Source organism: Staurois parvus, unplaced genomic scaffold (genome assembly GCF_062004578.1).
Source record: "Staurois parvus isolate SC_StPar_1 unplaced genomic scaffold, SC_StPar_1.0 ptg000080l, whole genome shotgun sequence".
Lineage (NCBI taxonomy): Eukaryota > Metazoa > Chordata > Amphibia > Anura > Ranidae > Staurois > Staurois parvus.
In genome coordinates, this window is record NW_028317876.1 from 3,965,517 (window position 1) to 4,542,232 (window position 576,716).

General features: G+C 41.2%; 1 protein-coding gene, 1 long non-coding RNA gene and 2 pseudogenes across 2 annotated transcripts; 1 reads left to right on the forward strand and 3 right to left on the reverse strand.

The window, feature by feature from the left end:
* Positions 1-1,699: 1,699 nt before the first annotated feature.
* Positions 1,700-291,018, forward strand: MTNR1A (melatonin receptor 1A). Its single transcript, XM_089669580.1, has 2 exons — positions 1,700-2,070; positions 290,075-291,018. The coding sequence occupies exons 1-2, from the start codon at positions 1,887-1,889 to the stop codon at positions 290,941-290,943; spliced, it is 1,053 nt and encodes a 350-aa protein (XP_089525706.1). The 5' UTR covers positions 1,700-1,886; the 3' UTR covers positions 290,944-291,018.
* LOC149469156 (uncharacterized) lies at positions 158,157-159,148 on the reverse strand (annotated as a pseudogene).
* A 5,142-nt stretch (positions 291,019-296,160) lies between the features above and the next one.
* On the reverse strand, positions 296,161-304,997 carry LOC149469157 (uncharacterized). Its single transcript, XR_016311629.1, has 2 exons — positions 304,137-304,997; positions 296,161-299,061 (listed from the first exon to the last, which is right to left on the reverse strand). It is a non-coding gene; the product is annotated as an uncharacterized LOC149469157 (long non-coding RNA).
* Positions 304,998-566,601: 261,604 nt separating this feature from the next.
* Positions 566,602-567,694, reverse strand: LOC149469158 (uncharacterized; annotated as a pseudogene).
* Positions 567,695-576,716: the final 9,022 nt, after the last annotated feature.

Genomic DNA, 576,716 nt, shown 5'->3' on the forward strand with positions numbered 1-576,716 from the left:
CAGGTTTGGAGGTACAGTAGCAGTGTAAAATACAGAAGGATGCTAGGTGCAAGACTCCCTCCGGGGCTTGGGTTCTTAAGCTATATGCATCTGTGGTCAGGCTCAGTGTTATTTTTCGGGAAGTTACATTTTAAGTATTGGACCTCAGAACTATCATATGGACTTCAAATATTTCCTGGCTCACACCAACTCTGCCTCAAACAATGCTGAAGCTACCACAGAATTTGTTCAAATCATGAGAGAACTTACACATAGACATATGTATATCACATACAATATACCTATTTGTACAGAGGAGACCTTCAAAATCTATCACAGTTTGTGGGGGATTTACAAAACTGGTGCATGTAGAATCTGGTGCAGTTGTGTATACTAACCAATCAACTTCCAGGTTTTATTGTCAAAGCTTAATTGAACAAGCTGAAGTGAGAAGTTGACTGGTTACCATGCCTCGCTGCACCAGACTCTGTGTGCACAAGTTTTAGTAAATCTCCCTCTTTATGTCAATGCTGCTCCTCCAAATGTTATAAAAATATTTAATTTGACCCATTGACCCTCACTGAGTAGACCCAGTTCCACATAACCTTACTCTCTTTTTATAGACACTGTACCACAATGCAATCTTATATGGAATGTACAGGGTTAACTAAATGTGCTGTATTAGAGAGATTACATATACAAGGAGTCTAATTCAGAATATTAATTGTGAGCAGTGAAATCAGGACATAAACTGACAATCAATGTAAAAGCCTAAAAGGAACCATAAAAAAGAGTCAAATAAAACAGGACATAGATGGGCAAAGAGAACAAAAAAACCTAATAAAATACTAACATTTTAATAAAATATCTAGAAAGAGAGCATCACACTGGACATGTGACAAATAAATAAATAAAAAATATTATGTTAGATTTGGCAGGCTTTTGCATAGAATAATATTTGGTGCATAAAAAAGTTGTCTTGTGTTTTATATCAATATAGAAAGTTATTATTATTATTATTATTAGTAGTAGTATTATTATTATTAATAGTAATAACAATAATAATAATAATAATAATAATCCATTATAAGTATTATTGTGAATATTATAATTATTGCTATTAATAATAATATTAACATTAGTAATACTATTTATTATGATAAATATTATATAAAATTATTAAATATTCAATAAATATAAGATGAAATATTTTAACTTATAAATATTATTAATAGTACTACTACTACTACTACTACTACTAATAATAATAATAATAATAATACATTACAGGTATTATGATGATGTTTATTATTCTACATTTTTCAGAACCTTCTTTACGACTGATTCAGTTGTGTGTAGGTAATACTGTATCCTTTGGTTAACACAGTCTTTATTTAATTGATGCAGAATAATTAAATGCTGTAAAATCCGTTTTTTGTGAAGGGCTTTACATATTTACCGATGTTTGAGGTAAATACATTTAGAAAACTGAATGAATGTATTTATTTATGAATGAATAAAATGAATGAATGAAGGCTAGGAATACACTCTCCAATGGTGTGTCAGTTTGTTCCACTAGGTGGCGCTCAGGTACCTATGTAATAGCCTGGATGTGCTGATTTGGCAGAACACTAGATGTCACCTGCAGCCTTCAGCTAAGTCAGCAGCGATGGAGGAGAGGCGCTGGGATGCTATAAAAGTATCATCTTTGACACATGCACATGCAAACTAAAAACTTGGCAGCCGAGCAAAGGATGGCTTCTTTACCAACATCCTGTGTGCCCTCTCTCGCATCTCTTGCAAATCGGTCAGTTGGAGACTTGAGATGAGCTGAAGTTTTTTTTTGTCTATCACATAACAACTAAAGAAGCAAGAGCCTAGAAGAAATTCCAAGAAATCCGAGGAAAATGCTCTTCAATGCAAGCACATTCAACGACTCTTTATTAATCCCCAAGGAGCTGGTACTAGATCGTCCTCCCTGGGTGGCCACTGCCCTGGCTGCCATTCTCATCTTCACCATCGTCATTGATATTTTGGGAAACCTGTTGGTCATCTTATCAGTATTCAGGAACAGGAAGCTGAGAAACGCAGGTAGGTGGCATCTCTGCATACTTGTGGGCAAAGTTCTTCTGTGGACTTGACTTGCTGACTCTCCTGTATATTGATGGGCCAACTGTCCATTCAGTTCTTGAGCCTGACTCTTCTGTTACCTGATATTTAATCAGTTGCACATTCATTTCCTAAACCTCATCTCTCTGTTACCTAGCTGAAATGGACCAGCTGTCCATTCAGTTCTCAAACCTGACTCTCCTATCTTACCTGATATGGACCATCTGTCCATTCAAGTTTTGAACTTGACTCTCCTCCTTTACCTGATGTTTAACCAGCTGTCTATTCAGTACTTAAGCCCGACGTTCCTCTATTACACAATTGAAACAGTTAATCATTTTGTTCTTGAACCTGATGTTCCTCTATTACCTGATATTAACCAGCTGTCCACTCAATCCTTAAACCTGCCTCTCCTCTATTACCTGATATTGACCAGATGTCCATTTAGTTCTTGAACCGGACTCTCCTCTATTACCTGATATTAACCAGATGTCCATTCAGTCCTTAAACCTGACTCTCCTCTATTACCTGATAATAACCAGATGCACATTCAGTTCTTAAACCTGCCTCTCCTCTATTACCTGATATTGACCAAATGTCCATTTAGTTCTTGAACCTGACTCTCCTCTATTACCTGATATTGACCAGATATCCATTTAGTTCTTGAACCGGACTCCCCTCTATTACCTGATATTAACCAGATGTCCATTCAGTCCTTAAAGCTGACTCTCCTCTATTACCTGATATTAACCAGATGCACATTCAGTCCTTGAACCTGACTCTCCTCTATTACCTGCTATTGACCAGATGTCCATTGAGTTCTTGAACCTGACTCTCCTCTATTACCTGATATTAACCAGATGTCCATTCAGTCCTTGAACCTGACTCTCCTCTATTACCTGGTATTAACCCGATATCCATTCAGTCCTTGAACCTGACTCTCCTCTATTACCTGATGTTAACCAGATATCCATTCAGTCCTTGAACCTGACTCTCCTCTATTATCTGGTATTAACCTGATATACATTCAGTCCTTGAACCTGACTCTCCTCTATTACCTGATGTTAACCAGATATCCATTCAGTCCTTGAACCTGACTCTCCTCTATTACCTGGTATTGATCAGATGTCTATTAAGTTCTTGAACCTGACTCTCCTCTATTACCTGATATTAACCAGATGTCCATTCAGACCTTAAACCTGACTCTCCTCTATTACCTGATATTAACCAGATGCACATTCAGTCCTAAAACCTAACTCTCCTTTATTACCTGATATTAACCAGCTGTCCATTCAGTCCTTAAACCTGACTCTTCTCTATTACCTGACATTAGCCAGCTGTCCATTCACTTCTTCAGCCTGACTCTCATCTATTACCCAACATGAATCAGCTGCCTGTTCCATTTCAGACTCTCCCATAGGCTGCAAGGTGTCCATTCATGTTCCTGACTCCCCTGCAGCTTGAATTGCTTTGTCTGCCCATTCAGTTCTGTAAACTTAACTCACCTCTAGTGTGCCATGCTTCAGCAGTTCATTCAATTATTCTGTAAACTTGACCTGACTCCTCTGTAGCCTGAAATACTAAAGCTGGCAATTCGGTGTTTTATAATCCTGACCCAAGGCTGCTAGGGAGATTGTTGCTTTTTGTGACCATTCATAAAGTAGTGCCCATTCATAATATGGTACATTTTGTCCATATACTTGTATCAGGTATTTTAATCATTTGAATGAACAGTAGTGCTCTTTTATACTATTATGAAATGTGTCATCATACTTGTATCAAGTATTTTAATAAGGTGAATGCACAGTCATACTCATTCACTCTATGATACATTTTGTCACCATACTTGTAAGGTATTCTTATCATTGGAATGCACAGTAGTAATCTTTGATCCTATCATACATTTTGTCCCCATGCTTGTTACAAGTACTTAAATAATTTAAATGTACAGTAGTGCCCATTCATGCTATGATACATTTTGCCCCCATACTTATAACAGGTATTTGGATTATTGGAATGTGATATAATACCAATTCCTCCTAGGATGTCCTTTGTGCCCATATTTATATCAAGTATGTGAATAATTGGAATGTACAGTACTACCTTATCAACCTATGATACATTTTGCCCTCTTACTTGTATTGAGTATTTTATTAATTGAAATGTACAGTAGTACCTGTTCATCCTGATACATTTTGTCCCCAAATTGATATCAAGTATGTGAAAATTGTAATATACGGTGGACCCATTCATCCTATGATACATTCTGCCCACATACTTATATTGAGTATTTTATTCATTGGAATGTACAGTAATAACCTATTCATTCTATGATTCTGCCCCAATACTTGCACTGAATATTTTATTCATTGGAATGTACAGTAGTACCTATTTATCCTATGATTCTACCCCCATACTTGTATTGAGTATTTTAGTCATTGGAATGTACAGTAGTACCTAATTATCCTATGATTCTGCCCCCATACTTGTATTGAGTATTTTATTCATTGGAATGTACAGTAGTACCTATTCATCCTATGATACATTCTGCTCCCATACTTGTTTTGAGCATTTTATTTACTGGAGTTTACAGTAGTACCCATTCATTCTATGATGCATCTTGTCTTCATACTTGTATTGAATATTTTACGAATTTGAATGTACAGTAGTGCCCATTTATACTATAATTAATTTTGTCCATATACTGTTTTTATATAAAATATTTTAATACTTGGAATTTACAGTAGTGCCCATACTAACATACATTTGCCCCCCATACTTATATCAGATATTTGAATATTTGCAGTGTACAGTAGTACCCATTCCCACCATGATTCATATTACCCTTATACTTGTATTAAGTATTTGAATCGTTTGTATGTACAGTAGTTCTCATTTATGATACACGTTCTTCCTTTACTTATCAGATGTTTTAAAAGGTTTCCACCTAAACAGTTTTATCAAGCTAATGTGTGTTGATGGATGTGTTTATCCTGGTGTAAATTCTGTATGTGTATTTAAAAATAATGTGACCACAGAATTCCTGCATCAATAGATTACTGGTTGAGCTGTTCTCATGTAATTACTGTCATTTTGCTGCTGTGACAGCATCTCATAGAGTTCTCTATTTTCAGAAGCAGAATCAATCCTGCTTTTTATATGCTTAATATCTCTGCACACCTACACCACTAGTCTGTGGCAACTCTATGACTTTTGGAATGTCAAAAACCATGAATAATATTCAGAATGCTCAGTTGTGTGGGAATGTAGTGACTATTACCAAATACTTAAGTTTGTATGTAACTCAAGTAACTCATCCCAAAGACTACAGAAAATAATTAATTCCAATAATGTCATTATTTCTTGTTCTAAGTTTTTAGAATGGTCACTAGTCTGTCAAATTCATGTTGTTGCCTTTGGTTTAAAAGAAGTTTACTTGCAATCTAGCAAAATGCTCAAATGGAGCAGTTCCACTATGCAGAAATACATCAGCTTTATTGAAGATTTGTGTACAAGGGTTTTCAGTTAAATATTATTTTTCTGAAAAGAACCAAATTCTGTGACTTAACTGCTAGCATATATCAGGCTCAAATAGCTTGTCCTTGTTGCCAGTGGTGTCAACAGTCTACATTAGGTAAGTCTCTTTTGGAGTCTAACAAATGGACCTCCAAAGCAAATATACATTTGCTTTTAGATAGTTAAGGTTTTCCTAAAGGCTGAAAGTTTTTTTACCTTCATAAATTATATGCATGAAGTTAAAAAAAACTTCAGTATGCAGCTCCCCCAACCCCCCAATACTTACCCAAGCCTAAAATTGATCCAGCAATGCACATGAGAGCAACAGCTCTCCTGGGCTCTCTCTCCTTATTGACTTAGAACCAATGACTCCCACTGTTGTCAATCATAGCCAGTGAGGAGGGAGAGGGGGGTGGAACTAAGCCATGCTCTGTGTCCCATAGACACACAGAGCCAGTTCAGGAGCAAGCACGCGCACAATTGCTTGCTATGGGGCACTCAGCAAAGGGGGAGGGGCCAAAAGTGGGGGCCAGAGAAGAGGAGGATTAGACTGCTTTATGCAAAAGTATTGCACAGAGCAGGTAAGTATAGTGTGTTTATTATTTTAAAGAACAAAATGCCTTTAGAACCACTTTAAGGTCTTCTTATTACACATTTATAAACGTTTCACACAATAATCGCTCAGCTTTTCATACATTTTTCAACGGAATCCAATTAGAAAAATGTGTGAATCAATATACAGCGAGACAGTACAGTTGCAATCTAATTCAAGAGTTTTGGAGGCCATGTTCATGAGAGCTTAAATGTAGCTCATCTATATTGACATAACTAGTAGAACATGTTTGGATAGAACTTTGTTCTTAATGTTGTGAAAACTTAAAGAGGCCCTTCACACTGAAAGTTAACTTTGCTCTCCTTAAACCATCCCCTCTCCAGAATATGACCCCCTTTTTTTGGTTGGCTTCCCTGTTTTTTAAATATTCATGTTCCAGCTTGCCTCCATCCTCACCTTGTTGGAAATGGCATGCTCTGCTCCTGGCGCCTCCTGGTATATGCATGTCACATATTTCCAGAGACATAGAGTTCCATTCAGCGCATGAAGGAGGAGGCTGGGCCTGGTGAGGCGTCTTTGGGAGCAGACAGGCATATGGCAGCAGAATGTGGATCACAGCAGGACAACGCTGGAGACACTAGGCAGGTGTGTATGTGAATTGAGGACAACCCAGAATTGATAAGAGGGGGTATTAAAAAGAAAATTAAATTGGGTGGGAGGTGAAGTTCCTCTTTAAGGGTTCTGATTACCAAACTTTTTTAACAGTAACTGTTTTGGTTGAACAGATGAGAACCCTAACATTACAGCACTGGGAGAACAAGCTTTGTATTCTACAAAAATGTTATATTTTCCCATACGTATATTGATAGGAGAACAGTAATTGTTTTGCTCTCACACGGTGAGCAGAACCCCTGCCTTACCCCACAATGGTGGGGCCATAACTCCTGATCCATCTGTATAATGCTTGGTATTGATATGGCCTGTAGCTTGCATTAGGCTGTCAGCACTGGCTTCATTTATAGAGCCTACATGCCTACATTTTATTAAAACTGCTTGAGCAAACTCCATTTTTCTGCTCTTAAGGATGGTAAACAGGAAGCCAGCAGTATTTTCTCATTTTATTAAAGCTTATTGATGTGGTCTCTTGTTGACAGATGGCACGGTGTATGCCTAGAGATCAAATCAAAGTTAAATGTGTGCTGTTTATTTTCAGTTTAACACCAGGGTATTGACTATTGTGATGTTGTTCAGATCATTCACTTATGGCTGTAATTGATTTATTGAATTAAGAGGCCAGTCACATCCCAGCAATCACAGAATGTGAGCAACTGGATTTGCTATAGTAGGTTTAGACATCCCGTGTCCCTCTTACTTCTGTAGAACTAAAACTCTAGCAGGCTCTAACAGTTCATCAGAATTGGTGCTGGATGCCTTCAGGTAGTTTGCATAAAATTATTATAATAAAGTTTCCAAAGAATTGTATAAAATGTTTGTTTTTGTAGATTGCATTGTACGTAACACTATATACAGTGGGGCAAAAAAGTATTTAGTCAGCCACCAATTGTGCAAGTTCTCCCACTTAAAAAGATGAGAGAGGCCTGTAATTGGCATCATAGGTAGACCTCAACTATGAGAGACAAAATGAGAAAAAAAATCCAGACAATCACATTGGCTGATTTGGAAAGAATTAATTTGCAAATTATGGTGGAAAATAAGCATTTGGTCAATATCTAAAGTTCATCTCAATACTTTGTTATATATCCTTTGTTGGCAATGACAGAGGTCAAACGTTTCCTGTAAGTCTTCACAAGGTTGGCACACACTGTTGCTGGTATGTTGGCCCATTCCTCCATGCAGATCTCCTCTAGAGCAGTGATGCACGCACAGGGAGAACATACAAACTCTACACAGATAGTGTCCTGTTATCAGAATATATGCTCACTATGATTTTTGATGCTGTTTCTGTGTAGTCATAGTCCCTGCTGAACTGGCAGTGTTTTATTTTCACACTCCCAGGCAAATAAGTGTTGGCAATATATTGGAGTATCAAATCTGAGTATGACAACTTTCTTTTCAATACATTTGGCTATAGAGCTAAGATGACATTTTATGTGGCATGGCTCCTCATGACTGAGAACAGAAGCCAAACAGTGCTTGGAAGTGACATGAGGTTTATTACTTTTGTAGATGTGGTTTATTAATCTCCAAGTATCTAATAATGGCAGAATAAGAAATCTGCTCATCCTTGCTGCCATTACCCATATATTTTTCTCTTAACTGAGTTATCAGTGCATGCTTGGTGTTAAAATTGGTTTTCTGTGGGGAAAGGAGATCTACAGTTGTGACCAAAATTATTCAACCCCCACTGAAATTGAGTGTTTTGGCCAGTTTGACATTGCTTTTGATCATTCAGTCATCTTGCTTACATTTACATTAAAGAGGCACTTGTAGGTCAGACAAATATAACATAACAGTTATAATGAAATAACCACAAATGTCTTTTCTGTGCTCACAGCATTATCAGTTTTATTCAACCCCCAAGTGACATTCAATCTTAGTACTTAGTACAGCATCCTTTTACAGTTATAACAGCTTTTAAACGTGAAGCATAGCTTGACACAAGTGTCTTGCAGCGATCTACGGGTATCTTCGCCCATTCTTCATGGGCAAAGGCCTCCAGTTCAGTCACATTCTTAGGCTTGCGCACTGCAACTGCTTTCTTTAAGTCCCACCAGAGGTTCTCAATCGGATTTAAGTCTGGTGACTGCGATGGCCACTCCAAAATGTTCCAGCCTTTCCTCTGCAACCATGCTCTAGTGGACTTGGAGGTATGCTTGGGATCATTGTCCTGTTGAAAGGTCCAACGTCTCCCAAGCCTCAGGTGTGTGACGGACTGCATCACGTTTCCATCCAATATCTCCTGGTACTGAAGAGAATTCATGGTACCTTGCACACGCTGAAGCTTCCCTGTACCTGCAGAAGCAAAACAGCCCCAAAGCATGATTGACCCTCCACCATGCTTCACAGTAGGCAAGGTGTTCTTTTCATCATAGGCCTTGTTCTTCCTCCTCCAAACATAGCGTTGATCCATGGGCCCAAACAGTTCTAATTTTGTTTCATCAGTCCACAGAACACTATCCCACAACTTTTGTGGTTTGTCCACATGGCTTTTGGCATACTGCAGTCGACTCTTCTTATTCTTTGGAGACAGCAAGGGGGTACGCCTGGGAGTTCTGGCACGGAGGCCTTCATTACGCAGTGTGCGTCTTATTGTCTGGGCTGAAACTTCTGTACCCACATCTGACAAATCTTTTCTCAGTTCCTCAGCAGTCACACGGGGACTTCTCTCCACTCTACGCTTCAGGTAGCGCACAGCAGTCGAAGTCAGCATCTTCTTTCTGCCACGACCAGGTAGCGTTTCAACAGTGCCCTTTGCCTTGAATTTGCGAATGATGCTTCCTAAGGTGTCTCTTGGTATGTTTAACATCTTTGCAATCTTCTTATAGCCATTGCCCTTCCTGTGAAGAGAAATCACCTCTTCTCTTGTCTTCCTGGACCATTCTCTTGCCTTCACCATGTTTGTAACCACACCAGTAAATGTCTAGAAGGAGCTGAGTATCACAGTCATTTTAAAGCTGCCTAATTGGTGCTTATTATGCTTGATTGCTGCTCGGTGACATCCACAGGTGTTTTCAATACCTGATGGAAAGCACCTGTATGAACCTCTGTTCTTCAGAGTGGTAGTCTTTAAGGGGTTGAATAATTGTGGCAATGAAGAAACCACATAAGAACCATTTACTACTGTATTACATAAACAATTGATGTCATTTTAGTTGCATTTGGGTAGTTACAACGTCCTTGTAGGATTTGATTCTGAATACAATTCCAAATGTACACTATAGTCCCTAAACCCCTTTACAGCATTGGGGGTTGAATAATTTTGGTCACAACTGTATCTGTCTTTGGTCACATAGATTATCTTTTAAGTGAATGTAAACTAGGAACTTCTCTTATTTGCTTCCTTTAGGTCTATTAAATACACCCTTAAAAGTGTTTTTTGTCTGTGACCTGTTGATCCTTAAAAGGTCTTGTGGGCTTATAACTTTCTGTGCTATCTGCCTCTTTAGCACCTATTAGCCCTATCAGCTTGGCTTAGTTCACCTCTCTGGGCTACAGAACCTCTCCTCTTATGACAATGACTGGACACTTCATGTCCTAGATAAGAACAGTACAATTCAGTAAACGTGTCACACAAAGGCAGAAAGTGTGTTACTGTTAGGATCACCAGATGAAAATAAAGAAAAAAAAAAGCTTGAAAGAGTACTAATTCAGCCCCCACATCTAAGGACTGGTAAGCTGAAAAATATTACATTTTTGTTCTTGTGTTTAGATACACTTTTAGCAATGACAAAATATTCCAGTTATATCACCCCCATGTCCGCTGGAAGCTTGGTGGTACCCCAAGACACAGGATTATTATTATTATACAGTATTTATAAAGAGCCAATAGATTGCTCAGAGCTGTACATTACAAAGGGGGACAGAACATGTGACAGAACAATACCAATGCAATGCAAAACATGAGGGGATCGAGGGCCCTGCTCTTTTGAGCTTACAATCTAGGAGGGAGGGGATGGTGGCACAGGAGGAGATAGCTGTGGGGGATGGGGTGGTAGGAAGAGTGGAGGAGGTTGGCAAGTTAGCAGGGGGTAGGATAGGCTTCCCTGAAGAGGTGGGTTTTCAGGGTGCGCCTAAAGGAGAGGAGAGTAGGTGATAATCTGATGGGTTGGGGCAGGGAGTTCCAGAGGATGGGTGACACCCTGGAGAAGTCCTGGAGGCGGGCATGGGAGGAGGAGACCAGGGAACTAGATAGAAGGAGGTCTTGTGAGGAGCGGAGTGTGCGTGCTGGGTGGTACTTGGATATTGGGTCAGTGATGTAGTTTGGGGCAGTATGGTGGACGGCTTTGTACGTTAGTGTTTGGATTTTGAATTTGATCCGTTGCGCAATCGGAAGCCAGTGGAGGGATTGGCAGAGGGGGGTGGCGGAAATGGAACGGTTGAAAAGGTGAATGAGTCTGGCAGCCGTATTCAGGATTGACTGAAGCGGGGATAGCCAGCGGCGAGGCAGGCCAGTAAGGAAGGAGTTGCAGTAATCGAGTCGTGATATGATGAGGGAGTGGATGAGCTGTTTAGTGGTTTCTGGAGTTAGGAACGTGCGTATTTTGGCGATGTTGCGAAGGTGGAGTCTGCACGAGTTTGTTAAAGATTGGACTTGGGGCTGGAAGGATAGGTTGGAGTCCAGAATGACACCAAGTACTCTGGCTTGCGGGGGGGGGTTTGATGGTGGCATTGTTGGATGTGATGGAGAAGTCAATGGGGGGTGGTGTCCGGGCTGGGGGGAAGACAAGAAACTCGGTTTTGGAGAGGTTCAGTGTAAGGAAGTGGAGCGACATCCAGTCTGATATGTCGCTCAGTAGGTGTGTGATTCGGGTGGAGACTGAGGTGGGGGGTTGAGAGATAGATTTGTGTGTCGTCGGCATATAGGCTGACATTTAACTCAGGGGTAGATCTTTTAGGCATAGCGGGACATGGAAACAGATGTGCACCAGTCACCACCTTAAGATACAAAACAAAAAGGGAGTTTATTGCTTACACCAAAAACTCCAGGTAGAGAGGGATAGGGCACAGGACACCCATGAACCAGTAGACTAGCAGACAAAAAATAGAAAAAAAGTACCCACAGTCTTCACAGATAGAGGACCTTGAAGCCAACCATGCATTATGTGATTGTAGATCTTGACTGTAAGATATTTGAAAAATCGGTTGCCAGCATCCAGGGTAGAATGCACTATATTCCAGTGAGGTCCAAGCTCCACATCCAAGTTTCTCCCCTCAAGACATCTGGACTTCCTTCATGGCTTCTCGGGCTATGCCTCAGATCCAAGCCTCTGTCCAGCCACATGGTCACCCTCTCAGGCAGCAGGCCTAAGAAGTTTTAGCAGCAAACACACTCCTCCCCCAGGCAGGAGGCCCAGGGGAGAACAGACTGACTCTCAAGGTAATTTCCTGTATATGTATACCCTCTCCAAGCATGCACCAAAGGCAAGGAAACTCCTACTGGTTGACCAGGGAGAAATAAATATTCATAAATATTCATCTACTGGCAACAGAAGGACCACTGCAATAAGCAGAGCCCAGGAGAAACTGAAAGAAGCTGAACTATCAATTCAGCTAAACTGACTGCTTTGTAACATCTAAATTTAGATAGACACTCTTGCTTAGGGCAGGGTAGCTTTATGGCAGCTACATGGTGATTGTGCTTACTTTTTTCATGTGCATATTTACACTAGCTGATGTCCACAAACAATGTTTCAACCTCTTACCTCACTTGCTCAGACTGGGTTGGTAAATATTAAAGTGGAATTCCAGGCTATTACTAACTATGATTAAACTTGCTCCCAATCTCTTCTAAATTCTCTACAAATTAATCTGTAGAAGGAAGATGTTTATACTTACCTATTCTCAGGGCACTCCGGTCTGGTCCCAGGGGAGAGGAGGGATGACCAACGATGAATGGTCCATAGTAAGCCTATGGGTGACATCCAGGCATTCCAGCCATTGTTGGCACTCTCTACTCTCGCCTGAAGTAAGCCACTGGGGAGATCATGTGACCGCACTGGACCACCCTGAGTATAGGTAAATATAAGTATCTTCCCCTCACAGGGTGTTTATTTAGTATATTATTATTATACAGGATTTATATAGCGCCAACAGTTTGCTCAGCACTTTACAATAGAACGGGAGACAATACAGCAACAATACAGTTCAATACAAGAGGGAAAGGAGGGCCCTGCTCCTTGGAGCTTACAATCTAGGAGGCAGGGGCTAGGGGTACAAAAAATAGTAACTGTGGGGGATGGACTGGTAGGAAGAGTAGAAGATTCCATTATTAGCTGAGGGCAGGATAGGCTTCCCTGAAGAGATAGGTTTTTAGAGATCGCCTAAAAGTGAGCAGAGTAGGTGTTAGTCTGATAAATTGGGGTAGAGAGTTCCAGATGATGGGGGATGCTCTAGAAAAGTCCTGGAGATGAGCATGGGAGGAGGAGACAAGGGAGCTAGAGAGCAGGAGGTCTTGCGAGGAGCAGAAAGTACGGTTTGGGTGATATTTAGAGACAAGATCGGTGATGTAATTTAGGGCAGAGTTAAAAAATAGCTTTATACGTTATTGTTAATTTTTTGAATTTTATCCGTTGGGCAATGGGAAGCCAGTGGAGGGATTGGCAGAGAGGGGTGGCAGATACAGAACGGTTAGTAAGGTGGATGAGTCTGGCAGCAGCATTCATGATAGACTGAAGAGAGGATAGCCTGCAATTCAGTAGGCCAATGAGGAGGGAGTTGCAATAGTCAAGGCGAGATATAACAAGGGAGTGAATAAGTTGCTTAGTTGTTTCCGAGGTTAGGAACGGGTGTATAGGATTTAGAAAGGGTTGGGAGCAGGTTTAGACTTAATCCAGCTTTAGATAGATCGATATTTGGCCGGTTCATCAAAAAACATCCTAATTTCAATCCATCTATGAGCAGGCTGGTTGTATCGATGAGCTTCATTACAACCAGCCTGTTGGGATTTTTTTGTATGATCACTGCCGCTGGCTATAGCAGTGATCATTGTATTCTGATGGCAGGGAAACCTCCTGCTGTCAGCATACAGTGGGAGTATTTCTTCATCAACACTGACTGTGTTGATTGGGGAATAGAGTGATTTTCTTTCCTTCAACCCCTTGTTGAAGGGAAGAAAATTGCATAATGTATTGTACGGCCAGCCTTAGTTATTAGTAGCCTGGAATTCCACTTTAATGTAATGTCAGAATACATAGGTACCTTTGTTTCCATTGCATCTTGTGCCGTGGCAGATTCCATTTTGCTGCATACAAAACTCATATTTAATGAGGAGAATTCTATGGTACTGCATACATTTCAGGCCAAACAATGGATAAAGGACATTTTCCATTCATGTTCTATTTCCTAGCATGTTTTGAACACTATACTCTGTCTTTATTCCAGACATTTCTAAAATATTGCACACAAATATAATCATATTTGCTATTTGCTGAATATGAAGAAGATAAAAAGTGATTATCTTCCTTAGTATACAGTATCTCCTGTTCATAGCATATTTTAGCTAATCCCTGGCAATTACAGTGGAACCTCAATTTGGTGATTTTAAATTGCCTTGCCTTCTAAAATTAAAAAAAACAGCTTTTGTTTAAATTCTCATCTTATCCAAAGCAATGTCCCCTACAGACTCACCACTCTGAATTTCAGCTCTTTTTCTGGGCTGAATGACATCCAGAGTATTCTGAACCCATTTCCTGTGGATCCAGGCTGCAGAGATGTACACACTTTTGTCATGACAAACAAAATTTCATGTTTTCTTGCTTGGAATGGAGTTTCCAGAGATAAATACCTGCACATACATTGCCTTTTGATCCATAGGAATAACATATGGGTTTTTGACCTGCTGATTTACTTGGCAGATTTCATTCCTTGGTGAGCTTGTCACATTTATTTATTTCTACTTTCAGATAAAATGTTGCAACTTGCACCCCTCCAGGCACGAAAGCAGCATTATATGGATGCTCTAAACACACAGCAAAACTAGGACATCACTACAAGCTTTGAACATCAGTGTACAATTGGCTTCATAGGTTCAGGGATTGCATTTGCTACGTGTGCATAGATGTGTGTACTAACATGAGCCCCCAATACAAGCGTACCAAAGTGATTTATCTGGGGGTTTGTTTATTTACATTAGAAAATCAAGTCCATGGTGCAGAAGTATTCTTATCAGTCTAGTCCAGTTAATCTAACAGCATGGCTTTGCACTGTCAACAGAATGTGGAGCACACAAAACTAAGAAACTGTAAAAAATACTGGTAAAAGGATACTGAGGGAAACGCTGATAAAATCCCTTGGAAACTAGTATTCTGAAAAAAATAGTTCAGCAATGGCAAACTCCATATATACTCAATAAAGGTTCCCTTTAAACTATTTAGAATTTTCCATTTAGAACAGGGGGAGAGCATAGACACTCCATGTAGATATGATGCCACATATGTGTGTGTGCACTGCTGGTCACTTCTTGTCATCTTGGCAACTTATTTTTAAAATACCATTATAGTTTTGAGCTAAGAAACTATAAAAATACAAAGAAACATTTACACCGTCAGCTCACCACTTTTGACAATGACAGTTCTCTATAGGGAATTGCATGGAGTATGCGGAGCCAAGTGGTTCACATATGATCATCTGTTTACAATGTCTGCATTAGTAGGAATTATAGTGCATAGATCTATTTGGTAATCATTACTGCCTTGCTATAAATATAGGTGTAGAGTACAATAATCCTACATGATATTCAACTGTACAGTAGCTTTTGTAGACTTGGTAAGTAAAGAGCAGCCCAATCCTCTTAGATGAGTATTTGCGAGTTGCATTATGTCATGGCTGCTAATATGTTGGTATGCTAATTTAAAGGCTTTTCTTGTAGTAGTTTTTTTTTCTTTTCTGACTTTTAGAAAACCATAATAAAATGTGCTTTGGAGAAAACCTGTATTTAATTCTTTCTGGGTTACAAAACTGGAAAAATTAAATAGATCAGAATTCCTGACCACACTTACATTTCTAAGTTCCATGCTCATCCTATATCAGAGACTGAGAATAATTTGAAGTTTGACACAGCTGGGCAACTAGACATTTTAAAACGAGTTGAGTAATGGGACCCTTCTATGTCAGGAACAGGTTTCCTTCAGGAAAAATCCACAAGAGGAGAATGAAATGGCATATAGGCCCTCAGCATTGATGGTTCCCAGTAGTAGCCCCACCTGTGTTCCATAAGGTCTGCCAAATTAAGTGGGGGTATCTGGCAGTGCCCAATTTGTAGGTGTGGACACCTGACCATGCCTCTGATATCATCATCTTGAGAGGTGTTGGTACCTGAACATGCCTGTGATATCGTCATCATGACATGTATAATTATATTCACTGTATTCATATTTTCCACAAACAATCCCTTCGGGTAATGCATATACCATTTTCATATATAAATATCTGAAGTGCACATGTTTTTACCCTTTTGCCATTATAATTTGAACTACTTACAAACGGGACTTCAAATTTGATCTAAGGTTACATATCCCGAAAAAAAAGGGATTCCATTTGCAATTTGTCCATTGTATTTGCATTTCAGAGATGATTACACCTTTGAACTCATTGGGCTCTTCTTTTTCTGTCTGATTGACCTCATTTGTTTGATCTGTTAATTTGGATGTTGTACAGGTCATCATGTGCTTTCTAATCCTTTTTTCTCATCATGTTGGTGTGGTGGAGAGAATCATGTGATTCCATCATGATTTACTTCATTGCCTCCATCAGCTGTCTCTAATAAATGTTAAAACCCAAATTCAGTACTTACAAAAAAACTATCTTTGCGGTGCCCTGCCTACACAGGTTAAATGCTTGTTAACTCTAGGAGATGAGGAATAAAAATGTGAAACCTAACTTTCAGTTTGCTCCAGCAGCTGTCCCTCATCATCCTAATGTACAATGCAGGACTTTTGGCCCTGCATTGTTCTCAGTAACGTCATTGAGCGACAGCTGCCCAGCAAGCAAAGAGGTAAGCAGTGCACCTTATTTGAGTTATTGAGCATTTAACCCTTGCAGTATGGGGGCCCCACTGCAAGGATCATTCATTTCTACCTCTGTTGTGAATCCAGGGAAGTTTGTCAGCAGACAAAATTTGCTACAGTCATATAAACTATTTTTTAAGCTACTGTTTAGCTGGCAAGAACCTTTTACACAAATACATTTGTTATAATATTTATAGACAGTCACCATTCTGAACATCGTTTAATTCTAGAGGTGGAGTTTTGTGAACATCTCAAACCATAACCTTATATCTAAGCTAACAGAAATCTAATAGACCCATCACATAATCTAAGGCTGCCCATAGATGATTTGATTTTCTTTTCTTTCACCATGCATGAAAGGAAAGAAAATTTCTCAATTTCCCTGTCAACACAATCAGCATTGAAGGGGGATTACCTCTCACAGTGTTGAGAACAAAGGACATCCCATTGGCTGCACTCAAAACAATCCACTTTATTGAACCAAGATACAACCAAAACAGATAGTGGAAATACAGTGGGGGACTGGCAGGTAAACACGTTTCACACTAAAGACAGTGCTTATTCATTGCTCAGTGGACCCATGTACAAAGTGTTGGTTTTAAGCACCAGCAAAAGCTGTTCCTCCTAACCAACACTGGGTCCACCTCCTGCTACACCAAACCGATTTAAAGGTAAAGACAGTTCTACAGCTAACAAACCTCCCACAGTGCTATTGTGTTCTCCCAGCAGGACCCCCTCTTGCTGGCAGTTTACAATGATTACTGCCAGTAGCTATATCCGCTGCAGTAATTCTATGTGAAGAATCAGACACGTTGGTTGTACCAAAGTCAATCAATGGATCAATCTGGGTACAATCAGCCTGCCCATACAAGGATCGAATCTTGGCCGGTCCCTGCTGAACTGTCCAAATTTAGATTCCTGTATGGCCGGCTTAAATCCTATAAAGCTTTTCAATTCTATATTATGCAGTGTGTACCATTACCAACATAAAATTGTTAGGTCTTGTTAAAAACTCAACTTGTGAATGATAGAAGCTGTAAGATTTTCTCAATCACTACCTAGAGAAGAAGAATCTGCTGATGGCTCCTTTGTTGGCGGAGTAGATATTTCATTAGTAGACTCAGCAGACACTCCAGACAGCATTACCAAGGCTAATGGACAAAGTTCCCCTCTATTATTGCCACCCACTCAATGATACATTGAATTTCATATTTCTATAATGGCCATGAGTCTTGAAACACTGAAGAACACGATGCTCGAAATAGCCCTTTATAATTCTGTGCATTCTCCCTTACTCTTTACTAATTTCTTTCCTGGCAAGGTCATGAGTCCCCAGATGGAAGATGACATTTACTTCTACTTATTGATGTGCCTTCACTCATCAAGTCCCTGGAGCTATAGTGCCAGGAAGTAATATTTCATGTACCTTCACATCCTTCTCTATCCATGTCTCTTTAATTGGAATACCCAAGGAGGATTAACATTCTCCAAGATGCCATTGTCTTGTAAATTTCAAATGCCTCTGCACTTTGCTCAATCCATTTCCTACACTGGGTTATTCCAAAATACCTATTAGGGTACCTCATGCATGATGTATTTGTCACCTGTGATATTTAACGAACCACACCATATACATATACGTAGCCATTGGTTAAGAATGTCTTATTAAATGTGGCCTTGAATTATATATTGACATTTCATAGTCAGTCTGTCTCTTATATGGCAGGCTCCTGTGTTAAAAAAGGATCACAGCAAAAATGACATAAATGATGCAGTGTGTCGTTACTATTAACACAATTATCCATAACACAGTTTTACAAGGTTTTTACTACTTTTGGCAGCACAGCAATGTAAGTGCACTGGGAAAGTGCATTTGGGTTGCCATTCAGAATAAATGGCACCGCATCTCACCAATCCATGTAACATTGCAATTATGTGAATGGGTCCTAACCCTTTTTGGGCTGTTGCAGTAAAGTAATTCCAGAGGTGTGAACTTTATGAATAAAATCTAATCAACCCCAGTAACTGTCACCCTTGCTGGGCCTTTTACTAAGATAATGTGATCTTGTGACTGCAGCACATTAGTCACTATCCTTAATGCATATAAATGTTATAGCTTAATTCACCCAGAGTTTTCATAGGCTCCTAAATCTTCCACAGGATCTTCACCAATTTTTTTACATGGACCCCCCCCCCAAAAAAAAACAAAACAAAACACAGGTGCATGCACTTCAGCCTATAAATCTATAAACACCTTCCATTTAAAATTAAATAATATCATTTACTGAGAAACTTACTTTTCAATTGAACCTACTTTCTTCTTCTTAGGCACTGGTGATGTAGCTGTGTACTCACAGGTGCCCCCTAGGAAGACTACATCACCAGTGCCTTCCAGGAAGATATAAAATATTATTTCCTACCCCAAAAATCTCACAAGACTTTTTTTGGGGAAAAAAGTATTGTTGGTGAATGTGCCAGACTTGGCAACTATTGTTTGAGCCTTATGTGGCACAAGCACTGCATGAGCTTTTTCCCTCACAATCTTGCAAGATTTTAAAAAATCTTTAAAGATCTCAAGTGAGGAGTTCCTTAAAAAAAGGTTTACTATAATATGGTACAGCACATAGACATAAATTGATTGCATTAAAGCAGTAGTAAACTCATTTTTTTAAAACCACTGATAGGCAGTGTTTTATGACAGAGACCCTATTGGTCTCTTTTGTCATTAATGCTTCCCCTGGCTCCTCACCGCCATTCAGCTCAGAGCACATTTACAACGCCAGCTCTGTGATGTGAGGAAGTGACTCCATTGCGCATGCATGAGAGTGACGTCATTGTGGTCTTACCAATTAAAGCGACTGAGCAGAGCAAACTCGGAAGGAAGGCTAGGTGAAAATGGAAGTGCCTGAGCACTGACAACATAAAGCTGAAGGACTCACTTTGACAGTTAAGTCTGTCATACTCACTAGCACATTCTGGCATAAACTTCCTGGGGGCCCATAAGTAAAATAAACAAAACACTTTAGCCCTTTAGCAGGTTTTAATACCACTTTAATCTAGTCAGGCATGTTGAAGATGGTGGGGGGTTAAAAGAGAAGTATGGGTTTGTAAAAAAACAAACACACATACTGAACTAGGAGGATCCAGCATTGATCCATTCTCTATCTGTCTGTCCTCCACCATCTCTAAGACCAAGAACTGAGTGATCAAACACTGCTGATAACTCAGCTCTCAGTCTTCACTCTGCAGAGGGTCGGTGACTGTTAAGCTGAGATACTGCATCTCATAAAAAGCAACAGAAAATGATCAGTTATCAGTGTCTGAAAAAATGTAAGACTTTAAATATCATAAATTTGAATTTTGGTCTAGTTCTGCACAAGTATATACACTTGGAGCTTCAGTTACTTATACAGCTTTACCTGGCTTGTAATATTATTATTCAAGACAATTTAGACATAATGCACCCTTGTTACTAGACTGTAATATGCCAATATATCTGGTGTGCTATTTGTTCTAGCATTTACTATGGTTTCCACTCAACCTCAGAGTCCTAGAGGACCATTTCTCAACAGATATGATCTCTGTAACAACGTTGGCTCTGTGTGACTCATCAAATCAGTATATACAATAGTGATGATACTTAAAAGGTTGTCTGATTAAATGATCATATAAGATGGCACTCTTGTCAGCTTAATGAATGTTTCTGAAACCAATTTGACTGCTTCTTAGTATCTAATGAAATGCATTTTTAAAGAGAAATCATTACACTGGAACTTCAGTCAAAATATTCTTTAGTTTTCATTTCTGTGGGGAAGGGTTATAACTTATGTAAGGTTTTTACGGCTGTCTGTGTCCCCACTTAGTGGGGTTCCCCTTACTTATTGCTGTGTCACTTGTATACTTAGAAAAAATATGTTAAAGAGAAACCAGACTGCAATAAAAACACATATTTTAGCATAAGGCTTTTTTTGCTGGTGTCATAGCAAAGAACCAGCATGCAGCAAGTGAAACAGAGATTTGACACTCCCAAAAGTGTCAAATGCTGAAAAGGCATTTGGAGGTTGCAGTACTGGAATGGAGGAGAGGTTGGAGAAATGGGGAATGTGGAGGTGAGTATATACTTTCTTCTGTTGCAGGGGAGTACAAATTTCAAGCATTTAGAGACTTTAAAAACTTGAAATATCTTTAAAGCAGATACAACCTCTGCTATATTTATTTTAATAAATGGACCCCCAGGAGCTTTATGCCATAATGTGTTAGTATGCACCACATATTAGCACATTATAGCAGACTTATGCCATCCAGCGATGCACTGTCAGTGTTCCCACTGGTTACAGGTACTTCCATCTTCTCCCGGTCTTCCTTTCAGGTTCACTCAGTTTGACTATTTGAATGGCCAGGCTGAGATTACATCATTCCCATGCATGAGCACAGAAGTCACACCATCGTGGCAGAGAACGGTGTCATATATGTACACAAGGCCTTGGTTTTTTTTTTCAATATACACAGTACACTCTCTGATTGGATAAGCTGGGGAACATTATATCACCACCCATCCTCTCCACATTCTCCACTCAGGGAATTCCTTGGAATATACAAACTTATATTGTTCCAAGCTGGACTAATGTAAGTATGCCAAGCAATTAATTTCTTGATTTCAGATTTACCTTACCACAAAATGCCCGAACCGGATATCGTATGTACTCTCCAGCACCTCAGGATATGCACAGCCAATAGGGAAGCCAAGGGAACCAGGACAGCGACAACCAAAGGAAATGCTTCTGGGGTGCAGCCCTCCTCAGACGGGGAGATCAGCCACTAGATAGAGAAAAAACAGGTGGCGCACACACCTAGTGCATTATCCAAAGTTTATTGAAAGGAGTGAAAAATAAAAACATACTCACAGACGAAGCATGTATCTAAAAATAATTTGCATAATGACGATGGCCACAACGGCAGGCAAGGTGTTCCAACTGTCAGTGCGGTCAAATGTCTGACACGTTTCGGGGACGAATCCCTTTCCTCAGAGCTACTGACCATCTGTGAGTATGTTTTTATTTTTCACTCCTTTCAATAAACCTTGGATAATGCACTAGGTGTGTGTGCCACCTGTTTTTTCTCTTTACCACAAAATGCCTCAACTCTTTTACTGCCAATTTTGCTAGACAGCTTGGACTGTTAAAGGTAAATCAAAAACAACAAACTTATTGGCCAGCTCACCAACAGTATAAAAGAAAAAGCCTAAAAAAAAAAAAATAATGCAGCCACCACATCTAAGAATTGGTAACCTGCAATATAATACAGTTTTGTTTTGGGGGTTTAATACAACTTTAACCTATACATTTTTATTGGTTAATTCAAGGTATTACAGATGAATACTTTTGGGACCCCTTAGGGCCTTCTTAGGCTTTGCACAATTCTGAAAATGGTTCTGAACCCCACCCATATTTATACACAGAGTTACAAGCAATGAAATGCAACAATTAATCAAATACAAGCACCTCCATGTAACTCTGCATAAATATGTGGGTTGCCAAACCATTTTCAGAATCATATAAAGACTTAGGAAGGGTCCTAAGGGGTTCTGAAAGTTTGCATGGATAAAAACTTTAGTTAGCCAATAAAAAGTATTATTTAAACTACAAATGTTCTGTATTTTCATAGATAATGAAAACCATTGCATAAACATGTTAGTCACAAGTGAACATATCGAATATTTTTACTTGAAACAGGAATTATTGATGCCAAGTAATTTCCTAGCATGGTTTCTATCTCCTCTTTAAGAATAATTGGCTGCTACCACAGGAAAAATATATCTCAAGCTGAATTCTATAGCCAGACATTGGTACCGATCACCAAGCTTTCATCAGTGGTATTACTGTATGCCATAATCATTTTGAAAGGGACCACCTGTAGCGTGATGAAGAAAAGACTGTACTAATTAACAGGCATTTATCTGAAAACTAACAGTGCTGTCAATTTACAACGTATCAAACCACTGATAAAGTGATAATGATTCAGAAGGGATTGTGCCTTTGGAGAATCATATACATTTTAGAAATATCATTCACCCGTATCTTCTAATTGAATGTCAATTTCTGCTGTCAGATCAGTTAATTGATGACAGTTGATGGTTAAATGCACTTTTCATATCATCATTGCTCTTTTTCTGGGTTATACTGTGGTATAAGCCCCACAGTAAAGGTAAATATGTCCTGATGACTCCTGAATTTCCTATGTTTCAGTCCAACCTCTGTTGCTGGCAGAACCTCTGGGCTCCATCACTAACCCACAAGACAACAAATGTAGTGATGCACAGTGCTCCTTCTTCCACATGTGAAACTTTATTGAACAAAGAACAGAACTGACATATCACCTGGTCCCCCAATCCTCCCTTTGACGTGTTTCACCACCTAATGGGGTTTAATCATAGAGTCACCTCTATGACCAAATATGATTTGAAAATCTATCCATAGGTGGCTCTGCCAGCTCAACAGACTTCAGTGTACAGATCAAAGGGTCTAAGTGGAAAACTGTCTGCTGAACAGTAACTGCAGACAATTAGTGACAGCATGGGCGCTGGCTCTCTGAATACAATAGCCGACAGAGGGGACACCTCTATCTACACTGTTTAGCATGCATGGAGGAATCTGGTAGATTTCTATGCATGTCTGGCCAGCTTAAGCCCCAGTAGGATGCCTTGTCAACTGTGGGGATGTGAGTTTGAAAGAGAAACTCTACTCTGCACCCAGATTTTGGAACCCAATGCCTGTGTATGTGATTCAGGTGAAAGAGAGGAATTCTTGCTGCACCAAGAATGAGAGCCCATAAAGGTCTCCATAAAAAGTTTCTATACTATCCACAAATTATGCACAAAATTATTGGGTCCTTAAAATAAGTCCAAAGGTGAAACAGATGACTCAGTGGCTGCTTGTTCCAAGAGTTAGAAATAACTTTGCACATAAAAAAACAAATAAAGGAAGGGACGCAGCACCATCTGAGTGTAGTACTGGGTACCAAAAATGTATTCACACAAAAAATTGCCAACTCACATAGTAAAGCAGAAAGAAAGCTCAAGTATAAAACAATGCTACAGTCCTGCTGCATACAGTCACCTCACAATGCTATCTCTGGTTGTACTGGTGGCTCCCAGTGCTTCCTGGTCAGCTTGGGTATTCAGGGCAAATGGCGATGACATCACTTCCCGCAGCTGAAGGTGGTGGGTGTGGGCCATCATGTTGACCTAATGAAGGAGCACACATACTCTAAATGCGTATCTATGCCCACCTCCCCTACCTCTGGGAAGTTATATAATTTACACTGAGCATCCACGTTGACTAGGAAGCACTGGGAGCCACCAGTACAGCTGAAGATAGTGTGCTAAGGTGCCTGTATGCAGCGGGACCAGATCAGTGTGACACAGAGGTGTTTTATGCTTGATGAGCGTTCCTTATTCTTTATTACGTAAGTTGCCAATTTTTTGTGTGAATACATTTTTGGTACCCAATACTACACTTAGATGGAGCTGCTTCCCTTTTTTTCTTTATGTTCTCATATGTGATTCAACTGTACCTTTAGCTGTGTGAAAATCTGAGGAACTGATTTTCTGCATAATGGTGACTTTCCTGTTTTGTAAATTATTGGAAATCTTCTAAAACAGAATTGGGTAAGGTTCAGTAAAACAAAAAAAAAAATGTCCTGTGGAGGAGAGATCTACCATAGGGGTGGTGGGAGCCAAAGGTTGTGTCCCTACAGGCTCCAGTGATGGAGATCCAGTCCTGCAAGTAGCTGAGGGGCAGCATACTTGGTAAGTGGTTAGTACATCTGCCTGGCAGCACTAGGGTTGTTGGTTCAAATCCCAACCATGGCACTATTTGCTCAGCGTTTGCCTGTTCTCCTTGTGCCTGTGTGGGTTTCCTCTAGAAATCCCGGAGGAACCCTCTGCACACTGCTAATTATGCTTTCCAGCAAACATTGCAATAAAAATAGGGATTTTTAGTTTACACATATTGTAATACATGTTTAAGCTTGCCAACTGCATCAAAGTAATCCCTATATGACCAGTCCCACTCTGCTCTGTCAGTGCAAATGCCACTGTGGACACAATGCCAACCTGGGGCAAACAGACACAAAGCGGGGGAGAGCTACTAGGTTAAGACTGCCTACTGACCTACTATGCAACACAAACAAGATATACCTGTGCTTAAATCCCAATAGACTTTATCTATCAGGTGCTAAAAGGGTGTAGCCACATATGTTGTTTCTGTGTGGGTTTCCTCCCACACTCTAAAGACATACTGGTAGGTCAATTGACTCTTGTCTAAATTGGCCCATGTATGTACATTCATAAATGTGAGTTAAGGACTTCTTGATGAGAGATACTAGTGTGAAAGTACAATATATGTGTAAAGCGCTGCGTAAATTGATGGCGCTATACAAATACCTGTAAGAAATAAATTGTGCTGTGCTCAGCATTCCATAAGGAGACTGTAGTGCAGTGGCAATTGCTGTGGCATAAACAGAGCTGAGTGCTTAATATACAAACACAGCTCCTGTAAGGATATACACTAAAGGCTGTGTGTGCATTAGCAGCATTTAACATATTAAGCTTTCTACTCTGCTCATACAGATGTGCTGTGCCCTGCCAGGATGGCTAAGTGCAGTCCACATGAAAGTTCTCCTAGCCCACGTGTAGTGTCCTATGTTTAAAAGCCTTTAGTTAATGGGTCCACACTACTATTTCTGATACTATATAATCACTTTCAAAGTCTCTCTTTAAGTGATTTGCCTGCCGTGGCTGTCATTATTTTATGATGACTGTTTATGTGAAAAACTGGAGTAATTTGACATTTCCTCTTTCGGAGCACAAAATCCAAACCAAATGCTAGAGATTTTATCATCTCTTCATAATCCCCACCCGCAAATTCTTAAGCTCTGTTATTTTCTAAGTCCATAGTTATTTCCTGCTTTGACATTTCTGCTTTTAAATCCTTATAATGATATTTCAATTATTCAATCTTATCATTTTGCTCTCCCGGGCCTCACATTGTGGAGAGGTTTTGTCCAATGTGGTATCTTGATACAAAGGGCAAGATAAAGTTTACCCAGAGAGATCTGACAAGCTAAATGGAATGATAGAATACATATTGTCCTTCCCTTAGTTATCTGATGAGAAAAAAACATTTCATGCCGAATGCTGCAGAATGTCCCTTTGCTGTAGATACTGAGTGAAACTTCCGATCTTTCTTGAAATAAAATAGCATTATTGTCATGGCTGCACCAGCTGTCAGTAGGCAGGATACTTCACTATGTAAACCTGCCAGTTTGCAGCAAGATCTTTCATTTACTAACAGTAATGTCTCCAAATAACTGTAAATTACCCTTTCAGACAGTGGCAAGCTCCCAGAATCTTTTATTCTGAATGCGTTTACTAAAGAACCCCTCCTCCCCTTCATTTTGTTTTGCATTCTTGAATGATGATTGCATGGGATATTTTGGATGTCACGCCTCTTGGAATCTCATTGATAAGCTACTTAAAACAACTTGGCGATCTATGTACATTGCAAGGCTTTTAACAAACTTTGCTGCAGAGTTCTACCTTTTGTTATTCTGAAAAAAGAGCTGTTTGTTTGTCTGTGTCCATGTGCAGAGTGAATCTGTACGGGAGTGGTCAACCAGCTGCTGCACTTACAGGGCTCTGATGTGGAAAATTGCAGGGACTGCATCCCTTTAGATGGGATTTCCTTTGGGGAGTATCTCACCAAGAATTGCATTTTTGTTGCAGGGGATGCCTGAAATCTGACATAGTACAGACTTCTGGGAATTACAGTGAGCTAATCACACAAACAGGAAATGATGTTGCTGGGGGGGGGGGGGGTGTTGTGTACACATTGTGTGTACAGAACAATTCCAGGTAGCCATATTGCATTTTAAAAAAAATTATAGTGCTGCAGATTGAAAAGGAAAGGTCATTTTAAATAACATTCCATTACAATATGACTTATATACACAAATGTTTATGCTATATTATTATTTTTTTTTATTTGCAATTTTTTTCCCATGAAAGTGGAGTTACCCTTTAATTAGTGAAGGAAGGGATTTTCAAACATTTTTATTGAATTCTATTATTCTATTCTTCTGGTATCCTTATAGTTATTTTGTGAAGGTAAGAGGTCTGTAGGACATCGATTGATGTGGGAACATCCTGTGCCCAGATCTTGCACATTCAAGCTAGGTTCACATCTATGCTGATTGCAGTTGATGCTTGTTTCTGGTTTTGCGGTGCATTTTGCATTTTTGAACATGCATTTTTGCTGTGTTTTGAGGGGGGTTTTTTAATACAAAAGTATGTCAGTTCTGTTTGTGTAGTACAACTTTGATGCGACTTTTATGCAACATTACACTCTCTGGCACTTAAGTAGCATCAAAGTATTATAGGATTAGGGTCACGGTTAGAGTTAGGGTTAGCGGTTATTGTTAGGGTTAGCGTTTCAACCCTAACAATTAACTCTAACCCTATCTCTAACATGTAACTCTAACATTTAGCCCTTAACCCTAACATGCAACTTTGGTCACATGACATTTCCTGCATTACTTTGATGCGACTTTGATGCTACTTGAGTGCCAGAGATTGTAAAGTTGCAGCAAAGTCACACTTTATGAACAGAACTGTCATACTTTTCTATTAGCAGAAAAGAAAACACAAAACACATCAAAAAATACCAAAAACTCATAAAAACTGCAACATTTGTGTTTTGGTGCTGGTCAATTGAAGTCTATTGCATGCAAAATGCTATCTGCTGCAGGAAAAAAAAATGCACTGGCTCGAAATGCACAGATGTGAACTAGATCCATAGAAAATCATGATAAAATGGACTGTAGTACTTTCTGCAACTGGAACACACACTGCAATCCGCATAGCTGTCAAAAAGTTCAAATCTAGCCTATCAGATCTGGGGGTGCAGTAAAAAAGGTCTGTGGGCATAATATCAACACTGTATGTGAGTCACTGACAGTCTGTTACACTGTGTCATGACCTGGAAAACACTATTATGTATTAGGTTGTCATTAGATAAGGGTGATTAAACAGAACTAGTGCCCCCTTATATCAGATATCCTTATCATAGTACCTCATTACATCGGGTACCCATCAGAGTGCCCCCTTACATTAGGTGTTCCCATCAGCATGCCCACTTACATTAGTGTCTCCATCAGAGTGCCCCCTTACATCTTGTGTCCATGACAGAGTGCCCCTTTACATGGATTGTCCCCATCAGAGTACCTCCTTATAACAACTGCATGCACAACTAAAATCTGGGGGGCACAGCCCACCCCAGCACCCCCCTAAATCTGGCCCTGACTTTGAACCTAGGGTAAGGTCTCATTTATATGGCGGTTCCTGGCTGGACACCACTGAAATAAGCATATTTCTGTGTTATGGCCCTGTGTTTCCAATTAGCTGTAAGAAGGCAGTCTGCACAAAACAATGGCAGGCTGACACTGTCCACGGCTCCCTGAGCGATCACATATGATTATGAACAGAAGAGCAGCTCTATATGCAGACTGTTTGTATCCAGGGCTGCTCATCTGTGCCTAACTGCAGCTAATTGCTTGATTGCATGCAGACAGCTGGACACCTCTCAGCCTGTCAGAGATTAGTACAGGTAGATCGGTATCAGGTAAGTAGAAACTCCTGGCAGCACCTGCTGCAGAAATGTGCTGATCTAGGTAGTGTACAGCCAAGAAAGGCTTTAAATGGGCTGATCTGGGTAGTGCAGAGCCAAGAAAGGCTTTGTGAATAAGCCCTAAAGTATTAACATATTCTGAACAAACAGTAAACGCACCTTAAAACAAGACCTCATTTACCTCTACATCAAGAAGCATTAGGGGACGATTCATTTTCACAGTTTACAACACAGGCATTGAAATCTTAGCTTTCTTTCCCCAAGAGCAGAAACTGGTAGACTACCAGTCCTCTGTTGTAATCAAGCAGCAGGTGTTTCTAAGCTGTTAGGAACAGAATGAAACCAGATTATATTATTGAGTCCTAATTATGATCTCTGAAAATGAATAACTTCACATTAAAAGATGCCAGAGAGGTCAAGTAGCTTGTTTTATAGTTCTTTTATAAGAAGGTGTAAAATAGTTAATCTCTATGGTCTGAGCACATGTGTGGGGCTTTTGCTGTTCTGGGTGGAGGTCATATGATGTCCTCCCGCATATCTCCTTGCATGCAGCCATGCGGCAGCACTGCGGCATGATTTGTCACCGACTGTGTCCACTGGACACAGTCGACGACTGATCATTATACTGGCCCGCTGCTGGTACCATGTGATCGCTCTGACCTATCACAGCAGATCACTTGACCATTACTATGGCAACACTGTATTGCGATGGACACAAGGGTAAAAAAAAATTGGAAAAAATGTAATGAAACATTTTTTTTTTTTTTAACATGTGTCATCAGTCATTGTCTCTGATCCACACCAGTTACATGATGAAACTGTACTGCATTGGTGACAGTATATAAAAAAACAAATTGTGAAAAACAAACAATTTCTTAATTTTCTAAAATATTCTAACAAAAAATTACAACTTTGTCTCTTACTAAATACCTTGGACTGTCTGCTTTCCAAAAAGAGGTCATTTGGAGGGTATTTGTATTTTCCAGACATTTTTGGGCCTCAAGAAATGAGATTGTCACTACAGCAGGACAGATTGATTTTCAGATTTATACCATAGTTTGTGGACTCTATAAGTTTCCTACAGACTAAATAATAAACACTAATTTAGCTTATTTTCATTAAAGAAATGTAGTAGAATGTGTAGGGGGGGCACAACTCTTTGGGCCCACCGTCGTGGGTCTGCGGCCGCCCTCTGCTCTCATTAAGTATTTTTAGGGTTTATTAATGTATTATAGCTGACATGGTAATTTTTGGTAAGCTGTCCCTTTAGGAAAAAAGGGAATATTCGCTGTGAAAATTCCAACCAATAGGAATTCTTGAAAATTGCTGGAAGGTCTGGGATCATATATAAGGAATGGAGGGAATGAATTTTCCTCACATCGGACCTGCTGTTCTGAAAGAGCTCCCACCCTCCCGCCTGTCACAGGTACTTTATGAGGTTAGCTGCCACCTTGGATCCCAAGGGGGGTGTTGTTGTAATTGCTGTAAAGTTATTCATGAGTTCTATAACTGAGCTAATGGTTTTGTTATTTATTGAAATGTTGGATGACTTACAATAAAATAATATTTTGGTGCATTTATTGTCTAATTTCAATTGAACCAATAAAGTGCCACGGCCTTTTCAACGCCTTTAATGTGTTTGGTCTTTTATTTATTTATTATACATATTTGGTAATGTTTGTAGGATTGTGGCCTGCAGTCCCATATGCTTGGCCTACAATTTTGAAGAAAGATTATTTATTTACAATATTTGGCCTTTTTTAATTTATTTAGCAAAAGATAAAAAACTCGGTGGTGACTAAATACCACCAAAAGAAAGCTCTATTTGTGTGACAAATGATAAAAATGTCATATGGGTAAAGAGTTGCATGACCGAGCAATTGTCATTCAAAGTATGACAGCGCTGAAAGCTGAAAATTGGCCTGGGCAGGAAGGGGGTTAGGTAAAAGTGCCTGGTAATGAAGTGGTTAATGACACATAAGCCCCCTGATCCCACTTTTTGCTTGCTTTGAACATTGGATGTGCGGAAGAACGTTATTGTTATTCAGCCGTAGCCTGAAGATTTTTCAGAGATATATAATGTCTGGCCATCTTGAAGCAAGAGCATGAGCATGATGGGCATATGGTTAATAGCTGAATAGCAGGTGTCCCCCATGCTGTGGTCTTGTATGGTTAATACCTCATGCTGTGCAATAGACCACTGTCCGGCAGAAAGGGAAGACTTTTTCTTTATACATCTGAAAAAACAAAATACAATCTGTGTAAATATAGAAATATAGATATAGATAAGTGGAGGAGATATTGATGCAGGGACGGCAAAGCTCAACTATACAAGGTAATCAGCTTTTTCTTTTGCTATTGTTAGCCAACAAATTTATAAAACAAATATGAATTATCCATTCTTCTGTAAATGTTTTGAGAACAACTTTTTATCTTTTAAACTTGAATTTCTTATTCACTTCGTCTGGTCTTCAAAGTCAGATAATGGATTTTGCCATCTGATATTTATGTTTCTGCCTCAGGATTGTACTTGACCCTTAACTATGTTACTTTAGATCTGCTATTTGACCTTGCTTTGAAATAATACTCACTTGTATTAAATCTCACATGTTTCCCTTGTGCTTTCATAGGCATATTCATGATTCATACACATTGACACATTTAAATAGGTCCTTTGGGCTTGCAGACTACACATCTTTATCCCGTCCAGCAAACAATAATCCAATGATTGCTTGGATACAAAGAGATAGTTGTGTTATGTGTTATGAATTCTTAGAAACATTGTAGTTGTAGTGTATACATGGGCAATGGCATCCAATGAAAACTTTCCAATGGGAAGTGGGCTTTCTGTACACTAGAAAAATAAAAGATATGATAGAAGCCATGGGGTTGATATACTAAAAGCAAACAGACCATTCTCTTTCGAAGGGAATTAGTAAATTAGGAGACGGCCTGGACTTCCATCAACCAATCATTAATATTGTTTGTTTTATTTACCTTGCACGTGACTGGGTATTCTTTACAAAGTTAAATTTCACCACATTACCAAAGGTCTAGGGAAAATTTGCTTGAAAGTGAACAGCCTATTTGTCTTTACCAAATCAACCCCATCACCAGTTCCATCAGTGCTGTTTTTATTAGAAGGATCTCCCTGGACCCCCTCTGATAAACTAGAATACATGGTTTTAGCCAGGCCTTTTTTCCTCAGAAAATAGGTGCAGGAACTCAACCATGAATTCTCCCCCCAAAACCCCCTCCGCACACACCCTCCTAACCGCATCAAGTAGTGGGTGTGGTCAAGTTTCACTAACAGTGAGAGAGTCCTGAAGGGGCATTAACTACCAGGAGTGCATTATGTACAGATTGCAGAGTTCAGGGAAGGTTTACACACAGAGTCCACAGTTCAGGGGTACGCTATGTACATAGTGCAGAGTTCAGGGTGTCCTGTATACAGGGTGCAGAGGTCAGCAATCTTCCACAGCAGCTTTTCTCTGCATCCCCCATCCATATCTTACTTTCAACCATCTTCAGCTCTGACCTCTGCATGCAACCCACCCATCCACTTAAAAACTCCTCCATCTTCCACATGTCTTACTTTTGTTGTTGTATTAAACTGAAGCACCCAGCCAGCTATGGTACCTCCCACACACTAGAGGTGACTTCATCTCTCTCACTTGCAGGGAGATTACCTACTGGGGTTGTCAGCATCTGCACTGCACCTCAGGCATCTTCATCTCCCTTTTTCCCATCCTGCACTCAGTGGGAGCCGCTCAGGAGATCAGATCTGTGGGAACCATTGGGAGATAAGCTTTCACTTGAAAACATAGAAGCCAGACTTCTGTGTTTACAAGTGATAGTAATGAGCAGAATGCTTGAGCCTTAGGTAGTGGAACTGAGTTCCACCAAGTTCCAGCTGAAAAAAAAGCCCTGTTTTTAGTTATGCAAGCTAGCACTTTCAGAAGTGTGGTTGCACCTACAAGAGTGCAAAGTTTGCTTTCCTTTTCATGCCTCTTTGGTGATAGTGGATCAGGCAGTGTGTGGGGTGACCATGATGGGGTTTAAATTTTAGGGATACCTAACTGCCATTGTGAGCTGCAGTAGTGCATGGCACATGATTTTTTTATTCGGGTGAACCCTCTGCCCCCATCTTTTTTTCTTCAGTCAAGTTTTTATTGCTCTCCATGAACTTGTTGGGAAGATTCCCCCTCATTTCCTGTCCCTGGACCAGCAGTGCAAAGAATAAAAGTAATATGGGGAGGAGTCACAGGAACAGCAGGGCACAAGAGTAATAAGCTAACGATTGCATACCTTTCCCTGTTTAATTAAAGAAACTGTTTTCTTGCAGTCTTGTTTTCCCACTAGAAAGACTTATAACTTCCTGTCCCGATTCTCTTTTCATCAGCAAAAAGCAGTGAAAGAACAATGTTCATGATAGAACAGACTAATAGTGATAAAAATACTGGCGACTCTTTGAGTTTAAGAAATCCAGGAAAGCTAAATACAACTTTGTTTTCTTTAATTATCTAGGAAATAAAGTATGTAAAAGTACCACACTTTATCATTAATATCCGCATTGGCTCATTATACATGGAGTCCTCTTAGTTTGTAAAAATGTCGAGATTTACAGTACCAGCTATGCCTGGTGTTTGTTCTGTTATATAGTCATGATATAGCTATGTTATAAATATGTATTGCCACAGTGTCTGTCAGTTGTCAAATAAAGGAAAGAGCCTACACACTATAGACTGCTAATTTGGTGGGACGCGACTTTAGGTTGAACATACACACTTTCTACCAACAGCTCGCTTGTTTTTTCACAAAACTCTAACTATATCAGTCTTTTCTTACACTTACAGTAACATTGTCTGTGAGAACAGTACCTCTACATTTGAACTCTTTCATAACTTTTTTCCCTTTTCTTTGTGGCAACACCCCTAGAACACGGGCTTGCATTACTTATTGTGCATTATAGTCTTCAAGGAGATGCCAATTTAAACTTGTCAATATAATATGAGCTTCTATACAGTCTATAAATAGACCTTACACTTTTTTGAATTAGATCAACTACAAAAACTCTGGTTGATTGAGTAGCTATGGTCTTGGATGCAGGATAAATATGAGATTTTTAAAGTGGCAATACACTGCATCTGAGCACCACATACCAAAAATGTAATTGATTTTTAATATTCAAAGCAAACTCACCCATCCATCCATGTCACTATGCTTTATTTTTCTGAGAAATCACTTTGAAAAACACCCCCTAGCATTCCTGGTCATGGCCATACAGATGATTCATGTAGCATTTACTTTCTGAAATCCATATGCCCTCAGTTTAGGCATGCAGACAGTAGGGTGTGCTTAGCTGAGAAAATACCTCCTTCACTCCTGAAGTCTCCTGGGATTTATTACATCATTTGCCTTGGCGGCCAGTGTTTATCAACCTTTTTTCAGTCATGGCATCCTTTAAACTTATGCACAATCTTGAGGCACCCCATCATAAAATGTAAAAAAAAAAACACAAACAAGTAGTTTTACATAATGAAACAACTTCCACCCCCTTAGGACACCCAATTTTAAAGGTGATTTATTCTTCCAAGGCAAACACATCTTTGGACACAGGTACTAACTGGTATTGCAGTGTTTCTCCCCCTCACTCAGCTAATGTGACTCCAGTGCTGACAAAAAGGGGTAGGGAAGGGGCAAACAAGGATGCTATGCAGGTACTCAGTGTCCTCCTTATCAACCGGTAATGTCATTGGATGTTAGTGTGCAGGTGGCTGGAAGGTTGTAATGGCGCACAATGAAAACCTGTGACTTTGTGTAACTAAAAATCAGATTTGACCCACCACTGATTTGCATACAATTTTTGGGCAATTTTTAGGCATTTCTTCAAGGCTTTCAAGGGTGCCTGGACATCCTGGTTGAAAAAGGCTGGCGTAGGAAGTAGCTGAAGAAATGTAAAAAAAAAAGTTTAAAACAAGTAAATATAATATACTTTCCTATCTATTTACTAATGCTAGCAGCATAAGAATTAAAAATAGTTTATCAATACCCTAATGCTGTGACATAAATTTACATCACTTACTGAGCCACAGAGTGACACCGTGAATATGTGCTCAAATCAAATGAACAACCCAAAAAAATATATAAATAATGAAAAATATTAAGCCTCTCACTGCTGCAGCCTTCTGTATAAAGTACAGGCTAAATATATTCTCTATAAAGTACCATAATCACATCAATATGTGAGGCTGTGCAGTGATCTATCAAAATCAATCCAAATATGAATAAAACATCCAAATCATCAAAATTAGATAAACCACAGTCCCATTCTAAAAGAAAAGTCCTGCTAAACAGCATACATGTTCTGTGTACAAGCTCCAATCCCACTCACCAGCTGATATTTCTTCTCATAAATATGACAGACAAAAAGTTCCCAAGATCACAACCGGAGGCTCCACAGGAACAATTCTCCATTAAGATGTTCTCAAGTGTGGCAAACATGTTACTGTGAAATGTCAGAATGTTGCTCTAAAGCTAGATAACATTGGGGGATTCACGGTCAACAGTAGGAGGGGGAGGCAAATATTGTTCCATCAAATCCCAACAGAAAGTAGGTGCCTAACAAAATTTAAAATATTACGAAAATAAAACCGCACTTGGCTCCTTCAGCTTCTGGCCCATTACAGGGTATCCGGACTACATTTAAGACAAAAATGTCTTCAGGCCTGTATTTTGAGACACTGCATATAATAGAGATCTGATAGGCTCTGTGGGTAATACAAAAACACAAGGCACTGCAGGATAGAGGTGTCAGAGGCACTGAATGTAAAGGAATGAAAAGAGAGAGATGAGGGTCTGTGTGTCATAGCGATATAAATAATTGAATGTAATGGAGACTATTTAATTGGTAGCAAGGATACTGGAAAGTGAGTTGTACACCAAGGGCTCTCTGGTCTCTTCTCTTGCATGTACATGAAGTCAGTGACATCTGGAGACATGGTTGTTCTAGTAGGAGAAATAAAAACAAAAGATTTCTACATGTTTTTTGCAGCCATTTTCAATAAAGTGTTAATGCTTAAGATCAACCAATTAGTATTTAGTCTGCTGAAGTCAGACCTGTACAGTGTGTATTGGTTTGGAGCGGAGTGGTTTCCATGGGTTACATTTAAAAACTAATATTCTTTATTGAATAGGGCCATTATTGCTGCAAGTTATATTTAGGTATGGTGCTGTACCATACCCAGTGATGGATTATACATATCAGATATTTGGGGGGGGGGGGTGGGTTTGTATGGACTGTATCAATCTCTCAGAGGTTTACATGCATTGAAATCCATCCTAACATTTACAAAATAATAATTGTAATAATTCTTAGAAAAAAAACCGTATCAAATTCTTCAGGCTGTGTGCTAACTCAGAACATTTGCTTGACATTTTATTAATAGGAATTGATTTGGTTTACAGGAAAATTAATTAAACTGTGGAACTTTTCAAGCCCAGGGGGTCAAGGTAAACCGTATGTTCCTCTTCTGATTCCATAGGTGAGAGAGAGGTTATTTAAACAGCTGTGAAGCATAACCAAGCAAACTCTCATTTTTTCATTACTTTACCGAGTTTCATGTAAGATTGTTTTTTTTTGTCTTTTTAAAAAAAAATAGATAAGGAAGACACGGAAAGCAACCCCAGTAGGGATTTAGACACGTATTAAAGATACAGGCAGTCTAACATAAAAACAATGTTTTTAAACTCAAGGGATGCATCCTTCTCGCATTATTTCTCATATTTATGTAGATGGAGGGCCGCAACCTACATCACTAAGGCTACTGGTATTTTCCTTCACAAATGTCAAAACAGTTTATAATGTGATAAGACAGAAATGGACATGGCTTGTTTGTATAAAGGGTTAGTTCACATTTAATGAATCCTCAGTACTTTAACATTTGGTGCTCTGTTTGGAGAATAATCCTAATTTTTAAGCTGCTTACCTCATTGCTTTCTCCTACCATGTATTGGATGTGCTCCCCTGGAAATGCGGGAAGGAGCACTTTGTTCATTACCAGTGCTTGCACAGTTTGCTCTCTATTTATAAGTACTATTATTATGGCTTTAGTAACTAATATAGAAGGAGAGGGATCAAAATTAGCACAAAACCAGAGAATTGAGTGCCATTATAAATGAGGCCCTTATGGTTTTCCAAACTCTTAAAATTTATATGCCCCTGTTGTAGTGCCAGTTGATGGGGAAAGTCCAGGGGACATACTTACTACAGTTGCATTTGTCGTGGCCATTTTGGGAATGTAGGGCTTCCAAATGTAACAAACAGTGGAAGGGGAAGATGGGGGGAGCAGGACTAAAGTTAAGTGAAACTGACTTCTAGCACCCCATATCTGTACTCCACCTTTCTAGACAGAGTTTAAATGAACTGATTTTTGATACTTTTGTAAATTAATTATTTTTTCTTGTCCCTGGATACAAAGGCACCACAAGCTGAACTATAGGTTGAGTTAGCCTCTGGAATCCCAATATTGGACATATAAGTCCCCAGGTTAGTTCTGGATGGCAAGGTAACATTTCTCCCAGAGACTACCAATACAAAATGGTCCCTTAAGTCCAGAAGGTATTTCCTGGATCCAAACTTCTCCCTCTTTCCTGCTACCAGCAGAGGGGAACCCCGCTGACAGCTGAAACATTAAAGAATGTTTTCACTACTAAAATACCGCATGACTTATTAATATAACTTATGAGGTATTTTATTAGCTGTGCAGTATCTTACCGCATACTCAAATGTGGTAAGATACCGCTTAGCGAATTGTACCTGTTTGAAGTTTGTGGTCAAACTTTCGTTAGGTTTGAATGTTCCACCACGAACCGAACAAGGGGGTGTTTGGCCCATCACTAATCAGGACTATGAAATGTTCAGTTTACATATTCTTTCATTTACAGCTACCTACTGCCAATCATGTCTGACGTGTAAATCTTGATGCTGGGAAAACATTTAAAAGCACCTCAGAAACATCTGGCCAAAAGATCTGTACAGCTCTGTTCAGAGCTGCCAGGAAGTTGCTGTCAGAAAAAGTTTGCAGATTTAGGCAATGCAGCTGATAATAGAAGATTTGGGAATACACCACTTTCACCCTATGGCAAGTGGTTGACATTACAATTTTACTTTTAAAAATAAAATTGAAAAAGCTTGTTAGCAGACAGCCTCGAGTTTTGCACTAATGTCCTTAAGACACATACTCCCTAAACAGCTGAACATATCCCCTTACAGCATACTCTTTGGGCAAGTTCCTATGATTCAACTTTGTTTGTCTTATTATTCTCATCTCTCTTTTTGCTTATGAAGCTTTTGACTGAACTTGCATTATATTTGCTTTACACACTAGCTGACCTGAGTTCCAAAGTGTTTTATTCAGTGTCAGTTTGTTGATCATGAATATGTAGTGATGTGATCATTTCTTTGCCCATTTTCCAGTGTATACGTCTGTTATGCAGTGTTTGTTTTGCCCTTTTCCAATATGGCTGCTATGCTCTCTGGGCACTGAGGATGAGGTCATCAGAGAGAGCACTTGTGGAAAAGTGGGGGGTTTGGATTTCCTGCAGAGAGAGAGCTCAGACTATAAGTGTTGCAGCCTCCCCTCACTAAGATATGCAGAAAAGACTGTTAATGCTTTTATGTTCCTGTTTGGAAGTTACTTTATGTTGGATGGTTCACTGAATGTTATTTCTTCAATACATGGACTTTCATATACAATGCTGTGTGGATTACTGTCTATGTGGATAATACATTTCTCAGTTGGGATTTCACTTGTTATCCACAAGCCCCAATTGAGTGGAGGCACTAGCGCTTGTTAGAGATCTGGTCCTGATCACACAGATTATATGGGCTCTGCTCCTAAATACTATACAGGTGATGCCATCATACCCCAGTAGCCGCAAAGAGTATACAAATAACGCTACAAATATATCAGTGAAACTTGAGGGTGCACCCACCTGGATCCATTGCCACTCCTCCACTCTATGATTAAAGCACTCTAGATGGTTTCTGCAACTGGGATACCTGCCATGGAGGAGTAAATGTTTGCTGAGACAGCCTCTCCCTAAAAAGAAGCCTTTCAACAAGGAGGTTGTTGTTTGCTGCTGTATTTTAGCAGTGTTGCATAAGCCCAGCTTGAGTTTTTGTTGAAGTGAGCCTTCCAATGGTTGAAGTTGAGAGTATGTTATTTCTTCCAGTAGTCTCTAACACCATATGGATGGGCAATGCTGTGCCTCAACTTCATCATGCTATCAAAGGAAAACTTACTGTATCTGACTGTTGGGTGTGTAGCCCTGTGCCAATAACTGCTCTTTGGAGGCTCCCCTTGATAAGAAATTACTCAGATGTAGCAGATGATTATTTGCTGGTTGTGTGATGAAGTGTAGGCGCTTTGCTTGGTGATGTGTGCTATAGTTATTTTTCCGATAGTTCTGATGTTATGGCAGGTCACCTAAAGATGGTGGTTCATTATTTTATTTTTTTTAAATCAGACATAGTTTTATTGAGAAACAAAGTTGCATCCAAAATAACAGAAGAAGTTTCACAGTTTCACAAAAGAGCACTACCAACCACATCCATATAATCACAGGTTGTTGAGCATCAGTACAAGTACAGCAGGTCATAGAAATCATATAGCAAATTTGTTTGTGGTGTAAAAGAATTTATGAAATAAACAAAAGGAGGAAACCCTCTAATCCTCAAGCTGTACACAATGGTCAATCTTTCACAGATCTAGCCATACACATACCTTTTTGCACTTCATATTGCCAAAGCATAGCAAAGGATAATGACATCTCACCATTGCAGCATTGGCTCATATTTGTAAAATGAAAGTGACCCAAATGGATTAACCATTTTCACCCTCTCTAAACCATTCCTGCTCCAGAACACTGAATATAATGAGTTCCAACCTTAATGTCCTTACTATAGTCATCCCAAAAAAATAAAAAAAAACCCCAAACACATACTCTAGGGCCCTTCTAGTCTGTGGAAAAAAACTGAAGAATCACCCCTGCAGACAGTATGTCTAGTGGTCACTGAAACTAGGAGTTAAGAGCAGCACATTATAAAAGTGGTAACAATTTAGCTACCATGCCCATATAATTATGTTCACCTGCTTACATTCAGGTTAAAACTCCTAACAATTGTACTTAGATCTGTTATATTGATATAGTTATTAATAATAACTATACATCTTAGATATATTTTATTATTATTAATAATAATAATAATAATAATAATAATAATATTTTAGATCCAAAATGGTCTCTATAAATGATAATTTAAAAGATACATAGAACACTTTATGCCTTTTTAGTGGATGGAATTGCGACTTAATATGTATAGGAAATAGAAAATGAGAAGCTTAAAGGCATTTTTCTGTCCTGGAAAGCAGGTCTCTTCATTGAAATGCATGAAAGGATAAATTGCATCCTTTTCTAAAGAACAGCTTATTTTAGCATTTCAGCTCTAAGTGGCAGCTGGATTATGAAAATCATGTGATGCCCTACACAGGATATATTCCAGTGTATCTGCAAACTGTTTCCATTGTCTCCTGAGCACTTCATAAGTATGCGTTATATAGAACAATCAAAATGTTTGACTTGAAGTTTTGCCAAAATAACAATTACTAAGAAAATCCATAGATTAAATTAAATTTACTTGTCTATGAAATTGCTGTGAAGTGTAATTTTTAGCCAAGGAACAGTTGTTGTTTACTAAACAAATTATTGTATCCCTTTGTTTAGTCATATCTACTTTCTGAATTATTTCTGTTGCTATCATTTTAACCCATAAGGGGCAAAAGCCCAAACTATTAAAAGTGCCTTCTAAGATAGGCCCATCTATGGATGCTATACTATGCTGCACCCATACAGAGTCTATTGGAGGTGACACCTCCTTATTTATCCACCACCTCCCTCCTATCTATTGTACCTAACAGACCTCAGATGCATCGCAGACCAACTTATTGTTGTGCAGCTCTACACTGCACTGTGCATAGTTTGCATTTGATCTTCCTCCTGGCACCTGTGCTGCAATGAACAGCCAAGACTACAAACTGTGTAGAGATGAATGGGAGAGCTAATCTGGCTCAAGGCTGCATTTGAGGTCTGTGTTTAGGTATAATACATAAGAAGGTGGTGCAGGAACCTGTATAGGGCTTTTAGTATAAACGTGAACCTTTTTTTTGCTTATGCAGGGCAAAGTCAAAGGTTCAATTAGCACCCTCCCCTGCCCACATCAGGTATGTACTCTTCTTTCACTCAGATCACAACGGGTTAGGAAAAAGAAGGATTGTAAAAAATTCCCTTCAGCACTATATTATAGTGATGAGCCAGTCATAAGGCATTGTCAAGAGAACCAGAGAGCACACAGAGACAGATTACACGGAACCCAATGTGTGGGCGTTTATTGGAGAGGCTTTTGGGGCACAGACAACAGTTCCTTTCGTCCACAGATCCAAACCAGACACAGCAACACAGTAACGTTCTCTGGGAGGAAATATGGAACAACAGGGGTATGGTTATCCACAGGGCTCAGTCTTTTGGTCAGCACGGGGTTAGTCCACTTACTGGATGCGGGGAGCCAGACACAGAGGGTTATAGTCCACACAGGCAGCTCCAGGCAGGGAAGGGTTAAGTCCGTCCGGCTCACAGGCAACAAAGAGTTAAATCCAGCCAGGGAAGATGTCCAGCCCGCAGGCTAACAGGGAAGAAGAGGTAAGTCCAGCCAGGGAAGATGTCCAGCCCGCAGGCTCACAGGGAACAAGAGGTAAGTCCAGCCAGGGAAGATGTCTAGCCCGCAGGCTCACAGGGAACAAGAGGTAAGTCCTTCCAGGGAAGATGTCCAGCCCGCAGGCTCACAGGGAACAATAGGTAAGTCCAGCCAGGGAAGAGATTCCAGGCAGCAGAGAGTTCAGCCAGGTAGAGGAGAAGGTGATGGGGGATGGTCGTATGAGAGAAACTGGCACTGCAGCACAGTCTTCTCTCACACACGCAGCCAGGAGAACACAAGGGGGGTTTGCCTTCCTATGTCTTAAGTACAGAGCTGAGTGCCTTGTTGCTGCAGTGGTAACTCAAGACTTCCTGTCGGGTTACCATGGCAACAGGTCCTGTCTCCCAGGTCATCAGACCCGCCCAGGGAACACGGCCTCTGGCATGGAGCCTGGGAAGATGTGCATGAGGGGGAAGGGAAGAGGGGGCCTGTTTGTGGATTCCCTCAGCAGGGGGCCAGACTGCCAGGGACAGGGGGGTGAGGGGCTGCTGAGGGCTGCCTGTGTCAGGGACACGGAGGACTAGAAGTCCCAGCATGGACGGGACAGAAGAGTGAGGGGCTGCTGAGGGGTGGGGAGTGGCAGGCAGCCAGCCAAGAGGATTGGGGGGAAGGGCCAGCTCCATGACAGGCACCTAATGTTGTCTCCTGGGAGTCACATACTCACCATACCCGAAGGTGTCAGGTATTGCACTTACTTTTGGTAATGGTACAGAACATTGTAGGAGAGGTTGGTATATGTCACTGAAGAGGGTTACTTTTGTCATGCATATGTAATTTTAAAGAGCCAGTATGAAGAGGTGAAAAAAGTTCTTGTAGGTTTAATCAAACAATTTCCGAGTATTAATTCTATATGATCCAGATAAGAAGGGACATGGTAGGGGGCTGTCCTTTGCATGTGTAATTTGTACTAAAAGCTGTGCCTCTCTTATCTCAGAAAGGTGGAAGGCATGCTTACTACAGTTGAATGTCATGATGGTGTTTCCTTCTGCACCGTGGATCCTGACTTTGAGATATGGTTTAGATGTTTCTTGTTGAATCCACTAGCTTGAAAATGAATCTCCAAGTCTCCAGAGTTTAAAGATGCAGTTTCTCAGTGATGTTTTGTACCCCAAACCCTCTGTCATCCAGTGCTGATGTGTATCTATCACGTTTTCTAATGCAGTTCAGTTTTGGGCATCAGTTCATAAAAAGGATATCAGAGAACTGGAAAAGGTGCAAAGAGAAACATGAAGGAACTCAACTATGGGGAAAGATTAGTGGAACTGAATTTATTCTTTCTTAAGAAGAGGAGATTAAGAGGGATGATCACCATGTATAAATATGTAGGTGGCCCACATAGTTATTGGTGTAGAATTATTCACTTTCAGGTCATTACTTGAAACAAGGGAGTGCCCTATGCATCTGGAGGAAAAGAGATTTAATCTCTAAATACGCAAAGGCTTCTTCACATTAAGAGCTGTGAAAATGTGGAATAGAGGTGTATGCACATAAAATTACTGGAAATGACCATTTACAGGTAATAACACTAGTGATTGGTGATCCAAGGAATACCTGATTTCCTTCAAGGGATCAGGAAGAAATTAGACCATACTTTATCAGGTTTTTTGCCTATACAGGGCTCTGTATATGGAGGCTTTCTATTTATTTTTTATTGGTTGAACTAGAAGGACTTGTGTCTGTTTTCAGCCTGACTAACCATGTAACTATATTCATTTTACAGACCCATTACATGATACCATACACACATATAAAGCCTATATAGAACTACAACTATGCATGCTGGGGTGGGGTTTCATAGGCTGTAGTTCTATGCATATGAAGACAGAAAGATAAATGATTAGATAGATAGGCAGATAGAGCCATGTGAAGGTGTTGGAGAGCCTGCTTGTTGTCTTCTCCAGTGCTGTAAACTGAGCTACGCATATGGAGCTCAGCTTACAGTGCTGGGATGACTAGCTTTGCTCATGCACAGGAGTGACATCATCCTCCGACAGCCAAAGAAGAGGCTCAAAGACCATGGGTGAGAAGAAGATGCTAATGCAAGGGACAGTTGGCCAGGTAAGTATTCATTCCTTAGTCCTGCTTTTGTTAAGAAAAAAACAATTCCCTCCGGGTGAGTAATGCACATCAAAAAAATAACAAACGTAGTTGCAGATTCCTGCCTTTTTCTTCACTGAAAAAAATAGCAGTTTGTTTCACCATTTGTTTTGCAGACTGGTATTGAATGGGAGGGTCTGGTTCATTGTAATCACCTGGTACACTCTCAGTGTTTTGATGAGAAAAGCAGCTGTGTCTGCATTCATTTAAAAGTATTTATCATTTGGGGAGTTTGCCACCAAATCTGAAATTCCTATTGCGCATTTCCAATTACACAAGTAGGAAATTTTCCTTCTGGGGGATTGGGGTATAATGCTTTTTAATGTTACAGAAAATAACTGCAGTGCAGATTGAAAAGGAAAATTGTAATTTTAATTAACATTAAAATACAATATGACTTGTGCAGCAATTGTATATGCTATATTATTTTTTTTATTTGCTCTATTTAAAAAAAATCCTGATGTAGGAACCCCCTCATGTAGCTTTGGGGAGTTTGTATCTCCACCTATTAAACTGATATTTTGATATTTTCTTATCTCTTGCTTATTGTCTTCACCCATTTAATATTATGAGAAATGTTGTATTGTTCTCTTAATTCTCCCTCCACCCAGGGGCGGACTGACAACTCATGGGGCCCCCAGGCAATAGGGGATCATGGGGCCCCAAACTCAAAAAACTCAAAAAAGCCTATGAAAAAGGTAACAAGTGGGTATCTCATGGGGCCCCCTACTGACCCAGGACCCTCGGGCAGTGCCCGAGTTTCCAAATGGTCAGTCCACCCCTGCCTCCCCCCCTATCCACAAAGACATTATTACTGTGACTATTACTCCCTGTGTTTCCTGTCAGTATAATGTCTACTGCCAATGTCTTTTTCCCCCTGTTACAATGCCAATAAATTGTTTGAATAATAAAAAAATCCTGATGTAGATTAGTTTTCAATTATCTGCAAACAAAACTTCATGTTATAAAAGTTTAGGCTCGGTTCACACTCCTCTGACTTAGGATCCGGATCGACTTGTGAGATCCAAAGTGAAATGCCATGTACTGTATATCTATGAGAGCCATTCCAATTAACACTATTGAAGTCGCTGTGACTTCAGAAAAGGTTCCTACACTACTTTGTTTTGACTTTGATATGGCTTCAGTGCCAGAGAGTGTAAAAGTTGTATCAAAGTCACTTCGAAGTCATATCAAATTTGGACTCCAAAGTTGCACTGAAAATTGCAGAGTGACTCTATTACACAAAGTATGCTAGTAAGTAAAGTAAGCACTGCCTGTATGCTTTTTGGAAATGTTAGTTGGTCATCTCTCTTCCAGCAGAGATATAGGGGATGTGGCCCTCTTCTGTTACACACTCAGCAGTCTTAGTAATCTGATCTCCCTGCTTTTCAAGTTTCAGAAACATGTTTGCTTGTTTGTTTAAAGCTCACCATCTGCAAGGGCTTTATATGAAACATCTACAGTATATGTGAGTAGTTTAATATTCATATTTAATGAATATTAAGATAGATGTTTAATTAAAAAGAAACAATAATTCTTAATACTCCTAACATTAGTGACCGATTGTTGGATCTTGTGCCTGTGGTAATATACTTTCCCACAGGAAACAGTTTTGAAATATCCAGACTTTCACTTTAAGGCCAGTTTTTCCTTAAAATTTGGAATTCAGTTTTCCATTCACACCATGATCATGTTCATATGATGTTCTGTATGGCCAATTAGAGCCATAATGAGTTCCAGACAGAAGTCGTGGCCAAATAGAATCTGACAGCACTAAAAGGCTTAATTCAAAATAGTTTAATCTGTGCACAGTTCACCAAATATGCAAATATGAGCCTGCTGATTTCCCACATTTCCAGCGTAATGCTGAACAGGATGTGATCTTGCAGCTTTATTTCAGTGCTGTCAGCTGCCACCTACAAAAAAATGTCCATTAAACTTTATTCCCTTCTTAAAGAGTCAGAAAATGAAGTCCTGCTAAATCACTTCCAGCTGGCCCCTTTTGCAGGTATAGTTATGTAAAACATTCAAAGTAAGTGCCCTGGATCATTTCACTGCGGTTCCTTTGTCAGACTGGAACTGTCTCTCTTTGACGCAATTGACTGGTTTTCTTCATTGGCTTAAATCCAATCCTCAGTACATTTTTTCTGTCACACCCCTGAAATCACTTCTTTCTCACACTGACATCCCAGACCACACTGTCTCTCTGTTGTATGGTGTGTTGAGAGGGAAGGCATCCAAGACAGACCCATTGTTGATTACTAATTGGGAAGCCTACCTGCACAGGACACTCTCAGAAGACAACTGGCAGAAATGCTTTATATTCACGTACACACTTTCCATGTCTTCTATTTTTATAGGAAAAAAGCTATAAAACTATATCTTTATGTTACAGGGCCCTGCTAGACCTACATCATATGTTTCATTCATTACTTAACACCTGTTGAAGGTGCAAGGACAGTGAAATATCAATCTTACATATTTGGTGGGAATGCCGCCTGATTTCCCCATTTTAGCAAAACGTCTTTGCTTCCTATAACCCAATGTGTATTTCTAACATTCAAGCCTCTCCTGAAATTGCCCCTCTCTCAATGATCCCTAAGTCCATCCCTTGTGTTAAGGGACTCGCATGTGGCTTGCTTGTTGGCCATATTTGTTGCTATCTTCGGATACTGGAAATCTACAGCTCCTCCCCATATCCTCATGTGTACCAGAAACTCAATGATATTATGGCAATGGAGATCCTTATGGCAGAAGACAACACAGACCCAGAGAGAGATCATACTACATGAACCTGCTGGAGGGTTTATAGGGACTCCAATAACTTTTGTAACTTTATTAGTATTATTCATATTATTTTTATTTTTATTTTGATTAGAAAGGATTTATGTAGTGCCATCAGTTTGTGCAGTGCTTTACAACATAAAAGGAAGACAATGCAGCAACAATACAATTCAATACACAAGGGTTAGGAGGGCCCTGCTCCTGGGAGCTTTCAATCTAATAGGGAGGGCCAAGTGGAAGAAAAGGTAATAACTGTGAGGGATGAACTGATGGGAGAAATAAAAGAACCAGTTGTTAGTTGAAGACAGGATAGGCTTCCCTGAACAGATGAGTTTTCAGGGATCGTTTATGGTGAATAGCCAGATAAATTGGGGTAGGGAGTTCTAGAGGATGGGGGAGGCTCTGGAGAAGTGCTGGAGACAAGCATGGGAGGAGGAGACACGGGAACTAGAGAGCAAGAGGTCTTGGAAGGAGCAGACAGGTTGGTTTGGGCAATGTTTGTAAACAAGATTGGTGATAAAGCTCGGGCAGAGTTGTAAATGGCTTTGTATTTTGTTGTTAATATTTTTAGTTTTATGTCCAGTAAAAAAAATTAAAAAAATCTAATTTCGTCATAAATTTAGGCCAAAATGTATTCTGCGACATGTCTTTGCTAAAAAAAAATCCCAATACGTGTAAATGAATCGGTTTACGTTATAGCGTTTACAAATGGAGGTATAGATACTGGAAATTTATTTTACTACTAATGGAAGCAATCAGCAACTCATAGCGGGACTGCGGCATACATTCTGACGCGGGGGGGAACTGACTTGGTGTCACTGACACTGACATCGCTAAAAAAAAGCACTGACACTGTACTAATGGCACTGGGCAGAAAGGGGTTAACATGAGGGGTGATCAAAGGGTTAACTGTGTGCTGGGGAGGTGTGTTGGTGCTTCACTGTAAGCACACTGCTCTGGATGGCTGTGCATAGCCATCCAAAGCAGTGTGCCCGAGCCAACAGGAAGGAGGACTGTTAGTAAACAAAGTAGCCCTTCTCCCCATTGGTGATCGTCAATAATCACCGGCCGGGATTGACAGCCGAGGCCGCGAATGGCGGCAAGAGTAGGGCAGGAGCCATTACATGATTTTACACACCCGTCCCGCCCTGTAGCAGTATTTTGCTATAGAATGGTCAGGAAGCAGTTATTTGGGAAGTGGAAAGCCAGTGGAGGGATTGTCAGAAAGTGTTGACAAACACTGAGTGGTTGGTAGGGTGAATGAGCCTGGAGGCAGCATTCATGATAGAATGAAGGAGGGATAGCCTGCATAGGTAGGCCTATAATGAGGTGTATTTTGGAGATGTTACTGAGGTGAAGGCTACACGATTTGGACAGTGATTGGATTTGGGGCTGCAATTACAGTTTTAGAGTCCAGGATTACACCTAGTACCCTGGCATAAGAGGAGAGACTGATATTTATAATCTTAATCTTGATGGAGATGTCAGGAGACCGGGCATGGGCAGGAGGGAATGTTATGAGCTTCCCATCTCCCCCTGGCTACATTAGGCTATTCACTTGATCTTTCCTGATGCGTGGCAGCTTGGCTGTGTACTTCTGTTCATGATATCTAGTCTCTCTTTCTTTTTGCTCTTGATGAGGTTCTCTCATAAAAGGCCATAGTTATTTTGCCATTATTGGCACACACTTTTGTACATTACATTTTACTCAAAGGTAGACCTTAAGTTTTCAATTGTCTATTGTCCGTATTGTCTTTTCTTGGAATTTTGCTTTACTACAACATAATCTTTTCCATGATTCTGTACTATGGAATTCTTTCCTGTTCCATCTAATATTTTGAGTACTTTGAATAAACAGTTATTTGACTACAAATAAGTGCCTATACTGTTAGAATCCAGTGATACACTGACTCACCCTGCTCTGCACATGCTCAGTTGCTCTCTATTTTTTGATACTGTGCCAAAAATGTAGAGGCCAATCTGCTGACAGCCTAAAGATTACTGCTGTTCAGGGACTCTGGGCTTCAGCAAAATTGTAACCTCCAGAAAGAAGCAACAGGAACAATGCTGAAGGCAATTTACAGCATGCACAAATTTTGGAAATACAATTCTTAATGTGCAATTTATGTTCCTTACTAAAGAATATTATTTTTTATCAAGTTGTGATGTTCCATTTTAATTAACCGGACATTATGTGGTGTTCTAGGATTAAAATTAAAAAAAAATAAAAATAAATATATATATATATATTCTATTATATATATATGTTTTGTGATTTGCTGAGTTTATTTTATCATTGCTTTATAGCTTAGAGCTTTATGGGGTTATGAAATGGGTAAAAAGTTTACAAATAAAATACAGTACAAGACAATCAGTTTATTATTCTTTACATTTCAGAGAAAAAGTTGGTGCCTGTGTATATATAATATGTCTTCTGTTTAGAACTTAAAAAAAAAATAAACCTTTACGCTTGTCATAAAGTGATTATGCTGTTTGCTTAATTGAGGGAACGCTTCTAACGTTATAATACTCCAAGATGCCACAAAGGATAGGCAAGAGTGCTAGATCCCAACATGTTTTATATGTAAATCATAGTTGACAGGAGCTGCTTGAAAATGCTTGCACATACTTGAGCACTCTAATATGCAAATGTCGTCACTTCTCTGGAGTATCAAAGGGTAGTTTGCCCCTTGCCATATTCTTATTAGCTCATCACTATTAATCATGGCCTTAGCAGCCAGTAGGAAGAGGAAGGGAGACCACACTTGAGACTGCAGAGAAGTGTTGAAATGTGTTTATTTGGGATTCAGGGCACCTGGGGCACTTAAGAAGACTGAAGTTGCCTGCATTTTGTAGATACAGCTAGTATAAAACGTTTGCTGCAATCTAATAATGCAAACTTTTGTGGGGGATAAGTTCTCCTTAAATTAGCATATTTGAAAAAAATAATTGTATGTAAAATGCTCTTCACCCAGGGACATCTCTTCACTTCTATAATAAAGATTGAATGTGCAGAGTTGGACTATGACTTTTTTAAACTGTAACCTTGAGATCAGGAAACAAGTAACCTGCATTTGGTCAACTGCAATGGAATGAGCTCTTCAGAGAACATGATGTGATGAGATTGGAGCAAAAAGATACTTCAACCTTGATATGTTCTGATGAAAGCTAAGAGCCCTCATCACTGAATATTAAGTTTGTCTGATAGAAAATTACTGTACCTATTGAGTTAAAGACATTACTATGTTCTAGATGCTACATTTGTTACGTTAGTCTATGTTACTCTACATCTATTGCAAAGATTTAACTCCTTTAGATGAAGTATAGATGTTGCATTGGCTGTTGGAGGTGTAACCAGAAATTCTGACCCAATGCTAAAAAGTTCCCAGCTCTGGTCCCAGCAGAGCCATGTTAAATTCTATGGCAGCCAGTTTGTCTAATTCTGCAACAGTAAATGTGTTCTGAACTTTCTAGCATTGAGTCACATGTGTGCCACTAGCAAGTGGTAATGTCTGATTGCACAGATTTGTGCTCTGCTTATACTTTTTCAGGCCACATACCTAAAATCCCTTTAGTCTTCTTACATTGAGACTCATGTTTTGTGAGCAACTAGTGTAGTCTGGTCACACACATATGTGATCTATTCACCTTGCTTGTAATGAAACTATCAGACACCAGAAGCCACCTATAAATGTCTGCATTATGAGTGTCCTGCAGTTGCTTTAGGAAGAAACTTATGGTTAAATACATTGCAGATGCCACATTAAATTTGAAATGTGACCTGCTTATATTTTACTTTCCATGGTTTCTCTTTTTCTCTCATCAGCAAGCTAATAATATTTTTATCCCCATCCTACCTAACTCAGCATCTCTTTAAACAGTTCTGAATACCTGGAGGGTGGTAAGGATTGGCAATCAGGTGACCAATGTCACAGTGGTCAGTGATCGGAAGCCAGTCTAGCTGGCTACAACCTTTAGTCCGAACTGAGAGTTGTCTTTGACAGCTCAGTCTTTGTGCTGGGAGCACGCAGTGAGCAGTGTGTAGTATGTGGGCGTTAAAGCCCACCCTTTCACACGTATATGTTAGGCAGTTGTAAAGTGGTTAAATAAAACCTTTCTTTTTTCATTACATACATTACCTTATTTTAGACCCAATGATTTCCTCATTGGGTCTCTGTGCCTCTATATGCACATAGCTGGTGGGCCTGCAGGGTATTGTACATACGTCATTGCTGTATCACTACTCCTGTCACGAGCCCTCAACACAAATACAAAAAGTGGGCTGGTTGTTGGGAGATGTTATGCAAATATCAAAAAGCCAGGATGAGTGAATGTCAGTCTAGAGAACTGGGCATTCCTAAATGTTGAACCTCCATGATTGGAAGAACTGAAATCCAGTGAATGAAAGGGTTGGTCCAGGTACAATTTAGCTAGGGAGAAAATGACTAGATAATGCTAGATATCCTGCAGCCAGGAAAAGAGGCGTACTCTAACTAATTTGCTATAATCTCTAATGCACACCATGAGAAGCTCACAGTGTGCAATGAAATTAGTGTGGGCACTAGAATTCACTTTTACATTACCCTGCTAATACCATTTTCTTAGACAAAGACATACGGTAACCTTTCACTGTGGACAAAGAAGACATAACACTACATATATGCCAATTCCTTAGAATGGCTTAGTGGCTATTTTTACAAGGAAGTCACAACTCTACACATTTGTATGCAGCTCTTCTACGATATGTTTTCCTACATTGAATTCACTAGATGCTGGCTTAAGAATTTTATTAATGCAGTATACTACTTTATTCACATACAGTAAAAATCATTGAAATTCCATTTATAAAAGCTGTCTGCTATTGTGGGTTATGTGTTTAGGATGTTTGTTCCAAAAATCAAGTTATGACCCGTGCAGGGGCGGACTGACCATCTGGAAACTCGGGCACTGCCCGAGGGCCCGGGGTCAATAGGTGGCCCCATGAGATACCCTTGGTACCTTTTTCATAGGCTTTTTGAGTTTGGGCAAGGACACAGGGGCCCCATAATCCCCTATTGCCTGGGGGCCCCATGAGTTGTCAGTCCGCCCCTGGACCTGTGAAGTAATGTACATCAGTAAGTAGAAAAACAAAACCATGTTATATTGATGTTTAAAACTTCCTATTAAAAAATATATATATTTGAAAAGGTTTCTTTGTAGAAGATTGGTACCTTTTGGTGTCAAGAAGTAATAACATTTCACTCTCTTGATTTTGGTGCTGCACATTACACTCAGACAACACAAGGCCAGCCTGCATTTGAAGTAAACCATCAAACACCAATATTTTTACACTGCTGCTGTTACATTGTCTATAGATGGTCACCAATAACAATGGGCACTGACAAGTCTACTCATTCCTATTGTCAGTGGGGACTTGCTAAACCTGCTGCAGTGCTTCTTGGGTGACAATTTCCTTGCAGTGCTCACAGTTAAGGTATCATTGTCTTTTATAAGGAGAAAAAGAAATGATCCTTTATCATCTGTAGAAGATTTTTTTTCAACATGCGATAATGAGCACTTCTCTTACTTGTGTTGACTGTTAACTCCTACGCAACATAGCTATTGCAAAAGGCATTTACATATTTTCAGTCACTCATGAATAAGGGTGTCACCTGGCTGGCCTTGCAAATAAAAAAATGGACATGTTCTTTGCGTTATTAATGGAAAGTGATCATTATTGGTACTCTTAGTTATACATCGCTGTAGTGTGTATTCAGAATATGAAAGGTGACTGTATAAAACTCAATATTGTATCAGAAATTGAGCAAAATCACCATGTGTGCTAAATTGATGAGACAAAAAAGAATACTCAAATTCAAAAGTCTTTATAAAATATAAAGCACTCTGTGCTGCATTGATTGGAGGGAGTTCCCAACTATAAGTCGCTCCCCCCCCATGCCTCAGGGGGCCCGCATGGCTCCCTGTCATATACTGTCATATAGCAGCCACACAGAGCCGATCTTGCAGCTGAAGCCATGAGACAGTGACATGAGCAGCTGCAGCTGAAGATTGGTCCTGTGTGGTCACTACTGTACTGCCTAGGAGAGAAATGCTAAAGATCTCCTTCCCCTTCCTCCACGTCCTTGGTTGCTAGGTCCCTTCTTACCACACCACCGGCTCCCAAAAAGCACATAATTTCCCTATTCACACTAGCTCCACCTCCCAGCTGCCATGATGCTACAGTCATGCTGATAGGGGAGACAAGATAGGGGGGCACACTGCTCTGGGGGGGGCATACTGATCTGGGCAGCACACTGATGTAAGGAGGGGGTACACTGGTGTGGGGGAGCACACTTATCTAAGTAGTGGGACACACTGATCTAAGTAGGAGGGCACACTGATGTTAGGAGGGAACACTGATGTAAGAAGGGGGGCACAATGATGTGGGAGGAAGTACACTGATGTAAGTAGGGGGTCACACTGATGTAAGGGGTACACACTGCTGTAAGGAGGAGGGCACACTGATGTAGGGGGACACACTGATGTAAGGAGGAGGGCACGCTGATGTAGGGGGGCACACTAATGTGGGATGGCACACTGATGTAGGGGGGCACACTAATGTGGGATGGCACACTGATGTAAGGAGGGGAGCAAAATGCTGTAGGGGAGCACACTGATGTAAGGAGGGGGAATAATGATGTAGGGGGGCACACTGATGTAAGTGGGGCACACGGATGTAAGTAGGGCACACTGATGTGGGGTGACACAATGATGTAAGTAGGGAGGGCACAATGATGTAGGGGGCACACTGATGTGGGGGGACACAATGATGTGAGGGGGGCACACTGATGTAAGAAGGGGAATACTGATGTGGGGGCAGCACACTGATGTACGTAGGGGGGAACACTGATGTAAGGGGGGCACATTGATGTAAGGGGGGCACATTGATATAAGGGGAGCACACTGATGTAAGAGGAGGGCACACTGATGTAAGGAAGGAGTCACAATGATGTAATGGGAAGGTCACTGATGTAAGTAGGGGGGCACACTAATGTAGGGGGGGCACACTGAAAAAAGGAGGGTGGCACAATGATGTAGGGGGGAACACTGATACAAGGAGGGGGGAACAATGATGTAGGAGGGCACACTGATGTAAGGAGAGGGCCACACTGATGTGGGGGGAGAACACTGATGTAAGGGGAGCACACTGATGTAAGAGGAGGGCACACTGATGTAAGGAAGGAGTCACAATGATGTAATGGGAAGGTCACTGATGTAAGTAGGGGGGCACACTAATGTAGGGGGGGCACACTGAAAAAAGGAGGGTGGCACAATGATGTAGGGGGGAACACTGATACAAGGAGGGGGGAACAATGATGTAGGAGGGCACACTGATGTAAGGAGAGGGCCACACTGATGTGGGGGGAGAACACTGATGTAAGGGGAGCACACTGATGTAAGAGGAGGGCACACTGATGTAAGGAAGGAGTCACAATGATGTAATGGGAAGGTCACTGATGTAAGTAGGGGGGCACACTAATGTAGGGGGGGCACACTGAAAAAAGGAGGGTGGCACAATGATGTAGGGGGGAACACTGATACAAGGAGGGGGGAACAATGATGTAGGAGGGCACACTGATGTAAGGAGAGGGCCACACTGATGTGGGGGGAGAACACTGATGTATGGGGGGCATATTAATGTAAGGAGACAGGCACACTGATGCGTTGCATCACTAACATCACGTGACTTCCTCAGGGTAGCAAGGAGGTGAGGGGGCATTTTGGCCATTGAGGATCTTCACAGTTGGCGTGTACGCACATTCACCTCACCATTTGCATGGCATATTTATGTCGTTTTTGGAGCACAATTTACATATAAGAGCTTTGTGGACATTTAGAGGATTTATGTGGACTTTATTTGTCACTGGAGTTCTTTGGATTGTTTTTTTTATTGCATTTATATGTTAACACGTGTCACTTTGTTTTAGGAGATTATTCCCCCAGTTTGGGGATTTCACGGACGTTTTGCACGATTGTGTGTGGGGGGTTTTGTTTGTTTTCTTTATATTTCTTAATCCCATGCAGGGTTATCCCAGGGGTTTGTTTGGATTGGTTTGGTCGTTTAGATTATTAGATCCTGGGGAGGATAAGTTTTCACAATAATTGGGTAGTGTTTTGGCACTCATTAGATCTGTATTGGATCATACCACTATAGATTTGTTTTTTGCATGATTTTTACTCATTTGTTTATATATTATCACTGATTAAGGTATATTTATATATATTTTTTGTCACGGTATTATATTGCTGTCACATTCTATGGTATAGCGCCACACTATTATTATTGTTTTGCACAGTCACTTATAAGGTTTAAGATAAGAGTGTTGGCAGCTTATTTATACACTGACTACCATATAATAAGCACAGCAGGAACCCTTTTGTTATTTTACACTGGTGAAAGGACACCATCTACTCCCCTACTGATCCTGTGCACTGCATTACTGACAAAGTCTAATGACTGATAAAATTCACAGTCCTACTGATACCAGTGGCAAAACTACCAGGGTCACAAAAGTTGCACTTGCAAATGAGCCCTGGTGTGGACCCCCAAGATGGCAGGAAGGGGGCCTGCTGCAGAAAATGTGGAAGGGCCCTGAGACAGGAGTAAACTGCCCTGGGTCAGTGGGAAGGGCCCCAGGGTTAGAGCAAAGGGCCCTGGCCACAGGTCATGGTTTCTTGTACCGGGCCCTGAAGGTTCAAGTTACGCCTCTGAGCTTAAGTACAACCAAAAGTAAAAACAGAAAAAAACAGCACAAGGGACATATCTACCTTACAGTCAGCAGGATTTGTCCATTTTGCTGATTCCTCTTCTTTAAGTAGTAATCTTTATCTAGCTTCTATGAACAGAACAAGATCTAAGAATAGAGGACATTGATTGATTGATTGATTAATTGATAGATCTGCCTCACTATTGAGAGATCCTGTTCCATTCATTGAAACTGTAGTATAATGTCTATGAATGTAGCAGCAAAATGGAAAGGGTGGGCATAGTTAGGCTCTCTTTATGGGAATCTGTGACAGCCCCTTAATTGTATAAAACCCCTGCCACACCAAAAGATTACAGAGGCAGGGATGGGGGGTAGGGCATAGGAGGATTACTACTAAAAGAAGAGACACATCCTACTGACTGTAAATTGCCCCTTGTGCTAATTTTTCAGTTTTTGCTTTTGGCTGCACTTAGGCTTTAAACATCCAATTTAGCCACCTGAAAGCATTACTGAACCAAAGAGTCCCCTCCTGCTTATCAGCTCATCTAAAAGACCCTGTGAAGTCTCACAAAAGTTCAAGTCAACTGTACTCTCAATTAAAAGAAGTAGAATATCTATTGCTCCAGTGGGTGGGGAGCAACAATTGTTGCTGCCTTCATGAGCTTTGGGCACAGATGCTAACCAACATACATTGCATAATATCCACCCCTTGTTTCTCCCATGGTTCCTCTTGAGAGGAGAGTATATACTTTCTTCTTTTGCAGGAGCTGGCTGTCTGGATTTCTGTTAGAAATGGCAGAGTCTCTTTAAGGTCAGTTAATTGCTTTAGAGCAGTGTTTCTCAACTCCAGTCCTCATGGACCCCCAACAGGTCATGTTTTCAGGATTTCCATTATTTTGCACAGGTGATTTGATCAGTTTCACTGCCTTAGTAATTACCACAGCTGTTTCATCTGAGGGAAATCCTGAAAACATGACCTGTTGGGGGTCCATGAGGACTGGAGTTGAGAAATACTGCTTTAGAGGGATCTGTTTATATGTGCTGTTAAAAGGTGACAGAACTCACATTACCACTGGCAGTCACCTTCCAAAATACTGATCTTATTTTTGCAAGATCTTGATTGGGTAATTGTTGGATAAACCCACCAAATGTCCACAGGTTACATGTTATCCCCATGTTCAAATTATGAGTGTTACAGCTTCCCTTTCTAATCCTCCACTAAGTCATTTTGATAAATACAGCCCTCGATACATAGTATATTTATTGTATAAATAAAAAAAAAGTGCTTCACATTGAGCCACTCCATATGCCAGAGTGCATTTCAGAACTTCCTGCTCATGTTTATTCATGAATAAAGTATCAGTTATTATCCCCGGCCCTCATGACAGGTTCTCACTGCTGCTCAGGTTCCCTCTCCCCCTCGCACATAGATGTGAGTTTCAAGTTCAGGGTGATGCAGGATTCTCTAGTTGTTGGTGGTTTGGGGAATGCAGTGAACCTCCAGCTGTGCTGGAAGTTATTCATTTGTTGTGGTATTATTACCACCGCTAATAAATGACAGCTTCCTCGCTCAAGGCTGCAATTCCTAAGATGCCAGCAGCTACCCAGCTCAATGAAAAGACAGCGAACTGTCATTTTTTTCTCTGTAAATGTCATTTTGTCTTCAGTACATTGTACAGGTGTGTCACATCGTAAGCAGATTTGGGGTATCCCCAAAGCATGCTATTTGAAGAAATTGTGCATCTCTAATATCACCCCTTAAGATTTTTTGAAAAGCTCTGCTCCTTGAAGAATGGTATATAAAAATATTTTTTGTATTGGCACATTTTCCCTCTGGTGGTGCCCAGTACCCCATGCCCCTTGTTTGACAATCCGTTTTCTGTTAACTTTAAAAAAATGGGCAAAATTAATTTTGTTTTTTCTATGGTTTCTGGATACCCCGAGGCAGCATTCCAGTTGGCTACGCTGTGTTCAGGTGACCCCTGGTAACCACCTAGGGGTCAGATGAATCTTTTTAAGTCTTTTCTCCCAAGTTTTGGTGCACACATCACAAAGTGGATAGGAGAGGGAGAGAGCACCTGTCTGTCAGGGAAAATGACAGCAGTAGGGAATGGTTTCTGATGAGGAGGGCCAGGCTAGGGACACAGCATCCTGCTTTGGAATCCTCCCTATTGGGCTTAGAATAGCCAAGCCAAAATCCACCCTCTGAGACAGCGTTTGTCAGTGCATCTGAACCTGCTGTGTATACTGCTGTGTATACAAGTCACTAGGAAATGTGAATGTTTCCCTAGTGGGGCACTCTCCCACCTGGATGTCTGTTGAGCTGAGCCATTTCTTTTAATACAAGTTATTGTCCCTGCAACTGTACTCTGTAATTACTTAGCTGCACCATTGCTGAACCTTCCCACATGGAGACCCACCTACAGGTTGTACATTTCAATTTCTGCTCTAAGCAGCACTGGTTTCTTAAAGGGGCAATTCCTGACTCCAGATTTTCTATTTTGATTACAAAGCCTACCTGTTCTTTATTGGATTTCTCTCCTGAGCTCCCTGATATGGGCTCTCAAGCACCTTATCCTTTCCATCATGGGCTATCTCAGTGCTCTTGCCCACTTTTACACTATTATAGCTGGTAATCCTACTACAACCTTTGTATTCCATTAAAAACAAATTATTATACAATAATCCTTAAATATGATCTTTTTTTAAAAAAAGTTGTATTAATATACTCTGTGTTCCCTAAATACTTAAACAAACAAAATATTCTGGAAAAGGCATTTTTCAGTTTTAGCACAGTGCCATCTCTGCTGAGAAGAATATACCAATATGTCTAATTATCCTGTCTTTATGGGATTTTGCTTTCTTTTCATGCCTTCTAACTTTCTTTTTATTAGTGAACCAGCTCTGTTTCATTCAAGACTCCCTCTGAGTTGGCAGGAATTTGTGCACTATTCATTTTTATTATGTTGTGCTGACAGTTAAGTATAAATGCTTTTTTGTACATAATCTGCATCTGCATTGCCAACAATGTAGGGATAACAAACACACTCTTATGTCAAATTATTTATAGGCATTAGACATGCAGCCTCGTCATTATAAGCCAGTGCTTTACTATTAATTAATATGAGCGATACTGGAGAAGGTTTTGCTGCTGTTTGCATTATATATTTAATATATTAACTGAATTTTAAACATCACCTTATAACTGCCTTTCTCAACCTATTGTACACTGAGGAACCCTTAAAATAACTTTCCGGTCTAAGGGAACCCCTGCTAAAAATTATTGTATCTACAACCAGGGGCGGACTAACAACTCATGGGGTCCCTGGGAAATAGGGGATCATGGGGCCCCTGTGTCCTTGCCCAAACTCAAAAAATCCTATGAAAAAGGTAAAAGGGGCATCTCATGGGGCCCCCTACTGACCCCGGGCCCTCGGGCAGTGCCCAAGTTTCCAAATGGTCAGTTCGCCCCTGTCTATAACTTATAAAACATTAGTATGATGTTCAATTGAAAGAATGCTTCATATACTTGTGGACCTTGGGAAGCATTACCTCCTTAAAAAAAAGATAGCTAAAAAGATCAGTGGTATCAGGGGGAACCTATCTGACAGGCAGACATTGCTCATTGCTCAAGGAACCCCTAGCAACCTTTGGAGGAACACTAGGGTCACATGGAACCTTGCTGGGGAAACCCTGCCTTATTAAAAGGCAAACAATGAAAGACTGCCAAACAATATGGGATTGATGTACTAAAGCTGGAGAAAGCTGGTGCAGCTCTACATGGAAACCAGTTGGCTTCCAGATTTTTTTGTCAAAGCTTAAACAACCTGAAGTTAGAAGATGATTGGCTACCATGCACAGGTGCATCAGATTTTGCACTCTCCGGTTTTAGCAAATCAACCCGTACAGTATTTGTTGTAAATATACAATCAATTGCACCCCCATTTATATATGTACCGGTATATCTTAAAATAGTTTCAAACTTAATCTACCTAAGGGCTTTGTCATTGCAGTGTAATAATTTGTTAATTGCCATGTTGGCCGTAGTTTGATGTTTTATATGCTGTAATATGTGCAATATGTATAGGAGGTATGTGTGTGTAGGCATGGACTGGGGTGAGCACATATTTCATTTACGCTTCTGAAGTGCTTCCAATAACAAGGGAGGTTCACTGAATCTCACTTTTGTAATGTGGTAACTTAGTGCTGTGGCTAGAAACATCATGGTAAATAGTTGGATAAATGTAAAAACACCCCAGTAAGCATAGTTATAGCAATACTGAATCATTTCATTATGGCCCATTCTATTTGGTAACACTCATTATGTTGTTTGAATGTTCTCATTCTCTTTGATGTTTTATATGCTGTAATATGATGACCTTTACATTGCACATTGAAACCTAGCCATGTCTGCATTATGTACTTATTTTATATATTTTTAGAAGTTAAAGTTCACACACATTCTAAAAGCATGTCAATTAAAGTGAACCTGACCTAAACAGTTTTAGGATAACAGTGCTGCTCCTTTGGGTACCTGCAGGTACTTATGTTAGACAGTCAAACTGATTAAATGGAGCCATTCTGGAATCCTTCTAGTCTGCATGTGGGGTTTAAAGCCAGCCTGTTGTTACTTTAATATCCCCACCACAACCCACCCACCAATCACAACCAATTCACTACACCTAGACATGATGCTACATTCATATACTGTTACATATAGATATAACCCTGCATTCATATACTGTTACATCTAGGTATGATCCCTACATTAATTTACTGTTACATTAAGATATGACCCTACATTCATATACTGTTACACCTCGATAAGATCCCACATTCATATACTGTTGCAGCTAGACAGGACCCTACAGTCCTATATTATTAAATCTAGATAGGATCTGACATTCATATACTGTTGCATCTAGATAGGACCCTACATTAATATACCGTTACATCTAGATAGGACCCTACATTAATATACTGTTACACTTAGATATGACCCTACATTCATATACTGTTACATTTAACATTGCTCCTCTTAAAAGTTTTTGCCCGATAAAATATCACCAACAAATTTAAGAGGAACTGCAGTCAAACATGCATAATCCAAAAAATACAAAAGTATGCAGTCGTAACATCTTAAAGCTTAATTAGGAATTGGTATTGTTTTAAACCTTACTTTTTGCTTGTGAAACTGCTCTTTTCTCACACACTTCTTGTGGGAGCAGCCATGTTTACTAAGGGCAATTGAAGCCCTGGCTGCAGTTGTCCTGCAACAGCCTGTATTTCCCTGCCTCGCCGGTCCATGAAATGCACAGTACAATGCCTCCCGGTAGTGCATGCCAAGTAAGCAGAGTGCTTCTGATCCAATGTGTACAGGTTACTATAGCAGTGCAGCTCTTTGTTTGTGCTCTGCTCACTGCGCAGATGTGACTGGCAGGCATTGTACTCCTCCTATCTCTGCCCTCATCTGCCCCCTCCAGCCCTCCTTGGCTTTCCTGTGACTTCCCTCAGGTGAACAGAGTGCGGTGGCCAGACAAAACGGTGCAAGTGAGGCCAGAGAACCTGTGGGGGCCCTCCATCCGCTGACAGAGAGAGGAGGCCAGCACCTGCTGGAAGCCACCGATTGGGTGAAGGAGTCCCATACATTTAGTTTTACTTACATCAATTAAACAAAAGAACACTGACATTCTCCTCATATCTGCTACTTTTCCTGCACACAGTTGCGGATGTTGCATCCAGTTAGCATGTGTTGCGGCCTAGTTCCCATAGCCGTTGCTGTTGAACACATTTGCAGCACAGTCCAATCATTAGAGCTAGCACTTTCTGCAGGCCATATCACATCAGTGTTCCGGCACCCATTGGCTTACTCTCTTAAAGGAACATCTCCTTGCCATTGGTTACTACCGCCCGAAGTGAAGTTTCCCTTTTGCCAACAAGCCCTACTGCCAGTTTGATTCTTTATTCTCCTAAAGCTGCCTCTCTTTCCTGAGTGCCTAAAAGTAGACAACACCCAAGTCAAGTGCCATTTAAAGGGAGAGTATTTTTTCTTTCTTCCTCTCTAGTGTTAATCCTTTTACTTGTGCACCAAATTGGCCCCAGAGAGCACGCAAAAGAATCTTCACTGCATTTAAAGGGACATTGACTACCCTGATCAAAAAGCTCATTCTATCTCAAATTTAAGCCTTGCCATCATATTCTGAGGAGCCAAAGTGAGCAAGTTCTACTGTTTGCTAATTTTCATTGCTCATTGGGGTTGTCAACACAACAGGCTGCAGGTATTGGGCTAACATCTGGAAAGCAGGCTTGTTAACACTGATTGAAACTCTAATTTGTGTGTGAATCTACTTTCTGGTGGTAATTTACTCTGATCAAAAGAGTCCCTTGGTGTAAGCAGGGGTTGGGCGTTCAGAAAAGAGTCCAGAATGACAGGGAGCCCTAAAATAACTCAGTGACTCCTAAGGGGGTAGTGCTACACCTAAAAAAACTTGCATTCTTTTCACTAAATGTGAAGTGCCCTGTGAATAGGGGAATTATGAATGAATGTCACAGTCTCGCTCTTCCAATCACAGATTGCCTTGCATTCTGTGAACTATAAGTCTCAGTGCTAGGCATTCAGTGCCACCCGAGAAGTGTGGGCTAATTAAAAGTGTTAACAAATTCAGCAGCAGCTGGAAACAGGGTACACTTCAATGGAGGTAGCTTATTCTTACTGTTGTGACAGTGAGAGGTGTTGCCATGATGACAATTTAGCATATTTCTGTAAAAAGGACAACAGATTCTCAAAGGTGCAATTTGAGAAGCTCTGGCATGTTTATAGTGAACAGAAAAAGCTGTGCTATATGTTTTCTCTAGATTTGGTAGTTCTAGATCGAGGCCGGGAGCTGGAAGGTTCAAAAGTGTCCAGGCTTTGCTTGCAACCCGTGTGAGTGCACAAGTGTGCAGGATCAATATAATACAGATCTGAGACTAGCTCATTGGAGCAGTTAGAATTGGAATTGCAGTTGCTGTAGCTAGGAGGGAGATGTGCTTCTGTCTAGAGTCCAAGGCAATCTACTCAAGACAGCACTCTATGTGAGAGAGGTTCCAGGCCTTTGGACCGAGAGAGTGGGCCAGCTGAGACAGTCTGCAAGGCTGTGAGAGTCTGGAAAACTAGAGTTTGGGCAACCGGGAAAGAGTCCAGGGGACCAGAGGAATCTGGGAGCCTTGAAGAAATTAGAGAGCCTGGGGTATCACGAGAACCAGGTGGCTTAACATTTTTGTTTGTTTGTTGCTGAAGAAGAACCCCTGCATGGGAAATGGGAAACTTTATGTTGTATGGACTTTTCTGTTTGCTTTTAATAAAAATGTGCTGCCACTCCATTTAATTGAAGTGCTGACTATCAAGGACTCAATGTACAAACACATCTACCATGAGAGTTAACATCCCCCAGGTCACACTGTGTTAGTGTACAAAATTGCTTGTGAGCATACTTTTGCTTAAAGTGGAACTACACTGCATCTGAGCACCACAAACCAAAAGCTCTGTTTAATAAATTTTTAATATTCAAAGCAAACTCCCCCATTTATCAAAGTCTCCATGCTTTATTTTGCTGATAAATCCCTCTGACACCCCCCCCCCCAGCATTTCTGGCTGCTTCCATCTTGAATAAGGTCAGTAACCTCTACTACCCCTGGAATCCATCTTCCATTAGCTCAGACATACAGGCAGGAGCATGGGTGTATTTACCACAAGGCATTTGCCTAGGGCAGCATTTTTCGGGGGGGGGGGGGGGCGCTGTCCCCTGGAAGAAGAGACAAAAGAAGGGACACACGTGGCATGGGGACTGGGTGGGATCCAAGAGAGGCTGCGGGCTCCTTGAGGGTGTATGCAGAGCCTGACTCTCATTCCAGGGGATGTCTGGAGCTGTGAAGGTGAGTGTATTTCTCTTGCTGGGGGGTGTGGTGGGAGTTGGGGGGGGCTGGTGTATGGAGGGTGGTGGTAGTGAAAGGCTCTCATGGGTGGGGTGTGGTGTTAGTTGGTGTCAGTCTCTCTCTGTGGGGGGCATCCAATGTTTGTGTTGCCTAGGGCAGCACAAAACCTAAATACACCACTGCGCAGGAGGGTGTGCTTAGCTAAGAAAACCCCTCCTCCACTGTTGAAGACTACAGGGACGTATGACATTATTTGCCTAGGCATGGAAACAGGGAAGTAACTGAAGAGATGTAAAAAAAAACAAGTAAATATGATATACTTTCCTATTTATTTACTAATGCTAGCAGCATAAGGATTTAAAAAAAAACAGTGTTGATTGAGAGAGTGAAGTTCCACTTTGTCCCACATGTACTCATATACAGTACATGTTAGAGTCATGTATTCACATGCAGTTTTTTTACATTTGGTCCCAGGCAGCATTTAAAATGTAATGAAACATAACAGATTTAAGATTGAAGGAACAAAAAATGTTAGTTTATTGAGGAAAATATTAACCAACTCACTGCAGAAAGCAGGTTATTAAAATAACTGTTCAGATGTCTATATACAGTATACAGAATCATTTGGCAAAACAAAATAATGAGATTAATTATTAAAGAGACTCTGTCACCTTGCCTATGCACACACTGAGATCCAACATGTGATATAGGGTATTCATAGAGTGCTTCTTAGACACAAATCTACAGGGATATCCTGGCGTTCTTTTAACTAAATTCTGTGCTTGTCATGGGATTAATAAATGGATTATTTGTCTTAAACTTGATGTGTTATTGTGTCAGTCCTCAGCGCAGTAGTAGCTCAGGGAAATAATCACTCTAGTTGGCAGCCTTTTAAATCAAGATTTAATTTTTAAATGCAAACCAAGTCACACCATGAGAGTGTATCTAACATTTAGCATTTAAAGACAAATATCACAGCCCTTTTTGGAGTTTTAATATTGATTTAATCTTGTAAACTGGACTTTAGGACTACACATAATATGATATATTTGTAATATGCCTATGAATAATCACAAGTCTAGGTTTATTCATGATCATTTTAAAAGAGTTTTGCACACTTAGTACAAACCTTTACCTACCCAGGGCTGTGGATATGGAGGTAACACCAGTCTTCCTGTACAGGGCCAAGCCAGCAGGGGGGCCAAGCCAGGCAGCTGGGTGAATTGGATGTAGGCAGGGAGGGTGATCAGCATGGTGTGTGTGTGTGGGGGGTAATTGCTGGAACTGATCCTCTGTATGGCTCTCTCTGCAGCAGATGAGAGCTGGCTTTTTCTCCTCTCCCTCCCGTTGAGTGAGCCATACAGGGGATTAATCCAGTAATTGCTCCCCCCCGCCTCACCCATCACCCTTTCTGTGCACCATACATTTCCCCTGCTGCCTAGGTCCCCCTGCATGCTCCCACCCCTGCAGTGCTGCCGGCTTCCCTCCTCACATTTACCAGCCCCTTTTTCCCCACTGAATGAACACAATGAGTGATCAGTACTGATCACTCATTGTGTTCATTCATAACTGAAGCATAGTAAACTTAGTTTTCTTTGGGGGAGGCCCTGTCAGGTTGGCTGTATGGGGCCACAGTGGTTTCTAACAGCAGTCCTGCTCTTATCACTACTGTATGTATACTAAGGTAAATTGTAGCAGTACCTTTCTGACCAGAATTATTTCAGGCATTCTAGATGCAGCAGCCCAACATGTGTACTGGACAGCCTACCCTAGTAATATCCCCACAGCCAACCCTACAATCACAATTATTACACTACACCTGGAAGTGAAGTATGTAATGTATGTTGATTTGCTCTAAGCAAGAATTATACTATATACAGTATATAAATAAATTTGTAGCGCTATCATTTTAAAACAATGATAAATGTAATACAAAAAGAATGCAAAATAATATCAGTACAAACTGTCCATAAAAATATAAACCCCGCCATGTTGATTGTGTGAGAGATATAATACAAAAATCCTCAAAATATATAGTGATTTCAAATAGTAGCTGGCAAAGAAGCACTCCAACAGCCCCAGGATATTCCTCTTCACTTTGAGAAGAGCTCATAATATATGTATCTTATCAAAAGAAAAGTCACGGGTAGTGTAAATCCATAAAATGATCCAGATTTATTGTAAATTTAATGTACGGCATGCATGCACGGTGATGGGAGGGGCATGTAATCTGATGTCACTGCTCATGTATGCCGTATGGCAGAGTATGATGTGCTTTGTTTTCTATGATGTTATGTGAGTACATTGTGTTTGAAATAAATCTGGATAAATTATTTTTATGGAGATACTGTACATGCATTATGAGTGTTTCCTAAACTGAAGAGGAAAAACCTGGGGTTGTTGGAGTGCCACTTTGCTGGCTACCATTTTTTACAGTATTGTGGAAAAGTGCTGCAGACCTCCGTAACAAGGTGTCCCTGAAATTGGTCAGAGGTGTATTGTTGTGGTGGTGTCAGTGAAGGAGTGTCCCCAATCATAGTTCACTGGGGGTTGGAGGAATTAAGTGGTCACTATGGAGTTTATTTACTAAAGCTGGTTCAGTCAGAATCTTGTGCACCTGTACATGGTAGCCAATCGGCATCTAACCTCAGCTTGTTCAGTTAAGCTTTAGCAATAAAACCTGGAAGCTGATTGGTTTCTATGCCGAAGTGCACGAGATTCTAAGTCAACCAGCTTTAGTAAGTAAACCCCTATATGTTTTGAGGGTTTTTTTAATGATATCACTCGCACAGTCAACATGGCGGGCTTTATGTTTTTTGAAGACAGTTTTTACTGAGAATATACAGTTGCAAGAAAAAGTATGTGAACCCCTTGGGATTACGTGGAGCTTTGCATGAATTGGGCATAAAATGTGCTCTGAACGTCATCTAAGTCACAACAATAGAAGAACACAGTCTACTGAACATAATACTACACAAACATTAGATGTTGCCATGGTTTAATTGCACATAACATGTAAACATTCACAGTGCAGGGAGGAAAAAGTATGTGAACCTTTGGACTTAATAACTGGTTGACCCTCCTTTGGCAGCAATAACCTCAACCAAACGTTTCCTGTAGTTGCAGATCAGACCTGCACAACGATCTGGAGTAATTTTGGACCACTCCTCTTCACAAAACTGTTTCAGTGTAGCAATATTCTTGGGATGTCTGGTGTGAATCGCTCTCTTAAGGTCATGCCACAGCATTTCAATCGGGTTGAGGTCAGGACTCTGACTGTGCCACTCCAGAAGGCGTATTCTGTGCTGTTGCAGCCATTGTTTTGTTGAATTACTTGTATGCTTTGGGTCATTGTCCTGTTGCATCACCCATCCTCTGCGGAGCTTCAGTTGGCGGACAGATGGTCGTACGTTTTCCTGCAAAATGTCTTGATAAACTCTGGAATTCATTTTCCCATCAATGACAACAATCCGTCCAGGCCCTGAGGCAGCAAAGCAGCCCCAAACCATGATGCTCCCTCCGCCATGTTTTACAGTGGGGATGAGGTTTTGATGTTGGTGTGCTGTGTCTTTTTTTCTCCACACATAGTGTTGTGTGTTCTTCCCAAACAACTCAATCTTGGTTTCATCTGTCCACAGTATATTTTGCCAGTAGTGCTGTGGAACATCCAGGTGCTCGTTTGCAAACTTCAAACGTGCTGCAATCTTCTTTTTGGACAGCAATGGCTTCCTCCGTGGTGTCCTCCCATGTACTCCATTCTTGTTTAATGTTTTCCTTATTGTAGATGTGTCAACAAAAATGTTAGCATGTGCCAGAGATTTCTGTAGGTCTTTAGCTGACACTCTGGGATTCTTCTTTACCTCATGCAGCATTCTGCGCTGTGCTCTTGCAGTCAATTTTACAGGACGACCACGCCTAGGGAGAGTAGCAACAGTGCTAAACTTTCTCCATTTGTAGACAGTCTGTCTTACCGTGGACACATGAACATCAAGGCTTTTGGAGATACTTTTGTAACCCTTTCCAGCTTCATGCAAGTCAACAATTCTTGATCGTAGGTCTTCTGAGAGCTCTTTTCTGCGAGGCATGGTTCACATCAGACAGTGCTTCTTGAAACCAGTAAACCCAAAACAGGTGTGTGTTTTTTAAGGGCAGGAGAGCTGTCAGCAACACATCCAATATCATCACACTGATTGGAGTCAAGGTTGGCTCACTCCTGGCTCCAATTAGCTCTGGGAGAAGTCATTAAGCTAGGGCCTCACATACTTTTTCCTCCCTGCACTGTGAATGTTTACATGTTATGTGCAATTAAACCATGGCAACATCTAATGTTTGTGTAGTATTATGTTCAGCAGACTGTGTTCTTCTATTGTTGTGACTTAGATGACGTTCAGAGCACATTTTATGCCCAATTCATGCAAAACTCCACGTAATCCCAAGGGGTTCACATACTTTTTCTTTCAACTGTATTTGGATTTTGTTATTTTTATATTGCATTCACCATTGTTTTAAAGTCATAGTGCTGCACATTTATTTATTTGTGTTTGTGGTATCTGGTTGTAGATATTAGTGAAAGCAGCTATCATATTCTTGGCTCTGGTAATATATTTTAGGTTGGTATATTTTATTTGATATTTTGGTGTTCACATCAGCTCAAAGTTCTTTAAGGTACTAGTCTATTCTATACTGCTGTATAGCAACCTGTCGGAATCTGATTTCTATTCTTCTTATGCTCCAGTACATTTTTGAGCTGTGGGTGTAGGTCAGCATAGCATAATTCCTATTAACCATCAATTATAAATTAGGCTCTAAAAAGATATTATTCTTCTTTTTAAAAGAAGTATATTTTTTTTTTCTATGGCACCAAGAGCTCCTTTACTACAACAATCCAGGCCTCATTCCCTTTTGCTACTGGTCTATATATGGTCTGACAAGAAGAAAAATGTATTTTTGAAATGCAAACAGTGTAAATACTGGAATTTGACCTGGTAATAGCCTCTTGCTCACCCTCTGCAGCACGGCTTTAAAAGCAGTAAAAGGAGCCAATCAGTTCACCTGTTAACAAGAAACATGCTGATTGGAAAGGGAAGCAGAGTGACAGAGAGATTAGCTCATCATTATGCTGCTTTTACATTTCATTGTCCAGTCAGACTGGGACAGGTCCAGGATGATGATGCTGGCTGATGGACTGAGAAATTGCCGCGGGGGAAATCTCTGGATTAAAAGTGAATTTTGAAGCAAAATCTGTTTTTATTATTTTATCTTTTAATTGGCTATTCATTTTTTTTGCTGGACAGACAGATCTGATTTACAGCCAATTTAAAACAGTAGATTGGAAAAAAAATAATCTCTAAAAGTGCAGAATATTAAAACCAGAATGTCTGTTTTTATTGTAACAAACCATGCTTGTTTGTGGTAGCCAGCTGTTAAATAGATTAAGTGTGTGAAATGTACATAAGTGCTGGACTACACATGTCACTCCCAGCATGCCTTGGTTCACCTAGAAGGCAGTGAATAAATGGTTCGGTGCAGCTGAAATTGTCAGCCTCCAGTACATGCCCTGATGCCTCCCACCCCAAAGCCTCTGCTGTCCACATTGTGACATCACCAGAAACACAACCACTGGCATTTTACCGTGAGACAGGGGAGTCAGCGCATACCTACCTGTGGTCATTTGCAGTGCCTGACTACACAGAAACTGTGGTCAAGTACACTGGGCGTGAGAATGTTTTATCAGCTTTGCTTACATTATTTAGTTTCTCCATTGCCTGGAGTTACATTCTGAATTATCTTGAAAATCCCAGTTGAGTGCCTTCATGCATTTGTTTTTCAGATTGCTGCTGGATACATTTATGAGAGTTGACTGATGGTTGCTGGCTGATCTTTTAAATTTGTCTGGAGAAAAAGCATGTGACCCTTATTTAATATATATGATACAATTAGACTGTGTCATTTCATGTCTTAAAGCTGTCATCTCAAAAATACACAAATTGGCTGCTGAATAATTTGATTCAATAAAGGACAACATGGGCTTAAACAGAGCAGACAGCTAAAATGATGTTAAAGCTCTATATCTATTTAAACATATAACCATTTTATGGAATGCTTTACTCTTGTATATCAGATACAATAAACAAGGTGCTCTTTTAAATGCAATATTAGTGTTTCAGAGTGACTAATTAGATAATCACTTATAGTGTTTTCCTGCCAATTATCGGTTAGAAGATGTACCGTACTTTATTTAATAAATGGATGTACTGAACACATTTATTCACACATTTGCCTGATCTAGTTGCTTTCACCACTGTTCATCTCCTACCTGGGTCTTCCATTCTTCAATACAGGACATGACCTTTAGACAGTTAAAGTATATGTGAACCCCCACAAAGTATATGTAAAACCACGCTATTCAGTTTAAAATGGAAATGAAAGCCAAAACGTGTGTATACATATAAAAACATTATAAATACCCTTTTTTATAAGTGATCTCATTCCCTCTGTTGTCAGCTGCATAAGAAGGGAGGAGAAACAGCAGTACACTAATCTTCCCAGTGAATGGCTGAGGGGCATGTCAGCACAAGTATGATCATTGGATTAGCTCTTAGCACAGCTACAGAATGGACCACTCTGTGCTCTTTTGACTGTCATTTTTTAATATGAAAGCAGAGGGACTGTCAGGAACACCAGGGATTTAACACAAAAGAAGCAATACAAAGAGAACAGGATACATTTTCATGCAAGTACATGGTACAGCAGGCTCATATCAAGTTAATTAAATGTTGGGTTATTTATTTTAAAAGAGTGCTAACTAAATAAGTGACACCATTTGAATAGATTCATATTCTATCTTCTCTATAAATAATTTCTTCTCAGTCCAAAATATCCATATATCTCGTATTTAAATGTGATACTGGTCTCCAGTTTAGGATAGCTTTAGGCTACAGATAACTGCCACACAATTGGGTTGAATCTTGCAACAGTTTAGTATCTTTGACACCAGTAGATGAGCCAATTTCAAAAACAATGTCGTTTTCTCCTTCCTGTTACCTGTTCACACTCTAGCATAAGCATGTACCTGTGGGTAACCAAACTGTCCATTTATATGCAAAATGCCATGTCTGTATTAAGGTAAAAAAACATCTGCTCCCCCCCCCTCCAAGCTTCCCCTTATACTTACCTGAACCTGAACTCAATCCAGTGATGTGCAAAAGAGCAGATGCTCTCTCTGCTCTTTCCCTCCTCATAGGCTCAGAAACTGCAGGGGGAGCCAATGTCTGAGGAGAGAATGGTGGCGGGGTCAAGCTGTGCTCTGTGTATCTATGGCCACACATAGCACTTGGCAGGGGAAGAGGAGCCAGGAGCACCAGTGGGGACCTAAGAAGAGGAGGATTGAGGCTTCTCTGTGCAAGCCCATTACACAGCAGGTAAGTATGACATGTTTATTATTTATTTATTTTTTTTATTATAAGTTTACAGTCACTTTAAATATATACATGTCTAGCCTTAAATGTGACACTAAAATGAATAATTTGCATACACAATTCTAGCAATTCAGTGAAATGGTGAATAGAAAATTGATTATGTGCAAAGTGCAGTAGTCAGTATCACTTAATCAAATTAAAAATTTTTGAAGTCAGTTGCTTGGGGTTTGTGCACTGTACAACATTACTGTTGACTTTGCCTGATAATGTTTAAAAGAGAATTATGTTTTTGGTTTTTTTTAAATCATACTTTCCTATGTGGATGCAGCATTGATCCGATGCTGCATCTGTCCCTCACCGGTTCAGATCACTCAGTTCTCCTTGCCTCTCTGAGAAGGGAGCAGTGGTTGTCAGTCACTGCTGTCTGCTCTGCTAAGCCAGGTGCTGGTCCAGGCTCCTGGGTGGATCACGACCATATGGCCGCGATCTTTCCTCAGCCTGGACCAGCTGAGTGACGTCAACCGACAGTGGCCGCTGCTTGATGAAAACAGATCACAGGAGTGCAGAACAAACTGCACTCCTGTGATCCACAGAAGTACAGCCAAACAAGCTTTGATTGTACTTCTCCTTTAACCACATGCTGCCCAGCCACTGTAGAAATACGGCGGCAGGGCGGCGCGGCTAGGCAAAGCATGTTTTAAAACGTGTGTTTTGTAAACAGGTAGGGGGCGCGCCGCTGCCCTACCTGTCCCGCCGATCACAGCTGCAGATGTCAGTCGCCGGGTCACAGCCAGTTGTTACCGGATATGTCCCGGCGATCGGCGGCAATCGCTGACAGAGAGCTGTAATAGCTGTGCTTTCTGTCAGTTCCATGACAGCTCCAGGACACGCTGATTGGGACAGAAGAGTTTCTCTCTCCCGATCAGCGGTGTTCCCTGCAGTACACACCCCTGCCCCCTAGTAAAACACTCCCCTCACACAGTTAACCCTTTCCCTGAATAATAAAGTTAACCCCTTCCTCCGCAGTGCCATTAGTACAGTGTCAGTGGTTTTTTTTTTGCACTGATCACTATATTGGTGTCACTGGGGATGTCAGTGACCCCAAGTCAGTACCCCCCAATGTCAGAATGTCCGCAGTCCCGCCATAAGTCGCTGATCGCCGCCATAAGTCGCTGATCGCCGCCATAAGTCACTAATCACCGCCATAAGTCGCTGATCGCCGCCATTATTAGTATAAAAAAAAATAAAAATCCCAGTATCTTTCCCGCCATTTGTAAACACTAGAACTTTCACGTAAACCAATTAATTTACACGTATTGGGTTTTTTCTTTTAGCAAAGACATGTTGCAGAATGCATTTTGGCAGAAGTTTATTACTAAATTAGATTTTTTAATTTTTTTTTACTGGACATGTTTTATAGCAAAAAGTCCAAAATATTGTTTTTTTTCCTCAAAATTGTCAGCCTTTTTTTTTTTATAGCGCAAAAAATAAAAACCGCACAGGCGATCAAATACCACCGAAAGAAAGCTCAATTTGTGGGGAAAAAAAGGATGTAAATTTCATTTATGTACCGTATTGCATGACTGCGCAATTGTCCGTTAAACTAGTGCAGCGCTGTATAGCAAAAAAATGGCGTAAATTGCAGTATCTATACCAGGGGTGGGCAAACTTTTTGACTTGAGGGTCCGCAATGGGTTCATATATTGGACCCGGGGGCCGGACCAAGAGTAGATGAATGATGTGTATGTGTCATCCATAGTAAGTATAGTAATATTCCCCCATAGTAAGCATAGTAATTCATCCCCCATATAGTAATTCATCCCCCATATAGTAATTCATCCCCCATAGTAATTCATCCCCCATATAGTAATTCATCCCCCATATAGTAATTCATCCCCAATAGTAATTAATCCCCCATATAGTAATTCATCCCCCATAGTAATTCATCCCCCATAGTAATTCATCCCCCATATAGTAATTCATCCCCCCTATAGTAATTCATCCCCCATATAGTAATTCATCCCCCATAGTAATTCATCCCCCCTATAGTAATTCATCCCCCATATAGTAATTCATTCCTCATATTAATTCATCCCCCATATAGTAATTCATCCCCCATAGTAATTCATCCCCCATATAGTAATTCATTCCTCATATTAATTCATCCCCCATATTAAGTCCCCAAGTCCCCCCTGTGTCAATTCACTTACCTTTGCTCCACGCGTTCCTCTCATTGTGCTCCCGCGCCGTTCCGGTGTAGCATGAAAATCTGTCTCCTATGAGGATCTGTCCCCCTCGACGTATCTGCGCATGTGCCAGTTTCAGGCATTAGCAGCCGATCGGCGATCTCCGGCACATGCGCAGAAACGTCGAGGGGGACAGATCCTCATAGGAGACAGATTTTCATGCTACACCGGTCTTCAGGGCGGACTGTGAGAGGAGCCTAGCTCCGCGGGCCGGATTAAAAGGTCCGCTGGGCCATATACGGCCCGCGGGCCGTAGTTTGCCCATTGCTGATCTATACCATAGTTTGTAGACGCTATAACTTTCACACAAAGCAATCAATATACACTTATTGGAATTTTTTTTACCAAAAACATGTAGCAGAATACATTTTGGCCTAAATTTATAACCAACTTTGAGTTTACTATATATTTTTTATAGCTGAAATTAAAAAATATTGTTTTTCTTCAAAATTTTTGGCCTTTTTTTGTTTATAGCGTGAAAAATAAAAAGCGCACAGGTGATCAAATACCACCGAAAGAAAGCTCTATTTTGTGAAAAAAAGGACATAAATTTAGTTTGGATGCAGCATTGCATGACCGCACAATTATCAGTTGAATTAGTGCAGTGCTGAGTAACAAAAAGAGGCCTGGTCATTAAGGGGGGTAAATCCTCTGGAGGTCAAGTGGTTAAAGTATGCCTAAAGGAAAAACTTTTTTTAATCATTTTGGATAAATTGGGGGACGATAAAACCTAACTATTTTTTGTCATCTGTGTCTTGTTGGCTAGATGTAACTTTTTTGATGTGGATATCTTTCCAAAGTGAGGAAAACCTTTTGGTTGTCATGGGAAAAAGTTTCCCTATTGGAGAATATCCCCTTTGATCCTGATTTAGTGTCAACTGTGAAAAAAAAAACTATTAGGGTGTCTTACCCCTCAAACTGTATCTAAATCTAAAAAAGTTTTGTCTTCAGTTATACTTTAAAATTATTTTTATCAATACCATTTCTTCAAACTAATTCAGAAATTAAATTGTGATAATGTTTTATGCCAGAAGCCTGCACAGCTTGGCACTGTGATTTCCCACAATTCAGTGCTATGTACTGTATTTTAAAACCATACAATCAGTATCTTTGAGATCTGGAGTATACTGCATGCAGGTAACAGTTGGAATGTTATTCTGTAAGTAAAACAGAGTGTCCTCCTGACAAAGATGTCTCTGTCTGCAGAATCAAAGAGATCATAAAACTCAGTTTGAAGCTGCAAGTACTGAACCTCCGGAGAGACCGCAGCTCTTACAGAGGACTGATTTAGTGAACATGAACAGAAAGGGACATGGAACAAAATAATTAATTAATGCTAACCTTCATTAGGAAACACTTTTTATAATGAATGAATACAGCTCTGAAAAACAGACAGCTTGAAAGCAGTAACGAACCCAAAAGCAAATATTTATTATATTGCAGCTTACCAATTCTTAGATGTTCTTACTTCATAGAGAGAGGGTCGGTGCTCTGGCTCCCTCCTTAGTGGTTGGTTCCCCAAAAAGTATCTGGGATCGAACCTGCAGTACAGAGACCCCCACACCTGTCACATTTTAAATTTTATTTAAAGAGGTAAAACCCTGGAAAGAGGATGGATTAAGTTAAAAAAATATCAATGCAAAGTCAACTATAGCAGTGAATTGGCATGACATGACATAAGCTATTGAACAACTTAACTTTGTGCAATGCACCCTACCAAAACCTTATGCCAAAGTTACACTATTGCAGTATTGCTAGATATGGGGCCTTTATGGCTGAACACTGAATTGGATAGAACAAAATGATGGCCAAAGGCCTCTCACTGGTCGCACAGATCCTTTTCTCTAGAGGTCCCCAGTTAACCAGTGAATGAGTCCTCCCTCTCAAGCCAGCTCTCTACAGCTGTAGCACTGGAAGCAGGATAACTGGAACACTAGGACACTCTGACCTTTCTCTCTGCAGCAGCACATGATTCAAAAGATGGTCTCTGCGACAGTCTCTGTAACATCCAGCCACTCCCAGCAGTATTAGATATGCTGCATACAATCTCTAGAAGAATACTTGGGCTTGGGGCTCCTAGCGCAGTCACCCTCAGATGCACAGCAGTCACCTGGCAGCAGCAAATCTTCCAGCCACATGTGTGTCTCTCCTCCCTCAACAGCAGCAGTATCAGCAGTCATATGGGGCCTCACTGCACAACCTTCTGTACATGGCCCTGAGCTCACCAGCATGCAGCCCAAGCTAAAACCCAGTCCCAACTTAAGTATCACCTCTCTTACTTGAGTTGTGTACACAAGTTTCCAGCAGAAGCAGTCCAGGAGCCCCTTTCTACTGTGTTCCAATAGCTTGCAACAAACTTTACCTAGCGCTGAACTAGCTGGAAACACAGCACTTAAATGGGCACTTATCCCTCTCCCCGTAGGTCCCAGCAAACTCCCCAGTGCACCCCACGATAGTCCCTGTACTTCTCTTGGCAGGCTGTGGGTAGATCTAAAACCCACCGGCCAATCAGAATCCAACAATATACAGAGGAATATTTTCACTAACAGAAGAGGAATCAGCACAAGAGGCACATCCTACTGCCTGTAAGATATGTCCCTTGTGCTGATGTTTCTATTTGTGTGATGTTGGCTGCACCTGGGCTGTAAAAAGGCCCCATCAACATAACATTAAAATAAAAACGCTCAAACAAAATTAAAACCCCCAAATACCACCTCTAAAACAAAAACACATTTTTTTAAAGGGAGATTTTGCAGCAAAAGAAAAAACAAGCAGTTTAGCCAAACCTAAAGGTCCTGCGATTTTGCAAGTTCTCCCACTTAGAAATCATGGAGGGGTCTGAAATTCACATTGTAGGTGCATTCCCACTCTGAGAGACAAAATTTACAAAAAAATTCAGGAAATCACATTGTATGATTTTTAAAGAATTTATTTGTCTTGCACTGCTGAACATACGTATTTGAACACCTGAGAAAATCAGTGTTAATATTTGGTACAGAAGCCTTTGTTTGCAATTACAGAGGTCAAACGTTTCCTGTAGTTCTTGACCAGGTTTGCACACACTGCAACAGGGATTTTGGCCCACTCCTCCACACAGATCTCCTCTAGATCTGTCAGGTTTCGGGGCTGAGCAACATGGAGTTTCAGCTCCCTCCAATGATGTTCTATTGGATTTAGGTCTGGAGACTGTCTAGGCCACTCCAGAACCTTGATATGCTTCTTATGGAGCCACTTCTTGGTTATCCTGGCTGTGTGCTTCAGGTCGGTGTCATGTTGGAAGACCCAGCCAAGACCCATCTTCAATGCTCTGACTGAGGAAAGGAGGTTGTTGCTCAAAATCTTACAATAAATGGCCCCATTCATCCTCTCCTAAATTCAGTGCTGTCGTCCTGTCCCTTTCGCACCCCCAAAGCATGATGTTACCACCCCCATGCTTCACAGTAGGGATGGTGTTCTTGGGATGCAATTCATCCTTCTTTTTCCTCCAAACACGACGAGTGAAGTTTAGACCACAAAGTTCTACTGTGGTCTCAGCTGACCTCATGACTTTCTCCCATGCCTCCTCTGGATCATCCATATGGTCATTGGCAAACTTCAGATGGGCCTGGACATGTGATGACTTGAGCAGGGGAACCTTCCGTGCAATGCATGATTTGAGACCATGACGGAGTAGTGTTCTACCGACAGTGACCTTTGAAACTGTGGTCCCAGCTCTCTTCATGTCATTGACCAGCTCCTCCCTTGTAGTTCTGGGCTGATTCCTCACCTTTCTTATCATCAGTGATACCCCACGAGGTGAGATCTTGCATGGAGTCCCAGGCTAAGGGAGACTGACAGTCGTCTTTAGCCTCTGCCATTTTCTAACAATTGCTCCAACAGTTGATCTATTTTCACCAAGCTGCTTGGCAATTGCCCCGTAGCCCTTTCCAGCCTTGTGGAGGTCCACAATTTTGTCTCTGGTGTCTTTTGACAGCTCTTTGGTCTTGCCCATGGTAGTAGTTGGCGTCTGACTGACTGTGGGGTGGACAGGTGTCTTTAAAGAGCTCAGACAGGTGCTACTAAGTTAGATTAATGAGTGGAGTAGAGGTGGACTTTTTAAAGGCACAGTAACAGGTCTTTGAGAGCCAGAATTCTTGCTGTTTCTTAGGTGTTCAAATACTTATGTTCAGCAGTGCAAGACAAATACATTCTTTACAAATCATACAATGTGATTTCCTGAATTTTGTTTTTATTCCATAAAAGTTTATTTAGAAGTGACAACATGTTACAGGAAAATATAAAGAAATGCACACACAGCATCAATCAGGTCATAGACACAGCTTAAACCAAAATACAGGAAGAAACAACATGGTAGAGTGCGACACTGTGGACAACATAGAATTTTGTTTTTAAATTCTGTCTCTCAGAGTGGGAATGCACCTACAATGTGAATTTCAGACCCATCCATGATTTCTAAGTGGGAGAACTTGCAAAATCACAGGGTGTTCAAATACTTCTGTTCCTCACTGGAGAGAGAGAGATTTTTTTTTTATATAGGACCTTTAGGTTTGGCTAAACTGCTTCTGTTCCTCACTGTATATATATATATATATATATATCCCCCAAATAAGGAAAATCTTCAAAATACCAACTCTGAAATAATAGTCTATTTTTAAGGGAACCCTTGCAACAGAAATAAAAGTTAGCTATGGATAAGGCAGCAGCTAAAACTGACCACTAATCTCAAATCAACTACAACATAAAATGAAAGACAAAAAAGCCCCTAATAATACATACAAAAATAAAGGTGACAATGGGATTAATTGCCTAAGAGTTAGCAGTCAAAATGAAAGTACAGTTTCCTAATTGACCCTATTTTCTCACTATGTAGTTTGTCAGCTTTCCACATGCTTTCCTAATAACAGCTTTAAATTCACTGAAGCTATGGCTGCTCTGTGCCCCCTTTTTATAGGGAGTGAGAAGACTGGCTTAAACAAAAGCCCTCTTACTGGCCCGCCTAAGCCTCCTGGCTATAGTTCAAAGCCTATGCAGTGTACTATAATTTTAAAAAATTCTGCTGGTGAATTTGCACATAGATTCAACGGGATGGCATATCTTGGACCTCTCTTCACAAACACATTGTAGCAGTGAGCCTGAAAATCATCCCTATAACAAAACAAAATGAATTCAGTTTGCATAAAGATGGCCTCTGATTGGTTACCATAAGTTACTTGGATTAGTCCCACTACCAATCAGTTACCAAACAACTGGGCTTGTGACATACCGGCAACCTTTTTAGAGTCTAAATGAATTTAGGTAGATCTTAGATTTCTGTAAAACAGTTTTTAAAAAATATTAATTTTAGCTTTTTTTGTCATAAAATTATAGATAATGAAATCTCTATTTAAATGGACTGGCTCAAAGACAGGTTAGCTGATTAAATGTCCTTTCTTTAATAAGGACACTTACATCATAAGCACAGTGACAGGCCAAAAGTAAAAAACAGATGGCCACATGAGATGAAGGACATCAGTGGGGCAGTTACCAAAAACATATTTTATTGATTTTAATCTAAATGTAAGCACAGGTAGAAACAATTAATGAGCCAGAATTCATTTTCAAAGGAAAGAAGCCCAGCCAACATTCCGTTCACTACATAAAGGCACTTTATCAAAAAAAGCACTTTATGTAGATTAAAATACACCCAAAAGATTCTTACATTCGTCTTGTAGAAATAAGTACCTCATCTATTTGTAGAAGTTATTTAAGACTGTTGCCCTTCTGGAGTTTTGGCTTCATAATTTAATAAGGATGTTAATCTTGTGTGTCTCTCAGCCTAATCCTTTGTTGATTGCTGTGTAAGTAACTGGCATTTCTTCAGTTTCCTCTGCGAATGCCACTTTTTTACTGAGATGCTTAGTGCCCTTTCACTATCTATAAGCAGGTGTCTCTGTGTGGCTCTTACTCCCTTCTTTTGTCACCACCTGTACCTGGTTTTTGTCAGGCTTTACATTCTTGTGCCTACCTTAGTTTAGTTCCTCAGCATATGGCACATCAGCCTGTAAGCTCTTGCTTAAGCTTTGGCCTCCAGCTGTGCTATCTGGTATCCCTGCATCCTGTAGCCCAGTGTCCCACACCTCCAATATTAAGAAATTCTTGATCTTTATCCTAATCCCTGCATCAGGTAGCCAGTCACCATCCTGTACTTAATGCTGTGTTACTTTCTAATTAGATCCCAAGGTGATCTGCCAGCTATGTGTAGTCAGGCCCTAATGAATGTTGCAAAGCCTTCTAGTAAGTATCTATCCCTGTGGTCTTTAAATTTTATTTTGAGCAAATCTGTTGTGATCCCACTGAGGAAACTGTATACATATATCATGTAAAATCTAGGGTCTTTTTATCATTGCCTAGTTGTGTTCTTTTTATCCCCGTGTTAATCGTTCTGCTACCATGTTTTGAAGTCTGACCAAGGAAAACATATGGGTCCATTTATAAGACATTTGCTATGTGAATGTCAAATATTGAGGATAATTCCCATAATGTGTCTAATATATTTATTTCCTATTATCATCAGCTCCATCTAGTGGCCATAATGTGGTATTTTTCTTATTGGAGTATTTCACAAAATGTAGCATTATGGTCCCTGGATGGAGTTGATGATTATAGGAAAAAAACATATTAGACATATTACAATTGCAATGGCTGTGCAGATGCTGGGGCATTTCCACAGTGAATTGTTCATAAATAGATCCAATAGAGCAGTGGTTCTTAACCTTGTTGGAGGTACTGAACCCCACCAGTTTCATATGCGCATTCACCGAACCCTTCTTAATTGGAAAAATAAAATATGATTTTTAAAATTCAAAACATAGGTATATATTTAGGTATATATTTATACATAGGTGCACAAAATGAACAAAACCGTTAAGAACAAAGAACAAAACCATTAAAACATGATTTTCACACAAAAACAAAAACATAATAATGAATATTTACTGCACGAATCATATGAGTCGGGTGTGGGTCTTCACCTCCGCCGAACCCGCGAGACTGACTCACCGAACCCCTGGGGTTCGATCGAACCCAGGTTAAGAACCACTGCCATAGAGTATTACAATTTTCTTTTCTATTTTTTCAGTATATTTATTAAAGTACTAAAAAAAAAACAACATAGAATCAAGGCCTGGTTAGTTTAAGACACAGGGTGCAGAGGGTTCAGTAGCATAACAGTAAAAAAAATTCAAAAGAATAAACTAAACTAAAATAAAAGAATACATTCATAAAGAATAAAAGTGTAGGGAGTCTTGTTTAGATGGAAGATCACCAGTAAACATACAGTATATTGAAAAAAGGAACGTATCATGAGAACAAAAGTACATTGTGCAGATAGAATGGCACAAGGCCTTCTTAGTGGTGGGGGGTTCATGGAGAATTATAAAAGGGGGGGGGGTGAAAGGTGGGGAAGCCAGGGAAGGAGAGGGAAAAGCAGGAAGGAACAAGATGTGTAATCATATACAGTATCTGCAGATCATGTATCGAATATTTTAATTACTTAAAAGTACACAGTCTGCAAGATTGTAATTAGAGATCCAAAGTTAAAAATAAAACCTCCTCTGCGTCTGTGAATGTTCAAAATATCATATATAAACTTGATCCATCTCCAAGAAACAATTCTTTTGTGTCCATGTGTACCTCAAAAAGAACAAATGGCTACATATTGTGCATTATCCTCAAAAATATAGCAAAATCAATTAGCAATGTGCACTTGTGTTCAAAATTTATTTATAAAAAATCCCCCAGTGTCCACTGAATATGGCTAAATTAAATACTCTTACCCTAAATATACTTTATATAGCTTTACATCTTATTCCCCATAAGGATCCACTCATGGCCGATCCTACGGACGCGTCATCATCCTTATAAGGAAAACCTCCGTCCCCTTAGGGACGAAACAAGCCAAGGGTCGATAACAAGTGGTAGCAAAATACAGACAGTAGCAGGGAAGACAAGAGCGAGATAGTGGCTGAAGAGAGCACAATAACCAGTTCAGCTCTTTGGATGTACTATGTACGTCCAAAGAAAGAACCTTTAACCTCCCTGGCGGTATGATTATTTCAGATTTTTGGTGCTGAAAGCGGTACCATTTTTTTGCATGGAAATATGTATTTTTTTTATTGTAGGCTGTAATTTTTAGGAAAAACTCACTGAAATCTGTCCGAACAAGAGTCTAGTAAACATCCCGGGTATGATAAAATTTGAAACACAAAATCATAAATTACAATTTAATAAATAATCATAAAAATAATATAAAAATAATAAAAAATTTAATTCAATAATATAATCAAACCAAAAACACTGAAATGTGAAATAGAGCGCCAAGTTCGCACATTGCTGAGCTCAGTCGCAAAATCGTTTTCAGTGTCTGATGACGAATTTCCCCCACGAATCATTATCACTCAATTCTGCAAGTGGTTCTGATTTACTATCGCTGTTCTCTAGCTGATCTAAACCGCTTTTGACCTAAAGGGACACTTTTTGGACGCCATGGACATTTCTCAGTTTCCAGGCAGAAATAACAGACAAAATGCAGGCAGGGCGCAGGACAAGGCACTAGGGACAATATGTATGTGAAATTGGTTGAGACAGCAATGTTTTACTATGTAAAATGTAAAAAAAAAAAAATGACATTTTTTAAAATTTTTAAATTTCCCGCCGGCGGCGGCGGCGGCGCCCGTACGTCCCGACGTCACAGGGACAGGACACAGAAGCCGGATGCCGGCATCGGCCGGAGGAGATGGCCGGGGACGCTGCAGGGGACACATCGCGGGAGCGCAGGGTAAGGTAAGTGAAGAACACATGCCGGAGCAGTGCCGCAGGGTAAGCCCGAGTGTAGCTCGGGGTTACCGCTTTTGGTACTGAAATGTTACCCCGAGCTACACTCGGGAATACCGCCAGGGAGGTTAATCACAAGCTTGTACATTTTTTGTTCAGCCGGCTGCCGGCTCCATAGCTGTTGATCACTTTCATAGGGTAGACCCCCCCCCCCTCCTCCCGTGGTTTCTGGGCTCTTCCGCTCTTTTGGAGCCTGGGAACAAAACTCCCAGCTAGGGGAGGGAGAGTGTTGTAAGACCGAGGCAAATCCATGCCTCGATCTCACATGCAAACAGTGATGCCACTTTCGGTTTCATATGCACCCTTTCCTGGCCAGTACAGCCAGGGGACACATCTAACCAAGCAGACCTGTGCTTGGTTAGATGGTGTGAAGGGCAGGGGAGACATTTAGGTATTAGACCCCTAATGTCTCCATAAAGAGTACCTGTCACCTGCCCAATGCTATCACTTAGGGGTTTATTAACCCCTTGAAAAGTTTTAAAAAACAAATATTATAATAAAATATATGAAAATAAACACAAAAATTCCTGTAACCCGTTACCCGCACACGCCTGTGCAAGTGCAAATGCACACACAAGTCCAGGGTGTACATAGGTATGTAAACTGCGGTCACACTACACGAACACATCTCCAGGAATGTCAGTGAGAACAATTTTTCTAGTACAAGAGCTCCTAGTTAACTCTAAACTGATGAGCTGTAAACGTGTTTAAAGCGTCACCTATGGTGATTTTTGGGCATTCTAATTTTTCCCAATATCACAGGAGCACACAATTTTGCAAGACATGGAATGTTTGGTATCTGTTTACTCGATGTAACCTCATCTTTTTTTAGCCAAAAATGGGTATTTTATTGTGTTTTTGCACTAAGATTCATTTTATTGTATTTTTCCTGAAAATGTGCATTTATTAAACAGTTACACAAATATCATGTGACATAAAAATTTGCAAATATTACCTCTTTATTGAACAGGACCTCTGATTTCAGAAAATATATAATGTTTAAATAATTTTATTGCCAAAAAGTGAGATTTTTACATGTATGCGAAAAATAAAAAAAATTGTTCTGGTGTGGAACTGGATAATCTACCAAACAGAAAGTGCTGAGACATGCCTAAACCAGGAAGTTCATTGGAAGAGTTCAAGGTTCATGATGAACAAGGTCATGGCAGGATCTTTCAAGTATTTGTCCAGGGAGTTGTCCGGCATTCCAGATGGCTCAGAAAAGACATTGTCAGACACAGCAGGGGTCACAGGTTTGGACCCAGGTTCTGACATGTAGAACATGGGAGTGGATCTGTACTAGTAAGATCCTGAAATAATGCAGCAATTTAAGAAGCAGATCAAGTCATTTTGACTTCTGCAATCTGTCTGTGCCTAGAGTTTGGGTGCTGTCGCCATTCATTTAGTAGGTCCTTCAGAGCACTTAATAAGGCTTGGAATTTGGCATGGAATAGCGTATCATAGTAATCATTTAAGTAGATGTCCAGGTAAGTTATTTTATTTGTGATATATATAGTGTATATATATATATATATATATATATATATATATATATATATATAAAATCAAAATGATCTTGATTACTTTTGGTATGTCTCAGGAGAGAGATTCAGATTCAAAACTCTGGATTTTTGACAGTTGAAATGAGTCCTTGATTTTGAAGAAAAATTACCCTGGAGATTAAGCAGATTGGGAATGGAGAGAAAGTGTTTTGTAAATAAAAAGACCACATCATCAGCGAACATGCACAATTTTTTGTGGTAGCCAAGAACATCAAGGTCTAAGATATCAGGGCAGCTACAAATGAGATGTCCCAAGGCTTCAATTGACTAAACAAAGAGTAAAGGAAACAGCGGGCAATCCTTCCTAGTCCCACAACAGATAGGAAAGGTATTAGTGAAAGCAAGAATATTTTAATAAGCGATCAGATTAGTATAAAGTGCTTGGATCCAAGTGAGAAAGTTATTTCCAATTCCCCATTTACGAAGTACAAAGAAAAGGTAGTCCCGTGAAAGGCTGTCAAATGCTTTCTTGATGTCAAGGGAAAATAAAAGAGATGGGACCCTCTGGACTTAGCTAAATCTTTGAGATAAAGAGGACAATGGATATTATCTTTGGCTTGGCAGCCAGGTATGTAGACTACTTTATCTAAGGAGATGAGGTTAGCTATATTGGAGTTTAAACGGGAGACTAAAATTTTTGCCAGTAGTTTGATGCCACTATTGATCAAAGAAGTAGGTCTGAAGTTAGACCAATGAGTATTATCTGTAGATGGTTTAGGAAGCAAACTAGCCACCCTATAGCAGATATACTGCTACAGGACGCCTGCTCTGTGCAAAATCACGTAAATATACGTGATTTTGCAGTTCCGGGTAGGGGATGTACCACCCTACCCCCTCTGCCATTGGTTGCAGCGGATGTCAATCACTGGGTCCCAGCCGGCGATTCTCTGCTGGCACTCAGTAATCGCTGATAAAACTGAGAGGGGGAATCTGTGTGTAAACAACACAGATCTCTCTCCTGTCAGCATGAACAGGAGCAAAGCAGCATGTCTCCCTAGTAAAACAGCACACAGCACATAGTGTAAGCACAACACAACACACAGTTAACCCTTTGATTGCCCCAGATGTTAACCCCCTCCTGCCCAGTGTCATTAGTACAGTGTCAGTGCTTTTTATTAGCACTGATCACTGCATTAGTATCACTGGAGATGTCAGAGGCCATTAGTCAGTTCCCACCCAGTGTCAGAATGTCCGCTGCAGTCCCACTATAAGTTGCTTATCGCCGCCATTTCTAGTATAAAAAATTTAATTAAAAAATCCAGTATATATGCTATACCACCATTTGTAGACACTACAACTTTCATGTAAACCACTTAATTTACACGTAATGGGATTTTTTTTTTAGCAAAGACATGCAGCAGAATACATTTTGGCCTAAATTTATGAAGAAATTTTATTTTTTTTTATTTTTTTATTGGATCTTTTATAGCAAAAACTCAAAAATATTGTTTTTTTTTCTCCAAATTGACAGTTTTTTTTTGTTTATAGTGCAAAAAATAAGAAACACAGAGATGATCAAATACCACCAAAAGAAAGCTCTATGTGTGGGAAAAAAAAATTACATAAATTTAATTTCTGTACAGCACTGCATGACTGCCCGATTGTCAGCTAAAGTAATGCAAAAGAAAGCTTTATCAGGAAGGGGGGGGGGGGGGTAAATCCTCTGGAGAGCAAGTGGCTAATAAAGATTCTGGATTAAATTTTTCCATACCAACTGGTCTGACCACGACTTAAATTCCTTGACATTAGACTCTTTTCTTCTCAGAGGATCTTCTTCATATTGAAGACTGAATGATTCTTTACTTAGTGATCCTACAATCTGCTTGGATGTCCAAATTGCATTAGATAACTATTTTTCAATTAACTCCCCTTCAGTTAGCTATCCTGTTCTCCTTTGGGAAGCCCATAAGGCTGTCATTAGGTGCAAACTTATTCCAATAGCCTTCCATCGTAAGAAAACTTGTAAACATAAGATATTGGATTTAGAGCATACTTTTTATCATCATCTCTGACAATATAAATCTTCACCCACCTCTGAAATCACAGCTTGATTTGAAGATGTTCGCTTTGACTTAAATCTTTGCATTTCTAATCTAGCAGAGAAACAACTAAATTGAACTAAGTTCTAATACTATCGTATATGAAACAAACCAGATACTTTGTTGGCATGCTAGCTCTGGCACTCCACCCCACTCTTTAAACCTTAATGTTTCAAATCCACTGCTGGTCAACTAACAAGTAACCCTCTGAATGTCATTGAAATTTTTCAAACTCATCTTTCTCACCTTTATTCCTTTCCATAAACTTTTAGTGCCTGTTCACATATATGCGGATTGGATGCGGTTTGAACCGCATCTAATCTGCATGACATGTGAAATAACATTGCTTCCTATGGTGTCTGTTCACATATGTCCGGTGCAATGGCGGTGTGGATTCAGTGCAGTTTTAAAAAGAGTGATATACGATTTCTTAGCAGTGCATTTCGGTTCAGGTGCGGATTACAGGCTATTGACTTCTATGGGAACCATTTCAAAACCACATACAGTATGTGTGAACAGGATAAGATCCTGAGTTAATCCTGACCTGAACCTGCCATGAACTAGTGAACAACTTTATCAATTAGCTGTGAAACCTGAGCTTCAATTCACACCATGAATCGGCTCTTAATGAATCATTGGCAGATTCCCTTTTTTCCATTATTACCCCTCCTAAGATTTTACCTGTCTTCCACTCCCTTCTTGAAAAAGAAATGTTCCTTTTAGAAATCCAAACTGCAATTAAATCCCAAAACTAGCAAACAACCTTGTCCTAATGGCTTTACCGCCATCTGTTAAAAAAGTTTGTTGAGTGGCTTGACCTTAGAATAGTTTCAACTTTTAAAAGTTTTTTTAGTAAAAGTATTACCATTTAGATGGATGGTTTTATTTTCTTAATGGTACCTCCAGTTAGCAGAAGGGTGATCATGAGATCAGCGTAATGTAAAGAGAGGCATGGAAAATTAGGACTTGGGTTCCCTTATGATCCTTTAGGATTAATAAACACCTAGCTTTATATGACATACTTCATTCACATTTTCCTTTGTCTCTATGGTGCTACTTTAACCACTTGCCTTCCAGAGGATTTACCCCCCTTCCTGACCAGGCCATTTTTTGTGATATGGCGCTGAGTTATTTTAACTGACAATTGAGCGGTCATGCAACACTGCACTCAAATTAAATATCTGTCCTTTTTTCACACAAATGGAGCTTTGATTACCTCTGTGTTTTTTATTTTTTGCATTATAAACAAAAAAAGACCAACAGTTTTTTAAAAAAAAGGAAAAACAATATTTTTAACTTTTTGCTATAAAACATATTCAGTAAAAAAATGTAAAAAAATCAAATTTCATTATAAATTTAGGCCAAAATGTATTCTGTTACATCTTTGCTAAAAAAAATTCCAATTTGTTTAAATTAATTGGTGTACGTGAAAGTTATAGCATCTACAAATGCGATATATATACTGAAATTTTTTTTTTATACTAGTAATGGCAACGATCAGCTACTTATAGTGGGACTGCGGTGGGCATTCTGACACTGGGGGGAACTGACTAACTGCCACTGACAATCCCAATGACATTAATACAGTAATCAGTGCTAATAAAAAACACTGACGCTGTGCTAATGGCACTGGACAGGAAGGGGTTAACATCTGGGGCAATTAAAGGGTTAACTGTGTGTTGTGTGTGTTTTACTATGAGTGTGCTTTACTATGTAAGCATGCTGCTTTTTATTGCTCTGCTATGCAAGTAGAAGAAGTAAATGGGTTTAAAACAAGTAATCCGTGACCTTTGTTGCTACAGGCACTGTAAAGCATTTTACTCTCAAAAATCACTGAAGAACCACTGAAATCTTTGTATAAGACAGCTCAGCTTACCCTGCTCCTATCTCCAAGTAGTTACTTGGCAGCCTTCAGCCCTATCATTTCTAATGTAAACACAGAGCAGGAGCTCTAGGAAAGAGGAGCAGGGTGAGCTGAACTGATGAGACAATGACTTACTCTGATGTGTCTACAACTACAGAGGTCAATGAGGGTTTGCTTTTAACCTCAAAATTTTGTATGTGTAATTAGTGGAATCTCCATAGCCTGGCTAAAGGCTACTTTACTAAATAAAAGAAATATGTCAAGAAAAACATACAGGCTGCCACATCTGACCTCCTTCTGCAAATGTTGAGAGTCATTGACCTGAAACAGCATTCAGCAAAGTAAAAGTCAAGTAAGTGGTATATCCTGAAAGATCCTGGTCTGCTGTCAAGGCCTCTTTTTCCTTCCAGGGTTTGATTGGGCTATCATGATAGATTTGGTAGGGATTTTGCTTTGTGGACTAAGCCAGTTGTACTATCAGCTTTGGGCCTCTTATGCAGCTAGTAAGTGCTCCCTGACTATGGTCATCATGTGTGCCATTCAGTTCTGCATTTGTGTAATGTATTTTAGTATTCCACTATGCTCCAATAGGATATAGTCTCTTGTTCCCACGTATTTTTGATTACATTCAGTAGTCCAAAGGGGTGTCACCCATAAACCAATCTAAAGGGCAAAAACCCTGTAGATGCATGGGAAACCCCTGTATGGCCCATGACAAATAAGACAGTAAAAAATCTCAATCAGGAACATTTTTTTCAATCCCCTTTAGTGATCCAGTTGGTGGCAGGTCAAGCAATGAATCTCATGGATTTCTCTATCATCTTGTCAGTTCTCTGGTAGGTTAGGTATTGGCATACTTTTGGTGGCAGGTCAAGCAATGAATCTCATGGATTTCTTTATCAACTTCTCAGTTCTCTGGAAGGTTAGGAATTGGCATACTTTTGGTGACAGTTTTCTGTACCCTGGCCAACATACTGTGGTCATTTGCTGATACCTTGGGGCTGGGTCCAGGATTCCAAGCTCCACAATCTTAGGTCGGGCATACACAGGCCAAATATTACCCGAAAGCAGCGCAGTAATCTGGTTGACTTTGCCAATGTGTACAGGTTTCCTGTGTGTATAGCTGTCTGTCTGACAGAATCCAATCTCATGTCCGGCTTCCGTTGAATGAGCATGCTGGAAAACCAGCAGGCGACCAGCATTCGATCAGTGCTCACAATCAATGGCTGAAAGCACTGATCATGGTGTCCTGCCTGGGGGGACAGTCCCCCTGTCAGAACACAATAGCACAGCATGGGAGATCACTGAACTAACATAATTTTTTGTTTTTTTTTGTTCATCCCGCTGGGTTGAATAAAAGAAAATGTATAGTGTGTATCATGCTTTGAGGGTCAGAACCTCAGGTTTTAGCAAGTCTTGGGGCAGAGGCATCAAGCTTTACAGCTGCATACAGGCAGTTTTAGCCTTGTTAAGGCACAATTTCAGCTTGCCCTCATAGTAAGTCACCCCCGACCTGGCCAATATTTTAGCCTTCAGCACCTTGTACTCACATGCTGATTCCGGGGCCAAGGCAAAGTATGACCGCTCAAGACCTGCAGTTGGTAAAAGAACCAGCTCACCTACCCAGCCTGTCTGAGGCAGCCCTTCTCTAGTAGCACTTGGGTCAAAAAAGCCAGATACCCATGAATTCTAACTGCCACAGTATTTCTTTTAGTGTCCTCTGAAGCATTCATGGAGCTTTCCAGCTTGCTGGTTCACTGTGTTCTGTGGGACTGCAATTTTTCCAGCCAGTAAATGATTAGTCTATTTTTGAGAAGCATTAGGTTGGTGCAGATAGGCATTCAGTTGTTTAATTAGCTATTCCATTGCATTTTCTGTAGATTTTCTGTGCAGGTTTAATTTATGATATGGGGCAGGATCAATCTGCCATTGCATACTCCACCATTTTGGGAATCAGGGGATATCAGACATCAGAAATATGGTTTAGTGAAATATATACCTGTATTAGTAGTTGTTATGTTCTTATGTACTTAGCCTAGTCACTAGGTAGTTCTAATTTAGAACTAAGCCATGTTGCTGTTCCATCATTTGATTTGTTCTAAAATCATGAGTTTCCCTTTCTGCTTTCACTGTTTGCTTTACCATTGTTACATTCACCAGTTTAACCATTGCATTTGCTGTGCTTATTTATGTCACCATAAACTCAACTTTTTATTCAGTTCATGTGTGCAAGTGACAGCCATTATTACTGGTTTCTCTACCCTCAAATATTCCTATGCTAATTTAGTAAATCAAGATCTACAGTTCAAAGAAAGTTTTGATAGATACACTATATTTCCCATTCTGTTTGTAGCATAATTACAGCAACATTTTAGACATTTTGGATTGATTTGTTAAGATACAAATTTAGTTTTGTCGCATTCATAACAAAATTAGTTTTGTTTTGATTTGTTTATTCATTTTGGACCAGATTCACATATTTTTCCAATGGATTCTTAGTATTTGAATCAAAAATGTCAAATGCATCCAAATTCATTGTGAAGAATAGCTGGTTGTCCTTACCAACCATAATTCATCTGCTGTTTAGTGGGATTCCCAGCTAAAAAACAATTGCCAGCATTAAATTAAAAAAAAAAAACCATGGGGGGTCCCCTGCAATACATTCCAGTTCCTTCAGATCTAGTATGGATTTTAAGTGGAACCTCACCAAATGAAAAAAAAAACAGTGTGGATTTCCCCCCAAAATCTATACTAGACCCTTATCTGAGCTCCCTCCCTCCCCGAACCATAACAGGCCACATGCCCTCAACATGGGGAGGGGACAAGGGCCTCTTCCATACAACCCTGGGTGGTGGTTATGGAGGTCTGTGGGTTGGGCGCATCTGGAAGCCCCCTTTAACAAGCGGCCCCCCAGATCCTCCCCCCCATATATGAATGAGTATAGAGTACATAGTACCTCTACTCATTCACCAAAAGTGTCAAACATAAATAAAAACACAAACACTGTTTTTGTCAAAGTCCTTTATTAAAAAACAAAACAAAAATGTCCCCCTAAGTAAATCCAGTGTCAATCACAATGAACGCCACCGCTGCCGACCCGGACAAAAAAATTTGTTGTGTACCCGCCTGTCAAGAGAACCAGAGAGCACACAGAGACAGATTGCACGGAACCCAACGTGCTTTTATTGGGGAGGTTTTTGGGGCACAGACAACAGTTCCTTTAGTCCACAGAGCCACACCAGACACAGCAACACAGTACAGTTCTCTGGAAGGCAATATGGAACAACAGGGGTATTGTAATCCACAGGGTTAGTCCACACAGGTGGCTCCAGGCAGGGATGGGTTAAGTCCAGGCAGGTTCACGGAGAACAAGGGGTTCAGTCCAGGCAGGGGATAGATCCAGGCAGGTTCACGGGGACAGCAGAAGATCCCTCCACAGTGCAGGGATTCCAGGCAGCACAGACAGTCCAGGAGATGAGGAGGAGGACGGGGGATGAGAGAAGCTGGCCCTCAGCACAGCCTTCCCTCACACATGTAGCCAGGAGAACACAAAGAGGTTTTTCTGCTCACCCTTAAGTATAGAGCTGGTAACCGGATACTTCCTATCGGGTTACCATGGCAACGGGTCCTGTCTCTCAGGTCTCCAGACCTGCCCAGGAATTTGTGCATGAGGGGGAAGGGAGGAGATGGCCTGTTTGTGGATTTCTTCAGCAGGAGGCCAGGCTGCAAGCCAGGGGGGTGAGGGGCTGCTGAGGTCTGCCTGTGTCAGGGACAAAGAGGACTAGAAGTCCCAGCATGGATGGGACAGAAGGGTGGCAGCCGGCAAACCTGGAGGATGGGGAAGGAAGGACCAGCTCCGTGACACGCCTCTTGTCTCCCAGTGTCTGATATCTCCAGTTCCCACCAATGGGAAATAAACAAAGAGGTGGGATCACCCAATGACATCAGACATTTTACAACATAACATGTACATTTTGTACAAGAGTAAACGCTACATAATCAAAATACATGTACAGTATATCTGTAAAGCTGTTTACCCATTTCTCTACAGTGTCTCTGATTGACTTGTCCGCTCTGACCTTATTGTCTATAAAATAATGTTTATACTGTCTGTACATTCGGAAAGCTGGCTTACCATAAGTTTCTGTCTGTGGCCTGACAAAATGTATTTATACATTCTCATTCTGCTATGACTGTACTATACAGTCAATTTCTATAATATTTGTGTTGAGTTTGATGTAGTTTCTTGCTAGATTTAAAAATCTTAAAGGATAGATGTAACATATCAGGAAAGATAGAAAACACTTCGAAAAATAACCAGAAACTTATAGTGATACTAATCACGCACTGTTTAATTTGCATTATCCCTTCTGTCCATGTATATGGAGCCTGTATTTATTTTATTTATTCTTTCCCATCCCATCTTCAGGGAAACATCAGTGGAGGCAGCTTCTAGCCCTCTGCTGCTGGTCACATGTTAAAAAAAACAGCCTTCGAAATAAAAATGAAAATACATACCGTATTTTTCGCTCCATAAGACGCATCTGACCATAAGACGCACCTAGGTTTTGGAGGCGAAAAACAAGAAAAAAAAATATTCTGAACCAATGGACTGAAGACATAGTACAGGGAATGACCAGAGACTGCGGACATACTACAGGAGATGACCAGAGACTGCGGACATAGTACAGGAGATGAGCAGAGACTGCGGACATAGTACATGAGATGACCAGAGACTGCGGACATAGTACAGGAGATGACCAGAGACTGCGGACATACTACAGGAGATGACCAGAGACTGCGGACATAGTAGATGACCAGAGACTGCGGACACAGTACAGGAAATGACCAGAGACTTCGGACACAGTACAGGAGATGACCAGGGACTGTGGACACAGTACAGGAGATGACCAGGGACTGCGGACACAGTACAGGAGATGACCAGAGACTGTGGACACAGTACGGGAGATGACCAGAGACTGCGGACACAGTACAGGGGATGACCAGAGACTGCGGACACAGTACAGGGGATGACCAGAGACTGCGGACACAGTACAGGAGATGACCAGAGACTGTGGACACAGTACAGGAGATGACCAGAGACTGCGGACATACTACAGATAACCAGAGACTGCGGACACAGTACAGATGACCAGAGACTGCAGACATAGTACAGGAGATGACCAGAGACTGCAGACATAGTACAGGAGATGACCAGAGACTGCGGACACAGTACAGGAGATGACCAGAGACTGCGGACACAGTACAGGAGATGACCATAGACTGCGGACACAGTACAGGAGATGACCAGAGACTGCGGACATAGTACAGGGAAAATACCAGGGACACAGTACAGATGACCAGAGACTGCAGACAGTGCAGGGGATGACAATAGACTGCGGAGAGTGCAGGGAATGACCAGAGACTGCTGACCTTTGGGGAGGGAGGGGGAGCGGGTACCTGAATTTGACAGGTACCCGCTCCCACTTCCGCGGTGTTGTCCTTCCCTCTTCTTCCTGTGCCGGCTTCTGTGACAGCCGGGTTCCCACTGCGCATGCGCGAGAAGCGCTGCGCTTCGTGAATGGCCGGGCACCTTCTGGGACCTGTGTTGTGTCCCAGAAGACACCGCACCATTCACAAAGCGCAGCGCATGCGCAGTGGGCACCCGGCTGTCACAGAAGCCAGTGCGGGAAGACTGTGCAGCGCTGGAGCGAGGAACAGGTAAGACCCTGCAGGAGACAACAGCTGAGCTGCCGGCCCGGTGTTCTGACATGGTGGCAGCAGAAATACCGGACCGGCCGCTTTATATTCGCTCCATAAGACGCACTGACATTTTCCCCCCTTTTTTGGGGGGAAAAAAGTGCGTCTTATGGAGCGAAAAATACGGTAATTCATTTCAAATACATGTTTTAAATTATCATACAAATACAGTATTTATTTGAAGTCAAATCTTTATTATTTTTGTGCAAAAACATGATGTGGGTTATCTAGGGGGAGGTTCTGCCAAACACAGCCTGTTTCACGGTCCTCCAGCCTGTATCTATTATTTGTGTGTGTTTAGAATTGCAAGAAGGTTATTCCTCCATCAGTCAACAAGTAATATCCCATTATGTTTGGCTGTTAAGTGGGCATGGAGGAGGAGAGAGGGAGTGGGCTGTCATTTATCCAGAGTGTATATTCCCACATGTGTGACTCTATAGTCACTGGGCTGCAAAAATAAGAAAAAGGAGGAAATTAACAGCTTAGAAGGGAATTGAAACTGTTGCATGCCCAGTAGATGTGGCAACAGCTTGTCTACACAATCTCAATCTGCAGTGGGGACACTGAGAAGGAAGGAGGGAGAGTGAACATCAGGATCACCCATGTTTTTTGGAGAATACAGAAAACAAATCCCATAGTGACTAAGTGAGTATGAGCTGCATGTAATACAGCATGTTTGGGTTTAATGACACTTTAGGGCCCTGTTTAAAGGCATATACCATCATTCATTATCCATAGGATGCTGCAGTGTTTACTCCATATTGCGTCTGCATTTTACCAAGTCATTCATAAAAAGCAAGCCAATGTGTGGAGTATGTAGTCTCTTCTGGCCTGCTGCTACAGAGAACATTTCATGATAGGAGGAGAGGAAAAAAAGGAACGGGAGGGGAGGGTTCCATGACACGTCATGTGGCCTGCCCTTTTTCCTCCCGCCACTTTTTTTCCATTCATTAAATGACAGCAAACGTGTAAAGAACATTGCTTTGCCTTATATATTTAGTAGTATTTTTTCTTGTTTCTTAAAACAGTGGAATGGGCATTGTAAGGCCATATAATTGCTTTATAAATAACCCCCCAAGTATACTACCTTACTGCATTTGTCATATTAAGAAGCTACATTAGAATTAGGATCGTAGTAATTTATTAGGGTTATATTAAGGTTCATGATGTGGAAGCACAAGTTTTAAAACTGAACTGAATATCTACTGTATGTTGGATGTGTTTTTAATAATGTACTGTCCTTATTGTTCTTTATGTTTAACTCATTGTTATTTCTCACCTACTGGTAGGCCTTGTCAAAGGGCGTGTGCTCTTGTTTGGGGCCTTCTCTTTGTTTTTCTATGTGTCTGTTTGTAAATGCTAAAACTGTACAATAAAAATATATCAGAATAAAAACTAAGTCCTTTAGTGTAAGATATTTTGAATAGTTATAAGATGGGGAAAAATATAAACAGGTGTAAGGATGGTTTTCCTTTATGCTTTAGTAGATATGTTATCTATTTGCATGTAACAGGCTTAAGAATGTTAGCTAGATGTCATGTATATAAATTCCTGTCTGTAGCTGGTTGTTTGTCACAATCAAAATATGCATTTTTGTAGTTGGTTAACTCTTCAATAGCTGATGTCCTTGTGTAGAATATAGAAGTGTCATGCAGGAAGTCCATCAAAGATGAAGCCATTAGCTTCCCTACAAACCCTAATTGTAGACTTGTCCTTGCTATAGTCAACACATTTTTGTTTAGAATTCCATATTATGAAAGCTTGTGTTCTGTCTTTCAATAACTCCAAGATTCTGCAGCTATTGAATAGATGCCTCTTACCATGAACAGAATTATTATTTCTAACATGTTCCTTAATAGGAAAGTCAACTTAACAGTGTTCAGTTTCAGGGATGGGGGTTGGATTAGGTCTTGTAGCTATTACATACCCCTTCACCCACTTTACATCATTTTGGCCTGTAACAAAAAATGAATCCCATGTCAGACAATGACCTGGATAACAAACTAATTTTATATGTGGAGCTGTGGACCCTGTGAATTCTACCGTTAAGCAACCTGAAGCTGATATGTAATTTGTATCCAGGCACTGTGAAACTTGCATGCAAAAAAAAGCAAAGCCAGTCACTCATAAAATGAAATTATGAAGGTTTGCTGTTGCTTTTTATGCTGGCTATGTTAATTCTTTAAAGCTGAACTCTAGGCAGACATTAAAGACAGATATAAATGCAGTTCTGTAATCATTAATGCATTGGTAGTTGCAGGGGCGGACTGACAACTCATGGGGCCCCGGGCAATAGGGGATCATTGTGCCCCTGCGTCCTTGCCCAAACTCAAAAAAGCCTATGAAAAAGGTACCAGGGGCATCTCATGGGGCCCCCTACTGACCCCAGGCCCTCGGGCAGTGCCCGAGTTTCCAAATGGTCAGTCCACCCCTGGGTAGTTGTATTTATAAAGGTCAATTGACTCTTCATTTTAAGTCAGCTAAGTACATTCCAGGTACACTAGGTATAAAGGCCAACAGTTTATTTTTTCTCTAAGAAAGAAAACAGCTTCAGTATAAATGTCTATCCCTTGCCAATGGCTGTATAGTAGGACCTTTCGGCTTATTTTATACTAGTAGCTGGGGGTTTGAGCAGCAGTTTTAGTGCCACTCCTTAAATGAACATAGTTGTTGGTGGGGGTTGTACACATGTCAAGTCCTTGATGCTTTGCTTCATGGCCTCATCAAAAGTTTCAGGTCCTGTCTCATTTCAAGTGAATGGGGATGTACTGCAACTGCCCTGTAACCACATGCAATGCATACAGCTGAAGCAAATAGTGTGGGATTTACAGGGTTAAAATGGGTGGTGACGAGGCGACATGTTACCTCCTAGCTGCCCGTCAAGCACCCTCAAAAAAACTGATCCACTGCAAAGGAAGACATTAAAAATGTAAACAAGCCATTGCTCTCTGTGAAAAAGCAGTGCAGAGGTCCAACATTGCTCTCTGCTGAGTCAGACCTATAACTCTGCAATCAGTGATGCTCATGTTCTCTGCTGATTGGAGAGCTCCATCTCTGACTCAGTAGGGGGCGCTATTGGACCTCTGGAAAGAAATCACTGCTTCCCCACACAGAGCAAGCATCCCTGAGCAGGGGACAGGCTTTTCTACTCAGGCCATAGAAGCCTTTGAAGAAAACAAACAAGACTTTGCCCACATTTTGTTTTTTTTTTGTTTTTAACTTACTTTTTATTACATATTACAGACAAGTGGTCTAGAAAATTACAAAATATGCAGAAATAAAGAACTCAGCATAGATATACATTGAAATAATCATGAACAGAAAACAGCATTAACAATCCTGAGAGATGATAGAATGCCTAGTAGGCCATATGCAGAATTGCTATGTAGCGTATTAAGCATTTACAGAAGATATAAAATAAAACTTAGTTATGTGGTAGTATTGGGTTAAGGGAAGATTTGTGAGCAGGCCTACTGACATCAAAGCATAGATTCAGATCTCTGTTGCAGGTATATGATTGACTCATTGCTAGGAAGATTCATATAAGGTTATCAGAGTATGACTTCTAGCATCTTGCTGCCAAGGTTTCCAATTGGTGAAGACTTTTGGTAGCTTGAAATGGGCCTTGGCAAAGTCATATTCAGGTTGGTAGTTTTCATTCAATATAGCAAGAACTTCCTGTGAAGTAGGAGGGTGAAGAGATGTCCATTCTCTAGCAATGGCTAGCCGTATTGCTATGAATATGCCCACATTATATTTTAATGTGCCTGGGACGTATGTAGCTAACAAACTTAATGTGCAACTTTACTTTAAATGCAAGGATTGTAAGTGCTGAATCTTGTCTGGTGTCAGCCTCCTTGTGCAGCAGGGCTGGAATATAAGCAGAAACATTAGTATAAGGAATCAGTCAGTTCATCTGCTGACAAGAAGAATGGTGACAGAAAAAGAAGCAGAGTAGACATGAGCCATCACTGAGCTGCTTCTCCTTTTACTATTTTGTTACAGGCTGGGGCAGGTCCAGGACAACCGGGGCTTAACGAAAATGGGTTGAATGATGCCGGCTTTCAGTCTGAGGACATTTAGCAGCAGAAAAAAAGAACTGCAGGGTAAATCTCTGGATTGAAACTGAATGTTAAAGCAACACTATTTTTGCTAGTTTATATTCTAATTAGTTATTGGCTGGAGTTCTACTTTATGCCTACCTGCAATCAGACCAATCAACAACCAGTGTTCTGCTGTATTATCACCATAGAAGTTTTATAGAAATTGTTCAGTATTATGGTGATCACAATAGAATAAAGTTATGGCACACTGATTAACAAAACAGCTTCATCACATCTCTTGGTTCACAGTCAGGTTACCGGAGGAGGGCCTCTGCTGGAGGAATGTCAGAATCTTGTATAACCACAACTGTACTGTCTCACTGGAAAGAATCCTCAATATGCTCTCTAAAACCAGACAGAGTCCCTTGCATTTCCCCTACTTGGCAGAAACATTTCCCTGCACTAAGTACTGTCCCTAATGAGAAGATTCCTTTTCCTAACCTTCCACTCGTTCAAAGCCCCATCCTCCTCAAAATACTCCACTCTCTTGGCCTCAGAGACTCTGCTCTCTCCTGGTTCTCTTCCTACCTATCGCAGTGCTCCTTCAGATTTACCTATAACGCTGCCTCCTCCTCTTCACTCCCTCTTTCTGTAGGGTTCCCTCAAGGTTCTGTCCTTGGACACCTTCTCTTCTCCATCTACACCTCCTCCCTTGGTCATCTGATAAATTCCCATGGCTTTAAGTACCATCTCTATGCTGATGACACACAAATCTATCTTTCTACCCCTCACCTCACCCCTTCAGTCTCCTCTCGCATTACTAACCTACTAAGTGACATATCGGCATGGATGTCACTCCACTTCCTCAAACTCAATCTTTCCAAAACTGAGCTCTTAGTATTCCCCCCAGCCCGTGCCCCCCCTGACTTCTCCATTAAGATCAATAACACAATCATTAGTCCTTCCCCTCATACCAGGATACTAGGTGTAATCCTAGACTCCCATCTGTCCTTTCAGCCCCAAATCCAATCACTGTCCAAATCTTGTAGACTTCACCTCCAACATCTCCAAGATACGGCCGTTCTTAACCTCTAAGCAACTTATTCATTCCCTTGTTATATCTCACCTTGACTATTGTAACTCCCTCCTCATAGGCCTACATAATCGCAGGCTATCCCCTCTTCAGTCTATCATGAATGCTGCTGCCAGACTCATCCACCTTACTAACCGTTCTGTATCTGCCACCCCTCTCTGCCAATCCCTCCACTGGCTTCCCATTGCCCAACGGATAAAATTCAAAACATTAACAATAACGTAAAAAAAACATTTATAACTCTGCCCCAAATTGCATCACCGATCTTGTCTCTAAATATCACCCAAACCGATACTCTCCACTTCTCGCAAGACCTCCTACTCTCTAACCCCCTTGTCTCCTCCTCCCATGCTCGTCTCCAGGACTTCTCCCGAGCTTCCCCATCCTCTGGAACTCTCTACCCCAATTTATCAGACTATAGCCTACTCTGCTCACTTATAGGCGATCTCTGAAAACATATCTCTTCAGGGAAGCCTATCCCGCCCTCAGCTAATAATGGAATCTTCTGCTCTTCCAACAAGTCCATCCCCCACAGTTACTACCTTTTGTACCACTAGCCCCTCCCTCCTAGATTGTAAGCTCCAAGGAGCAGGGCCCTCCTAACCCTCTTGTATTGAACTGTATTGTTGCTGTATTGTCTCTCGTTATATTGTAAAGCGCTGAGCAAACTGTTGGCGCTATATAAATCCTGTATAATAATAATAATAAAGCACACCCAAATTACATTGGATCCCCTATTTAAAGGTCCCTCATTAAGATGGCCTCTTGAATTCTTGTGTAAAATTGGTATTAAACCAGACACCTACCTTCCTGAAGTATCTGACAGAGTCCAACAGATTCCTCTCCCTCTACAACTGGCACAGTGCTGCCTAAAAGTGGGAAGAATGCTTGCAACTGCCTACAAGGCTTTATACATGTTTCACCCAAGGGACACTGCTAGGGAGTTAGAAGACCTAACATATACCAGGACTCTCATAAGCAAGAAACATTAGAGTTGATTGACTAAAAGTGGGGCTTAACTGAACAAGCTGAAGTTAGAAGCTGATTGTCTACCGTGCACAGCTCCACCAGTGTGTAACACAAGGTATGTGGTGGAATTTGGTGAGTGTGGCTAAAAGGACATAGCTAAAAAGCACATAAGCTTCCAAGCTTGAATGTTGTAGGTGCTGGAGGATAATATGAACAGTAGTACTGCATATGTACTTGATACTGTGCTTCATTGCAGACAATTTAATTGGAATCTATACAAAACAGAAGGAATAATGGTCAGGCAAAGATGGCTGATACATTTGCAAGGCAAAGCAAAGGAAATCAGCATTGGTTATGGTTGAATATCCATTTGTTGTGAAGCAGACATGTGCTTTCTCCAACCAGGACAAAGCAGCAGGCTTACTTTAATGCCCATTTCTCAGCAGTATTCAATCACCAGCACTGTCACATGAAAGTGAGTCACATGATTGTTCATACCTAAAAATACTAAATATTTTCTTTGATCAAAAGCTGAAAGGAGAGGGGATTCAAGAAAATATGTGATATATCTGATTACGGAGTGGCATGTAACAGTGCTTATTTGTGGCAATTGGCCAATGCTTTCACAATGGGATGGGAACAGTCCTCAGCCCTGTGTAAGCTTCAACTTGACTCATAAATTATATATGGTTGTTATGTATAGCTGACCAGGCCATTATTTATAGCTTCTGATAGCTATACATGGTATTCAGAGAATAAAGAGAAGGTAAGTATGTACAGCAGGAGAGGGAGGCATTAAAGTGGAACCTCTTGTTTTCCTGCATGGGCAGAGCACAGATTCACTTTAAGACAATCATAGCTCCCTAGGTCTCTCAAAATACAATGCCAAAAGATAGAGAATACACAAGTCACACTCTTACTGCACCTACTGTATAGCAAGAAAACAGATGAAAGCCAGGAATAGGAATTGGTGATACTCTGCTACAAATAGCTTAGTCACATCCAGGGGCAGGCTGACAACTCATGGGGCCCTCAGGCAATAGCGGACCATGGGGCCCCTGTGTCCTTGCCCAAACTCAAAAAAGCCTATGAAAAAGGTACCAGGGGCATCTCATGGGGCCCCCTACTGACCCTGGGCCCTCAGGCAGTGCCCGAGTTTCCAAATTGTCAGTCCTCCCCGGTCACATCCCCTGATCACTGGGTCATCACTGATTAATAAGCTGGAGAACAACTGTACTTGATGTGTATTTCATGTCAGCACAACAGGGTATGGTAGGAAAGCTATCAGAAGTGAGGGAAATCCCCTCTTAGGCAGTTGTCACTGAAACAAGTGTCCCCATTAAAAGATTTCCCCTCTATTCTGGATGCAACTCAAAACTTTGGATCAACCTTCACTTTCATTCCCAGCGCCAATGGCTCTTAGGATAAATATAGAGAGTAAGGCATGCTAACATGGTCACAGACAGCAATAAAAAAGGACAGTGGTTTTAAATCCCCACCACTCGATCCAATACTAAAAAGAAATGTTTAGATTAACTTCATTTTAATAACATGAGGTATGTCTATAAAGGAATGAACATGACTTTGACCAAGCATTGACTGCAGATGAATCCTTCTGAGCAATCTGAAATCCATGCACCAGGAAAATACACCTGTAGGGAATGTTTGGTGAATCACATTCACCTCATAGGTTTTTTTTTTGTGTGCATCTCTCTTGTTTAAAAAATGATATGTAACCTAAAACGTTGTCTATATACTGTATATTTAAAATGCTGGATGAGCACAGATTTAAAGTGTTTGAAATCTTTGAAATGTTAGTACCATAATTAAGGATGTGCCTTTTTCTTTGATTGTCTGGAAAATATGACCCGAACAAGTAGTATATCAAGTGGCTTCTCTCTGCTGCTGAAATCCAGTTCTTTAATTGATGTTATCATATCATGTTATGTTCACTATTGCTTTTACTGAGTGTGTGGGTAGGAAGCCAAGGAGTATATCAAGTGATACATTCAACCTGAAATACACATCCACCATTTACATCCCCAAAATATTAATGATAGTATTATTCTCTATTATTATCATCTAATGTGGGGCTATACAAAATACAAACAAAGTTGAATAATACAGATAGTACAAACATGATCAAACTCCAGCAATAACAATATACAGGAGAATGACCTACCTAAAGAGAAGTTTCAAATATAGAGGACCAAAATATACACATCTGTTATTGTCATTTAACCACTTGCCCTCCAGAGGATTTGCCCCCCTACCTGACCATGCCATTTTTTGCGATACGGCGCTGCAATACTTTAACTGACAATTGTGCGGTCATGCAACACTGTATATAAATGAAATTTGTGTCATTTTTTCCCACAAATAGGGCTTTCTTTTGGTGATATGTTAGCACTTCTGCGGTGTTTATTTTTTGCGCTATAAACAAAAAAAGACTGACAATTTTGAAAAAAACACTTTTTCGATTTAACATATCCAATAAAAATTTTTAAAAATCAAATTTCGTTATACATTGAAGCCAAAATATATTTTGCTACATGTCTTTGCTTAAAAAAATCCCAGTATGTGTAAATTAATTGGTTTATGTGAAAGTTATAATGTCTACAAATGGCGGTATATGTAATGGAATTTTTTTTTCATCGGCAACTTATAGCGGGACTGTGGGACTGCGACGGGCATTCTGACACTGGGTGGGAACTGACTAACTGCCATTGACACCCCCAGTGACACTAATACAGTGATCAGTGCTAATAAAAAGCACTTACACTGTATTAATGACACTGGGCAGGAAGGGGTTAACATCTGGGGTGATCAAAGGGTTAACTGTGTGCTGTGCTGTGTTTTACATTATGTGCTGTGTATATTTTACTAGGGAGACATGCTGCTTTGTATTTTTCTGCTGTGCAGAGAAACAAACAATATGTCCTTCCTGGCAGATGAGAGACCTGTGTTATTTACACACTGGTCTCTCCCCTGTCAGCTTTCCCAGACGATCGCGGGGTGCTGGTAGGGAATCATCGGCCAGGACCCAGTGATTGACATGCCTAGCAGCTTAGCACGCGCCCTACCCAGAAATGCAAATCGCGTATATATATGTGATTTTGCTCAGCCCTGCCGACCTGTAGCAGTATTTCTGCTATAGGGCGGCAGGCAAGTGGTTAAAGAGAATAGATGCGAGTGTACTAATTAAGCTTCAGAAAATGTGTGTGTGTGTGTGTGTGTGTACACTATATTGCCAAAAGTATTGGGACACCCCACCTAATCATTGGATTCAGGTGTATAATATCAAGCACCTAGGCATGCAGATTGCTTCTGCAAACATTTGTGAAAGAATGGGTCACTCTCAGGAGCTCAGTGAATTCAAGCATGGTACCGTGACAGGTTGCCCTGGGCTCCCACAACACCAGTCCCAATACGGGGCACCAATCACTAGGGAAGAGGTTAAATTCACTTCGTTTCTAGGGAAGCCATCACCTCTGCCAGGTACCACTTCTATTGGCTGGCTTTAGTATTCCCACCGTCATACTGGTTTCTCAAGGCAGCAGCAGACAGGTATACTCTGTTAGCTACTCTTGCTTGGCTAACCCTTTGTGAGGTGACCCTTAAGTAACTCCTTTTCATCCCTTTTTTTTAACAAGCCCTTGTTCAGATACACCCCGCATGCACCCCTTTAGGGAAGAACTTTAGACAAGGCCAAGTAACAATTAAAGCAATTTTAACTAAGAACAATGCAGGATTACAGCAAAGACATGGTTTCTATAGAACAGTCTGTACATCTCCTGTCTTCCCTCTCTACATGCCCCTGGCTGCCACTCATACCTTACATTGGGTAAAGTCCATGTTAACTGGAGTCCACTTGTCTTTCGTGGGTGCTTCCATGGAGCCCACAAAGAGAGTGCCCTGGTGGAAGGATTCTCTTCACTCCATGGACAAACTTGTCTCGCTTGGTCTGTTCCCACCAAACAGCTTCAGGCTGAACCCACTTCCCACTTTTTATATCAGACAGGGAAGCAGGGCAGGGCTCAAATTTGACCGGGAAAACACAAGACCCTCTTTTAACCTCTGCACATGCTTACATACTGGTTGCAGGGTTCCCTAGAAAAAAATATGTGCATTTATTATTTTTTCCATTAAAATTAACTTTATTCCTGGAAGGAGTAAGAAGGGTTTGGAGGATCGCAGTGCAGGGGCTGCTATGCCAGGAGATGTAGCAGCAGTTCTGGAGGGCAGAGATGAAGCAGAAGTATGCACTGTTCCTTAGCCTCTAAAAATATGGCAAAGGGAAGTGGAGAGGACTGCCAATTTTTTAGGGCAGAACTGCCAAAGAAGTAGTGAACAAGGATGGCAAGACTGGGAGGGAGAGTGGTGGGTTGGCAACCTATGCAGGGAGTCGCTTTGATAGCTATTCACCTGCTGTTTAGCCCAGGAGAGAGTGAGAAGTAAAAGTGAAAGCAGTAGTGTGGTAGTCTCCAGACCAGGAGATGTTCTGGCAGCTCAGGAGATCAGGTGAGAGCAGGGCATACTCTCTACTTCTTGCTAGAGAGCACACAGCTGTGAGAGGGAGAGGATCACTTTACAGAAGACCAGTGATTACCCAACAAGGAGATGGCAGAGGCTGTTTCTTTGCAGAGAGGCAGCAGAGTTCACAAACTAGAAGTCTACTCTGTCAGGGCTTTGGAAGGGCACAACTGAAATGTGGGGGGCGCTGCCCACTCCAAAACCCCATAGATCTCACCATGATCTTAATTACCTTTAGCGCTACATGAGTTTACATAGCAAAAGCAATAGTGGGAAAGCTTTCAAATGGGGACCCCTGTTCTGGGGACAGCTACAGTTGTGTCCAAAATTATTCAACCCCCACTGAAATTGAGTGTTTTGGCCAGTTTGACATTGCTTTTGATCATTCAGTCATCTTGCTTACATTTACATTAAAGAGGCACTTGTAGGTCAGACAAATATAACATAACAGTTATAATGAAATAACCACAAATGTCTTTTCTGTGCTCACAGCATTATCAGTTTTATTCAACCCCCAAGTGACATTCAATCTTAGTACTTAGTACAGCATCCTTTTACAGTTATAACAGCTTTTAAACGTGAAGCATAGCTTGACACAAGTGTCTTGCAGCGATCTACGGGTATCTTCGCCCATTCTTCATGGGCAAAGGCCTCCAGTTCAGTCACATTCTTAGGCTTGCGCACTGCAACTGCTTTCTTTAAGTCCCACCAGAGGTTCTCAATCGGATTTAAGTCTGGTGACTGCGATGGCCACTCCAAAATGTTCCAGCCTTTCCTCTGCAACCATGCTCTAGTGGACTTGGAGGTATGCTTGGGATCATTGTCCTGTTGAAAGGTCCAACGTCTCCCAAGCCTCAGGTGTGTGACGGACTGCATCACGTTTCCATCCAATATCTCCTGGTACTGAAGAGAATTCATGGTACCTTGCACACGCTGAAGCTTCCCTGTACCTGCAGAAGCAAAACAGCCCCAAAGCATGATTGACCCTCCACCATGCTTCACAGTAGGCAAGGTGTTCTTTTCATCATAGGCCTTGTTCTTCCTCCTCCAAACATAGCGTTGATCCATGGGCCCAAACAGTTCTAATTTTGTTTCATCAGTCCACAGAACACTATCCCACAACTTTTGTGGTTTGTCCACATGGCTTTTGGCATACTGCAGTCGACTCTTCTTATTCTTTGGAGACAGCAAGGGGGTACGCCTGGGAGTTCTGGCACGGAGGCCTTCATTACGCAGTGTGCGTCTTATTGTCTGGGCTGAAACTTCTGTACCCACATCTGACAAATCTTTTCTCAGTTCCTCAGCAGTCACACGGGGACTTCTCTCCACTCTACGCTTCAGGTAGCGCACAGCAGTCGAAGTCAGCATCTTCTTTCTGCCACGACCAGGTAGCGTTTCAACAGTGCCCTTTGCCTTGAATTTGCGAATGATGCTTCCTAAGGTGTCTCTTGGTATGTTTAACATCTTTGCAATCTTCTTATAGCCATTGCCCTTCCTGTGAAGAGAAATCACCTCTTCTCTTGTCTTCCTGGACCATTCTCTTGCCTTCACCATGTTTGTAACCACACCAGTAAATGTCTAGAAGGAGCTGAGTATCACAGTCATTTTAAAGCTGCCTAATTGGTGCTTATTATGCTTGATTGCTGCTCGGTGACATCCACAGGTGTTTTCAATACCTGATGGAAAGCACCTGTATGAACCTCTGTTCTTCAGAGTGGTAGTCTTTAAGGGGTTGAATAATTGTGGCAATGAAGAAACCACATAAGAACCATTTACTACTGTATTACATAAACAATTGATGTCATTTTAGTTGCATTTGGGTAGTTACAACGTCCTTGTAGGATTTGATTCTGAATACAATTCCAAATGTACACTATAGTCCCTAAACCCCTTTACAGCATTGGGGGTTGAATAATTTTGGACACAACTGTATATAGGGATATGTCAATTTGGAGAGATTTCCTTTTACTTCCAGTTGAGTCTGTGGGACAGAACACGCAGGGAACTTTTTCTATTGGGACACAGGCAGCAAAAAAAAAAAAACTGAAGGATTGTAATCATTCTGTACTAAAACTAAAAAAAGAGTGCATTAGATGCATTCCAAATGTCTTTTTTGAGTTTCACGAAATGCATTTCAAGCGTTGTTTAATTTTAAAGTGTACTGAATGAATCCAGTCTGTTTCCAGCTCGCTTGCATTGCTATCATAACATCAAACCACCAAAATAATTCTAAGCTGGGTCTCATATAAATTATTACTTGGAAGATTTTGCATTAAACATGCTGTTTTTTTCATGTGCGTTCCTGTTATTTATTCCCCTGTCCCTGGTTCCTCTAATGTCCTGTGTATTTTGCTTTCCATCTATCTTCTGAATCTCTGTTGACATTTTGTGCAGAAATGGCCCTTATGTCTGCTCAAACTAAAGACATTATTAAAACTATGTAAATTAGCTTCTTTATTCATTCCTTCACTCATATTCTTGGCAGTAGCAGCTTTTCTTGCATGTACACATGGAGGTGTTCTGTTTTCTGAAGTGAACTTCTATACTTTTCTGGATGAATGAATCACCATATTCTGCAACTTTTAATGGCAAATTTACAGTAGGTAGAGTCTACTGTCATCTCACTTGACCTTTTGTTAATTGTTGATTTCCTGTGCCCCCATCTTATTTATAAGGAAGAACACTAGCCTATCAGTAGCAACAAGAAACATTTTCTATAAGATAGATCTACTATTACCATGCCTCAGAAAAAGCTTCATTTGAATATAGGCAATAATTGCTTTCCATAAAGTTCAAAGGTAGCATAATACAATCAATTGCTTTCCATAAGTGTAACCACCCTGACCTAAACAGAGGTTACTAGTAACATTTAGTTTTGATGGATGGTAGACAATCTAGCTTAGTTATAGTCTACTTGTTCATTTGGTTTTCCTCTAAATTCATTGGAGCTGTGATTTCTGCCTCCTGCAAATAGATGTATCTGGTATTAGCATAAGAAACGACAGTAAAACTGACTTATCAATATTCATACAACCAGTAGGTGGTTTATGGACACTGGTGCATGCTGGGGGAGAGTATAATTAATTGGGCCTGAGGTAAGTGTATAATGATCAGCTGAGTGGTTAGGCCTGAAGCCAGAGGCCTGTACATGTTCTTCGAGCAGAAATTTGCCTGCTCATTGTGTCCTGGTGCTTGAGGCTCTGTGGTCTGAGAGCCTGACTGAGGACAAGAGAGGAACAGATGATGTTTGAGATGAAGTACTAGAGGTCACCCTGCTACATGAGGCCTGGGTAAGAAACTTGTGGAGAGCCTAAAAAAGCAACAAGATGGGATGATCGAGACTACTGCTGCTGCTACAGGGAAAGACTTGGTTCCTAATGGAGATGGCTGCTATTAAGAAGGTGCCTCTTCTTTTTGTGCTATTGAATCTGCAAGCCATTAACGGGTGTATTGGTCTCCCTACTTTTTTTTGTGTGAGCAATAAACTCCTTTTTATTTTGCATCTTAAAGTGACTGGTGCCCATCTGTTCACAACCCACTATTGCCTAAGGAATCTCTCAGCCCACCCTGTCTCTGGGGGTTAGCACCATGCTTCCAGGGGTCAGGGGTGCTACATAAAGCTCAAATGTTGTATAATATAACCAATAATTTTGGTAAATGATAACTTTTCTCCCACCCTTTTTTTTGGATACATTTTTTTACTTCCCCAAATACATACTTTAAGACCAGCTCTCTTTTGGCTGTTTGGTTTTCTCTTCTTACCTGGTGGGATTTAATGACTACAAGCACAAGCTGCCATGACGATGCATCCCCAGGAGGGGTGTCCATGACAGCCTGGGCTCATAGGAAGGGGTTGAATGATGCTGGCTGTCATTGTGTCATTATCATAGATTTATTTATCATTTACAACTACCTGTAGAAATAGGAAAAGATAGCTCGGCTGCCACATACCTCACCAAGTGGTGAGAAGGTAAAAGCAGCCTCAGCTGTGGGACGAAACATGTTGGGGGCATGTGCATGGGCATGGAGCAGAGGTTGCTTTTACCTGCCAGCCACTCAGGCTGGGTGAGGTATGTGGTAGCCGGGCTATCTCTTCCTATTTCTACAGTGTGCTTTGTGTCTGGACGAACCTTTCCCCAGCCTGCACTCTCACTAGTCAGCGGCATCCAATTATCTGGACTTTTTTAGCCTGAGCAGAGGCCACTGAGCATTTATCATTTACAAAAAACTTGAAAATAAGGATGTTTTTATGAACTGCAGGCATCATAAAAGTGCACCAAACAGGGACACTTCATAAAAATATCATAGCACTTTGGTGCTTAAGTGTTTGTATACTACCACACTATATTAGCAACCAGGAAATGGGCCACAGGCATATTGATGGTAGATAAAGTAAGTATATTATAGCAGGATAAAAACAATACACAATCCAACAAACAGATTAGAGAATATGGTAGGAGACGTTAGACTAAGTAACGTGAATACTGGTCTATAATATGGCAATTAACCTAGACCACAGTAAGCCTAAACTAAACTAAACAGGTATAAACAGCATTAATAAGATCAGCATAAAGTCTCACTGTAACTTTCTGCAATAACTAGTCAAAAAGTGTCCCTGAGTGTGCTGGGGATGGCTATAAATGTTCTGGGCCTGATTAGCAATTTAAAGCCAGCTAACATTGGGGCCCATCTGTATAGTGGTGCAGGCATTACTCTCTCTTTAAACTGTATGCAGAGGAGGACTGTGGGGCAGCTAATTAATAGGCAGTCTCTACTGGCATTATACTGCAGACAATGATGGGATAAGCACAGTTAATTTCATTCACCACTCTTAGTAGACAACAAGTCCCATCTAGAACACTTGGTGGTCTTTTGGCCTCAGGAATCCAATCCCCCAGCTGCTCCACCCTCACAATCAGGTCCTCGCAAGGTTTAAGTTATAATTGATAATCCTTTGCTGTAGGCATACACAGCAATGGTTTCCTCCAGCTCCGGTCCCAGCACAGGAAACAACCTTTCAGTGGCTCAGGCCTCTATCTCTCTGGTCCTCACCTGGCTCTCTCCCAGTGTATGCATGCACAGCAACAGGTCCGCACTCTCTGATATCCCTGTAAGATATCCCTGAGACCTCTCAGTTCCCTCTTCCTCTGTTTACAGGTTGATCTGGGAGTTGAAATTCACAGTCCCATCCATTTACAGTGCAGCGCTCTTCTATAGAACTACATATCCCATGATCCTCCTCTGTACATCGTCATCAATCTTCTCCCTTTATATCACTGGCGCTGCTGAGCTGGGGGGTGGGGGGTGGGGGGTGGGAGCAGATACACTGATCCCACGCTGCTTGCAGTACAGCCACTCTGCCTCTGTACGGTGGCGGGGTAGAAAAGCAGCAGGTAAGAGTTGTAGCAGGACTGCCACAGCTTCTCCAACAGCACAGCAGCGGGCAACCAGAGGGGTGGGGGAAGGCAAACCCAAGCACCCGGGTATATATGGAAGACTTGTCCACAGTGAATTCATTATTTCTGAATTTATTGAATAGAAGAACAGTAGGCAAATATAAAACAACAGGTGTAGTGTCTCTTTATAATTTTACTAGCTATTACATGGTACTGCACCATGAAATTGCAGTTTTCTGTACTATACACAATAGATTATGCAACAGAAAAAGCTGTGACCTTATTTACGCAGTTAATATTAAGTGGAAATAGTTTTAAATGAACAGATCTAGCATGCTTCAGGTCACAGTTAATGCACTGTTAATTATTTACTCATACTAGTTGAAACATCATAGAAAAGCACAACACTCTTTAAATAGGATTCTACATTTGCAAAATGTGCATTTCTATTTCAATTTCCATTTTTTTACTAGTACCTCACAAGAAATTACTGCTTTAGGCTATAAGCACATGGCTTGGGTGAGAAAGGAAGAAAAGGGCAGGAACGCTTAAAGAATTGTGTTCTATGCAAAAACTACATAAATACCTGCAAGAAACTATTTAAAAAAATGAGGGAGAAATATCACAAGATTCTGACATCAATTTTTTTCATGCTTTATGTAAATAGATATATTGATTTGCTTTAGAAAACCTATATGCATATCTTCCAACTTTCTAAGATGAGAAAGAGGGACACAATATAGCACGGAGTGTGTAGGAAAAGGCCACTCCCCTTCTACTCCTCCAATTATGTATACCATGAAGAATTATTGTGCAAAAAATGGTTGGTGAAACAGTTTTCACCACCACTTTTCTTTTATACCAACTTTCCACAGTAACAACTGCCATGATGTTGAGGTTGGATGAAAGATTTTTATATTTCCTTTGATAAATAGTAAATTTTTAATAGTGGTCTATACATCAGTCATAAAAAAGGATGGCTAAGGAGTAAAAAGGGACAGAGGACATGGTCCCAAAAGAGGGACTGTCTCTCTAAATGGGAGCTATGTGTATGCTATCTGACTTTGTCCTTTTGCCTCACTTCATGTAACAAAAATCTTTTCCCTGTTGTGTGAACAAGTCCTGTTTACTCCAGCAGGGAACACAGGGCTTTGACTTCTTTATGTAACTCCTGTCTTCTTAGGTACGCTCAGCTTTGAATCTACAGTACAGGAAGTTGGTTTCCTAAGTCTTTTCTGTGTGGGCAACATTTTTCTTATGTTAACAAGAGCTTTGAATAGATTCATTTATAAGCCAGTGAGTAAAGTTGATAGGCAAAGTGCTCTAACCTCACATTTGTCAAAAATGTAATTTCTCTCTGCTGCTTTATTTCTTTGCTGTAAGCATTGTCACCTCTGTCACTTCTGACACCAGGAGAAAAATGGTGACAGAGGAGGGACCTCTAGCAGATTAACAGCTTCAGCTCTGCTCCAGTGATCTGTGTGGAGGGGAGTGTCCCTTCCCTCCAATCAGCTCCTAGAGTTCTCCTCACTGATGTAACATCAGCTCCCCACCCCCTGCTTTTCAGAGCTGAGAGATCTTGGATAAATTTAGTGCTTTGAATGGATGTAGAGAAAAGATGGTATAGATAAACAAGTACAACTTATGTAGGAGGATTTGTTTCAGTGTATCTCCTTAGGCCAGTCACTTCACTGGATATATGTGAGGGTTTACAACCATTTAGAGTAAGGATGATGATCCGTCTGATAAAAGGATGTGATTGCTGAATAGCAGAGCCACATCAGGGGTATGAGAAAGATGGTGGCACAACAAATGCAGAGGATGAAGAAGTTTCTGCATGTCCATATCTTACCTCTTGGATTTCATTGGCTGTAACTGTTTTGCCTGTTTTGTTAAGTTCTCTCTGGTGCTCACTTCAGTCATGGGTGGACCTTTGGCTATCAACAACACCGGTGGCTGCTTCTATGTCTTCTTATATATTGTTTTATATATTTTTTTCTCTAGCTGTAGGTCAAGTGTGCATTCAGGAAAATTAGAGAAGTGTATATTCAATACAATAATGTATTGCAAAACTAGATCACCTGGTTTTAAATGGAAAAATAACTAAATCCAAGAACAAACATAGCTACATAGTTAATATGGCTGAAGAAAGACACAGGCCCATCATGTTTAACCAAAAGAAAAAAAATAAATAAATACATTTACAAACAGAAACCTATACCCAAAATTGGTCCAGAGGAAGGCAAAACCCCTTATGGTCCAATTTGCTCCAACAGGAAAAAATAAAATTACCCCTTAGGCAATTCTTAAAGTAGCTCTGGTATTTTTAAAAAATAATATCAAGTTATTTTCTGTACATTTAGACATGAATGCAGCTTCTTTTTAAAACAATCAAGTTATCTTAAACTACTTTCTGAGGGAATCTATTCCACATTTTCACAACGTCTAATGTGAAAAACCTTCAGCATGCAAAGGTTAAACCTCAGTTCCTCCAGACACAAAGGATCCCCCTTTGTCCTTTGCAATGACCTTATAGTTAAGGTATATGAGGTTGCATGAAGTTTGCTATATGGATCATATGTATTTACACATAGTGGTAAAATTCCCCCTCAAATGCCTTCTCTGAAGAGAAAAAAATATTCAGTTTAGCTAACCTTTCCTCATAACTGAGCTTCTCTGTGCCATTTGGTTGCCCTTTTCTGCACTCCCTCCAGTTCCACAATATCTTTTTTTTTAACTGGTGCCCAAAACTGAGCTGCCTGTTTCAGATGAGTCCATACTTCTTTCACTATAATGTATTGCTTGCTTACTTGCTGCAAGAAAAAACAATCTTACCTTGCAAACTGCTAATCTCTCCATATCCTACGAAATGTGAATGAACATAGTAGATTTTATGTTATCAGCTCAACTCATGTCATTTTGTAAATTGTTCTTATTCATGAGGATTATTACATTCAACAATATAAATATGTAAATAATTATGCATATACATGAACAACAATTGTGAATACAATTTATATGCATGATTATTCTACATGTATTTATTTTTGGCTTTTTGTCCACTTGAACTGTGCTCTGTTTAAGGATCTTTGCTGTGTATATCTAGTATTTATAATTCACACTGCCTATTTAAAAAATCTTCTCTTTTGCTTGACAGTCAGGCTTTGATCCCATTGCTGCCCTCCATCCAATGTGGTTACTTAAGCCTGAATAAGTAATTCCACTTTTTTTGAGGCTTGCATTCCTTTGTGTGCTTTTTTTTATCATTTTTATTTTGCCTTGGCATGACTGATTTACCTCAGACCAGCTGTATCTTTTTTACTTAAACATTAGTTTGTTTTAACCATTGATGGAAAGCAGAGAATTTTTGCAAGCATTAATGAGAAATTTAATTTCTTATCTTTAGCACTACATGTTGGTTAGCCTTTTCATTGTAATTTCATCAGCTCAAATCAGTTACACACATGTACTGTCTCTCCAAAAAGTACAAACATAAAATTAAGATTTTACATGTACTTTAGTAAGTTTTTAGACATAGTTACCAAATTACATAAAAAAACGAAATCCTAAAGATTTTTAATTGTATTTAAATCCTTTGTTTCCATTTCTCATTTAGCCATTTAGCACAGTGGCTAAATGGTTAGCACTTCTACCTGTTGCCTGTTTGGTTCCCATCCATGGCACCACCTGCCTAGAGTTTGCACGTTCTCTCTGTGGCTGCGTGGTTTTTCTCTGGTTACTCCAGTTTCCTCCCACACTCCAAAGACATGCTGGTAGGTTAATTGGCTCCTATCTAAATTGGCGCTAGTATGTAAAAGTATCAATGTGAGTTAAGGACCTTAGATCCTTGAGGGTTAGGGACTGATGAATGTACAGTATATATATGTAAAGCACTACGTAAATTGATGGCGCTATATAAGTACCTATAATAAATAAAATAAATAAATATTAATCCTTACAGCCTCTGTGTTGGTATGCTTCTCCAGTTATTGCATATAGTATGTACACTGAATGGCTGCTGTTGATTTTAGGTATTTAGCCATTTTGTTTTGGAACCCTGCCTTGAGAAAAAGTTGATTTTACTGTTTTGTCTTAGCTGACCAGTAGTTTGAATATTCTGACTTTCTTTTCAGACATTGCATTCCCATCATGGAAACGCATAGGGGCATATTTATAATATCAGCTGTGCTAGGTACTTTGGGATGGATTGTACAATCACTGACATTCACTGACAACATAAACTGCATTTATAGTGTGTGCTGTCTAAGACAGTTTAATGCAATGAATGTCGGCAAATGTTTAGAGGGAAAATGTATGGTTTTGCTGTCATTTTTATTTTAAATGCTTGTTTGTTTTACTATTAATATAACATTGTAGTCTACAAGTCATTTTTAAATAAATGGTGCAATACGTATACTGAGTGTTATACATTTTTATACAGTGAGGACAGCACAAAAAATGGGGGGGGGGGGGGGGAGTGTTTCTAAAAAAAAGTCTCTACTCCCAAAGCACAGTGGTGATGGACACTGATCTCATTGGTCATGTTGGTATGGGAGAGTTTCTATGGATCTTCTCTGTTGCAATACAAGAAAAGATACTTTGATGGATTATTGGGGTATATGACCCTTGAGTGATTCCATGTGTACATTGTGGAGGATATATTTCATTAACCTGGACATATACAGTATCTCACAGAAGTGAGCACACCCCTCACATTTTTTGTAAAGGTTTTATGATATCTTGTCATGTGATAACACTGGAGAAATGACACTTTGCTACAATGTAAAGTAGTGAGTGTACAGCTTGTATAACAGTGTAAATTTTCTGTTCCCTCAAAATAACTCAACACACAGCCATTAATGTCTAAACTGCTGTGTGGAAGTGTTAGAACTGAACCCTTACCTATTCACTGACTTTTGCAAGTAAGAAATGTGTTACAAAAAACACCACAAAATCACAATTTTAAAATTATATTTAATATTATATGTTTCACTACAAAGTATAAAGTGACAGCTGGAATTCCATATAGGAGAACTCAGGCACTTCGTCCACACTTCTCGACCTCAGCTATCACTGACTCTGGTGTGCTTGGTTTATAGACTGAAAAAAACACCCTTCTCTTAGTTCTAATTTGTGTAAAAGAAAGCCTATTTTTATTGTAATGTCACATGATTGGGTCTTCACACTAGTGATTGTGCAACATTTTTCAACTTATAGAACCCCTGCAGGGTTCAGAGCTCTGAAGAAGGGGGCTCGACTTCCGAAACACGTTAGCTTTCCAACCAGATGGTTCCAAGATGGGACTCATTGCCCAAGACTAAAGTGTCTATTCTATATTCCTGTTGTTTTTAACCATTTCTGAGTATCCATTTATCTTTGAGGAGTGAATAAATTGTATGGTGGTAATGCCCGAGACATTTGCGTGTTTTGTTGCTATAGATGGGGTTGATATTACACTATGCACTCATCACTGAAAAACAGAAAAACAGAATGATTCACTTTTTGAAAATTAAACGTCCAGGACAATCCTCCTGGAAATTGTGCTCTCTAAATGTGATGAATGCTTTGCCAGTTGCAAATAAGCAAACATGGAACCAATACCACATTTTCTGCGTTATAAATATACAGAAGCCTTGTAACACAAAAATATCTCAGTATACATGAAATATTTTTAGATTTCAGAGATATATACACACTGGCATACCTTCTTCATAGAAAGATAAAATGTATCTAAATCCAAAACCAAACATGTAATGTGTTGTAGCTTACCAGGCCTTAGTTGTGTTGGATACATTAGTTTTAATTTTTTGGCGATCTTTTGCTTTATTTTCATCCGGTAAGCATGTCAATAACACTTATTTCTGCACTGTAACAATAGAGGAGCAGAACTGTCACTCTAGACTGCTGTACTGATTTGGACTACAAAAACATCCCCTTCTCCTCTTTACCATTACACAGAAATCCAGTACTTTGTAGCTCACATAAGCCTCAGTTTACATATATGCGAATTAGATGCGTTTAAAACTGCATCTGATTCACGTGAACCAAAAGGCTTTTCTATGGAGCCGGTTGACATATGTGCTGGCAGGCCGCAGTGTAATTTCAAAAAGAGTCCAGTACAGTTTTCAGCCTGGTTCAGGTGCAGTTTCCAGTGTCATACACTTTAACAATTCACACCTGAATCACACCTGAACTACTGAGTGAAGTTGCACCGGACGGAGCTTGAAATCACACTGCAAACCAGCCCCGCACATACAGTATATGAACCCAGTTTGAGATTTCAGTTCAGTATACATTATGTTTGAAGGAAACATTGGGGGAGATTTACTAAAACTGGTGCACAAAGAACCCAGTGCAGCTGTGCATAGTAGCCAATCAGCTTCTAGGTTTCATTATCAAAGCTTATTTGAACAAGCTGAAGTTAGAAGCTGATTGCTTACTATGCACAGCTACGCCAAATGCTGTGTGTACCAGTTTTAGTAAATCTTCCCCAATATTCCTAACAGGATGAACAAGTGTTTTTCTATACTTATAGGAAAAATACCAGCATTAAAAATTAATTCTGCTACCACATCTAAGCAATTGTAAGCTTGAAAAGGTTAATTTGTTTTCATACTTTAAGAATACACAGTAGCATTCATCAAAAACAAAATCAAAGCATCTGTTTAGATTCATAACGGTTTTGCTGTAAATCCTTTGACATCTTCACACTTGACAATCTGAACATATTGCTCCCATGGACATATATTTCAGAGTTTGAGTGCCTTAACTTTAATCAGCTTCTGCTTTACAGCCATTGGTCAGTTCAGCCCATTATCTTTGCACCATTCAACCTGTCAGATTTGATTAGCTCTCTGGAAGAGAAGACTCCCTCTACAACCGATTGCTTGTTAATTCAGATTTTGCAAACACTCCATGATTTTCTTAAAAAGACGTTTTAGGAAAAGCACTTGATTTAAACTTCCTTTGGCACCACTTAGCTGAAGGTTGAAGCCACGTCACGTTTTTACAGCTCTTGGAAGCTTCAAGAGGCTTTCAGAACAGGGCGACTAAAGAAAAAAATCTGTTTCAAATTCTGTGGCAGCATTTAGATTTAAGATATAAAGAAATAAATATTGGATTACTTCTGAAGGTCTTTGCAATGCCTTTAGCAACTAAATCTGCCGTGTATGAGAAGGAATCTATATGGATAATTTTTCTCTCTGGAGCTTAGTGAGAAAATGTAACTCCTTCACTTGATTATCATAACTTGTTGAACTCTGTGGGAAAAAGTGTTTTAGTTTTATTTATTCAAAAAAAGATTTGGAGAGCTCTGTGAAATCCTAATTGAAATGTTGGCTTGCATTGCACATGTCTCAGCTTGGACAGAGAGAATTAAATATCCTGCTGAATAAAGTAAATGCCATCAGACGGAATCTATTATAAAGTAGGGCCTTATTTAAACTCAGCTCCTTAAAATATTTCATTTTTTTCCTTCATTGAAGTCCAACGTTATCTTAAAAATAAAAATAAAAATGTATGTTCTGCACCAGTAAAGTGAAAAGCAGGACCCACTGCAAAGTTCACCCTATCTACAATCCAGTTTTGGTCCTCTTCTTGGTTGGATGACTCCCAGTTTAATTCAACCTTCTTTTGTGCTAAATGCATCAAGGACCCACCATCCTGAGGGTACATCATCAAATGCGTTTAAAAAAAAGTGCCACAGAGAACAGTGCTACATCATTACATTGCTTTATTCTCTGTAATATTCAGGACCTGCCAACTGACAGAGGAAGAAAAAAGGGAAAAGGATCCATGACGTCATACAGCCAGGTGAAAGACCCATTGTAAAAAGGTATGTGTACAATTTAAAAAAAATAAGGTGATGAAGGGAAGCTCTAAGGAGAGTTTGTTGCAAAGCTCAGACAGTTTATTGAGAAATCACATAGACAAACAAAGTTATGGGGCCCTATCATCTGCTCTATAAGTTACAAATCATTAATTCCATGATTTAAAGAGAGGACCAACCAATGAACAAGCACCCGACTAGTGGCATCATAATTCTGACAAATCGTTGGTGGATCCTGTATTTAAATCATGAGTGTTTGTAACTCAGAGTCGTGCTTTATTATAATTTTTTTTCTTTTGTTATAACTTTGCTTAGGTCAGAAAGTCTGCTGAGTATTTAAAATTTACAGTGTTCTATTATAGTAATATCCCTCTATTTCAAATGTTCTCCCGTCTAAATAAATTAAAGTGATTCTAAAGGCTAAACATTTCTTAATGCATTTTCTGCAAATGTACCACTAGTTGTATCGCACCCTCATCTCCCTTTATATTTTTCGAAGTCCTATCTTGATCCAGCTGTGCTCGTCTGCAGAGGTGCTGGCCTCTCTGTTTCTCAAATATTTTATTGGCATTTTAACAGGGAGGAAAAGAAGGGACATTGATAATAGACATTTCTCAGACATAAAATCATAGAAATTGGCATCAATGACAATAATGTCTTTACAAAGAAGGGGAGAGGAAAGGAATGGTGGTATAACAATATGACATTTCAGAAAACATAAGGTGGGTAAAGCTAGTAGCTTAAGTAAATACAAGATTTTGACCAGTAAATAGACGCTCTCCAAAGTGTCATAGAGGGGTCATGACATAGGAGTGTGGAGTTATGCAGGATGGTTAGGGGGAGAGGGGTCAGGGGGGAGAAAGAAAAAGAGAGAAGAAAAGAAGAAAAAAACAAAAAAAAAACAAGACGGGAGGGGAAAAAAGGGGAGGGGATAAGTCGGGGAGGTCAGAGGGAGAGTGGGGAGGGGTGAGAAAGGGTAAGCGACTCCACAGTTAGCAGCAGTAAATGAAGGAGTATGTGAAATCGGTAGGAAATGGTACCAAAGTAATATGAAGTATTTATCATGGGTTAAGAAGTGAGTCGTCAAAGTTTGGCGGGAGGAAACACTCTACCCAGGGGTTCCAAACATTACGGAATTTAGGGATAGTATCTAGAATTGTGGCTTCCACTTTAGCGTGAATCATAGCTTGGGTAACTTAATTCTCAACTACTGCATTGCTTAGGGAGGGAGTTTTCCAAGACTTAGCTATGACCTGCTTGGCTGCCGTAGTAACTTGCAGAATAAGTTTGAATTGTGAGTTAGTTACGCCAGGGGGGCGTTGACTGAGCAGCGCAGTAACCGGGATCGGTTGGAGTGTTTTTGCGCTAAGTTTAGACAGTATACCAAAGACATCTGCCCAAAAGGCGTGGGCGATTGGGCAATCCCACCATATATGGAAATGCGTACCTAGATCTACACAGCCTCTAAAACAACTGGGGAATAATTAGTTGTATACTTTGCAATTCTCGCTGTTACCAGGTACCAGCGGGTTAGAACTTTATAATTGTTTCTAAAGCTACAATATTTTGTGATGATGACTTGGTATTGGACCAGATATGGTCCCAGTCAGAAGGGTCTAGTTGCCGGCCAAGGTCCATTTCCCATTTGCGAATGTATGAGGGAGGTGACGTGGTGACCGAGGTTGTAAGAAGGGAGTACAGGCATGAAATGAGGCCTCGTCTATGGGGGTCTTTGTGACAGGCCCATTCAAAGGGTGACATGGTGTTCGATTGGTTGATTGCTGTGGTGTATGGAGCGTAGAAATGTTTCAATTTTAAGTATCGGCGTATTTCGGAGGCTGGAAGTTCATATGCTTCACGCAGTGAGATAAAGGGTTTAAATTTGTTCCTAGGCATGAAGTGATGGGCCCAGAGAAGGTTGGCTGAGGTCCATTGTTTGAATATGTGTGGTGAAGACCATGCTGGGGGAAAGGCTGGGTTTCGGAGAAATGAAAGCAGGGGATTATGTGGCGCTTGTAAAAGATAGTGGGATTTCAGTTTATCCCAAAGCAACAAAAAGTGAGATGTGATGGGGTTTGTTATCGAGCAGCGGTCTATAGGTCTTAACTATAGAAGGTTAGCAGTAGACAGGGGGTCGCATTCTATGGATTCGAGGATAACCCATTGAGGGATTGCGTGGGTTGCATGATATTTTGGCAATTGCGCTAAGTGTGCTGCCTGTTAATACTTGCTAATATCTGGGAGACCTAGTCCGCTGTTAAGCTTGGGGTGATATAGGGTTGAGCGGGTTACACGTGGTCGGACCATGCCCCAGACGTAGGAAAATATGCGACGCTGTAAGGTGCGAAGGTAATGGGCGGGTACCAAGATTGGGAGAACTCTGAAAAGGTATAACATTTTGGGGAGGATTGACATTTTCACAACTGCTATTCTGCCTAACCATGTAAGCAATAGAGTGGACCATTTGGTCATAAGAGCAGTTAGATGGGCTAACATAGGGGAGTAGTTGGCGGCGTATAGATCCGAGATATTGGGGGTCAGTTTTATACCCAGGAAAGGAATAGAACATTGTGACCAGGAGAACGGAAGTATCAATTTCAAATGGGCCAGATCTTTAGGGGGAAGGGAGATATAGAGTGCTATTGATTTTTGGGGATTAATTTGAAGGCCTGGGAGTGAGCCAAACCTCTCAAGGAGCCAGAGGAGAGAAGGAGAAGAAGTCAAAGGGGAGGTGAGAAAAAGTAAAACGTCATCTGCAAATAGACATAATTTGTGAAGGGAGCGTCCTATCTCAAGTCCATGAATATCCAGATTGGCCCTAATCAGAAGGGCCAACGGTTCTATGGCCAAGGTGAAGAGGAGAGGGGACAGGGGGCAGCCCTGTCTGGTGCCTACGGGAAATTGGGAATTGAGCAGACCGATGTCCAAGATACCTGATTCTGGCTGAGGGTTCGCGATAGAGTGAGAAGATCCAGGTTAAAAAGTGAGGGCCAAAGCCCCATCGACGCAGAATGTAGTGCAGGTATGGCCACGAGACTGTGTCAAATGCCTTCCGGGATGTCTAAGGACAGGAAACAGGCGGGAATATTGCGAGATTTAGCTATGTGTGCTAGGAGAGTTGCACGATGGACGTTGTCTCCGGCTTGTCAGGTTGGAATGAAGCCCACTTGGTCATTATGAATTAGGGATCCTGTACACGAATTGAGGCGTGTGGATAAAATTTTAGCTAGTAATTTGATGTCTATATTGAGGAGGGAGATTGGCCTATAATTGGACCATTGTGTGTCATCCGATTTCGGTTTTGGGATCATTGAGATGTTAGCTTGCACTGTTTCTGGGTTAAAGGTTTGGCCCGATAGTATGGCATTGAAGGCATTAGTAAGAACAGGCATAAGGAGGTGGGCAAATTTTTTTGTAGTATGTGGCGGAAAAGCCATCAGGTCCTGGGCGTTTACGGGGCTTTAAGAATTTGATAGCATTTAGGGTTTCAGTTGGGGCGATGGGATGCTCTAGTGCTGTCAGTTGGTGTTCTGAGAGTTTTGGGAAGGTGAGGGGGGCCAAGACGGTGTCAGCCTGGGAAGGGTCAAAGGGTGTGGAGGAAGAATAAAGTCGTGAGAGATGTTTGTGGAAGACTTGTAGGATGCGTTCTGGATTACCAGTGGGGTTGCCAGAGGATGTTGGTTGGCTGAGGAAGGGGTCGTCTGGAAGGCTTGATGAGATTGGTCATAGGTTTGTTCAAGGAGAAGGCGTTGTTGTCTTTTCTCTTTATTTAAAAAGGATGCTTTGCTAATGCAGAACCCGCGAAGTACAGGTTTATGTGCTTCCCAAAGTAGGAGAGGGGAGATGTCAGGGGTTTGGTTTAGAGATAGGTAATTTTTTAGCGCAGTTTCGATATCCAAGCAATGTGTCGGGTTTGTTAAGAGGTTGTCATTGATGATCTAGGAGGAATCGGGGGGGATGGGGCCAAAGAGGCAATGGAAGTGAGTACAGCACAGTGATCTGACAGGGAATTGGGAGGATTTCGGAGGCCAATAATCAGGGGGAGGAGCTAGCAGTCATGAAGATGTGATCTATTCTTGAGAATGGCTTATGAGGGTGGGAATAGAAGGTATATTGGCGCTTTATCGGGTTAAGTTCTCTCCAGGTATCTATCATGGAGTAACATTGTAGTATGACTTGGAAGGTTTGTTTAGAAGTGGGGGGGGGTGAGGATACTTATCTAGAAAGGGGTATAAGGTACAATTTGAATCTCCCAAACTAACAGTGTACCATGTTTATGGTGGTCAATGACCGATAATAGGTGGGAGAGAAACGGTAAGGGAACTTGGTTCGGGGCGTAGTATGTTGCGATGGTGACTTCAACGTTCAGAAGTTGCCCGGTTAGCAGGAGGTAACAACCTTTGGGATCTTTAATTTCAGTATGCAATGTGAAGGGCGTCGTACGGTGGAAGGCAATGAGTACCCCTCTGCGTTTGGTAGCGGCGGGGGCCAAAGAATTTGGGAGTGGAGGAAGGAGTGTAGTGTGTCTCTTGAAGGCAGACTATATGAGCTTTATGTGATGCAAAGGAGCGGAATGCCTTGTTGCGTTTCTGTGATACGTTAAGGCCCTGAACATTCAGGGTGAGAATATTTAAGGAACCCATGGGGAGAGTGTGTAGCGAACCAGATAGTAGGGTGTTACCAGCTGGAAGGGAATCTGGTAGTCATGGTAGGAAGCAGTTGGGTGGGGTAAGGAGTTAAAAAAAGTTGTGGAGTCATGTAGGGGGGAGGATAGAGTTAGGGAAAGGTATCAGGAGGAGGATGTAGGGGGCCATACAAGCCAAGGAGATGGTCCCCAGAGTCACCCGGAAATCAGGTGGTCTAGGGAGCAGTAGTAGCTCGAATAGTATCAAAAACTCGATACCAAAGGGGCTAGTAGTGGGTGCACAGGTGCATGGGCTACGGGGAAGACATCATAAAGACAAATGTATGACGGTGATATCCTGGAAAAAAAAAACATTAAGGTTGGCTCACGGAGGAGTCAAGGGGTCCTCGGCTCGGGCGGCACCGCCTATCTAGGTAAGCCAGTAGTGGTGAGAGGATATAGTCTCCTGTGCCGCCAGAACTGAGGTCCCCGTACATAAATTCAAACATAACCATTTAAAAATTAGTCCAACAAGTAGCATATAAGGCACAACAAGCTCTCAACAATATAAGAGAGAGAAAAGTAAAGATGACCTTTAACTTGCGGGACAACAGGAAAGAGTTTTCTCAGTACATGCTAAAACATTGAGGAAAAAAAGAAAGAAAAAGGAAGAAAGTTGAAAAAGATCAAAATAACGGTATGGGCCTTCCGGGCTTACATAAGGATACAGATGCTTAACGTTTGCATCTGGGTGAGAGATGAGGAGAACAGAGACTATGGGAGTTCCACTTTGTTGTGTGTAAGCAGTAGGGTGGAAGTTGGTTGTTGAGATTAAGTCCATGGAATCTTGTGGAGATGGAGCAGGTGATGAAAAACACCCTTGTTTGTGGGTGTTGAGTTGACCATTGACGGGGTGTGGAGGGTGAGGTTTCTGTGGTGAGCAGAACGCTGAACGCTGTCTGGAGCCTTCTGATGGTGTTGTTGGTGGGTGTAGCTAGAGGTTCCGCAGGGTGTCCAGTAACTCGTCAGGGGTCTTGCAGATGTAGTTTCGGGCCTGGTAGCGGAAACGCACTGTGAAGGGGAAGCTCCATTTATATGGTATGCTATGTTGTTGGAGCGCCTGTAGAGGAGGTTTCATGGCCCTGCGTTTGGCGATGGTAGTGGGGCAGAGGTCTTGAAACAGCTGGTAGGTGTGACCTTGGAACGTGAGGGATTCTGCATTTCGGGCTGCTTGTAGGAGTTGCTCTTTAGTGCGAAAAAAGTGGAGTTTGGCTATGATATCGCGTGGTGGGCCATCAGTGCATCGTGGATCTAATGCCCTATGGACCCTGTCCATTTCCAGGCATTCTATTAGGATAACAGGGGCGAGCTCTTGAAATAACGCTGTAACAGTAAATTGGACGTCAATGACCGACTCGGGAAGGCCGTGGATTCGTATATTTGAGCGCCTAGCCCTATTCATCTAGACGTGTTTGCAGTGCCGCGTTTTCGTCACACGGAAGGTCAAGGTCATCTGCATGTGTCTGAAATGAGGCATCAAGGTCATCCACTCTCTGTTCCAGGTCAGTGATGTGTTGCACCAGTTTGCAGATTTCTCTGGACAGCTTGTCTGTAATGCGGTCAGAAGTCTGTTTCAGGGCTTTGTGTAGCATTTTTTCAAAGCTCTTGAGAAGGTCAGGAGAAGTAAGATCAAGAGTAGAGGCATGTATGGGGGTCTCTGGGTCAATATCTGACTCAGCCTCAGATGTGCAGGGATGGCTTGGCTGCTCTGTCTGCAGGGCTGCATAGGTCTGTGCAGCTTTCTTGCTGCCAAGAGTGGGTGCAGTGACCATCTTGGAGGAGGCTCGAGCCAGGGCCTCCTTAATGGGTTTGCTGGGCGGCAGAGCTTGGTGCCGGGACGATCCCCTGACCATGTCGGCGTGAGGCAGGGGGGTTGCTACGGCAACTGGAGCCATTTATATGACGGCGCGGGCCGGGATCTTTGTTCGGGTGGCTGTCTTCCCTGCGGCCTGACAGAGCCTCAGGGAGACATGTCCATCCCGCGGGCCGTGAATGCGCACTTCCGTTCTCTCTGTTTCTCATCATAGGCTCCAAAACAACAGTGGAAACCATTGGCTCCTGCTGCTTTTGATCTAATCCTGTAAGGAGGAGTGGAGGGGGAGGTGCAGGGCAGTCAATGGATGCACACAGCCTGGCTCAGAAGCAAGCCTGCAGACATGCCACCATAGGAAGGGGCTCCATATAATGGCACACAAAGAATAGGAGGAGCCAAGAGCACTGGCTTGGGACCCTAGAATAGTACACAGCGTGTTTTTTATTTTACGGTAATTTAAAAAAAATACCAAAGTATACCATTTTTCCTTATTTTAACAAAGAAAAATCCTTCAAAACCATTTTAATACTAATATATCTTTCCAGTGAAATGTGAAAAAACAAATTCAACAAAAGTTTGACTTTTATAAATAAAAGTAATTCTTGCTTTAGTGAGTATGTGTCAGGGCTCCCAGGTATGACCAGAGATGTGTGACTGACGCAGGGAAACGCAGACTTCAGATATGGGATAAACAATATAATTTATTAACACTAACAATACAAACATAAACGCAGTGCAATACTAAACATAATACAGTGCAAACAAACCAAACCAACCACCCACAGATAACAGTACATACAAGCAAGCGTCGTCAGGCAGGCCGGGTCAATATCAATTGGGCAGGTAGGTACAGGGGGAGCAAGCGGAGAATGGTCGGGGTCACAGGCCAGGTTCAGCAGGTAGCAAGCAGCGTAGTACAGAGGGTCAAGCAGAGGGATGGTCAGGGTCACAAGCCAGGGATCAGAACAGGTAGCAAGCAGCGTAGTACAGAGGGTCAGGCAGAGGAACAGAAACAGGATGCAGGACAGATACAGGGCCCAGGACAAACACACACCAAGGCAGAGTCTGTGGGTCTGGCCATCCCTTAAATACCCCAGCATAATCAGTTCCAGGTGTTAGCTGGCTGCAAAGTTGAGTCTCTGATTGCTGGGAGCACCCGCTGGCCAGCCCTGGTACTGCAGATCAAAAGGCAGGTGAGTCCCACCATTGCTGGCCAGTCCATTCCTGACAGTACCCCCCCCTCAAGGAGCGGCCTCAGGACGCTCCAAACAGTCCTAGCTGGGAAAAATGTTCCACCGCCCGGGTCTGGTAACTGGCGGGATATCAAAGACTGGCACACCTGGCAGGACTCCGGGCAGCGGTACACCAGGCAGAGGCACATCGGGCTGGACACCGGGCAGAGGCACATCGGGCTGGACTCCGGGCAGAGGCACATCGGGCAGAGGCACACCGGGCTGGACTCCGGGCAGAGGCACATCGGGCTGGACTCCGGGCAGAGGCACATCGGGCTGGACTCCGGGCAGAGGCACATCGGGCTGGACTCCGGGCAGAGGCACACCGGGCTGGACTCCGGGCAGAGGCACATCGGGCTGGACTCCGGGCAGAGGCACATCGGGCTGGACTCCGGGCAGAGGCACATCGGGCTGGACTCCGGGCAGAGGCACATCGGATTACCAGGCGAAGCAGCAGGCAGCGGGTCACCGGGCGGAGCAGCAGGCATCGGGCCCCCGGGCGGAGCAGCAGGCACCGGGCCCCCGGGCGGAGCAGCAGGCACCGGGCCCCCGGGCGGAGCAGCAGGCACCGGGCCCCCGGGCGGAGCAGCAGGCACCGGGCCCCCGGGCGGAGCAGCAGGCACCGGGCCCCCGGGCGGGGCGACCGGCATCGGGCCCCCGGGCGGGGCGGCGGGCGCCAGGCCCCCGGGCGGGGCGGCGGGCGCCGGGCCCCCAGGCGGGGCGACGGGCATCGGGCCCCCAGGAGGGGCGACGGGCATCGGGCCCCCAGGCGGGGCGACAGGCATCGGGCCCCCAGGCGGGGCGACAGGCATCGGGCCCCCAGGCGGAGCGACAGGCATCGGGCCCCCAGGCGGGGCGACAGGCGCCGGACCCCCAGGCGGAGCGACAGGTCTCGGGCCCCCAGGCGGAGCGACAGGTCTCGGGCCCCCAGGCGGAGCGGCGGGTGCCGGACCCCCAGATGGAGCGACAGGTCTCGGGCCCTCAGGCGGAGCGGCGGGCGCCGGACCCCCAGGTGGAGCGACAGGTCTCGGGCCCTCAGGCGGAGCGGCGGGCGCCGGACCCCCAGGTGGAGCGACAGGTCTCGGGCCCTCAGGCGGAGCGGCGGGCGCCGGACCCCCAGGTGGAGCGACAGGTCTCGGGCCCTCAGGCGGAGCGGCGGGCGCCGGACCCCCAGGTGGAGTGACAGGTCTCGGGCCCCCAGGCGGAGCGGCGGGCGCCGGACCCCCAGGTGGAGCGACAGGTCTCGGGCCCCCAGGCGGAGCGACAGGTCTCGGCCCCTCAGGCGGAGCGGCAGGCGCCGGACCCCCAGGTGGAGCGACAGGTCTCGGGCCCTCAGGCAGAGCGGCGGGCGCCGAGTCATCTGGCACGACAGTGGGCTCCGAGTCAACTGGCATGACCGCTGGCACTGGGTCACACATTGGATCGTCTGGCTGGACAGCGGGCATCGGGTCACCAGGCATCAGGTCATTTGGCTCAACAGCGGACACCGCGTCATCTGGCAAGGCAGTGGGCTCCGAGTCAACTGGTATGACCGCGGGCACTGGGTCAGACATTTGATCGTCTGACTGGACAGCGGGCATCGGGTCACCAGGCATCAGGTCATTTGGCTCAACAGCGCGCACCGCGTCATCTGGCAAGGCAGTGGGCTCCGAATCAACAGGCACGACAGTGGGCACCGGGTCATCAGGTACCGGATTGTCTGGCTCGACAGCGGGCACTGGGTCACCAGGCATCAGGTCATTTGGCTTGCCAGCGGGCACCGCGTCATCTGGCAAGGCAGTGGGCACCGGGTCACCAGGCATTGGATCGTCTGGCTCGACAGCGGGCATCGGGTCACCAGGTATGACAGCGGGCACTGGGTCACCAGGCATCAGGTCATTTGGCTCGCCAGCGGGCACCGCGTCATCTGGCAAGGCAGTGGGCACCGAGTCACCAGGTACGACAGTGGGCTCTGAGTCAATTGGCACGACAGCGAGCACCGGATCAGGTACCGGATCATCTGGATCAACAGCGGGCATCGAGTCAACTGGCCTAATAGGATCATCAGGCTGGATCAGTTCATCATGCTGGGTAGAGGCATCAGGCTGAATGCCGGCGTCCGGCTGAGTAGAGGCTTCAGGCCGAGTAGAGGCTTCAGGCCGAGTAGAGGCTTCAGGCCGAGTAGAGGCTTCAGGCTGAAGAGAGGCATCAGGCTGAGTACAGGCATCAGGCCGAGTAGAGGCATCAGGCTGCGTAGAGGATTCAGGCTGAGTAGAGGCTTCAGGCTGAGTAGAGGCACCAGGCTGAACCACGGAAGGCAGGTTCTCAGACGGCAGGCTCACCGGTTTGGATACTGGCAGGATGGTATTGGTTGGAAAGAATTTTCGCTTTTTTCTGGTTTTAACTACTGGAGCACTGCAAGTAAACGCAGGTCTGCAAACGAATGGAGCAGCTGGAGACAGAGAAAAACTGGAGGATGGAACAGGAGAGGGAGCAGTTGCTACAGAGGGCTTTTTTACAGGGTTAAAGGCAGGATAGGTGCAGCGAGTGGGAACAGGGTACTGACATGCGGTAGATAGCCAAGTATACTGGGCTGTAACTGGAGGAGCTGTTGGGAATACAGGAGAAGAGTTAGAAGCAGGACTGGGTGCAACAAGTCTGTCCATGTCTGCAGTAGGGGTTGAACAAAGCTGAGCTTACACAAAGCCTGTCTGGTCAATGACTGCACTGCGTTTATACAAACTCTTAGTGTCTGTGGTGAACATGTGGAATAACGCTCCAGAAAGTAACCCACAGCATCCTCTAATAACCACACCAGGGACTCTACCTGGTCTGCACTAAATGGTGGCAAAAATTCATCCCTGCATTCGGGGGAACCAGATGAAACCAACTCTGCACAAACCTCAATCAAAGGCTGCACCTCAGAGAACTCTGTGCCCTGATCTACTAGAACATGAGCGAGCCGTATACATTCTAGCAGTTCATCCCGGGTATACTCCTTCAGAGTTTGATAAGCATACTCCCTGTCATCAAACACTAGCAGAGATAAATACTCAACCTCATCCAGATCCATCCTTCCCATCAACAAACCAAGATGGCTTCCCTGTGCAGCCACTTCTGGTCAGGATTGGCCTTGGTGTAATGTCAGGGCTCCCAGGTATGACCAGAGATGTGTGACTGACGCAGGGAAACGCAGACTTCAGATATGGGATAAACAATATAATTTATTAACACTAACAATACAAACATAAACGCAGTGCAATACTAAACATAATACAGTGCAAACAAACCAAACCAACCACCCACAGATAACAGTACATACAAGCAAGCGTCGTCAGGCAGGCCGGGTCAATATCAATTGGGCAGGTAGGTACAGGGGGAGCAAGCGGAGAATGGTCGGGGTCACAGGCCAGGTTCAGCAGGTAGCAAGCAGCGTAGTACAGAGGGTCAAGCAGAGGGATGGTCAGGGTCACAAGCCAGGGATCAGAACAGGTAGCAAGCAGCGTAGTACAGAGGGTCAGGCAGAGGAACAGAAACAGGATGCAGGACAGATACAGGGCCCAGGACAAACACACACCAAGGCAGAGTCTGTGGGTCTGGCCATCCCTTAAATACCCCAGCATAATCAGTTCCAGGTGTTAGCTGGCTGCAAAGTTGAGTCTCTGATTGCTGGGAGCACCCGCTGGCCAGCCCTGGTACTGCACATCAAAAGGCAGGTGAGTCCCACCATTGCTGGCCAGTCCATTCCTGACAGTATGTGTTTCTGTGGGGTTATCATGAAAGACATGAAGTTGAGGAATTTGGGTGAAATTGATCTCAAAGTTTAATGGGAAGATTGATGCTGACTTTACTTTGCATTGATAAAATAAACCTGAAATAAAAAAAAAATATATGTTTTATGACACAAAAGCTGGGTTAAAAAAGGAAGGGGGGTGGAAAAATACGTAGCTATATCAAGGGTCCCAATATATAGTCCATAAGGTCCAATATTCACTCCTATAGATGGCTGCAGCTCCTCTGATCAGAGTATAGGATAGATCCTCTGTACTTGTACACTGCAAAAGATTCAAAAGACGGGCGGCATCATCTCAGTGTAGTAGAACCAGGATGCATCTGCAAAACCTATGCAGAGTTCATCATGGAAGTGTTGTTGGGTGATGCAGAGTTGTTACAGGAATTGCTGGGAGAAAACATACTAGTTGGAACCAGAGTGGAGCGCACCAGCATATCAGAATTGGAAACTGGAAATGAAAGCGTGACAAAGTCAGGAAGTGGCAACAGGATGACATAAATGGCAGGGGGTGTGGCTACAAATTTTGAGGCCTCAGAACACCCCATTATCAAACTTGACTAGACACTGAACTGCAGAAATTTATACTGGAGGGACATGGGTGCGTTAATTGCTTACCAGGGGAAGAGGAGACACTGGATGTGCTCCAGAGATTACAAGTCAATAGAATCAATAAACCTCAGTTATTACACTTTGCACACCATGGACACAAACCAATAAGAATAAAAAATAAGACATCTAAGGAATTAATCAAAACCATGACAAATATGTAAAAAGGCATGTAAAAATTGGTAAATAAAATACGGACAATATTATTCAATAAATAAATCTGCCATATACTGTATTAATACAAGCAAACACATGGTTATTTTAGAAATTGCATCCACAACAATAAATAATGCATGAATTTCTGAATATTTGAGAAAAGGTGGGGGTACATATAGTATATAGAAAATAAAAACTGAAAGTAAGAATAAAAGTTAGACTTCTTTAGCAATAGGTAACAACAAGATCACAGTACTTTTCTTGATTTCTTCATTGAACCCTGTTGGGGACAAGGGCATTTTAAACTTGAAATAAGAACTGTGATTGCTGATTTATATCACCAAGATTTCAGTATGAATTTTCGGTCAAATTCTAGAGCCTGATTCTAAATCTGACTGGTTGTTATAAGACAGCAATGGGCAAACTACGGCCCGGCGGACCTTTTAATCCGGCCCGTGGAGCGTGATACTGTCAGGATGGCTGTCAGGATGTGTGTAGGCGGGGCAGCGTGACGAACGTGAGGGGAGCTAGGCTCCTCTCACAGTTCGCCCTGAAGACCGGAACGGCGCGGGAACACGGCGAGAGGAACGCGCGGAGCAAAGGTAAGTGAATTGACACAGGGGGGACTTGGGGACTTAATATGGGGGATGAATTAATATGGGGAATGAATTACTATAGGGGGGATGAATTACTATAGGGGGGATGAATTACTATATGGGGGATGAATTACTATGGGGGATGAATTACTATGGGGGATGAATTACTATATGGGGGATTAATTACTATGGGGGATGAATTACTATGGGGGATGAATTACTATATGGGGGATTAATTACTATATGGGGGATGAAATACTATATGGGGGATGAATTACTATGGGGGATGAATTACTATATGGGGGATGAATTACTATGGGGGATGAATTACTATGGGGGATGAATTACTATATGGGGGATGAATTACTATATGGGGGATGAATTACTATGGGGGATGAATTACTATATGGGGGATTAATTACTATTAGAGATGAGCGAATTATTCAAAAATTCGATTCGGCTGATTCGGCGAATTCGCGGAATAAATTCGATTCGAGTCGAATATATTCGCTGCGAATTTAACTTATAAAAAGGGTGTTTCTAGGCTTCAGAGAGCCTTTATATTAGTGCAGAACACTGTACCTTTAATTTAAATGCCCTTGGAGTCTGCTGGGGAAGAGAAATAATACTGTCAGTCAGTATGACATGCAGATGAGTGCCGTCGATCTTAGAATCACCGCACACTTCACTCATTTGGGCAGTCACGGGGCCAAAACCAGAGTGTGGAGCCACAGTGTGGCGGTGGAGGCAGCAGCAATGGGAGGCCATACAGCACCCTATGACAAAATGGAACCCACCAGCAGTGTGAGGAGACCTGAAAGTGGCACATGGCAGAGTGTGGCGATGGAGACAGCAGCAATGGGAGGCCGTACAGGGACCCATGACACACTCTGGACCTGGCAGCAGCATGAGGAGGCGGTACAGGGGCCCATGACAGATTACGGGCCTGGCAGCAGCATGAGGAGTCGGTACGGGGGCCCATGGCAGATTACGGGCCTGGCAGCAGCAATGGGAGGCCGTACAGGGACCCATGACACACTCTGGACCTGGCAGCAGCATGAGGAGGCGGTACAGGGGCCCATGACAGATTACGGGCCTGGAAGCAGCATGAGGAGTCGGTACGGGGGCCCATGGCAGATTACGGGCCTGGCAGCAGCAATGGGAGGCCCGTAATCTGCCAGCACCCTATGACAAAATGGAACCCACCAGCAGTGTGAGGAGACCTGAAAGTGGCACATGGCAGAGTGTGGCGATGGAGACAGCAGCAATGGGAGGCCGTACAGGGACCCATGACACACTCTGGACCTGGCAGCAGCATGAGGAGGCGGTACAGGGGCCCATGACAGATTACGGGCCTGGCAGCAGCATGAGGAGTCGGTACGGGGGCCCATGGCAGATTACGGGCCTGGCAGCAGCAATGGGAGGCCCGTAATCTGCCAGCACCCTATGACAAAAAATGGAACCCACCAGCAGTGTGAGGAGACCTGAAAGTGGCACATGGCAGAGTGTGGCGATGGAGACAGCAGCAATGGGAGGCCGTACAGGGACCCATGACACACTCTGGACCTGGCAGCAGCATGAGGAGGCGGTACAGGGGCCTATGACAGATTACTGGCCTGGCAGCAGCATGAGGAGTCGGTACGGGGGCCCATGGCAGATTACGAGCCTGGCAGAAGCAATGGGATGCCGTACAGGGACCCATGACACACTCTGTACCTGGCAGCAGCATGAGGAGGCAGTACAGGGGCCCATGACAGATTACGGGCCTGGCAGCAGCAATGGGAGGCCGTACAGGGACCCATGACACACTCTGGACCTGGCAGCAGCATGAGGAGGCGGTACAGGGGCCCATGACAGATTACGGGCCTGGCAGCAGCATGAGGAGTCGGTACGGGGGCCCATGGCAGATTACGGGCCTGGCAGCAGCAATGGGAGGCCATACAGCACCCTATGACAAAATGGAACCCACCAGCAGTGTGAGGAGACCTGAAAGTGGCACATGGCAGAGTGTGGCGATGGAGACAGCAGCAATGGGAGGCCTTACAGGGACCCATGACACACTCTGGACCTGACAGCAGCATGAGGAGGCGGTACAGGGGCCCATGACAGATTACGGGCCTGGCAGCAGCATGAGGAGTCGGTACGGGGGCCCATGGCAGATTACGAGCCTGGCAGCAGCAATGGGAGGCCCGTAATCTGCCAGCACCCTATGACAAAATGGAACCCACCAGCAGTGTGAGGAGACCTGAAAGTGGCACATGGCAGAGTGTGGCGATGGAGACAGCAGCAATGGGAGGCCGTACAGGGACCCATGACACACTCTGGACCTGGCAGCAGCATGAGGAGGCGGTACAGGGGCCCATGGCAGATTACGGGCCTGGCAGAAGCAATGGGAGGCCGTACAGGGACCCATGACACACTCTGGACCTGGCAGCAGCATGAGGAGGCGGTACAGGGGCCCATGACAGATTACGGGCCTGGAAGCAGCATGAGGAGTCGGTACGGGGGCCCATGGCAGATTACGGGCCTGGCAGCAGCAATGGGAGGCCCGTAATCTGCCAGCACCCTATGACAAAAAATGGAACCCACCAGCAGTGTGAGGAGACCTGAAAGTGGCACATGGCAGAGTGTGGCGATGGAGACAGCAGCAATGGGAGGCCGTACAGGGACCCATGACACACTCTGGACCTGGCAGCAGCATGAGGAGGCGGTACAGGGGCCCATGACAGATTACGGGCCTGGCAGCAGCATGAGGAGTCGGTACGGGGGCCCATGGCAGATTACGGGCCTGGCAGATGACGACGAGGCTGCCAAGTGCGATCAGCCTCATCATCATCAATTAGGGTCTCCGCCTCACTACTAGCCCCCTCGGCTGCGTGTGGGTCAGGAGACAGACCTGTCTCTAGACCGGCTACCGAGCCACTCTCCTCGCCAGTACTTCTTCACCTGGCTGCTGAAGAGGCGGATGTCTCCCCCCGTTCCTGACCGCCCTCTGTTAGCTCTTCCTCACTGTACAGTGGGGCTGAGCCCACAGCATGCGATACTTCGCTTGGTGAGGGAACACCAAAGGACAGGGGCAGGTAGAGGACACGTGATTTCAGTGGGCTTGCTCCCGGGCCATGCCAACTAACGGTTGTGTCTGACGTACCCACCGACCGTTGGCTGTAGGTGTCAGAGGTGACCTGGGAAGAGGAAGACGACTGAGCCAACCAATCGATGACGGCAGGGTTGTCGGTGGAGACACGACCGCTGGATGACACCGGGAGCACTGGCCTCTGGCTGCGACTAGTGCTGCCTCGACCCCTTCCTCTGCTGCCACGTCTGCTCGCTCCTGAAACATTGCCTCCTCTGTCACTCCTCTGCGTGTTGTCTGACATACTCTTTAATTCAACGATTCTGTGTCCCTGAGTAACGATTCTGTGTCCCTGAGTAACGATTCTGTGTCCCTGAGTAACGATTCTGTGTCCCTGAGTAACAATTCTGTGTCCCTCAGTAACGATTCTGTGTCCCTCAGTAACGATTCTGTGTCCCTGAGTAACAATTCTGTGTCCCTGAGTAACAATTCTGTGTCCCTGAGTAACGATTCTGTGTCCCTGAGTAACAATTCTGTGTCCCTGAGTAACGATTCTGTGTCCCTCAGTAACGATTCTGTGTCCCTCAGTAACGATTCTGTGTCCCTGAGTAACAATTCTGTGTCCCTGAGTAACGATTCTGTGTCCCTCAGTAACGATTCTGTGTCCCTCAGTAACGATTCTGTGTCCCTGAGTAACGATTCTGTGTCCCTGAGTAACAATTCTGTGTCCATGAGTAACGATTCTGTGTCCCTCAGTAACGATTCTGTGTCCCTGAGTAACGATTCTGTGTCCCTGAGTAACGATTCTGTGTCTGTCCCTGAGTAACAATTCTGTGTCCCTGAGTAACAATTCTGTGTCCCTCAGTAACGATTCTGTGTCCCTGAGTAACGATTCTGTGTCCCTGAGTAACGATTCTGTGTCCCTCAGTAACGATTCTGTGTCCCTCAGTAACGATTCTGTGTCCCTGAGTAACGATTCTGTGTCCCTGAGTAATGATTCTGTGTCCTTCGGTAACGATTCTGTGTCCCTGAGTAACGATTCTGTGTCCCTGAGTAACGATTCTGTGTCTGTCCCTGAGTAACGATTCTGTGTCCCTGAGTAACGATTATGTGTCCCTCAGTAACGATTCTGTGTCCCTGAGTAACGATTCTGTGTCCCTCAGTAACGATTCTGTGTCCCTGAGTAACGATTCTGTGTCCCTGAGTAACAATTCTGTGTCCCTCAGTAACGATTCTGTGTCCCTGAGTAACGATTCTGTGTCCCTGAGTAACGATTCTGTGTCCCTCAGTAACAATTCTGTGTCCCTGAGTAACAATTCTGTGTCCCTGAGTAACGATTCTGTGTCCCTCAGTAACGATTCTGTGTCCCTCAGTAACGATTCTGTGTCCCTGAGTAACGATTCTGTGTCCCTGAGTAACAATTCTGTGTCCATGAGTAACAATTCTGTGTCCCTGAGTAACAATTCTGTGTCCCTGAGTAACGATTCTGTGTCCCTCAGTAACAATTCTGTGTCCCTGAGTAACAATTCTGTGTCCCTGAGTAACAATTCTGTGTCCCTGAGTAACGATTCTGTGTCCCTGAGTAACGATTCTGTGTCCCTCAGTAACAATTCTGTGTCCCTGAGTAACGATTCTGTGTCCCTCAGTAACAATTCTGTGTCCCTGAGTAACGATTCTGTGTCCCTGAGTAACGATTCTGTGTCCCTGAGTAACAATTCTGTGTCCCTGAGTAACGATTCTGTGTCCCTCAGTAACAATTCTGTGTCCCTGAGTAACAATTCTGTGTCCCTGAGTAACAATTCTGTGTCTGTCCCTGAGTAACAATTCTGTGTCCCTGAGTAACAATTCTGTGTCCCTGAGTAACAATTCTGTGTCCCTGAGTAACGATTCCGTGTCCCTCAGTAACAATTCTGTGTCCCTGAGTAACGATTCCGTGTCCCTCAGTAACAATTCTGTGTCCCTGAGTAACAATTCTGTGTCTGTCCCTGAGTAACGAATCTGTGTCCCTGAGTAACAATTCTGTATCCCTGAGTAGCAATTCTGTGTCCCTGAGTAACGATTCTGTGTCCCTAAGTAACGATTCTGTGTCCCTAAGTAACGATTCTGTGGCCCTAAAGTCTCTCTGGCCCTAACTCTGTCCCTAATACAGACAGGTCTGTCTCTCTTGAATGACCGGAGGCTAATGGAGAATTGTAAGATGGCCGCAATTTATAGCTCCACCATTACACAGTGCTGGCTGGCTGGCTGCTGATTGGCTAATGTGATCACATGTCATGAATGAATGCATTATGGGTCAGCGCGCCTTGTCTGCGCGCCTTCCCAGAGATCCCCGCTCCGTCGCCACACATGTCGCCGCCATTTTTGGGAAAATTCGATTCGTGCATCCGAAGTTTGCTAATTTTCGGATTCGGCGCGAATCGAATTTTTCCTGATCTTCGAAACGAATTCCACTTCGCCATGTTCGATTCGCTCATCTCTAATTACTATGCTTACTATGGGGGAATATTACTATACTTACTATGGATGACACATACACATCATTCATCTACTCTTGGTCCGGCCCCCGGGTCCAATATATGAACCCATTGCGGCCCTCAAGTCAAAAAGTTTGCCCACCCTTGTTATAAGATAACACAGATAACTCCTATTTCAGAAGCATGGATAGATAATGCTCTGCTGTGGCTTATTTCTTGGAGCCATGTTGCTGCCACTTCTTGTCTACAAATATGCATTCTAGTGATGGATGCATGACAATACTCAGGGCAGGTTTCCTGGTAGTGATACCAATGAACCATGCCTGCATAAAGTTGGTTAAAGCAGCCACGTGCAATTTCCATTGGAAGCTCCTGTGATAGGGTGACAACACAGGAGAACAATTTGGAGACAAGTAGGGAGCATTGTCACCCTACAACAGGAAGTGCCTGTTCCTTCATGGCAGGATCACCCAATGTTGTTTAAATAAAAGCTGCAGGTTTAAAAAGATTGAAAAATACTTTTAAAATTACAGTAACATGTTACTGATTATATGAAATTTAAGTGACTGGACTTAAATATTCTTTAAAACTACACCAAGAGCTTATATTCGATTGACTGCCTTCCCTTTAGTAACAAGGAGGGTACCATCCACTGTTGTAAGTTACAGTCTGGATTTTTGTCTTACTACTATTTACATTGGCTATACAGACATGTGAAAGGCTATAAACTTTTACCTTGAAGTACTATTATATTGGCACCATGAACATAGGAATGCCCAATGAAACCTAAAATGCTTTTATTACTTGTATATGAGTAGCTGATTTCATTGATCCTGGTGCTCGATATGATGACAATTCTGAGTATATTGGCTCCAAATGTCTTGGGCTTCTGCATTGCTCTATTGATCTCATTGCCCACCAGCTGCTTTAGAATTTATATTTCTAACACGTCCTTTAGAATTGTACTTTTATTTTTGTTATATACATGGTATCTTTGTATATTGAGAGGATTCAAGCTGACAAATTTTATGTAATTTTTCTGCATGAGGTACACCACAGGAATATTATACATAGACGTTCTTCTCAGCATCTTCCATTTCTTCCTGAAGTGCTTCTGTTCCAATATTATCTTGTGATCTCTCTACGAGTAAAAAAGGAAAGACAGAGAAACAAAAATGTTTTTCTGTAGCAAAATAGATGTATGAATACATATTTCATCTTTTAAATAATATACACACCGCACATTGTAACTCATTGTTCTTATTGGCATAAAGATTTGTTTAATGGCCAGGGGCAGACTGACAACTCATGGGGCCCCGGGCAATAGGGGATCATGGTGCCCCTGTGTCCTTGCCCAAACTCAAAAAAGCCTCTGAAAAAGGTACCAGGGGCATCTCATGGGGCCCCCTACTGACCCGGGCCATTGGGCAGTGCCGAGTTTCCAAATGGTCAATCCGCCCCTGTAATGGACTATATTACTAAACTATTTGTGGAAAAAATGGACATACTTTGTAAAGTGTAACTATAACCATAGCAGACAATCTCCTAAGGCTCAGCTCACCATAACCTGTCTGGTTATGCTTTCACTTTGCTTCTTGACTTCTCCAAATTTGTTTGCATGCTAGCAACAGCAATGTTTAATCTGCTTCATTTGCACCTTTTGATGAAAGTAGTGTGCATTTGAAACCACCTATAGAGCAGAATATGAAAGTACCACCATATTTACATGCTTGGGTAATGGAAATATTCCTTTTAAAACTTTTCCAAGCTATATACCTTATTTTAGAGTATACATTGTAGAATAAATATTGGATTGGTTTGTGGTGTACACTAAAATTTTGTAAGTGGAGTTCAAACTTTAGTTTTTTTTCCTAAAAAAAAACAATATTAAATCCAATGTATCTTTATTTACAAATAGAAAGTACATGCTAAAATGTGGATGTTTGGCATTAAAAAAGTATTTTATGGTTAGATTATTGTGGTTTTGAAATATACAGATTTCACCAGTCTTTGGTTCCAGACGCTTATCAAATGTTTTCACAAGGTAGTCTATTCAAATGCAAGAACTATTGACAGGTATACTCATAACATTCTTTTACTCTGTCAGCCATTAAAGCTGAGTCAATCACAAAGAATGACTTTTCTCCTTTGGCAGACCTGGAAAAGACTACAGACTTTTTTGAATGCTCGTGGGTCAACAGTCAAACTGCGGAGCGTGCTTGTCTAGGCTTTATAGTCTGATTGTCATATACAAAAGGCTGATCCCCTTGTGAGTGTTCTTTGAAATAGCAGCATTTTGCCACAATAATGATATAGAGAAGCGTTGTGTTGACCACTGTCTAGTCTGCTTCACTGCTCCTTTGTAGTAAGATTCCCGTGAGTTAGTATGTCAAAATGGAAATAGAATCAAATATGCATTCTATCAATATATACTAGTTAAAACTGCCTTTCCATTTTGTGGAGAGGGATTCGGATTTAGGAAATAGTTTAGTTGTGCTGAAATGTATCTAGTGAAAGATGTATCTAGTGAAATAAATCTTGACCCTACACCTCTCTTCTATTGTAGAAGGAATAGTTGAAAAGGGTGTGCAGGTAGCAACCTGTTAATGTAATTTCCTCAATTATGCCAACGCTTGTGGTTGTCTAACTTTTTTCAGGCTTATGTTTTTAAGGAATATATTAAATTTATTATTATCAACCAGTGAGGGATTTGAATGTATGGGGTATGCCCAAACAATTTTTTTTTTTGTTTACAAACGATTTTATTGTACATGAGTAGACAGTAAAACAACAGCACAGTATGAAAGTGATATTGTCAACAAAAATAAGGCATATTTGAAATGTACAATACATAAAAGTATATTAACATAAAAAAGAAGATAGAGGAAAAAAGGAAGTTATGAGTGCATGAGATACATAAATGATAAAATAGATTGAGTGATACGTCTATCTACAATACATGTCAGCCAATCTTTACCGGGGATGTTGTCAATCATGCAATAAATGTCTACAATCCTTCCATGACTCCCATTTTTTTTCGTATAAGTGCATCTTATCCAGTAGGGTATAATGAATACGTTCCATAAGCATTACAGCGTCAATTCTGTGTAAAACTGAGTCCAAGGGTACAACATTGGACCGCCAATGCAGGGCAATGGACCATAAAGTGGCAATACATAATGTATGTAGCAATCTCAGAGTGGCATCAGGGACCCCTGGGATATGAACCCCCAATAAACAGGTCTGTATGGACAATCGTATCGGGTTGCCCGATAGTGAGGTAGCCACCTCAGATATCTTACGCCAGATCAAAGATATGTTCGGGCAATCCCAAAATATATGGACCAGAGTACCTGTGCAGCCACAGCCCCGGAAACATAAAGGGGATGTTTGTGGAAACAATATACAGTTGCAAGAAAAAGTATGTGAACCCCTTGGGATTACGTGGAGTTTTGCATGAATTGGGCATAAAATGTGCTCTGAACGTCATCTAAGTCACAACAATAGAAGAACACAGTCTGCTGAACATAATACTACACAAACATTAGATGTTGCCATGGTTTAATTGCACATAACATGTAAACATTCACAGTGCAGGGAGGAAAAAGTATGTGAGGCCCTAGCTTAATAACTTCTGCCAGAGCTAATTGGAGCCAGGAGTGAGCCAACCTTGACTCCAATCAGTGTGATGATATTGGATGTGTTGCTGACAGCTGTCCTGCCCTTAAAAAACACACACCTGTTTTGGATTTACTGGTTTCAAGAAGCACTGTCTGATGTGAACCATGCCTCGCAGAAAAGAGCTCTCAGAAGACCTACGATCAAGAATTGTTGACTTGCATGAAGCTGTAAAGGGTTACAAAAGTATCTCCAAAAGCCTTGATGTTCATGTGTCCACAGTAAGACAGACTGTCTACAAATGGAGAAAGTTTAGCGCTGTTGCTACTCTCTCTAGGCGTGGTCATCCTGTAAAAATGACTGCAAGAGCACAGCGCAGAATGCTGCATGAGGTAAAGAAGAATCCCAAAGTGTCAGCTAAAGACCTACAGAAATCTCTGACACATGCTAACATGTTTGTTGACATATCTACAATAAGGAAAACATTAAACAAGAATGGAGTACATGGGAGGACACCATGGAGGAAGCCATTGCTGTCCAAAAAGGATATTGCATCATGTTTGAATTTTGCAAGAGAGCACCTGGATGTTCCACAGCACTACTGGCAAAATATACTGTGGACAGATGAAATCAAGATTGAGTTGTTTGGGAAGAAAACACAACAATATGTGTGGAGAAAAAAAGGCACAGCACACCAACATCAAAACCTCATCCCCACTGTAAAACATGGCGGAGGGAGCATCATGGTTTGGGGCTGCTTTGCTGCCTCAGGGCCTGGACGGATTGTTGTCATTGATGGGAAAATGAATTCCAGAGTTTATCAAGACATTTTGTAGGAAAACGTACAACCATCTGTCCGCCAACTGAAGCTCCGCAGAGGATGAGTGATGCAACAGGACAATGACCCAAAGCATACAAGTAATTCAACAAAACAATGACTGCAACAGCACAGAATACGCCTTCTGGAGTGGCCCAGTCAGAGTCCTGACCTCAACCCAATTGAAATGCTGTGGCATGACCTTAAGAGAGCGATTCACACCAGAAATCCCAAGAATATTGCTACACTTTAACAGTTTTGTGAGGAGTGGTCCAAAATGACTCCAGATCGTTGTGCAGGTCTGATCTGCAACTACAGGAAACGTTTGGTTGAGGTTATTACTGCCAAAGGAGGGTCAACCAGTTAATAAGTCCAAAGGTTCACATACTTTTTCCTCCCTGCACTGTGAATGTTTACATGTTATGTGCAATTAAACCATGGCAACATCTAATGTTTGTGTAATATTATGTTTAGCAGACTGTGTTCTTCTATTGTTGTGACTTAGATGACGTTCAGAGCACATTTTATGCCCAATTCATGCAAAACTCCACGTATCGCCAAGGGGTTCACATACTTTTTCTTGCAACTGTATGTAGTCTGGACGGGGTATAATACCATCTGGTTAAAACTTTAAGGGCCGTCTCACGAACCGAAAGAGATCTAGAGCTCTTGCATATATTATCCACCATGGAGTCCCAATCCTCATCCGAAAAAGTGATACCACAATCCTCCTCCCACCTTCGTCTGTATAAAGGGGGAGCATGAAAAAGACAGATCAAAAATTGGTGATAAAGAACTGAAATAAGACCCCTACCTCTGGGAGAGTCACGGCTGATACGCTCAAAAAAAGAGATCGGAGAAGATGGGGTAAGGCCAAAGTGCGCATTAAAAAAGTGCCTAATCTGTCTATAACGAAGGTACTCACGAAGAGGGACATCAAATAACACGCGCAGCATATCGAAGGTAATGTAAGATCCTCCTCTTTGGAAATCAGATAATCTGATAAAGGATCGATCATACCACTAACGAAATATGTGAGGGGAAGAAAAGGCTACAACAAAAGTAGGATCACCAAAAAATGAGACACCTGGGGGAATATGAGAGACTAAATTCAATTTAGCCTTGTATTTAGACCAAAGTGTCAGCGAGTGGGACACTATAGAGTTATGAAAAGTAAGCGATCGGGGGGAGATTTTAGACCATAAAATTCCCGGTAAATAAAAAGGACGTATCGACTGAGACTCAAACTTAATCCATGTGCCCAAACAATTTTATCTAAAAACCTTGGGAATATCTTGTACACCCAGGGCTTCTCCTCTCGCTGTGCCTGCTCTGGTGGTTATAGTTGCCTGGCTGATCCCATTTAGTACTGTAGGAGTAATAACACAGGCTCCTGCGTGACTAATGGCTCTTACATTATCCTAACAATAATGTACATTGACCTGCTCATATGCCAGTATTAGCAAACCCATAAATAATATTAAAAAGGTTAAAAAAAAACCCTCTTTGTACTTAACCCTTTATTAACCTTTTATTAACCTTAACACAGACATAACATGAAATAGTTTGGGGAGATACTGCTTAAATCTTCAATATCCCCCAACCTGGGTTTTGCCTGACAATGGGCTGTGTCCAAGGGTGGACTGACCATTTGGAAACTCGGGCACTGCCTGAGGGCCCGGGGTCAGTAGGGGGCCCCATGAGATGCCCCTGGTACCTTTTTCAAAAGCTTTTTTGAGTTTGGGCAATGACACAGGGACCCCATGATCCCCTATTGCCCGGGGGCCCCGTGAGTTGTCAGTCCGCCCCTGGCTGTGTCTGACCTAGGTCATGAAATTAATATTTTCTTCAATTTCATGTGGCTTTGTGTGTATATTAAACTGAGTATATTAAAATATATTTGGTTTCTTTGCTTCTCTGGTCTGTACAATCAGTGTTGCTGTTTTCATATGGTCTCTTATTTCCACCTGGTACTCTATCCCAGATGATCTGAAAGAAGTGGTTCTTGCAGTCCTTACATCTGAAAGAAAAAATCCTGGAAGGAAGTGGAGATATGCCTTATGAGTTCTGTAGAATTTTTGTGTAGAGTCTAATGGAGGAGTTACTTTTTATGGCTAAATAGTTATATAATTAGTATGAAATGAATACTAATATAGCTCTAGCAATGTTTTTGTGATCATCATTACAATCTATGCTGATAAACACACGTGGCGCTGTTTTGGACTGGCCTATAGTGGTGCACCACTGTATTTTATATAAGCGTGGTATGATGTAGCTTTTTCCAGAAGTACATTTTCTATGTTCGGCCAGTCCTTTGTTTCATTACGTCTTTCTTTTGCTCTGCTGTCCAACAGGCAATGAAAGTAGCATTACTTTGTAAGCCCACCTTGAAGACTAGGTAACAGTGCTTTAATTTTCAATTCCCTACAGATCTGCCACTTGTGTTCTTCCTACTTTATAGCATTCAGGATTTTCTCAATACTTTCATAGGATTATTTCATCCAGACAGTGTGAGCAACCCGAACTTTCTTGTTACACAACTTTTGCATTAAACTTTATGAGTCTTTGAATTGTAACTTTTACTTTTGGTCATGATTTGTCCTTATTTTTTTATTAGGCCAGAGAAGCCATGATAACAGTTTAAAGTGTCTTACAAACTGTTGTAGGCTACATTTGTCATTCTCAATCTGAAAAACCAAGTGTCTTCATCTCTTTTGGGCAATTCCTCTCAATTGCTTATTTTTTGGCATAGGTGCTGGTAGAATAAATACAGTACAGGCTGATAGGCCAAGGGCATAGTAGGGTATTTTATTTTATATCTATTTTTCTTAGAAATGTCTTCAATTTTAGTGAGACATAAATAACAATCTTCCAAGAGCTGGGAGAGTTCATGCCAAATTAGCAGAAAGGCATGGAACCTTACCTAACAGGTTAACATAACACATTACACAACATACTTGAGAGACCTACTTCTTGTCAACATAGCATTCAAAATAGTAAAAGTTGACTTGTTTACTTGTCTTGCTATTGAACAAATTTAATACTTTGATGTTGAACTTGATATTACGTTTTTCACACGCCTAACTGTAGGAGCTGCTGGATAGAATAGTTCCCTTGATCTTTGCCTCAACCAACCTCAAGAACCTCAGCCCCCTCTGAGATGCTAGTTTAAATGTGTAAACATACACTGGCAATGAAATCACTGCAAGTAGCACTTGACAGTAACACCCTGTTAAAGAAACAGGCACTATGCAAGTCAATAAAAGCAAACAATATATGGTCACCAAATGAAGTGGTAACAGACAAGCATGAGGTTGAAACAGAAATAGTAGTAATACCCATAGTATTAGTAATGAGGAGTGGTAAAGACTAAGCATAAAATGGAATCTTGTGTGCAGATCAGCATAAACTGTAGCAAGGCCACCTTAGGTGCAACAATGAGCAATAAAAGAACTTACACTAACAAATACAGTGACTATACTGCCATACTAACAGTAATGGCGGTTATGCTAGGCCTAGACTACCTGGTATGCACTGTCTGTGGGAAACTGGTATTGAAAAAGGGGGAAGAAAGGGTGTGTGGCGTCACAGTGATTTAATGAAGGGGTAGTTCTTAAGGTTGTTCTGCTGTTTATTCTTGGTTTTACCCCAGATGCAGATGTGCACTCTCTGAGTAAAAGCTGTCTCACCACTCCCCCTGTTCCTCAAAGCCTCCTGGGAACTGTAATGTACAGAGTCCACTGGTCCCATTGTATGACTGAAACTACAACTTCCATGATTACTAACACTCAGCATAGAAGTCTATGGGCTGGTAGGACTGTGGTTCTCCCCCTGCTGGTCAGAGGGGATAGTACAGCATACCATTAGCATTACAGTATAAAGTAAAACACAGAGGGAATTGTCTCCTTCCCCACATTGCTGTAGGTTCACACTTAGCTACATAACTTAACCAGTGAAATAACCCAGAAACAGCATCAAACTTTTTCCATTTTCAAGTAAAATCAAGCAAAAAGAGTAACGCACATTCATAATCAACAAGGATCACAGACAAGGTTATCAAAGAGCATTTTCTTTCATTTCCTTCTGTTTTGTTGAGACTTTGCAGTGCTATCAAATTTGGAAAGTTAAATATCCCTAAAGGAATAAAAATTACTCTAGTTTCAAATAAATAATATTTAATTACACAAAATTGCAATCTGGTAGGCTCTTTTAAAGTCAGATTTAAATCAGCACCCAAAATAGCAAAATTATAAATGTAATAAAAGGTTTATAAACTAGTAAATCAGCACTAATTAATATACAGCTCTGCATATTTATTTCTGTGAATGGCTTCTGCCCCCTCCTGTTTAAAAAATAAAAAGGGCTGATAGAAATGCTGACCTTATTTATTCTCCAGCATTGCCTGCCATGTCTTTTTCCCTTGCACTGGTCCTCTTCAAGGTTCAATGACCCCTAAAATCGTTCAACACACATATTGAAAGCCCAGTTCATCATAGACATATAGACATGTCTATCTGGTGTCACAGCATAATGCTGCAAGTTAATACATGAACAGCTGTCTTTGCAGAAATTAGGGCCACTGATAACTGGAGAAGAAATAAAAGAGAATAGCCAAATATTTTTGTGACAAACCAAAAGACACCTTGACAAAAATAGATAAGACTTATTGAAGAAGGCTGGAGTAGTTTTTATATCACATATAACTGCTACAGAGCTCATTTTCTAGGAAAGTTAGGTAAAAACATACTGTAGCACTGAAACATTTTTAAAAATGCTTTTATAAGTGCTAAAAGTACTTATTTCCTCATGACTTGGACACTTCTAATTGTAGGATGAAATGTTTTAATGAGTTTCCTGAAGTGCTACGGGGGAATTTATTAGGCCATTTCTAGGGCTTCATGACACCCTTTCTTCCATGATTTCCTGGCTGTCCTGACAATGTTCTATATTTAAAATAATTACAATGTTCTTAGTAGATGTTAAAGTTTAATAAAATGAAGCAAGCAAGAATAGTGTTTTTCTTAGGGTCCACATTTGGAATAAATTATAGCCAATACCTAATCATTTACATAAGAGTTTTCTGAGAAAGGAAATTCTGTATGTAGGCCTTTTCTGTCATTCTGGTATTTAGTTTACTCAAAGGATGTAGTGTGAGTTTAAGACCACTAGGGGTTCAATTCGTGTGTGTTTAGCAAGCTTTATGGAACATATTTTGCATAAACATAGCAATAAAAGCTATGAAGTTAGTTCAATGTAATTCTGTTTATTGGAAAAAAAAACATTAACATGAAAATATTGCAATATGTAGTCTAGCGTATGTACTTGTTTCTTCATATTTAATTACAATATTTGGCAAAAATAATAATTTGCAATATATTGTTATTTTACATCTATTCTTCTGCCTAATGCAGATGCCATTTTATTGATTTTGAGCTTTAAGTGGCTCTATTGACATGTAATGGTAAAAGTAGGGTGCGGGCTACAATTAATCTTTAAGTTATTGTGTTAGTTACATTTATTTTTATGAAGAGCCTGTCTGTTCCTGAAACGTATTATAGACTGCCTTACATAAAAAATTAATTTCCCACTGATGCGTGATATACTGGCCAGGAGAGCGAAAAGTAAAGTTTTAAAGTATGCTTTAACTAAAAACTAAATTGTTAACAATTACCAAAGACATGCTGGTAGGTTAATTGGCTCATGTCTAAATTGGCCCTAGTATGTGTATGTATGAATCTGAGTTGGGGATCTTAGATTGTAAGGTCCTTGAGGGTTAGGGACTGGTGTTAATGTACAATATATGCATAAATTAATGGCACTATATAAGTACCTGTAGTAAATAAATAAATACTATTATTTAGGTACAAGGGTTTCTCACCCAGCCATACTTATATTTTACAAACATTCTAACATTGATACATTTGGTTTAGCTTTGGAGTTGCAGCCCATAGTAGGTTGTTTTTGTAAGGACTTGTCAATTGAATAAGTTTTCACCAATAGTCTTAGATTTGCAGCCTTTCAAAGTATATCAGAGACACCACAAATGAGTTGTTTTAAATGAAGGATCTTTTGTAGACTAATGAGTGTAGGTGTTCCACTGATTCATTGCTTTGGGCTTTCATGTGGTTAGATCCTTCAAAGTTCTGGCGAAAGATTTTTTTCTTGCTAATTAATTTGGCTTTTTTTGTATCAGATTTACTAAAGGAAGAGAATGATGCTGCTGCAATGGGGGCCAAGTTTTTTCCTCCCTAACCAACACGTACAGTATATGTACAGATGTGCAGTGCATATATATATATATATTATATATATTATTATTATATTATATATATATATAGTCTATTTTCTCAGGGCAGCTATTTCTCAAGTACAAGTATAAACCACATGAAATCAGAATTAGATGTCACCTGAAAATATTAAACCCATTCTAATGTTAGCAATGGTTACAAAATTATACAATAGAGAAACAACATTGTAGTGCCTTTAGCAAATCCAGTATAGAAAAAAGAATTAAAGAAACATTGAGGCAAAGAGTTATTACAGTTTTACAATCACAAATGCAGATCATCAAACCATAGAGTGAAACAATTCTTTAAAATCTGGTTTTATTGGAATGATTTTACATTCACCCCAGATATTGAATCCCTGTTAGACTGAGACTGTGACCTTCAATTTACCCTCAGCTCTTCTCTTCTCTCCCTACCCCCTATTTTTTTCTATTCATTTTCTTCTTTAGGACTTTTCAGTCTTCTTCTCTCAACACTTATTGATCATTTTCAAATATGTGGAGGGTTAGCCTATTCTCTCTATTTCTCTTGTATCTTTGTTTTGCCTATGTTCAAAATCTAAAGAATTTAAAAAAGAAAAATCAAATGTAGATCAGTGTGCTTATTTAACTGTATCTAACTCAGCAATCTACTTAACCTATCTTTGTTTTAATCATTCCTTTCTATTCCGTCCTGTTCTAGATTATGAAATGTGATCAATAACCATAAATCCAAGCTGTGCTGCTGAGTGACCAACATGTCTGGCCACTGGCAGCTCATTCCTTTGGGGGGCTGTATTGAATATTTACTTATGTTGTGAAAACCTGTCTTTTCCTTGCGAGTCCTTTCTCCCACACAATATAGTCCACAGGAACTTTTAAAAATGTACAACACATGTGTGCTCTGACATGTAAAACAGTCTTTATTATTTATCTTCCTCCTGTTCTGTGGGTGTGTAAATGATAACTCTTTGATCATGCTTGAACACTGTGCACATGACAAGCAGGGAAAAGGACTACTCTGTTTATCTCCCATGAATATTGGTACCCTTTCTGTTCTTTCACTACGGATATTCTGCTTTGATCACCACATCCCTGATAGTCCTTCTTTTCCTATATGATGGTAATTATTTAATATCAGGATCATTTTCTTTTAGGATTCCTCAGTTTTTGTTTGCTATGGCATACACCCAACTAGAGGCCATATATTGTAACAAAATCAATGAAACAAAAGTGTGTCGGTAAGTTTTCTGTTGTTTTCAAAAGGAATTATGTTCACCGTTTTATTTCAAGATCCATCCGTCCATCCTCCTTATTAGAACTGTATTTATCAATCCCCCCCTCTGAATCTAAGAATTTAGCAGGATAGCCTCTTGCTTTGTCTCCTTGTTTGTTCACTATACCATCAACCCCATGCATCTAACTTCTTGGAATACTGAAGGTGAATGACAGCTAGAATATATTAACAACTGATTGCTGTCAGCAGTGGGTCTTACATACAAATCTGTATCAAGTTTACTGACATTTTTGTATATCACAACAATCAAAAAGGTAAAAGAATTTTCAATCTAGTTTAAATTATATTTCAAATCAGGTGCCATGTCATTTAAATGTCTATCAAACTCTTTTATGGACTACATGTTTCCATCCCACATGACAAACATATCAACATTAGAATGATACTAGGTTAAAAATAACACATTTTATTCTCATGTTTCAAGAAAGTTAAACTGAAATAGGTAATCTTTCTACTATTTCCTATTGGAAAGTCCTGTAAATGCCTACCTTATCTTTGCTAGTACTACTTACCTTTTGTGGAGCATATCTATACAGTAGATCAATATACAGTAGATCAAGTTTTGATACCACTTCAAGGCTAAAATTTATATATGTATATATATATATATATATATATATATATATATAAAAAATATATATATATATACACAGGGGTGAACTGACAACTCATGGGGCCCTTGCCGATTAGCAATGCAGACTGTTAGAGCAGGAAGGGTTTAGATCTTTATTTTAAAATCTAAGTTTCCGCGGTATTTGAAATACAAGTTAAATTTAAAGGATAGGTTCACCTTTAAAAAAAAGAAATGCACATTTTTTGCAGGTAAAAAAAAATGCGCCATTATTAGGTTTTTTCCTAAGTCGCTTGCAGAGCATTACCCTGTGGGATCACGAGTGCAATCTCAGGTTCCTACAGACTCTCAGCATAGCTGTCTGCCAGCACCATGGCATCCAGTTACCTGAGAGTAGGAAGAAGCAGTGAAGTACCAGAGTGTTTACCAGCATATGGGTGGGTACAGCAGGATGCGGTGGCAGCAAAGACACAGTCTGGTTGTAGATAAACTGGAACTTGTATGTCAGTGTCAATTCAAAAAACCTCAGTAGGAGAGCACTGCTAAGGGTAACACTCAGTGGCCTCACTAGGGTTGGTGTCACGTGGTGTGGTAAAACATAGTGTCACCCCCCCGTGGACATGATACAAGAGATAGCAGGGATAGTGGACATGATAGAAGAAATGGTTAGAGACTGCAGACATGATACAAGAGATGATTAAAGGCTGCGGAAATAATACAAGAGATGGACAGAGACTGTGCGGACATGAGCCAAGAGATTGTGGCCATAGCCATGCTCACAGTGGCATGGGAGTTTCCAGCACACATGGATGGATGGTGCGGGAGTCTGGTCTCGGGGACTACGTGTGGCTGGGCTTACAGTGGTGTGGAGGGAGTCTCCAGCAGCCATGGATGGATGGTGCAGGGCAGGGGTCTAGTCTCTGGGACTTCATATCCATGCTGCTTACACTGGCATTGTGGTGGGATGTTGTGGGCTGGGATCCAGTCTCTGGGTCGGGACTCGGGAGGCGTGCCCACTGCCATGCTGCTTTTCATTCAAACATGGTGCCAGGCAGCACCATGATGCCACTGACTCACTGTGAATGCGCCCACCTGGCCAAAAATGGCTGAGCATGTCCAAGCCCAGTCAGGCAAGTTGTCCCGCTGCCATATTTTTTATGGACAGCCGCTGTCCATAATGGACATATACAGACACTCGGTAAATGGGTGGAAATTTACAGACTGTCCAGAAATTTATGGACAATTGGCAAGCCTGGTGTCACCCATCTGGAAAGTGTCACCCGGGTGCAGTCTGCACCCCCACACCCCCAAAATGAAGCCACTGGTAACACTCACAGTTCAGCTCTTGGCAGAAAGTTAGCAGACAAAGATGCACCAACAGAATCTGTCTTCAGAAGGTGGAATGTGGCCTGGCTGATCCGGTCCAAAAAGGGAGGCTACAGTACAGTAATGCAAGTCTGTAGCCTGTCCCTACTTGTCAGGAACCTTTCCCTGACAGGCAGTTGCTCTTTTCCTATTCTAACCACTTTGCAAAATGTGCACCAAAACCTGGGGGCAGGGATATATAAAGACTCTGCCGACCCAAAGATGGTCACCTAGATGGAGCGTAGCGAACCGAAATGCTGCTTCCAGGAACCTGGAAACCATAGAGAAACCAAGTTTCTCCTGACTCCCTCTCCAGGCTTTGATACTGCTCAGGCACCACCTACAGTGGAGGAAGCAGGCTGCACCTGCCTACAAGCACCCTTGTAGTTCATGAGAACTACCAGCTGTAGGCTACAATGGCTGACAGTACCTGTAGGCATTCGTTCAAAGTAAACTATAAATGAATGACACGGATGCGTGGGCAATTTCAAATTGTGACAGCAGGTGTGAGAAGAAGACCCCCAGATCAGATTTTCAACATATATTCAGCAAGGCTATGACTGTATGCCATTTATAGGAGATACTTTAATTTTCATAGCAGAGAGTTTACTAGGATTATGTTAGCTATTTGATAAAATGAATCTCAACTGTGAAAGATTAATTGAGACAATGCATGATATGCAAAGCATACATTCAATATAAATTGCAGAAATATTATTTTCTTAGCTGTGAACTAAAACCCTGTGTTATCAAAAGAAAGGTTAGTCATTAGTTTCTCATACAGCTAATGTATAACTATTAACACCTTTCATGTGGCAAACTCATTAAAGTTCTTAATATTTTTTTAAAACATCTGGAAAATGAGAGCAAACCACATCCTCTTAAATAAAATCAACACTTTAATTATTTTAAAGAAATTTGTAGTGATGACTTTAGACCAAGGGCGGACTGATAACTCATGGACCCCCTGGGCAATAGGGGATCATGGGGCCCCTGTGTCCTTGCCCACACTCAAAAAAAGCCTATAAAAGGTACCAGGGGCATTTCATTGGGCCCGCTACTGACCCCGGGCCCTCGGGCAGTGCCCAAGTTCTCGAATGGTCAGTCCGCCCCTGCTTTAGACTTTTTATTGGTTTCCAGGTTTGTGGCTACAAACTGAAATAAAGGATATAAATGTGAACCTACAACAAGATAAAATAAAATAAAAAGACAAAATAATACATGTAAAATATTTTTACAGCATTTTTTAAGTACACCAAAACAATCTGGTTGGTTCCTACAGGTAGCTGCTGCAGTTTTTATCAATTAGACCAGAGGCAGGAATAAAAACAAGAGAGCAGCAGCACAGTGGCTAAATGGTTAATACTTCTGCCTGACAGTACTAGGATCATTGGTTTGAATCCCAACCATGGCACCACCTGCCTGGAGTTTGCATGTTCTCTCTGTGCCTGTGTAGGTTTCCTCTGGGTACTCCAGTTTCCTCCCACACTCCAAAGTCATGCTGGTAGGTTAATTGAATCCTGTCTAAATTGTCCCTAGGATTTGTATGTATGAATGTAAGTTAGGGACCTTAGATTGTATGCCCATTGCAGGTTGGGGACTGATGTGATTATACAATATATATATGTAAAGTGCTGCATAAATTGACAGCACTAAATAAGTAACTGTAATAAATAATGTTTTGAGCCCTCTAGTATTACTGGCCACATTTTAAAGCAGAATTTCTGTCTAATTAAAGAAGAAGAAAAGGAAAGATGTTTTCATTTTTTTAGATAAAATACTTCACCTTCTTCCACCTTGTTTCACTCCATGTCCAGGGTTGCTGGTCTCCTAGAGCTTCTTTTTAGCCACTTCCTGTCTTTACGCACTACAGCAAATGGCTGCATACCATTTCTCAAGACAAATTTCCTGATGGTGACAACAGTGGACCATGCCTACATAAAATGTGATGAAATGACAACTTGTAGTCTCCTTAGGAATCCAATGTGATAGAGGGACAGTGCAGAATTGGAAGACAGGAGACAGAGCGTTGTCAACCTGTAACTGTAAGTGCTTGAACAAGGGACTTAATGGCAAAATCATCAGTTATTTTTCTTTTACTGAAAAATTTACATATACAAATTTTAAAATGTTGAAAATTACTTTTGAAATTGTATCAGCAGGTCTAAGCTTATATGATTTTAGTGATTGAGGTTATATATACTTTAAAAAGCAGGCAACATTTATAAATGAGAACCAACTATTATGATAAAAAGCACCTCTTACTTTTATCTAAGTCCGGCATTCCAAGCTTTTTAAATTCTTCTGCATGTAATTTTGTTTTCTGTCAGTGGTTGTGAACCTCAGACATGACATATTACCAAAGCATATCCCTCTATTGTGTGGGCATATCCCTCTATTGTAGCCGGCCATCCCTGCACCCTCCAGCAGTGCACAGCCCCCTCCTTATAGCGTAGCTGACCAGGTCCCCATCCCTGTGGTGTATACACCAGTGGTGTATTTAGGTTTTGTGCTGCCCTAGGCAACACAAAAATTGCCACCCCCCCTCCAGTGCACCCCCATTGTCTCTAGTGCACCAACCACCAACATTTGCTGAGCAGAACTTAGTAGTCAGCCACATCTTTCTGTGAAGGTGGTAGTTAATGGTATGAGCGGCGAGAAGGTGTCAGTTAGTGGTATGAGTGAAGAGAAGGTGTCTTTTGTGGTATGAGAGGCAAGAAGGTATCATTAGTGGTATGAGCAGCGAGAAAGTGTCAGTAAGTGGTATGAGTGGTGTGAAGGTGTCAGTTAGCGGTATGAGCATTGCCATGTACTGCTGGTATGTATCCTCCTCACAGCCGCATTTCCCTTCCCTCTTCCATCTCTGTGACAGAGATCCCTGCCTCCCCTGGACACTGCCATCCTCCGGGATCATCACTCAGCCCTGGCTCCCCACCATCATCCACTGCGGAGAGTTCCGACCCTAAGAGCAGCCTATAGCCTGGCTGGGCGTACTGCATGCTGGGAGTTGTAGTCCTTCCTCCTGCCAGGATTGTAGTTCACTCCTGTGGAGGCGGCAGGTCGGAGGTACAGAGTAAAAGATAAAACTTGCATAAATAAGTTCACATCCAGCTCACCGCTCCGCTAGCAAGAAGCTGGCGGCACGACTTCCCAGGCTCATCTCCTCTCCCCTAGACGTGTTGCTCCCCCTCTCAGTGCTTCCTCAGTAGGCAAGGAGCCTATCCACCTGAGCCCTTTTACGGCCCCACACTTTACCTAGAATTCCCTCAATCTGATGTAAATGGGGACACCAGAAGTGTGGCATCACTATGGGAGGAAGTGAACCAACCAGTGATGTATCCACCCGCCATGTGCTCATGCACGACCGGAAATAGACCGGCGCCCATCTTTAGAGAGGGAGACAGGAGCACATATCCCTTCTCAACTAAATATGCATACTTCTGTCCCACCTACATAGATTGGGCACCGCAATACCTTCTGGGGCATGAACTCTCTACAAACAGATATAGTGAACACCCAATATATCAAACATACATACTGGGATCACTACACCTGTATACCCAACTAAGCCTTTATAAAATAAATAAATACATGCACATCTGTTTGCAGGTAAAATATGTGCATTTATTTATTTTTTTTGTACTAAGAGCCTGCAAAGCATTAAACCCTCCATAAGCAGATCGCGGGTGCAATCTCAGGCTTCTCCAGACTGCCAGTGTATCTGTTCGCTAGCACTTTGTATGGGCAGGCAGTTACTGAATGACAGGAAGAACTACAAGCCATCAGCTGAAAAGGCTGTCAGTACTTGAAGTTCTCCCATTCACAGAACTCTGTGATTGAATGATATGGCTGATACAGCTGGGTGGGTGGAGCCCCACACAACTGCATTTTTAAACAATTGTGACAACAGGTGCGGGGAGAGGGCCTTGGCCCGCTATCACAATGGGGGATGGGGAGGGGGCTGCTGCAACAGTAACGTGCTACATGTTACACCTTGAATACTTTTGAATCCTTTAAAGTACACCACTTGCCACTATGCAGCAATAACCATATACGCCCCAGACAACTGGTAAAGCTGGCCCACCAGACCTAGAAATATTTCTAGCCCTGAGTTAAGGAAAATCAATGTACTGGTGGTCAAGTGTTTAAGAATGTGTAACTCCCCCAGATCACCAGACTTCAGATCAAGCAATAAAATACCTCCTTTACAAATTAAAGTCCATCTGCTCGCAAAATGTAACCATCCTGTCATCCACCTCTCACTGATTTAGTGTTTTAAACATACATACCTTCTGAAGTTATATCCACCTGAAGTCTACCATCCGTGTGCTTTACTGGTGTCATTTCCAGGTGTAGGGGAGTATTAATCCAGTGATGCTGATGTGTCCATAGTGCCTTACAAGCCCCTCTCGCTAATGTCATTTGCTGTAGACTCCTCTTCTGGATCCTGAGAGAACCCCATCACTGGACAGCCAATAGGGAGCATTAACATCTCACAGGCAGTGATGTGGACACCTACATAAGTAACAGAATGTCATGTAACAATGGATTCAGCTGAATAAAGGGGCCATTAAGGATGTTTTTTTATGCTATGGATTAGTCAGCTGGGGAGAGGGAGTGTGTGGATGACACCCTGAAGAGTAGATTTAAAAGAGAAGTATTGTTTTTTTTTCTTTTTAACTCATACTTACCTAGGTGGATGCAGCATCGGATCGATGGCTCTAAGAGTGAGAACTGAGTGTTCAAACACTGCTGATCGCTCAATTCTCCCCAATGCTCTGAGCAGAGAGCGGTGAGTATCAGTCACCGCTCTCTGCTCTACTTTGGAGGGGGAGGGAACAGCTGGGTCAGGTTCTCAGTGGCTCACTGAGAGGCTGAACCAGGTGGCAGTCCAGACTCCTCAGTGGATTATGATCACATGGTCGGGATCTTTCCTGAGCCTAGACCGGTTCTGTGATGTCAGTCGATGGCGGGCTTTAGCCCTTTGTTGATTGAAACAGGCCACAGGAGTGCAAAATGGCATGCACTCCTGTAATCTACAGGAGAAGTACAGCCAAAGAGCTTTGGTTGTACTTCCCCTTCAAGCGAAAAGTTTCCTCACTCTAAGTGCAGTGGGTGCAACATGAAAGTTTGTATGTCATTCCAATGATCAACAAATACCCTTAAAAAAGAACACTGGACCATCAGTATATAAAATAGATTAATTAATTTCCTGACCTCGATCCATGCACATGGGACTGTATACAAAGATATAAAATGTGGAATTATGCATGTTTGAATATTTAGTTCCACTAAGTCAGCAACTCTCTTCCCTTCTTCTTATATTTGGTACTGGCATGTTTTTTTGTGTGGGTTTTAAAAGAAGAAATAGAGGGTCACACATGAGTTGTTTGCCTGTGTCAGAAAATGGCGCTGCACTCCACAAGTATATTTTTGAATAGTAGGATGAAATGCAATCAAACATGCAAACTTCACATAGCTTTCCTGGTGTGAATGGAACTGAAGGCATGAGAATTGCAAAATAGTAAGCTAATCACCTGTAGGCTACAGGTATTGCAAGGTCATTTATGCCACGTAGAAATAAAACGTAGAACATAGAAGGCATGCTAATGATGCTGATGTTAAACTTAGATTGCTTCTATTTTTGACCCAACAGATTTAACACACACTGTCTTTTGAATCAGATTTATCTTGGTAATACTAAAAATTCAAGTTGCTCAAGCATTATCTCATGCTATTTCCTGCTGCAAATGGATTAACCACCACCATCGGCTGTTAAATCTGATGGGATTAGAACAATTTCCTTCTGAGCCAGAGTGAAAAAAAAATAAACTCCAGTCTAGCGGTATGTAATGAGAGAAATAAATATATATTTTCTGTCATCATCTGCTGTCTTCTTCTTTGTGAGATATTTAATTGCTTTGCTGCTAGAGGGCCTATAGTGTACTTCCTTTTATCTGCATTCCAATTTATGAATGAGTGCATTCTATGATCAGATGTCAAGGAAAATGGAATCTACCCACAATATTATTTAATGCTTGAGACATAAAATGTAACATTCTTCCAGCATGCTTTTTTTTTTTAATTCTGTGTTTGGCCCGATAGAACAGTTCAAGGCGATGGCAGTATACTTCACTTCTTTACAAAATGTAACAATAGGAGAAGCATCTGGTACTGGGAACAATCTGTGCTTACTCTTTAACTCCTGCCAGACTTTCTAGATAATCTGTCAGAAACAGGAAGAATACATTTTGTCATACATCTGCTAACACAGATAAAGTGCACATGGGCATAGATTAACCTGCGTACTGCTAAAACCTTCTCCAGAGATCCCTGCCAGATTCAAGTGATCATACCTTAGATAGATACAAAGAAAAAAAAATGTGGCACAGTTTACAAAATGTGTAAATAAAGAAAATATTAAATGTTAATCAGCATTAGAAAAATTTGTATTATATACTGTTTTATTGTCTATTACTTGTATTTATCTATAGGCAACATTCTGCCGATTACAACAACACCATCCATTCCCTGAAACACTGTTCCTACATTAGTCACACACAACTAAACATAACTAAAAGCAAAACTTTTTTTAGATTTAAGTTGAGGTGTTAGACTTGCATGCCTACTGGGGCAATTTTTTAATTTTAATTTAGAATAAAATGGTGGAGGTTGCAACTTTTTATGTCACATGGCATTTGTGCAGTCATTTATAAAATGCAAAATTTCAGGAAAAAATACACTTAAATTAATTTTAGTGTACACAAAAACAATATAATACCCATTTTTTGGTAAAATATAAAAGATGATGTTACATTGAGTAAATAGATAACAAACATGTCAAGATTTAAAATTGCACGCCCCCGTGAATGGTGACAAACTACGCTACCTAAAATTGTCCATAGGTGAAACGTTAAAAGCCTTTAAAGGTTATAAGTTTAGAGATAATTGTAAATTATGACCCTAGAATGATTGCTCTTACTCTGATGTTCATGGTGATATCTCACCTGTGTGGTGCAAACACCGGTTATATTTGGACCTGTATGCACATTTGCACTTGTGTGTATGTGCAGGGGGGTGGGTGTAATTTACATTTTTTAAAATTATTTTAATTTATTTTAGTTAAATTTTGTTACACTTTTTAATGTTTTTTTCATTTACCTTTATTGCTGTCAAAGGGGTGCACAGACTCAGAGTGTATACATGGCTATGGTCTTGTTTTATCACTTTACAAAGCTTTAACACGTATAAGATTCTTTGTTTTAGCCTTGCGACTGTCATTTTTTAATTCCCATTCAATGCAGCTAAAATAATGGTCACTATTTTGAAAATTGGTATCGTTATCCTGGTGTGTTAAGTTTGGGAATTGAGCCAATAAGAAGATTTTCACTATATAACCTGTGAAATATCAGCAATGGAGATCTCTTCTTTGTTCAATATTTTGGTATATTCTGTAAACATTTTAACACTCATTTGAGTGTACAAATTACGTGCTTATGTACCGGTGAACCAAAATAATAAGATAATATACCCAATGAGCAGCTGTTTTTTCAATATACAAGAAAAGATAAATAATACAAGTCACATATACAGTATTTTTTGCCGTATAAGTCGCACCTGACCATAAGACGCACCTAGGTTTTAGAGGCAGAAAATGGGGAAAAAAAATTCTGAACTAATGGACTGCAGACACAGTACAGGAGATGACCAGAGACTGCGGACAGCACAGGGATGACCAGAGACTGCGGACAGCACAGGGATGACCAGAGACTGCGGACAGCACAGGGATGACCAGAGACTGCGGACAGCACAGGGATGACCAGAGACTGCGGACAGTACAGATGACTGCTGACCTTTGGGGAGGTGGGGAGCGGGTACCTGAATTTGACAGGTACCCGCTCTTACTTCCGCAGTGTTTGTTTGATCTTAACTGTTCCTCGATCCAGCCGCACGCTGTCTTCCCGACTTCTGTAATGGCACTCGGCATGACAGCCGGGTGCCCAGTGCGCATGAGCGAGAAGCACTTGCGCTTTGTGATTGGTCCGGTGGCTTCTGGGATCTGTCATGTGTCCCAGGTACCGCCTTACCATTCACAAAAAGCACCGCTTCTTGCGCATGCGCACTTGGCACCCGGCTGTCATGCCCAGTGCCCACACTACAGAAGCCGTGAAGACAGCACGCCGCTGGATAGAGGAACAGGTAAGGTCCCGCTGCAGAGTTGAGCGGCTGGCCCAGTATTCTGACACGGCCGCGGTGGAAATACCGGACCGGCCGCTCCATATTCGTCCCATAAGACGCACTGACATTTCCCCCCCAGTTTTGGGGAAGAAAAAGTGCATCTTATACGGCGAAAAATACGGTAAATCCTCATAAAAACAGCACTCCACATGATCATAACAATAGGCCAAGACATAATAATATAAATATGAATACACATATATTAAATAATTTATAAATTAAATCATTTATAATAAACTACATATCTTCCACCAAGTTGTAGCAGAGTGAAAAAGAGGATAAAGTCCACCACATAGATCTTTTATAGGGAAAGTCTCTGTAAGTCAAAGAATTCACTCCAGCACCAACGTGTTCTTTAGGTGACAATCACCCCATCAGACTACACACTCACCAAACCATTGTGTTAATTAGGCACAACAATATCCTCCTCTTGGTCCTGCAATCTCCACCACATATAAAGATCATATTGGTCCAGTGCATAAATATAAAGCACAAATGAACCACATAGCGTAATTCCATTTATATTCCATTTATATTCTATTTTCATTGCATAATAACCCCCATAGAATAACACTCACATAAGAATAAAATCAATTGGCATCAAATATATTGATAAAGCACTGATTGAACTGCTGGACTCTCACCACACATCTGTACCAGCCCACTGTTCCACTTCCAGGTAGGAGAGACAATGTCACATCTAGTGAACGTACTGACGTCACGCACGGCCACGCTCTGATGCGTTTTGTCATTACAACTTCTTGCGAGGGTGTGACCATACATAGCAAAAGGTGGCATTTTATAGCCAAACTTTAAACATTTAGTATTTATTCATTATTTCAAATGTACAGCTGCCCTCTAATGGATGAATATGCATATAGCAGCTTGGGTTGAAACTACCATCCCTTCCATCATTATAGCCATAGAAAACATAATAGCCATAAAAAAAATCAATTATACACAAATTACATAACATATATAAATCCATAATAATAATAACATAATAAACTAAAAAATACACATTTTCACCTAAAAATCCCATTTATCTTTTCAAAAGCTAGATGATAATCGGACATTAATAATCACTTATAAAACAATTAATATCAATCTCGACATTTAAACCTTTAGGCACTAGAGAATCAGTCATATAAATCCACTTTGTCTCCCTTTTTAGATAGTTCTCTCACCCTATTTGGCCCCCTCCATGAATAGGAGATAGTGTCTATACCTCAAAATTTCAAACCAGAGGGGTCCTTATTATATTTCCTAAAATGCATAGACATGCTATGATATTTGTACCCTATCGAGATATTATGGAGATGCTCACTTATTCTTTTCTTGAGATGTCTTTTAGTCTGACCAATATAGATAAGGCTACATTGGCATTCCAAGGCATAGACCACATGAGTGGTCTCACACGTGATAAATTCTGAAATCTCAAATTCAATTTCCATTAGCTGACGATTTAAACTTGGTAATGCCTCTTAACCTATTTTTAACTTGATTACATACTGTAAAGCTATGGCATGCAAAAAAACCCAATTTATTTCAAAACATCCCAAATTTAGTGGGTGGATCAAGTACCTTCTTCACCACCCTATCCCCAAAATTAGGGGCTTTCCTATAGATGAACAGAGTTCTATTTGGCAAAAAAGGTCCTGACACGCTATCCATCTGTAGGACATGCCAATGTTTGGCAAAAATATTTTCTACTCCTTTATATCGAGAATGAAAGTTAGAGATAAAACCCCATTTATGATTGCTTATAGATAAATCCACCTTCTTATCCTGTAAGCATTGTTCTCTCGGTATAACCAATACCTCTTCAATGATGTCCTGTAAACTCTCCTCCTTATAGCCTTTTTCTGGGAATCTATCTTTAATCACCTGCGACTGGGCCGGAAAATCAGAGTCAAGACAAAAATTCCTTCTGCCCCTTATCATCTGGCTCTTAGGGATATTTTTCAACCACAAGAGATGATGTCCACTAAACCATGGAAGATAACTATTACGATCCGTAGGTTTAAAGTAGGTCTTAGTCAACAACACATTATTCTGTGTGAACATGTTAATATCCAAAAAATTAATTTCCTCTTTACTATATTGATATTCCAATCTAATATTATTGGTACTATTATTTAGTGAACTCAGAAATTGGAGTAACTCACTTTCTGGTCCAGCTCCAAATGAAAAACAGGTAATCGATAAATCTTTTGTAAAGCAATACTTTATTTTAATTATAATGGAAAATTAATTTATCCTCCCACTATGCCTTAAAGAGGTTTGCAATGTTGGGCGCAAACCTCATGCCTATTGCAACTCCCCTCTTCCGGGAGAAGAAGTCATTTTTTGTGTCCTTCAAATAAGCTTTAGTTTGCAAGGCACTGGTTTGCAGAAAGACATCTAAATATTGGCCTAACCCACATGGAAGAAAAATATTTTTTTAATATATTTTTAAAATATTCTTCCCACATATATTGACATATATTTGAAATACTACAATTTTAGCCGCATTCAATATATTTATATATATATACATATATATATATATATATATATATATATTTTTTTTTTCATATATTTTGTAATATATAAAAAATGCATTTCAACACACAGTATATATATCGAAATATATTTTGAAAAATATTGAATATGACCAAACTTGTAGTATTTCAAATATATGACAATATATTTGGGAAGACTTTTTTAATATATATTTAAAGTATGTTTTTCTTCCATGTGGGAATCTAGCCAATACTGACCCAACATCATTGACAATAGGTCTGGCCAGAGGGTTCTGTTGATCTTTATGTATCTTGGGCAATATATATGTAGTCGATATCCTACAACTACTTAGAACTAAATATTTATTTTCTTTTTTTGTAAGTCCGATTAACAAACTCTACTAATTCCTTAAGTTCTTCTTTATATTGCCTAGTGGAGTCTTTCACCAACTCCACACAAGTTTCCAGATCAGATAACATCCCAGCTAATTGGGTATGGTAAAAGAATTTATCTAAAACAATCACCCCACCGCCCTTACCCGCAGGGCGGATTATTATCAAGTTCTTAAATATCTCAACATGTCGGTTGAAAGAAATAACTGGACTGAATAGAGATTTATTTTTGAAACCACTATTTAGACATGTGCCAACTGTTAGTGGGTTTGGTTGTGATCTAATTCCATCCCCCAAAAAATATTTTTTCATATTTAATTTCCGTATGTATTTATGAGTATCTATATATACATCAAATTTATTAAGTAGTCATTTTAATGCACATTTCAAACCTGTATTCAATATATTAAGTTCCTTGTGTGTAACATCAACACTGCTGAGATTATAAATTCCATTTAATCTGTCTCCTTTCTTCTTTTTTTTGATGTTGGACCCTTCTCCCCACCCTATATCCTCTTCCTCCCTTCTTTGGGGTTCTTCCCTTGTATAGCCTTGAGGAGATGCTTGCCAGTTGTGTGATCTGGGAGGGAAGGGGTCGATGGTAAAATGGTGGACCCCCCATATAGGTGCGGTGTCCCCAACCCCTTCCTTTTCCTTGCCTCCAATTAACCAAAAAAGGTCTTGGCGGGTTATAATAATGGGGAGGATCCCTATAATTAGTTAAAGGTTCAAACCTATTAGGTAGGCACAGCATAACTGTCATTCATTTTGGGAGTACGGGGGGGCAACGTTAACCCACATCCTCTTGTCTAACCCTTCCCCCATTAGAGGGTCTCCTTGGGTGATCTAATCTTTCTGGTCTAAATTTAATCTGAGGTTCTGAATGCTGTCTTTTAGGTATAATGGGGGCGCTGTAGGTTTTGGTATATTATTCAGCATGTAGATAACTCTAAAAGTATCTATGGGTGAGCATGTTTTAAAGACATTGCTGTCCTGTTTTTAAATATGGTGTTTTTTCCTACACTGGAATGTTATGTTGGTCTGCACCTCATATTGTTGGAAAATTTTGTTTTGGAAGACATATTGTATAATGTAGAGTATATTAGGGGAATTTAATAACCCAATTTTAAATTAGTAGGTGTGTAGCTTTCTTACATATTGAAACATTTTTATTTGAAGGTTAGTGGTCCTTCTTATCCATATGTTTTCCATGAGCTACATTAAGATTTTAATAAATACCACACTTTAAAAACACACCATTTGCTGATGTGAAATTTGTACTATTTCTGATTAACCAATATTAAGGCCAGGCACAGACAGGTTGGAATGAAGGTAAAGCAAATAATGGGTTTGGTCATAGATAATTTACACCATAGCTTCTTTTTTATTCAGCTTCTTTGTCATTAGTTGTCAGTTCTTTCAATAAAGTCTATTTTTAGAGCTTAACTCCAGACAAAAATGAATACAGCAATGTATTTATTAACAGATCATTGAATGTATATTTTTTAAATTAACTACTTCTGTCCTGCCTGCCCGCAATGTACTGGTACATCGCGGTCTGCTTCGGTTTAGGGCACGCACATGCACGATCCCCCCCCATGCCAACACCCTCTGTGATTGTACACAGAAGGAGTCTGACCAATGATTCATGGCCGGGACCTGCTGATCGGCTGTGTACAATCATAGCCCGGAGCTCTGTGTAGAAAATCAACGTATGGCTCTGTACAGAGGGAATGATCTCTCTGTTTCTCATCCCTACAAAGCAAAGCTCAGATGAGAAACAAAGATCTTTTAGTGAAAGCAGAAAACTTATACACATTACACATTGTTAGGCACACATTTCACCCCTTGATCGCCCTAGAAGGTAATCCCTTCCCAGCCAATGTCATTAGTACAGTAACAGTATAGTATTATCACTGATCGCTGTATTAGTGCCACTGGAGATGTCAGTGGCAGTTAGCCAGTTCCCCTCACCATCAGTTAGTGTCAGATTGCCTTTCGCACTATGGCAATAGCAGATCACCGCCATTAGCAGTATAAAAAAAAATTAAAATTCCAATATACATCACATAGTTTGTAGATGGATTACCTTTCACACACATTAATCAATATACAGTTATTACGATTTTTTTTTACCAAACACGTAGCAGAATACATTTTGGACAAATTTTATGAAGACATTTAATTTTTTTAATTCTTTTATTGGATATGTTTTTATAGCAGAAAATAAGTTATTCTTTCAACAGTTTTGGTCTTTTTTTATTATTATATCACAAAAAAAACAGTGGTGATCAAATACCAACAAAAGAAAGCTCTATACGTGTAAAAAAAAACGCTTTACATTTTGTTTGGGTGCAGAGTTGCATGACTGTGCAATTACCAGGTAAAGTAGCGCAGTGCCAAATGGGAAAAAAATGGCCTGGTCACAAAGGGGGTAAAACCTTACGGAGCTTAAGGGGTTAAAGATTGTTTTAACATCCATATTTGATTTGGTGTCATCCTCATGCAAAACCATACACAGCAGCATACAAACTGGGAGAGGGAGTGGCAGCGCAAGATGCATACAGATGTATTGACAAGGAGCATGCTTATAGGCGAAGAGAGTAGAGTAAGCAGGAATAACCTCATCAATCTATTGCTGCTCCTTCACTGTCCAGTTAGCAGCCTGGAGGTGGAGGACACCATTGTGTTCCTTCTAGAGTCTATAGCTGTAAGTGAGGAAGTGATGTCATATCTGGGGGCATGAATAGAACTGCAAATCTTTTTGTAGATAAAAAGCTCCCATATACTGTATGTATGTGTATTTAACTGTTTGCATGAAATTCAGCTTTCATATTGTCAGTCTGCATATTTTTAAATTGGTTCTTGTGAGAGTGGGACAAAAATGGATAAATAAGAAAACATGTTGGTTTTCTTGGAAGAAGTTCCAGTGTTATTGTTTGAGGGGAAAGAAAAAGAAGAGAGATATGATTGCCAACATTTCTAGGCGCAGACATTTTACCAGAGGAGGGAGTGTCAGTGTTTCTTCTCTTTCTTCCTACAAAAGCTTAGATGTACTAACACGGCAATGACCCTATTGATTGTGAAACTGTTAAGTGCAGAAATGATAGATATTTTTTCTTTCCAAGCCATTGTGAGCCAAATATAAAATAATTTCATAAGTGTATATAAAAAAAAGCAAGCTGCATATGCAAGTTTGCAAGATTGTATTATTTTTTTGTCTGTGCTTTTTGGTTTTCTGTCCAAGACATTAGCCTTATTTAATAATGGTTGTGGCAGATAAAACAATTATCTGCTTGAGGATCTAGTCAAGGGATTACTGTTTGAAGAACTTTTCGTTTTGTCTGTCTGATCCCTTGTGACTGACTAGTTCAGCAAAGGAGTTCACAGCATTTATATCTTAAGGCACAGTGCCACAGATTGATTAAATTATTAAGTCAGCACTATTCATTCCCACTAGCTTTAACAGGCTCTTGTCAGAAATGATCAACAAACTGATTTATACCCAACACTTTGCAGAACTAGTGATTTAAAGGGCTCATCAACTTAAAACAAACCCTTTTCACAATATAGAGATTTTACTTCAACAGGCAGCTTACTCTGTAACTTTTTGAATATCAATATGTATGCATATTTTAACTTGCTGAATTGTTGCTTGATATATTTTATACATTAATTATGTACTATAATGCATAACACAGCACAATGACTAGTCTGTTTAACTGCAAATCCGGTTGAAAGGTAACAGGTTATGAAAATCCTTGTCTTTTGCAAATAGCACTCCTGTTCACTATGAGATTTATGATGTTGATAGCGAAGGTGCTCTCACTACACATTACACTTTGCACTTTAAAGCATTTATGGTATATTCAGAACAAACAATAAAAGCAAGTCTCTGTATCTATATACCTTGAAGAAAAATGATAAAAGACACTCGCATACAGTGCGACGACTTCGCAGGAAATGTCAGAAATAATGGCAAAGTCTGTGCAGAAATAAAACATATAGGGGTAAGCTAACCCCCTATGACTACGTGCCTTCGCACGAAACGCGTCAGGGAGCGGCTACAGCGGTGTGACGTCACGCCGACCGGCGCCACGAGGGCCCCGGCGGCCATTTATGAAATCAATGTATGGTCAGTATCTTTCTTGCTCCTGCCTGTATTGTGTGTTTTTTTGGGAATAAATACCCCTTGCCATCAAGGTATCACACTATTTGGCCTCCTTTTGTTCTTTGGGCTCCGACGGGAGCCATTTGCGTCTGCAGAGCGGCCTTTTTCATCCATGTGTGGCAACACTATCAAGTGGCGAGGGACTTTTTGACCAGATCTGACCAGACCCATATGAGGACCCTAGGATTATCTGGAAATATTTGTTCTGAATGCGCATTTGGATTGCGTATCTGGTGAGTGCGCAATCTTTATACCTTCATCACCCCACCTATGAATCCAGCCATTGGGGTTCTTTGAAGACTCTCTTGGGTTTTGGATCACGTTATGGACTATACTTATCATCTGTAGTCACTTTTTTATGCACTTTATAAGCACCTTAACATTGGTTTATATGTATGTGTATATATTAAGTTAGCGCTGCACCTCCCCCCCTTTTTATTCTGATATAGGGGGTTATTTACTAAAACTGTAGAGAGCAGAATCTTGGAAGGCTGCCGGATATGTAATGTAGACTTACAGCAGATGTTTCTAAGCCTCCATTATATGGGCAGTTTAATCAGGCCTGCTTGTCAGGTGGAGCTGATTCTTTGTTGGAATCCTTGAGGAGCAGGGGCGGACTGACAACTCATGGGGCCCCCGGGCAATAGGGGATCATGGGGCCCCTGTGTCCTTGCCCAAACTCAAAAAAGCCTATGAAAAAGGTACCAGGGTCATCTCATGGGGCCCCCGACTGACCCCGGGCCTTGGGCAGTGCCCAAGTTTCCAAATGGTCAGTCCGCCCCTGTTGAGGGGTTGTGAGTATTGAATTATACTACAATAAATCCACCTAAAGAGGTAAGTGAGGGCTTGCCTTAAAGCATTTTTACTGATGATTAAGAAGATTTATATAGTTTTATGTCTATAATCTGGGCCCAGGTGCATTTTTAAATGCACATTTGAACTAGTTATCCAAATGTCCTACAGAATGCTGCTCAGAACTGTTGATTCCAAAATGGAATAATAGATTACTCATGTGCTTGATTGATGCTGTAGTCACCATGATGTGCTCTTACTGTTCCATTACCATTATTATTATTATTACATACTTAGAACTGGATGAATATGGATGAACCACTGCTAACGTCGCAAGATCACTTGCTGCTACATGTTGATACTCTATAAATCTCTTCTCTGCTTTCACAATCTGAAATCTGGCTTGGTAGCCATCACAAATGTTTAAGCACTCAGACTACTTATGTTCCTTAAAAAAAAGTGCAAAAGTAAAAATTCTGGTGCAGTTTTTTCTAATCATGATTGGAATTTCTATGGTTCTACTTGTTTTAGAAGAGTAGCTTAAATTGGCTTTTTTTTTCCTTCAATAATGTTTATTAAAGCATAATACATTGAGAATACAACAGATGAAATGGGTTGCACTGTCTTTACAATTCAAACGGGAGTTGACAAAGTCTGATGGGAACCACTCACTGTACAGAGGCTAGCAGGAGTCACTGATATACTCAAAATGATAAACATACAGTTCAAATAGCAGTTAATTCAGCTGAAACCGAGCCTGAGGGTATCGATTTCAGGTATCGGAGCATTTGCACAAATACTGATACTCAAATGCTTAGTATAGACACTGATACTGGTATTGGTGCATCCCTAGTTACAATCCTCCCTTACTCTACCCAAAATTAAAAAAAAGTTTTCCACAGAAGGGAAAATTGCTTTCTCTGGATAGTAGGAAAGTGTTCAACACTTTGTCGTGGTCATATCTGTTCAGAATTCTGTCCAAATGGCAGTTTGGTCCCAAGTTTCTGTACTTTCTGGAGACTTTGTACAATAATCCCTCAGCCCGGATTCAAGTGAGAGGCTATACCTCAGTATGCCTCACAATCACTTCGGGTGTGCGGCAGGGTTGCCCTTTTTCCTCACTCCTTTTTATTATTGCTATAGAAACTTTGTTGCTATTCGGCCGCATCCAGATGTCCTTGGAGTTGAGAGTGGGGGGACCCAGCATAGGTGTGCATTTGTTGCGGATGATTTGCTTCTTTTTCTCACTTCTCCCTACACTTCCCTACCATCACTCCTGACCTTACTAGATTGTTATAAAAATATTTGTGGCTTGGAGGTGAACTGGGCAAAGTCGGAGGCACTCAATGTTAATCTGGATGGGGATGTCCTGTTAAGTTTGAAACATGAATTACATTTTTCCTGACAACCACACTCCCTCCCCTACCTGGGAATTAAGTTGACCCCTTCTGACATCCCTTTATAAAACCAACTGTACAACCTTGTTTCCTAAATTGCTCCAAGAGGTGGAGGTATGGTCGACCTTGAGTCACTTATCCTGGATTTGTAGAATTGCAGCTCTCAAAATGTTATATTATTTCCACACTTTACTTGGGGTAGTCCCGGCTACTGATCTATGATGATTCCCAAATCGATTTACTTGGTTTTTTTGGTACCCTTGGGGCCATAGACTATTGTGATGTACACTTTATAGGACTCAGGCGGTTGTGGCTTGGGTGTTCTGGATCTTAGGAGATATTACCACAAGGCCCAGAACATGCAGGTATCCAAGCTATATGCTAAATCATATACACCTGACTAGGTGGCGCTGGGGGCCCAGGCCTGTGCACCTCAGCCTATTGACCTCTTGATGTGGATCCCAGCTCAGCACCGGTGGTCTATTCTCTGTCCTACTCTATCCCATTCATTGTGTTTGTGGGACACATTGTGTACAGCAGTGCTGCTTAGGTCTCCCCATACCCTCACCTCACCTGTTTTTCATAATCCAATGTTCCCACCCGGCCTCCAATCCCAGGAGTTCCAATGTTGGCTTGATATGGGCCTGTATCATATTGGACACTTCCTGGATCACAGAAGATTGCGTCCTGCTTTGTTTTTTGTCCAACAGATTAAAAATGCCTGCTTCTGAGACCCTTCCATCACCTTCTGGACTGCCTCCTAGTCTGCTTGTCTATATAAGACATGCTCAGTCTAGCTCACTTTGCCTGAGCAACTTCTTAGTTCTCTGAGCTCCTGTCTGTCACTCTGCTTGTATCCTGTATCTGACTACCCGTGCACCAACCCCGTATTCATCCACTGACTGTGCTGATCTCCACCTGTCCTGACCTCGGCTTTTCTATCAGCTTCCCTGTTGTCTCCAGGATTACACTCTGCTCACACAATTGGTCTCTGCATCCTCAGCTGGGCGTACCTGAGGGCTGCGACCTGGTTCCAGCTTGCTGCACATCCATCCCCACCATCAGGGGCTCTGGTGAAGAAGCAGGCTGGGGCCTAGACTCCACGCCCTGGGGAACCCTGAGTTGGCGGTCTAAAAGGGCTCACTACCACAGGTTTGTGACAGTTTGCTCAGGCCATGAGCTCCTCATAGACACCACAGTCTCTCCTGGAACAACTCCAGTGTTTGGCGCAGAGAGTTGATGTCCAGCAGGCCTATCAGGAACGTATTATGCAGTGTCTGCAGGAACTTTCCTCCCAGTTGGATCAGCTGTAGGTTGTGTCCATTTCCTCACCCTCTGTTTTGGCTCCTGCTCCAGTTCCTGTTGCTCCAACCCCCACTGTTCCTCCAGTGGAACACAGTCCTTTGAAACTCCAGCTGCCTCCACCACGTCGCTTCTCTGGTGATCCCAAAGCTTGTCGGGGCTTCATCAATCAGTGATCAATTCACTTTGAGCTAGCAGTCCACAATTTTTCTACTGACCGTTCCAAGGTGGCGTACATGATTTCCTTCCTTTCTGGTGAAGCACTAGCTTGGGCCTCGCCACTGTGGGAGCATCAAGATCCAACTATTTGCTGCCTCTCTGCCTTCCTGCAAGCTTTCCGTAAAACCTTCGATGTGCCCGGCAGGACTTCAACTGCTGCAGGAACTCTTCTTCAGCTTTCTCAAGGTAGTATGACTGTTGGACAATACGCAGTTCAGTTTCGCACCTTAGTTTCGGAACTGGCATGGAATAATGAGGCCCTTTCTGCAACCTTTTGGCAGGGTCTAGCACACAGTATTAAGGACGAACTAGCTGGAAGAACTACACCCACAACCCTGGATGACTTGATTGCTCTTATCATCGATATCCACTTCCAGGAGCAAGATCTGGAAAGAGCTCGTCCACATCACCCCCCAGTTGGTTAATTTGCTCTTTTTTTCCAGAAAGCCCCTGATCAACTTACCTCTGCAACCGTATCGGCATCTGAAGAGCCTATGCATTTAGGCTGAACATGCCTCACTCAACAAGAGCGATCGCGTCGCCTTTGGCCTATGCTTTTACTGTAGGGCTGAAGGTCATATAATTAAGTCCTGTTCTATCCGTCCGGGAAACTCTCTGGTCTAGGTCACTCTGAGGGAGGTGATCTAGACCAGAACCTGAATTCCGCCACCTTCCTTCGATTTATCATACCTGTCTCCAATCATTGGGCCCTGAACTCGAACCAGGTTTCTGATTATGTGGACTCTGGGGCAGCCGGGAACTTTATCGAGCAATCTTTGGCCACTGAATTGGGCATTCCTCTTGTCCCCTTGATGACACCCCAATCAGTATCTACAGTTGATGGCTCTTAATGGACTTAGGACCTCTACGCTTCTGAACCACCTTCATAACTATGCATGTTGGCGCTCTTCATCATGAGGAAATCTCCTTCCTGATCCTCCCTAAGTCTTCAAGTCCCATCATTCTTGGACTTCCATGGTTGCAGAAACACTCACCCTATCTTGACTGGAACTCTGGCCAAATATTGTCTTGGGGGTCAAAATGCAATCAGACTTGTCTCCCAAAGGTACTCCCACCTCGCTCTGTACCTGTGGCTGAGGCCACCACCTCTTCGCTGCTCCCCCAACATTTCCAGGACTTCCAAGATGTTTTTTGTAGTAAAGCTGCTGTCCTGCCTACTCCTATTGCAGGCCCCCTTCTGGTGTTGTCCACTTCTAGTTCCTTACCCTCTTTGCTGCCCAAACCATTGGTCCCTTTACATACTGTGCAGCTCAGAGCTCCTATTTCGCTACTTTCTGGATGGGTGGAGGCCCCAACATCTGTGACCTCTGTACCATCTGAGTTCCCAGCTTCATGTGCCCTGTCTGCTGAGACCCCAATACCCCTACTCCCTTCAGCTGCTTTGGCCGTGGTTTCCACATTAGTAGCTACAGTGCCTTCTGCCCCCTGCCCTGCTCCCATATGCCTTACAGTGCCCTCTGCCCCCTGTCCTGCCCCCATACACCCTACTGTATCCTCTGTCCCCTGTACTGCCCCCATACACCCTACAGTGCCCTCTGTCCTCTGTACTACCTCAGGTTCCTGTTTTGCACATCCCGTCTTGCCTACTGTACAAGTCAAAGCCTTCATGCCTACTCATGTGTCCTCCCTGGCAGCCTCCTTACCAGACCCTTCATCCTGATTATTGGTATCTGCTCCAGCCCAGCTTCCTGCCTTACTCTATGTTCTCCCATTCTTACTCCTTCAGAGGCAAATGTTTCCAAGAACTTATTACTGTCAGCTTCCAAGTACAAAGTAGCTGCGGATTGTTATCGCCGGGTGAGTCCCAAATTTCTCCCTGCTGACAAGGTTTGGCCCTGTACCAAGAATATCCATCTACGAGTACCCTCTATGAGATTTGTTCCTCGTTTCATTGGTCCAGTTACCATCCTCCACCAGGTCAATCCTGTTGCTTTCAAACTTTGCCTCCCTTCACATCTGAGAATCCCTAATGTTTTCCATGTTTCTCTTCTGAGACCGTACATCATCAACAGGTTTTCCCGTCCTCATTGTCATCCTTCCCCAATAGTGAATACTTCAGATCAGTATGTAGTCAAGCAAATCTTGGATTCCAAATTCATCAGAGGGAAGCTTTCATATCTATTTGACTGGAAGGGATATAGTCCTGAAGAGAGGTGTTGGTTTCCTTCTACTTATGTTTCTACACCAGGTCTGGTGGAATTTTTTCATCAGAGGTTTCCTCTTAAGCCTGGCCCTAAACAAGTGGGGAGACCTCGTAAGAGGGGGGGTATTGTCACAAGTTAGCCTGCAGTTTCTTGTTTGTGTATTCTCACCTCCTTCCTTTAGTCCTGCTCCTGATTCCTTTCACATGTATATTTGTCTGTGCTCATCTATGGGCATCGTCTGCTATTCTCTGGGATTTATTTCCTTTCCTTCCATCACTTCCTGGCCCTCCTCCTAGTTTGCTTGTCTATATAAGACCTGCTCAGTCTAGCCCACTTTGCCTGAGCAACTTCTTAGTTATCTGAGCTCCTGTCTGTCACTACACTTGTATCCTGTATCTGACTACCCGTGCACCGACCCTGGCTTCGTCCACTGACTGTGCTGATCTCCACCTGTCCTGACCTCAGCTTTTCTATCAGCTTCCCTGTTGTCTCCTGGATTACACTCTTCTCATGCAATTGGTCTCTGCATCCTCAGCTGGGCATACCTGGGGGCTGTGACCTGGTTCCAGCTTCCAGCTGCACATCCATCCCCACCATCAGGGGCTCTGGTGAAGAAGCAGGCTGGGGCTTAGACTCCACGCCCTGGGAACCCTGAGTTGGCGGTCTACAAGGGCTCACTACCACAGGTTTGTGACACTGGGTTCTCATTCCCCCCATTTTTATTATTTATCTTTATTTTTCTTTTCAAGTTGGACACTGATACAAATTCCCACTGATGATCTTGTGACTGTCAGTATGCATTCCCATGGCTTACCATTGTTGCATCATTAAACACTATGTTGCCTGCATTGTGGCTTTGCACTTTGTTCACTTGCAATTGACTTAAGCAAGGCCGATTGTGGGCCTAATTTTTGTATGTGTTTGTTTATCTTCCTATTCTTTTTAAAACACCTTCCTTAAATACTATTAAAACAGTACTTTAATAATACTTTTGCTGTGTAGAATGATATGTTAAAAATGTATTCGTACAAACTTATATTATTTTCCTTACTTATAGAGAACTGGTTTTTTTTGTGTGGCTCACTTGCTGGGATGTTAATAGATACTATACTGTGTGTGTGTGTATATATATATATATATATATATACGCATTACTTTTTTTTGTTTGTTTTGGCTAGATTAGGTTAAAGCTGCTTCCAGTTTAATTTTCCTTCAATTTTTGCCACAGAGATGCAAAAGGAAGTTAGAGAAAATCTACCAAAGTTAAGGAAATTCTTCTGGGAGCAACTCTAAAATCTTGAATTTCCCCTCCTCCTTCTGTCTCGGTGACAATAGTAATTAGGATAAACCAAGTGGTGAATCTTGCCAATGGGGACACAGACAGCAATATATGTAGTACTTGACAGAGTGTCTAACCCTTCCCTACGCCAACCAAACCTAAATGAAAATGTTTTACCAAGAGATACAAAACAAATTCTCTACATTACAGCACTTCGCTTTTTTAACCACTTGCAGATATTTTCCTGTATAGATATTGTCTGGAAGGCTTCACTTTAGCCCCCAGGGCATTTCAGTGAGTTGCTCTATTTTCCACAAATTTCAAGCACTCTTCTGTGTGACCCTGCTGTCAGATTCACAGCTGAAGTCGCTGTGTGTAAGCAGGAGCCACTGTCACACACTCCTGCTTCAGTGATCACTGTAACAGCTTGTACAGTGACATTTACTGAAACTATGTCAATCTTTTGTTTTACATATTTTCAACCAAGCAGCTGTTACATTTAGTCTTGCTCTGTGATCTCCTCTTAATTTCAGCTACAGAAACCTGTAAAGTGTAAAAAAGATTTGTTAGTTGTCATATAGATTCTCCCCTATTAAACCCCTGATTAAGCACCCTATAACCCTAATTAGCACTAATTATCCATGTACCTTATATTATTATATTTATTATTATATTTATTTTTTATAATTTCTACTTTTCATATGTATTTTTTTAATCTTTATTATTTATCTTTTTTCCAGCATTATGGTAAAAATATACTCCTTATTAATTATACTTGTATATAGTGTTTCAACAACATTGGAAATTGCAAGAATATAATATGAATTACATAATAAGAACATAATGTTCTCTTTCTCAATGGATATAGGTTTGATGTTATGATACATGAGTGTGGCTGCCTGCCTTCATATATTGGAGTATATGTACATAAACTAAGTCAAAACTACAGAAGCTATCAATGTTATTAAACTGTGCTATTTTCTTACTGGTAATCACTTTATATTCAACAGTTTGAAATAAATGTTTTGCAAATTAGTTGATTGCTAAGTGGTTCAGCTGTTCAGAATATTATATTAAAATAACTGTGTAGCATAGCTCTTAGAGAACATAGAAGATTGGATCAATAAATAATTTTCCTTTCTTGGCTTGCTCCATGGCAGAACATGGATTTTGAAAAAAGCACAAAAATCAAATGGTGCTTCACCCCCAAATTATCTCAAATCTTATACTTCTTTGGTAGCTGTCATAATCTGCTCTTGTTCACATCTGAGTAAATGGCTGTTTCAGTTATTAAAACGACTGAGATGTGGGGATGGATGCCGCTCAGATCTGTCCCCAGAGTCCGATGTAGATGGAAGATGGAATGGCCTCAGCCATCTATCTGACCACGCCCTCTGATGCATTTTGCCCCATCCACTGAGGCTTTACTACAGAGGTGCCCCTGTGATCAAGTCCCGATGGGTGGGGCAAAATGCATCAGAGGGCGTGGCCAAAGCAGCGGCTGAGGCCATTCCATTTTCCATTTACAGCAGACTCCAGGGACAGGTCTGAGTGGTGTCCATAACTTTCTTTTAAACAGTGTCTGGAACTACTTGTGGATGCTGCTCCCACTGTCTTCGTCGGTGAGGTGATTCTTCCTTTGCTTCCTGGCTTGGAGCGGCACCATAAGTCTTTGCACATGGTCCTAGAAAAAGAGTTGGCTGCAGATCTAAGGCATATAGTCAGTATGCATACTCTGCCTACTGAAACATAGAATTTACTAGAGTCTAGTCTAGGTCAATTTTTGGTCCAAACCATCTTGAAGGGTGACAGCATAATTCAGTGGATTCAAATTAGATCTTCCATGAGCTTAATTAGGTGGTTATGCAATGAAGGCTTGTGAGCCACCTTTTGCAATGTATTTGTAATAATGTTTTAATTTACCTAAGTCTATGCATGTCCCTTGCAGGGTATGTCAGACCTAGCTGAGTTAGATAGCTTTTCCTGACAGGCACTTCATACTGATATAGCAAAAAAAAATACATGAAAAACTTTCATAGTAAAACAAGAACTGTATGCGCTTCAAACCTGTGTCAACTGGGCCTTATTGCTCCTGTTTATATGATCCAGCCTTTGAACATCTGCTCATATTTGATAACCTATTTTGATGTAGTCTGTTTTTATAGCCAAATTCAAGCATTAGTTAAGTATTGATTGGCTTCTAAAGAACAAAATTAAGTGTACATAAGCCTAACAATAAAGTCCTATTTTCTCCCTTTTTATTGCTAGTGATGCATGATGGTGAGGAGGTGTTGCTGCTGAGGTTCTTGTCCTCCCAGGTCTGCTGCCTAGGGAGAGTGTGCTGAGTTACAGAGAGGTCCACTCCTGGGGTTTGAAACTTCCTGCTGTAAGGCATATTCAGAGGAAGTGGAATATGAAGGTGATTACCTGGTTTGGAGCACTTTGTCTGCTGGAGAGTTTCCAGAGAAGCTGGAAAAAGTCTGGTGGCTCCTCCATGGGGTGTTAGTGCCAAAATGGCTTACAGTCAGAGGTCCAAAGAATACAGACCAGTTCGTATTGCTTAATGATCCTCTTTCTGTATGACTGTAAGCATTTTGTTTGTCTTCAATTTGTTCTCTGGGTATGTTGTTCTGATACTCCTGAAATGAATTAGCCTTTATTAAACTGTTAAACTTTCTTAACTGCGCCCATCTGTTCACAACATCACTATAAGCCAAGAACATAAAAAGTACGTGAGCTGCTAGCCCTCCTGAACACTGGGGGCCTCTAATTGCTCCAAGGGGCAGGGGGTGCTATGTGTGTTATCCCAAGGAGAGTAATTAGCTCTTCTATTTCTTATCTTGGTACTACAGCATGACTGTCTCTTATGTTGTGGAGATAGAAGAGTGGTGGGTCTGAGAAGTTAGGCAGGTCTGAAAACCCTCAGTCAACAAAAATACTTTTTGTTGTCTGCGTAAAACATGAATTAGGAGCTACTTTCTATTTCTGGCAGATCAGCAGGTAAATTCCTGTACTTACTGGGTCTTTAAAGGGATAAACCATGGAAATAGAAGCATGTACTGCAGAGATTTACTATATTTTGTTTGCCCTGACAAACACTTTAGGCCCCATGCACACTGGATTTTGTTTTTTAGCTGCTCCTAGGGGCATCTGGCATTTTTTTTGCCCTGCCTTTAAACGCAACTGCATGTTAGGATATGTGTCCATGCAAACATAGGCTTTTAGAGGAGTTTAGAGGCAGGAAAGTTTAGAGGCAGAAAATATACAACTGCCGGTGTGTCCAGGACCAGTGGCATTTTGGCAGACAAAACCGCTTGACGCTTGTAAACTCACCGAAATGCACCTCAATCACTTTAGTGATTAAGCATTAATTCATTTCAATGGCCAGAACCAATTATTCTGGCCAATAAAATTAATCAATGCCCAAGAGCCTGACATGCCTAAATGTACCACACATTTTTACAAGCGTCAAGTATTTTATGTTTGTCAAATCGCTACTACCAGGAGGAAAAACTTCTAGAAGAGTTGGCAAAATGTCCTGTGTGCATGAAGCCTTAGGTTTCAGATGTCAAATCTCTTCACTGCCAGCTTTAAAATACCAAAGAAGGATCACAATTTAAAGTCAGTTATATAAATTGAATAATTATTCTAAAGCTGTAAGAATAGGCGATAATCAAGATGAGTGAACCCAGTATACAGTGAAAAAAACCCCCAGCTGATAGATCCTGGGGAAAGCCTTCAAGTGTATAAGGAAGCCAGGTCATCCTTTGATGGCTGGATCTTTGCCTAACATGACAGATGTTTGGTGCAAAGCCAGTAGCCTTGCTAGCTGTAGGAGTAATTTGCATTTGCTGTTTTTGCCCAGAGCTTAGAAATATGTAAAGGCCTTAAGAAAGACATGAACATGAGCTGCTGTATTCTATGACAAACATTGTTTTAAAAATCCAAGAGTAGAGTATATTGGGGTTCAATACATTTTAGATGGAAAGAAGCCTTGTGGTAATTGGCTGTAATAGTTAGAATCACATTTCTTAATACAATGTCTAACTGGACACTGCAGATGTTATCAGTATGAACATCTATAGATGGTAGAAAACACTTTGTTTGCCACTCTGAAATGACATACTTTAAAGGCTGTGTTCAATTGTAAAAAAAAACAACTTTTCTAGTCTTGCTAAGAATACATGCCAAAGACACATGATAATGGTAATTTCAAAATGTAGACAGTAAAACCTTGAAAACAGTTTAGATCCTTGAAGTATTGGATAAATTAGAGTTTCCCAGCAGATAATACAGATGATCAAAGACAAGCAATGCACTTTCCCTTCTTATTATGTAATTCATAGCAATTGTAAAATCCTTCAACTAACCTGTGGGAAAAAATATCAATAATGCATTGAAATGCACAAAGAGCAAAGTTCTAAAGACCACCCATGAGTGAACCGATTCTTTGTGTCTTTCATCAACTCAACAAATAATATATAACAAAAGTGAAATACCTTTCTTTGAATGCACCTAGATGTGACAGTGGCAACTTTACTAAAATAAAGAATGTTGCCACTGAATTGCTCATCAGGTTCCCTAACTTGTATACCATGGTTTATTTAATTAAACAATCCAGTGAAATGTATGTTGAATAACGTGTACAATTGTTTTTTTTTCTTGTGCAATATTTTTATTGTTTATTACAAATGCAGAAACAATATAAGAATTGCATGAACAGGTTTCCATGTACATTGAAAGTAGTTTTCACGACAATGGTGTAGCTGTCATATGAAAAGATTTCACAGAAGCTCCGTGTGGAGATAAAGGATAGTAGTAACAGCCAGAAAAGCAGGAAGAAAGAAGTAATAGAGAATGTTAATGTGAAGGGAGAGAGGGTATGGCAGAGTAAAATTTACAGCCCATACAGTACTTTCATTTTGGGTAGGCTGTTGCAATCATCATCGGTCTAATAGGCAACGATCAAAGTTCCTCCGCAAAAAGTGATTGATCCACAGTTCCCAGAGCTGGTAAAATTTAGTTATGGCACCCTTGAGCTTGCCAGGTAGTTTTTAATTAAGCATAATTCATTGCATCTGAGACTCAATCTCAGAGGAAGGTTAAGTATCTAAAAGCCAAGCTTTTACAATCATCCATTTGTGGCTGTCAATAAACATGTCATAAGAATAAATTGGTCTTTAAAAATACCCATAGGTTTCTCATTTACAAGTGCTTCATAGGATTGCAAAGGTATGGTTTTCTGCAAGAGTGTGCTCAGAAGATTGTACGTCTGGGTCCATAGCCTATGGACCACCGAGTAGAACCACCAGATGGTGCCCATGTTTGGACAACCACAAAAACAAGATGATGAAACAGTAGGATTCACATGTGCTAATTTAGCAGGCACCATGTACCACCTGAGTAGTACCTTATAGTTGGTGTTAATGGCTGCTATATTGTATGAGCAAGACTTGGCGGTACACCAGATGTGATCCCAATCCTTATTTACAAGAATCACATTGAAATCTTGTTCCCATTTGATGACATATGAGAGACTCGGGGGAGTACTTGGAAACAAGAGTAAACCTAGATTTAAATGGAGTGGAGTGTTTTTTCCCCTCGTGGCTGCACTGTTGACATTATACAATGCTTAACTTGAACAATAGCAAAATAATTCTGAGTTGGGAAGCTGATAAAATGTCTGCAAAGGATTTGACAGCAGTGGAAGGAAGAAGGGTGTGGTGGCATGTAACTCCCAAATAAATCCAATGTTTTAAGGATCGAGGCTCTTCACATCCAGAAGCAAAAGAAGGGTTGTGTAATATAGTTAGTGAGGTTAGGTGTGGAGAGAGTAGGCCTCCTGCATACTTATGATTGTCCAAAATCTTCAAGGAGTGCTGTGTTATAGGAGTAGATAGGGTGCTTCTAACAGAGGGATGTAGCCACAGCACATTGTGTTTAGACAGTGCCTACTGCTTCCAATTTGACCCAGAGTAGTTTCTCATCACTAGCATGATATTTTGTTAGCCGTGCAAACTGTGCAGCTTGGCAGTACCTCAAGAAGTTCAGGACACCTAGTTCTCTCCTTAGTCTAGATTGAAACCTTTTGTGCCTGTTAAGCCAAGGTCTGTGGTTATGCCACATGCAATCCATAACCTGATTTTGACTGTCTCACATAATTGGGTTTGGAATCTGAATGGGCAGGACCCTAAACAGATAGAGCAACTTTAGCAGGTATGTCATTTTTACTGGCACAACATACCCAGCCAGGACAAGGGGTAAGTCTCCCAGGTCTAAAGAGTGAGTCCAAGCTTGTGAATGGGAGAAAGACAGTTGGCCTCAAACAAGGAAGTATAATAAGGTGTAAGGGAGATACTCAACAAAGTTTTCAGCTTTACTGCTGAAATTGAAATGAGTATTGTAAAGTGTGCAATTGGAAGTTGGGCAGGATATCTGATAAAGATCTTTCAATTTTTATGGGTTGACCTGTAGCACTGGGAGAAATCCAAAGTGTGTGAGAAGCAGGTTTAAGATGGGTAATAAGATAAGAGGGGTTCGTGATCATTATTATAAGTGTATCAACTTATTGTGATGGTGAGCTATTGATTTGCTGAAAATTTCTGGGGTTCACTTATGAGTTGGGCTAAAGGTTAAATTGCTGGGTCAAATAGGAACAGGGATAGGGGACAGCCCTGTTTAGTGCCTCATAGGGTTGGGAATGTGGAGGATTTGAAACCAATATATTTCACGTAGGCTAGGGGAGATTTATATAGGTGTTGTACCCAGCAGGTGAATTTGGGCCTGAAGCCTCATTTCTCAAATATGTAGAATAGATAGGGCTAGGAAACTGAGTCAAAGCTTTGCTTATGTCTAATGAGAGAAGCATAAATGGATTTTCAGGATATCACAATAAGAAACACTAATTTGCATATATTGTCACTGCCCTTGCTGGTTGCCATAGAGCCAACCTGATCTCGGTGGATAAGATCCCCTATGCCTTGATTTTGTCTCATAGCCAGTATTTTTGCTAAGAGTTTTATATCAACATTTAACAGAGAGACCAGTCTAAAATTGGACCAGCTAGTGTAGTCAGAATCAGGTTTGGTAATCATTGAAATGGATGCTAAGAGTGATTCAGGATGAAATGAGCAACAATTTTGAAGGTCATTAAAGGAGTCCCTGAGGAGGGAAGTGATTTATTCTAGATAGCACTTGTAAGCTGAGAAGCCATCTGATCCTGGTCTTTTCCATAATTTCAAAGTTTTAATTGCTTAGAGCGCTTCGGTGTGTGAAATAAGGGGTCTAAAATTGTATGTAGGGAGTCTGGCTCGGGGGACAATGTCATCTGAGATAGAAGTGAAAGGGTAGTCGTGGCGTGGTTCTGATAGATGTTGTTTAAACAGTTGAACAATTTTAGGTTGGTTGCTGGTAACAGTTTGCTTCCCAGTGCTGAGATGATATGGTTTCTGTATTGGATTAGAATTCTGCAGTTTGGATGCTAAAAATGAGTCTTGTTTTTTAGTGTTAAGGTAATATGTATATGCAAGAAATTCCTGAGTGCCAGAGGATCAAAGGCACTGCATCCCGTTGAAAATACACATTTGTTTCAAAAAGAGAGGGACCTTCAAGGTTCCAAAACACAAAACTCACAAAGGTATTGTATGATAAAAAGTTCCAGTACTTTTATTACAAAACATTAAAACAACACTATCACAGTATTAAATATAAAACCACTACAATATTTGAATGTGGCTTGAAGATATGTGCAGTATAATTCAGCTCTACATGTTTCACCACAATTTTGGCTTCCTCAGGGGACTTATCAATACTGCAAGAGATACTACTAAAACTAAAAACAAACAAACTTGTCAATAAACCAACAAACAAATGAATCCAGTAAATAACAAAAACACATACACAAAAGATTATCCATGAGTCATTTTAGAGGATTATTTTACCAAGGGCAAACACATGTATTGAATGGTAAAAGAACCAAGTTGATGCCAAGATAACCATTTTAAAAACCAGCTGCTGCTAAGATAGAGGGAGATCATGCACTGCACATGTATTTCTTTTAAATCAGCAAACATGCTCAGCTCTGTGATGCAGGGGGTGAGCTCCCAATGATTGCCATGTCCTGAAAACAAGTTAGGATATAGATATATAAAGAATGGGAGCATTGTGCGCAGGTTACATAGGTGACAATAAAGGCCTATATATATGGAATTTCCATTGTATGTTCTGTACTCCAATAGCTTAAGTGGAGTGAAAGGGTGATATTGGAAGAACCTGTCACTATAGACTTACTATCACACATGGGGCTATTGGTCTCTGTGAAAAATTAAAAGGTACACCCAAGAACTTAAAAAACCCTACAAATGTTGAGTTTCCCCATCACCACATACACATGTACATAAAGAACATGTTGAGGGCACCTATGTATGAAAACATTGATTGAGCTGCAGTACACATAATGTATACATATCACTGTACATGTCATTACATGTCATAGTGAGAGCATTAATTATAGGGTCATTATTACAGTTGATTTTAAATTTATGACCTGTAAGAGCTTTTAAAGCATCACCTATGAAAAACCTTGGTTACCAAAGTTTGTCGCCATTTTTAAGGCTTGTTGGGTATCTATTTACTCAGCATTAAATTTTATACTTTAACAAAATATTGGGTAATATATATTATATTAAAGTGTTATTAAACCCACAACAGTAAAATCAGTCTGCATATGCAATAAAGCATGCTGGTTATACTAATTGTGGAACTTAAGGGGTTAATCCTGTCTTCTCTGATCCTCTCCTTCTTTTACTGTCTCCAATCCATCTGGCATAGTACAGAGAGTATTGCTAACTCTGCAAATGCTCTGTTTGGTATGTATTGCTAAAGAGTTTTTTGGGGGTTTTTATTGGGAAGATGTATGTGATCGTCACAGGGCCAAGCAACACTGTCCAGTCAGAAGGTCAGGGGTCATGCAGCCTTATAGGACAATCAAAGGAAAATAAAAATTCCTCCCACAAGCTTCACCAGTGCTCAACACTGATAGGAGCCACAAGACTGCTATATACTGCTGATGAGAAAAGGTATTTAGCAGTTTATATTTAATAATTAATGAAATAATAACATAATAAAATAATTGCATTTCTATGTTCTGTGTACTGTGGAAGACTGGATATAGTGAATGCAAAGGCATGGGTTTAGTGTGAAAAACATATACATAATGAAACAAAAAATCTCTCTCTCTCTCTCTCTCTCTCTCTCTCTCTCTCTATACTAAAGTGCTCAAGGTGAAAAAATGTTTTAAACAAAGCATAAGAGTCCAGTGCATTCAGTCCCAAAAAGCTTTGAAGTAGTTTCATAAACACAAAGTCCCCTCCTATGTCTGCTTTCTACTTTAAACATATATCAATAATGGTGCCTTCAGTAACTATCACCAATCACCCCGATCCAGTGTAACTCATCAGATCCTATTGCCTCTCATATTTTAGATAGGCAAAAGTGCTTTAGAACAGCATCCAGACCAGTTTTGCTTCTCCTCAACAAACATCTCCTTCTGAACTCCACTTTCAGTGTGATAATAGGCTCATGACATGTAAGCAAAAAAAAACACTTCCAATAATGTAATATAATCCAAAATTCTATATTTTATTCCATATGAAATGAGGCGGCTCACCAGACAAATTCTTGAAACTCAACATATAACATAATTCACATGATCACTGTATATTCTGTACATTAAATCAGTACACTTACTCCTCATCTTTACCAACTTCTTCCACAGTGGACTTCATTATATACTGTATATATGTATGTGTGTGTATATATATATATATATATATATATATATATATATATATATATATATATATATATATTTCACTTTTTTTTTGTTTAGCTGCCTATACGTTTGAGCTCTGTTGTTCCATTGGTTTATAATATTTGTTTGAAGAAGGGTTAAAGTAGCAGCAGTGATTTTTTTTGGGGGGGAAGGATTTTTTTTTACATTTTATTTTTCTTTAAATTTTTAAAGTACAGAGAAGGGAATATATAAATATAGTGTGTATTGATTATATATTATGAATAATATATTTCAAATTATTTTTCTTGATAAGCCTTTATGCTGATATTGTGTTTCATGTAAAATTGGAACTAGTACAATTTTATTCTCCAAGGTCTCTGCTTTCAAAAAATACTCCCTTTTTTGGCATTAAAGCAGGCTTTTTTTTCTTTTGATAGAAAAAAACATATGAAAAAAACCATTTGACATAAAGCTGATTGTTGTAAGCACTCTGGTCAGTATAAAATTTTGTCCCCACACACTTAATTCTCAGCTTGGCAGAAATGGAAAGGTAGAGAAAAATATTAATACATGTGAATAAAACAATATACTGTATATCATTATAGTTATTGACAACATACAGTTATCAGATTTCAATATTTTACCCTTTTAGATGGGCAGAGCCGTCTTTAATACTGATTGGACCACATTGGGCAAACATTTTCTTGGGTCCCCACAGAGTCCTGTGAATGGGAGAACTACAAGTATCAACATACTTTACAGATGTTGGCTTGTAGTTCTCAATGAACTGCCAGGGTGCTGTTGAGCTCTCTAGGTAGTTCATTGTCAGTGTGTAATTGCCTGCTCATAAGATGTATAGTCTGCGAGAGCCCTGCATTGCACCTGCGATCTGCCAATCAAGGATGCAATGCTTTACAGGCTCCTAATAAAAAAAAATGCACATTTTATATATGAAAAAAAGATGTGATTTTTTAATTTTTTTTAAGACAAACATATCCTTTAAGTGGTGATAACAATTCTAAAGACCTATGTAACAGCTTTCATGTCGGTGAGAGCAATAGAATGACTTGACTTTTGGACAAAAACAAAATCAAGCTTAGTTAAAGTTCTAAAGGTTATTGTTGTTGTTTTTTTTTTGTTATGAGGAACTACACTGCATCTGAGCACCTCAAACCAGAAATGCTATTTGATGAATTTTTAATATTTAAAGAAAACTTCCCCATCCAGCCATGTCTCCATGTTTTATTTTGCTGAGAAATCACTTTGAAAAACAACCACCTGGAATTTCTTGCTGCACTCATCTTGTATAAGGGCAGATGATTCAAGTAGCATTGACTTCCTGAATCCGTCTGCCCTTAGCTCAGGCATGCAGACAGGAGGGTGTGCTTAGCTAAGAAATCCCTCTCCTCCCCTCCTGTAGACTCCTGGGGTGTATGGCATCGTTTTCCTGGTCAAGGAAACTAGGAAGTAGCTAAAGAAATGTAAAAAAAAAAAGTTTGAAACAAGTAAATAGAGTATACTTTCCTATCTATTCACTAAAGCTTGCATCATAGGAATTTAAAAAAATTCAATGTTGATTAAGAGAGTAAAGTTCAGCATTAAAATAACAAACATGTTATACTTACCTGCTCTGTGTAATGGTTTTGCACAAAGCAGTCCCGATCCTCTTCTTTTTGGGCCCCCCGCTGGTGCTCCTGGTCCTTCTCCCTTGCCAAGTGCCCGCAGAGCAAGCATTTTGCTCCTGAGCCAGCTCCGTGTGTCAACAGGACACACAGAGCATGGCTCAATCCCCGCCCCCAGCTCCCTCCTCACTGACTGTGATTGACAGCCAATGGCTCCCACTGCTGTGCCTCAGCCAATGGGGAGAGATAGACCAGCTGAGGCTCTTGTGCACATCATTGGATCGATATGGGGCTCAGATAATTTGTTGGGGGGGGTGGGCTGCTGGAGGGGTTGGACATAGGTTTTTTACCTTCATGCATAGAATGCATGTAGAAATAAAAAAACTTCACCCTTTACAACCATTTAAGACTTAGGATAAAACAAGGATTGGACATCTCAGAGATGACAATAAATAGGACCATTGCTGTGCAGTGAAATATTTTGCCTGCCATTTGGATGCACCCACATTCAGATCTATTGCACTGTGTACGTCAACATTTAAAGCCCACCATCAAACACCATCAGACAGTGGGAAGATGTGTCACTGCCACGGGGGTGGCCCATGCTCTAATTGGTGAAGACCTCAGGTCAGAATTAGGAAACAATCCACACAGTCAGTCTATTGGACATTGGGGAGAAGGACTTACCTGCAGCCAGCTCACCATGTGCTCTGTGAACGTGATCTGGCCAGGGCTCTCAGCTCTACCACTACACACTCCCACTCAGAATCCAAACCTACCTCCTAGCTTCTACTAGAGCCGAAAGCCGTGGCCTTCTCCCGACCATACAGGCTGCATAGGGTCGGGTTTAGAGTATCAGTGTAGCTCATGTCCCCGTTCCCTCCCCTGCTGGCTGAGAAATATATTACAGAGCTGCCTCCGTGCATCAGGTCGATCTGCAGTGTCATCATGGGGCTGGGGGCGGCTCTAATTTGGGTCCCACAACAATGACAGGGCCCAGGGCAGCTGCCCCTTTTGCCCTACGTTAAAGACAGTCATGTAGATGTGTACAGAGGTGAACCCAGGGGTGTATTTGCCACAAGGAAAACAAGGCATTTGCCTAGGGAGGCACTTTTCAGGAAGGGGCACTTAGGACAGGGGCTGCTGTGTCTTACCTGTGTCGGTGACTCCGTGTCCCACTTCGATCCGGTCCATGAGGCGCTGCTGGGGAGGGGTAGAGAGGTTGTCCGGTCTGGTTTCTTCATCTCCCTGGATCTTGAATCACGATGTGGGTGGGATGAAATGCTGCCCCTCTCATCTGGCCACACCCCCATGATCACTGGGCAGCCTATGGCAGCCTGCCCCTCCTTCTCCAAGCTCTGCCTCCTTGCCCGTGATTGACCGCTGGACTGTAGCTCAGGGAAAGTAGGAGAAGCCGAGCTCAAAGAAGCTGATCGGAGTGAGGGACCAGCCGGTGAAGAGGAGGAGAGTGGCTGGAGAAGGAAGACAACTGATCGGTAAGGTAAGTGTGGCCAGGATCTGTGCAGAGCAGATGGTGCTACAGCAGCCAGGTATGCTGATTGTAGATGCAATGTAAGCATCATTGGTGTCAGTGAGAGGAATAGTGCCCCATCATTGGTGTCACTAACATTGGTGTCAATGCCACTGACACCAGTGATGGGGCATTATTCCTTCCACTGACACCAATGATGGGGCACTATTCCACCCACTGACACCAATGATGGGCCACTATTCCTTCCATTTACACCAATGATGGGGCACTATTCCTCCCGCTGACACCAGTGATGGGGCACTTTTCTTTTCACTGACACCAATGATGGGGCACTATTCCTCCAAATGACACCAAATGATGGGGCACTATTCTTTCCATTGACACCAATGATGGGGCACATTCCTCCCACTAACACCAGTGATGGTGCACTATTCCTTCCACTGACACCAATGATGAAGCACTATTCCTCCAAATGACACCAATAATGCAATAAAATGAGAGGCGGACTCTAATAGGAAGAGGTGGAGCCTAAAGAGGAAGGGTGGAGTTTTACAAATGAAGGGGTGGATCTTAAACAGGAAGGGGTGGGGCAAATTTACATAGGGGGGTGCCGATTTTAGTCTTACATAGGGCAGCACAAAATCAAAATACACCACTGGGTGAATCCACTATAAAGGGCTGTTACACTTGAGGATAAATGTAAGGGATTTATTGATGTTAACAGTTAACAGGTAACAGGTAATGCCAATGTGTTCATCAGGTCTGAAGTAGTGGAAAGGCTTAGACTTGTGGCGTAATACAATTTGGGAGCCTGCAATAAGGCTGGGTCAGATCTTTCAGATTGGAACACTTATAAAACTAAATGTTTTGCAATGTATCGGGCATGACAGCTCTGATCCAACCTTATTAAAGGCTCCCAAATTGAAGGATAATACAAGCTGCAGCTTGCAGGAGGCTGACATCAGTAATGCATAAAAATGTTAAAATCTTTAACTTCGTTGTGGAAGGAATGAAATATGCACAAACATTATAATTCAAGGTTACAATATGATGTTTATTTAGTTTATCTAGCAGGATTACAAGAACATAGTGTAGTGATTCATTTTAATAGTTTTGAAAAAAGTGAAATGGCATTATGAGCTTTATATTTTAACTGTATTAGTGATCAGAAAGGTCAGGTTTTATATGTAGTACTGGGGCTTGATGCTTGATCTCATGACCAGAAATAAAACATTCCACCACTGCCACTGTTTGTAGTGCTTGGTACCTAGACTCTTAATTCAGTGCTCAGAATGTGACCAGATCTCCAATTATCTGTTAATCTTCATTGATTGTGCAATAACCCCTAGAAAACTAATTATATATATATGATTTAAGTTTCTGGACATAGTAGTAGTGAAATAAAACAGAGATAGACAGACAGACACACACACACAAAATGTGAATAAATCAAAGAGTGCACTAAATATAAGTAAATACAAAAATTATTAGTTTAAAATAATGATGTCCGTGATAGAAAAAATGTTATATAAAAGTCCATCCACCATCGGATGACAAAACTAGTAGGGCGGGGCTTCTTTCGGATGTGACGTCTGGGCGCTCCTCGTAGACCGTCGGCTGTGATATCGCGGTGAGCGAGGCTCGTCCCTGTTTTCTTGAGGCTGTAATTGCTGGTGTCGGCTAGAGTGCATTTCTGACGTTTTAATAAAACATTTTGGTTTTAAACATACTGCACCATGATTTTGTTTTTTGATTCCCTGAACATAATCTATGATATGGAGACGTGATGACTACCTGCTGTTAAGGCTATTCCATATTGTGCTGACTGGCTGCTTGCAGTATATTGCTCCCAGTTTGGATTACTTCTGCTGATCATCGCTCCCAGAGCAAACGCTATCTTTGCTGACTTATAATCTGGTCAGCATGGAGCTCTGGTGAGTGTACCCATTTCATTCGGTGGTGGATTTTTTTTGCATGGTGTTTGATTCATACAAGATTTCAGAACTGTTTAATTACTTTGTTATGGTGGATGGACTTTTATATAAATTTTTTTCTATCACGGACATCATTATTTTAAACTAATAATTTTTGTATTTACTTATATTTAGTGCACTCTTTGATTTATTCAAATTTGTAGCTTTTTTTGGTTAGGAGTGCAGCTTTTGTTCTATTTAGTTTGTGGCGCTTTTTTTTCTCTATTTCTCATATTACACACACATAAAAGAAACAATAATTATTAACTTTCAGGTGCCTAGCATAACATTGAGCAAGCTGATAATTTTGTTCCTCTATAGACTGTTGCTCTATGAATTCTCTTCCTGGGTTTAGTGCAATCCAAGTCAGTAGCAAAATAAATAATGTATATACAGTATATATAAGAGTTAGCAATAAATAAATATGTGTGTGTTCAGGTTTTTCTGCATTTACCCAACCTGTGACTGGACAGTGAAATGAGAAGCAGCGTGGTGATGAGCTAATCTCTCTATTGCTTTGCTTGGCTTTTTCTTCCTTGCACTGCTTCTTCCTCTCACACTCCAGCACTGTTGTACAGGGACTTCAAGAGGCTCATACCAAGTCAAAATCAGGGACTTACACTGTTTGCATAAAAAAATAATGATGTATTAATGATTACATAGCTTCAATAGTTTGTGTTTTTTTATTTCTGCCTAGAGTTAAGCTGTTAAGTGCTGTTGCTGCCATTTTGGTCCTAATATGGCCATGTCATTGTCCTAATATGGCCATGTCATTGTCCTAATATGGGCATGTCGTTGTCCTAATATGGCCATGTCGTTGTCCTAATATGGCTATGTCGTTGTCCTAATATGGTCATGTCATTGTCCTAATATGGCCATGTCGTTGTCCTAATATGGCTATGTCGTTGTCCTAATATGGTCATGTCATTGTCCTAATATGACCATGTCATTGTTCTAATATGACCATGTCATTGTTCTAATAAGGCTATGTCATTGTTCTAATATGGCCATGTCCTTGTTCTAATATGGCCATGTCCTTGTTCTAATATGGTCATGTCATTGTCCTAATATGGCCATGTCGTTGTCCTAATATGGTCATGTCATTGTCCTAATATGACCATGTCATTGTTCTAATATGACCATGTCATTGTTCTAATAAGGCTATGTCATTGTTCTAATATGGCCATGTCCTTGTTCTAATATGGCCATGTCCTTGTTCTAATATGGCCATGTCATTGTAGTAATATGGGTATGTCATTATTCTAATATAGGCATGTGGCCAAATTAGAATGATGTTCTCTTGAGCATTCCTGTCTTTTTACAGCTGCGGGGCTGGAAAGCTAATGCCCCCAGTTCATTGGCCCAGCAAAACAGTTAACTTCTGTGTTCTAATCAAACTCAAACTCAACCCTGTTGTTCACATAATAAATTTAACTGCTTAAGGACCACCTGCCCGCAATGTACTGTGGATGGGTGGCCCGTGCGGGCACAACAAAATACTGGTACGTAGCTTCCGGGCATAGGGCACGTGCATGCGCCTCCCCATGGAGACACCCACTGTGATTGCAAACAATGGGAGTCTGTCAGCAAGTCCTGGCCAATGATTCACGGCTGGGACCTGCTGATCGTCTGTGTCCAATCACAGCCCAGAGCCCTGTGTTGACATTTAGCACAGGGCTCTGTACAGAGGGAACAATCTCTGCAAAAGAGGAATGAGAAACAAAGAGATTTGTTAGTAAAAGCAGCAAATAATACACACATATACATTGTTAGGCCCATATTTAAGCCCTTGATTGCTTTAGATGTTAACCCCTTCCCAGCCAGTGTCATTAGTAAAGTGACAGTGTATAGTATTATCACTGATCACCAGGGCTTTTTTTCATCAGGAACATGGGGGAACGCAGTATGGGCACCTCCATCACTGAATATATGTGATGGCAAGGGGTGCTGGGGTGTGCTGGAGGATATGTTGTTGGCTGCTTTGGAAACTATTGTCACTGAAGGGGATCTATTTTGTGTGGTGGTCTATTGTTGCTGGTATGGGATATATTGTTGATGTGGTTCAATTGCTGCTGGAAGGGATATACTGTTGAGGGAGGGGTCTACTGTCTATTGTTGCTGGCTGCTGGGGGGTCTATTGATTCTGGTTTGCTGGGAGATCTGTTGCAGCTGCTGAGGGCCTATTGTTGCTGGGGTGATATTTTGTTTTTGGGGTCCATTGTTGCTGGAGGAATCTATTGTTGCTGGGGGGGGGGGTCTAATTCTGCTGACTGCAGGAGACTTATTTTACTGCCTTCCTTGTCATCCTTATCAAAATTGCAAAAAAACTATTTAGCACCACAAAATGATGCTTGTTTCTGTATTCTCTAAAAGGTGTGGCACTGGGAGGTGGGTAAGGGGTGGAACCAGGTAATGGTGCTCAGAGGGGGGTAGGGGGCCCACAAGAAGTGACTCAGAAGGGGAGAATTCCTGCGCCTATTTTTTGAGGGAAAAAAAGCCCTGCTGATCATAGTATTAGTGTCACTGGCGATGTTAGTGGCAACTAGTCAGTTCCCCCCAGAGTCAGTTAGTGTCAGATTGCCTGCCACACTATCACAGTCCTATAATAAGTTGCTGATCACCTCCATTAGTAGTATACAAAAGTTCCAATATATATACCATAGTTCGTAGATGCTAAAACTTTCACGCAAACCAATTAATATACACTTATTGTGATTTTCTTTTACCAAAGACATGTAGCAGAATATATTTTTGGCCAAAATTTATGAAGACATTTGATTTTTTTTATTGGCTATATTTTGTAGCAGAAGGTAAACATTTTCAAAATTGTTGGTCTTTTTTGTTTATATAATTTGTGTTAAAAAATGATATGAATTTCATTTGGGGACAGCAATGCATGACCACGCAATTCACAGTTAAACACTTGGCCGCCACCCTATAGCAGAAGTACTGCTACAAGGCGGCAGGGCTGCACAAAATCACGTGTATATATATATGTATATATATGTGATTTGCATTTCCGGGTAGGGAGCGCATGCACATGCTGCCCTACCCGAGCTGCTATTGGCATCTAGAGATGTCAGTCACCAGGTCCTAGCCAGCGATTCCCCTGTGTAAACAACACAGGTCTCTCTCCTTTCAGCAAGGATATGCTGCTTTGTATTTCTCTGCACAGTAGAGAAATGCAGAGCAGCATGTCTCCAAAAACACAACACAGCACATAATGTAAAATACACACAGCACACAGTTACCCTTAGATTGCCCCAGATGTTACCCCTTCCTGCTCAGTGTCATTAGTACAGTGTCAGTGCTTTTTATTAGCTCTGATCACTGTATTAGTATTACTGGGGATGTCAGTGGCAGTTAGTCAGTTCCCACCCAGTGTCAGAATGCCCATTGCAATCCCGCAGTCCTGCTATAAGTCACTGATTGCCACCATTACTAGTATAAAAAAAATAAAAATTCCAGTATATACAGTATACCGCCATTTGAAGACAGTATAACTTTCACGTAAACCAATTAATTTACACGTATTGGGATTTTTTTTTAGCAAAGACATGTAGCAGAATACATTTTGGCCAAAATTTATGAAGAAATTAGTTTTTTTTATTGGATATGTTTTACAGCAAAAAGTAAAAAATATATATATTTTTTTAATTGTCTGTCTTTTTGTTTATAGTGCAAAAAAAATGCAGAGGTGACCAAATACCACCGAAAGAAAACTCTATTTGTGGGAAAAAAGGACACAAATTTCATTTATATACAGCGTTGCATGACCGCGCAATTGTCAGTTAAAGTAATGCAGTGCCATATCACAAAAATGGTCTGGTTAGGAAGGGGGGTAAATCCTCTAGAGGGCAGGTGGTTAAAGTAGCACAGTGCTGAATAGCAAAAAATGGCCCGGTTATGAAGGGGGTAAAACCTTCTGGAACTGAAGTGGTTAATGTTGGTAGGTAAAGTGTACTTGTGTTCACTTAGTGATCCAGTAAATTTTCTTAAAAAAGCAGTTTTTGCTAGCACATATTTGAGTATTCAAAGTAAATACAGTTTCACCATATTTACACTTTGCATAGTGAACATTTGATATTTGAATATTTATTTGGTAAAGTTTTTTTTTAATTCCGAAAATAGGTTTATTGTGGAAAAAGGACCAAGAATTACATTTCAGTAATTATACAGATTCTAATAAAATCACTGTTTACCAGCTAAAGACAATTTTACAGATACAAACAGTTCAGTAATTGCATTATCATGTCCCATGAGCATAGACTTATAAAATGGTCATAATAGGCATACAAAATAGTCCAATAATAGAGGAAGAATCAGTAGAATCCTTCAATTGTGCAAACAAGAAAAATCTTAGGCACAGAAGAAAAAGGAAAGAGAAAAAAGAAAAATATACCAAAGAAAATATGGAAAATAGAGTATCCTCAAGTAGAGCATAAATAAGGAGGCACAAAATCCCTTATAAGACGCTAGCCCTGAAGAAGCCTGCCCTTTAGCAGCTGATGTAGTGCCAGGCCGGGAATATCTAACCACGGTTGCCACACAGAGTAAAATTTACAGGAAACCTTTCTATGCTGATATGTTCCTTTTTCTTGTACAAGCATATTATTTACCTGTGCCACCCATTGGTTCTTATTTGGAACATGAGGGGTAATCCAAAAGCAGGCAATTACTCATATGGAAGAAAAATATATTTGAAATGCTACAATTTTGGCCATATTCAATATATTTCAAAATATATTTCTATAAATTGATATATTTATCTATATATATGATTATATATATCATGTTGAAATGCGTTTTTATTACAAAATATATGAAAAATATTAAAAAAAAATACATTTCAAATATACTGTGTCTTTAAAAATACAAATCTACATATCTGGAATGCATTTACAAATATATGTAAACATATATGTTAAAATTACTTTTTTATATGTTAAAAAAATCTGAAGAATATATTTAAAACATATATATTTTTAAAAATATATTCATTTTTTATATATTCTACAGATTTTTTTTAACATATAAAAAGTCATTTTAACATATATTTTTGCATATATTTGTAAATGCATTCCAAAAATGCAGATTTGTATTTTTAAAGCCATACAGTATATTTGAAATGTATTTTTAAAAATCTTTTTCATATATTTTGTAATAGGAACGCATTTCAACATGCAGTATATATATACATATATATATATATATATATATATACATATATATATACTGTATATATATTTATTTAAATATATTTTGAAATATCTTGAATATGGCCAAAATTGTAGCATTTCAAATATATGGCAATATATTTGGGAAGAATATATTTAAAATATACTTCAATATAATTTTCTTCCATGTGGGTAGTTTGTGTGTGATGTAGAACATATAACCGCTACATGTGCATGTGGGGTCAGAGAATCCTCCTCCAGTGCACCCAATAAACAGACAATGGGGCCTCGTGAAAGCTGGAATATATAAACTTGTGAAATAGTATCTATAATATCCGTCCAATAACGTGGAATTTCTTTAATAAAGTTTAAACTGCTCTCATTTACATGTATATCTATAAAATCAATGTGAAATTATAACTGACAGGTTATAGTGAGATGCACTGAACTAAAAAATCCTCCACTAAACCAATATAAAGTACAGCATAGCGTTCTGAAAACAGAAGGTTTTAGCTTGTTATCACATCTTAAATAAAGAGTTTATTACTCATTTTAGTTTTGTGGGCGAAGCCATGCAAATTGTTCCAGAACAGATGGTTTATTGAAAAGATACAGTCCAATATTTTTGAGACAGTTATTCCAGCCTTCATAGATCTGTTTCAGGCTGGCTGGACATGATTAGAGCACTATAACTTGAAAAATAAGGGGTTCTGAATAAATGATTTGCATGGCTTCGATCACTATATTCAAATGAGTACTAAACTCCTTATTTTTAGAATTGTGATAGAAGCCATGATATGAAAATACCTTCTACTAAGAAAGCTATCTGTGCTTTAAAAAAATATTAAAGGCGCTATATGTTCTCTACAAAGCTGCTCTACAACACTGTATGCCCATATGTTACAGATTGCCCCTAAAGAAGAACTCCAGCCAATATATAGATGTAGTCAAATGCCAGCTATGTCCCTCCACAGTCCAGAGGTGCGACTGTGATTGAACCTTTTTCCCCTTTTGAACCTTTTTCCCCCTAGTGCCCAGTACTGGGACAGCCATATCACTTCCTGCAAACTCTCCTGAGCAGCAGAGGATCTTGGGTCCTGTAGTCCTACAGCCATTGCATAATTTATTAGTGAGTGCTGACTGAAATAATCATACTAAAGAGCTGGTGAATCAGAAGGATTTGGGCAGAGCAGATATATTCTGCTGTAATAGTGGGCCCGCGCTCTTGGAACACATGATTCAAAGCTGGATGCAAGGAAACTGCCATTCTTCTCAGGAGAGAGACTGCACTTCTATGGCTGTGGGATTTTGGGCAGCCGATCTGCATTGCTGTGATGCTGATCGCTACACCGCGATTGCATCATTTCTTCTCTGCACCGGGATTGCCACTGTCTGGCCCATGTAGCTACCACTGTTCAACATGCTGACAGGCTGCCAGATGGTCACTCTACACATCTCTGCAGACATGCAAGAGCCTGAGCAATAACTATTTGTTCCTAGGAGGCTGTGCTAGCAACAGGATTGGTGAGCAGGCGCATGCCCAAACTTTTTCTGTCATCACTCTAGAGACACTGCATGCAGCTATCTTTACACCTCAGTTACCAGGAGACCTTTGCTTTAACAGTACCACAACTTATCTGTTTAATTACCAGTATTCAATAACCTTTATGGGCCCCACCATTGCTAGCAGAAGACAGCTGTTACCACCATATTAGGTACATTTATTATCACAGGACTCAAGCTGCAGTTTCTAGTTAAAGGGACATCTTCTTTTCTAAGGCCATTGTTACTTACACAAGGGTACGTGGCAAACTGAGCCGGAAGTGGGAGCAGGTACCTGTCAGAACCAGGTGCCTGCTCTCCCCTCCCCCCCCAAAAGGTGCCAAATATGGCAGTGGGGGGGGGGGACAAGCGAAGCTTCCACCTTTGGGTGGAACTCCGCTTTAAGGAGCCTACAATCTAAGGTTCCTAACTCCTATTCATACATACACATACTATGGCCAATTTAGACAGGAGCCAATTGACTTACCAAACAGCATGACTTTGTGAGTGTGAGAGGAAATTGGAGTGCCTGGAGGAAACCCATGCAGGCACAGAGAGAACATGCAAACTCCAGGCAGGGATTGTAAAGTGCTGCGCAAACTGTTGGCGCTATATAAATCCTGTATAATAATTATATATATATATATATATAGTCATAGGTGTAAAAAAAATCATTGTCAGAATTAAAATAGAAACGTTTTGCTTGTATGCATGGTAGTGATACATGATATAAATGTGGTACAGTGTAAAAGTGATGTATAATATTTTGCAAAGTTTACTATGAGATGAGAAGTTTAGAGAACTAAAAATATTAGGATGCGCTGTTCCTTTCTGCAGTCTGTCATGTCTGTCAGTGGTCGGCACAGATACTGTAAGGAACAGCTGGCTTCCCCTGAGGATCTTCTGGCCAATGGTACTTCTGGAGTTTTCCTCTTCTGACTAAGTGCACTGCTTGTGACATCTGCTGGTTAAAACACATATTGCAGCACAGATACAGTCTGTCCTAGCAGTGAATGTATTTTTTTCTGCAGACACAGAAATTGTCATACTCACAAAAACTCATAAGCTTACAATTCTATTTTGTTACTTTTATTTTTGTACCAGAACATTTAAAACCTTGTTTAAATCAACAAATTAACAGCCCACAATGTGAAAATGACTCTGGAACTGAAGTGTATCTATGGTCAAAATGCGAAATCATACAGTATATTCATTTCCAAATTGTATTTCAATCATTTCTAGCCTATTCCTATTAATCTGAATGATTTGGAAGTATAAACTTACTTTGTGAAGGTCCCCACACATTTTCTTCCTTGAATTCTGTGACCAGTATTCACTATGCCCTGTGAGTAGGCACTGCCGTGTCACACATTTCACATAGCCTGCCTTCGGAACTACAGAGGTGCTGAGAGGAGTTAGTACAGGAATCATTACTTGCAGGCAGCAAAATACCATAGCAAGACTACATGGAAAAAAAAGCATGGCAGGAAAAAAAATCTGAGTGTCCAAAGATGCCCAGAACTAAAGTGCTCAAATCTGGTCTAAATCTATATTAGTTAAAACACTATGTACTGAACCAGGTGGAGAAGCAGAGTGATAGATATTTGTGTATATATGAAAGAGACAAATAGATACAACATCAGTCATAAAAAACAATAAATGTGGGTAGCCCAGAACTAGACATAAAAACTGATACTGAGGCTAACATGCTGCTACTGTATGTGCTGCGGAGAGGGAACTCCATGCAGTTGCAGTTGATGAAGAAGTAGTCACTTAGCCCGGTTTCACACTGATGCGGTGCGGCACATTGCATGTAATTTGCAGAGGAACTGCATCGCATTTCTGTGCAAATCACATGCGATCTCTGTGCGGTGCAATTTGAGCCGTACATTTTGTATAGCTCAAATCGCTCCGCATCTGCACCAAAAAAGTGCAGGATCCTTTTTTTAGTCTGCACCAGAATCAGTTTGCATGGATGTTCACACCCATGCGATCCGATTCTGCACATAGTGTCGTGTTTTGCAAACTGATTTCTAGGTGTCATTAACTTAAAATACACACCCGCAGTGGTTTGTTTGAACGGGGTGTGATTATGTTATGGTGTGGAAATCACACAGAAACCGGTGAAACAAACCATTAGTAAAACCTCATCTGGAATATGCAGTTCAGTTTTGGGCACCAATTCACAAAAAGAACATTGGGGAACTAGAGAAAATACAGAGAAGGGCAACCAAACTAATGAGGCAAGTAGGAGCTCAGCTATGAGGAATGATTAGAGGAACAGAATTTATTCTCTCTCGAGAAGAGGAGATTAAGGGGGGATATGATCAACATGTATAAATACATCAGTGGTTCATATAGTGAACTCGGTGTAGAGCTATTCACCCTGAGGTCATCACAGAGGACAAAGGGGCACTCTTTATGTCTGGAGGAAAATAAATTTAATCTCCAAACACGGAAAGGTTTCTTCACAGTGAGAGCTGTGAAAATGTGGAATAGACTCCCTCAAGAGTTGGTTCTGGCCAGCTCAGTGGATTGCTTTAAAAAAGGCCTGGATTCTTTCTTAGATACACAGAATATAACTGGATACTAACATTTATAGGTAAAGTTGATCCAGGGAATATCCGATTGCCTCACGGGGGATCAGAAAGGAATTTTTTCCCCTGCAGGAGCAAATTGGATCATGCTTTGCTGGGTTTGTTATCCTTCCTCTAGATCAACTGTGGGTATAGGATTATAAAAAAATGTTTAATGGCTGAACTGGATAGATTTTTGTCTTTTCTCAGCCAGACTAACTGTAACTATGTAACCTCATCAGTATGAACCGAGGATCAGAGAAGCATATTGCACACACTTCAAGGAGTGATGCCATATAGAGGGCTCCAGGACGAAATTAATTCCAAAGAGGTTTCTGCATCCCCGACCACAGCCTGTCAGTACAGAATCCAGGAAACTGCATCTCCAGTTTACATCCATGCCCCTGGTCAGGGCTTGTAGACTGTGTATGGTCTTTCTATCCCCTGCATTGCAATTCCCACTACAGTGGTTTCACTGTGTTTTCCATTATTGCCTTATTGTTTTTACACAGCAAGTTACAATGAAATATGTGGCCGTTAGAAATTGAAAGTAAACAGCACTGGAGTAGTTGTAAATCATGCAGGGAATCCAAGAAGTTGTGAAAAGAGATGACCACCAGGCAGGCAGCATTGAATGAAGATTTGTTATGGATTCTCAAAATAACTATTGTTTCAATTGCTATCACAATGCTGATGTTATAAAATGACGGTGCATGCTGTGACCAAAGAACTCCTTTAATCGCTTCAATACCGGGTGCTTTCACCCCCTTCCTGACCAGGGCAATTTTCAGATTCCACCACTGTCACACTTTGAATGACAATTGTGCGGTTATGCAACACTGTACCCAAATTTACGTTTTATCTTTTTTTTAGACAGATAGAGCTTTCTTTTGGTGGTATTTAATCACCACTGGGTTTTTGTAATTGCTGCTAAACAAATAAAAAAAACGAAAATTTTGAAGAGAAAAAACTTTTTCTGCATATTTTGCAAATAAGCAATTTTTCTACTTCAGTGATGTGTGCTGCTGAGTTTACACTGATGGGTACTGATGAGGCTGCACTGATGTGCATTATTAAGACTGTACTGATGAGGCGACATTGATGGGCACTGATAAGTTGCACTGATAGGCACTGGTGAGGCTGCGCTGTGTCACTGATGGGCATTAATAAGCTGCATTGATGGGCACTGATTTGCACTGAAGGGGCTGCAGTGATAATCAGGGCACTGATGATCAGTGCCCTAATTACCAGTGTAAACAATGTACTTCCAGACTTGCCGATTATCAACTTCCCTTTCCTCACACAGAAACAACATGTGAGGAATGGAATACCAACAACCACCAAGTCTGTTTACATGTGATCAGCTGTGATTCGACACAGCTAACCACATGGTAAAGGACCACTGTGATCCAAAGGACACACCGACTACAGAAAATGCTTGATGCACACTCCAGAGGGTGTGTAGGAGGCACATACGTATGAAGACATCCATGGACATCCTCCCAGAATCAGAGAGCCGCACTGTAGCCATCTTTTTTTTTTATTTCGGAAATAGTAACTGTGGGTGATACCCCCCATCAGTTTGCTTTTTGCTCTCTGTGTCCCATTGGGGAGCTTTCCCTTCACTTCCTGTCCCATAGCGTCACAGGAAGTGAGAGGAACAACTTGTAAATTAAGGGAATTCCATGAGGACCCCTTGATCAGCAGAACTAGTGTCCCCATTTGCAGATTCCCCCCATTATTTTTCTGGGGACAACCCAAAATTTGGGATCTTCTTTTACTTTCAATGATAATCAAAAACAGGACAAATATAGAGGGTGAATCTCCCTAATGGGGACACATACAGCAATAAAAACTGACAGGTGTTCTAATCCCTCTCCACTCTATCCAGAACTAGAAAAAATGTGTTGTATTTAGTTGCACGTTAACTAGTTAAAGAATATGTTAACCCTAAATGTCATATCCCTGATAAATATGCCTGCTGTACCATGTGCTTGTATGAAAAGGTATCCTGTTCTCTTTGTATTGCTTCCCTTGTGTGAAATCCCCGGTGTTCCTGCCTGTCCCTCTTCTTTCCTGTTAAAAACTGACCACACTATGCTTGAGAACACACTGTGGTCAGTTCTCTAGATATGTTGGTTTTCCGCCCCTAGCTCTTACAGTGGGAATGTGATCACTTTTAAAATGAAAAAAGGGTATCTGTAATGTTTTTATATCTACAGTATACACAAATGTTTTGCTATTTTAAACTGGATTGGTTATTTTACAAGGTGAGGGTTTATAATCACTTACATTATTATAATATAATTAATATAATGTGCAAAACGTGTTAAACTTGTTGCTGCATGGCACACTAGAAATTAAAATAAATGCTTCTTATTTCTGTGCAGATAGCGTCCCTACTGGTAAATGAACCCAGTGCCCCAGCACTGCAAGGCATCAATGTCTGTAACCAGGGAGTCATTTCTATGATTACTTTATGCGTCCCAGATCTGTGCATCTGAAGGGCAAACAAAAGTGTTGATAAGGAGACTCTGATTGACATTGACATATTTCACAGCATTGCTGTCTGTGATCAATGTCCTTCCAAATCCTTTAAATAAATGTAAAGGTTTTTAAGGTGAAGTGGGGAATTATTATTCAATGTGCAGACACTTTGCTGCCAGCAGAGGAAATGTAATAATCAGCTGGTACTTAATCTACAATCACCAGAGCATTTAGAACAGGATTCCTCTCCTTGTGTCAGCAGGACATGATCCATAAGCATCTGCCTTCATAGGTACAGTTTACAAATTTTCAGACTTGGACTGCCAGCAAGGTGACATGGGCAGTGGCCCGGAGGTGCATACTTACCAACAGTCCCAGATTTGACAGGACAGTGCCGATTTTCAGTTAAGTGTCCCACATGTCTGTGTCCCAGGATTAAGACCCTGTCAGTATTATGACCAGACCAGGGGCGGACTGACAACTCATGGGACCCCTGGGCAATAGGGGATCATGGTGCCCCTGTGTCCTTGCCCAAACTCAAAAAAGTCTATGAAAAAAAGGTACCAGGGGCATCTCATGGGGCCCTCTACTGACCCCGGGCCCTCGGGCAGTGCCCGAGTTTCCAAATGGTCAGTCCGCCCCTGGACCAGACTACTCCCCTCTCCCTTTACAACTCTTGCTGCGCTATGCAAAAGATTCACATTGTCACCCTTTTCTGTGCACATTGTCTTTGCACACTACTGTGTCCAACCACCTCCCTCTGCCCCCATTCACTCAAATTATCGCAGCACAATGGCTAGTGCAGACCCTGCCCCTGTATCCATTCCACTTACAATGTCCCTGCAACAGAGTGCATGAAATGTCCAGGATGGGGGTCCTGGACAGATTTAGGATGCCCTCAGAGGAGGGTCTGGGGTATCTTTACTCTGCAGGCGGGTCCCGGCCATCACCTGCTTCTGCTTCCTCTTCCACTGTCCTAGGGTGTCCTGTGCCCTATCCTCTCTCCATATATTTTGTCATTGAGGACAATAAATTAACTTTTGTTCAGCCTAAAATCTACTCCTGAACACAAGTTTGGTGCATTCAAAAAAATGACTGTAAATTCAACTGCCTAGAAATGACTATGTGTACATGGACACATAGGAAAACATTAGGGAGAGTTCAGGGGCTGCTGAAAAAAATGCTGAACAGGTCTTGAACATCAGTTTAGGAGCTGCAGTGTACATGAGCCCTAAGGGCTCCATGTACACGGGGGCGTTTGGAAAATTCTTCTGAACGATGGAAACTGACTGCTGGAAAACATAGGTTACAAAATGTCAGTTTAGCCGCATTTGCATACCGCGTATATGTGCATTTATGTGCGTTTGCGTTTAGAAGCGTTTTTAAAAGATGACCTCAGGAGACCTTCCCAAATGCCCAGAATGCACTGAAAAATAGTAAAAAATTTACTATTTCAGACATTTTGAGAGGAATAGAGAGCAAAAGTAGAGAGAGCAGTATGTTTGAGATGACCTGTCTTTTCTGGTTGTATTCACTATGGATCCCATCATGAGCGTAATGCAGCACGTTCTACCATTTTTTCCTTCACGCTAAACCTGGAACTGACTGCGCTGGTGTACTAGGTCCATTTGAATACATGGAAAATGCTTTGCATGCATTTCTGATGATGAAAAAAGGCTCTGGACAGCATCTGGACATGGAACAGTTAAAAACGCTTCTAAACGCAAACGCTTCTAAACACGGTTAACCGCATTTACAAGCGTTTCACACATTTACAAGTGTTTGAAACGCCGGTAAAATCTACTCCGGAACACAAGTTTGGTGCGTTCAAAAAAAGGACTGTAAACTCAACTGCCTATAAACGACATAGTGTACATGGACACATAGGAAAACATTAGGGAGAGTTCAGGGGCTGCTGAAATAAACGTTGAGCTGCTCCTGAATGTCAGTTTAGGAGCTGCAGTGTACATGAGCCCTAAAAGTGACTGGCGCCAAATTTTTCTGCAACCATCCTCACCCACCATACCTTGGAACCAGCACCCTGAGGTGCAATGTCAGCCCTCGCTGATGCAGGGGGTCAGGGGTGTGCTATATACATATGAATAAATATGCATGTATAATACACCTAATCCAACCCTTGCTTAACCACTTCCATACAGGGCACTTTCAAAGAAGTTTAAATTAGAGTTCTAATACATTTAATACAATAAATCTTGTGTTCTACTCAAAGGTCTTTTGTGTCCACACATATGTTAAAATTTCAACCACATCTATGTAGGCTCTTGTGTTAATATAAGCAATCTTCTGTGCTCATTGTATCACCAATTTCTCTGTTCCTCAAACCCCATTTCTTCCCCAAAGGTGCTCAGTGATCCAGATGTCCTCTCACCTTAAATTCATGACCTATATAATATAGAGGTCATAAACTGCATTTATCCCTTTTCTGGGGTCCAGCGGTACCAGGCAATCTCCACTTCTCTCTGCCATTACTCAAAGCAAAACATTATACATTACGTAGTGCTCACCATTTTAAAGCACCTTTGTTAAAATCAATTGCCAAAAATACGCTCAGATTCCTTTGTGCAAACATGTAAAAAGCATTTATCCCTTTTCCGGGGTCCAGAGGTACCAGGCAATCTTCACTTCTCTCTGCCGTTACTCAAAGCAAAACATAATACATTACACAGTACTCACCATTTTAAAGCACCTTTATTAAAATCAATTGCCAAAAATACGCTCAGTTTCCTTTGTACAAACATGTAAAAAGCTTGGTTTCTACAGTCATAGGTATTTTTTCTATAGCTGATCACATAGATAACCATTCCGGTTCTGGTTACTTCCTGGTCAGTGCACGCGTGATGATGTCACCCAGACTCCGCCTAACACATTTCATCATGGTCACTAATTTTACACATTTTTACTGTAGTTTATTTGTTGTTATAGTTCTGAAAAATTCCAGCAAAATTAAACCCCCTCATCTTTGTTTGTCTAGCTTGATCATAAGATTTATTGTTAAGTTGTACAGGCATGCACAGAGCAACGGACATCAAAGAAACCATGATGTGTTTTGCAGAAAGTGCCTAATTAGAAGTATAAATTACCCTTACAATTAAGCACTTTGTGCTAAATGCATCACATTTTTTTACGTCTATCTGCAGCCTGTACATCTTCACAAAAAATTTACAGTCAAGCAACACAAAAAGGGGAATAATGGAATTTTGCAGGACCAAGCAAGGTTTGCAAACCGATCCTTGAAGTGTTGGGCATGTACAGTAAAGCCAGCTCACTGGCTGTGCCAGTCTCTGTTTTTATTTGTTTTTTATGTTTCTTTAGCCCCACAACTGCACACTTTTTATATATGGCATGGCATTAGGTTAATTAAATGTTTCTTGCAGAACCACACGCATTTTAAATGAACACCCTGCCTCTAATTAAAGTGCACTCTCCCTCTACATTTGCTTACTGGATGCAAAGCAAAAAAGGTGTCCTTGGAATTTTTTTTAAATGTTGACAGCTTTGTTGGTGAGTGAAGTGAGGTCTGGCCAGGGGCACATTTGTCTGTTAGTCATCTCCCCTGACTTGCAAAGCTGCAAAGGGAGGTTTTTGTCTTTTCTGGAGGTGCTCTCAACTAACTGTCATAAGATATGTGATGTTACTTCCAAATCCAAATGACCAGCAGAAGAGTCACTTCCCTGTGTAGCACCACATACCAGTTGAGATCAGGGCTGGATCTAACCTGTCCAATGTGTGGGTGCAGTAAAAAATGTCAGGGTGGCAGAGGATGGGAGGTTAGCAGAGCAGAGGACATTGGTCACTTAGCAGTGGCAGAGGACAGGGGTAACTGTTGGCAGGGCAGAGGACAGGAGTCACTGCTGGCAGGGCAGAGGACAGGGGTCACTTAGCAGTGGCAGAAGACAGGGGTCACTGCTGGCAGGGCAGAAGACAGGGGTCACTGCTGGCAGGGCAGAGGACAGGGGTCACTGCTGGCAGGGCAGAGGATAGGAGTCACTTCTGGCAGGGCAGAGGACAGGGGTCATTGCTGGCAGGGCAGAGGACAGGGGTCACTGCTGGCAGGGCAGAGGACAGGGGTCACTGCTGGCAGGGCAGAGGAAAGGGGTCACTGCTGGCAGAGCAGAGGAAAGGGGTCACTGCTTGCAGGGCAGAGGACAGGGGTCATTGCTGGCAGGGCAGAGGACAGGGGTCACTGCTGGCAGGGCAGAGGACAGGGGTCACTGCTGACAGGGCAGAGGAAAGGGTCACTGCTGGCAGGGCAGAGGAAAGGGGTTACTGCTGGCAGGGCAGAGGACAGGAGTCACTGCTGGCAGGGCAGAGGACAGGGGTCACTGCTGGCAGGGCAGAGGACAGGGGTCACTGCTGGCAGGGCAGAGGATAGGAGTCAATGCTGGCAGGGCAGAGGACAGGGGTCATTGCTGGCAGGGCAGAGGACAGGGGTCACTGCTGGCAGGGCAGAGGAAAGGGGTCACTGCTGGCAGAGCAGAGGAAAGGGGTCACTGCTGGCAGGGGAGAGGAAAGGGGTTACTGCTGGCAGGGCAGAGGACAGGAGTCACTGCTGGCAGGGCAGAGGACAGGGGCACAGCTCCTTCTCACATCCCTGCACTGCACACATTCTGGGCACAAGCAGCAGAACAGCTCCTCCACACACAATGTATAACTGAGATTAGTATAGTGTCAGTCAAGGACAGCATAGTGTCAGGCTAGGACATTATAGTGTCAAACTAGGGTGGTAAAGCATCAGATTACGGTGGTATTGTGCCAATTTAGGGCAGCAGAGTGGCAGGTTAGGGTAGTATAGTGGCAGGTCTGGGTAGTATAGTGGCAATATAGTCGCAGGTTAGGGTAGGCTTTGGGGGGGCCACAGCTAAAAACCCCAGTATCCCTGTAAATCCAGCCATGGTTGAGATGACAGTCTAGTAGGGTCACCTTCAGAATCCTCTATCCTTCTCTGTCTATTTCTCACACACACAGAGGAACTCTCGGGACTTGCTCTCTCTCATTTACCTACTTACACACTCACCAGGCAATCTCTTATTCTCTTACAAGAAACAAAGGAGCACTCTTGCACAGGGGTGTTTCTTACAGGACAGTCTCTTTCCCATTCACATACAGAACTTGCACTAAACAGTCTTTTTCTCCTACCCAGGTCACGCTAGCAGGACAGTCCCACTCACTGGTTATATTGCTCAGTTATGGCGCAGGGCACAGCAAACAAGGCCAGATATGGGGGCCTTTCAAAGATGAAGTATATAGTAAAGATAATGGCAAACACCTAGAAGTGCCATTGTAAGCCATTGTTATTGAAGAGAAATGGAAGCAAATATATTGCTCTGCCTATGGTCCCATGCAGCCTTCTTCATCTGTCTGCACTTCTGGCTTCTACCATTGCACACATTCCTCCTCTTTTTAATCAGATTTTGTTTACAATTTTAGAATATGATTACAGGGAGCATGAAAAGAATTTTAATTAAAGTGAGTCTGTCATGTGTGGAGCAAGATGAAAGCGTTGTGTAAGAAATGTGTGTGATCTTAGAATCACTGTTACTTTTTTAAATTCATGCTTCCGTTGGTTAATAAATAGCAATGGAAAAACAGTAACATTGGGACCTTCTATTTAACTACTTCAATACTAGGCACTTTCACCCCCTAACTATCCAGTCCAATTTTCAGTTTTCAGCGCTCTTTGAATAACAATCACTCAATCATGCAACACTGTACCCATATGACATCTGTATCTTTTTTCACACAAATAGAGCTTTCTTTTGGTGGGATTTAATCACCACTGGGTTATTTACTTTTTTGCTACATAAATGAAAAAAAGAACGAAAAGTTTGAAAAAAAAGCATTTTTCTTTGTTTCTGTTATAAAATATTGAAAATAAATAATTGTTCTTCGTAAATTTAGGCCAAATGTATTCTGTTCCATTTCTTTGATGAAAATCACCCAAAGCAGTGTTTATTATTTAGTCTGTAGGAAAGTTATAGAGTCTACAAACTATGGGATATATCTGAAAATTGATCAATCCTGATGTACTGACATTTCTTGAGGTCCCAAAATGTCAGGGTACAAATATCACCCAAATGACCCTTTTATGGAAAGCAGACAGTCTGCTGTATTTACTAAGAGGCATGGAGAGTTTTTTGAAGTTATAATTTTTTGGAAAATTAAGAAATGAAGAAAACCTTTCTCACAATTTTTTTTTCTTTTACATACTGTCACCAGTGCAATACAGCTTCATCATATAACTAGTGTGGCAATGGTCAGGGACACTGACTGGTGACAATATGAATAAATAAAACATTTTTAAATTTTTTTAAATTTTTTTTACATTTTGTATTATATTTATTTTACTATTTTTGACTATGACCAGAGCAATACAATGTTATCATAGTAACATTGCACTACTCTAAGAAAGTGATCAGGATTTTTTTTTATACATTATGGTTGCTTATATCTGTGAATTTCATTGCTGTAAGCAAGCATTTGACTAAATGAAATTGATTAATTCAGTAAGTATTGTTGTGATTAGCTGTGATTGGCCACAGCTAATCATGTGGTAGATGGGCTGTGATTTGCCCTGTCTATACCATGTGGTCACTGCGACCAATCATAGCTAAGAACACAATTGTACACAATGAATGGCATGAAAGGAAGCATTCATTGATTAGAATTGCCTTTTGATCCACTTGATTGGTCACAGAGATCACATGGTACAGTAATCTGTAATTGGCTGTGTCCAGTAGACACAGCGGGTGACAAATCACACTGGCAGCCATGTGCACTGTGCCTTTCGAGAGCACTGTGCCTTCCGAAATCATATGATGTCCACCTGGAATGAGGAAAGTCCCGGACGGCCGTCATGTTACAATAGGCTGGGCGGGAAGTGGTTAAATACATACATCTCTGAATTAGTAGCAGAGAAATCTGTAAATTGACAAAGCCGATAATTATTCAAACAGGCCACATTCACACTGATGTTGGTGCAGGAACACTGGTGCTTTAGCTTTCCAGTACATCCCGTGTGTTTGTGGGGACCATTGGGTACTAGGTATACTAGGTGAAACCTTGATTTTTGTTCAAGTCAAGATTTGGGCCTGCCCTCTTCTGTTTCTCTGCCCAATTTCCTGCTGTTCAGGAGATAATGGGAATGTAACCCACTGATGTAACTGTTTCCAAAAACAGTTACAGTCAATGCATGCCTATTTTGATAACTGCCACAGTTGCCAGTGTGCTTGTGTTAGCCTTCTGAAAAAAAGCCCTGAAAAAGCCCCCTAATGGCTGATGTTATAGCCAATCACAAATGCAGCATAATGACAACTGCATAACTAAAGAGAGGCTAAAACCAGGCAGTTTTCAACTGTAAAGGATAGAAGGCTTTAGTTCCCCTTTAAATTTAAAGTACTTTACAGTACTGTGGACTTAGAAGCGTTTGACAGTTCAGTGACAGACAGGGGCGTCCCTAGGATTGGTGTCACCGCCTGCAACTGTCCCCGCAGGATGGATCGGATCTGCAGATTGAGCATATTATCCTCCCCAATCCGCAGATCCGATCCATCCTGCGGGGACTGTTGGCTTGCAACCAATACGGGGTTAATGGGCACTGATGAGGCGGCGCTAATGAGGCGGCACTGGTGGGCATTGATGAGAAGGCACGGATGATGCACTGATAAGCAAAAATGATGGGCACTGATAGGCAGCACTGATGAGCACTGATAGGTGGTACTTATGGGCACTGATAGGTGGCACTGACTGGAGGCACTGAATGGTGGCACTGCTGGGCACTGATGAGCGACACCTCTGTGTGACACTGCTGGGTGGCACTGATGGGTGGCAATGCTGGGTACTGATGGGTGACACTGCTGGGCAATGATGGGTGACACTGCTGGGCACTGCTGGACAGAATTGCTGGGCACTTCTGGGTGGCACTGGTAATCAGTGCACTGATTATCCATGCAGACATCCCCTGTCACATTTGCCAGTTATTGGCAGTGGAAAGTGCTGCCGATAACCAGCAACTGTATTTACATTGTGATCTGCTGTGTCACTAGCTGGGGGCGCGTTCTGGGAGGACGTCCATGGACGCCCCCCCAGAACTGGACAACCGGACTGTAGCCATTTTGTGGCTATAGAGCAGTGGGGAAGTGGTTAAGGTTAATGCACCAGGATTCTTTTACTGGCCAAATCCTCCAACTACCTCTTCCTGTATTCCCAGTACTCAGCAAGAATCAGGTATGGGTCCCTTTAAGGTCCTCTGGAATTTATACTGCCTTGTTTGCTTATCCACAGGAGGTTTAAAATCTTGCCAGTTTATTTGAATTTTTTAAATGGAAATTCCCTTACAACATCTTGGTCAAGGACCAACCTAGGCTGCAATTGGATAGTGAAGGGTTAGCAGCACACTGATGAGATAAACCCGGTGCCTCCCCTCTTATCAACCAGCACCTTGGGCACTTTGCAATGCAATAAAGTCTCATTGGCTTATAGTACTACCTCATACCTCTCGCAGCCTGAATCCTGCTGTGCAATGACCTGCTAAATTTGTAAAGATGGATTGAAGTATTACTTACTTTCTAATGAATACAGGCTTAAACTGAGGTATCTTTTTCCTGCTCTTTTGATTTAAGAGGAGTAGAAAATAGATTATCTTGAATTTAATTCATATAACTTAAGAAAGGCAATATAAAAAGATGTAATCAATTTACTGTTCTAATTGTTCTGGATAAGCTAAATAAAGATTGTAGCTTTAACAATATTTAGAATTTATAATATTATATACATTTTTTCATGCACAAAAGGATTTACTCAACATCTATGAAAAAAGAAAAAACACTTTGACACAAAACCACTTATCTTAGCTAAATGCAAAGCATGACCAATGGAATCCTCTTATACAGCCACAATACTAAACACTTTTCTGCATACATTACACAATTTGAAAATGCCACTGCATTTCATGTTAAGTGGCAGAATGCACACAATGATGTCATCCTGTTCAAACTGAAAAAATAGCTCAGATTTAGCCTAAGCTATTACTTTTTAGACTATTGAATGATGAGTTGCATTATAAAAATTAATCCAGCATGCCAAAATTGATTTTCTGTGCGGAGATTTTTGAGACATGGCTATGTCCAGTGACAGCATGGAAAGGCTTATGTTGTCTAGTGCAAAATTGTTTGCTTTCCACAAAACTATTGTCACAATATTGATCTAAGTAATATTAAATGGTAACTCCAGTCAAACAGCTAAATACACAGAAAACCCCCACATGTATGGCTTTACCTGCAGGGTAGGTAGAGTTTTGTTAGAAAAATAAGAAAGGCCTGATTTTCTGCAGAGATTGACTGAGCTTAATCCATAAGCTTCCAAAAAGGACGAGTGGAGTGGATGATTGGGTGTTTTTTTTCCAGTTTACAGCCCAGTAGATGATTGTGTAGGTAGAAGAAGGAACACTTGCTGCTTTTGAGTATGCATAGCAAATGGTTTACTAAGTACCAACTTTTTTATACTTCCTGTCCTTCACTTTTTATTGTTACAGCACAAACTGGAACTTCTACAGTAGGCAATAGGAGTTTGGCCACTTAGGCAGCTTAAGATGATAATGTTATCTTGTGGGTTTGCAACTGGGAAACTGAATGGAGATGGAGAGAAACGGGAGGAGGAAATGTTTGCATTGTTGGATAATGCACCCCTTTTAGAATTACACTCTTTACCAGGTTGTGTATTTGAATGACCATAGTTTAGACTCTGCAGACATACAGTGCACACATTGATACATCTGTTATCCAGCAATGATAACATTTCCCAGTCCAGAAATCCACACATATGCCTTTAGTGCTTCTCAAACTCTTGCAGGTAGGCAGGGTGCTACCTGCTCCCTTGGTATCTGGAATGCCCACTTAGAAGCAGCATCTTTTTTAGATACCTTTGTGTTTTTGGTGTTAAGGCCAGCCTCCTCTAATGTCTCTCTCTATTGACCCTGGGTCAACATTGCCTATGCTGTCCATCATCATCACCACTATCAGAGTCAGATTCAGGCATACCATTATCATGTTAACTGCTATTGCTGCTCGAAGAGAGCTGATTTGCTGGAAGATATGAAAAATACCATGTACCGTAAAATGTATCTTCTGCACAACTAGCAGAGGTACCTAAACCTTGTCTTATTATGAGTCTCCTATAATCCCCCAATCAAGAGAGGGAGTTTTACATATGCACAACAGGGCTTTAATTCATTGCAAAAACATGCGCTGCTACCCCTTCATTGTTCAGTTACAGTTTGGGGGTGGGTACTTGATCAGGCTGTATTACTAAACTGCAATATAGACTGCATAGAATACACAGACCTGGCTGTGTTGTCTAGCAGGGGTGACTGAAACGCAAAAACAGTCTGAATAAAATTGCAAAGGTAGGTTATTTATAATGTTTGACTGGACTTTTAGCTGCTTACCTGGAGTTTAGTGTTAAGCAAGAAAAAAGTACATGTCTTACCCAATATGGCAGCACAGCTGCTGATCTTAACGCACTTCAGCATTTGGCAGGTGGTGAGGAGGAACCGTAGCACTTCTTAAATCTCCTGTTTCAATCCACAAAATGCCAGACTACTGTGCCACAACTGCATGTACTGCATGCGGCTGAGGGGTGGTTGCAGCACAGCCGCATTCTCCTGAATGGGTGGATTTTGGTGGGCAGTAGTGCCCACCAAACATAGTAGAGAGCAGAGTTTTTTTCTCCAAAAATAGGAGCAAGAACTCCCCCCTTCTGAGTCACTTCTTGTCTCTGCCCCCCTACCCACCTCTGAGCACCATCACTTGGTTCTACCCCCTACTCACCTCCCAGTGCCACTCCTTTTAGAGAATACAGAACCAAGTATCATTTTGCGGTGCTAAATAATTTGTAAGCAATTTGTTAATGATAAGGAAAGCAGTAAAATTGATCTCCTGAAGCCAGCAGCATAAGACCCCCCAGCAACAATAGATTCCTCCAGCAACAATGGACCCCCAAAACAAAATACCACCCCAGCAGCTGCAACAGATCTCCCAGCAGCCAGCATTAATAGACTCTCCAGCAGCCAGCAACAATAGACAGTTGATCCCTCCCTCAGCAGTAGATCGATTTCAGCAACAATTGACCCACATCAACAATAGATCCCCCACCAGCAACAATAGACCTCCCCAGCAACAATAGATCGCCACGCAAAAATAGATCCCCTTTAGTGACAATAGATCCCCAAACAGCCAACAACAGTAGATTCTTCGGTACACCCCAGCACCCCTTGTCATTACATACATTCAGTGTTCGAGGTGCCAGAACTGTGTTCCCCCACGTTCCCTCTGAAAAAAAGCCCTGATGCAGGTAATATTTCTGCCATGGCATGTGTACACTATTGGCCACTACTTTCCAGCTAAAAGGGGGAGCAGTTGAGGGGCAGGAAAAACGCTAGAGTAAATGAGCCCTACATATTTAGTTTATCTCTTGAATTTGTAAAACTTTTTCAGCAGAAGAGAATGGAGATTCTTCTCCTTCTTCTTCCTCGTAGATTGTAAGCTCCAAGGAGCAGGGCCCTCCTATCCCTCTTGTATTGAACTGTATTGTTGCTGTATTGTCTCCCGTTATATTGTAAAGCGCTGAGCAAACTGTTGGCGCTATATAAATCCTGTATAATAATAATTCTGCAGACAATATTCTTCCTAAATGGCTTTTTAGCTCAGTGGAAGGGAAAGCTCAGAGGTGAGCAAGGCAGCATAGAGGAACTTGCCAGATGTTGTAATGACACAGATCATTTTTGGGAAAACCAACTTGCAATCTATGCCTAGTGTCATATTAATTCATTTATCTGTAATTATCGCTTTCATAATAAGGTCTTCTATGCAAATAAAATTTTTTTCAACAATATCTATGACTTAATCTTTTTTGTACTGTTGTATGACTGCCATAGGAAATGATCAGTGGTATGTTTGTTCCATGTTGGCAATAACCGGTGGTTAAAAGTTTCTTGCTCATGGGATATATCTAGAAACTCTTTTCCCTGTTGCTAAATGATTTAAGGAAGCATGTAATATTTGTGCCAAATGGCTGGTGCAGCTGCTAGGTTTCCCTGCCAGAACGTTGCCCTTGATAAACTACAAACAACCTGTCAGAGGATGCCCGAGGAACAGTTAATGACAAAACAAATGGGCAAATGTGACACTTATAAACAATCCCTTTAGTTTCCTGAGCTAATGATGCATACATTAATCTCCAATTGGCAGCCTAGGCAGAATATTGAAGTGGCATTTGCTTTTTTTGCCTCTTTGCAATTTCATATGTAATTATCCAGGCTGCTGGTTGAAACATAAAACTTAAGCATGTGGTATGTGCATGCGTATGTTTCTGGAGAACTGTTGGGTATAGATAATAAAACCAAGCTCCAGCTAAAAAGCATAAATACACAGATATGGTGCATATATGGGAGCATTTTTACCTGCCAAAGGATTTGCGTTTCTGTTTATCCAGTTCTTGGATGTAGTCAGCCTCGTCACACAGTGCAGCCCTGTTTGGAAGGCCACGAGATGCTATTTTTCTGTGCTGCAGTTAGGTCCCATTTACAGGTCTTGTCCTTAACAAGCTTGTAAATGGACAGTAAAAGGAGAAAGAGCAAACTGATGAGTTCAATTCTCTGTCACTCTGCTCTCTTCTCCTATCAGCTTATTCCTTGTTAGCAAATGAGCACTGAAGCATAAATGACTGGCTTTGCTGTAAAGGGGCTGCAAGAGGCTAAGGGTGTATTCACACTTGTAAATGTACCCACTCAGTGATTAGCTGCAAGAAACCCAGTGGAAGCCTCAGAGCTGTGAAAATGTGGAATAGACTCCTTCAAGAGTTGGTTCTTTGCCAGCTCAGTAGTTGCTTTAAAAAAGGCCTGGATTGTTTCCTAAATGCATATAATATAACTGGGTACTAACATTTATAGTTTAAGTGGTTCCAGGGAATATCCGATTGCCTCTCAGGGGATCAGGAAGGTTTTTTTCCCTGCAGGAGCAAATTGGATCATACTTTGCTGGAATTTTTTTCCTTCCTCTGGATCAACTGTGGGTATAGGATTGTGTATATAAGATTGTATAAATTTTTTTTCCCTTTTTATTGGTTGAACTAGATGGACTCTTTGCAACCAGACTAACTATGTAACTATGATTGGCTGTGAGTAAGCAGCCCTATTGAAAGCAATGAGAGGCTGCATGCTCTCACAGCTAATCTCACCCATGTAATTGCTCAAGCAGTGATTACTTACAAGTGATAGGATCTGGACGTGGGCAGCCTGCGCCCAGGACCGATAACAGGCATGCAATTGCTGCATGAGTGATTACATTCGGGTGGGTGCAATTAGCTGTGAAAGCTGTCAGCCTCCCATTTCTTTCAATGGGGCTGGCTCTCGCAGCTAATCTCAGGGACCTCGGCAGCTAACCTCTCATTGAATGCTTGTGAATGCACCTTAATACCAAGTCAAGTTTAGGTGCTTATAATAGTTGCTTTTAAACAATACATTAAATGAGGCATTAATGGGCACAGGACTGCATTGCATTGTGTCTTTTATATCTGTTAACATTAACCCTTTCACTGCCAGGCCTGCATGTCCTACTGACCTGCCAACAGGGGTTTTTGTACACAATTCAATTGGCTGCCGCCTCCAGGATTGCGTATAATACTGACAGGCAGACTCATGCTTGATCGCTTCCACAGCTCCCGGTACCAGTGCCTCCCACCATGTTTTTTGGCCCCGCTTGCCCATCTGCAGGCCCTGGGAGCACCACGGCGGGTGCTGGCTGGTGGACGGAAGAGAAGAGAGTGGACGAACATTCGCTCTCCTTCCCTTCTTTCTGTGACATGGAAGGCGACGTGTATGATGTCACTTCCGGGTCACGGCTATGACTCTCCCCGGCTAGAATAGCAGGGGATACATGTATTGCAATGCGATCTACATTGAAATACATCTAGTGGAAACCAGAGGAGACATGCAGGGTCTTTTACCCTGCATAACTCTATACAGTGAACCTGTCACCTGAAAATAAGCACCCAAGCACATAACATCCCCCCCAAAAAAAATGTGGAGCCCCCCCTGCACATATATGCATGTATGAGAATAAACGCAAACATTGGGGCACCTACGTGTGAAAATGTCGATTTTGATTATATATCACCACACACCAGAGTGAGATCAATAATTCTAGCACAAGACCTCCTCCATAACATTGAACTGATGACCTATAGGGGGCTTTTGAAGTGTCACCTATAGAAAATATAGAGTACTGAAGTTTGTCACCATTTCATAGACGCACACAAATTTAAAGTTTGTCATGTTCGGTATCTATTTACTTGGCACAACCTCATGTTTTATATTTGACCAAAAATGTGGATAATTTATTGTGTTTGTTTGCCCTAAAATTCACTTTAGTGCATTTTTTACTGAAATTTTGCATTTCTTAGACCTTTGAGGTACTATCGTGTGAAATACAAAATTTTAACTACTCCTATTTTATGCTCTAGGGTGTCAGAAAATATATAATGTTTGGGGGGTTTGTGTAATCTTCAGGCCTGAAATAATTTTTTAAACATGCAAAAATGACTAAAGGATAAGTTCACCTTTCCACAAAAAATAATAAATGCTAATTTTTTTGCAGGTAAAAAAAAAAGTGCTTTTATTATTTTTCGTGTTAGGAGCCTGTAAAGCATTGCACCACCGATCAGCAGATCTCTGACATTATGCAGGTCTCCTGCACACTCTCAGTGTATCTGCCTGCTCATACATCCTTCACAGGCAAGCCGATACTTGTTGTAGGTTTCGGAACATGTTTCATGTTCTACCATAAAAACAGGTGGAACATGTAATATGTTCCCAAAGGTGAACTTTTTCTTTAATCTATGCTGTCCACTTTCCAAAGCCTATCGCATGCGTGTGTTAAGGACACAGTGCACCTTTATTTTAGTTCTACTGTCCTGGCTAAGTTGATTGGTCTGCATAGCATATGAAAAAAAAACTCAAAGCAAAATATATATATATATATATATGTATATATACTAGGAGCACCAAGGCAAAGGGTTAAAGAGTTCAAAATGCTTAACCCCAGGTTCACACGTAAGCATTTTCTGCAGCGTTTTGCAGAAATGCTGTACAGTCTATTTGACATGATTTCCTATGGCTCAGGTTCACACCTGTCCATCAGGGACATCAGGGACTTTTGTTAACGCAAAAAGTTGCGTTTTTGTTCCTAAACACTTCAATGGAAACGCTTCAGAAAAGCATGTATTGCGTTATTGCTGCATTTTATGGTTTAAATCTGCCTAGCAACAAGAAAAATGTAAAAAAAACCTAAAAAACGTAAAACGCATCAAAAACAGGGCAAAAACGCAGGTGCAAAAATTCAAAACATAATGCAGAAATGGCTCAAACGCAACCTGCAAAGGTGTGAACCTAGCCTAAATGGTTCTTTAACAAAACTCACATTGAATCACTAAAGTGTTTATGGAGCTCACATCACACCCCCACCATCAAGACTGCAAAATTAAAGTGGAGCTCCACCCAAATATGGAAGTTCCACTTTAAGCCTTTGTCCCCTACTCCCCATTAAGGATTGAAGGATTGGCACCTTTGAGGAGCGGGTACCCAAATTTGACAGGTACCCGCTCCCACTTCCGCTGCGATCCGCGGAAGCGGAAGTTGTCCTCCCCCCTCCCTCCCCGTAGTCGCCTGGGACACGTGACAGGTCCCAGAAGATGACGGGGCCATTCACAAAGCGCAGCGCTTCTCCCGCATGCGCAGTGGGCTCCTGGCTGTAAAGCCGCAAGCACATTGAAGATGCCAGCGCCAGGGAGAGAAGAAGGCCGGTGAAACCAGCAGTGGTGAGGACACCACTGGACCGAGGGACAGGTAAGTGACTGTATTTTAAAAGTCAGCAGCTACAGCTTTTGTAGCTGCTGACTTTTATTTTTTTTTTTAGGTGGAACTCCACATTAATGTTAAACATTACAGTAATAAAATAATATGGAGTAAATGGGTTTGCACCCATTATACATTAAATGCACACACATTTAATTAAAATAACAATTAAAATTTCACAATAAAATAATGTTATCTCCAAAAACCATTCAATGTAAATTAACAAATCGTTTGATGAGAAAAGAATAATTAGCAATGGCATCAATGCATTTCAAGTAGAAATCCCAATATTTTCTAGATATCGGGTTCACACATAGGTACTGCAGTTCCGTTTACTTTTAATGTAAACTATAGGAGCTCATTTATGCTCAGCCAGTGATTTACTACAAGCACTACTTCTTTCACACATAGGTATAAATGGTCCCTTAAAATGCATTAATGTAGCTGTAAACTCACACATACTGCCAATTACTTACCCTTTACAAGTCCTCTAAAAGCCAGTCTAATAAAGGTTTTATCCTCCAAATGAAAACACTGAGGCCGGAGCATTGTAATAGCGATCTGCTTTTTTTCACCGTGAGACTGCTATGACACTAGATAACAGCGAGGCTCCCAATGCTAGGCAAAAATGGATTTACACCACCATTGTGAAAAGGAATCTTTATAAAAAAAAAACCCCATGGAGGAAAATTAAATAATGTACTGTGCTCACTTTACACTCAGCTTCTGTTCATGGTGGCTAGGGATAGTGATATTTCCCTCCTTTTTGCCGCGATTGTTGAGAAGCCCAATTCTTGCTGGGAAGATGATCCTGCACTGTACTGCAGTGCTTTCTCACAAGATTTGCAGTTTTAAATAGTATAGGTACTTATTTTGAGTGTTTTACATAGCTAAACCTGCATAAGCCCATATGGAAGAAAAATATATTTGTAATTTATTTTAAAAATATTCTTCCCAAATATATTGACATATATTTGAAATGCTACAATTTTGACCATATTATATATATATATATATATATATATATATATATATATATATATATATACAAATATAAGTATATGTTAAAATTACTTTTTTATATGTTAAAAAAAATCCGAAGAATATATTTTAAAAAGATATATTTTTAAAAATGCATTTTTTTAAAATATATTCTTCAAATTTTTTTAACATAAAAAAGTCATTTTAACATATAATTTGTATATCTATATATTTGTAAATGCATTCCAAAAATGTAGATTTGTATTTTTAAAATCTTTTTCATATATATTGTGATAAAACGCATTTCAACATACAGTATATATATATATATATATATATATACTTATTGAAATATACTTTGAAATATATTGAACATGGCCAAAATTGTAGCATTTTAAATATATTTCAATATATTTGGGGAGAATATTTTAAAAATATATTTCAAATATATTTTTCTTCCATGTGGGAGGGCCAGCCTGATCTGATCTATCAGGACTTATTTTCTGAATAAAATTCCACTTTGAAAACTTTGTATTCATTATTGTTTCAGTGTTATGTAAGGGGAATGTCAGCCATGATCCTCATGATTAGCTTGTGGTATATTTTTCATGGTGATATCAAAGTTATCCCTAGGGATTCTTTATCCACATCCAATCAGCTGCAAAGATTTAGTCATACCTTTTTTTTAGTTTTTCGGACTGAGTGAAATTTTTCACATTCTCCAGTCCCCGTGCGACCTAATAGTGTTCATTCTGAGTGGGGTAGCCAAGGGCATATGTGTCATATACTGAACTTACTGAATACCTAAAGTGACCCTGTCACCATTAAATTAAGGCAGAGCCACACTCTAAATGAAATTGCTGCATACCTATCTTTCTATCTATCTATCAAAAAACTCCACTATGTAGCAGATCTTTTACCGCCGTGGGTATTAGACGCTTCCCGCTGTTCAATACCTGCCTCCATGCCATGCTGTGGTTCCTACTGCAGACACCCTCCTCACTACATAACATACAAACCAGCAGGAGGAACCACAGCATGTAGTTTCTCCATGTCTCAGAAAAAAACCAAGAGAAATAATCATAGTGCAGCAAATTCTTTATTCAAAATACAGTATGTATAAAAATATGTTCCATGCACATTTTGTAGGTGCCACAAGGTTCCACATATTGTAGGTGCCACATATATACATTATACATATTTTAAATAAAGAATTTGCTGCACTATGATTATTTCTCTTGGCCTTTTTCTAAGACATGGAGAACGTGGTTAATATCATGTGATTGGAGGAGGTTGAAATATTCTGCAGGACTGTGCATTATACATAAGGCATACAGGATCTGTGTTTACAGGCTTGCTGGCTACTTTATTGGCCGAGTTGATCTGGTGAGTTCCCATTTCAGCCATACACGGTGGTGGAACATAATTTGGAGTCAAAAGAATTAGACACCAGTTGGACTGTCACATTAGAATAGACTTTTTGGGATTTTGGATTTCACGTTTTTTTTGTGACACAGTATTTCGTATTTATGTAATGTTGATTTATATTTATTTTGTATGACTATCACGATTGCACTATTTTGGTGAGCGCCTACTTTTATTAATTGCACACTTATGTACAATGTATGTGATAGGCATAAGTATACTAATCAGCTACGTAACCTGTGTTTTCTGGTAATAGAGACTTCTTAGTTGCTCCTTCCTTCTCAGAGTCTTACAAACAACTGTTTTCTCAAAACTACTGTCCTAGTGCTCCTTTGTCTTGAGCACATGGTTCCAAATCCTATTTCCCCTATTTCCTGCTATATTATATCCTGTAGACTCACTTCCTATGCTGAGCACATAAACCAGTCCAACGGGTTAATTTGCATATCAAAAAGGAAGGTGTAGCTTCAAAAAACCAGCACATGGCCTTAAAATCTACCAATTCACTTATTTAAGCTATAAAAATCACCAAAAAATAGGCATTGCAACACAATATACTGTAATTGTTGGCTTTAGCATTCAAAAAAGGAGTCTGAATCAGTGTTTATAAAGAACACTGCTCCAGATACGATTATACAAAGGTACAAAGGTTTATTTACTAAAGCTGGAGAGTGCAAAATTAGACTCACTTCTGCAAAGAAACAGGCTTCTATCCTCAGCTTGTTCAATTAAGCTTTGGCATTAAAACATGGAAGCTGATTGGTTTCTATGGAGAAGTGAACCTGATTTTGCACTCTCCAGCTTTAGTAAATAAACCCCACAGTGTAACATATTGTTACCTTTATGTCTTTCTGCTCATTCATCTGCAGATCACAGGGATGAACAGAGATCTGCAGATAATGTCAGTTTAAGTAATCTTAATTTTTTATAAAATATTCCTCAATTTAATCCCTTATTAACTCTTATTTTATGGTAATCAGTCCTAATTAACTCCTTAGTCATCTCTCTTCAACAATTTCCATTACATGTTAGTTATGCTGGGGGCGCACAGCAAGTGTTCTCTCAGGACAGTAAATTGTTTGCAAATACACGCATATATATGCTGCCGCTCTGCATTAAAGCCCACCCACTGAGAGGTCACATATAGGCACCAGGTTGGTGGGATAAGGTTATACTAACGCTACTCAAAAAAAATTAAAAAGTGTGTTTTGTTGTCTAAGGATTGTGAAAAAAGAATCCCTGTTGCAATAAAGCTTTGTTTGTCATGAAAAAAAAAGCAAACATTCATACTCCCCTAGGTAAATGCAGTATAGATCCCATGCTGCATCTGTCCTCGGCCAGCTCTAGGACCAAGATCTGAGTGATCAAACACTGTTGATTGCTCGGTTCTCAGTGTACAGCCTGCAGAGAGCCTGTAACAGTCTCTCTGCTCTGCCCCTCCTGCTCTCACTAGAGCTTTGAGCTGTGGAGGAGTGACTGGCTCAGGCTTCTGAAAGGCTGAGTCAGTTGCTGGTCCAGTCATCTGGGTGGATCCTGACCATATGTTTTAGATCTTTTCAGAGCCTGTACCGGCTCTGTAAAGTCAGCCGACAACGGGCTTTAGCAGCTGTCGGCTGAAAACGGGTCATAGGAGTGCAGAACCAACTGCACTCTTGTGATACATAGAAGAAATACAGCCAAAAAACAATATCATGTATTGTTTCTCAAAAAACAGGTTCATAGCAGAAAAGTAAAAATTGCCCATAGTGGGTGAACAGGTGTGAGAGTCCAAGTGGCCTATTTAGGAAGTAAATTAGTGAAACTGTAGTAGGGTTTCTGGGGTGTTTTCATAATTCCACTATCATTTCTTTTATTAACCACCTGCCAACTTCTTACAGTAAATATACTGCAAGAGGGCAGCAGGTACAGGCACAGTAATGTACACAGTATGTAGCCAGCTTTTTTCAGGGTTTGGGGCGTGCGTGCATACATGTGGCCCCTGCTGGCCCGTGCTGTGCCTGGACACACCAGGAGCTTGGCAGCAGATTTCAGCCACTGATTTCGGCTGAAACCTACTGATCGGCTGGGTCCAATCACATCACAGTTCTCTCTTTACAAATGCATAGAACTCTGTGTAAAGAAAACAGTGATCTGGCTCTTTCTTCTCCCTGAAAAGCAGGGAGAAAAAACAGGCAGATCAGTAAGTAAAAGTGGCACACATTACACTTGTTAGGCACACAGTTAACTCCCTTTCCAGCTAGTCTACTGTGTACAGTATTATAACTGATCACTGTATTAGTGTCACTAGTGATGTCAGTGTCAGTTAGCGTCCCTCCCAGCCAGTGTCTGTTAGCGCTAGATTGCCCACCACACTATCACAGTCACACTATAAGTCGCTGATCACCACTATTACCCGTATAGAATCATACACTTGTTTTTTTTTTCTTTTTAACCAAAGACGTGCATTTGTTCTGGGCAATCCATGCGGAAGTGGAAGCGGGTGCCCACCAAAACTAGGTATCCATCCCCACCCCCTTCCAAAAAATGATATGCCAATTTTGGTAGAGGAGAGGGAGATTAACTTATAGCAGAAGTTCCCCTTTTGGGTGAAGTTCCGCTTTAACATTTTGCTTAAAAGAAGTTACAACAAGATGTCCGTTATATTAATTAGTCAAAGCCCTTCTTATATCCTTCTCTGATTTAGTTTCACTTGGAGTAAGGTTTTCCTTAACTGCTTAACCACCCTATTTGAAAGGTTTTGGCTACACATTAATTCAAAATAGTAGCAGTGTGCTTTGGATGGCAAAAAGCAGTTCACTGATGGGTTTTATTCTTTTTATTTATTATTATTATTTAGTTTGGAATTGTTCAGTTACATTTTCCCAGTTCACATATTCATTTTATTTAGGAACTTCAATTCATTATTTCACATCTGCTGATCATTGTAAAGTTATTAAACATTCTGATAGTCTTGATCACAGTTAACTATTTATAATGAACTATTTATAATAGAATTGCCTGTAATTCTTTGATTGAAAAGTTTTAAGACAGCAAAGCTGCAGTGAGCCTTGCTCTACTTTTTCTTTAGGAATTATTGAGTAAGCAGCCAACAATGCTTACACAAGGCAGATTTGTGAAACTATCCAAAACGGCATATCTGTAAATTTACAAAATAGCATGTCTTGACAACTCCCCTTATTTCTCTTCAAATAACTTCACACTTAGGAATAGGAATTTTCCACATCAGCAGCTTGGAATCCAAAATGCCCCATATTATGCTTATTGTTTATTTACTTCTTAAGAAATGTTTTTTAAAACACAGATTTCTAAGTATGATGTCTGAATGTTTTATAACAAGTGATGGCTTGACACTTACAGTCGTCGTCATTATTTCAAAGACATTCAATGTTTAGCAGTATAAACAGAATGGGCAATATAGGACAAAAGACAGATACAAAAAAACAAAAGCTTGGAGAAATTGAAAAGTTTGTTAGGTATGGAATCACCAAAATCTAAACCCATCTGTATGGGTTAAAGAGAACCTGTTGGGAAGGCAATTATCTTTCACAGCCAACATTTCCGTGGGAGATATCTCATAACAATTTAACAAAAAAAAAAAAAACTAGGGAGAGGGGCAGAAAATATTGCAAGTACTGGCCGTAAGAAGAAAAAACCCATAAGCATCCTTTGCTGAATTCTCCTATTGAAAATGTTGTTTGCATGCTTTGATGTTAAGCTAAAGGCTTCAATACCAGTTGAGTCACTGATGGCAAATAGGTATACAGATCATGTGTTCTGACTGTTTTCTAACCTCACTAGCTGCATGCTTATTCTGGGTCAGTGATTCAGAAGGTATTCAGGACAGAGACAACCAGGCAACTAGCATTTGCAGAAGGAGGTGAGCATTGACAACCTTCACGCTGCTCACAGTAGAGGTTTCTTTTAAAGTAGATGTAGACCCTAACTGAACAACATTTAGTTTGGTGAAACACTTTTATTCATCAACGATTGTCTTGTTTTTCATACATTTCTCTTTACTTGTGTCATCACTGTTTGCATCTCAGTACTGCTGATCTCCTCTGATCTCTTTAGTTACTTCCTACAAACATGCACTTACTATTGTGTGAGCTACACATGACTGTCAGAACCAGCTTGCTGACAGTATCAATGGTGGACTATACATGCACAATATGTTTTGGTACAGCTGTTTGTGATAGGGTGATAATATAGGAGCATAGTTGGGAGACGGTTGTCACTCCATAACAGTAAGGCTTAGTTTACACTTGCACTTGGGGAGTGTCAAAAACAAGTGGTTGAGCCACGTTACTACCTTCCCCACCCACTCCCACTAAATTGCAAAGGTATACACATGCCGAAAAAAAAAAAAATTATCCTTGCTGTTGCATTTGGCAGGCAGTACTGGCAGTTGAACTCAACCCATTCTAGAGGATTGGCTTGCACTGTGAAGCAGGCTTTCAAGGGCTAAAACAGGCATTTAGGTGGTGATAGTATTATTGTTTTACAGGATTTATATAGCGCCAACTGTTTACGCAACACTTTACAACATAAGGGCAGACAGTACAGGTGCAATACAATTTAATACAGTAGGAATCAGTAGGAATGAGGCCCTGCTCCTTACAGCTTACAATCGAAAAGGGAGGGTCAAGAGATCCAGACACCACCAAACAACTCGTACACTCCCTCATCATCTCACGCCTGGACTATTGCAATTCCCTTCTCACTGGCCTACCCAAACGAACGCTATCCCCACTCCAGTCGATCCTAAACTCAGCAGCTAGACTCATCCACCTCACCAACCGCTCCACATCTGCCTCCCCCCTCTGCCAATCCCTTCATTGGCTCCCGATTGCCCAACGCATCAAATTCAAACTGCTAACTCTGACCTACAAAGCCATTCACAATGCCGCCCCAAACTACATAACTGACCTGATACCCAAATACTACCCTACCCGTGCCCTCCGCTCCTCACAGGATCTCCTACTCTCTAGCTCCCTGGTCTCCTCCTCCCATGCCCGATTGCAGTACTTCTCCAGGACTTCCCCCATCCTCTGGAACTCCCTACCCCAATCCATCAGACTGTCGCCTACCCTCCTCACCTTTAGGCGCACCCTGAAAACCCTCCTCTTCAGGGAAGCCTACCCCAACCTCACCTAACACCCGACCTCACCTAACAACTAACCTCCTCCACTCCTCCTGGCACTCCATCCCCCACAGCCATCTCCTCCTGTGCCACCTTCCCCTCCCTCCTAGATTGTAAGCTCGAAAGAGCAGGGCCCTTGAACCCCTCGTGTATTGTATTGTTACTGTCTTGTCTCATGTTCTGTCCCCCTTGCTACTGTACAGCGCTGAGCATACCCTTTGGCACTATATAAATACTGCATAATAATAATATAATAATAATAATAATAATACAAAAGGTCATATTTGCGGGGGAAGAGCTGATGGAGAAAATAAAAGTACAGTTTTAAGGTGGAGGTCAGATAGGCTCCTTTGAAGAGAAGGGTTTTCAGGGATCATCTAAAAGTGGACAGAGTATGAAATAGTTGGACAGACTGGGGTAGGGAGTTCCAATATAACAACATATTCCCAAACACAAACAACAGATCCAATAGTGACAATAGATCCAGTAGCAGCCAGCATCAATAGATTTTCCAGCACACCCTAGCACCCCTTGCCAGTACATACAATCATGCTGGAGGTGCCATAAATGAGTTCCTCCGCATTCCCCCACATGTATCGCAACATCACCTAATGAAAAGTAAACCTACTTTTAGACTGGCCATACAAGGTGGAAGCACTAACTTTACAGAATACTTATTCCAATCGTTTGTATAGTGTATTTACAATAAAATTTTAAATTGGACAGATTATTCTGTCTTTTGTGCATTTGCCCAAGAAAACCATGCGGACAGACGGCACCCTGAAAGATAATTTACACATTTTTCTAATGAAATACAAAGCAGATGGCTTGTAACTGATCAAAGTTTACCCACTTCACAAGCTGCATGCACTGCTAGTAATCAAACCCACTTCAATTATAAAATTACATCTATGATGCTTTGTGAATACCAGGAATTGGCAAGACCCAAAATTTCACATCATGTCTACATAATTCCACTTTATTAATGTACATGATTCCTCTGCAGAATTGGAACTTGTCAATTCCCTGCAGTGTTACTACACAATCCATATAACAGCATCTTTTGTGTGACATAATTGTTGTTTATTACCCCTATCCAGCAAAATGTTGGAAAACATTGCCTCTGTAGATGCAGACATGCTACATTGTGTGTAAACACTGGTGCCTCATTAAAATAAATAACACCTGCTATTTTTTGATAGTAAGCCTGGAAAGCTGATTGGTTTACTTGGTGATCTGCAGAGAGTGATATCAAACACAGTCTCACATTAGAAAAAAAAATCCGATCACAAAGCTTAAAGGTAGTAATGTGTGATTTGGCTTATTATCATGGAAAATTGGAAATAGGTTCCAAGTCACACAATGATTACATTCGGTATTGTTAGCTTAGACATCACTTCATGCCTTGGGAGAGATGGATTCATATGTGGTATACAAATAATGCTATTATTTGTACAATATATTGTAATTTTAGAAAACATGTAGATCTAGTTGTTATAATCTCACTGTATTTAGAGAAAAAAAAATATTTTATTCTACCTTACATTCAAGTAATAAAAAAATTGCAGAAACACTGCTAGTTGCTGCATGTTATTAAAAAGACTGTTTATACTGTTGCTATGTAAACGCATGAAGAGGCTCTTATTAAACTAGAATTGCTAGGGTATGTAAACCCTAACAATAAACTTTAATTACTTGTTCTTATTTGGACTGTTAAATATATTCTTGAAAGTATTTTGTTGTATTTTCACATAAGTGCAACAAAGTACCCATTGATTCTACAAGAAATCGTATTCCGTGCTTCTTGTTATTTTTCATTTATGAAGTATGACATTTTAATTCCTGAAATTAAAACATTCTTGAAAAGATTGCATGAAATTTGAAAATGATGTTCTTTCTGATCTTCTGTCAAACTTCAAGGCACTATCTTTTTCTCATTCCCAAAATTCTACCGTTTATATTCAATACTTCTGCCATCATTCGCAAGCTCAATCTCGAATCTGAGTGTGCGAGGGTTCACACTCTGTCCACCTTTGCTTCCATCCTTTCCGTTTTTGGTTGCCCACTTCTTGCATCATCATGGACATATTCCTGCCCCTTCTTAAACCACCTACACCATTAAAAAAAAAGATTTCTTCATGGGATGTTCACCATAAACCTGTTGTAAGAGAGCTAAAGTTTCACTCACACTTTATTTTAATCTGCTGCTCAGTGTTAATCTGCCAACAGTGCAATGCAGACACGTGTTATTTCTTCTACTGCGCCATAAACATTGAGTCAACTGGTTTGCGACCCAGGCGAGTGCAAGTTAGAACATGTCAGAGCATGCTTGAGCATGAATGGCTATATGACTCAACTCACCATCATAGTGTTACGCCATGGGCATTCCAGGAATTACATTTTCATGCCTTGTATATATGTATCTATATATATATATATATATATATATTATTAGCAGACAGCCAAAATACACTACTGCATGTAGTTTCCTATATGTCTAAACCCAAAACTTGTTTAGTATAGGTAGAATGTCAAATGACCAAAATCTCAGGATTATTTTGCTGTGTGTACCCACTGGGGAGATTCACTCTGTTTGTCTTGGTGGCCATTGGCAGTGAGAATAATAGTGACTGGAAATTGAGAAAGATATAGTATAACTAAAGTCAAAAAATTTTTTTCATACACTGTAGCTTTGACCACTGACCTATGAATACGTTCAGACCTTAGTAATAGAAACTCTGGTAAAGGCGAGTTACTCCTAGAAATCAAAACTTGGAGGGAGCCTTTGTCTATACTGAGCATTCCTGGCTGTTGCAGCTATTCTATATGGATCCTAACCCTCATTTGGCATCTTGACTATGACCAAAGGATGGTCAAACACAGTTTGATCTGCTAACCTAAAATTAAGAATGATTTGCCTAAGTAGTGTTTTTAAAGTGGTTCTAAAGCCTAAAGGTTTTTTTTACCTTAATGCCTCATATACATTAAGTTAAAAAACTTTCTGTTTCACAGAACCCCCGACACCTTATACTTACCAGAGCCTGATGTAGATCCAGCACTGTGCATGAGAGCAGCGGCTCTCCCAATTCTGTCCCTTATCAGATTAGGCAGATTGAAAGCAGTGGGAGCTATTGGCTCCCTCTGCTGTCAATCAAAATCTGTGACAAGGGAGTGGAGAATAAAGTTCTTTCATTAACTGTTCTGAATGGAGTTTTTCAGCTATCTTTCAGCTGTACATTCTGACAGCACCCATTCATTCTCTTCTTTGTCTCTTCTTTTTATTTGCCTCATTTCCTCTGCCATAAATTGAATTTCTGTGTGTGTTGATTGCCATGCTCACATACCTGTTATAATATGTAAACAAGACACTGCATTTGCCAAAATATCGTCCTAAGCCCACAAAAGCAGCCACTTCATGGTATTGGTTTTAAGTGCACCTGTGATGCTAGAGAGATAATAAGATTACATGAGTCTTGTAGCAAAGACAAGCAGCCTTTTTTACAATGGTATGATATCTTTTTTTTTCATAGAATACTGTTTTATTGGGGGGTATTGCACAATGACAGATATAGAAACAGTTATCTTCAGTTACATAAAATACAGTTACATACACAAAATATGGCCAACAATTGTAAAAATGCCAGTAAACAGTCTTATTGATCAACAATAACATACTGTAGCTTAAAAATAAACAGTTGTACATTGACAGACACTCTTTGCCATTAGTCCGAGCAGATTAAGATGAAGTGATCAAAAAAAGAAGACATAACAGCAGTGCATTACGGAATGTGTTTACTGTCAAGGCCACCTTTTCTAAAAATGTATAGAAAGCAGAGATTAATAAGAAAAGATAAGTAAAAAATAAGTAAAATAGGAAGAAACAAAAAAGGAGTAAAGTAAAAGAAACCAAGAAGAGAAGGCGTATGAAAGGGGGAGGAGTCGACCAACATGGTATCCAAAAAAAAATAAATGCTAGTTTTTATTTATTCAAAAAAGGCAATAACTGGGGGGAGGCAGAGAACTCCAGCCACAGAGTCCATATGTCGCTAAACTTAGAATGGTTTTCATTAGCTACAGCTATCAGCTTCTCCAATCGCATGATATAGTTCAATTCCGCAACCCATTCCCATATTGTGGGGATTGTGGAGTATTTCCAATGTCTGGGAATCAGAGCTCTCCCAGCTCTCAGCAGAAACTTGAATATTCCTTTTTTATTAGATTTATTTAATCCAGGGATCACGGAAAGGAGGGTGACCATTTTTTGCCCGATGACTAAGCTGAAATATAGCCGAACAAAATGGGGTTATTCCTGGGCAGGATCACCACATGTGGAGATTTGTACCACCTAGTTCTCCACATCGCCCACATTGATCCAGTAAAGATGAAGTAATCTTATGTAGCATGGCCGGACAATGATATCATCTCCTTAGAAGTTTATAATTTCATTCCTGTGCTTGGGAAGCTAGGGTTATCCTAAATTTTCACTCCCAATCTTGAGTGTAAAAGGGGTGATCAGGATACACATGGGACAGAAGGATGTCATACAGTTTAGAAAGATTATGTGGGCATTCCAAATCTAAAAGGCACAATTCCTCAAACAGGGTTAGGCCCACATGAAACCATTACTTAACCGTAGAATGACAGAGTTTGAAATACTTAACTCACTGCCCTCTGCAAGACCTAGCAAGAGAGCTAAGCTCTCCCAAAGATTTCAAACCTTGTTGGGTAAGCGCTTGCCAGAAGGGTGATAAACATGGTGGTTGCCAACACAGAAAACCTTTTATCAGACAATCCAGGTGAAAATTGTGGTTTGATCGGAGTTAAAGGCCCCGGACAAGATGAAATGCCATAAATTAGAACTTATGGTGTACGCCATAAGTTAGAACTTGGGAACCTTGTCCTAAATGGATAGAAATGAGGAAAGCAGAGGTGTTAACTGTATAGAGGGTAGACGTTCAGTAGGAAGCACCCACTGGAAGGATGTCAAGGGAACACTTGATATACCTGAGTTGAGGGAGTCATAGTGGAACCAGTCCATCACCCTAATAAACAGTGCTGCAGCATGATAACATTCCAGAGGAGGAAAGTCAGGGCCATCTCCTTCTGCCTCTTCACCAAAAAGTCATACCGAAGTCTAGTCGAGGATCTGGGCCAAACAAATTTATTGAAAAACCGTGCAGATTGGAATTGTTTGAAAAACACAGAGAAGTCTAGATAGGATATCTGTCCCAACTAAGATTGTCACAATTATTGACCAACTCATGAGGCGTTGCTGTAGACAGAATCGGGCAATAATTTAACTCATACAGTTTGTGAAGTTGCAAGGGTATTTGTACTTCAATGTATTTGATGGAGTTCTGAGCCCATTGAAGAGAAAATTTATCAACAAGTGAATCTCGAGTGCCTGGGGGAAGTGAAATATTGAGGTTTTGACACATTAATTTTAATTCCAGTTCCATTAGAAGCAAAGGGAAGGCTATTCATGGATTAGTAATGTGAAGTAAAAGGTCATCCACAAATAGGCTGATCTTATATTGCTTACCTGCAATATCTACAACGTAAATTGAGTGGTTAGCATGTAAGTGCTCCAATGCTAATATATATAAGAGTGGTGAGAGAGGACATCACTGACAAGACCCATTAGAAATATGTACCAGGTTCGAGAATAAACCATTGACCTTAATACAGGCTGTTATACAAAAGTAAAGGGCCATTACTTTGTGGATGAAATGTTGTGGATGAAATGTTATGATATCAGTTAAACATCACTCTGATAGAGGTGAGACACCTGCTTTTAATTTACAACACCCTATTTTTATTTACTACCTAAGAACAAAGCAATATTTATATTCTACTCTTTTGTAGCTGCTACTGGCTTATTTTCCTCAAGATGCACTGGGATTGATTTACTAACGGCAGATAGGCTGGGATAGTTTGCAAGGGAATTTTCCCCTGAGCTTAGTGAATGTGGTGAAATTTCACTTTGCAAAGAATACCCAATTACTCAAGGAAAATAAAAGAACAACATTTTTGCTTGCCTGTAGTTAGATGATGAAAGTCAGCAAAGCATCACCTCATTCACTGATCTCTTGTGAATCCCTTGCAATGCCCAAAGTCTAAAGGTGTGTGCAGCCTGTTGCAAATCACGTGTGTGTGTATACAGTATATATATATATATATATATATATATATATATATATAGTGTGCAGCATAAACCTCAATGAACACAAGAACAATTTCCAAAATTTTTATAAAACTGAGTTCTATAGAACATTTGTTCAGCTCACTAAATGCAAGAAAGATTAATAATATACTTAGATTACAAAATCTTCAGTTTTAGTCAAATTAGTTGATGCAAAAATGAATACACCCCACAACAAAAATTACTACATCTAGTATTTTGTATGATCTCCATGATTTGTAAAGACAGCACCAAGTCTTCTTGGTATGGAATGAACAAGTTGGCGACATATTGCAGCATCTATCTTTTTCCATTCTTCAAGAACAACCTATTTTAGAGCATGGATGCTGGATGGAGAGTGATGCTCAACTTGTTTCTTCAGAATTTCCCATAGGTGTTCGATTGTGTTCAGATCAGGAGACATACCTAGCCACTGAATCACTTTCACTCTGTTCTCCTTCAGAGATGCAACAGTGGCCTTAGATGTGTGTTTTGGATCATTGTCATGTTGGAAAAGTGCACAACGACCAAGGGCACAGAGTGATGGTGGCATCCTTTCTTTCAACATAGAGCAGTACATCTGCGAATTCATGATACCAATAATGAAATGCAATTCCCTGACACCAGCAGCACTCATGCAGACCCACAGAAGGACACTGCCACCACCATGTTTCACTGTAGGCACCATGCATTTTTATTTGTACTCCTCACCTTTGCGACACCATAAAGTTTTAAAGCCATCAGTTCCAACAACATTTATCTTGGTTTCATCACTCCAGAGTACAGAGTCCCAGTAGTCTTCTTTTTCAGCATGGGCCCAGGCAAATTCTAGGTGGGCGTTTTTGTGCATGGGCTTTAGCAGAGGCTTCCTTCATGGATGACACCCATGCATGCCATTCCTCTCTCTGTAGTGTACTCTGTATTGTGTCAGGGGAAACAGTCACCCCACTTTGACTTTCTACTTCTTTAGCTAACTGCAGTGAACTTGCATGGTGATTTTCTTCAACCCTTCTCATCAGAAGATGCTCCTGTCGAGGTGCAAACTTCCGTGGATGACCTGAACGTCTCCGTGAGATGGTTGCAGTTTCATCTTTGTTACATTTTTGTATCACTTTTGCTACAGTATTCTGACTGATAAGTAAAGCTTTGCTGATCGTCTTGTAGCATTCACCTTTCTTGTTTAAATAAATTATTTTCTTTCTCAGGCCTTGTGACATTTCTCTTCCATGTGGTGCCATTGCTGACAGCATGATATGGGAAGTGGTTTTCTTTTATTAAGTAACGCCCTTTTATTATCAACTGTCTGCTGGACACCTGTTTAATGAATAATTAGACTCACCTGGAGTTGTATTCTTGTTAATTAGGATTTTGTTATCAAAAATTTAGCTTTGCTCCTAAGGCTTTCATTGGGGTGTATTCATTTTTGCAACATGGTCTTGAATTAATTTGTTAGGAAAAATATTTTTTTGTGTGTGCAAATAACAAATCTTTTTTGCAATCAATGGCCTGCATTTGTGGGAGCATTTTGTAGCATAGTGTCCCATAGAAAATGTTGATTCTGAAAGGAAAGCAAAGGTTTTCTGACAAATCTGTTAGGGTGTACTCATTTATGCTGGGCAGGCACTGTATGAATATATATATATATATATATATATATATATATATATATATATATTTACACACACAGACACACACAAACTCTTATGGCAGAGCCAGTCAGTTGGAGATCTTTCCTTTCTCCCTTCTAGCACAGTGAAAGATGTGCAGAATCAGTTCTCTTATGGCAGAGCTGGTCAGAGAGAGACCTTTCCCATCTCCTTGCGAGAACACAGAGCAATAATGCTAATGCGCACGTGATTAGGGCATGAAGGAATTGTGAATTGATTTATAATTATGAAATATATTCTCGTACATCTATTTAATCATGAGCTCCCCAAACACCACTCACAGAGAGTATGTAAATACCATCAGTAGCAAGCATTCCATACTCTGGGAAAACATTAGTTTATATTTTAGTCAGTGGCGTCCCGAGGCAGGTGCGGGGGGTGTGGTCCGTACTGGGTGACTCCGGACCCGCTCCACAAAAAGGTAAGTTGCAAAGCAAGGCGACGATCCCCGCAGGATGGATTGGATCTGCGGATTGAGCATAATGGATCAGAGTCCGATCCATTATACTCAATCTGCAGATCCGATCCATTCTGCGGGGATCGTCTGAGGGGTTGTCACCAAGTGTTACCGCACCGGGTGACACCAACCCTAGGGACGCCTCTGATTCTAGTTACCTACTCTTTTTGGACAGTAAGTGTGCTAGAAATGGAACATATTTCAAGCTGCAAAATGAACACTTGCTGATCTGTCCAACCAGACACATTGTTCATAATCTATTGTAGGACATGTAGGCCAGGGGTTGCAGCTGTCACAACTGTGAAGAACCCATACATTTCAAAAGACATAGAAATCAACACCTACTGCTACACCATGGAATACCTACAAAGACCCACTCTGTTCTTTCCTATTTTGCAGAATGGCTTTTCTTTTAAAGCATATGGAATTAATCTAAAAGTATCTTAAATGACAGCTGAAAGAAGAGATGGACCTATACCATCAAGTAGGGTAAACAGTATAGCACAAAATGAATGTCACAGGATCACTGGTGGAGAGGAAAAGGCAATTGCTACAGCTCTGTACTAGTTCAACATTCACATTTACTTGCTATGGCCTGCATTATTATTTAAGTTTGTATAGTATTTTAGCTATGTTGATTTTCAGCACAGAGAATAAATGTATGCAGTTTGTATTACCAGCAGCAAGCTTTCCAGGAATGCCAAGATTCTGAAGTGCATAGATAATGTGATCAGGATGACACAGTGACCTCAAATACTCTATGACATGTTTTTTTAAAGAGTTTTCTAATTGGAAAGTCAAACATGAAAGAGGGAAGCAGTCAAGATATGTAAATGGCTTTTACTAATAGAGTTACCGTAGTTACTGATACGTAGTTAATGTATTTTTCTAGGATACTCAATTTTTTTCATTTACGTACTTAAAAATTGTTTTATTATGCATTTATATATAAAAAAATACTGCTGGAACTGGTCATGTGGAATCTCTAGCCATTTTAAAACATAATGTATAAATTGACAAAAAAATGCTTCTAAATATTTTACAGTAATAGCACAATAGGCCACAAGATATTTAAAAGGCAGTTCATTTTAAAGTGAATGAATAATTTTGAAATATAAACTTGATAAATACTGTAGCAGCTTCCTAGATTTTCAGTGCCTTAATGCTGTTTTATTGGCTTGGAGCAGGACCATATACTGAGCTGAACAAGCAGAAAGGCTGTCTGGATGGTAATACTTCCAAGTCTGAACCTATATGTGAACTGACCTGTGCAGCAGTGTGATCAGCTAATGATCTTTAGAGCAGGGAACGTATTGAAATTCTTATGATTCCTAGCCTCTTTGATGACTTCTGATATCATTCACCTGAAATGATAGGATGACAGAATTTTAGAATCGTCAATTATTGCCTTTTAAATCTTAATTCCAAATTCTAAAAAAGAAATAAAATACAAATAAAAAGGTATTTTAGTGGAAACAAGTATTCTTGTCAGGGGCTATGCAATAGCTGATTAGGTAAGAAATAAAGTGGATTTCCAAAAGATATGTTTTCATTGTTTTGCTAGACATTAGTAGACATAAGCTGTGCTGTCTGTAGGGCAGGTACGAACATATCATATTTTAAGTGTATGTATGCCCAAAACATATTTTTTAGTTTTGGATAGAATGGGGAAAGGTTAGAACCACTGTCAGGTTTTACTTCTATCTGGGACTCCTTTAGAGAGATTTTTGTTCACTCTCCATCATCCATTGTGGTGACGTTTTACCAGACAGGAAGTGAGGAAAAATATGCGACAGGGAAACTGACAATGATAAAAATCTAAAAGTGATTCCAGCACTTCCCTTAAAATAAAGTGGAACTTCACCCAAAAGTAGAAGTTCTGCTTTTCTAACCCCCCATGTCTACAACTTTTCACACTTTCACACTAAATATTTGTGGAGTACCTGGTTTTAATAGGTATCTGCTCCCACTTCTGCTTGGATCACCAAGGTGATCCGAGCGGAAGTTTGCCCCTCCCCTTGCCCTCAGTCTCTTGGGACATATCACAGGTCCGAGAAGGCTGCTGCACTATTCACAAAGGGCAGTGTGGCGTGCTAATGTGCAGTGGGAGGCCAGCTTTGAAACTACAAAGAATCACAACCAGCTTCTTACACTAAAGATGCGGGTGCAGGGGTCCGGAAGATTGGTGAAGAACCGGCCTAGGTGAGAACAGCGCTGGATCCTTGGACAGTTAAAGTGGAGTTCCAGCTGAAAAAAAAAATAAAAGTCAGCAGCTACAAAAACTGTAGCTGCTGACTTTTAAATTACAGTAACTTACCTGCTTCTCAGTCCGGCAGTGTCCTTACCACTTCTGGTTTCACCCATCTTCTCTCCCTGGCACCCGGCTATGACAGCTTGTGGCTTCACAGCCAGGTGCCCACTGCGCATGCACGAGAATTGCTGCGCTTTGTGAATGGCCCCGTAGTCTTCTGGGACCTGTCATGTGTCCCAGAAGACTACGAGGAGGGAGAGGGGAGGACAACTTCTGCTTCTTAGGCGATCGCAGCGAAAGTGGGAGCGAGTACCTGTCAAATTTGGGTACTCGCTCCCCAAAGGTGCCAATCCTTAATGGGGGACAAAGACTTAAAGTGGAACTTCCCCTTTTGGGTGGAGCTCCATTTTAAGTGTCCTTTTATTAAAAGTCAGCAGCTACAATATTTGTAGCTGCTGACTTTAATTTTTTTTTCCTATGGTGAAGATCCTCTTTAAAGCATTTTTGTTCTGTTCGTGTTGCTGTTAGAGAGATTTCTTCTCTCTTCCTGTCCCAGGGACATCCTTTTTTACCAGACAAGAAGTCATTGAATCCCTCCAGTGGAGCTTTTAACATAAGTTTAGCAATTCTAGTTTTTCCTCACTCTATCCAATACTAAAATAAAGCTTGGCTATTGATACACTTAAATCCTATAAAGTACCAGAGTGATTTTTATTAGATCCTTAAAGGAAACAAAAAATATGTTTGTGATTTCAACCGGTCCTTTTTTTAAATAATATCCTAATTTTCAATTGACCTGAGCTAATTTTGTGCTGAACTGAGGGTAAAGCTCCAGCAGGTGTGGATTACAACCTCCAGCTAAGAATTAAGGGGGAATGAGCACTGGTACTTATGCTGGCCATACATTATACAATTGAGAATTTTGAGAATTTTGCTTTAGATTTACCAAAAACCATATAATATGAGGTCTAACCTAAACAACATTTTCAGTTGTATTCAAGTAGGCAAGCCCTTGTACTATATAGTTGAAGGTAAATCTAAAGGAAATTGGACAGAAATTTGTAACAAAATTGTATAGTGTATGGCCAGCCTTAGGAGCAACATTCCTACAGAGCTGTTGTTGTCTCTCCCACAGCAGCAAGCTAAATCTGAAGGTGTGCACCTTGGATACTACAAGAGCCTGTTAAAGCATAAGGGAGCAAGGTAAGTAATAAGTCCTATTAAAAAGGGCTTAAAATGGTTCAATACCACAAATTAAAGTAGATTGAAATGCCTGAGGAACAAATTACCACCCTCCATATTTACTTAGAAGCAATTGTGTTTATTGTTGACTAGTTCTCGGCTTGCAAACATTTACTATTTTTTTGTCATGGCTGTTTTAAAATGTAAAACTTTTTTTAAAAGCTGCAATTTTGATTCAGTTTGCAATTTCTCTGTAAATAGACCCCTTTGTGTAAAACTGGTGGCTTCACTCTCCATTAAAGTATTGACTTTTCCAGAAATGTTTTGAATTAAGCTTAAAAATGTATCTGTAGCCAAAACATGTAGACTCTCCAAAGTGAAGGGAAATATCTTCTTTTTAGCCAATAGAACAGGTGTCACTATTGTAAAATATACCCTCATCACCTGTTCAGAGACAGCTATGAAAATTTTGTATTTCCCATCACTTTCTCTTCCAGTGACAGTGGCCATCAGAACAAATAGATAGGGTGAGTCAGTACCCCCCCCCCCCCCCCCAGTGTGGACCTAGACAACAATAAAATCCAATTTAGAGGCAAACTGAGGTGCTACACCCTAATAACAAGTATGGAGGAGATAAGAAATGGGAATGGGTATGCGGGAGAAATAAAATCAAGCAGAGAAATAAAGTAGAGTTGTCTAGATGGTGGCTGCTCCCTTAGACCAGGTCTTAAAACACAAGAAAAGCAAAGAGAAGAGGGCTCCTCCACTTACCGTAAGTGCAAACTGTACATATACATATTCTATTAAATAAACTTAATGCACTCACTGGGTTGGAGTAAGTAGTGTACATGTCATCCTTATTAGCAGGCAAGTGGCTGGTAAAGACAGGGTTGTACAAGGAAGCTGCTGGGTGTCAATCTGTCAGCAATAACGAGAAACCCAATCAAGTGGCCGCTCACCAGTACTGCATATGCAACAGACTCTGGTCTGTCTATACAAGGAGCAAACCGGAACTTTGGAGTTTATGTAATAAAAGAACAAATTTCAAGGAGTTGAAACTGCATTTATTTTTCGACATACTCCCCTGCTCTTTTTATACACTTATCCCATCGTTTAATTAATGCCTGAAAAGCTTTGGCATAGAAAGATTTGTCAGTGAACGCCCCATATATATATATATATATATATATATATATCAGGGGCAGTGGAGTATTTAGGTTTTGTGCTGCCCTAGGCAATCCCCCCCCCCTTGCCCACAGAGAGAGCCTGACATTGACCATTGACTAAACCCTGCCCCCCCCCCCCAAGAGAGGCTTCCTCTACCACTTCCCCCTTAGGCACCAGCAAACCACCCCTCATAACCACCCCGGCGCTAGAGAGAAAGACACTCACCTTTGCAGCTCCGGACATCCCTGGGAACGAGAGTCCGGCTCTGCATGCACCATCAAGCAGTCCGCAGCCTCTCTTGGATCCCACCTGTTGCCATACTGCATGTGTCCCTTCTTCCGTCCCTTCTTCTTGGTGGCAGTGCTGCCCCCCCTAAAAAATGCTGCCCTAGGCAAATGCCTTGTTTGCCTTGTGGTAAATACACCCCTGATCAGGGGTATCCAACCTCTTGACTTTCCTGGACCACATTGGAAAAAGAGGAATTGTCTTGGGCCACACATAAAATATACTAATAAGGATACCTGATGTGCAGAAAAGCTCATGTGATCAGGCAGATCACAAGTTAATGATCACTGATATAGATAATTTACCCATCTGAGTAATAAAACTTCATTTTTTTGGTAATATTTTTTAATAGAAAAGTAAAAGAGGGCAACATAAAACTAGTTCGATATTTGACACTGTTTTTGTGAAACTAATGCATCAATATCTAGTTCGATGGATGCAGTAACAATTCTCAATGAATTTTCAAGGTGCTAATCAGATATTTTGGTTCTAGTTTTGCCCTTCTTGTGCTTCATCCAAATAGTTGCTCAAAAATGTAGGTGCTGCCAAAAACTGATAACATGAATAAGGTGTGATTGTGAAGAGGATGGATATTTTTCTTTGGGGAGATAAAACTTATAAAAGTCCAGTAAAGAGACACTGTAAATTTTTTCTTCAGCCACAAGTGCTAAGTGTAAACACATTTTTACAGAAAAACTCAAAAAAAAAATCAACATTTTTAAGTAGGTTTATGATTTTGTATTGGGCCTTATTCATAGCTGTCTTAGGCCGCAGGTTGGACCACTCCTAATATATATATATATATATATATATATATATATATATATAAAATTATATATATATATATATATATATATATATATATATATATATATATATATATATATATATATATATATATATATAAAATTAGGGAGAAATAAATAACATACAGTATTTATACCTCAACTGGTGAATTCTGTGGCTTGACTGCATGATATTAAAAGTATTAACCTCCCAAAGGCAGCCCTGGGGATTTGTTCTTTATCATATGCTCAAACAGAGCAGGAACAGCACAACAAGGTGCACATACTGATAAAAATAGATCTGTAAACTGATGGCTCTTTTTGTGGATTTGCCTTCCAGCCCCAATAAAGTATGTGAACCAGAAACTTTTTTCCTTCCTATTTGTTGAAACGATATGATACAAAGGCGGAAATGTGCCTCGTTCATTACCAACAGAACTGCAAAGTAGTCAAGAGAAAAAGATAAAAATAAAATAAACATCTTATCTTGAAACAGGATTTTGCTGGCTATCAAATTTAGCTTCTTGTGTGAAAGAGATAATGGAAAGGAACATAAGTACAATCACAACGTATTCATGGAACAGCGAGGTGTGTCAGATGGAACTAATCTCTGGGTTACATTTACTGAAAGACATTTGGAGACTCAAGCTTGTAGTTTAATGCTAGACTCATGGCAGTAAGCCATACAAGATTGCAGTAAACTTTAGTGCAATTTCTATTATATATACTATTTGCATATTGAAAATTAAAATATTAATTTGGATGTAGGCTGCTATTCATGTGAGATTGCAAAGTTCTGGGGCGGTTTGCTGTGTTGCAACGTAAATGTAATTGACTCCAATGCACATCTATACTACGCTGCAACACACCTGCATATTCATAGTCCTGGTATTGTAGGGCCTCAAGAAATGAGATAGGCAACCAGAATATCAGAACCGATCAATTTTGACACAGAGCTGTGCAGGGTCGGACTGACAACTCATAGGGAATCATGGGACCCCTGTGTCCTTGCCCAAACTCAAAAAAGCCTATTAAAAAGGTACCAGGGGCATCTCATGGGGCCCCCTACTGACCCCGGGCCCTCGGGCAGTGCCCGAGTTTCCAAACGGTCAGTCCGCCCCTGGAGCTGTGTTATGTCAATGGCGATCAGCTAGTTTTTATTCTGGGAATAAAATCTAGCCGATTGCCTAGTAAAACAGTACACAGTGCACACAAAACACTGGCTAGACACACAATTAACCCTTTGATCCCCCTAGATGTTTAACTCCTTCCTTGTCATTAATACAGTGACAGTGTATATTTTTAGCACTGATCACTGTATTAGTATCACTGGTTTCCACAAAGTGTCAGTTAGTGTCAGAGTGTCTGCAGCAATATCGCAGTCCCGCTATAAGTTGCTGATCACTTCCATTACTAGTATACAAAAAAAAGAATCAAGTATATATACAGCCATTTGTAGACACTATAACCTTTGCGCAAACCAATCAATGTACGCTTATTGTTTTTTTTTTAACAAAAATATGTAGCAGAACATGGAAATGCAATAATTTTAGTAAATATAAACTGCTAAATACCTTTTCTCATCAGCAGTATGTAGCAGTCTTGTGACTTCTATCAGTGTCCAACTAAGAACTAGTTAATCTTGTAGGATGAGTTTTTATTCTCCTCTGACTGTCATATAAGGCTGCATGACCACTGACCTTTTGTTTGGACAGTGCTGATTGGCCAATCACATGCACCCTCCCAAAAGAAAAAACTCTAACAATACATACCGAACTGAGCATGTGCAGAATGCCTCCTAGGGCTCTGTACTATCAGCATATGGATTGGGAACTGTGGAAGAGGGAGAGGATCAGAGAAGACAGGATCAAACACACTTTTTATATAATGCGGTGGATTAACCCCTTAGATTCTACAGTGAGTATAACAAGCATGCTTTACTGTATATACTGACTGATTTTATGTTTCATTTTTTTACATTTTACCTACAGATAAGCTTAAAATAAAGCTTACCTGTAGGTAAAATGACTATCTCCTATATGTGCACTGTTTAAGAGATATTTGCTCTTTCCTAAAGCAGATGCATGCTCTCTGAAGGAACAGCATACCCGTGCTGTTCCTTCAGAGCTGTTTGCCGTGGCCTGGGACTCTCGTGCAATGGGAGTGACGTCATCGTGCCCAACCTGTCAGACAGCCAGAGATCGCAAACCCGGAAGAAGGACCGGGTTAAGATGGAAGCCCTGTCAGCAGTGACAGCACGCCACTGGAGGGCTTTGTTTTAAGGCAAGTTTTACATATTGTGCTAGTATGCAATGCATACTAGCACATTATGACATTACCTTGCAGGGGACTTTTTTTTTTTCTTTCTTGCGGTTTACTACTGTTTTAAGCTCATTCGTATTTGTGACTTCTTTGCGGAGAGTTTAGTTCACTTCATGTCCCAGCAAAAGCAAGTTCAAATGTGACAGCAACAAAAATCAGAGGCTCTAACTTTCCCCTGTGATACTGAAACTATTTTTGTTACTGCTCTGTAAGAAGGGAAAACTCTTCAACCCCCCTGTGGGCGGGTGGCTGGTGCGGGCACAGTCATTGGCATTGGCTTCTGTACCCCCCCTTCCCCAACTCAGCTGCCACACCAGGATTTTGTCAGCAGTTTTTAGACAACGATTCTTGGCTGAAACCTGCTAATCAGCTGTATCCAATCACAGCCTAGGACCCTGTGTTGACTAACAACACATGGCTCTGTACAGAGAGAACAATCTGTTTATTCTCCCTGCACACAAACAGATATTTAGCAAACAAGCAGCACACATTACAAAAATTAGTAAAAATTAACATTTACAGCATTTGTAGCTGCTGAGTTTTATGTTTTTGGAGGAAACTAAAGCTCCTCTTTAAGTGAACGTTTGCTCTTAAGTTTTTGCTCTCTTTCAGAGCTACTGCCACCGCTGGAATTTTCAACACTACGGATTATTGTTCTCCTTGCCAGTCACTACATTGCCAGTGTGTCCCTCCAGCTCTCTGAATGGACATACAAGTTTTAGTAGCTATTGGTAGGGGGTCACAGTATGCATCTGACACACTCAGAAAGTGTTGGATATTAAAGAGTCCATTTGCAGGTGTAGCTCTACAAGACAGTAAACCCTGGATTCATCAAAGTTGCTGGGTACAATAATAATACTAACCAGGTACTGGTAAGTATTATAAATGTACTTTAACAGGCTACCTTTTTATTTGTTCAGTTTATGTAATTTTAGCAACAGTGTTGCTTTAATAATCCTAACATGAGTATTTCATATTTATCAGTGATGAGAGGACAATCCTACTGTGAATAATTCCAAATGATCATCTCAGAGTAGATTTAATATTGCATTGTAAGATTATGTCAACACTGACAGACTCAGCAAAACCATATGGCTTTACCTAACAAGAAAAAATGCCACATAGGAAACCTGTCATAAATTGCTGATCTCCTGAAACCTTGCCTGATGTGCTAATCCAGTGGCTTCAATACTCAATATGTGTGCCACAGACCTGGGGTAAGTATGCGAGACAGAATGTTTTAACTTTCTAAACACTGATTCTGAGTCAGTGGGGTTGATTTACTAAAGCCAAATAGGCTGTTCACAATATAAAGAGATTTTTATTTTCTAAGAGAACTTTTCTTAGCTTAGGGAATGTGGTGAAAATGGACTTTCCTAAGAATACCCGCGTGCAAGTAAAAAAAAACTTTTTGATTGCACACAATTGAATGATGGAAATCAGCAGAGCTTCACCTCATTCACTAAGTTAAGAGAAAACTCCTTTGTACAGTGAAAAAGGCATATTTGCCTTTAATATATGGGTTCCTCAGAGAAAGCTAAAGACAGATAGTCAGAGAATTTGCATTTTCAGAAGAATGCCTGCAGTGATCGCCTCTTCAGTTCTTTAATCACAAGATTTCTTTAAAGTGAAATTCCTTCTCTACTGCTCCACATGTCTGTCAAAAGGAAGTGACATGCCTGGTACTTCTGGTTCTGGGGAGCATATGCAGGGCCGTGGATAAGGGGGTAGCAACAGTAATTTTGTATGGGGCCCAATCCAGCAGTGGAGCCCAGACTGCTGGGAGAATGCATGTGTTCAGCACAGGGCCAATCAGCACTGTCCAGACAGAGGTCAGGGGTCCTGCATCCTCCTAGAGCAGAATGAAAATGCCTCCTACAACCTTTAACCAGTGCTCTGCTGGACACTAATCACAAGACTGCTCTAATTTCTGATGAGAAAAGGTATTTAGCAGTTTATATTTACTAAAATAATTGCACTTCCATGCTCTGTGTACCGTGGGATACCAGATATGGTGAGTGCAGGGTCCTGGGTTTAGTAACACTTTAGGGTTTCCTTGCTGTCAGTGTCCCTGCTGAGGAGATTCACACTTCTCTATCTGTCCTGACATAAAGTAAGTTGAAATACAAAATTGTATAGTTGTCATTGGAACAGGAAGAGAGGGTACATTTTCCAATGGTGGATTTTTCCTCACTTTGGAAAGATTTCCTATCACTTCTTGTTTCTTTGGGGCATGCAGTGAATGGTATCTTTCCAATAGGCTGCCAACAGAAAAAAACCTGTCAGGGATATAACCCTTTCCTTCCCTTTCTTACACTATCCAAAAAAAGGTTTTGGCTTTAGATACACTCTAAAATCAGCAGAAATATTCAATATGTTGCTGATGACCTGGTGACTGCATTAGTTTTCTTTTTTAAGCTAAGAACATTTTCAGCAAGCACAGCAAATATTCATGGATCTTCTGTGAGCAAACAAACAGACAAACATTCTTATCTTTCTTATGTGAACTACTATTATCATCAACCCGCCATGTAATGGAGATGAACAAAGGGTGATGTTGTTAAAGTCCAGCCTGTGTGACAGCCATGGCCCCTCGATAGAAACCATGGAGAAGTAAGTGTAGCCACATAAAGTGTGTTAGCCATAAGATTACATAGTAAAAAAGCTTGAAAAAAGAAAACTAATTCAACCACTACATCTAAGGAGGAGTAAACTGCGATGTAACGTATTTTCCGGCGTATAAGACGCCTGTTCATACTAAAAAAATCCCCCTAAAATCGGGGGTTGTCTTATATGCCGGGTATACGCCAGAAAACTGTCCATCCCGGGAGCTGAGGTAATATGGAGGGCACATCTTCAACATGCCCAAGTGAAAGATTGCCAATAATTAATTTATTTAATCAATAAATAATTTAGCCCGCTGGATGTAGCTTCTTTATCTTCGGCTGGATGTGCTGCTGTGTAGCTTCGGATTCAGAACGTCTCTGTGCTGACACTGTCCCGCACTGAGCCAATCACGGCAAGCCTGCTCGGATTGGCAAAGGTTGAGTAGACCGCCTCTCTAAGTCAGCGAATCCGAGCAGGCTTTTTATACATACGAATCATGAATACACCGCTTGCCGTGATTGGCTCAGCGCAGTTCATACAATGTCAGCACAGGGACGTTCTGTAGCCGAAGCCACAGTATTATAGAGCACATCCAGCGGCTTCAAAAGGTAAATACGATCTTATATTCTGTATGTAGCCGAATCTACAAGCATATCCAGTGGGCTAAAATGTAATAATGGGGACATTATGTACGGTATGTTTATACACTGTATTCTAGTAAAAAGCCTGCTCAGATTGGCCAGAGTCAGAGAGGCAGTCTATTACCACCTTAGCCAATCCAAGCAGGCTTGTTGTGATTGGCCTTCCATTTATCAATGTATGTTATGTTCGAAAAATGTCATTCAATAAAAATTTATTTAAGAAAAATAAACTGGTGTTGCCTCGGAAGTGGGGGGGGGTAGTCTTATACAGCGAGTATAGGCCAAAACCTATGTTTTAACTGTAAAATTAGGGGGTCGTCTTATACACCCAGTCGCCTTATACGCCGGAAAATACGGTTTTACAGTTTTGCTTTTGGGTTTAAATACTTTAAGTTTCAGTGAAGTGACCAGTGGTCTGCGCTAATGGATACAAGTGCTGAGCTGTTTTTAAAAATGCAGAAATTTACTAAATACTGCCTTAAGTCAACATGCTGGACATTAAGAAGAAAGTTGATTGTGCTACAGTGAATGCAATGTTCACCTGCTGAAAGGATACTGGACCAAAGAAGCAGAAACGAAGCTACAAGATTGTCTGCTAGGAAACTTCTACCATGTTAGGCTGACAGAGGTTAATTTCCTGTCCTGCGCTGGATTCCACTGTCAATTAGAGCTCAGCACAGCACAAGGGATGAAGCCCTATCAGCTAAAAGCAGCATTCAAAGGGTCTGTTTACTGTAACCACATGTTCTTCCCCTTTTCCATGTGCTGCCAAAGAAGTACTTAGAAAAAACCACCGCTGTAAATTAAATGCTTAAAATGTCCATTAGGAACGACAATTTATTATACATTTTTAAAGCTGTTGTACATGTGTCATATGCTGTCAAAAAAGTCTCAACTACCAGGATTACAGAAAACTACCAAACTACCCTGACAACACCCCCCCTTCACACACACACACACACACACACACACAGACATTGAAGAATGAAATGCTTGTTAAATCTATGGGAAGAGGAATAAGATGTAATATATACCTTAGGATGCCCATACATTATACAATTTTCTTGAGAATTTTGCTTTAGATTTACCAAAAACCATATAATATGAGGACAAACCTAAACAACACTTTCAATTTTATCCAATTAGGTAGGCCCTTGCACTACATAGTAGGTAAATATAAAGGAAATTGGGCAGAAATTGGACAGAAAATTGTATAGTGTATGGGCAGCCTCACTCTGTGCTCCAGTAGGCTCCTTCAATCTGTGCCACTAGTCCTCCGAAGCCTCTTCTCTAAGGAGCTCGGGACTGCTTTTGCACAATGACATCATCAAATACAGCGTGGGACCAACAGCCCTGTATTGTACATGAGGCATGAGGATGGCAAAGGACCACCCACAACCAAAAAGTGGAGGATAGAGTCAAAGCCTGCTGGAGGGAGGAGTAAAAAAGTATTACGCCGTATTCCTTATCCCCTAGACCTAATGAGCATGTGACCCTTGCAATGCGGGGAAGGGTGTTGCCACTGCAAGGGTAGATTTTCTGTAATTTGTGGAGTTGGGTTTAAATGTGCATAAGGTTTACATTGTGGGTGCTAGCATGCTTGGCCAGCTTGGCTTGAAGCAGAACTCTAGTTAGAATTTTTTTACCACGCAGCAGGGCTGGGCCCCCACGGCATGGATCGGCTGCTTGTTTTTTCTAGGGATGAGGACAAAGCTTAAACTCACCTGTCTCGCCAATCCTACAGAAAGCAGAGCTCCCCCATCATCCAGTGGTGGACTGTTCCTGTCTGTGGAGTATGCATGGAGTGCTGACTTCAGAAACAGCTCATTTACAAGACCGCTGGACCATGGGGAGGGGGGCAGGAGCTGAAAAGACCAGTTTTGTGTGGGGAAGATTGATGGGTCATATGCATTTTTATTTATTGTCATCTCCCTTAGAACAAAATGAGCATTTGACCTGTGCAGTGCTGGCGCAGCACCACTGCACAGGCCAAAACATTTTTTTCCCGGATTTCTGCTTTAAACATTGTGTGTGCTTTAGAGTGTTTCATCCTAAGCTCAAGGTTTGCATCTAAGATTTTCTATAACAATTGTATGAAGATGTTGAGCCCTGATTGATTGCCTTGGCAGGTATCAAGTTTGATATTCGCTGCAAGAATTAGATAACTCTGTCGCTACCCATCAGATCGGTGAATCCTATCACACACACTGAAGTACAATTTAGGGCACATGGGGGACCTAAATACTGTAAATTTATTTTATTTAAATAATATTCTTGGTTTGAAAAACCTTCAGTGGACATTTAATCAAGTTATAATTGGAAGCTGAGACTAATAATTTAGTTTTGGAAGTGTGATTGTTTCCTACCCATGTAACGGTATGTAGTCAATTGTTACATTTCATCAACTGAAACAGCATGATATTCTTTACACAAAAAAATTAAGATTGACAGCCTGAGCTGTGTATCTCCTTTTTGTATAATACAACATTCTTTATTCTTTTAATTCTTTATATAAGAGTAATAATATATATAGAGTATACACTATATTGCCAAAGTATTGGGACAACTTCTCAAAATCATTGGATTCAGGTGTTCCAATCATCTCCTTGGCCATGGGTGTATAAAATCAAGCACCTAGGCATGCAGACTGCTGCTACAGACATTTGTGAAAGAAGGGGTCGCTCTCAGGAGCTCAGTGAATTCGAGCTTGACCTGAGTGAATTCGTACCGTGATAGGTTGCCACCTGTGCAATAAGTCCATCCGTGAAATTTCTTTGCTACTAAATATTCCACGGTCAACTGTTAGTGGTATTATAACAAAGTGGAAGCAACTGGGAACAACAACAACTCAGTCACCAAGTGGTAGGCAACGGAAAATGACAGAGCAGGGTCAGTTATGGGCTGACGTGCACAGTATGCAGAAGTCGCCAAGAGTCAATAGCTAAAGACATCCCAACTTCAGATTAGCACAACAACAGTGCGTAGAGAGCTTCATGGAATGGGTTTCCATGGCTGAGCCGCTGGATCCAAGCCTTACATCACCAAGTGCAATGAAAAGCGTTGGATGCAGTGATGTAAAGCATATGCTGCCACTGGACTCTAGAGCAGTGGAGATGTGTTCTCTAGAGTTGTGAATTGCGCTTCTCTATCTGGCAATCCGATGAAGGTGTCTGGGTTTGGCGGTTGCCACAAGAACGGTACTTGCTTGACTACATTTTCCTAAGTGTAAAGCTTGGGGAAGGGGAGATTAAGGTGAGGGGTTGTTTTTCAGGGGTTGGGCTTGGCCCCTTGGTTCCAATGAAGGGAACTCTAAGGCATCAGCATACCAAGACAGATTTTGGACAATTTAATGCACCAAATTTGTGGGAACAGTTTGGGGATGGCTCCTTCATGATCCAACATGACTACGCACCAGTGCACAAAGCAAGGTCCATAAAGACATGGATGAGCGAGTTTTGGGTGGAGGAATTTGAATGGTCTTCCCTCAACCCGAGAGAACACCTTTGGGATGAATTAGAGCAGAGACTACAAGCCAGACCGACATCAGTGCCTGACCTCACAAATGCGCTTCTGGAAGAATGGTCAAACATTCCAATAGACACACTCCTAAACCTTGTGAACAGTCTTCCCAGACAAGTTGAAGCTGTTATAGCTGCAAAGGGTGGACCAACTCAATATTAAACCCTACAGACTAAGACTGGAATGCCATGAAAGGTCTTGTGCGTGTAAAGGCAGAAGCCCCAATACTTTTGGCAATATACAATGTACACTGCTCAAAAAAGTGAAAGGAACACTTTTTAATCAGAGTATAGCATCAAGTCAATTAAACTCCTGGGATATTGATCTGGTCAGATAAGTAGCAGAGGGTGTTGTTAATCAATTTCAGCTGCTTTGGTGTTAATGAAATTAATAACATTTACACTAGAAGGGCAACAATGAGACAACCCCCAAAACAGGAATGGTTTTACAGGTGGAGGCCACTGACATTTTTTTCCCTACTCATCTGTTCTGACTGTTTTTCAATTGTTTTGCATTTGGCTAGGGTCAGTGTCACTACTGGTAGCATGAGCCAATACCTGGACTCTACAGAGGTTGCACAGGCAGTCCAACTCCTCCAGGATGGCACATCAATACGGGCCATTGCCAGAAGGTTTGCTGTGTCTCCCAGCACAGTCTCAAGAGCATGGAGGAGATTCCAGGAGACAGGTAGTTACTCTAGGAGGTCCTTAACCCATCAGCAGGACCAGTATCTGCTCCTTTGTGCAAGGAGGAACAGGATGAGCACTGCCAGAGCCCTACAAAATGACTTCCAGTAGGCCACTGGTCTGAATGTCTCTTAACAAACAATCAGAAACAGACTTCATGAGGGTGGCCTGAGGGCCCGATGTCCTCTAGTAGGCCCTGTGCTCACTGCCTGACACCATAGAGCTTGATTGGCCTTTTCCATTGAACACCAGAATTGGCAGTCTGCCACTGGTGCCCTGTGCTTTTCACAGATGAGAGCAGGTTCACCCTGAGCAAATGTGACAGACAAGAATGGGGCTGGTGAAGCCATGGAGAATGTTATGCTGCCTGTAACATCGTTCATCATGACTGTTTTAGTGGTGAGTCAGTGATGGTCTGGGATGACATATCCATGGAGGGACACACAGACCTCTACAGCCTAGACAATGGCACCCTAACTGCCATTAGGTATTGGGAGGAAATCCTTGGACCGATTGTCAGACCCTACTCTGCTGCAGTGGGTCCTGGGCTTCTCCTGGTACAATGCCTGGCCTCATATAGCGAGAGTATGCAGACAGTTCCTGTAGGATGAAGGAATTGATACCATTGAATGGCCCCCACGCTTGCCTGACCTAAATCCAATAGAAAACCTCTGAGATATTATGTTTCTGTCCATCTGACACCGCTAGGTTGTACTTCAGACCATCCAGGAGCTCAGTAATGCCTTGGTCCAGATCTGGGAGGAAATACCCCAGGACACCATCTGTTGTCTCATTAGGAGCATGCCCCGATGTTGTCATGCATGCATACAAGCATGTGAGGATCATATGAACTACTGAGTACCATTCTGAGTTGCTGCAATGAAATTTCAGCAAAATGGACTAGCCAGCTGCATCATTTTTAAACTTTGATTTTTGGGGTGTCGTTGAATTCAGTCTTCTGTAGGTTGGTAAATTTCATGGGGCATCCTTACGTTCCTAACACATTACCCAGTCCATATCAGTGTATATATCCAGCATGATATTTTTCCCCATTGAGATCTTATGTGTTTTCAAAGTGTTCCTTTAATTTTGTAAGCAGTGTATATAAAATACATTTTTCACCTTGATGTTAAAGGTATAGAATTTTGACAAGAACTACAGGTGAAACTCGAAAAATTAGAATATCGTGCAAAAGTTCATTTATTTCAGTAATGCAACTTAAAAGGTGAAACTAATATATGAGATAGACTCATTACATGCAAAGCAAGATAGTCCAAGCTGTGATTTGTCATAATTGTGATGATTATGGCTTACAGGTCATGAAAACCCCAAATCCACAATCTCAGAAAATTAGAATATTACATGCAATCAATAAAACAAGGACTGTACATAGAACAATATCTGACCTCTGAAAAGTATAAGCATGCATATGTACTCAATACTTGGTTTGGGCCCCTTTCGCAGCAATTACTGCCTCAATGCGGTGTGGCATGGAAGCTATCAGACTGTGGCACTGCTGAGGTGTTATGGAAGACCAGGATGCTTCAATAGCGGCCTTCAGCTCTTCTGCATTGTTCGGTCTCATGTCTCTCATCTTTCTCTTGGCAATGCCCCATAGATTCTCTATGGGGTTCAGGTCAGGCGAGTTTGCTGGCCAATCAAGCACAGTAATCCCACGGTCATTGAACCAGGTTTTGGTGCTTTTGACATATTAATTTGTTAGAACATACATGATCCCCTCTATCAGAATGACACCAATGTGCACTTAGCTTGATGTGCATCAGCCTATCCTCTGGGATTTAAAGATTGCGGGGTCATATGTGCTTATTGCTTCTGGGGCTATTTGGGTGATTATTTGTTACTTTATAATGTGTGGTTCATGCTTCCAGAGGGCAGACCTTGGGTGCTTGTTTGCCAGCAGGCAGTATAGGTGATGAAAGTTCAACAGTTTTTGGGTAGTATGTTCTTACCGTGGATAGTTACGAGTAAGCTGGGGGTAAGGGGTTGGCACAAAAATCAGGTGGTTATAATTATGTGTATAGGAATGGTTTTCAATTCAGAGGTGCATTGCAATACAAAGAAGGGTGGTGGTCAAATAATGTTAGTTGTGGGCAGTTGTACATTATTATAGGCTAGGATACTTAGGAACGCTGCATTGGCAGGGAATTTTGTGCTACTGTTACTGCTCATGACTAATAATCCTAGAAGGAGATGTCGGTTGTAGTCTCAGTGAGGGTGGTTGTGGGTTTAGGGGAAAGACGCGGTGAAGATGGTTGTGCCGAGATACAATTGAAAGGGTACAGGTGGCTGTCAGCCTGTTGGCAGGAGTTAGAAAGGATTCATATGGCTGTCTATTCCAGCGGGTGGTGTGGTCAGACTTTAGGTGATGGATGAGTGACCATGACAGTAATGGGCACTGATCAGTGAAGTTGAAGGGTTAATGAGGGGCTGATCACAGGTCATCATCAGTTGGGGGGTTGCTGACAGGAGGCTTGGGAGAAGAAAAGGACTGAAGTAGACACCTGAACAGAAGGAAATGTACCATTTTGGTGGGAGGAAAGTATGCAGTTTATGCTCATGTGACATATCAGAAATGTACATCTGAAATGAAAAAGGGTATGATTTGTTGAGAATTCTTAACCCTTTGTAAAGGGTTTATTTTTTTTAAAAAAAAGCAGTCAAACATGAAATATAAAAACATTTAAAGCTATTGAGTAACAATGGAGGTCATGAGTTTAAGAACACTAAGGTGTCCTTTTATGACACAGGGAATAGCTGCGATTCAACGGATCTCAGCAATTCTCTGGTCATTCACAGTTTATAACACTCAGGAGATCATGTCAGCCCTTCACTGGAGATCTGTGTTCTCCCTCCAGATTCTCCAGCCCAGAGCTGGAGAATCAGAGGGACCGAAAACTAAGCAGAGATAATTTACCTCTGCTTAGTAAACTGATCTTTTACTATAATCTTGCGAGATTATAGTAAAATGAGCCGTTTTTCAGAGTTTGTAGACCGTTATCCAGCGTTTGGAGACCGTTCTCCCTTCGTTCGGAGAACTGCTTCATAAACTGCATTCACAGGAGAACTGTGTTCTCCGAGAATGCCGGAGAACTGAGCAGCGATCTATTACCGCTGGTTCATACACGGACACCTAACTTAGCTCACAATAGCATGTAGTTCTAGTTAGAACTACATTGTTCACAACAATGTAGTTTTAATTACTTTTAGTTAAAGAAGATAGAAGCATAACAATAGCAAGAAAGCTTAACAATATCTCATGGCTCAGATTCTTATATTTCTTTGTGTACCTGATAATTTAACAGTGACTTTCAGTGATGTCAACAATTACTTTCTTCTATATACAGTACTATGAAGTAATACTGCCTTTTTTCATAAAGATAATAGAGATTATTGCAAAATTTCCATAAACCAGATGGCCACTGGCTACAGAACACCAAGGTCTTAGGAGCAACGGCTGGCTTGTAAAAATCACATTTACATGTAAGTGAGGGCCATCATAACGTCACAAACTTTTTTTCTTTTATGCTTGGAATTGCTTTGTAAAATATTAGGTGTATGATAGTTATGTAAACTACACAACGGTGGTTAGATTTCTAATATATTGTGTGAACTTCAATGGCAAGATGTTTGTGCTTTAATCTCAGGTCCGTACAATGGTCAGTGGTACTCTACTCTTCCGGTTGGATTTCTAATTAAAAAAGCACCCACAAATTCAAGGTGGGGTTGAGCAGAATCAGGAACAAGGGATCTTGATGCTGAAGACCCCAAAATATATAAGTAGCTAGTAGCTATCATACTTAAAAATGGGCATCCCTGTCCCACTTAAAGGTGGGCATCCCTGCAACTGGCGTTGACAGTAAATGGCTCAATTACTTAAAGGAAAACTTAAATGAAAACAAAAGTTTCATATATTAGTTTTTTATGTGTTTCTTGAAAAAAAAGTTTTAGGCAATGGCATCAGATGTAGTCCTGCCTAAACAAGCATACAAACTGATACTTACAAATCCACTATGTGTGTATAGAAAAAGCTTCACCAGGGACACAGGCGGCAATTTAAACCTGATAGGAGGTTTAACTTTATCCAATACTAAAAAATAAATTTTGGGCTTTTACATGCACTTTAAAATAAACTCATGACAGGCAGAAATAAGTTCTTGCCTAATTTTTATGTAGGTGTTACTCCAAAATGTTGTCTCTGCATTAGCGATGACTTATGTAAATGCCAAAATTAGTTATCTATGAAGAAAGTGTATTATTGTATTTATTTGAATTGATATAATATGCATTAAGTATCAGAGCACTATTCAAGATATTTTTAATTATCAATATGGTTTATTGTATATATTTTGAGTGCAGCACTTTTTTTTACAAACATTCTGTATTCAAGTTTGTGTGAATTAGTACTGGCTTGCCTAGTTTAGAGGGGATATTAAAGTGTAGTTGTACAGAAAGACTTTGTGGTTTATAAACGTTGAAGTCTGCATATCACAATTACGCAGATTTCGGAGGCTTCAGGGGCATCCTTTAGCAAGCAATAATATGGGGCCTAGTATTGTTATAAGGTCACCCTTTGTGACAGGCAAGGCAGAATTTTCTTCAAGAAACAGTAGGTTTATGCCTGCCTACAAGTGGCAGAGACAAACAATTGTCTTTTACTCGTCATCCGTAGAAATACAACCCTCTCATATAAACTTATTATCACATCCACTTATTATAAGCTAGGTAAGGACCAGTATAACAAGAAAATATTCTGTGCAACAGAGATGATCCTCAAAGGAGGGGTTCATTTGGATGCCAAGTATTGTGTATCTATAGGCTTCAGTGATGAAAATACAGCTACTGGTAAGTTTATCTTTAGGGCTTGTTCACACCACAAAAACAGCCTTCAGATCCATGTCAGATGCATTTCTGCATGCACGTTTTTAATGTGTTTTTGATGTGTTCCAGTGCATTTTTGTTGTTTTTTTTAATGCATTTTTGATGTGTTTCCAAATGCATTGTCGATGCTTTTTTTTCCTGGTTTTTTTTCCTGTAATGGGACCTGCTGCTTTTTTTATGTGTTTTTTTATGCATTTTACCACATTCCAGTACAGTTCTGTGCAGGAAAAATGCAGTATGTTGTACTTTTTTTTCTGCAACTAATATGCGCAGGAACTTACTGCACTGGTGGGAACTATGCCATTGGAACCCATATAACCTACTTTCCTTGTATTTTTTATGTAGAAAAAAAGCACTGACCTGCATTTGGTGTGAACAGGCCCTTAAAGAATTTCTGTTTTGAGAAGTTTTCTGCAGGAACAGGCAGACTTCCTAATCAAGCACAACTCTCTGAATCTCTGAAATGCCTGAAATGTTGCAGACTGATAAATAGGTGGGTTATTTAGCTCTCAAAATATATTCACTACTTACCTGTTTTATCTGAAACATGAATCTTACAGCTAAACAAATTAACCTTTAGGTTAGCCTTGATTGAAAACTACTTATCCAAATTATTCCCAGACCTAAGCATCATAGCTAATGTACACTACAGAAAACCAACATACATCAGAGTGCCGGACAACATTCACACTTGGAATGCCTATAAAGAAAAATAGTCCCTTGTGACCATCTTGACAGAACACTACAAAGCTCTCTTTAAAAAGCATTTTTTTAATAAAATGCTTTTCCAATAAGTTTCATCCTAGAGGGTCATATTGACAGTTTGTTTCTGTAGCCATGTATTTTGCATTTTTCTTTTTTATATAACCTTTCATTACTGTTATTTTCAAAGCAAAAAAAACTGGCTACAAGGACAGAGTTCTTGACAGCTCAGCATCGTATATGTATACTGAGCAAAAAGCATGCAGAATAACTTTCAGCAGTGTCATCTTTTTGAAACATTGGGACGTGACAACTACAACCTTTTCCCCTGAAAAGGGAACAATGTTAACCTGTACACAGGCATGTAGCTACAGATGGGCAATACAATTGCCAGACAGCCCTTAACATGAGCTCATAAATAGTGTGCTGAGCTGAAATGCTTAGTAAATATTTCAGGTTCGATAGACATTTTGTCCTGTAGTGATGACCCTGTACTATGCCAGTGATTGGCAATTACTTCTGCTGGGGTTTCCTGGGCAAAATATGTGCAGAACTGAGGCTGCATAACACTAATGCTCGTTGTGCTTAGGACTCCCCATTGACCCCCCCCCTCCCAATTTTGGTGCACTACAGTGAATGTGATTGATAATGCTGGGTCTTCTATTGCTGTGATTTATTGACATTTGTTGCATTTCACTAACAGACAAAGCTATGAATACTGCACCACTTATGTGCGATATTCTTCAGTCAAGGAGATATCTCATGAAGGTGCTAATGAATGAAAAAGTTTGGGAAAATGCGTAGATCACTCACCAACTGTGACCTGACCACTGTACCAAAATATCTATTTCTTGAGTTCATTTTGTTGCAGTCTCTAGTTCGTTACCAGTTTCCTTTTTTTCACCAAGCAAACCCATGGCAACATTTAGCTGTATAAACACACAGCTGTGGTAGCTAGTCAAGCTTTTTAGCGTATACATTTCCTATAGAATGTCCCTTGAAACGTCCCTCAGGTCACTATTGGTGAAGTGTTTTCAAGTCTCCTGTCTCTTTTCCATAATGCAAAGCTTGATACCTGAATACACTATTAGCAGGGTGGGATATTGCCCTGTGTGGTGTGCAGAACATGTATATGGAAATTAAGGCACAGTGTGTATGAAAGCAGAAATGTTTCAATGGAATACAAAGCTGGCATTTAAAATCATAATAGGAAGAGAACCTGGACTTACAGCTACTTACATTTGAAGAGGAGTAGAATATGAAACAATATAAACAAATACTCCTAACAAAAATACTACTACTTACTACTACTACTACCACTACTACTACTACTACTAATAATAATATGCATTAAGTAAAGGCACCAGTAGGTAGTAAACAGGTAAGTGTAGTACATTAAACTATTTACTGCTGCTTCTAAGAACTAAACTTTATTATAGTAGAAAAATAAAATTACTTTGGGGTACCCCAAACTTGAGATAAATATCAGATAGATTTATTCCAGAGGACACTTGTCCGATATGCAGAGCACTACAAGACTATAAAGTTTAGGTATTTGCAGAATTGATATTTTATTGGGTAATAATCTGAATTCATTGAACTGACACCTTTTCACAGGCCATGTCTATTTAGTTTTAAAGCAGAACTCCAGCCAAAATTAGGGTAAAAAATACTAGTCCATTAAAGGCTAAATAAAAAAACTTTTGTTGCCATGTTCATCCTCAATCCAAAGCTTTTATACCACAAGATACACTATATTGCTAAAAGTATTGGGACGCCTGCCTTTACACGCAGATGAACTTTAATGGCATCCCAATCTTAGTCCGTAGGGTTCAATATTGAGTTGGCCCACCCAAGCTATAACAGCTATAACAACTTCAACTCTTATGGGAAGGCTGTCCACAAGGTTTAGGAGTGTGTCTATGGGAATGTTTGACCATTCTTCCAGAAGCGCATTTTTGAAGTCAGGCACTGATGCCATACGAGAAGGCCTGGCTTGCAGTCTCTGCTCTAATTAATCCCAAAAGGTGTTTTATCAGGTTGTGCAGGCCAGTCAAATTACTCCACCTAAAACTCGCTCATCCATGTCTTTGTGGACCTTGCTTTGCGCACTGGTGAGCAGTCATGTTGGAACAGGAAGGGGCCATCCCCAAACTGGTCTCACAGAGTTGGGATTATGAAATTGTCCAAACTTACTTGGTATGCTAACGCCTTAAGAGTTCCCTTCACTGGAACTAAGGGCCTAAGCCCAACCCTTGAAAAACAACCCCACACCTTAATCCCCCCTTCACCAAACTTTACACTTGGCACAATACAGTCAGGCAAGTACCGTTTTCTCCTGGCAACCGCCAAACCCAGACACATCCATCGGATTGCCAGACAGAGAAGCATGATTCATCAATCCAGAGTCCAGTGGCAACGTGCTTTACACCACTGCATCTGGCACTTTGCATTGCACTTGGTGATGTAGTGCTTGGATGCAGCTGCTCGGCCATGGAAACCCATTCCATGAAGTTCTCTATGCACTATTGTTGTGCTAATCTGAAGGCCACATGAAGTTTGGAGGTCTTTAGCTATTGACTTTGCAGACAGTTGACGACTTCTGCGCACTGTGTGCTTCAGCATGCGCTGACCCAGCTCTGTCATTTTCCTTGGCCTACCACTTGGTGGCTGAGTTGCTGTTATTCCCAGTTGCTTCCACTTTGTTATAATACCAATAAGAGTTGACCATGGAATATTTAGTAGCAAGGAAATCTCACAATGGACTTATTGCACAGGTGGCAACCTATCACGGTACCACACTCAAATTCACTGAGCTCCTGAGAGCGACCCATTCTTTCCCAAATGTTTGTAGAAGCAGTCTGCATGCCTTGGTGCTTGATTATATACACCTGTGGCCATGGAGGTGATTGGAACACCTGAATCTAATGATTTGGAGGGGTGTCCCAATACTTTTCAGCCTGATGGCATCAGCATTCAGCCCATTCCTCTAAAGCCAGACTATCCTGGACCTCCCTCTGCTTGCGACTAAACAGGGAAAGCAGAAGCAGAAAAGTGGTGAGCTCACCTCTGACTCTGTCACTTTACTCTGTCCTCCTTTAGCATGGGTTCACTTCTGCATAGTAACCATGGTGGGGTCGCCTAGCAATTCCACCATTCACAGAACACCTTGTTTTTTTTTAATGAAGACAAAGCTTTGTCTGATTTAACTAGGTAGAGAGGTGGGGCAGTGCATCACTATCTCAATGTAACTATGCATTAAAAACCATGTCTAGACATCAAGTTTAATGATGGATTCATGATTACAGAGCTCCATTAATTTGTATATATTTTATCTACCTACAGTTCAACTTTAAGCTCAGGTCTTAACTTTAGATGACTACCACAAACCGATTAAATCATAATATGTTTATAATTTTAGGGTGGAATAAACAAAGTAAAAAATCTGTTTCAATTAAATCATAATTTACGTTGATAAATAATAATGTTTTCGTTTCAGTGGATTACTCTCATCCAAAATGTCCATAAATAAAACCTGAAAGGATTATGCAAATATTAATGTTAATCCAATGTAATTTATTCTGATGACATTATTTCAGAGGTCGCCAAAAGAAAACTATTAGCGTATATAAGATTTAGGAGTCCATTGCTGCTCCAAGAACCCTTAGGAGATTATCAGTAGGCATTAAAAGCCTCTGCATCTGATTAGTGGCATTCATATATATGCACTTTGGCAACTAGATTTCATCATGTTTGGTTTGTATTTGCTTGTTTGCACATTGCCACATTTACCATAAGTAATTTCCAAGACATTTAGGCCTTGTTGTGAACACGGGGATATTTTTAAATCATATCTACCCCCCAGTGGTGTAGGTTTTGTGCTGCTCTAGGCAACACACAAATCGGATGCCCCGCCCCCAGCAGAGAGAGCCTGACACCAGCAACAGAGAGAAAGACACTCACCTTCACAGCTCTGGACATCCCCAGGAACGACAATCGGGCTCTGCATACACCATCAAGCAGCCCGCAGCCTCCCTCGGATCCCGCCTGGTCCCCATGTCGCATATGTCCCTTCTTCCAGGGGGTAGTGCTGCCCCCTAAAAAATGCCGCCTTAGGCAAATGCCTTTTTTGCTTTGTGGTAAATATGCCTCTGCTAACCCCCCCCCCCCCCCCCAAAAAAAAAATGAAAAATATATATAGCAGTTTACTTGGCTGCAACAGGTTTTTGTTGGCACTTTTTCAACAAGTTCAAAAAAATACCCTTTGATCTTGCCAGAAGTACAATATCCTTGTCACATCTTGTGAGTTGAACCAATCTACCATGTAATGAAAACGAACAAAGACATACATGTTTGATGTCCAGCCTGTATGACATGGCTGCCCCCACCAATACTAAGGAGAAACAAAGGTAGACATTAATCCTAATGGCACCCACATGCACTGGAAATTGAAGCACCTGCTTCCCGCACTGAGAGCCACACTGCGCTTGTGGTTTCTGCACAGGCCGTGATTTAAAAATTATGCCATTCTTAATGGCTAAAAAAAATACAAAGTACAGCTCAATAAAGGGTTTCAGACGTTATTATAATGCATAATAAAAGATTTGTCAATTATTTTTGTTGAATTACATGGCGGAGGTGGGCTATAATGACATTGTCATGGAGGAGGAGAGAGGGAGGGGCATGTTATTTATCAATGTCTATACACCCAGAAAGATGGCTCATAGTCACGTAGGAATAGACTTGGACAAGGGAAAAAATTAATGACGTGGCTGTTCACTAAAAGGAGAGCATGCACAGTACTGGTGGTAACAGCGATTCCATAGGATCCAATGCTGCAGTGGGGACACAGACAACAATGAAGTGCAAGTGAATGGCAGGATTACTCAGGTTTTTGTTACTGTACAGTATATGAAACCAATGTGATTGTGATCAAGGCATTATGTATGCAATGCAGTATTACATGCAAGCACATTTAAATGACTTTTGGGTTTGATGACACTAGCTAGCAACATTTTTATTACTGATGTTATCTTTTTTTCAATAAACGACTTATCCTACTAAAGATTAGGATGTGTTTGTAGTCCAAATCAGGAGAACAGCCTAGGGTGACACCCCAAGATACAGTGGATTAAAGCTGGCAATAGATGGTTTGAATCTTGGCAGGTTCAGCAGGGACCAGCTGAGATTTGATCCATCTATGGGCAGGCTGGTTGTACTGAAGTTGTTCCATCAATCCCCTTCAGTACAACCTGCCTGTTGGATTTTTTGCATGGGGTTACTCCCGACGGCTATAGCCGCTAGCAGTGATCATTGTGTTCTGCTGGCAGGGAAGGCATACTGGCAGAACACAATAGCGCTTTGGGAGGAATTCCCCTGTCAGCACTGACCCATGGCTGCAGGAGGGAAAATTGCATCATCTGTGGCCTACTTAAGTGAATGTTGTCTTCCCCAAGGAAGGGTGTTTTTTTTTTTTTTTGCAAGATTGAAGGTAACGATAGGGGGAAAAAAGCCTGAAAAAAAGAAAACTAATGCAGTCAACACATAAATGGACTGATAACCTGCAACATATTACAGTTTTGTTTAAATGAACTTTAATTCAGAGCTGTGTTAATGTGCCTTATTTACCAAGCTCAGAACACAAGCTTTGACACCTGTTCACCTCTTATAGGCAAGATTGTTGTTACAGCTATGGGTTTATTGATTCAAAGATAACCTTTTTTTTCAATACATAAAGCTCAACTCTGGGGAAAGCAAAGTTCTTCCTTGCAGTGAGCTGCATGAAGAGGTTAAGGCGTACATACTCAATGTTTTGCAGCCCACAAGTTTGGTTTGTAAAGCAGTAGCATGCAGCAAATGATGTCAGAACTTCTGATCTGTTCAGTGACTCAGAAAGAATTGAAGTGTTGACAGTTTAAAGGTGATGAGAAAAGAAGCAGCCACCATTTTTTTTAGGATGTTTCCTTTAAGTTATTACCTGTCAAGCCTTCTGAGTCCTTAAAACTTATAATTCCCTAGCTCTACTCTTTAGAATGTTACATGTGAAATAAAAATGGCATTTCTTTATAAGTTAGCTTGTTGGTGACATTGCAGAGAAAAATAACACATTTTTCTTCCTTTCTGGGTCACTCTACTCCCAGGAGCTACACAGAATATCTTTCTCTGCTGATAGCACATGAATGAAAGCATATTTAAACATTTATATTCGCATGCCAGTCATTTGCAATCCCTGCTGCGAAGGCTAATGAATATCAGCAACTAAGTCAATGTAATTAGTTATAGTTGATATACTGAAACGCTATGTTTAATATTACATACATTTATATTAGTAAGAGCTGGGAAAATAAACTGATCATCCTATTTTCAGAATTCAGGTTTTTTTTTTTTTTCATTAAAAGGCTTTGCTTTTGGGCTTCTGTATAAAACATAACTAATACATATCACAGACTTTTATTGTTGACTTATGTTAGTGATGGTGAGGAGCTTTTCCTCTGTAATAATTTAATAACTGCTAAAACCAATGGCCACTAATTCATTATTACTAGACCTTTCTGCAGACTTGGATGCTGTTGACCACCTGCTCCTGGTTCAACTCCTATCTATCACAGCGCTCCTTCATTGTTACCAACAGTTCTGTCTGCTCCTGTCCACATCATCTTTCTGTAGGGGCCTCCTAAGGCTATCTTCCTGGACCCCTTCTTTTCTCTATTTACACCTCTCTTGGTCATTTAATAACCTCCCACTGCTTCCAATACCATCTCTGCCTCGATGAGACACAAATCTATCTCTCTACTCCTCACCTCGCTCCTTTAGTCTCCTCTCATGTTACTAATTTACTAGCTGACATATCAAGATGGATGTCACACCACTTCCTCAAAGTAAATTTTTCTAAAACTGAGCTTGTAATATTCCCCCCTGCCCATGATCTCCTCCCTGACTTCTCCACAAAGATCATTAATACCACTGTCAGTCCCTCCCCTAATGCTACCTACTAGTACAGCAATGGGCAAACTACGGCCCGGCGGACCTTTTAATCCGGCCCGCGGAGCTAGGCTCACGCTAGGCTCCTCTCACAGTCCGCCCTGAAGACCGGTGTAGCATGTATCTGCGCATGTGCCGGAGATTGCCGATCGGCTGCTAATGCCTGAAACTGGCACATGCGCAGATACGTCGAGGGGGACAGATCCTCATAGGAGACAGATTTTCATGCTACACCGGAACGGCGCGGGAACATGGCGAGAGGAACGCGCGGAGCAAAGGTAAGTGAATTGACACAGGGGGGACTTGGGGACTTAATATGGGGGATGAATTACTATATGGGGGATGAATTACTATATGGGGGATGAATTACTATGGGGGATGAATTACTATGGGGGATGAATTACTATATGGGGGATGAATTACTATGGGGGATGAATTACTATGGGGGAGGAATTACTATGGGGGATGAATTACTATATGGGGGATGAATTACTATGGGGGATGAATTACTATGGGGGATGAATTACTATATGGGGGATGAATTACTATGGGGGATGAATTACTATGGGGGATAAATTACTATATGGGGGATGAATTACTATGGGGGATGAATTACTATGGGGGATGAATTACTATATGGGGGATGAATTACTATGGGGGATGAATTACTATGGGGGATGAATTACTATATGGGGGATGAATTACTATGGGGGATGAATTACTATATGGGGGATGAATTACTATATGGGGAATGAATTACTATGGGGGATGAATTACTATATGGGGGACGAATTACTATATGGGGGACGAATTACTATATGGGGGATGAATTACTATGGGGGATGAATTACTATGGGGGATGAATTACTATATGGGGGATGAATTACTATGGGGGATGAATTACTATATGGGGGATGAATTACTATGGGGGATGAATTACTATGGGGGATGAATTACTATATGGGGGATTAATTACTATGCTTACTATGGGGGAATATTACTATACTTACTATGGATGACACATACACATCATTCATCTACTCTTGGTCCGGCCCCCGGGTCCAATATATGAACCCATTGCGGCCCTCAAGTCAAAAAGTTTGCCCACCCCTGTACTAGTACAAGTTGTAAACCTGAACTCTGACTTTCAGCCCCAAATCCAGTCACTGTAGACTTCACCTCTGTAACATCTTTAAAACCTGACTCTTTTTTACTAATGATACCACCAAGCTATTCACTTATTCACCTTGTTCTCTCGCCTTGAACTGTGAAAAAATTGTGTTGGTGTAGCACTATTTTTGTCATGTACTACAATACACCTTCACTTCCTCAAAAACACAAATTTAAGCAAAGTTAAAACCAATCATAAAAACTGTCAATATATCATTGTGCAATGTTTACATAGGTACGTATAAAAAAGAAACTTTTATGATGTGCTAAAAAAAAACCTCCCTCATCACAATGTTGTAATATGCAATTTCAAAACCAGTCATTTACAATCACATGTGCAAAAACTGTCAATAAAGACAATAACATTAAACATAAAAACGTGCAATTATTCCACTTGATGTGCCATAAATGTTTCAAAGAAGTAATACTGTCTTCAACACTCGAACTTGGTGATTACACATGCTCCCCTCATTCACCAAATTTCTGTGACCCCTTATTTTGTTAAGTGGGTCAGTATGCACTTGAAGTGTATCTCCTTCCATCCACCATGCCACTGGACCTCTCCAGGTTTAAAGGGGCCCTATAAAACCAGAGTGTCAGTGGATTGTATTAACGTCTGTCCCATTCATAGCATACTTTTTTATTTTTTTATTGCAGTGTGTTGTCTTAATTTATTTTGGGTATTTTTGTTTGTTTTTTTAGTTTGGGCTAATCTGTTTTTTTTTTTCATGCAAGTATTTTCTTTTAAAAAAGTGGTCTTTTGTTTTCGGGAGTGATATTTAGGGTTATCATTTCTTTTGTGTGGCCCTAAACCACCTCACATTATATCAGTCACATTTACCTCAACTCTTTCATCCCATAGATATGTTAGGCATACACCAGTTAGGCCTATCATCCCTGATAGGTGATCAGTCCCCTGATGATCAGTGTAGATGTCCCCTCTGAGAAGTTCTGCTTAGCAGTTCTCCTCTCGTCACGCGCTGTCAGCATGAGGAGAGGACTGCTGATAACCGGCATTTTCTATTTACACTGTGATTAGCTGTGATTGGACACAGCTGATCACATGGTAAAAGGCAGCTCTGATTGGCCCTTTACCTGGACACAGTGATCACAGCTCATGCACGGAGTCCATAGACACCCTCCTTGCCCTCCGTTTTTTGGCTATAGCATTTTCAGGAAGTGGTTAAGGCTTCGCTCAAACATGCAGTTTAAAGAATTGGTGTATTTTCAACATTCCTATTGAAGCCATGCCATGAAAGCAATGAAAAGACCCTGTCCCCATTTTTTTTTGGATTAATGCATGTTACCCATGGCCAGGGGCGGACTGACAACTCATGGGGCCCCCGGGCAATAGGGGATCATGGGGCCCCTGTGTCCTTGCCCACACTCAAAAAAAGCCTATAAAAAGGTACCAGGGGCATTTCATGGGGCCCCCTACTGACCCCGGGCCCTCGAGCAGTGCCGAGTGCTCGAATGGTCAGTCCGCCCCTGCCCTTGGCAGTGGCAGCTTCTGATGCTTTTATGACAGTGGTTTTCTTATAAATGACTAAAATTTAACAACATGATTGCTTCTAATTTTAGGTTCACTGAATTATGGACTCAATGAATCAAACATGGACATAGTCACCACATTAATGTACACAAAGCCCTAACATTCCAGGAAATGATGTGATCAGAGCTGGGTTACTTGCCAGGCAGCCCTTGAAATTAGCTGTTGTCTGTTTTAAGTTTGTGTTTGCAATCACTATGCTTCCGATTGGAAAACCAACATTTACGTGTGTGATTTATAATCAGAAGCTCTTGGAACAGACACTGAATAAAGTGGAGTGACAAAAGATATTCTGCCAAGCATGTCTCAGTGTGGCTCATTAAGTGAACTTTCACCAGCCCGTAGTTTCCAAATCACAACACACATACTGTATGTTCTTGAATATGCCAAGCTGCATTTCTTCCAATAAGACAGCTTTTTACACAATCCAAAATATAATTGCAGGTTATTATTTTCCTAAAAATGTTGAGTATAATTTGTAGAGATGAGCGAATCGAACCTGGCGAAGTGGAATTCGTTTCGAATTTCAGGAAAAATTCGATTCGCATCGAATCCGAATTTTAGCAAACTTCGGGTGCACGAATCGAATTTTTCCCGATCAGCCGGCAAAAGTGTCACTGCAGAGAGCTCCGCTATTTCTGACAGTTCTGACAGTTCATTTACAGCGGTTGAAACATTGTATCTATTTGTTTCCATTTAGGATACAGATGTTTTTATTCGGAAATAAATAGATACAATGTTTCAACCGCTGTAAATGTGAAGGAACTGTCAGAGAACTGTCAGAAATAGCGGAGCTCTCTGCAGATACACTTTTTGCTGTACTGGAATACTTCTTCTTTTCATTCTTCTTCTTCTTTTCATTCTTCTTCTTCTTCTTTTCATTCTTCTTTTCATTCTTCTTCTTCTTTTCATTCTTCTTCTTCTTCTTTTCATTCTTCTTTTCATTCTTCTTCTTTTCATTCTTCTTCTTCTTTTCATTCTTCTTCTTCTTCCTTTCATTCTTCTTTTCATTCTTCTTCTTCTTCTTTTCATTCTTCTTCTTCTTCTTTTCATTCTTCTTCTTCTTCTTTTCATTCTTCTTTTCATTCTTCTTCTTCTTCTTTTCATTCTTCTTCTTCTTCTTTTCATTCTTCTTTTCATTCTTCTTCTTATTCTTTTCATTCTTCTTCTTTTCATTCTTCGTCTTTTCATTCTTCTTTTCATTCTTCTTCTTCTTCTTCTTTTCATTCTTCTTCTTCTTCTTTTCATTCATATTTTCATTCTTCTTCTTCTTCTTTTCATTCTTCTTCTTCTTCTTTTCATTCTTCTTCTTCTTCTTTTCATTCTTCTTCTTCTTCTTTTCATTCTTCTTTTCATTCTTCTTCTTCTTCTTTTCATTCTTCTTCTTCTTCTTTTCATTCTTCTTTTCATTCTTCTTCTTCTTCTTTTCATTCTTCTTTTCATTCTTCTTCTTCTTCTTTTCATTCTTCTTCTTCTTCTTTTCATTCTTCTTTTCATTCTTCTTTTCATTCTTCTTCTCATTCGTCTTTTCATTCTTCTTCTTTTCATTCTTCTTTTCATTCTGCTCATTCTTCTTTTCATTCTTCTTCTCATTCTTCTTCTCATTCTTCTTTTCATTCTTCTTCTTCTTCTTTTCATTCTTCTTTTCATTCTTCTTCTTCTTCTTTTCATTCTTCTTCTTCTTTTCATTCTTCTTCTTCTTCTTCTTTTCATTCTTCTTCTTCTTCTTTTCATTCTTCTTTTCATTCTTCTTCTTCTTCTTTTCATTCTTCTTCTTCTTTTCATTCTTCTTCTTCTTCTTTTCATTCTTCTTTTCATTCTTCTTCTTTTCATTCTTCTTCTTTTCATTCTTCTTTTCATTCTTCTTCTTCTTCTTTTCATTCTTCTTTTCATTCTTCTTCTTCTTTTCATTCTTCTTCTTCTTCTTCTTTTCATTCTTCTTTTCATTCTTCTTTTCATTCTTCTTTTCATTCTTCTTCTTCTTCTTTTCATTCTTCTTCTTCTTTTCATTCTTCTTCTTCTTCTTTTCATTCTTCTTTTCATTCTTCTTCTTTTCATTCTTCTTTTCATTCTTCTTCTTCTTTTCATTCTTCTTTTCATTCTTCTTCTTCTTCTTTTCATTCTTCTTCTTCTTCTTTTCATTCTTCTTTTCATTCTTCTTCTTCTTCTTTTCATTCTTCTTCTTCTTCTTTTCATTCTTCTTTTCATTCTTCTTCTTCTTCTTTTCATTCTTCTTCTTTTCATTCTTCTTTTCATTCTTCTTTTCATTCTTCTTCTTCTTTTCATTCTTCTTTTCATTCTTCTCATTCTTCTTTTAATTCTTCTTTTCATTCTTCTTTTAATTCTTCTTTTCATTCTTCTTCTCATTCTTCTTTTCATTCTTCTTCTTCTTCTTTTCATTCTTCTTCTTCTTCTTTTCATTCTTCTTTTCATTCTTCTTCTTCTTCTTCTTCTTCTTCTTCGTCGTGCCCCGTGACTGCCCAAATGAGTGAAGTGTGCGGTGATTCTAAGATCGACGGCACTCATCTGCATGTCATACTGACTGACAGTATTATTTCTCTTCCCCAGCAGACTCCAAGGGCATTTAAATTAAAGGTACAGTGTTCTGCACTAATATAAAGGCTCTCTGAAGCCTAGAAACCCTTTAAATAAGTTAAATTCGCGGCGAATAAATTCGCATCGAATCAAATTTCTCCCGCAAATTCGGCGAATCGGCCGAATCGAATTTTTGAATAATTCGCTCATCTCTAATAATTTGGCTTGATGTGAGTAATAGATAAATCAATTGACAGTTTATACAGAACCAGGGACCAGTGTGCATACTCCAGTGTGTTCTATACAGAACTGTCGAATGGATTATTGGTGTACTTGGTGTTTTTGTCAGTTTTTATTGATCCATATGTTTTTAAATTACATCTCAGTTCCAAAGAAAATCCAAATAACTTTATAAAACTTGGCTCAAATAACTTTAATAAGGAAAAAGATTATTCCTAGCCCCAAACCTGTGATTAAGAAATTCTTTCTAATAACATAGTTTTGTTTTACGAACCATGACACTATTATGCATGTATAGTACTCTAATTAATTTGAAAAGTAAGTGCGAACTCTAGGTTGAAATGAAAGCTACTCTGTAATCCCTTATACTTTTTAGATGTATTTTGTAAATCAAAGTAGTGTAAGTACCTTTTAATTGGCTTGATGTCAGCCTTTTTCAGTCTGTATATAGAAAATGAACCAATCAGATGTGTTGAAATGAAATGAAAATTCTGGTAAGAGGAGAGAGCAGAGTGACAGAGAGATGAGCTCATCAGTGTGCTGTTTCTCCTTTCACCGTCCATTCGCAGAAGACCTGTAATTGAAAATAAAAATACAACAGAAAAAGGTTCGGTAACCTCCTCAGCAAGACAGGACTGTGCTGTTCAATAGAACTGTAAATCTCAGAATGGAAGAAAATGATTTTGGCAGGTAAAACAGCTCTCATATTTTACTTCTGTATTTAGCTGTTTGACTGAAGTTAACATTTACCTGTAGTTTTATTTTCATTTTTTCATTTAGAATCAAGAATTAGAATAGGTTAAACTCTGTAGACTTTTCCACCCTTATTTACTTAGAAACTGTTCTATAAAAGTCATGTGAAAATTCCACACTTTCACTGCTAGTTAAATAACTATTTAATGAATAGTCTAATTATGATTTTATATTTGACTGTCCTAATATACTCTTCCATCTTATCTGTATATTGTATGCTTTGCTACTTTTTTCATTTAAAACAGAATTATAAACAAAAAATCTTCTAGTTACAGTAGAGTACATCAATGGACAATCTTTATGGACCTTTTTAATGCAGTAATTAAAACATAAATAAACATATTCCTCATAACTATTTATAATCATTTCCTGGCCTTTGCTGACACTGAAGCATACATGATTACCACATTTTATGTCAATAATGTTGATATCTTAGATCAACTGAAAAATTATAAACAAAAGATAACTATTTTTGCTAAATGAAATAAGTAATAATATATTCTATAATATTATCTATAAAAATGGATGCAGGTACTCACCGTGAATTGGAAAAATAAGACTACAAAATTACACAGGACTTTAAAGTGAAGCTTAGACTTATATCTAAGCTGCTTTTCAGTGGAGCTTTACAGGAGGTGAGGAGGCAGTATGTCATAACTAGAGATGAGCGAATCGAAGTATCCGAAGTGGAATTCGAGTCGAATTTCGGAAAAATTTCGATTCGTGCCGAATCCGAAAAACAGCCTAATTCGGACGCGCGAATCGAAATTTTTCCGAAAATGGCGGCTGACATGTGCGGCGACGGAGCGGGGATGTCGGGGAAGGCGCGCAGACAAGGCGCGCTGCCCCATAATGCATTCCTCAACGACATGTGATCGCATCAGCCAATCAGCAGCCAGCCAGCCAGCACTGTGTAATGGTCGAGGTATATATAGCGGCCATTTTGGAAATCTTCATTTGCCTGCAGTCATTGAACAGAGGCAGACCGCTCTGTACTAGGGACAGGGACAGAGTTAGGGCCACAGAAACGAGAATTGGGGACAGAGAGAAGTTACTTAGGGACAGAGAACCATTACTCAGGGACACAGACTTGTTAATGAGGGCCACAGAATCGTTATTTAGGGACAAAGAAACGCTAGTTAGGGCCACAGAATTCATACTCAGGGACAGACAGAATTGTTACTCAGTGCCAGAGAATTGTTACTTAGGGCCACAGAAACGTTATTAGGGCCACAGAATTTTTACTCAGGGACAGACAGAATTGTTACTGAGTGCCAGAGAATTGTTACTCAGGGACAGACAGAATTGTTACTGAGTGCCAGAGAATTCTTACTCAGGGCCACAGAATTCATTCTCAGGGACAGACAGAATTGTTACTCAGGGACAGACAGAATTGTTACTGAGTGCCAGAGAATTGTTACTCAGGGACAGACAGAATTGTTACTGAGTGCCAGAGAATTGTTACTCAGGGACAGACAGAATTGTTACTGAGTGCCAGAGAATTGTTACTCTCACAGACACAAAATTGTTACTTGCACAGACACAGAATTGTTACTTGCACAGACACACAATTGTTACTCAGGGCCACAGAATTCATACTCAGGGACAGACAGAATTGTTACTGAGTGCCAGAGAATTCTTACTCAGGGCCACAGAATTCATACTCAGGGACAGACAGAATTGTTACTCAGGGACAGACAGAATTGTTACTGAGTGCCAGAGAATTGTTACTCAGGGACAGACAGAATTGTTACTGAGTGCCAGAGAATTCTTACTCAGGGACAGACAGAATTGTTACTGAGTGCCAGAGAATTGTTACTCTCACAGACACAAAATTGTTACTTGCACAGACACAGAATTGTTACTCGCACAGAGACAGAATTGTTACTCAGGGCCACAGAATTCATACTCAGGGACAGACAGAATTGTTACTGAGTGCCAGAGAATTGTTACTCAGGGACAGACAGAATTGTTACTGAGTGCCAGAGAATTGTTACTCTCACAGACACAAAATTGTTACTTGCACAGACACAGAATTGTTACTTGCACAGACACACAATTGTTACTCAGGGCCACAGAATTCATACTCAGGGACAGACAGAATTGTTACTCAGGGACAGACAGAATTGTTACTGAGTGCCAGAGAATTGTTACTCAGGGACAGACAGAATTGTTACTGAGTGCCAGAGAATTGTTACTCTCACAGACACAAAATTGTTACTTGCACAGACACAGAATTGTTACTTGCACAGACACACAATTGTTACTCAGGGCCACAGAATTCATACTCAGGGACAGACAGAATTGTTACTGAGTGCCAGAGAATTGTTACTCAGGGACAGACAGAATTGTTACTGAGTGCCAGAGAATTGTTACTCTCACAGACACAAAATTGTTACTTGCACAGACACAGAATTGTTACTCGCACAGAGACAGAATTGTTACTCAGGGCCACAGAATTCATACTCAGGGACAGACAGAATTGTTACTGAGTGCCAGAGAATTGTTACTCAGGGAAGACAGAATTGTTACTGAGTGCCATAGAATTGTTACTCAGGGACAGACAGAATTGTTACTGAGTGCCAGAGAATTGTTACTCTCACAGACACAAAATTGTTACTTGCACAGACACAGAATTGTTACTCGCACAGAGACAGAATTGTTACTCAGGGCCACAGAATTCATACTCAGGGACAGACAGAATTGTTACTGAGTGCCAGAGAATTGTTACTCAGGGACAGACAGAATTGTTACTGAGTGCCAGAGAATTGTTACTCTCACAGACACAAAATTGTTACTTGCACAGACACAGAATTGTTACTTGCACAGACACACAATTGTTACTGAGTGCCAGAGAATTGTTACTCAGGGACAGACAGAATTGTTACTGAGTGCCAGAGAATTGTTACTCAGGGACAGACAGAATTGTTACTGAGTGCCAGAGAATTGTTACTCAGGGACAGACAGAATTGTTACTGAGTGCCAGAGAATTGTTACTCTCACAGACACAAAATTGTTACTTGCACAGACACAGAATTGTTACTCGCACAGAGACAGAATTGTTACTCAGGGCCACAGAATTCATACTCAGGGACAGACAGAATTGTTACTGAGTGCCAGAGAATTGTTACTCAGGGACAGACAGAATTGTTACTGAGTGCCAGAGAATTGTTACTCTCACAGACACAAAATTGTTACTTGCACAGACACAGAATTGTTACTTGCACAGACACACAATTGTTACTCAGGGCCACAGAATTCATACTCAGGGACAGACAGAATTGTTACTGAGTGCCAGAGAATTGTTACTCAGGGACAGACAGAATTGTTACTGAGTGCCAGAGAATTGTTACTCAGGGACAGACAGAATTGTTACTGAGTGCCAGAGAATTGTTACTCTCACAGACACAAAATTGTTACTTGCACAGACACAGAATTGTTACTCGCACAGAGACAGAATTGTTACTCAGGGCCACAGAATTCATACTCAGGGACAGACAGAATTGTTACTGAGTGCCAGAGAATTGTTACTCAGGGACAGACAGAATTGTTACTGAGTGCCAGAGAATTGTTACTCTCACAGACACAAAATTGTTACTTGCACAGACACAGAATTGTTACTTGCACAGACACACAATTGTTACTCAGGGCCACAGAATTCATACTCAGGGACAGACAGAATTGTTACTGAGTGCCAGAGAATTGTTACTCAGGGACAGACAGAATTGTTACTGAGTGCCAGAGAATTGTTACTCTCACAGACACAAAATTGTTACTTGCACAGACACAGAATTGTTACTCGCACAGAGACAGAATTGTTACTCAGGGCCACAGAATTCATACTCAGGGACAGACAGAATTGTTACTGAGTGCCAGAGAATTGTTACTCAGGGAAGACAGAATTGTTACTGAGTGCCATAGAATTGTTACTCAGGGACAGACAGAATTGTTACTGAGTGCCAGAGAATTGTTACTCTCACAGACACAAAATTGTTACTTGCACAGACACAGAATTGTTACTCGCACAGAGACAGAATTGTTACTCAGGGCCACAGAATTCATACTCAGGGACAGACAGAATTGTTACTGAGTGCCAGAGAATTCTTACTCAGGGCCACAGAATTCATACTCAGGGACAGACAGAATTGTTACTCAGGGACAGACAGAATTGTTACTGAGTGCCAGAGAATTGTTACTCAGGGACAGACAGAATTGTTACTGAGTGCCAGAGAATTGTTACTCTCACAGACACAAAATTGTTACTTGCACAGACACAGAATTGTTACTTGCACAGACACACAATTGTTACTCAGGGCCACAGAATTCATACTCAGGGACAGACAGAATTGTTACTGAGTGCCAGAGAATTGTTACTCAGGGACACCTAATCGTTGAATTAAATAGTATGTCAGACAACATGCAGAGGAGTGGCAGAGGAGGCAATGTTTTAGGAGCGAGCAGACGTGGCAGCAGAGGAAGGGGTCGAGGCAGCAGTATTCGCAGCCAGAGGCCAGTGCTCCCGGTGTCATCCAGCGGTCGTGTCTCCACCGACAACCCTGCCGTCATTGATTGGTTGGCTCGGTCGTCTTCCTCTTCCCAGGTCACCTCTGACACCTACAGCCAACGGTCGGTGGGTACGTCAGACACAACCGTTAGTTGGCATGGCCCGGGACCAAGCCCACTGAAATCACGTGTCCTCTACCTGCCCCTGTCCTTTGCTGTTCCCTCACCAAGCGAAGTATCGCATGCTGTGGGCTCAGCCCCACTGTACAGTGAGGAAGAGCTAACAGAGGGCGGTCAGGAACGGGGGGAGACATCGGCCTTTTCAGCAGCCAAGCGAACAAGTACTGGCGAGGAGAGTGGCTCGGTAGCCGGTCTAGAGACAGGTCTGTCTCCTGACCCAGACGCAGCCGAGGGGGCTAGTAGTGAGGCGGAGACCCTACTTGATGATGAGGAGGTTGATCGCACTTGGCAGCCTCGTCGTCATCAGGCAATTTCTTCCGCATCATCAGGAGAAGAGGGTGGCAGCTTGGCAGCGAGCAAAACAGTCGGTGGGTTGCCCAGGAGACAGCAGCAGGGTCGCATCAGTGTCAGTGGAGCCAAACGTCCACGGAGTAGAGCACCAGCTCCACTGCAGCCTACCACCACGGCCAGTAGTGGTGCCGGTGCGCACGGAGGAAGTAGCAGTCAGCCAGTGAAGAGTAGCGGGGGCAAAGTTTCCTACTCGGTGGTGTGGCAATTTTTCCTCAAGCCGCCCGAGGAAGTAAACGTAGCCGTATGTCGACTATGTGGCCAGAAATGCAAGCGTGGCCAGGGGGCCCATGTTGGGACTACAGCGTTGCGTCAGCATATGCAGCGTCACCATTCGGTGGCCTGGGAAAACCGTGATAAACATACGGCGGTTCTGCCTGCCCCAGCCCCCGCTCCATCACCCGCTCCGTTACTTGCTCCGTCACCCGACGTCGTCAATCGCCCTCTATCAGCCAGTCAAGGCTCCAACACCTCTGCTGAGGGGAGTTGTCGCTCATTGGCATCTTCCGCTCGTTCAGATGCTCCTTCTCCTGCTACTCCTCTTCTCGGATTCCGTCAACAGTCTTTCTTGGAATCCGTATCCAAGAGACAACAGTTTGCGAGCACGCACCCGACGGTGCAAAAGCTGAACGTCCTCCTGTCCAAGTTGCTGGTGCTGCAGTCCCTCCCTTTCCAACTGGTGGACTCAGCACCTTTCCGAGAAATGATGGCTTGTGCCGCGCCGCGGTGGAGAGTGCCAAGCCGTCATTTCTTTGCCCAAAAGGCAGTGCCAGCCCTGCATTCACATGTAGAAGAGATGGTGGGCCAGTCTTTGAGCATGTCGGTCTCTGCCAAAGTGCACGGCAGCGCCGACGTGTGGAGCTGTAACTACGGTCAGGGACAGTACATGTCATTTACGGCCCACTGGGTGAACGTGGTGCCGGCACAGCCGCACCAGCAACTTGGACAGGTCACGACGCTTTTGCCTCCACGTTTGCACGTCCTTGGTCCAGCAAGCATGTCCGCCTCTACCACCTCTTTTTCCGCCGTGTCCTCAGCCGCCACCCCCGTGCCAAGTCCCATTACCCGACCGGCATATCACATGTGCAGGGCGCAACGGTGTCACGCTGTGCTGCACCTGGTATGCCTTGGCGAACGTAGTCACACAGGGGAGGAACTGCTGAGTGTAATGAACAGAGAAATCGACAGATGGCTGTCTCCGCGCAAACTAAAAATCGGAACCATGTTGACTGACAACGGAAAGAACATGGTGTCTGCTCTGCGTCAAGGAAGGTTGTGCCATGCGCCATGCATGGCTCACGTGTTCAATCTGGTTGTCAAGCGGTTCCTAAAATCCACCATCCCACTGCAAGACATCCTTAAAATGTCACGTAAACTGTGCATGCATTTCAGCCATTCCTACACCGCAAAGAACACCCTCATTGAGCTGCAGCGGCAGAACGGAATTCCACAGCATCGCCTGATCTGCGACGTTGCAACAAGGTGGAATTCAACCCTACACATGTTAGACCGCCTTTACGAGCAGCGAAAGGCCATCACCGATTTCCTGATGTTACAAGCGGATAAAGGTACTCCCCTGTGTAACTTAGATGTCAGCCATTGGCAGCTCATGCGTGACACCTGCCGCTTGCTCAGGCCCTTTGAGGAGGCCACGCTATTCGTGAGTCGGCAGGACTATGGGATGAACGACGTCATTCCTCTGTTGCACGTCCTGGAACAAATGCTGTTAACAATGGCTGGTCAGGGTGCGGTAGACGTGGCGCACAGATCTCAACGCCACATGACCCCTGTGGGGGCAGGACAGGAAGAAGAGGAGGAGGTAGAGGAGGACATTTGTGCTCAGGAATTATTGAGTGAAATGGGTGGTTTTTCCACTCAGCGGACAGGAGTGGAGGAGCAGGAGCATCTGGTAGAGGAGGAGGAGGAGGAGACAGAGGACCCAGACGCACCGTGGCAGTATGCTGTGGAGATGGAGGCAGGGAGTCCCTCGCATTCCTTGGCACAAATGGCCCATAGCATGCTCGGTTGCTTGCGTAGCGACAGCCGAATAATAACCATCAGACAGAGGGATGACTTTTGGCTGTCCACCTTGTTGGACCCTCGCTACCGGTCCAAAATGGTGGCCTTTTTCACACCTGCTGAGAGGGAGGCCAAAATTACGTACTATAAAAACCACCTATGTAGTCAGTTGGTCTCTGCCTTTGTGCGCCAACGTCCATCCTCAGACACTGTGGGCCCTGTGCGCTCGCGTTCCGCTGGCATGGCAGCAGGGGAGGGGTGGGGTGGTAGGAGCAGTGGCAGCTCCACCAGCAGCGGCTGCCTCAGTCTGCAGTCGATGATGAGTAGCTTTCTTCACCAGCGCAGTGAGGAAACTACTAACCAGCCGCAGCAGCAGCAGCAGCATCAGGTGGACCTGGAGCAGGAGCTCAAACAACAGGCTTGGGCCTACTTGGACAGCACCCTGCCAACCGAGGTAGACAATCCCCTTGACTACTGGGCAACGAAACTTGACCTTTGGCCCCAACTAGCTGAATTTGCCCTTGAAAGGCTGTCATGCCCGGCCAGTAGCGTGGCATCGGAGCGCGTGTTTAGTGCGGCAGGAGGTATTGTAACTCCGCGGAGGACACGACTGTCCACCCAAAGTGTGGAGAGACTCACGTTTGTGAAAATGAATCAGGCGTGGATTAGTCTGGATTTCAAACCACCAGTTCCTGACACAACTGACTAAATCCGCCATGAATCATGCCTCAAACATGTGCCACTTTCAGGTCTCCTCACACTGCTGGTGTGTTGAATTTTTTGACATAGGGTGCTGGCAGATTACGGGCCTCCTATAGCTGCTGCCAGGCCCCTAATCTGCCATAGGCCCCTATATACCGCCTCCTCCTGCTGCTGCCAGGTCCAGAGTCTCTCATGGGTCCCTGTACGGCCTCCCATTGCTGCTGTCTCCATCGCCACACTCTGCTGCCATGTGCCACTTTCAGGTCTCTTCACACTGCTGGTGTGTTAAATTTTTTGACATAGGGTGCAGGCAGATTACGGGCCTCACATAGCTGCTGCCAGGCCCCTAATCTGCCATGGGCCCCTATATACCACCTCCTCCTGCTGCTGCCAGGTCCAGAGTCTCTCATGGGTCCCTGTACGGCCTCCCATTGCTGCTGTCTCCATCGCCACACTCTGCTGCCATGTGCCACTTTCAGGTCTCTTCACACTGCTGGTGTGTTAAATTTTTTGACATAGGGTGCAGGCAGATTACGGGCCTCACATAGCTGCTGCCAGGCCCCTAATCTGCCATGGGCCCCTATATACCACCTCCTCCTGCTGCTGCCAGGTCCAGAGTCTCTCATGGGTCCCTGTACGGCCTCCCATTGCTGCTGTCTCCATCGCCACACTCTGCTGCCATGTGCCACTTTCAGGTCTCTTCACACTGCTGGTGTGTTAAATTTTTTGACATAGGGTGCTGGCAGATTACGGGCCTCCTATAGCTGCTGCCAGGCCCCTAATCTGCCATGGGCCCCTATATACCGCCTCCTCATGCTGCTGCCAAGTTCAGAGTCTGTCATGGGTCCCTGTACGGCCTCCCATTGCTGCTGTCTCCATCGCCACACTCTGCCATGTGCCACTTTCAGGTCTCCTCACACTGCTGGTGTGTTGAATTTTTTGACATAGGGTGCTGGCAGATTACGGGCCTCCTATAGCTGCTGCCAGGCCCCTAATCTGCCATAAGCCCCTATATACCGCCTCCTCATGCTGCTGCCAAGTCCAGAGTCTGTCATGGGTCCCTGTACGGCCTCCCATTGCTGCTGTCTCCATCGCCACACTCTGCCATGTGCCACTTTCAGGTCTCCTCACACACTGCTGGTGTGTTGAATTTTTTGACATAGGGTGCTGGCAGATTACGGGCCTCCTATAGCTGCTGCCAGGCCCCTAATCTGCCGTAGGCCCCTATATACCGCCTCCTCATGCTGCTGCCAGGTCCAGAGTCTCTCATGGGTCCCTGTACGGCCTCCCATTGCTGCTGTCTCCATCGCCACACTCTGCTGCCATGTGCCACTTTCAGGTCTCTTCACACTGCTGGTGTGTTAAATTTTTGGACATAGGGTGCTGCAAGATAACGGGCCTCACATAGCTGCTGCCAGGCCCCTAATCTGCCATGGGCCCCTATATACCGCCTCCTCATGCTGCTGCCAAGTCCAGAGTCTGTCATGGTCCCTGTACGGCCTCCCATTGCTGCTGTCTCCATCGCCACACTCTGCTGCCATGTGCCACTTTCAGGTCTCTTCACACTGCTGGTGTGTTAAATTTTTTGACATAGGGTGCTGGCAGATTACGGGCCTCCTATAGCTGCTGCCAGGCCCCTAATCTGCCATGGGCCCCTATATACCGCCTCCTCATGCTGCTGCCAAGTTCAGAGTCTGTCATGGGTCCCTGTACGGCCTCCCATTGCTGCTGTCTCCATCGCCACACTCTGCTGCCATGTGCCACTTTCAGGTCTCTTCACACTGCTGGTGTGTTAAATTTTTTGACATAGGGTGCTGCAAGATAACGGGCCTCACATAGCTGCTGCCAGGCCCCTAATCTGCCATGGGCCCCTATATACCGCCTCCTCATGCTGCTGCCAAGTCCAGAGTCTGTCATGGTCCCTGTACGGCCTCCCATTGCTGCTGTCTCCATCGCCACACTCTGCTGCCATGTGCCACTTTCAGGTCTCTTCACACTGCTGGTGTGTTAAATTTTTTGACATAGGGTGCTGCAAGATAACGGGCCTCACATAGCTGCTGCCAGGCCCCTAATCAGCCATGGGCCCCTATACCGCCTCCTCCTGCTGCTGCCAGGTCCAGAGTCTCTCATGCCATGTGCCACTTTCAGGTCTCTTCACACTGCTGGTGTGTTTAATTTTTTGACATAGGGTGCAGGCAGATTACGGGCCTCACATAGCTGCTGCCAGGCCCCTAATCTGCCATGGGCCCCTATATACCGCCTCCTCATGCTGCTGCCAAGTCTAGAGTCTCTCATGGGTCCCTGTACGGCCTCCCATTGCTGCTGTCTCCATCGCCACACTCTGCTGCCATGTGCCACTTTCAGGTCTCTTCACACTGCTGGTGTGTTAAATTTTTGGACATAGGGTGCTGCAAGATAACGGGCCTCACATAGCTGCTGCCAGGCCCCTAATCTGCCATGGGCCCCTATATACCGCCTCCTCATGCTGCTGCCAAGTTCAGAGTCTGTCATGGGTCCCTGTACGGCCTCCCATTGCTGCTGTCTCCATCGCCACACTCTGCTGCCATGTGCCACTTTCAGGTCTCTTCACACTGCTGGTGTGTTAAATTTTTTGACATAGGGTGCTGCAAGATAACGGGCCTCACATAGCTGCTGCCAGGCCCCTAATCTGCCATGGGCCCCTATATACCGCCTCCTCATGCTGCTGCCAAGTCCAGAGTCTGTCATGGTCCCTGTACGGCCTCCCATTGCTGCTGTCTCCATCGCCACACTCTGCTGCCATGTGCCACTTTCAGGTCTCTTCACACTGCTGGTGTGTTAAATTTTTTGACATAGGGTGCTGCAAGATAACGGGCCTCACATAGCTGCTGCCAGGCCCCTAATCAGCCATGGGCCCCTATACCGCCTCCTCCTGCTGCTGCCAGGTCCAGAGTCTCTCATGCCATGTGCCACTTTCAGGTCTCTTCACACTGCTGGTGTGTTTAATTTTTTGACATAGGGTGCAGGCAGATTACGGGCCTCACATAGCTGCTGCCAGGCCCCTAATCTGCCATGGGCCCCTATATACCGCCTCCTCATGCTGCTGCCAAGTCTAGAGTCTCTCATGGGTCCCTGTACGGCCTCCCATTGCTGCTGTCTCCATCGCCACACTCTGCTGCCATGTGCCACTTTCAGGTCTCTTCACACTGCTGGTGTGTTAAATTTTTTGACATAGGGTGCTGGCAGATTACGGGCCTCCTATAGCTGCTGCCAGGCCCCTAATCTGCCATGGGCCCCTATATACCGCCTCCTCATGCTGCTGCCAAGTCCAGAGTCTGTCATGGTCCCTGTACGGCCTCCCATTGCTGCTGTCTCCATCGCCACACTCTGCTGCCATGTGCCACTTTCAGGTCTCTTCACACTGCTGGTGTGTTAAATTTTTTGACATAGGGTGCAGGCAGATTACGGGCCTCACATAGCTGCTGCCAGGCCCCTAATCTGCCATGGGCCCCTATATACCACCTCCTCCTGCTGCTGCCAGGTCCAGAGTCTCTCATGGGTCCCTGTACGGCCTCCCATTGCTGCTGTCTCCATCGCCACACTCTGCTGCCATGTGCCACTTTCAGGTCTCTTCACACTGCTGGTGTGTTAAATTTTTGGACATAGGGTGCTGCAAGATAACGGGCCTCACATAGCTGCTGCCAGGCCCCTAATCTGCCATGGGCCCCTATATACCGCCTCCTCATGCTGCTGCCAAGTCCAGAGTCTGTCATGGTCCCTGTACGGCCTCCCATTGCTGCTGTCTCCATCGCCACACTCTGCTGCCATGTGCCACTTTCAGGTCTCTTCACACTGCTGGTGTGTTAAATTTTTTGACATAGGGTGCAGGCAGATTACGGGCCTCACATAGCTGCTGCCAGGCCCCTAATCTGCCATGGGCCCCTATATACCACCTCCTCCTGCTGCTGCCAGGTCCAGAGTCTCTCATGGGTCCCTGTACGGCCTCCCATTGCTGCTGTCTCCATCGCCACACTCTGCTGCCATGTGCCACTTTCAGGTCTCTTCACACTGCTGGTGTGTTAAATTTTTTGACATAGGGTGCTGCAAGATAACGGGCCTCACATAGCTGCTGCCAGGCCCCTAATCTGCCATGGGCCCCTATATACCGCCTCCTCATGCTGCTGCCAAGTCCAGAGTCTGTCATGGTCCCTGTACGGCCTCCCATTGCTGCTGTCTCCATCGCCACACTCTGCTGCCATGTGCCACTTTCAGGTCTCTTCACACTGCTGGTGTGTTAAATTTTTTGACATAGGGTGCTGCAAGATAACGGGCCTCACATAGCTGCTGCCAGGCCCCTAATCAGCCATGGGCCCCTATACCGCCTCCTCCTGCTGCTGCCAGGTCCAGAGTCTCTCATGCCATGTGCCACTTTCAGGTCTCTTCACACTGCTGGTGTGTTTAATTTTTTGACATAGGGTGCAGGCAGATTACGGGCCTCACATAGCTGCTGCCAGGCCCCTAATCTGCCATGGGCCCCTATATACCGCCTCCTCATGCTGCTGCCAAGTCTAGAGTCTCTCATGGGTCCCTGTACGGCCTCCCATTGCTGCTGTCTCCATCGCCACACTCTGCTGCCATGTGCCACTTTCAGGTCTCTTCACACTGCTGGTGTGTTAAATTTTTTGACATAGGGTGCTGGCAGATTACGGGCCTCCTATAGCTGCTGCCAGGCCCCTAATCTGCCATGGGCCCCTATATACCGCCTCCTCATGCTGCTGCCAAGTTCAGAGTCTGTCATGGGTCCCTGTACGGCCTCCCATTGCTGCTGTCTCCATCGCCACACTCTGCCATGTGCCACTTTCAGGTCTCCTCACACTGCTGGTGTGTTGAATTTTTTGACATAGGGTGCTGGCAGATTACGGGCCTCCTATAGCTGCTGCCAGGCCCCTAATCTGCCATAAGCCCCTATATACCGCCTCCTCATGCTGCTGCCAAGTCCAGAGTCTGTCATGGGTCCCTGTACGGCCTCCCATTGCTGCTGTCTCCATCGCCACACTCTGCCATGTGCCACTTTCAGGTCTCCTCACACACTGCTGGTGTGTTGAATTTTTTGACATAGGGTGCTGGCAGATTACGGGCCTCCTATAGCTGCTGCCAGGCCCCTAATCTGCCGTAGGCCCCTATATACCGCCTCCTCATGCTGCTGCCAGGTCCAGAGTCTCTCATGGGTCCCTGTACGGCCTCCCATTGCTGCTGTCTCCATCGCCACACTCTGCCATGTGCCACTTTCAGGTCTCCTCACACTGCTGGTGTGTTCCATTTTTTGTCATAGGGTGCTGGCAGATTATGGGCCTCCCATAACTGCTGCCAGGCCCCTAATCTGCCATGGGCCCCTATACCGACTCCTCATGCTGTGACGTTGCAACAAGGTGGAATTCAACCCTACATATGTTAGACCGCCTTTACGAACAGCAAAAGGCCATCACAGATTTCCTGATGTTAAAAGCAGATAAAGGTACTCCCTGTGTAACTTAGATGTCAGCCATTGGCAGCTCATGCGTGACACCTGCCGCTTGCTCAGGCCCTTTGAGGAGGCCACGCTATTCGTGAGTCGGCAGGACTATGGGATGAACGACGTCATTCCTCTGTTGCACGTCCTGGAACAAATGCTGTTAACAATGGCTGGTCAGGGTGCGGTAGACGTGGCGCACAGATCTCAACGCCACATGGCCCCTGTGGGGGCAGGACTGGAAGAAGAGGAGGAGGTAGAGGAGGACATTGGTGCTCAGGAATTATTGAGTGAAATGGGTGGTTTTTCCACTCAGCGGACAGGAGTGGAGGAGCAGGAGCATCTGGTAGAGGAGGAGGAAGAGGAGACAGAGGACCTAGACGCACCGTGGCAGTATGCTGTGGAGATGGAGGCAGGGAGTCCCTCGCATTCCTTGGCACAAATGGCCCATAGCATGCTCGGTTGCTTGCGTAGCGACAGCCGAATAATAACCATCAGACAGAGGGATGACTTTTGGCTGTCCACCTTGTTGGACCCTCGCTACCGTTCAAAAATGGTGGCCTTTTTCACACCTGCTGAGAGGGAGGCCAAAATAACGTACTATAAAAAACACCTATGTAGTCAGCTGGTCTCTGCCTGTCTGCGCCAACGTCCATCCTCAGACACTGTGGGCCCTGTGCGCTCGTGTTCCGCTGCCATGGCAGCAGGGGAGGGGTGGGGTGGTAGGAGCAGTGGCAGCTCCACCAGCAGCGGCTGCCTCAGTCTGCAGTCGATGATGAGTAGCTTTCTTCACCAGCGCAGTGAGGAAACTACTAACCAGCCGCAGCAGCAGCAGCAGCATCAGGTGGACCTGGAGCAGGACCTCAAACAACAGGCTTAGGCCTACTTGGACAGCACCCTGCCAACCGAGGTAGACAATCCCCTTGACTACTGGGCAACGAAACTTGACCTTTGGCCCCAACTAGCTGAATTTGCCCTTGAAAGGCTGTCATGCCCGGCCAGTAGCGTGGCATCGGAGCGCGTGTTTAGTGCGGCAGGAGGTATTGCAACTCCGCGGAGGACACGACTGTCCACCCAAAGTGTGGAGAGACTCACGTTTGTGAAAATGAATCAGGCGTGGATTAGTCTGGATTTCAAACCACCAGTTCCTGACACAACTGACTAAATCCGCCATGAATCATGCCCCAAACATGTGCCACTTTCAGGTCTCCTCACACTGCTGGTGTGTTCCATTTTTTGTCATAGGGTGCTGGCAGATTACGGGCCTCCCATAGCTGCTGCCAGGCCCCTAATCTGCCATGGGCCCCTATACCGCCTCCTCATGCTGCTGCCAAGTCCAGAGTCTCTCATGGGTCCCTGTACGGCCTCCCATTGCTGCTGCCTCCATCGCCACACTCTGCCATGTGCCACTTTCAGGTCTCCTCACACTGCTGGTGTGTTCCATTTTTTGTCATAGGGTGCTGGCAGATTACGGGCCTCCCATAGCTGCTGCCAGGCCCCTAATCTGCCATGGGCCCCTATACCGCCTCCTCATGCTGCTGCCAGGTCCAGAGTCTCTCATGGGTCCCTGTACGGCCTCCCATTGCTGCTGTCTCCATCGCCACACTCTGCCATGTGCCACTTTCAGGTCTCCTCACACTGCTGGTGGGTTCCATTTTTTGTCATAGGGTGCTGGCAGATTACGGGCCTCCCATAGCTGCTGCCAGGCCCGTAATCTGCCATGGGCCCCCGTACCGACTCCTCATGCTGCTGCCAGGCCCGTAATCTGTCATGGGCCACTGTTGTCGCTTGTTGGCATATTCCGCTCGTTCAGATGCTCCTTCTCCTGCTACTCCTCTTCACGGATTCCGTCAGCAGTCTTTCTTGGAATCCGTTTCCAAGAGACAACAGTTTGCGAGCACGCACCCGACGGTGCAGAAGCTGAACGTCCTCCTGTCCAAGTTGCTGCTGCCAGGCTCGTAATCTGTCATGCGCCCCTGTACCGCCTCCTCATGCTGCTGCCAGGTCCAGAGTGTGTCATGGGCCCCCGTACCGACTCCTCATGCTGCTGCCAGGCCCGTAATCTGTCATGGGCCCCTGTACCGCCTCCCCATGCTGCTGCCAGGTCCAGAGTGTGTCATGGGTCCCTGTACGGCCTCCCATTGCTGCTGCCAGGCCCGTAATCTGCCATGGGCCCCTGTACCGACTCCTCATGCTGCTGCCAGGCCCGTAATCTGCCATGGGCCCCTGTACCGCCTCCTCATGCTGCTGCCAGGTCCAGAGTGTGTCATGGGTCCCTGTACGGCCTCCCATTGCTGCTGTCTCTATCGCCACACTCTGCCATGTGCCACTTTCAGGTCTCCTCACACTGCTGGTGGTTTCCATTTTTGTCATAGGGTGCTGTATGGCCTCCCATTGCTGCTGCCTCCACCGCCACACTGTGGCTCCACACTCTGGTTTTGGCCCCGTGACTGCCCAAATGAGTGAAGTGTGCGGTGATTCTAAGATCGACGGCACTCATCTGCATGTCATACTGACTGACAGTATTATTTCTCTTCCCCAGCAGACTCCAAGGGCATTTAAATTAAAGGTACAGTGTTCTGCACTAATATTAAGTCTCTCTGAAGCCTAGAAACACCCTTTTTTAAGTTAAATTCACAGCGAATTTATTCGACTCGAATCGAATATTGTCCACGAATTCGCCGAATCAGTCGAATCGAATTTTTCATTTCTTCGCTCATCTCTAGTCATAACCCCATAACTTCTGCACCAATGCACCTTGATCTCATGCATTGAAGATGGTTGTGGAGCATTTGCAGTGCTCCTCCATTCCCTTAAATGGGTCTTGTTAAGTGGGCTTATTGCACTAAAGATGCAGATCAACCACTTGATTTTAATGCCCTCCAACTGTAAGTCTAATCGAGCCCTAAAATTGCCACAAAGAAATAAAAAAATAAGGTAACTACATCTGGAACACCCTTTAGGGCTCATTCTCATGGGTGGTCCAATTTGTATGCTCGTGCACAGGTCATTAGATGCTGGTCCCAATTTTCCAATTTTACAGGTATGTGGGTATATGTCCTTGGATACAGACAGTGTGCCTTAAGGTTAACAAAAATTGAAACATCATATTTACAACAAGAAATTGCATATAAATATAAAGAAGACCTCTTAAAACAAGACGAATAAATAAAACAGGGCCCACATTGCAGACATATTGATTGAATTACCTTACAATGACTATATTCATGAAAGCTAGAAATAAATGGACAATTTGGCCATCTATTATGGGGAATAAACGTAGCACAAAATTGTTCAATCATGAATAAATTAACAATCTGCATGACCGTATATATATCCTGATTTTTGTAAATGTCATCAACTTCAGTAAATTAAATCCACTGTGAAATTTAATTCTGATTTTCATCTGACACTGACATGATTCAAGTAATATTCATCAAGTTCAAAATCGTAAATTCACCAACACTGTAAATGTCAAAAGTGCAACAAGATTTGACAGAAATGCTCAGGAATGGATCACTGACAAGGCAATCTGGACCAGAGTGTAAGTACTGGCAGGTGTTCATGCATTATCAAACCTAAAGAACAACTGAGAATGACTGAGGATGCCTGTCAATACCAGGCCTACCCAAAATAGCATCTGAAGTCTGCAGATGCTTTAGGTCTGCTTTGCTACTTTCACCCTCCTAAATGAAGGTCTGGTGTAAATTGTAATGGGTGACCCCACAATAAAAGAACACAGCATGAGGGTTCCCATCATAATTCCTACCAGACTCTTCAGATCTGTCTTCTGGTTCTTTTGTAAAACATGAGTTTGTTCATTCTGAAAGTGATATAATACAGGATATACAGGCTTCCCCCCCCTGTAAGTAATTTTGTAAGAGTTCTTCTTTAATTATTATTTGAAAAAAACAAAACTGTAAGGTTTCATAGAGGGATTGCTTTAAATTACTTAACTGAAGCTTACCACCACTAATTGTAATAATAGGTAACCATTTGTAATTAAGCTGTAATTGTCAGAAGGTAGTTGACTTAAACAGCCCATACATTAGTCTTTTTTTTTCTATCAGCGGGTTGATTGAAAAAATAGAACGCAAAATTCTCCACCACTGTATTTTATGGGGAAGATCCATATGGATGGGGAGTGAGCATTCAAATCTTAGTATTACTACAATTCCTTTGATCGAAAAAAAAATTGTGTTTAAACACTAGATCGCTTAGTGTGGAAAATGGAACAGTGCCATTAGTCTACTGTTAAGAGTGCACAACTGAAGTGATAATGGAATCTGCCAAATTAACACCAAGGGTTTTTTTAGAGAAATGATTATGTTGAGGCTTAGTTAATCTTTTTTAATTCCAATTTTTGTAGATATTTGTCTTATTAGACATGCAATAAGACCTATATGCAGGTACTGAATAGGTTTGACCCAAGTTCTAGCTGTTCATAGCTTCAGAAAATATTCATTCACTGCTATAGCAATCATTATCAATAATGCACTTTCTGGCCTCATAACTGTGGTCAGGTGGATTGGAAAGGCCAATTGCTGAGTTATATCAATGTGCCAGCCCCATTCCTATTAAAGTCAATGTTCACAAGAACATTCGTTCATTGGGTGTTGCAACAGAGTACGGTAGTTAGTGAAAAATCAAATACCTTTTAATAAGTCTATCATGAGATCCATAAGCAGAGGCCTGAATGTCTGTTGTAAGTTTACCACAGTCTTCATTCCTGTTTAATTTTTTTAACTGTAGATCTGAAAAACATGTAATGTTTTATAAATCCTGATCTGATTAAATTACATTAACAACAAGTGCTTACACAAATGTGTGGGAAGATACAGAGTAATTGAAGACCACTCATGACTACTGTATTTTGTACAGAAGAAATACTAGTTATAATACCTCTCCTAAAGAGAATACACATAAGATTAATATTATGTTTGGTCTTTTAAAATTGTGAGATTATGCTAGGAAGTTTTACAGTTGGTTGTTTGCTGGGCTGTACGTGGATATGCAAAATTCTTGACACAGAAAACTGACATTGTGAGAGGGTTTGCCGAAATATCATAAACACTGCAAAAGTTCTTAACACCCTTCAGTCCTTGTGATTGAGTAAAGAGAATAGGTGACACCCCCCCCCCCAGAGGCTCCACAAAAAAACTGCTGAAATTGACAGATGGAGACAGGTTTTAAAATACTTGGCCCTGTCCATTGGCTCCTCAGTGCCTCAAACTCAGTCTGTACCTTTAGCAGAGAAACAGCCCCAAAGCATAATGTTTCCACCTTCATGCTTGACTGTAGGGATGATGTTCTTAGGGTCATAGTCAGCATTTTTCTTCCTCCAAACATGGTGAGTCGAGTCAATGCCAATGAGCTCAAGAGCGGGGGGGGGGGGGGGGTTGGGGGCATGTTCTGGGAGAGCGGCATATGACTCCCTCCCAGAACTGGACAACCACTCTGTAGCCATCATTTGGCTATATGAAAGTTCAGTTAGGCTTTAAAGCTGAACTCCAGGATAAGCAAATCCTGTCTAAACACCAGAGTGTGCTTTGTGTATTTCTGCAGATTTGTGCAGCAAGCCATTGGGAAAGTTTGCCTCTGTGCAGAAGCTTCCTGTAATAAAGACCAGTCACTGCTGCTCTCTCTCCTTGTGTAGGATGACTGGTCTTGTCTTCGCCCCCTCCTGTAATTTTCTACAGACAGCCTGTAGTGGGTGGAGCTTGCTTGCTCCCCTTCCACCACTCTACTCTATGCACAGACTGTGCACAGTGATGATGTCATTACTACATTTACAAAGTAAAGGTATCTGAGTTTGGAAAGACATTTGGTGCACACAAAGTAGATTGATATTCTTGGTGACTGTTGAGGAATCTATTTATATAAATAACATTTTTGTGTTCATAAATGCCAACACCACTACTCAGCATACATATTTAATGCTTGCAATAAACATCTTCAATAGCACTGACACTGACAAAGTATTGGAACTAGAGTCAGCCAGGTATATAGTATTTTTAAAAGGAGCTTAGCAATGCCAGCCTACATTTTTCCTTATAGACATGTACTATTCAATTGTTTTTGTTTTGCACTAAATAAATGCTACAGCTATAACATCATGGCTGGCAAAAAATGCAAGTTCTTTAGAAATGCATTCTTTAGAGAATGCTACAGTAAGCAGATTATTTTATGTAATCTATTTTAATTTAATCAGCTCTGATGGAATCCACTGACACATAACAAGACATGCCTATTGGGCAATATCTCATTATAGTGAGCTGGGAGCTGCTTCTTTGCTTTTCATTCACATATTAAAACCTCTTGAAACCTTGAATGGATTTTTGCACCAGAATTATGTTTTTAAGACAGATATTGTGAAATCAAAGTATATTTCTGTCTATAAAATAAGTTATATTTTCCAGGAGCTGGAAAGGGCCCTTAAGTGATAATGCCTTTTGGCACAACTTTATTGTTACAGTGAAGAGCTAGCTGTCCCTGTGCATTGCTTGATTGAAGTAACTATATTCATAATTATACAATAACAGTGCTGCACTTCTCTCAAATACAAATAGTGACATAAAAAAAATATATCTAAATAATTCCAATGTGGACTTAGTCCACAATGTAGTGAAAAAATTTAACAAACAATATGCACAATTACTATGAACAAATATAGTCCATCTCCACAGCGTAGTCCTTTCAACTCAAAACACTTTACCATCAAAAATCTTCTTTTTTCATATATAGTGCACCTCCACCATCAATGACACCAGTTGTGCTCTCACTTGGAATTGTTTACCTCAAAAATTCGGTCAAAAATGACTTGTGTCCATTAGGTGAACATATAGTGATAGTATGACTTCTACCAAGATTTTTGATGGCATACGTTTTTTGAGTTGAAAGGACTACGCTGTGGAGATGGACTATATTAGTTCATAGTAATTGTGCTTATTAGTAAAAATATAGTGAAGTGAGTGCTCTAGATTAGCAGCTGTAACACTAAAGGTAACTACAATAAACCTTCAAAATGACAATAAAAATATAAAGTGCAGTTCTGATAAATAGTCATAAAATATGCAATTATAAGTTCATCCAGTTTAGGAAATAAATAATAAGTAGGTAAAAAGTTCATATAGCATTCAATGAATGATCCTCTCAGCAGCAGATTTCTAACAAGCTTGTGACTGGAACCAATGGCAAAATTGCGCACTCACCGGAAGCGCATAGGTAATACACATATAAATATAACCACCAAGGATCTCTAAGGTAAGCGGAATGTATCAGGTATATGGTGAGCTTCCTTCTATGGATCGGTCATCAAGTCTTGGGATGATAAGGAAATCTGCTAGGTCCAGAGGTCCCCTTAAGGATGGATGGGTGCTCAGCCTGGATACAGGGCTCCCTTCCTCTGGGTGTTCAACTCGATGGGGTTATCTGCAAGTTTAATAGCTCCATAAAAAGCCATAAAACAGGTACCCATAGTGTAGTATATCAAAAAAAGGTTTATCCCAGTAAGTAATTAAAAGACAGGGTAGTATTGCAAAGTAATTGCAGAGTAAATGCAGAGTTAAGCAGCACTGACCCTATTAAAGATGGCTGCCGGGCTTCCTCGTGGCTCCGGCAGCAATGAAGTCACGTTATGTCAACTCCTCCTTAGGACTTTCGTGCATAGCACATCATCAGAGGGGAGGCTAACCTAGCTGAACTTATAATTTTATATTTTATGACTATTTATCAGCGCTGCACTTTATATTTTTAATTGTGCATATTGTTTGTTTTATTTTTTTACTACCTAGTCCACATTGGGATTATTTAAATATCACTTTTTTATGTCACTATTTGCATTTGAGAGAAGCGCTGCACTGTTATTGTATAATTATGTTATGTAGCACATTTGTATGAGTATGTGTAAGTGTGGCAGCTTTTCATTAATAATAATAATTGATTTTTTAATTTTGAGGTAAGATATAATTGCTTGCGGGTTCATATTTATAACTGTATTCATCTTTACATGATTGAAGTAGCTATTTCAATATATATCTGCTTAGTATATATTCCGATATATATGTAGAATAAGTGTTAAAAATAAGATATGAGGGTTATTTTTCCTGAATTAAAGCAGTCCATTAACCTGAGATTACATCAGATAATGAGAAGCCATCCAATATGGATGTGGCCATATTTATAAAATGCTCACCACACCTCTCGCTGGACACCAGGGGCACATTTGATTGGTATTGTACCTTTTAGATAGAAGCAGTTAATGTCCCTGCCCTTTGCCCAGACATAAAGAGAAAGGTTGCGGCGAGACAAATATATCTGATTATGGAGTGCTAAGGCCTTGCACATACTGATAGAAGATTCTACAATGCCTACACAATTATCGCCCTTCTATGTCTAAAGACACTCTCATTAACTGAATATAACCCATGTGCCTATAGAGAAAAAACTGCTGAAAGCTGAGAAACATTGGTTACAATAAGTTACAACTAAATTTTAAATTAAGTGGACCTAAAAGGTTTTCCAGAGGCATCTTGGGAGATATGTTCAAGCTTCTTTTCCTTCAATCTTCCTGGAAGGTCTAATCACCTTGAGAACAGAAAGTCCAGGAGATTGTTTTTAATTTTGTCTTCATAATGTAGATTGTTTGCACAATCTGTTGCTTGTAGGGCCTTCTACTAGACTTAGATGGTTTACTTTTTGTTCTTCACTAGAATCTTGCATACGCTTTTGACATGTTAATATAATTTCAGGTATTGTTTTTCATCTTTTTAAATCTGCAGCTTTCATAAAAAGAATACCTGGTATCAGATTATCTGATTTCCAAAGAGGAGGATCTTACATTACCTTTGATATGCTGCGCGTGTTTTTTGATGTTCCTCTTCGTGAGTACCATCATTACCGACAGATTAGACACTTTTTTAATTCACATTTTGGCCTTATACCATCCTCTCCAATTTCCTTTTTTGAACGTATCAGCCGTGACTCTCCCAGGGGTAGGGGTCTTATTTCTGATCTTTATCACCAATCTTTGATCTGTCTTTTTCCTACACCCCCTTTATACAGACAAAAATGGGAGGAGGTTAGTGGTATCACTTTTTCGGATGAGGATTGGGATTCCATGGTGGATAACATATGTAAGTGTTCTAGATCTCTTTCTGTTCGTGAGACGGCCCTTAAGGTTTCAACCAGATGGTATTATAACCCATCAAGACTACATGTATTGTTCCCACAAACGTCCCCTTTATGTTTCCGGGGCTGTGGCCTCACAGGTACTTTGGTTCATATATTTTGGGATTGCCCAACTATATCTTTAATTTGGTGCAAGATATCTGAGGTGGCTACCTCACTGGCGGGTACCCCGGTATGATTGTCTATACAGACGTGTCTATTGGGGGCTCATATCCCGGGGGTCTCTGATGCCATTATGAGATTGATACATACTATATGTATTGTATTTATGGTCTATTGCCATACATTGGAGGTCCAATGCTGTACCCTTGGCCTCCGTTTTACACAGAATTGATGCTGAAATTGCTCATGGAACGCATTCATTATACCCTACTGGATAAGATGCACTTATTTGCTAAAAACGGATAAACAGAGGAAGAGTGTTACTGGTGAAAATAAAGAGGAAAGGTATACAAAACCAAATCTAATGCAGTCAGCACATTCAAGGATGTAATCTTTTCCTTTTTATATTAAAATATAAAATTATTATATAATAAATTAAATATTTGGCTGCAGTATTTCTGCACTTCTGTTATTTTGTTTAGATACAGTATATATATATATATATATATATATATATACTGTGAATATATATATATATATATATATATATATATATAATGATCACTAAAGGCAGAAGGTTTTTTTTTTTACACTAATGCTTTCTATGCATTAAGGTAAAAAAACCTTCTGGGTGCACCTCCCCCTTCAGCTCCACCCTTATTCTTAGCTGTGCCCCCTCTCAATCTAACAATGTGCATGAGAGCCGTGGCTCTTCCTGGTCTCTCTCTCCTCATTGGCTCCCACTGCTGTCAATCACAGCCAGTAAGCCAAGCTCAGAGCCCCAGGCTCAGTAGCGAGCCTGCTTGAGTGCCCCAATAACAAGAGACTTACTATTGGGGGTACTCGGCAAAGGGGAGGAGTCAGGACCACCAGCGGGGGAACCCAAAAAGAAGAGGACCGGGGCTGGTCTGTGCAAAACTATTACACAGAGCAGGTAAGTATTTTTAAAATTACAACCTTTAGAATCCCTTTAAATAAACACTTTAGTGGTCAAATCATGCCCAGTTGTCCAGTCACCATATATACAGTATGAATTTTGCTCACTATGCTACTTTGGGATAAAGCTAAACATTTTGTTTTTAAATTATTTTTTAATGGGTTAGGGGAGTTTTAGGGTTGTATTAAAGTAAGTTTAATTTATTTGATTTAATTTAGTTTTTTTGCATTTTTTGTGTACAGTATTTTGTAATTGTGTGCTGCTGCTTTGCATGTTTTATTCTTTTTTCAACTCTTTCTGTTAAAAAAAGGCACAGGAAAAGATCCAACATTGTTGAGTGGAGCTTCCATAACACCCAGGAGCCACATGCACCCTTAAAACATTAAAAATCACCTACGCCACCTTAATTTCATGTTCCGCACTGACTCCAATGCTCTTTGCATGTCAAAAACACTTTAATGTGATGTTTTACTGTGAGTATTTGCAAGCTGATGCACACTCATATATATTCAGCAATCTTTTACTAGAGCAGAAGAAAACAACAGTTCAGATCAATGCGAAGTAGATGTGTACTTGATTATGTATGAAGATGACAAATAAGTGCATTTCTGCATTAAAAATACACTAAACCCACATTTTTTTTGTGTTTTGTAAATGACCCTATGAGTAAGCAGAAAGAATAAAATGTCAAAAATGAATGTGTGCAATTGTGCAAAAACTAGAGCAAATTATTTTTGCACTATAGGATCAGCATGTTCACACTTTTTTAAAAAATAAGTGGAAAATGTGGTAGAAATCCTTACTATGACTTTATGAAAAGAATGCTAATGTATTAGAGAGCAAGAGACAGGTAGCAAAGGAACCAAAAAGGAAAGCATTTGATTTAAAAACAGCAGAAATGAAATTGGTTTCGAAGCAGTAGATATCTAACACCAGTTTGTGTTTCATTAATGGGTACAGTGTAATCATTATCACTCATGTATAGCTGGTCACCATTTAACTTTCTATTTTGCATAATTCTAATGTAGTTAGAACATTTCCAAATGTATCAATTTAACACATTCTGTAGCATGCCTTCACAAAAGCCAATTTACATTCCAATCTTGTACCAAAGTATGCAGGTTTCTAAAGCAGCTTTAAATGATGTTTAACCTTTTTTCAATTCTTTTTCCAAAATACCTCCATGTAAATTTTACAAGCATTTGTTATTTATACAGATCAATTACAAATCAGCAAATTAAAGAAAAGAATACTTAAAGTGTGTTTAAAATGCTGCAAAGAAAACTATGCTACTACTCTGAAAAAAAATGTTTGGAATGTTCCTCACAGTTTTATCTAGAACTAATGATGTCTGGGGTAATGCATATTTAATTATATCAGAAAGAACATTCTGCATATTTTACAAGACATTCGAAACTATCAAGAGACATAAACAAAGAAACAACCCGTAGTGCACAAATGATTTGAGGGCCCTCAAAAAAGGTGCCTGTTGAAAATTTAAGATAACTTCTGTTTTTCACAATTACAGTAATGATATACAAAGCTCTCACTTAGTCAGTCTTATAATGATATTTATCTATTTTTTATATTTTTTTACATATTCAGGAAACCGTGAGCCATATGGTCCAAAGCATGCTTATTTTATAGATAGATTTAAGCTGGTTTAATTCTACACTGACTGCTACGGTAAAGCAGAAGTGCAGTCAAAAAGCCAAAGACAACCACATATATAGTATATATATATATATATATATATATATATATATTTTTTTTTTTTATTAATTTATATGTCAAAGGATTTCAATTCTCTAGTCATATGATTTACACATCTCTGCCAAACTAGTAAATTAGGCAGGTTACACACTTATTCCCTGGTTCAGCAATGCAGCTTCCTGTGACACCATACTGCTACTAGCTTGCTTAGTGAATAATGAATCAGCATGATCATTATTGTCCAATTAGCAGGGAGATAATTCAGAAGCAGCAACCTAAACCAGGCAATAGTTGAGATCTTTCTGTTTGTGTGACTGACATGTGCAAAGAGTGGCAAGCAAAATTAAAAATTTGTGTAAGACGTGCTTTATAGAAGGAGGATGGGTAAGAAGAGCGCTACATTTTTATGTCAATTTGACTCGCTCTGCTGAATACTATCCACTTACCAGCTAACCTCTGCAATTAATGGTAATTTAACTCCATTTCCCACAACAACAAGCATACCACTTAGTGTGCTGCTGCTAACAAAAAAGTTAGGTGCCAAAACGTTTGGTTACATTTTATATGGATGATCCCAAATGCTAAATCCTAATTATGCCACACACCTTCACGCTCATAGACTAAATGTCAGAGCTGCCACGGTGACACCAAGATAGGAAAGAGGTTTGCAATACTGGAGTCAAGTGTAAACCCAACACTTCCAGAATATAATATGCTTCATATACAAATTACAGTAGTTTAATTTGGCATAATAGAGGCAACATGGTACATTATTTCACTACACTCCCTTTTGCTTAGTTGGCCTGTGCCTTGCAAAGTTATCCTTTAAAAAACAAATTGAAACTAAAATACTAACTGTATTTTTTGTTCTTTTATAGGAAATATATTTGTCGTTAGTCTGGCTGTGGCAGATCTTGTGGTGGCCATCTACCCATATCCCTTGGTACTGACATCGATATTTAGAAAAGGATGGAATCTTGGATATCTCCACTGCCAAATTAGTGGATTCTTGATGGGAATAAGCGTCATAGGATCTATATTCAACATTGCTGGTGTTGCAATCAACCGTTATTGTTACATTTGTCATAGCCTCAAATACGACAAGTTATACAGTGACAAAAATTCATTGTTCTATGTGATTCTGATTTGGGTGCTAACATTCATTGCCATTGTGCCAAATTTATTTGTTGGATCTTTACAGTATGATGCTCGGATCTATTCATGTACATTCACGCAGTCTGTCAGCTCCGCGTATACCATAGCAGTGGTATTTTTCCATTTTATACTCCCAATTACTATTGTAACTTTTTGCTACTTACGTATTTGGATCTTGGTTATACAGGTGAGACGTAGAGTAAAGCCTGATAATAAACCTAAGCTGAAACCTCATGATTTCAGGAACTTTTTGACCATGTTTGTGGTTTTTGTGTTATTTGCAGTCTGCTGGGCACCACTGAACTTCATAGGCCTGGCTGTGGCTGTGAATCCAGACACAATTCTCCCCAGAATTCCTGAATGGTTGTTTGTTGGCAGTTATTATATGGCATATTTCAACAGTTGCCTTAATGCTATTATATATGGTCTCCTGAACCAGAATTTCAGGAGGGAGTACAAGAGGATTATCATTTCTATTTGTACTGCAAAGATATTCTTTCAAGAAAGTTCAAATGATGGAGCAGAGAAGATTAAAAGCAAACCATCACCAATGTTGACAAACAATAATCAGGTCAAGGTTGACTCTGTGTGAATTTGGATCATGTTTGCATATGTATATCATATTAAATGAGAACTCCATTAAAAAAAAACATAATGTTTGTTTTGACTTTGGTCTTGTTCTTTATATTTTTCTATTTGTTTCAGGCTTTACAATTAAACTACTTCACAGACATTTAATGGTAAGTTTCTGGTACTTTGGCATTGGGGTGGTCTAGGACTCTGGAGCTAACCGGAGAAAAGGGAGGGCCCATTGGGTTCCGGGAGAAGACTGGGCATGGTGCAGTGCAAAGTGCTGCATACTGGGCCTAGTTTAGAGATACAGGGTTCAATAGAGGTTAACCACAAACAACTTTTCTGTTTGGTAACAGTATATGTTGAGGATGACAATAATACTAACTTAGGGAATAGGTTAAACATCATATACATGTTTCCTATATATTTGAAAAGTCCACTACACAGCATAGTGCACAGAAAGAACTGTGTGGATGAGTTTTAGGTTAAATTACATGCTTACACAGTATGGAACATGGAACCCTGTGTGTAGTTATACTTGAACATCCCAAATGGGGTTTCCAGAGGCATTAGTCTGGATTATTTTTCAGTGCATTTGTTTTTTTTACATTGGAACTTCCTTGCATACACTATTTTCCCTTTAAACTAATTAGCAAGATGGCTAATGAAGTTGGAGTTAATGCCAGATACAAGAAAACACATGACAACTCACCATGACCACTCACCAAACAGACTTGTGAAGATGCCAGCAGTTTGTTTGAAACAGTCAAGCCAATCATCTTTAAATGATTGAATATTCCAGCTGGTTGGCCCATTCTGATTTGTTGCCACCCCAGCCAATTTGTGGATTGGGTGTTGATTTGTCCATGTTTGTTTACTGGCATGGCTTCATTAGCTTTCAACTAAATTATTTCACCTACAATGTGCCCCAATCCATTTGCAGTTTAAAGTTAAGTAAAGGTGGTTCAGACCACCTTTGGCATTTATTGTTATGTATAATAAATAGGGAATCTATCTGTGGTCAGTGACTTCATCATCCATAGTTTGGCATCATTTAGCCTCCAATCTGTCATGCATAGACAGGCTGTCAGAAGAAGGAGAAACAGTAGCAGCTGTGATGCAGTATAAAGTGGAAGGGAGGCAGGTCCAGTAGTTTTCAGTGGATAGGTAAAGCTTCTCACCTCCAGGGCTCTACCCACTTTCCACACACACACTGCTAGCCTCACTCTCCAGCTACAGCATGTGTTGCATCAATGTACTTTGGCCGCTTGACTAAAAACCACTGCTATCTCCTAGTAACTTGGAAGAGGAGCAGTATGATGTGTGTTGTATGTGCATGAGCTGTACACTTGCAATACACATCATACTGATCTGCCTTTAGTTGGCAGAAGATACTGTAATAAGTGGCATCCCTCATAACGTGGTTTTAATGCAATTTTTCTCCTCTGGTGCTCTGCTGGGCAAATCCACCATCCTTATCAAAAGTGTAAACCTCCCATACTGCAACGTTCTGCACATACAAATCAAAAAGCTTAGTTGTTCAGGGTTTTATAACCTAAGACAGTAAGAACTAATACAGCTGTTTCCCCCAAACTGTGAACCACAAAGTTCAATACTTCTACTGTACTGAGAATCCTTGTAGTAAAGTGTTGCATCGTAGATAGCAAAAATGTAGGCAATAGCTTCTATGTGATTAACTGAATATATTTTGAGGTGCAGGCTTTTTTAATCACTAGTTAACCAAAAGTTTTCCTTTCAGGCATGCCTCAAAAGGGAATAGGTGATTCCGAATGTCTTGACCTCAAAATATATTTAGTTAGCTGTACAAAAGATATTGTCTACATAGTTTCTTTTTTTTCTCTATTTCTGTGATGGTGAAGAGTTTGCTGAATTGTGCTAGAAGACTGGATAACCAGTTTCTTGATTTGAAGTAGGTAAAAAGGAGACCAAAAAAACCCCTTTACTAAAATACATACAATACAATATCACCTTCTTAAAATTGAATTTTCAAGTCATTAAATCAGATGTAAACCTGAACATGGGTTTATTTCTCAGTTTAAAATAGGCAGCAGAGCCTATAAATCAAGACGCTATGCCCCTTTTACTAAATTTACATTCAGAAGCACCAATTTACTGCACAGAAACAATCTACAATTACAAAGCCACTTCGGTCAAAGAGCTGCTGGCCTCAATTAATTGAATTTGTGTATTATGACAACATTTTTTAACAACAGAGTTTTGTTGAGTTTTTTTTTTAAGGCCTGTGGCATGGTAAGAGGATTAATTTGAAATATATATGTTTGAATGGAGTTCTCCTTTAATATTTCACAAAACCATTTGTACCATCTGGTGTAAATTTCCAATTAAACCATGAAAACTATGTGATATTGCAATACAATACCTCTACTGAAGGAATTCAGGGCACATTTGTAGATGTCTGTATATTTCATTCATAATACTGTTTTGCAGTGTGTTAATTTTATTCTTTGGGAAAAACAGTATGGACTTGTCTTCATCATATCCATCATATAACTGCACATACTCACACATAGAAGTAACTTTCAGAATACTTAGAAATGCTTCAGAATGAATGAATCTATTCTTCCGAAATATACAGTAATACACTGTTAGTAGCACTAGCATGTAGACTCAATGAGGGCTACATCTGAGTGCAGAGGTATAACTAAGTACAGGCAGCCATATTAAAAGCACTGGGCATTTAAAAAACAACTTGACCTCATCCTCAAGGTTGTTTAAAAAAAAAACGTTCATGTTCCTTATATAAAACATTTGAAATTACCATTCTTTTTCTAATATACACTAGAAACAAGAATGGAAGAATCTTATTTGTTGCTTTAGGCAGCACTGACTGTTCTTTCTTTAGATGTTTTTATGCTTAAAATTCACTGTGAAAGCTTTGTGATAAAACACAATTATATATGGCATTGATGTCTGGTATTTTACTGGCTTAGCTGCCAAAAGCAAAAATTGATGCTTACACTATGCTATTAAAAAATCAAAAACTCTAAGGTTCACCTGTACACAGATTATGTGTATTAAAGTGGTTACAAACCCCTGACATGAAAAAAATGAACAAAGCATATCCTTTTTTCAGTATGCACTTGCCTCAATCCAAAGATATGAGTGTGATTTATTTCTGATGCCTGCCTGCTCTGCTATCTTCATGAGTAATTTCTGACAGCTAATGTGATGTCAGATTTCCACCCCCTACCAGCTATAGCTCTGAGATGCTGTGTAAAAAGTCAGATTTAAGAGGCTGTAAATAGGTACAACTTATGTCACTGTATGTGAGGATTTGTTCCCTCTCTGTGTGTCACCTGAGGCTAGTCATTTCACTGGGTGTTTGTAAGGGTTTACAACCACTTTAAAGTACACTGCTCAAAATAATTGAAGGAACATTTTTTAATCAGAGGATAGCATCAAGTCAATTAAACTCCTGGGATATTGATCTGGTCAGTTAAAAAGCAGAGGGGGTTGTTAATCAGTTTCAGCTGCTTTGCTGTTAGTGAAATTAACAACAGGTGCACTAAATGGGCAACAATAAGACAACCCCAGAACAGTGGAGGCCACTGACATTTTTTTCCCTACCAATCTTTTCTGACTGTTTTTCACTAGGTTTGCATTTAGCTAGGGTCTGTGTTACTACTGGTAGCATGAGGCGATACCTGGACCCTACAGAGGTTGTACAGGCAGTCCAACTCCTCCAGGATGGCACATCAATATGTGCTATTGCCAGAAGGTTTGCTTTGTCTCCCAACACAGTTATATGAGGGTGGCCTGAGGGCCCGATGTCCTCTAGTAGGCCCTGTGCTCACTGCCCTGAATCATAGAGCTCGTTTGGCATTTGCCATTGAACACCAGAATTGGCAGGTCTGTCACTGGCACCTTGTGCTTTTCACAGGTGAGAGCAGGTTCACCCTGAGCACATGTAACAGACGTGAAAGGGTCTGGAGAAGCTGTAGAGATTGTTATGTTGCCTGTAACATCATTCATCATGACCGTTTTTGTGGTGGGTCAGTATTGGTCTGGGGAGGCATATCCATGGAGGGACCTACAGACCTCTACAGGCTAGACAATGGCACCCTGACTGCCATTAGGTATTAGGATGAAATCCTTGGAACCATTATAAGACCCTATGCTGGTAAAGTAGGTCCTGGGTTCCTCCTGGTGCACGACAATGCCAGGCCTCATATGGTGAGAGTATGCAGGCAGTTCTTGGAGGATGAAAGAATTGATACTATTGAGTGGCCCCCATGGTCGCCTGACCTAAATCCAATAGAACACTTCTGGGGTATCATGTTTCGGTCCATTGGACAATGCCACATTGCACCTCAGACTGTCCAGGAGCTCAGTGATGCCCATGTCCAGATCTGGGAGGAAATACCCCAGGACACCAGCCGTTGTCTCATTAGGAGCATGCCGCAATTATTTCAGGCATGCATATGAGCACGTGGGGGCCATACAAACTACTGAGTACCATTTTAAGTTGCTGCAATGAAATTTTGGCAAAATGGACTAGCCTGCTGCATCATTTTTTCACTTAGATTTTTGGGGTGTCTTTGAATTCAGTCCTCTGTAGGTTAATAATTTTCATTTCCATCAAATGATGGGGCATTCTTACATTCCTAACACATTACCCAGTCCATATCAGTTTAGATATCTAGCATGATATTTTCCCCATTAAGATCTGATGTGGTTTCAAAGTGTTCCTTTAATTCTTTTGAGCAGTGAATTTACAGTTTTACTAACAGGCAGTAAAATAGCTTTAAACAAACCATCCCTGACTTCACAAGCTGCATGTACTGTTGAGCTATTCATTTTCAAAGATACTCAAATTCACAGGAGAGTTTCCGATAATTTGAAAACACCTGTGGTGTGTTTCCACTAGAAGGCTGGCAGGGATTTAAAATCTTCTCTTCATAGAAAATAGCTCTGTTGTGAAATTTGAAGTGTAATTTTCCACAATGCCTGCAGCTACATATGTAAAAGAAGGCTAAAGTAAAAGTAGTTTTACTGCATGTTCAAAGTATATAAGTTCTTCATCATGCCTAATTTTGACACGTTCACTTTAAAGATTAAGCTTGACTGGTATTTTGCATATATAAGCTAGCAGGCAAGATGGACCTAGGTTGCATTTTTGGCTGAAATAATGAAGGTTCAAGCTTGTTTTGATTACTTCAAACATGCATTTATTGTTAAAGAAACTGATCAACAATTTCTCATTTTATGTTGTTTTATTGTTTGGCACTCTTTCTGTAAGCAAAGTTAATGATTGTTTATTTGACAAGGCAGCTAACCATACAGATTATGAGTGGGATGTCTATGGCCAAATATTTAAGATATAGATTTTAATGGATTTTTCAAGGGCAGAATAAATTGTCAAACAATTCTCAGTATACATAGACAGATACAGTCATCCTAAAATTGTAGTTTATTGATATTGTGAAGACATTCATGTTCTGTATACTAAATGATCATCAGAAGGTTAGATATTTGATTATCTTGTCTGTTGAAAATTTGGATTATGTGCAGACAATACCCATTATCAATATTATGGAAGACTCTGTAAGTAAAGACTGTATGAGTTTGCAGGAATACATTTTGTGTCTACATAATGCCCTGAGATGAAATGGAAACCATTCAAGTATATTATCAATGGAAAGATATGACTATGTATGCCTAAAATCACATTTTGTATTTCCCATAACTGCCCAAGTAACAGGTGTCTTGGGTATAACAGCATTGAAAGGTGGAAATACAGTTATGTGAACAGCATTATAATCACACTTTGGCCTAAAATGCTGCAGAGATATGTTATTACAAAACACGGTGCCCAACGGTTCTTAGCTATGCCTCTGTTTGTGTATGCATGTATATATTATTTTTGTGGGCTGCCCTTCTCTACAAAGCCAGTAGAATGTACTACACAAAATGCTGGTCTTTATCAAAGCCATGACTTAATCAGTTTAACTTAGCCAAAGTTAGGTAAGCTCCATTTCTTTCACTACCCTGCACTTAATACACAACACACAACTGGCAAATTTTTATCTAAGAAGTGAACATTTTTTTGTCTGATGATGTTCTTTTGTTATGGATATACATTAACTTACTACTTTATTGGGTACACCAATCTAATACTCATGAAGGCATTCATATGGTCAGCAAGGAAACTCAGGAATGCTGTAGCATATAAACGATGCTCAGTTTGTACTAAAGAATGTGTGCTATGAAAAGTATTCCATCCAATGACTCACGATTCTTAGATTTTTGCTTTGTATGCCTTCCACATCTTGAACAAAAATCAAGATTCTTGAAAACAAGTAACATTTTCCAGTCTTTAATAGTTCAGTTTTGGAGATCGCCTGTCCATGGTAGCAACATTTTCACATTCTTAGCTGACAGATGTGGAATACCGTGGAGTTGTCTGCTGCTGTAGCAATTCCCCAAGATTTGACATGTTATGAATTCATAAATTTTCTTCTGCATACTGCCATTGTAAAGAGTGATCCATTGTGGGTTTCCAGTCAACTGGAATAAGACTGACCATTCTTGTCTGACTTTTCTCATTAACAAAATGCTTTTTACCCACAGAAACACCACTTGTCTTAAGACTGTAATGTAGTGTAGTTTCTGCATGCTGTAACCACCTGGTCTAGCTCCAACAATCAAGGTTAAAATGATCTTAGATCAGACATCCTTCTTAATATAAAGTTTGCTTGAGGAGCAACTGAAGCTCTTGACCATGCCTTCATGCTTTATATACTGATTTGCAGTCACTATTTTGCTAAGGTTTTAATTAGGAGCAGGTGTACCTAATAAAGTGACTACTGATTTTGTATACTCTATGTGAGCAGAAAAAATAAACTACAATATTTTGGATATCTGATGATTGTTGAAATTTAGAGACTGTAAATAGTATTTTTCTTTCCACAGAGGCCTAACCACTGCTTATATGAACTATACAGTCTTTGCACTTTATCTGCTTGGATATGTTGAATATAAATACTTGAACACAGGATTAAGACTTTGGCAGCTATGGTATGCAGTATGCTAAAACCATCTTCAATATGCTATAGGTGCCTGAGGAACTAGAGACATTTTATAGTGATACTAGAATTTTGGAAAGCATGCCAATACATTGCCAAGGATCTTAATAATAATACTTGTTTACATTTACCTATAATGCTCAGACATACTGTGTGAACATGCTTGCATAATTTCATAGATAATAGATTTTCCTCATATTTTTTAAGAGGGTTATCATATTTGCAAAGCTTTAACCATTAGACTTGTACTTTCAACTTTTACTGAATATAAAGCTGCTCTTCTAAAGTCTTCCTATGACATCAGTTGTATAGTACTGCATGTATCACACACTGCTGAGGTCAAAGTGAAATTCTTTACCATTTATCTCTATACCTCAGCTTCAGATATATAGCCATTAAGGGATATAAAGATCAAGGAAGATAATTAATCTGTGGTTTTGGTATAGTCATGTGATCTCTCATCAACTGCCACCTTAATTAGAAATGGGGGGGAAGAAAATGAGAACTAAACTAGAGACCTTGACAATAGCAATCAGGCAAGTTTAGCATTTAATTTTGAGGAAACATTTAGGAGTGTATGCAAATCCATTTTTTAAATCTAGTTTTGGATATAATGGGGAAGAGTTAGAACTTCTACTGGGGTTTTACTGCAATCCAGGGCTCTCTTGTAGAGATTTTTCCTCACTTCCTGTTTTGTTGACCAAACTGGAAATGAGGAAAGATCTGCAATTGGAACACAGGCAGAAAAAAAAATCTCAAAAGGGTTTTAGTCTTCCCCTACTCAACTAAAGAAAAGTATTTTTATTTCTGTCTTTGTTGCTGTTGCCACTTCTTGTCTGATAACACTTTGTCAGCAGGACAGGAAGTAAGGGTACATTTTTCTTACTTGGCTGGATATACACTTTAAAGGCTGAGTTTAGATGAACTACAGTCTGCATTATTGTTCTAAGCCAGCTATCCTCAACCAGACTTTCATGGAACCCTAGGGTCCCTCCAGAGGTTGCTAGGTGTTCCTTGAGCTGTGGCTGTTTGATGTCCCATTTGAGGGTTCTTGCATAGGCCAATGCCACCTGAAAAAGAAAGTGGTAACCTATGAGAGAAGAATGAGTTTAAAACAGAAAAAGATAATTAAAATTCCTTCCCTTTCATGATTTACTACCTTTAACATTTATAGTATAAGACAGAATAAGATTGGTAAGGTCAACACTAGGTATTATTAACATTTTGCCTGTATAAGCAGAGCCAGCGCTACCACTTGGCGAACTAGGAAGTTGCCTAGAGCTCACTGCCACCTAGGGCACAGCCATGGCTGCTGGTTTCCCTACTCTCTGCCATGGCCGGATCTAGGGGGGTGCTGGTGTGGGCTACGCCCCCACCCAGATTTCAGTTGTGCCCCACAGGCCGGTCTTTCAATGGATGCTGTGCCTGATTGCTGAGTGCCTTCCTCGTGCCCACACTCACTGTGCTCTTCTCTCCTGTCAGTGGAACGATCCTCCATAAAGCATATGACACAGGCTCACTCTTACATCTGCAAGTTCAGTGTTTGATTAATTCCCTGGCTTCCTTCTAGCAAGAGATGAGTGGCCATTGGAGGAGATAGAGGGCGGGGTAATCAAACTGTGAACAGCTCAATCCAAGAGTGATCCTGTGTCATCTGCTGTATGGAGGATCGCTCCACTAACAGAAGTGAGAGTACAGCACAACCCTTACCTCTACCTGGTTTCCCGCCTATAAGTTGGTTGGGAGCTTACAGGCCGGGGTGAACTGTACACAATGAAAGGATGGGGGGAGGGGTAATCATGTGTTCATTAATCATTTAATCATTTGTGCTGAGATAAGAGGTTTGTGCAGGAGGGGGGGATGTTTGTGCTAGGAAAGGTAATGGGGATGATGGGGGGGAAGGGGGGGATTTGTGCTAAGAGAAGGAATGAGGAGATATATGCTAGGAGTAGGAGGTTGGGGGGTGGGATAAAAGAGGGGGGGTTGGGGTAGAGTGGGAGGACTTTATGCTCGGAAGGGTAATTTGGAGGAGTTTTAGCTAGAGGAGGGATTTGGGGTAATTTGTCCTAAGTGAAGGGATTGAAGGAAGAGGATTGGTGCTGAGAAGGGGAGATTGGGGGGAGTTTGTGTTAGGAGAGGGGATTGGTGGAATATTTGTGCTGGGAGAGGTGGAGTGGGGGGATTTATGTTAAGAGAGGGGTTGTGGAAAATTGTGCTAGGGGGGGTAATTTGCAAGTGATTATGCTAGGAGGAGGGATTTAGGGGGATTTGTACTAGGAGACAGGATGGGGGGAATTTATGCTAGGAGGAGGGATTTGGGGAAAAGGATTGGTGCTAGGGTGGAACATTTGAGGGTAAAGAGGATGTGTGCTAGGAGGGGGGTGAAGTAGAACTTCTGATAAAGTTTTATTTTTTTTGGAGGGGGTGCAAGTAGCTGGGCTTGCCAAGGGGCAAAATAGTCTAGCACTGGCCCTGTGTATAATACACACTCCAATACTCCCAGTAGACTTCCCTTACATTACGACTCCCCTTACATTACTTGTAACGACTACTACCGAGTGCTCTCATTTAAGAGAAACTTCATAAAATGCCAAAAGAAATGTAAGATAAATAAATAAAATACACCTGTAAAATAGGTCCACTGAAACATTCCAAAATGCAAAATTAGAATACATTTCCATCCCACCTCTCTTTTCAAAAAACACTAGATTTAAGTGAAACATTTCACATTTTCAGCAGAATCATATTCCAAATAATTGGGAGTTCAATAAAATAATATGTTTAGACAGTATTAAAATGTTATTATCACCAACAAAGAATAAAATATTTATGTTTCAGTTTTGGGCAGATAATAAATAGGTGAATTATAAAATATTTGTTGGACAAGTGCCACAAGTATTCATCCAGAATATACATATTTTCCAGTACTACAATGTCTTATGATCATCAGCTCCATCTAGTAGCTGAAATGCTGTATGTTTTTTAAATGAGGTATTTCAGAAAAATATTTCACATTTTGACCAGATGGAGCTGACTATCATAAGAAGTCATAGTTTTGGAGAAAATACAGGGTAAATTATTTGTGCAGCCCGGACAAATGCTTGTAACATTTGTCCAAGGAATGTCTTATAAATAGACCCCCACACCTGAGTATCCATTTCTGCTGCTCAACAGCTGTAGCTATTACAAGTTGGTCATTCTCCTGTTTGGATATCTTATTTTGAGTTATGCAGCAGGAAAACCATTACTAACATCTCTACCACAGTAGGAGAACTGAGTCTCTATTGTTGAGAAGGCCGTAATTAGTAACTCTAACAAGAAGATTTGACTAAAAAAAAAAAAATAATAAAAAAAAAAATATATATATATATATATATATATATATATATATATATATATATATATATATATATATATATGTGCCCATCCTGTGTCCAACCATAACTAATATATGTATTAAAGCAAACTGACGTTTTAATTTTCATTGTCTAGGAATAAAATTCACTTCTTTTTTACCCTCTACATAAGTAGTATCCAGGCAGTAGCCTTTTGTTGCTCCTCAAGGCTGGAGAAAATAAATCAAAAGACAAAAAACACAAGGAAGACGGGAAGATAAAGCATTCTATTTAGTAAAAGCTGTAGAAGAGCTTGTATAAATTGAAAGATTATACTCATCTGTAAAATAAAATCCTTTTAAACATTTTTTGTGTCATTCACTGTAGTATAGTAAGTTGATTTTATGTGTAACCGAAAGATGGAATGCAACTTTTCTTAATCAGTGTTACAATTGTTAATGGTTTGTTTTGCGTCACTTTGCCTTATTTAAAAAACAAACATTTCTTTAATGTTCCTGTGGCTTTTTGTTCCAATATTTTTTGAAAATGATTTACTTGCCTTTTTGGACTTAAACTTTCACATGGACTTCAGCATCAAATCTGCAAGCCTTGAGACAACAATGAAAATTGTCTTTGAAACAGGGTGAGGAACACTATGTTGTTTTCATTTTTTTTTTAAGTCTTAAATGCTATCATGTATGTCAGAATGCTTATATGCAATAAAATGCTGTATCATGCTATATCATGTGTCAGTGTGTTAATCGACATTTTTTACATGACCAGCCAAAGCAGAATCAAATATAGTAGAGCTCTGTAGTTATGGAACACAGCTCATTTGCAGCTTAGGTAGTTTTAGTTATTAATACAAAATGTATAAACATATACATTAGAACCATTACCATGAATAGATTAAAAAAAACTCAACTAAAAATGAACTGCACATGGAGGTTGTATAGGATGAAGGTAATTTACTTTCCTGCATTCTATGCAGGAAAGTAAAAAACCTTCATTGCTCAGTTCCTCCCTCAGCCCCCCTAATATTTACCCAAGTCCTATCCCAAGCCAGCAATGTGCATGAGAGCAGCAGCTCTCCTGGGTATCTCCCTCATTACTGGCTGAGACACAGCAGCAGGATGCTGTTTTTTTATTTTCCTTGTACATGATTGGGTATTCTTTGCAAAGTGACATTTTCCACATTCCCAAAACTATGGGAGAAATTCCTTTGCAAAGTACAACTTCCCTTTGAAACTGCACTAATTCAACTGATAATTGCGCGGTCATGCAATGCTGCATCTAAACAAAATTTACATCCTTTTTTCACACAAATAGAGCTCTCTTTCGGAGGTATTTGATCACCTGTGCACTTTTTATTTTTCACGCTATAAACAAAAAAAGACCAAAAATTTTGAAGAAAAACGATATTTTTTACTTTCAGCTATAAAAAATACATAGTAAACTCAAAGTTAGTTAAAAATTAAGGCCAAAATGTATTCTGGTCCATGTTTTTGGCAAAAAAAATCCCAATAAGTGTATATTGATTGCTTTGTGTGAAAGTTATAGCGTCTACAAACTATGGTATAGATACTGCAATTTACGCCATTTTTTTGCTATACAGAGCTGCGCTAGTTTAACAGACAATTTGCCTGTGCATTTTTTATTTTTTGCGCTATAAAAAAAAAGGCTGACAATTTTGAGGAAAAAAAACAATATTTTGGACTTTTTGCTATAAAACATGTCCAGTAAAAAAAAATGTAAAAATCAAATTTAGTCATAAATTTCTGTCAAAATGCATTCTGCGATATGTCTTTGCTAAAAAAAAAACCCAATACGTGTAAATTAATTGGTTTACGTGAAAGTTATAGCATTTACAAATGGCGGGAAAGATACTGGGATTTTACATTTTTTTTATACTAATAATGGCGGCGATCAGCGACTTATGGCGGCGATCAGTGACTTATGGTGGCGATCAGCAACTTACGGTGGGACTGCGGGACTGCAGCGGACATTCTGACACTGGGGGGGAACTGACTTGGGGTCACTGACATCCCCAGTGACACCAATACAGTGATCAGTGCATAAAAAAAACACTGACACTGTACTAATGGCACTGGGGAGGAAGGGGTAAACTTTATTATTCAGTGAAAAGGTTAACTGTGTGAGGGGAGTGTTTTACTGGGGGCGGGGGTGTGTACTGCAGGGAACACCACTGATCGGGAGAGATAAACTCTTCTCTCCTGATCAGCCTGTCAGGAGCTGTTAGGGAACTGACAGAGAGCAGAGCTACTGCAGCCCTGCTCTCTGCCAGTGATTGCCGCTAATCGCCGGGACACAGCCGGTAACGATCGGCTGTGACCTGGCGACTGATATCCGCGGCCGTGATCGGCGGGACACGTAGGGCGGTGGCGCGCCTCGTGCACGCCCCTCCCTGTTTTGGAAACAAATGTTTTAAAACGTGGTTTTGCCCAGCTGTGCCACCCTGCCACCGTATTTCTACAGTGGCTGGGCGGCATGTGGTTAAAGTCCACATACTGCTTTACTACCATCTCACCACCTAGCGGCCTAGAAATACTATAACACCCCTAGTGGGCAAAAAAAACACTAAAAAAACTATGTAGTGATAATCAGAATATACACAATAAATACATTATCCTTGATTTGTAGTCTTTTTCCAGAGTACTGGAATAAAGCAGAGAGGAACGTCCCATCTACCCTAAAATTCTAACTATAACATCTACATACTGTATATATACTGTATTTTCTGCCCAGCAGGAAATACTAGCCAGGGGTAAAATGCCTGTATAGATACTTACCGTAATTCTCCTATTATTCACACATGTACATTCTGGCCATTGGCTCTACAAGTCTAAAGTCCAATGAGCCTAACTCTTTCGAGAACAAAAATATACAGTGATGTAGAAAAAGAAAAAAAATCACCCACGACCATCATTCTGTTTTTCTGTAGTACAAATCCAGCAGTTCAGGTATAAGTGCAGAAGATTCCCTTTCCCTGCTAGGTTCAACGGGATGCTGTAGAAGGGTTTCCAGGTGATGAGTTCCCCCCTACTTTGGCAACAGGTCAGCTCCAATAAAGTTTTAGCACAAATACAGCAACAACAGAACATGGGCAAAGGATCCCTTCTGCAGGATTTAATAGTAACAATACAGAGCATCCCTGTAGAGTTGCCCCCCACTTCTGGCAGTGACTCCGTGCAACTCGAGAACAGTAGCAGGTAAGAACAAAGGCAGAGTACATGCTAGTGGAGGGGGAGGGGCCGGAACATGGCGTTGGTAGGACGCTAGTAGCAGGAGCTCCCGATGCCTATATGTAAGAATGGATAGAGACTCCTGAACAGCCCCCCTCGTTCTGATTGTGCCTCTGGTGTGGTGCGGGTGGACCGAGTAACGGAAACCATCTCCCATGGCTGAGCCGGAGCCCCGGCCAGTGAGTGAAGCAGTGGACTCTGGGAGTGCCCACGTGATGGCTGGAGAGCATCCTGGGAGCTGCTGTGCACTGGAGGTGTAGTCGGCATGGGACTCTGGAGAGTAGTGGATATCGTGGGCACCCCCGTGATGGCGGTGGAGTGTCCTGGGTGCCGCTGCCGAGCTATGGAAGAGGGAATGAAGCAGGATACAGGATGCCCGCAGCCCTGTTACCCACGGAGGGTGACCCCTCCACGTCACCAATGACCCCCGGGGAGTTAAAGTGACCACTCCTGTAATAAGACCCTAGACTGGAGGAACAAACGTGAGGTCCCCTTCAAATGGAATACAGACAGTGAGGGTGAGTAAACTGAAAGTAGTGGCAATTTTTTTCTTTTCTCTCAATTTCCATCAAATACAGTGTCTGTACTTAAGAGGAGTGGATGTTAAAATGCCACAGGAGGCTCTAGGAGGGGTCCTGGGGAAACGTAAGGAAAGAAAAAATGAAAAGAGAGGGGTCACCCAATGGGCACAGGAGATAAGGAGCAAGAGGCTGAATTCTCTTTGGTGTGCTGTATCTTGCATAAGAGAAGAAGAGAACACCTGTTTGGAGTTTTGAATTAATTAGCAAACTTTTAAAAATATTATCTTGATTTGGAGTCATAGTGACAAAAGGGAAAACTTGTAACAAGATGAAGAGTAGATCTGTTAAAGGGGGAGGAACAAAAACTCCCCAATCTAGTACAGTAAGGAAATATATGCCCCTACAGGAGAAAAGTCCAGAGGGTCATACCCCTGAGAGGCAACACAGAGCAAGGGGGAGGCATGAGCTGGGAAATAACAACAGAGACCAATTCAGACTGTCATTAGGAGTATCAAATTTGAACTGGATTATAGAATCTATGAACATGGAAAGTGAAATAGACTCTAGAGAAATAGTAGAACAAGGATCAAGTTTGAAAATACCTACAAAAATGGAAATTACAGAGATGTTTGCAAAACATAGAGCATTCCATAAAGAATGAAATGGCTGTATTACATAATGATTTTGGACAAGCTCTATCTTGATTAGAAGAGGTGGAGGAAAATTAGAGACACATGCAAGAGTAATCATTAAGATAGAAGCGCAGGTGGAGGAAATGCGCAGGTAACAAAAGAAATTAGGATACAGATTACAAGACAAAGAGAATAGAGATAAAAGAAACAACTTCAGGATTCGGGGCCTGCCAGACGTAACGTCAGGAGAAGATTTATTGGACGAAATTAGAAAAATATTTAATCTGATAATAGGTAGGTCAATGACAGAACAACTGAAAATAGATACAGTGCACAGGATTAAGCAACCCCAGGGAGTGGCCCGGATGCTCCTAGAGATGTAATTCCATCATTATGAAGATAAAGTCAATATGGGGAAGAAGCTGCGTGGAATTCCAGAAGTAAAATGTGGAAAAGCGAGTTTGCAAATTTTTGCAGACATATCACCAGAGACTCTGGCTAGAAGGAGAGCTTTGAAACCATTACTGGACTTGATGCACAAGGGGAATGTTTGATATAGTTGGGGCTTCCCAGCATGCCTGATTGGATGGAAAGGTGGACAAGTTCCCTGAAGATCTAAAGGCCTTCTGTAAAAGACTAGACTTACAGATAATAGATATTCCAGGACAGTCTGAAGGGACCAAGGAGAGTGTAGAATTAGGAAAAAATATGTGTCAATTGGTTTCTAAAGAGATAATAGGATAGAAAGGCTGCATTTACTGGTGGTGTTCTTTTTTTTTTTGCAAATAGCTGACTAGATACAAGGTATAAAGATAGACACAGTAACGGGGTAGTAGGGTGGATGGGAAATATTGGAAAAACCAATATTGCATCATTGAAGAGCTGCAGGAAAGATGCCTGGACCAGATGGTTATACGTTGAGGTATTATAAGAAATTTAAAGAAGAACTTGTGCCTAAAATGTGCTTATACATGAATGCACTAGGAGAGGGGATGGAAATGAGGGAAGAGTCGCTGCAAGCATACATTACAATTATACCGAAAGACGGGAAAGATCTATCCCAATGCCCCAGTTATAGACCTATATCACTACTAAATATAGACACAAAATTATATGCAAAGGTTTTAGCAAACAGGATGAAGGAGTTGATGTTGGATTGGATAAATATAGACCAGGTGGGATTTGTACCAGGGAGGGAGGGTAGAGATAATGGATTGAGATCACTGCTTCTTTTGCAAAAGAGTAAGAGAGAGACTGGTTCGGCATTGGTTTTGTTGATTGATGCTGAAAAAGCCTTCAATAGGGTGTATAGGGGATTCATGATTGACACATTGGAGGTATTAGGAATTGGACCCATGATGGCACAATGGATAAAAAAGCAGTATAGTTTTCCATCAGCAGTGGTGAAGGTCAATGGTTCATTGTCACAATTTTTAAAAAGTACAATGGAACAATGCAAGGATGTCCACTCTCTCCTTTGCTTTTTGTTACAGCTTTAGAGTCATTATTAGCGACTGTTCGAAAGTTTTAAACATTATGGAGAGCTATCAAACCTGAAAATTAACCCTTCAAAATCAGAGATATTAAACATTACAGTTCAGAAGACAAAGAAACAGATTTTACAGAAAGCTTTTCCCTTTGTATGGAGAAAAAGAGAATTAAGTTATTTAGGAGTAAAGTTAACCCCTCTTCTAAAGAACCTTTATCAGATAAATTATATCCCATTAATAAATGAGTTAAAGGATGAACTGAGGAAAATATCAATAGGGTCACTTTCTTGGGTGGGTAGCATAAATATGGTAAAGATGGTGATAGTTCCAAAGATCTTGTATAAATTTCATATGCTCCCAATATATCTACCGGGGTCATTCTTTGAGATTATAAAAAAGATGATACTTAAATATATATGGGTAAATAAAAAAACAAGGGTTAGTTATGAAGTATTGTATAGAAAAAAAACTAATGGGGGTTTAAGTGTGTCGGATTTTAGAAGATATTACTGTTCTGTGTTGATTTCACGAATAGCTGACTGGATATGTAATACACAAGGGAAAATTTGGGTAAAAATGGAAAATACACTAAGTGGGTCACAATTAGATAAAACAATTTGACTCCCACAACAGTATAACATTTTTTCTGAAATATAAGCACTTTAACACGGAATGTTATAAGGATATGGGATAGAACTCATAAGAAAAAGGGGTGGAAGTACAACTCACTGTTAATACCATTGGAGGGAACAGACCTCTTCCCTCTGGTGAAAGAGAATATTGCAGGTAAATGGATAAAAGATAAAAATGCACGTTTGAAAGATATCATTGAAAAAGGGGAATTGTGTTCTTTTTTTAGATTTAAAAAAAACAAGAAAGGTTTATTATTTATGTTAGATGAGTGGCGTTACTATCAACTGAGACATTTTGTTGCAGCGCTTCTGCAGCCACTAAGGGGAGTGGAGGACATGTATCCATTGGAATGTTTTTTTCAGTCAGGAAACAATACATAAACATGCAACTCCTTGCATTTATAAGATCCTTACTAATATATCTGGATCTGTTTCTCCACTGTTCTTGGGAAAGTGGGAAAAAGAGCTTAGAACAAAATTGGATGAGCAAGAAAAAAGAAAATATTTAAATTAACACATGGTGCTGTAGATATGAACATAGTAGAAATTAACTATAAATGTATAGTACCGTATTTGCCGGCGTATAAGACGACTGGGCGTATAAGACGACCCCCTACTTTTCCTGCTAAAATGTAGTGTTTGGGCTATACTCGCTGTATAAGACTACCCCTCTTCCAATGCAGACCAGTGGGAGGAAAAGTGCCCCATCATCGGTGTCAGTGGGAGGAATAGTGCCCCATCATTGGTATTAATGGCAGGAATAGTGCCCCATCATTGGCATTAGTGGCAGGAATAGTGCCCCATCATTAGTATCAGTGGGGGGAATAGGTGCCCCATCATTGGTATCAGTGGCAGGAATAGTGCCCCATCATTAGTATCAGTGGGGGGAATAGTGCCCCATCATTGGTGTCAGTGGGAGGAATAGTGTCCCAACATTGGTGTCAGTGGGAGGAATGGTGTCCCATTATTGGTGTCAGTGGGGGGTGGAATAGTGCCCCATCATTGGTGTCAGTGGGGGGTGGAATAGTGCCCCATCATTGGTGTCAGTAGGGGGGGGGGAATAGTGCCCCATCGTTGGTGTCAGTGGGAGGGAGGAATAGTGCCCCATCGTTGGTGTTAGTGGGAGGAATAGTGCCCCATCATTGGTGTCAGTGGGAGGAATAGTGCTCCATCATTGGTATCAGTGACACCAATGATGGGGCACTATTCCTCCCACTGACACCAATTACACTTGCTGACCCTGTTCTAGTATGGTGCTGCTGCAGCCAGCATATGTGGTTGCAGCAGCACCTCTGCACTTACCTGCTGCTCCTGCACTCGATTTTCGTGGGGCCGCTCGGCTCCACCCCCTCACCGGAGATTGGCCGCCTGTGTTCCTTTCCTGAGCTACAGTTCTGGTGGCCAATCACCGGTGAGGAGGCGGAGCCGAGCAGCCGCGCGAACATCCAGTGGCTGAACTGAAGGAGCAGCTGCGCTTCCTGGACCGGATCGTCGTCGGACCGGAGCCAGGTAAAAAACAGCCCCTGCCCACCCCTGTACTTAGTGTCCCTTCCGTTGGAAGGGGGGGCGGCGGCGGCACTGCGCCGCCCCCCTAAAAAGTGTCAGTATGCCGTATACCGGCGTATAAGACGACCCCCGAGAAGATTTTCAAGGGGTAAAAAGTCATCTTATATGCCGGAAAATACGGTAAGTAATGTACACCTAGTGTGGCACATAAGCAACGATCACAGACTTCACCTTTATGCTGGAGGGGGTGTGGGATGGAAGGAACTATGGCACATACAGTGGGGCAAAAAAGTATTTAGTCAGCCACCAATTGTGCAAGTTCTCCCACTTAAAAAGATGAGAGAGGCCTGTAATTGGCATCATAGGTAGACCTCAACTATGAGAGACCAAATGAGAAAAAAAATCCAGACAATTACATTGACTGATTTGGAAATAATTTATTTGCTAATTATGGTGGAAAATAAGTATTTGGTCAATATCAAAAGTTCATCTCAATACTTTGTTATATATCCTTTGTTGGCAATGACAGAGGTCAAACGTTTCCTGTAAGTCTTCACAAGGTTGGCACACACTGTTGCTGGTATGTTGGCCCATTCCTCCATGCAGATGTCCTCTAGAGCAGTGATGTTTTGGGGCTGTCGCTGGGCAACACAGACTTTCAACTCCCTCCAAAGGTTTTCTATGGGGTTGAGTTCTGGAGACTGGCTAGGCCACTCCAGGACCTTGAAATGCTTCTTACGAAGCCACTCCTTCGTTGCCCGGGCAGTATGTTTGGGATCATTGTCATGTTGGAAGACCCAGCCACGTTTCATCTTCAATGCCCTTGCTGATAGAAGGAGGTTTGCACTCAAAATCTCACGATACATGGCCCCATTCATTCTGTCCTGTACATGGATCAGTCGTCCTGGTCCCTTTGCAGAGAAACAGCCCCAAAGCATGATGTTGCCACCCCCATGCTTCACAGTAGGTATGGTGTTCTTTGGATGCAACTTAGCATTCTCTCTCCTCCAAACACGATGAGTTGTGTTTCTACCAAACAGTTCTATTTTGGTTTCATCTGACCATATGACATTCTCCCAATCCTCTTCTGGATCATCCAAATGCTCTCTAGCAAACTTCAGACGGGCCCGGACATGTACTGGCTTAAGCAGGGGGACACGTCTGGCACTGCAGGATCTGAGTCCCTGGCGGTGTAGTGTGTTACTGATGGTAGCCTTTGTTACGTTGGTCCCAGCTCTCTGCCGGTCATTCACTAGGTCCCCCCGTGTGGTCCTGGGATTTTTGCTCACCGTTCTTGTGATCATTTTGACCCCACGGGGTGAGATCTTGCGTGGAGCCCCAGATCGAGGGAGATTATCAGTGGTCTTGTATGTCTTCCATTTTCTAATTATTGCTCCCACAGTTGATTTGTTCACACCAAGCTGCTTGCCTATTGCAGATTCAGTCTTCCCAGCCTGGTGCAGGTCTACCATTTTGTTTCTGGTGTCCTTCAACAGCTCTTTGGTTTTCACCATAGTGGAGTTTGGAGTGTGACTGTTTGAGGTTGTGGAGAGGTGTCTTTTATACTGATAACAAGTTCAAACAGGTACCATTGATACAGGTAATGAGTGCAGGACAGAGGAGCCTCTCAAAGAAGAAGGTACAGGACTGTGAGAGCCAGAAATTTTGCTTGTTTGTAGGTGACCAAATACTTATTTTCCACCATAATTTGCAAAAAAATTCTTTCCAAATCAGCCAATGTGATTGTCTGGATTTTTTTTCTCATTTTGTCTCTCATAGTTGAGGTCTAGCTATGATGCCAATTACAGGCCTCTCTCATCTTTTTAAGTGGGAGAACTTGCACAATTGGTGGCTGACTAAATACTTTTTTGCCCCACTGTATATGGTGGGTGTGTCCTAAAATACAGTTCTGTACAACAGATACAGGAGATAATGGGAATTATAATATCGATCGATCCTTGGGTCTGCTTAAATCACAATTCGGATTTTACAGTGAAACAATATGAGAACATGATGAAATTTAATTTAATAAGTGCAGCTAAAGGATTGATCCCTATATTTTGGCAGATACAGTACACCCCCAAAATAAAAGATTGGATAAACAGAGTGGAATATATATACAAGATGGAGAAACTATACCATATTGGAGAGGATAAAATTAAAAAATTAAAAAAAACTGAGAAAAATGGATAGGTTTTAAAACAAGTAAGACACATTTAGATAGGAGTGTAGAGGAGGGGACAGGGAAAGACTGAAGGCTTCTTTTTCCTTTCTTTATCATTACTGCTAGGTGGGGAAAGAAAGAGGAAGGTGGAGGATGGATGGAAGATGTAGATAGAGGAACAGAATAAAAAAAGAGAATAGTAGGAGGTGACTGGCCGAGGGAGGGGGGGAAGGGAAGGGGGAGGGAAAAGGATTTTGTAAAAATTTGATATGGAAAATGTGTGATTGTAACATTTGAACTAATTGTTTGTTTTATAAGGTACAATTAATAAAATATATAATAATAATAATAATAATAATAATAAAAAAAGAAAAAAAGAACAAAGGCAGAGGGTCCTCCTCTACGGGACTTGCCAGCAGTATTAGAGGACATTGACTGAAAGTTACCCCCTACTTCGGGCAACAGTTCAGTCTTAAGGGCATTTTCCTGCCAAAAGTGACAATCTTCCTTGAAAGGAAATGTTGTAACAGGTGAGAACTTTGTGCCCAGCTCAATGGTAGAAATAAGGGTCTGGTAATTTTACCACCCTGCCTGCTGGACCCCAGATATACTGTACATATACCAGACCTGATTCTTCTGCCCTGCCTTCTTGACTACAGCGCTATCTTTGAAGATAGTTGCTACTGTACAGCGCTGAGCATACCCTTTGGCGCTATATAAATACTGTATAAAAATAATAGTGCACCCTAAGCTCCATTCTTTTTTGATATCTAGAAACTTCTTCCAAAACTTGGAGAACTGGGGACTTTTACAAGGCTTTGGTACATTCAAGAATTTCCAGATGTGGTCAGCACACTGTTGATGGCTCTCCTCTATCTCCTCCATTAATGCCTTGGTACATATGTAAATCCATAGCCATATTCTAAGGCAACTTTCTATTGGATTATCCTCTGTAGATTGAAAATCGAGGCAACTCCCTAATGTCACTTTTTCTTTGAGGGACACAGGATTTGGGGAACTTCTGAATAAGCTTCCTGTAGGCCGAGTCCTGTGCAATAGCCTGTGACCATGAATGGGTTGGCTCCACTTTCCAAAAGACATTTACAACTATAACATTTGGGCACACTCCAATAGCTGAGTGACAGATTCCTTCTCTCCTGGGAGCTCAGTGTCATTCTGTCACTTCAGCCATTCAGCCTGGGTGTGCCACCAGTCCCACTCTTGCTCAGACTCTTTTGAGGGACCCCAGCCTCCTCCTCTAATGCATCAAATCTACCCCAGAACATGGGTGACCTTGGGTCTTTCCCCTCCTTGCTCTCTTCCCCCTGAGGCTCATCTAGTGTCATCACAGCCTCCAGCTTCTCCAGGGCGCTGGTGGTAGTGGGAGCAACAGCAGCTGCTGGCTTCTCTGACACAGTGTCTCTGCAGAGCATGGAAAAATTCTCCTCCTCTAGAGCAAATCTTTTCCCCTGGCCACAGGCAAAGCTCACTGTGTTTGGTCCCGACCCTCGAAGACAACTAAGTTTCCCCATGCTGAGCACTGGTAGACTCATTCACAGTCTCTCATGTTGCTGCAACTGATCTAAAAAGTGCAAAAACTGGTATCCCAGTTGACATGTAAGGCATTCAACTGAAGATCACTCTTTAGCAAATCTAGCAATGCTCCCCACAGTGATCACAGCAACCCCAGGCCTTTATTTAATGGTACTCCTGTTAACTATCTCCTGCCTTGCCTATCGGCAAATGACGGCAGAGCAGGAGCTCTCTAATCCTGGGTGGACATCATATGACGTTCTCCAAGCTTGTGACTCCTGTGCACTCTAGAGGCCATGCTGTGGCTGGATCTGTTATCCACTGTGTCCAGCTCAACATCAGAAATAAAAGCATGTTGTACCAGGCCGGCCCTGGTACCATGTGATTGATGTGAACAATCACAGTGATCACTTGTTAAATGTACACAATACAGTTGTGGCCAAAATTATTCAACCCCCAATGCTGTAAAGGGGTTTAGGGACTATAGTGTACATTTGGAATTGTATTCAGAATCAAATCCTACAAGGACGTTGTAACTACCCAAATGCAACTAAAATGACATCAATTGTTTATGTAATACAGTAGTAAATGGTTCTTATGTGGTTTCTTCATTGCCACAATTATTCAACCCCTTAAAGACTACCACTCTGAAGAACAGAGGTTCATACAGGTGCTTTCCATCAGGTATTGAAAACACCTGTGGATGTCACCGAGCAGCAATCAAGCATAATAAGCACCAATTAGGCAGCTTTAAAATGACTGTGATACTCAGCTCCTTCTAGACATTTACTGGTGTGGTTACAAACATGGTGAAGGCAAGAGAATGGTCCAGGAAGACAAGAGAAGAGGTGATTTCTCTTCACAGGAAGGGCAATGGCTATAAGAAGATTGCAAAGATGTTAAACATACCAAGAGACACCTTAGGAAGCATCATTCGCAAATTCAAGGCAAAGGGCACTGTTGAAACGCTACCTGGTCGTGGCAGAAAGAAGATGCTGACTTCGACTGCTGTGCGCTACCTGAAGCGTAGAGTGGAGAGAAGTCCCCGTGTGACTGCTGAGGAACTGAGAAAAGATTTGTCAGATGTGGGTACAGAAGTTTCAGCCCAGACAATAAGACGCACACTGCGTAATGAAGGCCTCCGTGCCAGAACTCCCAGGCGTACCCCCTTGCTGTCTCCAAAGAATAAGAAGAGTCGACTGCAGTATGCCAAAAGCCATGTGGACAAACCACAAAAGTTGTGGGATAGTGTTCTGTGGACTGATGAAACAAACTTAGAACTGTTTGGGCCCATGGATCAACGCTATGTTTGGAGGAGGAAGAACAAGGCCTATGATGAAAAGAACACCTTGCCTACTGTGAAGCATGGTGGAGGGTCAATCATGCTTTGGGGCTGTTTTGCTTCTGCAGGTACAGGGAAGCTTCAGCGTGTGCAAGGTACCATGAATTCTCTTCAGTACCAGGAGATATTGGATGGAAACGTGATGCAGTCCGTCACACACCTGAGGCTTGGGAGACGTTGGACCTTTCAACAGGACAATGATCCCAAGCATACCTCCAAGTCCACTAGAGCATGGTTGCAGAGGAAAGGCTGGAACATTTTGGAGTGGCCATCGCAGTCACCAGACTTAAATCCGATTGAGAACCTCTGGTGGGACTTAAAGAAAGCAGTTGCAGTGCGCAAGCCTAAGAATGTGACTGAACTGGAGGCCTTTGCCCATGAAGAATGGGCGAAGATACCCGTAGATCGCTGCAAGACACTTGTGTCAAGCTATGCTTCACGTTTAAAAGCTGTTATAACTGTAAAAGGATGCTGTACTAAGTACTAAGATTGAATGTCACTTGGGGGTTGAATAAAACTGATAATGCTGTGAGCACAGAAAAGACATTTGTGGTTATTTCATTATAACTGTTATGTTATATTTGTCTGACCTACAAGTGCCTCTTTAATGTAAATGTAAGCAAGATGACTGAATGATCAAAAGCAATGTCAAACTGGCCAAAACACTCAATTTCAGTGGGGGTTGAATAATTTTGGCCACAACTGTAAAAGACTTCATTCATTCACTTCAGCCTTTCATTGTGTACTGTTGTGATTTCTGTGATTGGTCACAGTGATCACATGGCACAGACAGGGCTAATCACAGCCCACCTGTACCATGTGATAGCTGTAGCCAATCATCAATGGATGCCATTCATAAAAATGATTTCTTATAACAGTGATCATTACTGTTTCAGTTTTTCTTTTAGAAGCCAAGACACTCTTCTGCATTGAGCACATACTGTATACCAGCAAAGGTAAAGGTCCTGCATTTTGGGAAACGCACCTAGGGGAAAACAGGATAGAAACCTGAAAATTTTCCATCTACATATTCTATTTTCAATTTGTGCTTTTGAAGGTCAATTGAAATGTAATTCAAATCCACACTCAAGAAAAGATGTGTATCAGTAACCATGTATTCAAGTTCATCTTTTAGAAGAGAAGACTGTGATTCGAAGAATTCACTGGTGGTTGGCACACATGCATAGTAAATGACATTTGTTTCATCACTTAGGACTTATTTATTTAAGAGACACTGTTTTAGTTGCACTGCATTATTATTTGTGTCATTTCTTAGAGGGGTGGAGTGAAAATGCCTAATGGTGCTGGGCAGCAAATTTATTTATTTATTTATTTATTTATCGAGTTTATATAGCGCCAAAGGGTTTGCTCAGCGCTGTACAATAGAGGGGGGACAATACATGAAACAGTACAGTAACATCAAACAGCACACAAGGGGTAAGAGGGCCCTACTCTTTCGAGCTTACAATCTAGGAGGGAGGGGGTAGAGGTACAGGAGGAAATGGCTGTGGGGGATGGAGTGGAAGGAGGAGGGAAGGGCAGCGGCTGTTAGGTGAGGGTGGGGTAGGCTTCCCTGAAGAGGTGGGTTTTCAGGGAGCGCCTGAAGGTGAGGAGGGAAGGTGACAGTCTGATGGGTTGGGGTAGTGAGTTCCAGAGGATGGGGGAGGACCTGGAGAAGTCTTGCAGTCGTGCGTGGGAGGAGGAGACCAGGGAGCAAGATAGAAGGAGGTCCTGTGAAGAGCGAAGGGTACGGGTAGGGTGGTATCTGGGAATCAGGTCGGTGAGGTAGTTAGGGGCAGTGTTGTGAATGGCTTTATAGGTCAGAGTGAGCAGTTTGAATTTAATGCGTTGGGCAATGGGGAGCCAGTGGAGGGAGAGGCAGAGGGGGGTGGCAGAGGTGGAGCGGGTGGTGAGGTGGATGAGTCTGGCAGCTGAGTTCAGGATGGTCTGAAGCGGGGTGAGTTTGCACTGGGGTAGGCCGGTGAGGAGGGAGTTGCAGTAGTCAAGGCGTGAGATAATCAGGGAGTGAACGAGTAGTTTAGTGGTGTCTGGGGTAAGGAAGGAGCGTATCTTGGAGATGTTCCGGAGGTGGAGCCTGCATGAGTTTGTGAGAGATTTGATATGAGGTTGAAAGGAAAGGTTTGAGTCCAGAATGACGCCAAGGACCTTGGCTTGCGGGGCGGGATTGATGGTGGTGTTGTTGGTAGTGATGGAAAGGATGGGGGGGGGGGCACGGGAAGGGGGAAAGACGAGAAGCTCGGTTTTGGAGAGGTTGAGTTTGAGGAAATGGAGCGACATCCAGTCAGAGATGTCGTTTAGGAGGTGAGTGATGCGGGCGGAGAATGTGGGGGTGAGGTGAGGGGTGGATAGGTAGATTTGAGTATCATCAGCATAGAGGTGGTAGTTGAAGCCGTGGGAGTGTATGAGTTTGCCAAGGGAGGAGGTGTAGATGGAGAAGAGAAGGGGTCCAAGGACAGAGCCCTGGGGGACCCCAACAGAGAGGGGGAGGGAAGAGGAGGTGGCGCCGTTGTAGCAAACGCTGAAGGAGCGTTTAAATAAGAATTCACAGATTTTTAAGCATGTTGATTTGCTTGTGATTTATGTACATTAGGTTTATATGTCACAGATAGTTTATGGTATTTTGTTTTAATAGTGACTGTGTTGATTGTCTTTCACTTTCCACATCTTTTACTCCGTTTTTAGTATTATTATTTTTTGAAGGTCTGTGGAACAGAATTGTCAAAATAATTTTATAAAATCTCCTTAACTGGGAATATGCTCATCTGATTTCCATTTATTCATTTTATTTTAGTTAAAAAAATTTGTTTTATGTTTGTCATTTTATATATTGATGGTTTGGTTTGGAAAATGCTACACAAATCAGATTGTCTTCATGGGCAACAGTTATACTCATGCATGCACGTGCAAATCCACAAAGCAAAACTGACAGGAAAATGCAGCTCAAAGTGACCTTGCAAGCAATTGGATAAAACACTGCTTTTTCTTCTGGGCCCTCCTCCTCCTTCTTTGCAACTAGATTAGAGGTACAACAAGTACCACTGCAGCTATTTCATCCATTAATATATACTGTATGTAGTGTATGAAAAAGCGAGGCATAACAGGGTGTTTTCTTCTTTGTGGTTTTGATTGTTTCTATCCTTGAATCTTTTTCTCAATTTCTCACAATTAGACAAAAACAATTGAGTACTGTCCGTGATACTTTTTTTATTTGCACTAACATACAATTTTGAGGACAAGTTTTCGGGGTATGTCCCCTTCTTCAAAGTCCAAACAGTACTATTACAAATCACATAGTTTAAGCAGAATGTTAGAAGGGATTGTGAAGACAAGATTAGATTAGATTAGGCAAGAAATTTTAAAAAGTTAACAGGAAAGCAAGAGGCACAATAACTGTAACATTATGCATCCACTGAATCCATATCCACTGAGGCTATAGCAAGCACCATAGGTCAAAAAGCATGTGAAAGAACAATTTTTTTGCTAAAAGCAACAAATTAACTTTCTGAATTCTTCCCTTCAGCCAAGAGAGGCAGAAGCTGAATGATAAAGTGCTATACTGACAGTTCTTTATCAAAATTGATCATGAGGCCCCATGGTACCGAAACAAAAACATACATTATGACATTTAGCACAGTGTAACATTGTACTAGAATTGATCAGTTAACCACTTTCCGACCACCAACAGTACATTTACTGCTGGTGGGTGGCTTCCCCAGGCATAGCGACATACCTCTACTGCTGTGTTCAGCGCTCTGATTGCAGTGCTTGGTTCTGTGTGATCACATGTTATATACTATACAATAGTCAGGAATGGAATCAACTTATGACATCATTGTTTCCTACTGTGTGTTATCTGTAATTGATCACCAGTGCCTGGGTCAATCACAGCAACCTGTACCATGTGATAGTTGTGAGTCAATCACAGCATCACAATAGTAAACAATGAGTCATGAATGAAACCCATTCATGGCAGGTCAAACAATTGCAGTTTCAGTGATCAGCAGTGATCAACAAGCAATCACAGTGTGAAAAAAAATCAGGCACCCTGATGACAGTATGTAAAAAAAATGCAAATAAAAAAGAAAAGAAAATTGTAAAAAAAAACAAAAAGTAAAAAAAAGAATAAAAAAATGTTTAATTGTTTTTACATACTGTCACCAGTCACAATGGCACTGTACTGCATTGGTTTCAGTGGTTATTAGTACTGGCATTTTTGGGCCTCAAGAAATGAGATAGGCAGTCAGTACATCAGGACTGATTAGTTTCCAAAGATATATATATCTTTATGTGTATATATAAATAGAAACTAAGAACAATGTGCGTTTTTAAAATATTTTTGGGTTTTTTTTTGTTTATTTAGCAAACAGATAAAAAAAAAAAATTTGGTACAGATTTGCATTACCAAGCAATTGCCAGCTAACATACCACAGTGCTGAATAGCAAAAAAATGCCCTGGTCATAAATGCAGTAAAACCTTCCAGGGGTCAAGTGGTTAAAGTACATAAGTATGAACAGCACATCAATGTTTTGTACCTTTGACAGCTGAACATGAAGTTCTGTGATTACTGGTAATATTCCTCTAAAGTTAATAATCCTTTTAAACAGATTGCAAAGTGAGAAAAGTATTCTTGTAGAATAAAAAAAAGAATTATACTTGCAATGTTTGTTTACTTTAATATATAACTTCAGTGTAGCACTTTTCCTTTTCTCTCTGGATTATATTGAAGTAAATTGGAAATGGGGTTGTGTAAAAGCTGGAATGTTCTGGCAAGTCTTATGAGTCATGCAAGAACAAAGTAAAGAGTCTAATGCATATTGTTAGCATCTGACAGGTCAAAGTTCCTAAATAACACAGCCATTTTGTATGACTGAAGATGACTGTACTAGAGAAACTCATACAGGTCACTGATACTAATTTAAGTGACATGTGTTGCTGGACAGAGCAATGCTGCCTCCTGAATGTCTGAAAGAATGTTATCCTTATCCATATTTTACTTTACCTTAAATGTAGTAATATTTTCCCTTTTCCTGTGTTAGCTTTAACAATCTTTAGTTTCTACTAAAATTTCAGTCCACATCTTAGACCAGCAATGGGCAAACTACGGCCCGCGGGCCATATACGGCCCGGCGGACCTTTTAATCCGGCCCGCGGAGCGTGCTACATTGGCTGTCAGGATGTGTGTAGGCGGGGCAGCGTGACGAACGTGAGGGGAGCTAGGCTCCTCTCACAGTTCGCCCTGAAGACCAGAACGGCGCGGGAACACGGCGAGAGGAACGCGCGGAGCAAAGGTAAGTGAATTGACACAGGGGGGACTTGGCTTACTACTTGGGGGGGAATAGTATTGTGGGGGATGAAATACTATATGAGAGATGAATTAATATGGGGGATGAATTAATATGGGGAATGAATTACTATAGGGGGGATGAATTACTATAGGGGGGATGAATTACTATATGGGGGATGAATTACTATGGGGGATGAATTACTTTTTTGGCTATGAATTACTATATGGGGGATGAATTACTATGGGGGATGAATTACTATATGGGGGATGAATTACTATGGGGGATGAATTACTATATGGGGGATGAATTACTATATGGGGGATGAATTACTATGGGGGATGAATTACTATATGGGGGATTAATTACTATGCTTACTATGGGGGAATATTACTATACTTACTATGGATGACACATACACATCATTCATCTACTCTTGGTCCGGCCCCCGGGTCCAATATATGAACCCATTGCGGCCCTCAAGTCAAAAAGTTTGCCCACCCCTGACATAGACTCATTACATGCAAAGCAAGATAGTTCAAGCTGTGATTTGTCATAATTGTGATGATTATGGCTTACAGCTCATGAAAACTTAAATTCCACAATCTCAGAAAATTAAAATATTGTGAAAAGGTGCAATATTCTAGGCTCAAAGTGTCCCACTCTAATCAGCTAATTAAGCCATAACACCTGCAAAGGGTCCCTGAGCCTTTAAATGGTCTCTCAGTCTGGTTCAGTAGGAATCACAATCATGGGAAAGACTGTTGACCTGACACTTGTGCAGAAAACCATCATTGACACCCTCCATAAGGAGGGAAAGCCTCAAAAGGTAATTGCAAAAGAAGTTGGATGTTCCCAAAGTGGTGTATCAAAGCACATTAATAGAAAGTTATGTGGAAGGAAAAAGTGTGGAAGAAAAAGGTGCACAAGCAGCCGGGATGACCGCAGCCTGGAGAGGATTGTCAGGAAAAGGCCATTCAAAAGTGTTGGGGACTTTCACAAGGAGTGGACTGAGGTTGGAGTCAGTGCATCAAGAGCCACCACACACAGACGGATCCTGGACATGGGCGGCAAATGTCGTATTCCTCTTGTCAAGCTGCTCCTGAACAACAAACAATGTCCAAAGCATCTTACCTGGGCTAAAGAAAAACAGACCTGGTCTGTTGCTCAGTGGTCCAAAGTCCTCTTTTCTGATGAGAGCAACTTTTGCATCTCATTTGGAAACCAAGGACCCAGAGTATGGAGGAAGAATGGAGAGGCACACACTGCAAGATGCTTGAAGTTTCCACAGTCTGTGTTGATTTAGGGAGCCATGTCATCTGCTGGTGTTGGTCCACTGTGCGTCATTAAGTCCAGGGTCAACACAGCCGTCTACCAGGAGATTTTGGAGCACTTCATGCTTCCTTCCGCAGACGAACTTTATGGGGATGCTGACTTAATTTTTCAGCAGAACTTGGCACCTGCCCACACTGCCAAAAGCACCAAAACCTGGTTCAATGACCGTGGGATTACTGTGCTTGATTGGCCAGCAAACTCACCTGACCTGAACTCCATAGAGAATCTATGGGGCATTGCCAAGAAAAAGATGAGAGACATGAGACCGAACAATGCAGAAGAGCTGAAGGCCACTAATAAAGCATCCTGGTCTTCCATAACACCTCAGCAGTGCCACAGGCTGATAGCTTCCATGCCACACCGCATTGAGGCAGTAATTGCTGCAAAAGGGGCCCAGACCAAGTACTGAGTACATATGCATGCTTATACTTTTCAGAGGTCCGATATTGTTCTATGTACAATCCTTGTTTTATTGATTGCATGTAATATTCTAATTTTCTGAGATTGTGGATTTGGGGTTTTCATGAGCTGTAAGCCATAATCATCACAATTATGACAAATCACGGCTTGAACTATCTTGCTTTGCATGTAATGAGTCTATCTCATATATTAGTTTCACCTTTTAAGTTGCATTACTGAAATAAATGAACTTTTGCACAATATTCAAATTTTTCGAGTTTCACCTATATATACTGTATACTGTATATATGATGAATAAATTTGATAATTAATTTTTCCCCATAGACCAAATAACCAATAATAACTAATTATCAGACAATAGTATTTGTTTTGAGGGTAGATACTACTCCTAATTTCTTGTATACCAGTATTTTAAATGTAAAGCCCTAACTGTAAAGAGTTGTAGTTTTATATATAACGATTAAAATATTATTTATGCACATAGAGGACAGAAAGACAAAATATATATACACAGTATAAAAACCAAAGAATTTGCATACTTAACTGCTTATTGATTATAGATATGGCAGCATACATGCAATATTTCTGTAATAAAGGTAAATTCCAACACACTAAATATAAAAACAACCTGTGTTAATATTCAGAAATCATTTCTAGCTATGGGATATTGTGTCAGGAAAAAATCTTTTATAGATACCTTGCGACATTGTGTTACGATCTAAAATCATATACTTATAAATATGTCCATGATATGTATAATGGTTTTGTCCAGAAAAAGAATTTACAACCCATTAGTTTGTAAACAGGCATCAATAGATATACAGTATATACACACTGTCATGAAAGTTTTGACCTTATACCATGCAATAGATAATCCATGGAATTGACTTTAAGTGGTTCTAAAGGCTAACATTAAAAGAAAAAAAAAATACCAAAGATGTCTATACTTACCTGCTGTGTGCTGTGGTTTTGCACAGAGCAGCCCGGATCCTCCTCTTCTCGGGTCCCCCACCAGTGCTCCTGACCCCTCCATCCTGTCAGGTGCCCCAACAGCAAGCAGCTTGCTTTGGGGGCACCCGCTGCTCTGTGTGTCCATTCTCACATGGAGCCGAGGCTCAGTCTCACCCCCTCTCTCTTTTCATTGGCTCACTGGCTGTGATTGACAATGGTTCCCGCTGATGTCTCAGCCAATGAGAAGAGAGAATCCTGGGATAGCTGAGACTCCAGTGCACATCGCTGTATTAAGAGGGGGCTTAGATAAGTGTTGGGGGGGCTGGGGGGGATGCTGCACCAAGAAGGTTTTTTTACCTTCATGCATAGAATGCATGAAGGTAAAAAAAACTTGAGCCTTTACAACCACTTTAAGTTATATGGATAGTTTGAACATAGAAATAGTTATACAGTTCATCTGTATAACTTGCCATAGAGATCCCTTTAATGCGAATTGTTTGTCTCTTGTTTCCCAATGCTGAAACAATAGAAAGTCATTGAATAACCAGGCTGTTAATTTGTTGTGTCCATAAGTCTACCTGGTCACACATACAAGGTGTCTTCACACTTTACATTTATGGGGCCTGAAAATTCTGGTAAATATTGTTCAGTTGTTCCAGGGGCAGTGAATATGCTAGAAACCCATTGTTTCTGCACCAAGAGGTGTCCTTGCTTCCCTCAATTCTGTACACAATTTGCAAGAACAAACTATCTCAGTTGGGAACGAGATTGTCTCTTGCATGAGCTGAGACCTGAAAGTGACCTTGGGTTGTTGGGGCCTATTGAGTTTAAAACAACTATGATTGGAGCTGGAGAAAAGATGAAAATATAATTCCTCTCATAGAAACTCTAACAGAAGGGAATAGATTGAGAGAAAAGGCAAGTTTTATCATGAAATAAAAATTAGAGTGCTTTATTTCAGAGACAATAGCCACAAATATTGTACAGTCACTGCAATAAAATATATATGCATTTCACTGTAAATAGGACACATAGAACATAATTGTTTTCTGTGTGCCTTAGTGGGGAATGGCTTTCTACAGAGCGGAAAAACACTGGTCACTGGACTATGTGAGAAGTTTGCCCTTAACGCTGTAGACCTTGCAGCAAAAACAAATGGATATTCTCTCTCTTTTGTTTTTAATACATCCTTTATTAATGTGGAACTCCAGGATTTTTTTCATTTATAAAAAAAAAACATTATTTAGTAGTTGTTGTAGTTTATTTAATCCCCTTTATGATTTCTTTTTAATAAGATATGATTGTCTTTATTAAAATTTATATATGTTGCACTGTGGCCCATATGATATACAGTACACTAACATCAACCCCTTCACCTGACAGAGCATTTATATCCAGTGGTGATGTTTTTTGTTGTTATTGTATTTTATGTATTGGTAGTATGATTGTGCAGCTTTGAAGCGTGAGAACATCTATAAAACCTATGAACACTTTTTAAGGAACCAACTCTTAATGGGTAGGATTAATTTTCTTTGTATGAAACTGCTACATCAATAATGGTAATCTAATAGGAATATTGAATTAGAAATTATTTAATATTTATTTTTTTGTTTATAGGACTGACATCCTGGGCCTCAGCGGCCCTTATTGGCTTTTTCCCCCTTCTCTGCTGCCCTTGAGCTTTGGTCATCTGTATGCCACTTTTCTTATCCTTGTCGAACAGTGACATCTACCATTGTTGTTTTTATGTTTTACGGCTTCATTTTAGATACTAGCTGTTATCTTTGTGAGTAAACTTGTATATACAGATGTTATGACATATCATGCAACCAAATAGATGAATTGTTACTTATATTTATACAATTAATTCCTAGAGATGTGGAATCCCTAGCTCTGAAGAAGGAGGTGTGTATCTCTGAAACGTGTTGGGTGAATGGAAATATCAAATCTAGCAATCTATTCGTGAACAAGTAACTTTAATACACTCTATGTGTGATCTTAGTGTAAACCTTAAATATGTATGGTTTATATATTTAAATTTTTGTATCAATAAAAAGAGTAATGGACATTTTATTATAAGTTGTGGTGATATGAGTGCCTATAAAGTCCCATGGGGGATCAGCAATACTGTTTTGGTTTATAACCACAATGAATCAAGTTTTTGATAATCCCAATCTCTGCAGACTGCCAAAGCAAAATTGCATAGTTTGCAACCGGGTACACACTCTGTTGCTGAGTATCTGAACACCGTTGCTGAATCCCAACATTGGATCTCAGATATCACATGGAACCCAGCAGCGGAAAAACTCAGTTCCACCAAGGGCTCTCTGAACAGGTAAAAGATGAGCTTGCCAGAGTTGAGACTTCTAATGATGTTGAGACTTTCATCCAATTATGCATCCAATTTGATCAGAGATTTACAGAAAGGAGGAAGGAGAGAGTGGGAATGTTTGGAAGTAATGGTGGCATGCGTTTCTCTGCTAGTCAGTTTGTTTAGAATGAAGTTTCTCTGGATTCTAAAACTCCCAAAACCTCCCATGCAGGTTGATGCTATTAAAAGATCCATTTATACTCAGAATGAGAGAAGACATTCATAGAGCGTATGTCAATATTGTGGGGACTTTGGGCATGATGCAGTTAATCGGCCCAAAATGAGTTAAAAGAACAATTTCTGAGACTGATGTTATAGTGCCTGAATAAATAAACTCCATTATCAAGTCTGTCTCCCCATTGATTCAGGCTTGGAAAAGAAGGAAGGCACATACAGTGTCCAAAAAGAGATCTGAGTTGGAAGGTGGGTTTAAAATGCGTTTATTGAAAGTAGCGTCAAGTACAACACATCAAAGTGTTTCGGGGGAATGGACTCTCCTTTCTTCAGGGCTAACAAACAAAAAAATATACAGAAAACAGATATACAGTAGAAAAAAATAATGAATTTATAAAAGCAAAGCAATTATATAAAAAGCCATAATAAAAATGTATATACTGTATAATATAGTAATATAAAAAGTATACTGTATATTGAAAAATAATAATCACAATAAAAACTGTGCAGGAAAAAAAGTACATACAAAATTGAACTATAAATCAGATCAGAGTCAGGAATATATACTATAATATATAGCTAAAGAGTACCCAAAGAATTTTAAAATAAACATAGTTTAGATGTGTGTAAACAAAAGACACAGTCAATCTTTTGAATGAAACATGGAGAGAAAAAAAAAACAAAGACACAATTGCAGAACCTTTATGAAGCCTTTATTGGCCAAATACATATACATGTGACTTTTGGTCCTGAAACCTGTTAAAGCATTGTACAATTACATTAATGTATTTATTGTTTATGTTATTGTTTGTTTGTACTTATACATATAGTAACTTAAATTATACTGCCATTTTTTTTCTGTATACAGGAAATAACAGCCGCAAACGAATGAAGAATTATTTTGAAGCGTTCTGTAGTTGTAATTCTTATAGTATCATGTATTTCTGAGATTATGCGGCTTCACTGTTTTATGTTTTAAATTCAATATGCTGTGATTAGTAAGCCATGTACCAATATTCTTGTGCATTTTTGTAAATGTTTATTTAATAAATCAATAAAAACTTTTAAATCTGCCCTCCTGAAATACAATTCCTGCCTCCATGCTGCCAAACCTTCTTTGTCTCTTATTAATTCCTTGTCATCCAGTCCTTGTCGATTCTTCACTACCTTTAACGCTCTGCTTTGTCCCCCACTGCCCAAGAGATTGCCAGTCACTTCAAGGACAAGATTGATGCAATACAGGAGGACATGTCCACTATACAGATATCTTCCCACTTAACATACCTTGTCTAACAGTGCAGTCAACACTTTCTTCTTTTGAACTGGCTACTACTGAAGAGATTACCAAACTTTTCTCAGATCCCCACCTAACCAACTGTCCCCTGGATCCTGTTTCCTCGCAGGTACTGCGGTCACCCTCTTCTACTATCCTATGCTTTTTCATTCACATCTTCAATCTCTCCCTCCCCCTTAAAGCATGCACAGATCACTCCCACACTTAAAAAGCCCTCACTGGACCCCACCAACCTGAACAACTTAAGATCCATCTTGTTGCTCTCGTTCACCTCTAATCTTTTAGAATGTTTATCCTACAACTGTCTTAGTTCCTACCTGACTGAAAACAAGCTGCTTGACCCCTTACAGTCTGGATTTGGCTCACAGCACTCCACAGAAACTGCCAAACTAAAATTCACTAAGGATTTACTAACTGCTAAAACACATGACCCCTACTTCATACTCTATCAGACCTATATGCAGCCTTTGATACTGTTGACTACCTGCTCCTTCTCAATAAATTCCACTGCTTTGGTCTCTGAGATTCAGCTCTTTCCTGGTTCTCCTCCTACCTATCACAGTGCTCCTTCAGTGTTACCTATAACTCTGTCTCCTCCTCTCCACTTCCTCTTTCCGTAGGGGTCCCCCAAAGCTCTGTTCTTGGACCCTTTCTCTTCTCTATTTACACCTCCTCTCTTGTTCACCTGATAACCTCCCACAGCTTCATATGGGCCTCTATGCCCATGACACCCAAATCTATCTCTCTACTCCTCACCTCATTCCTTCAGTCTCCTCTCACATTACTAACTTACTAACTGACATATCAGCATGGATGTCACACCACTTCCTTAAACTAAATCTCTCTAAGACCGAGCTGATAATACCCCCCCCCCCCACCCCTTGCACACTCCTTCATGATAATTCCATGAAGATCAATAATGTAACTATCAAAATTCAACATGTAACATCTCTAAAGTTCATCCCTTTTTAACTAATGAAACCACCAAGCTACTCATTCACTCCCTTGTTATCTCCTTCTGTCAGGGTCCTGTCCACGGCAGAAGTTCTGGAAGATCTGGCATTTCTGCCAGTACTCTGCATGGCCGCAGAAGGACACATCAGCCTCAGTCTGGTGCCAGGCGGCCTTTATAAAGAGACTCATCACTTCCTCTACTTGCTGGATGATCTCTAGCTCCCCGTGCCATGTTCCTGTTTCCCGTGACTTTGACCAGTGATTTCCTGTTACTGACTCGGCTTGCTCCTGGACCTGTCTACTCTGCCTTACCCCTGATCTGACCTCGGCCTGGCTTACGGATACTCTCTCTCTCTCACTCCTCTGTGTATGACCTCGGCTACCCCATCTGACTACGTCTGCTCTGATTCCCACCTGGTACCTGACTTTGGCTTGAACCGACTACCCATTAAATATCTAAATCCTGGAATGGCTTGCATACCACGCACAGGCACCTCCTGTCTGCAGACCTATCTCCTGAGTGCTTCGGAGTGGACCACCCACCAGCACTCCTACAGGTGACCTGTGCAACTTTGGGCCTGACTCCCTCTGTCCCATTCTCAGGGGAGTCTGGAACTTAGCCGCAAGGGAAGCCCTCTCTCCATTGGCCTCCATCACCAGGTACGTGATACCCGCCTTGACTATTGCAGCTCCATTCTCATAGCCCACCTCTTCAGTCTACCATGAATGTTGCTGTCAGAATCATCTACCTTACCAACTGCTCAATGTCTGCCACCCCTCTCTGCCAATCCCTCCACTGGCTTCCGATTGCCCAGCGAATTAAATTCAAAATATTAACAATGACATACAAAGCTATTCACAACTCTGCCCCAAGCTACATCACCAATCTTGTCTCAAATACTACGCAAACCATCCTCTCTGCACCTTTAATGACCTCCTGCACTCAAGCTCCCTTGTCTCCTCCTCCCATGCTTGTTTCTCCCATCCTCTGAAGCTCTCTACCTCAATCTGTACAACTATCCCCTACTGTGGTTGCCTATGGGAGATCCCTGAAAACTAATTTCTTCAGGGGAGCCTACCAACTAGACATTTGTCAACAGTTCGCTCAGAGCTGTACATTACAATGGGAGACAATACAATAACAATGCAATGCGATACACGAGGGGTTCGAGGGCCCTGCTCCTTGGAGCTTACAAACTAGGAGGGAGGGGATATTGGAACGGGAGGAATAGCTGTGGGGGATGGAGTGGTAGGAAGAGTGGAGGAGATCTGCAATTAGCAGAGGGCGGGGTAGAGCTCCCTGAAGAGGTGGGTTTTCAGGGTGCACCTAAAGGAGAGGAGAGTAGGTGATAGTCTGATGGATTGGGGTAGGGAGTTCCAGAGGTTGGGTGAAGCCCTGGAGAAGTCCTGGAGGCGGGCATGGGAGGAGGTGACCAGGGAACTAGAGAGAAGGAGATCTTGTGAGGAACGGAGAGTACGTTTTGGGTAGTATTTGGATATCAGGTCTGTGATGTAGTTTGGGGCAGTGTTATGGACAGCTTTGTACGTCAGTGTTAGCATTTTGAATTTGATCCATTGGGCAATCGGAAGCCAGTGGAGGGATTGGCAGAGGGGGTGGCGGAAACGGAGCGGTTGGTAAGGTGGATGAGTCTGGCCGCAGTATTCAGGATCAACTGAAGCGGGGATAGCCTGTGGTGAGGTAGGCCAGTGAGGAGGGAGTTGCAGTAGTCAAGTCGTGATATGATAAGGGAGTAAATGAGTTGCTTAGTAGTTTCTGGGGTTAGGAATGGACTTATTTTGGAGATGTTGCGGAGGTGGAGTATTTTGGAGATGTTGCGGAACTCCATCAGCTCATCACCCACAGTTAAAACCTTTTGTACCACTTGCCCCAACCTATTAGATTGTAAGCTTTTATGAGCAGGTCCTCCTAATCCTCCTTGTTTTTTTATTGTATTGTAACTGTACTGTCTCCCTTTATATTGTAAAGAGCAGCAATAATTGTTGGCGCTATATAAATCCTATATAATAATAATAACAAAAAAGAGGGCTTAGGCGCGTGGTCTCAAAAACCATCCAGTGTTCACCAGAGCACCCCACAAGAGATGATGCGTATTGCTGGGAATGGCTCCTAGTTTGTGGCTGTCAGTTAAGAGGAATCATGGTACAAAATCGGTAGCCAAGGTAATTGTCAGAAAGGCAAAAAAGTCAGGGCATGTGGATAAAAAAGATCATCAAGAAATAAGCAAAAGATTAGGGCAGGTGGATAACAAGGTTCATCAAGAAATAGGCAAAAGGTTAGGGCAGGTGGATAACAAGTTCCATTGAGAAACAGTCAGAGGTCGTAAATACTGTAGGTACTTCCAAATGAACTGAGTAAGTTTAACGTGGTTGTAAAGACTCAAGGTTTTTTACCTTCATGCATTCTGTTTTTAATATGTATGCTGCAAGGAAGAACTTTCTCAGCTAAGCACACCCTCCTGCCTGCATGCCTGAGCTAAGGGCAGGTGGATTCCATGAAGTAAATGAATTCCAGGAAGGAAGGAAGTAAATTCTATGCATGAAGGTAAAAAACCTCTGTGCAGCATCCCCCCAGCTCCCCCCTAATACTCACCTAAGCCCCTGTCAATCCAGTGATGTGCATTAGAGTCTCAGCTATCCTGGGATTCCTTCTCCTTATTGGCTGAGACTAAAGCGGGAGCCATTGGCTCCCACTGCTTTAAATCACAGCCAGTGAGCCGATGAGAAAAGAGAGGGGGCGGGGCTGAACTGTGGTAGATTTTGTACTCTCCAGTTTTAGTAAATCAACCCCAAAAGAATTAAGGCATGTTTCTTGGGAATTCTGAAGTGGTCGCACAGATGAATAGGAAATAGGCATGGAACTCAGGTGCTAAACAGTAGACTGATACTGAACAGCTGCAGATAGTAACACATGCTAGTTTTGCAGACAATAAACTATGGCAACATGTGTCCCCCCCCTTTTTTAGAGCAAGGTGGAATTTGTCATAGGTGTTCCCCCCTCTTTGCTACTTAAAGTGATACTTACATTAAACCATTTTTGCTCCCTGAGGAGTCCAGCTGGGGCATATGCAGAGTATTTGATATGGATATATGACAAGATTATTCCAGCCAGGAGTTTTTCTGTGTGCAAGTAATTGAGGTAATCCATCATTTTTCAAAAAGAAAAATATACTCCTATTAATGTTTAGTGATACTCAATTGCATTGTGTGGAAATATGGCATTGTACTGATGTCAAGCTTCCAATTATGTGTACAAGATTTTGAAACAAAGGAAACTCTGTCAGCCCCATTCATCTCACTTTATACTTTCTAAGCAGTCTAATCAGTCCCTGCAGATGAATATTGGACAACCAGGATATTTTAGTTTATAAACTGTGGCATATTTCCCCTTACCTTTCATCATTTTACTTTCTCCTATGTTCACTGTACATTCATCAGGAATATCATATAAATTCCCATGTCTACTTGCTTTTCTATCTTCTTCTACATCCTTGTTTCACTTCTTTGCTCCTTTCCTCTGAGGCCCACGGGCCTGTACCATCCCCATTCCTTATTCTAATCTTTCTTTGCTAAATAACAACCTGTTCAGCTATGGTATTGGCAAGTATTACTGGGACGGTCCCTTTGGATTTGTGATGCATTCTGCCCTTCTCTTTGATCACTGTTTCTTTACCATTTCCTGATGCCACAGTACCTTTTTCACAATATTGGTCATATTGTGTGATTGAAGTTTTGTTGCTTTTGTACTCAAATAATTTTAAGATGACTTTGCATCTTCTTTATTATACGACTTTGAGTTGTTCTCTAAAAACGAATACATATATATTTGTCTCTAATCAGTCACCTATCCTAGGGTATCATGGCTATATAGGGGTAAAAGCTTGTAACTGCTTGTATCTGTACAAAAATAAAATAAACCTACACATTATTTGCAAGCCATTGTATTTCCATTTAAAAATGTAATCAACAATCTTTTGCAATGTATTTAAGTAAGGTCTCACATTTTGGTATCCACAGTGTCTACTTTAGTTCTATATGGAAGGGGAAGAAAATATACTACGGTATAATTGATCTCAGTGTATCCCTTTAACACCTTGTGCTTCTACTGTGTACTTTTTTAACAGAGTATCTGTATTTTCTAGCATAACCACTTGCCAACTGCACACATAGTTTTACTGCTACAATGCGGGCCGGCTGTGTAAAATCATGCATATATACATGATTTTGCATTTCCAGGTGGGGCACCATCTCACCTGGCTGTGCTATCACTGGTTCCAGCACATGACAATTACTGGATCCCGGTCAGTGATTTATGCCTGGGACCTGCGAATTGACAGAGCGAGTGAAACTAGATAGCTCTGTGTAGGTAAACAACACAAAGCTATCTACTGATAGCGGCAATGTGCCGCTTTTTATTTCCCTGCAAAGCAGAGAATAAAAACTGGCACACCACACAGTAAACACTTTACACATTAAGAGGCACACAGTTAACACTTGCCCCAGATGTTAACCCCTTCCCAGCCAGTGCCATTAGTACAGCGTCAATGTATATTGTTAGCACTGATCATGGTATTAGTGTCACTGGTGATGTCAGGATCAGTTCCCCCCAGCATCAGTGTTAGATCTCCTGTTGTACTATCAAAGCCCCATCAGCTGCAGAGGGGGGCCCGGGCAGTCAACAAGCCCATCTGCAGCTTCTAAATTCCATTGTTAGCCTCCTGTCATTCTATCTCTATCACATAGTGGCTCAGTGTTGGGAACAGGGGTGGACTGACAACTCATGGGGCCCCTGGACAATTGGGGATCATGGGGCCCCTCTGTCCTTGCCCACACCCAAAAAAGCCTATGAAAAAGCCAAGGAAAGGTACCAGCGGCATCTCACGGGGCCCCTACTGACCCCGGGCCCACGGGCAGTGCCCGAGTGCTCGAATGGTCAGTCTGCCCCTGGTTGTGAATGTGAGCTGCGCTTGTAGGTGTAGGTGATCATGTACTAGTATGAATACAAGTACATTATGACAGACTTACCTGGACACGGAGCCCTTCAGCGCCGTGTTGTTGCGGCTTCCCTGTGCCATCATCTTCACCCGGTCTTCCTTTTGGGTTCACGGGCTCCGGCAGTATGAATGGCCAGAGCTGTGATGACATCACTCCTGCGCATGTGCACATGGGTGTGGGAACCCTTGGCTGAGGCACAGAGCTCTGAAGGTCCAGCATGCAGTGCCATCCCTTCAGAACGCATGTGTCGGTGACATTACTGGCTGCATGCTGTGTGAATATCTCCTAGTTTGGGTTTAGGAGATATTCAATGTACCTATAGGTAAGCCTTATTATAGGCTTACCTGTAGATACAACTTATAAAGTGGACTTTACTTCCACTTTAACACCCTGGTCACATCAAAGCCGATTTTTAATGCATGTGACTTACACTGAAGTCACATGATTTCAAAGTTGGGTGACTTGCTGATTTGAGGTGCTATTTGCAAGACATCTGACACAATCGCACCAAAAGTGCATGCACTACTTTAGAAATCAGTGCGGCTCCAACCAAGTCAGAACAGCACCGATATGACCACTCTAATAGCGGAAAATAGGTGTGGCTTGGCATACGATTTGCAAGTCTCATGGCATGCAAATCGCATGTCAAGTCACACCTGATGTGACCGGGGTGTAACTGCAGTGCTGTTGGCCACCACTAAATTGGGTCTAGTATAAACTGGACTTCTTTAGTCATGATTTCTTACTTGCTGTGTTTTTGTTGTGTGTGTAAGAGTGAGGTCATTACTGGGAGAGAAAAGAGCACATATGTTTGTATTGTAGGATTGAGAAAGTACATGGGTCAACACTGAGAATGAGAGAGCATATGGGTCAGTAACGTCATCTTGAGAGAACATATGGGTCAGTACTGTGAGACTGTAAGCACATAGCACATATGAAAGCACATATGGCTCTGTACAAAGAGAGTGTGTGAGTGAGAGAGCCTAAAGTTCAATACTGTGCGACTGAATAGCAAATTAGTCACTACTGTGTGATTGAGAGAGCATCTGGGTAAGTACTGTGAGGGTGAGAGAGCAAATAAGCCAGCATTGTGACAGTGAGAAAGCATGTGGTTCAGTAGTGAGAGACAGAGAATGCATATGGGCCAGTAATGTGAGAGTGAGTAAACACACACGTCATTTCTGTGAGAGAGCATATAGGCCAGTACTGAGTACTGTGAGATTAAGAGAGCATATGGGTCAGAGTATGGATCAGTAATGGTTGTTTAGGATTATCTCAATTAAAAATAATACACTACGATAACATCCAGAGTTTGACTGGTCTGAAGGATAGTACGGGGTCTCTGATGAAATCCAGATCGGGGATCCTGGAGGTCTCGAGGGCTTTTTTCTGTGATCTTCTGGAGGAGAGACACCTTGACCGGGCAAGGATGTTGAGTTTCTTGGAGTCTACACCAGGTCTGGAAGATAACATTCCTCCCGCAAGTTTGACAAGTGAAATCACGGCTGAGGAGGTAGTCAAAGAAATAGATAGCCTTGCCATTAAAAAGACACCTGGGCCAGACTGTTTGACGGCAGAATTTTTTAAGACCTTTAAGTCCAGTTTGGCACCTCACCTAGTGGAAGTTTTTAATAGCTGTCTGGATGAGGGTTCACTCCCTCCTTCCATAAGGAAATCGGCCGTGATTTTGTTGTCAAAGGGTAAGGATTCTTCGATGATTGAGAATTGGCGCCCCATCAGCCTTCTCAATGTCGATAGAAATATTCTGGCCAAGATTCTTTTTTGGCGCTTGGCGTCAGTGGCAGACGGGTTACTTTCACACCATCAGCACTGTTGGGTCCAGGGCAGAAGTACATTTACAGCGGTGTTAGCTGTCCGGGAGGTGCTGGAGCGGTGTGTCTGGTGGCCTGCATTTGAGGGTCGTGGCCTATGCTGATGACGTATCCGTCTTTATCTCTGGGACTGAAGAGGCGCAGGAGGTGGTCCTAGAGGTGGAGTGGTATGCTGAGGCTTCGGGCTCCAAGATCAATCATGAGAAAAGTGAAGTTTTCTGGATGGGTAGGAAAGGTGAGAACTTCTCGCTTCTGGATGCCTTCCCGGAGCCCCAGTCAAAGATTAAAGTGTTAGGCATCACATTCGGCCCTGGCGATTATGATAGATCAAATTGGGAATCTAGGTTATCTGATGAAGACGGTTAAAGTAAGATGCTGGAAGGGGTGGCGGCTCTCCTTAAGGGAAAGGGTTGATCTGATCAAGACTTACCTGATTCCAGTTTTTTTGTATGTCGGTTATGTGTGTCTCTTGCCAGAGTCTCTCTATACCAGGGTTTATAGCTGTTTTTTCCAGCTGTTATGGGGAAACAGACTGAACCTTGTGAAGAGGAATGTGACTTACCGGTCCAGACGGGAGGGTGGCCTAGGAATGGTCAACCCGATTGTTTTCTTCTCTATTATATTTATAAAACATAATTTTGGTAACATGTTGAAAGAGGAGCCACCTGTATGGGTGGGTTTATTTCAGGCATGGTTTAGACCTTTTCTGAGCTGTTGGGAGAGTGGCGGGCCAGTGAGGAGCCTGACAGTCAAGCATGGTAAGCTCCCGACTTATGTTGCCCCGAGCCTGAAAATACTTAGGCGGTGGTGTGTGACGGCGGAGGAGGTCAGCTCGCTCCCTGGGAAATCTCTCAGGGAGAGGGTCGTGGCTGGCGCCTTTTATGCACCACTGGCCTTGAAGGATTGCCCACGCCATAGTTTGCGGGAGGGTCTGAGATTGATAAATATGGAAAGGATTCCCTTGAAATTTAGAGACCAGGCCTGTGAGGGGGAACTTGAAGTACTGTTCTCTGGATGACCGAGGTTGTCCGAGGACGGAGTGTGGGGTAAAAGTGGAATCTATGGACCACTTTTTGCTTCAGTGCCCTTTCAATATAGAGGTTTATAAAGAGGTGGGGAGGGCTCTAGGAATCCCTTTTCTGTGTTGCATGTCTTATGCAGGGTGGGTATATGGAGCTTTTGAAAGTCATCTGGATTTTGATTTCGACACTCTTTTTTTAGTTTGTCTAGTGGTCCGTTACTTCACTTGGAATGCACGATGTCGGGTATCCCTTCGGCAGAAGATCCTTCCTGTCTCGGTGGTGGTATATGACATTCTGGGGGAGGTGGAGAAAATTCGGGGTCTTGAGAAAGACAGGCAGTGGCGAAGGACCTGGATAAAGGCGTGGAGGAATACTGGCCACTGTCGGTTGATCTCTGGGTGTGGAGACTGTTTTCTTTCTTATTTTCTGTGTGTTTGTCACTCCCTTAGATTTTGACATGAACGAATATTTTTGAAGAAAGCCTACATGCATCTGAAGGCCTGAGTTTGTTAACCTTTGTTTGCATATGTTTGAGTTTATTGTATTTATTTATTTTAAGATGTTTATATATATGTCTTTGTATTTTTTAAGGAAAATGTTTTTGTTGCTGGTTGCAAGTTTTTTCTAAATAAAAAAATTTCCAGAGTTTGTCTGGATCCATTTTACCAATATATTTTTACATCGAACTTGTTGTGTTATTTAAAGAATTCTGCTTGGCAAAATTAACTCAAAATAATTAAGTCAGTTAAATTTATTTTTATAAATTAGTCATTCAGGCATTCCCTGACAATTTATATACACAGTTTACATTGTGTTTGCAAATTCTGTAAACATATCAGTAAAATAAGACTAGGAAATAGCAATCATCATGTTGATCAGCTGGACATGATTTCTAAACTTCCATCACTCCCTAATTTTCAATCCCACCTACACAAATCTATTATCAAAACGTTCAGCTATCCCTGTTGCCACAAAAAATGTCCACGGCTAAGCCATAGTCCTGATAGTTTTCACAATATGATCATTTGTTTGCAACTCACGCCACCCATTGACATTCATTGAAACTCCACTCTAGCCACCTCAAATTTGAAGGGCAATTTCTAAACTGCAACTGTGCCTTCATTTTTAATATTTCAGGGACATACTATGCATCAAAATGTAGGTCTGGGTCTTGTGATTCTCACAATATAAAGCTCTTTGGTGTAGGATTTATCATTTTTAAACTACAACCGTTTGAAAATGGCAACCGCCAGTGAAGTGAGCAAGTTGGGACAGTTTGTTTTTAACCGCTCTTCTCTGCCCTTGCTGTAGAGTGAGTTGCCATAGGAACCCAGGTGTGTGAGCAGGCAGCAGAGTGACAAGCCACTCCACCCAGTTACTCCGCCCACTCCAGTTGTAAACTACTGGTGGAGGCAAGAACACTTCACACAATTTCCCCAGAAATTGTAGCTTTTCTAGTTAAGTGTTCTTGCATGGCAAGACCACTTAGCAATCATCATGTTGATCAGCTGTAGTTTGCTTGTTTCTAAATGTTTCAGCTGGCTACACTTATTAAGTGTTCTTGCATAGCAAGACCACTTACTGTTATCTCACATATATATTTTCCTTTTTATTATAGACAAATTTACCACCCTAACTCCTCCCACAGTTTTTACACTACATAGACAGTAATATACCGAAACGTGCGGATTGTTCCCGATTGGTGTGCTATTACTTTGTGGAACGTTTCGCCAAATGGTTCACGAAATATTGGCGTTTTTGTGGTGAAATTGGTCCCAGAGGAATGAATGGTGGAATGTTCAAAACTAGAGTGGGAGCTGACAAAAGCTAGAGTGTGAGCTGAAAAATCAGGACTTGATATCTAAACTGCCATCACTCCCTCATTTTCAAACCCACCTACACAAATCTATTATCAAAACATTCAGCTATCCTTGCTGCCACTAAAAATGTCCACGGCTAAGCCATAGTCCTGATAGTTTTCACAATATGACCATTTGTTTGCAACTCACGCTGCCCATTGACATTCATTGAAACTGCACTCTAGCCACCTCAAATTTGAATGGCAATTTCTACATTGCGACCGTGCCTTCATTTTTAATATTTCAGAGACATACTATGCATCAAAATGTAGGTCTGGGTCTTGTGATTCTCACCATATAAAGCTCTTCGCTGTAGGATTTATAGTTTTTAAAATTATGACCATTTGAAGACGCCAGTGAAGTGAGCAATTTGGGGCAGTTTGTTTTTAACCGCTCTTCTCTGCCCTATTTGAAATCTAATTTTGAATTCATGACAGTTTGGCCGGCTTCTAGTTAAAGGTTTGAAATAAGTTTTCTACAGTACAGAGTATTTGAGGCGATAATGCTGCTAATGTTTTTATAAATGTGTGTTTTAATGTAACTGTGAAGCACTTTGGGCAACAACATTGAAATTAAATGTGCTATATAAATAATTAAAAGTTGAAATGCATGTCTCACTCTATCAAGCTTGCCATGTGTACTTTTTAAATTTCATCAATCAATTGGTTAGTGTAATGTTTACTATCTTTACTCACTTCAAACACTCCACACAGTTACTCTGCCCACTCCATAAAGTTACTCTGCCCAGTCCAACCTTTTCACAGTTACTCCAGCCACTCCAACCACACAACAGTTACTCAAGCCACTCCACCCAGTTACTCTGCCCACTCCAGTTGTAGACTATTGGTGGAGGCAAGAACACTTCACACAATTTCCCCAGAAATTGTAGCTTTTCTAGTTTGTAATGTATTTGTAATTTATTTTATTTGAAACCATAACATTCAGAGCCTGGTTTAGCCCTAGTAAAAACACTTAATAAAAAGCTGCCCAAAATAAAATATTTTTAGAAAAAACTTTCTCCAGCTTCTGTCCTCTTGTGCCTCACCACTGCCTCTTGGAAAAGCTTGGTGCCCAAGAACGCAATTTTGTTATTTTTCTAAATATGATTTATTTTTGTCAGTTTCTGTGAAGTATTATATATTTAGAGGTGGGGGATTTCAGAAACGTATGCTTTAAAATATTATCCTATTAGTATTATCTAGCTCCCAATGCTTCCTGTAATAGGGTGATAAGGCTATCCACAGGCACCTAATTCCATGGTACTAGTGTAAGCCCACCGTTGACCCTCTGAGGCTTAGTCTCTCTCACAGCAGGATAGCCATCATGTACATTTGAGTAAAATTGACAAAAGGTATTTTTTTCCTCTACTAAATTCACATGTAATGTTTTAAGAGTGTCTGTGATACAATGCTAGTCTAATAGCAGGTACAGGTTTAAAGATTCTTTAACATAGAGGGTGGCTGCATGTAGTTCTTAGATTTAGCAGCAATTACATCATTGTGATGTCGTAGGTGCAGCACATCGAAATTGTCATTCTGCATCTGCTATAATATTAATGCCTGGATGTGTATATTATAAGGCAGCAAACATGTTACTAGGCATGTAAAGTCTTCCAGTCATTTCCAGAAACAATAGGGTCATAGCAAGTGTGGCAGTGTGAGTCCCTGCCATGGTGTAAAAAGGCAGTCTGGGTCATGCTTTGTAGACAACAGGCACACTGAAGGTGCAGGTGTGTGTTGGGTTCCTAGGGTAATCAGATCAAGGGTTCTGAGCTCCACCCTCCAGCGGAGTCTGTGTGTAGTTGCAAGGGAGCAGCCAGAAAGGTGTGCATGTCTGCACCAGACAGAGGTCCGTGCCTGAGAGACGAAGCAGCAGGGAGCTTCAGGAAAAAGACAGAGAGCTGATAGATATACAGAGTTTGTGCATGGGCACTAGAATATTCTGTTAGATGGTCAGGAGGATCAAGGCAGAAAGCCAGACTAGCAGGGCTACTAAAGAGAGCCAAGAGACTAAATATGTTAATTTTGTTTTGATGGTGGAAACCCCCTGTGAGGGAAGCTAATTGCTGTTAACATTTTCATTCTATTTTAATAAAAGTGGGCAGAAAAAGCCCTGAAAAGGCATATCTGTTGTGAACTGAGTTCACTGGTGAGCTCTACAGGTAAGCTAAACAACCCCCAAGTTATCACACAGGCCCGAAATAGAGGACCAGAGAACCCAAAATTAGCTGCAGTGGCACAATGAAGACTACAAGACCTCATCCATGACACTTTAGAAAAACAGTATACCCATACAATACATATTCCTCTGGCTATGTAATTTCCAAACATCATGCACATTGATGAGAATCTTTTTGTTATCTCTCTCATTACCTTCTGAAGAAGGGTATTTCAATATACTTATCTTTTATAGAGAACACATTTTCTGCCAACTCACAATAATGGTTGTTGTTCATTATGGTTTGCCAAATTAAAGATTGAAGATTAACCAAGTAATTTATCTTCAATGTATCCTATGTAGTTTATGCTTTGAAATGACTCATAAACATGAACACAAAACACAGTTTTGATATTCTTCATCAATAATCTAGTCTTGAGGTTTAACAAGCAGTTTGTGCTATGACCTTATAAAAGACTACAATGCAAGACGAGCGCACAGGCCCTGAGGTTGTGCCACTTTTGGATTATAGCTCAGTGTCACTGTGCATTTCGTCTAGCACGGACAATTGCTTTAATCTTTGCAAGTAGTAGGAAATCTGCAGCATGAAGAACTCCATTAATTTATCTCTTGTCAGAAAGGCAGAATAATCTTTAAAAGTGGATCCATTGATCAGTTCATTAGGGTTAAGCTGCTGAGTGCTAGATTTTTTAATTCCTTTTTTTTCAATTGTAGAGAGTGTTTGTTTTATTGTGATAAAAAGTCAGAGGGCAATTAAGGAAATAGCTCCGTGCCTTTTTTAGGCAAAGGTTTGAAAGTTTATTGCTTTTACTATTTACTATATACTATGTCCTGAGTGTACAATACCATGATGATTGCATTAATGGAGCAGATTTGTTTTTTCCGGCAATCCAATTATATCTCAGTGTGTTACTTTGTAATCGTTTCCTATAAAGTTAAAGCAAATTTAGGATTTTAGATGTACAATTTTAAACAATATGGATCAAAATCAGGTAGGTGCCATCAAAGAAGCTATTGTGGTACAGGTGATCATGATTGTTTTCATAATCTAGCAAGTAGCTCTGCATTTTCACAACATCAATTTATAGACTGTAACAGCATAGGCAACAAACTGTATTTTATCATCCACAGAATAGATAGAAGAGTGCTATCTGGTGATCAAATGTGGTATTTTTTTTCCCGAACAAACAAAACAAAAATTTTCCCAGTACAATTACCAGATAGCCAAGAATAAGGTAGCTTAAAGGATAAGTTCACCTTTTAACAAAAATATTAAATGCACATAGTTTGCAGGTAAAAGAAAATATGCATTTACTATTTTTTTAGGAGCCTGGAAAACATGCAGGTCTCCTGCAGACGGTCAGTGTGAGCTGTCTGCCCCTACCTCATATGAACAGACAGGTTTACGCTGACAGGAGGAATCCATGAACTGCCATAGCATTCAACAGTGTCGTGGTAGTTCATTGAGGACTACAAACCGACAGCCACAGGGATTTGTGAATCAATAACGTGGATGTGTGAGTGGAGCCCTGCACAGCTACGCTCTCTTTGAATTGTGGCATTGAGTACAGGAAGAAGATCCCCAGATCACTGCCACAAGGGGAGGGGTAGATTGAGGGGAGAAAAAAACAAAATAAAATACATTATCTAACAATTTGTGTTAAAGACAATGTTTATATTGCACAGCATTTACAAGTATATACCAGGCTGCACTGCCTTGTCGAGGCTCCTCTGTGCAATTCTAACTCATGTCTATGGGAGACAGCATATTGGATATGTAGCAAAGGCTAAATAAAGGTCAGGTATTCCTGGAAGCAACTTATTCTTCCTTAAAGGCACAGAGAAACATCAGAAGCCTAGCACAGCACAATACGTTTATTTGATGTGTTGCATCTTCATTTTTAATTGTCAGCCCAGAAATAATATTATTCTTACTTTTTTGGCAAATCGACCATATAACAATTATGATAGACAGAGGTCCATATCCACTGAGAGAAGGAGTCTCCATATGATGCAGAAGTGTATTGGAGGCTGTGTAGAGACGCAGTTGCCACTGAGGTGTACAAGAGTATAGGAGTACCTAGATGGCACAAGAGGCACTGAGGTGCAATAGAATCAGGGATGAACAAGAGTCACTATACTTTAGGGTGCACCTGGAGTCACTAGGCAACACAGGATTCTCTGTGGTGTACTTGGCGTTCCAAGGCACTTAGAGGTGCAATGGAGACACTAGACGACACGAGGTGCACTGGAGTTATGGATGCCCAGTAGCACACTGGAGTAACTAAATGAAATTGGATGCTTTTGGATGCACTTGGAATCAAGGGTCGCACAGAAGCATACTGAAGCCACTGTATTATTGAGGATGCTTTTGTATGCATTTTGAGTCACAGGATGCTCAGGGGTGCACTGGGTTCACTAAAGGTACTGCAGCTGAAGATGCATGGAGGAACACACTGAGGACTGGACACAGGCACTGAGGAGGCACAAGGACACCACGGAACATTAGAAGTCAGGAGGCATGGAGGAAACTGAAGCTCCAGGCACAAGGAAGCAGATAAAACACTGGCAGCAAGAGGATTCCGCTAGGCATAGCAACAAGTTGCTCAACTGCAGAGCTATGTGTTACTTTGCAATTTAAAGTGGCCCAAATCAGGATAGCGGATTGACTGAAGCACTGATTGAAAGAGCTTTCTTTTAGGTGGCCACTGCAACAGCACTCTGGGGGGGGAAGAAAAATTGCAAAGAGACATCTGTGGGATGATCCCGAGGACCTCAACCTGGTACTAACATGCTGCAAAAACCATCTCCACCATCAGGAGCTCTGGTGAACACTGGTTAGTGTTTAGATCCAGCACCTTAGGTGAGCCTGCGGCATCCCCCAGGGTGACCTGCTTGTGTACTCTTCCTGCTGGTGGGTAGAAGCCTCTCTACTACTATAGCTACTGGCCTCTGAGCCTCACCCTTGATTGTGACAGAAGTGAGGTAAGGAATAAAAAATGTGCTATTTTGAAAAGTGATCTACCATTACTCAAATAACTGTATAACCCTGAGAAAGAGGGAGGTCAGTAATAAAGTCCATAGAGAGATGGGGGCTAGGTTTTCTGGGAAAGGTTAGCAGGAGGAAATGACCTGCAGGTGCATTGGTCAGAGACTTTGTTTTGGTACAGATTGCACAAGCTCTTAAAAAGTCCTATACAACTTTTCAGAGAGCTGGCCATCAGTACAGGTGCGAAAAAATCATGAGAATTCTGTTGACACTGGCATGTCTGGAGAGCTTGAAGTCATGGGCCTAATGTACACTTTTAGCTACAGAGGTACAAGAGTCTTGCCTGGGGGACTCAAAGAAGCAAGAGAGTGCATCAGCTCATGAGTTGGCAGCTCCAGTTTCAGTCAATTCACACCAATTTAGTCCTGCCTTTAGACACCAAGAATCTCCTACTTCATTGCCCTTAGCAACCACAGCTGCAACTAAGGACTCTTTGCTTCCTGTACAATATATCACTACACTGCTTCCAATAGCTGTGCTTCCCCTGTATTTAACCCAGAAGAGGCCTTTGGGAACCCCTCATAAATCTTCTTCCACTACTGATACCTTTTCTGCTCCACTTTACAGTACTATCACCACTCCTCCACCAGCACAATCTGCTTGGAGCCCTGCAATCACTTGCAGGTTTCCAGTGTCTAAACATAAAAAGAAACAAAAGTCTTTCTCAACCCAAGCAATTCTGCCACTGTGCACTCCTGTCTCAATCATTGTCTAGCCACATCCTGTGCCATTTCCTGGCTCCATTTCTACTACTCCTGTCCAGCCAGATCTGATGCCTGCTACTCCAGTCCAACCTATTCTGATCTGGTGTCCAATGCTCAGCCAGTCTCTAGTCTGGTGCCCAGTGCTAAGCCAGGCTCTAGTAATTGCTAGCTGTTGGGAATAATGCGTTTGTTGCACATGGGCGTGAGTTACCCATTTGGTCCAGGACTCATACTGCTGCCTTTCCTTTGTTCCTTTTGCATTCATTTGCTTCTGCCCTGCCAAAACCTGGTTTCGCAGAAACCCACTCTAATAGCAATTGCAGTTATCAATTCAAAGACCCAGTAATAGTGGTCTTCTGGTGAAGGGCAGAGTTCTATTTGAACATTGCCCTGACCTAATCATAATCTCCCTGGCTCCAGGTGGGTTAGTGGACCCAGGTTGGGTAGGCAGTGCCTTGGAAAGACCTGGGTGGCTGCCAAAATGCAAAGTTTCTAGCAACCAGTCTAGTAACTCAGATATGGAATGTCCAGTTGTGATGGACACCCTAGCATCAGGGTACCTGTATGGGTTAAGGGCTTCAGTGTTCAGATGGCCCAGCATTGGGATATGTGCTGTCTCAAGGAAATGTATATTCCAATTCTTAAGGGATCTGACCTGTGGGATGCCCAGCCAGTTTCCAGATCGCAGCTCGGTAACACCTAGAAAGTTGTCTGACCCTGGTAGCAGGGTATGCTTTGGGTTAAAGGAGGCCACTTCTTAAGGGAGAGGAACGTTCAGAATCTGGATCACCTGCTGGCGGCACTTTCCGGAGCAGGAAAGGTATATAACCCCTCCCTTGATGTTCAACAGTGCTTTAGTGTTTGCCTGCTAATCATATACCTGCTTGCTGAACATGCTGATCCTGATTACTGCTTTATCCTATATCCTGTACCTTGTATCTAGTACCCTATATCTTGTTATCCCATCTCTATTCCCCTTGTTCCCAATTCCAGTCCTGGTCATGCCCTGTTTATTTTGGCTTCCCTCCATTTGCATGTAGTGTATTTTACTTAGGTTGTTGATTTGGTTTTGTTTCACTGCCACATTTATTTTTCACTTTTTTTTTTGCTTATGGTCTGTTGGTGTTGGATAGGTGTTGTGTGAATTATGGAACTCCATTCTAATCATACTCAGTGCAGCTGCACTGAACTGGTAATCTCCTCTGCTGCTGGATACCTGTATTTAGTATCCCTTACAGGGAGACTACCACTATCACAGAAGAACACAATGCCGAAGAGTTTATTTATGGATACCCAAAAAGGAAGGCTCTCTTCAATGCATTAAAGACTTCAAATGCGTTGGGAGGTCACAGTTTGTGGTATCCATCTTTTTTTGGTAAAGGTGGTAATGAAAGCAGCAAGAACAGATTAGTTGTTGGTTAACTCCTTGTAGTAGTTTGTGAAATCTAGAAAGTGCTGTATAGCTTAGAGAGTACTGGGTTGGTTATGGTTAGAGATAGCAGCAACTTTGTTAGGGTCTATGAGAAAACAGGCTTTGGAGACAATATAGCCAAGGAAAGGCACATTGGCTTTTACCTTTAGTATAGAGTCTATTTTCACTGTGGCACTGTAAGATGGAGCAGATACAGTGTTGATGTGAGCAGGTCCAGGAGCAAAATTAATAAATTGTCTAGGTAGATGACAGTACACTTGTAGGGGGTGTCTTGGAAAATTTAATTGACAAAGTTCTTGAAGAGTGAAGGAACAATAAATGAAGTCTTCTATTTGTCTCCTCTGATATATATTAATTGTATGCGCCTTGTACATCTACTTTAGTAAATACTTGGGCTTCACGGAGATGGTACTCCATAATAAGGAGCAGGGAGTGAAAACTTGACAGTTATGGCATCTAGTCAGCAGATGACATAGGATGTCATCACAGAGTCATGGAGCATGTAGGGGCACACTGGAGACACAAGATGGCATAGGATGCTTTAAGATATACCTGGAGTCACAGGACACTAGAATCACTAGAGGTAATGCAGACACAGACAGCTGGGGAGGCAAAGAGGAATACAATGAGGGTGAAAAGCATTCAAGGAACCACAAGGACATTGAGGAACAATGGTATTCAGGAAGCAGAGGCTTTTGTTAACCAAAATGTAGCAACTCATTGCTAAAAAGCTGATCTTCATGTCACTTCACAACTTAAAGTAGCATTAATCATGTCTGGCCACAGTGCTGACCAGGAAAGCTGCAAGAACAAATACGTGTCTGAATGTGATAAAGTTCATAAAAAGGGAAACTATTTGGAGAGTGTGTTACTCCTGTTGAAAACACTTCTTGTGGTATTTGCAGTGGAAATAACAGTCCCCAAATATTTGGTGAGACCATTTCTTTTGATGAACTTCAAAGGTATTTAAATATTAGTTTCTTTTTACCTATCACATACTGCCCAAGCAAGTTATTCTTAAATTAACCTGCAATCTGGACTGTTATAAATCCAAATATGGTAGCAAAGCACACACACATTTTTATGAGGGTATGTGATTCATGCAGACTTTACTTCACAGTCATATGATAATATGACATATGGAATTATGTTGTATTTTTAATGTGATACGTGTGCCACTCAGCGCAGCAATCATAAAATATTACTTTCCAGATGGACAATGATTTTAGATCTTAGATTGTAAACTCTAACCAGAAGGAATCTCTGATTCCCACTATATTAAATTGTATTGTAACTGTACTATCTGCCCGCACGTTGTAAAGCACTGTGTAAACTGTTGGTTCTATATAAATTCTGTATAATAATAATTTATGGTGTACTGTTTATCCACATCACTATAGATCAGGAGTTTGTGGTCTGTGGTTGGTTTTAATGAGAGTAATAGTGCCCCACAATTGGTGTCCAGTGTGAGGAATAGCGTACCAGCATTAGTTTTAATAGGAGGAATAGTGCCCCACCATTGGTTTTAATAGGAGGAATAGTGCCCCATCAATTGGTATCAATGGAAGGAATAGTGCCCTATCATTGGCATCAGTGGGAGTAACAGTGCCCCATTTTTGGCGTCAGTGGGAGGAATAGTGCCCCAAAATTTGTGTCCAGTGAAAGCAATAGTGCCCCATCATTGGTGTCAGTTGGAGGAATAGTGCCATATCATTGGTGTCCAGTGGAAGAAATAGTGCCCCATCACTGGTGTCAGTTGGAGGAATAGTGCCACATCATTGGCATCAGTGGGAGGAATAGTGGCCATTCATTAGTGTCGAGTGGAAGAAATAGTGCCCCATCATTGGTGTCAGTTGGTGGAATAGTGCTCCAAGGGCCGGATAAAGACAAGCAAAGGGTCACATCCAGGCCCTAGGCTGCAGTGTGGAGACCACTGCTATAGATGATATCCAGATGTACAATACTCAGTTAGTGTCAGACATCTATGAATGTAGACAATTTGGGATTTAATATTTCATAGGATACTGAGTGCTATATATATTTTGTGCAAATTCACATCTATACAAAAACATTCTTTACATATGACAAGTTCATATTATTTAGCTGATGTTGGACATCTAGGGACACAGACATTCTTGGATTCAATACTTCATTGCATTTTGTGCAGCGACAGCCAGCAAATTGTCATTGTATCATTTAGATGTTAAAATTATTCATATTACATCAATTACAGCTTTGGCAAATTAAGTGGCTGTTCAATATATTAAAATGTACTGCTATCCATGCAAAGAAGAATAAGATATATATAGATATAGTCTCTCTCTCTCTCTCAGACTTTAATGAGTACACCCATATACAAGTGGTAGAATTAAAAGAGGGGTTTATTTATCATCATGTTCACCCAAAAATTACAGAACCTCTACCCAGGATTTACCCATTATGTATGAAAATGGGTGAATCTTGCACAAACGTTTTGCAAATCTTCGGGGAAAACATAGATATATGCCAGTGATGCCTTCCTCTTGGTTTTGAGATGAGTTTTCTTTTAATTAGGCTGAGTCTAAAAATAAAAGGTTTTTACTTTAATGCATTCTATGCATTAAGGTAACCTTCTCTCCCCTAGCTCCCCCCATACTTACCTGATCCCCATCTCAGTTCACCGGAGTACATGAAAGTGATGGCTCTCCCGGATCTCTCTCCTCATTGGCTTACTGCTGCTGTCAGTTATAGCCAGTGAGCCAATGAGGAGAGAGTGAGGGCAGGGCCAAGCCACGCACTGTGTGTAAATGGACAATGTCCATTCACAAGAGTGCACAAAAACAATAAACTGGTAACCTGTTAAGATATAGTAAAAACTTACCACCAGAATTAATCTGCTGGATCACCGAATTGAACGGTGTGATCCAAGTAACTCAACCAAACAATATAAAAAAAGACCCAGGCTTGGAAGAAACCCATAAGTACTGTTGCACTCAGGACCAAGAAGCATAAACTACAAAAGGCTTTATTAGCCAACTGTAAATTGTCAAAACAAAGATGGCAGAAAAACACACACCTCCACCACTCAACCACTCCAACATTAAAATGACATGCAACGGCAGCAGCTGCTCACACTGCATTCACACTAGCCCACCAACCAGAAAACTAGTATGGAAAAACACAGGCTCTGTGGAAGTGACAGGAAAAAAGGGAAGGAAAAAAATTCCATTAAATAGTATTACAACGCCAGCCATCAAAATAACATATATGAAATTTATAATAACCCCTTACCACATGACACCACCATAGGTCTTGCATTAGCTGTAACATAAAATAGGCCTCAGCTTGCCTAGTGTCAATAACTGGCAGTAAAGTTCACAGTCACCACTGCATATTATACTTTTGCAAAGTCTCAATACAGGATCAGCTTTAAATATCAGACAACAATGAGATAACTTGATAGGAACATGATTTCACGACAACAGTTTTTTGCCCGTCAGTGAGATTGGGCTTCTTCAGGACTAAGATGGGCAAATCAGGAAGCCTAAAATACCCTGTAGCAATTCAGTTATTTATCTAACCACTAGGTGTCACCCTCCTAATCGGATATCACCAGTTCACACACACAATGCACAGAGTGCCCTGAACAGCAAATGGCACAGCCAATCACCTTATCATAATAGACAAAAGGGGAAGAAAGCTTGCAGACTAAGGCATTAAAAAGTCGAGACAGAGACCCCACCAGGAGCCAATAGGAAACTAAGTCAGGAAGAGGAAAATGATTACTTAAAAAGAAAGGAGTAAATTATTATACAGGATTTATATAGCACCAACAGTTTGCACAGTGCTTAATAAATAAAGAGAAAAATCCCAACAACGCGCTTAAGGGAAGCAAGAAGATCCAGAAAACAATAGTCATAGAGATGAGTCATTGGCAAGAAGAGCATACCAGGAGACAGGCAAAGCCAAATTAAGGTTCAAGGAATACCTGAAGATTACATTCTGTATTGTGTCCATGTGGAACAAGTGTGCTCAGTGTAAAGATCCACATTTTGTCTTTCTGCAACAGGATTATATTGAAATCTCTTCTAAGTGGAGGGAGATTCAATACATAAATTCCCTTGACCCACAATCCATCAGGTTTACCATCATGAAATTCTGCAAAGTGCACTGCCATGGGACGCTCATTGTGTCCCTGACCTTATACCTTTTTGTCCGGTCCTCATTGGCGAACATATTAGCCCTATTTACATGCTTGCAGATCTGGCAGTGCCCATAGGCATATATTCCATTCAAAGGTGATAAGTTTGTAAGTCAGTTTCCCACCAATTTTTTGCGCAACTCTGAATATGCCAGAGAGTCACACAAATTGCGTGCTTTCTTGGCTACCATCAAGGAACTTTGTCTCACAATTTCAGCAAGTATGGGGGATTTAGTGAGAACATGCCAGTGCTTTGTATGTATCTCTATAACTTGCATGCTTTTACAAAAATATCCACCCAAGGAGGACGGTTTAACCAAATCCACTCTTCTGCTTTGCCAAGCTCTCCTTTTTGGCCCTTCTGATCACTCTGTGGGAATACCCATGCTCCCTAAACCTGGAATGCAGCTTATTAGCTTTGGACCTAAAGTCCTCATCCAGGGTTCAATTCTTGTGCACTTTTAGGAATTGCCCACATGAATACCTCTTATCGAAGATCCAGGATGATGACCGCCTACCTGTAGCAGTGTATTGGCTGCCATTTCTTTGCTAAAAGTCTAAATAACTAGTTTCCTGTCCAGAACTGAAATCTGCAGGACCATAAAAGAAACTGTTGAGGCGTCAAAGTTGAAGGTCAGTCTAATGTTGGGCTCGCTGTTATTCAGTTCAACCAGGAAGGAACGAAGTTTCTCCTCACCACTATTCCAGACCATGAGCACATAATTTATGTATCTCAATTGTAGTTAATACTGCTTGATCCTGAGTGTAACAGTCCTTTTTGGGTTTAATCTATCCTGAGTCTATTTTGTATTCACAGGAGTGGGTTTGGGAGGAAGCCTACAAACAAAGAAGAAAAACAGCACAAACCAATTAAAAGAAAAAAACAAAAGACCAAATAAGTCCCAAATAAAAAAAATAAATTTATAAAATATATAAAAAAATATAAAGTTCTCAATGTGTTCAAATCATCTAAATAGTGCAAGTTTTCAGCCACACTCCCCCAATCAGGTGATTACCAAGTGAAAAATAACTTCAGGAATCAGACACATTTTGGAGTTGAGATGAGACCTTCTCAATAGTATAGCACTGAATGAATTTCCAGATGACCAGACTGGGGGCATATGACATCTGCAGCTGTGCTGTGTGAGGCTCTCCCCCTTCTTTTTTCTTTGCATCCACCATCCATCCATGAGCGAGAGTTTGTGGATTACCAGGGAAGGATTGCTGGGGGTTGTTTGAGAGAATTTTATGTCCATTTGATCTTGCAATTGTTTTTTTTAGATGTGAGTGTAATGGTGAACATTAGCTATATTTCTTTGTTTTTGCAGTACTACATGATTTGTTTTTTCTTTTTTCTTTCATCCACTTGGGAGGCATTGGTCAAGAATAGACTGAAGTAATCGTTCAGTGCTATACTATTGAGAAGATCTCATCTCAACTCCTCTTTGTTTGTATTTTGATGTTTTTTTCATCTTTTGGGCAGCAGCATTGTTTGATTGCGTGTTAGTTTTTTGGCGCAGGTTATTTCACAATATTTTTTTGGGCGGAAGTCTACTCAAGTGTCCCCATAGCAAGAGGCTTGCTATTGGGGGTGCTCGGCAAGGGGAAGGAGCCAGAACCGCTGGCTGGGACCCAAAAGTCCATTACACAGAGCAGGCAAATATAACATGATTATTATTAAAAACATACAACCTTTAAAATCACTTTAAGTCATTTCAGTAGCAGAGCAAGTTGTTAACCATTATCAAGCAGTCAATGAAAACATATTATTGTATTTTACACAATGGAATTAATTTTAACTGCTTCCGCGCCACCCTATAGCATAAATACTGCTACAGGGCGGCACGGGTGCACAAAATCACATATATATACGTGATTCATGATTCCACAGTTTTCATGGACCGCCGACCCGCTGGCGCCGCAATTTGATCCCCAAAAGATCAGTCATCCGATTTAGGCCAGTGATGGTTGGACTAAGTTGGATAATTGATTCCTGCCCTATCAGAGATCTTTCTGCACCTGTGTTACACTTACACAGGTACAGGAAGTGATGAAATCTCTCCCTGGGCACATTCCATCCCAGAGAGAGAAGAAAGAAGAGACATTTGTAAAAGCACTACACAATTTCAGTTAGAACACTTTAGGACACATTTAACCCCTTGATCCCCCACCCCCAGTTAACCCCTTTACTGCCCTGTCAGCAGTATCATTAGTACAGTGTACAGATTTTTTGCTGATCACTGTATTAGTCAGATAGCATTAGCGTCAGTTAGCGCCCCTCCTAGATAGCGTCAGATTGCCTGTCAGTACACCAGTAATCACATTTAACCCCTTGATTGCCAGGAACATGCTCACATACACATTAAACCTCCATTGCTAGTATAATGTCTGAACGGATCAATATCTTTGCGTTAGTGGGATCAGCCCTGGAACCTGCCAGCACCTGCGTTTAGCCCCTACGCTTACCTCCCCCTTCCCTCCCCTCTCCCCCAGCAAGTACAGTGTCAGTAGGTCACTGTCACTTGATACATTACACACAAAACCACAATGTTCGCAAAATCAGGCCTGATCTCTGTTAGCACTTGCTGTACATTTTTTTTGTAGTGGTTCAAGCCAGGTGCTCTTTTTCCTGTGAGTCACACTAGGTACCTATAAATTTAGGGGCCAAAATTTCAGTGGAAAGGTACTCTAGTGAAGAGGCCTACAGGATTCTGAGCATGTCAGGTGAGAGCAAAGGGGAAGACTCCCTGACACAATCAACCTCAGAATGCGAACTTGTAGACAGCAGCGGCACCCTGACAGATAGCTCAGACGATAGAGAAGGTCTGATAAGGTCAGGCATATCGGACCCCATTCCCAGGTTGTTGAGATGTTACAATCACATGATGACTCTCATATGCAGCAGAGTGCCAGTACTAGTACCGCTCTACCTTTTGGTGAACTGGCAAGCACCAGCGTCCTGGTCTTTCACATACCAAAACTGCAGTATCACTTGGTGATGTGGTGAGTCCCGTAAGTGCAGTACAAGTAGCGTCCCGCAGCCTCCTGGAATTCGCACACAGGCCCGAAGAGCCCCTAGTATCATTCCGGATGTGCTTGCAAATCCCGATTGGCAGTCCACAAATTCTGCATCACCTGTACTTCTCCCAACCAGCCCAATTCAGGTGGAAACAGCAAATTTAACTACTCCCCTTGATTTTTTGGAGCTTTTTTCATGGAAGATCTGCATGCATTGATTGTGGATAAAAGCAATTTATATGCACAACAGTTTATAGCCATCAACACAAATTCAAACCTTGCCAGACCATTTGCATGGAAGCCTATTACGGTTTCCAAATTTAATTTTTTTTTTGGGCATTACTAAATAAAAATGAATTGTGGTTGTATTGGTCCACAGACCCGATTCATCATATGCCCGTGTTCCCTGCTGCCATGGCCAGGCATAGATATGAGACGATAATGCGTTTTATGCATTTCAATGACAATACACTCTGTCGTCCTTGGGGTGACCCTGAATTTGACTGGCTCAACAAAATTCGGCCCCTCATAAATCACCTTAACCAAAAATTTGCAGATGGGCAAAATGGTTAGCACTTCCGCCTGGCAGTACTAGGGTCGTTGGTTCGAATCGCAGCCACAGCACCTCCTGCCTGGAGTTTGCATGTTCTCTCTGTGCCTGCGTGGGTTTCCTCCGGGTACTCCGGTTTCCTCCCACACTCCAAAGACATGCTGGTAGGTTAATTGGATCCTGTCTAAATTGGCCCTTGTATATGAATGTGAGTTAGGGACCTTAGATTGTACGCCCCTTGAGGGTTAGAGACTGATGTGAATGTACAATATATATGTAAAGCGCTGCATAAATTGACGGCGCTATATAAGAACCTGTAATAAAAATACTCCCCAGCAAAACATCTGCGTTGATCAGTCCCTGATTCATTTTTCTTTCCGCCTTGCATGCAAGCAATTTCTCCCCAGCAAGCGTACCAGATATGGGGTCAAGATGCATAAGACCTGTGAGAGGGCAACAGGCTATACATATAAGTTTTGGATTTATGAGGGAAAAGATAGTCACGTGGAGCCCCCCGGATGCCCAGACTACATGAGGAGCAGTGGCAAGATAGCTCGGACTTGATGACATCCTTTTTCCATATGGGGTAGCACTTATATGTGGACAATTTTTATTCAAGCATGCCGCTATTTAGACATTTGCACAATCTTGGAATTAGCGCATGTGGCACCGTGTAACCTAATTGCCAGGGCTTTCCCCAATAGCTTGTAAATACCCATCTTAGAAAAGGGGAAAAAGCCTGCTTGAGAAATGAGGAATTGCTCACAGTGAAGTGGAAGGACAAATGGGATGTTTTCATCCTGTCTTACATTAATGCAGACACGACCATCCAAAATGTCATGGCAGCTGGTGTTGTTGAGAAGCCCCTCTGTGCCCTTGACTATAACCTTAACATCGAAGGGGTAGTCTTCAACGACCAGATGATGAAGCCGTACTTAGTTTCCTGAAAAGCTAGACACTGATACAAAAAAAGTGTCTGTTTGTTTATTTCAATTGGCTCTATATAATGCTTTTGTGCTTTACAAAGCAATTGGACAAAGTGGATCCTTCCTAAAATTCCAGGTAGAGTTCATCACGGCCCTCTTGTATCCATAAGGTGCTGTGGCCCAAACCCCCAACCCAGATGCAGTTAGCCGGATGCATGAGAGGCATTTTCCCGATGTCATTCCTGGTACCCCAACCCAAAGGACACCCTAAAAAAGACGGCAGACATAGAATTAGGCCTGAAACCCATTTTTTTTGTCCCTCCTGTCCTGGTCAACCTGGTCTCTGCCTCAAGAACTGCTTCCGTTGCTACCACACACTAGTGGAGTATTAGTATAGGGTACAGCAGGGCACAATTCAGGGCACATATTTACACAGGGTCTGGAAAGATGTTAGGTAGTTAGGAAACTGGCTATCGCATTGTGAGAGACCCTACAATCTGTTTTAAAAAGTTAAAGTTAAAAAAAAGTAAAAAAAGCAAAAAAAATAAAAGTACAAGTCCAAAAAAGATTAAAAGTTTTAAAAATCAAAAATAGTTGTAGTTTTTTTTTGTTGTTATTGTTGTTACTGTTCTACTGTTATGATTTTACTGTTTTATTGTTAACCATTGCTGTTTTCTTTGCAGGAATGTAATTCAGCTGCAGCACCGACTTGGGTGGATGGCCCCTGTGCTTCTGCATATTTGTTTTATAATATTTTTTGGCACATATTTCAATAAAAAAAGTTGTTTTATTGAGTTACTGTTTTATTGCTAACCATTGCTGTTTTCTTTTCAGGAATGCCATTCAGCTGCAGCACCGCCTTGCTTATTCTGACAGCAACAGGGTCTTGCTCTCAGACTATACATAAGTAGGCATGTGCAGTGCTGTTGGATGGAATTTTTCAGCCACAGTTAAAAAAAGAGTATATTAGCCAAAGCATGAGGGCCCGCGGTGGCCAGTGAGTGGATGGCCCCTGTGCTTTGGTGTATATTTAAAAAAAAATTTGGCCAGAGATTTCTTCATCGACATGAAGAAAAGAAAAAATATGTTTTTGTTTTCTTTCTTCATTTTCCAAAAACTTGTGGCAACAAACAAGATCTGCAAAATACTCACCATGCTTCTTATCAAACTCCCTGGGGTGTCTACTTTCCACAAAGGGGTCATTTGGGGGTTTTGGTGTTATCCTGGCATTTCAGGACCTACGAAACTGTGATAGGTAGTCATGAAGTGTAATAAAGAAATAAAGCCTTTTAAAAGCCTGAAGGCTGGATTTCAGGCTCCTGTACGTGGCTAGGCTCCCAAAAAAACATGTGGTATCCCCATACTCAGTAGAAATAGCAGAATGTATTTTGGGGTGTAATTACACATATACCCATGGTTTGTGTGAGCAATATATCATTTAAGTGACATTTTTGTGTAAAAAAAAATGTTTTTGTCATATTCCAAAAGCTTGTGGAAAAAAATAAATCTATGGACTCAACATGCCTTTCAGCAGATAGCTTAGAGTGTCTACTTTCCGAAAAGGGGTCATTTGGGGGTGTTTGTACTGTCCTGGTATTTTAACACCTCATGAATATGCGATAGGCAGTCAGAAAGTAAAAGCTGTGTAAATTCCATTATCTATACCATAGTTTGTAGATGCTATAACGTTCACGCAAAGCAATCAATATACACTTATTGGGATTTTTTAACCACAAACATGTAGCAGAATACATTTTGGCCTAAATTTATGATGAAATTTGAGTTTTTTAGAGATTTTTTATGACAGAAATGAGAAAATATTGTTTCGGTCTTTTTTCTTTATAGCGCGAAAAATATAAAGCGCACAGGTGATCAGATACCACCGAAAGAAAGCTCTATTTGTGTGAAAAAAAAGGACATAAAGTTCATTCATGTACAGTTTGCATGACTGTGCAGTTGTCAATTAAACTAGTGCAGAGCTGTGTAGCACAAAATGGCGTAAATTGCAGTATCTATACCATAGTTTTTAGATGCTATAACTTTCACACAAAGCAATCAATACAGTGAAGGAAATAAATATTTGATCCCCTGCTGATTTTGAATGCTTGCCCACTCACAAAGAAATGATCAGTCTAAAAAATGAATGGTAGGTGTATTGTAACACTGAGAGAGAATAGCAACATAAAATTCAAAAGAAATGCATGTCTAACAAATTATGCACGGATTTGCATGTTCATGAGGGAAATAAGTATTTGATCCCCTTCACAAAACATGACTTAGTACTTGGTGGCACATCCCTTGTTGGCAATCACAGAGGTCAGACGTTTCCTGTAGTTGGCCACCAGGTTTGCACACATCTCAGGAGGGATTTTAGCCCACTCCTCTTGGCAGATCCTCTTCAAGTCATTAAGGTTTGGTGGCTGACGTTTGGCAACTTGAACTTTCAGCTCCCTCCACAGATTTTCAATTGGATTAAGGTCTGGAGACTGGCTAGGCCACTCCAAGACCTTAATATGCTTCTTCTTGAGCCACTCCTTTGTTGCCTTGGTTGTGTGTTTTGGATCATTGTCATGCTGGAACACCCATCCACTACCCATTTTCAATGCCCTGGCTGAGGGAAGAAGGTTCTCATCCAAGATTTTATGGTACATTGCCCCGTCCATCGTCCCTTTGATGTGGTGCAGTTGTCCTGTTTCCTTAGCAGAAAAACACCCACAAAGCAGAATGTTTCCACCACCATGTTTGACAGTTGGAATAGTTTTTGGGGTCATAGGCAGCATTCCTCCTCCTCCAAACACGACGAGTTGAGTTGATGCCAAAGAGCTCGATTGTGGTCTCATCTGACCACAACACTTTCAACCAGTCCTCCTCTGCATCATTCAGATGTTCAGTGGCAAACTCCAGACGGGCCTGGACATGTGCTTTCTTGAGCAGAGGGACCTTGCGGGCACTGCAGGATTTCAATCCTTGTCGGCGTAGTGTGTTACCAATTGTTTTCTTGGTGACTGTGGTTCCAGCTACCTGGAGATCATTGACAAGATCCTCATGTGTAGTTCTGGAATGATTTCTCACTGTTCACATGATCATTGACAATCTACGAGGTGAGATCTTGCATAGTGCACAAGAGCAAGGGAGACTGAAAGTTGTTCTGTGTTTCCTCCATTTGCAAATGATTGCACCAACTGTTGTCACCTTCTCACCAAGCTGCTTGGCTATAGTTTGGTAACCCAGTCCAGCCTTGTGTAGGTCTACAATCTTGTACTTGACAATCTGTCTCTCAGTGTTACAATACACCTACCATTCGATTTTTAGACTGATCATTTCTTTGTGAGTGGGCAAACATTCAAAATATGCAGTGGATCAATTACTTATTTCCTTCACTGTATAGATTTATTGGGATTTTTTTTCTACCAAAGACATATAGCAAAATACATTTTGGCATAAATTTTTGACTAACTTTGAATTTATATATACTTATTGGGATTTTTTTTTACCAAAGATGTAGCAAAATACATTTTGGCCTACATTTTTGGCTAACTTTGAATTTAGTAAAAAAATTTTTTTTTCCGAAATATTCAGTCTTTTTTTGTTTATAGAGCAAAAAATAAAAAGTGCACAGGTGATCAAATACCTCTGAAAGAAAGCTCTATTTGTGTGAAAGAAAGGACATAAATTTTGTTTGGGTACAGCTTTGCATGACCACGCAATTATCAGTTAAACTAACACAGCGTGTATAGCAAAAAATTTAAATTGAAGTATCTATACCATAGTTTGTAGACGCTATAACTTCACACACAGAAATCAATATACACTTATTGGGATTTTTTTCACCAAAAACATGTAGCAGAATACATTTTGACCTAAATTTATGACTAACTTTACTATTTACTATTTTTTTTTATAGCTGAAAGTAAAAAATATTATTTTGTTTTTAATTTTCAGTCTTTTTTTGTTTATAGCACAAAAAATAAAAAGCGCACAAGTGATCAATTACCACCAAAGAAAGCTCTACGTATTTATGTGAAAAAAGGACATACATTTTGGTTGGATACAGCATTGCATGACTGCGCAATTACCAGTTGAAATAGTGCAGCGCCAAATAGCAAAAAAAAGCTTGGTCAGGAAGGGGGGTAAATCCTCAGGAGGGCAAGTGGTTAAATATACTAGACATTAGAACTGTAAACATGCTAAGGTCCCAATAACTAACAATCCTGCTCTTTTAATGCAAAAAAGTCAACACTCGGATTATACTGAAAGTTGTGAGTAATTTTTAATTGGTGATTAGATTGGTCTTTAGATTAAATATGGCCTACTTCTTTATTCTTTGTAGTAAAAACCTTTCCAGAATTAGTCTATTTTCAAATAAGTCTACTTTTATTTTGGTTTTAGCTGAGCAAACCTTTTTGCCCCATGTCATCATACTAAAGTGTATTTGTCAGTTGTGTTGTTTTGTCATTTCAGATTAAAAATAAACAGTAGGTATAGAGCTATAGCTAAAATGATATTTCACCTTCACGTGTACAGTATGCAATACCTTACACTTTTCCATGAATATATTAATCAAAGCAAAGTGATGTTGGCACAAGGGTTCGTTGGCGTCCCTTCAAGGAGATGCTGCACCATTAGTACAGCCAACCAGACAGAAAAGGGACGTCACAGCAGAATCACCTTAGAATGTTCAGACTTTACATTTAGGTTCCAAAGTTTTAAAAGGCATTAGCTCTTAAGGACAAATGTTACAAATGGGACATGTTTTGTATAATATTTAATGTCTCAGCACAAAAGTTCAAAATGTCAGTCGTTGTTCCCATTTCCTCCAAAGGATTCCATTCCCTGCAACTGATGGACGAAACAGTATTTGCCATGCTTTTTGAAAAGAGAACAATTCTATACATAACTATTCCAGCAAGTAGGCTTAACAAGTTTAATATGAAGAATTTGCAGACTTTGGAAACACTACATTTTTATATGATGGCAAGATGAAAAGGTTAACGCTGCTTTATATGTCAAGCAACTCAAGGGCTAGCAGACTGCATAAACAAGCCTCAGTTTGGCTATCACTGTATTTTTAAAGGGAATATATTGTATTTAGTACATCATTTCTTTACTATAGTGAGAAACACAAAAACATTAAATTAAAAATTAAATTAAAAATATAGTTGTAACTTTAGGCTGCTTTTCATATTTTAAAGGCTCTTTTTGCTACTTGATGAAAGACATCTTTTTTTTATACAGTTCAATATCATATTAGCATTTTGAGTCAGACAAGGTGTCCTAAAAAAAGCAACGCTGCTGTTCTATCTCTTTACTTAACCCATAGCTCCCTGAGAATCCCTCGTCATATATTAGAGCCTAACTTTAGCCTAACTGGATTTCGGGAATGTGTGTGTGTGTGTGTGTGGTCCCCCTTGGCATCCATACAAGACCTTCATTAAAGATGTGTTTTAGGGAGAATCTCATGCCGTGTTTTCTTTATTTTCCTTTTGTGCCCCACTGTTTGTTTTTTACAAACAGAAGCAAATGGATGGAAGCTGTCATTTGCCAACATTTTTACCACTTGCCATCCATTCACAGTACATTTGCTGCTAGTGAGTGGAAAAGCCAGGCTCAGTGACGTACCAGAATGTTGCTCAGCACATGTACACTGGCACACAGCTCCCTACAGTGCTCAGTACCTGGCCGGAGTATCATGTGATCGCTATGACCAAAGCTCTATTTATGTGAGAAAAAAAAATAATAGAAATTTCATTTGGGGACAGTGTTGCATGACTTAGCACCAGTTAAAGTAGCACAGTGCTGAATAGCAAAACATTTCCTGGTATTGAAGGGGGTAAAACCTTCCAGAGGTCAAGTGTTTAACCACTTGGCAACCGTGCTGTAGCCGTTCAGCGGCTACAGCACGGTTGTTCAGTTCTGGGAGGGCGTCATATGACGTACTCCTAGAATGCTCCCTCCTGCAGGCCCCAGGCGGCCTTCACCCAGCGATCTCCGTGATCGTTGTGGCCTACAAAAACAGCTGATCACGTGATGTGGTAAAAGGTCAATTACAACAACCTTTTACCATGTGATCAGCTGTGTCCAATGACACAGCAAATCACCGGGTAAATACAGTTGCTGTCACAGCGTGAGGAAAGTACTGCCCTGTCAATTGCCACCAGTGCCCAGCAGTGCCACCCATCAGTGCCCAGCAGTGCCACCCACCTGTTCCCATCAGTGCCCAGCAGTGCCACCCACCAGCACCCAACAGTACCACCCACCTGAGCCTAGCAGTGCCATCCACTAGTGCCCATCAGTGCCCCCCATCAATGCCACCCAGCAGTGCCCCCCATTAGTGCTGCCCAGCAGTGCCAGCCAGCAATGTGACCAGTCAGTGACGTCAGTCAGTGCTGCCCATCAGTACCACCTATCAGTGCTTATGATTGCTGCATATAAATGCAGCATCATCAGTGCCGCCTCATCAGTGCTGCCTATCAGTGCCCATCAGTGCTGCCTATCCTTGCCACCTCATTAGTGTCCATCAGTACTGCCTATTAGTGCCCATCAGTGCTGCCTATCAGTGCCCATCAGTGATGCCTATCAGTGCAGCCTCATCAATGCACATCATTGAAGGAGAAAAATTACCTGTTGCTAAATTTTATAATAGAAACAAAGAAAAACTATTTTTTTCAAATGTTTTGCTCTTGTTTTGTTTATAGCGCAAAAAAAAAAAAAAAACACCTAGCGGCAATTAATTATCATCAAAAGAAAGCTCTATTTGTGTGAAAAAAATGATAAACATTTCATATGGGTACAATATTGCATGACCGCGCAATTGTCATTCAAAGAGTGATAGCGCTGACAGCTGAAAATTGGCCTAAGCAGGAAGGGGGTATAAGTGTCCAGTAAGCAAGTGGTTAAACAGCATTTTCTTTGTAAACATCCATTTTGCTGCAGTAGGTTACATATATCATACAGATGCAATACTTCATAAGCAGATTAAGGTCTTCCCACAGGAATGTTATTGAGAGGAAATTTGTATTTTTAATATTGCCTTTGAAGCATGATTAAAATTGCTGCTCCCAACTACTTATGCAATACTCAATTAATCCAAATCCTTAATTCTTAATCTATAGACACCAAAAAAAACTCAACTCCACCTAACAAAAGAATAACCCTATATTTGGGCGAAAAATTTGATCCCATACCTTGGAATTAATCTGACCTCTTGACCTTCCCAAGTATACAATCACAACCACAAAACGCTCCTCCAAAATCTCGCCAGAGATATAGCTTCGCTCCGAACATTTGGCTTGTCCAAAATTGGCCGCATCACAATCTTAAAATGAATATCCTCCCAAAAATGTTATATATTTTTAGAACTCTTCCTATACCTGTACCCATGAATTTCTTCCATAAAGCTCAAAGACATTTCTTCCAATTTTTGTGGGAATCCAAGAGACCTAGATACTCCAATAACTTACTCATACGTCCTTACAACAAAGGGGGAACAAACCTCCCTCATTTCATACATACTATCTAGCCTCCCTACTAGATCAGACCTACTTTTGGTGGCACCCGTCTACACAAAAAAACTGGTCAATTTTAGAAACCCAACAGTTCCACCCCGCCACATCACAATTGCACATCTTATTCTATTCACTCATGTTAGAAGTGAAACAAAATTTCAAAACTACATCAATAACCAACTGGGAAACTCTTCTCCCAAAAATTCTCCAGTTGTAACTTATCACACAACAAATTTTACAAAGCCTGGAATATGTGGGCACTTCACCCTAAGTGTACAGTTGAAATTTGATGGCATATACCTTTTTGGAGTACAACTGACAAATATACAAGAATATCCTAGCTACCTTGAGTGGCATTTTCAAATATTCTGAATCCATAAGTTATAATAGTTTTTCTCTCCCCTTTCCCCACCCCTTTCCTCCCCAATTCTCCCTCCCTCCCCCTCTTATCTTCCCCCTCCCCCATATGGTTCATACTGCCTTAACAGGATATTGTGATTGCATCATCTATACTGTTTTTGTATGTTAATGCACTATTGTGAACCTATGGATGTCCGTGTTCTTGTCTACCTTGTTAACTTAAAATTTAATAAAAAAAAGAGTTGAATATAAAATTGCTGCTCCCCACCAAACAGAATTAAAAAAAATGTTTATGCTTTGGTACATATTCCCCAGAGCAGATAAACATAAGTTCTCTGTTATACTACACTCATTAGATATTTTCACCAGGGCATATTAAAGGCATTGACAGGCCAAGAGCAAACATCCCACCAGTGGGTCTCCATCCTTTGCCCCATTACCAATCCCTCCTCTACCAAAAATCCAAAACAAATTGGAAACCAAGACATTTCTATAAAATACTGTTTGCATGTTACAAGAGGCCATAGTGATCTTACAGGGGATTCTTAGAAACACCTTAACTAATAGACAAACATCTATAATACTAATATTATTGACCTATAGTCAGTACTGCATTTAAAATTTGCTGTAGCTGCCACAAATAAGGAAACTGTAATTTAGCTGTACAATAGTATCTACCACTAATCAACATACGGAGAACAGGACCATCATTTCCACAAAAAAATGGAAGCCTGGTAAAATATCTGGAAATCATAGACAATTTGCACTGTGGGTTAGAAATGAAACTGCAGCCATGAACTCAGTGGTGTATTTAGGCTTTGTGCTGCCCTAGGCAACACAAAAATCAGCACCCCCCCGCAGAGAGAGCCTGACATTGACCAACAACTCTCCTGCCTCCCAATAACACTGCCCCTCATGCACCAGCCACCATTCCCCATGGCGAGAGAGAGAGAAAGACACTCACCTTCACAGCTCCGGAAATCCCTGGGAACGAGAGTCGGGCTGTGCATACACCGTCATGAAACCTGCAGCCTCTCTTGGAACCCAGCAGGTCCCCATGCCATGTGAGTCCCTTCTTCCATCCCTTCTTCCGAGGGGCAGTGCTGCCCCCCCTGAAAAATGCCGCCCTAGGCAAATGCCTTGTTTGCCTTGTGGTAAATACACCCCTGCATGAACTATATCAGGGCTGAGTCAGACCTGATACAGTTCATGGCTGCAGTTTCATTTCTAACCCACAGTTCCAAATGTCTATGCTGAACCTTACCAGTTTTGTGAGATGTACCCTTACTCATTGTGGAAATGAGTAACACTCCTATTCTCCATATAGAGATGTCAGTCAGATTCAGACCTGATAAAGTTCTTGGCTGTAGTTTCATTTCTAACCCACAGTGCCAAATGTCTATGATTTCCAGGCAGAGACTTTAACAGGTTTATTGGTTTTTCCCTTGCTCATTGTGGAAATGGTGGTCCTGTTCTGTCCAGATTCTTCATATGTTGATGTGAGTGTGCCAGACATTGGGTCACTGGGCTGCTAGAGACAAATCGCCAGGGAGCAGCTATGGCCGTATGAGTCTGCCCAGCAGCTATATGTATCTATCCTGTCTCTGGATGCCCTCCTACCGATGGATGCACTGCACTGCAGGCGTACTGCATATATAAACAATTGGGCCTGTCTGTGGTTGGGTGAGGAAACAATATTTCTGCAATACTGCCTTCCTTGCCATTGAAAAGGCATGTCAAACTCAAGTCCAGGAACATGTTGCAAAGGAGCACATCATCATCTGCGTACCATACTAAATGATAAATGGAAATTTTTAAATACAAACTACTCCAATTTACTGTGCAGCACCTTCTTTAGCTAAAAGTTACTGCACACCTTTTTTTAGATCAAATCACTGCTCATGACCCACTAAAATTCAAATGTATTGCCCATGTCTGTAGCTGAAATTTACTACTCAGCTGCACAAATTAATTGGCCTTGCCGGCCATGAAATGGTTCCTGCCCACCAAACCATGTGTCCTTCACAGTTGAAACAACAAATGATGCTGAGGCTATCTAATGCTGTGCTGTTCAGAGCCTGCTACTTCCATCATACACTGTGCAATGCTACGTGTGAGGGGATCTGGATCCTGAGAGCTTACACTGAGGAACAATGTTTCACTTGCTGGATATGGTGAGTGACTGTGACCATCAGCGGACCCCTGGCCATCAGCAGATGACCACTGGCTACTACTACTGGGTGCTAATTTGTGAGGGAGGACCATTTCCCAAACCTATGTGGAAAATCGTGGAGTTCGGAGAGTGCCTACTGTGGTGAGAGGTCTCGACCACTTATTTTTATTGTTCCCGGGTTCTAAAAAACTGTTCTGTCTCAATGTGGTTGCTTTAACTCCCCCTTTATTTGGGAACAATCCAGTGCCCCTTTGAATTACAAAGATTGCACTAGAAAGCACCCCTACGACTTGTAAGGAAGGAAAAGAGGGACTGTTCCATTGGAATTAAAAGAGAGATAATCAGCAACTTCTATCCCTGTCTGACTTGAACTGGACTTTTACTGAATCAGAGCACCTGTCAGGAGACCCAGAGAAGGGTGCCCTGGGACTGGTAAGAGACCAACAATAAGCAACTTAATCTGCTGTCTGCTAGGAAGTGTTGTGCTTTCTAAATGTGCTGCAGCTTATTGCAGGCAAAATCTGGTGCAGGTCTGCATAGAAATCAATCAGTTTACAGGTTTTATTGTCAAAGCTTAATTGAACAAGCTGACGTTAGAAGCTGATTGGCTACCGTGCACAGCTGTACCAGATTCTGAGTGCTCTAGTTTTAGTAAATCTCCCCCATTGTTCTTTTGATTGTTTGTGTAAGTAGGCTTGCTAATCATTTCTCCTTTTAGGCTATGGCTGGCCTAATAAATTCTTTGAAATACCTCAAGGTGTTCTGGGTGAGTTAGGTATGTCATCTTCAGGTGTGCAGAGAACTCACTAAACAATTCAGCAGCACATCTGGGGATAGTTATACATAAGCACTGCTACTAAGGTCTCATACCAATAAAGTTGAAAGTGCACAAGTGTGTAGGCAAGAAGAAAATAGCAGGTGTCTCTTCACACTGGGTGCCCACCAGGGAAAGAAGGATAAAAAACTACACTCTTCTCTGTAGACTTATCATTCAGTCACATGACTGGAGTACAGGAGAAGAAAGGAGGTTCTTCCTCTACTCTCTGGCAGGTGCCCAGTTTCAGGAGAGGCCTTCTCTTAAAGCTGATCTCCAACTTTTGTTACACTTTATATAGTTCTTTTGGGCCAAGTTGGCCCAAACTAACTATGTCCTTCACTAACATATGAGGCCGCCGGATGTGCTGTACTTTATGTAGCTGAGGCTATATACAGTATACAGCACTGTATTCCAGGTGCGGGACAAGACCTTCCTGTCTAATATCTGGAACACAATAGAGTCTGTATGAGCGGCGCTTAGCCATTCATAGAAAATGATGTATATTATCAATGAATACAAAGCTTCCTCTGATTGGATGAGTCAGAGGTTGTGAAATCATCATCAGCCCACCTGTCTGATAGAATACACCACTTTCTATGAATGGCTGAGCACCGTTCAGACAGCCTGTATTGTGTTCCAGATATGAGACAGGAAGGTCTTGCTCCGCACCTGGAGCACAGTGCTGTATGCTGTATGTAGCCTCAGCTACATACAGTTTTTACAGCACATCCTGCGACCTCACAGTGAGGGACATAGTTCGTTTGGACCAGCTTGGCACAAACAAACTATGTAACATGTAACAAAAGCTGGATATCTGCTTTAACTTCTTATTGGCAGGGAGCCCATGGAATGATTATTTGAATCTCTAGTGGTCCCCCTGCACTGATGGGTCAGGGACATCTGCCCCTTTAGTCTCGTAAATGTGGCCAAACCAATCTTCATGCTGTCTATAGCGTCTACAAACTATGGTATAAATACTGCAACTTACGCCATTTTTCTGCTATACAGTGCTGCGCTAGTTTAACGGACAATTGCGCGGTCATGCAATACGGTACATAAATGAAATTTACATCCTTTTTTTTCCCACAAATTGAGCTTTCTTTTGGTGGTATTTGATCGCCTGTGCGGTTTTTATTTTTTGCGCTATAAAAAAAAAGGCTGAGAATTTTGAGGAAAAAAAAATATTTTGGACTTTTTGCTATAAAACATGTCCAGTAAAAAAAAAATGCAAAAATCAAATTTAGTCATAAATTTCTGCCAAAATGCATTCTGCAACATGTCTTTGCTAAAAAAAAAAACCAATACGTGTAAATGAATTGGTTTACGTGAAAGTTATAGCGTTTACAAATGGTGGGAAAGATACTGGGATTTTTAGGTTTTTTTTTATACTAATAATGGCGGCGATCAGTGAATTATGGCGGCGATCAGGGACTTATGGCAGCGACCAGCGACTTATGGCGGGACTGCGGGACTGTGGCGGACATTCTGACATTGGGGGGTACTGACTTGGGGTCACTGACATCCCCAAAAACACTAATACAGTGATCAGTGCAAAAAGAAAAACACTGACACTGTACTAAGGGTTATCTGAGTGAGGGGGAGTGTTTTACTAGGGGGCGGGGGTGTGTGTTGCACGGGACACCGCTGATCGAGAGAGAGAAACTCTTCTGTCTCGATCAGCTCGTCCTCGAGCTGACAGGGAAGTGACAGACAGCACAGCTACTGCAGCTGTGCTCTCTGTCACTGTTTACCGCCGTTCGCCGGGAAACAGCCGCTAAGGACCGGCTGTGATCCGGCGACTCACATCCGCGGCGGTGATCGGCGGGACAGATAGGGCGGCGGCGCGCCTCGCGCACGCCCCCTATCTGTTTACAAAACACACGTTTTAAAACGTGGTTTTGCCTGCCAGTGCCGCCCTGCCACCGTATTTCTACAGTGGCAGGGCGGCAAGTGGTTAAAGGATAAGTTCACCTTTTTCCGAAAAATAATAAATGCAGATTTTTTTGCAGGTAAAAAAATGTGAATTTATTATTTTTTGTTTCAGGAGCCTGTAAAGCATTGCACCAGTGATCAGCAGATTGCTGGTGCCACGCTGGTCTCCTGCAGACCTGCCAGTATATCTGCTTACCCGTGCTGGGCATTGAGAACTACAAGCCGACAGCTGCAAAGGCTGTCGGAACTTGTAGTTCATTAATTCACAGAATGAAGCCATGTTGGCGGAACCCCGCACAGCCACATTTTTTTCAAATTGTGACAGCTCCCCTGCTAGCTGTCACAACGTGGATAAGGGAGAAGTGGGGGCTGGTCTATTCATAACATTTTACACCCTGATTATGAGTGTAACATGTAACATGTTAAAAAGGTGAACTTATCCTTTAATGCCTCTCTCTCCAGTAATTAATTTTCACCTGCCCTGTTCTTCATTGTATTCAGCTGTCCAAGAAAAATATCTACTACTTCTGGGTATAGATGAGCATATGGCTTTCTCCATGTATCAGTGCTAGAGATTTAATAATTTACTTAGGACTGTTGCACTACATGTGGTTGGGAAGTGTCTAATTGGAGAATCCTGGAGCTTACAAAAGCTTGTCTTTGTATGTGTTTACTCCCAGCTCAACAAAGCTTGGCATAGAGGTAAGGTAAGTACGAAGTGTGACAAATGAATTCCGGGAATGCCCGTAGCATAGCACTATGGTGGGGAGTCACACAGTCATTCGCACTCATGCATGTTCTGGCATGCTCACACATGCGCTCACCTGGGTTGCAGATTAGTTGACCCAGTCTTTACAGAATAGTAGGAGAAATGTCATGTGTGTGTGTTGTGCTGTTGGTGGAAAATGAGTGACAGTAATCTGGAACAGCAGATTAACATCAAGTTTTGCATGAAAATTGGCAAAAGTGCGAGTGAAACTTTAACTCTGTTAAAACTGGCTTATGCTGAACATTCCATGAGGAAATAAAGTGTTTTTGAATGGCATAGGTGGTTCAGGAGGGACAGAAAGATGTCCATGATGATGCAAGAAGTGGGCAACCAAAAATGCAAAGGACGGATGCAAATGTGGACAGAGTGTGAACCCTTGTACATTCGGATTGAAGATTGAGTGTGTAAATAATGGCAAAAGAATTAAACATGAACAGGGAAACAGTGCGGCAGATCCTAAAGGAGGATTTGGGCATGAGAAAGATTTACACAAAGATAGAGCCTTTCATTTTGACAGAAAATCAGAAAGAATGTTGCCCTCAAATTTCATCTGGTTTTTGAAGAATGCAGATTTTTTTTACTTCGGAAACAAATTGTCACACCTTGCTGTGCTGTTGGGAAGGGGGATTACAAAGTGCACCTGTAGCTCAGGCATGCATGGGCAAAGCTCAGGTTCACTTTAAGATGCAGTAATTTATTTAATCCAATCATTATTTACTTTACTGACATGTCATAAATATACTCTGAATGGGCAGCTGAATAGAAGCTAATTTGTGGTCACATGAATGTTTGTGCTTTTTCCACTTTAATGATTTAATCCCAATAAAGATTCAATATTTACAGAGGGTTGAGGTAGACAAGGCTTGATAGAAAAAAAATGGATGCAGAGTTTTGTGTTCAGGTTATTTTCATCTCTCTCCAATTAGACTACATCCTTATGTATAACATGTAGAAGAAGCCATTAGACTTGAATGTAACAAGCTCATTCACACCATCTTTAAGAGACGGGGTCAGTAAATTCTTCCTGACACATGGTTTAATAGCTCTGTTGCATGATATTTAACTATAGCGATTATTTAATAAGGCCATGATACTAAAAGGAGATTTTTTTTTTCAAAAAAGGACATAGATTGATTGCTGTGAACACTGCTGGTTCTAATTGTAGGGTATGGTAATCATGTCACACTAGTTTAGCCCATAGTTGCTAATGAAAAAATTAGATCCAATTTAGCAATTACATGTTAAAATGCAGCATTAGCAACCCCTAATATGCCTGTTAAAAAGAAAAGAGGTCACGGCTCTATTCCCCATGCATGTGTACAGGTTTTAATCCTGTGGTTTCACATTTCACTGGGTTTAGCTTGTGGAAGTCAGATTAATTAATTTAATCACTGTCTGATGCCAAGCTACATCATTCATCACAAATCCACTCTGACACACTCTGGTGTTACTCAAAGGACCATAAATGAAAACACATACATGGCATAAAATGGAGGTGCATTTGATGCTCAAGTTCTTTCCCTGACATCTGTATTGTTGGAAAAAGTTATTTCATATTAAAGTAAATAATCATATTGGCATTTTCTAATATTTTTGCATTGAATATTACTAACACGCTCATTATTTTGTATTATAGGACTCATTCACAAAGGGCTATCAAAACATTTTCTGTCATATTGTCAGATGTTAGTGGTACATCCATCTTCACCTTATTTACTAAGCAAACCATAAGTAAACTGCTTCTACTCGTTTAGTAAAGTAACATTATCTCAGAATTGCCAAAGTTTTTTTCTTTTTTTTTACTTGACCATTTGACTCTTCTCTACAGCAGAATTCACTCTAAAGTTCTAACTCTTCTATGAACATGCCCAAGCTCTTCCTCTGTGCTTATCCCCACCGGCCCTCCTCTCTGATCCAAGGGGCTTGTGGGTGATACCAGAAGGGAAGCCGAGCTAGAATTGTCAGCATTGATCAGGTCACTGCACCTTCCCTGCACCACTCTGCATTAAAAAACAACACCTTATGTGCCCTTCTAACACACCAGCCCTCCTAATGCCCCAACACCATATTCTCCCTGATCCCCCTATACCTTGCCCCCCTAAACCCCAGCCCTACATACTAATCGCCTCTTTACACTGCCCTATATCCTACTGACCTCTGTACACTGTCCTACCTACTACTGACCTCCGTACACTGCCCTACATACTACTGGCCTCTGTACTCTGCCTTACATCCTAACAGGGGCGGACTGACCATTTGGGCTCTCGGGCACTGCCCGAGGGCCCAGGGTCAGTAGGGGGCCCCATGAGATGCCCCTGGTACCTTTCATAGGCTTTTTTGGGTGCGGTTTGAGTGTGGGCGAGAACACAGGGGCCCCATGATCCCCTATTGCCTGGGGGCCCCATGAGTTTTCAGTCCACCCCTGCATCCTACTGACCTCTGTACGCTGCCCTATATACTATCAACCTACATCCTACTGAGCCCTAAATGATGCCCTACATATTACTTACACTGGCCAAAAATAAGAGCAGATTGCCAAGCCTAGTGAAACTAGTGAAGAAAATCAGCCTGCAGTACCAGATGTTCTGCTTTCATTATGAACTCCGGCATCAGACTTGTGGTGGTGACCAATTACTCCCCAGGTATGAAAAAAAAGTGAATGAAACTGAATGGCGAGTTTCTCACTGAAGCTAACTTTTAAGGTAGGCAAAATTTATATCTTTACAGTGACATTAGTTTTAGTAGATTTTTCTTCATGCAGTCCGTATTCTTTTTGGGGGGCTTGCTAGGTAATGTCCTTTAAAAAAGGGCACTGCTGCACCTGGAGGTAGGAGGCTGCTGTGGATGTCGCAGTGAAGCCTGTGAAAGGTTTTGTGGAGAGGAAGGCTGACTCCAGGAATGTTTCCTCCTGCGTGTCAGTTAGGTGCAGCGTGGTGTGGCAGCAGAAGACACAGAGTCCCGGATTGCAGTAAGCAGTGTATTGCAGAATTTGTAAAACAGAACAACAGCATGGCAGGTAAGCATACCCAACCAGGAGACTTACAAAATTTTAGGCAGACAGTCATCAGTGTGTAGGCCTGCGCTGGAGACAGTTGTTCAGTATAGCAGAAAGTGGCCTGGCCAGTCCAATACAAAGGGGAGCTTTCTGTGATGCATATGAAGGCCCTAAGCTTTCCCTATTCCTTCAGAACCTGTCCCTACTGCTAGTGCTGTCCCTGAGAGAGGGGTGCTCTGTCGTTACACTATCCACTTCACAAAATGGCCACCAGAGTTATCTAGATCCAGCACAGCCAACCACAATACTGCCCCAGGGGACCTAGGAAATCATAGAGAAACCCAGTCTCTCTTGACTTCCTCCTCCATCTGCATTGTCATGCCGGACAAGCACCACCTGCAGTGGACAATGTAGACTGCAGATTTGTGGCTATTGTCTCTCAAATAATACACATGTATGTTTATTTAAATACAAAATTAGCTCACCTCTCACTCTTCTATTGCTGCCTAATTAAGCTGCCTAAATTCCCTAGAACCAGAATACTGTAGGTGCAACGCAAAATTTACCCTGCAACAAACGCTATAAATTCCAAGGATCTGGCCTGTATAAGAGTACCAAAATAGCCTAGGACATGTGGCAAGAGTTGGTAATGGTGACAGGTTTATTTTTTTGGGGGGATGAATGACAATTAAAAGTGAATCTGTAGCATCAGTAGCATGAATTTTGTAGTCATTGGTAACCTAAGATTGGTTCAATTAAATGAAAATAAGCTTGTCCACACTATCATAGAACAGGTGGATTAGCATTTCTGTAACAAAACATCCACCAAGGTAAGCCAGAAGCTTGAGTACATACTGTGCAAGCTCTAACTAGTGGTCCAGCCTAGTTATCCAATAGTCCTCACTTCTGAGAATGTCCGCATCAGGATTTGACCCAATTTCGTCGCAATCATGTGGCCGGCTAAATTTTGTGTTCATTCTGGTGTGGTGAAAACATCCAGGGTTCATTACCAGGTATTCTTCGGTTTTCCCATCACAGCAGGGTTTGCCATTTTACTGGGCCTGGATCTATGTATTAACCGGAGCAATAGCAGCTGGGAATCTCTGCAATTCGTTTTAGAAGATGATAATCTATACATTTATGTTATGGTTGTTTAGTGAATTACTTTTGGTGTAGTTTATCCTGATCTCAAACCTTTTTGATAATGAAAGCTGAAAACGGTTTGACGATTGGCTGTAGATTTATCCCAATGTGTTTTGGAATAACCAGGATTAATTATCAAGTGTTCTTTGGTAAATCCATCACAGTGGGGTGTGTCTTCTTAATGGTCTTGAATGTATAAGTTCATTTTTTTATTTATTATGTATCAACTCCTGAAGAGGGAGCAATGTATTCACCAGCTACTGAAGCATCACTGACTCTTGCTACTTCCTACCTGATGTATTTATTATGTATCAACTCCTGAAGAGGGAGCAATGTATTCTCCGAAACATATTGAGTTTTACTAATGCTAAAAAAAAATTGGGACTTTGCTTTATTGAAGATTATTGTGGGATATTTTAATGAACACCTCTTGGAAGTTGACTGGATTTCTGCTATGTAAACTTGTCAACTGGGACAGAAATTGGTGTTTTCTTGGCCACTTGCCATTGTGAGCTGCATACAGGTGAAACTCGAAAAATTAGAATATCGTGCAAAAGTTCATTTATTTCAGTAATGCAACTTAAAAGGTGAAACTAATATATGAGATAAAAGTATATGAAAGTGAGCGCTCTCACAGCAGCAGCCAAAGCACCCAAGGCAATCACAGCAAACCTTCGGGCATACACAGAAAATATAAGAAGGTGCGGCGCTGATGGATATGACATAGATTCTATAAATCAATATATATCTTTAGATGATCAGAAAATGTATAATAGAAATAATGACCAATATAAACTTGAGTAAGCAATAATGTCCAGGCAAATCAACACATAGAAATAGGAAAGCCCAGGATCAAACGGTAGAATTTCGCACTCACCGGACGCGCTATATAAAAGCGCATATGTAGTGTGACCCCTGGAAATCACTCATCAGGCGGGTACAGTGGGTATCCGAGAGCAGGGGATCTTGGTAGAATGGACAGCATCCAGATCCAGAGGTCCTCTTTAAATTAGATGAGTAGTGGACGAGGAACTCCCTCCGGTGGCCAAAATAGGTATGATGTCCTACAAATGAATTAGCAAGAGTAATATGGCCGCCGGGCCTCCTCGTGGCTCCGGGCGGCTAAACTGTCACGCTAATATATGAGATAGACTCATTACATGCAAAGCAAGATAGTTCAAGCCATGATTTGTGATGATTTTAGCTTACAGCTCATGAAAACCCCAAATCCACAATCTCAGAAAATTAGAATATTACATGCAATCAATAAAACAAGGATTGTACATAGAACAATATCGTACCTCTGAAAAGTATAAGCATGCAAATGTACTCAGTACTTGGTTTGGGCCCCTTTTGCAGCAATTACTGCCTCAATGCGGCGTGACATGGAAGATATCAGCCTGTGGCACTGCTGAGGTGTTATGGAAGACCAGGATGCTTCAATCGCGGCCTTCAGCTCTTCTGCATTGTTCGGTCTCATGTCTCTCATCTTTCTCTTGGCAATGCCCCATAGATTCTCTATGGGTTTCAGGTAAGGCGAGTTTGCTGGCCAATCAACCACAGTAATCCCACGGTCATTGAACCAGGTTTTGGTGCTTTTGGCAGTGTGGGCAGGTGCCAAGTCCTGCTGGAAAATGAAGTCAGCATCCCCATAAAACTCGTCTGAGGAAGGAAGCATGAAGTGCTCCAAAATCTCCTTGTAGACAGTTGCGTTGACCCTGGACTTAATGAAGCACAGTGGACCAACACCAGCAGATGACATGGCTCCCCAAATCAACACAGACTGTGGAAACTTCACACTGGACTTCAAGCATCTTGCAGTGTGTGCCTCTCCATTCTTCCTCCATACTCTGGGTCCTTGGTTTCCAAATGAGATGCAAAAGTTGCTCTCATCAGAAAAGAGGGCTTTGGACCACTGAGCAACAGACTAGGTCTGTTTTTCTTTAGCCCAGGTAAGACGCTTCTGAAGTTGATTGTTGTTCAGGAGTGGCTTGACAAGAGGAATACGCCATTTGAAGCCCATGTCCAGGATCCGTCTGTGTGTGGTGGCTCTTGATGCACTGACTCCAGCCTCAGTCCACTCCTTGTGAAAGTCCCCAACACTTTTGAATGGCTTTTTCCTGACAATCCTCTCCAGGCTGCGGTCATCCCTGCTGCTTGTGCACCTTTTTCTTCCACACTTTTCCCTTCCACATAACTTTCTATTAATGTGCTTTGATACAGCACTTTGGGAACATCCACCTTCTTGTGCAATTGCTTTTTGAGGCTTTCCCTCCTTATGGAAGGTGTCAATGATGGTTTTCTGCACAACTGTCAGGTCAGCAGTCTTTCCCATGATTGTGATTCCTACTGAACCAGACTGAGAGACCATTTAAAGGCTCATGAACCCTTTCCAGGTGTTATGGCTTAATTAGCTGATTAGAGTGGGACACTTTGAGCCTAGAATATTGCACCTTTATACAATATTCTAATTTTCTGAGAGTGTGGATTTGGGGTTTTCATGAGCTGTAAGCCATAATCATCACAATTATGACAAATGGTGGCTTGAACTATCTTGCTTTGCATGTAATGAGTCTATCTCATATATTAGTTTCACCTTTTAAGTTGCATTACTGAAATAAATGAACTTTTGCACGATATTCTTTTTCTTTTTCCCCTACCGATATTTTTAGATGCACTTCAACTTTGTCTTGTTTTTCAATAAATTTATAGAAGGGGACTGATTCTATTAGCTGTTTTACAAAGCTGGCATTAAAATTCTGGACTCTCAGCACATTTTTATTCTTAAGCTTAAGCAGCTGCAGAAGAAACATCTGTCTTGGGAAGGATACGACTGGAAATTGCAGGGTGGGTGTAGTAGAACTCTGTTGAGGTTCAATCCTTTACTTAACCCTTCTTGTCCCTTGGCCCACGTTTGTTTGACGTGGAGTATCCTAAGCCTCTGAAACCCTTGTGAGACTCCCCTTGTTTTCAATAGAGGCTGCAGATGTTGTGGCGGATACTCTGTGGAGCAGAGTCATGTGTTTCCTCATGCATGTGCTCCCCAGATGGCTAATACGCTACAGGCAAATACTTGAGACCACAGTGATACTGTTAGGAACAAATGCATTAAAAGTGGACCATTCTGCAGAGCCTTCCCTTGGGATAGCAGTGGCCTGTACCTGTGGAGCAGTGCCACCAGATTGATTAGGTTAGCTACTCCCTACATTCCTCTGACATCTTCCTCTGCCCATGGACAAAACCCTTCCATCCTCAGAGCTTTCCCTTTCTTCAATTCGTGGTATCCATGGACAGTCTGCAATCTAATAATTTACCCCCTCACTGGAACCCACTTTTCAGTAAGCACCAGCTACTGAAGCATCACTGCCTCTTGCTACTTCCTACCTGATGTCCTCTCCCTCTATGGTCATATTGCTATCTTCCTCATCATCACTACCTGAAAAAAGGAATGCATGCAAATGAACAAGATCCTCCTCTTGCTGCAAGTGAATTATCATGTGAGAAAATAATTCTGCAAACTCCTCATTACCAGTTTGTGGGACTATGGTAGGATTAGCAGAGGAGCAGAAGGATGAAGAAGATGGTGCACTAGCAGAAGTTTCAGACAACTTGCTGTTCTGCTCCTGGAAGGAGGAAAAAGAGGAAGGCTTTGTCAGCCCCTCGACTACCTCCTGTGTATGCTGTGGCTCTATAGCACAGCCACCATGAGAAAGAAAAGGTAGACTTGTCCCACCTCTAGATGGTGTGGGCCCAACTACCCTCTACTACCTTTTGTATGAAATAAAAAGGATTTGCTAAATATTTTGGGGAAATAAATGCAGTGCTTTGGTGCACACTACTTTACTGCACATGTATGTGGTGGCATGCTGGAAAAAAACAAGCAACTTTGCCTGTGTCAGCAACAAGTGTACACTGTGCACCTCAAAATAAAAAACAAAGGCCATAGTAAAATACAATAAAATATACCTACCCCAAAAATGTAACCCAAAAGCATGAAAACCCATCTCTTTTTTTAGACTAGCACAAAATAAGAGAACTGTAGATGAGAAATAATTATAAATAAATAACTAAATAAAACAAGGGCTGCAAGTGCACCACAGCAGTTAACAGCAATTACAGTTGTTGCTGAACTGTGAAAATAGAGGGCAAAGAATATGTAGCCCACTACTCTATAATCCATAATAATTTAGCACAATATAGCACAGTACAGTGCCATTTAGCAACTCACCCTACACAGATTGTCAGCTTTCTCTAAACTACTCCAATACCCACTGACAAATGGTTGCTGAGAAGCCACCCTTTTATAGTAAGGGGGCTGGCACATTAAAAAGCTCCTCTAAGCCTCAAAGGACAGGCAGGGTGTATTGATGACAAATAATTTGATCTTTCATTGAACGTTTAAGAGAATGTAGTGTGGTACTGAAAAAAAAAGAAGCTTACAAACTATACTATTAAACTTTTGTGCCACTGGCCAATATGTATGAAGTTGAGGGCTTTCGCTTTATTTTTCAAATGTAAGCTTTTATATCCATATCTGTTGTGACTTCTACTTTCACAGAAATTTCTGCTTGATAACAATGCCAGGTGTCACAGCCAAAACTACATAAAAAAGTATTTTTCCATGCAGGGGTGGACTAACCATTGGGAAACTCGGGCACTGCCCGAGGGCCCGAGGTCAGTAGGGGGCCCCATGAGATGCCCCTTGCACCTTTTTCATAGGCTTTTTTGAGTTTGGGCAAGGACACAGTGACCCCATGAACCCCTATTTCCCAGGGACCCCATGAGTTGTCAGTCTGCCCCTGTTTCCAAGTTGAAATGAATCAGGTTGGTGTGCTGCAACTGTATTTAAGTTAAATAATCAATTACCTGTTGATAATATGTGATGCCAGAATGCATTGTCACTGGTGTGAAAATTGTGCATAAAACCACATACAGCTTAAAGGCATCTCCCAAGCATGTAATTTAATAGATTGTAGTTTATTCCAAGTCACCCTCACAGTCACAATAAAAGGAACCTCTCTCGACTGATATTTAAAAAAATACAGTTTTGCTAGACGTATACTTTAAAAACATATACTCCAAAAAATAAGACAGTACTCATGGGCTTGAGGGTGATCACAACAGTTTATTTTGATGTTTCAATGAGGACCAATCCCATCACAAGCTTGTGCCTAGTCCAAACATTGAAATAAACCTTATCACTTTGTGTTCACCTTTCAAGCCCCATGACAGCCACCCAGGGGCGGACTGACAACTCATGGGGCCCCCGGGCAATTGGGGATCATGGGGCCCCTGTTTCCTTGCCCACACTCAAAACAGCCTATAAAAAGGTACCAGGGGCATTTTATGGGGCCCTCTACTGACCCCGGGCCCTCGGGCAGTGCCAGAATGCTCGAATGGTCAGTCCACCCCTGCAGCCACCTCTTCTTCTGGTTTATATGAACTTCATGCTTTGCTGAACTCTTGGGTCCATTTTCTCTTGGATATGTGTGCAGTGGCAACTACTGGATTATACTTTAAGGCCTGTTTCACACAGGCTTCAGCTAGTATCTGTATTCGATATTCCTTTAAAAAATCTTTACATGTTAAGCTAAGAATACCTTGTTAAAAGATATTATATTATCCCTTTGTTAGCATTATGTTGTTTGTTCTGTTTATTTATCAATAGACTTATATTTGGATTGTACAATGTATAGAAAAAAAACTGATTCAAGCTACCAGCCACAATTTATGAGCAATATCCTAGATTGTAAGCTTCAAGGAGCAGGGCCCTCCTATCCCTCTTGTATTGAACTGTATTGTTCCTGTATTGTTACCGTTATATTGTAAAGCACTGAGCAAACTGTTGGCGCTATATAAATCTTGTATAATAATATAAAGAGAATGATCCATGACTAAGGTACTAAGGCAGCTGTAAAACAACTGAAATTAGCAGCTACGTGTCTATATGTCTACTGCAGTTATGTATTATGAAATTTGTAGCTTTGTATGATCTGAGGTATGAAACACATTTCACAATTATTAGTAATGATGGGCTGCATGTTCGAGTCAAATGTAAGTTCAACTTGAACATGGGCCGTTTGTGTGTTCATTGAACACACGAATGATACGGGCATTTGGTGGGCTGTTCGCCCGTCGTGCCCCACAGGGCACTGTTCCCTGACAGTGCATTGTGACTGGCCAAAGCATTGCACCTGAACACAGGTGCAGAGGTCCTTGTCCCCATCAACATGGGGATAAGGTGCTTTGGGGGGGGGAGCCCCCCTGCTCCAAAGCACCCTCCCATGTTGAAGGCAAGTGGCCTGGTATGGTTCGGGGGGGGGGGGGTTCTGGCTTGTCCCCCTCCTTTCCTTTCCATTTTTTTTAAATTGTGGCTTTGGGGGGGGGTTTCCCCTCAAAATCCATACCAGACCCGAAGGGCTTGGTATGGATGGGACGGGGGACAACATGCCATTTAAAAAGAAAAAAAATGTAATTGTGATGATGAACTTTTCATTTTTAATTCTTTTGGTATTCAGCTGACAGCTGAAACATGAATGAATGTTTCACTACTAAAATACCGCATTACTTATTAATATAAATCATGCGATATTTTAGTAACTCAGCGGTATCTTACCGCATACTAAGATGCGGTAAGCTACCGCTCAGTAAATTGTCCCTGTTCAAATTTTGCGGTCGAACTTTCAGTAGGTTCAAATTTTCAACTGTGAACTGACCAGGAGGATGTTCAGCCCATCACTAAATTTCTAGCTTTGTATGATGAAACACATTTCACAATTATTAGTAATGATGGGCTGCATGTTCAAGTCAAATGTAAGTTCAACTTGAACATGGGCCGTTTGTGTGTTCGTTAAACACACGAATGATACGGGCATTCGGTGGGCTTATTAGAATGTAAGTCAGCTTACTTCAGAGAACATACTAGGAAAGGAATATTCTAAAGGCATAAAATGTAAAATGGGAATCCATGCCACACAACCATGGAATACAGGAGACTCTGTTTTTGTTTTTAGTATTACAATCAGGATCAAAAAACATTACTTCTTTACTATTTGCACCTTCTGCTACACCTTGGTATTATGCTACTGGAATAATAACAGTAATTTGGCTGAAACATATACAGAACTAAAGGAAAGATGTATCTATCTTGCACACAAACCTCTCACTTCCAAACTTCTGGTGCAGGGCCAGCAGGGGTAACACTAGAGATTCAGCATGAAAAGGAAGGCCAGCACCCTATCTAAGATATAGCCCTTTAATTTTAAATAATATATAGAGATGCATGTTTCAAGGCCATGCAGCTCCTTATTGTCATGCCTAAACAAAGAGGGACCTACGTGCCCTTGAAACGTCAGTTGATGGTTGCTGTTTGCAGTAAAAAGCGATATATTACAAGGAGTGCTGGCCTTTCTTCATACATTTATAGAACTGTCTCTTATAGTTGCCCTTTTGAGTAGAGATGGGTGAACTAGTCTGTGTGGCACAAAGAATGCTTCCTCTAAAGTGAATACTTGCAAGTTAATAGTTATACAGCATGCATGCTTGTCATTCATGTCATTTTGCTGCAACGTGTGCATTTGTTGTGACATTGGTATATGTACCCATAATCCTTGGCTGACACAGAAATCAGCTTTACTGCCATCTGCTGTGGCAAATTATCAGGGGTTAAGTGGAAGGGCACTCCCCCATATAAAAACCTTAACAACACAAGCCTTCCATTTCATGTGTTGTGGTCTGGGGAGAGGGGTGGATTATATAGGAAGGTTTGAAATAATACAATGGAGCCTTCTTAAAACAGGAGGTTTGCATGTGTCTCATTCCATCGTATACCAAAACGTATTTCTCATTTTAAGATATTAGACAAGCCATTCAAATCACTCTCTGATGCCCCTTAGGTATCTGTACATCCAGAGCTGCTGGTGTATAGCTAAGAAGCAGCCTCATATTAGCCATTTATTCTAAGCTACATACAGCCATTTCAGAGTTGTTGGCTGGATGAAGCAGAGCTTGGGGACCAACAAAAAGTATCACCAGTTCTAAGAAAACTTAGTTGTGCTGTGCACTGGTTCATTGGAGAAGATTTGTATTCCTTTGGATTACATAACCTTTCAGGTTATACTTTGGCATTGGAATTTTAAAGAAATTCAGCATCAATTGCATAGTAGGAGTATGGGACAAAAACTATTGGTGCCCCGAGTGTTATTTAATAGTGCAGGTAGCCTTTGTAATCAGATTTAGTGAGACTCTTACTTGTTGCCACAGTGCCAATGTTTGGCAAATCTGCTTACATAGGAGATACAGGAGTATACAGAGAAAAAGTCTGATGGTAGATTGCTACGAGCGAGAAAGTAACCTAGGGATTTTTTTTCACTTTATATAATATTAGGTTTGCTGGTCTATATCTATTAAAGGTGAATGGTATCCAGATTTACATATATACCCCCAAAATAGTTGCTTTAACACATGAAATTGCCATACACTTGCTGCCTTTTGTGCTATTTGGCAGCCAGTGCATTTGCCACATTGCTAACCATGAAATCTACTTTAAAGCTTAGCAGTAGATTTTTGTTGATCTTTTATATTGCTAAATTACAGATTGCTTTTTTCTGCTTTGTTCTCAAATGAAGAGTCCACAACCATATTGTTCATTTTTTTAAATTCTGAAAAGCAATGCCATCAGGCTTCTTTGTAATACTATGCTTTTGATATACCCTCTATATTGCCAAAAGTATTGGGAAACCCCTCCAAATCATTGGATTCAGGTGTTCCAATCACCTCCATGAGGTGATCGCTATTAGTACAGTGTCAGTGCTTTTTATTAGCACTGATCACTGTACTTGTGTCACTGGGGATGTCAGTGACAGTCAATCAGTTCACACCCAGAGTCAGAATGCCCGCCGCAGTCCCTCTATAAGTCGCTGATCGCCGCCATTACTAGTATAAAAAAGAAAAATTCCAGTATCTATACCGCCATTTGTAGATGTTAGAACTTTCAAGTAAACCAATCAATTTACACGTATTGGGATTTTTTTTTGGCAAAGACATGTAGCAGAATACATTTTGGCCTAAACTTATGACGAAATTTGATTCTTTCAATTTTTTTACTGGATGTTTTATATCAAAACATCAAAAATAATGTTTTTATTTTTTTTTTCTATAGCGCAAAAAATAAAAAATGCACAGGCAACCAAATACCACTGAAAGAAAGCTCTATTTGTGGGGGAAAAAAAGGACATACATTTAATTTGGGTGCAGCATTGCATAACCACACAATTGTCAGTTTAAGTAACGCAGAACCGTATCACACAAAATAGCCTGATCAGGAAGGGGGGGGGGGTAAATCCTGTGGAGGGCAAGTGGTTAAAAACAAGAGTGCTGGCATACGCCTCTGACTGAATCTGCGCCACAAGCTATATACTACTTTGGGCACAACTTTACATTTATTGCCTAGTATAACACTTACTATTTATAAGTAAAAGAGGCTATTTATCAGTCTATTAATCCTACTATTAAAAAGTTCTTGTTGTTTACTGGAACATGCTATTAGGTTGACTGTCTATATTTGTATTTTATGTACTGCTGTAAAGAACAGATGAAGCACAATATTAAGCTAATAAAGTACATACACTATGTTGCCTCAATCTACTAGAAGGCTCATTAGCTTGTAAAGTGGACTTGATGCTGGAGGCTGGTTGGTTCACTTGCCTTTGCAGTCCCAGCGGGCAGATGGCATCGCTAATTTTGAGAAAGGTGAGAGTGGCCTAGAAGAACTAGAATGAACAAGTTATACCTCTGATAAGTCACTGCTTATTGAGCCAACTACAAAATAAACACATGAACACGCTTTAGTTCACTGTTATATGCTTCTGAAAGTCATTACCTTTTTTCACTTAAATGACTATAATTACCTAAAAATTTTCTTTATACTGAGTTGCCATGGCAAAAAGTTGACAAGAAACCTTTCAGGTGACACCTTGTTTCAGGAGATAATTTTCCTTCTGTACAGAGTGTACAGATTCAAAAGTACAGGGTGTAAAGATTCAAAAAGTAGAAAGCATTCCATAGTTGGAATGGGATTAATCAGCTATATACATCTATCAAAGGAGCCTCTACGTATAACTATTATGTCCACCAATGTTGTCCTAGAGCTTCTATTGGGTATTGATGGCTATTGGGTGATCGCTTTTTCTTGGTGAGGAAAAAAATAATGGTCTATACAAAAAAACTGGAGCATAGAATATTTTAAAGTAATGTGGTATTTAATTTCACAAGCCACTATCCAACAACACCGTTTTCTTCTAGGTAGGCACAATTGCAAGCAGCCATATTTATTTCGCCGTCAATATTTGACAAGTTTCTATTACTAAGACCTAGGTCTCAAGTCTCTTCCTCCTTTTAAGGTTCACAACTTTCTCCCTTTGTTGCCACTCTATAATAAACTTTAGGCCCAGTAACAAGTACTTTTTTGTGATTGGGTACAAATGTCTGCCAGTCAAAGAACAGAGCCTCTTTTGTCATACTACATTGGGAGAAGTAGAGTCAGATCTCTTAAAAATCCTATAACATGCAAACTGATAATGGTGAACAGTTGAATGTTGTATTCATGCTTGAAGTGGGAATATCTTATCTATAAACTGATAGTTTGAAGAAACAGGCAATATGTTTGCTTAGGGTGGTCAGTCCCAGTGTGTGGTTCACTGGTAGTTTATAGAATAGGCAGAAGACAGAGCAGTAACATGGAATTTGCTGAGCTCCAAAAGTACTGTCACCTTTTTATGATATGCAGCCTATAGCACAGAAGAGCCTTTTACAGGTTAAACTATGGAAGTGAACTGCAAATTTAAATGATACATTTTCAAAAAAATAAGTGATTGTAGTAAATGAAAGCATGTGTGCATAATTTTCATTTATTAAAAATGAGTGATGGGATTATGTCCTTGATTCTATGGACATGTAGTGTCCTACATAGTGTCCTACATACAGTTGTGACCAAAATTATTCAACCCCCACTGAAATTGAGTGTTTTGGCCAGTTTGACATTGCTTTTGATCATTCAGTCATCTTGCTTACATTTACATTAAAGAGGCACTTGTAGGTCAGACAAATATAACATAACAGTTATAATGAAATAACCACAAATGTCTTTTCTGTGCTCACAGCATTATCAGTTTTATTCAACCCCCAAGTGACATTCAATCTTAGTACTTAGTACAGCATCCTTTTACAGTTATAACAGCTTTTAAACGTGAAGCATAGCTTGACACAAGTGTCTTGCAGCGATCTACGGGTATCTTCGCCCATTCTTCATGGGCAAAGGCCTCCAGTTCAGTCACATTCTTAGGCTTGCGCACTGCAACTGCTTTCTTTAAGTCCCACCAGAGGTTCTCAATCGGATTTAAGTCTGGTGACTGCGATGGCCACTCCAAAATGTTCCAGCCTTTCCTCTGCAACCATGCTCTAGTGGACTTGGAGGTATGCTTGGGATCATTGTCCTGTTGAAAGGTCCAACGTCTCCCAAGCCTCAGGTGTGTGACGGACTGCATCACGTTTCCATCCAATATCTCCTGGTACTGAAGAGAATTCATGGTACCTTGCACACGCTGAAGCTTCCCTGTACCTGCAGAAGCAAAACAGCCCCAAAGCATGATTGACCCTCCACCATGCTTCACAGTAGGCAAGGTGTTCTTTTCATCATAGGCCTTGTTCTTCCTCCTCCAAACATAGCGTTGATCCATGGGCCCAAACAGTTCTAATTTTGTTTCATCAGTCCACAGAACACTATCCCACAACTTTTGTGGTTTGTCCACATGGCTTTTGGCATACTGCAGTCGACTCTTCTTATTCTTTGGAGACAGCAAGGGGGTACGCCTGGGAGTTCTGGCACGGAGGCCTTCATTACGCAGTGTGCGTCTTATTGTCTGGGCTGAAACTTCTGTACCCACATCTGACAAATCTTTTCTCAGTTCCTCAGCAGTCACACGGGGACTTCTCTCCACTCTACGCTTCAGGTAGCGCACAGCAGTCGAAGTCAGCATCTTCTTTCTGCCACGACCAGGTAGCGTTTCAACAGTGCCCTTTGCCTTGAATTTGCGAATGATGCTTCCTAAGGTGTCTCTTGGTATGTTTAACATCTTTGCAATCTTCTTATAGCCATTGCCCTTCCTGTGAAGAGAAATCACCTCTTCTCTTGTCTTCCTGGACCATTCTCTTGCCTTCACCATGTTTGTAACCACACCAGTAAATGTCTAGAAGGAGCTGAGTATCACAGTCATTTTAAAGCTGCCTAATTGGTGCTTATTATGCTTGATTGCTGCTCGGTGACATCCACAGGTGTTTTCAATACCTGATGGAAAGCACCTGTATGAACCTCTGTTCTTCAGAGTGGTAGTCTTTAAGGGGTTGAATAATTGTGGCAATGAAGAAACCACATAAGAACCATTTACTACTGTATTACATAAACAATTGATGTCATTTTAGTTGCATTTGGGTAGTTACAACGTCCTTGTAGGATTTGATTCTGAATACAATTCCAAATGTACACTATAGTCCCTAAACCCCTTTACAGCATTGGGGGTTGAATAATTTTGGTCACAACTGTACATGGTTACTAAAATATTCTGGAAGTGCAGAAGAGTCACCGAAATGCTGAGTAAGAAGCATGTTAGATACCATGGGCATATTAAATCAAAAGACTACAAGACAAGGCATTCTTACGTCACAGACAACACTCAAATAATTACTTTCAGCTGAACAAAAACAGCAGTGATGCTTATGGTAGATTAAGAGAGTAGTAAAATGGCAAAGTTTTTACTGAACTGTACAGAAAAAAAAGCTATGCACCTGTCTATAAAATTACACACACATATACCAACAAGAAAAGTGTAAAAAGCAACTGACTGTATTACTAAAGGCAAAAGGTTTTTTTTTAGATTTGAATAGAGTGGTAAGGGATGAGCCTAACATATCTAGGTTCGGTCTGTGGGACATTCGCTGAACCCCACTGAAGTCAGCAGAAGCCAGATCTTTGAAATACTGTAGATTCTGGTCATTTTCAAGGATAATAGATGAAGGATTGTTAAACAAAGGGCAAAGGGAGCTGGCCACTGCAAGAGAAGACATGTACCATAGCAAAAAAAACAAATTGTAAAAATCAACGCTCAGTGGTGAGAGTGTCTTTTCATGTAGCTTGAAGTACAACATTGAAAATATACACTTCTTTTAAATAGCATGCTGCTAGGACACCTTAGAGCAGAACATGATTTTACAAAACATTACGTTTTTCTTAGACAGCACCAGCTACATCGCATTCTGGCAACACATAAATTACATGTGTAATAATTTTGCTTACATAGAGCAGCAGCAACCTAAATGTTTATGTAGCAGTAATAGGACAGAATTAAATGGTGAAGGAGCAGACACAATAGATGTAAAATCTAATGAAAGGTATTCACTTCTTTAAAAAAGCACTAAAGTCATTAACTTTCTATCTATTGCAAAATCTATTGCTGTGCACAAAGTATAATAAAATGTCAAGACAGAGTGCACCTAAGCACCTCAAAACCACAATTCCAAAGATGAGGCAGTAGTTATTCCGAAATACAAGTTACAGTATCATGTTGTAGAGACAATAATGAGACATACAGTTTATCCAGAAAGTATTCACAGCTCTTAACTTTTGCCTCATTTGTTATGTTACAGCCTTATTACAAAATGCATTAAATTCATTTTTTCCTCAACATTCTAAAAACAATACCCCATAATGACAATGTGAAAGAAGTTCATTTTGAAATCTTTGCAATTTATTAAAAATAAAAAGCAAAAAAAACGCATGTACATAAGTATTCACAGCCTTTGCTCAATACTTTGTTGATGCACCTTTAGCACCAATTACAGCCTCAGGTCATTTTGAGTATGATGCTACAAGCTTGGCACACCTATTTTTGGGCAATTATTCCCATTCTTCTTTGCAGTACCTCTCAAGCTCCATCAGGTTGGATAGGGAGTGTCGGTGCACAGCCATTTTCAGATCTCTCCAGAGCTGTTTGATCGGGTTCAAGTCTGGGCTCTGGATGGGCCACTCCAGGACATTCACAGATCATTTTCACTCTGAACAATGAAAATTTTGTCCGGATTTCAATTCATAACTAAATAAATTGCACATATCTATACTCAACCTATGTCTATGCGGCATCTATCAACTTGTACCGTATTTCCCTGAAAATAAGACACTGTCTTATATTTTGTTTTAGCTAAAAAAAAAACACACTAGGTCTTATTTTCGGGGTAGGTCTTATTTTTTAAATGTCCAGGTGTGGACAGGGGGTGCAGAGGTGAGCTGCAGGCAGTTGTGGATGAGGGTTACTATGGAGAGGGCCGGTTGATGACAGTTGTGAGCTGCAGTCAGGTGTTGCAGAGGTGACTTGACAGGTGAGTTTCAGACAGGGTGCAGATATGAGCCACAGACAGGGTGAAGGAGTGAGTTGCAGATGGGGAATGCAGAGGTGAGCTGTGGCCAGGGGGGTGTAGAGCTGAGCTGTGGCTGGGGGGTGCAAAGGTGGGTTGCAACTCAGTTCACCTCTGCACCCCCAGCTGCAGCTCACCTATGCACCCTGTCTGCAACTCACCTGACTCAATTTACCTCTGCAACACCTGACTGCAGCTCAACTTTGCACATCCCCCCTCCCCCTCCACTGCCACCATATGGTTAGCTAGCTTTGCAAAACACAGCTGTTATCAGCCAGCCCCTCTCTATAGTAACTCCTGTTTCGGGGCCTATCTTCCCACACAGTTCACCAAGCGCACTTATTCACTGCTCCGCCTCCTCCCCACTGGCTGGCGATCACCCCTGGGGCATCGGATTCCATGCATTAGGCTGCAGAAGGAGATGCCCCACCCCTAAACACACTACACACTGTGCCTGCAGATATCTGTTCCATCCCTGTCCCACAGTGAGTACAGAGGTAGGGAGGTTCTGTGGGAGTGGATGGTGCTGTCACTTCAGCTGCGCTTCTGTGTTTATAAGAGACAGTAGATATGGGTGTGCGCAGGACCAGTGCCAGAGGTGGCAGAATGGCATTCCGCCACGTTCCAGCTGAAAAAAGCCCTGCTCACAACTAGGTCTTATTTTTGGGGTAGGTCTTATTTTAGGAGAAACAGGGTAGATAAGTGAGTTTCATGGGGATTATGTTTATAGGTTAGCATACAACAAATACGTGATATATGATTTTATAGCTATCAGGGATGTTATGTCCCTGTGATTTATAAACGTATACTGTATGTAAATAAAGCTTATTTCTTTTTGGGAGATTTTCTTTGAGAAAGCACCCACCTTAAAAGTCCCATTTTACACAATCCCTCAGTTTATCCAGGGTTATGTGTGCTCAGTCTGTCTTTGAAGAAATATCCATATCCTTGAAATCAGATTTTTAAATCAACACTCCTGAGGAGGTTGCATGCAAGCAGTGTGTGTGTGTGGGGGGGGGGGGATCCAAGGGGAATTGATTGCCCATGGTTTCTGGAATTAAAAAGGTGAAGTCAAAGGAGTTGTTGGATCTCTTAACTAAGATTCATGTTTTAGCACAAACACTTAAGAGCCCATTTTAACCCTCATCTTCTGCTACTTTGGCGATTTTGGGGACCATTTTGGCACGGTGTCTAGCCAGGAATGTTCATTACTAAGACCATCGATTTTATGAATATGGAAATAAGTATGGCTGTTTACTAGCTCAAGCACTCAAAAAGCAATGAGCCCCAGGCCACATCCATAGATGTGGGACAAACCTGTATTGAACACAACGGGTATAGCCCAAGAGTTTCGGAATTAGTATGCCTTATTGTATGACCTCCCAACTACTAATCCTTCCCTGACAGACACCCAGCAGCTGGATTACGTAAGAGTGTACATGCAGGAGACAGTCTTCCTATGACTTTCTGACCAAAGATTAGCTGTTTTACAATGTGGCATTACCAAACTAGAGGCATGGTTATCTCTGGCCTCTCTTTGGGTAAGAGTCCCAGACTTGACAATTTTAGTAACCATTATTCTAACAAATTGTCACATGTATTTGTAGAACCAATGTGCCAATATTTTAATGCCATTACTGCTTCAAAAACCTTACCTAAAGAGGCATTACTGGTGCATATAACAGTACAAACTGGGGAAAGATCCGTCATTCTGTTCCAACTATAGGCCGATTTCCTTATTAAATACAGACACTAAAATAATTTCTAAACATCTGGCCATGCAACTCCAAGACCATCGGTGGTTCACCCTAATCAAACAGACTTCATGAGAGGCACATGACATTCAAGAGGCACATGACAATACCATCAGAGCCCTTCATGTCCCACATTGGGACAAGCATGGTCCTGAAAAAACTCCCTATCTGATTTTGTCATCTAAAGCTGAGAAGGCCTTTGAAGCTGAAATATGTAGGAGAAATGTTATGGACATTGGGTCTGAGGGATAGAATGCTGGGCTGGGTCTTAGCCCTTTATCTTTAACCTGAAGCTCTGGTGAAAGTGGTACCTTTTCTGAAACGTTTCCTATTCGCAATGGTACCTGACAAAGGTGCCCATTGCCCCCCCTGCTCTTCACATTGGTCCTGAAATACTTTCTACGTAAGTTTAAAAGCAATGGGGACATTCAGGGCATTCAAATAGGCTTTAGAGAGAAAAAATGATCTGCTTATGTGGATGAAGTCCAATTTTATATTTCCCAACTGCTCACCACCCTCCCAGTTCTAATGTCCGCGTTGAATATATATGGGAAGCTGTCCAATTTTAAAATAAATTACACCAAGTCTAAAAATTCAAGCTATCAACATTTATAGCTATTAATTTCCCCAGGGAGTTAGCCTCTCTTCTTTGCCAATCCTATTCACTTTGTATGGTGCGCTAAATCCTTTCCATACTTTGGGATTCACATCTCTCCAGACTTTAATGATTATGTGACCTCAATTATGGGACCCTTCTGACCTCTGAAAATGGCAAGGCTTATCTCTCACTTGGCTGGGGTAGATAATTGTAATTAAGATGGAAGTCCTCCTGCATGTGTTATCTGTTACACACTATCCCAATCACCCTCCCTCAGATCTTCTTTAGACTCCTTAGGTGAATTTTTTCAACATTTGGATGGGACAGGAAGAATCCCAGGTTAGCATACACAATTCTACATAGACTAAAGGTGGACAGTGGATTATGCCTCCCTGACATAACCTTGTAATATAAAGCATTGGTGTTGGTGCACATGAATGGACATCATAATTGTGCCAACAAGCTATGGGTGCAATTGGAAAAGACAATGGCTGGTGGAAATCTAGCTGGCGCACCATAGATCCCAGCCCCACACAGGGGTCTTTCTGCCCAGTTACCCCCACAGACACTAACGACTCTAATTGTCAGGGACAGACTGAAACCAAATAGGGACCCAGCCCCAAAGACTCCTAGGTCCCAGGAGGTTTCTCCTGGTTCACACAGGGTAGGACTTTTTTCAGAACATGAGGGATGAACAAGAAAACCGCCTGTGAAATGTTGGCTCCTACCAGTAATCTACTGCTCTTGGAAGCTTTGAGGTGCTCCCTGGGGACCTTCACTGTGAATCTGTGGAGATATAGACAACTATCCAATTTCATTCATAAAGTAACTATGAACATACAGTAAGTGCAAACTCAGCTTTCTCACCATTTGAATCTCTGTGAGCAACAATTTAAGAAATGAGACGCCTCCTTTCCCAGCTGTATAAACTACACAACTCCCCTACATCAGAGAATGCGAGCAAGATCTTAACACTGAGTTCACCGCACCTCAGCTTAAAAAAATCATTAGACTTACACATGCCTCCTCTCTAAGCACTAAACTCCAAGAGTTATATGTTTTTATGAGTGGTGTTCAAGTCAAACCAGGACTTTTAATTTTACAGGTATAAAAGGGATGCTAGTGTGGCGGCACTGCATGCAGTATTAAGTGGCAAGTGTGTCCTATTAGCCAATATTCGTATCTTTTCTATTATACGCCCTCCTCTTTCAATTCATAAAAGACTAGTGTGACCCCTCATTTACTTAATGAAGCATAGAGTCTAATCCAAAGATTTTGGAAACAAACTGCTTTTCCCACCATCTTGGACTGGAGGAAGGTGGTGGATAATATTATGAAAGCTTGGTTCACACCTTCAGAAATACAATGCCTAAATTTAGGGATGTATGGGCAGGATGAATGTACTACTATATTGAACACACAGACCACTGAGGCTCAGGCACGGGGAGGGTGAAGGCTTCCTTTAAAATCCTTTCCTGGCTACAACAAAAGATATTGATTATGACATAGGGGTTGTTGATTTACTAAAGCAGTAGAGTGCAACATCTGGTGCAGTTCTGTACCAATCAGCTTCAAGGTTTTTTGGTCAAAGCTAAATTGAACAAGCTGAAGTTAAGAGCTGATTGACTATCATGCAGAGCTGCATCAGATTTTGCACTCTCCAATTTTAGTAAATCAATCCTTTAAAGCACACCCATATTGCTTACCTCTATGCTTACCACAATGGACTCTATGATTGTTTCCTTTGACTCTAGGTACATGACACTTACTGGCCTTTGTGTTTTATGTTTTACCCCTTCCTCCACTTTTCTCCTTGTACCCATTTGTACATTTCGTACATTTTCATTTGCACCCGCCTTATACAGTGGGGAAAATACTTATTTGATCCCCTGCAGATTTTGTAAGTTTGCCCACCTACAAAGAAATGAAGGGTCCATAATTTTAAATCAAGCCTACAGCTGAAGTACAATGGTACATTGAATCAATGACAGGAGCAGGCGAACTAAGCAACTGTGAGCTGACTTAGATGTTCAGACTTGACCAATAAAAATATTTTTTTTTTCTGAAATGCCTGAGAAAGAGAATCCGTTATATCATGGATAAATCCAGAGATGACAGTTTCAGTGATCAGCAATGGTTTCTGCAAGGGAACCAGGGGTATGTGATGCTTACTAACCAATGTCAAATCAATAAAGTGTTCATGAGAGCTGCCACTGTTAAGAGCCTCAGTAAAGAACTTTTGAAAATAATAAAGCAAAGAAATATGAATTTACTTGGTGGAAAGGATGGACAGAGGCAACCAGAATTTGTTGTCCAATTTTTATCAAATAGATCTTCTGCTCTCTAACAAGAGTAATAATAACTATAAAAGCAATGCAACATACATTTTTTCCTTTTGCAAAACAAGAATTATTACCTACCAAGACACCAAAATGAATCTACTGTATATTTTTTAATTAAATTAATCTAACCAATTAAAAAATCTAAGAATGCAATAAAATTCTAAGAATACACACATATATATATATATATATATATATATATATATATATATATATATACACACAAACACACACACACATACTGTATAAATATATATGGACTTTTTATTGTAGTCGGTAAGTCTCGTTGGGAATATTTTACTTCATTTCTTTTCTGCCTGAGAGCCTGTGATCACAGGACAAGAATTAATAGGAACAGTCATCACTGAGCCATCAGGGCAGATAGACAGAGACCAATATAATGACCTGAGATAGATTCTAACCTTTCCCTAGATTACAGATCAAAGTGTGTTTTGTTGCAGTCTTTGCTCCCACCAAAAATATTTTTTGGCAATTTTTTTTAGCACTTGCAATAGCAAGTGACGGAAAATTCCTCCAATGGGGACACAAACTTTAATAAAAAACGTACCAGGGTTCCATGCCTTTTCCACTTGCTGGAGTAAGGCTTAAAAACTCAGTTCATAGATGCACTGAAATACAAATAAAAAAATAATGGTTTGCAAAAGTATAATTGATTAACCACATGCTGATCTGTCACAGTAATTGCAGCAGGTCGGCATGTGCATGCACAATCATGTACATGTATGTTAGGAGCTGTGGAACCCTCCTGTGATCGCTATGATTGGTCATAGGAATCACATGATAACAATGTAACCGACCTGTCATAAATGACTTTTCATTCATGAAAAGTTTGCTTACTGTTGTGTTCTATGATTTGCCCACAGCAATCATATGGTACCTGGTTACCTGTGCCATATGATTACCTGTAGCCAATTACAGATCACAACCAAAAGCAAGTTGCTTATGAATGGTTAACCTATTCACGACAGCTAAAACTATTTCTTCAACGGTAATCGTCATTGTATAAGCAATAACAGTGTAACAAAAAAATCCCTGATCACCCGCCCAGAGTAGTAGTGTCACCACCTCTGATGACCGGATGTAACAAAAAGCAGTAAAAAAAGAAAAACATTTTTTTTTTACATACTGTCACCAGTCGTCAGTAAACCTGATCACAGACACACCAGTCATATAATGATGCTGTACTGCACTGGTGATAGTATGTAAAAAAATGTGAACAAAAAAATAAACAAACACAAAAATAACACAATATATTTAATTTCTTCATTTTCCAAAAAATTGTGGCAAAAAACGTAAAGAAAAACTCACCATGGCTCTTACTAAATGCGTCAGACTATCTACTTTCTAAAAAGGGGTCAATTGGGGGGGGGGGGGATTTGAACTGGCCTGGCAATTTAGGGCCTCAAAAAATTAGGTCATCAGTACATCAGGATTGATCAGTTTTCAAATACAGTAAATATACACCATGGTTTTCTAGACGCTATAACTTTCACACAAACCAATTACCGGTAATATACACTTACTGGGATTTTTTTTTACCAGAATACATTTTGGCCTAAATTTGATTTTATGTGATATGTTTTAAAACAGAAAGCAGAAAATGATTGTTTTTTTTTCAAAATTTTCAAAAAGTCTTTTTGTTTATATAGCAAAAATTTTAAAAACCCTGTGCTGATCAGATACCACCAAAAGAAAGCTCTGTTTGTGTGAAAACATGATCTCAATTTTTTTTAAGTACAGTGTTGCATGGGGACAAAATTGCCAATTAAAATTGCACACTGCTAATGAGCAAAAAATGCCCTGATCTTGAATAGGGTAAAACCTTCCGGAGCTCAAGTGGTTAAAAAGGAAGCAATTTTTGAAACAAGCCATAAAACGTACATTTGTTCTAAGCATTGGGATTCAATTGCTGGTAGTTTTCTGACTGAGGCTTTTGGCACCCAGAGTAAATAAAATTACTGCAGCTACCCTAAATTTCTCTTACTGAAAAGTGTCCTCTACACCAAAACACCCCCTCTCCTGTCATTGTAAAAATCCACACTGCAGTGGTTTGCTTTTTGTGTGCCACATTCTCTGTGGTGTGAACAGAACATCTACCTGCTAAAAATGCCCCCCCCCCTAAAAAAAAAAGACCAAAATAAAAGCACAGCAATCCTGCATATACATTACATGTTTCTTTTTCTTGAGTATTAAAGCAGATTTCCAGTAAAAATATAAAAAAAAACTGTAAGTGCTGACTTTTAAAAAATGGACACTTATTTGTCCCTCAATCCCATGGTGTGTCCCCGCAGCCCATTTCACTGGCTGCCCTGTGTTCCCGGCGCCGGCATTTTCATTGTGGGTACCCAGCTATGACAGCTTGTGGCTTCACAGCCGGGTGCTTACCGCGCATGCGCAAGTAGTACTACGCTTTGTGAAAGTTCGCATAGTCTTCTGGGACCCTGTCACTTGTCCCAGAAGACTACAGGCAGGGAGAGGACAACTTCCGCTTCCAATCGCCTAGGCGATCGCAGCGGAAGTGGGAGTGGGTACCTGCCAATTTTGGGTACCTGCTCCCCAAAGGTACCAATCCTTAACAGGAAGTTGGGGACCAGTCCTTAAAGCAGAAATTCCCCTTTTGGGTGGAGCTCCACTTTAAAGTGTTTGTAACCTTATAAATAAAAGATGCTACAGCCTCTTTAAGGCAATGTAATACTTTTTTGAATATTGCCATTTCATTTATCCCTGCTTGGGTTATGCAATACCTGGTTAATCCTGCCTGTGTACTACCTCCTGAGAGTAAACTGACCATGCTAGCATGGCTACCAATCCATGCTAGCATGGTCAGTTTGCATCTTGTGTCATGCCGCTGCTAATACAGTCACACTGTGTTAGAGCACAGCATGCCTTTATCTTCTGATGTCTGTGGAAAGCGGTGTCCCCTTCAGCCATACCCCCTTCCGGTCATTACTCCCTTTCTCTTACTGCTCTCAGCTGGGGAAAGGGGGAAGTGACTTTGCCACCGGGTCGGAGTGTGCTTCATTGCTATAGAAATGCAGAAACTCGGCGGCAACATTGTTTCCTGCAATTAAGTTACAGTCCCCCCACCCCTTTGCACACCCACCAGTGGGTCCGTGGATCGCTCAGTAAGCTAGAGCGATCACATGACCTGCAATTTAGCAAGCAATAATACTATAGCCACGTAGGTCAAGAAAAAAAAATCCTCGATTTAGGACAGTGTAGCATTTATCCTTGGAATATTGTGCCTGTCATTTGCTGACTTTACAACTATTTTAAGTTGTACTTTAAACCAAGGGCTGACTGGCAACTTTTGGCCCAGGGGGCAAGTACATCCCAGAAGCCCATGGTGCTGTGTCTTGGCCACCTCCCTCTTGCCTTCCTCCTCCTGACCCCATCTGCCACTTTCGTCATTCACGTAAATTAAAACACAAGAAGAAAATGAAACAATAAATCACGTTAGGACTGTTTAAAATAAATAAATTAGATAACGTTTTTTATTCTTTAATTTTGTACCCACAAAATACTGCATAATTACTGTACTATGAGTGAGAGACTCAAGTACATAAACCTACATTTAATTTAAAAAATCCTGTGGAGAGACCAGGGAAAGCTGAGGCTCTCATGCACAGTGCTGGTATCAGGTATGTATTAGGGGGTCTGTGGGGAGAGCAGCACACAGAAGGTTTTTTACCTTCATGAATGGAATGCATGAAGGTAATGAAACCTTTAGCCTTTACATCCACTTTAACTCCTTGGGGATGTGGGGGAGGGTTCATTAATTTACAATGCTATTTGTAATATGCAGCATTGTGATAAGAAGGCACCCATGTTACAAACAACCATTGGAATTGGTACCCTTTGTACAAAAATAAAACAAAAATGCAAAAGGTTTCAATGAATTAAAGTGTTTGTTCACCAATGCCAGAAGTCTGCCAAACAAAATAGGTGAGTTGGAAGCTTTGGTGCATGAAGAGAACTATGATTTAATTGGTATTGCTGAATCTTGGCTTCATTCTGCACATGACTGGGACAGTAATATTCCTGGCTATGTTCTCTTTCAGAGAAACAGGGTAAATAGGAAAGGTGGTGGTGTCTGTCTCTAAGTGAGAAGTGATCTCAGAACGAGTGTGGAAGAGGACCTAGTTGATGGAGAGTGTGATGAGGCTGAAGCATTATGGGTGGAACTGCACATGGGGGCGCGTACTACAAAGGTAATCATTGGAGTTTGTTATAAACCTCCCAATGTTAATGAGGAGGTGGAGACTCAGCTCCTTGCACAGATTAAAGGGCTGCAAGGGCTGAGACAGTGATAATAATGGGGGATTTTAACTACCCATAAAATTGACTGATGTAATGGCACTGCAGGAACAGTTAAGGTCAAAAATGCATAAACCTACTACAGGACAATTTTATGGTACAGCTCAGAGGTCCCAACTAGGAATAATGCTCTGCTGGACCTGGGAATCTCAAACCATGTAGAGCTTATCACTATTGTCCATATAAAAGAACATCTGGGTAGCAGTGACCATAACATGATTTAATTTATTGTTAGCTGTAAACAAGCACACACAGGAAAAATAAAACACGCTCAACTTTAAGAAAGCTAACTTTCCAAGGCTGCGATCTGCTCTCCAAGACTTAGACTGGGAGGGAATAATGGCATCGATGAACACAACACAGAAATAAGAGTTCTTCAAAAAGGCTGTATGTGAAATATATTTCCATGGGCAACAAGTTCAAAAGGGTTAAAAAATCAAACCTATGTGGTTTATGGCCAAAGTTAAAAAAGCTATAGATAAGAAAAGAGCTTTTATTAAATATAAAAATGAAGGAACACTATCATCATTTAAACATTACAAAAAATATAACAGAATATGTAAAAAGGAAATCAAGGCTGCAAAATTTGAAAACGAACGACAGATTGCAAAAGATAGCAGAACAAACCAAAAATTCTTCAAATACAGTTAGGTCCATATATTTTTGGACACAGGCACAATTTTAGATTTGTTTCAGGTATTTATCAAAACAAATTCAAGCTATAAATATATAATGGTTGTGGGCTGAATGTGCACATTCTCAAGTTTAATTTGAGGGTATGTACATCCAAATTGGAGGAAGGGTGTAGGAATTACAGCTCTTACGAGTAGCCATCCCTCCTTTTTCAAGGGACCAAAAGTAACTGGACAATTGAATCAAAAGCTGTTTCATGGCCAGGTGCGGGCTACTCCTTTGTTATTTCTTCATCAATTATGCAGGTAAAAGGTCTGGAATTGATTCTAAGTGTGGTATTTGCATTTGGAATCTATTGCTGTGAACCTACATCATGCGTTCAAAGGAGCTGTCCATGCAAGTGAAACAGGCCATTGTAAGGTTTCAAAAATTAAACAAATCCATCAGAGAGATAGCAGCAACATTAGGAGTGGCAAAATCAACAGTTTGGTACATTCTGAGGAAAGAAGAATGCACTGGTGAGCTCAGCAACATAAAAAGGCATGGACTTCCACGGAATACAGCAGTGGTAGATGATTGCAGGACGGGAAGAAAAAAGTGTGGAGAAGGCTTGGAACAACTCATGATCCAAAGCACACAACGTCATCCATAAAACATGGTGGAGGCAGTGTGATGACATGGGCATGCATGGCTTCCAGTGGGTCTGGGTCATTGATGTTTATTGATGATGTGACAGAAGACAGAAGCAGCCAGATGAATTCTGCAGTGTTTAGAAATATTCTGCCAGCCCAGATTCAGCCAAATACAGAAAAGTTGATTGGACAGCGCTTCACAGTACAGATGGACAATGATCAGCATGGACAGCATGGATTCATAAAAGACAGAAGTTGTCAAACAAATCTGATTTCTTTTTATAAGGAGGTGAACAAAACCTTGGACAGAGAAGTGGCTGTGGTATACTTGAATTTTGCTAAAGCATTTGACACAGTTTCCCACACATGGCTAATGTGTAAGGTAAAGTCTATAGGCTTGGAAAAATTGGTATGTAAATGGTTAGAAAACTGGCTAAAAGATCGTATTCAGAGAGTAGTGGTTAATGATTCATACTCTGAATGGTCTAGGGTTGCTAGTGGTGTACCCCAAGGTTCAGCGTTGGGAAGAATATGCATGCATCATACATACTAGGGGGAGTACAACTGGGGAAATCAATGGTGGAGAAGGATCTGGGAGTTCTGGTAGATCACAAGGTTAATAGTGGCATGCAATGCCAAGCTGCGGTTTCTAAAGTGAGCAAAAACCTCTCTTGTATTAAAAGAGGTATGGACTCCAGAGAGAGAGATATCATATTACCCCTGTACGAATCATTAGTAATATCTCATCTGGAATATGCAGTTCAGTTTTAGGCACAATTCACAAAAAGAACATTGGGGAACTGGGGAAAGTGCACAGTAGGGCATCCAAACTGATAAGAGGCACGGAGGAGCTCAGCTAGGAGGAAATATTAGAGGAACTGAATTTATTCTCTCTTGAGAAGAGCAGGTTACGGGGGGATATGATCAACATGTATAAATACATCAGTGGTTCATATAGTGAACTTGGTGTAGAGTTATTGACCCTTAGGTCATCACAGAGGACAAGGGGGCATGCTTTATGTCTGGAGGAAAAGAAATTTAATCTCCAAATACAGAAAGGTTTCTTCACAGTAAGAGTTGTGAAAATGTGGAATAGACTCTCTCAAGAGCTGTTTCTGGCCAACTCAGTGGATTGCTTAAAAAAGTCCTGGATTCTTTCCTAGATACACAGAACATAAATGGATACTAACATTTATAGGTAAAGTTGATCTAGTGAATATCTGATTACCTCTCAGGGAATCAGGAAGGAATTTTTTCCCCTGCAGGAGCAAATTGCATCATGCTTTGATGGGTTTTTTTGCCTTCCTCTGGACCAATGGTGGGTATAATTTACCCTGCCACTGCTGCCACAGGCACTAATGCAGCACAAAGGAGTTTATGAACTGCCACTGGTCACTAATGCATATTTCCAATGTAGATTTCCAAACTAATTGTACTGCAGGGGTATACAATTTAATATGATTCCTATATTATAAATGTAGTTCCGTCTTCCACCTACAGTGCAACATGTGTTCTGTGCTATGTGTTTTCTCTAATAACAACATTTACATCTCATGCTATTATTACTGGGAATATATTAGGATTTTACTTTGGGAGTTAATGATTTTCTACATACTCTGCAAATGCACATGTATAAAACATGCTACCTCATAAGAGGGGTGGGTTATCACCTAGAGTTGTACCCCTTTATCTTATGATAAGTTATTAGGAATAATGTTATGTTTTACTAACACATGAGTATTAAGAATGTTATTTTTTATTATTATAAAGATCTTGCTTAAAAGAGAGAGAGAGAGAATAATGATTATGGTTAATTAAAATATTAACATTTGTTAACTATGAATTTTATCTAGAATTTACTTTACTCAATGCATTTTAGGAGCCACAACTCCCTACGTCAGGATGTCCTGAATATATACATCTTTACAAACCTACAGTAAGTTGCACCCTCACATATGTATTCCAGTTAATTGCAAATTTAACATGTTCCCCAGTTATATCACTTTAATTATTTAATTTAAGTATAAGAGAAAATAAACTTTTTATTTTAATATGTTTCATAAGTAAAAAGAGAAAAAGACAGACCAATACTGTATATATGGTATATAATTCAGACACAATGATCTACTGTTCTTTTTCTAATGGATTTGTGGGATCTGTCTGGGTTGTGGGATCTCTCCAAAATGCCAGTAAATGAAAATGAGAATCCTTTAGAACCTCAATATAATGGAACATCACATAATGCAATGATGTTCTTTGAACCATAATTATAGCTTTATATCATTGTTCCACTGTGATTGTGATGACTTTGAATTGCCCTCTGTAGGACATGAGCAACCTGGTTTAAACACTTTAAACAGCTTAAAGGAAAGCTTTATAACTAAGTGCTCTGTCAAAATCGATGATGTATATAGCTAATTTTATTTAATAATGATGAAGTATATAGTTCTGCTTTATAAAATAAATGTTGCAAATTAAATGTGGCATTCCCTTACAGTATATTTGCGCATTAGCTTTCAGCGATATAAAGCATGAAATAATTCTTCAATGAATTCATTGATGTTTCAGAGTTGAAGGCAAATTTCTCTGTTTTCTGAACGCAGTTATAAAGCAAAAGTAATTTTGCCATATTAGGCTAATTTTGCTCGACAGATTCAGTTCATGCTTCAGCTGTCAGAACAACTGCTGCCTTCATCCTGTTAGTGATCTTGACATTCCTTTGAGCAACTGAAATAGCACAAATCCAAGGTACACTAGAAAATGATGGTGTTTATATCACAAATGAATTTTAAATCAATCATTGCATCAAGAAACCATATCAGTATAATAAGCTTCCTTTTCTTAAACCGTTTAGCAGCCAATTCAGTGGAATATTAGAAAGAAAAATATCAACAATGACCGTAATCCAAAAAAGTGATTTTACAGATACGCTACGTAAGCATTCTTATTGACTAAACCTATAACCTTGTATGTTCAAAAGGGCTCCACTAAAAGCAATGAGAATGTGTCTGTATGTTGCATTAAGTTGTTATAGATAATAAATTATTATGAAAGTTATCAGAAAGGTAACAGACCATTTTCGAGCTTTGGGAGGCACAATGAAATTATGTACATTATTGATTGTCTACCTGTGCATCCTGTTTAGACCAGGTAGAATGAGGTCAAACCCCAATCCCGACACTAGAGAGCAGTATGTTGTAATTGGATCACAGGTTTGGCTTGACTGGGATTAGGAGGGTTGAGAACTTTGGTGTCTGGTAGAGAAGGAGAGAGAAATACAGGAAGGGTAGCTGGAAAAAGAAAGAAAGTAGAGGATAACAAAAGAGTCAAAAGAACATATAACTTTTTTTTGTCTAAGCAGGTGTTGCTACAAAGCATAACTGAAATTGTGGGATCACCAATAACATCAAGGTTTGCAGGTTATAATGGATATTGTGGACTAGTGTCCCCAGTGGAAGAAAACCCCACTATTCCTGTTCTAAGGATTTTTATTTGTACTTTCACTTTCATTGATAGTGTAAACATGACTAATAGAAAAGGTAAATCTCCCTAACAGGGGTACAGACAGCAATAAAACCTGACAGGTGTTCTAATCTCTCTTGACTGTATCAAAAACTACAAAATCTTTGTATACAGTTATACGTAATATATAATAAATATAATAAAGTTAACAATCAATATTAAACAGCAAACATTAAAGCCAGTAGAGAATATTCTGCTAATTAGTTTACTGAGGCAGGGACTCCCAAAAAGTCTGAGGTAACTCAGACCATCCAGCAGTACATGCTGCCAAGTTTAGATATTACAGAGGACATCTAAAAATTAAGAAGATTGCTGCGGAGAACAAAGTATTACATCCAAGGAGAGTTCTACTGAGGATAAATGTAATTAGGCATCCATCTGAGGACGTTTGCATCCAATACGTTGGGCTTCTATCAAAGTAATGTCCGTTAGACAGCCAGTAAAGTTAGATGTAGCACTATCCCCACAGGAGATGCTGGGCAAATTGGGCTTGACTCTGCCTCGACCCTGAGAACAACCTCAGCCCCACTGACACACCAGGTTATGTAAATAGATACTGCACTGCTACCAGGAGCACAAAAACAGATACTCTGCACACAACTAAGATATCAGACTGGTTAGTGATAAATGAACCCCATATATTGTCATGGGTTGCAGTAAATAGCAGTATGAGCCAAAAAAGTAGCAAATAAAGGATTAGGTAATTCACAGTTCACTTGACAATATGTCCATAAGGCTATAGCAACATAGAATGGAGTTCTATGCATCTATATGAGAGTAAACCTGGTAATCCACAAAATCAGCAATAAGTAATGATATTAGAAAACAATAACAGCAATGATAATCAATACTGCAATAACTCCCCTGTAAACAGTAGGCTATATCCACTGTGACATAATGAAAGGTGAGGTGATTGAAGGATTGATGTCATTTGGCATGCTTTCATATGCAGGAAACTAAGGTGGAATTCAGTCTTGGTTTTCTGGGCCACCTTGGTAGTGTGGGTTCCAAACCGGTTTTGCTTCCCACTTGACACCAACAGCAAGTGGGATAAATAAGAACTGAAGAAAGAGGCTGCTCTCGCCTGGGACTCAAGAAGCTACCCTGTGATAGAGCTACATGTAGAAATTGCTCTGTAAGAGAAAGAAAACGGTATGCAAAATGCTTTTGTTGGTGACTGGAAGCCCTTTGCCTGTGAGAGATGAATCTATACTGTTTAGTTAGTGCCTGGATGGGAAGGATTTATTTACTGTTTATTTTGTTTGTTTTTTTGTGCAACCTTTTAAATAAAATGGACTACATATTAGAATTTTAGGAAAAGACCTTTCAATTAGACTGCTTTTTTCTCAGGGAGGGTGATCCGCACTTGAGCTAACCCTCCTACCACTTTAGAGTGCACTCTATTTGAATGGCAGTGATGAAATTTAAAACTCCCTAAAGAGATACCTCTTACTATGGGCAATAGGCAAAGTTCGTATGAAGCAGCTCTTTGAATAAGCAGTCTTTAGCTCTAGTTCTTCAGCTGGCTAGCATTGGGGCCCAGTCTACATAGTGGTGCACATGAATACAGTCCCAGTAAAGACTGCATGCAGTAAATAATGCTGCTAGTTAGATGGCGTGTCTTTATGTGTTCAGTCTCTGCTAGAAGCAACAGATTAATGGCAGCAGTCTCCTCTTACCAGTCTCAGCAATACAGCAACAGGGGTCCAGCTGCTCAGATGTCAGTTCACTTCTGGATCTGACTGGAGCTACTCTGGTCCTCAGCACATGGTGCAAAGTTTGTAGCAGGCTGATGTGCACACAGGAGCAGTGATGTGCACACACCTTGGTCTCCTCACAGCAAAGGAGAAATCCCTCTGTATTCAACCCCTAAAAATAATGCTCTCTTTATACCCACCTTGCATTGTGAATTGTAATATGATAGTCCATTAAATGCCATAGTGAAATTTCTTTCTCGAACTTCATTTCCCACGATTCAGTGCTGCCAGCCATAAAGCTCTTTCTGCTTGTCAGCTTCTCAGGTGGATGGAGGTGAGGTAGTATTAACCCATTCAGTTGATGTCCATTGAGAGACACAGAAAGCACTGCAGCACAGTGTCCTAAATCACTTTCAGTATTTTGTCAAGCAAATGTCTACATAGATTAAGTTAGACAGTGAATTATAGGACTAGTCAACTGTAGAATATGACCAGTAAAGAATGAGATGTATTGTCATTAGGTTTAAAAAAAGGGGGTTCAGTTTTCTCCTGGGATGTTAGGTCTCAAGGCAGGGTGCGATCCTAAGGTATGTCTGTGGGGTAAAGGTTATCAGAAGATAAACTGGTGTTTGTTGTAAAAACAAAAATAATAATTTAAATGGAAGACCCCTTCGGTACTTAATCCTGTGGTTTAACAGATATACAGTTTTAACCACACCTTAGCAGGCTTTGCAGGGCTAGGTCGACAAAATGCTCAGAGGATGGGAAAATTGATTCATTTTTTGGACCATGCCACTTGCATGATGGCCTCTTTGGCCTTATGGTAGGTGGGTTTTGCTATGACATCTTGTGGGGGGTCATTTTGCTTTTTAAGAGCCTAGTGCCCAATGCATGCAGTCAAACCCCAATCTTTCCACTAGAGAGTTTTGCAAAAAAAGTTTCTGCAACAGTGAGGGTGGAATTTAGATCTTCAAAGAACACTAGTTAACTGCCTATTCTAATGTTTTCTTGTCTATTATGATTTTCCAATTCCTCTCATTTAGTTTAGGCATTTGAGAGGTCACGTTTAATTGTTTCAACATCTTGTTCATAGAAATCAATGACATAGATTGAACTATCCAATTAGTGTTTCAAATCATTGATCTGAGTGGCCAAGTTCCTAATTTCACAGGTCAGTTTTGTAAAGTTTTGTAAGTTTTTCAGTGCCTTTTATTGGCGGTTTACAAAAGGAAAACAATTACTATAAATTAATATAGAAAGGGTAGAAAAGGCTGTAATACAGATGAATTGGATTCAGGATGGAGAAATAATTGATTTTGTCAATAAAATACATATGGATTAAAACACTTCACGACTGTTTGGAGATATGCAATAATGGGGACAATGAGAGTTGCTAATGCGGAGGGGTTGGACTGAAAACTGCCTTGCAAGAGGAAGTAGTCAAAAGAGAAATAAAAAACTCAAGAAGAGAGGAATAAGAGAAGGGAAAAGGCAGAAGCAGGAAAAAGTACAAGAGGAGGAAAGGGAAGGAAAGAAGAGGAAAGAAAAGAAGGGATCCCAGAGGATCACAGCGCAATCAAATGTTAAGCATGAGATTGTCAAATCTAGAGGGGCTAGGATATGATATTCAGGGTTGCCAGACTCAAAGGAATTTGTCATGAGGGTCCATCGATATAGCTGTTAATTTTTCATTACCCAGAGAAAAACAGAAAAGTGACGGCAGAAATATGACCAAGTGGTTCATCAAGACTACCCTTTTTCGTTTTTTTTTTGTTTAATTTATGCATGTTTTTGTAATTTTTTCTTTGTTTTTGTAACATTTACATAATATCATTCACTCTTTTCTTCACTGCTTTAAAATCTAGAGTGGGCGTTTTCCAAGCCCTTGCAGTAATAGGCTTAGTAGCAATAAATATATGGGTAACTTGTGTACATTCAGTACAGAAAAGTGCGTCCGGTGCGTAAGTTTATGAAGCAAGGATTCATAAGTATTTTTCTGAATATTGGAGTGAAATAGTGTACAAAGGAGATTGTAAGCCTGGATCCACAATTTCCTCACTTTTGGACACAGTATCACAGCCTCCGTAACATTTAGACGGATAGTTTGGTAGAAAGAGGGCCAGGCGGGCTGGCATATATTACAAATGGTATAAGATTTTGTATGCCTTTTCACAAATACACATTACTGCTTTACCTGCCAGAAGAGTTATAATTCAGTTCAGCCAGTCTTGTGCTTTACACACATTTGTCACTCTCCACAATCTGGCAGATGATATGTTTACTTCCTGTTTTAGCAATACTTAACTCTTTCTCTTTGTAAGAAGTTTTAGCCCCAGTTCACACTAGCGTGACTTCCAATAAAACTTCAGTCACGCAGAATCGCATGACAAGGGAAATCCCTTTGTTTTCAATTGTGCCCATCTTAATCACTGTGACTCAGCCCGGTGTGATTTTGGAAAAGCTTTCTGCCCTACTTTGTAGTGAAGACATTGGTGCGACAACTTTGGCGTGACTCCAGTGCGATTACAGCTCCATTAACTCACAGAAATTGTATTAACATGAATAGGAAGCTATGCCTATGTCACTTTGATGGGATCAGTGTTTTTTAACTCTCACCTTTCCCCCCAGGTCATTCTTGCTGCCTAAAAATCTTCTCCCAAGCACATTCCTTTCACACCTGAGTGTAGTGGAAACACGTGTTCCTGCTTGCAGTTTTTTTTAATGATTTTAATGCGTAAATGTGCATTGCTCATTGGGCAGCCTACTCCCTAGAATGGGCTTCCCTATGTGCGACAAACACCTCAAAGTAGCACCTTTTCAATCAAGTGCTGTGCATTTTTTCAGTTTTGCCGCATTTTGTTGTGCGGCAAAACGTGCATTTGCTAACTGTGATTGGGGTGTCATTAACAATTAGACTGCATTCACATCTGCTCATTGCTGAATGCTTGGCAACACTCCCAGAAAATGTGCTCTTTGCCATCCTTTCCGAAATCACTGCAAACGTGCATTGAACTTACATTGATATGCAGTCACATTTGTACATTTCAAAACATGGTAACCCACTAGCTTTGCTGCATGTTTTGGAAATACTCTGCAAACATGCATTGTGCTTGCGTCACCATAATGGCATGCTGACCGTGATTGTGGTGTCATTAACAATTAGGGTGAATTCACATCTGCACGTTTCCAAACAAAAAACGTGCTTTGCTCCGCATTCCCAAATGTGCTGCAAACACACATCGTTCTTGTGTTGCCATTGCATGGGACACCTGTCCAGCATTTCCTGACTCCATGGTCTTAGTTATATAATTAGAACAGGGTGGTTTCACAAACTTTCAAACCCCCCATTATGTTCTTGGACAACAAAAACACATACGGTAGTCCTTACAAATGTTCCTAAAACTCTTTGGAGCTTGGGAAGCAGTCTGGATGAGCAATAAAATATTATCAACATTACAAGACAAGTTTATTGGAATGTTACCAACTACTACTTGCTATACCATGACCTGGATACATGAGAAACTTCACAGACTGTTTATCAGAGTATAATTTTACTTTACTAAAATTAGGTTTAGCAACAGAGTTGTAAAATAAGCCCTCATTGAACAATATAGCTACATTCACTGTGAAGCATTGCATCCTCAAAATTCACAGCAGAAGGACTAAAGTCATTCAAGTCAGGTCTCTCTCCCCCTGCTTGTGCATCTGCTCTGTGTTTATTTTGGAGATTAGGAGTCTGGCAAGCACCCAATTCATTGCTGTCAGGGGGAGCAAAGCTATATACAGAGAAGTCTCTAATGCCAAATTTGACGATGAATTATTACAGAGCAGTGATTAGTCAAATTTCCCAGGCACATATTTAGGGAAGGTTTGACTATAGCTGAAGTTTGGAAGCTGTATCAATCCTATTGAAGGCAATGGCAATCAAATCTTTAAAATCAGTTTGGACCATTTTCAAGGCTTTAGGCAAGCGATTGTCAAAAAAGGGCATAGGTAGCTGGGCACTACGCTGGGTACATGTAACAATGCAGCGGACAACAGCTTGTATAATAATTCTTAAACTGGAACATTGAAGCTGCAAAATTCCTTTAAATATTATGCCCTGGGTGTCCTAAATTGGCCTATGCTCGTACCCACTGTTTCCTTAACAACCATAGTCAGGGGAAGAAGCAAGCTGTCATAACTAGCAGCAGCAGACAAAAATGCCACATTGGTAAAAAGCTGAGGGTTTGGATGGATGCTTGTACAAACAAAGTTCAGTTCAAACCTGGGTTTGATCCCTACTTCAAAATGGCTACAGATACAGGTATTCAATAGTTAGCATTAAAACTGAACTCTGCTCAGTGTAAAAATACTATAATGTCAACACCATACCTTTACCATTCCTCAACATGGTTCTCATGTTCTTAACTAGAGATGAGCGAATCGAACCAGGCGAACCGGAATTCGAGTCGAATTTCAGGAAATATTCGATTCGCGGCGAAACCGAAATTTTGCCTACTTCGGGTGCGCGAATCGAACATTTCCCGATCAGCCGGCAAAAGTGTCCCTGCAGTGAGCTCCGCTATTTCTGACAGTTGTCTGACAGAAGGAACACATGTTTAGCGGTTGAAACATTGTATCTATTAGTTTACATTTAGGATACAGATGTTTCAACCACTGTTCATGTGAAGAAGCTGTGAGAGAACTGTCAGAAATAGAGGAACTCTGCACATACACTTTTTGCCGGCTTGGAATTATTCTTCTTTTCATCCTACTTCTTCTTCTTCTTCATCTTCATCCTCAGAAGAAGAGGATGAGGATGAGGATGAAGAAGAAGAAGAAGAAGTAGGATGAAAAGAAGAATAATTCCAAGCCGGCAAAAAGTGTATGTGCAGAGTTCCTCTATTTCTGACAGTTCTCTCACAGCTTCTTCACATGTACAGCGGTTGAAACATCTGTATCCTAAATGGAAACTAATAGATACAATTTGTATCTATTAGTTTCCATTTAGGATACAGATGTTTCAACCGCTGTACATGTGAAGAAGCTGTGAGAGAACTGTCAGAAATAGAGGAACTCTGCACATACACTTTTTGCCGGCTTGGAATTATTCTTCTTTTCATCCTACTTCTTCTTCTTCTTCTTCATCCTCATCCTCATCCTCTTCTTCTGAGGATGAGGATGAGGATGAAGAAGAAGAAGAAGCAGTAGGATGAAAATAAGAATAATTCCAAGCCGGCAAAAAGTGTATGTGCAGAGTTCCTCTATTCTGCAGATACACTTAGAGGAGCTCTGCACATACACTTTTTGCCTGTTTGGAATTAATCTTATTTTCATCCTACTTCTTCTTCTTCTTCTTCTTCTTTATCCTCATCCTCAGAAGAAGAAGAAGAGGATGAAGAAGAAGAAGTAGGATGAAAATAAGAATAATTGCAAGCCGGCAAAAAGTGTATGTGCAGAGTTCCTCTATTCTGCAGATACACTTAGAGGAGCTCTGCACATACACTTTTTGCCGGCTTGGAATTAATCTTATTTTCATCCTACTTCTTCTTCTTCTTCTTCTTCTTCATCCTCATCCTCATCCTCAGAAGAAGAAGAGGATGAGGATGAGGATGAAGAAGAAGAAGAAGAAGAAGAAGAAGAAGTAGGATGAAAATAAGAATAATTCCAAGCCGGCAAAAAGTGTATGTGCAGAGCTCCTCTAAGTGTATCTGCAGAGCTCCTCTAAGTGTATCTGCAGAATAGAGGAACTCTGCACATACACTTTTTGCCGGAAACCGCTGTATGGAGGGAATGTCCCAGAACTGTCAGAAATAGTCTATTTCTGACAGTTCTGGGACATTACCTCCATACAGCTGTTTCAACCGCTGTATGGAGGGAATGTCATAGAACTGTCAGAAATAGACTATTAATGACAGTTCTGGGACTGTCCTTCCATACAGCGGTTGAAACATTGTATGTATTTGTTTCCATAAATGGATCCATTTATGGAAACAAATACATACAATGTTTCAACCGCTGTATGGAAGGACAGTCCCAGAACTGTCATTAATAGTCTATTTCTGACAGTTCCATGACATTCCCTCCATACAGCGGTTGAAACAGCTGTATGGAGTGAATGTCCCAGAACTGTCATAAATAGACTATTTCTGACAGTTCTGGGACAATCACTCCATACAGCTGTTTCAACCGCTGTATGGAGGGAATGTCATGGAACTGTCAGAAATAGACTATTAATGACAGTTCTGGGACTGTCCTTCCATACAGCGGTTGAAACATTGTATGTATTTGTTTCCATAAATGGATCCATTTATGGAAACAAATACATACAATGTTTCAACCGCTGTATGGAAGGACAGTCCCAGAACTGTCATAAATAGTCTATTTCTGACAGTTCTATGACATTCCCTCCATACAGCGGTTGAAACAGCTGTATGGAGTGAATGTCCCAGAACTGTCAGAAATAGACTATTTATGACAGTTCTGGGACATTCACTCCATACAGCGGTTGAAACATTGTATCTATTTTTTTCCATAAATGACATTCTGCAGATACACTTAGAGGAGCGCTGCAGATACACTTTTTGCCGGCTTGGAATTATTCTTATTTTCATCCTACTTCTTCTTTTTCTTCTTATGAGGATGAGGATGAAGAAGAAGAAGTAGGATGAAAATAAGATTAATTCCAAGCCGGCAAAAAGTGTATCTGCAGCGCTCCTCTAAGTGTATTTGCAGAATGTCATTTATGGAAAAAAATAGATACAATGTTTCAACCGCTGTATGGAAGGACAGTCCCAGAACTGTCATAAATAGTCTATTTCCGACAGTTCTGGGACATTCACTCCATACAGCTGTTTCAACCGCTGTATGGAGGGAATGTCATAGAACTGTCAGAAATAGACTATTAATGACAGTTCTGGGACTGTCCTTCCATACAGCGGTTGAAACATTGTATGTATTTGTTTCCATAAATGGATCCATTTATGGAAACAAATACATACAATGTTTCAACCGCTGTATGGAAGGACAGTCCCAGAACTGTCATTAATAGTCTATTTCTGACAGTTCCATGACATTCCCTCCATACAGCGGTTGAAACAGCTGTATGGAGTGAATGTCCCAGAACTGTCATAAATAGACTATTTTTGACAGTTCTGGGACAATCACTCCATACAGCTGTTTCAACCGCTGTATGGAGGGAATGTCATGGAACTGTCAGAAATAGACTATTAATGACAGTTCTGGGACTGTCCTTCCATACAGCGGTTGAAACATTGTATGTATTTGTTTCCATAAATGGATCCATTTATGGAAACAAATACATACAATGCTTCAACCGCTGTATGGAAGGACAGTCCCAGAACTGTCATAAATAGTCTATTTCTGACAGTTCTATGACATTCCCTCCATACAGCGGTTGAAACAGCTGTATGGAGTGAATGTCCCAGAACTGTCAGAAATAGACTATTTATGACAGTTCTGGGACATTCACTCCATACAGCGGTTGAAACATTGTATCTATTTTTTTCCATAAATGACATTCTGCAGATACACTTAGAGGAGCGCTGCAGATACACTTTTTGCCAGCTTGGAATTATTCTTATTTTCATCCTACTTCTTCTTTTTCTTCTTATGAGGATGAGGATGAAGAAGAAGAAGTAGGATGAAAATAAGATTAATTCCAAGCCGGCAAAAAGTGTATCTGCAGCGCTCCTCTAAGTGTATTTGCAGAATGTCATTTATGGAAAAAAATAGATACAATGTTTCAACCGCTGTATGGAAGGACAGTCCCAGAACTGTCAGAAATAGTCTATTTCTGACAGTTCTGGGACATTCACTCCATACAGCTGTTTCAACCGCTGTATGGAGGGAATGTCATAGAACTGTCAGAAATAGACTATTAATGACAGTTCTGGGACTGTCCTTCCATAGAGCGGTTGAAACATTGTATCTATTTGTTTCCATAAATGGATCCATTTATGGAAACAAATAGATACAATGTTTCAACCGCTGTATGGAAGGACAGTCCCAGAACTGTCATAAATAGTCTATTTCTGACAGTTCTATGACATTCCCTCCATACAGCGGTTGAAACAGCTGTATGGAGTGAATGTCCCAGAACTGTCAGAAATAGACTATTTATGACAGTTCTGGGACATTCACTCCATACAGCGGTTGAAACATTGTATCTATTTTTTTCCATAAATGACATTCTGCAGATACACTTAGAGGAGCGCTGCAGATACACTTTTTGCCGGCTTGGAATTATTCTTATTTTCATCCTACTTCTTCTTTTTCTTCTTATGAGGATGAGGATGAAGAAGAAGAAGTAGGATGAAAATAAGATTAATTCCAAGCCGGCAAAAAGTGTATCTGCAGCGCTCCTCTAAGTGTATTTGCAGAATGTCATTTATGGAAAAAAATAGATACAATGTTTCAACCGCTGTATGGAAGGACAGTCCCAGAACTGTCATAAATAGTCTATTTCCGACAGTTCTGGGACATTCACTCCATACAGCTGTTTCAACCGCTGTATGGAGGGAATGTCATAGAACTGTCAGAAATAGACTATTAATGACAGTTCTGGGACTGTCCTTCCATACAGCGGTTGAAACATTGTATGTATTTGTTTCCATAAATGGATCCATTTATGGAAACAAATACATACAATGTTTCAACCGCTGTATGGAAGGACAGTCCCAGAACTGTCATTAATAGTCTATTTCTGACAGTTCCATGACATTCCCTCCATACAGCGGTTGAAACAGCTGTATGGAGTGAATGTCCCAGAACTGTCAGAAATAGACTATTTCTGACAGTTCTGGGACAATCACTCCATACAGCTGTTTCAACCGCTGTATGGAGGGAATGTCATGGAACTGTCAGAAATAGACTATTAATGACAGTTCTGGGACTGTCCTTCCATACAGCGGTTGAAACATTGTATGTATTTGTTTCCATAAATGGATCCATTTATGGAAACAAATACATACAATGTTTCAACCGCTGTATGGAAGGACAGTCCCAGAACTGTCATAAATAGTCTATTTCTGACAGTTCTATGACATTCCCTCCATACAGCGGTTGAAACAGCTGTATGGAGTGAATGTCCCAGAACTGTCAGAAATAGACTATTTATGACAGTTCTGGGACATTCACTCCATACAGCGGTTGAAACATTGTATCTATTTTTTTCCATAAATGACATTCTGCAGATACACTTAGAGGAGCGCTGCAGATACACTTTTTGCCGGCTTGGAATTATTCTTATTTTCATCCTACTTCTTCTTTTTCTTCTTATGAGGATGAGGATGAAGAAGAAGAAGTAGGATGAAAATAAGATTAATTCCAAGCCGGCAAAAAGTGTATCTGCAGCGCTCCTCTAAGTGTATTTGCAGAATGTCATTTATGGAAAAAAATAGATACAATGTTTCAACCGCTGTATGGAAGGACAGTCCCAGAACTGTCATAAATAGTCTATTTCCGACAGTTCTGGGACATTCACTCCATACAGCTGTTTCAACCGCTGTATGGAGGGAATGTCATAGAACTGTCAGAAATAGACTATTAATGACAGTTCTGGGACTGTCCTTCCATACAGCGGTTGAAACATTGTATGTATTTGTTTCCATAAATGGATCCATTTATGGAAACAAATACATACAATGTTTCAACCGCTGTATGGAAGGACAGTCCCAGAACTGTCATTAATAGTCTATTTCTGACAGTTCCATGACATTCCCTCCATACAGCGGTTGAAACAGCTGTATGGAGTGAATGTCCCAGAACTGTCAGAAATAGACTATTTCTGACAGTTCTGGGACAATCACTCCATACAGCTGTTTCAACCGCTGTATGGAGGGAATGTCATGGAACTGTCAGAAATAGACTATTAATGACAGTTCTGGGACTGTCCTTCCATACAGCGGTTGAAACATTGTATGTATTTGTTTCCATAAATGGATCCATTTATGGAAACAAATACATACAATGTTTCAACCGCTGTATGGAAGGACAGTCCCAGAACTGTCATAAATAGTCTATTTCTGACAGTTCTGGGACATTCACTCCATACAGCTGTTTCAACCGCTGTATGGAGGGAATGTCATAGAACTGTCAGAAATAGACTATTAATGACAGTTCTGGGACTGTCCTTCCATACAGCGGTTGAAACATTGTATCTATTTGTTTCCATAAATGGATCCATTTATGGAAACAAATACATACAATGTTTCAACCGCTGCATGGAAGGACAGTCCCAGAACTGTCATTAATAGTCTATTTCTGACAGTTCCATGACATTCCCTCCATACAGCGGTTGAAACAGCTGTATGGAGTGAATGTCCCAGAACTGTCAGAAATAGACAGAAACTGTCACAGAACTGTCCTTCTTCTCATCCTTCTCCTTCTTCTCATCCTTCTTCTCATCCTTCTTCTCATCCTTCTCCTTCTTCTCATCCTTCTCCTTCTTCTCATCCTTCTCCTTCTCCTTCTTCTCATCCTTCTCCTTCTCCTTCTTCTCATCCTTCTCCTTCTCCTTCTTCTCATCCTTCTCCTTCTCCTTCTTTTCATCCTTCTCCTTCTCCTTCTTCTCATCCTTCTCCTTCTCCTTCTTCTCATCCTTCTCCTTCTCCTTCTTCTCATCCTTCTCCTTCTCCATCTTCTCATCCTTCTCCTTCTTCTCATCCTTCTCCTTCTCCTTCTTCTCATCCTTCTCCTTCTCCATCTTCTCATCCTTCTCCTTTTCCTTCTTCTCATCCTTCTCCTTCTGCTTCTCCTTCTCCTTCTCCTTCTCCTTCTTCTCATCCTTCTCCTTCTTCTCATCCTTCTCCTTCTTCTCATCCTTCTCCTTCTCCTTCTTCTCATCCTTCTCCTTCTTCTCATCCTTCTCCTTCTTCTCATCCTTCTCCTTCTTCTCATCCTTCTCCTTCTCCTCATCCTTCTCCTTCTTCTCATCCTTCTCCTTCTCCTTCTTCTCATCCTTCTCCTTCTCCTTCTTCTCATCCTTCTCCTTCTCCATCTTCTCATCCTTCTCCTTCTTCTCATCCTTCTCCTTCTCCTTCTTCTCATCCTTCTCCTTCTTCTCATCCTTCTCCTTCTCCTCATCCTTCTCCTTCTCCTTCTTCTCATCCTTCTCCTTCTCCTTCTTCTCATCCTTCTCCTTCTCCTTCTTCTCATCCTTCTCCTTCTCCTTCTTCTCATCCTTCTCCTTCTCCTTCTCTTTCCTCATCTCCAAGGGCATTTAAATTAAAGGTACAGTGTTCTGCACTAATTTAAAGGCTCTCTGAAGCCTAGAAACCCTTTTTATAAGTCATCTTCGTAGCGAAGAAATTCGCATCGAATCGAATTTCACACTGGAATTCGCCGAATCAGCCGAATCGAATTTTTGAGAAATTCGCTCATCTCTATTCTTAACCAAATCCTGATCAGATGTGATATGAAGCAGCTTGATTGCCCCTTCTCAGGTAGAATTTCTAGTGCTCAACGGTGACATAACCAGCAATATAAATGTACAATTTTGAGCCACTGAGGTGATGAATAAAAAAAAAATGTAATGGTGTAGACGACACATGGGGGAAGGAGCAATTAAGAAATTAGAGGCTTCATCTGGGTCAGCTTTAATATTTACAATTAAATAATATAATTTATGAATATATATTAAATATTTGAATGTCCATAATTTGTTCACGTTCCGCTTAAAGTGCCTAGCTGTTAAGTATAAAGACCAAGAGCCTACCGTACACAGCTAAATAAAAAAAAAAAAACTGCATATGTTGTGCTTTTATACTTGTCTCCCAAGTAGGGTTTCCAAGCTCCCAAAGTGAAATTTACTGACACAACACAAAAAATTTACCAATAAAGCCATTTTTTACTGACACTTCAAAAAGTTTGCCAAAATGACCGTTGTCAGTGCAAATTTCGATATTTAAGCTACAAACATGTAGCTAGTGCAATTAGCAATTTTCTTAAGGTATACCACAAGGCAAAAAACACATTTCTCCTTTTACATGAAGGCCAGGTTAATATAACCAAGCAGTTTTGTCACCTGTGTCCAATAGGAGAGATTCTCCTTAAATTTCAGTTCCATAGCCACTAGAGATGAGCCAATCGAACTTGGCGAAGTGGAATTCGTTTCGAATATTAGGAAAATTTCGATTCACGACGAATCTGAAGATTAGCAGACTTTGGATGCACGAATCGAAATTTTTCCAAAAATGGCGGCGACGGAGCGGGGATCTCTGGGAAGGCGCGCAGACAAGGCGCGCTGACCCATAATGCATTCATTCGTGACATGTGATCGCATTAGCCAATCAGCAGCCAGCCAGCCAGCACTGTGTAATGGTCGAGCTATAAATTGCGGCCATTTTAGAATTCTCCATTTGCCTCCAGTCATTCAAGAAAGGCAGACCTGGCTGTATTGAGGGAGAGAGTTAGGGACACAGAAACGTTAATTAGGGCCAGAGAAACGTTACTTAGGGACACAGAATCGTTACTTAGGGACACAGAAACGTTACTTAGGGACACAGAAACGTTACTTAGGGCCACAGAATCGTTACTTAGGGACACAGAAACGTTACTTAGGGACACAGAATCGTTACTTAGGGCCAGAGAAACGTTACTTAGGGCCACAGAATCGTTACTTAGGGACACAGAAACGTTACTTAGGGCAACAGAAACGTTACTTAGTGCCACAGAAACGTTACTTAGGGCCACAGAATCGTTACTTAGGGCCACAGAAACGTTACTTAGGGCCACAGAAACGTTACTTAGGGCCACAGAAACGTTACTTAGGGCCACAGAATCGTTACTTAGGGCCACAGAAACGTTACTTAGGGCCACAGAATCGTTACTTAGGGCCACAGAAACGTTACTTAGGTCCACAGAAACGTTACTTAGGGCCACAGAATCGTTACTTAGGGACACAGAACCGTTACTTAGGGCCACAGAAATGTTACTTAGGGACACAGAATTGTTACTCAGGGACAGACACAGAATTGTTACTGAGGGACACAGAATTGTTACTGAGGGACACAGAATTGTTACTCAGGGACAGACACAGAATTGTTACTCAGGGACAGACACAGAATTGTTACTCAGGGACAGACACAGAATTGTTACTGAGGGACACAGAATTGTTACTCAGGGACAGACACAGAATTGTTACTCAGGGACAGACACAGAATTGTTACTCAGGGACAGACACAGAATTGTTACTGAGGGACACAGAATTGTTACTGAGGGACACAGAATTGTTACTGAGGGACACAGAATTGTTACTGAGGGACAGACACAGAATTGTTACTCAGGGACAGACACAGAATTGTTACTGAGGGACACAGAATTGTTACTCAGGGACACAGAATTGTTACTGAGGGACACAGAATTGTTACTCAGGGACAGACACAGAATTGTTACTCAGGGACAGACACAGAATTGTTACTGAGGGACACGGAATTGTTACTGAGGGACACAGAATTGTTACTGAGGGACACAGAATTGTTACTCAGGGACACAGAATTGTTACTCAGGGACAGACACAGAATTGTTACTCAGGGACAGACACAGAATTGTTACTCAGGGACAGAAACAGAATTGTTACTGAGGGACACAGACTTGTTACTGAGGGACACAGAATTGTTACTGAGGGACACAGAATTGTTACTGAGGGACAGACACAGAATTGTTACTCAGGGACAGACACAGAATTGTTACTGAGGGACACAGAATTGTTACTCAGGGACACAGAATTGTTACTGAGGGACACAGGATTGTTACTCAGGGACACAGAATTGTTACTCAGAGACAGACACAGAATTGTTACTGAGGGACACAGAATTGTTACTGAGGGACACAGAATTGTTACTGAGGGACACAGAATTGTTACTCAGGGACACAGAATTGTTACTCAGGGACAGACACAGAATTGTTACTGAGGGACACAGAATTGTTACTGAGGGACACAGAATTGTTAATGAGGGACACAGAATTGTTACTCAGGGACACAGAATTGTTACTCAGAGACAGACACAGAATTGTTACTGAGGGACACAGAATTGTTACTGAGGGACACAGAATTGTTACTCAGGGACAGACACAGAATTGTTACTGAGGGACACAGAATTGTTACTGAGGGACACAGAATTGTTACTCAGGGACACAGAATTGTTACTCAGGGACAGACACAGAATTGTTACTGAGGGACACAGAATTGTTACTGAGGGACACAGAATTGTTACTCAGGGACAGACACAGAATTGTTACTGAGGGACACAGAATTGTTACTCAGGGACACAGAATTGTTACTGAGGGACACAGAATTGTTACTCAGGGACACAGAATTGTTACTCAGGGACAGACACAGAATTGTTACTGAGGGACACAGAATTGTTACTGAGGGACACAGAATTGTTACTCAGGGACACAGAATTGTTACTCAGGGACAGACACAGAATTGTTACTGAGGGACACAGAATTGTTACTGAGGGACACAGAATTGTTACTCAGGGACAGACACAGAATTGTTACTGAGGGACACAGAATTGTTACTGAGGGACACAGAATTGTTACTGAGGGACACAGAATTGTTACTGAGGGACACAGAATTGTTACTCAGGGACAGACACAGAATTGTTACTCAGGGAAATACACAGAATTGTTACTGAGGGACACAGAATTGTTACTCAGGGACAGACACAGAATCGTTACTGAGGGACACAGAATTGTTACTGAGGGACACAGAATTGTTACTCAGGGACACAGAATTGTTACTGAGGGACACAGAATTGTTACTGAGGGACACAGAATTGTTACTGAGGGACACAGAATTGTTACTCAGGGACAGACACAGAATTGTTACTCAGGGACAGACACAGAATTGTTACTGAGGTACACAGAATTGTTACTGAGGGACACAGAATTGTTACTGAGGGACACAGAATTGTTACTCAGGGACAGACACAGAATTGTTACTCAGGGACAGACACAGAATTGTTACTCAGGGACAGACACAGAATTGTTACTGAGGGACACAGAATTGTTACTGAGGGACACAGAATTGTTACTGAGGGACAGACACAGAATTGTTACTGAGGGACAGACACAGAATTGTTACTCAGGGACAGACACAGAATTGTTACTGAGGGACACAGAATTGTTACTGAGGGACACAGAATTGTTACTGAGGGACACAGAATTGTTACTCAGGGACAGACACAGAATTGTTACTGAGGGACACAGAATTGTTACTGAGGGACACAGAATTGTTACTCAGGGACACAGAATTGTTACTCAGGGACAGACACAGAATTGTTACTCAGGGACAGACACAGAATTGTTACTGAGGGACACAGAATTGTTACTGAGGGACACAGAATTGTTACTGAGGGACAGACACAGAATTGTTACTCAGGGACAGACACAGAATTGTTACTGAGGGACACAGAATTGTTACTGAGGGACACAGAATTGTTACTCAGGGACAGACACAGAATTGTTACTGAGGGACAGAGAATTGTTACTGAGGGACAGACACAGAATTGTTACTCAGGGACAGACACAGAATTGTTACTGAGGGACACAGAATTGTTACTCAGGGACACAGAATTGTTACTCAGGGACAGACACAGAATTGTTACTGAGGGACACAGAATTGTTACTGAGGGACCCAGAATTGTTACTGAGGGACACAGAATTGTTACTCAGGGACACAGAATTGTTACTCAGGGACAGACACAGAATTGTTATTGAGGGACACAGAATTGTTACTGAGGGACACAGAATTGTTAATGAGGGACCCAGAATTGTTACTCAGGGACACAGAATTGTTACTCAGGGACACAGAATTGTTACTCAGAGACAGACACAGAATTGTTACTGAGGGACACAGAATTGTTACTGAGGGACACAGAATTGTTACTCAGGGACAGACACAGAATTGTTACTCAGGGACAGACACAGAATTGTTACTGAGGGACACAGAATTGTTACTGAGGGACACAGAATTGTTACTCAGGGACAGACACAGAATTGTTACTGAGGGACACAGAATTGTTACTGAGGGACACAGAATTGTTACTCAGGGACACAGAATTGTTACTCAGGGACAGACACAGAATTGTTACTGAGGGACACAGAATTGTTACTGAGGGACACAGAATTGTTACTCAGGGACAGACACAAAATTGTTACTGAGGGACACAGAATTGTTACTCAGGGACACAGAATTGTTACTGAGGGACACAGAATTGTTACTCAGGGACACAGAATTGTTACTCAGGGACAGACACAGAATTGTTACTGAGGGACACAGAATTGTTACTGAGGGACACAGAATTGTTACTGAGGGACACAGAATTGTTACTCAGGGACACAGAATTGTTACTCAGGGACAGACACAGAATTGTTACTGAGGGACACAGAATTGTTACTGAGGGACACAGAATTGTTACTCAGGGACACAGAATTGTTACTCAGGGACAGACACAGAATTGTTACTGAGGGACACAGAATTGTTACTGAGGCACACAGAATTGTTACTCAAGGACACAGAATTGTTACTCAGGGACAGACACAGAATTGTTACTCAGGGACAGACACAGAATTGTTACTGAGGGACACAGAATTGTTACTGAGGGACACAGAATTGTTACTCAGGGACAGACACAGAATTGTTACTGAGGGACACAGAATTGTTACTGAGGGACACAGAATTGTTACTCAGGGACACAGAATTGTTACTGAGGGACAGACACAGAATTGTTACTGAGGGACACAGAATTGTTACTGAGGGACACAGAATTGTTACTCAGGGACAGACACAGAATTGTTACTGAGGGACACAGAATTGTTACTGAGGGACACAGAATTGTTACTCAGGGACACAGAATTGTTACTCAGGGACAGACACAGAATTGTTACTGAGGGACACAGAATTGTTACTGAGGGACACAGAATTGTTACTCAGGGACACAGAATTGTTACTCAGGGACAGACACAGAATTGTTACTGAGGGACACAGAATTGTTACTGAGGGACACAGAATTGTTACTGAGGGACACAGAATTGTTACTCAGGGACACAGAATTGTTACTCAGGGACAGACACAGAATTGTTACTGAGGGACACAGAATTGTTACTGAGGGACACAGAATTGTTACTCAGGGACAGACACAGAATTGTTACTCAGGGACAGACACAGAATTGTTACTGAGGGACACAGAATTGTTACTGAGGGACACAGAATTGTTACTCAGGGACAGACACAGAATTGTTACTCAGGGACACAGAATTGTTACTCAGGGACACAGAATCGTTGAATTAAAGAGTATGTCAGACAACATGCAGAGGAGTGGCAGAGGAGGCAATGTTTTAGGAGCGAGCAGACGTGGCAGCAGAGGAAGGGGTCGAGGCAGCACTAGTCGCAGCCAGAGGCCAGTGCTCCCGGTGTCATCCAGCGGTCGTGTCTCCACCGACAACCCTGCCGTCATCGATTGGTTGGCTCGGTCGTCTTCCTCTTCCCAGGTCACCTCTGACACCTACAGCCAACGGTCGGTGGGTACGTCAGACACAACCGTTAGTCGGCATGGCCCGGGAGCAAGCCCACTGAAATCACGTGTCCTCTACCTGCCCCTGTCCTTTGGTGTTCCCTCACCAAGCGAAGTATCGCATGCTGTGGGCTCAGCCCCACTGTACAGTGAGGAAGAGCTAACAGAGGGTGGTCAGGAACGGGGGGAGACATCCGCCTCTTCAGCAGCCAGGCGAAGAAGTACTGGCGAGGAGAGTGGCTCGGTAGCCGGTCTAGAGACAGGTCTGTCTCCTGACACACGCGCAGCCGAGGGGGCTAGTAGTGAGGCGGAGACCCTAATTGATGATGATGAGGCTGATCGCACTTGGCAGCCTCGTCGTCATCAGGCTATTGCTTTTGCATCATCAGGAGAAGAGGGTGCCAGCTTGGTAGCGAGCAAAACAGTCGGTGGGTTGCCCAGGAGGCAGCAGGGTCGCAGCAGTGTCAGTGGAGGCAAACGGCCACGGAGTAGAGCACCAGCTCCACTGCAGCCTACCACCACGGCCAGTAGTGGTGCCGGTGTGCACGGAGGAAGTAGCAGTCAGCCAGTGAGGAGTAGCGGGGGCAAAGTTTCCTACTCGGCGGTGTGGCAATTTTTCGTCAAGCCGCCCGAGGAAGTAAACGTAGCCGTATGTCGACTATGTGGCCAGAAAGTCAAGCGTGGCCAGGGGGCCCATGTTGGGACTACAGCGTTGCGTCAGCATATGCAGCGTCGCCATTTGGTGGCCTGGGAAAACCGTGATAAAGATACGGCGGTTCTGCCTGCCCCAGCCCCCGCTCCATCACCCGCTCCGTTACTTGCTCCGTCACCCGACGTCAATCGCCCTCTATCAGCCAGTCAAGGCTCCAACACCTCTGCTGAGGGGAGTTGTCGCTCGTTGGCATCTTCCGCTCGTTCAGATGCTCCTTCTCCTGCTACTCCTCTTCACGGATTCCGTCAGCAGTCTTTCTTGGAATCCGTTTCCAAGAGACAACAGTTTGCGAGCACGCACCCGACGATGCAAAAGCTGAACGTCCTCCTGTCCAAGTTGCTGGTGCTGCAGTCCCTCCCTTTCCAAGTGGTGGACTCAGCACCTTTCCGAGAAATGATGGCTTGTGCCACGCCGCGGTGGAGAGTGCCAAGCCGTCATTTCTTCGCCAAAAAGGCAGTGCCAGCCCTGCATTCACATGTAGAAGAGATGGTGGGCCAGTCTTTGAGCATGTCGGTCTCTGCCAAAGTGCACGGCAGCGCCGACGTGTGGAGCTGTAACTACGGTCAGGGACAGTACATGTCATTTACGGCCCACTGGGTGAACGTGGTGCCGGCACAGCCGCACCAGCAACTTTGACAGGTCACGCCGCTTTTGCCTCCACGTTTGCACGTCCTTGGTCCACAAAAGATGTCCGCCTCTACCACCTCTTCTTCCGCCGTGTCCTCAGCCGCCACCCCGTGCCAAGTCCCATTACCCGACCGGCATATCACATGTGCAGGGCGCAACGGTGTCACGCTGTGCTGCACCTGGTATGCCTTGGCGAACGTAGTCACACAGGGGAGGAACTTCTGAGTGTAATGAACAGAGAAATCGACAGATGGCTGTCTCCGCGCAAACTGAAAATCGGAACCATGTTGACCGACAACGGAAAGAACATGGTGTCTGCTCTGCGTCAAGGAAGGTTGTGCCATGCGCCATGCATGGCTCACGTGTTCAATCTGGTTGTCAAGCGGTTCCTAAAATCCACCATCCCACTGCAAGACATCCTTAAAATGTCACGTAAACTTTGCATGCATTTCAGCCAATCCTACACCGCAAAGCACACCCTCCTTGAGCTGCAGCGGCAGAACGGAATTCCACAGCATCGCCAGATCTGCGACGTTGCAACAAGGTGGAATTCAACCCTACACATGTTAGACCGCCTTTACGAACAGCAAAAGGCCATCACCGATTTCCTGATGTTACAAGCGGATAAAGGTACTCCCCTGTGTAACTTCGATGTCAGCCATTGGCAGCTCATGCGTGACACCTGCCGCTTGCTCAGGCCCTTTGAGGAGGCCACGCTATTCGTGAGTCGGCAGGACTATGGGATGAACGACGTCATTCCTCTGTTGCACGTCCTGGAACAAATGCTGTTAACAATGGCTGGTCAGGGTGCGGTAGACGTGGCGCACAGATCTCAACGCCACATGACCCCTGTGGGGGCAGGACAGGAAGAAGAGGAGGAGGTAGAGGAGGACATTTGTGCTCAGGAATTATTGAGTGAAATGGGTGGTTTTTCCACTCAGCGGACAGGAGTGGAGGAGCAGGAGCATCTGGTAGAGGAGGAGGAGACAGAGGACCCAGACGCACCGTGGCAGTATGCTGTGGAGATGGAGGCAGGGAGTCCCTCGCATTCCTTGGCACAAATGGCCCATAGCATGCTCGGTTGCTTGCGTAGCAACAGCCGAATAATAACCATCAGACAGAGGGATGACTTTTGGCTGTCCACCTTGTTGGACCCTCGCTACCGTTCAAAAATGGTGGCCTTTTTCACACCTGCTGAGAGGGGGGCCAAAATAACGTACTATAAAAACCACCTGTGTAGTCAGTTGGTCTCTGCCTTTCTGCGCCAACGTCCATCCTCAGACACTGTGGGCCCTGTGCGCTCGAGTTCCGCTGCCATGGCAGCAGGGGAGGGGTGGGGTGGTAGGAGCAGTGGCAGCTCCACCAACAGCGGCTGCCTCAGTCTGCAGTCGATGATGAGTAGCTTTCTTCACCAGCGCAGTGAGGAAACTACTAACCAGCCGCAGCAGCAGCAGCATCAGGTGGACCTGGAGCAGGACCTCAAACAACAGGCTTGGGCCTACTTGGACAGCACCCTGCCAACCGAGGTAGACAATCCCCTTGACTACTGGGCAACGAAACTTGACCTTTGGCCCCAACTAGCTGAATTTGCCCTTGAAAGGCTGTCATGCCCGGCCAGTAGCGTGGCATCGGAGCGCGTGTTTTGTGCGGCAGGAGGTATTGTAACTCCGCGGAGGACACGACTGTCCACCCAAAGTGTGGAGAGACTCACGTTTGTGAAAATGAATCAGGCGTGGATTAGTCTGGATTTCAAACCACCAGTTCCTGACACAACTGACTAAATCCGCCATGAATCATGCCCCAAACATGTGCCACTTTCAGGTCTCCTCGCACTGCTGGTGTGTTCCATTTTTTGTCATAGGGTGCTGGCAGATTACGGGCCTCCCATTGCTGCTGTCAGGCCCGTAATCTGCCATGGGCCCCTGTACCGCCTCCTCATGCTGCTGCCAGGTCCACAGTGTCTCATGGGTCCCTGTACGGCCTCCCATTGCTGCTGTCTCCATCGCCACACTCTGCCATGTGCCACTTTCAGGTCTCCTCACACTGCTGGTGTGTTCCATTTTTTGTCATAGGGTGCTGGCAGATTACGGGCCTCCCATTGCTGCTGCCAGGCCCGTAATCTGCCATGGGCCCCCGTACCGCCTCCTCATGCTGCTGCCAGGTCCAGAGTCTCTCATGGGTCCCTGTACGGCCTCCCATTGCTGCTGTCTCCATCGCCACACTCTGCCATGTGCCACTTTCAGGTCTCCTCACACTGCTGGTGTGTTCCATTTTTTGTCATAGGGTGCTGGCAGATTACGGGCCTCCCATTGCTGCTGCCAGGCCCGTAATCTGCCATGGGCCCCTGTACCGCCTCCTCATGCTGCTGCCAGGTCCACAGTGTCTCATGGGTCCCTGTACGGCCTCCCATTGCTGCTGTCTCCATCGCCACACTCTGCCATGTGCCACTTTCAGGTCTCCTCACACTGCTGGTGTGTTCCATTTTTTGTCATAGGGTGCTGGCAGATTACGGGCCTCCCATTGCTGCTGCCAGGCCCGTAATCTGCCATGGGCCCCTGTACCGCCTCTTCATGCTGCTGCCAGGTCCAGAGTCTCTCATGGGTCCCGGTACGGCCTCCCATTGCTGCTGTCTCCATCGCCACACTCTGCCATGTGCCACTTTCAGGTCTCCTCACACTGCTGGTGTGTTCCATTTTTTGTCATAGGGTGCTGGCAGATTATTGGCCTCCCATTGCTGCTGCCAGGCCTGTAATCTGCCATGGGCCCCTGTACCGCCTCTTCATGCTGCTGCCAGGTCCAGAGTGTCTCATGGGTCCCTGTACGGCCTCCCATTGCTGCTGTCTCCATCGCCACACTCTGCCATGTGCCACTTTCAGGTCTCCTCACACTGCTGGTGTGTTCCATTTTTTGTCATAGGGTGCTGGAAGATTACGGGCCTCCCATTGCTGCTGCCAGGCCCGTAATCTGCCATGGGCCCCTGTACCGCCTCCTCATGCTGCTGCCAGGTCCACAGTGTCTCATGGGTCCCTGTACGGCCTCCCATTGCTGCTGTCTCCATCGCCACACTCTGCCATGTGCCACTTTCAGGTCTCCTCACACTGCTGGTGTGTTCCATTTTTTGTCATAGGGTGCTGGCAGATTACGGGCCTCCCACTGCTGCTGCCAGGCCCGTAATCTGCCATGGGCCCCAGTACCGCCTCCTCATGCTGCTGCCAGGTCCAGAGTCTCTCATGGGTCCCTGTACGGCCTCCCATTGCTGCTGTCTCCATCGCCACACTCTGCCATGTGCCACTTTCAGGTCTCCTCACACTGCTGGTGTGTTCCATTTTTTGTCATAGGGTGCTGGCAGATTACGGGCCTCCCATTGCTGCTGCCAGGCCCGTAATCTGCCATGGGCCCCTGTACCGCCTCCTCATGCTGCTGCCAGGTCCACAGTGTCTCATGGGTCCCTGTACGGCCTCCCATTGCTGCTGTCTCCATCGCCACACTCTGCCATGTGCCACTTTCAGGTCTCCTCACACTGCTGGTGTGTTCCATTTTGTCATAGGGTGCTGGCAGATTACGGTCCTCCCATTGCTGCTGCCAGGCCCGTAATCTGCCATGGGCCCCTGTACCGCCTCTTCATGCTGCTGCCAGGTCCAGAGTCTCTCATGGGTCCCTGTACGGCCTCCCATTGCTGCTGTCTCCATCGCCACACTCTGCCATGTGCCACTTTCAGGTCTCCTCACACTGCTGGTGTGTTCCATTTTTTGTCATAGGGTGCTGGCAGATTACGGGCCTCCCATTGCTGCTGCCAGGCCCGTAATCTGCCATGGGCCCCTGTACCGCCTCCTCATGCTGCTGCCAGGTCCACAGTGTCTCATGGGTCCCTGTACGGCCTCCCATTGCTGCTGTCTCCATCGCCACACTCTGCCATGTGCCACTTTCAGGTCTCCTCACACTGCTGGTGTGTTCCATTTTTTGTCATAGGGTGCTGGCAGATTACGGGCCTCCCATTGCTGCTGCCAGGCCCGTAATCTGCCATGGGCCCCTGTACCGCCTCTTCATGCTGCTGCCAGGTCCAGAGTCTCTCATGGGTTCCTGTACGGCCTCCCATTGCTGCTGTCTCCATCGCCACACTCTGCCATGTGCCACTTTCAGGTCTCCTCACACTGCTGGTGTGTTCCATTTTGTCATAGGGTGCTGGATGTTTACGGGCCTCCCATTGCTGCTGCCAGGCCCGTAATCTGCCATGGGCCCCCGTACCGCCTCCTCATGCTGCTGCCAGGTCCCGAGTCTCTCATGGGTCCCTGTACGGCCTCCCATTGCTGCTGTCTCCATCGCCACACTCTGCCATGTGCCACTTTCAGGTCTCCTCACACTGCTGGTGTGTTCCATTTTTTGTCATAGGGTGCTGGCAGATTACGGGCCTCCCATTGCTGCTGCCAGGCCCGTAATCTGCCATGGGCCCCTGTACCGCCTCTTCATGCTGCTGCCAGGTCCAGAGTCTCTCATGGGTCCCGGTACGGCCTCCCATTGCTGCTGTCTCCATTGCCACACTCTGCCATGTGCCACTTTCAGGTCTCCTCACACTGCTGGTGTGTTCCATTTTTTGTCATAGGGTGCTGGCAGATTATTGGCCTCCCATTGCTGCTGCCAGGCTCGTAATCTGCCATGGGCCCCTGTACCGCCTCTTCATGCTGCTGCCAGGTCCAGAGTGTCTCATGGGTCCCTGTACGGCCTCCCATTGCTGCTGTCTCCATCGCCACACTCTGCCATGTGCCACTTTCAGGTCTCCTCACACTGCTGGTGTGTTCCATTTTTTGTCATAGGGTGCTGGCAGATTACGGGCCTCCCATTGCTGCTGCCAGGCCCGTAATCTGCCATGGGCCCCTGTACCGCCTCCTCATGCTGCTGCCAGGTCCACAGTGTCTCATGGGTCCCTGTACGGCCTCCCATTGCTGCTGTCTCCATCGCCACACTCTGCCATGTGCCACTTTCAGGTCTCCTCACACTGCTGGTGTGTTCCATTTTTTGTCATAGGGTGCTGGCAGATTACGGCCTCCCATTGCTGCTGCCAGGCCCGTAATCTGCCATGGGCCCCTGTACCGCCTCCTCATGCTGCTGCCAGGTCCACAGTGTCTCATGGGTCCCTGTACGGCCTCCCATTGCTGCTGTCTCCATCGCCACACTCTGCCATGTGCCACTTTCAGGTCTCCTCACACTGCTGGTGTGTTCCATTTTGTCATAGGGTGCTGGCAGATTACGGGCCTCCCATTGCTGCTGCCAGGCCCGTAATCTGCCATGGGCCCCAGTACCGCCTCCTCATGCTGCTGCCAGGTCCACAGTGTCTCATGGGTCCCTGTACGGCCTCCCATTGCTGCTGTCTCCATCGCCACACTCTGCCATGTGCCACTTTCAGGTCTCCTCACACTGCTGGTGTGTTCCATTTTGTCATAGGGTGCTGGCAGATTACGGGCCTCCCATTGCTGCTGCCAGGCCCGTAATCTGCCATGGGCCCCAGTACCGCCTCCTCATGCTGCTGCCAGGTCCAGAGTCTCTCATGGGTCCCTGTACGGCCTCCCATTGCTGCTGTCTCCATCGCCACACTCTGCCATGTGCCACTTTCAGGTCTCCTCACACTGCTGGTGTGTTCCATTTTTTGTCATAGGGTGCTGGCAGATTACGGGCCTCCCATTGCTGCTGCCAGGCCCGTAATTTGCCATGGGCCCCAGTACCGCCTCCTCATGCTGCTGCCAGGTCCACAGTGTCTCATGGGTCCCTGTACGGCCTCCCATTGCTGCTGTCTCCATCGCCACACTCTGCCATGTGCCACTTTCAGGTCTCCTCACACTGCTGGTGTGTTCCATTTTTGTCATAGGGTGCTGGCAGATTACGGGCCTCCGATTGCTGCTGCCAGGCCCGTAATCTGCCATGGGCCCCTGTACCGCCTCTTCATGCTGCTGCCAGGTCCAGAGTCTCTCATGGGTCCCTGTACGGCCTCCCATTGCTGCTGTCTCCATCGCCACACTCTGCCATGTGCCACTTTCAGGTCTCCTCACACTGCTGGTGTGTTCCATTTTTTGTCATAGGGTGCTGGCAGATTACGGGCCTCCCATTGCTGCTGCCAGGCCCGTAATCTGCCATGGGCCCCTGTACCGCCTCTTCATGCTGCTGCCAGGTCCAGAGTCTCTCATGGGTCCCTGTACGGCCTCCCATTGCTGCTGTCTCCATCGCCACACTCTGCCATGTGCCACTTTCAGGTCTCCTCACACTGCTGGTGTGTTCCATTTTTTGTCATAGGGTGCTGGCAGATTACGGGCCTCCCATTGCTGCTGCCTGGCCCGTAATCTGCCATGGGCCCCTGTACCGCCTCCTCATGCTGCTGCCAGGTCCACAGTGTCTCATGGGTCCCTGTACGGCCTCCCATTGCTGTTGTCTCCATCGCCACACTCTGCCATTTGCCACTTTCAGGTCTCCTCACACTGCTGGTGTGTTCCATTTTTTGTCATAGGGTGCTGGCAGATTACGGGCCTCCCATTGCTGCTGCCAGGCCCGTAATCTGCCATGGGCCCCTGTACCGCCTCTTCATGCTGCTGCCAGGTCCAGAGTGTGTCATGGGTCCCTGTACGGCCTCCCATTGCTGCTGTCTCCATCGCCACACTCTGCCATGTGCCACTTTCAGGTCTCCTCACACTGCTGGTGTGTTCCATTTTGTCATAGGGTGCTGGAAGATTACGGGCCTCCCATTGCTGCTGCCAGGCCCGTAATCTGCCATGGGCCCCCGTACCGCCTCCTCATGCTGCTGCCAGGTCCAGAGTCTCTCATGGGTTCCTGTACGGCCTCCCATTGCTGCTGTCTCCATCGCCACACTCTGCCATGTGCCACTTTCAGGTCTCCTCACACTGCTGGTGTGTTCCATTTTTTGTCATAGGGTGCTGGCAGATTACGGGCCTCCCATTGCTGCTGCCAGGCCCGTAATCTGCCATGGGCCCCTGTACCGCCTCTTCATGCTGCTGCCAGGTCCAGAGTCTCTCATGGGTCCCTGTACGGCCTCCCATTGCTGCTGTCTCCATCGCCGCACTCTGCCATGTGCCACTTTCAGGTCTCCTCACACTGCTGGTGTGTTCCATTTTTTGTCATAGGGTGCTGGCAGATTACGGGCCTCCCATTGCTGCTGCCAGGCCCGTAATCTGCCATGGGCCCCCGTACCGACTCCTCATGCTGTGACATTGCAACAAGGTGGAATTCAACCCTACATATGTTAGACCGCCTTTACGAACAGCGAAAGGCCATCACAGATTCCTGATGTTACAAGCGGATAAAGGTACTCCCCTGTGTAACTTAGATGTCAGCCATTGGCAGCTCATGCGTGACACCTGCCGCTTGCTCAGGCCCTTTGAGGAGGCCACGCTATTCGTGAGTCGGCAGGACTATGGGATGAACGACGTCATTCCTCTGTTGCACGTCCTGGAACAAATGCTGTTAACAATGGCTGGTCAGGGTGCGGTAGACGTGGCGCACAGATCTCAACGCCACATGACCCCTGTGGGGGCAGGACAGGAAGAAGAGGGGGAGGTAGAGGAGGACATTTGTGCTCAGGAATTATTGAGTGAAATGGGTGGTTTTTCCACTCAGCGGACAGGAGTGGAGGAGCAGGAGCATCTGGTATAGGAGGAAAAGGAGGAGACAGAGGACCCAGACGCACCGTGGCAGTATGCTGTGGAGATGGAGGCAGGGAGTCCCTCGCATTCCTTGGCACAAATGGCCCATAGCATGCTTGGTTGCTTGCGTAGCGACAGCCGAATAATAACCATCAGACAGAGGGATGACTTTTGGCTGTCCACCTTGTTGGACCCTCGCTACCGTTCAAAAATGGTGGCCTTTTTCACACCTGCTGAGAGGGAGGCCAAAATAACGTACTATAAAAACCACCTATGTAGTCAGTTGGTCTCTGCCTTTCTGCGCCAACGTCCATCCTCAGACACTGTGGGCCCTGTGCGCTCGCGTTCCGCTGCCATGGCAGCAGGGGAGGGGTGGGGTGGTAGGAGCAGTGGCAGCTCCACCAGCAGCGGCTGCCTCAGTCTGCAGTCGATGATGAGTAGCTTCCTTCACCAGCGCAGTGAGGAAACTACTAACCAGCCGCAGCAGCAGCAGCATCAGGTGGACCTGGAGCAGGACCTCAAACAACAGGCTTGGGCCTACTTGGACAGCACCCTGCCAACCGAGGTAGACAATCCCCTTGACTACTGGGCAACGAAACTTGACCTTTGGCCCCAACTAGCTGAATTTGCCCTTGAAAGGCTGTCATGCCCGGCCAGTAGCGTGGCATTGGAGCGCGTGTTTAGTGCGGCAGGAGGTATTGTAACTCCGCGGAGGACACGACTGTCCACCCAAAGTGTAGAGAGACTCACGTTTGTGAAAATGAATCAGGCGTGGATTAGTCTGGATTTCAAACCACCAGTTCCTGACACAACTGACTAAATCCGCCATGAATCATGCCCCAAACATGTGCCACTTTCAGGTCTCCTCACACTGCTGGTGTGTTCCATTTTTTGTCATAGGGTGCTGGCAGATTACGGGCCTCCCATTGCTGCTGCCAGGCCCGTAATCTGCCATGGGCCCCTGTACCGCCTCCTCATGCTGCTGCCAGGTCCAGAGTCTCTCATGGGTCCCTGTACGGCCTCCCATTGCTGCTGTCTCCATCGCCACACTCTGCCATGTGCCACTTTCAGGTCTCCTCACACTGCTGGTGGGTTCCATTTTTGTCATAGGGTGCTGTATGGCCTCCCATTGCTGCTTCCTCCACCGCCACACTGTGGCTCCACACTCTGGTTTTGGCCCCGTGACTGCCCAAATGAGTGAAGTGTGCGGTGATTCTAAGATCGACGGCACTCATCTGCATGTCATACTGACTGACAGTATTATTTCTCTTCCCCAGCAGACTCCAAGGGCATTTAAAGTAAAGGTACAGTGTTCTGCACTAATATGAAGGCTCTCTGAAGCCTAGAAACACCCTTTTATAAGTTAAATTCGCAGCGAATATATTCGCATCGAATCAAATTTATTCCTCGAATTCGCCGAATCAGCCGAATCGAATTTTTGAATACTTCGCTCATCTCTAATAGCCACCACAGAAAGTAAGGAGAAATCCCAGGATCACCAGCATTATTGTCCCCAATTCTGAAGGTCCCCTCTAATCCTTTTCTGGATTTGATCTTACTTTTAGTAATAATGGTAAACTGGCCAAATTGGGGATGAATATCAATGACATCAATAAATAATTGACATTCCAGTTATCAGCTGCCAAAGAGACAGTAATGTATTGTTAAATTAACAAAAAAGTACCTTGCAGCAGTGGAATAGGTGTCCCCATGTGAAGGTTTTCACTCACCACCTGTTCCAATGAAAACTGCAAATTGTTGGGAAATTGGTCACTTTCTACTCCTGTGACAGCAGGCAAAAGAGAAAAAGGGTGAACCTCCCTAGCATGGCGATAGCTTTACTTTCAAAAACAGAAGCAAAATTAATTAAAATAGGCCTTTGCAGGAAAAATATGCATAGACAAACACCTAGGCCTGAACTGGCCATAACGGCAATATTTTCACAACATAAACTGTAATTTTTTGTGTTTGAAACTATTTTAAATGATTCTTTTTTCTTACAAATTTGTACGGTCACATGAGGAAGGAATCAAACATGTGCATGCTTCTGCAGTCAGCGGTCTTCCTACCAGACCACCACCACCTTATCTTTATCCTTGTATAGCTTACCAGCAGCAGAAGAAACACCCAGTGGTTTACATTTAGGCTTTGATAAAGTTTCAAACTTGTGGCCATACATTGTGATATCAACATTTCAATCAATTGCTGAGTAATTCTTCCCGGCCCACTCTTTACTGGCAGGAGTTCTTCCAATGTGTGAGTGGAAAGTTTGTTCTTAAGATCAGTTTTCATTAACATAACCACTTGCCAACTGCACTATAGCTGAATGACAGATATAGTGTGGTTGTCCAGTTCTGGGAGGGCGTCATATGACGTCCTCCCAGAACATCCCCCCTGAGCACCCCCTATGGACACAGCTTATCACATGATGAGGTAAAAGGCCAATCACAGTGGCCTTTTAGCACATGATCAGCTGTGTCCAATGACACAGCAGATCATCGAGTAAATACAGTTGTCGGTTATCAGCTGCACTTTCCTCACGCTGTCACAGCGTAAGGAAAAAACTGCCGATAACTGGCAAATGGCAATGAGGACATCTGCACTGATCATCACTGATGATCAGTGCCCAGCAGTGCCTCCCGCCAGTGCACAGTATATTTCATATGGGTACAATGTTGCATGACCGTGCAGTTGTGATTCAAGGTGCAACAGCACTGAAAAGCTGAAAATTGGCATAGGCAGGAAGGGGGTAAAAGTGCCCATTAGGCAAGTGGTTAAAAATATGAGAACACATGTTCCACCTCAGCTGCTCCATGGGGAAGGGAAAGCATAGTTTTTTTTCAAATGTTACCAGATGTTGGAATGTAGGTATTTTCAGATTGTCCTCCTGATGGATAATACAGCTTTGTCCTACCATGTGCCAATAAGAATCATATGTGTCATTCTCAGCAACATCACTGAAATCTGCCACTTGGTATTCAATAAATTTAGTATACAGTGCATCCAAAATCAGATGGGAGAACAATTTGTGAAAAGTACTTTACAAGTTCAGTAAAGTCCCCACATTTACCAGTAGACCTGTTTAGTAATGACAACAGCTGAATGATTCAGTAAATGGGCATCCGTTTCTTAAAGGCAGTTACTGGTATTGTGTAAAATGTTGTTACTTGGACCATTAACTGTTGAACAACTGACAAAACATCTACTGTAGACAGATGTTCACTTGATTGGTAGCCAATGAAAATGCTGTCTGTTGATTTGAAATTTGCACTATTAGTGTGGTCAAATGCAGCCAGTGCAACATTTTAGAGGGAAACCAACAGCCTTTGCCTGACAAAGTAGCCCATAACACTTTTAAGCAATTGATAGTACTTGAAATACAAGTCAGGTAACAGGAGAATTGCTCTGGAAAATCTGATTGAATTGGCTGGAAGGTGGCAGAACTGCTTGAAGAAACAGAATGTAGCATTTAGTGAAAGGATGCTGTAGCTTGACACTTATTCTGTCCACAGTTACCAAGAGGTCTGCATCATCATTTGACTGAAAATAACAGTGCATCCTATTGATTCAGAATGAGGTTGACACAGGAAGCATAGAAAGCCATTCGTTGAAGAAAGCTGTAAAATCCTTAGATAATCTGCCACAACAAATTCCTGAAATTCGCGATACAATTGCAAATGTTTTTTACTACAGTATGTGCAAAGGGGTTAAGTACAGGCATCTAGAGCAAACAACTAAGCAATATGGCAGGTACAATGAATGTGAAAAACGAAAGGCTGTTCTGCTTTGACGTGGGATTTTACAAAAGTTTCTTTGACTTACCATAACACTTGCACCATCTGTACCAAGTGCCTAAAAATATTAACATATTAACATATAAACATTGTTTAATCTTCTCAAAAATAGCATTAGCAGTAGCCTCGGTGAGACCAACAAGGCAATAGGACTGATACTGGGTTTTACCAGCATATTCATCAAAATAAATTACCACCATAGCTAATTATTCAGTTGTTGATATGTCTGTACTTTCATTAATCAGTAATAAAAAGTGAAAAGATGCAGGTTTTTGGAAGATGCAGGTTTTGGAACAAGACTTGGCAATGATGTTTTTAATTATCATGAACCCTTTGGTATGCTTACAATTGAGGGATTTTGCTATTTTGGAGTATGGAAACCAGTCAGGCATGCTATCAGCAAGATCATCTAACATAAATAGAGGCAAACTTTTATTTGCAATAAAATTAACTATTTTCAAACCTGATTTAGCAATTTTTTTAATGAGCCAACACTGCAGGTGCTATGCTAAATGATTTTTTGCACCACAAACACTTTGGAGATTATTTACTAAAAACAAGAGAGTGCATCAGGTGCAACTCTGCATAGAAAACAATCAGCTTCCAGATGTTATTGCCAAAGTTTAATTGAACAAGCTGAAGTTGGAAGCTGATTGGCTACCTAGTACAGCTGCACCAGATTCTGAATGCTTCAGTTTATTAAATCTACCCCGTTTGTTTTGATTCAGCATCTGCTGATAGCCAGTATTTGAACTGCAGATCTGTTAGCCATGAGCCACTGCACAAAGAGGGAGATAAAATGTGAGAGTATAGCAGATAATTTATGGGGAAAAAACAACACAACAAATTGTGTAGTTACTTACCATACAATATAGCTGTATAATGAAGGCAAAAGACTGGCAGGGAAAGCTCCAGGAGTTGCAGCAGAAGGCACTTCTTGTGCTTGTACTTGTAGGCTGTGGTGTATTTTGATTTTGTGCTGCCCTGGGCAAGACTAAAATCAGGCGCCCCATCTAAATTTGCCCCACCCCTTCCTGGTTAAGATCCGCCCCTTTCTCTGTAAACTCCATCCATTTCTCTTTAGGCTACACCTCTTCCTACAGGAGATGGTCAGAGACTGCAGACATACTACAGGAGATGGTCAGACTTCAGACATAATACAGGAGTTGGTCAGAGACTGCAGACATGATCCAGAAGATGGTCAGAGACTGCAGACAGGATACAGTAGTCAGTCACAGACCAGACTTCAGACAGGATACAGGAGACTGTCAGAGACTGCAGACATACTACAAGAAAAGGTGAGAGACTGCGGACAGGATACAGTGACAGACTGCGGACAGGATGCGGTGAGAGTCTGCAGACAGGATACGGTGAGAGACTGCAGACAGAATACAGGAGACTGCGGACAGGATACAGGAGATGTTTAGAGACTACGGACAGGATACAGGAGACAATCAAAGACTGCGGACAGGATTTGGTCAGAGACTGCAGAGAGGATACAGGCGATGGTCAGAGACTATGGACAGGATACAGGAGACTGTGGACAGGATACAGGATACGGACAGAGACCGTGGACAGGACACAATCAGAGACTGTGGACGCGATACGGTAGGAGACTGCGGACAGGATATAGGAGACGGCCAGAGACTGTGGACAGGATATGGTCAGAGACTGCAGACAGGATACAGGCGACGGTCAGAGACTGCGGACAGGATACAGTCAGAGACTGCGGACAGGATACAGTCAGAGACTGCGGACAGGATACAGGCGACGGTCAGAGACTGCGGACAGGAAACAGTCAGAGACTGCGGACAGGATATAGGAGACGGCCAGAGACTGTGGACAGGATATGGTAAGAAACTGCTGCCAGGATACGGTCAGAGACTGCTGCCAGGATACGGTCAGTGACTGCTGACAGGATACGGTCAGAAACTGTGGACATGATATGTTCAGAGACTGCGGAGAGGATAAAGGAGACTGTAGACAGGATAGAGGACATGGCCAGAGACTGCGGACAGGATACAGGAGACTGTGGACAGGATATGTTAAGAGACTGCGATTAGGATACGGCCAGGGACTGTGGACAGGATACAGGATACGGTCAGAGACTGTGGACAGGATACAGGATATGGTCAGAGACTGTGGACAGGATACGGCCAGGGACTGTGGACAGGATGCAGGAGACGTTCAGAGACTGTGGACAGGATACAGGAGACTGCAAACATGATACAGGATACAGTCAGAGACTGCGGACAGGATACAGGAGACTGCAGACAGGATGCAGGTGACTGTCAGAGACTGAGGACAGGATACAGGAAACTGTGGACAGGGTACAGGAGACAGTCAGAGACTGTGGACAAGTAGTGATGAACATCTCCCTGTTTGGTTCGTAGTCGAATGTTTGACTGTGAACCTCGAACTTAATGCAAGCCTATGGGACTTGGACTTGTATGTTCAAAAGTGCCCATTTAAAAGGCTTATATGCAAGTTATTGGCCATAAAAAGGGTATGGGGAATTGGGTACTGTCCTGTGGGACATGAATCAGTGAAAAAATATTTTTTCAAAAAGTCCCATTTTTAAAAGGTGCAATAATTTTTCATTGCTTAAAGTAAAAAAAATTAAAAAAAAAAGAAAAATCCTTTTAACCACTTCAAGTCTGGATACTTTCACTCCCTTCCAGTCCAGGCCAATTTTCAGCTTTAAGCACTATCACACTTTTGAGTGACAATTACTCAGTCATGCAACACTGTACCCATATGAACTATTTATCTTTTTTTTGACACAGATAGAGCTTTTTTTTATGGTATTTGATCACCAATCGGTTTTTAATTGTTTGCTATATAAATGAAAAAATACTGAAAGTTTTCAAAAAAATAATTTTTTGCTTAGTTTTTGTTATAAAATTTTACAAATAGATAATTTTTCTTTGTAAATTTAGACCAAAAGGTACTCTGCTACATTTTTGGGGTAAAAAAAACCCAAAACAGTTTATATTATTTAATCTGTGTGAAAGCTATAGAGTCTACAAACTATGGGATATATATTTGAAAATTGATCAGTTGAGATCCTAAAATGTCGGATGCTGGTATGGCATATTGTAGTGATCAGGAAGCTGATATGGGGTATGGAGGTGATCAGGTCTTTAGCATGAGGTATGGCGGTGATCAGGACGCTGGTTTGGCAGTAGCCAGGATGCTGTTATGGGGTATGGGGGTGATCAGGATGCTGCTATGGGCTATGGCTGTGATCAGGATGCTGGTATAGGGTATGGCTGTGATTAAAACGCTGGTATGGCAGTGATCAGGATGCTGGTGTGGGGTATGGCAGTGATCGGGACGCTGGTATGGAATATGGCAGTGATCGGGAAGCTGGTATGGGGTATGGCGGTGATCAGGACACTTGTATGGCATATGGGGTGATCAGGATGCTGGTATAGAGTATGGCGGCGATCAGGTCGCTGCTATGGAGTATGGCAGTGATCAGGACCCTGGTCTAGGGGGTGATCAGGATATTAGTTTGCGGTATGGCGGTGATCAGGACACTGGTATAACTGTGATCAGGACACTGGTATGGGGTATGGCATTGATCAGGACCCTGGTATGGGGGTGATCAGGATGTTAGTTTGGGATATGGTGGTGATCAGGACACTGGTATAGGGTATGTGTCAAGGTCCTACTTTTCCTCAGAGCTTGTGCTGCTCCATGTGCTGGCATCCATCTTAGGTTTCTGCAAAGCATTGTGGGATCCTTTATGCTTACAAGCGTCTGCGGCTCCTCCTCCAGGAGGTGGTAGCTTATCACATTTAAGCCTGCTGTCTGCAGCTGCTCTTTGCATCCGTATCCTGTCTGTTGAATTGCAACAAGCTCCTGTTAGTGTCTCAGTGCTCTCCTGGATATCGACTCGGTTTTGGCAAGACTCCTTCCTGGCTTCTGACCCCGGCTCTGGCGACCATCCTTCTTGGCTTCTGACCCCGGCTCTGGCGATCATCCTTCCTGGTTTCTGACCTCGGCTCTGGCGACCATCCTTCTTGGCTTCTGATCCCGGCTCTGGCAATCATCCTTCCTGGCTTCTGACCCCGGCTCTGGCGACTATCCTTCATGGCTACTGTCCTACCCAGTCATCCGCTGTTGCTGTTGTACTTGCATAGACTGTCTTGTTTTTGTACAATAAACCTACCTTTTATTGCACCTCCTTGTGTGTCTGGCTCCTCGCTCCCTGACAGTATGGCTGTGATCAGGACACTTGTATGGCATATGGCGGTGATCAGGATGCTGGTATGGGGTATGGCCAGGGGCGGACTGACCATTCGAGCACCCATGCACTGCCCAAGGGCCCGGGGTCAGTAGGGGGCCCCATGAAATGCCCCTGGTACCTTTTACAGACTTTTTTGGGTGTGCTTTGAGTGTGGGCAAGGACACAGGGGCCCTATTGCCCGGGGGCCCCATGAGTTGTCAGTCCACCCCTGGGTATGGCGTTGATCAGGACGCTGGTGTGGGGTATGGTGATGATCAGGGTGTTAGTTTGGGGTATGGTGATCAGGACACTAGTATGTCGGTGATCAGGACATTGGTATGGTGTATGGGGGTGGTTTGTGCGCACTGGGACAGGTGACAGGACCTCCCTGCATTATGCATTATTGTTATTGTGAAACAGTGATCAGGGACACTGGGGCACTATACTGAGGCACTAGGGTGGCTGGCACTGCAGTGTGTGAGTGTACAAGCAGCCTGACAGGACACACTGCAGGATCGCTTCTCTACTTTCAGTTTCCAGGGTTTACTATGTGAGTGCTGTGATTGGTCACAGCAGTCACATGGTAAAATACCACGTGATCGCCCGAACACAAAGGTAATGTGATCCGCTGTGTCCGGGCAACACACTGATCACCGGGCTCCAGGGAGCACACTCTGTGAGCTGCGCATGATCCATCAATGTGGGCTGATGTATCCTGTATCCTTGCTACTTCCCATCCACCCATTGTACATAGATGGTGGTAGTGGTTAACCATAGTGGTTAACTATCATGCCTGGAGGAAGGGGGGGGGGGAGTACCCTTAAACTATCTGCAGAGTTGCACATCTGTACACTGTATAGAACCTTCTGCAGCAGGACTGACATGTTAAAAAAACCTTTTATTTATGAAAACAAAACAAAAAAAACACAGCATGCCCCCCCCCCCCCATGATCCATACCAAACCCTTTAGTTCTGGTAGGAAGGTTAGGAGGGACCCCACAGTTTAGACCTGGTAGGACTTTTGACGGAACCCCACCCCCTGAAAAATGGGGGAAAAAGCAAGGAAAGGGGGGGGTGAACGAGTGCCACCACCCCTCCGCGCGCGGCTTACAGTGTCTCTATGGCGATGGGGACAAGGACCTCTTCCCTACAACCCTGAGCCAGTGGTTGTGAGGGGTGCTCATTAGTACCAGTACCCCTTTAAATTGATGCTGCCCCCCCTTGTGAATGAGTAAGGGGGTGTAGTACCCACTCACTAAAGGGTTCAATGTAGTAAGAAAAAAAAAAAAGACCAGTCTTTTTAAAAAATCCTTTAATGAACAAAAAACAAAAGTTTTTGACAAGTCCTTTATTAAAGAAAAAAGCTAAACAAAAATGGTTCCATCGTTGTTATCCATCATCCGTCATGGCATTGTCACGATAAACAGCGTCCCCCGACCCATCTGCACCCACCGAGCACTTACCACAATCTGATAGGTCTGACGGATGTAAACAATTGGGTGGGGCTAATGGTGACATCACTTCTAGCTCTGCCCAATTGTGCTGTGATTGACCGAATCATTGCACTTGACCCGTGGTGTGCAAATGTTTATGAACTATCCATAAATTTAATGGCAGTTGGCAATCCTGCTCCCAACCCAATTGCACTGATAACTGGCCTGTAAAGCTGGCTATACGAAGCTAGACAGTGACTGCACAGTATGAGGTTCAGTAATTGTTTCAGGTATTTAAACATCTGAATGCAATACAACCCCTGGTAAAAAGTATGGAATCACCACTCTTGGGAAATGTTCATTCAATTGTTTAATTGTGTAGAAAAAAAAACTAATCACAGACATGCCTCAAACCTATTTTCATTTAACATTCCGACCTTCTGGCTTTAAGAAACACTTAAAAAAAAGTCAGTTGCAACTGTTTTTGCAGATCAAGCAGAGAAAAAAAAATGATGGAATCACTCAATTCTGAGGAAAATATTATGGAATCAAGAAAAACAAACACTACAGCACACCACTAATAATTTGTTGCACCACCTCTGGCTTTTATAACAGCTTGAATTCTCTAAGGCATGGATTTAACTATCCACAAACAGTATTCTTCATCAATCCAGCTCCAACTTTCTCTTATTGCAGTTGCCAGATCAGCTTTGCAGGTTGGAGCCTTGTCATGGACCATTTCCTTTCATTTCCACCATAGATTTTCAATTGGATTGAGGTCCAGACTATTTGCAGGCCACGCCTTTGATATTATATGTCTTTCTTGAAGGAAAGCTTTTGCCCTATGGCAAGATACATTATCATCCTGAAAAATGATGTCATCATCACCAAACATTCCTTCAACTGATGAAATAAAAAAAGTGTCCAAAATCTCAATATAAACTTGTGCATTTATTGAAGATTTAATGACTGTCATCTCCCCTGTACCTTTGCCTGCCATTCAACCCCATATCATCAATGATAGTGGAAATTTGCATGTTTTCTTCAGGCAGTCGTCTTTATACATTTCATTGGAACGGCACCAAACAAAAGTTTCAGCATCATTACCCTGCCCAATGCAGATTCGTGATTCATCACCGAATGTCACTTTCATCCAGTCATCTCCAGTCCATGATTGCTTTTTTTTAGCCCACTGTAACCTTGATTTTTTCTGTTTAGGTGTTAATGATGCTTTTCGTTTGGCTTCTCTGTATGTACATCCCACTTCCTTTAGGCAATGTCTTACAGTTCAGTCACAGACATTGATTCCAGTTTCTCCCCATTTGTTCCTCATTTGTTTTGTTGTGCATTTTCTATTTTCAAGGCATATTGCTTTAAGTTTTCCATCTTGACTCTTTGGTGTCTTCCTTGGTCTACCAGTACGATTCCCTTTTACAACCTTCCCATTTGCTTTGTACTTGGTCCAGATTTTAGACACAGCTGACTGGAAACAACCAACATCTTTTGCAACATTCCGTGATGATTTACCTTCTTGAAGAATTTTTATAATCCTTTCCTTTGTTTCAACTGACATTTCTCGTGTTGGAGCCACGATTCATGTCAATCAGCTTGGTCCAACAGCTCACCAAGGTGTGAAAGCACGCTTTTTTAACTTCAGACTAATGAACAGATGTAATCTGATGCAGATGTTTGTTTTACAACTGCAAAGTACATGGTGATTCCATAATATTTTCCTCAGAGTTCAGTGATTCCATATTTTATTTCTCTGCTGGATCTGCAAAAACAGTTGCAATTGACTACAGTTTTCTTTCTTTTTTGTGTTTCCTAAAGCCAGAAGGTTGGAATGTTAAATGAAAATAGTTTTGAGGCATGTCTATGATTGTTTTTTTTTTCTATACAATTAAATGAACATTTTCCAAGAGTGGTGATTCCATACGTTTTGCCAGGGGTTGTAGCTGGCAGTGGAGATTTCTCCATCCTCAAAGACTGAATGCGTCTATGTGTGTATTGCTAGCTTTAGTGTCTTAAGGTAAATATGTCCTGGGGGACTAATCATTTTTTATTCTCGATATTAAAGTCAACAAAAATTAATATAATACATTGTGAAAAAAATCACAACAACAACATTAAAGCATTGTATGATTTTCTAGCAGTAACTGCACTGATAATAATTGCCTCTGACATTCAAAAATAGTTCTACAAGACCCATTGGTTCCCGCTACTGTCAATCGCAGCCAGTGAGGAGGGAGCAGGGGGTGGGGCCAAGCCACACTCTGTGTGTCTTATGGAGGATTGGAGCTGCTCTGTGCAAAATCATTGCACAGTACAGGGTAGTATGAAATGTTTGTTAAAAAAGCTGAACCTTTATTATTATTTTAAGGTAAAAAAATAAACTTCTGTTGCAGAGGAGCCCTCCCTCACCTCCTTATACAGTACTTACCTGTGCACAATCTCAATCCAGAGCTGTGCATGAGAACTGCATCTCTCCCAGCTTTATCCCTCCTCACTGGGAAAATTTATAGCCATTGGCTCCTGTTCATGTCAATCAAATCCTATGATGAGGGGCAGAGCTGAGCCCCACTGTCTGTGTCAATAGACGCAGACAGGGCATCTCTGGAGTAAGTCTGAATGAGTGCCCCCATAGAAAGCAGCTTGCTATGGGGGCATTCATCAGGTGGAAGGGAACTCCAGAGGAGGAAGATGAGGGAAAAACCATTGCACGGAGCAGGTAGGTATAACATGTTTGTCACTTTGATTAAAAAAATGGATGCTTTAATATCACTTTAAGGAAATGTGCCACATTATTTCTGAAATACTATGCAACCTTGAAAATACAGGGCTATTGAATTGCAGAGGATACAAGAAAATGTTGAACTGTACAGGTTTTGAAAAATGCATACCACAACATTACCATTATCACCAAAATAATAACTCTGAAACATCTTGAAAAATACTATACATGTATAAATATTGCTTGAAGCAGTTGTCAAGCCTTTTTTTCAGGAGAATATATATGACAGCAGCATTTTCTTTTGTAGCAGTCTAACAACATGCCTATGCCTAACATTTTCCCTGACCGGAGGTTACAAGAGGAGCATCATAGTGGTTGTACAATTTGCTGTGTTGTGTAAGGTGAATTGCCTTATGGTCATATTGCTGGGAAACATTCTCCTTGTTTTGTGATTCTTCAGTTAACTAAAGCTTGAGTTTATATTATTTATGTGAACATCAAACAGGGAATGACAATGCCTTGTGATCTCATTTTGGTTTCTTTAGTAGATGCACAATTTATAACAAATGTAGAATACTTTATGGACTTTGAAACAAAGTGAAGTTTTGAGATTTACTGCATAATATTTCACATTGTAAAAAAAAAAGGGATTGCATAACACTGCAAAAAGTGTGTAAGTGTGTGTACTTGAGTAAAAGTAACACTACTAGTTTATCTACCCATCATGATGTTTGGGGGTTGTTTAGTTCAGAGCAGTGCTCACAAGTGAATACAGACCATGCCACCCATATGGAAGAAAAATAAATTTGAAATATATTTTAAAAATATTTTTCCTAAATATATTAACTTATATTTGAAATACTACAATTTTGGACAAATTCAAAAGTGTATATATATATATATATATATATATATATATATATATAATGTTGAAATGCATTTTTATTACAAAATATATGAAAAATATTTTTAAAAATACATTTCAAATATACTGCATGTCTTTAAAAATACAAATCTCCATTTTTGGAATGCATTTACAAATATATGTAAAAATATGTTAAGATTACTTTTTTATATGTTAAAAAAAATCTGAAGAATATATTTTAAAAAATATTTTTAAAATATTTTTCATATATTTTGTAATAAAAATGCATATCAACATACAGTATATATATTCCATCTATAATTGTTGCGCTCCTATTATCCAATTATATAAAGTGTAACAAATATATTATAATAGGTAAAAAAATTTTTCACCAATTAATAAAGTGATCGTGATGAAAATCAAATAATTAATTCAATTTTTCAAAAAAAGTCCAAATTAGTGATGAAGTGAATAAAACATAATATAGTGACTTTCCGTGAATCCTTCAATGTATTTAGATGTACGCTCACCTCCTTCTAAGCCTATTGTACAGGCTTAATGCGCTTTTGGTTCACAAATCCTGGAACCTGCTCGAGTTGCTGCAGTATATGATAGATGTTGGTTACTTCTTGCAAACACTTTAAATGCTTTAAACCCCTTTAAATGCTGTATGCCCCTGCAGGGATTTCTCCCTCCTCCAGCTGCTTTAGATCACCTGCTCACTCCTCCTTACAAGTTCCTCAGTGTAAAAGGAAGAAATAGGGACATAGTGCTTTATCCTTTAAAAAGACTTTAATTTATTCCACCACTTTCAATCAATACACTCACATTGTTTAAAATAAAAAAATGCTTTAAGTAATAAGTGCCTGTATCAGCCGTCTGCATAGGTACTTGTCGTGAATCCGAGTGACGTCGTAGCCCCACCCCTACGTGTTACGCCATAGGTCACGTGGCTTCATCAGGGGTTGTGATTGGACAGTCACTACACACAGACTCCTTTATATATGCTGTCTCCACCATTTTCCTGGAGATCGCATGGGAGTGTCCATCTTTTTGGGGTCAGACAGAACTTGCTAACCACACAGGATTTGACACAAATGTTGCAATTATAAATATAACTACGTTGCACCTCGGCCAGAGGAGATACACCAGCAACATCTTACGGCTCACACAGGCTCACATATATTACAGGTCCTCTCAAAGCAACAAAAAAAATATTGAATATTAAATTAAAAAAATAATAAAAATAAAAAATAAATAAATAAAAATACAGAATAAATATGATTAAAACTTAATATATAAATATATTTTTACATTGAATCCCATTAATCAAAATCCTTAAAATAATATAACTAATCTAAAATATAAACTAAAAATCATTGATGAAACATGATAAATCAAAATCCTTATTTAATCCTCCTGGGGTTAAGCTACCCAATTCATATATCCAAAATGATTCTTTTTTGCTGAGTTCCCTAATTACATTATCACCCCTCCAATGTGGGGTATGTTTAACTATACCCCAAAATTCAATCATATCTACTTCTTGATTATTGAACTGGCGAAATTTCCAGGCTCCAGTCCCCAAACTGGATTTTACCAACCAGCAAAGAAACAGTTTCCTCCAAATGAAACAAGAACCCTGGAGCCCCTCATGTTGCATAGTTGAGAATCCTGGGTGATATAAGATCCTTTTAACACCATGACAGGGCACCGCACTGTCACACTATCTGTTTTTGTATATTTATATATTACTGTTCACATTTCTAAAAATATTTTTCCAGTTTTGAAATGTAATATCATAATTTAATGGCTCAATGGACTCTGAAAATAAAGCATAGAACACAAGATAAAGAGTAGTCGTAAAAAACCCTAAACATTTTTTGACTTAAAGGATATGTTCACTTTTCGTAACATGTTACATGTTACACCCATATTCAGGGTGTAACATGTAACATGCTACTGTACGACCAGCCTCAACACCCCCCTGCTCCCCCAATATGACAGCTAGTAGAGGATCTTCTCCCCCACTAGCTGTCACAATTTAAAAAAAATGTGCATATATTATTTTTTTTAAATTGTGAACTTATCCTTTAAAAAATCAAGAACAATATAAACATATAAATAAACATCCTCAACTTTCAATACTGCTGGCTCCTGCTCTCAGTGCTGCTTCCCTGAACATCAGATCCACACAGGAAAGAGATAACAGTGGATAGGCAGGAACAGTAGGAGGGAGCAAGAAGGTGTCTTGCCACCCTAGGTTACAGGGCTGTGTTTCTTTTGATGCACACAATGCAGGCAAGCAGAACTCCACTCCCTGCATGCAAGGGTGGCTCCATAGGATTCTGCAAGAGAAAGGAGCAACCCAGAAACCGGAAACCTGGGGCAGTGGTTATGGCACCAGCTTAAACTGGAAAATAAGCAAAGATTAACCACTTGGCAACTGCGCTAGCCAAATGATGGCTACAGCACGGTTGTCCAGTCCTGGGGGGGCGCCATATAATGTCCTCCTAGAATGTGCCCTCCCGCGCAACCCCCAGCAGCACACACCCAGCGATCACTAGGTAAATAAGTTGCCGATTATCGGCTGTACTTTCCTCATGCTGTCACGGCATGAGGAAAGTTCTGCTGATAACCGGCAATTGTCAGAGAACAGATCGGCACTGATCATCAGTGCCCTGATGATCAGTGCCCAGCAGTGCTGCCCAGCTGTGCAACCCAACTGTACTCATCTGTGCCCATCAGTACCACCCACCTGTGCCCATCGGTGCCCTGCAGTGCCACCCAGCAGTGCCACCCAGCAGTGCCACCCACCTGTGCCCATCAGTGTCTAGAAGTGCCACCCAGCAGTGCTCCCATTAGTGCCCAGCAGTGCTGCCAGTCAGTGCTCAGCAGTGTCGTCAGTCCGTGCCGCCTATCAGTGCTCATCAATGCTGCCCATCAGTGCCACCTATCAGTGCCCATCAGTGCCAGCTCATCAGTGGCGCCTATCAGTGGTGCCTATCAGTGCCCATCAGTGCTGCCTATCCTTGCCACCTCATCAGTGGCCATCAGTGCTGCCTATCAGTGCCCATCAGTGCTGCCTATCAGTGCAGCCTCATCAATGCACATCAGTGAAGGAGAAAAAGACCTGTTTAAAAAATTTTATAATAGAAACAAAGAAAACCTTTTTTTTTCAAATTTGTGGCTTTTTTGTTTATAGCACAAAAAAAACACCGAGCAGTGATTAAATACCACTAAAAGAAAACTCTATTTGTGTGAAAAAAAGATAAAAATTTTATATCGGTACAATGTTGCATGACCGCGCAATTGTCATTCAAAGTGCTACAGCGCTGAAAGCTGAAAATTGTCCTGGGCACAAAGGGGATATAAGTGCCTGGTAGGAAAGTGGTTAAAATATGGAAGAGCTGCATACATGCAGTTAGTGATTAAATCCGCTGCTAAAAGTGCATGAAAACTGAGGGCTTAATTTCACTTTAAAAAATAAACATGAAATCATAGAATTGCATTGTTTAACCCTCTCACTGCTAGAACAGTTTTTGTAATTTTCTGCACACGTCTAAAAAAAAATTTCAAGCCTAAAGGTTGCATAAACCTCCCAAAACATTATATATTTTTTCTGAAAGCACACATCTTAGAGAATAAAATAGCTGTAGTTTAAATTTTTTATGTTACACGCTATTACCTCAAAACTCTAGGAAACACAAAATTTCATTAAAAAACACACTAAAGTTAATTTATAGGGCATACAAATGCAATAAATTACCCAATTTTTAAATAAAATATAAATGACGGCTTCTCTTTATTGAGACATCCGGGGTCTAAAAGACCCCGGATGTCTCCCCTGTGCTCCACTGAATGTAATGCAGTGCAGATCACATTACATTACATTATCTTCTGGCTTCTGGGTCAACAACAAGAAGGGGAGGAAAGCAGACTTGTCTGCTCATCTCCCTCTCTCCGTACCTGGCAGCACCCACTATGCTGGTCCCCGGCCCGCAGATGGGCAAGCGGAGCCCAGACTACATGGTGGGAGAACTCGGACTGGGGCATGCTACCAGGGGGTGTGAGTGCAATCCGGTGCCACTGGACATCTTTATCTGATAGGTGGGAGTTTGCTTGTCAGGTATACATAAACACCCCCCCCCCCCGCCAGGTCTGAACAACATTGGAACCTGGCAGTGAAAATATTAAAATAAAGTATTCTACATCTTTAAATGGAAGTAGCCAGCTTAAACATATAACATCCTTGTGCTATTCATTCCACCATGTAAACCAAACTTTGTCTAGAAAGTTCTTTCCAGCAGTGTTCCAGGAGTTCACACATTTTTCCACTTGTAGGTTGTTTTGTGTTCAGCATTATTTCCAACCTTCTTAAGTCTGGAGGCAATGATGGCAATTCCACGATTTCAAGCCTACAGCCCTTTCCTTATCTTCTAGTTACTGACATAGCCTTGGAACATGTTTTGGGTTATTATACTGTAGCAGGGGCGGCGGACTGACAACTCATGGGGCCCCCGGGCAATAGGGGATCATGGGGCCCCTGTGTCATTGCCCAAACTCAAAAAAGCCTATGAAAAAGGTACCAGGGGCATCTCATGGGGCCCCCTACTGACCCCGGGCCCTCGGGCAGTGCCCGAGTTTCCAAATGGTCAGTCCGCCCGTGTACTCTAGCCACCTTGCTCTAAGTAGGAGTGTCTATTTAAATTGTGTACAGGATCTAGGTCACTGTTGCTGCTGCTAGCCCTGGTGCATTAATACTAAAACCAGACATGTTGACCTCACCACCTCATACAGACATAGCTACACAGGGAATAATCAAAAATCTGTACAGTATATAAACTACATATAATTATAAAAGCAGGAAAGTGCCATCCATCTGAAATTGGCTTTCAAGTAAATGTTATAATATCTTAAAAATGAATAAAGAATGAGACCTGAGGATATACATGTTCTGTGTTTGAGTAAATTCCTGACAGATTCATTGTTTTCTGCTCCTGTCACTTGCTAATTTCCATAATGCCACGGAGAATTCTGACACACGAAAAGAGTAAGAAAGATTTCAGCTGACTTTTACCATGAAAGGTATTTTCGGCAAGAATTATACACTTCAGTTCAGCTGTTATTTATGCTACTCTGACCTTTCATAATAATCAGAAGATGTGCCTAAGATGGCTATTTACACCGCAATCAGATTCTTCAATCTAAACATTTCAAAGTTGATATAAATCCCAGAGCACTCTATAATTTTTTTGCAAATAAAATATTTGTCTTGTCCTGTTTTATCCTTTGTTGAATCTCAGTGCTGCTGATCTATTGCAGACTCTCTACTTATCTTCTTCTCGTCCATCCATTGCATATAGACGGCGGATGGGAGGCTTTGCCGATGCGGGCTAAAGTACGTCAGCCTGCATCGACAGCTCCTGCGCAACTCACAGACTACACACTCGGGAGCCTGGTGATCGCTATATCGTCAGACACAATGAATAACATTATGCTTTGTCCGGGCAATCACATGATGTTTTACCATGTGATTGCTGTGACCAATCACAGCACTCACATTGTAAACACTAAGTGAAACTAAAGATCGCTTCTCTCTGCGCTTCAACCTGTGAGTGTACAGCGACCTTCTGGGCTGCATGTACACTCACAAACTGCAGTACCAGCCACCCCAGTGTCCCAGTTAGTGCCCCTGTGTCCCTTGTCACTACCTCAGTATATCCATAATAAATAATGCAGCCAGCCCCTGTCACCTGTACCAGTGCACACAAAAACACCCTCATACACCACATCAATGTCCTGATCATCCCCATACCAACATCCTGATCACCGCCATACCCCATACCAACGTTCTGATCACTGTCATAACTCATACCAGTGTTCTGATCACCGCTATACTGCATACCGGCATTCTGATCAAGGTCATTCCCCATACCAGCATCCTGATCACTGCCATACCCCATACCAGTGTCCTGATCACCTCCATACCCCATACCAGTATCCTGACTACCACCATTCCAGCATGCTGATCACCGCCATACCTCATGCTAACATCCTGATCACTCCCACACCCCATACCAATGTCCTGATTACTGCCATACGTCATACCAGCATCCAGCATTTTAGGGTCTCAACTAATTGATTTTCAAATATATATCCCATAGTTTGTAGACTCTATAGTTTTCACACAGACTAAGTAATATACATTGTTTTGAGTTATTGTTACTCCAAAGATGCAGCAGAATACATTTTTGGTCTCAATTTATGAAGAAAACGTATTTATTTGCAAAATTGTATAACAAAAACTAAGCAAAAAATGTTTGGTTTTTTTAAATTTGCTGTAGTTTTTCATCTGTATGGCAAAAAATAAAAACCCAGTGGTGGTAAAAAAAAAAACACCAAAAGATAGCTCTATCTGTTAAAAAAAACTATAAAAACTGTCATATGGGTACAGTATTGCATGACTGAGTGTCATTCAAAGTGTGATAGTGCTGAAAGCTGAATATTGACCTGGACTGGAAGGGGGTAAACTCCAGTGATGGCTGCATGGCATTTATCAGGCTAAGTGGATTTGCTGATGGTGAACAGTGGGCCCTGTCTGCATAATGTTTGCTGAAAGGCTCACTTGTGGTCTCCATAGCAAGGCAATACAATAGTGACAAGTCAGCAAAGGAGTACAACTGAAAGACAGACCACAGAGTTGTCACCGTATAACACAAATTACCTGCATAAAGACACTCATGACAGAATCACTAAGTATTATTTTAATGAAAGGTGTAGATCTGAAAATGTTAAAATTAATTTTGAAATAATAAACATTTTAAAGCTTTCTTGTGAATTGAGTTGGATTAACATACAGTTTAGATTTAATTGCACAGAAATCTCAATAAGGTATGTAGTTATATAGCATTTTGTGCAGTAATAAGAAGGAACTAAGTTGATTATTAATTTCACAGGCTGACCTCCATGAGGACCCAGGAGATTGACACACACAGAAGTGAAAATTTTCCTGCAGAATTTGGGGGGCCATTTTATTTAGCAGTGTATGCTTTTCTGCAGTTGTAAAATACACAACCGAGTCATGTTAAACAGATCTTAAAGCAGAGAAATTTCCTATTTAGTTCTCCACTCCTGCCAGAGAATGTAACCAGCTATAGGAAAACAGATTCCCCCTCCCCTTTAACACTTATTTTCTGTTCCTTCTTTGGTGTAGTACTGGTGAAATTAAGTGATATACAGTGCCTCAAGTGTACCTCACATCACAAGAGGAGCATACATAATATTAAGATGATTGTCAAAGACATACTCCTAATCATAGATAGTATGAGACTGTGGGCATGCTGTACAAGACAAAAACAGATTTACTTACATTTTTGTAAACCTCTCAGAAAGATCCAAAAGAAAAGATCAATAAAAAAAACCATAAAATGGGAAAAGTGAATGGACAGCATAAAAAGCTAAGGAAGTATAGAATGAGTAAAGCAATTAATTTAATGAAAGTGGAACTGAACTCAAAAAGTGAAAATTTGCTATGTTATGGGGAGCATCTGGAAATGTTAACTGTACCTAAGCAGGATCCCGAAAAATCATTTGTCTTGAATTCTTCCTGAAATATATCATTACACTTCCTAGTATGTATGGGTGCCTAGACACTATTGTTTATCTGCAATGTGATATAGCTATATATCTTCAGTGTGAGATTTAGGCACATCGTGATGTTACTACTTTACTGCTGTTTTCCTTGCTGGAGACTCTGTCATGAGGAAGCAAGGCCCTACTCCTCTACTGAGATGGTCTCTTCGACAGACAGACACAGTGTGGAACAAGGCATGGTAAGTCATTAATGAGTAATCAATCAGCTGCAGAGAGACCACAGACAATACTGGATATTAGTTCTGTACCCTCTGCTTACCTTTTTTTGGACATCTTACTGAGGTCAGTTCCTCTATTAATAGCAGAAATAGGACAAGTGAACATTTTCCCTTAACTGGCCTAAGAAAGAACCTAGGCAGGGTATATGTTGAGTAGAGGCTGTTGAGGTCTGAAGGCAACACAGTAAGTGTCAAGGGGCTGTTGGGCTACTATTGGGCAGTAGGGCTTTAGAGAATCTACAAGACAAAGGAGCACCTCCCTCTCCCTTCTGTACTTGCTGTAGAGAATCTGAAGAGCTCTAAGAAAGAAAGGTTGCTTCTTCCTATCACTTCTCTACTGGCTTTAGAGAATCGGGCTACTTACTGCCCTTCTTCACTTTTGCTTCCTAATTGAGCTTGCATCTAGAGAAAGAACTCCTCCCTCTGCCCCCCTTCTGTACTAGCTGTCATTAAGAAGATATCCTGCCTCTACATGTCTATGGACATATTTTAAATTTTTTTGGATGATTTCTGTTTTAAATATGTAAGACAATAGCAGCATCATTTGAGAGCTAAAATGCTTCTACATGGCAATCAGTTTGAAGAGTTTTTTTTAAATGCTAATGGGGTTTCCAAGCCCATTAAAGATTGGCTGAGCAAGAAGTTCAGAGGATGTGATGAAACAGGAAGTGAAGAACTGAACATTTGCTTTGGAGATAAACACTGATGCCAATGATAACAAGAGAACAACAATGCCATGTGCTCTGAACAAGAGAGAACTTATCATTTCTTTGTGCTGTGAACAAGAATATGTAAGTGTATTATTAATGCATACAGACTAGGGTTGCACCTATACCAGTATCGGTATCGGTGCTCACACCGAATACTTGCACAAGTACTCGTACTCGTGCAAATGCTCCTGCTACTGAAACTGATACCCTTGAGGTGCAATTTGAGCCCATACAAAATAGATAGGCTCATATCGCACTTATAATAATTGCATGCGAATTGAACAGGAATGCTGTGCAATTCCCACATGAATTTTTTGTGATAGTGCTGACCAATCAGAAGCCATCTATCCCATGCTGTCAGCACTGCAAGGAGAGCAGAGAAAGCCACAGGGATTTCAAATCCCCGGACCTGTGAAGCGGCTTTTTGCTTTCTGACAGCGGGGGATTGGCAATCTAGTACAAGGGGATGGGGAGGGAGTTCAGTGGATGGCTGCAACCACTGGAGGCTAGGGAGAGAGGGCCACTGGAGGCTGGAAGCCCAACCTACAGCCGCTGATGTCCACAGTGGGATCATGAGCCGGAGCTGGTGGAAACTGTCATGCAGGGAAGTTTCCTGCACCACTCCTGTGTGAGCTGTGCAGGAAACTGCATGCGATTCAGATTGGAATCATGCAGGTAAAGTCTACAGGCTTGGAAGAATCAGTATGCAAATGGATAGGAAACTGGCTAAAAGATTGTATTCAGAGAGTAATGGTTACTGATTCATACTCTGAATCTACTTTTATTAGTGGTGTACCCCAAGGTTCAGTGTTGGGACCCTTACTTTTTTTATATTTATAAATGATATAGAGTCTGGGATTAAAAGTAGCATTGCAATCTTTGTAGATGACACCAAGTTATGTAGTGAAATAACATCCTTACAGGATATCTCCAATTTACAAGCCGACCTCAATGTACTGTTTAATTGGGCAACTATTTGGAAAATGAGGTCTACTGATGATAAATGTAAAGTTATGCACCTGGGGGCTAAAAACATGCATGCATCTTACATACTCGGTGGGATTATAATTAGGGGGAATCAATGGTGGAGAAAGATTTTGGTGTTTTGGTAAATCATAGGCTTAATAACGGCATGCAATGCCAAGCTGCGGTTTCTAAAGCAAACAAAATCATTTCTTGTATTAAAAGATGCATGGACTGGAGAGAGAGACATAATTTTATTCCTGTACAAATCATTAGTAATACCTCATCTGGAATATGCATTGCAAATGTGGGCACCAATTCACAAAAAGGATATTGGGAAACTAGAGAAAGTGCAGAGAAGGGCAACCAAACTGATAAGAGGCATGGAGGAGCTCAGCTATGAGGAAAGATTAGAGGAACTGAATTTATTCTCTCTTGAGAAGAGGAGATTAAAGCATAACTAAAGGCAAAACTTTTTTTTATAGTTTTGGATAGAGTGCAGAGGGATTAGCACACCTGTCAGTTTTTATTGCTGTCTATGCCCCTGTTAAGGAGATTCACCCTCTCTATTTGTCCAGTTTACAATTATCATAGAACGTGAAAGAAAAATAAAATCCCAACATTTGGGTTGTCTCCAGAAAAGTGTCTTAATATGGGGACACTAGTTCTGGTGACCTGGGGTTCCCAAGGGATTACCTTAATTTGCAGGGATCCTCTCACTTTCTGTTTGGATATGGGACAGAAAATGAAGGGAAATTCACTCCATACAGCGGTTGAAACATTGTATCTATTTGTTTCCATAAATGGATCCATTTATGGAAACAAATAGATACAATGTTTCAACCGCTGTATGGAGTGAATGTCCCAGAACTGTCAGAAATAGGCTATTTCTGACAGTTCTGTGACATTCACTCCATACAGCGGTTTCAACCGCTGTATGGAGGGAATGTCACAGAACTGTCAGAAATAGGCTATTTCTGACAGTTCTGTGACATTCACTCCATACAGCGGTTTCAACCGCTGTATGGAGGGAATGTCCCAGAACTGTCAGAAATAGCCTATTTCTGACAGTTCTGTGACATTCACTCCATACAGCGGTTGAAACATTGTATCTATTTGTTTCCATAAATGGATCCATTTATGGAAACAAATAGATACAATGTTTCAACCGCTGTATGGAGTGAATGTCACAGAACTGTCAGAAATAGCGGAGCTCTGCAGATACACTTAGCGGAGCTCTGCAGATACACTTTTTGCCGGCTTGGAATTATTCTTATTTTCATCCTACTTCTTCTTCTTCTTCTTCTTCATCCTCTTCTTCTTCTTCTTCTTCTGAGGATGAGGATGAAGAAGAAGAAGAAGTAGGATGAAAATAAGAAGAATTCCAAGCCGGCAAAAAGTGTATCTGCAGAGCTCCTCTAAGTGTATCTGCAGAATAGAGGAGCTCTGCAGATACACTTTTTGCCGGCTTGGAATTATTCTTATTTTTATCCTACTTCTTCTTCTTCTTCTTCTTCACCCTCATCCTCAGAAGAAGAAGAAGAGGATGAGGATGAGGATGAAGAGGAAGAAGAAGAAGAAGTAGGATGAAAATAAGAATAATTCCAAGCCGGCAAAAAGTGTATCTGCAGAGCTCCTCTATTCTGCAGATACACTTAGAGGAGCTCTGCAGATACACTTTTTGCCGGCTTGGAATTATTCTTATTTTCATCCTACTTCTTCTTCTTCTTCTTCTTATTCATCCTCATCCTCTTCTTCTTCTTCTTCTGAGGATGAGGATGAGGATGAAGAAGAAGAAGAAGAAGAAGAAGAAGAAGAAGTAGGATGAAAATAAGATTAATTACAAGCCGGCAAAAAGTGTATCTGCAGAGCTCCTCTAAGTGTATCTGCAGAATAGAGGAGCTCTGCAGATACACTTTTTGCCGGCTTGGAATTCTTCTTATTTTCATCCTACTTCTTCTTCTTCTTCTTCTTCATCCTCATCCTCAGAAGAAGAAGAAGAGGATGAGGATGAGGATGAAGAGGAAGAAGTAGGATGAAAATAAGAATAATTCCAAGCCGGCAAAAAGTGTATCTGCAGAGCTCCTCTATTCTGCAGATACACTTAGAGGAGCTCTGCAGATACACTTTTTGCCGGCTTGGAATTATTCTTATTTTCATCCTACTTCTTCTTCTTCTTCTTCATCCTCATCCTCTTCTTCTTCTTCTGAGGATGAGGATGAGGATGAAGAAGAAGAAGAAGAAGAAGTAGGATGAAAATAAGAATTCCAAACCGGCAAAAAGTGTATCTGCAGAGTTCCTCTATTTCTGACAGTTCTCTGACTTTCACATTTACAGCGGTTGAAACATTGTATCTGTTTCCGAATAAAAACATCTGTATCCTAAATGGAAACAAATAGATACAATGTTTCAACCGCTGTACATGTGTTCCTTCTGTCAGAGAACTGTCAGAAATAGCGGAGCTCTCTGCAGGGACACTTTTGCCGGCTGATCGGGAAAAATCCGATTCGCGCACCCGAAGTAGGCAAATAATCGAATTTTTCCTGAAATTCGTATCGAATTCCGGTTCGCCTGGTTCGATTCGCTCATCTCTAATTGCGACATAGATGGAACAAAAGACTTTGTATTGTATAAGTTCAACAACTGAAGAATTGCACAATTGTTAGAGATTAGTTGCTGCTACCTGCCTCTTGTGCCAGTCATACCATCTGCTCAACTTGTTTAATACCTAATCTCTATTCATAATGCTAGCAAGGTTGGTAGTGCAAATATGCTACTAAAATCATTGTTTGTGCCAAGCCTAATAAAGAGTAGGGACCTAATCTATAGATCCCTACTTTAATCTTTAGAAGCACCAACATGGCTAGATCCAGGGCAGAAACATGGCCAGATCCAGAGCAGAAACATGGCCATCAACATTTATTTATTTAGTTCAGGTACTTATATCAATTTACACAGAAGCCAATTAACCTACCAGCATGTCTTTGGAGTGTGGAAGAAAACTGGAGTACCCAGAGGAAACCCACGCAGGCACAGGGAGAAAATGCAAACTCCAGGCAGGTGGTGCCATGGTTGGGATTTAAACCTACGATCCCAGTACTGCCAGGCAGAAGTGCTAATCATTTAGACACTATGCTGCCTTTGAAAATGTATTGGCAGTATGTACATTCCAGTATGAAATACAATGCTTTCTTATATGGTATAATATATATTTTTCTAAACCTTTATAAATTCACAATACTCCATTAATAGAAAATTTTTAATTTTTTAATAAAGCACACACAGGAAAGAGATTTTATTTTTGTAATTGTATTTCAAACTTATCAAAAAGTGAGTTGCTACTTTATAAAGCATTTTAAAGTACACAAGATGAAACGGTAGTAGTCTTTCCAGATCTCACAAATCGAAGCAAGATCCAAAATAAAGATCTTACAAACACACAAGGATTTTGATGTCTGGCACAGCCAAAATGTTCAGCCTTAGTAGAAAATAATTGCATTGCTTTCTTTCTGTTCTTCAAAAGACATGCAGTAAGAAATGTTAAACAAAACATGATGATTCAGGTAACAGCTTTTACTCTTTGTAACATGTACTAAATAGCTCAATAACCACTATCCAGTAGCGTTAAGAGTATTGCAGAGAAGGGTATACTTATTTTGATGCATTGAGGAAGAGCATACAAATATACTGTATATACTGGGTAATTCTACAGCAAATAAAAACTTATTCTAACTCTACTTTGTAAGTTATAAATTCTTGCTTGCTGCAGCATTTTACAGTATACTGTATATCAATAAGCTCTACTCCCAATATTTTGAAATTGGGTAATGAGGGGTTTCTAGCTCAGGAACACTTGCTGATTTACTTTTTAGTGCTGCCCTAGTGACAGTCAATATTAAATAAACGGACATTATGCATGCCAAATTTATTGAAAAGACCTTGAAAACCTTCACGTAAGACAGAAAGTCACCTGGGATGGAAACTTTGGACAATCCCCAAATGCTTATTTTAAGTAAGGGAATGCGTGGCAGAGACAATAAGTTATATGTTTGTCCTAAATAGTGAAGGAGAAAATGTTATCTTCTGTTGGCATCATTGCTGCAATCCTGCATTATTAGCTTAAAGGTTGATGGATCTAATTTTCAATGTTTTCCCCCAACATTCACACAGTTTTACATATTTTCTAAATGCATTTTATGTGAAAGCTGTGTGAATCTTGGATGAAAATTTGTGTGAAATTTGTGTGAAAACATTGCTAAACATATCCCCTAAGCTATCCAAAACTGATATTTCAACTTTAGAGGCGGGCTAATTCACCTCAGCTTCTTATACTGTATATCTTAGGGACTCAATTGGTGATATTTAACCATAGCAGTTTATGTTTTTGCTCCCTCCCCAAGAACATGTCAAAGGTGTCACCTTGTCAGATTGGGATTATCTAATTAGTTTGTTTATGTTGTTATTTGGACAGCAGTTTCACTGGTGTGCTGATTTACCCTATGATGTCTCATATCCTTGAGGCTCCAATGATCCAATTTTGCCTGCAGTAACTTGTGTCTTTGCACCCCCCCCCCCCAACAAAGGTGTTGCACAGTCAGATTCCCTAATAATCTCCTCTGAATTAGAAGATCTTTATTGTCATTGTAAGAATAAAATAAACAACAAAATTAGTACTTCATATCATGAAAAAATAATTCAGGTTAAAATCATTATTAAGCCCTCTAATCCTGCACAGTCAAGGAAGCTGCCATTTTGGGATTGGTTTTGACGCAACAGTTGAGAGCTCAAGCAGCTGTGACAGTTATAATTCATGGCATGGAGCTTAAATATAACTGTTTTTGGAAACAGTAAAATTAATGTGACACCACTGCCTATACCCAGAGCATATACTGTATTTCAGTTTTAGGTAGTTTAGTTATTTCAACTCATGACATCAGTAGTGAGATTTGTCTACAATAATCTGTATCTCAGCCCGGTCCAGCAAGACTGTTCCTCTGTCACAGCAGACTTCATGCATTATTTACCCTGTATTGTAGGAAACCTGGTGAATAGGCACTGTGATTTGTATCAGTAATAAAAGTTTGGCAGACCTGGTAGTTCAGGTGGGAATAGTTTGTCACTAGGGTCCAAAAAGCTGTAAGAACCCAGCAATTGATTTAACTTGCCATTTGTGATTTACAGGTGAAAATCGAAAAATTAGAATATCGTGCAAAAGTTCATTTATTTCAGTAATGCAACTTAAAAGGTGAAACTAATATATGAGATAGACTCATTACATACAAAGCAAGATAGTTCAAGTCGTGATTTGTCATAATTGTGATGATTATGGCTTACAGCTCATGAAAACCCCAAACCCACAATCTCAGAAAATTAGAATATTGTGAAAAAGTGCAATATTCTAGGCTCAAAGTGTCCCACTCTAATCAGCTAATTAAGCCATAACACCTGCAAAGGATTCCTAAGCCATTTAAAGGTCTCTCAGTCTGGTTCAGTAGGAATCAAAATCATGGGAAAGACTGCTGACCTGACAGTTGTGTATAAAACCATCATTGACACAGTCCATAAGGAGAGAAAGCCTCAAAAGGTAATTGCAAAAGAAGTTGGATGTTCTCAAAGTGCTGTATCAAAGCATATTAATAGAAAGTTATGTGGAAGGGAAAAGTGTGGAAGAAAAAGGTGCACAAACAGCAGGGATGACCGCATGCCTGGAGAGGATTGTCAAGAAAAGGCCATTCAAAAGTGTTGGGGACTTTCACAAGGAGTGGACTGAGGCTGGAGTCAGTGAATCAAGAGCCACCACACACAGACGGATCCTGGACATGGGCTTCAAATGTCGTAATCCTCTTGTCAAGTCGCTCCTGAACAACAAACAACGTCAGAAGCGTCTTACCTGTGCTAAAGAAAAACAGACCTGGTCTGTTGCTCAGTGGTCCAAAGTCTTCTTTTCTGATGAGAGCAACTTTTGCATCTCATTTGGAAACCAAGGGCCCAGAGTATGGAGGAAGAATGGAGAGGTACGCACTGCAAGATGCTTGAAGTCCAGTGTGAAGTTTCCACAGTCTGTGTTAATTTGGGGAGCCATGTCATCTGCTGGTGTTGGTCCACTGTGCTTCATTAAGTCCAGGGTCAACGCAGCCATCTACCAGGAGATTTTGGAGCACTTCATACTTCCTTCCACAGACAAGCTTTATGGGGATGTTGACTTCATTTTCCAGCAGGACTTTGCACCTGCCCACACTGCCAAAAGCACCAAAACCTGGTTCAATGACCGTGGGATTGCTGTGCTTGATTGGCCAGCAAACTCGCCTGACCTGAACCCCATAGACAATCTATGGGACATTGCCAAGAGAAAGATGAGAGACATGAGACCGAACAATGCAGAAGAGCTGAAGGCCGCTATTGAAGCATCCTGGTCTTCCATAACACCTCAGCAGTGCCACAGGCTGATAGCTTCCATGCCACGCCTCATTGAGGCAGTAATTGCTGCAAAAGGGGCCCAAACCAAGTCCTGAGTACATATGCATGCTTCTACTTTTCAGAGGTCCAATATTGTTCTATGTACAATCTTTGTTTTATTGATTGCATGTAATATTCTAATTTTCTGAGATTGTGGATTTGGGGTTTTCATGAGCTGTAAGCCATAATCATCACCATTATGACAAATCATGGCTTGAACTATCTTGCTTTGCATGTAATGAGTCTATCTCATATATTAGTTTCACCTTTTAAGTTGCATTACTGAAATAAATGAACTTTTGCACGATATTCTAATTTTTCGAGTTTTACCTGTATACAATTCAAAATAGCTTTTATCACTTATTGTGTTCCTTTTCCGATTGTTTTGGGTTTTGACGAAATTTTATTTAGATTGCATAAGATTATAAAATCGTGTTATTTCCTTTACCTTGGGAGAACTAGAGGACCAGAAGGACCATACTGATTTTAGTAGCTCCATTCTGGGATAGGGGAATTTGCTGAGAAAGGCCTGTATTTTAACATAAGGTAAGAAATCTTTGTCTGAGATATGGTATTTAAACATCAGCTTATCGAAGAGAAGTAATTTCCCTTCTTCATACAGGTCTTCCATTTCCAGGTTTCATTTTGTGTGTTCCCAGTGAGAGATTGTGACATGTAAACTGTAAAATTCCTAAGGGTAGAGGTATCTCTAATGAATTTGAGGAGTCATATCCCGATTCTCTGAAGTATCTTCATGCTAGAATGGTCGCTTGAATATGGGGTGCTAATACAAGCTTGTTGTACCACTCATTGCTTTGAGTTTGTTCAATTTGACTCTATTGTTTACTACTTTGGGGAGTAATTTTCCAGCTAGTGGTTCCATCAGGAGGGTAAAAATTATTGGGGACAAAGGGCACCCTTGCCTTGTACTGTTTGTAATTTCAAATTGTTTAGAAAAGATACCCTTAGTGAAAACAAATGCTGACGGTTTGGTGTAGAGGGCCATAATAGCCTCATAAATGGGTCCCACAAGACCAAATTTAGTAAGTACCATGGATAAGTATCCCCAGTGGATTCTGTTGAAGACCTTCTCTGCATTTAAAGTAAGAAAAAGAGGAGGCCTTTTTGATGTCTCCACATGGTGGATTAGGTTTAGTATTCGTCTAATGGTGTCTGGAGTCTGGCATTAACCCCTTTAATCTGATTTAAACTGTTTGACCAGAGACATAATATCTGTGTGAATAGAGCAGTGTAAGGATATTAGCATGTCCTTTAATGTGGTGGCAAGTACTGGATGTTAGTCTGAAGAAGTCCTGGTAGTAGTTGGGACGAAACGCGTCAGCGTGGTCACATGCCCCCTCCTTTCTCTGCACGCCACCTCCCCACCACATGGTGTCTTTACAGGACCCGATAAGGATTCTACCGTCATGGATATGGTATCCCATCAAGGATGCATGGGCAGCAGTCACCATTGGACTATCAGCAGGAGCCTCCACAGGACATGGTCACCACACTAGGACTACTAGTCGATACACAGTACCTAGGGGTCCCATCATACAGTGAGTACTGGTGACCCAATGTTGCTGTCCAGATCACATCAGCTGTGCAGGTTTGCAGAGACTGAACTGGTCACACACATCGAGGTTGCTGTGGCAGATACTTGTATTTCACCGCTGATTTACTCCAGCTGGCTGCATTATTACCCATTTCCCTATGTTCACATGGTGATTGAATTCCACCCTGGAGACTTACTCTCATTGAGTGCTGTGGTCTGTCTATGCCTGGCCATCAGCCTGTTTTCATCATTTTAGGCTGTTTGTGGAACATTTGATTTAGTGCCTACTCATGGTGCCTACAAGTGGACATATCCTGTTGGGTATTACAGACTCATTTATTTCCTTTTGAATTACATTTTTTTCTAGTGCACTAGTTACCTGATTGTCTAATTGGACTCGAGAAGCTATAGCCCTTTGTACTCATTTACTTCTTTCAGGTTTCTTACTGGTTTATTATTTTGATCATGTGTTGAGGTTGACTGGTATTGCAGGTCATTATTATCCATATGTACCTACTGTCCTGTTATAGGTGTGTTGGGGGACAGGGCATTCTATCTAGGTCTGGGGGGTAGGGGGGGTGATAGTGGGCCGGTGACTCACCTAAACTCCCTTATTTCCTCTTCCAGGGAAGGGGGTGGTTGGTTGGGTGGGGTTGGGGGATCACTGTGGGAGGGGCATTAGGGTACCTTTGGAGGTGCACTCATTGTTTTTTGTTTTGTTTTTGGGGGTTGGAGGGATTGTTGAGGGGTGGTTGGGGTTCTTGGGGTGTGGTGGTGGGGGGGTTGGTTGGGTCCTCATTGGGGAGGTGCGAGTACTGTGGGCACACAGGGGACATTTGGGTACCATCATTGAGTGTCTAATGTGGGAGGTTCCTTCCATGCTAGGAGTGGGAGGCCTTCACGGTTGAGAATGATCACCAGATCCCCGATGCAATGTATCTTTACCTTGTATGTTTTTCATGAATAAATATGTTTTGAGGTTAGCCTTTTTGCTGTGTGCGCTATTTTCTTTTTTCCTTGGTTTTTGTATTGTTAGTTGGAAAGGCAATAATAGAATCTTTCAGTTCTCTGGTATCATCAAGGGAATCATCTTGATCATCATATGCCATAGGTTATGTGCTCTCTGTGGACAGTCTCTGTTTAGATTTAGAAGGACTGGAAAAGCTGGAGTAACACTGTGAGCTCACCTTAGGATATTGTTGAGAATCAGTGTGTTTTCCTCTGTTCTGTGGACCACTTCTGTCTTTGCCAAGCGATTGCTTGCCTGGAGATTGGGGAGATCTGCCGCCGCCATCATGGCTGTTATGTCTGAGCGGTGAGGAGAAGAAATCCACCAGTTGACCTGGGCAGCTTTTCTCCTTATGTTTGCGGGACATGTTCTAGATGTGTTCCCACATCAGATAAGGCAAAAAACGCTGCTCTCCTCTGTCCATGTGCTCTGTGCAGAGCTCCAGAAGGCTGTGTCATTGAGGAGCTAGGCTTCTAAGCAGCCATCTTGCCTGCATGCCAGCAACGCCCCTCCAAAACATTCTTTTTTAACCAGGTTAGATCATTAAAAGTTGTCTGAGACTATGAAAAGTGCAAACTATATATATCACTGTATATATCCCAGTTGCTTCCCAATTCCACAGGAGATGAAAATCATATATAGAAGTGGTATTTCTATTGCTGTCAATGGTTCCTAAGGAAGCCACATGCCCCTGGGAACCACTGGCATCACCACGAATACCAGACATTTAAAGAAAGAAGCAGATATAGCAGTGGCATATAACATGGCCATATTTAGTTAATGATTTCACCACCATCCCCAAGCCTTTCTGCCTTTTTTTCCTTTTCAGCAAGTTGGCAGGCAGTGGATATCATGATTTATGTTGCATCTTTTTTTTATAAAGGCCTTGTCAAATGTTTGGGTGTCTTTATTTCTTGTGTAGCCAAGTGCTGGCATGTATCCCCATTGGCAAAGTAGATTCTACCAAGTGTGCACCACTGTAAGGGCCCCAACTGAGCTGGCCAGATTGTCCTCTGTCAAAGTGACTATTCTCTTTTATGCTTGCCCATCTGATAGGGAACATAATTCCTTTGATATTTATATCTATTTGTCTAAAGCCAACAGGCTCATTGCTCAAAACTTTAACTTTCCCTTGACTACAAAAAATACTACCAAGACATGCAGGCAGACTTAACTGGGGTTTCCTTAGGGAACTTGATAATGACATAGCTGAACAGGGATTTTGTTTCTATAACTCAGCCGTCATCACTGTACCCTTTGTTCCTTTGCTATAGTTTAAGCTGAATTTCAGATCACCATTTTAAATCCAGGCCGAGTCATTATTTTCTTGTGTCTTTCCTGTTTGTTTTAGTGTAGTAGATCTCTGCATATAATTAGGAGCATTGTAGTTTCCATTTACTGTTATTTCAGACTGTTTGTCTGAATTGGTGTTCTTTGACTTATTGCGAGGGGTGTGTCAGTGGTAAATATAAACTAAGTTGGGTGCCATTACCCCAGGTCAGTCTCAGAGAGTATTTTTAAACTGTGGCTCCTACAGGGGTACCTTATACTAGGTTGCTATTCTTTTGTTAATTTTTTTTCTGAATGAGTAGAGGTACTATGTACTATGTATCCCATTCTCATTCACGTGGGTAATGGTATTTGGGGGTTGCCCTATTATTACAGGAGGCTTCCAAATTTTAATAACCCCACCCGCAGACCCCCACAACTACCTGCTAGAGTTGGGTTGAGTTCCTTGTTGAGTGCATATGGCCTGGTATAGTTCAGGAAGGAGGTGCATGCTCTTCCCCCCACCCTTTTTCTGACCAGCCAGGCTGCATGCTCAGAAAGGTCTGGTATGGATTTTTAGAAGGGCCTCATACATTATTTTTTTGAATGGCATCCACCCCTTGAAATCAGTACCAGACCCTAAGGGCCTGGTATGGATGTCCCGAGGAATGTCCTGTTTTATTTGTTTTTTCATGTGTGGTACCCTCTTAACAACCATACCAGACTAAACAGGTCTGATATGTATTTTGAGGGGACTCTATGCATTTTTTTTCATTCTTGCTGTAGGACGTGTTACAGCAAAGGTGACATTTACAAAGAAAAAAAGTGAAACTGCCAACAAATTACATTAATTGACAGCTTCTTAAAGAAAACAAAAAAAACAAAACAAAAGCAGCATACAGACCTCTCTGAAAGTCCCCCAGAATACATAGCAGACCTTGGAGGGATCTGTGTGCTGTTTTTTTTTTATTTTTAAGGAGCTGTCTTAACATGTCACTTGGTCATTTGCCAGCTATTTTAAACACCTTTTTCCTTTGTAAATGTCAGTGCTGCTGCTGCATTTTCTGAACATCACCGGGATTCACCCCATTCACAGGCAGGATTAGGAATGTTATTTAAAGTAATTGGACATTTTAAATGTTAGGCATATAAAAAAAATCACTGCTTCTGGCCAAATAGATATTTAACAGATTTTTACATAGGTACAGTACATGTTCCCCAAGGAAAATACCAAGCCATTCAGCAGAATTTCTAAAACATTCTGCTGGCATGAAGCTTGTCCAGTAGCATCAATGTGAATCTGCTATTCAAGAACATATACTTCAATTCTTGGATTTGCCAGCATTTACATTATAGAAAACATGAAAAGCTAAACATGTTTTAAAAATAGGTAACCTTTAATACAAAATGAAGCCAATGAAGTGGTACTGAAGAATATATTCTTCTTTTAACTTTATCAGAAGAGATTCTTTTGAAAAGCTTTATATGTGAAGATAATTTTGACTGATTCTTTGGCAAATGATGATTCAATTTGATTAAACTAAATACAGTACATTACTTGCATGCTGAAATTGCATGTTTCAGTTGAAATTCTGATTTATGTCTTGGGTTCATTTTTAATATGCAATTATGAAATCTGTCAGATATTTTATTTATTCGTAAAGGTGTCATCATTTCCCACTGAGCAAATTGTATAAACTGCAAGCAGCTCATATGATTTTCTCTGTATGTAGCTGTACACAATATGCTACTTAAGTGGTTTGGATGACAAGTACTTTTGACAAGTAAATAATAGTGTACAGATCCTATAGAACAAACACTTCTTTAGTTCTCTCATTACAATAATGCCACATTTTAGAGTTAAGTATGTAATTTAAATCCATTTAAGACTGCATTGGAAAAATTTAAATTATGGCAAAAGGCAGATTGATTGGATTGGTTTACTAATGTCAGAAGTTGTGAGTAGATAGTTACAATTTTTTAAAGATCGGCATCGTCTTCAATCCGAGCAATTAAATCTGTTAAATTGGGGCAATTTAGTCTTAATCTTTACTCGATTTTCCATCTCAAATGAAAAAAAAAAGTTTTTAACCTAACAAGGAAGTGTCTTAGTTTTTTATATACAAGGTGTGGAAATTCTTGCCTCAAAGAACCCAAAGAATACCCCCCCCCCCCCATAGCCTTGCTAAAGCTAGTATTCCCATGGCCTTGCTAAGGCTAGTATCCCCATTGGATACTGCCAGGTCACCAGAGATCACCCAAGGAAAGTTAAGAACAAAGTCTCCATTGAAGCACCATCTTCCTTTTGGCAGTCCCATTGTACACTCCATTGCTTGGAGGTAAACTACTAAGTGGTCATTTGGACCACCTTTTACCAGTTTGCTAATACCTATAAACAAGCTGAATGTTGACTAAGCAGAGTGAACAAAGGAACTTACTTCCCAAAAACATGTATGTTGTAGATTTTACATGAATTGCTCATCTTCAGCTACAATTAATTATTTGTAGCATCAAACCTAGCAGGATGTGAGTCCAGTGGTCAACATATGTGGAGAGCTGTTTGAACAGTGAGGCAACACACTCCAAAAAATAAAACCTACATCCCTGACAACATGTTAATCTATAACAAAATGCTTTTTGCCCACTCAAGTGGGTTGACCATGACTTTGTCTAATTTTGCGTAAATTGCTTACATTCTAGAGACAATGCTGATGTTCATTTACACGTGGAAGTTTCTATAGTAATGTTTTGTATTTGTAAAATGCTGAACATATTATAATAGCGGATCTTGTTTTCTTCTTTGAAAATATATACAGCGCAATTTTATGGTAGTAGGTCAAGTAAGACTTCTGAGAGGAAGTCTAGGACAGCTGCAATTACCATTCACTGCTGAGAGTCTACAGAATGAGCAAAAAAGAGAAACAAAAGGTGGCAAAGAAAGGCACCACATGTCACTTATAGATTTGTAAGACAAAGTGTTATCCATTTTATCCTTCAGATTGTAGTACATAAAGCACACCATTGTTTCCTCGTTATTTTACAAACTTAGAAAAAAGACAGCACCAGTGCTTCATGTCAATTGTGTCTTAGGAAGTGTTCATTCATATTAGCGCAACAAATAAAAGGGAACGGTTTGTGCAGCTGAAAAGAAAGGGAAATAAACAAAAGAAACAAGTCCTTTTTTTTGTACACTATGTTTTGATGTTGCAAATATGATTTTTTCAAATCATTAGGGCATTTTGGAGAAGAGCAGCAACATAGGTGGTATGTCTAATATTGAGCATCACCAAAGGATAACTGGTGAGAATGTTTTTTTTTTTTCCAAACCTCTAGTCATCCAAAATCAAAAAGTGAATCAGAATAACTTTGTGCTCAATAGTGAGTGGTACTTCCTGTACAAGTACAGCTGCAATATCTACTGGCATACTTATTTTTGTAAATTGATTTAAGGTGAACTCCAGTCACCTAAATGTGCAGATACATATAATTACTTATCAAAGTGTTTGTATTTCTGTCCATCCATCTCTATTTACTCATCTCTATTACATAGCACAGCTAGGCTGATGATACTACTTACACTACTTCACTGGAAAGTGAAAAGCAGGAGGGCACTGCCGATGAGGTCATCCTTTTGCTCAGTCTGCTTTCTCTTCCTATCAGCATGCTTATTGTCAGAAGATATGTTTGCAGCACATCTGATTGGCTCCCAGTCTTGTCTCTCACTTTTCTAGTCTGGCTCTGTAAAAGATACTGCTCATGGCTGAAGACAAGTCAAATACAGGTACATTTTTTTCTGGCATCTGAGCAATTTTAAAGCAGAAGCATGTTTAAGGCTAGGTTCACACCTATGCAGTTTGTGTTTGAGCCATTTCTGCATCGCGTTTTGTATTGCATTTTTTTTTTTTACACATGCATTTTAGACAAGTTTTTGCCACATTTTTGATGTGTTTCGCGTTTTTAAAAAAAATGTTCTTGTTGCTAGGCAGATTTAAAATGCAAAACACATAAAAAACGCGGCAAAAACACAAAAAAATGCAGCAAAAATGCACTACATGTTTTTCTGCAGTGTTTACATTGAAGTCTTTAAAACCAAAAAAGCAACTTTTTGCTTTCAAAAAGGTCCCTGACCCTTTCCAAAAAATGCACCGGGTGAAAACGCAGAGACATGAATGTGCCCCATAGGAAATCATGTTAAATGGACTGTACTGCGTTTCTGCAAAACGCTGTGGAAAATGCTTAACTGTGAACCTAGTGTAAAAGATTGCCATGGGTGCCACTGGTTTGGAAAAAAGAGCTCTAGAAACCAACTTGAATTAAACAACCCCAGTTACAAAAGACTTCTGCTCTTCTACTATAAGAACTGGCTCCCCACCCTTGCTATTGGCTGAAAGGTATAGTGCTACTAATGCTGCCTCTTGACCTATCGGGGGCAGAACTATAGGCAACTCCCAAATGCCTAGGGCCCAGAAATCAAGCTGTTCTCTTTTAGGGTGATTAGGATGCATTCCTTTGCTGCATTCTCTGGCTGTGGGTGTGAAGTGAGAAATCATATACTTATAAAGGGCCATCATCCTAGTGTCTTCAGTCTGTGCAGATAAACTTATACAAGTCTTCAGGGGTTCAATGTGAAGCAGCAGCAGTCAGTGTGAAGGAGAATTGTGAGTGGAGGGTGTAAACAAAATGCCTGCTCTGAGAAGACTATAAGTTAGAAGAGATAAGTTAGAACTTGGACAGGGGCTTTACCCTTGCCTCCTAAGGCTAATCTCTTCTAATGCAGAAAGACCTGCTACTCCAATAGGTGAACACGGCAAAGAAATTTTGTGGTCTGTAATTTAAAAAGTGGTTTACTGTGTCTCCTAGATTGTAAGCTCGAAAGAGCAGGGCCCTCGATCCCCTCATGTTTTGCATTGTATTGGTATTGTTCTGTCACATGTTCTGTCCCCCTTTGTAATGTACAGCGCTGAGCGAACTATTGGCGCTTTATAAATACTGTATAATAATAATAATAATACATTGATTAACAAATGTGAAAACATTTTGTTTAACGTCATTATTTTTTAAAAATAACAAACGTCATACTTACCTGCTCTGTGCAATGGTTTTGGTTAGAGCAGCCCAGATTCTTCTTCCCCTGGAGTCCCCTAATGGCACTCCTGGCCCTTTCCCCCTGCCAATTGCCCTAATAGCGAGCCGCTTGCTTTGGGTGCACTCATATATGCTTGCTCCCATGCTGGCTCTGTGTGTCCATAAGACATAGGGTCCCATCCCCCACACCCTCCTCGCTGGCTGTGATTGACAGCAACAGTTAATGGCTCCTGCTACTATGTCTGAGCCAATGAAGAGAGAGAGAGAGCCAAGAAAGTCTCTGCTCTTGTGCACATTGCTGGATCGAGATTGGGCTCAGGTAAGTATAAGGGGGAGCTGAGGAGGGAACTGCTTGCAGAAAGTTTTTTTGCTTTAATGTGTCGAATGCGCTGAGCAAACTGTTGGCGCTATATAAATCCTGTATAATAATAATAATAATTAAGGTAAAAAACCTTTGTTAGAACACCCTAAGTAGAAGAGGCGGAAGGAGTTAAGCAAGTGGCAATCGACATGTGTGTTTTTTAGTGATAAAATGGTAGGAATTATTATTGACAGTTCCTGTTGTCAGTAGGACCTCATTTATGTGTCTGATAGAGTGGAAGCTTGTATTTTCAAAGAAGATAACTATAAACTAAGAGATTCAGTCTCTTTCATGTAGAGGTTATTAATCAAAGCACATAAATAAATGTGACATTTGTAACATATAAGAAATGACAACATTTACAGATTAGACCTCAAGTGTTTTTTCTCTGAAATGTCTTCTAGGAGTGTAACATCAAGAGCATTCACTTCAAAGATTGCATGCTGTAATATGAAATTGCCTCATACATTTTACAGACGTACAATGAGAACTGTTTACATTTGATTTTAGACTTATAAATGGAATTTTGAAATAAAAAAATAGACACAATGAACATTAGTTCTATATCTGCAATCAGCTTAGGAGAAATATATTTATGTTGGTCCCAATATTCCTTTCAGTGGAAAGGGAAGATTGTTTGGTGCCCAAAATAAAAAAAAATCCTTTCTAGCGTGACAAGTTTTTCTTCCATTTGTTATATATGCGTTTGCAGAATAGAGACCAGGGCTGTATTTACAATAATAGGACTTGTGTGCTGGTGCCTGGGAGCCTCAGAGTGTGCGGGTGGGGTAGAGCACCAAGCTTCAACATTTGCAAGCTTCACACATTGTGTGCTGCAGATAGTATCAGAGCACTGCACTCAGGAATTCCCGGATGGTGATAACTGACTTTCAAGCCAGAACAGAGTCATACAAGCTGGAGAACAGGAATGACAAGTGGAAGGTAACCATGATCAAGGAAGAAGATGAAGGGCAGAGTGCACAACAAGCAGAAGCAAAATTCCAGGGAACTCTGAGTCAAAACTGAAAATCAATCTGCAAGCATGAAGTAGCTAGACAAGTGTCAGTACACACCTTTGAAAGTGCTGAACTCAATTCAAGCACAACAGATCAAAGCCAGGTTTGGATCTGCTGTGTCACCATATACATCTCAGTGCTGAGGAACATCCAAGAGATGGTAGAGGAAAGCATGTAGATCCAGCAAGTCTAAATCTGGCCATACATTATACATTTTTCTTTTAGATATTCTGAATAATTTCCTTTAGATTTACCTTCAACTATGTAGTGCATGGGCCTGTCTGATTGGATACAAATTGAAAATGTTGTTTAGGTTTGACCTCATATTATATGGTTTTTGGTAAATCGAAAGGAAAATTGTATAATGTATGGCCCGTTTAAACTTTCCATGAAATACAGGAGAAATAAAGGTATTAGTCACCTGAGAAGAGCAAACAATGGGTACATGCAGATATTTTTTTTTACATGTTTTACCTTTTCTGACCACCTATGGCAGTGGTCGGCAAGCCGCGGCTCGCGAGCCACATGCGGCTCTTTACACACTTTAATGCGGCTCTTCTGTGTGCCGGGCACCCGCTCCCCTCCCTCCTCTCGGGCGGCCGCCCCAAAAGTCAGGACTCTGCAGCTAGCCCAGCAATGGGCAAACTACGGCCCGGCGGACCTTTTAATCCGGCCCGTGGAGCGTGGCAAACATTGGCTGTCAGGATGTAGGCGGGGCAGCGTGACGAACTCCTCTCCTCTCACAGTCCGCCCTGAAGACCGGAACGGCGTGGGAACACGGCGAGAGGAACGCGCGGAGCAAAGGTAAGTGAATTGACACAATATGGGGAATGAATTACTATAGGGGGGATGAATTACTATAGGGTGGATGAATTACTATAGGGGGGATGAATTACTATATGGGGGATGAATTACTATGGGGGATGAATTACTATATGGGGGATGAATTACTATGGGGGATGAATTACTATAGGGGGGATGAATTACTATAGGGGATGAATTACTATATGGGGGATGAATTACTATAGGGGGGATGAATTACTATGGGGGATGAATTACTATATGGGGGATGAATTACTATGGGGGATGAATTACTATATGGGGGATGAATTACTATGGGGGATGAATTACTATATGGGGGATGTATTTTCAGTTTTAAAAATGTGGCTCTCAAAATAAATTTCAATCGTGGTTTTGGCGAGATTTGGCTCAGTTGAAAAAAAAGGTTGCCCACCACTGACCTATGGTAATCTGTAGCTAAGTTCAATAAATAATAATTGAATAGTACAATTGACTAGTACAGCTTGAATAAAAAAGTTTCATCACTTAGTTTTTATAGGGTAGCATCGTGTCTGAATATAAATCTGATAGTGGTCAGTCAATAGACTGTTGACAAAATTTGAATGTAAGTTGTTGCTTTAGGCTAATGCGCTTTGCACATTTTTTCCACTGGGTTGATAAATAATTTTGATAGTTTGCAATTATGTTAGTTTTATGATAATACATTTACAGTTCTTATCTCTCTTGAGCAAACATTAAGTAACCAAATACAAAATTTACATTCTATCTCCCAGAAATTAGCAAACTGACTGCAGTTCTGTCAGATATTGAGTATCTGTTAGAGGTAAGTAATGAAAAATCCATTACCCTGGTGATTTGGCAGTGGACTATTTACTTGGCCAGGTTAATCCAAATAAGGGCCACTTGCCAGTTTACTGTAAGTCTGTAAAGGTTCCTATTTATCCAGGTAATGGTATAGTAAGACGTAGTTAGTCACATTTAGCTGAACTTGTTCTGTGATGTTGAAGTCATTTCGTAACTTACCAAGCTGCTCCTTCAGTTCCAATGGTAATGAAAAAGTTGTTTGGTAGGATACTAACCATCTGAAAAATTACAGAACAAGTTCAGTTGAATGTGACTAACTACTACTAGTTTACTATAAGCACAGTAATTATCCTCCTCCCCAAAGAATAGCAAAATGAATATTAGTAAGGACCACTAATCAGTTAACCATACGTACAGCACTTAGCACCCATCCTCCCCCTTTTCCCAAAAGGAAGCTTTCTTTGTTCAGCAGGTTCCTCAACAGGAATACTATGCACCAAGCTAGCCTACAGATGACCCTTAGTCAGCTGGTGATATCAAGTGGGACCTTGCATTTCAGATGTCAGTAGTTTATGGCACAAGAATCCTTGCCCCTTGTAAAGCTCATCAAAAGGAAGTAAATTTAACATCCACTTTCATTGCTACATGGATGACACCCAGCTCTACCTGTCCACTAAACCTACTACCATCATTCCACCCAGGTCCCTCACCGACTGTTTACAGGAAACAAATCTTGACTCTCTTTCAATTTTCTCAAATAAACAGTGATAAAACTGAGGTTCTCCTCATTGGCACAAAATCCACCTTGACTAAGCTTAACAGTTTCTCAGTTAATATTGCTCTCCACAGTGCCACTCCACTCCACAGTCTTTCCCTCTCTTCGAGTAAAGAGTCTGGGTGTCATCCTCGACAGCTCACTATCTTTCCAAACCAACATCAGTAATGTCACTCAGTCAGCTTATTTCCATCTTCACATGATTTACAGTCTCTTTCCGTTCCTCACACCCAGCAGTACTGTTCACTGTCCGGTCACTTCCCACATAGATTACTGCAACTCCCTTCTCTTTGGTCTCCCTCTGAAGTCCCTCCATAAACTACAACTGGTTCAGAACTCTACTGCTTGCATCATCATCAGAACCCCCTCCTTTAATCCGATCACTCTTGTCCTTCAGCACCTCCACTGGCTTCTGGTCAAAAATTGAAGATTCTGTAACTTACTTTTAAGGTCATCAACAACCTCGCTCCTCTGCATCTTTCTGAACTTCTGCATATCAAAAGACCGTCCCTAACTCTTAGGTCTTCTTCCCTCCACCTCAATGTTCTGTCTGACCACTATGGGACTGAGAGCCTTTAGTGGCTCTGCTCCCTTATTTTGGAACACCCTGTTACCTGATATCTGCAACATTGGCTTCCTACCTATATGCAAATCACATCTCAAAACTCATCTTTTTAAACTAGCGTAATCTGTCTGACGTCATTGATTAGTTTTGTAATTAACGTTTATGTAATGTATATTTATTTAATTTATTTACTTTTTTTGCTGCTCTGTTGCTATCCTTGTAAGGTGAACCTGGGTGTTCTTAAGGGCTCCTATATATAAAATGTATTATTACTATACTTTACTCTTAGGTAGTATCCTTGAAGCAGTGGATGTCACACAGGGCATGAATACTGCAGAAACTCCTGTTTTTATGTAGGTTGTTCACCTAAACTGAAATCAGAAATCAATAAGACAAAAACAGAGTAGGCAGAGGAAGAACCCTTCCTCTGCTGGATACTTCAGTGTAAATGCAGGCATAACAGCCTATGCTACTGTTTTGGCACATGTAAAAATCTTGGCCCAAAATAACTCTCTCTCAGTCACACCTGACTACTGAGTACCCAATGGTTAACGTCACTGTAGATAGAATAGGAGTACTCTTGCAACAGAATAGTACCTAATATAATGGCATTTCAAATAAAAAGGTGCTGGGTAGCATAAATACATTTAATCCATTTAGATCCTGCATGCAATAAATGTTTTGTATTCTTGTCACCATCGTACTTTTTGCAAGTCGTATACCTTAAGGCCATTAGGCTGACCTTGAAACTGAAAATGCTGTCTCGGTAAGCTGTTTTACTAATCCAAGATTCCAGTTTGCCTAATGTAATGGTGGAAACATGTTTTTGTTGATGGTTCCAGAGGTCGATGAAGGACATAACAGTGACTACCTTGACAAATCCTCTAATAGAGTCATAGCTGCAATGTTTACTTACAGTATACCAGAACTTAAGTGATTACCACGTCACAATATTTTGTTTTATATATTCTTATCCTGCAATTTATTGTTAAGCTTGCATATAACTTTAATTCTTGAATGGTATATGATTAGTAGAGATGAGCGAATCGAACTTGGCGAAGTGGAATTCGTTTCGAATATTAGGAAAAATTTGATTCGCGCCGAATCCGAAAATTAGCAAACTTCGGATGCACGAATCGAATTTTCCCCGATCGGCCGATTTTCATCCCTTCTACAGCCGGCAAAAAGTGTCCCTGCAGAGAGCTCCGCAATTTCTGACAGTTCTCTGACAGTTCCTTCACATTTACAGCGGTTGAAACATTGTATCTATTTGTTTCCATTTAGGATACAGATGTTTTTATTCGGAAACAAATAGATACAATGTTTCAACCGCTGTAAATGTGAAGGAACTGTCAGAAATAGCGGAGCTCTCTGCAGATACACTTTTTGCTGTACTGGAATTCTTCTTATTTTCATCCTACTTCTTCTTCTTCTTCATCCTCATCCTCATCCTCTTCTTCTTCTTCTTCATCCTCATCGTCTTCTTCTTCTTCTTCTTCTTCTTCATCATCCTCATCCTCTTCCTCTTCTTCTTCTTCATCCTCATCCTCTTCTTCATCCTCATTCTCTTCTTCTTCATCCTCATCCTCTTCTTCTTCATCCTCATCCTCTTCTTCTTCATCATCCTCATCCTCTTCGTCTTCTTCTTCTTCTTCTTCTTCATCATCATCATCATCCTCATCCTCTTCTTCTTCTTCTTCTTCTTCTTCTTCTTCTTCTTCTTCCTCACCATCATCCTCTTCTTCTTCTTCTTCATCCTCATCCTCTTCTTCATCCTCATCTTCTTCTTCTTCATCATCATCCTCATCCTCTTCTTCTTCACCATCCTCATCCTCTTCTTCTTCTTCTGCTTCATCCTCATCCTCTTCTTCTTCATCATCCTCATCCTCTTCTTCTTCTTCTTCATCCTCATCCTCATCCTCTTCTTCTTCTTGTTCATCCTCATCTTCTTCTTCTTCTTCTTCATCCTCATCTTCTTCTTCTTCATCATCCTCATCCTCTTCTTCTTCTTCTTCTTCTTCTTCTTCTTCTTCCTCATCCTCATCCTCTTCTTCTTCTTCTTCTTCATCCTCATCCTCTTCTTCTTCCTCATCCTCATCTTCTTCTTCTTCATTCTCATCCTCTTCTTCTTCTTCTTCTTCTTCTTCCTCATCCTCTTCTTCTTCCTCCTCATCCTCATCCTCTTCTTCTTCATCCTCATCCTCTTCTTCTTCTTCATCATCCTCATCTTCTTCTTCTTCTTCATCCTCATCCTCTTCTTCTTCTTCTTCTTCTTCTTCATCCTCATCCTCTTCTTCTTCTTCTTCTTCTTCTTCTTCTTCTTCATCCTCATCCTCTTCTTCTTCTTCTTCTTCATCCTCTTCTTCTTCTTCTTCTTCTTCTTCTTCATCCTCATTCTCTTCTTCTTCTTCTTCTTCTTCATCCTCATCCTCTTCTTCGTCATCATCATCATCCTCATCCTCTTCTTCTTCTTCTTCTTCATCCTCATCCTCTTCTTCTTCTTCTTCTTCTTCATCATCATCATCCTCATCCTCTTCTTCTTCTTTTTCTTCATCCTCATCCTCTTCTTCTTCTTCATCATCCTCATCCTCTTCTTCTTCTTCTTCTTCTTCATCCTCATCTTCTTCTTCATCATCATCATCCTCTTCTTCTTCTTCTTCTTCCTCATCCTCATCCTCTTCTTCTTCTTCTTCATCCTCATCCTCTTCTTCTTCTTCTTCTTCCTCATCCTCTTCTTCTTCTTCTTCTTCATCCTCATCCTCTTCTTCTTCCTCATCCTCTTCTTCTTCTTCTTCCTCATCCTCATCCTCTTCTTCTTCTTCCTCATCCTCTTCTTCTTCTTCTTCTTCTTCATCCTCATCCTCATCCTCTTATTCTTCTTCATCCTCATCTTCTTCTTCTTCATCCTCATCCTCTTATTCTTCTTCTTCTTCATCCTCATCCTCTTCTTCTTCTTCTTCTTCTTCCTCATCCTCATCCTCTTCTTCTTCTTCTTCTTCATCCTCATCCTCTTCTTCTTCATCCTCATCTTCTTCTTCATCCTCATCCTCTTCTTCTTCATCATCATCCTCATCCTCATCCTCTTCTTCTTCAATTGAAGCTGCTTCTGCTCCGCAACTCTGCCATTGGACTCTTGATAGTCGTCTCCCCACACTGCTGCTGGGGGGACTTTTTAACATAGGCCTCTGTATGGCCTTCAATTTAAGCTGCTTACGCTTCGCCACTCTGCCATGGGCCCCTGTACCGCCTCCTCATGCTGCTGCCAGGTCCAGAGTGTGTCATGGGTCCCTGTACGGCCTCCCATTGCTGCTGTCTCCATCGCCACACTCTGCCATGTGCCACTTTCAGGTCTCCTCACACTGCTGGTGGGTTCCATTTTGTCATAGGGTGCTGTATGGCCTCCCATTGCTGCTGCCTCCACCGCCACACTGTGGCTCCACACTCTGGTTTTGGCCCCATGACTGCCCAAATGAGTGAAGTGTGCGGTGATTCTAAGATCGACGGCACTCATCTGCATGTCATATTGACTGACAGTATTATTTCTCTTCCCCAGCAGACTCCAAGGGCATTTAAATTAAAGGTACAGTGTTCTGCACTAATATAAAGGCTCTCTGAAGCCTAGAAACCCTTTTAATAAGTTAAATTTGCAGCGAATAAATTCGCATCGAATCGAATTTATTCCGCAAATTCGGCGAATCAGCCGAATCTAATTTTTGAATAATTCGCTCATCTTTAATGATTAGGTGTACTGTATGTGACTTTGTTATTGATTTTCTTCTTGGTTGATGGGTATCTTTATCCTGTTAAGCAAACACATAGCCAGTCAGTTGTAGCTTATTTTCTTGTCTTTTTGTGCAGATTATTTAGTTGTATTTTTTCTGGTTAAAGTTAGTAATGGCTGAATTTGTATTTTGCTGTTGCAAATTGAGTCTGTTTCTGTCTTGAATAAATACCAGTGAAAATACTGGTGCATTTTCCAATGCCACCATTCACAAAAAACGACTTGTGAAAACTGTGTCTGTATAGGGATGCGCAAAAATGGATACCATTGGAAAAAATGTTGGAAATATTGTTTTATGCTGTGGAATGTTTTAAAAAGGAATCTACACTGCTCAAAATATTAAGGAACAATTTGAAAACACATCAGATCTCAATTGGGAAAATATGCTGGATATCTATACTGATATGGACTGGGTAATGTGTTCGGAACATAAGGATGCCTCATCATTTGATGGAAAGGAAAATTATCAACCTACAGAGAACTGAATTCAAAGACACCCCGAAAATCAAAGTGAAAAAATGATGTCTAGATCATTTTGCTGAAATTTCATTGCAGCAACTCAAAATGGTACTCAGTAGTTTGTATGGCCCCCACATGCTTGTATGCATACATGACATCATCAGGGCATGCTCCTAATGAGATGACAGATGGTGTCCTGGGGTATTTTCTTCCAGATATGGACCAGGGCATCACTGAGCTTGAATGACCTACATGTGTGGATGTTGCCGTGTTATAAAAACTATTAGAATAGTTTTTCATGTTTTAGAATGGGGTGTCCTTTTAAAATTATGGACAGTCTTGAGGCACCCTATTTTAGAATGGGGTGCCTCAAGACTGTCCATAATTTTAAAGCTTGCCTCAGGACTGTCCATACTTTTTAACCACTTCAATACTGGGCACATTTACCCCCTTCCTGCCCAGGCCAATTTTCATGTTTCAGCGCTCTCACACTTTGAATGACAATTGCACGGTCATACAACACTGTTTTCCTCACACAACTAGAGCTTTCTTTTGGTGGTGTTTAATCCCCACTGGGGTTTTTATTTTTTGCTAAATTACCAAAAAAAGACAGAAAATTAACATGTTTTTCTTTGTTTCTGTTATAAAAGTTTGCAAATAAATAAATGTTCTTAGTAAATTTAGGCTTGTGCATGTGATCGCTGTGACCATTCACAGCTAGACACACTTGTATACAATGGATGGCATGAAAGGAAGCCATCCATTGTATACAATTGCCATGTGACCTGCTGTGATTGGTCACAGCAGGTCACATGGTACTGGCAACTGGGCCAGTACAGATCTGTCATCGGCCGTGTCCAAGGTACACGGCCGATGACAGATCGCGCCGCAGCGTGGCCCTGCGGGCATTCACAATGTGTGTTCCAGAAAGGATGCCATATGGTGTCCATCCGGAGGGACGAGCTGTGCGCGCGGCCGCCATCTGGCTATAGGCCGGGTGGCAATGGGTTAAAGGGTGCCTTGACTGAAAAAAGATTGAGAAACACTGGTCTAATAGATTGTTGTGTGCCCCAGAGGTATGTTGTATACTTGACTAGTGGAAAATGAGTGTAATGTGTGCATACCATTATCTGCTTCAAGCTCTGCACAAGCAGAGAGATTTAACCAGCCTGGCTTTTGGAGGCTCAAAGATTTGGCTAGAAAATTACTTCGAGGGTGATAGTAATTGGGAGGGTTATGCAAGGCATGTTTTTGAGCACATCTAAAAAAATATCAGCACTGATCAGTGTATTTTGATGGCGGAGAAGTCTCCTCACAGTCAGAATACAAAGGCATAGTGGGCGGATCTCCCCATCCACATTGAATGTGTGGATAGGTGAACTGAGTCATCAACGACCTGCTGGTTGAATAAATCTTTTTGCAAATGATAGCTGCCTTTTTGTCATGAGGATTCAATTGGCTTTAAGTCACTAACTCTGAAAAGTAGGCATATATTAATTTTTCTCTCACTTCCTTAACATGCATGCATACTTCTTTCAGGTCAGTTCATTTGTTCATTGGGGTTGATTTACTAAAGGCAAATAGACTGTACACTTTGCAAGGGCATTTGCTCCAGAGCTTAATAAATGAGGTGAAGCTTCACTTTGCAAAGCATACGCAATCACATGAAAATAAAATAAAATAAAAACAGCATTTTTGCTTGCACACGATTTGATAAAGGAAGTCAGCAGAGCTTCTGTTCATTTACTAAAATCTGCAGTAAATGCCCTTGCAAAGTGCACAGTCTATTTACCCTTAGCAAATTGTCTAAGTAGTTTCAAGCATTTTACTGTTTCATTGGTTAAAGCATTTGTAGATATGTAACACATATTCTGGCAACTTAGGGAGACAAGTAATGGCATCACTAATGATTTTTTTTGTTTTGTTTTATTTTTTTATTTTTTTTACATAATGTCATAAATCTTTTGGTCTGTGCAATCCAGATTTATGTCACATTTGCATCTACAATGTTTTAGCATTTTAGCCAAATCTCTCACTGCTTATGCAAATGGCCTGTACTAGTTTATTTTTCTTTTGTACAAACTATGAAAATTTGTTCTCTGACTGCTCTACAAGTATGTATTTCCTTCACAATACTTGTTTAGCTTGAATACTACACTAAATTGCTTGCAAATTTATATTTGTCATTTAGTTATCTTATCTCCAAACTGTCATTTGAATACTATGCACTTTTTTTTTTACAAAGTGCTCTTTGTGGATTCTGTTTTACATCTTCCTGATAAACGTACAACAAATCTTAATGCCTGAATCCAGGTTTGCAACTTTGAAATGGGTTAGTAAAACTGTTCATATCACCCCAACCACTTAGTGCATCCATTATACCTTGGTATGCCTTGAAACAATAGTGTGCATTTTGTTTTTGTAGTGTTACCCCCATTGAAGCCACTGGTTAAGTTGGGTCCTGTGTTTTCTTGCCACGACCTTACAATGGCCTTAAACCCTCCGACACACCAGGTTCAGATAAGAGAGAAAGTGAGAGCCAATTCAGTGACCTTTGATACTGAGTAACAAGAATACCTGAAAGCAGACATCAGAGATTTGTTTTTGATTTTTTTTTAGTAAAAGCAGTTTGGAATAAATATTGTTGTTTGAAAGATTTTATATTCAAACAAGGTTAAGCAAATCATTCCCAATGAGAATGCGTTACAACAATCGCTAAGTCGCTAAGGAAAATATTAGGCCTGGTGACCTATAACATTCACAGTTCAGCATAAACAGTAACAGGGCTACCCAGACAGATAACATGGGCAGCAGAGGTAAGAAGATTTATCAAGGACTTTGCTGCCTATGTTTTCTAAATGTGACTGTGCTAAGCATAGACTGGCTAGGTAGTCAATGAGACAACATCAAGTCAATCACTGGCTGGGTATTCAATGAAACAACAGAATGAATGGCACCCCCTGCATCTCGCAAAAGAAACAAGTTTACTCTCCATCTTGAAAAATGTACAATATACTATAACATCAATAACAGTGAAGACTATAAACTGAATTCACGTGAACCAGATGTAAAAATGACTGAAACGTATTTTTGATATGATACTTGAGAAAAATGACTACGGGTTTTAAAAAAAACATATTTTTAAAATATTTTACTACTACAAAGATAGTTTACTGGTAAATGTTAAATAAAGAGAGCTGACATTTAAGTAAGTCAAGAGGTCATGTTACAGGCAACGTAGGAACACAAGTCTAATATAGGTGGCCACGTGAAGTTAATATGAGGAGACATTATAAAAAATAAATAATCACATCAACATCCGGTGGTCATATTAGTCACTTTATATTTACACATGTCTTTTTTAAAGGTGATACCCCCTGTTGGTTTCTAGAAGCTACATGTAGTGAATCACTTTTATATTATGTTGGAAATAAAAGCTTCTTTGAGCAAGAAACAAAAGGTCCTGCAATGGGCAGTGGATGTTTGTCAACCAATATGTATAATTTTATGTTTTGAATGATGTGTATGGGGTTAATCATGATGCCTACAGAATAAGGTGCTCATGTAAAAGTTGGATTGCACTTTGAGCACATCGGGCAGGTTGGCAATTTCTCACATTTACTAATAAGTAATACATAAACCGTGATATTTGTTTTGGGGGGGTCATTTTTTCTTTTTTCTTTGTCTTTAGCATTTAGTTTTTGAGGCAGAAGTGGTTCCCATGCAGCTATCAGAGGGAAAGCAGCATCTGTATCCACTGGCGAAATTGGTGACCAGGGTGCAGCATCTAAGGGCAGGGCACATTTGCCTTACTTTTCTTTCCTGGCAGTGTGTTATAGACCCGAATATGCAGATGGCATGGTAAAGTGGCTAACTAAGCCCTCATAATCCTCTTTTTTGTCAGAGGTACAAAGTAGCTTGAAGTCATGAGCAGCTTCTAAAGCACCCTGTTCTGCTTCCTCTTCCACAGCTACTCCTACCATTGTCCCTCCAACTAGCAAAGAGGTATTAGATGGGATATTTTACACACTATCAGCCACTTGATGCAAGAGGATGTGGAGCAGTTAACTGCAAAAGGGGTTGCAGAGGAAATTATTGGAAGCATAGAGGAATGTGACAACAGGCAGGGAGAGCCAATTGGCCCACATAATCCTGCAACCAGTTTCTAAAACAATGCAGTTTCTGACAATTCTATTGGCTGAAATAGGCCTAAACTCTGCCTCAAAATTATTGTTCATCTTTGTTAACCTCCCTAGCGGTCTGATTATGTCCATATTTCTGTGCTCAAAGCGTTACATTTTTTTGCAAGTGGTTCTAATTTACTATTGCTGTTCTCTAGCTGGTCTAAAACCACTTTTGACCTAAAGGGACGCTTTTTGGACGCCATGGACGTTTCTCAATTTCCAGGCAGGAAGAACAGTAAAAATGCAGGCAGGGCACAGGACAAAGCACTCGGGACAAAATGTATGTGAAATGCTTTGATACGGTAATGTTTTACTATGTGATTTTAGTGTATTTAGTGAATGTCACTTTTTGTCATTTTCAAATTTCCCACTGTTCTGTCCCCCGTACGTCCCGACGCTCGCAGGGGACAGAACCCAGATAACAGATGCCGGCATCTGCCGGATTACATTGCTGAGGACACTGCAGGAGGGACATCGCTGGAGCGCAGGACAAGGTAAGTGAAGAACATATGCCGGAGCAGCGCTGCATGGTATTCCCGAGTGTAGCTCGGGGTTACCTCTTGTGGTACTGAAACTTTACCCCGAGCTACACTCGGGAATACCGCCAGGGAGGCTACGATTCTTTTCAGGAGCACACTGGTCATGCAAGTAGCTGGCAGATCAAGAGCACACCCGTGGAATGCTGCTGTCAACAGGATGTCCAAAACCTGAGGTTCCAGGCTAGCTGCCTTTCCCAAGTGCAGAGCCCCCTGCTCTCATCATAGAAGCCAGCTACCCAGCAGCTCATCAGAAGGTCCAATAGCTTGTTGGAGAAGCACAATTCAGCAGACTGAAGATCTTATAGAGTCTGCATCATAATTACCACACGCAGTGCGACAGATTGATAAATTAAAAGCATGTGTGTGACAGTTTACAGTTGTGGATCGGAATAACAACTTCAAAAAGTGTCAATGTGTTTTTTAAATGTTCCCACTGTGAACTACAGTATGGGGAAACACAGAAGGTGTTTGGTTAGGACTTGATAGCTCCAGCCAGGACTTTTGGATGGACCTATCTTAGTTTCTGATAGATAAGCACAGAGTTTGATCCTTTGTCAAATCTGCAGATGCCAAACATGTAAATTGCTACAAATAAACAATACAGGAGGCTAGAAGCGGGAGATCGCTGGCATATAAATCTTTCATAGGAAAGTAAAAGGGTGTAAAAACCATACTGCTCTCATCTTCAATGCTTCAAAGCTGAACTCATGTTACTGCTAGGATCCCTGGGTGAAAATAAATGAAAGAAAAGCTTGAAAAAAAATAAATGCTGTCATTATACCTATGAGGACTTCACAGGGGTGGCCAGGGGCAGTCACCAATGAGAATCAGTAGATTCTCAATGATATTTCTGCTGATAGGAGGAAAGAGCAGAATGACAATGAAATGAGCTCTTCAGTTTTCTACTTCTCCTTTCTCTATCCAATCACAGGGATGAAGAGTGGATTTGACCCGTAAGTCTTAGTTAACTGCAGCAGAAAAAAAAGGTTTGGATAGTTTAAGCAGAGCTGCCAGTCTGTATAAGGAGAGTTAGTTGCTATACAGTGCTATGCTGTGCAATATAGTACTAAATAACTCAGTAATGCAGTGTGGTGGGCTACATATTCTTATGTACCCCCTTTCCCTTCTGTTTGCAGTTTAGAAAACCAACAATCTCCTTGCAGTAATGTTTTCATGTTGTTTTATTTTTTTAGATTTTTTTTTATGTTTATCTCTATTTTTTTCTCTGCTAGGTTAAAAAATCGTGTTTCATGGTTTATTTTTGAGGGAGGTTATATTTTTTTTATTTTGCAAGGGCAGTTTTTTTTTTTAATGTGTACTGTCACAGGCAATGCTAGCTTGTGCGGCAAAGTAGTGTATACCAAAGCACTGTATATTTATTCCCCATTTTTCCTATTCCCTTAATTCCCCTATACACTATCTGCTTTAATAAAAAAAATTCAGGCAGACATGAGGTGAGATGTGGAGCTTTTACATACAGAAGTAGCAGGGACAAACAGGTGCTGTAGGAAAACTCAGTGGTCAGGCAGTGCCATCTAGAACAGGGTATGTTAGCCTTTTCTATTTTGAAATGGACATGCTATACATCCACAGCATGTGCTGGGGCCAGCACAGTATGAGAAGCAGAGGGTTTTTGTATGGAGTAGTGAATCCACATGTCCCCTGACAGTGCAGACAAGCTAACTTTACAGTGATTGTAACGATGCAGTTAATTTTTTATTAAAATAACAAATATGTCATACTTACCAGCTTTGTGCAATGGTTTTCCAAAGAGAAGCCCAAGGGGGTTTTTATTTTTATTAAACAAAAAAAGTCTAAAAATTTTGAAAAACAGTATTTTCTACTTTCTGTTATCAAGCATATCTAATAAAAAAATAAAAAATAACACTTCTTCATAAATTTAGGCTAAAGTGTATTTTGCTACATGAGTTGGTTGAAAAAAATTCAAATAAGTATATATTAATTAGATTAGCATCTATAAACTATGGTATACATACTGGAATTTATGTAGCTATCAGCAACTTATAATGTGACTGTGATAGTAGCACAATCTGGTACTAGCTGATGCTGGCTGAGAGGGACACTAACTGACTCACTGACATCAATAGTGACACTAATACAGTAGTCAGTGCTAATACTATACACTGTCACTGTACTAATGACACTGGCTGCGAAGAGGTTAACATCAAGGATCAATCAAGGGGTTAACTGTATGCCTAACAAGAGTAATGCGTGTAATATATGCTACTTTTACTAATAGATGTTGCTGCCACATTGCTGCTCTGTGTAAAGAGCCCTGTAAAAATTTGAAGCACGAAATCATAAATTATAATTTAATAAATAATCATAAAAAATAATAATATAATAATAAATATAATTTAATAATGTAATCAAACCAAAAACACTGAAATTTGAAATAGAGCGCAAAGCTCGCACATCACTGAGTAAAGTCAGTGTCTGATGACGAATTTCCCCACGAATCATTATCATTCAATTCTGCAAGTGGTTCTGATTTAATATCGCTGTTCTCTAGCTGGTCTAAAATCGCTTTTGACCTAAAGGGACGCTTTTTGGACGCCATGGACTTCTCAGTTTCCAGGCAGAAAGAACAGTAAAAATGCAGGCAGGGCACAGGACAAAGCACTAGGGATAAAATGTATGTGAAATGGTTTGATACAGTAATGTTATACTATGAGATTTTAGTGTATTGAGTGAATGTCACTTTTACAATTTTTGAATTTCCCGCCAGTTCCATCCCCCATACGTCCCGACGCTCACAGGGAACGGACCCTGGAAGATGGATTTTGGCATCGGCTGAAGGAGATGGCCGGGGATGCTGCAGGGGGACATCGCAGGAGTGAAGGACAAGGTAAGTGCAAGAGGGAATCTATTTTGCTGCCTAACCAAGCTGTTTATGTACTGTCCAATAAATGTACAAGATATTTGGCTATTGTCTCTCAGATAATACACTCTAAATTGTATTGCAAGATAAAACCTGCCTTATTGCTTTTTATTTGTTGCCTATTCAAGTTCTCATGTACTCTTGTTGGAGTATTCCCTCTCAAAGTGAGAACATTTATAATGCAAATGAAAATACTCCCAAAGTGTCCTAGGTAGATTTACCTGGTAGGAGCAAAATTCATCAATGACAAGCAAGATTAGCATGAGTGAAGGTGGCCAAAAGGTCTCTTACTACTGATATTGTATCATTACATCCTTGGATCAGAAGGTCAAATGAGAGATCACTCTCTTAGACTCCCTTCTCAAGCTTGAGCCTGTATCTGGAGTCCATGTGGTCCTCTCACATAAATTGTATAAATAAAAGTGGATTAAATATGTAAGGAACTCTATGGGATAGTCTGTTATATGGGAAAGGCAGTAATCCTGCATTTATCAGGAGGTTTGTGTTCTGGCATTATAAAATATTTTATTAATGTCTTGTTAAAAACCATATTCAAATGTCAATAACACCTTATTAAAGTGGTTCTATCTCCAGATATATTGTTTCAAGTTCAATGTGTGCATGCTAAATAAGTTGTAACACTAACACTTTTACCTCTCAAAGAGATCACAGCACTCCCCCTGACAATGCCTTTATCTATGTTTCTCTCTAGAGGGAGAATGCAATCTTTATCTATTCACTATTCTGGATCATTATCTCACTGCACTGAGATACTGGCTCAAAGAAGACACTGGCATGTCAATTTGGGTACCTGTGCAATGTCTATCAACCCCCTGATGCAGCCTCTTACCTTTTGACTTAATACAAAGTTACAATATTGTGGTCTGATCACTGAGGGAGAGAGGACTAAAAAAATCTGCATTTGGCCTACACCAGGCTAATAACATAATTTCAGTTTACAGTGGACACAGTCACTTGTTTAGAGCTCAAGGACTGCTTTTTACTGATAGAAGAAGAGCTGGATATTGTGACATGTCAGGAGTTTATTAATGCATACTTTTAAAACTACTTAAATGTCCATTATTTTTTAGATACTTACTTTTTATATGCTGCCATCATCCTTATGACTTTTTTACTTCAGCCTTACATAATGATTTATACAGCACTTTTATCTTTAATGGTTAGAGCAACTTGTAGTACCCCACAACAACATGGATTGGGATTTCACTTTCACTCATAAATCCTCCTTATCTTCTGGAGCACAGGAGTGCAGTTGTAAACCTCTATATAGACTACATTCCATAGATCTATGTATTCTGGATATCTGTTGGAAGTGCCTTTCTGCCCCCCATGACATTTGGAGTATGTGCCATTTGATTCTTCCTTTTTGGAGATAAAATGTTAAGGGTTATGTCATAAATTAATGGTTGTGAATACCCCTCATCTCACTATCCTCTCCTGGATGCATGGGTCATATAGAAAAATTAAGAATGTCAGTTTCTTACCTCAGCACATACCATTATTAGTAGACATGAGTGCAAACCAAATAATCCTCCATTGGTGAAGTGGGCCTGTGAACCAGATGCCATATGTGATTTGGAGTGGGTGGTCTCTTGGGAAAATTGCAAATCTGAGGCCTTTAAAATTACCTGGATGGCCTGGTCTCACTTCAGATACTCCTATGATTTTTCCTCATATTTGTAGCCTTTCTCTGGGATGTTTATCCTTACCTACTTCCTACGAAGTCACCTGAAGGTTCTGGAGTGTCTGATTAGGCTCTATTAGGCTCCCCATCTCTCTTTGTCTTTCTTCCTATTCTCCTTTCCATGCTCTCTTTCAATGGTTTGCAATCAGAGTATTGGAGAAAGCAGCTCAATGCATCTTCTGTGCTGCTTCCCTGAGGGGCCTTTACGTACTTATAGTCTGAGTGTTCACAAAGTATTGTAAGTTTATACTACGTGTTTGCTTGACTTCATGTTAATCTTAACTGGATTTATTAAGATGTCCTAGAATCTCAAACACTTGTTCTTTTCCATATCAGATGGATGTTAGCTCCTTCTATCCATATTTGTACTTACCTATGTTACACATGTAGCAGGCGCGTCTAAATGTAGTTCTGCATGGCTGTAGTCTGCTAATGCTAATTTGTAGTCTGTGGTTTGCTCAGTCTCCCCTAACAGACTGGCTGTCAGTTCTCCTTCTGTCAGTAGGTGGCCCTGTTGCCTCTGGTATTAAAACAGAGTTATGGCCCCTGCCCCCCCCCCCCAAAGCAAATAAATGTGAGCAGCTACAAATACTGTGGCAGCTGACTTTTAATATTAGGGCACTTGCCTGTACAGGGATGCAGCGGTGTCCTCAGCCCGAGCTGATTCTTCAATAGGTTGTCGGATGCTGATGCCGCCATCTCGACTAAGAGATACTTGTGGCTTCACAGCTGGTTTCCTACTGTGCATGGGCAAAGGGCACTGTGCTTTATAAATGGGCTGCTATCACTTCATAGGTCCCAGAGGGCTGCGGGGGGACCGAACTTCCACATAAAGTGGGTACCTGTCAAAACCAGGTACCCCCCCAAAAGGTGCCAAATGTGGGGGGAATGAGGCAGGAAAATGTAGCTTTGGGTGGAACTGTGCTTTAATAAGAGATCCTACAATAGGTATGAATTATAAATATATTCATATCTTTTCCTAGCCCACCACTAGGGGTTTTCTTTTGCCTGTGGTGCATCATGGGAAAGGGTATAAATATCCGTGGCTGGCAAATGCAAGCTTTTTTCCTCTCTGGCTGCAGCCAGGGCAGGGGGTGTGCTTGATAAAGCTGCTGATTTAGACCTTCCTGCCTGAGGGGATCTGGGAAATGATGAGGCCTGGAGCTGAGGGCTGGTGCTGCTGATTTTCACTAGATGCAGTATGGAGTCCCCTGGAAGCAGTAGATAGAGGCTGCTGCTACTAGTGCCGATTGCTGGAGAACCCTACCACAGAATGTTTGGTCCCGACTTAAAGTGATGTGATGCATGGAGTACTGAAGTTCTGCTTCAATTCTGAGAATCTGCAACTCTTACCCTGTCTCCCATTTGACTGTATTAAAACCTTTTTTGTTTTACCTACAATTGACTGACTGTCTGCCTACCTGTCCCACTATGACTAAGACTTACCCTTGAGGTGAAATGTCAGCCCACCCTGTCTTTGCATGTAGTGCCAGGGCTCAGGGGGGTGCTACACACATATTTTGTGCATGTTTCTTGATGTATACACTGTTCACTATAATCCCTGAAAAATAATAAAAATTGATTAAATATTTAGGGATTTATTATAGTAGTGATATCATTATTCTATACAATTATTGCCCAACAATTGCCCTCATTTTTACACGTGGACATACCATGTAAAAAAAAAAGAATAACTGTAGGCAAATGTGGATAATTAACATCAAGCTTTTTCACTGTGAAAGTCCACATAAGACACATTCACATCACAATAAGATGGTGACTCAGTCCTTCTGCAATGAGTTGGTAATAGGTCAATACTGTTGTGCTAGGAAAGGGGGTTTGGGGAGGAAGGATTGTGCTGGGAAGGGTAAATGTGCTAGGAGGTGGGATTGGGGGGATTTATGCTAGGTGGGGGTTTTGGGGGAGAGGATGATATGTGGTAGGTTGGAAAATTTGAGAGGAAAGAGGATGTGTGCTAGGAGGGGTGAAGTAGAACTATAGGTGAAGTTTTATTTTTTTTTGGGGGGGTGAAAGTCGCTGGTCTTGCCTAGGGTGTAAAATAGTCTAGCACCAGCCCTGTTTGTACTGTAAATCTTGCCCACAACAAATCGATGAGAATTAAGTACAAGATTTTCTACTAGAATTGTTTCAAAAATTTACATTTGAGTGGAGGGAGCTCTGGTCATGTAAAATACAGTACAATATCTAGGAAGTAAAGTGGTTGTAAAGGCTAAAGGTTTTTTTAACTTCATGCATTCTAAGCACAGGAGCCTTGGCTGTCCCGAGCCTCTCTCTCCTCATTGGTGAGACACAACAGCAGGAGCCATTGACTCCCACTGCTGTAAATTACAGCCAGTGGGGAGAGCAGGGGGCTGGGTTGAGCCCCGGATCTACGTGTCTTATGGACAAAGAGAGCATGCTTGGGAGTGAGCACACACAAGTGCCCCCATAGCAAGTGACTTGCTATTGGGGGCAATGGTCAAGGGGAAAGGGTCAGGAGCATCAGCCGGGCACCCGAAAAGAGGAAGTTCGGGGCTGCTCTGTGCAAAACTATTACAAAGCAGGTATGACATGTTTGTTATTTAAAAAAAAAACCTAACCTTTAATATAACTTTGATATAAACATAATAAGATAGCTGTTTGTGGTATTTCTAGAGATGACTGATGTGTTTTGTCTTTTAGGTTTCCCACAGCTCTCCCTTATCATATCTAGCCAACTGAAAATGGAAAGAAAGATCTGCCTATCTGTACACATATGCAAAATATTTGTTCATAATCATAAATCATAATTCCTGGAGCTCAGCTTTAAATTTTTTATTTAACATTTTTCAGATTACAATAAGAAAAGAGCACCATACTTAACAGTACATAAACCATTGATTAATTAGGAAAAAAGTGTGTGTGTGTGTGAGACAGTGGGGGGGAGAGACAGGGGTTGGAAATGTGGAGATCGGCATTTTCCTCAGTTTAATACAACAGAGATCATAAATTAACAATGTACAGAGACTGCACATACACAACTTTAGGGATGATTGCAAGGCTCAAGTACATACAGTACATTCCTTCAGCTTCGTAGAGTGCAACTTGAACTATGGTGTAATCCAGGGAACACACTTCCAATTTATATCTTTAGTAAAAAAAATAGTCTCAGAAATGAGTCTTGAGTGAAAGACATTCTATCAGACGTTAAAAAATCTGTAAGGAGCCTTACTTAATACAGGTCTCTCCAAGTCCTCAGAGATAGGGGAATGTGTAACGTATGTTGGGAGAAGTAGGAGGTAGAATCTCACTTTTCCTTTGTCTGCATTCTTGTCAAATCCCCTATTTGGGAAAAGACAAACTAACTAGGTCAACAACTCCTCTTTTCATAAAGGTGAACCCTAATTGGATTAGTCTTAGGAATTTAACCCTGCTATCTAATAGATGTGTGTTAAAACGTTTTTCAGATTAAAGAGAGCTCATAAGGGTTCTGAGTTCAATTTACATTTTATTTTTATATTCCAGTAATTTTTATTGAATAATTTTTCGTATAACAAGTGATACAAATGAACAATGCCCTGTCAAACATGTAAAGTATGGAACACCGCAAATACCAATGTTCCTCACAAAGTAATTAGTGTTCAAGGCAGGGCAAATATTGCAACACAAATAAGGATTGGGCGTAACTCACCCAAACAAACAGAGGAGGGAGTAATACGAGATTGAGAAAAGAGAGTAGAGAAAGCGAAGGAGAAAATGAAGGAAAGGGTCAAGGTGAGGGACATGAAGGCACAGAAATATAGTGAATCCATGGACCCCATGTTTTGTCAGATTTTTTAGTATTATTATGTAGAATGCAGGTGAGTTTGTTGTTAATCATAATCCAATTACATTTTTTTTTTACATACGCAAGTGGGATAACTGATTGCTTCCAATGTCTAGTTATAGTAATTCTCCCTGCCAACAGCATATAGGTATCAACTTATGGGAACATTTTCCGGAAATTTATAAAAAGGGCCATCTCCAGGGATCTAGGAGATGAGTTGATAAAATTAAACATGCAAATCCAGTATATGGATGCTATCGGACATTGCCACCGGATGTGATACATAGATCCCACTTGGCCACAACACCAGAAACATTTTATTTTTATTCCTTTAATCCATGTAGTTTAAATGCCCTTTTTATATTTTAAATGAAGAAAATGTGAGAGAGGATGTGTCTCGCTACCATGTCAGTAATGTATTCTTTTTTAAATAAATGCTTTACATAGTTTAGAAAACTGTAAACCAGGGATATCTAACCTTTTGTCTTTCCTGGGCCACATTGGAAGAAGAGGAATTGTCTTGGGCTACACATAAAATACACTAACAATAAGGAAAGCTAATGAGCAGAAAAATTTGGGCAGATAACAAGTTAATGATCATTCATATAGATATATCATGTAATGGGGGAAATTTACTAAAACCGAAGAGAGAAAAATATGGTGCAGCTGTACATGGTAGCCAATCAGCTTCTAACTTCAGCTTGTTCAAGCAATGACAAAAAACCTGGAAGCTGATTGGTTTCTATGCCAAATTGCACCAAAGTTTGCACTCTTCAGTTTTAGTAAATCTCCCCCAGTGTCCCTATCTGAGTAATAAAACTTACATTTTTTGTAATTTTTTATAAAAGTAAAAGAGGGTAACATCAAACTGGTGAGATATTTGACGCTGGTTTTTATAAACTAACACATCAATATCTGGCTTGATGGATGTAGTAGCAATTCTCAATTAATTTCAAGGTGCTGATCATATATGTTGGTTCTAATTTTACCCTTCCTGTGCTTCATCATTGAAAATAGTTACTCACAAATATAAGTGCTACAGAAAACTGATCACATGGCATGATTGTGAAGAGTGGTATATTTTTCTTTGGGAAGATAAACTTATAAAAATCCAGTGAAGAGACACTGTCAATTTTTTCTTCAGCTGCATTTGTTTGCGTAAATGCATTTTTACAAGAACACCCCCCTCCTATTTTCTCATTGTTATGTCCCTTGCAAGATAGTTCATCAGTGCTCTCTACCTGTGCAAGAATTCAGGTAGCTGGAACAACCTTAGATCATGGAAGTGGACAATGAATATTCTAATATGGATCTGAAAAATATATCTTTATTTTCACTGCAGCATTTGAAGAACAACAAGCAAGCAGGGTAGAACTAAAAATGCATTTTTACAAGAAAAATCCCCCCAAAAATCAACATTTTTAAGTCAGTTTACAATTTTGTGTTGAGCCAAATTCATAGTCGTCTAGGGCTGTGTGTGGCCCTTGGGCCGCAGGATGGACAGCCCTGCTGTAAACATTTATTACAGGTATTTGTATAGTATACTGTATTTGCAGTGATTTGTTTACAAGTTTGACTTTTATTCTAAAGCATCACAGCATTCTGTGTACTAGGCATGTCCCTTACAGTCCTTATTCTCCATATATGTGGGGCATTGGAGTGAGGAGCACCTGATGCCAGTCTGATATAGGCAATCACTTCAGTGGCATCAGAAGAGAATCTTTTCATAGTTATGTCCCTTGAAAGACAATCCATCAGTACTCTCTAAATGTGCAAGAATTCAGGTAGCTAGGACAACCTTAGATCATGGAAGTAGACAATGGATATTCTAATATGGCTCTGAAAAATACATCCTTATTTTCATTGCAGCATGTGAAGAACAACAAGCAAGCAGGGTAGAACTAAGGGGGACTGTACATTTATCAAGGGCTATTAATACTGACATTTCATTGCTTGCAGTTTAATTTTAGCATAACAAAGCCAGGGGCCAGGGCGCATGTTTTACTAATCACACAGTAGCAGCAATGAAAAGGGCAAAGGTTAATAATGTTATCTATGCTGTGTCATTGACTATTATCACTAGAGTATCTCAAACTGTGGAGACACATATGCCATATCACGCATGAACATCTGTGTCACATTTTATTGAGATTACTGCATGTTAAAGGATAAGTTCACCTTTTCACAAAAAATAATGAATGCACATTTTTGTAAGATAAAAAATTGTGCATTAATTATTTTTGTTTCTGAAGCCTCTAAAGCAGTACAGGTCTCTTGTAGACCTGTCAGTGTATCTTTGTGCCTGTACATCTTGTACAAGCAAGCAGCGCTGTGGTACTTCATTGAGAAATACAAGCCAAAATCCGCAAAGGCTGTCAGAACTTGTAGTGTTCTCAATCACAGAATGCTCTGACTGGGTGACATGCCCAGGCGGGCGGAAGATCCCCTACTAGCTGTCACAACAGGGAGAGGGGAGGAGCGAGGAGCGGTCCGTTTGTAACATTTACATGTTACACCCTGAATATGGGTGTAACGTAATATGTTATGAAAGGTGAATTTATCCTTTAAGGATCAACCACTTGTACCTTAATGAATCAAAGTAAAAATTTAAAAGTTGCATGTTTTTGTAAATCAGGCTGTCCCAATTAAATTCATTCTTGGTTTTTGACACCATAGAACCATTTAATTAGTGTGAAAACAGCAGCAAGTATGACATCCTAGGGAGAGAGAGAGCAAGGTATAATATATTTCTAGAAATAACAATTTAGCGTGGAAAAAATATTAACATGTATATAAATGCTGAAACATTTTAACATTTAATTGGATTAGCTCTGGGACTGAAACTGTAACAAGGTCTATAATAATGTTCAGTACTACAGTTGAAGGATTCAAGAGATCACTGAGGATTTTGGTATCCCAGAAAATATTTTATATACAGAAAGAAAGGGATTTCAGTGAACTGTATTTTACAGTGAGTTTAAGGGATGTCAGTTTCAGTTTGATACATTGTGATTGATTTACTGAAGGAGTAGAGCATGTTCCTTTTGGAAAGTGAATTTTAACTTTGCAAGAACATTTTCACTTGGTAAATGTGGTGAAAATAAATTTTTCAAAGAATACCCAATCATGTGCCAGGAAAATAAAAAAACAATATTGTACTTAATTTAAGTCAGCAGAGCTTTGCCTCATTGTTTTTCTTGGTGTCTAGTAAGGTTACTTTGCGTTATAAGCAAGGAAGTTTAGACCTCTGTGGTATATTAATGTGCTTTTACAAAACAAAAATTCTGTACATACAAACAATTACAATTATAGGAATACAACATAAGACTGACAGATATACCTATAACAAGCAAAATGCTACCTACTTCCTAGCAAAACTATGTTCTGTATACAATAGTAGATGTTACTTAGCTCAGATTATAGAGGCTTCACAATCTTCATAGGCAATGCTGACCCCAGGCTTGCTCTAAAAGAGTTGCAGGAGATTGGGCTAAAAGCATCTTCAGGTACTGGCAGAGATATTCCTTGGTGTTAAGTCATCTTAGAGGCCTCCTGTCAGCTTAACCTGATGACTTTTTATATGAAAAGTTTTGGGTAGCAAATCCCACATGAGCGTATCCTTTTCTACCTTATTACACTGTCATATATAGGTGAAGCACTCTCCAATTTACACTCTAGATCAGGGGTCTTAAAACTATGGCCCTCTAGCTGCTGAAGCACTACAAGTCCCATCATGCCTCTGCCTCTAGGAGTCTTTCAAGGCCTCATGGGACTTGCAGTTCTTCTTCAACACCTGTAGGGCCATAGTTTGGAGACTCCTGCTCTAGATGGCACTGTTGTATCATACTTGCCATTGTCATATATGTCAGAAGGTTATGCCTTTGTTAACCACTGCATAACTTTAACCTCCCTAGCGGTCTGATTATGTCCATATTTCTGTGCTCAAAGCGGTACATTTTTTTGCATGGAAATATGTATTTTTTTTTATTGTAGGCCTGTAATTTTTAGGAATAACTCACTGAAATCTGTCCAAGCAAGAGTCTAGTAAACATCCCCAGTATGTTACAATTTGAAACACAAAATCATAAATTATAAATTTTATAAATAATCATAAAAAATAATAATATAATAATATTAAATTTCATTCAGTAATATAATCAAACCAAAAACACTGAAATTTGAAATAGAGCGCCAAGTTCGCACATCACTGAGCAAAGTCGCAAAATTGTTTTCAGTGTCTGATGACGAATTTCCCCACGAATCATTATCACTCAATTCTGCAAGTGGTTCTGATTTACTATCGCTGTTCTCTAGCTGGTCTAAAACCACTTTTGTCCTAAAAGGGACACTTTTTGGATGCCATGGACGTTTCTCAGTTTCCAGGCAGAAAGAACAGTAAAAATGCAGGCAGGGCACAGGACAAAGCACTAGGGACAAAATGTATGTGAAATGGTTTAATACAGTAATGTTTTACAATGTGATTTTAGTGAATGTCACTTTTTTTCATTTTCAAATTTCCCGCCGTTCCGTCCCCCGTACGTCCCGACGCTCGCAGGGGATGGAACCCGATGACAGATGCCAGCATCCGCCGGAGGACATTGCCGGGGACACTGCAGGAGGGACATCGCGGGAGTGCAGGACAAGGTAAGTGAAGAACAGATTCCGGAGCAGCGCCGCATGGTAAGCCCGAGTGTAGCTCGAGGTTACTGCTTGTGGTACTAAAACTTTACCCCGAGCTACACTCGGGAATACTGCCAGGGAGGCTACTTGTTGATTTCAGTTACATAATTAATTGTAGAACAATAGAAGAACCCAACATACAACAATAGTATCTAAGTTCTCACTGTTGTGGAACAGCTTGAGTAATTGTTACCAAGGCATTTGTTTGAGAAGTCCACACAAACAAACTTTATGTTTGGTTATAAGTCAAACATTTCTTATATATGCTGTGGGGTTAGCTCAGGTGGGGGATCTCCTTCCCTGGGACAAAGGTAGACCGCACAGCAGGCTTTCGTCAAAATCTGACTGGTTGTCAGTTTTATTTAAAAGGTTTGCAGAAAATTTCAAAATAAACAAAACATCAAAATAAACCCTTGCCATCCAGGCACTAACTAAACAGAAGACGTTTCCTCTCTCAGAGGTGAAGGGCTTCTCCCTGTCACCAAAAACAAAACAAAAGCAAACCTTTTCTTGTAGGTATAGTACACACACAGCTCTCTCAGAATACCTCTCTGAGTCCCAGGCCACGAGCAACTCCTTGCTCCAGCCCTGCCCTTTTTGTATCACCTGTTGGTGGTCATCAGTGGAGCCCAAACTCTGGTCCGGAACCACCTCTGCCATTGTGGCCCCAAAAACCCGGAGTGGACTCCACCTTACACCTCACAGTATGATCTCATGCGAGGTGACACATATCGTCCATCACTCTGCCGTTCATACTGTCACATAGCTGTAAATCTGAGAATAAAATCAGAAAAAAACACATACATATAGTATATATTTTTATATCAAACACAACACACTCATTCACTAAGCTAAAGGAAAATTCCCTTGCAAAGTGAAAATCACTTTAGGTGAAATGCCTATTTGCCTTGGGTAAATCAATTCCATTATCTTCAACTACCAATGCCTACAGCAGTACTGTTTCACAGGCTGAAGAAAAGAAATGTAAACTAGCAACATATTAGGAAAACCCATGAATTGGCCACCTGGTCTACTGTGAAGACAGCTGGGAAATGTAAATTGTTATGTGTAATGTTAGGTGGGGCAGAGTGATTTTTGTCACATATATATCACAGTGAATTTACAAATTTCACTGTATGCAAAATCTTACGCATGTAGAAAATCTTAATTTCACTTAATGAGCTGTTCAGGCAAGATTTGAAAAGTGTAACAGAAAACATTTTTTTTTATTTAGAAGGTTTCTTGGGAGGAGGATATTTAATGTAGTTTACTTCGTTTAATTTAGTGTTCGCTGTCTTTGCATTTCTGTTTTTTGTGTATTTTATTGACTGGATGACAGAATTCAGCAGAACGTCACCTCATTCACTAAACTAAGGGAAAATTCCCTTGCAAAGTGAAAATCACTTTGTTAAGTGAAACACCTATTTGCATTTGGTAAATCAACCCCAATATCTTTAACTACCAATGCCTACAGCAGTACTGTTTCACAGGATGAAGCAAAGAAATGTAAACTAGTAACATATTAAGAAAACCTATGAGTTGGTCACCTGGGCTACAACGAAGACAGCTGGGAAATGTCAATTTTTACATGTATTGTTATAAATAGGGGGGGGCACAGTGATTTTGGTAAAATTGACATCACAGTGAATTTACAGATTTCGCTGTATGCAAACTCTTATGCTTACTTTTTTTTTGCCTTTTTTGGGGGAAAAGCGTGATAATATGCCAATGAGGGGCTGAGATGTCAAGGAAACATGCATTGTTATTAGTAGCTTAAGGGTCAACTGGGAAAAATGGGCATCATTTATGAAATCTGGAGCAAAAGTAGAACTGGTACCCAAAATTACTAATCTAGTCTTTTATTGGAAAAGAGAATCTGATTGATTATTATGGGAAATAGTTCTGCACTACTCTACAGACTGCCTTTTCTTTGTTTTACACATTAATAAGTCCTACTGGTTTAGGGTATACAAACTGTATATCAAAAATTGTGTTACAGTCAGCAGTGTGCAAGACTGAGAGGAACAGTGGGCTTACATTACAGTCTCCAATTCTTATAAACCAATGAATTTGTTTTACTACACTTCTAGCAAAAGAAGATTATTCAATAGAGCTCTTGACTGTCTTTTCTGCCAATAACCTCTTGTTTCCTGCAGTGTCCTTGAAATAAATAGCTGATCATATCCCCACTTAAGCCACTCTTCTCCACTAAGAACAGAAATAACTATTAAATGTTTTTCATAACTGTAGCACTGTTTGATTTCAATTATTTGGCTGTCATTTGTGTACTCTTTCAATTTCAGTGGCATGCTTTTTCAGAGCTGATGTCAAAAACTGAATAGTTTACACAAATCACGGCCTGATTATGCTTTATATGACGATATGCTAACAATTTAGGTTATTATTTTTGAATCAATGTCTCTTTTAACGCAAGACAATGTTTTGCAAGGTTTAGATGCTGCATATTGAAATTCACCTTGAATTTTCTGTTGAATTTTATTTTATTACATTTTTAAATATTACTAGAAAAATGAGAAAGAGAGATGCTGACATTCTCTTTTATTGTCCAGAAACAAAGGAAATTATGAGTATAAGCAATTTGTAGAGTAATTATTATGCCATTCTCCTTTAAATGTATAGTTTAAACTATATTTGAGGATAAAATTCCTTGTAGTTAATGAGATAAAGATATCTACTCCTGGAAAAAAAAGAAACCATCTCATATGCCCAGAAGATTTTTGCATATAACGGGTTCACTTTGAATTTTCACCATCATTGTACTGCTGTTATGCCCAAATCATGAAGTTTTCTGTAAATGAGACAGATCTACAGATTAGCTGAAAGCAGGGTCGGACTGATAACTCATGGGGCCCCCCGGCAATAGGGGATCATGGGACCCCTGTGTCCTTGCCCAAACTCAAAAAAGCCAATGAAAAAGGTACCAGGGGCATCTCATGGGGCCCCCTACTGACCCCGGGCCCTCGGGCAGTGCCCGAGTTTCCAAATGGTCAGTCCTCCCCTGGCTGAAAGTATAACCATGTACAGTATATGCTAAGAAGGAAGACATTTAGAGGGAATACCATTTGGTTGCCCCACTACTTCTGGGGAACATGAAAGGACCTTTGAAAGATTGAGGGGCTGAAAGACAATGAGGGGCTCTGTGGGTTGAAGAAACAGCTAGCCCAGTTGAAAATTTGAGAAGCTTACAACCAAATTTATTGTTAGAAAATAAATTTAACAGATTATTTTTAAAAAGTTGACAATCCAATCACGTTGCCTTCTAGAGTAAAATTTCCTTGGCACACCCAAATAAATGGACATAAGGTGCATCATGACAGAAACCATTTGGAGGGTTAAAGAAGTTTGTTAAAAATGAAACCTGAACTCTAGGCAGATATAAAAGACCCAAATTAAAGCAGATCTGCATTCAATAACACATCATTGTACTGTATGTTTCTTTTTAATGCAAGCAGGGTAAGTACCTGAATTTGACCTGGTCTCACCCTTTTGCAGACCCTGTACAGGAGGGCTAGAGTGTTAAGGAAGAAACAGTCCAAAGGGCCAATAAGTTCATGTGTTGACAAGACGCATGCTAACAGGAAGAAAAAACAAAGTGACGAGTGATGAGCTCATCAATGCCCTAATTCTTCTGCTGTTAAGCCACAAGTTGGGGTAGGTCTAGGACAGCAATGGGCAAACTACGGCCTGCGGGCCGCATACGGCCCGGCGGACCTTTTAATCCGGCCCAGCGGACCTTTTAATCCGGCCCGCGGAGCGTGGCAAACATTGCTTGTCAGAATGTGTGTAGGCGGGGCAGCGTGACGAACGTGAGGGGAGCTAGGCTCCTCTCACAGTCCGCCCTGAAGACTGGAACGGCGCAGGAACACGGCGAGAGGAACGCGCGGAGCAAAGGTAAGTGAATTGACACAGGGGGAATTGGCTTACTACTTGGGGGGGAATAGTACTGTGGGGGATGAAATACTATATTAGGGATGAATTAATATGGGGGATGAATTAATATGAGGAATGAATTACTATAGGGGGGATGAATTACTATGGGGGATGAATTACTATGGGGGATGAATTACTATATGGGGGATGAATTACTATATGGGGGATGAATTACTATGGGGGATGAATTACTATATGGGGGATGAATTACTATGGGGGATGAATTACTATATGGTGGATGAATTACTATATGGGGGATGAATTACTATGGGGGATGAATTACTATATGGGGGATGAATTACTATGGGGGATGAATTACTATATGGGGGATGAATTACTATGGGGGATGAATTACTATATGGGGGATGGATTACTATGGGGGATGAATTACTATATGGGGGATGAATTAATATGGGGGATGAATTACTATATGGGGGATGAATTACTATATGGGGGATGAATTACTATGGGGGATGAATTACTATATGGGGGATGAATTACTATGAGGGATGAATTACTATATGGGGGATGAATTACTATGGGGGATGAATTACTATATGGGGGATGGATTACTATGGGGCATGAATTACTATATGGGGGATGAATTACTATGGGGGATGAATTACTATATGGGGGATGAATTACTATGGGGGATGAATTACTATATGGGGGATTAATTACTATGCTTACTATGGGGGAATATTACTATACTTACTATGGATGACACATACACATCATTCATCTACTCTTGGTCCGGCCCCCGGGTCCAATATATGAACCCATTGCGGCCCTCAAGTCCAAAAGTTTGCCCAGCCCTGGTCTAGGATGACCTTGGATCAGAAAAAGTGGGTTGACTGATTCTGGTCAAATGAGAAAATATAGTCCCAGAACAAAGTTCTGCTGAGGTAAACCTTTAAAATGAAGGTAAATATTGCAACAAAGGCTAGTTTGTTATTTTATCTTTTTTGGTATATTAATTTTTCTCATATTAATTTATTTTTTTATTTTCCTAGAGTTCTGTAAAAAAAAAAGCAGGATCATTTTAAATCTGTTAAAATCACTAGATATAACAGTTTTACCGTGCAATGGGAGAATGGCTACCATTCTGTATGCAAGCAGTGTAAAGTACAAATTATGTTCACAAGCATAAAAAATATACAAGGCATGGAGCAAAGATCCCTATAGACTGTGACTGATCCTACTGTTACTGATTCCTTGATAATCATGGACGTTCAAAGCTTATGCAGTTCTCATACGTTGCAAAGGGATTTGCTTATATATGTATGTGCGTTCTAGATACTAGTAATCCCTTTATAAACCCTCCCAATGGCACTTGCTCATGATGGCACTCAGTGTGATGACATAGGTCACACACAGCTAAGACTGTTTTTTTTGTCTCTCTAAAAACCAGCAAACCAAAAATATAATAATAGCTTAAACATTGCTTTTGAATAACAGACCTAATGCAAAAGTGAAACAAAATGACAAAAGACTAGACTGTCAAATTATTCAGCCACTAACTTGCATGGCATTATATCATTGGACATTATTATCCTGTAGGGTCTAGCTAGAAGTTGCAACATGTATATAATACCTAAAGCTTTCAAAAACAAAAGTAATATATCATTAACTAATCATGATAGGGATGCCCTTGCCATTATAATTTTTGCATTTCATTATTCCAAAAGCAAATTTGTCAGTAATGCTTCCAAGCAGCATTACAGCAATCATTGTAGAATTACTCAATGCGTAGCTCAGTTCTGTTGTGTTAATTTAGCAACAAGATCTGTCACACCAGTAATGGTATTATTGTTTAATATGTACGGAACAAAGAAAGTGCATGCTTTCGCATGTTTTGCCTATTATCAATATGAATTGCTTTATTATCAGTGGTTATGTAACATTTCCTTAAATCTTTCATTAAGGAACACAGATTCAGTTATTCTGAGACAATTAGGTTATACATGCACGTGCAGAAGCATTTTTACGCTGGCAAACAAAATGTTAGGTATACCCTCCCACTTCTGGCATGCTTCAGTTTTTGTTAGTGTCCTTGGAGGATAGAAGTCTTTTTCTACTGAGAGAAGTTTACTCATTTTTATTAGCTATTTTATTTTTTTTCCTAAGATATTTTATTTTAATCAAGACCTCATCCACATACTGCTGATTTGGGCTTTCTGTGTAGCTGCCTAAATCAGTGTTTCCTTGGGAAGACCTTGGAGGTCGTAACTAGACCAAATGAACCAAATAATTCTGGACATGCCTGGAATGCCTGGAACATTTGGTCACTGGGCTCTGCCTGTGGTGCTTTGCAGACATACAGGTACTGTGTTAGCTACCACAGATTGCTTTTTAAGTCCAGAGCTTTGGCACAGCCTCTGATGCTACCCAGTCTCTAAAGACTCCTAATGAGTATGTCATAGCAGCTGAGCATCAGGGGCCACTACATTAATTAGTACCACTGATCATCATAATTACTCCTCTGTTCTGCTTTCCATGGAAAGGGTTAACACACTGAAGAATTAAATGCTGCTTCATGACCACAAGTATCATAGGCACACTTCCAGCTCTGTTTTTGCCTTTTTCAGTGTGAGGTAGCGTCTTTCCAGCGCTACTCCTATGTGCAAGAGACACACTGTTTTAAAGCTTGGTTAGTCTTTGCTGCCGCCTAAAGTGGCCTGGTCACCTTCGGTCATTGATCCTTTGCTGTTTAAGCATGTGCTTGTGAATAACCAAGGTTTGTACTGGGTGTTCCCTATTACATTGTCCCTATTAAGTAGTACAGCTAGTTTTTGGATTCAAAGTGCAAGGGAAGCAATGGCCTGAGTCAACTCACTCCTTGCAGTCTCCCTTAGCTCCATCAAGTGTGGCCCCTCTTCTGCCTTTTGCCGGGAGGAATTCTATGCAGCTGTGCTAGTTTTTGTTTGCCAACTTTCAACTATGATTACTGACTCTAAATGTAAAGGATGTAAACGTACTTCTATGCCTTCTCCTCTGAATATTTTTCAGAAATGTCTGCAGTTCTCAGGCTTTGAGCCTACTGCTGTGAAAGTACTGTCTGATGTGTGCGTTCTAGGGCTTCAGATCATCACTGAGCTTTAAAAGCATGTAAGGAACAGTTCATATACCTGCCCTAGAAGATTCCCACTGCTACTTCTTTACACACTGCAGTACTTCAGTAAAAGTGCTAGGCCTTGGCAAATAGGGATGGGGCATCCTGTGTTTGCTTGCTTTTTTTAAGTTTTTAATAGGAGGAATTAGGAAGAAAAGTACCAAAAAAGAGAATCAACTTGTTGGATTATGATAGCTTCTAAGGTGAATATGTGTTAGCTGGATTTCTGGAAATTCTCAAATTTCTTTAAAAGTTTTCTTGTAACTAAAGGGAGTAATTCCAGAAAATTACTGTTATAAACTTTCCTAGGATATGGATTAATGTTTGAAAGGTGGAAGGAGGAAGGACACAAAAGGTAATAAGGATTGTTTGGTCATTAAACCTGGGTAAGTAGGAGATTTCCTGAATTTATCCCCTTGTAACAGATGTGCTATCTATCTATAATTGAATTCAGTTCACTCAACTTTGTTTGCTACATCATATAAAGTAAATATTAATTTCATGAGTATTTAACCCTTTCCTCCTTTCCTTCTCAATTATTTCACCTTATATTGCTCATATGCAAAAACTTTTTTTTACATTTTTGTTAGTTTTTTTTTTTTTGCATAGCATCACATAGAACAATGATATAGACAACAAATGAAAAGCTCTTTATTTCAATTGTAAATACCTTTTTCCATTCCATTCTTTGCACCTTAAGCACAATTTAAATGTCATGGTAAATGTAACAAATCACAAAAAAAAAATGTGCAATTTGTGCCTACAACACAGTTCATGTTTTACTTCTTTTTTTTTGCAAACAAATATTTATATAATTCTAGGAAAATGATACCACCAAGCATAAGTATTGTTTGTCCCAGACAAGTAATACATACTATATGTTATTAATACAGTATCATAAATAATAGCAAACTATTGCTGACATACTAATAATTGTCATCCTTCGATCTAATATATATTGGTATCCCTTTATCCAAGTTTCTTCTTTATTCCCATGAAAATAAAGCGCATTTGTTTAACAACATCTGTAATTCAACTTTTGCTTGCTATTATTTATACACATAGTATTATTTTAAAATGAACATTCTTTCAGTCACCAGCTCTCTGCTTCACCCCTTCAGAACTCACTGGAGTGCTGGGCTGTGGTGGGGTGGGAGCAGCTGGCTGATCCAGCTGCCGATCAGGCATCTGGGTGGATCCTGAAATTAAAGTCAAGATATCTCCAGAGTCTGGACAGTCTGAGTGATATCAGCTGACAGTGGCCTTTAGCTAGCTGTCAGCTGAATATGGGTCAAAAGAGTACAGAATGAAGTGTTGTCCTGTGATCCCCAGGAGAAGTAGAGCCAAAAGAGCTTTGGCCCTACTTTTCCTTTAAGCATAATCCTAAGAAACCTCTTAATACCTATTAGCCCTTGTGAAAGCCTTACTGATCTTTTTGACTTTTTGCTGCTAATTGTTAGTTTTAATTCAGTTGGTTTGCTACTTTTTTTCAACATCACATTAAAAATATTCTAAGTTTTTTTTTTAAATCCTTTTTTTTCCATTTACAAATAACGTTTCCATCATTTGTACCATTTTAGTGACATTATAAATGAGGAAAACGTTTGGAATAAAATGTATACTTTTGATATTCGATAACAATATATATATTATGAACACTGATCAAAATAGAAAATTATCCATTTTAAAAAATATTTTTAGATGTTTTTGTCTATAGATTTCATAGAAAATAAAGTCATTTTTACAAGACAATACTGCCAAATTAAATACTCATTTGTGTCCCCCAAAAATGTAAGTATTACTTCATAATCTAAAAATTACTTTAAAATTATTGTTGAATAAACAGGCCCATGGAGGAAATGTAAAAAAAGATCTGATCCATAAAAAGTATACAGGGGTATAGGAGAGCTGAAATGGTTAAATATAGGTGTCACAATTGTTTTGTGTCAATGCTTTGTTACCATGCCTGTAATAAAAAATTTGAATCAGGGTAGAAAAATAAATAAGTTCACCTCTCTAAGGACTCCTTGATGTAAGAGTTCTATTCTAGGTTCTATTTACATTGTTTAATAGATTTCAGACCAATGTACTGTGACTGTGGTGTGTCTGAAAATGGGTCAGCTCTGTCCTCATACTGTACATCAGTATCTCTATGTTCTGTATATACAAATAAAGTATTTATTTACTATTTGTTATGTTTGATCAAATCTGAGCTCTTATTTTTTTAGAGAGTACATGTGTTCAGATCTTGTCTTTAACTATTAATATATTTCCTTTATGCTGATTTTGTTGTATTCTCAATAATTATAATGTTTCTTCAGTTTAATATTTTTGAACTGCGATTTTTAAATAATATATGAAATTTTTTTCCAAAATTTAAGGTAAACCAAACAATTTTTTATATTTGTCTTTTTACACTTATTGCAATGACAATGTGTCTCTTGTGTTTACATAAAATAATATGACACACTCTCACGTACAGTGCTCAGAATAAATGAGTACACCCCAACAGATTTGTCAAAAAACCTTTACTTTCCTTTTCAGAATCAACATTTTCTGTGGGACACTATGCTACAAAATACCCCTACAAATATGGGACATTGATTGCAAAGAAGAGTTGTTAATTTGCACACACAAAGTATTTTTCCTAACAAATGCATTCAAGACCATGTTGCAAAAATGAATACACCCCAATGAAAGTCTTAGGAGCAAAGCTACATTTCAAACAACAACATCCTAATTAACAAGAATTCAACTACAGGTGTCCAGCAGACAGTTGACTATAAAAGGACATTACTTAACTAAGAAAACCTCTTCCCATTTCATGCTGCCAGCAATGGCACCACATGGAAGAGAAATGTCACAAGGCCTGTGAGTGAAAATAATTTATTTACACAAGAAAGGTGAAGGCTACAAGAAGATCAGCAAAGCTTTACTTATCAGTCAGAATACTGTAGCAAAAGTGATACAAAAATGTAACAAAGATGGAACTGTAACCATCTCACAGAGACGACCAGGCTGACCACAGAAGTTAACACCTCGAAAGGAGCATCTTCTCATGAGAAGGGTTGAAGAAAATCACCAAGTTCACTGCAGTTAGCTAAAGAAGTAGAAAGCCAACCTAGAATGATTGTTTCCTGTGACACAATACAGCATACACTGCAGAGGAATATCATGCATGGATGTCGTCCATGAAGGAAGTTTCTCCTAAACATGTTGGTGGCAGTGTCTTTCTGTGGGGCTGCATGAGTGCTGTTGTTATCGGAAAGCCACATTTCATTGATGGTATCATGAATTCACAGATGTACTTTTCTATATTATAAGAGAAGATGGTACCATCACTCCATGCCCTTAGTAGTTGTGCAGTTTTCCAACATTACAATTATCCAAAATATACATCTAAGGCCACTGTTGCATTTCTGAAGAACAGGGTGAAAGTGTTTCATTGGCCAAGTATGTCTCCTGATCTGAACCCAATCAAACACCTATGGGGAATTCTGAAGAGACAAGTTGAACATCACTCTCCATCCAGCATCCAAGCTCTAAAAGAGGTCGTTCTTTAGGAATGGAAAAAGATAGATGTTGCAATATGTCTCCAGCTTGTTAATTCTATGCCTAGAAAACTTGGTGCTGTCCTTACAAATCTTGGAGATCATACAAAATACTAGATGGAGTAGTCTTTGTTGTGGGGTGTATTTATTTTTGCAACCAAATAATCTGAATAAAACTGAAGATTTTGTAATTAAGTTATATTATTAACTTACTTACACGTAATGAGCAAAAAAAATGTTCTATAAAACTCAGTTTTGTCAAACTTTTGAAAATGTGTTAATTGAGATATCGATTAAAATCTTATTTTTCAAAAGGGGTGTACTCATTTATGCTGATCACTGTATTATGCAAGTTAAGTGTCTTTTGTTAACAATAATTATTCACAGTCTAAATATTGAAGAGCAGCCTTCGTCTTTTGGAAATTGTCTCACATAAAATCATTTTTTAAAACAATACAGGTGAAACTCGAAAAATTAGAATATCGTGCAAAAGTTCATTTATTTCAGTAATGCAACTTGAAAGGTGAAACTAATATATGATATAGACTCATTACATGCAAAGCAAGATTGTTCAAGCCGTGATTTGTCATAATTGTGATGATTATGGCTTACAGCTCATGAAAACCCCAAATCCACAATCTCAGAAAATTAGAATATTACATGCAATCAATAAAACAAGGATTGTACATAGAACAATATCGAACCTCTGAAAAGTATAAGGATGCAAGTACTCAGTACTTGGTTTGGGCCCCTTTTGCAGCAATTACTGCCTCAATGCGGCGTGGCATGGAAGCTATCAGCCTGTGGCACTGCTGAGATGTTATGGAAGACCAGGATGCTTCAATAGCGGCCTTCAGCTCTTCTGCATTGTTCGGTCCCATGCCTCTCATCTTCCTCAGGTCAGGCGGGTTTGCTGGCCAATCAAGCACAGTAATCCCACGGTCATTGAACCGGGTTTTGGTACTTTTGGCAGTGAGGGCAGGTGCCAAGTTCTGCTGGAAAATGAAGTCAGCATCCCCATAAAGCTTGTCTGCGGAAGGAAGCATGAAGTGCTCCAAAATCTCCTTTTGGCAGCTGCGTTGACCCTGGACTTAATGAAGCACAGTGGACCAATAACAGCAGATGACATGGCTCCCCAAATTAACACAGACTGTTGAAACTTCACACTGGACTTCAAGCATCTTGCAGTGTGTACCTCTCCATTCTTCCTCCATACTCTGGATCCTTGGTTTCCAAATGAGATGCAAAAGTTGCTCTCATCAGAAAAGAGGACTTTGGATCACTGAGCAACAGACTAGGTCTGTTTTTCTTTAGCCCAGGTAAGATGCTTCTGACGTTGTTTGTTGCTCAGGAGCGGCCTGACAAGAGGAGTACGACATTTGAAGCCCATGTCCAGGATGCGTCTGTGTGTGGAGGCTCTTGATGCACTGACTCCAGCCTCAGTCCACTCCTTGTGAAAGTCCCCAACACTTTTGAATGGCCTTTTCCTGACAATCCTCTGCAGGCTGCGGTCATCCCTGCTGCTTGTGCACCTTTTTCTTTCACACTTTTCCCTTCCACATAACTTCCTATTAATGTGCTTTGATACAGCACTTTGGGAACATCCAACTTCTTTTTCAATTACCCTTTGAGGCTTTCCCTCCTTATGGAGGGTGTCAGTGATGGTTTTCTGCACAACTGTCAGGTCAGCAGTCTTTCCTATGATTGTGATTCCTACTGAACCAGACTGAGAGACCATTTAAAGGCTCAGAAACCCTTTGCAGGTGTTATGGCTTAATTAGCTGATTAGAGTGGGACACTTTGAGCCTAGAATATTGCACCTTTTCCCAATATTCTAATTTTCTGAGATTGTGGATTTGGGGTTTTCATGAGCTGTAAGCCATAATCATCACAATTATGGCAAATCACGGCTTGAACTATCTTGCTTTGCATGTAATGAGTCTATCTCTTATATTAGTTTTACCTTTTAAGTTGCATTACTGAAATAAATGAACTTTTGCACAATATTCAAATTTTTCAAGTTTCACCTGTATATATTAAATTAAATCATATTATGGTCACTGGTAAACAGATTTTCCCTAAATCAAACCTATTGTCTCCCTAATTATGCAGGCACCTATTGACACTTGAACACTTTGCATAGAACATTAAAACGATGTCACAGGAAAAGATGTAAATATAATAACGGTGTGTGCAAATATCAGGATGAGCCTGCACTATTATGAAGGCAGTATATTTTTTCAAAAAGCTATGCTCATCTAATAAGTAAATAAGTAGAAAAGCACTTTTTTAACAACAGAAACAGCATCAGACTAATACAACTGACAAAAGGAAAGCCACAATTACACACAATCTGATTAAAATATTAAATAAATTGGCAATTAATTTCATTTCATGCATCGATCTAAAGAAAGTCACATGCTGTTGATGAATCTAGCTGCACAGACAAATATGAAACCTTTTCATGCTGCAGAGAGCTTTGATCACACAGTAACCCGAGGAGATAAGTCTATATAGTATATATGAACATTATAATCATATTTACCACTACTGACCAGCATCTGAGACAGTCAATCACTAAACTAAGTTCATACATTTATTGTGGAGATTGTCGGCAAACATAAATCTTGAATACCACACTAACTTCTTCCAGGCTACCCATACATTTTTTTTCTTCTGCTGTTTAAAAGACAGTATTTCTGTTGAAATATTTGTGAAATGCACATTCATGTGTGGTCCCACTGCAGTGCCTATGCTTGGATTAATGGATGTATGCTCATCTTGAGGTATTGTGGATTTTTTTGCCAATGATGCTAACAGCCTTTAAAAGTGTTGTAGAATGTTTTGCCATCATTGTTGTCTACTGACACACTTTGTGAATGAGCAACTCCTAGTGACCTATATAGATCTCTGCCAGAATATGAATGCATGAAGAAGACTCTAATGTGAATACAGGCTATATGCAGGATCTCAATGTAGTGAGTATAGGTGAATATTATACTGGCTGGATGATAGTACACGTGCTTACAGAGTAATATATGCTTACTAAGCCCTGGGAGCAATAATGAGACTTGGAGATTACAGCTGCTCTGATAAGTGTTGGTGGATGCTTCAGGCCTTGTGGGTAATACATATATAATTATGACATTTAGTGGTTTAGGCTGTATGTGAATTTCACATGTATATATTATTGGCAAAGAAAATGTGCAGTAGTCTCTCCGAAACATTCTCACGTGTCCTACTTTAACCACTTGCCGTCCAGAGGATTTACCTCCCTTTCTGACCAGGCCTTTTTTTGCTATTCGGTGCTGCGCTATTTCAGCTGATAATTGTGTGGTCATGCAATGCTGTAAACAAACAAAAATGTATGTCCTTTTTTTCACACAAATAGAGCTTTTTTTTTGCTTGTATTTGATCACCTGTGCGCTTTTTATTTTTTGTCCTATAAACAAAAAAAGACAGAAATTTTTGGGAAAAAAAACAATATTTAAAAAAATTTATAGTAAACTCAAAGTTAATCATAAATTTAGGCCAAATTGTATTTTGCTACATGTCTGGTAAAAAAATTCCCAATAAGTTTATATTGATTGCTTTGTGTGAAAGTTATAGTTTCTACAAACTATGGTATATAGCTACTGCAGTTTACGCCATTCTTTGCTATACAGCGCTGTGTTAGTTTAACTGACAATTATGCGGTCATACAATACTGTGCATAAATGAAATTTATGTCCTTTTTTCACATAAACAGAGCTTTCTTTTGGTGGTATTTGATCACCTCTGGGTTTTCTTTGCACTATGAACAAAAAAAGATTGAAAATTTTGAAAAAATGCTCGCCAGTTCACCAAAAGGTAGAGCGGCACTAGTACTGGCACTCTGCTGTATATGAGAATCATCATGCAATTGTAACATCTCAGCAACCTGGGAATGGGGTCAGCAGGGACCTCTTCTCCATCATCTAAGCTATCTGTCAGGGTGCCGCTGCTGTCTACAGGTTTGTATTCTGAGGCAGATTCTGTCAGTGAGGCTTCCCCTTTACTCTCATCTGACATACTCAGAATCCTGTAGGCCTCTTAACTAGAGTACTTTTTGTTGAAGATTTTTGACACTAAATTTTTAGGTACCTAGTGCAACTCACGCAAATTTATCTGCAAGTGCTATCAGAGATCAGGCCTGATTCTTTGAACACTGCAGTTTTGTGTGCAATTTATCAAGTGACAGTGACCCACTGACACTGCACTTGCTGAAGGGAAAGGGGGGGGGGGTAATTGTAGGGATTAAACACAGGTGCTGTCAGGTGCCGGGGTTGATCCCGCTAATGCTGCATATTTAGGGACACTATACTTCACATCACTATACAACATCACTGGCCTGAGTCACGGCAGCAGCTGATAGGAGGGCACTTGCGCGCATGCCCATGGTCACCGTGGGAGCACAAATCAAGTTAATATATATGTGATTTTGTGCAGGAGTCCACCCTGTAGCAGTATTTCTGCTATAGGGTGGACTTAAAGCGGTTAACCTATAGTATTGCAGTTAGCAGACAGCATGAGCTTTGCTGATTCCAGAGCTGCGGGCCTGACTAAACATGGGGAAGGAGGGGGATTGTTGGACTGCTATGGAGAGACTACTTATTCAACACAGAGAGAAGTGCTCCTTCTCTGAGATTTTCTACTGCCACTGGAGGTGTTGCAAGTAAGAAAAAACAAGACATTTTCATATAAGTGTTTACCTGCACATTGGAAGAAGAAATGTAGTAATTAAAATTGCTCACAGACATGCTTTTATTGTATGTAGCCAGGTGCTCTGCTTGCTAGATGAGCACTCAGCACCCTCCATAACACTGCTATGGTGCTGCAGAGCAGGCGGTGCTTCTGTGCCTGCTCTCCCTCCCCCTTTCACTGCCTGGAGTGTCTTCAGCAGCTGTAATACCCGCCGAGGGGAAAGAGGACTTGCTGATGCAGTGCTCTTCTTATCTACATCCTGGATAAACACTGGGAAACATAGTCCAGAAGGAGAGCTGCACTGTGATTGGAGCTGTGAACTACAGGAGCCAAGAATACCTTGTAAAAAGAGCTGGACAAGTTTTCTCCCAGGCTTTTGAGCAGAACTTCTATTGTTGCTGAGGACTAGAGCAGACCTGTCGCTAAGCCTGTGCAGAGACCGGTGACCTGTTGCTGAGACTATGCAGAGACCAAAGTGCTTAGACTGAACTTTGAGGACCAAATTGCAAGGACTGAGCTATTGAGCATTGGGTTCCACAGATCAGCAAGACACGTATCCAGGACAAGGCTCCATGGGTGCCAGGACTCGTTAGCAGTTGCAGCTGAGCTTACTACACAATTGTTAGCAGTTCAGTTTAACAGAAGAGTGCCCATTTGCTCAATAATCCCAAAGCCAATCACTGCATGCAGATTTAGAGGGATGGTATCCAAGTGCATCATAGTATAGATTGGGCCCCACTGTTGGCCAGCTGAAGCCTGCAGACAAGGCATTGGACACTGTACAACTACCTTCCAGGGGTAACCCTTTCAGGAGCTATCATACACCTACAGTTGTGTTCAAAATAATAGCAGTCAAACATCACTAACCTGATCAATCACTGTTTCTGGTAGAAATGATATTTCTACATGTAAATAATTTACTAGCAGGTATAGTAGAGTAATAGAAATCCAACATGAAATTCTGAGGAAAATGGGTCGTTCCAGACATTGTTCAGAAGAACAGCGTACCTTGATTAAAAAGTTGATTGGATAGGGGAAAACATATAAAGAAGTGCAGAAAATGATAGGCTGCTCAGCTAAAATGATCGCAAATGCTTTAAAATGGCCACCAAAACCTGAAAGACGTGGAAGAAAGCGAAAAACTACCATTCGAATGGATAGAAGAATAGCCAAAATGGCAAGGACTCAGCCAACAATCAGCTCCAGGAAGATCAAAGAAGGTCTAAAGTTACCTGTGAGTACTGTTACAATTAGAAGACGCCTATGTGAAGCCAAGCTATCTGCAAGAAACCACCACAAAGTCCCACTGTTGAAAAAAAGACGTGCTGAAGAGGTTACAATTTGCCAAAGAGCACATTGACTGGCCTAAAGAGAAATGGCTCAACATTTTGTGGACTGATGAAAGTAAGATTGTTCTTTTTGGGTCTAGTGGCCAGAGACAGTTTGTTAGATAACCCCCAAATACTGAATTCAAGCCACAGTACACTGTGAAGACAGTGAAGCATGGTTGCCCAAGCATCATGATATGGGGATGTTTCTCATACTACAGTGTTGGGCCTATTTATTGCATACCAGGGATCATGGATCAGTTTGCATACATCAGAATACTTGAAGAGGTCATGCTGCCTTATGCTGAAGAGGAAATGCCCTTGAAATTGGTGTTCCAACAAGACAACAACCCCAATCACACCAGTAAACGTGCAACATCTTGGTTCCAGACCAACAAGATTGACGTTATGGAGTGGCCGGCCCAATCCCCGGATCTTAATCCAATAGAAAACTTGTGGGGTGACATCCAAAATGCAGTTTCTGAGGCAAAACCAAGAAATAGAGAAGAACTGTGGAATGTAGTCCAATCATCCTGGGCTGGAATACCTGTTCACAGGTGCCAGAAGTTGGTTGACTCCATGCAACACAGATGTACAGCAGTTCTCAGAAACAGTGGTTATACAACTAAATATTAATTAAGTGATTCAAAGGAAAGCAAAATCTTCAAACATTTTTCAGTTTATATAGTGAATGTTTGAGTTTGTAAAGAAGAATACAAACACTGCTATTTTTTTGAACAGTCTAATATTCCCTTTTCTTCAATTTTTTTAAAGGAACAACACAAATTTGATATATTTTTCTTCATGTTTTGATTTGGTATAGAACGTGTAGTGTTCCCAGTGCATTTGTGTGTATGGAAATAAAAGCTATTAGAAGGATTTTGAGCTTTATTCACTTTTTTTCAACACACTGCTATTATTTTGAACACAACTGTATGTTCAGGGAGACAGAGTGCATTCTACAGAGTGCATTCTAGGACACTTCTTTGATGGTTTGTTGCAGAGGGAACCACAGGAATGTTTTCATTGTTTATATTGTTCAGTGTTATGCTCTTTACCAGTGCTTCAGATACTAGGTCAGTTTGTTTAATATTACAGTGATCCAGATACTCCGCCAAATTATAGCCTAATATTCTCATCAGCTAGTTTACTGCATTTAAACAGACTTTTTTTTTACTTGTTTGTTGATTTCTGATATTGCCATTTATTTTGCTTGGTGATAATGTGGCATATCATAATTAAATATAAATATAAAAAGGCATATCATAATTATTTAACCAAACAACAACCCTCCAGCAATTACAACAGACAATGTGGTCTTATTTTAAAGTGGTAATTGGTGGAGGGTAATTGTTTGATTAAGTATGTAATTATGATACGCCTTTTTTGGCAATTTTGTACTAATAAAGAATATTTAATTGATTATTTACATGTCACTTGGCCAACTTTAGCCCGCTGTCAGCTGAAAATGGGTCTAAAGACTGCAGAACTAAGTGCACTCCTGTGTTCCATAGAAGTAGGGCAAAAGAACATTGACCCAGACTTCTCCTTTAGAGAAGATGTATAGTGAGGAAGTAGGCTGTTATTGCATATCTTTTCTACTGCCAGTTGGCTGGCCATTATTCTGATCTGTGAATTCAATATATTTCTGTCACTTACTTGGAACAAGTACTGTATGTATGTACATTAGGAATTCTGACTGGAAAATAGCATACTCAACAATATTAGTTCCCTTATTTCTTTTAGCATAGTTTTCTTTTAATTGTGCGCTGGTCTGGCTTCAGCAGAGTGATTTCTGGTTGGCTACTATGGGTTACTGTACTTAAGTCTTTAATTCCCTTTGAACTCTTTTCTAAATCAAGACATTTGTAAATTAGGTTTTGAAATATCTTCAAGGATATCAAGCCTCAGTTTTCTCAACATTACCTTTTGAGTTTTGCCTTCATGTTTTGAATTAGTACACAGAGAGCAAAGTGTGGAATGTGAGTGTCAATAATAAGAAAAAGTAGTTGCCTTAATATGTTGGAGGCCACACTTTTACTATGGTAAAGATACGTTTCCCAATTAGGCACAAAATGGAAAATAATCAGAGCATTCCATATACCACAAAAAGTGATAATCCCATACATAGGCAGGTCATGGGCCATGAAGGACTTAAATGGCCTTTTTCTATATATAGCCAAAGAATTAGCTTTTTGTGCTCTTGAACTTTGATAGGATTACTTGTGAATTAAAAGATTTTTGCTTTCAAAAACAATTTCAGGATTTTAATGAGCATATCATTTCCTCACATATTATGTTTAGCGCCACTTTTTTTACATTAGCTAACTGATGAGTGCAGTGACTAGCACTTTGGACTTTATATTACTAAATTAAAATAAAACAAAAATATTAAACAATACTATTATATGTAAAAACAATGAGCATAAAAAAAGGAAAAAAAAGCTGATCCTTATTTCTGGGTAGTGTTACAAGATCACTCCTGTAGTGTACATTCTGTAAGTAGATGTGTGGTAACTGCTTTAAATCAAGAGCAAAACCTTTGCAACTTATATATTTAAGTAACAAAGGGTATGAGGTTGCACTCCTGCACTAGGTAAATGTAACATTGCAGCAGCAGTAACCACTATGCCACCATGGTGCACAATAAACATGCCAACAAAAAATAACATGCTAGCACTCAGTTATTAAAAAAAAAAAAAAATCACAGGATACATAGAAAAGTGAGATAGGGACAAGCAACATCAAACGCAAGAGAAATAAATATATATGCATAAAATATAAAGACTACCATATTTTCTGAACACAAAATGAGTGCTTCCCCAGAGAAAGGTAGCGTGTTGAGGAAATGAAAGGATGTGTGTACTTTGTGCACGCTGTCAGAGACTTGCATAAGAGATAGTGAATTTATGGGCTTTAACAATATCTCATGGCAGCTGTGTGAAATACACAGGCACATCCCCTGAGTACAATATATGCTATGTAAATGTACTGTAACACATCTATGTCCCTGTAAGGGACATTAAAGTATGGCAGAACACATTGGTTCAAATTAACCGCAGTAAAATTAAAAGAAACATAAAATATTTTATGGGAGAGTTGCTTCATTATGTATTATTTGTGCTATTTTTCTTTTTCATGGTTCATCCTAGATCATTTTATGCAATTCCACTGCAGTACTGAACTACAAAATAAAATCCCCTGGAGGCAGACTTCATAGGAAGTAATGGCAATTGTTTTTTTCATGTGCAAGACATATAGATATAGAATTATTACCTTGATCTGTTCTTCTGTATTGGATAGATGATAGTATGTTTCCTAAATGTATATATTCTACATGCACAACCATAGGTTTGGACTCCAAATGGAGTCTTACATTAAATTGTTAGATGGAGTTAATAATTTGTTTGATTGGATTTTTTTCAGACACACAATTTCCAAAACAGTGGTGAGCTCCACTGGTCTACGTGAAACTAAATTAAATACGAATTAAAGGAAACCTGTACAAAGAGCATGGAGACTGACATTGCTGATCCCTTCTCTTTTTAGCTGGCCATATGTCCAACTGACACAATACTTTCCGTGTCATTGACTTGGAACTAATGTGCAATTCTAATTTCAACTGATAAACATACTTGTTCCAGGTCAGTAACTCCAAAATAATTGAAACCAGAGACTACTAGTTTTAGCAGGAGGTCAGCAAAGACAGTTTTCATGCTCCCCGTTTGGATTTTCCCCATTCCATTCATTTATAATGGTCCCTAAGAGGACTAGACTGGGACAAAAAAAGGCCCAGGAATATTAGAATGAGCAGCCCATACCAAGGGCAGACTGACAATGGATGGGCCCTCTATGTCCCCACCCACACTCTAGCCACATCCACACAAAGCCCCACCTACAGGGGGCATTTAAATATCAACTGCAGCGTAGCATGATGGAAGTTTCTGGCTTCTTTCCATAGAAGCTGCTGGGCACTTCCAAGTTTAAAGATGGCCACCATGTGGCAGCCATCTTTATGAGTTTTATAAAAGCGGTGGGCCTGTGTGCAAGATTTTAAGTTGGGTTCTAAAGCCAAGAAAGACAGAAGTGAAGTGCACTGTGGAAAATCTTGGGTGTGATTTTTGAGGGCTGTAGGTAGTGCCTGCTGGTTACATAGTACAATAAAGATGCCTGATAATTGAGGGGTTGCCTTGTGCAGACATTTGGCTACAATTCAGCTCCTTCCTGAACAGGGTTACCAACCCCCCACAACATTTTTGTTACATTGAGAAAACATGGAAAATCTACTGACAGAATGCATTTTCTTATTGAAAACCTGAAATATGATGAAAACTCCAATTAGAATTTAAGAGGGCAAGAAGGGTGTGGAAGGATAGAGGTAGAAGGGGGGAGAGGGTGAAGGAGGAGAGATATTAATAGGAGGGAGATAGAGATGGGGAGATGGGAAAGTAGGATAGAGATGGAGGAAGGGGAGAGAAGGAGGGGTGAAGGGGGTGAGAGAGAGGGGGGGAGAGGGAGACGAGAGAGAGAGGAGGGGGGAGATAGTGAGACGGGGGAGAGAGAGAAGAGGGGGAGAGAGGGGGTGAGAGAGGAAGAGGAGGGGGGGCAGAGAGAGGGGGAGAGAGGGGGAAAGATGGGAGTAGGCAGAGGGGGTAGATAGAGATGGGGGAGAAAGAGGGAATGAGGGGAGGGGGAGAGAGAGGGAGGGAGAGCGAGAGGGGGGATAGAGAGGGGAGAGAGAAAGGGGGCGAGGGGAGGAGAGAGAGGGGGGAAGAGAGAGGGAGAGTGAAAGGGGGCTGGGGTGAAAGAGAGAGGGGGGTGAAAGAAAGCAAGAGGGTGGGAGAGAGGGGGGTGAGAGAGTGGGACGGTTGAGAGGGTTGTAAGAGAGAGGGGGGTGGGGGTGAGAGAGAGAAGGGGGTGAGAGAGTAGGGATGAAAGGGGTGGTGAAAGGGGGGGCAATCAGTATGTCTTCTATTCACAATTATGGCTTGTCCCACCATTATATGAATGAAGTATAGCGCATCCCCAACCCACACACACACAGACACCCCCCATTACAATGAGTACACACCCCTCCTTAGGACACATGGAGTGTCCCCCTTTCTGGTACAATGCCCTCCCTGATGTCCCCGATAGAACACACAGGTCTCATCTCAGTGTGATCTCTCCCTGGTCCAGGTAGAAGGCAGGCTCTCACACTCTGATTCTCAGCTTTTCTCTGGTTCATCTCCTTCCCTTCCTCTCATTGTTACAGCTAGAGTTCTCTCACCAGTCCTAGAAATGTCCTCTGCCTCCCTGAGCTCTCTCAGTCTCTCTCTCCTTTCAGGACTGGCCCTAGAGTCCGCTTACTCCATCCATCAGGCTGAATTCCCCAGCTGATGACTGCTCTTTTCATGCAAATCACTTGTCTGTAATGGACTTCAGACTCCCACCTGTTTATATATTGTTACCTGTAAGAATTCTTAAGTATGCTTGTATTGAGAGAATATGGAGGATGCTATTCTCCTGCTGAAAATACTACTTGCCTGACAGATAGAAAAGTCATGAAGCACATATGCGGGTCGGTTTCTCACTGCATTTTGAGTTTATAAGGGTATGGACTCCTAGTCATAGCCTAGTATTCTTAGAAGGAGGTCAGCAACAGTAACTTCCATATTTCTATTACTACAGGTTTTTTTTAGCAAGCTCTTCCAATCCTCTTCTTCCACAAGTCTTCTACTATAACATCTCTTCAAAAGGACGCTTAGTTAGCATTATAGCCTGTTAGTATTAGGTTTTCCTAGCGCTTCCTACATGAATGTTCATCTTTGGATTGTGGTTGAACAAAATTGTAATTCATATGTAGCAAAAGTAATCTTGCTAACAGAGATTGATGTATTCAGAACCAAGTGAGTGGCAGTTAGGGAACTTTACTGCTTTTATTTTATTCCACCTAAACATGTCATTAGAATTACGTTTTATTAAGGTTTGTGCACAGTGTCTGGTGGTGTGAGAGCTAAGCAATGATACAATAAAGCTGCTTACCAATCCATAAATGAGATAGCTGCATTAGTTTATAATCTATAGACTTTTTTCCTTTTTTTCCACCTTGCGTTCTGGCAAGTAAAACATTTCCTGTCTAAAGTTGTACATAGGTGGATCGAAATTAGGCCAGTGTAGCAGGGACTGGCTGAGATTCAATCCATGTGTGGCCATCCCTGTTTGAGAGAAGTTCATCATAGATTGACTTCTGTAGAACAGACAAAAAACATTTTTTGATCAGTGGCTGCAACTGATTGGCGTATTCTATGTATTCTGACAGAGTAGAATCTTGTTGTAAAAATACAATGTCAAGGATTTCTCTGTCCACCTCGATCGTGCGGAATTGATAAATCTATTGATTTTTTTAGTTCAGCTTTAGTTCATTTTTTTTTTAGTTTTTGAGTTTAATACCATTTTACTTCATCTCTTTAAATGAATGTGTAACTCCAGACAGTTTTTGTATCTTTGAACATACTAGGGATGAGCTAGAACTATTCATAGGTATGTCTTACTATATGAAATGTAGGATATCGTATGTACTCTCCAGCGCCTCAGGATATGCACAGCCAAAAGGGAAGCCAAGGGTACCAGGACAGCGACAACCAAAGGAAATGTTCCAGGGTTGCAGCCCTCCTCAGATGGGGAAATCAGCCACTGGATAGAGAGAAAACAGGTGGCGCACACACCTAGTGCATTATCCAAGGTTTATTGTAGGAATGAAATAATAAAAACATACTCACAGACGAAGCATGTATCTAAAAAGCATAGAAAAATGACAATGGCCACAACGGCGGGCAAGGTGTTCTCACTGTCAGTGCGGTCAAATGGCTGACGTGTTTCGGGGACGAATCCCTTTCCTCAGAGCTGATGACCAACCTCTCAATGAGGCATTAACAGCGAGGCTCTTTCTTTCCATACATCATACATCAGCATCAGAGGTTGGTCATCAGCTCTGAGGAAAGGGATTTGTCCCCGAAACGTGTCAGCCATTTGACCGCACTGACAGTGAGAACACCTTGCCCGCCGTTGTGGCCATTGTCATTTTTCTATGCTTTTTAGATACATGCTTCGTCTGTGAGTATGTTTTTATTATTTAATTCCTACAATAAACCTTGGATAATGCACTAGGTGTGTGCGCCACCTGTTTTCTCTCTATATGAAATGTAGCACTCCTTCTGCGGTAATGCAGAATGACCCCCTAAGTAGTGTCCCAGGCTAACATTTTAAATCTCAGCATCTGATCCTTGATGTATGGTGGGGTAAAAAATAAATTAGATGCTAGTCATTTTAGTCTTTTACTTTTTATTGCTTAACTCAGTTCTAGGAAAGAGGTTTTTTAAAGCAAGATACTCAAAATTGGGACAGGTATTGGAAACGTAGCAACAGCAGAAGTAATATGCATTTTATAAGCAGCCTTTTGGTAACTGCCAGCCCTGGAAGAGCAACCAGGCAGATATTTGACCCTGTAAGACTTGTCATAGTCTATCTTAAAGCAGAACTTCACTCTCTAAATCAAGAGTGACTATTTGTAAGCCTTATGCTGCTAGCATTAGTAAATAAATAGGAAGCTATATTATATTTACTTGTTTAAACTTTTTTTTTTTTTTTAAGTTACTTCTTGGTTTCCAGGCAAATTATGTCATAAATCCCAGGAGTCTTCAGGAGGGAAAGGGAGGAAAGGTTTTCTCAGCTAAGCACAAACTCCTGCCTGCAAGCCTGAGCTAAGGGCAAATGGATTCTAGGAAGTAAATGCTACATGAATCATTTGTCCTTACTCAAGATGGCCATCGCTAGTAATGGTAGGGAGAGTTTTTCAAAGTGATTTCTCAACAAAACAATGAAGACATGGATGTAAGGGGAATTTGCTTTGAAAATTATAAATTAATTAAATAGCATTTTTGGAATGTGGCAGCAGATGCAGTGTAATACTGTTAAAAATTGCAGTCGTTTCTAATCAAGTTGTTTCTTGATCCTCTGAGAGCAGTCAAATATATGTTGTACCTTGATTGGTGGGCCATAAATTCATTCTAATGTGTAGCTGCTACCCAGCTCCTCTGCAACACCCTTCCACAACAAGATCCTTACTCCAAATATCAATTCCGGCAAGTAGCTTAAGTCCTTGGGTCCCTTGCACATGCCCCAGGCTGAAGCAAGGCCAAAGTGGGGAGACATTCTAAACACATTCTCTCCAGGCAAATCCGCAGGGGTAGAGAAACTCTGCAAATGTAATCCATACATTTAACACCTCAAAAACCTCATGGATTGGTCAGTTCAGAAATATTTATAACTCAGCAATTGTCCATCTCATTCTAGAAGCCATCAACCCACTAAATGTAGGAAAGACTTACAGAGGCTGCAAAAAGAAAAACAGATGTTCAGACTGGTTGCAACCTAGCAACAATACACTAAGTTTAATTATGGACACTACAGCATAGGTAGGTAGGGTCCCAAATAAAGTTTAATTTTTCTTCCTTTCCTGTCCTCCTAGCAAGTTTGTGACATAACAGTAAATGAGTTAAAACTTCACTTACTAAATGGATTGAAATGCATCCAGTTCTACAGGGACCGACTGAATATTGATTCCTGTATGGCTTCCCCATTTGATAATCAGTTTGACTTCTGTTGAACTGTAGTATTGGAAATCTTTTCTTGAATGGCTGCAGCTACTTAGAGGAGGAGTCTCCCTGTCAGAATATAATGTCAAAGTGACGCGATTCCTCCATCCACTTCGCTTGTGTGGATGGAGGAATCCATTTGTTATTTTTTGATCAGCCAACCTTATTTCCCTTACTTGCACTTTCATGCCACCTGTTATCAGCCTCATTGTGGCTATGTACCTTGAGAGCTACAATGATTTCTAATACAGTCACATTACAGATATTGCCCTCAGTTACTTATTCTATTTGATTAAAAGCAAAATGCTGAACTTGATCTTGCAAGGTCAGTTAGATCCATTTATTTTACTTATTTATTTCAGGTACTTTTATAGTGCCGTCAATGTATGCAGCGCTCTACAGATATATATTGTACAATCACATCAGTCTCTAACCCTCAAGGAGCGTACAATCTAATGGCCTCTTTCTGTAGGGGTCCCTCAAGGTTCTCTCCTTGGACCCTTTCTCTTCTCCATCTACACTTCCTCCCTTGGACACTTGATAAACTCCTACAGCTTTAAGTACCATCTCTATGCTGATGACACACAAATCTATCTTTCTACTCCTCACCTCACCCCTTCAGTTTGCTCACGCATTACTAACCTACTAAGTGACATATCGGCATAGATGTCATTCCACTTCCTCAAACTCAATCTTTCCAAAACTGAGCTCATATTATTCCCTCCAGCCTGTGCCCCCTCCCCTGACTTCTCCATCAAGATCAATAATACAACTATCAGTCCCTCTCCTCATGCCAGGGTACTAGGTGTAATCCTAGACTACCTGTCAGGGAAGACCTGCCCATGGTGCAGGTGAAGTTCCACGGCGCACAAATATGCGCAGAATCCTTATGAGCCAAACAGATGTGCAGGTACTTGGACATCGGCACCCACACGTGCACGCGCATGCGCACTCGCACATGCGGGCACACACCTGTCACTAATGCTGGCGCCAAAAGGGCTATTTAAACTGGCAGCAGTAGTTGTCCCATTGCAGTATGATCTTTTCCCTGATTTCTCTGATTGCCTCCTGATACCGAACCAGCCTGTTCCTGATCTCCGCTTGATTGCTTCCAGACCTGACCTCTGGCTTGTCTTGGATTATTCTTCTGTCTCTGCTCCTGTCTGATTGATCTTCCGTTGCTGACCTGGCCTGTGACCTGACTACTCTTCCTCCTGCCGCTGTAAGCCTGATCTGCCTGACCGATACCGAACCCGGCTCGTCTGACCCTGCTTCCTCTGCACGCTGCGCTCGAGTATCCATTCATCCCGCGCAGCTACATCAGAATCCTGCTCCTTGCCTGCAACTCATCTGCTCACCTGCTATTACCGGACTGATTACAGGCACTCATACCCCACTGTGCCCCTGCGATCGTTGTCTCACCATCAGCAGTCCTTGAGCCGGAGTTGTACGGGAAGCCTGCCTCTTCACGTCAGGCTCACTATCCAGGTACGTGACACTACCATCTGTCCTTTAAGCCCCAAATCCAATCACTGTCCAAATCTTGTAGACTTTACCTCCGCAACATCTCTAAGATATGCCTGTTCTTAACCTCGGAAACTACTAAGCAACTTATTCACTCCCTGGTTATCTCTCGCCTTGACTATTATAACTCCCTCCTCATCGGCCTACCTAATCACAGGCTATCCCCTCTTCAGTCTATCATGAATGCTGCTGCAAGACTTATCCACCTTACTAATCGTTCCATATCTGCCATCCCTCTCTGCCAAGCACTCCACTGGCTTCCCATTGCCCAACAAATAAACAAAACATTAACAATAACTTATAAAGCCTTTATAACTCTGCCCCAAATTACATCACCAATCTTGTCTCCAAATATCACCCAAAACGTATTCTCTGCTCCTCTTACGATCTCCAACTCCCTAGCTCCCTTGTCTCCTCCTCCCATGCTCGTCTCCAGGACTTCACCAGAGCTTATCCCATCTTCTGGAACTCTCTACCCCAATTTATCAGACTATCACCTACTCTGCTCACTTTTAGGCAATCTCTGAAAACCTATCTCTTCAGGGAAGCTTATCCTGCCTTCAGCTAATAATGGAATCTTCTCTTCCTCCAGCAGTCCATCCCCCACAGTTATTACCTTTTGTACCCCTAGCCCCTCCCTCTTAGATTGTAAGCTCCAAGGAGCAGGGCCATCCTTACCCTATTGTATTGAATTTTATTGTTACTGTATAGTCTCCCGTTATATTGTAAAGCGCTGAGCAAACTGTTGGCGCTATATAAATCCTGTATAATAATAAAAAATAATAATATATTGAAGCTCACTTGAAGCAATTGACTCTATACAGGTGAGTCTAACAATACTTTTCATTAAATAGAGATTTTCTTATCCTACTTCTCTAAACAGGCCACCGATGGGATTCTTTTCATAGTACTTCAATCAGTTATGCATTGGATTCACCTCTTCAAATGACTTCAACCCACCATTAAAAACAAAGAAATATCTTCATAGTGTAGTATATTCTTATGCAAGGTAATATAACTTTAAAATATTATACTCACAAAGTAAGCTAATAACAGTCCCTTTTAGAATGCAATGACATATTATGTTAGGATGGAAGGCTCACCAGAAATTGTGACTCATAAACCAAGTCATAAAAGTGTTCCCGGCATATACATCAAAGAAGCAAAAGGACCTTCCGTCAGATGTTCAATTCTGCACTCTCTATTGCCTCTGGTCTGGTCATCAGTCACTTTTCATCCAAATCAACTCAGGGCCAATGTGAGGACAGAAAATATGCTCATAATGCAATATGGTAATACTTCAATATCCAACATTAGAGACCATTATACTCTCAAAATATTTATTATACAGTACACCGATCAGCCATAACAATATGACCACTGACAGGTAATGTGAATTATTATTATTATTATTATACAGGATTTATATAGCACCAACAGTTTGCTCAGCACTTTACAATATAAAAAAGGAGACAATACAGCAACAATACAGTTCAATACAAGAGGGATTGGAGGACCCTGCTCCTTGGAGCTTACAATCTAGGAGAAAAGGTGAATAACATTGATTTTGTTGCAGTTGTAAAGGTATCCCCATAGAAGCTGCTGGGAAGCAAGTAAGTGAAACATTCAGCAGTGTTATTACTATTATGGCCACCAACATCTTAACAACCAGTAACATATCCCCAATGGCCCATTCAGTTGTCAGCTGGGGATTCCAGGCAGAAAGAAAGAATGCCCACCAAATAAATACACCAATCCACCAACACATCCAATCCTGACAATTGCTCGCCATGAATGACAGCTCCCTAGCTGACAGCTGAATGTAAACAAAGGACAGAGTATACCCCTTCTATCATTGACCAGATATGGCCTGCTATGTTTCAGGAGAGGTCAATGCTCATTCCCTATTCCTGGCCTCCCAGGCTGCATGCTTTGATAAGAGTCTGGGGTGGATTTTTGAGGGGACTCCACACTTTCTTGATTTTTAGTTCCACCTTAAAAATCATACCAGAATGCAAAAGGGAACTCCATATATATATATATATATATATATATATATATATATATATATATTTATTTATATATTTTTTTTTTTTTCCCTTTTTGCATCAGGCCCCCATTAACATTATTACCAGACCATCATCTAGGATGAGTGTCTAGGATAAGATAATTTACTGGCAATTTAAATGTTTTTGTTTTTTCTTTGTAAAAGTTGTTTTTTCTGTGGCAGGTTGTATATAGACATGGGCACTCTGGAAATGTTCCTTTTGGATGCATTGATTCATTAAAATATTTTGTTTTGTTATGTTAATGTTAAGCTGATTGGACAATATCAACCGGCATCAGGTGCTTCTGAAATAATGAATGGAACAACATTTTAATCTATTTTTTTTTCAAATTCGTATTATCGAACAAATTTGAAAATTGAATTACATTCCCCTTGGGCCTGAACGATTATTGCATCATGCGACGTCATCTAAATGAAACAATCCATTTGTTAATTTCATTATAACTTTTTTTGGATTCTTTGACATTAGTTACTATGTCCATTTTCATCCAAAGAACAGATGGAATTGAAATGAAATGCATGTGTCTAGTTTTATACTACATCCAGATGCACTACTTTACAGGCAGGGTAAGGGCATGCCCCAGGCGTGTTATTTAAAGGAATCTTGCACTTTTAATGTTTTACTTTAGACATTATTAAAATAGCAGCCCCTGCCAAATGGAATGTAATTGTTTTTTCTGATTTGGTACATGTTCCCCAGGGCAGTCCTAAGTCCCCACTTAAATTGTTTTACAATCCTCTGCTGATTAGCCTAGAAAATTCCCATTACTAATTTCTAAGATTTGGTTCCCGTTGATTTTAATGAAGTTCAGATTTAGCATCCAAACTTAGCAAAATTTACTGAACCATATCCAAATCAAACCCATGTAAGTTTGGATCATCACTAATGGACTGGAAGTTCATTATTAGTAGTTGTTGGCTATAGAAGCAAAATCACACATAAGTTCATCACATTCACAAATGGACTGGGGTAGCCTCGAACTCATATGCAACTCAAAATTGCTAGTGTAGCGCTCTCCTTGTAGGTTTCTAGTAGAATTAGGCCCAACTACTTCACCCTGCTTTCTAATAGGTTCTAGAATATGGATTGGAAGATCCTGGGCAGAATATTCACACAGCCTCAGCCAATCCCTGATCACTGATTGGCGGCAATCAGTGACTTATGGCAGGACTGCGGGACTGCGGCGGACATTCTGACACTGGGGGGGAACTGACTTGGGGTCACTGACATCCCCAGTGATACCAATACAGTGATCAGTGCAAAAAAAACCCACTGACACTGTACTAATGGCACTGGGGAGGAAGGGGTTAACTTTTTAATTCACTGAAAGGGTTAACTGTGAGGGGAGTGTTTTACTAGGGGGCAGGGGTGTGTACTGCACGGGAAACCGCTGATCCGGAGAGATAAACTCTTCTCTCCGGATCAGCATGTCAGGAGCTGACAGGGAACTGACAGAAAGCAGAGGTACAGTGTAAACACTGCAGCCGTGCTCTCTCTCAGTGATTGCCGCTAATCGCCGGGACACGGTAGGTAATGACCGGCAACTGACACCCGCGGCGAAGGTAGGGCAGTGGTGCGCCTCGCGCGCACCCCCTACCTGTTTTGCAAAAGCACGTTTTTAAACGTGGTTTTGCGCAGCCGTGCCACCCTGCTACCGTATTTCTTCAGTGGCTGGTCGGCAAGAAGTTAAGTTATTTCTCACACACGGCATAGATTACACCCCAAAACACATTTTGCTACTTCTTCTGAGTATGGCAATACCACGTGTGAGAATTTTTCACAACCTGGCCACATACATAGGCCCAACATCCAAGTAGAACCTGCAGCAGTTCTAGGTACATAAATTGCACATCTAATTTCCTGACTACCTATCACATTTTTGAAGGCCCTGGAGCACCATGACAGTGGAAACACCAACAAAATGACCTAATTTTTGAAAGAAAACACCCCAACGTATATCCTATGAGGCATAATGAGTCTTTTTGAACAGGTCATCTTTTTCCACAAGCTTCTTGAAAACGTGGAAAGAAAATAATTTTTTTTTTTTTTTACACAAAGTTGTCAATTTATAAGATATTTCTAAAACACAGCAAGGACATAGCAAGAACTACACCCAAAAATACATTCTGCTACTCATCCTGAGTATGGTGATACCACATGTAGCTAAACAGTCTAGTTAAACAAAAAGTAAACAAAAGATTACTTGTGGTTATAGTAGAGCAGTTGTCCACAAAGCAGAGCACTGTTTCAGGAAGCAGGCAGAGATATGATCAGCAGCAGCCAAAGGAATCATCCAGGCAGCAGGCAGGAATATGATCCATAAAAAGTCCTGCGTCATTACAGGCAACAGGCAGAGATATGGTCAGCACACCCAAAGTATTGGTCCAAGCAGTAGGCAGGGACATCAGGCTTAGGGCCTCGGTCAGGTAGAGGCTTTGTGCCACTCAATCTCTTTGAAGCCTCCGAACTAACAGACCCTGTTCCGGGAATTAAAAAACCCGGAGAAAACCAAAAACGTTTTCTCTACTTGGAACTCTACTCTGAAGCTCTTCACATGTACGAGACCTCTGTGTTATCTTGAACCCCACTACTACAGTAGCAGGGAAAAACATCAGTCCAAGTGGTAGGTAAAAAACATGGATGATTAACAGCCTGAGGTCAGTACAGGTGGAAGCCAGAAATGTGGTTTAAAATCAATCCAAATGGCAGGCAGAGGTATTGTCAGTAAACAGGCCAGGGTCAGTTAACGTGTAAGGCAGAGGCATGGTCAATCAAGGCAGCAGGCAAATGACCAGCACAAAGATTAGAAATGGGGAAATGGCAAGCTGTTAAAAAAGAAGGGAAACTAATATTTTAGGGACATGTAATAACGTTGGAAGCAGCCTCCGATGCATAGGTCTGGTTGGGATTGACATTGGGGACAATGAAAACTGGAGTGTCTTTCCTAATTCCCCCGCTGCTGCATAAGCTACATCTTTTTGGCATCTTCTTCCTGTTTCTGTTGGTGAAATGTTTTCAGGGAAATGGTGCTCATGAAGTCTACTCACATAATCATAGCGAATGCTCTCTGAGGAAGGGTCTTTTCATTGACGTTTGATAGGTGACATATGCATTATAAATGGCCAAATGGAAAAAGCATATTGCAACCTTTTTATACCAGAAAAGGGACTTTCTTGTTGATAAATAGAGTTGTAGCATCTGATCATTTACATCCTCCCCCCATAAATCGATTGTAATAATGGCTAAACTCCAGCTTTTGGATGGGAACTCGTCTTCCATGAATTTCCACCGAGATGTCATTGTGGATGGTAGAAAGGATGTACAAATCTCTCTTATCCCTCCACTTCATGACCAACACTTTGACATTCCTCAGACTTGCAGATTCTCCCCTTTGTAGCCTTGTCACTAGACTTTGTAGGAAGCCCTTCTGGTTTGATTGGGTGGTACCACAGGCCAAGGTTTTCTCATGGCACTGGCAACAGAAAAGTGGCAGACTTGTGTAATAATTGTCAAGGTAGATATGATACCCCTTTTGGAACAGTGGGAATGCCAAGTCCCAGACCATTTTTCCACTTGTGCCGATGTAGGTTGGGCACTCAGGGGGCTGGAGCTGGGAGTCCATGCCTTGTAAGGCCCAAAAACAATTTAAACTTCTCCACTGTTAGATGTCTCCATTCATTCAATTCCATGGATGGGCATAGCATGAGCTGAGTTGTTATCAATATATTGCTGGGCAAAATGGTTAGTCTGGTCTAAAATGTATTGAAGAAGATTGTTAGAGAAAAATACACTGAAGAAATCAATTTTGGGAAAATTGTCAGTATTGGCCTGCACACCTGGCTGTAAGTGAAAGGGGGGATTGTAGCTGATCCTGAGCTAAAAGGCAGCCATAATGGGTTTGCCAGGGCATCTAGAAGATATATTTGGGCAGTGATTCTTGGGGTCTGGCATGATATTCCAGTGCTTGCACTGGGCCTTTCATCCTAGGGTCTAGCGCCATTGGTGTTGGTGCATTTGGGATGTATGGTGCTGCTGGTAGTTGCCTGGTCTCCAGAGCATCGTGTTCTTTTAGGAGGGACTGCTTCCTCCTCCAATTCAGTCACCAATCCACTACTTTCTGCTGGCTCATATTCTGAAGCGGACTTGGACGGTGAGAGCTCCAAGCTGCTCTCGTCCATCCTACTGAGGTTTTTATATGCCTACTCACTAGTATACAATTATTTTAACATGGCAACTGTATGACGGGTAAACTTTTGATTGGTGGCTCTGATGGGTATACTGCTGATAGGCAGCAGGGATGGCAGCTCTCTGATGACTGCACTGATGATAGCTGCTGTGACAGGTACACTGATGGACTGTGCTGATGGATGCACTTACAGTTACACTGATGGGCTGTGACAGGTAAACTTATGGTTGCTGTGACAAGTAAACGTATGGCTGCTGTGACAAATACACTGATGTGCTGTGACAGGTACATTGACAAGCTGTAACAGAGACACTGATGGCTGTGACATGCATACTGATGAGCTGTGACAGGTATACTGATGGCTGTGACAAGCACACTGATGAGCTGTGACATGTATTCTGATTGATTGTGACAGGTATACTGATGGCTGTGACAGGTACACTGATGAGCAGTGACAGGTATACTGATGGGCTGTGACAGGTACACTGATGGCTGTGACCCCGGGGGCATGCATGAGCAGTTTGTGGCTGTCTCCCACTAGTTTTTAGGGTTGAGATGCTTATACCTGGATTTGAGGCAAGTTTGAGGAACATAAAGTTCAGTTGCTGAACTTAAATCCCACTGAAATCAATGGCAGCCAAATATTGAAAAATGTCAAAGTGGGTCTAAAGGCAGAAGGTTTTTTTTCCCCTCAATGCATTCTACACGTTAAGGTAAAAAAAACCTTCTGCAAGAAACTATCCTCCCAGTCCCCGTTATACTTATGTACCGTATTTTTCGCCATATAAGACGCTCCGGAATATAAGACGCACCCAATTTTAAAGGAGGAAAATCTAGAAAAAAAAGATTCTGAACCCAATACATATAGTAATTCATCCCCCATAGTAATTCTTCCCCCATATAGTAATTCATCCCCCATAGCAATTCATCCCCCATATAGTAATTCATCCCCCCTATAGTAATTCATCCCCCATATAGTAATTCATCCCCCCTATAGTAATTCATCCCCCCTATAGTAATTCATCCCCCCTATAGTAATTCATCCCCCATAGTAATTCATCCCCCATAGTAATTCATCCCCCATATAGTAATTCATCCCCCATAGTAATTCATCCCCCATATAGTAATTTATCCCCCCTATAGTAATTCATCCCCCCTATAGTAATTCATTCCCCATATTGTGTCAATTCACTTACCTTTGCTCCGCGCGTTCCTCTCGCCGTGTTCCCGCGCCGTTCCGGTCTTCAGGGCTGATCCACGAGCAGAGGGGGTGATGACGTCAGCGTGCACCGCCGGGTGTACTAAGATGGCCGACCGCTCCAGAGATAGGCCAAAGCCGCTGCCTTTCCTACGGCCGTGGCCGCGCCTGACGGATTCTCTCTCTATTCGTCGTATAAGACGCACCAACTTTTCCCCCCCAGTTTTGGGGAAGAAAAAGTGTGTCTTATACGGCGAAAAATACGTTTGTGGCTGTCTCCCACTAGTTTTTAGGGTTGAGATGCTTATACCTGGATTTGAGGCAAGTTTGAGGAACATAAAGTTCAGTTGCTGAACTTAAATCCCACTGAAATCAATGGCAGCCAAATATTGAAAAATGTCAAAGTGGGTCTAAAGGCAGAAGGTTTTTTTTCCCCTCAATGCATTCTACACGTTAAGGTAAAAAAAAACCTTCTGCAAGAAGCTATCCTCCCAGTCCCCGTTATACTTATGTACCGTATTTTTCGCCTTATAAGACGCTCCGGAATATAAGACGCACCCAATTTTAAAGGAGGAAAATCTAGAAAAAAAAGATTCTGAACCCAATACATATAGTAATTCATCCCCCATAGTAATTCTTCCCCTATATAGTAATTCATCCCCCATAGCAATTCATCCCCCATATAGTAATTCATCCCCCCTATAGTAATTCATCCCCCATATAGTAATTCATCCCCCCTATAGTAATTCATCCCCCCTATAGTAATTCATCCCCCCTATAGTAATTCATCCCCCATAGTAATTCATCCCCCATAGTAATTCATCCCCCATATAGTAATTCATCCCCCATAGTAATTCATCCCCCATATAGTAATTTATCCCCCCTATAGTAATTCATCCCCCCTATAGTAATTCATTCCCCATATTGTGTCAATTCACTTACCTTTGCTCCGCGCGTTCCTCTCGCCGTGTTCCCGCGCCGTTCCGGTCTTCAGGGCTGATCCACGAGCAGAGGGGGTGATGACGTCAGCGTGCACCGCCGGGTGTACTAAGATGGCCGACCGCTCCAGAGATAGGCCAAAGCCGCTGCCTTTCCTACGGCCGTGGCCGCGCCTGACGGATTCTCTCTCTATTCGTCGTATAAGACGCACCAACTTTTCCCCCCCAGTTTTGGGGAAGAAAAAGTGTGTCTTATACGGCGAAAAATACGGTAACACCCTGCTATTATTCAGACTGCAGAATGTTAAAAGAGACATGTTAAAAGAGACATAAGGTGGCAGTGTCCTGCAACTCAGTGGCACACACTCTGGTGAAAAGCTTTATGGATTTTATAGACTGAACCGCAGGACTTAAGGCAGTAAATTAGGGGACCAGAGGAGCTGGCGTGTGGGTGGAGGCATATAAAGGTAGAGAGCTGGAAGGAAGGTGTGAGCACAGCCATCCCGATCAGTGTGCTTAAAGTGAAGCACACCCCCGTCCCCCAGTAAAACACTCCCTATATACAGTTAACCCTTTGATCGCCCCTCATATTAACCCCTTCCTGCCCAGTGCCATTAGTACAGTGTCACTGCTTTTTTTTTTTTTAGCACTGACCACTGTATTGGTGTCACTGAGGATGTCAGTGACACCAAGTTAGTTCCCCCCCAGTGTCAGAATGCCCGCCACAGTTTTGCTAAAAGTCACCGATCACCGCCGCTACTAGTAGGAAAAAAAAAAATCCCAGTATCTATACTGCTATTTGTAAACACTATAACTTTCACGTAAACCAATTAAGTTACACATATTGGGATTTTTTGTAGCAAAGACATGTAGCAAAATACATTTTGGCCTAAAATTATGACAAAATTAGATTTTTATTTTTTTTTACTGGACATGTTTAATAGCATAAAGTCCACAATATGTATTTTTTTTCTCTCAAAATTGTTGTTTTTTTTTTGCTTATAGTGCAAAAGTATAAAAATGCACAGGCGATCAAATACAACTGAAAGAAAGTTCAATTCATGGGAAAAAAAGGTTATAAATTTCTTCTGGGTGCAGTGTTGCATGACCGTGTAATTGTCAGTTAAAGTAACTCAGCGCCGTAACGCAAAAAATGGCCTGGTCAGGAAGGGGGGTAAATCCTCTGGAGGGCAAGTGGTTAATAGTTTTCCTTTGCTCACTGGAGACAGAAACATCTCAGAGTTGAGGCCTTTGGTTAAATTGTGAACTGCAGGATATCCAGAATTGACTGAGATTTTTGCTATTTGTGCTGTCCTTTGCTTAGACATACTAATAGTAATAACTGTTATTATATGCACGCTTAATTTTGTACTGCTCTACTGTGCTCATACTCAACTGTAATATAAACACAGTATCAGTTCACCCTAACTTGTGTGTGAGTCTATTTTCTGGTAACACTGAGAGAGTTTACCTTGGCCAGAAGCGTACGGAGGTGTCAGCTGGGGTTCGGCTTTCAGAGTGGAGTCAGGAGTGACAGGGAGCCAAAAAATACCTCAGCAACCCTTAAGGGGGTAGTGCTAGACTTACCTGAGCCCAGTCTCAATTCAACAATGTGCACAAGAGTAGAGGCTCTCTCTGCACTCTCTCTCCTCATTGGCTCGGACACAGCAGTGGGAGCTATTGGCTCCTGCTACCGTCAATCACAGCGAGTGAAGAGGGATCAGGGGCAGGGCCAAGATGTGCTGTGTGTGTTGTATGGACACAAAAAACCAGCTCGGGAGCAAATGTGCTAATTCATACATACATAGTAAACAGCTTGCTATGGGGGCACTAAGTGGGGGGAGGGGCAAGGAGTGCCAGCAGGGGACTCCAGAAGAAGAGGATCAGGGCTACTCTGTGCAAAACCATTGCTCAGAGCAGTTAAGTATGCAATGTTCGTTACTTTTTAAAAAGAAAAATTGAGACTTTAGAATCCCTTTGAGAGCAAATTTCTAGGCTAACAGGCAGAGGATTTCCAAACAAATGGCATGTGAGGCAGATCACTGCCCTGGAAAACATGTACCAAAGCAAAACAAATTTTAAAAATTGTTTGGTGGGGAGCAGTGATTTTAATAATGCTTAAAGTGAAACATTAAAAATGCTAAATTTCCCTGAGCCCTGAGTCTGCCTATGAAGTGGTGCATGTGTACATCATTTACATCCTACTACAGCAAAATTGACATTTACAAAGTAAAACATTTCATTTAAGTTGTCAGGATTTAGAGCTCCTAGCATCTTCCTTCTGTTTGTAAACAAAGTGGTAAGGGATTCCCTTCATACAGTATGTACCAGACCCTAGATAAAGGTCTGGCTTAGAAGTTAATGGGGAACGCCCACACCTAAAAATACATAACATATCCTTGATGATGTTGTGTTGTCTTGATTCTTGATGATGTATGGATGTCTAGGGGGGCCATCTCAAAAAAAAACCAAAAACATGATGTGGAGTCCTTCGAAATTCCATATCAGACCCTTATTGAGTCTGGTAAGAATTTTTAAGGGGGAACGTGCATTATTCTTAGATGCTATGACAGTGAACGGCGTCATTGGTTCCCTGTTTCCACAAAATGAGAATAGGTTAGGTTCATTTCAAACCCATGCCCAACCTGGACCTGAACTTTTTTATTAGATTTTTTTTTTCATTATTCTTTCTAGCGTCACATTATAAAAAGTGCAAAATAATAAACAGCTTACAGTATTTATTTTATTTGCAAATAACAATGTATTGCTTTGTGCCAGATTTTTCATAACATTTTAAATAGGGCACATTATAAAATTCAATTTATACTTCTATTTTACAGTAAACAAAAATTTTTTAAACTAACACTGATCAAATTAGAAAGGTGCATTTTTGCTACTTTTTGTTTGTCTATGGATTGCATAAAAAAAACAATTTGCAAGACAATTCCCCTTAAAAAGCTTTGTTTGTGCAAACATCATATGTATTACTTTGTTATATTAAGTAAGGATAAGGTTATTGTTTAGAACACAGGTTTACAGCAGAAATTTAAAAATTGCTTTGTTCCACGTAGTGTGTACCAGTGTGAGTGCTTAACTGGTTACATGGTTTCATGGACCATATTTTCCACTTCTTTGGCAATAAATATGGACTTTCATTAATATTATAATAAATTATTTAGGTTTTGTTTTGTTTTTCTAGAAAATAAAATTATAAAAAGGAAATATCATGATAAACATCATGCTTATGATGTACAAATGCCTATGAAACCCCATGTATGTATTTTTGTGATAAACATAATGGGCATCTTTCAGATTAATTAGCCAATTGAGGGTTTTGTAAAAGATTACATGCCTTTCAGCTTTTTCATATCAGAAGCATATTTTCAAGGACAGCAGGATAGATGAAGTAAGTTGGGGGCCTTAAATCCTCACAGCATGTGCATTATACATTTTTCTATTGACTAAAGGGATATCTCTGAGGAATTCCACACTTTGAAGAAATGTTAATTTCTCATACCACACAATGTACACACACTGAAAAGCTATAACTACGTGGATTTAAAATGAATTCAACATTACAGCAATCTACACCATGCCTTTGTCAATGAGTTCCTTTTTGATATATTAATAAGGTAATTTTAAGTTCTAAAGCTACTCAGATTTTGAAACAAATCAGATATCTACACTGGATATAAAGGAGATTGTAATAAGGCAGTGCAAACAGCAATAATGATGTGCAGTATCTAACCCATAGCAACCAATATTACTGCAAATTTTTATATCGTGATTGCTCTTGCACTACCTTAAATCAACCATTTCCAGCCCACATACCTTGTCAAGTAGTAGCCTGAATGAAGAACAGACACTATTAGGGGCCTATAAACATCTGTTACAAATGCTGAGGCACTCTATACTACCAACTTGAGAAAGTAAAGCTTAGGTATCAACCATTGCCTTTCTGCCTTCTGTACCTCGTTATTGGTCACTAAGGCTGTCATCAGGCTGAAGAACAAATAGTAAAAGAGAAAAATTCCCAGCTCAACTTACCGACCAGCCTACAACCAACTGAATTGTCCTGTCTAACAGTAAAAACAGGGGTTTAATTTACACCCATTTGCAAATACATGCATAAGCTGCAGAGCCTCTTCGCGGCACCCCAATATTCTGCAGTTCCTAATTCTATACATTTTGATAATTTGATACATGTGCTTCTACTATGGAGAATCTCAAAATTTATAGATGGATTTATGGATGCAAAACCAACAGTTATTTCTACCCGATCTAAATGGCGCTATGTAAGGACAACATCAAGACTATAGCCTGAAGCATCCATAGAAACAATAGTGGGTATAGAAGGATTAAATATTGTTAGTGCTCGACTGTTCATGATCAGGTATTTAATGGTTTCAAGGCAGTGCTCTGACCAGACCTTTGCTTGCATCTTCATGTAGTAATGCAGCAATGACTCCACAACTGGGGATAATTGGGAGTTCATTTAGAATACCATGAAGCAGTGTGTAAATAAAAAAAAATCACATATGATCTGATAATCTGATAATCAGTTGGAGCAGGTCGCTGTAGCACGGCTTTTACATGCTCTGGATAGGGCAATAGTCCCTTTTATGATATAATATGACCCAGAAATGACTGCTGAGTTTGTATAAGTCAGAATTTAGCATATTTTGGTTTCAGTCCTGGAATTTGAAATAACTTTAACCACTTGCCCTCCAGAGGATTTACTCCCCTTTCTGACCAGGCCATTTTTTGCGATACGGTGCCGTGTTACTTTAACTGACAATTGCGTGGTCATGCAACGCTGTACATAAATTAAATTTATGTTAAACTTGCTACAAGATTTCAAACTATTTCAGTACTTGGCTAACTTTAAAATCAATTTTTCTAAATCTCAAGCACTTAATGTATCATTAACTCCGGATGTGTTGAAACAAGCGACATCAAATTTTCCTTTTACTTGGCAACGTGAAGCTATCACTTATTTAGGAATCCAATTACCAACACATCTTTCGGAATTATATACAAAAAATTTTCTACCCCTCTTACGTGACATCTCCAAAGACCTACAGACATGGAATAAACCCTGGTTTTCTTGGTTTGGTAGGGCAGCTATACTAAAGATGAACGTGCTCCCCAGAATATTATATCTTTTGCAGACAATACCAATCCAATTACCAAACTCATTCTTCAAATCCTATAGAACGCTCTGTACCTCCTTTCTTTGGTATAATAAACGCCCAAGAATTAGCTTTGCCCAACTCACCATGCCCAAGAGGAGTGGAGGTATAGGACTTCCGGATATTAACCGTTATTACAGGTCCTGTCACCTAGCCAGAATAGTGGACTGGACAACAAACCACACTCGTAAGGTGTGGGTTGGTGTAGAGGCTGATTTCTCAAAGATACCACTCTCCACTTCCCCGTGGCTGAAAACCTCTCACGTCCCTTCCGAGTTTCGAGAACACCCACTTATAGGTCCCACTCTATGCTGTAGTGCTCAGTTGTTCCAGAAAAAAGAACTATCTTCCTTTCCGAGCCCTCTTACTCCGATCAAATTGAATCCGGACTTTATTCCAGGGATTTCTCCGACCTTTCTCGCTGGGTATGGCTGTGATGAGAATCTTACAGTGGGTCAATTCTTCAAAGATTCTAGCCTATCATCTAAAGAAGACATTGCAAAGACGTGGCCATCCATTACGCTAACACCATGGATGTATAGACAAATCCACCATTTCTTACGTAACTCCCCACATCTACAAGACTATTCAAGACCGCTTACTGCATTTGAGAAGCTCTGCTTTACGGACATCCCCCAGCGGCATGTTATATCTAAGCTCTATTCCTGCCTTGAAAGTACTAACACATCTCATTCGCGGAAGACCTGTTCAGCCTGGCAACGTGACCTACAACTTCAAATCTCACCAGAGGACTGGGACCACATTTACGATCATATGCATAAAGGCTTTATTTGTGTCTCTACACAAGAAGGCAATTATAAATTATTTTCCAGATGGTACAGAGTTCCATCTGTGGTTCGTAAATTTGATCCTAACGCCTCAGATCTATGCTGGAGATGTTCCCGGGCAACAGGTACTCTTCTACATATCTGGTGGGACTGCCCGCGGCTGCAACCCTTCTGGAGAAAAGTTTTGGACATAATCACACAAGTAACTACATACACCCTAGACTTTACCCCAGCACAGTGTCTACTTCATCATTCCTCACTTTCTGTGCGGACTTATCGTAGGTCGCTTGCTTTACACATGATAAATGCGGCAAGACAGTGTATTCCGATCCATTGGCGATCGGAATACGTTCCCACCGTGCGAGAGTGGTTTCTTAGGATCATCAGGATCGCAGAGATGGAGGAGCTGATTTCAGTGGCAAAAGAACACCCCGAGAGATTCAGGAAGACTTGGGCGTGTTGGAATCATTTCCAAACTACCGATACTTATCATTGTCTAATGAAGGAATGAGCGAGAGGAGATTTGGTGACACGGAAACCCCTAGAACGTTCACCTCAGGAATAGTTACATTACGGGACTTTAACGAAATTGTATTTCTAAGTAAAGATTGAATCTGTCTCAGCCTGGAAGCTGCTAACTGATATGTCTGGTTTGGTTATGCCTATTTAGTTATATAACTCATCCTTCCCCCATTCACCTCCCCCCCCCCTCCCCTTTTTTCTTTTTTTTTTTTTCTCTCTCTCTCTCTCTCTCTTCCTCTGTATTCGTCCCCTATGTCCCTCCTCGCCCCACTATGATATTTTTCCTCATACTCTTCCTCCATTCCCTTGCTCGTCTCATTCCCATCTCTTCTTTCTCTCAGTTTCACCTCTTTACCATATTCTAACTAACTATATTTTTCATAAGGTACAGAGTACTTACAGACACACAGGTGTAACAATACTCCTCAAATCTAATCTATAATGTTCAGGTACGGAATCCTAAGACATATATGCCTTGAGTTGACACGACTATTGTTATATACCTCACTGTCCTGTTTCTTTAGATCTCCCTACACAAGGACTATTGTACCCCGTCTTTCTATATATTACATACTGCTAACATCATTGCTATGGGTATATACTATGCCCTCCTCTTAGGACTGTATTTCAGGTTGTGCTACGATTTACTTATATGTCCTGAACCCGTCTGCGTTACGGGAGAACATGCTTAAAGACTTGCGCGGACTGCGATCCGTATTTGTTTATGACTTGTTATGCCTTTCATATCTCAATAAAAATTTCTTGGGAAAAAAAAAAAAAAAATTTATGTTATTTTTTTCCCCACACATAGAGCTTTCTCTCAGGGGTATTTGATCATCTCTGCATTTAGTTTTTGTGCTATAAACAAAAAAAGACCGACAATTTTGAAAAAAAACTATATTTTTGACTTTTTGCTATTAAACATGTCCAGTAAAAACAATGTAAAAATCAAATTTCGTCATAAATTTAGACCAAAATTTATTCTGCTCCGTGTCTTTGCCAAAAAAAATCCCAATACGTGTAAATTATTTGGTTTACATGAAAGTTATAGTGTCTACAAATGGTGGTATATATACTGGATTTTTAAAAAAACTTTTTAATACTAGTAATGGCTGTGATCAGTGACTTATAGCGGGACTGCGGCAGGCATTCTGACACTGGGTGGGAACTGACTAACTGCCACTGACATCCACAGTGACACTAATACAGTGATCAGTGCTAATAAAAAGCACTGACACTGTACTAATGACACTGGGCAAGAAGGAGTTAACTTTTGGGTGATCAAAGGGTTAACTGTGTGCTGTGTGTGTTTTGTTGTGTGTGCTGTGCAGAGAAATACAAAACAGCATGTCCTTACTGGCAGGAGAGAGGCCTATATTGTTTACTTACAGGTCACTCCCCTGTCAGCTTTGCAACAATGGACTCTCTTCAACAAAATACTACCCCAGCAACAACAGACCCCCAGCAGCAACAACAGGTCTCACAGCAGCCAGCATCAATATATCTCTTCCTCAACAGTAGATCCCTCCCAGCAACAGTTCCACTGGGAACGTAAGATCCCCCCACCCCAGCAACTAAAGATTCCTCACCATCAACAATAGACCTACTCAGCAACAATGGACCCCCATGCAAATATAGATCCCATCCAACTACAATAGATCCCCCAGCAGCCAGCATCAATAGACCCTCCCAAGCCCCCTTTGTCATTACATACACTAGGTACTGGAGGTGCCGGAACTGTGTTCCCCCATGTTCCCACTGAAAAAAGCCCTGCAGCTGTCCATGGCTGTCCCCGTGTTCTTTCATCTAGAGTGGGGGCACTCTAATGTAGAAGGTCTGTTACTTGCCAAATCACCAGGTGAAAACAGAGGGGAAAAAGCCTAAGAAAAGAAAACCGGTTCCGTCTTTACATCTAATGGTTGGTAAGCTATAATATATTACATTTTTGGTTTGGGGAATTAGGCCTGGTTCACACTAGTGTGGACCATGAGGCCCGCATTTGCTCAAGCGTGCATGAACCTCACAAAAAAGGTGCATGCACCTTTTTAAAAACCTGGCCACAGGGAAACTGCATGGTTTTCTGACTATGCTGTTTCCCTGCAGTTCCCGAACCTGCGATCATGTTGCAGGCTGGGATGTGTGGGGGTGCATTTCAGAATGAATTCATAAGAGAAATGCGATGCTGCTGCCGGTTGTTTCGGGTGCAGGAACTGGTGCGATTCCTGCACCCATAACCAGTGTGAACCAGGGCTAATACTGACTTAAAACCTCAACCTCTAGAGTAGTACGTTCATGAACTTGTCTAGAAGTGTGGCAGATTTTTTTCAAAATGTCATACTTTCTGGCATGTATTGCACTGGGTGTCTTTTGCAAGGCATGCAGCATAGTTTTCACTGTGCTGTATTGAAGCACACTGACAGCAATATTTGTTCTGTGTATGTGCAGCTCTGAACCACAGTTTAGATAAATTTCTTGCTTTACGTTTGTACTGAACCTGAATATGTGCTCTATGAGAGGCAGATTCTGAATTCATATCTTGTATGTTGCCAGTATTTCTTTGATGGTTTTGCATCAGCCACAACATTTCCACTTTAGCTTTAAATTGTAATAGCCATTGCTATAGTAAAATCATGTTCCCAGAGCCACAGCTATCACATAGTACAGTTCCGCTATGTTTGGCCCCTTTACCATGTTGTTACCGTGGCCAATCACAGAGATCACAATCACAATAGTACACACAATGACTATGAATGAAAGCCATTGTTGGCAACTGATATGTGATTGCTGTGATGGGCCACAGCGATCACGTGATACTAAGGCTATGCACAGTGTCCCAGTACAACAATTTATGTTCCATCGTACACAGCAGGTTTTAGATCACATCACTGCATGCCCCCTAGGGTGCGCACAAGGTGTGCAAATAAGAGGACTTCTACAATGTCAAACATCCTATTTTAAATATCTTTTCTGCAAATATCTTGCTGTGTAGAAAGATGCATTTACATAATTCATATGCATTTTTAATGTAATGTCCTTGGACACACAGATCATAAATGGAGTTTTCATGTCTTGTGAAATGAAGCTGATAGTTAAATGTAAATGTTCCAATTCATCAAAAATGACAGTGTCCTAACTTGAAAATAAGCCACCAGCAGTGAAAGGTGTGTATTGTCTTACAGTGTTTTCTTTCTCATAGGTTTCCCTTTCATTAGGTCTAAATACACATACATTTGCACAGATGTACCCTGGATTTCCAGTTATCAGTCTTCCCATATCTGAAATTGGACCACTTTCTGAAGGGGATAAGAGCATCTTGCATGCTCCTGTGCTGCTGGTCCTGCCTCTGGTCTGCATCATTTGCCAGGCAGTAGGCCCTGTTCTGCTGGTGGCACCCCCTCCACTCTGATTGCTCAGCAGTGGCACTCTCTCATTGCTAGGCTGCGGTCAGCTCAAACCACTCAGCCTCTTCCTCCCTGATAGACTTAGGCTCTTGGGGCACCCTACGTAAGCATTGCAAGCCCATGGCTCTGGGATTGTGATAGTTCTGTCTACACTGGTTCATAACACTGTTTCTCTGATCCTCAATCCTGACCTGCCATGACCTCAGTTTGTCCATGAAATAATCTCTAGTCTGCTGCCTGCACTGACCTTAGCCTTTCCTTGGATAATATTTACTGTCTGCTGCCTGCCCTGAACTCTGCTTGACATTGGATTACAAAACTGAATGCAATAACCCTTGGCTTTTGTCAGCCTCTGGATATACAGTGGGGCAAAAAAGTATTTAGTCAGCCACCAATTGTGCAAGTTCTCCCACTTAAAAAGATGAGAGAGGCCTGTAATTGGCATCATAGGTAGACCTCAACTATGAGAGACAAAATGAGAAAAAAAATCCAGACAATCACATTGGCTGATTTGGAAAGAATGTTTTTGCAAATTATGGTGGAAAATAAGTATTTGGTTACCTACAAACAAGCAAGATTTCTGGCTCTCACAGACCTGTACCTTCTTCTTTAAGAGGCTCCTCTGTCCTGCACTCATTACCTGTATCAATGGCACCTGTTTGAACTTATTATCAGTATAAAAGACACCTGTCCACAACCTCAAACAGTCACACTCCAAACTCCACTATGGTGAAGACCAAAGAGCTGTCGAAGGACACCAGAAACAAAATTGTAGACCTGCACCAGGCTGGGAAGACTGAATCTGCAATAGGCAAGCAGCTTGGTGTGAACAAATCAACTGTGGGAGCAATTGGCCCCACTGTAACTACTGGCTACTCACCCTTTGAGACATCAGTCCAAACCTGCCTCTTCCAAGGTACTCCTTTTCATATTTTTTCACCGCATCTTGTACCTCTTTCCCAGAGATTGTAACATTGTGTATAAAGTCCTGGGAGCAATAAACTATCAGTAGGCTTGCTCGGCTCAAGGGAATGGGAGCTGCTAAGGTGAGGCTAATGATAAAAGAATGAGATAAAGGGCACAGACAACTGAATTTTAAAAGAGCTACCAGCTTGGATGAACAGCAAGCTTAGGAAGTAAAGTGAAAGCTTGGAATGACATGGTGTAATTCCCTATGGATTGATAAGGTGTAATTGACTTCATTGAAAACTTACTAGTTTTGGCTCAACAAAATTCAGCAAAACTAGCCTTTAATTTTCAATTTACACAGCGCTTTACATATATATTGTACATTCACATCAGTCCCTAACCCTCAAGGGCGTACAATCTAAGGTCCCTAACTCACATTCATACATACACATAATAGGGACAATTTTAGACAGGTTCCAATTCACCTACCAGCATGTCTTTGAAATGTGAGAGGAAACCAGAGTACTCGGAGGAAACCCACGCAGGCACAGGGAGAACATGCAAACTCCAGGCAGGAGGTGACGTGGTTGGCATTCGAACCAACGACCCTAGTACTGCAGGCGGAAGTGCTAACCATTTAGCCACTGTGCCGCATACTTTTATGTCACAATATTTGCGCAGCGGATTTTCAAATGCTAATTTTATGGAAAAAATACACTTTAATGCATCTTAATGTACAAAAACACAATATAACACGATATTATTTGTTAAAATATAAAAGATTATGTTATGCCGAGTTAATAAATACCAAACATGTCATGCTTTAAAATTGCGTTCACCTGACCACCCACTGTCTGTCCCACTGAATCTGCCCACTGGCCATCCCACTGAGTCCTTCAGTGCACCCACTTTTACACTAACACTCTTACAACTTAATATATGAAAATAAAAAGTGTACTCAAAATCATCAGTGCTTTCAAGATTTAACAATAAGGAATTATATTTTGGCCAAAAAATATGAAGCTTGCCACCACAACAAGGTAGACAGTTTTGAGCAAGACCCTACACTAACACTAAATGCACTACCTTTTCAAAGAGACAAAAAAGGAGGGCGAGTTCCTTGTGAGTACATAGCTGCTCCATCCCCTAAAAAGAATATAATAAAATTATTAATATAACAATTTTTGTGGAAGGTGTAAAAAGTCTGCATGTATAGAGACCACAGCTTTTTTTCACAATCAAATCTTTTTTATATATTGTATAATAAAAAAATTCATTTTATATTCATATTCCTTGTGGCTCTTATTCTTTTTGGCTGCGATAAAGTCACAAGGGAGATTCATATTATTTTTTGGCACCTTTTCAAAGAGACAGCCCAATACAGAAAAGAGACAGCCTCATATATTCAGCAAAGAGATGGAACAATCCAGCAAAGAGACAGCCCAATCCAGCAAACAGCCATCAGCATATATTCAGCAAAGGGACAGTGCAATCCAGAAAAGAGACATCCCATTCCAGCAAAGAGACATCCCCATGTATTCAGCAAAGAGATGGCACAATCCAGCAAAGAGACATCCCCATATTTTCTGCAAAGAGGCAGCCCAGTCCAGCAAAGAGACACCTCCATACAGTCAGCAAAGAGACAGCATAATCTAGCAAAGAGACATCCCCATATAGAAAAGAGGCATCCCTATATATGCAGCAAAGAGACATCCCTGTCCAGCAAAGAGATGGCCCAATCCAGCAAAAAACAGCCCCATATAGCAAAGAGACAGCCCAATCCAACTCATGACTGTTAGTCAGGGTTACAGGTGGCAGAGATCAATGTTCCACCCACCTGGGATAATTGGCAAGCAGTGGCAAAGGCTGGGCTGTCATAAGTAACTGGGCCACTGTCCCCTAGCGACTGCCACCACCTCAGCTCTCCTAGCTCCACCTCCCAAATGGTCAGTCTGCCCCTGGTTGGGGGTGTCCATAAGAGGGTGCTGTTGACTGCTGATCTAATGTTGTTGTTTTTTCAAAACTGTCTTTAATATTTATTGAAATATTATTGAAGTACAAAGTACTTTTAAATATCCTTAAGAGGTCCTCATGGGCGTAACAGTTACAAATATTTATAAAGCATTAGGCATTCTCTGTGAGTATTCTTTTTTTTTCTTTTAAATTTGTATTCATTTTCCATAATACATTATACATACATTCATTGTAAACCTGTTTAGTTTTCAATTAAATAATGTTCTAATAGTCTAGTTTAATTTTACCTTTTTCATATCCCCCCCCTCACCTTCACCCCCCCTCCTTCCCTCCCATCCCCCCTCCCCCGACACCCCTTGTTCTACACCCTATTTTCCTCTCTCCTAGGAATCCTATAGGATACTATTTTACTTTGACTTATTTTCTAGTGTATAGTATTTCCTCTTATCTCTATATCAGAATGGTTCTATTCTTTAACTTTTTCCTTTAAAGTCCTCCCACTTTTCCCATTTCTTCTGGAAAATCTCCATTCTATCTTCGTCTATTTGGTATAGTTTCTCCGTTCTATATATTTGGTCCACTGTTCCCATCCAATCCTTTATTTTTGGAGTTTCTTGTTCCTTCCAGTATTTAGGTATTAAGTCTTTTGCTGCATTTATATAGTGAAATATACCGGGGTTTTTATATTTTTCTACTGAGAACGTAGTACCATGAAAAAGACATGTCACTGGATCCTTTTTAATCTCCGTTATCCTCTGAATCTGGTGAATTATTCCCTCCCAATACTCTTGAATTTTAGAACATTCCCACCATATGTGTAACATTGTGCCCCTTTCCCCGCATCCCCACCAACACAAAGGTGAATTATCTCTACATTGTTTATGTGCTATATTCGGTGTAATATACCATCTCGCCAAAAATGTATAGTTCATTTCCTCATATTTACGTTTTCATGTGTTAATCTATATATTTTCTTTTGCTTTTCCTCATCTATTTTTACTCCTAATTCTCTTTCCCATTTCCCAATATATGGAAAAATCGTGTTCATTAATAATTTAGTGAAAAATTTTATATACTCTAGAAGTCCCATGCTTCCCATCACCTCGTGTATTCATTAAGTGTTCAAATGGATTCCATTTATCCTTTGTTCTTAAAGGTTTGGGAAGCTTCTCAACAAAATGTTTTAATTGAAAATAGCGCCACTCGTCAAATTTAGTGAATAACTCTTTCTTATTTTTCAGTTCCATAAATGGGTATATTTCCTCTCCTTTCATTATATCCCTTAATTGTGCATCTTCCTTTTTTATCCACCTTCCCGCTATATTTTCATTACCCAGCAGAAAAACGGTAGTGGACACTATTGTCATTAACATAGAGTTATGTTCCCATCCCATTTGTACATGAACTACATCCCAAAATTTTAATACTATTCGTGTATACATACTTGTATTATTTCCCAATCCTCGATATTGGAGTAATATCCATATTATTCTACTCAATTGTGTCTCACTTAGTGTATTTTCTATTTTTACCCAGCTTCTCCCAAGTGCATTATATGTCCAATCAAAAATTTGTATCAACATTACTGATTTATAATATCTTTTAATACCTGGTACCCCCAGTTCTCTATTCTCTTTATCTTTACTTAAGACTTCATCACTTATTCTAGGTTTTTATTCCCCCAAATATACCTTGTCAATATTTTTTTAATAGTTCTAAAATATATTCCTGGAAGTTTAATTGGTATCATTTGAAGTTTATACAAAATTTTCAGAACTATAACCATTTTTACTCAGTTTATACGTCCTATCCATGAGAGATCGCCTGTACCCCCTTTCTGCACTTCCCCCTTAATTTCATTTAATAATGGGATATAATTTGCTTTATATAAGTTTTTTTGTGATGCAGTTAAATTTATTCCCAGGTATTTTAGATCTCTTTCCTTCCACATGAAAGGGAACTCATTCTGTAGAATTTTTCTCTCTGTATTTACAGGTTTACGTTCAAGATCTCCGTTTTAGTTGGGTTTATTTTTAGATTTGATATCTCACCATATTCTTTCATTATTTTCATTATATTCAGCAGTGTTATCCTGGGATTAGCCACATAAAATAGCATATTGTCCGAATAAGCTGCCACCTTATGTTCTATTTCTCCTATCCAGACTCCTTTTATATCTATGCTATTTCTTATTGTAGCTAAGAGGGATTCCAGAGAGAGGACAAACAATAGTGGAGACAATGGACACCCTTATCTTGTCCCATTCTGCATCCTAAAATACTCTGACAATTCTCCATTAACCATTATTGCCGCCGAAGGTTTACTGTATAACTTTCTTATCCATTCTCTCATTTTGGGTCCTATCCCCAATATCTCCAATGTATCTAACATATATCCCCAATATAATCTGTCAAAAACTTTTTCAGCATCAACCAAGAGTAACAACATGGGAGTTTTTTCTTTCCTGCCTTTTTGTATGAGAAGTAGAGATCTTAGTCCATTATCTCTACTTTCCCTCCCTGGGACAAAATCCCACCTGATCTATGTGAATCAATTCCGACATTAGATCCTTCATTCTATTTGCCAGGACTTTTGCATATAATTTAGTGTCTATATTTAGTAAAGATATCGGTGTATAACTAGCGCACTGAGTATCATCTTTACCTTCTTTATGTATAATTACAACATGAGCTTGCATGGATTTATCCCTCATTTCCATCTCACCTCCCAATGCATTCATATATAGCCTTAATTTGGGTATTAATAAATCTTTATATTTTTTATAATATCCTACAGTATACCCATCAGGTCCTGGACTTTTCCCAGCTGAAGTATTTTTTAGTGCTAGCTTTATTTCTTCCTGCGTTATTGCGATTTTGAGGGTTTTTAATCGTTCTACTTCTAATTTAGGCAGACCCGCTTTTTTTTAAATATGCCTGTCTAGCTATTTAGCCCCTTAACATTTTAATTCAAAAAGTGAACCTCCTTCATTTTTCCTTTCTTTCTCTTCCTTTCCACTCCTTCCCTTGATAGTTTTCCTTTTTTGCCCAAGGATTCCTCCTAGTTATTTTATCTCGCTTATGGAACACCAATCTACCTCCAACCAGGGGCGGACTGACAACTCATGGGGCCCCCGGGCAATAGGGGATCATGGGGCCCCTGTGTCCTTGCCCAAACTCAAAAAAGCCTATGAAAAAGGTACCAGGGGCATCCCATGGGGCCCCCTACTGACCCCGGGCCCTCGGGCAGTGCCTGAGTTTCCAAATGGTCAATCCGACCCTGCAACCAACTATCCCATCCCTTCTCCCTCTCCCCTTCCCTACCCCGCCCCCCCTTTCCCCCTTTAGGCCTTTAATTTGTCTATGAATCATTTGTGATCTAACTCCACCCTAGATTTGACCTGAGGTGGGGCTCTGAGCTTGCAGGTTACCCCTTCGCTCCGAGTTCAAAAGAAAGAGAGTAAGAAAGAGAGAGGATGGAGAGGGGACATATAAAAAAAAACACATTCTTATTCTTCCTTCCCTTCTCTCTCACCCCCTCCTCTCCCCCAGCCTGGAGCAGGGGAGGAGTAGCAGAAAAAAAAAAACCTTATTCAACTTTCCCATCTCTCTCACTCACCCCCTCCCCTCCCCCAAGATGGAGAATAGGAGGAATGGGAGAGAAGAGAGAGAATAATAAATAAATAAAACCCATTCCCCCTTCTATTTCTCCTTCCTCTTTCCCTACCTCACTTTTCTCTCTACTCTATCCCCACTTTATGAAACCTGCCACCTTTCTTTTTCCAGCTGACATATCTCCTCATGGCTTTCCTCTTTATCTGGAATATTTATGCTCTGCAATTCAAGTCTCTCACAAAAGTCTCTCAAATCTTCAGGAAACCTCAATCCTGCTGATCGTCCATTCTTCCATCTGATCAAACAAGCAGGAAATCCCCATCTGTATTGAACATTCTGCTTTCTCATTTGTTCATATAGTGGTTTTAAAGTTCTCCTTCTATCAATGTTTCTGCTGCAAGGTCAGCAAAAATCTGAATGTTTACTTCCCCATATTTTTTTATTGCTCTTCCTTTTAACTTTTTCCATATTTTCTCTTTATCGCGGTAATAATAAAATTGTACAATTATGTCTCTTGGGTTTCTCTTTTTTTCTACCTATTCTATAAACTCCATCGAATTTAAACGGGTTTGTTGGAATTCTACCTGGTATTGTATCGAACATTTTCCTTATTATTTCCTACAAATCTTCTCCTTGGGGGGATCTCAGGGAGACCTCGTATCCGTAAATTGTGTTTTCTATCTCTATTTTCCTGATCTTCCATTTTATATAGCAGATTTCTTTGTTCTTTTCTCATATCCATTAACTTTTTTTCCATGACATGTATATCTTGGGCATGTTTGTCTAATTTTTCCTCCGTCTCTTCCACTCTTGATAATATCTGCCCCACATCTTTATGCAGTTTCACCATTTCTTGTTTTATAGATTTTTCTAATTCTTTGAACATGCCCGCTATTTCTATTTTAGTGGGCAATTGTGATCTCTTCTCTTGTTCTTCTATATTCTCCAGTGCCCTTGTTCTTTCCATATCCATGGTCTCCATATTTTGGCTAATATTTCCTCCAATATTATATTCCATCTCACCACTACCATTTATTCCTGTTTGTCTCTCAGGGGTACTTTTTTCCTGTGAAGGTATATATTTTTAATTGAACTTGTTTGAGAGACTTTTGGGCCTCCTCCCTTTGACGTTTTATTTTTCATTTTGTTATTATTTTTTTTCCAGTGCCTGGTCAGTTGGGCGGAAGAAAAAAAAACAAATTCTCCGCTCCTCCAAAAAAAAATGTCCTTTAAATCTTTTCTCTTCTTATCCCTTTTACTCTCTCTTTTTCTTTTCTTCTGTCCCCCTCTTTCACTTGAAAATCCTCTGTCTTGGTCTACTCCCCTTTCAGGTCTTATCTTTCTTAGCTTTTATACTCTATTCACTTCTTCTCTTAAACCTTTTAGTGGACTCTCCTGGGTGCAAAAAACCCCCCACCAGATTACTTTCCCAATCACTTTAGCAATGATTTAATGTAAATCAACACAGTACATTTTATTTCTCCTGCCACTCTCACTCACCCTCTTAGCTCCTTCTTCCACTCTGAGTGAGGCGACTTCCAAGATTTTCCTTTCTTTTTTTTTTTTCTTCTTTTTCCTCTTTTATTTTGGGGGGGGGGTTTGCTGGCCTCAGTATTCCCTCCAAGGTGACAGGTGTATTCAGGAGAGGGACTCTCTGCTGTGTCAGCAATGAGAGACAGGTGCATGAGAGACAGGAGCCAGGACTCACTCCACTCCTACACGCCGGCCACGTGACTGCACTGCGTCCTCACAGCTCCCTGTCCCATCACAGGGATCTTTTGCTCTCTCTCTGCCGTGGATCCTCTCTCTCACCGCTTAGTTCCCCTCGGCAGGCTCCCGGGCAGGCTCCAGGGGCTCTCTCTTCTCCTAGGGGACCGCTCTCAGGTGGGTAACATCTGCGGCTCCCCTATCATCCTTTCCCCTTATGGCGGTACTCCGGAGGGGTCTGGTGCCAGGAGTTTTAGGCTGAACTCCCATTTGGCGCTATGCTCAGGCTCCTCCCTCCTCATGCTGATCTAATGTTGATCACCAGCCATTAGATCAGCACCCCACAATAGAGACCCTCCTTTAGCTCACAAGCCCCTTTATATCAGTGCCCCCATTTCCTTAGAAACCTCCCCTTAAATCAGTGCCCCCTGCCCTCTTTAAGATCTCTAAGTTACCTTACTGGCAGGAAACGGGAGCTGCTGCAAGCAAGAAAGTGTGAGAGCTGGAGTTGAGGGGGTGGAGCTGAGAGGTGGATTGTCTCTAGGGTTATTTTCCTTACTTTATGTAGTGCATGTACAGAGAGGTAAGTGATGGCTGCATCATAATCAGCTCGTCAAGCGATCATGGAGGCGGTAGGGAGAGAGGGGAGCCAGAGAACTGACTGCAGAGAGCATATGCAGGTGCAGCCTACAGGAATCCTCAGTGGGTTAAGGATATCACACTGAGAGAAGTACAGTGCCAGAAATTGTTAAGGCACTGGCTTCATCCCTAGGAGCATCTCATGGGGCCCCCTACTGGCCAGGTGCCCGATGGGTCAGTTTGCCTCACTTGCTACTAAACAGCAAAAACAACTCATCGGTTGGGATGCCCAGGCCCCCTACAGGTGTATGAGCTTTCTCCCCCTGATGGCTTCCTTGTAAACTATAGTTTGTAGACTCTATAACTTTCCTAAAGACTACATAATAAACACAGATTTGGGTTATTTTTACCAAAGAAATGCATCAGAATACATTTTGGCCTACATTTACGAAGAACAATTATTTATTTGCTAAATTATATTACAGAAACAAAGAAAAACATGTTTTTTCAAATATTTTGGTCTTTTTTTCATTTATTTAGCAAAAAAATAAAAACCCAGTGGTGATTAAATACCACCAAAAGAAAGCTCTATTTGTGTGAAAAAAATTATACTTGATATGTCTTTTGGGTACAGTGTTGACTGCGCAATTGTCATTCAAAGTGCTATAGTGCTTAAAGGTTAAAATTGGCCTTGGCAGGAAGGGGGTGAAAGTGCCCGGTATAGAAAAAGCTATAGCTTAATTGAACTTTCATTTTAAATTACCGTATCTAAATTCTGGATGCATCACGATAAAAGGAGTGCTGAGTTTGTTTTCTTTAAAAACCAGCTACAGAATAGAACAGCTTGTATCCTGCCAACATGCTATAGAAATCAGAATCAAAGCTCCCCAATCAGCAGGAAGCTCTGTTGCCCCTGGAATGTCTTTAGCTGATTTAAACAAAGGTTTAGTTTGGCTTTAAAGTAGAAATATACTCCACTACCTGCTGTCTTAGGTTTTTTGACAAAATCTGCAAGTACACACAGCAAACTTTCACATTACGGCTGATTTACCTGCCAAAGAGACACCAAGGCTGCAATGTCCACTGATAACTTCGTCTGGTCTTCTTCCAGGTTCAGCATCTTCAACCATCTTGACTTTCCGGCCTGGGATGCTGTAATTCCTGTGCAAGCATATGGGAGCAAATTTATTCCAACACTTTGCAGAAGCTGTGCATGATTCAGTGTACTGTAGTTTGAAAAAAAACCCAAGTGCTGGTAGGCAGGTAAGATCCTCTTCTGCAATAATAACCTGCCTGCCAGAAATGTTCCACTTTAAGGAACACAGTGATGTCCTCTCTCCCTTATTAATGAATATAGTGCTGCATTAATTTGCGTCTGCCTGAAGTTCAGTTTGAAAAGTACTGTTTGGCTTTGAATTTTTAATAAAACTTCTTTAACAGAACAATTGGCTTTCTTTTCGGATTCAGATTCTTTGGAACCATTTGAGCTGTTAATCAAAGTGAGGAAATCAATCAAAAAGTACTAGTTGTGAGTATTGAAGATTAAGTAGCAAACATCAGATTTTAACATTTGAACTGATGAAGAACAATACGTTAGCCAAACAAAACTGAAGACCATATTCCTACAGATATACTATAATCTGTGTCTATACTTTTTCTAATTCACACATAAGTTTAGGAAGTTCTAATAGTACCACTATTTTTTCAGTCCAGGACCACCACAAAGAAAGCGTAGACACGTAAGTTTAGGAGAAATAAAGGATATAATCCAAAAAGAATGAACAAAGACAAACTTTAAGGACTGATATTTAAACTGTATTTTTAATATAACTGTTTATTTAACCACTTCATGCCATTAGGTCATACCTGTATATGCTCCGGTTGAAGTGTTTAAATGGGATCATGGCTGCAGCTGCAGTCATGATCTCAGTATCAAAATTTGCAGCCGGGCAACGGGCTTTCCTGTAAAAAGGATCTGAACAGCAGTATTGCCACCCAATAACTTTTACAGCAGTACCCCTGCTCCTCTGGACTGCTGCATCATGTGTGACTGGTTGGAAAGGAATGTACATTCCTACCTTCTCCTCTTCTTTGACGAATGAAACCGGAAGCGACTAGGATTTCTTCACTTCTGGTTTTAGTTAGTTGTTTTACAAGCTGTTACCGGCTTGTAAAGGATCTGATCAAACTGATCTCAGTTTGATCAGATACTTTTGAGGGCAGAGGAGAGATCTGGGGTCTAATAGATCCCACGTATCTCAGTAAGGCTGCTTTCACAGTGTTCCGTTTTTGTTCTGCTTTTGCGTTAAAAAAAGCAGAAGAACGCATGACCATGTATTCCTATGGAACTCTTCGCACTGATCTGTTGCGGGTCAGGTGTATTTTTAAAATAATAGTTTTACAGAGAATGATTATTCCTCTTTCTCCTCACCACAAGTGAATGTGGAATCAAGCCACTTATCCCAAATTTGATGATATTTAGTAGGGCATCTTCTATGTATATAGATAACCTTCTTTTATGGTAAAGTTCTATTTACCACAGCTACCCACTGTCAAAATGTAGGTGGCAATGCCTGAAACCACATATGGGCAAGCAATAATCTAGCCGCAAACAGCGTCTCTTGCAGAAAAAGAATTTGAAATTTGTCTGTGTCTGAACTAGGAAGGAGACCGAGTAGACACTGCTTATGGCAGAGGGTAAGGGGAGAGCCCATTTTATTATTTAGGAACCGGACCACCTGAGACCAATAACCCCGAACGAGGGGACAGGACCGTATTAAATAGAAGAAAGTGCTGTCAGGGTCCCCACATTTAGAACAGAGTGGGCTATACTGTGGCCTGTATTTAGACAATTGGATTGGTGTTAAGTAAGTTCTATGTATGATATATAGCTGAGTGAGGCGATCCAATAGTTTCGGGGAGACTGTCTTGGTCGAGGACAGCACCTCCTCCCACATGTCATCATCCATATCCCATCCACCTCCCAATGGGTTTTTAGCCGGTATGCCAATATTGATGCAGAAGGTGAAAGTAGAGCATTATAGAATATGGATGTATGTTTTTTGGACTCCGTACCCATAATCACATCCATAAGACAGTTGGAGTTGAGTTGTAAAATAGAATCACCAAACTGGGCACACAGAGCATGATGGAGCTGGAGATGATGAAAAAATATGAAGTTGGGGAGGTCATAGTCCCATACATGTGAAAAATGTTGAAAATGACCCAGGCGGCAAGTGGTTACAGTGAGTGACAGAAAAAGAGTGACAGACAGTTTTACAAAAAGCATTTCAATCAAGGTGGACAGCTGTGGAATACACTTCCATTTGTAGGCTTAGTCTTGAGTTTAAGCCAAATAAGAGACATGGAACAGGTTTTCTCAGGATGTTTTCATTATAACAAGGGTTGCATATGAAAGCCAGTGTCAGGGAAACACTAGCCATAGTACAAATGAAGACTGAAGGTGCATACAGATGTGCATGTGCTGGCATGCGTGCACCTGTCGCTAACATTGGCGCCAAATAGACTATTTAAGTGCAGCAGTTGTACTGGTCAGTGTTGTCTGATATACAGCTCTCCCTGTGTTCCTGCATCTGTTCCTGTATTTGACTGCTGTGATTTACCCGGCTTGTCCTGACAATCCTTGAATGCTACCTGCCCTGACTTCAGCTTGTCTCTTGATTCTGCTTATCTGCCTGCTCCAGTGTTGCTGATCTCTGCCTGATCTCCAACCATCTCCTGCCTTCTGTCCATGGTTGTTACCCACCGTCTGCTGCTGACATGGGTCGTCTGATCACTCATTCAGTTATCTGTCTGTTCCGCTCCACAACCTACTTACCTGATCCTTGCTGGTCCTCCACCTGCCAAATGCTGCCATCCTCCTCTGCACCAGTAACCAGCCATTAGCCAGTCAAGCAACTGCCTGCCATGTTCGGGGTCTGCTGCCACCTGTTGTACTGGCCGTCTGGCCCATCCCTGGTGAAGAACCTGCTACTTACCCATACAGTCGGCTGGACACCTTACAGGCTCTCATACCTCCCTGTGCTTTTGTGGCCACTGCCTCATTCCCAGTGGTCCTTGATCCAGGGCTGTAAGAGAGGCCTCCCTCTACAAGTCAAACTCTGCTACAAGGTACGTGACAGCCACAAAGGAGCAGAAGAGAGAAAGGTACAGTGGGAAATATAAAGGGGACAAAAGACGGGGGAAATTCCAGCTACTAAGCATGCCAGTACCAGCAAAAATACTTAGTGCGTAACATCAAAGTCTAGTTTAATAAGATTCCAGGGTTCCTATAAGGCATTGTAAATTTCTAGAGTGTTATGGAGTTTGGCTGATAAAAGCTCTATCTATTGGATCTCCCCAGTATGAGTATATAACAAATAGGAAAGATTCAGTTGATGGAGAATGAGATATTTTCTGAGGAGGAGGGAGTTCTTTTTCAATGCAATGCTATCAGGCAATTTCATTGCAGTCAAGATATGAGCTGTTAGTTGGTTTGTCTTGGTGGATATGACTGGTAGGAGTTGTCTTAGTAAATAATTTAAGGGATCTGGAGATAACAGATTTTCAGTGAATTTAGAAATTCAAGTTGTCACAGAATGCCAGATTGGTATGATTTTTGTGGCAGGTCCAGAAGGGTGGAATAAAGTGTCTACTGCATCTCCAGCATAGGTTGGAAATGGATGGGTATATTGAATAGTGGAAAACTGTAGTTGTTTTTTCACCTTTTGCGGTCAAATTTTACTAAGGCAAAAATACTCATTTTAATCAAAAGATTGTCCTTTTGTCCATCCAGCAAATCAATCTTTTTAACTATTTTTTGATCTGCAGTCATGATTAAAATCATGAGGGATTTACCGATACCGATATCGGTATCGGTGCTGATATCAAGTATGTTCATGAGTACTCATTCTCGTGAAAATACCCCATATACTTTAACCGATACTTTGTTATGTGATTTGCATTAATGGATGCAAATTGCACTGCAAAGATTAGTATGCATTTTGAACAAGAATGCGATTCCTGTCCAAATCACATGCGGTTTCCCCACTGCTCCTGTGTGAACTCAGGCTTGTCATAGCCCGGGTTCACATGTCATTGCTTTAAAAACTTTGTTTCAATCTGTAGTTTGTGATTATATAAGTACACAGGGCAGCCATATACTGTGTGTAAGGGCAATAATATCACAGTTTTGGGGTGATATGTTATAATTTTTAAAACCGATGAAGCTTTTACTTATGGATACACCGATACCGTTTTTTTATCGGCTAGTATGAGTACCAATACTTTTGGTCAAGTACTTGGTGATACCGACTACTGATACTTTGCAGTGCGATTTGCGTTAATGGATTCAAGTTGCACCTCAAAGATTATCATGCGATTTTAACAGAAATATAATAACCTAATTCCAAGGTGTTAGGGTATCATGAGGAGATTATCATATAACCCAGCTAAACCACTGAAACTGAAGTAACAATTAAACAAACAACAATCATATAGAGAATAATGCACTAGCTACTCTCCTAATAGATGAAAGGGATTATTTGGGCTGAAAGGATAGGGCCTTAAGATGGCTGCCAACCAAACCCTCAAGATGGCCTCCAATGGTTGGAGATGGACTGAGCTTAAGATGGAGTCTGTCTTTCAAAATTGTATCTATTCAAGATGTAGGGCGTGTGGCCCATGATGTGTGATGATGAGTGTATACTGATATGATGATCTGATAAGCCTCTGAACAATGATATATCTTTGATGAGTCTCATCAGTGAAGTCTATGTTTTTACCAAAAATAATACAATTTAGAAACCTTCTTAGAGGATGTAGTTGGTACTATTTACCCAGCTCTGATTGGAGGGTTAATTACCGATTAACTATGTGTTTGCATAAGTACTAGTTCAGCTTTGCCACCAAGTGGCACTCTGGAACTAGAAGTCCCTATATTCAGGTTCTCTGGGAAAGAAATTAATTTATTGGATCTACTCTTTATGGGATAAACTTATAAAGATATACAGTCAGGTCCATAAATATTGGGACATTGACACAATTCTAACATTTTTAGCTCTATACACCACCACAATGGATTTGAAATGAAACAAACAAGATGTGCTTTAACTGCAGACTGTCAGCTTTAATTTGAGGGTATTTACATCCAAATCAGGTGAACGGTGTAGGAATTACAACAGTTTGTGTCGATGTCCCAATATTTACGGACCTGACTGTAAATATTTCACATTATTCAGAGGGTACATTGAGGTCTTCCTCTGAAGGTATGAGGGTGATGTGAGCATGAAACTTTGGCTACAGGGATGGAATTATTTATTTTATCGATCCACGTTAAAATATTATTAAAGTATTTTTTCTAAAATATTTGTGTACACTTTAACCACTTGCTAACCGCTACAGCACGGTCGTCCAGTTCTGGAAGGGCGTCAGGTGACGTCCTCCCAGAACCGTGCCTGCTGCAGCACACAGCCAGCGCTGTCTATGATCGCTGTCTCCTTCGGACACAGCTGATCACATATCACTGTAAAGGGCCAACCACAGTGAACCTTTACTACGTGATCAGCTGTGTCCAATAACAGTTGATCATGATGTAAACACACTTGTCACTGCGTGAGGAAAGTACTGCTGATAACCAGCAAGTGTAAAAGGAGACATCTACTATGATAATCAGGGCACCGATGATGCAGCCCCAACAGTGCCCATCAGTGCTGCCTAATAAAGTTAATCAGGGACCATCAGTGCTGACAATCAGTGTCCATCAGTGCTGCCAATCAGTGCCCATGAGTGCTGCAAGTCAGTGCCACCTATCAGTGCCCTTTAGTGCTGCTTATTAGTGCCTACCATTGTCGTCTATCCGTGTCCATTGGTGCAGCCTCATCAGTGCTTCCTCATCAATGCCTATCAATGCCCATCAGTGCTGCCTATCAGTGTCACCTCATCAGTGTAACCTATCAGTGCAGCCTATTAGTGCCCATTAGTGCAACCTCATCAACATACATCAGTGAAGGAGAAAAATTACCTGTATGCAAAATTTAATAATAGAAAAAGGTTTTTTTTTTCAAAATTATTTGTCTTTTTTCTTTTGTTTAGCAAAAAAATAAAACGCCCAGTGGTAATTAAATACCACCAAAAGAAAGTTCTATTTGTGTGAAAAAAAATAAAAGCTGAAAGCTGAATATTGGCCTGGGCATGAAGGAGGTAAAAGTGCCGGGTAGGCAAGTGGTTAAACGATTGCTTCTGAGGATGAGTTATGAAACAGACCTATTTCTGTCTTACAAGGATTGCAAACAAATTGTGAGGTCTTTTAGATACAGCTGTGGGGATGGCACTGGAAGATCTCACCAGACTTGCACAAAACCGACTTCTTTTTAGAAGTTGATAGGACTCGGACTAGAGTTGATGGCACTTAAGAAGCTTAAGAAAAAAAAAATCAGTGCACTGTGTAATTATGCAGCTAGTTACAGCTTTCAAAGAGGTTACCTGTGTCCAAACTTTTTCCCCAGCTTTCTGAGTCCAGCCCCCTGCTTTAAGCCACATAAAAACAAGGAGAGGGCTCAGGGCTCTTTCTGTGTGTTGCACTGTTGAGCTGTTTTGCTGAATTGCCAGTAAAGTTGCATTAACTGTTTCAAGCCTGGGCCTGTACAGCACATACAGGTTATAGAAGCAAGATCACTACAGAGGGTTAACTCAGAGGAAGAGAACATTTGACATGGGTAAGCAAGTACTGGTGGAAAGTTACATAGTTAGAAAAAAGACAAATGTCCATTTAGTTCAACCATAAAAGCAAAACAAAAAAAAGTGTTATAATCCTATACCCACAGTTGAACCAGAAGGCAGAACAACCTCTCAGCAAAAGCATGGTCCAATTTGCTCCTGCAGGAGAAAAAATTCCTTCCTGATCCCCCGAGAGGAATTCGGATATTCACTATATCAACTTTACCTATAAATGTTAGTATCCAGTTATATTCTGTGTATACAAGAAATAATTCAGGCTTTTTTTTTACGAAATCTACTGAACTGGCCAGAACCAACTCTTGAGGGAGTCTATTCCACATGTTTACAGCTCTTACTGTGAAGAAACCTTTCTATATTTGAAGATTAAATCTCTTGTCCTCCAGACGGAAAGTGAACAGTAGGCTGTCATGAAGTGTGGTACCTGGCATGGCTGAAGGTCCTCTGGTAGCGAGGGAGTAAGTGATTTGGCTTCCTTCCCATCAGTCGGTTTTCCAAATGTACCAGGATCAAACCTGCAATATGGAGACCCACAGCCTAGCTGCATGGTATGAGGGAGTAGGAAGAATTAATTGAGTGCATGCATGATGTCTGCGTTGTGTGTACAGCGGGACCCCATTCTGTCACTGGGCATGAGGTGGCAGAGGTACACTGGACAGGTGAATAGGGCACAAGTTCAGCAGTGTCCATCCTAAATACAGCATACAATGTGGAAGGTGTGTAGTGACATGGGATGATGTGTAATGCTTCACAGAGGGATTTTGTATATTTTATTACTGCACACAGTGTACGGTTCATCTCTAAGTCGGGGAACCACCATAATGTTTGACTCTCAAATGACCGCTGTACCCACCTGGTCCCAGTGATTGATGATTGCGCATATGTGTGAAAGTACCCCCACGTGCAAGGCAAGTGGCCCTACTCACAGCTTGGTGCATTCAGCAGGATACGCCCGTTCCACACCTACAAACTGACAACACAAAGCATGAGAACTCGGTGTGGTCAGGTTTCTGGCTGTGCTGTGAACTCCTCCTTCTGTGCCTGCTTTCTTCAAATGATCAGACTTGTGCCCCCAGGCCTCCCCTCCCCTCCCCACCACACACACACAACCATTCACTGGGAAGACCAATGTGCTGTCATTTCTCCTCCCTCAGCTCTCTGAGCTCCTTATGCAGCTGAGAACAGAGGGAACGTTGTCACTTGTATAAAAGGGGAAAAAAACTATTTCTAACATTTTTTAATGAATACAAACATGTTTTGCCTTCCATTTCTATTTTAAAATGAATGGGTTGTTTTACAATGTGACGGTTCACATATTATTTAACTAAGTAAGACTTCCAAGATTTTTGGAAAGTTTTTCAAGCAGCATTTGGAATTTTGTATTAACCTTTTTGCAGGATAGTTTGTGCTGACTCAACTGAAATCTAACTTTTAATGATTTTAATGAATACTTACAGTACCTCGGTTCTTTTTATATTTGCCTGCAGTTAATCTTTTTTATTTCTGTACATCCATCCCTCTTGTGGGCACATCTGATAGGATGTGAGATCATCTTATCTTCAGACAAGCAGATACTGACACTATGAGGCAAGGGGATGTAAGCAATCAGGGGGATCTGAAGAACAAGTGTCACAGAATGGGCTGCCTCAAGTGGAATGAAGCTAAGCAAAAAGGTGAAATAAGTGTTCAAAAGCATCCATTGTTCATAAAGCAACAAAAAAAAAAAAACAACAAAAGAAGATGTAAAGCTGAAACATATGAAAGAATTTCAGTGCAGCTGCATGATTTAAATACTTTTTGCTAAAAGTGTCATGAGATTGCAAGCACACTCTAAGTGTGATTCATGCCTTTCATCCCACATTAGTATGTTAAAGTAATTTGAGGAATTCAATTCATTTAATATCTGTTTCCTTAAAGAATTACAATCATGGAAGGTGGGATTTAATAAGTAACCAAAGGCAATGTCATTCCCACTCTGCTGACAACATGAAACATTCCCTTTAAACCCAATATTTCCTTTTAATCTCCTAGGCCACACTTGTTTTCATTTACTTATACTTCCATGATACATTTAATTTTTTTTAAATTTTACAGTCATACCTGGGTAATTTGAATGAATAAATATTAATGCTTCAGGCAATTAACGCTTAGGAAAGTTTTTCCAAAGGCACAAACAGAAATACACTTTGTTAATAACCTGAATGTGTTATGTGTACAAAGAAATGTTCCGCAGGGAGAGTTGTTTATCAATGGTAAAAACAAATTAAAATGAGTGTTTTCAAAAGCAAGGGCAATCTGCATAATAATCATTCAAGACACGCAGAGGCATTAACTGTATAAACAAAATGTTTTTATGTATGTAATAATAATATAATGATTGTAACATTTACTTCTAACATTTTTTAAAAATACATCAAACAAGTATAATCAGTGGCGTATTTACCACAAGGCACTTGCCTAGGGCAGCATTTTTCAGGAGGGCAGCACATCCCCCCCAAGAAGAAGGGATGGAAGAAGGGACACGCGCACCATGGGAACCAGGTGGGATCTGAGAGAGGCTGCGGGCTGCTTGATGGTGTACGTAGAGCCTGACTCTCGTGCCCAGGGATGTCCGGAGCTGTGAAGATGGGTGTCTTTCTCTCTATCGTGGGGGGGGGGGTAGTGGAAGGTTCTCCCAGGTGGGGGGCAGTGGTGTTGTTGGTCAATGTCAGGCTCTCTCCGTGGGAGGAGGAAGGGGGGGGGTGGGGGGTGTCTCTCAACACAATTACCAGACAGCAAATATCTTTTTTGAAGTTTAAAGCTGGTTAAACTAGTTAGGGGTGTAGGGTGAGCCTTGGGAGACTCCTAATTTTGTGCAAGGTGTAACAGAGACAAGGCACACTCTTTTAATAGCTAAACTCCTCAGCATGGACCTCTAGTGATAAGAGATAGCAGACATACAGCTAGGGGATGCTATGGAAGCCGCCCTAAGCCAGCAACTCTCGAACAGTCTCCCTCAGGGTTAAGCAACAACAATCACTAAGAATCTCTCTCTTTCTAACCTTTACTGGCTGTGTCCCTGTGTACATGGGTGCCTTCTTTCAGTACCAGCCAGACCCTGTACCATGAGCCTCAAGGTCAGATTTTCAGTAGACTCTCTCCAAACTGTTTTCCACAGCTTTAGAGAAAGGCCCCCCAGCTCCCCATGAGCTGAGACCTAGATGAACTTCAGGCTGGGTCTTCTCCTGGACAGGAACCTTGCTGTTTCAAGCCCTAGACTATTTATATTCCCCTCAGACCCCCTGCTGGTAATCCCCTTCACCAGTCACTGATCGCCGCCATTATTAGTATAATAAAAATTTTAAAATCCCAGTATCTTTCCCACCATTTGTAAACGCTATAACTTTTGCGTAAACCAAATAATTTACACGTATTGGGATTTTTTCAGCAAAGACATGTCGCAGAATGCATTTTGGCCGAAATTTATGATGAAATTTGATTTTTACATTTTTTTACTGGACATGTTTTATAGCAAAAAGTCCAAAATATTGTTTTTTTTCTCAAAATTGTCAGCCTTTTTTTTTATAGCGCAAAAAATAAAAAACACACAGGCGATCAAATACCACCGAAAGAAAGCTCAGTTTGTGGGAAAAAAGGACGTAAATTTAATTTGGGTGCAGTGTTGCATGACCGCGCAATTGTCAGTTAAAGTAACGCAGCGCCGTAACACAAACCTCTTCTGTAACCGCTTCCTGACCACCCTACAGCAGAAATACTGCTACAGGACGGCATGGGTGCGCAAAATCATATATATATATATATATATATATATATATATATACACACATGATTTGCGCTCCCATGGTTTTCACGCCCCTCCCAGATAGCGTCAGATTGCCCGTCAGTACACCAGTCATCACATTTAACCCCTTGATTGCCAGGAGCACGCTCATGTACAGTAAACCTCCACTGCTAGTATAGTGTCTGAACGGGTCAATATCTTTGATCAGATCAGCACTATACCAGCGTTCACATTAGTATAGCATCCCCAAAAACGCAGTGTTAGCAGGATCAGCCCCGGCACCTGCCAGCACCTGTGTTTAGCCCCTACGCTCCCCCCCCCCTTCTCCCCCAGCAAGTGCAGTGTCAGTAGGTCACTGTCAGTTGATACATTGCTGTCAGGAATGGACTCAGCACTGGTGGTGGGACTCGCCTGCCGTGTGGGCTGCAGTACCAGAGCTGACCAGCGGGTGCTCTCAGCACTGGTGGTGGAACTCACCTGCCGTGTGGGCTGCAGTACCAGATCTGACCAGCGGGTGCTCTTAGCAGCCAGAAGCTCACAATCAGCCAAACCTGGGGCTGATTGTAGAAAGGTGTATATAAGGCATGACCAGGCCTGTGCTCTGGGCCTTGGTGTATGTTTTCCCATGAGCCTCTGTACCTGTATCCTGTGTTCCTGCTTCGTTGCTGACCCGGCTTGATCCTGATCTCTGTTGACCATCTCCTGTTCTGACTACTGGCTCATCCCTGACTATTCTTCTGCCTACTCCTATGCTGTTTGACCTCCTGTTGCTGTACCTTGGCTTGTGACCCGTTTACTCTTTGCCTGCTGCTCTGTACTGATCTGCCTCCACCGTTACCGACCCGGCTTGTCTGACCACGCTAACTACTCTGCCATCCATCCATCCTGCACGGATCCAGCCGTACCTGCACATACCTCTGGCGGATCCCTCTACCACTAGCAGGTGTACTCAGGGGCCGCGACCTGGTCTCAGTCCTGCGCCAAGTCCATCCCCACCATCAGGGGCTCTGGTGAAAAGGCAGACTGGGGCTTAGACTCCGCGCCCTGGGGAATCCTGCCCTGAGGACCGCTAGAGATTCCACCAAATGGTCATTACAGAACCCTACGGCCGGCCTGACCGTTCCACCTCTCCAGCCCTGACTACGCCTGTGTTCCTGCACCTCCTAAAGATTAGTGGAAGGTTGGTTTGTTCACTGTGCGTTTATATAGATATATATCTGGGTGGCTAATAATAAACTGTATTATATTACCTGCGTTTCCCTGTGTCAGTCCACACCTTTCTGGTCACTCCTTGATTCCTGACAATTGCACACAAAACTGCAGTGTTTGCAGAATGAAGCTTGATCTCTGTTAGCACTTGTCGGTGAATTTTGATGACTCTCATATGCAGCAGAGTGCCAGTACTAGTGCCGCTCTACCTTTTGGTGAACTGGCGAGAACCAGGGGTCTAGTACATCTTGGTCTTTCACATACCTCCTTGATTTTTGGAGCTGATTTTCACGGAAGATCTGTATGCTTTGATTGTGGATCAAAGAAATTTATATGTACAACAATTTATTGCCGCCAACCAAAATTCAAACCTTGCCAGACCAGATGCATGGAAACATTATGGTTTTCGGATTTACATTTTTTTTGGGCCTAACCCTCAACATGGGCATTACTGCAAAAAATTAATTGCGGTTGTATTGTTCCCCAGACCTGATTCATCATATGCTCGTGTTCTCTGCTGCCATGGCCAGGCATAGATATGAGAGTATAACGTGTTTTATGCATTTCAACGACAATACACTCTGTCATCCTCGGGGTGACCCTGAATTTGACCGACTCCACAAAATTCAGCCCCTCGCAAATCACCTTAACCAAAAATTTGCAGATGTCTATACTCAGCAAAACATCTGCGTTGATGAGTCCCTCATTAATTTTTCTGGCTGCCTTGCATTCAAACAATTTCTCCCCTCAAGCGTGCCAGATATGGTGTCAAGATGTAGAAGACCTGTGAGAGAGCAACAGACTATACTTATAAGTTTTGGATTTACGAGGGAAAAGATAGTCATGTGGAGCCCCCCGGATGCCCAGACTACATGGGGAGCAGTGGCAAGATAGTTTGGGACTTGGTGTCATCCTTTTTCCATATGGGGTACCACTTATACGTGGACAATTTTTATTTAAGCGTGCCACTATTTAGACATTTATTCAGTCTTGGAACTGGCGCTTGTGGCAAAGTGTGACCTAATGTGTGCCCACCATTAGAAGTGCGTGGATGCAGGCCAGTATATTCTAACGGGGGGCGTACCACACACTTTTTCTGGCAGAGATTTCTTCTCATTTTTGTCATTCAGTCCACAGGATGCATACAAAAAAAAAGAACATAGTATATATACCCAACAAGGACCAGCGACGTACTGGTACATCACTGGACTTTGAATAGTTATATCAGGATGATGCCTACAGCTGCAGGCATCATCCTGGTATCGTTTTTTTCAGCCAGCGATCGGCTTTCATGTAAAAGCAATCCTAGTGGCTAATTAGCTGCAGGATTGCTTTTACAAGCAGTGGGAGATTATGCACCGCCTCCCCCGCTGCCTTCCACGGCCTTCTCGGGCAGTCTCGTGCCATCGGGGGGAACCTGAGAATGCAGCTGGTGTTTCTGCCAGCTGACCATAGAGCTGATTTGAGCCCAGAATGGTGCCAATCATCTCTATAGCCTAAGAATTCGGAAGCTACAAGCATTTCATCACTTCAGTTTCGCAGGATATAAACAGCGCCATTTGGAAATTGGGAAAGCATCTGATCACACCGATTTTGGTTTGATTACATAATGTAAGGGCAGAGGAGATATCTAGAGCCTAATAGACCCCAGATTTCTCAAAAAAGAAATATATGACAATGCCCATTGAAGTTATAGGGGATATTTGCATTCCCTGTTATAGTGATCAAAAAAAAAAAAATGTAAAGGTACAAATGTAAAAATAATAAAAAAGAATCAAAATAACTAAAAAAAAAAAGATCGCCCCTCCCATGCGCGCACACCTGTGTGCACAAGCCTTGACCCTGTACCGGTATGTAAACAGCGGTTGCACCATACATGTGAGGTATTGCCATGAACGTCAGATCAAGGGCAGTAATTCTAACACTAGAGCTCCTCTGTAAATCTAAAATGGTAGCTTTTAAAGGCTTTTAAAGTGTTGCCTATGGATATTAAAAATGTTTGCAGTTTGTCGCCATTGCACGGGGCATGCGCAGTTTTAAAGCATGTCATGTTTGGTATCTATTTACTCGGCATACCATTATCTTTTATATTTTAAGAAATAATTGGCCAATATATTGTGTTTTTGTGCATTAAAAGTAAAAAAAGTGTATTTTTTTTAATTTGCATTTGAAAAATTGCTGCACGAGTACTATGTGCCATAAAAAACTGTAGTAACCACCATTTTATTCACTAGGGTGAAATATATAATGTTTGGGGGTTTAAATTAATTAATTAATTTCCTAGCAAAAAATACAAACATTTTTTTCATGTGAACAAAGTGTCAGAAAAGGCTTGGCCCCAAAACAACCCCTTTTTGGAAAGTAGACACCCCAAACTATTTGCTGAGAGGAATGTTGAATCAATAGAAGGATTTATTTTTTTACCACAAGTTTTTGGAAAATGACAATTTTTTTTTTTTTTCACACAAAATTGTCACTTAAATGATTTACTGCTCACACATGCCATGGGTATATGTGGAATTACTCCCCAAAATACATTCTGCTACTTCTCCCGAGTATGGGGGTACCACATGTGAGAGACGTTTTGGCAGTCTGGCCAGTTTCGGAGGTCCTGAAATGCCAGGATAGCTGCTAACCCCCCCCCCAAATGACCCCTTTTTGGAAAGTAGACACCCCAAGGAATTTGATAAAAAGCACGGTAAGTATTTTGTAGATCTCATTTGTTGCCACAAGTTTTTGGAAAATGGAAAAAAACAAACAAACATATTTTCTCTTTTTTTTTATATTTTAAAACCTTGTGAAAAAAAATTAGATCTGCAAAATACTCACCATGCCTCTTTAAATTCCTTGGGGTGTCTACTTTCCAGAAAGGGGTCATTTGGGGGGGGGTTGGTGCTATCCTGGCATGTCAGGGCCTTCGAAACTGTGATAGGTAGTGAGGAAGTGTATTGAGGAAGTGACACACCTTCAGGCTTTCAAAGTGGTCATTGGATTTCAGGCTTCTGTATGTGGCTAGGCTCCCAAAAAGTCCCACACACGTGGTATCCCCATACTCGGTAGAAGTAGCAGAATGTACCCTGGTATTTTAGCACCTCAAGAAATGTGATGGGCAGTCAGAAAGTAAAAGCTGTGTAAATTCCATTATCTATACCATATTTTGTAGACGCTATAACTTTCACACAAAGCAATCAATATACACTTACTGGGAATTTTTTTACCAAAAACATGTAGCAGATGACATTTTGGCCTAAATTTATGACAACATTTTTGTTTTTTTGGATATTTCTTATGACCGAAATGAGAAAATATTGTTTTTTTTTAAAAAAAAAAATTTTTCTTCAAAACTTTTTCTGGTTATAGCGCCAAAAATAAAAAGTGCACAGGTGATCAAATACCACCAAAAGAAAGCTCTCTAGCTATAAAAGGAGGTGAGAGTATATATGTGTGTATATATATATATATATATATATATATATATACAGTTGCAAGAAAAAGTATGTGAACCCCTTGGGATTATGTGGAGTTTTGCATGAATTGGGCATAAAATGTGCTCTGAACGTCATCTAAGTCACAACAATAGAAGAACACAGTCTGCTGAACATAATACTACACAAACATTAGATGTTGCCATGGTTTAATTGCACATAACATGTAAACATTCACAGTGCAGGGAGGAAAAAGTATGTGAACCTTTGGACTTAATAACTGATTGACCCTCCTTTGGCAGCAATAACCTCAACCAAACATTTCCTGTAGTTGCAGATCAGACCTGCACAACGATCTGGAGTAATTTTGGACCACTCCTCTTCACAAAACTGTTTCAGTGTAGCAATATCCTTGGGGTGTCTGGTGTGAATCGCTCTCTTAAGGTCATGCCACAGCATTTCAATCGGGTTGAGGTCAGGACTCTGACTGGGCCACTCCAGAAGGCGTATTCTGAGCTGTTGCAGCCATTGTTTTGTTGAATTACTTGTATGCTTTGGGTCATTGTCCTGTTGCATCACTCATCCTCTGCGGAGCCTCAGTTGGCGGACAGATGGTCGTACGTTTTCCTGCAAAATGTCTTGATAAACTCTGGAATTCATTTTCCCATCAATGACAACAATCCGTCCAGACCCTGAGGCAGCAAAGCAGCCCCAAACCATGATGCTCCCTCCGCCATGTTTTACAGTGGGGATGAGGTTTTGATGTTGGTGTGCTGTGCCTTTTTTTCTCCACACATAGTGTTGTGTGTTCTTCCCAAACAACTCAATCTTGGTTTCATCTGTCCACAGTATATTTTGCCAGTAGTGCTGTGGAACATCCAGGTGCTCTTTTGCAAACTTCAAACGTGCTGCAATATTCTTTTTGGACAGCAATGGCTTCCTCCGTGGTGTCCTCCCATGTACTCCATTCTTGTTTAATGTTTTCCTTATTGTAGATGTGTCAACAAAAATGTTAGCATGTGCCAGAGATTTCTGTAGGTCTTTAGCTGACACTCTGGGATTCTTCTTTACCTCATGCAGCATTCTGCACTGTGCTCTTGCAGTCATTTTTACAGGACGACCACGCCTAGGGAGAGTAGCAACAGTGCTAAACTTTCTCCATTTGTAGACAGTCTGTCTTACCGTGGACACATGAACATCAAGGCTTTTGGAGATACTTTTGTAACCCTTTCCAGCTTCATGCAAGTCAACAATTCGTGATCGTAGGTCTTCTGAGAGCTCTTTTCTGCGAGGCATGGTTCACATCAGACAGTGCTTCTTGAAACCAGTAAACCCAAAACAGGTGTGTGTTTTTTAAGGGCAGGACAGCTGTCAGCAACACATCCAATATCATCACACTGATTGGAGTCAAGGTTGGCTCACTCCTGGCTCCAATTAGCTCTGGGAGAAGTCATTAAGCTAGGGCCTCACATACTTTTTCCTCCCTGCACTGTGAATGTTTACATGTTATGTGCAATTAAACCATGGCAACATCTAATGTTTGTGTAGTATTATGTTCAGCAGACTGTGTTCTTTTATTGTTGTGACTTAGATGATGTTCAGAGCACATTTTATGCCCAATTCATGCAAAACTCCACGTAATCCCAAGGGGTTCACATACTTTTTCTTGCAACTGTATATATATATATATATGTGTATGTCTCTGGTGGGGGAGCACCTATAGGAATATATGTGGATATAAGCAATAAAGAGCACCTGCTTTGTGAACAAATTATAAAGGCACTTATCATGCACACATTATGGACTTTTAAGTTGTATTCAGTGTATTCACCGTTGTTGCATAATCACATGGTTTGGATGTTTTCATTCATCTATGAGGTTATAGAGATGTATGTGCGGCATTATTTTATGATGTACAGTGTAGCATGTCTGGGTAATTGTCATTCAAAGTGTGAGAGCACTGAAAGCTGAAAATTGGTTTGGGCAGGAAGGGGGTAAATGTGACCTGTATTGAAGTGGTTAAATGGTAGTCAAGATGTATAAATAACACCCTTACTTTTCCTACATTCATATTGTAACTTGAAGAGTGGTGGACAGGCCGTTATATAACGTACCCCTAATGCTATATAGCCCCCAATAATACTACATACTAGAGGTCCAGCCATATCCTTATAAGGGCAAAAACAAACAGAAGAGGAAATCAAAATGGGGAAAAACGATAAGCCAATATTAAATAGTTATTCTTATAACAAGAGCCCCCAAGAGATCCCTCAAATCAAACATGGTACACAGGACAACCCCCCTTCCCCGCAAGCCATTGAACTTACCCAAAATATATATGAGGCCGATCCACAGATCAAAGTGGCCAGTAAGGTGACAAGAGATACCAACAAATAAGCTAACAGTAAGGATGGATACAACCGACCCTCAAATCAAAGTGGCCAGTAAGATGACAACCCAAAACCTACCCGAGGGAAGAGATTCTCGGGGAAGAGGGCTTAAATGTAAGTGCAGTATTTAAACAAGGAGGGTAAGTAGCTTTTAAATTGCATATCCAACAGGCCTCCTGTCATAGGATTTGATAATCAAAATCGCCACCTCTAGAATCCAAATAAATCCTGTCCAACGCAAAAAATGAAGTAACACTAGGATCATATCCATGTATCAAGCCTATATGTTTTTCCAATTGGAGTATACAGTAGGCCAGCATCAGCATTATAGAGGTGATCCTGAGTCTTACAACAGAATGCGCTCTTCGACTTACCGATGTAAAAAGCCCCACAGATGCATGTCATCAAATAAATTATCCCAATGGTTTGACAGTCAATGTAATGCTTGGATTGTAGAAGACCCCCCCCCCCAAGGAAGGGGAAATCATTCCCCTTCTCTGATCTAAGGACAATAATCACATCCTCCACATCCAAATGGCCCAGTTCTATGTTGAGGAGTTACTAAGATTTCTAATAAGAAGAGAATGACTCCTATGGAAAACCAACTCAGGGTGTTCATGAACAAACTTGGAAATGCTCTCATCCTCTGTGAGGAAATACCAGTCCTGTGTAAGAATCTGACGGAATTGATCATGATGAGCACTAAATTTGGTGATGACTTTAGTAGTAGAGTTAGTTCTAGATTTCACAGAGAAGATTAAATCCTCTCTTTTCTTTTCTTTGAATCTTTGATAGGATTTTTTAAAGCAATTTCTTGCTGTATTCCTGGGCTAATTACCTATTTTGAAGTGGTTTGGCCTCCATTTCAAAGTCAATTTCTCTAACACAGTTCCTACACAGCCTAAGGTACTGGCTGTAGGTGGTACTTCTATCCAAAGAGGTAGAGTGAGCACTAGAAATGTGTAAAAATGTATTACCAGCTGTATTTTTGCAATACAGCGTGGTATACACAGATCCATCTGGATCCACCAACAAGTACACATCTAAAAATAAGATCTTATGTTGACTGGCCTGCATGGTGAATTTCAAATTGAATGCATTGTCAGAAAGAAATGTCACGAACCCAAGTAGTTTGTCATGTGACCCAGTCCACACAACGAGGACATCATTGATGTACCTCCGCCACAGAAGAATGTGATGGAGGTACCTTGACAAAGCCTCACTGGAGAAAATGGCCCTTTCCCACCCCTCAGATACAGGTTGGTGTACCGTGGGGCATAACATGTCCCCATCACCACCCCCTGTACCTGAAGGTAGGTGACTGCATCAAATAAAAAAATATTGGATGTCAAAATGTGATACAGTAGGTCAAGATATCTATAGCCACCAAAAATGCCCCAACTGGAATTTTCATATCCTCCACTATTTTAAGCAGATCAATTGTGTCTTCTATATAGGAGAGTCTCATTACATGGGGTCGTAGATATCCATCAATAAGTCTACTTGCTGTTTCAGTTTGGCATCCCACCCCTTAAATGATAGGGCGGCCTGGTGGCTTGTGTACACATTTGTGCACCTTTGGGAGGGCATAGAAAGTGGAGATATTAGGCCTTTTAACATCTAAATACTCCAATACGTCCTTGACAATCAACTTGTCATGGTTAGCTCTTAATATTACAGATTTGTACCTAGAACTCATCTTTTCAATCAGATTAAACAAACCTGTCGATACCATTCTCTATTACATAAAATATCTTTACACATAGCAACATATTGGTCCCTGTCCATAATCACAACATTGCCCCCCCCTCTCGGAGGGCTTAACCACAATTTGAATATTGTCCCTCCATGAGCATACAGCCCTATATTGGGATGGTATCAGGTTAGAAAAATAATCCGCCTTTAATGGAAGTTGCTCAATGTCCCTGAGGGTATGCTTCAAAAAAGCCCAAATTGAGGGATTAGTTGCTAACTGTGGGAATTTCTTCAATTTACTGTTGAATCTAGATAGAGTATCCTTAGGAAATTCTATTTCCTTATCAGAGGAGGAGCCATCATCCACAGGCTCAGAGATTTCACCATTCTCATCTGCCAGCTGGATAAGTGTTTAGTGTTTGGAAATCCTGCACTGTGAAATTTCCATAACTCATCATCTCTATTTACAGTACAGGGTTTCCTATCTTTGTCATGTAAATACTTAAATGTTAAATTGAGAGCAAATAATTGTATATCCTTTACTAGTTTAAATTTAACAAGTTCATTCTCTACTTGGACAGAAACTCAAACCCAAATGAAAAACATATATTTCATCTTCCGGAAGAGTGTGTGAAGATAAATTAATATCTAATTGTTCACCACTTGTGTTTTTTTGATCATGTACTTGTCGAGAGTGACCTTTTTCTTTTCTATCATTGGCGTTTGAACTAAAAAAGGTTGTAATGACAGTGTGGAATTCGGAGGGGAAATGTTAATACGGGTACCCCTTTTTTTAAGAACAGCACCGGGATCCTGCCTAGCATAGTGCATGGTACCGGTGGTGTCCTCATTGGTTGCACCCATATGTGTAGAACCCATCACCTGTGCACATTGTGCCTGTACAGAAGAGTGTAAGGATTCATCTTCCTCCACTTTACTGGGGGACTCTCTCTGTGCTATCTGATGTTTCTTATTGTTATTCTCATGTGATTCATACGCACCACTATTAGTGCATTTACTTGAGAATCCTCGACCATGTCTCCATCTTTAATAGTTGTATTAGATCTCTGAGAGAAAACAGAAGACAAAGATGCATCAGATTCTGATTGTGATTGACAGTTCATATTCACCTGAGATATATCATGCTTAATATGTTGCTTGTTACTGTTATGTCTTTTCGGGTTCACACACCATTTATAGGTGTAGCCCCCTGAAAAGGCCAATTTATCCTTATGAAATTTAGAATCTTTGGGAGAGATTTACTAATACTGGAGAGTGCAAAATCTGGTGCAGCTGTACATAGAAACCAATCAGGTTTCAGATTTTATTGCCAAAGCTTAATTGAACAACCTGAAGTTAGAAGCTGATTGGCAACCATGCACGGCTGCACCAGATTCTGAGTGCTCTAGCTTTAGTAAATCCACCTTTTATTGTATGACTATATTCTTATTGTGCTTTTCCAGGTACAACAGTTCTTTTTCCTTCAGGTTAAATTCAGGACTTTGTGACAGACTGGTATTTGATAGTCTTAAAGTTTCAATTTCTTTTTCCAATTCAGATAGTTCCTCACTATATTTTGCATTTAATAGATCCATCATTTTAGAGGAGCATTGAATCAGATTTTTTTCCACATCATTCAGATTCTTAAATTCCACTACATTCATGTAGAAAGAAGGGAAAACCTGTACCCGCAATCCCTGACAGTTGATATTATCCCTCAAATATTGATCAACATATTTAACATGCCAATAAAGATTAGACTTTCTTTCAAACAATCTTCTAAGTTTCAAAAAATAGACATCAAGATCAACATTTTTTTGGGATTGAGAAGTACATGTTTCTTGAATGGAGTCCATAAAGCTATTCCAAATAGCTCCAAACAAATTAACCATAATGAAAGAGAGACGAAAAAAAAAGGGAAACGGTATAAGGATACGTACACTCACAGCAATTTTGATAACCAATACTAATCCAAATAATATATAATTTTTAAAATGGTAAGCTTATCCACTGAGAATAAGAACTTGCACTTAAAAACATTGACCAAAAAATATAAAATAGTCCACATCCCAGTGAATAGGCGAACAGTGCAACATTCCAAAGAACAAAACAATACACAACGAAGGAACAAACCTTCAAAAATTGGGGGACTTTAAAGGCACTGTGCTAAAGCATCATGCATTTGTTAAAATACACATAATTTATTGAAGTCCATTAAAAAGGTGGACAATGTATACCACCAGATGTTTACATTGTAACATTCACTTGTAGAGTATTACACATAAAAAGCACATATTTAGGCATCAACAATATCATGTCCCACTGATATATGCCGAAGTGTTTTGCAGTTCACATCTGCTTCATCAGGGACGTTATGGGACCACCTAGAAAGTTAATATAGAATACTTGACAGTACAAAAAATTATGTAATTATAACAATTATTCACACAGTATTCACCAATACTTAATGCTTACTACACTCAATCACAACTATGCAACAGCTGTTGGTTTATGAGAAGATGACAAACTGGACACCTGTAAACCCTACCCCCATGTATATGGGGGAGGAAAAGGAAAGCCGGGCACTGGGCCAACCAGAGGGGAGAAGGGGGGCGAGGGCCACCACCAATCACAGGTCTCCAACTACAATATAATACAGAAATAACTGTACTAAGTATGTGTGATGCTTGTGTATTTTTTTTCTAAATAATTATATACATATATACTTAGCAGCCGCAAACGCAACATACACAACCTATAGTCTATGACAGTCGATGTCCTACTTTGGACTACCACTATGATATATATATATAGTTTTAACCATGATATAAAGATTTAACTAAGGGAAGGCAGCATTTGGCCATAGGATGTTTTTGTTGCTGCTGTCTGGTTCCCCCGGCCATATGATTTTATCTCTCTATGTGCTACTGACTTCCCTTCTCCCTGCATTGCGGAAGGGCAGCCAGCCTTTTTCTTTTTTTTTTTTTGCAGGGTGGCAAGGTGGGACCTTACTTTTTTAAGGATAATACCCAGTTCCAGGGATGAGACTTGAGCTCATGGTCACGTAGAGTTTTACCTCATACTAAACCTCCAGCTGTTGCAGCTGGAAGTCATTCATTTAGTTTTGGTGTTGCTACCGCCACTAAATGAATGACTTCTCACTGCTTGGTTGCTAGGTTATTGGCAGCTGTCTGCATCTCAGAAACTAGACAATGTGTGGGATGTCGCCTGCATCCTAGCAAATGATGGAATGTAATTGGTTACTAAACTGCTAGTGGCTGTACAAACGGGAAGAGGATGCTGACTGCTGTATTTTATCTAAATATAATTAGGACCAATTTTAGTCAATGTCACATGGGTTTTCCCACCCCTTTCTTTATTTTTAGCTACTGACTGGTGAAATGTCAAGAGTGGATCATTCAGAAGGTCACTTGCTTTTTTGTTTTACCAGGTCGGCAGGGTTCACTCCTTGTGTTCAACATATATGGATCTACATCACTGGGATATGTGATCGCTGAGGAAATTTCATTATGGAACATTTTTTTTTCTTTTTTAAAACAAGATTTTGTGATTGAGTAACCTATACCCCTTACTCATTCATGCAGGGAGCAGATATCTGGGGGTACTCAGGGATTCCTGATTTTGAAAAGTCCCCTTTCACAGACCCCCACATCCATTGGGCCAGGGATGCAGAGAAGAAGCCCTTGTACCCTTGGCATTTTGAGGGCATGTGACCTAGTAATGTTTAGGGAGAGGAGGCCGCAGACTTGCTGCAAACCTTTTCTGGTCAGCCAGGCTGCCTGATCAGATTTGTTTTTGTTTTTCACCTATGGTACCCCACACTGTTTTTTTTTTCATGGGGTCCTCCTTATAATCCATACCAGAGCCTCATTTAGGAAAATTGCATGGTGTAGATGTTAGTGTAGCACCCTCTAGTGTTCTACTAGGGTAATGTAGGTAAATTTACTGTGTATGACTCATGGTAACTGTGTGAGTCTATAATTAGGTCGAGTTACTGCAGATCAGGCTGAATGGAACTTTAGCACTTCCACCTGGTTCTGGTGGACCAGGGAAGCTTCCAGAAGCCAGTGGGCGGGAGAGATGGAGACCAAATCTGCATGTTTATGGGAGTCTAACCAATCCCAGGTTTGGAGGCCCTGGTAGAGTGATGAGGCCAACTCATAAATTTGAGAGAGTCAGGCTGGCAAGGGAGTCAAGTGGAAGATGTAATACTGAGGAGCCTGTTGGTGGCCTGGGAGGGGTCCCCTAGGTCTGGGGGGAGGGCTAGCCTCCAGACTGGACTCAGACTGGCTCAGGAGGGTCCATTCAGCATCCCAGATTAAGGCCTGGGAGCAGTGCTGGAAAGGAGTATGGAGTGAGTATATTAGCACACCCAGGTATTTACAAGGGGGAGAGACTGCCACATGTAGCAAGCTTTTCAAAAGGACAGCACTGTGCTTAATCCTTTATCCTTGTCCTGGTAGATCTTCAGAGCAGCCAGGAGGGTTGGTAGTGTCTGCAACAAGCTAAGCTAACTTTCAGAGGGGCTGAGAGTCCATAGCCCATAAGGGGCTGTTGCTACTGATCCATAATGACTGATCACTTTCAAAGAAAAGAACAGTCCAGGATCTGTTTCTGTAAATAGGAAGAAAGTTCTCCCACGTGCATTGATTCAGTCAAGTTGGTCATCCCATAATCCCTATTACCCTATCCAAATTATTTCCCCTAGTAAAAAAACAAAAACCAAGCTTATGGACTGTTCACTGACTACTGACTATGGATGCAAGTGTGGAAATGTGTAGAACAGAAAACAGAAAACCGGAGTGTACAGTTGCATCAGGTCAAACTGGGTAGTCCTGTTCTATCTCCAGTGAAAATGGAACTTTGTATGTGTCAGCCACACTTCACATTTTAAAACCAAATGACCTTAGAAGGTGATATCAGCATGTGGTTACATTGAAATAGCAGTAAGATGCACAATACGCATATAGGATCAAAACATTTTGCTGCATTTGCTTCCTCAGGATCTGCGCTTTAGATAAACCACAATAACAATAGAAATACAGTCATAAATACAGCAAAGCTAATGTAAGAGTATTGACATCAAAATAATTAATAATCGTAACAAGTAGCCAACAGTTGGGGGGGGCCAAAAGAAATCTCAAGGGGCGACCCATGCACATAAAGTGTGCAGGATGCACATATCATAAAATAACACTTACCTAGTATTGACTGCAAGTATATCAAAGGGTTGGACTTTAGTAAACAGTGCTTAGTTGTATAAAGTGAGGGTCATAACCCTCCTTACAGTATGTTCCTAATGATGGTTGGAAAGATGTGTACTTCTTTAAAACACAGAAAAGCACAAACCATATAAGTTGTGTCAGCCATCATTATACATGTTTATGCCTTTCCTCCTCCAAAGCATCCTCACCTAACGTCTTTAGAAGTCTGGAAAAAATACGTATGGCACATCAACAGCTACAAGCTCAAAAGCCCAAATCCAGCTTCCACCATACAGCTGAATATTCAGTGCTTTCCACTTGCTAGCTAATCACAAAAGGACTGGCCACCAGACATTATCACTGACCTGAATCAATAAACAGACAAAAGAGGAAGAAGGAGAGAAAAGGAGGCTGGCTAAACGCATGCAAAAATAGAAAGGAGAGTATACATAGTCCAATGTTGTATACCAAACATAATTAAAAAGCTACACAGACCATGGAGAAATCCACACTCACCAGGGACTGCCAGCATGTCTATCCAAGCTGCCTCCACCCTTCACTTAGACAAAACAAATGAGAGGGAGCTACCCCTGACTGGTCTTAAATGTGTATCTTCCCCGCCTCCTATGTCGCCCACTGGCCCTTTTAACCCCAGTGTCCCACACTAAAAATCCTCCTCCACATTGTCATTGAGGGAGAGGTGGTGGGGACACTTCTGCATATCAACTATGTAGTCACAAAATGGCAGCGCTACCAACATTACTTCCAGTTACATAATTTCTGCCGTGGCGCCAGAAATATCCAAACCGCCATCTTGAAAATTCCAACATATACACTGGAGATGATCATGGGACTCCCTCTTTTCATTGGCTGCGATAGAAGCTGGCACCATTGGCTCCCACTGCTGTCAATCACAGTCAGTGAACCAATGAGAAGAGAGAGGGTGCAGGGCTGAGTTGTTCCATGTGTGAATGGACACATGGAGCAGCGGGTGCCCCCATAGCAAGCTGCTTGCTGTGGGGGCACCCAACAGGAGGGAGGGGCCAGGAGCACCCGAGAAGAGGGGGATCCGGGCTGCTCTGTGCAAAACAACTGCACGCAGCAGCTAAGTATAGACATATTTGTTATTTTTTCTTTAAAAAAAATAAGCCTTTAGAATCACTTTAATAATACACTTAAAGGAAAATTCTAAAAGATAAAAAAGTAGGGAATAAATTAATAAAAGATCACCCCCCAAAAAGAAAACAGGCCCCAGTTTTCTTGTGTTTCCTAGTTCAGCGAAATTTTTTTCAGCATATGGGTGTATTCCTTTCCACGCATGGTTTTGTACCCTGCTCTGTATATGGGTACTCAGTACACATTAGCAGTCATGAAAGATAAAGGCTGTGATGCACTCTTGAGAAAAAGGAATGTGTGTCTTTTGCAGCCTACCTGTCTCATTGAAGTGCTGCTCCCACTGAACTCTGTTGTACAGAGTCATGTGGTACCGCCCAAATGGCTGGTACTTTTACCATGGCTAATACACTGGCATGCAGCCAGGCAGAGCTTATGCATTGAACACTTGAGGTACCTAATTGGTGTGATCACATGTTAACACTAAAATTATAGTTTTAAAATGTAAATATACTTGAATGAATTAACCATCTGCATGCTATTATACACCTTTATATAATTCTAGAAAATGTGTGCATAAAACCAGAGATTCTGTGTTTCACGTATTGAAATATGTGTTTAAGCTGACCAACTGCATCAAAGTAATCCCTCTCTGGCCAGTTCCTACTATACTTTGGAAAATATCAAATACTTAACCTCTTGGCGCCGGTGCCTCCCGGCCCTTTAAGGGTTTCAGAAGCTGGGATGTGGGACGGGGTTTTAGGGTCATGTGACCGCTGTGATTCCCTATCACAGCGGTCACATGATCGAGAAAGGTTCTGATCACAAGAGGAGATCGTGACCTTCCCGTGAGTACCAGACCTGTGTGCTGGGAGCGCACAGGGAGCGTTCTCAGCACATATGTTTTTCTTCATTTCACGCAAATGTGCTGCCGCTCAACGTCAAGGCCCAGATGCCACGAAGCCACACATTTGTGTGCAGCTGGCGCCAAGAAGTTAAAGAATACTTGATGGACATATAGTGCCAATATGGGGCAGACAGATACCCCTTTAGAACCTTATGTGTTATATCAAGTATTTAAGCTATTTAGAATTGACCACTAACATATTGTATCTCCATTTCTTTTAAGTAATACAACATCCTTAAGAAGATGATGCTGGGGGCATGGTTGTCAGCATTGTCACAACTTGCCAGTCTATACAAAGAAACTGCGTACGGTACATTGTTGATATCTTCATATAAATTAGAAAACATTATTGTAGGTATCCTCTTTACTGTATATAGTGTTGGACGTACCACTTAATTGTCTTATAGTGGTTGAAAAATATTGATTTTAAACACTAAATCTAATTTTTAAGATACTCAATTATCATAATCCTTTGTTGCTGCATCAACCTTTTCCTTGCACTTCTTCCCAAGGTTTGAAGTCTCTCTCGCCTCTCCTGTGCATCTCATGTTTTTTTTATTTAACAAATTCAATTTTCCTAAGTTATTATATTTTACATTCTTTGAAGCAGATGCCTATTTCTTTAATGTTGTCTAGAGTGCTCATATTCATTTTATATGGAAATTGAAAAGCCAATAATGTTTTCTTTAATTAAAACTGTATTACTTCATATGTAGCTTGCAATGAGATGCTAAAATTGTTATTTCGATTCCCTGTTTCGTTTTAAAATGTAAATATGCTTGAGTGAAAATAATCATTTAGAATAGGATGAATATAAATGTGTTACTGATATAGAATTGATAATGGATTTTCAAATATCTATTGCGAGAAATAGCTGTCAGGATTGTGGATGATTTAAGTGTCACCAAGGTTTCTTGCCTACACATGGTGAGGGCTCCAAGGTTTGTATTTGATATGGAGAAAACAAAGTTTTTTCCTCAAAATTTTAAGTCCTGGTCTGGTTCCTGAAACCCAGAGGCTGTGTAAAGCTTTGGGTGGGAAAATCCTCCATTCCTAGGTCCACATCTTACCTGGTTGGTTGTAATGTGTGGTTATTTGAGTTACTGTTGCCTTTCTACCATGTTGAACCAGTCTGCCCATTCTCCTCTGACCTCTGACATCAACAAGGTATTTTCGACCATACAACTGGATAATTTCTTTTTTTCTGACCATTCTCTGTAAACCCTAGAGATGGTTGTGCATGAAAATCCCTGTAGATCAGCAGTTTTTGAAACACTGAGTCCAACCTGTTTGACATCAATAACCATGCCACGTTCAAAGTCACTTAAATTCCCATTCTTCCCCATTCTGATTCTTGGTTTGAATATCAGCAAGTCGTCTTTAGCACCTCTAGATGTCTAAATGCATCGGGTTGCTGCCATGTGATTGGCTGATTAGAAATTTGTGTTACCAAGCAATTGAACAGGTGTACCAAATAAAGAGGCAGGTGAGTGTATATCTTGCAACATGCTAGGTATTTGTTTTTAATGTACAGTATTAGGTGAATTAGGTGCATAACTTTGCACATGTTATCAGATGACTGAATGAATGAGACAAAACCTACCTGGTCTTTGTGAATTAGTATGTGCAAAAAGTTATTGAGCCTAGCTTTATCTTAGTAACTTTTCATACTAATTGAAGGCTACTTGGGATCTGTTATTATCTGATATGTTCATTATACATCTTTAGAGGTTAAACAACTTCCTTCTTCGCAATTAACATTAGCCAGCATTAGGTTTGGTATGTTACTGACTGGGCCTTCTGGACTCCTTTTCTGGTCTGGACTTTATTATTTCTATCCCGCTTCTTTTTCTCCCTTTGTTCTCTCTTCCCCGGTTTCCTAATATGCTTAAAAAAAAATTACTTCATACACAATATAATTTTGTTCTATGTCTTGCTACATTGTGCTCGGACAGACAGTTCAGTACTTATGCTATTCCTCTGTACACATTGTGCGAGTCTATTATTCATATTTTTGTATTAATAAAAAGATATTGAAACTAAAAGGTATTGAGCCTAGTTGCAACAATTTTGGCCAAGGTTTTGAGGTCTAGAATAGATTCAGAAGCAAGTTCAGTTTGAAATTTTAAGGACCTAGGGTGTCAATGTAATGGTGATATAAATTTGGATGGGTGCAGAAGTGGTTAAAAAAGATTAGCCAGATGCGGAGCAAGTGTGTCAGACTTTTTTATAATGTAAAGCAGAGAAACCACCAGAGCTTTGAGTTTTGTTTGCATTTTAAGAGATATGATTGCTCTGAGCACCTCAGATGTGGTGTCACCCTATTCATTTTATTTATGTATGATATTTTAATAAACTAATTTTACAAATATTGCCTGGACCATATGTAGCACCCTCTAGGGTGTTACTAGGGTAGTGTAGTTAAATTTATTGTGTATGACTCATTGTAACTATGTGAGTCTGTAATTAGGTCGGGATACTGCACATCAGGCTGAATGGCTTAACATGTTGGGACTCTATCACCTCCACCTGGTTCTGGAGAACCATGGAAGCTTCCAGAAGCCAGTGGTTGGAAGGGGTGGAGACCTAATCTGCATGTTTATGGGAGTCTAACCAATCCTAGGTTTTGAGGCCCTGGTAGAGTGGTGAGGCCAACCCATAAATATGGCAAAGTCAGGCTGGCAGGGGAGTCGGGGGTGAAAGATGAAATGCTGAGGTGGCTGTCAGTGGGAAGGGTTCCCTAGGTCTGGGGGGATGGTCTCCCTGAGGAGAACAGAGTGAGTACATCCTTTATCCTTGTCCTGGGAGATCTTCAGAGCAGCCAGGGGGGCTGGTAGTGTCTGCAGGCTGTGGAGCTTGGAGCAGTTCTACAGGGGAGAGGAGATATTTCTGTATGTACTTTACAACAAGCTAAGCTAACTTTTGGGAGGGGGCCTAGCCCCTAAGGGGCTGTTCCTACTGATCCATAATAATTGGCTGCTTTCAAGGAAAAAAACAGCCCAGGATCTGTTTCTGTAAATAGGAACAAAGTTGTCCCTGTGCTTTGTTTCAGTCAAGTCAGGCATCCCATAATCCCTATTACCCTATCCAAGTTATTTCCCCTAATAAAATAACAAAAATAAAACTCATGGACTGATCACTGACTGTGGATAAAAGTGTGTTAAATTGTGTTGCCTGGCTGTGCGGAGCTTAGAGAACCTAGAAACACAGTGGCCTTCAAGAGGGTAGAACTACACATATACACATATATATATAGCACTGAAAAAGTCCCTTCAAATGTTTTTGTGGATGTTTTTATTTAGTTTAACCACTTGCCCTCCTGAGGATTTACCCCCCTTCCTGACCAGGCCTCTTTTTGCTACTCGGCGCTGCACTGATTCAACTGATAATTGCGCAGTCATGCAATGCTGTACCCAAACAAAATTTATGTCCTTTTTTCACACAAATAGAGCTTTCTTTTGATGGTATTTTATCACCTGTGCGTTTTTTATTTTTTGCTCTATAAACAATAAATGACCGATCATTTTGAAGAAAAACTATATTTTTTACTTTCGGCTAAAATATATAGTAAACTCAAAGTTAGTTATAAATTTAAGCCATAATGCATTCTGCTACATGTTTTTGGTAAAAAAAAAATCCCAATAAGTGTATATTGATTGCTTTGTGTGAAAGTTATAGCGTCTACAAACTATGGTATAGATATTGCAATTTACGCCATTTTTTGCTATACAGCACTGCACTAGTTTAACTGACAATTGCGTGGTCATGCAATACGGTACATAAATTAAATTTATGTTCTTTTTTTCCACACAAATAGAGCTTTATT

Excerpts from the sequence above, each read along its gene's own strand:
- MTNR1A (XM_089669580.1), top strand. The coding sequence starts at position 1,887 with ATGCTCTTCAATGCAAGCACATTCAACGACTCTTTATTAATCCCCAAG. Across the intron at positions 2,071-290,074 it reads CAGGAAGCTGAGAAACGCAG|GAAATATATTTGTCGTTAGT; the intron begins GTAGGTGGCATC and ends GTTCTTTTATAG.